At 39.4% G+C, this 576,716-nt stretch overlaps 1 protein-coding gene and 1 pseudogene across 1 annotated transcript; one reads left to right on the forward strand and one right to left on the reverse strand.

Moving 5' to 3' along the window:
- Positions 1-85,422: 85,422 nt before the first annotated feature.
- Ccdc54 (coiled-coil domain containing 54) lies at positions 85,423-86,403 on the reverse strand. Its single transcript, XM_036203466.1, has one exon. It carries the CDS (start codon positions 86,401-86,403, stop codon positions 85,423-85,425), a length of 981 nt encoding a protein of 326 aa, XP_036059359.1.
- Positions 86,404-115,729: 29,326 nt separating this feature from the next.
- On the forward strand, positions 115,730-115,842 carry LOC118594356 (annotated as a pseudogene).
- Positions 115,843-576,716: the final 460,874 nt, after the last annotated feature.

The raw sequence follows: 576,716 nt of genomic DNA on the forward strand, positions 1-576,716 counted from the left end.
GACTGGCATTTGCTGACCTTGCTTTTCTAGAAGCCTATGGAATGGAAGGGTCCTTTGGACAGAAGGTGGGGTTGTTGATACAAGAATGGTGATGGCTGCTGAGAAGAAATCTTCATGCCCTCTGTAGAGTAGAGAAAACAGCTGGACAGATTCTATTTTCATCAGATATGTCTTTGTCAAGGTGCACAGGTGGACATGTAAATTATATGATGAATCACAGGCATTCCAGCTTACCCGTCAAACCCTGTCAGTGATTTCTCCTGAACCCTTGGGAATCCCAAGTTCACTGAGTACATTAGTCACAATTAGGCCAGTTCTATGTGAGTATGTGCATAGTATAAATGCTTATTTCAGTGTATTTGCACATGTGTGTACAAGTACACACTTAGGTATGTGTGTGTGTATGTGTTTGCGTGTGTGTGTGTGCGTGTGTGTGTGTGTGTGTGTGTGTGTGTGTGTGTGTGTGTGTGTGTATGCATATAGAGGCCAAAAGCTGATATCAAGTGTCTTTATCACTCTCCATTTTTTGAGTTGGGGTCTCTCACCAAAGATGGAGTTCACCAATTCATAGTCTGTCTAACTAATGAAACTCAGGGATCTGTCTGTCTCCACTCATTCTCTAGTTCTGGGGTTACAAATGAGTACCACTCTCCTTGGCTGTAGTAGAATGTTATTTTAAGGTGTGTTACTTTTGTTTATGTTTCATTTGTTTAACTCTGTGAAGCTGTGTTACTGTGCCTACTTAAAACACTTGATGGCCCAATAAAGAACTAAATGGCCAATGACAAGGCAGGAGAAAGGATAGGTGGGACTGGCAGGCAGAGAGTATATACAGAAGGAGAAAACTGGGATGGGGGGGATCTAAGATCTAGGAGCCAGAGAAGGAGGAAGAAGACATCAGGGGCCAGCCACCCAGCTATACAGCAAGCTATGGAGTAAGAGTAAGATTTACAGAAGTAAGAGAATGGGGGAAATTCCAGAGGTAGACGAGATAAGTTGAGGAGAGCTGGGTAGAAACTAAGCCAAGCTAAGGCTGGGCATTCATAATTAAGGATAAGCTTCCATGTGTGATTTATTTGGGAGCTGGGTGGAGGGCCCCCAATAGAGCAAAAACAATTAGCAATGCTTTTTTTTTTTTCATGCTGAGGGTCCAAGCTCAGGTCCTCATGCAAATACAGCAGGAGATCTACTGACTGGGCCATCTCCCCAGTCTCTTGCTTTTTTAAAAATATTTCACCTACTGTGAAAAAGGAATCATTTAAACAGGGAGAGACAATACTTACATTAAGCTTCATGTTATACGTTCAATTCTTTGTCTCTACTGAGGCTTCCACTTGGCTTTTGGGAGCACAAACCTGCTGACTTACGATCAAGAACTGATGGTATATAGTCCCAGTGACTCTTCTAGGGCAAAACTGAAATTGAGCTTTCTAGAGTAAAAGGTAGTAGTGTTTTGATTTCTTATGATTATAATGATTTGATTCATCAGTACTCAAGTGGTCTTGTATCATCCATGATGACTCAGTGGGAACATTCTACACATTATTCAAGCCCTTTCTATGACTCATGCTATGTGTAATTGCAAAGTGAATTCTTTGCTCTTTCCTGAAAAATCAAAAAGAGCCTTTTTTTTTTTTTTTTTTTTTTTTGTATAAAACAGGATAGACTTTTGGGAACTTTTAAGAAAGAGAGTTGGTTAATCATATAAATGGTTGTTAATGCTTTTTAAAAGTTATTTACAAGTTTGTCACTAACATAAAACCAAGGTGCTGGAACCAAAGACTCCCACCTGGTACAATACAAGCACAAGTAGGGTGATGATTTTGCTCTGACCACTCTAGCGGTGCCGGCGTGGAGGCGCAGGAAGGGAGCACTGGGTAAAGGGATCCGGTCTGCGTAGTTTGAAGCTAGTTTGACATTAGTATATGCTGAGCTATTTGAGTCTGTTCTGCTCTTAGAAAATACCACAAACTGGCTAATTTTAAAAGAAAAATGTAATTTCTCCCAATTTTGGGGGCTAAGAAGTCCAAGATCAAGGAGACTGGAAATCTGGTGAAGGCTGCTCCCTGCGTTTTAGATGGTATCTCATAGAACTCAAGATGGGCTGCAGAGGAGCAAGGGAATTGAAGGTTGTTGGAAACCTCTTTCACAAGGGTGCTAATCTTATTCAGGAAGGAGGACTCCTTAAGACCAAATCATTTCTTAAAGACCCCATCTTCTAATACTGCCAAGTAGACAACACTTGGTGTTTTGGGAATTTAAATACTCATGCATACACAAGTATAACTGGAGTGATTTTTTGTTTGTTTGTTTGTTTGTTTGTTTTTGAGACAGGGTTTCTCTGTGTAGCTTTGCGCCTTTCCTGGAACTCTCTTTGTAGACCAGGCTGGCCTCAAAACTCACAAAGATCCGCCTGCCTCTGCCTCCTGAGTGCTGGGATTAAAGGCATGAGCCACCACCATCCGGCTGGAATCATTTTTTTTAAAGTCAATCTTTTTATTCCTTTGTTGTGGTTTGTTTTCCTCTTGCCTCATGGGGTTATAGACAAGGACCACCACCCTAGGCAACACAGTTATTTTTTTTTTTCTGTTTTTCTATGAACAAACATGAACAGTTAAGGTTCCTACAGTCTTAGATATACCATAGAGCCTTTTCTACTCACTGGGCTAATTTCCTTTCCTCTCTGGCCAACTTCTGAAGATGATCAGGATACAGTTTTTGCAGAGGTTGGAGTAATAGGCAGGGCTGGTCCCAACGCCAGGTATAAAGAGATACACAATGACAAACCTACTCAGATTGCCATTGCCTGTGACTTGTTCCTAGTGTCGCAGTAGAAGACTGGACCTAAAGCCCAACTGGTTCTTATTTACTCTGTGGGTCTATGTTAGGTTTGGATGCCTATCAGTCTGATGACTTGGAAATTATAATCCTTACTTTATTAGCTGTTGCCTTATTATTCACCTCTGCAAAACCTCTGTGCACCACTGTGTCAGCATGGCTAGTCTTGTCCCACTTTGGGGACTACCGCACGGTGTGACCTCTAATAACAGTGTTGTTCTTCAAGGTCATTTCAGGCATGTCCCTGATCACCTCAACTTCTGAATCCTGGGCAAGAGCACCCTGTCTGCATATCTGAGTCTGTTTAACTTTGACTTTCAAGGTGTGGGGAGTCCATGAGTGGTTTCCGTTTGCCACAGAAGACTTAGATGGCTTTTGCAAATCAATCTATCTCCTCCTAAGGATAAGTCCCCTTTAGGATGTGATGAGGCAGTGTTCAGTGGATTATGAAAGTTATTAGTTTGCCCTTCTTCTGAAACTATGTGCACCTAGTAATTTAGAAATACTTCTCTGACATGGAAAATTGTTTTGCAAGTTAACTGTAGACTGTGTAGCTCTAGGTAGAAGAGTATGTAGATGGAAGTTTCTGTCCTGTCTGGTCCCACAGCCATTTAGTCCTAAATACATATACAGAGGCTTACATTAATTACAAACTGCATGGCCTATGGCTCAGGCTTCTTGCTGGCTAGCTCTTACAACTTAACCCACCCCTTTCCTATTAATCTATGCTTTTCCCACGTGGCTTCATGGCATTACCTGTTCTCTCACATCTTGCTTCTCCTGGTGGCAGTTGGCAGCTTCTCCCTGACTCCATTCTTCGTCATCTCCATCTTCAGTTTGAATGTCCTGCTTAACCTAATTCTGCCTCACCATTGGCCAAATAGCTTTATTTATCAACTAATAAAAGCAATACATATTCACAGCATACAGAAAGACATAGCACTTCTTTTTTTCTGTCTAATCAAAAAGGAAGGGTTATACCTAATTTACCTTTTATTATAACTAAGGAAGACTATAATTATAACTATCTAGTATTCAACTCCATCAAAGACCCCAGAAGGATGTAATATTACTTAAGCAAACAGGAAGTGCATTGTAAGCAACTTCCAAGATTCTAGAACTAACAGAGACAGCTGGCTGCCTGAACAGTCACCCAAAGTTCCTCTGTAAGATTGGGGCACCCAGGGTTGGGGATTTAGCTCAGTGGTAGAGTACTTGCCTAGCAAGTGCAAGGCCCTGGGTTCGATCCTCAGCTCAAAAAAAAAAAAGTCTTAAAAAAAAAAGATTGGGGCACCCGTCTTCAGCCTACAGACAGTCTAGCAGACTTTTTAGTGAAGCAGGAAATTTTAAGGATTGTCTCCCCTATTGGCAATATTCATCAGTCACTTTTCTCTGTGTCCTGCAGAATGCTGGCAATATCTTCCGTGAAGATACTTCTGAAGAACCATCTCACTTTCCTATGGGTCCTGTATGTCCAGTTTATACTGTCAAGCAGTCCAGGCAAGAGCAGTTTCTTGCCCAAATGGCTAACTTTTGCCACAAAGAAAGCAAACTCCATATGGAGTTTCTTTGATGCCCATAATCTTCTCTGATGTAGATTGGTGCTGCCAGTAGCAGACATGTCTCAATGTCCAGAAAAGTCTAAATTCTTAAAACATATTAAATGCATATTCTGTAGGTCTTTGAAGTGTTTGAAGATTACGTATCCATCTGAAATATATCTCTACATATAAACTAGCTAACATAACTGTAAATTTGACTATTAAGATGACTATTAAGCTGCATTTCTTAATTATACATTACAATTTTAAATGAGTTGCACAAACATAGTACCTTAAACAAGAGTAGAAATATACACACATTATAACAAATTGACCTTAAATTTGTATTAATAATCCAAAATCTATACCAATGTAAAGTATTTTGAGATTTATGGGTTTTTTTGGATTAAAGTAGATTCAATAAAATCTTTTTTTAATCATCATTTCTATATCATATCCCTCTTTCTTCTTTTAGAAAGAGATTGATTATGACCAATAACAATTTGTAACCAAATTCCTAAAACAAGACAAACATCCATAATCGATTTTTTGGGAATGTGGGCATAGTTTACTAGGCTACTTCCTGCTGATTTGGAGGCGCTGTTAATCTTATGGGGATTCTGAGAAAACCCAGAATTATGGTCAAGTCCTGACTGGAGTAGTCTGTGAGGCTGAGTTGTTTGAACCAGTTGCCTTGAAGCTGTTCTGGATATTGGATCATCTGGAGACCTCTCAGGGGGTATTCCTTGATGGAACCATATTAACCTAGAGGGAATCCACAGCTTCTCATCTTCTGTGGAAACAAAAGCAGAACCTCCTCTCCAAAGCAACTCCTTCTTAGACTCAAATTTTGAAGCAAAGATACCCTCAAAACATACATAGTGGTTCAACTCAGCAGTCCCCACAATCGAATGTCTCTCCGCAGTTAAAAAAAAAATCCCAAAGACAACACAATAATATGCAGTATCTAGACTCTGTGTATAATTTCTATCTTCACATGGCTTAACTTTTTTGTGGGGTGGGGTTTCGAGACAGGGTTTCTCTCTGTAGTTTTGCACCTTTCCTGGATCTTGCTCTGTAGACCAGGCTGGCCTCGAACTCACAGAGATCCATCTACCTCTCCCTCCCGAGTCCTGGGATTAAAGGCGTGTGCCACCACCACCCAGCTGGCTTAACTTTTATATTACTTTTACTGTCTCTTTAAAGACTTTATTTTTTTAAAACTATCTATTTCTTTATATAACTGCCTGTACTCTTTTTCCTCTCTCTTCCAAGCCTATGTACACACACTGTAAATCATTTAGAGGTTTTTTTTTTTTTTTCCTATCAGAATCTGTCCTATTGTGTATCTGTAATCCTTTTCTGACCAGGAGAGAGATTTTAAATTGTTAAGCTGCATGACTAGGACCCAATCTGAGGCTTTGGCTGCTGACCCTGCCCTGTTTGGCTTCCAGACATGGAGGTAGTACATTTACTGCCAGCTCTGGGAGCCATGCTCACCACCAACTCTGGGAAGCAAGGGGTCTATGCTTCCTTCAAGCAACATGTAGCCCAAAAACCTTTTTTTGTGTGTGTCTGCACTAGCAAAACCTAAATCTATCATGCAGCATGCTTGGAGATGCCTCTGTATACTGTGGCAGAAATCCACCATGCTGTAGGTGAAGCCCACATGCCAAGGCATCTCTGTATCATGGCTCGCATGAGAGACACAACTAAGGAGCTGTTTTTAGCTCTGTTCCAGAATCTCTTCTGAAATTCTCTCAGGTTTTAGGTGAAAACTCTTGCCACCACATCTGGGAGCCAAATGTAGGCAGAAGTTTCTGTCCCACCCTGTCCCGCAGCTGTTTAGTCCCAAATAAACACACAGAGTATTATATTAATTACCAACTATATGGCCTATAGGCTTCTTGCTGGCTAGCTATTACAACTTAACTCAACCCATTCCTATTAATCTATGTTTTGCCAAGTGGCTTTGTGGTATTACCTGTTCTCTCACATCTTGCTTCTCCTGGTGGCAGCAGGCAGCTTCTCCCTGACTCCTTCTTCTCCATCTCCATCTTCAGTTTGAATGTCCTGCCTAACCTTATTCTGCCTCACCATTTGCCAAACAGCTTTATTTATCAAGCAATGAAGGCAACACAGATTCACAGCAAGACATCCCACAGAGCAAGTGATATAATGTTTAAATACTTCCTACTCTCATCAAGGGATATTTCACTGTGGCTCTACCAATCATAATACATGCCTCAATTTTATAAATCTCATCCTGGGCTGGAGAGATGGCTCAGAGGTTAAGAGCACTGATTGCTCTTCCAGAGGTCCCGAGTTCAATTCCCAGCAACCACATGGTGGCTCACAACTATCTGTAATGAGATCTGGCACCCTCTTCTGTATACATAATAAATAAATAAATTAAAAAAAAAATCTCATCCCAGTATACATGACAGCCTCTACCATATTGCTGAAGGTAAAGACGTGGATGATTTTCTTTCCTTCCAGATCAAAAGTCAAATCCTATTGAAAGACACAAAGAATACAGACAACCCAAATATATCTAATATATCTCCAAATATCTCAAAATATGATTAAAATATTCTTCAAAATAAATCTTACTTGTTTCCAACTCAACAGCCACCATGCCCCACAGCCCATATAGTCACAGTCCAGGCTATATCATCTTGTGCATGGACAGAGAGGGAACTTTCTTTCTTTCTTTCTTTTTCTTTTTTTTTCTTTTTCTTTTCTTTTTTTTTTTTTTTTTTTTTTTTTTTTTTTTGGTTTTTCGAGGCAGGCTTTCTCTGTGTAGCTTTGCGCCTTTCCTGGAACTTACTTGGTAGCCCAGGCTGGCCTCGAACTCACAGAGATCCACCTGGCTCTGCCAGGTGCTGGGATTAAAGATGTGTGCCACCGCCGCCTGGCTTCAGAGAGGGAACTTTAATATCAGTGCCCACACTGCCATACTCACCAAGCTCTTATAGGTTTGCTTGCTAAAATGAGAAATAAACCATAAGTCAGACCACATCACTCCCCAACCTGAAGCCTATCAAAAGCCTTTGCTAGTTGGTATCTCACAACATAAATCCCCTTCCCTCTCTGGTGTGCCTCTCTCCAGTTTTTAGCTGTTCTGGGACGGATCCCAGAGTGTCCCAGGGATGGCTTCCCTGAGCCTCCATTTCTAAGGTTGCCCCTTGTGGTCAATTTCTTTCCTTTATTTGCTTCATGGGCACGTCCTTTTGATGGAATTTCAAGGAGTCAAGGTAGATGCTGTCAGTCTGCAATAATTATTTGGCTATTTTGCTCTGTAAAAAAATAAAATATATATAGTGGATGTGTGTGTGTGGGGGGGAGGGTTTCGTGAGTACCACAGGTGTGCAGGTACGTGAGGAGGCCAGAGGGTAGAGTTGGATCCCCCCAGAGTAGGAAGAAAAGGAGGTTAAGGTTGGTTGTAAGACACAGATGTGGTGCTGGGGATTGAACTCAGGTCCTCTGAAAGAGCAGGAAATGCTCTTAACAAATGAGCCATCTCGCCTGACCCTGGTTACATTTTTATTGTTCTAGAGTCAAAGGCCATGGGTGTGGTGCCACATGCTTTTAATCCCAGCATTCGGAGGCAGAGGCAGAGGCAGATAGATCTTTGTAAATTCCAGCTCAGCCTTGACTACATAGTGAGATCCCATGTCAAAAACGAACAGAAATCATGACTATGTTTTATGTAGTTTTAAACCTGCTTTTTTCTTTTTTCTTTTCCTTCCTTCCTTCCTTCCTTCCTTCCTTCCTTCCCACCCCCCGAAACAGGGTTTCTCTGTGTAGCCCTGGCTGTCCTGGAACTTGCTCTGTAGACCAGGCTGGCCTTTAACTCATAGATATCTGCCTGCCTCTGCCTCCAAAGGACTGAGATTAAAGGTGTGTGCCACCATGGCCTGGCTTTAAATTTGCTTTTTTAATAATATCAACCACAAGCATTTCTTAACTTGTGTGAATATTCACTTAGAGCATGCCTCCAATATTTCATCATGTAGAGGATTCATCATTTAGGCAAGCACAACTCTACTGTCAGAAACTTAGAATGTCCCTTGTCTTTTATAATTGAATTGGAGTGTACCAAGTGAATGATAACAGACACAGAAAAAATGAAGGCAGTCTTTTGAAATTAACACTATAGTCTCTCCTAGGACTTGGGAGGCAGAGGCAGGCGGATCTCTGAATTTGGCGCCAACCTGGTCTACAAAGTGGGTTCCAGAGAAACCCTGTCTCAAAGAACAAAACAAAACAAGACAAACAAACAAACAAACAAAAGAAATGGTCAAATGGTTTACTTTTTACATAAAAAGGTAAACAAAGCTATATTCACAAAATCAGAAATACCTAGAGCCCAAATTTCCCTTGAAACTCAAAGGACCTACATTTAGGACAAATAAAGGAAATACAGAATGTGTATTACCACCCTTTTTACACACGGTTTCTTATATAAATAGCATGATTAATGGTGATAGAAAAGCATATTTGGTGGTGAAGCCAGTGGGGTCGGTTTTCAAGGCAGTGAATTTGAGGTATTTGTGGACATCCATGGGGAGCTATCTCTTTGGCAGTCAGGTTTAAGGGTGTGCAGCTTAGGAGGAAGTTCTGGTTCAGAGGGAAACACTGGGAGACATCAGCATATGCTGAGTGGTAAGGTAATTGAGACCGATGGAACCGGATGTAAAAATCCAGAGACAATATAGGGTGACTAGAGAAGACACGTGAACAGAATGGTAACGAATTTGCACACCTTTGCAGCACACACAGAGGGGAGTGGGCCTAAAGTCGAAGATCCAGAGGTGAGGCTCTAGGAACACAGCTGGGAGGGGGCAGTCTTGTGGAATTTTCCGCTGATTACTTAGCCGGAGGCTGCTGAGGGGGTTATGTGACTGGTTACTTATCTGCCTCTTCACTCCTTGTTTATTCCCCTCACCCCAAACCATGTTCTCACAGAGCTTGCCTTTTCCAGAACACCCCTTTGTTCAATGAAAGACATACATGTTATTGTGTTCCCCGGGCAGAGCATCCACTGCACACTTGGAGCTCACGGACTGAGTAGGTGGAGATCTGCAGGGTGTGATCTGAAAGTTTGGGGCGGGAGGGGGGGCGGGGTGGAGGGATGGGGGAGGGCTGCTTGTGTATCTTAAAATAGTGCTCTGGCTGACCTGCTGCACAGCCTGGCATTCAGTGGGCACTTGGTAAACCACAAGAGCAAATGGATATTGTTGGTATGAGTGCTGAATGACTAAGGATCTCATTAAAATGCAAATATTCTGGAAGGACGACAAATAAATTGTCAGCCCCTGTTCAGAAGCTTAGTGGGCAGGGAATCTGTTATCAGGGATCTTTGCACTATCGCTCAGCAGTTGACTCACAGGGCCAGAGTCTGGGGGTAGATTTACAGGCTTAGAGTGGAGGTGGATCTGGAAAGGGTCTGCCTAGCAAATTGGTACAACTTTATAAATATCTATATTGAATTTGTTTCCTAGGCTGCCAGATAGCCATTCCCATAGCTGGAGTGGCTGGACTAACAGAAAATCATTGTCTCAATCCTGAAGGCTGGAGTGTGAAGTCAAGGATGTCAGCAGGCCAGCTATCTCCTTGAGGATCTGGGGAAGGACCGTCTGTTTTTGTCCTTTGCTCCTCTGGTTGCCAGGGTCCATGGTTGTTCTTTGTCTTTCAGATGTTTGCTGCAGTCTCTGCCCTCATCTTCACCTGGTATGTTTCCCTCTGTGCCCATGGGTCTGTTTTTATCTGTTGGTAGGGATTCACACTAACCCAGTGTGACCTCATTTGAACATAACTAATTGCAATCTGCAGACATCCCATTTCCCAGTAAGACTGCATTCTGAGTGTTTAGGTCGACGTGAATTTGTGAAGAAGACTTTTCAGCACAGTACACCATCTCTTACATGGCGATACCTAGACTTTCTAACTCTAGGGAAAAGCTCGAAGTGGAGACAAGCAGCCATCATGTGATATGTGGGTAGGGGTGTCTAGCTGATAGCATGAAGACACTGGCAAACTTATGAAATGTGAGAAGAGCCCCACACATAAAGTTACTAAAAAAGAAACAAAGGAGGAAAAAAAAGAGAAAAAGGAAATCCAGAAAGAAAAAGAAAATATAAATTACTTTGAAAAAACATTATTAGGGTATATTATGGATCAAAATGGAGGAGGGATTACTCATGCTCTCAGGAAACATACAGTATAATAGAAAGAGATAAGTGCGCACGTGTACACACACACACACACACACACACACACACACACACACACACCCCTTTTCTGAATCATTTCAGAGCTGTACATACTCTGACACTTTAGCCTTATAAATTTTAGCATTAAATTACCCAAGAAAAAGAACATTTCTTACATAATCATGGTATAATTTTCATACTCTGCTAATTTGACAATAATACAATAATATTATCTATGTTAACTCCACACTTCAGATTCCCTCAGATTGTCTCATTACTGTCCTTCACAGATTTTTTCCCTGATCCAAAAGTCAATAAAAATTCAAAGATTATATTGTTTTCACCTTTTTCATCTCCTTTAACCTATTACAGTTCTCCCAATATTTTGTCTGAATGCCTTTTATGGCATTACTATAATTTAAAAATGCTATAAACCTTATTATAAAAAACTTGCAAATAAATAAAAGCATCATGCACCACAATTAACCAGACCCAAAGTCTATAGAACTTAGTGAACTTCCACACAGTTAGAACTGGCTTTCAGAATGGAAGATGTGGAACTTCACATTTACATTTTCTTGCATTATTTTTAGTGATGTGCACACAAGTGCATGTGTCCATAGGGGCCAGGGCAGTCAGAGTCCCCTGGTTACAGAGTTACAGAAACTTGTAAGTCACCTGACTTGCGTGCTGAGAGAATCTAACTTGGGAAGGGCAGTATGTGCTCTTAAACACTGAGCCAGAATTGCTGGGCGGTGGCGGCGCACGCCTTTAATCCCAGCACTCAGGAGGCAGAGGCAGGAGGATCTTTGTGAGTTTGAGGCCAGCCTGGTCTACCAAGTGAGATCCAGGAAAGGTGCAAAGCTGCACAGAGAAACGCTGTCTCAAAAAAACCCAAACAAAAAAAACCCCACTGAGCCATCTCTCCAGTCCTTCTTGTTAAATCCTACACTTTCAGTATCTATTTTATGTCCTTAGCCACCTCCAAAAACCAAAACCAAAGCCAAAACCAAAAAGAAAAACAAAAACCCATGACAGAATCAGAACTAGAAAAGCAATAACTTTACATCCTCTTTCATGATTCACGCCCGGTATCTACACTGAGTCCTCCCCACACTTAGATCTTGTTTTCTCATGCTGTGTTTTACCCTCCACACATTTGTTTATATATATTTATATATACATGAGTCTGCGTCTGACAATGAACACATGGTTTATTTCTGACATTGCGCCATTAATTAATGACACATAATGACACTCTGACATTAATTAATATTATACATTCAAAGTCCGCATATTTTCCTACATCTTTTTTTTTCTTTTGAGTCAGTCTTAACTGAGTAGCCCTGGCTGGTCTGGAAGTCCATTTTGTAGACCAGGCTGCCCTTGAACTCATAGAAATCTAACTACCTTTGCATCCTGAGTACTGGGGTAACTGGCATGCACTATCATGCCTGACTTCCTGCACAATTTTAAACTTCCTTTTTGTTTAGAGCTGAGTCAGTATACACACACACACACACACACACACACACACACACACACACGATATATATGGATACATATGTGTGTATACACACATATGATACATAAACATATATGTATATGTATTAATCTATTGATGAACAAATAGGTTGATTCCATTTGCCTATGACGTTAAAACTTTTTTTTTTTTTTTTTTTTGGTTTTTCGAGACAGGGTTTCTCTGTGCAGCTTTGCACCTTTCCTGGAACTCGCTTTGGAGACCAGGCTGGCCTCCAACTCACAGAGATCCACCCACCTCTGCCTCCCGAGTGCTGGGGTTAAAGGTGTGCACCACCACCGTCCGGTGACATTAAAACTTTTAATGTTTCCAAGTACTTTGTACTCCATGCAAAAGCGACCCAAACATCTACACCTACTGGATTTGCAGTGTTAGTTCTTATGGTTTGTTTTCTTGGCTACTGAGTCTCAGGTATCCAGCTGGTCTTATTATTTAGCTGAGGATAAACTTGAACTCCTGATCCTTCTGCCTCACCTCCCAAGTGCTGGGATGATAGGCCTGTCCAGCAGACTCACCTGAGGTGTAGTTCTTGGTATTATTTTCTATATGCTCATTTTTCCAAATGAGCATGCAACCAGCTAAAACCACTAGAGATTTATGCGGCTACAGTTCAAAGTATCCCAGCCCCCTTCCACGTGATGCAGATGATATTTCCTAAAGGGAATTTAGAATTATATTATGAACAGGAAACCCTTGGTCTCTGTGTTTCAGGGCTTCTCAAGAACCTTCCCGTATTAATTAGCTTTTCTCTTTGCTGAGACAGAATACCTCGCAGTAGCCACCAGGAAGGAAAGGTTTATTTTGGCCTTAAGTTATAGAGTATAGTCCACCCTGGTAGGAAAGCTGTGACCCCTGGGATGGCTCATCCACGCATTGAGAGCTTGCAGTCTGTCAAGTTCTAGCAGCCGTAGGAGCTCTGGCTGGACCCAGAAGCATTTATCACCTTCAAGGGCCCACCCACCCAGTGACTCTTGCCTTGACCTAGGTATGACCTCCTGACCCCTAGAAGGTTCCACAACCTCCCCATACACTGTGACCACTGGGGATCAAGTGTTCAAACACATGAACCCATGGGGAGACATGGCCTATTTAGAGCATAATCCGCACTAATAAGAGGTATAGCCCCCTAAGATGGCTAAAGGACACTCATCTGTTGTTGCCTATGGGGAACTGGGCTCAGGATCGCTATGGATACCATAACCCCCAGATGCTCAGGCCCCTTATTATAATGTAGTAGTTTCATGGCATCTGCACACATCTATATTTTAATCAGTTTCTAGCGTCACATGAAAAGCTTTATTGTACTGATCTGCCGAGGGAATAGTGGCAAGAAAAATGTACGTATTGAATACAAAAGGTAAAGAGACATTTTCTATTTGTAATTGGTGGAATTTGTGGATGTAAAATTCATGGATAAGAGAGTGGACTGGAGAAGTTAACACAAACTTTATTGGTCACAGAACACTTTGTTGAGCGCCTTCTTAGTTATCTGTGGCTAAATTAAAAGAAAAAAAAAAGCATTCAAAATGTAGGGCTTTAAAAGTTCCAACAGTTTTCTCCACAGTTTCTGAGAACTAAACCTGGGAGTGCTTTAACATTGAGATTCCAGATCAGAGTCTTTCTTCAGAAGGTCAAAGCCGTGACTGGGCCTAGAAGCAGAGTTTCCATGCAAGTGTACTGTCAAGGCTGTGGGCAGGAGCTGAGGGGTGGGGTCCTTGTTATGTACAGCTCTCAATAGGGTAGCCTAAGCGTCCTCACAACACAGCAACTGTCATCCACCAGAACGGACAGTCTGAAACAGAGCAGTGGGAAGATGTAGCCTTCCTCACTGCAGCCAGAGATTCATCTCTACCAGTGAGTCACTAGGTCCACCCCAAAGCAAAGAGAAAACTTAGGTTGTATATCACCCCACAAACTTTTTTTAGTCTTTAATGTTAGAAGAGAATAATTTAAAACAACAATGTGCATACGGATTTTAAAAACATTATAAAGACCATGCTGGGATCGAGATTCTCCTCCTCCTCCTCTTCCTCCTCCTCCTCCTTCTTCTTCTTTTTGGATTTTCGAGACAAGGTTTCTCTGTGTAGCTCTGACACCTTTCCTGGAACTCACTTAGTAGCCCAGTTGGCCTCGAACTCACAGAGATTCGCCTGGCGCTGCTTCCCGAGTGTGAGATTAAAGGCGTGCACCACAGTTTAGATCGAGATTACTAATAACACACTTTAGAAATATTTGATTTCATTTTTGAAGGAGGTCAGAGTGAGAAAAGGAAGGATTTTGTTTCAGATCAAACTCATTTATTCATTTTATCAACATGGACCTAGTACCTTAAATTTTTGAGCCTGAATTTTTAAGTAAGTAGACTTACGATGGTAATGCTCACTCTATTTGCAATATCTTTAGGTTGTTGTAAAGATAAATGAAACAATGCACATAAAATGCTTTAGCAGGTATAATTCCCACACAGAAATTACTTCCTAAAATCATTGGCCAGCATATGACTTGTCAAATAACTGAACAGTACGAATTTCATTTTTTTCATATTAAAAGAGTTCCCATCTTCCGGGAGAATTCCATATGCATAGATGTGCTTAAAAATGCTTTTGATGAGTCTTATAATAACTCTGTAGAAACTTTAAACTGACATTTGTCTTCTTATGCAACTGCTTCTTTTAGATATGTAGAACTTTGTCTCTGCGGGGTGCTTAGCTGCTTGATAAATGGGCAGTTTTTCTGGTTTCCTGTTTGCTTTGTTGTAATGGGTGTCAATCAATTCCAGGGTCTGCACATGCTAGGCAAATACTCTACCCTGGAGCTACAACTCCACTTTTTTTTTTTTTTTTTTTTTTTTTTTTTCTGACTGTGTAGCCCTGGCTGTGCTGGAACTCACTCTGTAGACCAGGCTGACCTCAAACTCACAGAGATCCACCTGCCTCTGCCTCCTGAGGGCTGGAATTCAAGGCATGCACTATCCCCGCCCTCCACTGTTTTTTTTTTTTTTTTTTGTTTTTTTTTAAAGATCTATATGTACTTCTGTAATTCCTTTAGCCATAAGGAGGCTGTTGTTCTCCTGTGTCCCATAACAGCATCAAGGCAGTCTCAGGAGAGCATTTCAGAAAGGGTTTTAAGCAATGGCAGTCTTATCAGAATAAATATAGAGTCTCCCGTGGTGAAAACATGGCAGGATGAAGCAGGTTGGGATGCATGAGGCTTGATGGGATACATTTGCCCAAGATCAGTCTTCTTATGCTGTACTTATGTATGTCTCCTTACAAAATGGAACACGTCTGCCTGGCATAACTGCCAGTCTGCTGCAGTTTTTAAATACAGGCAGTTTGGAAAACCTGTAGACAGAACCTTGTTAATCTTCATGATGCTACGAGTATCATCACTCTTAAAGAGACTGTGACAAAAATGTGACACTGGTCTGAATCTCTGTCTGTTTGTCTTTGCTTTTTCGAGACAGGGTTTCTCTGTAGCTTTGGAGCCTGTCCTGGAACTCACTCTGTAGACCAGGCTGACCTCGAACTCACAGAGATCCACCTGCCTCTGCCTCCTGAGTGCTGGGATTACAGGTGTGTGCCACCACAGCCCGACTGTTTGTTTTTTAAGACAGGATTTTCTCTGTGTAGCCCTGGATGTTCTGGAACTAGCTCCAGACTGGTCTTGAACCCAAAGATCCACCTGCCTCTGCCTTCCTAGTCTTGGGATTAAAGGTGTGCACTGCCACTGCCTGGCTCTGAATCTTTACCTTTTAATGCCTTATTCTGTGCACCTATTACTTGTATATTAAATATGCTTCGGTCCTACTACATATGAAGCTACATATCTATATTGTATGGGTAAATTAGGACCAGCGTTCTTAGCCTACAAAGACCTCTTGGTCGGTACATTAATTAGGGCATCAAGTTTATGCCCTGTGTCAACTGTAATTGTTTATTGCTTAACTAAACTGTCCTTAATTTATTATAGTCATTAGTGTCTGTTAGTGAGACAGACTGTGTTAATATTTGCAGCACTGTGTGGTCAGCTGCTTCCTATTCCAGATCTGAGACCCGCCTCATTTGATCTCTTCATCTAACACTTAACATCAGACTGCCCCTTCCCTAACAAGTGCTTATCCTTCTCCAATGCATGCCTCACCTTACAAAGCAATAAAATCAAACTGTGGGATTAAGTGATCTCTAAATTATCTCCTATATTTGAAACTTTGAGTCAATGATTCTCCGGTTTAATGATTCTCAGATAAAGGCAAAAAAAAATTATAGAAAATAAATATCTCAAATTAAACAATTGGAAAACAATTAAAGTGACTGACATATTTTTATAATCATTTAAAATCAGTTTAAGATTCAGTAGCTTTAGACTAATTGGTATACAGAATTGCTACAGCCAAAATTTGGCTGTAAAGTTTCAGAGCATGCACGCAAGAAACTGCAAGTTCCCTGGCCATGGTTGACTTAGTTTTTGGGCGGGGGAGGTGGAGAAGGGAGAGGAAAGGAGGAGATCTTTGCTGTAAGGTTCAGCGATAGACATTTGGCATCGTCAGTTGGCAGTGAGTGGCACCCTAGACACCCTGGAGGGTGTAGACGACTAAGAGACAGTTCTTAACTCTGGAGAGGCAGATCCTAATTCTGTCGGTCTCAAAGGTTATTCAACTATGAAACCCATTAGCTTCCAAAATGTTGGTTTCTTCAGAAGAATTTAGTTAGAAGTCAATGTTTATTTCTGGGTACTCATAGCTTCTTCAACAACATTCAATACTGAGAAGTGCTACGGAGGAGATCTGGAAGGAGTCTTAATCTTCACATTTGAAGTATCTTTCTTTCCCTTGTAACCTTTACAAAGACTAAAGCCACACAAACCGGCTGTTCACCCACCCGGAGCCACTAGATGAGGTCTGTAAAGGTGAGCGACCCAGATCCTAAACTCCTTTAGTTTCTTATTACAACCACCATTGTAAACATGTCTAGAATATTCCTGAGACAGTTCAAGTGGAAGTTGGAAGGTATGTTTTTTTAAAAAAAAGGAAAATAGGGTTGGGGATTTAGCTCAGTGGTAGAGTGCTTGCCTAGCAAGCACAAGGCCCTGGGTTCTTCAATCCTAAGCTCAAAAAAAAAAAAAAAAAAAAAGAAAGAAAAGAAAAGAAAAAAGAAATCCATTATAAGTGAAATAGATCTACATAAACCATGATTAAAAAAAAAAAACTCCAGAATTAAAACAAAACAAAAAACCAAGGTCAGGGCATATGCTTAACATGATTCCATTTATGTATAAACTAAATAGGCCAACACTAAAGCTGAGTGTGTACATATATGTGATGTATATAAAATTCTTATCCATGACCACCTTTGGAGGGCATGTGAAATGTAGAGTGCCATTTGATTTGTGTGCAGCAAATACAATATTCACATGCTCCATGTAGGTGTCCTTATGAATAGTTAAGCGCACATTTCCCTGTTACCTCAGTTTCAAGCATCCGATTCTCACATCATCTCTTGCTGTCTTTCTAAGTCATATCTGCACTTTAACTCCGGCTATTTTGGACCTACTAAGAACACATTCAAGCCTCCCATCACTCAGTGTCCCTTCTTATCCTTACTTCTATCTTGACTCATCTTAGATCGCCTGGTCATTTTTGCACACACCTCTAGTGCCCTTGTACCTCGTCTTTGCCATCCCGACTTCTCAGGTTCTGTGTGAGAATCTGGAATCCTGTTCTCCTGCTCTGTTCTTAGAGCTAGGCAGCCTAGTGCTGGAGAAACTCAGCAGCTCTCCAGGTGTTCTCAAGTGCTCTGGGGAAGCGGGACCCTCCCAAGCCCGTTCACTCTGCCACATTTTTGGGCGGCTGCTGCAAACACTCTCTTCTATCTTCCTCCTTGGCTAATGACTGAGTTTATTACTTCACCCAAAAAATAAAAGCAAGTAGTGGAAACCCCATGCCACTTTACATCCCACCACAGCTCCCATCCCCAAGTCTGCTCACTCACCTATCCATATCCATGTCCCGTCCTCTGCCCTCCCTTCCCGCTTGACAATTCCTGGGGTGGGCAAAGGTGTCTGTGATATGTTTCGGGACCCCTGGGAAAGTAGACTAAATAGATGAACTAGGTATATGAATAAAGAAAATGTTTCAACATACAATGTTAACACACGTGGAGAATTCCATCACAGTGATGAAATTCATTCAAAACATTTTTAATTTAATGGAGGAAGAGGCAGGAGGCGGCTCCGCAATAAGCCGATCAAAATGCAGCAGCCTTTGTCACCGAGGTTTCTCTGCTCCCTCTGCCTTTCTTTCTTTCTTTCCTTTGGTCATCCCCGCTCAGTAAAAATGACTGTACTCCTCCCCACCAAACCTAACCCAGTTTTCACTTGCCTTTCCTTCCAGCCACCCACTCCCCATCACTTTCCTGCCTTGGTTTTTAAACAGCAAAACTACTTCAGATATTTGCATAGGTTTACAGTCACCAACCACCACCCTTTTCCTCTCTCCCGCTGTCTCAGGCTTTCATGCTGAGGTCTCAGTTGCAGTTGTACTGAAACTGCTCAGTACTCAGTGGCTTCTGTGACACCACTTCTACGGCCAGTGCTCATCAATCAGATAGGTCGGGATTACAGGTTGGTACTGGCACATTTAGCGCTCAATAATTAACCTTGGTTGACCACTTGGTTGGATTGAGCAGTGCCTAGGTGAGTATAGTTTGCTTGTGTGTGTATGTCTGAGGATGTTTTCACACAGGGTTAACTAGAGAGGAAATCACATCTTTGTGTGGGTGGTAGGTACCATCCCATAGAGACCACAGGCGTACCCTCTACTTCTGGCCACCATGTTGTGGGTTAAATCTCCTCTCAGTTCTTCTCCACCACAGTGGACTCAAACTCCTGACACTGAGAACCCAAAATCAATCTGTTGCTTTCTGAAGATGCTACGTTGGTTCTTTTGTCAGTGATGAAAGTAGATGGGCAAACTACAACCTGGCCCCAACAGTCCCAGTGCTCCTAGGGTAGCGCTTCATCTGCCTCGTAGCCTGCTCCTTACCGTTCTCCAGTACTGATACCCGCTTCTCCCGTGTCTCAAATCCTGATCTGCCCATGCGTAGTCCTCTGATTTCATCTTATTCTAGTTTCAGTCCCCTCTCCGCTCCCCATGTTTTGACACAATTTCCTCCAGCATTATTATTTTTTTAAATTTTAATTGGCACATACTATTTGTACATGTGTATAGATTTTACTTCGACAATTCAGGACCTGGTATACAATGTATAAGACCAAATCAGAGCAATGAGCATTTCCATTTTCCCAAACACTTATTATTTCTGTATGTTGGGATCCTGTGGATGGTTTGCCTTATTCCAAAACAGTGTTCTTCCCCTCCATCCCCCTGTGAGGCCAGTTTCCAACTCCTGCACGCTGGTGTGCTGTACTGCTCCATGCAACATCCAAATGCCTCTCCCTAGGTTCTAAGACACTCTTCATCATCCCTCCCTGAGCCTTTTGTGGCCTGCTACATCCTAGCCTCATTCTGGGGCCCTCAGACCTTCCTATGATCCTGTTTCTAGAATGGGATCTAACACCTAACCTTTCAGAATTGTGCCCCGACACCTTGATTGGTGAGGACCATTATTACATTGGCTGCTATGCATTTTTTTTTTCTTGTTTTTTTGAGACAGGGTTTCTCTATGTAGCCCTAGCTGTCCTGGAACTCACTCTGTATACTAGGCTGGCCTTGAACTCATAGAGATCCACCTGCGTCTGCCTCCCAAGTACTGGGATTAAAAGCGTGTGCCACCACTGCCCCGCTGCTATACACTTTGATAGCAACTTTGCTCTCATTCCCAGGGCTTTAAATGAGCCCTCAAATACACAACTCAAATTTAGACTCTCCCCAGAAGACTAGAATTGTGTTTCCAATAGCCTATTTTGTATTTTTACTTGATCGATCAGGGTGTTTTGAACTTAAAATGCTGATTTCCCCCCCTGCAGGCCATCTTCCCCAACTCGGATGGTGGCAACGCTGATCTTGTGGTTGCTCGGATCCTGAACCTTAGTGACTCAATTTGCCTCTGTTTAAACTCTGCTCATTCTTTCAGTCGCCACATCCAAGCGACCAGCAAAGACTGTTTGCTCTGCTTTTAGGACTCACGGGTCACTTCTCCCCACACCGCTGCCATATGCGCGTCCCCTCTCACCTTGATCACTGCAGTGTGTCCTGTCTCTCTGCATCCGCCCCGTCCCTTTCCCCTTGTCTAACACTGTACACAGAGTGATAGCGATAAAACCCGAGCCTGCTCAGTCACGTCTGCTCATAACTCATCTACCTCGCTCAGAACAAAGGCCAAGCTCTCGGTGGCCTCCAGGTGCAAAGCGCCTTCCTGCCTTGCTGTCCACCCGGCACCTCTGACCCCATCTTCTGCTGCTCTCCTATTCCTGAGTTTTGCAGACACCTGGTCTCCCTGCTCTTTCTGTGTCTATTAGGCACACACGCTATCCTCACAAGCTATCTCTCTCACCAATCTGTTCCTTCTCCATGAAGCCCACAGCTGGCTCCTTCCTTCTCCTTCAGGCCATTGGTTAAAGGTTACCCCACTTAGGGAGCCTTCTTTAACAAGCCAGAAGCTCCACCCGGTTGCCTTTCTCTGGGTTATTTTTGTCCACAGCACTTGGAACCACCTGGCTCACTGCAGACCACTTCTAGGCTGCTGGTCAGTTTTATTCACTCTGGTACTGTAGACCCTACAACAGTGCCTCTCGGATCGTGGGTGTTAAACGAGTCCACGATTAGAAAAGAGGGCAGCTGTCATCTACTAATATTTAATTGTTAAAAAAAATTAGTAGTATTAAATTTGTTGTCTATTAATTCATATTCTCCAGGGAAAGTCGGCAAAAAACAGAGTATCCGATTAATCAGCATTCTGAACAGGAACTTCGATGGAGAATAAGTAAAACTCAAAGTCTGCATACTCTTCAGAGGGATATGTTCCAAAATTTAAGATTTATAATCAGATTTACACACCTATGGTTAAAGTTTAGAGCCATTGAGCTGAGGCAAGGGACACAGTGTTCCGAGCCCTCACTTTTTTTTTTTTTTTTTTCCAGTCTCTGGCCACCCAGCTGCGTTCAACAGGAGAGCTCCACACAGAACTCTTGCGGACTAACTTGTTCCTTCCTAATAGCATGGAGGAGGGAAACAATGAAAAGGCGAGAGATTGGGCCCTCTCTTCTTCAGATTGGAAGGAAAAGAAAGTCATGAGTGAGCGGGCATTGCGGTGATGCTGGGAGGGATCGCGTGCTCTTCAGCCTCTTTCTCCTGTGCGGCTTCTCCTGCTGCACCCCGCGAAAGCCTCTAATCGGCACGAACCTTCTTCTTTTGTCGTCTGTAATACTCTCATGTAGATATGTACCCATCTTTTATTCTGTCCACTTAAGAACAGTTTAATTTACCAAGTTAATCAGGGAAATACAGTCATAAAACTGAAGAGGCATTAGTAATTCCAGTGGGTGTATTCTAGTGTTCTTGAACATTAGGCACCGAGGAATCGCTCCCATGCCCACTCAGACACTCATATTATGAACCCCGGCGCACCTCTGCACCCCTGTAACTGAACCTTACTCACATCTCCGCCTTTTCAGGAAACCTCCAGAGAACATCATTCTCATTTGCAGAGGTGAGAGCTGCCGGCCTTATCCTCCACATGGCAGAGGGATCCAGAATCACATGCAGCCTGTTCCTTTACCTCCGAAAAAGGTACTTAATTCAGTAACTTAATCAGGATAATTATGACATCATAGGTTTTTCTTTCTTTCTTTTTTCTTTTTTTGAGTCAGGGTCTCTCTACATAGCCTTGGCTATCCTGAAACTCACAATGTAGACAGGCCAGCCTAGAACTCATAGAGATCTGCCTGCCTCTCCCTCTGCCTCCTAAGTGCTGAAATTAAAGGCATGATCACATGGGCATTGACTTCGTAGGTTTTTGTTGTTTTTTTTTTGTTGGGGGGGGGGGGGTGTTTGAGACAGCATTGCTCTGTGTAACAGCCTCAGCTGTCCCGGAACTAGCTCTGCAGATCAGGCTGGCCTCAAACTCACAGAGATCCACCTGATTCTGCCTCCCAAGTACTTAGAAAGGCGTGCTCCACCGCTGGCTGGAGACTTCATAGTTTTTACAAATAAGTATAGAACTTAATTTTAAGTACAATTTTTATGTAATTATTTAGCTGCAATATCAACAAAAACTTAGTTTTAGAAATTCTTTTTATTTTACAGTATTTTTCCTGTTTGCTTCAATGGTTAGATAGAATAAAAGAGGGTATATATGACGAAAGCATACCATCTTAGTCACTAATTGTCAATAGGAAGGTAGAAGTGAGAAATGACACAGACAAGTCTTATTTAAGAGAACTTATGTGGAAGAAATGGGTGTTGTTTTGGGTCATGAGGCACACTGTTGACTGATTCATATCTATGTCTATGCATAAATATGTTTTCCTCTCTCTCCCAGTTTTTGTGGCACAAATTAGAATTAAGAGCTCGTGGCATCTTTGTTTAGGAAAAAAAAAAATGGTTCTGTAACCAGATGTGAAGATGTAAGAAAAGAAACCATTTTGTTTCTTAGTTGCCTTACCTGCCTTGTGTATAAACTTGTAAATGTTTGAATAAATGGCTATAGAACTTACAATTTTACTTACTTTTATGGCTATAGAACTTACAATTTTATTTAATTTTTCCCCCCAAGAGTTTCTCTGTGTAGTCCTGGATGTTCTGGAACTCACTCTGTAGTCCAGGCTGGCCTCAAGCTCAGAGCTTCATCTGCCTCTGCCTCCCAAACGCTGGGATTAAAGGCATGTATGTGCCACTACCACATGGCTAATTTTATTTATGGCACGTATTTTAGGTATGCAGCCATGGTGCTAGATATAGACGGTTAAATAATGACATCAGCAAAGTCAATGAATAGACTCATCAGAGCACACACATGAGACAGTGGGTGTGTACTAAAAGGGTCTACCTTCTACTCTCCTTCTATAATATATTACTATTGATTAAATTATTAGCTTTGCTTGCAATTTATGTCTCTGGATTTGACCATCCTAGGTAACTGTATCTTCATAGCCTTTGGCCCACATCTCCCGACTTTTCTCAGAAAGGCTCTCATAATTGTTGCTCATGAATCTAGAAAAATAAATTAGTGAAGGTGAATGCACAGCAGTGGGAAGATGAAACACAGCAGCATAGCCAGCAAGCCTGTTTGCTGCTGCCCTTCATTCTTTAGGAGCAGAGGGGAACTGGCAGACAGAGCAGGGCTGGAACTCATCTGACTGATCACGGGCACTGTAGGACAAGCTGCAGAGATAGATGAGAAAATGATTTCTTGGTGTCTGATTCAGAAAAGTCTAAGAATCCACTTAGGTATTTATTATATTTCAAGGGATATTTACCTCACTTGAAAATGGTGTCACCTACATCAGAAAGATATTTAAGAGGGCGTGCAGTTTCAAGCTCAGTTCTTGGTTTGACTTACATGGCACCTTCCCAGTGGTAGAGCAATAGAAGGGTACCCCACCCCCACCCACAGAACAGTTAACCAAATCAGGAAAGAAGCAATGGCCGGTCATGAAGCTGGCACACGAGCAAATCAGGGTTTGAATCTGAACATCTAGCTTTAGATAGCTCCAAAGTATTGCCTTGTGTCTTCTAGTTGAAGGTGATGCAATGCCAAAGAACTACTCAGATGATTGCCATTTGTTTTTATTGTGTTGAAAACTGAAACATAGTTTGAGAGAGAGAGAAACATTGGACTCATTAAAAAAAAAAAATCCCAATCTGATTCTAAAAGAATGAGAATTTTATAACCGTTTTTTTTTTTTTTTTTTTTTAAATTGATTATGTACCTTGATCACTCTTACTTCTCAGTCTTCCCAGGTCTGTCCCTCTGCTTGGTCTTCCCTCAAAACAAGATTAAGAAAAAGAAGACCAATTTGTATGTCCATATAGTCACTGGAACATGGTCAAACTCTCAACACTCCTAGTAGCCAGCCCCTTAAAGTAAGTGAGACCTTCCCCACTCCCACTGCCAGTAGCTTTCTGCTGTGGAGAGCTACACTTCAGCATCCTTATCACAATTTTTAAGAGTTCTCTTTGATGGCTTCCTATCTAGGTTATTATTATTATGATTATTATTATTATTATTATTATTATTTTGATAACCCTTATTTTTCAATCTGTAATCTAAGAAATATATTCTTGAGCCAGGAGTTCCAAAAATGCTTTTGTTGGAGAAAATACTCTCTCTTCTGAAATAGACTTCATTAATGTTCACAAGCTTTTTCTTAGGGTTACAGAATCTCAGGCTCTCAATTCTTCCCCCTTGTGATGTGCAGAGAATTTGATGTGCAAGGAAATGCTCTTCTTACAGCTTCCAGGCTTCTCTCTGAACTCATGAGTGCATTGCTATATGTCTAAATTAGCATGTGTGACACACACCATATTGTTATGCTGAAGGCTATGTGACCACTCCAGAGAGAGAGAGAGAGAGAGAGAGAGAGAGAGAGCTTTTATTATATGAGACCAGTGTGCTGATGTGACTGAGAAGGCCCCCAGAGGTGCTATTAAATACTTATAAATATAAGTATACATATACTCTGTGGGACTATACAAATTCTTTACTTAAGAACTAATCTGACAAGTAAAATGTATCCATGCTTTAACCACTGTTTTTGCCTAGTTGTGGCCCACTCTCACGGTCCTTGATGGGTGAAATGCATTTGTCTACTCCTAAACTTCTGGCAGTTAGAAATTCTGTGACAATTTTAATTGAAGATGTTGGCTGAAATAGAACTCCTTTTGTCAGTATGGGAGGCCATTCCTGGTTCAGCCTCACAGGTAATATAGATGGAATTCTTAAAAAAATTGTTTGTTATTTAGCGTTGAATAAGTGAATGATTATCCTGGAGCCTTATCTGTTCTGGTGGTCTGTGAGGGACTTCCATTCCTTGAGAACTTTCAAGTCACCGGGAGGGAAAAATTTGTAGACAACTTCATTAAGTAAGATGCCCAAAGTACAAGTCACTGTAATTTACCAAAAGGGTCAGAATGAATGGAGGGGCCAAGACATGTAGATGGGTATGACGGACAGAGTGAACGAAGTTGGTAGGAGCTTACCAAACAGAAGCTGGGCCAGGAGCAAGCTAAAACCGGAAGTTCCTGGACCCGCAGGTGTTTACAACAACTCAACACATACTAAGTTTACGAGTCAGGCATGAGGACAGAGTGCTTGGGGCTAGGATTACAGGGTGTCCTTTTTAAAATCAGGAAACAGGATGAATTTATGGTTACAGAATATTTCAGTCTTATTTTCAAATAATATTCTCAGTATGTTTTTTGTTAATCTCCAGACAACTTTTCAGGTAAAATGGCTATGGTTTAACGTCTTGGAATAACATGAAAAATATAATGAATACACACTTTTCCTGTTCCCAAAACTTGTATGGACTTTCTATAGTGTATATAAGCGGGTCTGTTGCTTTAAACTTACTAAGTGCATTATTTGAAGTCGTAAACAACATTTGATAAGTTCAGCCTTTTTCCTAACATAAGAGAATTTATGTTTTTGTTCCCAGGGAAGACTATTATAACAGAAAGAAGAAAAGGATGGTGGTGGGGGGGTGGGTGTCAGCAGCAATGGCAGACCAAGAGCTATGAATGGAGGCTGTATGATGAACAGAAGTGTTCCCCCACCAAGACAGAACAAATCACTCTTAGGGATGTAGGCCAGGTTCAGAAAAGAATTCATGGGCTGAGTGTAGCCAACAGGTACTGACCAACACCAGGCGCAGACAGTTGTGCAGGGAACACCGAACAGAGGGCAGTGTTCAATCTCCAGAGGATGTCTGCAGCTTGACTCTGTTCCTCAGAATTTCAGGGAGAGAGTGCTGAACCATGAGAGTTGTAGCATGAATATTTTCTCTTTCATCCTATGAAGTAGAGTCTATCATGTAGAGCTGATGCAGAATCAGCACATGGTTTTATATATTCATTCAATCATTCATTCATTCATTTCATTCATTCGTTTGTTTGTTTTTCTGAGACAGGTTTACTCTGTATACTCCTGGCTGTCCGGGAACTTACTCTGTAGACCAGGCTGCCCTCGATTTTAGAGATTTGCCTGCCTCTGACTCCCAAATTCTGGGATTAAAGGCATGCACCACAACCACCATCTCCTGGCCCTGCAAATGGTTTTAATAAAGAAAATGACATGATAGTTGTTGAGATAAGGCAGAATTCCTCCTGGTTTTTGCACAGACTGTCAATGCCTTTATTTCCAAGGGAAAGTTAAGAGAAAAACTAAGAAGTAGAAATGTTTTAAGCAGGTTAACTTTCTCTAATGATTAGTGCTCAATGCCTGGATCCGAAGAGGGGATGATGCCCGTCCAGTTATTTCTTGTTATTATTTTATTTGACGTGAGTAATTTGCCTGTGTGTATGTATGTGCACCACGTGCATGCCCAGTACCCATTGGAGGCAGAAGAGGATGCTGGCTCTCTTAGACCTTGAGTTACAGATGGTAGCGAGTCACCGTGTTGGTGCTAGGAACCCAACCCAGGTCTTCTGTTAGACCTACACGTGCTCTTAACCACCGACTCACCTCTCCAGTTCCTTTCTTGTTTTGATTTGGTAGCCCTTCCACCCTCCAAAACCAAAGAACAATAATTCATCAAATCCCTCCTGTTTCTTCTTAATTATCACTATCACTAGCATGATGAACAGGAAGGGGAAGTCTGGAAGGCCATTTTGGTGAGCAGCATTTATTTCGCCATGTCCAAGCCTTTCCTGTGGCTGAGGAAGGCATTACTGGCATCAAAACTAAAATCCAGGGTCATCTGAAGTCTTATTTAAGGAGCGGTTGTTCTAATAATTTCTCCCACAACCCCCCACCCCCACCCCGAGCACGCACTTTCAATGTTAGAATTACTCTTTGGCATTAGCTGAAAAGAAACATTTGAGTTCTACTGGGTTCTCTCTCCCTCTGCGAGAGAGACTTGGTAACAGTGAGATATCCAGAAGGCAAGCAATTAGTAGAGAAAGGGAGGACAATCAAGTCCTGGCTGTGCATTTATTGTCATTGCTGAATTATTCACACTCTCACTTCTGGGCCGAGCCAGTGTGGTTTGGATGTGGTGGGAAGGATATTGGGAAGGAAGTACAAGGTTCTCTAGACCCCATTCTGTAATTCATCATGTGTCCGCAGACAACCTTCTTGGGGGGGGGGGTTATTATTATACATTTTGTTGAGATACATATGTTTGTTCCCCTTTCAGAGTATAGGATAATTCAGGGCATAGATGCAATATATGCATCGAGGCAACAGGCATGTCCAGCACCTGGCACCATGTCAGAGTGAAAGCCGGGAACTTTCACGTTCTTCTGGCTATATTGAAATATATAGAGTCTTATAACCAGGTGTTATATTTCTGAGCTAGAGAAAACCGGAAGTAATTCTTCCTACTCATGTTTTGGTTATTTTTGCACTTCTTCCCAAGCTCTTCATATCTACCCTTTTCTATCTCTGGTGACATTACTTCACTGCGTTCCAAGATATTAGCTTTTTGTTTCCACAACTGTATGTCTGGCTAAGTTCATATAATGGCATTCAGTTCCACCTATGCTGCTGCAAATTGTAAGATTCCTTTTTTTTTTTAAAGGGCTGAATAATATTTTATTATACATTTTCTTCTAATGGGTACCTTGGTTAGGTTAATTTCCTATCACGAGAGTGCAAGTGTCTGCCTTTGGTTATAACACGTTGGGGTTGTTTTCTGATCAGGAAAATGGGGGGATGTTACATTAAGGCTTCTAGAGTTTGGGTTTACATCACATCCACCTGAGGTGGTTTCAGTACACGCTTCTAAGTCTGGCCCAAAGATGAGATGAGCGGGTAAGCCTGAGGACTCTGCGGCACATTGGCTTAAACCCTGTTGTGGCATTAGCTACACAGACTAACGTGAATTATCAACTCTCCCATATCTCATAAAACCAACATCTCAATCTTTTATATAAAAAAATCAATATTTACTTCATATTGAATCTGGAAGGATAAAATGAATCAAGGCTTTCAAAATACTGAGTGCTCTGACGGCCATATATTGAACCATAAGCAGATGGTGGTTCCCAGTACAGAGTGGTGTGTATGATACAAGGTAGATTTTCCAGAGCTGTTCGCTAAATAATAACTCTTTCAAAGAGCGAAGTTTCCTTTGTTTTCATAAAAACTCAAATTCTCTATTATCCCAGGAATTACTGACCCAAGAAAAGTAGCGCTTTATTTGAGAGAACTGCTTATATTTCACTCTCAATCAGGCTCACAATAATTAAAAAAATAGTAATCGAACGATAGCACTCCCGTTAGAGTGCGTGAGCCGAGACGAAGGGACCGAGTCGCCTCAGCTGGATCCTGCAGCATGGTGATGGCTCTCATCTAGGTGCACGCTTCCTCTGAAAGTCACTCGGTACGACTGATTTTGAAACACACAAAAAAGCAGAATTACATTCTCCGTGTTGTTAGTCAGGCTGAAAACAGAGCACATAACTTTTAGGAAGCTCGCGAATCAGGGCTATCACAAATGAACTTCCGTCCCCATTGGCTTCCTGCGGCCGTGGGTGGGTGGGGGTCCCTGGCCAAGCACTCAGCTTGTGCTTCTGCGTGGTTTGCAGTGAGAGAAGCCCGAGGGTAGCACGGGCGAGGAAGCCGCCTGGGAACCTCGGAGGTGGCCTCCTAGAAAGATCGCGGCGAGGGGAGGAGCCCCGATTGTCCAGGAGAACACCGCGGCCCCATCCGGGAAGTGGCCGCCCGCAGGGGGCGGCTCCCGGTGCCCGCGCCAAGGCGCACAGCGGGAGCGCGCGGAGCCCGGCCCGGCCTCCGGGGCCTCCCTAGCCCTGCGGCCCTCTCGGGGGCGAGGCAGCTCCTCCCCGCAGCCCGTGCTTCCGCCCCATCAGTGGCCTCCCGGGTCCCGGGAGCACCGCGCCCATGGGCCCCGGGAACCTCGGCCGCGCGGCCGGGAACTCCCGGAGCTGGGTGCGGCCCTGGGCGTCGTGGGTACCTGCAGCCGCCCGGGAACCTAGACCCGGCCCTCGGTTGCAAGCTACCGTGGACGAGGCGGGAGACCGGAGCCAGCTGAGCTTGAAGGTCCCAGTGGACCGGCTGCTGCCATCCGCATACTGCAGGCGCCTAGGCTGGCGCTGCGAGCGAGCGCGTGCGGGGCTTCTCGGTTGTCGCCCCCCTCCCACCCACCTCCCGGGAGCCTCCGCCTTAGTCCCTTACGTACACAAACACATTCGGGGCTGCCAGCTGAATCTACCTCTTCCCCGCCCTCCCTCCCATCTTCCGCTCACCTCCGTCCATCTCTCTCATACCTTCTTGCCAAAAAAGCTCCAAGGCAAAGATGGACATGAGCGAACAAGTTAGGATACAGCCAAGCGCGTGTGCACTGGGAGGAGGGTGGTAATGAAGTGGGAGAAAATAATGAAAACGAAATTAGAAAACACCCGAGAGGGTAACCCCACGCGCGCGCACTGCTCTCAAGCCGCCAGCAGTCTCGGCTGGGTCCAAGTGGAGGCAAATTTTAAATATTCAGTTCTAGGACAGAAATGCATACAGGCAGTGCAAGACGCCCGTGGTGCCCGGGGGGGTGCTTGGGCTCAGGGTTTAAAGCTTCTTTTCCCTGAGATGCATCTGTATTGTTGGCATTACAGGCACTGGAGTGGTGACACCTACTTTTGGACGCCCCTGAGGCTGGATTATCGGGGCGGGTGGCCTTTGTCACCTCCGTAGCAGGTCACTGGACTCTGCTCAAGGTGCAATGGGGGAAGGCAACTGCTTGAGAGCTGGGGAAAACACCCCGGGCTCTAACGAATGTGCTGGTCCCCACGGAAGGCACGCGCTCCCCCTCAGCCCCGGGCAGATGACTGAGCAGGGGGTGGAAACCGTCAATCGAACCTTCTGGGTCTCTGGCCCCTCCCCTACCGGAGCGGTGGCACTTTCTTCTCCCCGAGCTCACATCTTCTCCCCTCCCCTTTCGAACAACCGCGTTAAAACGAGGCCGCGGGAGCTTGCTGACTAGGTACAGCAGGTTTTCCGAGAATCCTCCCGCGATTGCGTGGTGGTGAAACCTTCTTTTATTTCAGAGGCCTTTTCCAGCAGGAGCGAGGCGGGGTAGGGCTGTTGTTCGCGTGGCCGATAGGGGGCAGCAGGTGCCCTGCGATGTGCCCACTGGCCGTGGGCAGCCGGCCTAATTGGACGTTTGGGTGAGCAGGCTGGACCTGCGGCCTCTCCGGCTACCGCGGCCGCTGCGTGGCCCCGGGCTGGGACCCGGAGCACCTAAGGATGTTCAATGTGCAAGGCCATCTCTCTGTACGTACACCTCAGCGCGCCGCACCAATTCAGATGTATGCAGATGTTGTCATTAATAAAATATTCAGTCACCAGGCAAAGTCAACCAGAATCTATTGGGGTTTCTAGTCTTAAAAAAGAGAGAGCCATGACAGTCTGGGTGGCGGTGGGTGGGTGGGTGGGGGGTGTCTGTCTAATTCTGTTGAATTGCGAAAGTGCTTCCTCGCTAGAAGTTGGGAACCTCCGGTCGTTAGAACGGCTGGGTCGCTGTTGGTGAAGATTCCGAGGTGGAAGGTAAAGTGGGAAGACCTGATGGCTTCGGGCTGACTGTGGCAGCTGGCGCCTTGGAGCCGGAGCTGGGCAGCTCCGACCGGTCCGGACCCAGAGGGATTCCTATGGAGTCTGAAAACCTGCTGCCCTTGCCAAGACTCAGCACCGTGTTCAGAACTGTGGAAAGGGAATTATCCATCTTCTGCAAATTCACATTTACATCGAACAAGCACGTTCTTCTTCTTTTTTCCCCCTAAATTAAAAATACATTTATAAGCAGTATTTTTTAAGCAGCCTAATGTAAAAAGCAAATTAGGGACCGGTTATTACAACCATGTCTAGGTAGTTTTTTTTTAAGTGATAAATTATTCAAATCAAACAATATGTAAGAGTAACAAGGTTGCGCCCATCCTCTATAAATATCATGTACAATTGAAAACTCCAATTAATCCCTAATAGACCTCCAGTAAGCTGGCTTATAGCCTGTACTTGTAGAATTTATCAAAACATGACTTTAAGATGTTCTTATTTTATTATGAAGAGCAATAAAACATACCAGTGATAACAATTTTAGTATAATTTTTCCAACAGCTTAATACTTTTAAGGAACAGAACTATATGTGCCGATGACCAGAAGGTCTTCCAAAGCACACTTCAGCATCAGAAACCTTATTAACATTCCAAGTCCATATCATATTATCAGAATATAGAATCACCCATAAAGAGTGACAAATACTACCTTATTAAAATTGTAGGAAATAGCCAGGTAGTGGTGGCACATGCCTTTAATTCCAGCACTCGGGAGGCAGAAGCAGGCAGATCTTTGTGAGTTCGAGATCAGCCTGGCCTACAGAGTGAGATCCAGGAAAGATGCAAAGCTACACAGAGAAACCCTGTCTCAAAAAACCAAAAAAAAAAAAAAAAAGAAAAAAAAGTAGGAAATATTGTATTTATATTTGAGAGGGATGGGAAAGAGTTAGACTAACTGAAGGAAAAGATTGACTTGTGGGCCACATTGCGGAAGGACAATAAATTAATCTAAACTGGACTCAAAGTACTAGAGAGGGCAGAGGTCCAGCAGTGTCCATGGACAGGCCCACAGCTGCTCAGCCATGGGCAGGGCACTCCTCGGACCTGCAAACCCTGATTGTTCCATGTCTGGAGGCAAACTTGGGCAAGTACCAACACACTGAGCATGCTGGCATGGATAGGCATTTGATCCTATTTTTATATGGCCAAAAGCTGTGCCAAAGACTATTTGCAATCATTTCTTTCAAGAAAATTTTGCCACAAATTGGCAGTCCTAGGAAATGTCAAATGATCTCACGTTTAAAGCAGAGTGTCTCTTTTAGGACACTTAACTAAATTTGCCCAATTCTCTTCCAGACCAGCTATACAAGGCAGGTATCAGTAGCTCCATTGTATGTAGCCATTATGTGTTAAGATAACTGAGTTTCTGGGCCTTAGGAGGCGGTTCAGTGGTTAAGAGAGCTTGCTGCTCCTCCATAGGACCTAAGTTCGGTTCCCAGCATCCACCTCGGGCAGCTCATAATTTCCTGCAACTCCAGCTCCAAGGGAATCTGATGCCTCTGGCTTCCTTAGGCATCTGCTCTCATATGCACACACCTGCACTCACACGCACATACCCTCCCCTCCCCTTCACATAGGTAAACACACACACACACACACACACACACACACACACACACACACACACACACAGACACACACGTAACTAAAAATAATAAAAATAACTTTTACTTAAAAAGAAAACTGAGGTTCTGAGAGTGTCTGCCACTTTCCTGCTTTATGAAGCTATTAATCACAGGGCTCCTTTCTGAGCTAGGCACCTGGTGTGTACTTACCAAGGGCCCCCAAACCTGGACTCTTTTGCTGCTTGACGCCTAAGCAAAAGTTATCAGCCTTATTTATAAGAATCACAACGTGCATATTCTAAAGCCAAAACCAGTATTTTTAAAAGCAAGAACAAACTAGAACTTGACATACACAGAGGGTCTCACCCTCCAGTTTCTGTGTCCCAGAAGGTTTGTGGAGGTGACAGCAGAGTAAGAAGCTATCACATCATTTGGTTTAAAATCACAAAGACTGAAACACAAATAGCTTGATTCCTCTAGACCAGCTGATGAAAATTCCAATGTCTTGCTTTGCCTTGGAATGTATACATTGAGCTCTATACGAAACCTGAAATAGGAAATCACACAGAAAATTGACCATATTTCATGTGTTAGTCAACACCTTATACACCAGGTTGGAAGAGTTTATAAAAACAGCAACTGTAAACATAAAAAATGAGACGTTGGGCTTGCGGAGAGCCTGAGTGATGCTAGGATCTGATGTAGTCCTGGTCTGTTGCCACTCGATTGGACATCTGATTATGAAGTCGTTTTGTCACAGTAGAGGCTTTTAGATTTCCTGTCCACAAGTACAATGCATTGTTCTGTGGAGAATGCTAGTGTACATTGATCATGTTTAAGTTATCAACACTAGGGCTAGAGAGGTGCCCAGAGGGTCAGGCACTGGCTGGGCAAAACTAACTGTCTGAGGTTGATCCCCAGAATCCACTTAAAGGTGGGAAGAAAAAACTGACCACATAAAGTTGTCCTCTGACCTCCTCAGATGTGAGGTGGCATGGACTACTTCCCAAAATTTTACTGGGGGGTTGGCAGGCACACACACACACACACACACACACACACACACACACACACTCTAAAATAAATGTAAAGAGTTTAAATTATCTATACCATTCATTTGCGGTCAAAAGGGGGAAGAAAGATATGTTAGTTAGGATTGTATTGCTGTGAAGAGACCCCAGGACCCCAGCAACTCTTATAAAAGAGAGCATTTCATTGGGGATGGCTTACTGTTAGAGGTTTGGTTCATTATCATCATGGTGGGAAGCAAGGCAGCACGCAGGTAGACATGGTTCTGGAGAGGTAGCTGAGAGTTCTACATCTGGATTGGCAGGCAGCAGGAAGAGAGAAGACTGGGCCTGGCTTGAGCTTTTGAAACCTCAAAGTCCACCCCCAGTGACACATTTCCTCCAACAAGACAACACCTCCTAAAAGGGCTGCACACCAGAGCTGTGTTCATTCAAACTACCGCAAAAGGTATGTTGGAGGTTATACAGTAGTGGGTTTTCAGTACCCCAGATTTTCCCCCTTTCTTTGTTTCCATGATTCTCTATATTTTTTCTTGAGATCCACAAAGCTTTTGATTATGTAGATTAAACCTGTCAATGTTCACTACATTAGGAGTTAGAATTGGAAGGCTAGAGAGCTGGCTCAGTAGTTAAGAACACTGGCTGCTCTTCCAGAGGACCTGGGTTTGAGTCTCAGCACCCACATGATGCTCACTACTGGCTGTAACTCGGTTTCTAGGGAACCCGACCCTCTCTGAGGGCATCAGGTGTGCAAGCGATGCACAGACATATATACAGGAGACACACCCATGCACATAAAACAAAAATAAAATCTTAAAAATAAGAAGTTAGGCCGGGCAGTGGTGGCGCATGCCTGTAATCCCAGCACTCGGGAGGCAGAGGCAGGTGGATCTCTGTGAGTTCGAGGCCAGCCTGGGCTACCAAGTGAGTTCCAGGAAAGGCATAAAGCTACCCAGGGAAACCCTGCCTTGAAAAACCAAAAAAAAAAAAAGTTAGAACTGGAGAAATATATGAAATATTTGTTACTTAATTATCTAATAATGGTAAGCCATTACATATTAATGTATTTTTAATGAAATATAATCATCTCTCCCCAAGTAGATACAAATATCATTTTACATTTGTGAGTCTCCTTAATATATGGTTACTAACAATAGATACGCTCTCATTTTTGCTTCCACAGTCTGTGAATTTGATGTGAGCTACAGAGATATGGAGAAAATCTGACTTCAGTGATTAGATAGACTAGATACACATGATATCGTCTGTCTGTCTATCTATCTATCTATCTATCTATCTATCTATCTATCTATCTATCTATCTGTCTGTCTATCTGTGGACAAATTTAAAAAGCAACTCATATTTAAATGGTTCTTCCAGATAACTGAAACTAGTCTCTGCTACCACTCCAAAATCCTTCACCTGGTAATTAAACAAAACTGTGATGTAGATTCTAAGTCCATGTCAGTAAACTTTTCCTTTTCTGTTAGTTTAAAATCGAGCTGTGCATTCGATGGCTCCTTGGCCCATGCAGCATTTATAGCAGCACCCACTGGCCATTTGGAATTTATTGATTTACTGAATTATGCAGGCCTTCCAAATACTGTATGTGTTGCTGGACGTGACCAAAAGTGTTGCTCTCAGTGACATTTCCATTACATTTTTCTACAACGTTGGCTTGCTTGCTGGTTTTCAGCAGTGCTGGGGTTGACTCTAAGGCCTTCGCGTACGCGAGGCAAGCACTTTACCTCCAGCTTTCTTATCTTTGTCACGTTTTGTTTCTTTATTTATTGGCAGAGTACTCTACCTCAGGCTAGCCTTGAGCTCATGGCAATCCTTGCCCAAGTGTATTGAGTATTTCTCTGTACCGCCAGCTCCCAAATAAAGACACGGAGTGTTATTAATTATGAAAGCTCGGCTTTAGCTTAGGCTTGTCCCACTGGCTCTTATAACGTAAATTCACCCATTTGTTTTAATCTACATTCTGTCCCATGGCTTGTCACCTCGTCTGTCTCTACTGCTCATGCTGCTTCTTCCACCTCTGGCTGGCAACCCTGCCTTCTTCTTCCCCGAGTTCTCCCTCTGTCCTGAAGTCTCTCTTACACTTCCTGCCTCGCTTTTTATTACACCAATCATAGCAATGCACTTTCACATAGTGTACAAATAGCCCGCAACACCCAAGCCTCATAGTTGTGAGATTATAGTCATGAGCCACCACCATGCCCTGCTCATCTGGACAGATTTAACACATTGGGATACATATTTTCTAGTATTCTTATTTTGCATGTAAGTTAAAAATTTAACACTGTTAAAATATTATCAGCTGTTTTTCTTGAAGTGACAACCTTGATTTGTTTATTTCTGAGAGAAAAACTCATGTAGACATTTAAGGCTGAGCAACCACAGTGTGTCTGTCACTCAATCGTTCTTTCAAACAAAAATGCTATTCAGTATAAAAAAAAGTGACTAGTTCAACTCAATGTTAGTATGCTGTTTTAGGGATAAACAGCCCTTCTTCTTTTTTTTTTTTTTTTGAGACAGGATTTCTCTTTGTAGCTTTGGAGCCTGTCCTGGAACTTGCTCTGTAGATCAGGCTGGCCGTGAACTCACTGAGATCTGACTGCCTCTGCCTCTCAAGTACTGGGATTAAAGGTGTGTGCTACCAGCCACTGGCTGGCATCCCACTTCTATGTGCAACAGAAGCACTTCAAGTAGCCCCTCTCCCAACTTTATCCCACAGAATATTAAACAAGACAAGTCCTAAATAGTCAGAATATAATAAAAATCAGTACTTTTAGTTCTTGATCAGTTTCTTCAGTGAAACTGGTTTCTGTTGTCATTGTCAACGTGCTGTAAACCATGTGATTTCACAGTGTTCCCTTATCTGTGGTTTCATTTTCTGAAGTTTTGCTTTTCTGTGGCTTCAGTTATCCAAGGTCAACTGTGGCCTGAAAATGCCACATGGAAAACCCCACAAAGAAACATTTAAGTTCTAAAGAGTATGTCATTCTGAGTACAAAGGGCATGAGTCACCTACATCCATTGTGTCCACGTTGAGCAAGCTATCTGCCCTGTAAGAAGAAGCCATTTTGGCCACCAGATCAACTGTTGCAATATTGCAAAGCTCTGATCAAGTAACCCTTGTGTCTCAATACTCAGGTCATTCACTTTGCTTCAGTTCACTCCTGAGGGCCCCCATTAAGTCACAGGAAGATCGAGTGCAGTGTGGAAGTTATGTGGAGATACTACCTCGGCATAATGTTTACAACAGCATGTTGTTATTTTTCTCTAATATCACCAGTTATTATTCATCTCTTACTGTTCCTAATTTAGAAATTAACTTTTATCATGGATATATATGTGCCAAGAAAAAAAATATGATTTAGCCATATCTTAAATCTCAGGCATCTGTTAGGAGTCCTGAAATGTGTAGAAGATGGATAATGGGAGACAGCTCCTACAGTCTGGTGTCTCTGCTTTGGTTTTCTGTTAGTGGAAACACTAACACAGAGGTAGGAGGTGAAGATACCAAGGCATTGGTGTGGCAATAGGTTTATTCTCAGTGACTCCCAGGGGCAACTTTGAGAATGACTGCCCAGGTCCTAGCAGTAGCACTGATGATTTCTGTTGCTCATTTGTGACTTAACTACACACTGCTGTATGCTGTTAGTCACTGTCCGTTCTCTTATTAGAAACTGCATCATGGATGTGGTTGTTTTCCCAACAACTGATGAAGTGCCTGGAATGAGCCACAAATTTTGTTGGTGATCAACTGACAAGCTGAGCTTAGTGGTGCACACACACACGACACTCTTACATCGCCATCCTAGACGGCTTTGCTTTTTGCATGTGTTACTATAGAAGACAATGGTCTCCCAGCGAGTTCATTTATTCAAAGGAAGGAATGATACATGTCACGATATCTCATTGTTTTCCAAATGGTCGACATCATTGGCAGTCATGTTCAGACCTACATTCTATTTTATCTAGCCATCACTGGCACTTGGGACGCACTGCCACATACCAGTTGTAAGAATTTCAGTCCAGTTTGCAATGAACTTAAAATATTACACTCATTAGCACCACCAGAGGGCTAGCTGCTGGGAGTAAAGTGCTTGTCCAATGTTTACAGACGTGCTGAAAAGTACAGCCGAGCTTCGGGTAGATGATTAGTTCGTCTCTTTTGGGCCACACAAGACTTCTTGGATATGAGAGACAGTTCGCTGCTTGTGAAATCATAGTTACCTCCTATATAAGGCAGTGTGCCTGGACTTTTCATTTTTCACATACCGAGTCTGCACTGTAGAGCAACATAATTAGCATTTTGTAATTGTTACTGTAGTGTGACAGGTTTAGCTTATTCCAGACTAGTCTCCAAGAATGCCTTGAGTAGCCAAGAATGACCTTGAATTTTTGATCTTCCTGTCTCACCTCCAGGTGCTACCATTAAGGGTGTATACCACCAAGCTCAGATAGCTTTATCTTTTAGTCTACCAAGGAAATCTGATTTGACAGCCAACTGATTACTGAGACCAATATTATATTTCTGGTGTGAGATATACTTTTTCTGTGGACAAATTTGCTGATAGTCACATACATATGTGATTTGGTTATAGAAAATGATACTAAGACAGAAGAGAAGCATACACAATGTACGTTCTTTAATATAATTATAATTTAGATTCAAACTTACTGAGTAGTAAATATATTCAGGCATATTCCCCAGTGAAGTGGCATGTCCAATGTCACTATTTCATCACTAATCCCTTCAGAGAGGAGATATGGCCAGTAAGTTAGCCTCTAGTCACACCTTTAATGTGAAGGTGATTATTACAACTGAGTACCTTCAAGTGTTTTGTGTGTGCACAAGGGATTGAACCCAGGGTCTTGAGTGCTCTACCACTGACCTTTGCCTCTAGCCTGAGAATCTTGATTTTAATTTTGTTTAGTTTTAATTCTTTTAAATTTGAACTTCAAAATAGATTCTTAAGTCAGTTACTAGAAAACTAGAAAAACTTGAGTATGTTTTCATACTTATTTTCATAATGTAAAGTTTTTGAAATCTAAATACTGATCAAGTATTCCCATCAAAATTTAGTGATGGTGGTGCACACCTTTAATTCTAGTACTCAGGAGGCAGAGGCAGGCAGATCTCTGTGAGTTCCAGGATAGTCAGAGCTATTACACAGAGAAACTCTGTTTCAAAAACCCCCCTAAAATAAAAAAAAAAATGGGAACAACTGGAGCATCTGCTCAGTAGTTTAGAGTGTTTAATGTTCTTGCAAACAGAGGACCTGGGTTCAATTCCCAGCACCCACATGATAGCTCACAACGGGATCTGATGCCCTCTTCTGGTAGGCAGACAAACATACAGAGCACTCATATGCATAAAATATATAAATCATTAAGAACTAAACTGAGATGTGCTGTGTATTTAAAGTTCTCATTAAGGTTCCAATGACTTTATGTGACACACATGAACGGCCACCTCAGTACATCTTTATACTGATTACATGTTCATGTAAGTTACTTTTTTCTGCGACCAAAAACATGGGAAGAAGCAGATTAAGAGAAAAGGGTTTATTGTGGCTAACATTTGAAGTGGATGCAGTCCTTCCTGGCAGGGATGTCATGGCTTCAGAGCATGAATGGGCTGGTCATATTCCACTCACAGACAGGAAGCAGGAAGAGGTGGATGCTGATGCACAACTGGCTTTCTTCTTCCTTCCTCCTCCTCCTCCTCCTCTTCCTCCTCCTCCTCTTCTTCATCTTGTTTTTCTTCTTTTTCCTTACCCTTCCCCCTCCATTTCTTTCTTTCTTTCTTTTTGATATATAGTTTCTCTGTGTAGCCTAGGCTGTCCTAGAACTTGATTTGTAGACAATTCTGGCCTAGAACTTTGAAATCCTCCTGCCTCTGCCTCCCGAGTGCTGGGATTAAAGGCATATGTCACCACGCCTGGCCATAGTTCTTTCAATAAAGAAAATTTTCACCTACACTAAGGTCTTTTTCTTCTTACTTTCCCTTTCATGCATAACTTCCATGTTATATCCTTATCATCTTTATTTTGCCGATATCTGATACTAGATATTATCCTTTAATAATATTCTTTTTCCAAAAGTTTGATTTGTAATTATTGTCTCTAGTAGATTACCTTAAGTGAATTTTGAAGTTATTGTATACATTTTTATCTTTCCTTCAAATTTATCATACTGAGATTTAGTTTATATGATCTTAAAATCAGGAAGAAAAAAGAACAAAAAAAATACACTTTGTTCACACATGTCATAATGGTCTCTAACATCATATGCTGATTAAAATAATATAAAGAGCAAAATTAAATAAATAACTATATTAGTTACTAAATAAATAAAAGTTAATTGGGGGACTAGACATCTATGTAACTCTCAAATTTGTTTAGAGTGTTAAAATGAGAAGATTTTGTGTCTATGCATTCTTTCTAGTCACTTTCTGTAATTAGTATTTTGTAAGTATTTAGAATCTTTCACAATAATTGTATTTATTTATTTATGTAGCTGAAGTTTTCCTGGTCCTGCCCGGATATCCTGGCCCTGTGGCCTCTTAGACTCAAATAAACACATAGAGGCTTATATTAATTAAAACTTCTTAGCCATTAGCGCAGGCTAACTATTGACTAGCTCTTACACTTAAATTAACTCATAATTATTACTTATGTTTAGCCATGTGGCTTGGTACCTTTTCTCAGTTCTGCCTTCACATCTTGCTTCCTCTGTGTCTGGTTGGCAACTCATGACTCTTCCCAAAATTCTTTTCTCTCCTTGTCCTGCCTATACTTCCTGCCTGGCTGCTGGCCAATCAGCACTTTTCTTAATAACCAATCAGAGCAATACATTCACAGCATACAGAGTGATATCCACAGCATATTTATTTATTTATTTACTTATTTATTTTTTGGTAAAGCTGTGTTTGGGCATTGTGGGACAGAAGAAAATATACTTTGATTAAAAATAAGTAGAAATATGGCCCTACCATGTTGCTTGAAGGACATAAAAGATATCCAAATGGGCAACTCAGAAGTGGCCTTCCTAAGTGATGAAAAACAAAACAAACCAACAAACAGAAGACGACAGAGGAACGTGAAGAAAGACTCACCAAGGGAAAGTCGTGAAACAGATATAGACACTGTCAGAGCACAGAAGTCCAGTGGGGACAGCAGTTTTTCTCTGCTTGCAATCCTGGGAACCCAACACCAACGCCTCTTGGTGTTGCACCTGCTAGGCCAGCTCTCTGCAATTGACTGGGTGAGTCCCCAGCCAAGAAAGCACTGTTTGTGAGTAAACTGAATTCTTAGATTTAAACACTAAAAAGCTGGTGCAGAGTTATTTTAATTTGTGTGTTAACCCATGAATGGGGGTAATGAAAGGAAGGAAGCCTTTTATGTTACAAGCCTAAAATATATAGTTTTTCTTGTAAAAATGTATGGATTAGTTTTGAATGATAAAGCCATGTTCCTATATTTTCTACATATAATTCGTTTGTTTATACATAGAGAATATTTTGGACTTTGTTTCTCATGCTATGTAATTTAACATTGTTCATCTGACTGATAAAAATGAATTTTCTTCCATTTAACATTTCTGGGCAACTTCTCACTGAAAAGCCTACTTGTCTAGAAAGAGAAAACATATGAGCTAAGAGTGTCCACGGGAAGAAATTACTAATACTTAGATGAATGAGGAAAATAACTCAGATGACTTGACAGATACGCCTAAAGAAAGGGCTGGCAGTGTAGTGGTTGGCTGCTAAGGTCCCCGCTCCAGATGGGAGTGCAGAGCCCCACATTTCTTCCTGAAGATGGCAGTATGTCAGTGGTTAAAGCAGTGACAAACAGCTGAAAAACTGTACAGAGCTCTGGGAGTTCTACACAGGTGTCTTTTTTTGGTGGGAAAGTCCCTTCCTGAGTCCTGCTCTGAATCACGTCTGGAGGGATGTGTGATACTGGCCTGCTGATCCATGGATGCTGATTGTAAGTACTACAAAGTAAGATAGCATTTTGATTCCTCGGGTACTTGGGGGGAACCTTTGCTGGCACTGCAGAATGAAAAAGAGATCCATTACTCACTTCAGAATCTAGAACAGAGTGACCAATGTGGAGAGAAAAGGAGCAAGCGTATGTGTCTTGGGTCTGTTGCCATCTGGAACTTGTTGATCAAGGCTATGTGAAAAGACGAGCTGATTTTCCTAAGTGTTTGATACAAATAATAAGCACATAAATAAAACCTTATTCTTGTCAGTAATTAGCATGCCACCAAAAGAAGTAAGAGTGTTAACAGGTTTGGGGGATGAATACATTAGTAATAAAATGAAATGAATGTGACACATTTTATGAAGCAAATTGTAAGAGAAGAATCTGTACACACACACATATGGGGAAATAAATACACAACAAAAATGCATGAATGAATAGAAATGTTATGGAAAGATAAAGTTGGAATTAACTGTGCTGTTTAGTCTTAATATATTTCAAATACCCAATAAACATTAGGAGTGTTGATATTCAGGGGTTATTTCAGCTAAACTGAAAATAAGCTGGTTCATAGAACCATCTGCTGAAAATATCTTGATCATAAGTCTTCCAAATTAACTGGAAACAACAGAGTCCCAAGTAATGCTTCTGGTTGTGGTCCTCTGGAAGTTGTCACCAACAATGGAGAGAAGCTGGTTCTTACAGTAGCAGCAGTATGATATTTTTTTACTGTTTACAATCTCTGTAAAATTCTCTAGGAAACAATATATTTCTCCTTCAGTTTTTATATTAATGGAGTGCTATAATATACCCCTGGCAGACTGTAAATACTTTTGTGGATAATTGCATCAACTTTAACATTCTGTCTGCTCTAATTATATAAAGTGAGCCCATTTACATTGACAGTCTACTTATGAGTAAGGTCCTTCAGAGTTTTATTAATTTTTAAAGATCTCAATCCTTAAGAGTTATAGGCCTTTTGGGATATTTTCATTACTCTCTGCCTCTCTGTCTCTGTCTCTGTGTATGTGTGTGTGTGTGTGTGTGTGTGTGTATGCACTCATGTATTGAGGTTCTTGTAGAGACCAGCAGCTAATATCAGGTGTCTTTCCCATATTTTGGAGACAGGGTTTCTTCTTGAATATGGGACATGTTGTTTTGACTATACTGACCAGTTAGCAAGAGCCTAAGATCTGCCTGCTTCCACCCCAGTGCTGGAGTTACAGGAGAAGTCAGCCGTGTCCTGCTTTTATGTGAGATTTGGGATCAGAACCCAGGTCCTCAGGCTTTTGTATCGAGCTCTCTACCCACTGAGCAATCTCCCCGCCTCCAGGTATTTTCTTACACTCCACTCCCTACAGGATGAAGTCTCTCTCATGGCATCCTAAGTACTTACTGGACTCCATCTTTCCTTGTCTTCTTGATTGTATAGTGTTGATGTCTATTGAATTGATACCATGTTATTGAACTTAACTGTTTGTTTAAAGATCTCTCTCTCTCTCTCTCTCTCTCTCTCTCTCTCTCTCTCTCTCTCTCTTTTAGGTTTGAATATGGTATGCCCAGATGTAGTTTTTAATTTTAATTTTTGACATTTACTCTGCTGCCTGTGTTCCCACATCTCTGGATCCTTGGTACAGTGTTGAACATCAGTTTGAGGAACAGATGTCTGTCCTGATTGCCTTAAGTAGTTTCTCTTTATTTCTCTTGTTTTCTTCACATACACACATCGTATCTTTTGCCCTTGACCCTTAGTTTCTTGGACAATTTCTTCCTTTTTGCTCTTATTCGCCTCTTCACTTTTCTGCTTTGTGAGATCCTGTTGGCCTCATCTCAGTCTCAAGATTCTCTCTTCAGCCATGTCGAGTCTTCTAGAGCTGCTCTCCTCTTCACCTGCAGTGTTCTCTGATTTGCAAACTGCACAAGTGTTTTAATTTCCGGTCTGATGAGTCCAGCTTATGTTTCCTATCTGACTTCCATATGATGCTTTAACTGTCTTTTTAAGTGGTGTTCTGTGTTTAGCAAGCTTTATTAATTTTTAATTAAAATCTGTATATGGTAGTCTTAGTTAGGGTTTGTATGCTATGAAGAGACACCATGACCATGGCACCTCTTATAATAAAGAACATTCCATAGGGGCTGGCTTACAGTTTTAGAGGTTTAGTACATGGTCGTCAAGGTGAGAAGCATGCAGCATGCAGGCAGACACGGTGCTGGAGAAGTAGCTGAGAGTTCTGCATCTTGGTTCACAGGCAGCAGAAGTCACCATGACGCTGGGCATAGCATGAACATAGGAGATTTCAAAGCCCACCCCCACAGTGACAGTGGCTCACTTCCTCCAGTTAGGCCACACCTCCTAAACATTCAAACAACCTTTCTTAGTTAGGGTTTCATGTGCTGTGATGAAACAACTTGACCAAAAGACAAGTTGAGAAGGAAAGGGTGTATTAGGCTTACACTTCAGCATTGCTGTTCATCACTGAAAGAAGTCAGGACAGCAACTCAAACAGGGCAGGGTCCCAGAGGCAGGAGCTGATGTGGATGGAGGCTGTGCAGGAGTGTTATTTACTGGCTTGCTTCCTAAGGCTTGCTCAGCCTGTTTTTTTTTTTTTTTTTTTTTTTTTTTTTTAAAGATTTTATTTTATTTATTATGTATACAGTGTCCTGTCTGCACATATTCCCCCCGCAGGCCAGAAGAGGGCACCAGATCTCATTACAGATGGCTGTGAGCCACCATGTGGTTGCTGGGAATTGAACTCAGGACCTTTGGAAGAGCAAGCAGCGCTCTAAACCTCTGAGCCATCTCTCCAGCCCTCAGCCTGTTTTCTTATAGAATCCAGGACCAACAGCCCAGGAATGGCACCACCAACCATGGTGTGGGCCCTCCCACATTGATCACTAAATGAGAAAATGCCTTTCAGATGAATCTCATGGAGGCATTTCCTCAACTAAGGCTCCTTCCTCTGATGACTCTAGCTTGTGTCAAGTTGACACACAAAACCAGCCAGAACACAACCACATTGGTGTGTGTTGTGAAAGAGACTGCAATAAATATTCCTGGAGAGAATAGTGGTGAGTGTGGAGAACACAATTGTTCTGTCATTCTCTAGTTTAGCCCCCACCTTTTGGTGAACTAATTAAACTTTTAGATTGTGACCTTCTCTCTGGCTTCTCAGTTTTATGTTCACTGCTGGCTTGGACAGGAGGGCAAGAGGGCGCTGGTGTGAGGTTTCCCTTCCTGTGGAGAGGGTCAACTTTGATAAAAACCCATTACATTAGACCCCGTTAAAATGTTTTCTTCTGAGGACAGGGTTTGTTCAGATGAACAAATGCTTTCTTTGCCACTCTCCTGGCCACAAGCACAAAGATTTTTCACCAATTGTTCATGTGGTGGTTTGAAAAAAATGGTTCCCAAATTTAGTGGCACTATTAGATGGTGTGGCCTTTTTGGAGGAAGTGTGTCACTGTGGAGGCAGGCTTTAAGGTCTCATATATGCTCAAGCCACACCAGTTTTGGTGAGCACTTCCTGTTGCCTGCAAAAAGATGTAGGACACTGGGCTACTTCTCAAGCACCATGTCTGCCTGCACACCACCATGTTACACCATGATGGTAATGGATTAAACTCCTGAAAATGTAAGCCATCCCAACTAAGCATATATGTATATGAGTTGCTGTGGTCATGATGTCTCTTCACAGCAGTAGAAACCCTAATTAAGACAATTCACATGGTAAAATTCTTGGTGGTTAAACTCTCAGATATGTGGTGTTCCTCTGTGAGTGACCTCCTCTGGAACTTCAACCCTGACTTGTGGAAGCCTATGCTGCTATGGGCTTCCTTACACTGCCTCTGTGGTTTTTTTGTTCTCTTGTAAATCCTCATTCTCTGAATTTGACAGTTTGTGTCTCTAATTTTCAGGGTAGTGGTGTGCATTGTGGCCTCAGAAAAAACTGTTGAACTTATGGTTGGGCCTGCTTTTTATTTTGTTGTTAGGGAGACTCACAACTTATAAATTCTTTGCATGCAAGACCAGAGTTTGGAATTTTTCAGTTCTTTACAGTTTAGTCACAGATACACAGGGAAATTGAAGCAGTATTCATGTAGCCATTTAATATCTACACCTACTTTTTTTTGCAAGATTTTTTTTTTTTTTTTTTTTGGAAACAATGTAAGTGTGATGTAATCCTACAGTCCCTTGGAATAATACAGAAGAAGAGAAAAAGTAATACAGTATAATTCTATACTCATGCTAGTAGGTAAATTCTGAGCTGTGAAAAGCACAATTTTAAAAATCATTTACTATTTGTGTTTATTTATGTCTGCATATTAGTATGCACATGTGTATGCACATATGGAGACCAGAGGTTGATGTTGCATTTTCCTCAAACACTCCCCATCTAATTGTTTTTTTTTTTGGGGGGGGGAATAGTCCCTCACTGAACCTCACCCATTTGACTAGATTAGATGGTCGGCAAACCCCAGGGATCTTTCCATTTCTGTCTTTCCATACTGGGATTACAGGCTTGTGTGGTCAAGCCTGGTTTATGTGTGGGTGCCGGGGATCTAATTCAGGCCCTCGTGATTATTTGTTGAGAACTTTCCCAACCAAGCCATCTTGCCAGTTCTCAGTCACTCACTAGTTAGAGTTTCTGTCTTAGTCTTTTGTACTGCTGAAAGAGAATACTCTAGCATGATTGTAAATAGTAGAAACTCACTTTTCAGTTATGGGGGGGGTAGGAAGCTCAAGGACTCAGCCGGTTTGGTTGTTTGCCAAGAGTGCACACTGCTTCTGAGACGGCACCGTGACGCTGCATTCAAAGGAATGTACATCCATGTGTGACCAAGTGGGAATTAAAAAAGGGAACAAACTCCTTGCAGTGAGCTCTCTTATATGGCGTCAATGTGTTCAAAAGGCCAAAGCCTTTGGAGTCTTAACACCTCACGAAAGGTCCAGACTTCTAACTTTGGTGTGTCAAGGATTAAATGCCCAACACATCACTTTCATGGATCCATTCAGACCATCCATTGAAGCTATAACGAGATGTGACTGCAGATACAGCTCCAACCATAAACAACGTGTACCCGTGCCCCATTTGTACCCTGACTTTTGTCTGGCCCCTTCACCCTTAGCAGTTTGGAACTCAGTAGAAGATACATGATAGGTGCAGCTTTTACTTTCTTTCTTTGAAGTACCACAAAGATTTTTTTTCCCCAAATAACAAAATGTTCTAGAACTATTCAATATTTTACCAATGCAGTTTATTTTTCCACATGGATTGTCATCTCAGAAACTCAGAAAATATTTTTTAAGACGCCTGTTCTCTGTGATCACTTTTCTTCTTTTCATTCAATAATCAATATGTACCATTTCACCCACTTTCCTTCTTCCTCAAAAGAGCTCCCTTGACACCTTGTAGGTATTGTTCCCTCCCTTTATACACAGAACCATGGAAGCTGATGAACGGAAGGTTCAAAGATGTTATGAAGGTTCACGGATGAGTGATGTTGCCTTTGGTCGAGTGATCAAAACAGATCATAAAGTCAGCTAATGGCATTGAAGAGCGTCTTAAGCCAACAGGAAGTAAGAATAGTTCAACATTCTTTCCTTTGTGCCATTTTGTCTTTATTCCACTTCAAAGTTATTCTAATTGCTAAGTTTTTCTTCGCAATATTATTTATAACAGCAAAACAAATAACGTTTGAGAAACAGAAAAAACAAGCAAGACTTTGTCTTTGTGCTAGAAAAAAACCACCGACAGTGGAATCACATTGAAAATGTTTGTCTTTTACTTCACTGTGTTTGATCCTTGACTATAGGTAACTGTACTCACCTGTGAACTTTCACATCATTTTTGAAACATTAATCAGATTACAAAACAGACGTAGTTCCCTCGCTGACTCCCAATACGTTATAAACTTATTGAAGTGAAAAACTGTTATTCTTGAACATTGGACACACTAATAGTTTCTTTGAGAGGAACACACATGCAAACATCAGTCCTCAAATGAATGGCCATCCATTCCTGTGGCTTAATGAAAGAGTATGGGTACCCTGAGCACAAGGTTCAAATTCATTCAATTCACCTTAGTGTGCTATCTTAAGTTAGCATCCTAAGTTAGCTGCCTACAGTGCAAAGTTTATTTCTGGGCACAAGCTGACTGCAGTATGCTGCAGTGTCCAGGACAGAACTAAATCTACAACTGCTCTGCTGAATTCTCTCTTTTCTGGAGCTGGTCCTTGCTCAAGTATTTTCCTTTTAATTGTGATGAATAGGCTGGGTGGTAGAGGCTCTTGCTGTGCACACCTGGCACCCAGAGCTTAATCCCTGGAACCCATGTAAGGCGGAAGGAGTAACAACTCCACAAAGTTGTCCTTTGACCTCTACACCTGTGCTGCAGCAGGTAGGCGCGCACACACACACACACACACACACACACACACACACACACACTATGCATACACAGAAACACAATGATGATAAATAAAAAGTTGTGGTTAAAATATGTAATATAAAATTTATTTTCTTAGCTTTTGTTTGTTTGTTTGTTTTGTTTTTTGGGACACAGTTTCTCTATGTAGCCACTACTGTCCTGGAACTCACTCTGTAGACCAGACTGGCCTCCAACTCAGAGATCTGCCTGACTCTTTCTCTGCCTCTCTGCCTTTACTGGGATTAAAGGCTTGTACCACCATCACACAGGCTATTAGCTATTTTCAAGTTTAGGTTAGTGGAGGCTGAGGAAGACTTGAGTGAAAAAGTAGGGACTGGATGAAGTCCTGAGTGAATGCATGTTATGACAAGGACCAGTGCTTCAAACACATGGGAATAGGCAAAGATTTCTTCCAAGGACCCATGCCTTAGACTCATGGGAATTGGCAAAGCATAAGTGTTTAGGAGGTTGACCAGTGCATGCAAAAACTAATACCTGCTGCTTCCTCCTCCAGGATGACTGGAGACTGCTCCCTGGCAGAGAGCTCCTTCAGAGACAGCTAGCTAATCTCTCTTTCTCTCGGTGTACAACATAAGACACTGCAGTTCTGGCTTGTGGTTTGTGCCGCTCTAGCAGAATGAGCACAGCCCACCTGATCCCAGCTTTTCTGTATCTGGGTTCATTCCTTCCTCACCCCAGTTGGGGTTTCAGGACCAAGCCAGGAAGGACCTGGAAAGTCAATCGTATTTACTCTATTTATATCTAAAGGACAAAGGCTTGTAAAACTGAAACTGTTTTTCTGAACAACTTCCCATTTTTCTCTGCCCCAGCCCAAAGAAACCACCATTTGCTTTCTGTTTCTATGATTTTGACTGGTCAAATTCACACAGGAGTGGAAACGTACAATACATACCATTTTGTCATATCTTGACTATTTTGTGTGTAGCTGATTTGTTCTGGAGCCACCTCACAGAGGGAAGGATGAGGGAACAAGATCATGTTTGTGTACTATGATAAATGCCAGTTAAGATGGCTTTTCTTAGTCTTTTAGAGAAACATAATTGCAAATTGTCACATTTTCACTCTCCAGTCCAAAGCGTGTTGTGATTGTCAATGCCTTCTCGCCTGAAATCCTAAGGGACACACATTGGAGGAACACTCGTGTGCTTTAATTGAGCAAGAGGAAACACAGATCATGGGAACTGGATTGTACTTCAGTAATAGGTTGGTTCAAGACTTCTTGAATCATTGAGGCTTTGCACAGGGAAAGATCTGAAGGAATCTGTCTCTGTGACAGTCGCCAGGTAGTGCAGGCCATTTCAAGACTGAAGATCTCAGTCTGACTGATGGAGAAGGTGATGAGAGCTAGCATAAAAGTCTGCTGGAAAAGAACTAGGCAGAACTCCTCCCACCAGCCAAGACAGGGGCACGCTAGTTTCTTGTGGAGTTTCTACATCGTCCTTCTGTTGGTCAGTGCTCAGAGAAAATAGTGAGGCAGTCTTGTTCTGTTTCACTGTATGATGGTCTCAGAACGTCTTGTTTGATGTTGATGTTCTATGAGGTTGTTTATGTACATTAGGGGAGCATGCTCCTTCCTTAAAGGGACATGGAAAGCGTTAAATGAGATAAGTATCCGGAGTGCTGAGCAGATTAATTTGAAGTGAGAACTTAAGTTAGTAATAACGGACTTTCATGATCTCCCTGCCTCTCATGGGGAACTAATAAACATCTTTTTTTATTCACTGAAGAAATAGTTATTGGGTAACAAATATTTACTGTGGTGCAATGGTGGACAAGCATATCTAGCCCCTGACAGCATGGCTGTCGGACAACTCAATAGGAAATGAGGGTGAAAAGTTCCAGGAAGGCGACCAGAGGCACTCCGCCATATGTTGGCAGTGTTGGGAACTTCGTGGACGGTAAAGTGATGTTTATAATAATACCTGACAGATGAGAAAGCATCGTCAGGAGAAAGAGAGGAAGGGACAACAGAAAAGTCTCTCACTTCTTTTCTTTTCTTTTCTTTTTTTTTCTTGTTTTTTCAAGACGGTTTCTCTGTGTAGCTTTGCTCCTTTCCTGGAACTAGCTATGTAGACTAGGCTGGCCTTGCACTCACAAAGATCCGCCTGCCTCTGCCCCCTGAGTGCTGGGATTAAAGGTGTGCGCCACCACCGCCCGGCTATCTTTCACTTCTTAAAAACACTCCAAGGGAGACTGTTCCTTTTCAATCTTGCACACAGTTTTGTGTGCCCCTGCAGCAGTGATTACAGCTCATTAATTAATTAATGGTGATACAATGCTGTGAGCATGCGAAGTGCAGCACATTTGCTCACAAAAATAGTGATTAGTGTGATTACTGCTTCGATATAGCCTCTGTTTACTATACGCTCGGAGTTCCAACAGTCTGCTCCGCTCCGTGCAGCAGACAGCTGCTTCGCCACACGCCTGATTCGGTGGCTATATTTGGCCTTTCCTTCCTTGGCTTGTGAGCGAACCCAGGGATGACTATTAACAGAAAGGAAAAAGTGGTTGGGACTAATTTCAGAGTCCCTTTCCTAACATATCTGTCTGCAATGTCAACTGCTTTCTCACTTTCTGAGTCACTAACACACAGCTTTAGAAGCACCGGAAGTCTCTTGTGGGAGCTTCCGGTCAGACATATACTCATGAGGTATCTTAATATATAAGCTTTTTGGGTAGGTCCTACCAAATACATAAACACAATGTTTTGTGACTCCAGTGTTACCTCTACTATTACACACAATTTCTAGAGAAATAACTGGACGAAGGAGACGCTATTGGCTTCTATCTTTTTTATTGGTGAAAAGCACTTCAATACTATCATCTGTCACTAATAAAACAAAAACCCAGAAGGCAATGTTGCTGTTTTAACTGTTGACAAGCATCTGAAAATACTTAGCTTACAAATAAGATGTCTAAACTGTTTATTTAATTAATCAGTCAATCAGTTCATTTATTTGTGCAAGGATTAAAGGCATGTCTTACCTTGTTGTTTTTTTTTAAAATCATTGCTTCAGTAAATAAGCAGATGTGGTTGGCAGTATCCTATTGATTAAAATCACCTTGGCTAATAGATGTGGCTCTATCAAAACATTGGCTTATACAGTTTGCTGGAAGTCTCTGATGGTGGGTAGAAACCTCTTCAGTTGGCCTGTGTGTCAAATGTTTGCTGCCCTTGGTTAGACAGCAAGATAAATGGATGAGTGTTTGGCTTGGAGAAGTGATAGTAATAGACACAGACCTGGATATGGTCAAGGACGAATCTTCATTGCTGCTGTTGGTAGATAGGCCCCATCATCAGAGATCATTTTCAGGTATAAGGGAATAGACAAATGGACAAGTATATTTATATTACATTGAGCACAATAGGAGGTGATGTAAATTCTTGCTGAAAAAGAAGCAGGGGTGGGAATGACCCCCCTGTGCTGGGTGGTTTTTATGGTAGATATGGCTCTTGAATGGGCTTTGGAGAGTAGGAAGTAGTTCAAACAGCAGAGATGGTTAAACGTGGGAAGATGAAGAGCGTTCTAGGACTTAATGATGGTGTTGAACAAGAGCACAATGGTAAGAAGAAAGTGGCAGCTCCATCCACCTATCCTATCTCTGACCTATTATTACATTGAAGCAATTATTTACAGGCACAGATTTCCTATTGTCCTTTAGTCTTCACTTGTTTCTGGGTCCTTTGTTTCTTTTATCTTTTGCTGTGCTTCTTTGTGCTTTGATGACTTTTCTGTGGTACTATGTTTTGATTCCTCTCTCTTAGCTTTTGTTTATCTCCTGTAGACTTTTATTTGGGTCATTATGAGGCTTACTTTCAATCTATATTAAGCTGACAACTTCAACCACATGCAAACGTTCTACACTTTTACTCTCCCTTACACACACACACACACACACACACACACACTTGAGAAAGTATAGCCCCGCTTGGCCTGGAACTCACATTTTACATTTTAATGAAATAATTTACATAATTTAATATTGCATAGTTGCTAACAAGTTATTGTCACTATAGTTTTATATTTTATTTGTAGGAATGCTTCTTTGGTTTGTATATAAGTGACTATGTGAGTGTAGTGCCTGAGAGACCCAGAAGATGGCTTCAGATCTCCACAGGACTGAAGTTACAGACAGTTGTGATCCATGTGGTGCTGGGAATTGAACCTAGACCTTCTGGAAGAGCAGCCAGTGAATATTCTTAATTGCTGAGCCATCTCCCCAGCCCCTGTAATTATAGCTATGGCTTTGGATCAGTATAGAGTAATACGTTATTTACATATTACCATTACAAAATGAAAGGATTATGAATTTGGCTACACCTTTGCTCTTTGATTCTATATTTACTTTTGAGTTTTATACTTTCGCATATTTTGTATTTATACTTTCGTAGTTCCCCTGTGAACAATTGGCATCTTCTTTAAAGATTCCCTTCAGTAAATCCTGTGAGGCATATGTAGCAACCGTGAACTCTTTCTTTTTCCTGTACTTCTCTTTCAGCTCAGTAAGCTTTCTGCTGAGAAATCTGTTGATGATAAAAGAGAGTTCCCTTGTATGAAACAACCCTCTTTTCTCTTGCTACTTACACAAATTTCTGATACAGGGATTAACTTTACACACTGATGCTAAACCTAGTGAGCCAAGGCATGTGAGAAGGTTTTCAGTCCAAAGGATACGGTGTCTATCAGCTCAGGCAGCTGGCATCCATAGTGTCGACAACTTAGCCGATCTATGCTGTGAGGGCTGTTAGGGGCACAGCAGCAAGGGTAGCTAGTGGGGACAAGGGACACTCAAATGCATACACTTGGCTGCAAAGGGTGGCTGCAGATGTCTGCTTGGTGACCACTTTGGCTGTAGGCATGTGCACAATGGCAAAGTTTAGGGAATGGGAGGCTCAGAAAAAGTTTGTAAAGGCAAGTAACTACCCTTGGCTACAGGCTGTTGGAGTCCTCTTTGCAGGAATATTCTAATTCTGTGACAGCAAACATGTGAGTCCACAGTGGTGAAAGCTGTAAGGAGTTTGCAGCAGTTCTAGGGGTGTTAAGGTAGCAGAAGAGATGGCTCCTGGGTCCTTTGTGGAGGAGACTCTAAGGATATCGATGTCACCTACTGTATTGCTGTTACTGATATCGCCTGCTGTTCCAGATGTGCATTGCGCCATTCTTCCATAGTGATTAGACCCAGTGCCCTAAAAGTTTTTGGAATATGGTCATTCACCTAGCCTTCCTTTTTCTGAAGAGGGAAGCTCACGTACTATGTAGTTTCTTCCCAGCATGAGTAGTGATGGGCATGGGACTCGTGTGATTCACACAAAATGAACCATTTTTCTATTTCCTTTGTGTCATTTTACTTGGGCATTTTCTTCCATTGCATTTCTAATCTTTTAAGATAAATACCTGAGCACTTTCAGAGCTATCTTCCTTCCTGGATAGGAGAAATGTGGGGGAAGAGACATGGTAAAATTTAGGGGGGCAGTGACTTGGTGAAATCCAATACCTTATTCCAGCATGTTTCTACCATTGCTACTGCCTGATTAGGAGGTGTGACTCTAAATTCCAGTCTTGTTGGTATCATCTCAGTTTGTACTGCTGACCTGTGATACCCTGAACAACATCTTTCAGAGATATCTGAGGCACTGGAGGGATGGCTTAGTGGTTAAGAGCACTTACTGTTCTTGTAGAGGACCTGAGTTTTATTCCTGGCACTCCTAACTCTAGTTTCAGGGAGGTGACACCCTCTTCTGGCTTCCATGGGCTCTTGAACATGCATTGTGCACAGAAACACGTGCCAACTCACACACATACACGTAAGTAAAAATCTGTATCTTAAAGTTTTGAATCTGTAACTTTTTAAAACATACATGGTGAAAGATAATAACATGACTGAATTAAAGATCTCGAGATATGGTAATTCTACAGGATCTGAGTGGACCCAATGTAAACATAAGAATATTTATGAAAAAAGGTAAGAAGATTGGATAAGAGTATATTTTATTTTGTTTTTGGTTTTTAGGACAGGAATTCTTTGTATAGCCCTGACCATCCTGGAACTCACTCTGTAGCCAAGGTTAGCCTTGAACTCAGAGATTCACCCACCTCTGCCTCCCGAGTGCTAGGACTAAAGGCATACATTACTATACCTGGCCTATACTGAGGCCTTTTACTCTCAAAAATAGCCTAGTTTGGTGAAAAATTATGTTTTTGTGGATAGCCCACAGCATCACACAAAACCGTGTTTCTATCAGGAGTCATTTTAGGGAGTAACGTTTAGGCCTATTTGTTGTATCCAGATTAGCCCCTGGAGGTCTGACATCCGATCATCTAGACATACTCACGGGAAATTACCAACTAACCAGATTAATTGGGGAGGAAGTTGAGGGTCAGAGGGAGCAAACAGGGAGATGGATGAGTATTACATCCTTTTCCTTAGCAGCCTTCTGTGTTCACACTGAGATGGGTTCCTAACCGAAGGCTTAGGCTGCATTTTGTTCTGTTAACGGAACTCTGACTTAAAAATAGCAGCCATGGTGAAACATTTTCAGAAATATATCTTTGGAAAGTTGGGAGCATTTACCCTTTAGATACTTGTAAACTTTTTGGAGGTTCATTTTCCAGAAACAAATGAAAAGGACATTTCCTTCTAAATGATCTCAATTCTACTATCTACTTAAAAAGCGTACTTAGTTCTAGTACCACAGTTTTACAAAGCAGATGCTCTCTTGAAATATTATGCAGAAAGAAAAGATCCAGCGTCAGTTTCTGTGTCTTTTTATAGCTTGAAGGGCTGTATTTCCCCTTAATTGTTTTTTTGTTTTTTACATGCTTTAATTCTTTGAGGGTTTCCCTCAAACTTCATAGAGAGAAATTCTTTGTTGGAGAAGTAATTCACGATGGCAGCTCATTCATATGTAGGCCATAATGGTGTCTTGTCCCAGTTTATGATATAAAAGAGAAATTCTTCTCAGTGATGACGAAGTGAAATAGTAAAGTGAATCTTCCAGAAAAGCTAGCTATTTCTGTCTCATTATTTCTTGAACTTTCAGGTTTGTTCAAATTCTTATATAAAATGAGTGATTGAATTATATGCTAATTTGAGTTTTCAGAAAGATATTAAAAGATTTGTTTTTATATTTTAAGATCTTATAAAATAGGCTTTAAGAAAATTATCATTTGGGTCTACAAATGGAATATTTTTATCCCTTGTTACATATTAGTTAGATAAACTGCCAGGAAAGAATATTGTATTCTTTGTGTTTAATCAACTGGATAAATTGTAGAAAAGTCAATAGAAGAAAAAAAGAAAGTGAAATAAAAGACAGATTGTGAAACAAAATCAATTGCAGCACTAATTTATGAGGAAAACTAAAATAATTCATGAAGAAACTCTAAGTCAATAATTAAAAAATATAAACTGTGAAAGTTTAAGCATGCATTTTACTATAGGATTTCTTCATAACCATCTAAAACTTCAGAAGTAAAAAGTTTAGATCAAATATGAAAAAAAACCAGAATGTGAGAGGATATTTGGAAAAGAAGAAAAATTACAAAAGCCAATGTATGTATATGAGGATAATGAAGAATATGAAAATAAAATAACATAGACAGCTGGGCAGTCGTCATCACACACTGAACACTATCGACTCAGCAGTCAGTGGCCTGAGAGTCCCAGTTCCTGAGGGAGTAGGAACCCCTAGGACAATTTCCTCACAGTAAGTTTTTTCAGTCATTGTATGGACTTGTTGGAATGAGTAAGTCTTCTTCAAAAGAAACAGCAACCATGGAGTAGAAGCAACCTAGTTTTTCCTACCTCATCCATTCAGAAATCTCTCCTAAAGCCTAGAATGCCAAGGGGGATGCTCCTTGGGTGAAGAGATTCTATCCATCAGTTCCCACGGACATCTTGTTTTGAATGGAGACAAATGGTGTAGTGTGTAAATGGAACTGAATGTCTTCGCAATTTGAAATACTTCACATACCTAAAGGTGCTGATTAATTCCTGTATACAGATTTTGTGTAATGTCAAACTAAATATTTTGGGTTGTAGGCATATATCTGTAATTTGCAGGCAGTGTTTATATCATACTAGGTGTCTTAGTTAGAGTTATGATTGCTGTGATGAAAAACCATAACCAAAAGCAACTTGAGAAGGTAAAGGTCTATTCATTCACATTTCCCTATAACAGTTCATCATCAAAGGCACTGAGGGTAAGAACTCAAGCTGGGTAGGAACCTGAAGCCAATGACTGATGCAGAGGCCTTGGAGAGGTGCTGTTTACTGGCTTGCTCCTCATAGTTTGCTCAGTCTGCTTTCTTATAGCACCCAAGACCACCAGTCTGGGGTGGCACCACTCACAATGGTCTGGGACTTCCCCCATCAATCTCCCTACAGTCTTGCCTGTAGCCTGGTCTTATGGAGGCATTTTCTCAAACGAGGTTCCCTCTTCTCAAATGACTCAAGCTGACATAAAAACAAGCCAGGACACTAGGGAGAACGTTTATGACAGCCAAAGGCGGCCAATAGCCTAAGCAAAGAGATAAGTGGATATCTGAAAGGTCACATAAATGCTGGACAAAATGTTCTGTGGTTGTATCTGACTGAAAGCTGGAAACTGTACAGCCATGTGATGCAAGTGTCTTGTACTTAATATTTATGTGCTTCTATATATCATTGTGGCTAAGAGCAATTATATTTATGGCAGGATTGAACTTGTAAGTACAAATTTAGATATGCTTTAATGAATTTCTCCAATGATTTCATAGTTTGCATCAGCATCTGTGGGGGATGGATTTTACCAGCCACGTAAGATAAGCCTGCACTAACTAGGGCTAGAAGGTCACATTAAGTAGGAATGCCCACACACAGTCATGAGAAAATTCATAGGAAGGGAAAGAGCTACAAACCCAGAATACAAGCAGGTTTCAAATCAGTAAGTATTCCTTAACGAGCAGCAGAGAATTCCTGTTGAATTAACTCAATGTAAACCTAGTTTAACTTCTTAGAACACATTTCTCCCTTAAAATATGAAAAAGACATCTGTAAAATAATGTTTTTTGATATAGTCAATAGGAAACACACACACACACACACACACACACACACACACACACACACACACACTAATAGATGGCAGCGACTTGTACAACCTTTACTAAAGATGATATTGGTTAGATTTATGTACCTGGGAAGAACCTTAAAAAAAATGTCCATTCTTCACTCTTTATTTTGAAGTTTGGAACTTGAACCCCCAAAGGTAATCTTACATCAGTAGGCCTAGCAAAACACTAGGTGGCAGAAATTGTCTTGCTGACCATAAGCAATGCAGTAAGCAAAGCTAATCACAGGATACTTCTTTAATTAGCATTTATTGAGTAGGATGGGATATTTGATTCTGTCTTGGTATCATAGAGTCTGAGAGGCTCTATGGAATCATGCAAGAGAATCCATCTAGGAGTTCAGAGGCCTCTGTTTCTGTCCTGACTCAGAAACATTTTGGCAAGATGTCTCCTTGCAATACAGCTTCCATGTCCACATCTACAAATAGAGACAGTAGTATATAACATGCTTCAAGTAATATATAATCGAGTTACAAAAGTTATAAAACACATATAAGAGCCTTCGCCATCTTCTGAGTCAATCTTTTTAGATGTATCTAGGCCAAAGCCGATTAAGTTTGAAAGAATATTTTAGCTTTGTAAGAACCACGGGGAGGGGGGGAGGGGGAAGGATAGTAATGAATTTAAATCCCTTGAGGCTGGTGGCCACACCGAGAGAGCAGACTCCAAATCTGCAGTGAAACCTTCAGGATCATGTATGAGAGAATATGCCTACACTCTATGCTGGTGAGCAAATGTCTTTTTCACAAACAATAAGTGAGATGCATACTTATAGTCCATTCTCTGAGTAGTTTGTCTGTTTCCAGAAGGGTCCTCTGCAGAAGTGGTTTGCTTTCTTTTCTGAAATGGCCACCAGCCCCTTGACTTGGCTCATCTCAACTGCTCTAGCAAAGTATTGTGACTTGGTGGTTATGAAGAAAGAGATTTATTTCTCACCTTTCTGGAGTCTGCAAAATTCAAGGTTGAGTTGACTGCGTGTGTGTGTGTGTGTGTGTGTGTGTGTGTGTGTGTGTGTGTGTGTGTGTGTGTGTTTCAGGGCTACTATCTGATTCACAGATGAAGCAGTCTTATCCTGCTCTCACACAGTAGAAGGAGGGGAGGCAGCTCACTGGACCTCATTTATAGAGGCATTAACCCATTTAAAATCACCCCTAACGTCTCCACGTCCTAATAACATCAGATTGACGATTAGGTTTCAACATACAAATTTAGAGAGAATGTAAACACTCATTGTGCAGCACATTTTTTCTCCTTTTCTTTCTTTTTTCTTTCTTTCCTTTTTTAGTGTATGGGTATTTCGCCTATGTCTATGTTGGTATACCATGGGAATGCCTGGTGCCCTCAAAGGCTAAAAGAAGATGTTGAGTTCCCTGGAACTGGAGTTGTGGAAGGTTGTGAGATGCTGGATGGGTGCTAAGAACCTGGGCCCTCTGGGAGAGCAGCCAGTCCTCTTAACCACATAGCAAATCTCGGTACTGGACAATTGTTTAATTGTTATCCTAGGGTTTGCCCTGTGTGGGCTGCCACTTCTCTAGGGTATTTCTTTTTCTGTAGGTGAGATTTTCTGATTCCTACCAGTGGATTTAGCCCTACCTACCTCAATTAGACATCAATCAATCAATCAGTCAACCAGTCAGTCAATCTTGCCCTTGAACAGGAGAAATTGATTAAAGATCTACTCAGTATTGTTATTTACATCTATGCATGGGTTTTGGCAACCAGTCTACCTCTGCTGAAGACTAAACTGCCAGACTATGCCCAAGTTTTAGTCTCTGAGAAGCTGGATTGGGGGAAGCAATTTTTTTAAAGGTAACAGGAGATTTTCTTTTTCTTTTTTTCTTTTTCTTTTTTTTTTAAAGATTTATTTATTTATTATATACAGAAGAGGATGCCAGATCTCATTACAGATGGTTGTGAGCCACCATGTGGGTGCTGGGAATTGAACTCAGGACCTCTGGAAGAGCAGTTGGTGCTCCTAACCTCTGAGCCATCTCTCCAGCCTGGGAAGCAAGTTTTTCCTCATTAAAATATTCTCCCCAAATTTTAAGTTGTCAGCATTATTTAGAAAGCTGGTTATCGCTATGGCAAAGATATGTTGAGAAAATCCTAGGAAACCATCCTGAGCAGCCAAAAGAGGGCTAAGTGGTGACTTATCTTTAGATATTTATTCCCCCATCAAATTAATCTCAAGCCCTTCCCAGGGCACCATGAGTCCAGACCTCAGTTCCATGGCTCTATTGCTTTTCGGGATCTTTGATATCAACTTTCTATGTGTTTCAATCTCTAAATTATGAATGTGCTCAACTTAGTTTCTGTGATTAATGTGCTCTGATCTCTCTTGCTGGGTCTCTTTGCTGTCTGCTGATTATCTAAAGTAAGTCATTCGTCCATCACTGGGTTGGAAAGATGCAGCTCTGTCATCTCACCTATGCATTCTTATGTCTCTCTCTTCCTTGTCTTAATTTTAATCCATTCATTTCCAAAGTGTCACTCAGTGCCATGCTATTGCCTCTGGAAGGCAATGGTGGAGTGGTGGAGAAGGTTACAGAGCCGATGGGCAGAAGTGGGTTGAAAGTCTTTTCTATGGTTTAGATAATTCTTTGGGTATCTGTAATAAGGGAAGATGCACAAAGTAGCAGGAGAGCAAAATAATGAAGTCCCATTTTTCCTTCTCATTATTTTCTGATTTACATCAATGGGCAGTTTGATTAATTCAGGCATCCTGACTCCTCTCTCTTCAACATTTATAAACCTGCAAATTAGCCTTTTCCTTTAAAAGTGATAGTACATAGTGTGTAATTACACACATTATGTGTGCTCGATGTGTTAGTTTGAGTCCCCTGGGTAGCAGACTCTGAGACAGACTTCTGGGGAAGTTTACTGGGATGTGATGTCCAGAACAACGTGAGGGAGGAAGGAAATATAGATATGGGAAAGGTCTCAGCTTCTATCCCAGAGAGCTGTGCAGCTGAGACAATCCTTCAGAGTTCTGGTCTTTCTTCATGCACCTTGTCTAGGCACTGGGTGTGCTGCCCAACAATGTATGTCGTTTCATTGAATCACCTTCCTCTCTCTGAAATTAGCCGCTAGAGAGAACTGAGGTGTGAGGTATGTATGAGACTTGAAGGGCGTGTCTAGATGGCTCCTCACAGCACGAACATCCTGCCAAAATACAAACATGTACGGTATAGAAATCAATACCCGGATATTTGCATATGCGTACACACAGCTAGACTGACATCTGTCATGGGGCCTTGACCTCACCGACAACTACCATGAACTTTTAATTCAACTATAGAATTCCTTAAGAGAAAAGTTCACTCCGCTTCAAGAAGAAATTCTTCTGGAATTCTCAAGTTCAAATCAGGCTATTTTATAGTCAGCATCAAAAAGTCATTTTAGAGTCTTAAAAATAGCATTCTCCCTACCTCCGCATTATTACCACTACCCAACCGTTACACCAAAAAGCTTTTATAATAAATTATCTGTAATGTTTCTAAAGGCAGTTCTTTCATAGGGAGAACAATACCATCATGTGCAAAAATCTATATCTCAACTAATGGCTAAGGATTACACCAACTACAGGCACAATGAGGTCACTGTGCTTGGTTGATATGAGGATAGTCCTCTGCAGCCTTTTGGACCTAAGTGTCAGAATGGTTATTTCTCTGTGTTAAAAATTCTATATTCTTCTTCACTTCTAATAAAAAATTCCACTAAAGTGGAATTATAGCACTTTGGCCATAATCTCTAACCCTGGAATCAGGTGTCTAGTTCATTTCTATCCCCAGTTGAATATATATATATATATTATATATTTCCTTAAAAAAGATTTCTGATGATGCCTGAGTCATACCAATTCCTATTTTTATTATAATAAACTTGTTACTGAATTCGTTGGGTTAACTGGTTTCCTATCTTGTTATGAAGTGAACTAAAATAAAGTCTCATGTTTTGATAAGTTATGTCTTGCAGTAGCCATTGAAATGAACATTTGGAGGAAACTATATTAAAAGTAATGTTGTTTGAAGTAATCAAATATGAAACAAAGTGGCTATTGAGAAGCAGGTGGTTTTCTACACAAGCATTGACTTTTTTCCCCTGCTGCTTTGCCAGGAGAGGGGTAAGATTCTCCACTAATAGTAGTGCCTAAGCCACACAGAACCAAAACTTTAAGTCTTCCCGTTGGAACTATCATGAACTCATTTTTATTGTTTGCATTACAACCATCATCAGTGGCTAATTATTATCTTTGGCACTAATGATGAGTGTGAAGAAAATAATAAGGTAAAAAGCTAAGGTAACAGGATGAAAGCTTTTGAGAAGTCTTAAAAGATGTTAGTAGCTAGCATTTCCTGAGAGCTTAATATGTGGCAGGCAGTGCCTTAACAGCTTTGGTGTTGTAATAATAGTATAAAGCAGAGTTTAATTTTGAAATTTTAATAAGGAAATCAAGGTACAGAAATAATAAGAAACATAGCCTAACCACACAGTTGGTAAGCATGTGGTTTTAGGACAGGCAGCTTTGCTCAATAGTTAGACCACAGTTGCTTCTAACTAAAGGCTAACTAAAGGCTAATGTATGTAAAATACATTTCTGTATTTTATGATGTCTGCTGTGTGAGACCAATTATTATTTCTGATTTTTTGAAATACAAATGAATATTATAGAAAAAGTAACGTGAGTCCAAAACCTATGTTGAAAATAAGAAGGTAATGTAGTGGTATATATGGAGGAGTTGGAACAGCCCCCACCCCCATCTTATAGTACTTTGGGGTGTGACCAGAGATGGAAATACGTTGGTGGGTACCATGTTCAAGCTGTGGACTTGAGGTCTGCTTTATTGTTATGAACAAAACCAGGGATGGGAAATTTTAGAATGATCTGATCAGTGGCTGCATTTGTGAACAAGTGATTTGAAACTGGTCAATACTGACTGCTAAACCATGGACATCTATGGCCTGAAACCTGCATGCTGAATGATACTGTGAAACTCACAAATCACTGATGTTCAATCTGAAGAAGTGCATTTCTTCTTTTGGCAGGTGGAGGATGTAGGAAAAATGATTCTCAGCCAGGTGTGCAGGTGTTTGCCTCTTCTCTCAGCTGAGCTGGGGGTGGGGCAGAAGTTTAAGGCCAGCCTGGTTACAGAAAAAAAAAACTGTCAGGAAAAAGAAGAAAGAAAGAAAGAAAGAAAGAAAGAACTCAGTCCTATTTATCTATTTCTCTCAGCTTCGAAGGAAAACCATCATCTGGTTTACACCTACGTCTACAGCTCACTGCTTTTGTCTTTTTTCACAGTGTTTTGCAACACTGTGTTAAAAAAAAAAAAAACACTTTCCAGATTTTTTGATTGTCAATATAGAATTTTACACAATGCTCCCCTCCATAGATGAACATTTTTGTTCATTTTCTTCTCCTTCGGCATCCTTTCTCACTCCCAATTCAGTGTCTGCTAAGCTCACTATTTCTAAAGGAGAACATGAAAAGTAGAGGAGCGAACAGAAAACTGTCTTTGTCTTGAAAGGCCCTATGGTACCTTTGGGAAATAGCAGTTGTGAATGTACGTCTTCCCATAAATCTTGCAAGGAAAACACATCCCCTAAAACATTCCCTAGACTGAAGATGGAGAGAAAGGGAAGAGATAGACAGAGTCCGTGGGCTATGAAGAAAATGGCTGGAGAATAAAGCCAATGCAGTCAGGAAGAGCACTGTGTCTGGAACTGTCAGGTGACCAAGGGCATCCACAAAGCCCAGGCTGTCTCTACCTGCCACAGACTACACTACTTGTCTTTCCGGGTGGAATTTGGGGAGGATTTCCCTTGATCCAGACTAGGAGTTTGCCTCGGGGAGCGGCGGTTATGCAGCATAAGCAAGCCTTTGCTGACAAATGATCTCTGTCCACATTGTGTGAATAAGTCTCTCTTTCACAGTCTTCAGCATCTATGGAAGGTTGAGTCTTTGAAGACTCCCATCAGGAGAACGGAAGGGGAATGGGAAGACTGAATGAAAATAACTCAAGGTTCCCAAGAGTCTGTTGTGGAGTATCCACCAGAGAAGACTAGTCAGACATAGGTTTAAGCCAATAGAAGTGTTTATTAACTAGCCAGAGACTGTTCTGGGTGTTCAGGATCTCAGTGTAGTTCCTAGCCTTTCTCAGGGTGAGCTTTTAAGCACAAAAACCATATTCTGGGGTGACATGCTTCAGTTAACAAGGACAGTTAGCCAAAAGACAAACTACAAAAGCCAAAAAGCAAATGTACTAATGTTTAGAGACTTTCCCAGAACTATGGACTTTGATGTATTAGGTCATTGTTTTAGTTTTGGCTAAGTTTTATGACCTGAATGGTACTACCATCATGGTGTCAGCTATGCTAAGGTCTGGGGACCTGTTACAAGCCCCAAAATGCAGATGACACAAAGTCCATACACTTGTTTGCTTATTTGTTTGTTTGAGCCCTGCCTGGCCTTAAGCTCACTATGTAGTAGATGAAGCTGATCTTAAAGTAACGGAGCTCTCGCCTCTACCTCCCAAGTGCTGGGATTATAGGTGTGAGACACCACAGTAGACCTGCTGCTCCTTTTAATCAGAGTAGATTATTTCTTATTTCACAGCTTTATACTATTTGTTCCCCCTTCCTTTCTCTACAGCTCCACCTCTCTGTGCTGGTTAATTATAACGCCAATTGATTGGATTAAGAAACACCCAGGGGATTAGTGGAGCACACTTCTGGGTGCCGGTGTTTCTAGGGACGATTAGATTACATGGGCTCTGAATTAATTAATGGGTCAATCCCTTAATGGATGGATAACATGATGACCTGATTGGGAGGTCAGCAGGTTATTGTGTGTGGGGTGTCTTTTGGACCTATATTTGCCCCAAATTCATCCCAGCTTCTTCCTGTATTACTTACTCTGTTTCTTGGCTTTCTGGCCACCATGACATGAGCAGTTCTGCTCTACCACATCTGCTCCACCGCTATGGACTAATATCTCTGAACCTATGAATGAAGAAGGGAACTTTTTTTTTTTTTAATTTTTTATTTTTTTTCATGACAGGGTTTTCTGTGTAGTTTTGGTGCCTGTCCTGGATCTCGCTCTGTAGACCAGGCTGTCCTTGAACTCACAAAGATCTGCCTGGCACTACCTCCCCAGTGCTGGGATTAAAGGCATTTGCTACCACCGACCTGCGTAAGTGCTTTCTGTGAGGTATTGTATCGCATCAGTCTGAAGGTAATTAGTATTCCCTCTGGGAAGCTCATCTCAGTCTTTATTCTCTCTGCTCTGCACCTTCTTCAAATGTGGGTGCTATTTGTCTTCCTTCTTTCTTTTTCTCTCTCTACATATTTTTGTGATTAATAACATTGACTGCCTTTTTATATCCTAATAATATTCAAGGCTATCCTATGAATCTAGGCCAGTTCTAAGATCCAGAACCAGATATCAAAGTGACAGAGAACACATCATCTTTGGCATGCTGTATACGCTTCCATGCAATTGGGCTTATGATATTTCTTCACCCACAGCTTACTTCTCTGATGTCTTAAAAAATGTCACCGCCATCCTTCCAAATTTCTACCTTAGGAATCAGACAATCATCCCTTAAGGTCTTTGTGCTCTCATGTCCAATTGAACTTCTAATGCATATTCTTTTTCAATAGAATTCTGATTCTTATTTTTTCCTTGTAGGGGTCACTACTATAAATGCTGTATTGGTATTTCTACTCTCACTGTCTAAAATTCTCAGAAAGGTAATCCTATTTATACTATAGTCCATGTAGACTGGGAAATAAAAATGTGAAATCCTTCACGGAACATTCTGAGGTCAGAGGTCAGGGTGGCCTGGTAGCTAAGAGGATAGATATGACTGTCCAGGAATAAATTGTCATTAGAGCTAAGGCTTTCCATCTCTGTTTAAGCTCTAATTTATTATGTAAACTATGAAAACAAGTTGCATGCTCCTTCAGGCTCTATGTCACCACTTCTTGGGAAGTATTATAATCAATGTTCAGTGCTACAATTATGTTAAACAAAGGAGAATAATTTGAAAGTATCAATATGCTTTAATTTTTGCAATTTAGAATACTTGGAAATATCCATTTGCTTCAAGGGGAGCATGTGGTATAGGATTACATATATTATATCAGAAGTGCATAGAAAAAAGAGCCACTCTCAGGTTCTAAAATCAAAATATTTTAAGTAAAACAATAGTTTTGAATATAATGACTCATAGACAAAGATTATAAAAACTCCCTAAGGGTGTTAAAAAAGATTGGAGCTTAGAAACTCAGAATTTAATATTTCTTCTCCAGTATAAAATGACCCCTCTTTCTGACTCACACCCTGAGGCTTTCTTCACAAAGTTTACTCTTCCTCTGAGACTCACAGCTAGTTTCTAGTCCTCAGCTTCTCTGGGTATTTAGGTAGTCATACCTACGAGCCCTAGTCAATGGAACTGAAGAGGAGACGGCTTTGTGTGGCAGTGCCTGACCTATTTCATAGTAGACATATACGGAAGCTTCTGCGAGGGTTAAGACAGGCATCTAGCAAGGAATATCTGTCCTGGATGGTCACAATGTGAATGAAACCCATGTGTTTTGTTCTATAAAGCCACATACGGGGTATGACAGGTACAGTCATCGCAGAAGTGAACATTCTCTTAACTAATATAAAGCTATGATTCAAAGCATATGGGAGTCTCCTACTGGCTCCAAAGGATTATGAAAGGGCTGGTGGGAGAGTGAAGAGGCGAAGGCAGAGAAATAGTGTCAGGGACAAGCTCCGGTTATCCTTCTGCAGGCTTTGGCTTGGACAGTGACAATGTCAAAGCAATTCAATCTGAGCTAGTTAGGGAGGGCTGGAGCACAGATTTCAGACTTTCTAATCCACTCTTAGATTTGGAATCTGGATGTTTCCTCATGCTCTTGAAGTGGAACACAGCGTTCCTAAAAAGGCAGGCCTGGGAGCTTTCCAGTATAGAGGGGGTAGTTCTGTGAAAAAAAGAGGCAAGGTGGTTTGAGAGAAAGATTCTAGGATTTGTAGCTTGACGTGTGTGTATGTGTGTGTGTGTGTGTGTGTATGTGTGTGTGTGTGTGTGTGTGTGTGTGTGTGTGTGTGTGTGTGTTACATAGGATTTTTATTGCTGTGATAGAACACCATGACTAAAAGCAACTTTGAGAGGAAAAGAGTTCATCAGACTTACATATCCCAGGTCACAGTCCTTTGAGGGAAGTCATGGCAGAAACTCAAGTCCAGCAGAGCTGGAGGCAGGAACCGAAGCAGAATCCACGGGGGATTGCTGTATACAGGGGCTTCATGGCTTGCTCTGCTTGTGTCTACAACTCAGGACCACTGCTCTGGGTTGTCATCACCCACAGCGAGTGGGGCCTTCTATATCAATCACGGATGAAGACAATGTTTAACAGGCTGGCCCACAGTTCCATCTGGTGGGGGCATTTTTCTCAGTTAAGGTTTCCTCCTTCTAAATGACCTTAGTTTGTGTTGAGTTGACAAAACACTAACCAGGACAGTCTGTATTGTGTGCACATGTGTGTATGCATGAGGACTAGGGAAGTGAGAAATGTGCTGAATCATTCAGGGAAGGATATTGAGTGTCATTTCCAACCCCTCAAACAGACCAACTCTCTTGTTTTATGAATGTCCTAATAATGGCAGCCTCAAACATCAGGGTAATAAGCAGTTCAGTGGTGAATGAGAGATCTTGCTGTAGAGGTAGAGGCAGCAGACTCCTGTCTGGAGGTTACATGAGCCACACATCATCTCATATTGAGCAGTAAGAACTGGGCGGGGCAGAAATAGGAAAGAAAAAGGTCAGTTGTGGTAGCTCATGCCTGTAATCACAGTACAGCTTGATGCAGGAGGTGTGCTTAAAGTTCTAGGCCAGATGAGATACATAGTGAATTCTAAGTTAGCTACAGCATGAGAGAGGGAAGAAGGGAGTAGGAGGGAGGGAGGGAGAGAGAGATCTGGAAGATGCCAAACCCAGTCAACAAGAGGAGATTTTTGGAACTAAGTAGGTAGGGAATGACATTCTGAGAGACCGAGCATTCAAGTGAGTGGAGAATGGAGGTTTAAATTTCTGCATTAGGGTCATGGGTCAAATTAAGGTCAGGTGTATTTTAGAAATTGAAGGAACCACATGATGTTTATAGTCTGAGTGTCTCTTGGCGAATCATCTGCTTTCTGATTTTTATTACTATTACCAATGTGTATTAGTTACACAGGGTAATGGGATTCGCTATTATGCTTTCATACATAAACAGATCATGTACTGATTACATCCGTTCACTCTTTGTCTACCCTCTTGGTGCCTCGTCTCTTTCCTTCTTACTCATGTTCACTTCCCCATTTGTAATAACCCCTCTCTACTCTTTCTCTCAAACAATATAGGGTAAAAAGTCCGGGATCACTTCCAGATTTTGAAAACTCACCTGAAAACCCACCAATCCTGACCCGGAAATCCCACCAATCTCCGGGCTCATCCCACTAATCCCCACTTTGGAAATCTACACCCTGGAAAACTCGGCCCCCAAGAAACCCTATATAAGGCTGCCTCCCACTCGGTTCTCTGCTGCTTCTCACCCAAGCAGAGGCAGCCACCTTCTTGTGTCTTTCTCAATATATCTCTTGTGTGAGGTTTGTTGTGCAGTGTGATTCTGTGGTATTCCTTAGCTCATGACTGCCAGGAAACCTTTTCCTTCAGAGCTACAACACTTGCACTGGGGAAACCTTCTGCCTCAGAGCTTCAACACTTCCACTGAGGAAACCCTCCTCAGAGCCTCAACACTTCCACTGGGGAAACTCTCCGCTCAGAGTCATAACCCTTACATTGTCTATGGAGGCATAAGACGGCCTCCCTTCCCTCAGTCGTTCCTTCCTTCCCTTCCTCCCTCCTTTTCCTTCCTTCTTTCTTGCTGCCCTGGGCATTGAACCCAGAATCTTATACATGCCATGGGGGGACTCTACCAAAGAGCTCTATCCTCGGCTCCATTGGCTTTTCAGGATAGGGAGACTTTAGTGTAGTTACTAAGCACTCACACAGGACTTCTACTCAGGTATGGAATATGAATCTGTCAAAAGCTTCTGTCTAATCGCTAAGAGAAACTACTTGATTCACAATAATATAAATTTAGTCAAAGAAAAGAGAGGCAAACGAACCAAAAAGTCCTCTGAGTTGTGCCTGGCCACTTTTTAATCCTAGCACTTGGGAGGTAGACACGGATGGATCTCTGTGAGTTCAAGGCCAGCCTGGTCCACAGAGAGTTCCACAGAAGCCTGGGCTACATAGAGAAAACTTGTCTCAAATAATAACAAAAATCCCTCTGGGGTTTAATCAAACAGGAGCTGCTAATAATTCCTGAAGAATATATCCTATTATAATTTGATTTGGCTCAAAAAGACTATCAATCTTAAAAATAGTCAAGACCACAAGCACTGGTGAGAAGCTATATATATCTGCCAGTGACTAGCAGTGACTTGTAAAAGAGTCTCTATGCATCCTGTATTTGTCAAAAGGGTTTAGATGTAAATTCTGATTTGAGTATTAAAACAACATGTTTAGACTGATTAATGAGTAAGTGATGTCTCAGCTAATTTTTAATAAAGTGTGTGTATTTAGAGGGGTGATTCTACATTCTCCTGAGAGCTCTTATAAATATGAATGGTGTGTCTTAGAATCGAGGACTTCAGACAAGAGGACACCACGAGCATATCACCCAGCTCCCCTTCCTTCAGGATCCCATCACCCTTTCCCACATTTCAGTGGATAATCCAATTCCACTGAGCGGTCCCCATTTGTAAAAATGCACCGTGTGCTTCCTCAAATTCTGCATCCCACATGCATTTCTGCTTAGCTTGCTCTTTCTTCCACCTCCAGTACACTTTTCACATCTCCGTCTTTTACTTCAAGACTGAATTCAGACATTTGCTGTTCTAGAAAAATCTTTCTGACTCTGTACCAGCTCCACAGTGTACCCCGTGCTTGTCTCTGGCACGGCACTCACAGTGTGGTCTTATATTTTTACTTGCATAGATTCAACAACACGCAAACAAAAGCAAACATATTTCTCATGCAGCATGGCCCCTCTGTGGGAGCCAAGTTCTTCATCTGGTGCTGAGCTGAGGAAATTACGATCTGTTTCCATGCAGCGGGTGTGTGATCACACTGCATGTGAGAGCGGTCCCAAGTCATTACAGTTTATTTTATAGAGTTGCAGGACTCCATTTTCAAAAACCAGGACTCACCCTGTTTTAAGTAGGATGAAATAGGATACAGGAAATCAAGTACTACACACTTCTGAGAATTTCAAAGGGTTTAAAGTTGAATCTTCCAGAAGTTCTAGAGGCCAGGCTTCTGCTCTTTCTCACAAAAGGTGTGATTAGGGGTCCACTTCTTAAGAGTGCAATGACTGTAGTGACCAGAGGAAATCCTGAGTGAGTCAAGTCCTGAGTGTAAGTGTACTATCGACGTGGGCACACTCATGACAAAGACCAAGGCCTTGGGCCCATGGCAAATTGGCAAAGCTTTCCCCATATGGGCTGGGCTCAAGAGTGATGGTAAAGATTTCCTCAGGATCCTAGTGTACGTCAATGGCCAGTGTATACAAAAAGTAGCAGCAGCAGCAGCTTCCTCCTCCCAGATGTTTACAGCCTGATATTGCTCCTACAGAAACCTACTACAGAGACTAGCCAACACCTGCCCCTGTACTGTACCAAATAAACGTGGTAAGGTTGTTGCATGGTGTAGTAGGTACCATTCCACCAGAACAATGCTACCCCACTTTAGTACATTGCCGATTCTAGTCAGGGTTCAGGATTGTCAACAGTTCACCTTGAGAAGCCACTGAGTAATTTAGGTAGAGGAGTTATTTGATGAGTTTTACATTTGAAATGATTATTTTCATTGCCATGTGAAATATGGGTTTGAGGCAAGACAAGGTAGGTTAGAGAGAAAACCTGTTAGGAAGCAAATTACGTGGGTCCAGGCAAGAGATGGGGGTGACTTAAATTGGAGAAGGATGAAGAGAGGTGACAGGGTCAAGTAGATTTGGTGACTGGTTGTTTTGGCAGGGGTGGGAGGCAAGGGAGACACTGGAGGAGAAAGAAGTGCTTAGGATGGTTCTGGCTGGAACACAGGGAAGGATGCTGGGACCGTTTACTATGACAGGGAACCCTAGTGGCCAAGCGGTCTTTGAGCAAGGCAAATGACGGAAAACCTGTGTCCTTTGTGCTGTTCTTGAATCAACAGATGACTTTGACTAGCTCTTATTCGGTGGTTCTGAGCCTTGAACAGTCTCTCTCCTTTCCCATAGGGGACCTTTGGCAATGTGTGAATACGTTTTTGATTGTTACTCTTTCAAAAGGGGGTGGGCTGCTTTGCCCGCGGTGTCTACTAGGTAAAGACCTGGGATGTTCCTGAGAACCCTGCAATGCATAGGAACTTCACCTGAAGCAAAGAGTTACATGGTGCAAGATGTCAAAAGGACTGATGTTGGCAGATGTGCTCCAAATATTCCCTCCTCTCAATTCTGTCTGCCATAATATTCCTATGTCAATAAATCAGGGCCCTTGCGAACCTGAACATGCTCAGAACTGAAGTCCTCATTAGTCTTCTTCTTCTTTGGTAGGGCTTCCCCCTGTAGTCTTTCATGACATGTTAATCGTTCTCTCCCACATGCATTAGTAATGGGCCGCAGAGACTCAGGCTGGCCTTTAAGTCCCCCTGTGAGGACATACTGGTAGAAATTTCAAGATGTCACAGTTCCACTTTTTTTCTTACTTAATTTCACAGTTCTAAATTTGGACTTAAAATTTCATTGCATTTAGATAATGCTTCAAAAGAGTGATAAATGTTATTCTTATATATTTTCAACCTTGATGGGCAAAATGCTGATTTTATTGAAGTAATTGATTTTTGACTTATTTTTATTTTTAAAAATATATGACAACTAGGTAGCCCACAGTTTCTAAGAAAGACTAAGTTAGCTGGTTATTCCTGTGTTTGGGAGGTAGTTCTTAGTGATTCTTAGTCAGGAAGAGTCTCTCAACCTTCCCATAGGGGGCCTTTGGCAATGTCTGAATACATTTTTTGATTGTCACTAATTCCAGGGTGGGTGGGTGGCTTTACCCTTGACATCCATTAGGTAAAGACCTGGGAGACTCAGGAGTTCAACATCATCCTTAGGGATATGGTAAATTCCAGGGCAGCCTAAACTACATTAAAAAACAAAGGAACCACCCCTCCCCTAAAAAAACACAAACCAAACAATATGCCAAAACCAAAACCAAATGAAAATCTGTCTTTCAAATGAGCTTTTTATAAAAATTCAGACCTTCTTTTACTTTTGAGAAATTTATTAAATCTTAAAAGTAAATTGTTGTGGAAGTGTAAATATGTTGTAATTTAATAATTTTCACAATTAAGTACTTGTTATAATTAAGGCCTGTATTTAGTATCCAATCAAATACATTGGTGAACATAACAGGTTAATTGGCTTTATCACCCAAGTTATACTCAGTTTATATCTCCAACAAATCTCTGTACTATTGTTGGCTGCTGCTCTTCGAAAATGTATCAGTAGACAAGTTATACTCAGTCTCTACCCTCATGGAGCTTGCTCCATTGTCAGATCTCCCCTACAGATGATCATATCAAGGGGATTTCATTACTAAATCATAGGGTGATATGAGTAGATAGGAAACCTCATACTATTTATAAGCTAATCAAGAGTGATTTCCATAAGAAAGTAGTAATTAATGAAAGCTGAGTAAGTTAGCTGTGCACAGTGTGGCGGGAATAGCATTCTCGGCAGAGCGGAGCGTATGCAACACCCTCAGACAAAGTTTGGTTGATTTCACTCAGGAACACACAGAAAGATTTGTGATCTAACACTTCATGTTGAGAAGCCATTGAATAGTTTAAGTAGAGAAATTATTTGATGAAATTAACATTTATTATGATTATTTTTTACTGCCATTTGAAAAATGGGATTGAGGTTTAAGGAAAGGTAGTCTAGAGAGAAAACCTTTTAGAAAATAAATTGTGTGGGTTCAGGCAAAAGAAGGGGGGTGTGACTTAAGTAGATTTAGTGATCGGTTGTTTTGGCAGGGGTGGGAGGTAAGGGAGACACGAGTAGAAAGAATTGCTTAGGATGGTCTGGCTGGAACACGGGGAAGGGTGCTGGGACCATTTCCTATGACCGAGAACCCTAGGAGCTGGCAGTTTTTGATCAAGCTAAGCTATAGATCATAAATTCATTTGAGGGTACCCCATATTAAAAAATTCTTAAAACACATTCAAGTGTGGTACTGTAAACATTTGAATCTATGCATCTGCAACTTAGAAGAATGGCCTGGACTAAAGAGAGGATATTGGAAGACTGTCTATAAGTGGCATTTAAAGAGAGGAGATTAGATCTCTTTGGAAGAGAAAGTGGAGAGAGCTACAGGCAGGCTCACGACATGAGGAAGTACACATGAAAGGCTGAGCAGAGAGGAAGTTCGCAAAGAAGACCAATAGACGTTACAAGATAAACAAGGGAAGTATGTGTTTGCATATGTCCCGTTTTACCAAGGAAGAAAAAGACTCCTCGAATTCCCCCAACAGATCTCTGCTCGTATCTGGGACAAGAAGGTGAAAGGGGTCTAGGAGAGAATGACTGCAGCTGGAGACTTGGCAGAAGGGTACGGGAAATGGCCTTTGTGTCCTGCAACCAAGAATATTACTCAACAATAGCAGGGGAAGGAGGCATGGTAAGGGGTCAATGGCGCTTTAAAGGGACTGAATTCATTGAGCTATATAATAAAAGCAATGAAAGCCATGGCCAGGGCCTTAGGCAGAATTGCCAGAAGTTATTATGCAGAAATAGCGCTGAAGAGATCGGAAATACTGGGATGGTTTCTGGGAAACAAACAAACAAACAAACAAACAAACAAAAAAACCCTGAAAGCTCAAGGGAACAGTCTCTCTGTGGAGATGAATGCTCTCTGTAGGAACCTTCCCTACTTGGTCCACTAACACATTTTTAAGAAGTTAGCATAGATAGCACAGAGTCAATGGTAACCAACACAGTGGACAAATGAATTATAAGAACATGGTGAGAAAACACTTCCCAGAATGACTATGCCTTCCACTCTGTATTGCTAAAACATACATCTAATAAAGGCGTGATGCAATAGTGAGGAAATGAGTAGCAAGAACACAAATTAAAAGATGGGCAAAGGTTTTCCACAGGACATCTCAAATGCAGGTATAGAAATGGCTGAGAATGAAAAACAAAAAACCTCTTTGAGCTTTCTCCTCACATCACTGAGAATGGATACAGTCACAAAGACAAGTGTCAGCAAGGATGTGGAGACAAGGTAAATGAGTATGAATGTAGATCAGTAAAGCCATTGTGGAAACCAGTTGGCTGTGCCTAAAAGATAGAATTACCATTAGAACATCAAGATCTGAAGCAATGGAGAGAGTACATTTCAAAAAAACGGTAAGAAATCAAGGTGGTAAATATGTGGTTTAGATTGATTCAGAATTCAACCTTGTGCATGTATCAAAATATTACATGAGACCTCATAAAAGATACAATTATGGTTTAACTAAATAGAAAACCAATTAAAAAAAAGTCTATAGTGAGATAAAACCAAGATGACCCAAATAGAAATGTAGCACTTCCTTGATCAATTTCAAGCTTACTTATTTCATGGGCATTGGGGCTGACCTTGCTTCTTACAATGATTACGTTTCACAGGCTGGGAGGAGAACACACCCTGTTCATGCCCTTTGCAAATGTCTGTACAGCCTCAAAAGGGAGACCTGTTTACCAGAAACTTACACAGGTGAAGAGTTGGGGGTGGAGATACATTTTAAAGCATGTATCAACTGAAGTCCTTATCCACTTAGGGACAGCAGAACACCCAGGTGACAGTAGTGTCAGGAGCAGCCTAGGTTGTCACGCCCATGAATGACTTCCTAGTTCTTAAAGGATATTTTGGACTTGCAGTAATGAGGGACCCGAATACTTGCGGAAATTTCATTGCAGATTATAAATTCCAGGTGTCTCTGAGCTGAGCTTGTTGTCATCAAGTGAAAGAGAAGGAACCTATCTAGTGCTTTGCCTCGTTCAGATGAGTCACAGGGAATCGAATCTTTACAGTTTTCTTTAGTCTGCTTACTCACGTTCCCAAAGGTATAAGTATATTGAAATTAATTTTATAAATGTGAAGATTCAAAACTCCATTTTTTTTTGTTTTAAATAGAGTGTTAAGGGGAGCTACGTAAGCTATCTCATCTCAGATTTAGTAATTTACCTAAATATGAATTTTTTTGTATAATTATTTGGTAGTATCTTTTTTTTTTTTAACTTTCTTGCACTTCATTGTTGCAGGTGACAGAGTTATAATCAGTGTTTCTATGAAACATGCTTATTCTAAAAGTCATTTTCAGGGAACTATAAAACCACCCAAAAAGCTCTTCTATCTTTCCTCAGAAAAAAATTGAAAGTTAATTTGTTTGAAACAACAAAGGGACCAAAATATTAGAACAAATAAAAAGGAGAAAATTAGATTAAGATTGCTTTTGATATATTTTTGTCATTGTGGACAATTCTTTCTTCCCTTGAGAGATGAGAAAAAAGTATGATAAGTGAAGACATCTACAGCTAAGGCTATTCTCCTCGCTAAATTATAGCTAGCTCTACTCACTTGCATTTGAAATTCAGACTAAGGAAACTTCAATGGTTTTCATTGCACAAAATAAATTCTATTCCTGAACTTTATTCTATTTATGAATGGAAAAATTAAAGGAACGTGGGGAAAAAAAACATCATGTGGGGAAAAAAAAAGCTAACCCCCAACCCAAATGGAGGAAATAGTATGTATTTGAGACCTCTCCTAGAGGACCACACAGGGAATTAGTCAGAATAGACCCAATGTATACATTTAATCAGCCATACACAGAGGACAAGCAGAAGGTGAAGTGTGCTGCTCTCCCAAGTGGGGAAGAGAAATTAGGCCCTGGGAAGAAGGGAATGGGCGTGAACAGGAAACAGGAAGTTGGAGGAGGAAGTCCTGGCTATAACTAAAGGAACAAACAGGAAGAAAAGGGAGGAAGGTTTGAGAGTGCAAAGTGTATGCAAGAGGAAGTACGCTTGGATTTAACCTTGGCTGGCAAACATCTGCATGTGTGACCACATGGGCCATCTATTATAGGAAAAACCACTTTAAAGGAAATGGGGAAAAGACCTGGAAACAGAGGAGAAAGAGGCAACGGGAAGAGGGCAGCCTGCCAGTAAGAATTGGTAACACATCAAAACCCAGGTAAACTAATGGGGAAAGAGAAACATCCCACGCCTTAAAGAAGTGGCTGGGAAGGAAGACAGGATAGGCCCCTCACTAAATTTTATTTTAAGTGTATTAACACAGCTGCTTGTCAAACTCTGGACTTCCTCTCTACGACAGGTTGTGCAGTAACTTATAATTTCCCCTTAAAAATCACATAAGCGACTCAAACATTAATCACAGCTTCTCAACTTAAAAACAAAACTACACTAGCAACATTCAAAGATGCCATCTGAGGTTCTTACTAGAATTCTGTGTGTGGGAGGGTCTTACTAGCTTTTGACCTAGGTTTGTAGTGTCTAAAACCTCATCACTGACTGAAGATATATACAATGTTTGTAAATCTCTAGCATCTCTTTATGACACACAGACCTACATATTTGATATCCTGCATGTATACACATGTATCTATCCCCTAAATCTATAAGTGTGTGTACACATATGCATTATATTGCTGCAGCATCTAATAAAAAATTCAGGAAATAGAAGACCAACATGGACATTCTGGAGCAATAAAGGCCAGAGTCTCACAAATAGTGGAGCATGTATTGTATGACGTGAGGGAGAGGCTTGCTGGGGCGGTAGTCAAGGCAGATTACCAGTTTTGATGACTATAACCTGCCATTTTATTATTAGAGGCACCAGTCAGAGGGTGCATGGTACAGTTTAGTATATCTGCCTGCTAGATCAATGTGTTTCCTCCTACATATGGCCAGTCCTTTGATGGTCAGAATTCAAGGCTTCAGTGAAATCTGGAGGGCATGACCTAACAACTGGAGCCCAGACAACCATCCAGACTCTACTATCTCAAGTAATATTAGGCAAGTCAGTTCTGTTTCTCAGTCTTGGGTTCCTTTGCAATGAATTGCAACAGTGCTTTGGTTCTCAGCCTTTTTACTGAATCAATTTATTGAACATATAGCAGCTGCCCATTCTATCCAAAAATATTAGCAGCAGCAGCAGCAGCAGCAACACGTGTTAGGAACCAAACTAAGTATCTTTCTTCATTCCTGCTTTCCTGTCTATTAACATCTCATTCAGAGGCAATAATATTAGCTTAGAGTAGGAAATCTAGCAAGATCATACACCTAGTAGGTAACATAGCCGCCATTCACTCAAGCCTACCAATATTTGGGTACCTCTTACTGGCATAATTTTCAAATGCCAAGAATGAAGCCTTGTACCTAACCCACAGACTTGCCATGATGCTTGGAAAAGTCATCTCTAGCAAAAGGCTGCCAGGAGATTTTTCAGAAGCTGAGTTTGGGAATGCCATCTCTGTCTCCTAATCCCATACTTGGATATCACAGAACAAAGTAATTTTTAGACTTCTTTCTATTGCTAATCATTTAAGTTTGGGGGATCCTGCTGTTGAGAAAGGAGAAAACTTCTATTGTGATAGAAACCACTTGTGAGTGAATTCAGTAAATTCCATTGATTTTCCTGTGGTTTTCTGATGGTATACATAAATTTACTAGCTATCAGCTTCCCTTTGTCTCCTCCAATAACTCATTGTCTCCACAGAAGCCTCTGATCAGAAACTTCATTAAGTCAGCTCCAATTTGTCTTCTGATCATACCTCGGAGATAGCATATTGAAAATGCCAGCTGGGTCACCAATGGTGCGCCTCTAATTGGGCTGCCATAGGCACGATTCCATGAATATTCCTCTAACAACAAACAACCATGTCACTGATGGCTCTGATCCAATTACAGCCTGCAAATCAAGCAATTATGGTCTTTGTATTTGGAAAATATAAGTTGACTGAGGGTCACGCTAAGTGAGGGTGGCACACCGCTTCGATGTTCTGATATCTGAAAAATGTGTCACAGCTTTCATCAGGATATTGGCCTATGAGAATAGCCTTCTGTAGCAATTAGTGGAAAGAATACATCATTGGAATCAGACGATTACCTGGCCACATTTTCATAGATTTCTTTTCCTATCCTAGATAACAGCAGGGGAGAAAGGGAGCATCTAAAAATAGGTAGAAGCCTTGACTAAAGAGAAAGATTGGGGAGTTCTTTGGGGAACTGTTCTTAGAAGCTTGGATAGCCCCTCAGGGCTCAAATTTAACTTAGGGAGGAGAAAAGATGAGCATCCATCTTACTAAATTGCCTGAGAAGGCTTTCTGCTTTTTGTTCGTTTGTTTGGCATTTTTCATAGCACCTGGTATATGTTTATGGTTCAGCTATTAATAGTATTTTTATAGCTACTTACCCTTAGTGCCCTTCTTGGTAGAAATGTCTTCAGTGAATGTCTTAGCCACTGTTCTACTGCTGTGAAGAGACACCGACCACAGCAGCTCTTATATAAAAGAAAGAATTTAATTGAGGCTGAGGCTGGCTAACAATTTTAGAGGTTTAGTCCATTATCGTCATCACAGGAAGTATGGTGGCATGTGTAATGCTGGAGCATTAGCTGAGAACTACATCTGGATCTTCAGGAAGAGGGGAGAGAGAGAGAGAGAGAGAGAGAGAGAGAGAGAGAGAGAGAGAGAGAGAGAGGAGAACTGGGCCTAGCATGGGCTTTTAAAATCTCAAAACCCACCCTCAGTGACACACTTTCTTCAACATGGCCACACCTCCTAATCCTTCTAATCCTTTCAAATAGTCACTTCCTGGTGACTAATTATTCAAGTATATGAGCCTATGGGGTCATTCTTATTCAAACCACCACTATGTGTGTCATAGCTTCAGCTGTCAACATAACACAGATATAGAGTCACTGGAGGAAAAGGGAGCCTCAACTGACAAAGTGTCCAGATCAGACTGGTCTGTGAGGCATTTACCTGTTAAGTGATGCAGGAGGGCCCAGCCCACTGTGGGCAGTACCATATTTAGGCAATCTAAGAAATATAGCTGAGCAAGCTAGAAGGAGTAAGCCAGTAAGCAGTGTTTCTCCTTGGTTTCTGCTTCATGTTTCTGCCTTGAACGCCTGGCTCGGCTTCCCTCCACCAGGGACTGTAATCTGTAAGCTGAATGAACCCTTTCCTTCCTGAGTGGCTTTTGGTTATAGTTATCCCAGGAATGGAAAGCTAACTAGAACAGTGTATAAAGGTTGAGACTGCACCTGAGCCTCAGCCTCTTTCTTATTTCTCAGGCCTCTTGGGAGTTCTTTCATCTTCTTGTCTGCTCTTTCATCCATCCCTGTCTCTCCCATGCTAGGACACACCCCATCCCTTACATCATTGCTTAAGCACTAGGGTGAACGTTTGGAGTGGAGGAGGGGGAAGAGGAAAGAACACAGAAACGTAAAATGACAAGGAGAGCCTCAGAAGAGCACAGACCACAGCTATGTGTTTCATGGCCCCACCGCCTTCCCTATTTCACTAACAGAACCTTCTACAAATACGCCAAAAAGGCTTAGCGTTTCATATTCCTCAAAAAATAGTTATTTTCCGATTACGTGTGTTTTAGTTTGGCTCATATATGGCTTCCAAAGCTGTATGGGGGTACATTTTGTTTTGTTTTGTTTTTTGGGTTTTGTTTTGTTTTGTTTGTTTGTCGAGACAGGGTTTCTCTGTGTAGCTTTGCTCCTTTTCCTGGAACTCGCTTTGTAGACCAGGCTGGCCTCGAACTCACAAAGATCCCCCTGCCTCTGCCTCCTGAGTGCTGGGATGAAAGGCGTGCGCCATCATCGCCCAGCGGGGGTAAATTTTAAGGGGTAGGATCTAATAGAAGCAAGCAGGTCGTTGGAGAGATGCCGCCTTGAAGATGATGTTGGCGCCTTCCCTGTCCTCTCCAGTTTTTGCTTCTTGGCTATCACTGAGTGGTTCTACTCTTACCCCCACTCCACCAAGTGCACTACCACAGGCTCTGAAGTAATGGGGCCAAGTAACATGGACTGGAACTTCTTAAATTATCAGCCCAAATGAACCTCTGCCTCACTCTTTAAAAACAGTTAAGCTACAATTATTTGTATGCCACAGTTCACTCATATAGGTTAGAGTTGGTTCTTTCCTTCTACCATGTGGGTCCCAGGTATCAAACTCAGGTTGTCAGACTTGGCTGCAAATGCCTTTACCCGCTGAGCCATCTCACTGGCTCAAACCATTCCTTATAAGTTGATTGTCATGGGTGTTTGGTCACAGCAACAGAAATATTTACTAACACAAGATTTCATTCCAAAGGATAAATGAGAGAGCAATATATAGAATTTGGGGACTAGGGGGAAACTTCTTGGTAAAATACCTGGCCTCGTAAGCATTGGAACTGAGTCTAATCTTCAAATCCCACATTACAAAAGGAACAACCACTCACCCAAAACAGAACAAAAATTCCCACATAAACCAAAACAATAAACAAAGCAAAATCCAGGGGTGGTGGCCAATGCTTAGAATCCCAGCACTGGGAACATGGAGCCAGGTAGGCAGATTCCTGAGGCTCATTGGCCAGGTAGCCTAGTCTACTTGGTAAGCTGGTGAGAGACCCTGTCTGAACAAACAAGGTGGACAGTTCCTGAGGAGTGACAATACTGTCCTCTAGCTTTTACATGCCCATGCACAAATATGTGTAACACACACACACACACACTACACACACTCTATATTATGTACTTCATATACATATTCTCTCATTTTTCAGACTTTTTAAATTTGCTTTGGTTTTTTGAACAGGGTCTCATGTAGCTAAGACTGGTCTTAAACTTGCTATATTGCTAAGGGCAGCCTGGAACTTCTGGTCTTTCTACCTCTACTTCTGGAGTGCTGGGAATACAGACATGCATCACCAGACATAGTAATGTCTCAAGACTCTGGTCCTTTAACACCCTGGGGCACTTGGCCCGACCTCATCCCTTATTCTACAGACACTCTCAGTAGCCAAAGAAACTTTGTCTCCTTAGTCACCCAAGAGTTCCCCACTTCAGATTCTTATTTCTAGAGTTCCTGACCTAGCTTAAAGTTAGTTCTTGTTATTTGTTCCCTAACTTGCAAGTCAACTAGTGCCTACAACCTGCGGACTTTCTACTCCACCATCAGATGTATGGTAAAGAGGGTGAGAGTTCTGACTGACGCTATTGTTATTGTTTTTGTGAATCTATGTTGTCGCAGGAATACACAGAGGCTTGTCATTGAAGTTTCGTTAATATCATTATCTCAGGCACGTTATTGTTATTTTTACAATGTAGCAAAAGTCCAACTAATATCATATATTCATGATGTACTTTCTGAATTGTAAACCCTACAATTGATGTTTCACAGCATAAACCATTAATATGTTGGCCGCCGTTTACATTTTTGGAGAAGCATAAGATAACATTGAAGAAGTTTAAGCTTTTGTTTTGAGGAATAACCATATCTCCCCTCCTCCTCCCAACAGGAACTCAACTTGTGTTCCATGAAAAAAAAATCAACTTTTGCATGAGGTTAATGAATTGTTTTCAATCTAAATGCAAACAGCAGGTCAACATAATTGGCAGGTAGAAAGAACACTATTTAAAAGTATGTTTCTTCAGAATATGACTATTGTCTTATCTCTTTCACACCTAGCTCTGCTGGCTTCTAGCACAGTGTCAGATTTCAATAAAAGTTGATGCATCTAGTTTTAAATAAACAGAGTGCTCTTGGTGAATATGCCTATAGAAGCAAATATTCCTAACTGAACTGAATTATTTATATTAAACTCGGTCTTCTTTCTTCCTTCCAAGTTCTTCCCTTTGTTGTTTATTTATATAGAGTGCAATTAAAGGTTGGCAAATGACTATTGCAGATGATGGAATATTGGTTGGGTGCCCAGATCAGGAGGGGAGATTCACACCCTGTCTTATTCTTATCACACTATCTTTGGATAAGGGTGTCAAGAATTTGTTTGAAGCTTTTGTATTTAGCCTGTCACTTTGTTTATTATTTGTCTAGAGTCTTCTATGGCTGATAAAGGGAGGCAGAGTCCTGAAGGGAGCTCTTTGAGGCAAGGTCCCAGTCCCATTCATCTTCATGACCCTTGTTAACACCCTTCCATCTAGTTAAAGAGGGAAGGAAATGACTACCCTTTATTGAATATCTGCTAAATCAGGCACTTACAGGCACACAGAACATGTGATCCTACTCAATTAATGCAACTATCTCAAGACACAACCTGCTCTTAATTTAGAATTGAGAAAACTGAAGAATGCCAGGCTTAAAGAAAATTGTCATGATCATATGGTAACAAGCATCACCACCACACACACAACTGTGGGCACAGTGGCCAGTCCCGCCTATCCATTCAAGGAGCAACTGCCCTAAAGCCTGTTCTCTCAAATTCCTCATTCTTTACCCTATCACAGGCTGCATCCCCAACAAATGTGCTTAATTTATAGGAACAAGGGTCTGAGATGTTTTGGTGAAAGCACATGGGTTTCATATCTGAGGTTGTATATATATATATATTTGTGTGTGTGTGTGTGTGTGTGTGTGTGTGTGTGTCTGATTATATTTATAGTTATCTTTTTTTTTCATAGTTATTTAAAGAAGATATGTGGTCACTTCAGCCAAGAGCTCAGAAGGTCTCAAGAGATTCTGCCCCATGGGTTCTTTCATTTAAGGTGTTTCATATCCGTATTTTAGAGGAGTCCTTGGGACTGGAGGGATCAGCTAAGAAAACCAAGAAGGACCTGGAAGAGCAATAGGAAGAAGCCAGAGAACCTTCTTGTGAAGCATGTGGGAAGGGAGGAGGTAGAAACAAGAGTCGGGGTCTCCCATTCACGAAGGACTGTGAGAGAACAGCAGAGGAAGGAGGGAACACAGAGAGAGCAGCGGGATGAATATTACCCTAAATGGGGTTAAGAAGAACAAAACTCATGAAAACTGACAAGACAGACGGGGGGAGTAGGGACATCAAGCAGTTCACCAGGTCAAAGCGCTTGTGCTCCAGCCTAATGCCCCAGAGCCCAAACATAGCAGTAGAGAACCAACCCTCGCAGCTGTTCCCTGAGCTCCGCGCATGCGCCGTACATGCTCCCCAGCACCTACACACTGACACACAGAATACAACACCATGCGAGAAAATAGAAGAAAGGAGAGAAACTGATAAGACACCGTGAGCCACTGGAGAAGGAATGTAGACAAGATCAGTCTTTTCTCCGAGCTATGAAGAACGGAACTGAGCAAGTGAGAGGTATGTGAGTTCAAACCCGAAAAACAGGTTATTTGCTCACATGTACCTAGGAGCGTAGTCGCATGAGATCTTGTCAGAAAGCAAAATCTCCCTTTTCTTTAGAACAGTAGTTCTCAACCTTCCTAATGCTTGGACCCTTTAATATAGTTCCTCATGTTGTGGTGATGATAAAATTATTTCATTGCTACTTCATAACTGTAATTTTGCTACTGTTATGAATTCTAACATGAATATCTGATATATGACCCCCCCCCCCCCAAGGGATCCCGACTGACAGGTTAGGAAACACCGCCTTAGAGAGACCTTGATTCACTGGGATGAACAGAATCATCTCTTGAAGCCTTGAGAAAACCATGCAGTCACCTTAATTCGGTCTATCCTCCTCCTCCTTTTTCCATAGGAAGGCATATTTCATTCAGGCTTTTGTTGAATGAGCTTGTGATCCCCCTGCCTCAGCTTCCTAAATGCTGTGATTACTGTATTGTGCCACTACATCCGGCATTGGTTTGTGTAAGCATCGTGAGAAAGAGCCCCTCAGGAGAGAACGAGATCCATGAAAGTTTTGAAAGAACTTGACAGCCTGTCTGCACTTTGAATGTATGCAGTGCTGGTTGGCTCTTATTCCCCATGTTGCCCATCAGCCTCACTCCGGTGCCTGTGTCTGTTTGTCCTGTTTGCTCCATTGCTGGCTTCTCCTCCCTGCCTCCTCATTGCTCTCTTGCTGCCCCCCCCACCCCACCATGCTAGGAGTCCTCTTTTGATCGCTCTCTGCAGCCGGTCGCCATCTGTCACATCTGAAAATTGCTTGTGTACACACTTTATCCATGCTGCTTAGTGCTATGTGTATAAAGTGAACAGAATGTCCTCTGCTTTGTCTCTCATGCTCCATGATCTCTTGTTTCGGGGGTGGGTGGGGTGGGGTGGGTTCTATCAGATTAATGTAATTCCCTTTTTACAAAAGGCAGAACAAACCTAATCACAATTAAGTAACAGAACTTCAAAGTGTAAGACTTAGAATTTAGGTTCAGAACATACACCGTGATTCTCCACACGTGTATTTTCTTCTCCGCAGCAAGTAGTCTTTTGCAGGATCTTAAACTGTCAGAGATGTGGAGAATGATGTGTGCTCGGACACACAGGACCTCCAAATACCCCAGCATATCGGTGACTCTTTTCTTTTGTAGAAACCATTTATGTTATCATTTGCCTATGCCATGGCCACCTTCTTCATGTCTGGATACCCAGTGTGCTGAACTAGGCTCCTCCTTGCACACATTTTTTTTTTTTTAAATTGGCAAATAGTACATAGAAATTGCTAAAGCTGACCCATTTAAGATAGACTCTGGATTTTATTAAGTGTACTTCACATGGACATATTTTAAAAGCAAGGTGTTGAAGGCTATTGTGTACATACATATCTGTAAATCTGTAAAGAAGGACCAAATAAATTGGATTCACAAATGAAAAACATTGGTGTCTAGTTACTACCAGACTGAATTGTGTTTGCCCTATTTCTCTTCAAGTTTTTGCTATGCTTCAAGTAGCACCTTTCTCTCTGTGAAGCTTGCTTGTTCTCCATTTTCAAATTGCTAACTGGGGATCATTAAAATTAGTACATAGATGGAGAATATTTTCAGTTTGATAACATGGTCACAATAGGGAAGACGATTCCTTCACTGGGTTAAGAAGTGAGGAAGACATTTTTAAACACTGCTCTGTGTAATATTTAGAAAAACTACATTATAGTGTCAAGTATCTATGACATCTAAAAATGAAGCTTGCCCTCAAATAATATCGCATTTGGAGACATACCTTGCCAGGTAAAGGTCTATAGTCAGGGTGATGAGATTTACTTAGTTCACAGATACTGCTTCAGTTTTTTGTTTTGTTTTGTTTTGGCTTGGTTTTTTGTTTTGTTTTTTTCGAGACAGGCTTTCTCTGTGTAGCTTTGCGCCTTTCCTGGAACTACCTTGGTAGACCAGGCTGGCCTCGAACTCACAGAGATCTACCTGGCTCTACCTCCCGAGTGCTGGGATTAAAGGCGTGTGCCACCACCGCCCGGACAAATATCGCTTTAGTTTTAATCTTTTCCTCTGTAGCAAATGTGCAGGGCATAGGATTTGTCTCCTTTCAAGAAAATGTAAAAAGATATGCCAAACTGTATTTTGCCTTTCCTCCCACATCTAACTGACAAATAAGGATGAAGGTGAACTTGAAAGAAAAAAAAATATTATGGTACTTAATATTTTCCTTGCAATAAGTTGGCCTTTCATTGATATATATGTTTTCACATTTTTTAAAAATGTGTACATATGCCTGAGTTTATGAATGTATACCATGTACATGCAGATGCTCACAGAGGCCAGACGTGGGCATCAGATCTTCTGGAACTGGAGTTACAAGTGGTTGTGAGTGGCTTAATGTGTGTTGGGAACCAAGCCCAGGTCCTTCCTAAGAAAAGCAAGTGTCTTTAATGTTTGAGCCATTTCCCCAATATATTCCTGTCTTTAGTGGTTTTGACAACCTGTATTTTTTTCCCTCTATATTGTTCAAATTGTCTTAAATCACAGATTTTATCAGTCAAAGCCACTAGGACTGATGTGGAGGCTCCCAAGTGTTCCACAGTTGTTGTTTTTTTGTTTTATTTTGTTTTTGACCCTTTCATTCTTGCTTCTAATTATTTGTGAAAGCAGACACAAGGCGAGTCTTCATGATCTGCTTTGGAGAGGACAAGAACATTGGTGGAAAGTGGGTCACAATAGTCCAATGAGATGATACAACTTAACGGTAGTTGTGTAGTAACTTTATAGACGGTGGGCACATACACAGTCCGCAAATCAGAGTTCACAGACAGCACGTACACGTATGACGCTTTGAAGCCAATGGGCTACATTTATTTCGTACCAAGCCAAGCAGAAAATAACTCTAAAGACGAGTTACTTCCTGTTTTGAGGAACAAAAAAGAGAGTAAATACACTTGAAAAGAGAGAGACAGATTGTGGTCAAGTTCTCAATGGGCCCAGTGAAGGCACAGTCTCTCTGGGATGTGACTTGTGGTTCCTCGGGAAGCATGGCTGGCCTAGACAGAAGCCATTGGATAAATTCCTCTAACTTGGTGGCACTGAGGAAAAACTTCCATTTTCCTCCATGAACAAAAGTGAGCTTGATCCATGTACTGAAGTCAGGGTAAAGATAAATATGTGACCTTGCCTTTTCACAAATCGTGGATGCATTCCTGAGGCTGTTACTTTTCTGTGGAGTTTTAGTTTGAGGAGACATTGCTTTTTCCTTAATCTGACCAGTGGGCTCTGGATAATGAGGCACCACCCTCTTTAGTTCTGCTGAAGAGATTTTAGGGTTTGTGTCCTTTGGAGTTTCTAGTTGTAGGAGCTTATGGAACAGTTGTACAAATTCTTTACTGACTTGCTCCTCCAGAACCTCTAGGCAGTGTATACTGGAGAAAGAATTCCGGCTTTCCAGCCCCGTCACCTTCTTCTTCAGAGTGTCGATGTCCTCTCTCATGGAGAGGATGTCTTTGGTGGCTGCGCTTTGTCTGTCTTCACTGGTGTTTATTCTGACTTCCAGGACTTCCATCTGCTTCTGACAATGGTCCATCTTTTCCTGGATATTTGATATTGCATTGACAATGCCAGCCATCTGGCTGAGGAGTTCCATTTGTCCCGATTTAATGTCTTGCAGTGTGGCTGTCAGATTCATTTCTTCATCCAAACTGAAAGCATCCTGGTCACAGTCATAAGAAGCCACTGTTGGGTAGCTAGTTGAGTATGAATGCTGGGTCTTATATTTCTGGTAAACATTTTTAAGCGATCGCCTGATCTTGTGGAGATTTGAAACCCACACACGTCCAGCAGCGGCTCTTATTCTTCTGGTGTGAAATCGGTACATTTTTTTTTTTTTCCTCACTGAGATTCAAGACACAAAGTGAAGGGAAGCATGGCAGGAGTCAAGGGAAGAAATGATTCTTTTTTACGTGGGATGACCTTTCTCTTCCTATTTGCTGGAGCTCTTTCCTGGTCACATCATTGAGTATCCCATGGAGAACATCCGAGGCAGCAACAGGCAGGTTAGGAAGGGTGGTTTACCTCTTCCAAGGCAGCCTAACTGCAGAGCTTTGTGAATTCACAGCCCATGGCATGTGATACTTCCAGTGACCCTCAGGGGATACTGATGTCACAATGGCCCTGGTCTAGGACACAGGTGAGCCTAGCACAGCAGGTCTCAACATTTTTGTAACAGGGTGGCTTTTTTTTTCCCACTTATAAAAATGCTAGAGAACTACAGAGCTTTTGTTTAGGTGAGTTACACTTACTTGTATTCCATATTATAAATCCACAAAAGAAGTCTTCCTTAGTTTAAATAAAAACTCACTACATATAATATAAATAACATAATTATATATATAAAATTTTTTTTTTCCTTTTTAAGACAGGGTCTCATGTTTCCCAATCTTGTCTCATGCTGTGTGCAGCTGAGGATGACTTGACCTTCTGATCTTCCTGCCGCCACCTACCAAGGGCTAAGACTAGTCACACTGGTAGCACCTACCTAATTTACGTGATACTGGGAATCAAACCTAGGCCTCTGGGAATTCAAAACAAACATCCTACCACCTTATCCCTAATTCTATTGTAGGCCTGACATGGTGGCAAACACTCAGGAGGCAGAGGCAGAGGCAGGAGGATCTCTGTGAGTTTGTGGCAAGCCTGCAACCTACATATCTTGTTCTGGGATAGCCAGGACTAAACAAACAACCTCCTACCCACAAAAATGAACCAAAACAAATTAATTAAATAAAATTCCCAGATTAACCAAAGACACTTACCTTCTTATGTATATGTTTCTACATTTGTGAGATGTGTTTTAGTTGAAATGTAGGAAGAAAGTGTGGCCTTGTAGGGATTTGTCATTTGAAGAAAAATGTAAGTCTTTTTAGGTAATTGGCAGTATTATTCTTGCTTATCCCACTAAAACTTGACAAAAGGCAATTGTTTAAGAAGTTGTTCACTATGGATAAGCGTTGACCACATCAATGAATTTCATATTACATTAAAATTCATTGGCTTATCTTTGGTCTTCAGTGGATGTCTGATAACCAGCATTGGTCAGGAGGTAAGTAGTAAATTGAATTATGCAGATCTTACAGGTATTGATTGGTTTTCTTATACAATATCAAAATGTCTTGGGCTGGGTAGATGTCTTAGTGGATAAGAGTGCTTTCTGTGTGAGTCTTGAGGACAACCATGGGAACCTGAGTTCAGTTTCCCAGCACCCATGTTAAAAAGCCAGACGTGATTGTGTGGTAACTCCAGGTTGAAGGAAGAGAGACAGGTAGCCTTGAGAGCTTGGTAGCCAGTGAGCCTAGTCTAAACGTGGAACTCTCAGCACAGTGAGAGATCCTGTTTCCAGGGAATGAGCAGAGAGTTATAGAGGGTGAAGGAGACAGTGTCTTCCTTTTGCTTCTGCTTGTACTCCTCGCTCTCATATTCACACACACACACACACACACACACACACACACACACACACACACACACCACATACATTAATGCCACTTCCAGTTTCACTAAGAAAGCCCTTTAGGATTGTGAAATATTGTGGTAAATGCAAATCTTCCCAAACTGTAATTTTAGCTTAAAAGCTTAAAACTTAGCAAGTTTGCTCTTTTCTTTGAAGTAGTAGGTTTCTCATGTCCCTTTTTAGTAAAAACAGATTACCAAATGCCCCGAACTATGGATACCATAATTGTTGCCAGTCATATGTTCAGATGTAAATGGCATTTCTTGAGAAAAAAAGGGGTCTAGTTTGGTCTGTAACTCAGAATTTTCTCTAGACAATCATCAGACTTTGGGAAGCAGTGGAACACACATCTTTACTTCCACATTGTACACAATATAAAGGGTTGAGAGCTAATACGTTTTTATTCCTGCTTCATCAAGAACGTTTTTTGAGTGAAATTGTTTTTTCTCCCCCACCCCTGTTTACTTGGGTGGTGGTACAGAATACATTCATTATTGGTCCTTTCTGATTTTACAGCCTTGGTATGTCCTGAGGGACAACCAGCATGGTTCACCACTGCATTTGCAATGCATTTTCAAAATGCAAGTCACAAAGGTGAGTGGTGCCTTTGTGTTATTTTAAAACATCTCTACTCTCAAGGTTCACCATCTGCCACACTTGGAGAACTGTTACCACTGAGGGTAAAAGCCGTCTTGGAAACCTGAATCTTTCAGAATACTAAATAATATTTTGTCCATCTGATTCATGGAGGTAAAATTTTTATTCTTTGAACATATAAGACTTGAACATTTTTGCAATCAAAATGACATGTTATCCAATACCTGTATGTCTCTCAAGAAGCAATTCTATTTGAGGGGATTAAAAATAGTAATGTCAGTTACAACCTGCTCCAAAATCACCATTTCTCCTATTTGTGCCAAATTACAGGGTCGGTCTTGGCACAGGTTTTGGTACAAATTCTGAACTTAGCCAAAAGTGATTTAAGAATTTTGGCTCACTGACTATACCTGGGGTTTTGCCTCACTCTCCTTTTCTGAATTGCTGCTTGGCTCTGTCTAAAATGGCTAGTCACCTTTCCAGACTCTTGCTGGTAAAATAAAATGTTCTCCAGCAAACAGGCTATGATGGGCATGGGGACTGAAGCCAGAAATATTAGGGTTAGAATGGTCCTCTTTTCTTTGGCCAAAGCCATTCTATCCATCAGCTTCCACAGAAGCAGTGCAGGACCAGTGAAGATTTCTTGGGCCAATACAAACATCTGAGAACAGAGAGGAAAACAAACAATGGACTCGGAATACTAAATGAAAGCTGAAATATCAAAGTAATAAATGCTTAATTCGATGTCTCTGAATTATAATACATTATCAAATTCATTAATTGTCAAATTAAATATTATTAATATTGAATATGTTTGAAGGAGGTTTGTAGATAATGCACTTGCACATTTCAGATATTTTCAAATTAGAGTGATTGATTACTTGTAGCAATTACACTTTCAAGTATCAGCCAAGACTCACTCAATGTCTCCCAGACACAGAACATGTATTACTTGTTTCTGTCACAAAACACTCGACAAAACTGACTTAAGGCAGGATTATTTTGGATCAGAGTTTGACGGACAGATCACCATGGTGGGGAAGGAAGGCATGGCCACAGATGCATGAGACAGTTGGCCACATTGCATCAGAAAGCAGAGAGATATAAACATGGCGCTTTAGCTGCTTTTTATTCTGTACAGAGCTGCAGCCGAAAGTGTGGTCCTGTCTACATTTAAAGTGGGTTTCCCTACTTCCAACATTCCAATCTAGAAACTTCCAGACATGCCTGAAGGGTTGTGTCCTAGGTAAGTTTAGATCCTATCAAGTTGACAATACCAATCATGGCATATAGTTACAAATATTACCTATTTATGTAAAGTTCAGAGAAGTTAGAATATTTCCCCATGGTGATACAGCTAAAAAAAAAAATGGTCAGATTTCACATCTTTGCATTCCAGTTCTAGAGATCATGTGTTTGATCTCTACTGCCACATAGTCATGATAAAAATGCACATATTTGACACAACTTAGGAGAAGATAGACTTTTTTTTAAAAAAAACACAGTATAAGCAAAACTACTTTTTATTAAAATTTTTTATTTACTTAACAATATGAGAAGACTAAAGCTCTATGTAGATACTTTATTTACCTAAGGTATTTGAAGTAGAAATTTGTCAAGATTTGAGAAGTTGGATTAGTTCTAACTCATAAGTAAAAATGAACTAAGTTGGGTTGGGGATTTAGCTCAGTGGTAGAGCACTTGCCTAGCAAGCTCAAGGCCCTGGGTTTGATCCTCAGCTCAAAAAAAAAAAAATGAGCTAAGTTAATGGTAGAACATTGGAAAGGTATCAGATTTTTAACAACAACAACAAAAAAATCAGTGGATTCTAATCACTTTTTGAGACATTAATCTAGCAGGTTTCAGACAGACATGTCTAGCTGTGGTTGATACTCGTTAGTGTTACTGAGATTTGGGGCTTGTTAGACAGTGAAGGTCGTCCCCGGAGGTCCTGACTGTGAGGATTTGGTGAAGCTGGGGTGGTCAACAAGTGAGTGGAAAACAGATCCGAGCTGACTTGACTTCCTTTCTCAGTGTTCCCACTAGGGATATGCAGGCATTTCAGAATGAAGTACGGTTGAGCCTAGTTGGGAATCTTTCTAAGAAAAAGTTCTAATAAGAGTCTGGTTTTCACAGGAATGGTGTTGGGAGCCAGAACAGTTGGAATCCCATCGGATCCATCCCATTGCTAACGATGCTCGCAGACGATGGACTGCCTTCCTTGTTAAGTGTGTAAAAAGGGATAATTACCGTATCTATTTTATAGATTTGGAAGTTCAAGTGTTCGATGAAAGGGTGACCTTTGCCCCCTCCTCTCTTAGCGTCTTCTCACTTTCTTTCCTCCAAATGGAAGGAGAAAAATGGTCAAGGGTTTGAGGCTTCAACTCAGGCAACTCCTTCAGTTTCCCAGTTTTGTCTTTCATTCTCTCTTTCAATATGACCAAGACAGAGGGTGGGTGCCTGTCACTCACTGCAGCAAGTGGATGGGACGTTTTGGTGATAAGGAACTCAGCAGGTGGACAAACCAGCAGCTTGCTTCCTCATACACAGGGCCTCTTGCCTGAACATGGTCAGGCAGATGGTGTGAGATAACCCCCAGAGAGATGTTTCTAATAATAAATAATATTTATTCCCAGACACTGGTGTATATGGGTATAATGGTTAAAACTTAATTATGACAGAGTCAAGATTGTGTATATCAAATATATTCATCCTAATTAACCTTCTTTTTAATGTGCACACATTTAAGTGAGAATGGGATAGTTAATGGTTTTACTAGCAACTGGGCATTACTGGGAGACTTCATGGTACACCTATAGTAATCTAATACTAACACGGCCCTAGTGGTTGCAACTAGGAGAATTTATTGGCTCTTTTATTTTGCCTGTGAAATTATGTGGCCAGATTTACAAGAACCTGCTCCCTCCACTCGGAAGTTTTTTCAAATGATCAGAGTAGCTAACCCTAGGGAATTAGAACATTAACCAAGGAGCTTAAATCTGATGTTTACATAAGCCAAGGATTTATGAATGGTCTGAAGGTGAAATCATCTTCTGCTTTTTTTTTTCCCTTTCATTTCAGCTATGAAAAATACAGATACTAGGAAAGAAATCAGGAAAGCAGAGATGTAGTTTGTAGGTCAGCCGATTGATACACAGTCCACAGAAGGAAGTGCTGGAACTCAGCAAAACTGGTAAAGCAACCTGGCCAGAGTGACACACAGTGAAATAAATGTCACTGGCAGTATTACAAAATCCTAGGAAGCCAGAAGCCAACCTACTATGGTGAACACATTTAGTGGAAATGTAGAAGCGTAACTGTCCTTCACATGATAATTGAGAATGAAGGTTGAGAATGAGGGTCAATGGTAGCACACTTACTCAGCACACACTAGGCCTCTGGTTCAGTTTCAACCACAGATAGATACACAGAGGCATGCACACACAATTGATAATGATAATTTTCTTTCTCACTAGTACTAAAATTGTATGGACTCTTCCTGGAATATTCTACTTCTATTTATTACCCTGGCAAACTTCCTCATATCCTCTATGAATATCCAGCCCTCTATGACACTTTTGCTTCCTTCCTGTTCAGATTCTCTTGTCTTTCCAGAGCTCCTATCTGGCTGAGGATCTACCTGTCATGGATTTACATATTAGATTGTTATTGTTGGACAGCCCTCTCAGCAACTAAACAGTGAATCCCCTAATGATGCTTTCAACCCTCCGGTGCCTCGGTGTCACAAAACTCAGCATATGGTTTCTGCTCGTAGTGCTTTGGGTATGAAATGTCATCATAAAATGACTCATATATTAAAGGCTTGGTTGGCCACTGAAGGAATTATGGAAAGTGGCAGGATTATGAAGACTCTGATCTAATCAGTGGGTGAAACCATCAATAGTTGGTTTTATTTCATTATTTTTAAATTATTTATTTATTCATTTCCATGTGCATGTGCTTTCAGAGTTCACGTGTACCATGTGCATACAACAGCCATGGGAGGCCAGAAGAGAGTATTGGATCTGTTGGAACTGGAGGTTTCAAAGGCTGGGAGACATCATGTGGGTACTGGGAACTGAACCTGGGTCCTACGTAAGAGCAGCAAGTATTTGTTGCTGCTCAGCCATCTTTCCTGGCTCCATCAATAGGTTGAAAAACAGATTATTGAGAGGTAGTGGAAATTGTTGAAGGTGGGAGCTGATGGGAGGCATCATCTGATCGGAGGTCTCTTCCTCTCTTTCTGCGTTTTCAATGGCAAGAGGCTAGCAGCCGCCCCCTCCAGACACTGCTATGATATTCTGATTGATCTCAGGTCCAAACCCATGAACCCAGCTGACCTTTTATATTGAAATCTCTGAAACCGTGAGTCCAGATAAATCTTTTTTTCCCTTAAATTGTGTATGCTAGGTATTTAGTTGAAGTGATGCAAAGCTGCCCAATATGATTACTTAAAAGTCTTTATTCAATGAATGAGTGAATGAATGAATATACCTGTGGGTGATTGTCAAAGACTCCACTGAGACTTTCCTAGCTCAGTTTCTATGGGTGGTAGGAAATATGTGGCTGGCCCTATAAAAGGAATAACTTTTTCTCGATCCCTCCAATGTCATTGAACGATTTCAGCACAGGGATTCATTAATTGCTTCCCCAAAGGCCAGAAGCAGTTAAGTGGCAGAAGAGGTAAATGGAGACTGGGGAGATGCTGGTAATTATGTGTCTGGAAACAACTATGGCGTAGGTAAGAAGCAGAGTCAGTAATGAGGGTACCAGGGCTGAGGTTAATGATACAGACTCTAGAGGTGGCTAAGGTATGTAGTATACTCCCCCTACACAGCACATTAAGGCCTCCAGAGAAGCACAAGCAATCACTGTGTTCTTCCTGCCCCTGTAGGATTGCAGGGGAATTCGTTTGTTCTCTGCTTAGGTATTCAAGTACTTATCTCATTATTTATGTCATCTTGTATTATAAACTCCAAATCTAAAACGAGTCTTCTCTACTTCATCTAAACATACTGCTCACCATTTAGTTCAGGACTCTCGGCTATATTGGTATTTTTATGTAATCCCACCCCCTCAACCTTTCTTCATGCTTCTGTTATGCTTGGCTTTCCCTGGTAATATATTATACGAGGTTGCCTGGTTTCTGTAATTCTCAACTTCATCGCTGGGCTTCCCTTTTCAAGTATTACCTTTACACCTTTGCTCCCTTTATCTTATGATTGACACTCCTCTGGCACTGCTTTCTAAGTCCTGATGTGCGGAATTGATGTAGTCATAAAAATAAATACCTGGAAAGGGGGCGAGAAAACGAAAAGAGCTGTGTTTGGCTTAACCAATCACTTCCCCATCAGTGGAACTGGTGAGTTAAACACTCCGGTTTCCTTGGTCTTTAATCATTTAGTAGACTTTCTTTCTTTCTTTTTTTTTTTTTTTTTTGGAAAAAACATTATTTGATGAATGCAGCACAGTGTCACCTTTCTGTCTTATTTCTTGATTGCACTGCATCAAAAAAGAAGAAAGGCACAGAACAAGTCATAATCACTTAGGAGACTGTAAACAAACCCAGAAATCATAAAGTAGAGGAATTAGACAACTTTCCTTGTCTTAATTATAAATAATGTGGAGCTCATTATCTGGGCATATTCCCTTAATTTTAAGGAGAAACTGTGATGAGTTTTCATTTATTATGTTTTATAATATGTTGGACTACAAAATCCAGCTTCTTTCATGTTCTAAAATTTGAAAGATCACAGTGTGAAACATTGTGGTATTTTTTGTTTGAGCCTTACCACCCTGAAAAATAGCTATTATTATGGCATTTTATTTCCAAAAGAATTGGTACCAGTATCTCTGTGAAGTAAGTAAGTATTTATCACTAGACCCTAGTTTGTTTTTTTTTCCCCTGCTATTTATATACTCTCTGTTCTGGGCGTATTTTTTCCCATTGTATTTCATCCCTACAGTCAGCAGCCCTAATTCATGGACAGACGTGGAGGAGACTCATAAGGATCAACTTTAAAATGTTTATTGCATTTAATTTTTATACTCATACTTTGCCTCTTCTTTAAGAACTAGGAACTAGCAGCATGTTGTTTCTTGCTTCAGTAGTTTGATATTAGAATAATTTCCTTTCTTTGTTTCAAGCTACCTGCATTCCTGCTCCTGCATGGGTTTAGATAACGAAGAACTATTTAACGTTCTAAATGCATTCTTTCTCCTTACTCTGATTACATACAAAATAAGTAACACCCAAAGGCAATAATAAAGTGGAGGCTGTTCCTTTCCCTGCCCCTTAGTTTTCAAACTAGGTTTTTACAACTGAGATCCAAGAGAGGAAGTATTTATTCACTGCTTTAAATATTTATTGAAATCTCCTTTCTTGAAAACATGTATCACCAGTGCAGATGCTTCTAGTATGCCAAAAGTCAACTAGAATATAAAAAAAGTATTTGCAGATGCCTAATTCTAAGATTGAGAATATTTATTTTGGGGGGTCCATCTCTTCTTGGAAATTTGAATTGCTTACTGATGGCCTTGAAGTACTTTTAGTATCAAATAACAGAAATATAGACCAACAAGGCAGTTCTGTGAAGGATATATTTCAATAATTTTTCAGCTTCACGTTTGGGTTTCAATAGCCGTGGTTCTCACTGTAACTTGTGTTAACACTTAATTACAACTCATTCTAGTGCAGTGCACAAGCTTCTCTTTCATGAGGTGTAGTCAAACCATACTGAACCCACTGAAACTCCTGGACATTTTATATCTTAAAATAAATAAGTCTCCATTGGACTTTATGTTTTGACATTTTGGTAGCAATTAAAAAAACCATACTGCTAGGAATAGAGGCTGGGGATATGATAGCTCAGTAGGTAAGAAGAGTATTTGCTGTTCAGGCATGAAGACCTGACTTCAGCACACCTTCAAAAAGCTTGGCATGACTATCCATGACAATTACCGTAGCACTGAGCAGGGTAGCATGGGACAGGGGACAAGACAGGAGGATGACTGAGGCTCACTGGCTTCCAGCTTGGCCAAGAAATGGTGAGCTGAGGTTCAGTGAGACTCTCTCTCACGGAAATGGAACAGAGAATGATAGAGGGGCCTGTGCACATATATTCTTGTCTACACATGCATACCCTCCTTTGCACACATGTACTTGTCCACACATGCATACTACACATGCATGTGTACATACATAGGTACAGAGGACAGAGTCCTCTGTACATATACACATGTCTGCACATGCATAACCTCTTCATTATGTGTATACATGTCTACATATGCATACCCTCTTCAGTATATATATATATATACACGTGTCTACACATGCATACCCTCCTCAGTACATATAAACATGTCTACACATGCATACCCTTTTCTGAACATACATACATGTCTACACATGCATACCCTCCTCTGTACATATATACGTTTACACATGCATACTATTCTCTGTACATATATACGTATCTACACATGCATACCCCCTCCCTCCTCTGCACATATATACATGTGTATACATGCATACTCCTCCCCCAAAGCCATAAAAAATCTTTATTTCTGAAAATTCTATTCCTTACTGTTAGAAATTATAGTAGAAATGAAATAACTGTACAGGCTTGTTGTAATTATTTTGACAGTGATGAGATCACGTACACAGAAGATCCTGAGCTTTGAGAATCCCATGGAAGCTTTGCATGCTTTGTCAGGAAACAACATACACTCAGATAAGCATGTTGATTTCAGAGTAATTTCTAGACCTTTCTCAGTCCTACTTTCTAAACCATCAACGGAACCACAGTTTATTCCCAGGGTTAATTCTGATGGTAGGAGAAGGGAAAGTGAGGATTGGCTGGGATCCAGGGTGTCTGCTCTGAATGGGTCTGGAGCCTTTAGTCGTGGTTCAAGCATGTGGTATGGGGGTGGGGTGTCTGAGTAGGGACAGTGTCAATTGGAAGAATCCTTCTGAGTGGCTAAGATTTGGACAGGTACTGCTACTGCTGAGCTTGCAGGTAGTGTGGACCACCACACAGCCAGGAGCTTCATTTGGTTTGCTCTTCACTCTGCCATGCAACCTACCAACCCATAGACGATCAGCACGTATTTGTAGAGTGTCTTGTGCCTCATTTCTAGTAAAAGCCTGTAGCAAGAGAGCTGGCAAAAACCTGGGAGTTCTTTGTAAGCCTCTGATACAAAGCAACTGAGATGCCTATTGGAGAGTGATGTAGGTATCTTTGGTGACCATTTGGGAATGTGTTGAGTGTTCCTGTAATAGCCATGTGTAGGGGTCAGTCAGAACTGGAAAATGGTGTATCCAGATTTTATTGCTAAGTAGCTAAGACCTGAGAAACAAAATATTTGATATGGCCGATATTTTATCATGAAATCCAGATAGTTGGCAGGGACAGAACTTGCCAACAGTGGTTGCAAATCTCCTAAGTTAACCCTTAGAGCTGAATCTTACAGAGCTGTGGGGAGCTGACTGGTTTCACTGGGGCTCCTCCAGCTTGCACTCACTAGTCACCCTAGGCCTGAACCTAATTTCCCAGAGTGGGGAGCGTAGAAGTGAGGCTTTGAGGGTTATTTTTAATTTTGTCTTTTCTTCTGTGTTTTTTCAGTTCCATCGGTATCATCAGACACAGCATCTGCCATGGTCCCTGGTCCCTTTTGGGGTTCACTCCTTCCTCTCCACATGCTGAGTCACCTCTGTGGTATAGTGAGTTGCTGCAGCTTCTCTTCCTTCTGAGATGTAAATAGAACCGTTGGCTATTAATGTAGTTAATCCTGACTCTGTTGAGAGTTGTCTTGTCTTCCCCTCTGCATCATTTACATGTTTATACACATTTATTTTACACACAAAATATGAGTGGCCGGGAAATGTTCCCTTTTTAAAACCCTGATTTTACCCACAGTAGGACTATGTCTTTTCATTTCTTATTTCCTACTGATGGTTGCGAATACAATGATCAGGAAGTGAAGTGCCTGAGACCAGCATGCTGCAAATGCAGATAAAGGTGTGTGTGTGTGTGTGTGTGTGTGTGTGTGTGTGTGTGTGTGTGACAGACAGAGAGATAGAGGCACGGTGATATCTTCTTTCTAGATTTTATGTTTCCAAATAAAGGGACAAGAATCGGAATTAACATTACCATTCTCTCCATCCTCTTGAGGAGGCTTATCCTTCCCTTGTTGTGGAGTTTGGGACTGGAAGCTGGTTCTGTATTCTTCATCTCTTTCCTACTTTTTTTTTTTTTTTTTTTTTGCTCTGGGATCCTCCTGCCTGCCCATGTACATTTTCCTGTAGGAACGGCTGAACTCTGCACCTGCCAGTAGGTGTGGGACAGGATTGAAGTTTGGGGATTCACTGTCATTTTGAGATTGGGTATTAGGAAGACTATGGTTGCCACACATGTAGGTCACATCCATCCCATGAGTGACATTTTGATCTCTGATCTGCAATATGTTTTATTTTTTCTTATTTCAATGATAGAAAACAGTGAAAAAAATGGCAAAATGTGTTAACTGTCTCATATGCCCCACAAAGTAAGCTGGTTGGCAGTAATTATAAATTCAAGTGGCATTACTTAGCTTTGGACTTTGGAGAAAACCCAAGGAAAGCCTAGTTAGTGTGACTTATATTTAGAAAAATCTAACATTAGCAGCAATAAAGGTCCATTAAAGGAAAACTACTCTATTTCCTTTGGGTCAAAAGGATACAATCTTGGGCCTGGGTGGAAACCCAACATTCCAGTTGGACTGTGCCAGTCACCAGGCTAAGGCACCACTCCTAGGAAGGAGAAATAATTATCCCTTGGACGAGATAATGTACTTCCCCTTCCCAGAATTCCCAGTCTTAGTATAATCCCTTGAATGTCTGTAGCCAGGTAGCCTTGTATGTCTGTCTACTTTCCTGAATTACTCAGAACAGTGAATTCTTCCCGTTTCTCCTTTTCCTCACTCAGCATGCTTTCCCAGACTTTGGACTACCCTCTGTCTTTAAAGTCCCTTTGCCCTGTGGTTGCTTATCTGCTTATCTGCTGTGTGGCTGACGTCCATGTTGGTTTATCTCAAATGGCATGTTTTTTTTTTTTTTTTTTTTCTCGTATCTATTTTTACCCCTGTAAGCAGGTCCCAAGATTTATAGCTTGCCCCTGGGACTTTTATTTAAACTCTAATAAAACCATCCTCAAGCTTCCATTTGAATTTGTTCTTAAATTATCTTGTTAAGGAGACAAAGGACCCGAGGAAGGAACTCTCAATTCCTCATTAACATGGGATAACTCGAGTGGGATTCCCTAAAATTACCAGTAACTTCATATGTTTGAACTTTTGTTTTTAGATAGGTTCATAATTCATATTTGATTATCTCGTTTTTTTTTTCTTTTTCTTTCTTTTCTTTCTTTCTTTTCTTTTCTATTTCTTCCATACGTTGCCTGGTTTTTAAGAGTACAGTGGATAGTAACTTGAAATTGCCAGTCCTGGGCTTCCATTGGCTTCATAAAAATTTCTATGTCTTGTTACTTTTTCTTTATATAAAAATGATAGTGCTTTACAAAACTCTCGGCAGGGATTGAATTACACAAGAAAATAATATCTGAGGAATAGTTCAGTACCTGACCCACCACAGGCACTTGATAAACATTTAATTAATGCCTGCAGTGTGCTGGGGGCTGTACATAGGAGAACCTTCTTTATATCCCAGTGAATTTAGTAACCCAGCATTTTCCTGTCCAAGATAGAACATTTGAAAGGGTGAGAGGCAGAAACCGGTGTGCTCCCAGTGACCTATTCTTTTTTCTTACTTGCATTTCCCCCCTAAATTTCTTCTTTTCATTTCTTCGCCGTCAGAGATGTTGATCCTGTAAGGTCTCATTCTTGATGTTCCAGGGTGATGGGATTGCCTTTTAACACTGTGGGTAGTGCTCTGAGAAAGAAGGAGAGCCAGGAGTCAGCTACCAGCTGGGCCTCGTGGTGGCACTCCCACTGTCCTGTGAAACCAACTGACCCCCTTCAAAAGGGAGCAGGCTGAGTGGGAGCTTGGAAGCTGATTCACGCTGCCAGACTAGCCTAAAAGGAGTTTGTGGGACAAAAGGAGAGTGGCCTAAATGTGTGAAGATTATCTCACAATGTTCTCTTCTGCCTATGCTCCAGATAAAACAAGCAGTCAATAAAATCTCTTAATTCTCCCAATCTTTCCATGAATTTGCTAAATTCTCTGTGTCAAGTGAGTGGATATGAACTATGGGTGTGGAGGACAGAAGATAGACATTGGGTTGATGGTCTGACTTCATAGGAATTCCGTTGGAGATAATTTTGTTGGCTTTTCCTGGCCATGAACTCTGAAAGAAAGCAAGATGATGCCTAAACTCATTTATAGTGGTTCTCTTTTTCTAATAGTCTAAAATCCTTCCCAGAATCCAAACAGGGTTAAGGTTCATGAACAATTCACCTTTTCTCTGCTCCCACTGTCTCTCTCCCTCTTGTCTTTATTTTCTATTGCATTCCTTAGGGCATGTGTGGGAGGTGGTCCCTCCCTAAGCAATATTAGGAGGTTGTGTCTACTCTAATACAGATGTGATGCTCTGGAGTCTGGCATGCTGAAATGGTGTGGAGAGCTCAGGACTTATGAATGGAAGGCTCTGGTTCTGCTCCATTATTAACTCTGGAAGGAAGCAATACCTCTGAAAGACAGAAAGTAGAGGAACTATCTGGGCAAAGACATGTACAGATCTGAGGGAGTCTCAGACTCTGGAACAAAGATGACACCGAGTCCTCCTCACTAAACAGTCATGCCATCACACCTGTTAGAGTCATGGCCATCTTCAGAAATATGAGGGCCCTTGACACAGTGATATCGTATTTCCAATTCCAGCCTTAGAGAAGACATGCCTTATTTTCTGAAGGTAGAGTTAATTTCCAGATTTCTAAAGCTGAAAATCCCTCCATTTACCAAATGTCAAAAATTCTGTTTTACACCACTTTAGTAATGTAAGCCAATTTTATACGCTTATTATGCTTGAAGTTTTTTTAAAACACTTCATTGTTCTCCAACATTTGTCTATTAACAGTTTAAATTAAATATTACCTATTTAATTGTGAATTATCACACGGCAAGCAAAGCCATCCAGGAATTAGAGTCTGATCACTTATTAAGGTGTGCTTAAGTTCCTGGAAATGCACCAGTAATCTGACTCCAGACAAATTCTCTCATCTCCTAACACAGCTTTCCACTGAATCCAAGATGTACATTTGGGTTTCTCTTACTTCAGTTTACAGTTTAGCATTGTGCCCACAAGCTAATTAAAGATGGTTTTCTTAATAATGCTAAAAAGAACAGTCTGAGGACTAGGGCTACTGTAGCACTGTTAGTAGAGTGCTTGTCTAGCATGCACCAAGCTCTAGGTTCAGTCCCCAGCATTGCATTAACTAGATGCTGTGGTGCAAGCTTGGAATCCTAGCACAGTTGGGGACAGGAGGATCAGAAGTTCAGGGTCATCCTTGACTATGTATTGAATTCAAGGTTAACCTGGCCTACATGAGTCACTGTAGAAACAATCATATATACATACAAGCAAGCAGGCAAGCCAACAATAATAAAACCCCAACATGATTGTAGTGAGTAGTGTCTTTAGATATATATTAATTTACAAGACATATATGAGTTTGAAACTAGTTTTCCAGCCAAGGAGATGGCTCAGTGGCTAAAAGCTCTTGCCTTGAAAGCCTGACGACTTTTTTTTTTTTTTTCCGAGACACAGTTTCTCTGTGTAGCTTTGTGCCTGTCCTGGATCTCGCACTGTAGACCAGGCTGGCCTTGCACTCACAAAGATCCACCAACCTCTGGCTCCTGAGTGCTGGGATTAAAGGTATGTGCCACCACCGCCTGGCGTCTGATGACTTTTGAATGTGATCATTGAATGTGCACTTGATTTTTTGAGTTCTTGAGTTTGATCTCTGTAACCCATGATGAAGGAGAAACCTAGCTCTCAGAGGTTGTTCTCTGACTTCTACACAAACATCATGGCATGCCCCCACCCCAGTATTAAAAAATAGCATTTGTTTAAAAAAGAGTATTTTTCTACCATTATATAAATGTATTATGCATGATAACCTCTATTCTTTTTTATAAGACTTCTTTTGTGTGTGTATGAGTGTTTTGTTTGCATATGTGTATGTGTACCACTTGCATGACTGGCATCTCTAGAGGCCAGAAGAGGGTTCTGGATCTCCTGGGATCAAAGTCATAGACAGTTGTAAGCTGGCATGTGAGTGCTGGGCTTTTAACCAGGGTCCTCTGCAGGAGTATTGAGTGCTCATAATGGCTGAGCACTGAATCTGTGCTCTTAAATGAGTGTTTTGTGAATGTATAATATCCTAACAGTCATTCTTTTAGTACACAGAGCTATGTTATAAATTTTTATTGAAAAAAGTTTCAACTTGGGGCTAAAATGGGATTGGACAGGCCTGGACACGTTTGGAGAATCTAGGTTGGGTATATGACACGTTAATGTAGACAAACTCATTCAGAAAGTCAATGAGTTAAAGAGCTTTGTGTAGGCATCTGTATTGAATACAGACATATCAGCGGTGTTCTGGGGGAAGAAGCACGGAGACAGAGCTGGGAGCATACTCAGTTTACTGAGGATGACATCTGTGAAAAGTAGACACATTGGGCAGAGGAAGTCCACAGAGCTGACATAGTCTTACCCAACATTCTAAGGAGCCTGCAAACAATTTGCTCCATGAGAACAAAGGAGAGCCAGAACTATATATAAATAGTAATTATTTTCACATAGTAGGGAGAGGGACATCTTACTTAATGCAAATGACAGACTTTTTCGGTCATTGAGAGTTCAGGCATCTGGCAGGTAGGAAGCACAAGTGTTTTGCCTCCTGAGGTGTGGAGGCCCACAAAAGTTCCTAGTGAGATCTGAGCTTGCTTTACCTAGCTGAGATGCATTAGAAGATTGCTTGACTATGTGCATGGTCACCAGGTGTTTGGAAAGGTCTGCACTTGTCTGTGCTAAGGGGAGATCCTTTGCTCCACCCCTTGGCATTCCTTTAAAAAGCCCTTTAGAAGAGACAGAAGGGGTGGTGGATAATGATCCAGGTCCTCCTGAGGCTATCCTGTGTTTCTATTTGTCTCTCTCTCCCTTCTGTATTTCTGTCTAAATCTCTTCAAGAGTACCCTGGAAGGAAAAGGTGGAAGCAGGTCTTCCACATGGAGAAACACAAGCAACAGCATTGCTGTTCACATGAGCTCTTTTACTGACTTCTCTTGATGGCAGCTGAGGCAAGCTGGGCCACAGACTGAACACAATGAGAAGATTGCTGGTGGGAACTTTGAAGACACATTGTTCAGAATGTGTAACAATAGCCAGGCAACTGCATCACATAGTCATGGAACTGCCTCGAAGGGAAGGGAGGAAATTTGGGATGAAACTATTAGTGCCATCCCACCAGTTATCAAATGCTAGTGATGCCGACAGGGCTTCTTACAAAGAATGTGATGTGTGAATCGCTCTCACTCATGGTTCTGCCTACACTAACTGTAGTTGGTGGTGCATCTATTTTCATTTTCCACCTTTATTTTCCTCTGGCTAAAATATTCCAACTTAAAGGGTGGAATATTTCTTTACACTGTATGAATATATGCTGCTATGATTAGTTTAATAAAAAAGCGTAGTGGTCAGTGGCTAGGCAGGACTTTCTGAATAGAGAGCACACTGAGGGGGAAAAAGGGAGAGTCAGGAGGAGATGCTGTGAGACACAGAGCAAATACGATGGAAAGCATGTAGATGAGGTAAACCAGCCTTGGGGCAACAATGCATCGATGAAAATTGGTTAATTTAAGTTATAGGACCTAGTTAAAAAACAAGCCCAAGCTATCACTTGAGCATTTATAATTAATAATAAGTTTCTGTATGGTTATCTGGGAGCCAGGTGGCAGGACAGAGCTGGCAGGTGATTCCTACAGAAAACTCAGCCTACATTAAAGACTGGTGAAGCAAATAATGTCACCTAGGCTAAAACAAACTTGAGCATTAGTAAAAGGATTTCTATGATGTCAAAGCTTGGCTCAACACTGTCTCTTCCCTAAAGCCAGTTCATTCCAGTTCACAGTTTTTTGTTTTGTTTGTTTGTTGGTTGGTTGGTTTTCCCTCTTTCAACTCCTACATCAAAGTCTCTGAATCTAATGATGACAAAATTGTCTCTGCACATTCCCTAGTTCCACAGGAAGTGATCATGAGAAGCTCTTTTCAGGAAATTCTGAATCAGTATCTTGATTTTTGTACAAGGCTATTACGAGCAACATAATCCATGCATCTAGGTGTGAGGGGTTGTCTTAGTTAGAGCTACTATTGCTGTAACAAACAACATGACCAAGAGTATCAGTCCACTGAGGGAAGCCAAGGCAGGAGCTGATGCTAAGTCCATGGACGAGGACTATTTACTGGCTTCTTCCTCAGGGCTTGCCCAGCTTGCTTTCTTATAGAACCCAGGACCACCAGCTCAGGGATGGTGCCACGCACATTGGGCTAGGCTTTGCTGCATCAATCACTAATCAAGAAAATATCTGTGGTAGTTTTAATGTAATTGCCCCTATAAGCTCATAGAGAATGGTACTATTGGGAGATATGACTTTGTTGGAGTGGGTGTGGCCTTGTTAGAGGAAGAGTTTTATTGTGGGGGTGGGCTTTGAGGCCTCATATATGCTCAAGCCACACCCAGTGTTTCAAACTATTTCCTGTTGTTTGTGGGATCAAGATGTAGTTCCTTCCCCACTCTCAGCTCTTTCTTCAGTACCAAGCCTGCCTGCATGCTGCCGTGTCCTACTGTGATGATAGTGGACTGAATTGCTGAAAGCCACCCCATTAAATGTTTCTGCTTTATAAGAGTTGCATTGGTCATGGTGTCTCTTCATAGCAATAGAAACTCTAAGACAATGCCCTACAAATTTACCTATAGCCAGATCTTATGAAACCATTTTCTCAGCTGAGGCTCCCTCTTTCTCTGATGACTCCACTCTGTGTCAAGCTGACATAAAACTAGACAGCACAGAGTTTGTTGCATGTGCTATATATTTAAAGTTCTTTGCTTTTCTATAAAAAAAGCCCACCTTCACCCCAAGAAATGCAATCTTAGATTGAGTGTAGTGGTTTACATACATAACCTCAATGCTTGGAAGGAATAGGCAGGCAGATCTCAAGTTTGAGGACAGTTGTACTGTCTATAAATTAATTAAATAATTTAAAAAATTTTAAAGAAAAAAGCAGGCTGGGGAAATATCTTAATTATTAAAACTTGATGACACAAATTTGAACCCTAGTACTTGTTTGTTTTTTACTCTTTACTCTTTGGGGGGCCCTCCACCAAGCTCCCAAATAAATTACACATGGAAGCTTATTCTTAATTATAAATGCTCAGCCTTAGCTTGGCTTGTTTCTAGCTGACTTGCTTAACTTTAAATTATCCTGTCTATCTTTTGCTCTGGGGCTTTTACCTTTCTCTGTTTCTGTATGTCTTTTCTTTCTTTCTTACTCCATGTCTGGCTGGGTGGCTGGGTGGCTGGCCCCTGAAGTCCTCCCTCTTCTCTGGCTACTTCTTTCTCCATTTGTCTTCTCTGCCTGCTAGCCCTGCCTATTTCTCTCTCCTGCCTCACTATTGGCTGTTCAGCTTTTTATTTTATGTTCTTCATGTATTTTAGACAGGCAAAGTAACACATCTTCACAGAGTTAAACAAATGCAACATAAACAAAAGTAACACACCTTACAACAGTATTCTACAACAAATACTAATTGTAAAAAAAGCGTGTATGATTACAGACACTTATAACCCCATTGTTGAGAAAGTAGAGGCAGGAGGATTTCTGAGGATCACTGGTTACTCAGCTTAATTTTCTTAATGATCTCTAGGCCAATGAGAGACTCCATCTTAAACCAAACCAAACCAAAACAACCAAGTAGGTGACTAAGGAACTGTATGATATCCAAAGCATGCAAGTGGGAGCCAGAGATGAACTAAGATTCAGCCCTTCCATTTGTGAGTTTGGGACTTATCTCAGGCCCTTAATCTTGGCAGCAGACCACTTTGCCCTCTGAGCCATCTCCCTGGTTCATTTCACACTTTAAAATACTATAGAATTGCTGGGCGGTGGTGGCATAGACCTTTCATCCCAGCAGTTGGCAGACAGAGGCAAGTAGATCTCTGAGTTCCTGGACAGCCTGGTCTACCTAGTGAGTTCCAGGACAACCAGAGCTCCATACACAGAGAGACCCCCGTCTTGAAAAACCCAAAACCAAACCAAGATAAACGAACAAAACTACAGGATTTCTTTTCTACCACAACCTAACAAGTCATCAACATGATCCTGCAGTAAGCTTTGTTTTTATTTTTGTGTGTAGAGTAACTCTTGAACTACCTGCCTTTCATGTGTTTGTTTTTCATCTCTCTGCAGCCTAGCTGTAAATTCTTGAGCAGGGACTGTGTCCTGAACTTCATGCATCCACCAGAAAATCCAAATCATTGCTATGCTATAGATGGAGTCCAGTATGCATGTTTTGGATGCCTTAAGTTAAGTGCATGTGCAGCGCATCTCACAAGAACAGCATTAACATTTATTACGTGTGAAAATAACATGAACGGCAAGGATAAAAAGGTCTGTCTTGTCTCCGAAATGAAGGAGCCGGGAGGCCTTTGAGGAAGCTTTTAAATAAAGATGGTGGGCTCACACATTGAAGTAAGAGTTCCCAGAAAAGACAGAGGGTGTTGTGCCCAGTTTATCTATGATAGTTTCCATCTGGACCAAACGCGCAGCCGGCTCAGAGGCTCAGGGAGCAGTGTACTGGCGGGGCTGCAGGCTCTTCCCTAACACCGCCCAGGCCTGGGCTCTGTGGCTTTTCTAGCAGTGAGAGCTCAAGTCAATCTCTTAATCCCTTTTATCTAGAAAATGGAATTTTAAAAGTCCTGACCCTCTGGGGTTTTTGTGAACACTAAATAAGATATTTAAGGAATTCGACACGGTGCCTGTTCCATATGGTAGTCAGAAATCAATACGTGTAATCTATTATTTTTGCGAGGGTGGATTAGGAAAAACACAGAAAGGTCTATACCCTTTCTGTTAGCAATGCCGCAGAAATCTTTTCACCTTGATGTTTACAGATGCGTCTTCTTGCTCAGTGTCTGTGTGCTTGATCTATGCTGTGTCTTACTAGCTTGCCTTTCCTTGGGGGGCAACCCCCTCTTCTGCATTCTTTTTGATTTGCTGAGCCAGCACAGTACTTGCTACTAGTTAAATGGCCAGTAAATTCTTATTAAACAGCACATTAAAATACTATTTTTAAATTAAAATTGTATTAAATATTAAGAAGAAGCAAATAGCTTCCAAAGGTGATTATGAATGCAGAGGCCCTTAGGTGTGACAAGGTATTCTAGCTGGCTAGATACCTGAATGGTTGCACTGTCTAAAGGAGTTGTGCTTTTAAAGCTTTTATTATTCTAAATATTAACTATTTCAGTATAAAATTCATATATCATTTTTGAAACAGGATCTTCCATAGCCTAGGGTGGCTCTGAGCCCATTTTATGGCTTTATATAACTGGCCTTGAAATACTGAACCTTCTGCATCCACCCCTAGAGATGCTGGCGTGATAATCATGTAGTCTTCTCTTTGTTGCCCAACAGAAAACATTTGTTTGTTTTGAGAAGGAGGTCTCACCATCTCACCATCTCACTGTGTCCAGCTATCCCAACCTTGAACTCACAATCCCCCCATTTTATTGAAAGGAGAATTTTTTTCATACAATATATTCTGATTACGGTTTCCCCTCCCCCCTACTCCTCCCAGTTCTCCTGATCTCTCCTCCCATCTGGCACCCCACCCTGTCTGTCAATCCTTAGAAAACAGGCTTACAAGGAATAATAATTAAAAAATAAAATACAATAAAATAAAACCCAAACAAATCAGAGTAGGGCAAAACAAACAAACAGGAAAAAGAGCCAAAGATAAAGCTCAAGAAATGTATAATTGAAATTTAATTAAAAAATTTTAATTTAAAAGTAGAGATGCAGACCCACACATAGGACTTTCATAAAAAACACAAAACAGGAAGTCATAATGAATACAAAGGGTCTGTCAGAAGATAAAGAATGGCTGGGCATGGTAGTGCATGTCTTTAATCCCAGAACTTGGGAGGCAGAGGCAGAGAGATCTTTGTGAGTTCCAGGCCTGCCTGGTCTACAGAGTGAGTTCCAGGACAGCCAGGGTTGTTACACAGAGAAACCCTGTCTCAAAAAAACCACCACCAACAGCAAAAAAGATGAAAAAGAATGCTCTGAATTAACAATGAGAGACAAAGAACCCGCAAAGATGGTGTTGAGCTCATTTTGTACTGGCTGTCTACTGCTGGACATGCAGCCTACCTACACTTAAGAGTAGCTTCTTTCCCCAGTGAGACTCTCTTGGAGAAAATTAATTTTCCATTAGCAAGTGGCTATCAATTGGAGATAGTTTCTGGGTTAGGGATGGGGGCAAGTGTCTATTTTTCTTTTTAGCTCTATGACCCCAACTGGTGCAGACCTGGTAGGTCCTGTGCATGCTGCCACAGTCTGTAAATTCACGTGTGCCAGCTCTGTTGTGTCTAGAAGGCCGACAGTATCCTTCATCCCCTCTGGTTCTTAACACTATTTCCTCTTCCTCAGCATCTCCCAAGCCCTGAGGGAGGGATTTGATGGTGACATCTTGTTCCCTCAGAACTCATAAGGTTTATTTTGGAACGTGACTGAAGGATGGCCCTTAAGGGTAGTATTCTTCCTGGAAAAGAAAAATATAGCAAAGAGGAGATAACCCAATAGATCTCCCAGACCCTGAATATTTTAGGGACATAAGATATCACCAAGCCCCATGATCAACTGGTGTAGGTACTAATATTTCAGCAAAGATGTGGAAGGCCATGAAGCAACTCAGCTATGCTTTAGCTATGCTTGCGGCAGCAGGACGAAATGGTATTGAAATTGCCAATTAATCTCTTGGGTTTTATAGTTGAAGCCTCTGTGGCCTGCACAGTTTACTCACAGTGTTGACACAGTAGTACTGTTTTCATAGTTAAAACCGGAATTACTAGTCAGAAGAAAGCCATTTGGAATGATGCTACTAGGATGTCGGAATACCTCCTACGTCTCTTCCCATATATTCCAACTCTTTGGATATGGATCTTGAAAAGAAACAAAATTACTTGCTTCAATTTTAAAAAGTAATAGTTAGTTCCATAGGTTGTAGTCTGGGTTTCTGCCCTTCCTGTTCATTCATTATCACTGAAAACTCCATTCATTCTGAGTCAGCAGGTGAGGTGTGTGGGTGGTTCCACAGCTGGAGAACAGAAGCCCTGTGATGGCTAGCATTTTGTAAATCAATTTCTCTCTCCCTCCCCACCTCCTCTCCTTCATTAGAATTTTATGTTAAATAAATACCTGCTGTGGTTACCTACCCATCTGAATATGAGAATGCAACAGTATGCTGACTCATTGGAGGCCTATTAGTCATAAAAAAAAACCTATTAGAACAAAATGAAAAAGAAGACAGAGATTAATGATTTTATTTATCTTGAAAAACTGTATAATTTCCAGTAGTGGAAGTATGTTCTTTTATTCACTAATAGTTTTTTTTTTTTTTTCTATAAGAATTTTAACCTTAAACTTGGCTTCAGTATGTTAACTATTTCAAGTATGTTACTTCAAAATAAGCTCATAAAAGGGTAAATTGTAATCAAGAACATGGGAACTTTTAGTTTTGGACCCGCCATAAGACGAGATTGTGCATAAATCCTGCAGTAGGAAGGCTTTCTTTGGTCTCTGGGCTCACAGTAAGACAGAAAACATAAACCAAATTCTGTGATGTAATACCAGAGTCATGAACAATGGACAGGCTACTGTGACTGCAAATCCAATGTCAGAGAAAAGGAGACTAAATCTCAGCATCCATCAATATTGAAAACAATCTGAGATCCATGGATTAGGCTGGGATTTTGGAAAGGGCTAGGGTGGCTTAGTAGTACTAGTTGAGTCTTAGAAGAAACAAATTGAATCCTTCTCTGGTTGATGGTATGTTTAATTTAGGTCTCATTTCTCCCAAAATCTTGTAGGCAAGGGCTTACCAAGAAATGCAGGAAGTGGTGGAGTCCCTGTGCTTTGAATGTTTTCCCTGAACAGCTGACTTCAGGAGTAGGGAGAATAACTGAAAATGGAAGCCAGCTCTTCCATGACTCAAACGAGCTTGAAGTAATCTCAGCCTCAAATAATAAAGGTGATTCCAGACTTAGGGCCCCTAACCATGTCCCAAAAGGCTAGAAATTACATCCCAGAAAGGGTAACAGAAGGCTGAATTTAAATTAGGAAATGTTTTAGGCATAATATCTGGCACTCAGTTAAAAAGCACATAAAATAAATGAGATGATATAAAATCCAAAAGACACAGCACGCAATGGAAGAGGTCCATAGGGGATTCAGAAAACCGAGGCACGAGATCAACATCTCTTCAAGTAAATAACTGTGCTTCGTTCAAGATATTTCAACAGAGGACTAAATGGAGATTCTAGAACTTTACAAACAAACAATAATCTGGAATTGAAAGTGCAGTGGTGAGTTCACCATGTGTAGGCCCAGCAGAAGAGGGGACTAATTAATCCAAAAATAGTTTAGGGAAAAAATTCCATTTAAAGATGGGAAATGGACGGAATGACTAGGGCATAGTAAGAGACACACGGACATTTATATGATTACAATTCTGGAGAAGGAAGTGGAAGCGAAACGGGGCAGCAATATAGCTGAAGTGAAGTGGACTTACAATTTTGAAAACTGGGTGAAAGACATAAAACCATAGATCCAAAGTACCCTGTAACACTGAAAAAGAATAAGTGAAAACAAGACCACATGTAGGTATATTGTAACCAAGATGCTGACATGGATATATGGGGACATGCTTATAAAAAGCTAGCAAAACTAGTTGTAAGGCCAATGTCATCAAAGTAGGATGGCACAGTAGGCATCTATTAAAGGTCGGTATCTGAGATGAAAGCCAAACTTTCCAGTGTGTCTACTCCTGACTTTTCTTCTTGCATGACTCTGTCTTCCACCCTCCAATCAGATCTCTCCCTGGGACACGTCCCTTCTTACTCTACATATTCTATGGGGAGGGGATGAGGATGCTATTTCCCACGCCTAGTGCTATATTAGGAACCCACATTTTCATTGGTGATGCTCCAGTCTTCCTCACAGGTCCCTCCCAGCTAAGATCTTCCTTCTTCCTATTATGCTTCCCAGTTTCCTTTTCTTTCCTTCCTTCCTATCTTTTTTCTTTCTCTTTACTTCTTTTCTTTTCATCTCTTTCCTCCCTCCCTCTCTCTCTCTCTCCTTTCTTCCTTCCTCTCTCTTTATCTCCTTCCTTCCTGACTTTCTTTTTCTTTCCTTCCTTCCTCTCTATCTCCTTCCTTCTGTCTTTCCTTCCTTTATTTCCTTCCTTCCTTTCTTGTGGTGGTATTGTGTTCCCCAAAATATTGTGTGTTCCCTGAAATAAACATATCTGGGGTCAGAGAACAGACAGCCACTAGAACAAAGCCAAAATTGGTGGCTAGAAAATGGGAAGAGTAAGCTATAGCAGAAGTTGGGCGGTGGTGGTACACACCTTTAATCCCAGCACTTGGGAGGCAGAGAGAAGCGGATCTCTGAGTTCAAGGCCACTTTAGAAACAGCTAAGCATGGTGACCCAAGCCTTTAATCCCAGAAACACAACCTTTAATCCCAGGGAGTGGGGGCAGAAAGAGAAAAGTATATAAGGCGTGAGGACCAGGAATTAGGGGAGAAAAAAAGCATGTAGTGAGTAAAGCATTCGGCTGGTTAAGCATTCAGGCTTTCGAGCACAGTTCAGCTGAGAGCCATTGGGATGAGGATTCAGAAGCTTGCAGTCTGAGGAAACAAGACCAGCTGAGGAACTGGTGAGGTGAGAAAACTGTGGCTTGTTCTGCTTCTCTGATCTTCCAGCAATCACCCCAATAACTGGCCTTGGGTTTGATTTTATTAATAAGAACTTTTAAGTTTCCTGTTACACTATCTCTCTTTTTATCTCTTTCCTTCCTTCCTTCCTTCCTTCCTTCCTTCCTTCCTTCCTTCCTTCCTTCCTTCCTTCCTTTCGTCCTTCCTTCTTCCCTCTCTCTCTCCTTCTCCCTCTCTCTGAGACAGGATGCCTTAGTTACTGTTCTGTTACTGTGAAGAGACACCATGACCAAGCAGCTTACAACAGAAAGCATTTAACTGGAGGCTTGCTTACAGTTTAAGAGAGTTACTGCTTCATGATCATCATGGTGTGAATTGTAGCAACACACAGGCAGATGTGGCATTGAAGCAGTAGCTGAGAGCTTACATCTGATCTACAAGCACATGGAAGAAAGAGCAACACTGGGCTTTGAGGTTTCAGAGCCCACCCCAAGAGATATACCTCCTCCAACAAGATCACACCTATAACCTTTTAGTCCTTCCAATATGGTCCACCAGTTAGGAGCCAAACATAGGAGCCTATGGGGGCCGTTCTCATTCCAGCCGCCACATGAGGTTTCACAGTGTAGCCAGACCAGTCTCAGACTCACAGAGATCTACCTGGCTTTGCATCCATCCCACGTGCTGGGATTAAAAGTGTGTCTCTCACATCCGGGCCTCTAAATTTCCTTTCCTGTTTGATAATTCTGATGACCTGCCTTACTCTCAGGACTTTGGATTATACTGAAAAATTCCTTTACTATACCAAGAAATTATAAAAATGTATATATACACTTTGACCTTTCTTCATTAAAAAAAAAAGATGGGATAGAATCAATAAAACCAAACAAGTGGTGTTTTAAAAATGGTAATAAAACTGATAAACTTATTATGAGATTTATCAAGAAAAAAGGGAGAATAGAGAAATACCTACTATAAGAAACAAAAAGGTAATATTTATGTAGACCTCATATATCTAACTTCAGCAATACAATCGAGAAACTTCAACAAAGTCCTACAAAAATATATTAAAACTGACATGAGAAGTAGAAATTTTAAGTGTACTTGAAATAGAATATTTGGTAGTAAATTTTATAAAATATCTGGAAAATGCTAATTTTGCTATGGACAATAAAATAGGAAGAACATGTCCAAGCTCACTTTGTTAGACTAGTATAATTTTCATACTAAAATTTTAAGATAGATATTAACAAATAAAAAAAATTACAGGTAAAATTCACTTATGGTCATGATAGTAGAAGTTATAACAACATCAGAATCAAAGAATCTATCTATCTATCTATGTATGTAAAGTATAAAATACTGATTTAGTTAGATTTGTTCCAGAAATGTTAGTTTTAAATTATAAAATCTATATAGTCCACATTCATAGCATGAAGGTGCAAATGATATGATCAACTCAAAAATTTCAGAACAATCTTTGGTAACATATAGTGATATTGTATTAGCTGTCATTACTCCAAGACACCATCTTACAGTAGATCTTACCTAGTACAATAAATTAAAAGGAAATAAGAATTTAAGTATAAAGAAAAGTTATTCAAACATAACATAATTATGCACTTAAAAAATCTGTGTCATCAACAATTTTTTACACTTCATAAATTATTTTACTAAGTTTTTGCGTGTATTACATATTATATTTCTATATATATTAGTTAGAAAAGAGTTTACTCTACCTGTTATTAAGATTTTTTATAAAGCTACAATTATTACAATAATGTAGTGTTATCACAGGAATCAATCCATAGATCCATGTAATAGAATAATACCCACAAATGACAAACTCTACAAATGAGTCTACTTGATTTATAGTAAAGAAGGAAATATAGAGCAGTGGGAGCAAAGATCTTTTAATAAATGTTTCTGGGTCGAGTACAGATAGGTAATTATAAAGACAAAAATGGGTACTTGACCACTATATGATACCACCTAATATCAATCCCAGGTGATAGAAAATTAGACTGCTTTGAAAATAATATACCATAGTGTCTATAAATGTGAAAGCACTTAACAGTGAAGAAAAGATTTATGTAACAGAGTACTTTAAAACTGACAGCATCTATCCCTCAAAAGAATAGAGTGGGAACTTACAACATATCATCCAAATGTGTGTGTTGAGAATGTATGAAGAGCAGGGGGTGGTGGTATGTGATTTTAATACCAATACTTGGGAGGCAGAGACAGGTGGATCTCTGTGAGCTCAAGGCCAGCCAGGGGTACACAGTGAGACCCTTTGTATAAATAAATAAATAAATAAATAAATAAACAAACAAATAAATGGATATGTTATGGATTACATGAAAGGCATAAAACAAAAATTGAAATAAATGTAAGATGAAGAGAAAGAAATAGAAAAGATAAAAACAGAAAATGAGGAAAAAGCTCAAATATGCAATAGAAACAAGTAGCTATTTTAGTTTTCAAAATTTTAAGAAAGTTAAAGGATTTTAGCTTCACTGATAAATAATGAACAATATGTGTTTTAATAATAAGGTTGACATAACTATTGGAGTCTGTAAAAAGAGAATAATGATCAACAATTTGTGCCAATATATTGAAAATATAGACATTATGAATAATTCATTGGAAAAATGATTTACCAAAACTAACCCAGGAAGAAATAGAAAGCTGGAGTAGTCTTGCAATCACTGTCATCACAAAGAAAGCATTAGATACTGAGGGCTTTAGAAGGAAATTCTACCAAGAACTTAAGAAGCAGGATAGTAAAACCATTCTAACAATTTTCTTGAGGATAGAAAAATAGAAAGTAATCCAAACTCATGTTATCAGGGTAGTCTGGTCCTGAAAATAAAGCCATAAATAGATATTATGGTAGATAAGATGTAGATGTGAATTGTTTGATGTTATTTCCAAGAGGAGATGAATTTCATTTCCTCTGCAGTTTTCATTCCCAAAGCTTGCTTAATTAATTAATTAATTAATTACTTAATTAGCCATTAAAGTGTGACAGCAGTGGTACTATAACAGTTCTGGAACTGGCTTTAAAAGGAAGGGTGGGTATGCATTGGTTTCTTAGACGCTGGAGTTATTTTGTGAGAAATAAGACTTTCCTATTGTGCAGTGCATGTGGGCAAAGCCCTGAGACTGTATGGAGATGAGGGGCCCAAATGAGCCTAGCATTCCAGCCTTCCCGCCAAGACATATTTGTTTGAATTTGTCTTGGACTTCAGCCCAGTCCATTCACTAGCTGAATGCTACTCCTTGATCTCAGTTAATACCACACAGAGCTGAAAACTTTCCCAGGGAAACGCTGCTCAAAAGTCCAACTCAGAAAACTGGGAAGCATGATAAAAGATTGTTGCTTTAAGTCTCTGTGTTTGAAAGTACTTGGCGATGCAGCAGTTAAAAACTGAGACAGTTTGTGCAGCAGAGAGAACTCATTCTCCAATGCCGGGTGTGAACATAGATGCAAAATAGAGTGACACTGGCAAAAGCCAAATCCAGTGAAACACAGGCACACCCGCACACCCACCCACACAACTGAACGCATACATGCACAGAAGCCACATTCTAGCTGTCATGAATTTTCTACCCTTCGGAATAAGATTTCCTAGACATCTTATTTCTGCATGTTTTTGTAAAGTAATAAATGCCTTGCCATTACTATACAAATGATAAATGGCTTATTTATCATGGCACTGCTGCTGATTTACCTCTTCTGTGTTTATTATTCCTTGGTTATCTATGTTACAAGTACTGTATTTTATACATTTTGAAGAGCACTCTATTCTGCATTGTTGATCAATATGTCTTATCCTTTCATAAAAACACAATTGTCATCTTCTCCATTAAGAGACTCAACATGGAGCTGGGAAAATGGATCAGGTGGTAAAGCACTTACTCTGCAATCATGAAGACAGGGATTGGGTCCCAGCACCCATGTAAATATTGGACAGGCATTTCAGCCGGACTGTAATACCAGCATTCTCCCAGGAGGGGATATGACAAAGGTCAGTAGCTAAGCTAACTAGTCAGTGAGCTCTGCACTCCAGTGAGAAACCCTGCCTATTCTACAACGTAGGATGGTTTCTCTGCCTTTTAGCTATGACCAAGTAAACTAACTTCTTATCAGCTTACCATTTGATACATCCTCCATCTAGGGATAATATATTAAACCAAAGACAGTGCACATACAGCAAATGGGCACATGAAAATAGTTCTAAATGAAAATAAATCCAATATCATTATCCTTTATGAAAATGCAATTCAAGACCACCATACATGTGATCACATGCCTAGCAGAACAGCCAAATGAAAAATAGCACCAGATGCTGGTGAGACAAAGAAACTGGGTCATTTATACATCCCTGATAGCCACTCCAGAAAACTGCTTGCCATTTCTTACAGAACTGAGCATGTGATTGCTATACACCTATGGTTTATTCTCTTGGGTTATTATATAGATAAATAAAAACTTATCTTTGAAGAGAAAAATGCACAAAATATATCATGGAAAATAATGGTGGAAGACACCAAAAGTCAACCTCTGGCCTTCACACACTTGTGAACCCAGAAACATGTATGCCTCCCCCCCTTTTTTTTACACACACTACATACACATACATAAGATTGACAGTGAAAATTTTCATGTTATTCCAATAAATGTAAACAGAGCCTTTTACAAAATTCAATGCTCCATCACTACAAACTCTTACAAAAGGGTACTATGAGATGGCTCAGTGGGTAAAGATGCTTGTTACTAAGTATGTCAACCTAATTTTTATCAGGGAACTCACAATTCTCCCTGGAAAGGGAGAAATGAATCCAGCAAGCTGTCCTCTGACTTCCACATGTATTATATGCCTGCAGGCCTGTGTGTGTGTGTGTTCGCACCCATGCTTACTCACACACAGAGACTAAATGCATAATACACACACACACACACACACACACACACACACACACACACACACACATACATATATATATATATATGAAATATAATTTTAAACAGTCACCTAGAATAAAGGAGCAGAAGGGCATATTTTTTTAATCCATGAAGGATTTCTGCTCAGGATGAGCAGCAAGTCTTGTGTTTCCTGTTTTTGTGCAGTCATGATCACACTACATTTAAAACCAGGAAGACCGCTTATCATTAAGCACTGCTACTCAACATTGTGCTTCAAGTCTCATGGTAAACTACAAGAAATAAAAGTCACCAGGTGGTTTTTATAATAACAACAAGATAGGCAGAGGTTTCTAGAAACAAATCAACAAACATAGGCCAACCTATGGAAACATTTCAAATTTTTAATCAGAAGATTGTGAAGATCTGTTTAACTAGAAGATTTATCAATTCACAGAGAGAAAGACTTGGTATCACAAAGCTTTATGTTTTCCCCGAGTTCATCTTTCAAATTAGAATTTCAACAGTGGCTTCAGGGAAACTTAACAGATGATATAAAAATTCATGGGAACTGGCAAAATGTCAGAACATAGATAGACAATACATTCCTGAAGAATGAAAAAAAAAAAAAAAGGCAAGAAGAAAACTGTGGTGGGAAGACTTGGCATGTAAGCCTCTGAGATCTAAAGCTATGGTAGTTAATATATTTAATACTTATGAGAAAAAGACATGGTGATCACGGAGGCACAGTAGACAGACTCTTCAAAATATATAAAATGTGGTAATTACAGTGTTCCTCATCACCAGAATGCTAAATGTAATAGACATTGTCTGTGGCAGTTCTATTGATGATAGTCATTTATCACTTGAAAATTATTCGGAAGGGATGGTTCATCCTGAGATCACTGATTCTCAAGGGCAGAAGATCCATGAAGGCAGACTCTTAGTTACCCTTCTGCTGAGTGCATGGTTGCTTTATGCCTCCATGAACATGCGATTCTCTCCCTTGCTGGATGACTTTCCTGATCACTATAACATCCATTTTGGATGCTCTGTGCTTAATTGTGTCTGGCCTCACTTAAAGCAGCTGTTCTTTAGTCTCTTTGCCACACTGTCCTTGTGATGAATGGAAAATACCAATTTAGTTTTGCACGTTAATCACACTAGTCTGATTTGCTCAGATGTTTTCTGAAGATTCCTGAAGACAGAGTAGACAGCAATGTTTGCTAGTCTCTGGGATGTTATTGGTGATGAATTATGGAATGCAAAGAAATGGACTTTGGTTGTAGTCACGGAAGGGGATGAGAGAAGAAGGTAAAGTTATGGCATCTTCTCTATGCTCCACACACTGTATTGATCCCATTACATGTGTGGAGTCATGGAATGAGCATGGCTGAATGAACTTTAGGCCAACTATCAAACCTGTTTATTTCACAGAAATGGCATAGCTCCCAGGATGTCAGGTCGCTCACCAGGTTCCAAATGTAGCAAAAGGCACAAAAATCTAGATAACCCAGATTCCTAGACCACTGCCATTTCCTGGAATGGTTTCTTACTCTGGCATTTCAGATATAGAAGAGAGAATTTAGTATCCCAGACATGAGTACATTATTAGCCACAATCTGTCACCAAACTGTCTTAGTGCTGATGGAAGAACTGTTCATTCTAGTGGAGTCTTCTGCATGTAAACACAGCTGTTGTGAGTTCACGTGTGCAACAGGACTGCCATGTTTAACCATCAGCATGGATGGGGAGGGGCTCATGAAGTCCCACCCCTAGCTGAGAAGCTATTGGCAATTGATGGCTTCTTGGGGAAGGACAGTCAAGGATGTAGCTCCCCAAGCCAGTAGATGGATCTTCACCCACAAAAACACAGGTAGCATTAAGTAGACTCAGTAGGTTTTAATAAAAGAGAACACATAAAGTTGAGAGAGAAAAGTGGTTGTGGGGGACAGAGGAGGAACATGAGGAGAGGGAACGGGGTGTATATTCATCTGTGTATGAAATTCTTAATTATCAAAACAAGAACAGTGTTAAGTTTGCTTATGAGATCAATGCTTAGCGTGACCTTCCTAGTACACATACCTGTGGATTATGTGCTCTGCTATGAAATCATGAACCATGACTTAGTCTATGTGTTATTCATAATTCTGAATATTATTAAATTATTCTAATCTATGGTAGAAAGAGAAAAATTTCTATGAATCCTGGGCTAGACAAGTAGCATTTTTTAAATAAGAATTCATTTATGTAAATTTATAAAATGAAATATTCTTAAATGCTTTGATTAAATAACTGTCTACAATGATATCATTTCAAAGCCTGTTTCTAAAATTTGGTTTAAACCTAAGTTATGTCCAATTAGTTAGAATAATTAATATTTGCTTTTATAGTCTAACATAAGGCTGAATAAAACACTTAATCTGATTTAATGTTCTACAGCCTTGAAGTGTTTTTGAACAAGCTTTGCCTCGGGTACTATTAGGCTTCCTTTACTCATAAAATCTTGGTTTCATTTTGATTGTGAGAATCATACAGAAATAAAATATTTTTCCTGGTTTATAATGATATCTCAATTTGTGTCTTTGCCATTATATCACCCAGTTAACTGAAAAAAATTCAATTGGATAGCATGCATGATCCCAAAATTTAGATGCTAAAAGGCTGGGCATTTACCAGTGATGACTGATTATTTGTTAGTGATCTGAGCTCAGCTAAATTTATTGATTTTACAGAAGAACAAACCAAACCACCATCACATTAGAATGTCTTGTAAACTGCTCAGCTAGAACATATTAAATTTAGATTTGCATCCTAACTGCAAGTATGAATGAATTTAAGAAGCATGGATTTTTGTTTTTGTTTTTATTCTCTGGAAGCATAAGCTGAAACGGGCAAGGCCTTTTGTGCATAGAGATAAATGATACTCCAAACACCCTGGTTTCACACATCACTGGAGACTCACTGTCCATCTTCTCTAACCTTTCCAAAAGCAGGCTTTTGGTTGATCCATCTGAGAGTCTGAAATTCTCAACTTTTTGTAAAACCATTTTATAAAAAACGCAACTGCATAAGCAGATTGCTGAGTGAGGTAGGTATAATTATAGTGTTCAACAATGATGCTGTTTGCATGTGGTGTAGATGATATATATGGTCAACTCTATTGTATATGGTTATGTTGGTGTGTAGGTCAATCGGTGTTTGATCATGTATTCTCAATAAATGTTCCAAAAGCCAATAGCTGACTGACACACCAGGACAGCAAGGCCTGTGCTTTTGCTGCATACCCTGGCACCTCCCTCTTTCCCCTTGAGAGGAAGTACCCTAATCATACGGAAGATAACCTGCCACAGTGGCCCCATTGCCATGGTTACAGTGACCTGAACAGGAGCGGCAGGGGATCTAGATCAGGATAGCTCATGTCCTCTGTAGGGTGTTATAAACAGAACCTGGGGAAAAAATAGTATCTGTCTTCTGAGTTCAGGGACTGGGAATATGAGGCATGTTCCTTGTTATACATGTAAAGAGACAGGGCTGCAGTACCATGGAGTAAAGAATAGAGCAGGAGAGAAAGGGAGAGGAGGAGGAGGGGAGAAGAGGAGGAGGAGCAGGAGGAGGGGAGAGAAAGTAGAGAACAGGCTGACAGCTGTGAATCCTGTTCCTGGTTTTGGCCCCACAGTGGCCTCATTTGCTCCTTAGTTTTGGGGTATGACCCTGGTTCCTCAGAAAATGTACTTCTCATTCAAATGGAGTTTTTTCTTGTGTTTCACCTCCTCTGCTGTTCTTCTTTCTTAAGATAGAAAGCATATACCATTAGATTTGGATTTTAATTATAGATACATTTTCGTATAAAGCATTTAGAACAATAAATTCCCTTTAAACACCGTATCCCATAAACTTTGATATGGAATGTTTTTATTTTCATTCAAATATTTTATGAGTACTTCTCCCACTTTTCATTTTGCTTATGCATTGTTTAGAATTGTGGTGTATAATTTCCACATTCCTTGTGATTTCTACATTATTTTCTGCATCTGACTTGTAATTTAGCTCCATGGTTGTCAGAGAACATTGCTGTCTGATTTCTATCATTTTTCACTATGCCTTGTGCTCCAGCATCTGGCCTTGTCTTTGTGTGTGGTCCACATGGAGCCGAGTGGGACACACATTCTGCAGTCTAGGGGAAATGTTCTCAAACGTCACAGCCATCCTGATTGATGACATGGGTCACATCCACTCGTTCTTTACCTGTTTCCTGTCACCTTGTCCCATCAGCTGTGGAAGTGGAGATGTTGAAGTTGGGCACAAATGAATTTGTATTTGGGTAATATGAACATCGATTTCTTTTCTAAGTAAAGGAGACAAAAATAAAAAAAAAATTAAGACTGCTAAAAGTGGGGGAGTGGTAAACGACATTCATCTGTGAAACTTGCATATCTTACCTGGGTAATAAGTGAATAACACCACGTTTGTTTGACTGGTTGCTGCATAGTCAACAGACAGAAAATATCCTGAAGAGCCTCTCCATTGTCCTCTTTGCTGCATGTGAAGTGCTCCTGGGGGTAAGCCACGTCTGGAGGGGTGGGTCCTGTGGATGGCTACATGCTCTAGAAAGCAAGACTTCCAGCCTACACCATCATCTCAATACTTTTCAGAAAGCTCCTGATGGGCCTTTTAAGCACTCAGTTACATTAGGGCAGCAGCAAAACGCTTTTATGGAAATTTACAACATTAATATTCTTTTCAAAGTTTCCCTCCTTATGATCACTTTTATGAACAAGATTTTTAAGCAGGAAATTCATGGTAGGACTAGCTCTTATAGTCTAACACTATTGTAGCCGGGAGGCAGGTTTTAGCCTGTTTATTAGAGAAAAGGGTCCCTGACAGTCCAAGAACAGGCCATGGCTTCCAGGCTTCCCATGGGTATAGATTAATGACAAGAACAGTATGTTGAAAAATTAGATGGCCCTGGGAAGCATAGTTTTGTCTTAAATTCATGTGTGCCCTCTTAAGTTTTCCCTGTGATAAAAATAAAATGCTGTAAGAGTTTCCTTTGAAAGCTGTTATACCTCCAAAGTGTGTTGCAATAACATCAGTTTCTGGCAATAGAGCTGACATATTTCTGTCCAAATTATATACACACAGATGTTATTTTAAAAGCAACAATCCAGCAATTATCCATGATGTGATCACATTCCCAACTATCGAGTAGTAGTGCTTGGGAGAAAATGTTGCATTTTAATGGATGACATTAATATTGAGTTTTGTACAATAAAAGTGCAGGCAAGGACAAAGGCAATATATCATTGACAATGTTTAACAGCAACGTCTAAGTATGGTGATATTCACCTGCACATTTTATATGGAGCTGGCTGTGTGCTGTCTATCTGGATTCATTTACCTGAGTACTTAAGAATATTTTCTGTATATTTTTAAACTATCATCAAAACAAGCTTGTGATTAACTGATTTTATATATAGTCATATGTTTTCTTCCCAGGGGCTCTGTTTTATTTAAGCAACATGTCTTTCATGTATACATTTTTAACTAATGGATTGTAGTAGTTATTAATAAATGAATACATTGTTTATATGTGTAATTGGAAACAATAGGTAATCTTTCTTAATCACAAGATAAGCTCCAATGATTTCACTGAGGATTGAAACAAGCCACAAATGAAATATATTTATCATTGACTGGGTGTTATAATTCCCTTGTTCACTGACATGAAAATTAAGACTGTCATACTTTCTCATGGTTCATATGCATGTCACTGTCAGCAAATTTCCCAGAAGTTGTCTCACACCATGATGGACTGAAGGAAAACGCCACTTCCTGATATCATATAGCCCACACAATCTGAACCTCCATGTATTTTTCTCTCATGAGTTTGTTGTAGTTTCAGAACCTCACTGATGTAGGATCTTGGTGTTGGCAGGGAGTTTAAGAGTTTGTCTTAAATTTAATATAAATCATCTATTATTTGTATGTGTGTATGTGCGTGTGCTTGGGCGTATGTCTGCGGGTGCCATGGAGTGCAAGTGGAGGTCAGAAGGCAACTTTGTGGACTGGTTCTTTTTTTTCTTTAATTTATTATTATTATTATTATTTTGCTGTTTCACACGCTATACCTCTCTTAGTGCATATTGACATTCCTTACTTTCCCACAATTCTGGTCCATAATGCAAACAAATCTCTCTGGCTTTCCCTCTCTCCTTCCTTCCTTCCCTTCCTCCCTCCTTTTTCTTCTCTCTCTCTCTCTGTCTCTCTGTCTCTCTCTGTCTCTCTCTGTCTCTCTGTCTCTCCCTCTTATTCCCTACCTCTCTCTCATGTTCATGTCTATTCATTTTGTTTTTCCCCCTTTTTTATTATTAAGAAATTTTCTATTCACTTTACATACCAACCACAGATGCCCCCTCCTCCCTCTTCCTATCCCCCTAGCTTTCCTCCCAACAACCCCCCATCCCCACATTTCCCAAGTCAAGGTCTCCCATGGGGAGTCAGCAGAGCCTGGCACACTTAGCTTAGGCAGGTCCAAGCCCCTCCCCACTGCACCAAGGCTGCACAAAGTGTCCCACCACAGGCACTGGGCTCCAAAAAGCCTGTTCATGCACCAGAGATGGATCCCGATCCCCGTGCTTGGGGGTCCCCCAAACAGTTCAAGTTAAACAACTGTCTCGTGCATCCAGAGGGCCTAGTCCAGTCCTTTGGGGGATCCCCAGCTATTAGTGGACTGGTTCTTTACTTTGGTCTACATTTCTGTGGGTTTGTGGAATCAAACTCAGGTCTTCAGATACGCACAGGTAGCAATTTACTTGCTGAACGTCTTGCTGAGTTCAAGGGTTTCACCAGGCTTTCTCAGCAATTTAAATGAAGTTTCACTCCTGCTGAACTTGAGATGACAGCATTGGGTTTCTTTGGGTGTCAGAGCTGACTCATACTCTGCTGCACTGTACAGAGAGTGCTTTCCAGATTCTCCCAAATTGACGCTTCGACTTCAGCCAGGGGCAGACAGTGGTATGGTGTGTCGGTGGTCTTCCAGTCAGTGGGATTATTTCCGAAGGCATGTAGACAGTGAGATCCTGCTCTTTTCTTTTCATGTCCTGGCCATGAAATGAACTCTGTTCCATCCCATGGTCCTTGCTAAAATGTGCTCCTTCATGATGAGCTCAAAATCAGTGGAGTCAATCAGTGGGGTGAAACTTCTTAAAACTACGAGCCAAAATTAAACCTTCTCGTTTTAGAAATTATCCCTAGTGTTTTGTTACAATGACGGGAAGCAGCACACTCTGCAGCAGTAATCATCAGCTCTGGAATTTTTTCTTTCTCTTACCACCTGAATAAACATCCACATCCCTTTTGGGGAGGACCCAGGTCGATTTCTGCTGTTGTGTCTGGAGTGCTTGCTCGCAGGATGTTTGTCTCGTTCAGTAGACAGTCTGTGAGTCTGAGAACGGCTTGATTCTGCCTAGTGGTTGGGACAATGCATTCGAGAAGCTGACCTCATCTTCCTGCTCATCCATTGTTACTCTTGCACGTTATAGAGACTGTAGTTAGGTACCATTACCACCATCCAATTGTAGAGTATTTCCCATATATCTTTGCCCCCTGAGGCCATTTGAAGTCTGCCCTTGCTCTCACTTTGAATCCCAGACAATTGTTTATCTGTTTCACTCTCCGATGTTGCATATGAATGGGATCACGTGATCACGTGATACGTACTCTTTTACATTTACTGGTTTTCAGCCTGCAAAGTGCATTGTACTAGTTGTTTCTAGTACATATGTTGCCATGACCTCCAACCGAAAGACCTGCTGGAAACTATTTAGAGAGGGAAGGAGTTATTTCAGTTCACAGTTTCAGAGATGTCCCCGTCATCATATAAGGGAGTGTCATAAAGTACTGTCTCTGCCAGTGGAAGTGGGACCATGTGGCAGGTGGTTTTCACTTGGTGCCCAGCAGGATGCAGAGAGAGCACAGGCTGGAACCTATTTACTTTCTACTGACAACCATGCTTCACCTGCTAAAGATTCTAGTCTTCAAAGTATTGCCCCAAGCTGGGGACCAAATGCTCAAAAGATGGCCCTAGATATCTAGATTCAAACCATAACAAGTTTCTCCCATTTTGTACCACATATTACTATTTAGTTCATTTTAGAGCTGAGTGGATAGATGTCCATGTAGAGATATTACATAATACCATCCACTTACCAATTCATAGGTATTGGGCTGTTCATAGTTTCTAAGTGTTATGAAGAATAGTCTTTTGGACATTCAAGTACAATTTTTTTTTAAGAAAAAAAAGACCCATTTATTTATTTATTTTTTTATGGGTATGAGTTTTTTGTGTGCATGTATGTATGTGAACCGTATGTGTGCCTGGTACCTGGAGGAGGTCAGACGAGAGTATCAGATCCTCTGGGACTAGAGTTACAGATGGTTGTGAGCCTTCGTGTGTGTGCTGGGAATTGAAACCATGTCCCCTGCAAGAGCAGCAGCAAGTCTTCTTAACCTCTGAGGAATCTCTCCAGTCCTCTTGTACAAATCTTAATGTGAATATATTTTAATTTCATATGGGTAAATACTTGACTGAAATTCCTTAGCCATATAGTAAACTTCTGTTTAACTTTTTAAAACTGTCATAGAAGTTTGACTGCATAAGGTCCAGAGCTTGTGCCTCCTGTTTGGGTGCTAATGGATCCCCTGGAGGCAGAGCCTAGCTGGAGGAAGGGAGTCAATAAGAGGCAGGCCTTCAGGGTTACATTCTAAATTTACTTCCTGTCTGCTCCTACAGTTTGGGTTCCCAGCCATGACAGGCTGTACTCTCAAGTCATGAGCCCAGATAATCTCTTCCTTAAGCTGCTCCCTGTTAGATATTTGATCATGACAATGAAAAGTAACTGGTACAGTGACCAACTGTGTATCCAAAATGGCTGCACCATTTTTCATTCCCCAAAGAGTGAAGAAAAGTTCTAATTTCTTACGTCTTTACTAACAACAATATCAACTTTGAGTGTGTGTATAGTTATGGGGATTGAACCCAGAGTCTTGCAAACAATAGATGAGCTCTTTACTGGTCTCTATAGTTCCCAGGCCTTTTTTTATTTTTTATTTTGAGAGAGCGACTCAGTAAGGTGTCTATCTGGCCTTGAACTTGAGATCCAACTGATCCAGCTTTCTGAGTAGTTGGGATCATAAGCCTGTTCACCAGGTCATTATTTTTTAATTATAGCTATTCTAGTGAGTATGAAATATCTTAATTGATTTCAATTTACATTCTGCTAATGACTAATGATGTTGAGCACTTTTTCATGTGTTTATATCCATTTGACAGTGCTTAGAGAAATGTCTTTTTAAGTTTGTTTTTATAATTTACTGTGTTTTTCTATTATTATAGATTTTTTTTTTACATGCCGGGGATTAGACTCAAGTCCCCCAAATCCTAACAAAGGCTCTACTTCTAACCTACATCTTCATACATGCTGGGTGTCAGGCTTAAGTCAGATAAGTAATACACAGTTCTGTTCCTGCTCTGTGGATGGATTCTTTTCTTATTTTCTTGATGCATTTAGACACACAATGGCTTCCTAATCCTGATAATTTTCAAGTAATCACCAATTTTATTTCTTTTTTGTGGGGGGGGAGAGTTTGAGACAGGGTTTCTCTGTGTAGCCCTGGCTAGCCTGAAACTCATTCTGTAGACAGGCTGGCTTTAAATTCACAGAAATCTGCCTGCCCCTGCTTCTCAAGTGCTGGGTTCAAAGGCATGCACCACCAAACACAGCATAGCTATTTTCTTTTTTAACTTATGAATGTGCAAATAGTTAGGATCACTTTGTCTAGTTGCAGTCATAAATATGTCCTATGTTATTTTTATTGAATATTTATAGTTCTAAGTCTTCCATTACTAACTTTGATTCATTTTTAATTATTTATGTCTGAGTTAGCTGAGTTAACTAATATTCTGAATTAACAGTTTGTATATGTAATGATAGCCATTTTTTTTCCCAGCACAGTCTATTGAAAAGAAAAAAAAAGTCTTTTACCTTTTGAAGTGTCTTGATATCTTCATAAAAAAAATTACCTTAAAAGATGTTTCATTGGTTTTGTCTCACTGGACTCTGTGGCCTCTCTGCACACTAGTACCACAGAGTTTTGTTTACTCTGGCTTTAGAATAAGGTTTGAAATCAGATAATATGAGTTCTCCAACTGAGCTCTTTTTCAGTATTGATTTACTGTCCCTTCTGGTGGCAGAATTCCACATCATCCTAGAAGAAATGTTCAGATCTGGGGACAGGCAATATCAGGACAGGATACTTTCTATAAATATGTTGACTGCATTAGATATACAAGGGTTCCTGTGTGTAGAAGAGAACTTAGAAAATGACACAGGATCAAAATTTCTGAGTTTCAAAATGTATGTGCATGTGCCTGTATGTACCACATGAATACTGGTGCAGAGGTATAGTGATATTTTATTTGTATTGAAATGTGAATTTATTTGTATGCTAATAAAGTTGCCTTGGGGTCAGAGCAAGCCATAGCAGAAGCTGGGCGGTAGTGGTGCATGCCTTTAATCCCAGCACTTGGGAGGCAGAGCTAGGCAGGATCTCTGTGTGTTCAAGGATACAGCCAGCATGGTGACACACGCCTTTAATCTCAATACCAACCATAGAAGACCTGGAGGTCTGTACAGACAGGCAGTGATGAGGAGGTCATGTGGCTGGGTTTACAACCAATGGGAAAGCAGAACAGGAAGTCTATAAAAAGAAAACACACACAGAAGTAGGTCTCTTGCAGAAGCAGTGAAGGGTAGGGTTTTCAACTCTTGCTCTGACCTCGTGGCTTTTAACTCTGCAATTGGCTATGTTTCTTATCTAACAAGACAGTTACATCTACACAGAGGAGGCCAATTGAGTGTGTCAGATCCACTAGAATTGGAGTTAAAAGTGGTTTAAGCTGTCTAATGTGGGTGCTGGGAACAGATCCTCTAGAAGAATAGTATACGTTCTTAACTGCTGAGCCTTCTCTTCAGCCTCTAATTTCTGATTGTTTTTTTAGCTTGATATTATATTTCTATTTTTGTTCCCTATAAGATCCAAGGCCCCTGTAAGAATTCAGTGGTCTGCATGGATTGATATCTAATGGGTCTTTTTCCTAAATCTTCATGGTTACCTCTAGCGGCCAGACCTCTCTTGGAACACAATGGAAAGTATATGTGCCAAAATTTGACCACGTTAGTGAAATCTTCCTGTCTCCCCATTTGGGTGTTTGGCACCTTCTGTGTTTAGCATAGTATCACTTCATATCATTTTAATTAATTATCTTAATGTATCTGTAACATTTTAAAACACCACATCTGGTATGTGATTTAATTATGACAGTGTTTGAAGGTTTTAACAGACTATTTTGTTCAGATTATGTGAGAGAAATGCAAAGGATTTTTCCAACCAAACAATATTGGCAGCTTAGCTTGAGCAGCCTGTTTTCCTCTGAATGACAGTGGCTTCTTTACTGTCTGTTTGTGTCTGAAATTCTAAAATCAACCTGGGTTCGACTATCTCAACTTACTAGTCATTTCGCTCACTTTGTCTTCAGTCCTTGCTTTAACCATCACTTGCCAGTTGGGCTACATGTGTTCCACCAATTATTTCATTCTTTGCATTCTTGTTGTCAGTACACAGCATTTTAGCTCCTAGAATGCTGCATGTCCTTCTATTTTACCTAAGAAAATGTGCTGTTTTCCATAATGTCCTCTTTGTGTGTCAAAGGACATTGGCATTTGGAAGCACAACCCATAATGAACTAGGTCTTCTCTCAGCTGCCAATTATCTTCTCCATTTTCAACGGTTTCCATCATACTTTTACAGTATTTTTTTTTTTGTCATTAAAACTGCATTTTTGAATGCTGATAAGTAACCCAGCCGATAATGCATTCTTATCCTCACCCCTGCTACTGCCCATATTTTTGGGAAAATATCTTATTTTATGTCTAAAAATTTTTAAACCTCTTAATCATGATAAGTTCAATTCAGAAAGAGTTGAACTGATAATTTATAATAATATATATTCTTGTATTTGACTTCTAAAAGTGATGAGCTGATACATTGCTAAAAAATACAAAGTGATGAATGGGAATTTGATACCTATCTTAGTCACTGTTCTATTTTTGTGAAGAGACATCGTGACCAAGGCAACTCTTGTAACAGACATCACTTAATTGAGGCTTACTTATAGCTTCAGAGGTGAGTCCATTATCATCATGGTGGGGAGCACGGCATCAGACAGGCAGACATGTGCTGGAGAAGGGGCTGCTGATTACATCCTGATCACAGGCAGCAGACAAGGAGAGAGGCACTAGGCCTGGACTTTTGAAACCTCAAAGCTCACCCGCAGTGACACACTTCCTCCAACAAGGCCACACCTCCCAATCCTTCTAATCCTCAAAAGGTCCTGCTCCCTGGTGATTAAGCATTCAAAGATATGAGCCAATGGGGTCATTTTCATTAAAGCCATCACAATACCTAAGAATTGACACCACATACCTTAAAAGCTATGCTATCTTTACATCCTTAGGACAGGTTTTGGTTATGGAAGGTTTGACCCAGCTATGAACCTGCCTGAGTGACCACACTCAGTCTAAGAAGTGTCAATTGTTATGTCACCTCTTACTTTGACCCCATTACAAGTAATAATGTATATTCCTTCTTATAAATAATAACATAGATGGAAGGAAAAGTTCAGCTGTTTAGCTTCCTGGTAGTTGTTATGAATATGTAACTTTAAAAATGCTGAGAATCTGTAGGTAGTAAAATGGTGAAATGATACCTATAGTTACTTTGCACAATGCAGTGGCTACCTGTGGCGAGCTTGGGAAACATTTCTCTATCGTTGACTCATCTAAGCAAGTGCTTCTCAAGCCGTGCGTTGCAACCCCCTTGTGGTCATGTATCAGATAGTCTGCATATCAGATATTTATATTATGATCCATAATAGCAGCAAAATTATAGCCATGGAGTATCAATGAAATAGTTTCATGGCTGAGGGTCACCACAGCATGAACTATATTAAAGGGTCACAGCATTAGGGAGGTTGAGAACCACTGAAAAAGTAACATCTACTTACCTCTCCATCTGAGTTGAGCCACCAGAGATACAACCACCACAGAGAGTAACTGTCAGTGCTCTTGACCCTGCTCTGAGTCTTTCTTATGACTAACAGCTGGGAAGATACATAGATGGAAGAGGCAAAGGAATGCTCGAACTTCTTCCACAAACAAACCTCTGACTGAAGAACAACCATAGTATTAAACCAAGTGTTACCTGGAAACTATTGGTTTTAAATCCAGGTTTTTAAGTTGGAAATTTTCACGTTATCTATACCATTTATACACATAGCTTTCTCCTGTAAATTTTGGTAATTGTCTTCATCTGGAAGGACTCATAATGTTTTATGACATCAAATGTAGCATGCCTGCCAGAGATTGATGCCTAATAGGTAAGTGAAATTACAAATACTTTTTATTCATGACTTCTTACTTGGGACACGCTAAGAATTTTCCCTTTATATGTTATGTAGTATTGTAGAAATGGTGCATTGTTTAAAAACTATCTCCGAGTTGTCTAAATAATAAATTTTTTAAAAAAATTCCAAAGGCACCAACAAATCTAAGAAGGGAGATAAAGGATGAAAAGTTTTAAGCATTTTCAAAATATAGTTCTGACATAGAGTCAGCATGACCTAATAATAATATGCTGTAAATGTGGGGTGTTTTGAGATCTCCAGATGAAAGGCACTGTGGAAATAAGGCATCATTACCATTGATTTTACTATGCCTGCCAAACAAAAATTTTGAAATTACTGAATCAAGCCACACGGCTCAGCCTCTCCATCAGGTTTACTTCTAAGAACATGGGCAGAAATTTCTAGCTTATTAACAGGCTTCAATAACATATACAAATGTATAATCCTAATAACAAAATGACTGCTATTTCCTTTAACCAGCAAAGGAAAAATTAATGTTTTATCAAGAGGAAAAGGTGAAAGTTGTTTGTCCAATTAATAGCTATGTGAAACACTTGTCAACATAGAATAAAGCCAAAATGATATCTCATCTTAAATATTATTGTCTTTCTGATATCTGTCTTCCCAAAGGAAAGAAAGTGTCCAACTCCTCTTTGCCTGGAATTACAGAATGGCTTTATATATCAGGTAGTTTAGTTGATAATTTTCTTTTCTTTCTAAGAGACATGTTATCTGGGGTGACAGGCACTCTCTTCATTTTCTTATGATTTAGTGTTTCTTTGTTTTTTAACTACCCACATATACTATTGGTTAGATTCATATCAAAGCAGCTTGTGGTCAAAATGCCAAGAACATAAGCATGCTTGTGGCAACCCCTGAAACCATGAAAGACCATTCATTCTCTTTTGACATGGTTACCCAGTGAGTCAAGGACACTTCTTTGATTTGGGTCATGTACACATTTGGCTGGGCTATTAAAAAACACCTTAAAAAAGGAAACATACTAAACCTTGGCCTTTCCCTTTCAGTGGTTATATTGTAAACAAGTGTCCTTTTTGTGATCTTGTTAGCTCCCTGCTTGCTTGCTTTCTTTCTTTCTTTCTTTCTTTCTTTCTTTCTTTCTTTCTTTCTTTCTTTCTTTCTTTCTTTCTCTCTCTTTCTGTTTGATTGTTTTTCTATGCATAAATCTTTCTTTGTAGAGCTGAAGAGCTGATCAGTGTTTGTAAGCACAGGAAGGCCTGTGCCTTGTACAGGAAATGCATGTCTTGAATAAGCTATGTTCAGATATGAGTAATTGTGCTGCTGGCCACGAATCCAGTGTTAATTGACAGCACATGTTGAATAAGGTGTCTCTAAAGAGAGACACAGCCTAAGTCAAGGTTAGGCATGAGTGGTTGATGAAAATGTTATGACCGGGAAGGGGGGGGGGGCTCCCAAGAACCCGATCCAGAATTCCCTCAAGGAGTAATGGTTCAGCCTTTGTTAACTCAGTGTGTGTAGTGGACAGGATAGAACACAACCACTTTGAAAAATGACTACCACCTTATGTTAGATTATATAAATAAAATGTGTCTGAAATGAAGGGCTCTTTGTCCGCTTCCGTCCAGTTCACCCCATCACTTATCTCCGGGTGCTCTGGCCTATTAGATTTTCTATGCATCATGTACTGGGTCCTGTAGGTAGTCTCACACCTTCACACAGACTGTTCCCACCTGTAAACACTGGGGATTTGTCATTGACTCCTGAACTGGAGTCTCTGTGGGGGATTTGAGGATTACACTCTCATTTCCCTGACCTTCCTAAAAGAAGCCTTGAGTGCTGAATCTTTTCCGTGTATCTTATCTTATCTCCTCTCTCACACCCCCTCCTCCATTACCATCACATTCCTAGCCTTAGTTTATATACCTTCTGAAACCAAAGCCACAGCAGTCATTAGCTTGCCAGGGGATCCCAGCAAGCACAAGGGAGGATGGGAATAAAAGTCATAGGGAGTGATGAAGGAAGCCAGGGAAGAGCTGGGTACCACTAAGTTCATAGCTCACTTCCACCTGGAGTCTCTGAGAATATACCAAACATACCCTAGGAATATTCTGGGGGATCAGGGAGGCTGAGGCACTTGCCCACCAGCTGTCATGTACTTTCCCCTCCACTCCCAGCCCCTGTGTGGTCCAGAGAAAGCCTAGATACACAGCGCTTTAGCACCCAGAAAACTCTCTCGGTTCTTGTTTCTTTACTGAAGGCACATTTGTCCCAAACTTCCCTGGTTCAGTGAACAGGTCCACAGCTGATCCAATAGCAGGAGACAAAATGTAATACTGATTCTTCGACCACTTCATTTATTAGGTATTTACATTGTGCCTGAGGGACACGTAGTGCTGGCTAGCAAACCCCGAATGATGTGCGACGTATTAGCCCTCTTCTTTCCAAATCCATTTCTCTATTTGTAATTTGAAGCGATGTTAGCTGTTTGAAATTGTTGCTAAATTGATACAACAGGGCTACTTTTTCAGAGCCCTCATTGTGTTCCTGCCATACTTGCCTGTGTGGTGATACATTGTGTACCCCAATAAAGCTTGTCTGGGGATCAGAGGAAAGAGCCAGCCACTAGATTAGACATAGAGGCCAGACAATGGTGGCATACACCCTTAATCTTACCACTCAGGAGGCAGAGATTTGTCTGGATCTCTGTGAGTTCAAGGCCACACTGGGAACACAGCCAGGTGTGGTGGCACACACCCTTAATCCCTGTAGTTAGAGTTTTCCTGCCTGACCGAGTCAGGACAAATCTCTCTTACCAGCCAGTCCCACAGTTGCTCAGACCCAACCAAGAAAGCACACAGAAACTTACATTGTTTACAAACTGTATGGCCGTGGCAGGCTTCTTGTTACCTGATTTTTCTATCTTAAATTAACCCATTTCTGTTAGTCTATATTTTGCCACATGCCTTGTGGCTTTCCAGTGTCTTTACATGTTGCTTTTCATGGCGGCAGTAGGCAGTGTCTCTCTCCAACCTTCTACTTCCCAGAATTCTCTTCTCTCTTGTCCCGCCTATACTTCCTGCCTGGCCACTGGCCAATCAGAACTTTATTTACACAGAGCGATATCCACATCAAATCCCAGCACTTGAGATCTCATGTCTTTGCTTCAGAAGGACACATGCCTTCAATCCAGGAAGTAATATGGCAGGGCACAGAAAGGTATATAAGGCATGAGGAAACAGGAACTCCCCCGAGACTGAGGAGTTCCTAGAGGTGAGAACTTGTGGTTGTCTTGCTCTGCTTCTCTGATCTTTCAGCTTTCATATTTGGCTCTGGGTTTTTTGTTATAAGATGTTTTGAGATTTGTGTTACACCCCTATGTGTTTCTCTTCTGAACTGTTCACCCTGCGTGTGAGTACATGTATCTTTTGCTTGGGCTGCTTCTCTTTCCACACCCTAAATAGACAGCCTAGTGCACTGTCCAAGGTTATTGTAAGTGAGAATTTTTTCCTTCGTTCTGACATTCAAGGTATTCTGTGCTGTAACTGTGTCCCCCAAAGGAAATGCTGAAGCCCTAACTCCTAGTACTTCTGAGTGTCACCTTTCTTGGAAATTTGCTCTTTGCAGAGATGGTCCTTAAGACGAGTATGTTTGGATTATGGTAGGCCTACTTCAGGTGCCATAAATTCTATAAGAAACATGGCAGGGATGATTGGAAGATAGCTCAGATGTAAAGTGCGTGCTGTACAAGTACAAGGATTGAGTTAAGTCTCCAGAACCCTTGTTAAAATTAAAATTAGTGGGTGTAGTAGCGCATACTTGTAATTTCAGCACCCCGGCTGTGAAGGCAGATTCCTGGGGCTGGCCTGGTCTACTTCATGAGTTCCATACCAGTGAGCAATCTTTCTCAAACAAACAATTTAAAAACAGAAAAGTGTTGGATGTACTTGAGAAACTACAACCAAGTTTGTCTTCTGGCCTCCACATGTATGAACACATGTACAGACACATATAAGTACATGTACATCTTTATACACATGAACTCACACATGTACACACACATATACCACAACAACAAAAAGAAAAAGAGAGGAAAAGAGGAAAGAGAGACAGACACATGGGAGAAAAGGATATGTAAAATCATAGGCAGAGACTAGAGTAGCTACAAGCCAAGACTGCCAAGGACTGCCAGCAACCACCACTAGCTGGAAACTTCCAGAAAGATATTTCCCTAACCCCCAGGAGGAGTGTGGTCTTCACATTTGGATTTGAGCCTCCAGAGCTCTGTTGTTCCAGACTGTGGTACTTTGTTACAATGTCTAAGGGAACTAAGACACAGGATCTTCCCTGAATGGTACAACAAACACATGCCAAGTCAATCCCACTATCAAGTAAGGTCAACTGAGTTCCTCCTGTATCTTTGGTTTCCAAGGAAACCACATCACCCACAATGAGGTGTACCTGCGAGCTGAGAGTTGCTAATGCAGTCGTGGTAAATGATGGTGGTCATGACCCAAAGACAACAGCTACTGCTGAGCTTCACACTGAGGCGGATGTCCTCAGCAACACATTGCTCATTTCCTAGTTGCTTGGTAAATGTGGCATTCTCTTATGACATGCTTCTTTTGTACTAGAGATGGCAGAAGGATGAGTCTTAGGACTTGAGAAAGATGTTCACTCTTGTATGATCTCTCCAAGCAAGCCCTTTGGTTTCTTCCTCAACTGTCTGAAAAGATCTAGCAATGACACGTCATGTAGCACAGGACAGCTTTTTTGAGCACATTCCACTCACACCCCCTTTCATCCTAGAAATTATTATGTGATTCTGGGAACAAAGGTATGCAAATCAAACACACACTGCAAATAACTCATAAATAAATGAATTTCAAAACCGTTCTTCGGTATACATATAATTTCACAATTTATTAACAGTGAAAACGAATTTACATGCTAATGAGATGAAAATACTTACTTATTTTTACATAAACAATTAAATCCTGGCTAACCATTTACTAATACTGAAGGACACAGAACACTGTCAATGATCTTCAGAGTTGACAGATGTTTTAATTTTGAAACTGTCAATGCTGGGAGTGCCATTTTGTATAAATTTGTAGTTTAGGGCCATTTCAGAAATTGTTGGAAATTCTGTTCTTATCTTGAGCCAAAATTCATTTAATAATTTTTATGAAACTCAAGTCAGCAACTCAGACAGCAGTTTTTAAAATAAAACGTTTTATACAATCAAACCCAAAGATGCATGAATTTGATACTTTTGTTGAGGAATAATAGTAGGAAAATAAAAGTCTTTGCTCCAAACTATTACGTTTCTGCAGGAGCAGAGAACCTGGCAATACCCCAAAGTTCTGAAATTCATAACACGCTGTAGTCTGGAATCTGAGCATACCTGTATCAGGCATCTGCTGTGGAATGTCTTTCTGTATGATGCAAATATATTTTATTACCATTGGTTAATAAAGAAGCTGCTTTGACCTATAGCAAGGTAGGATATAGCCAGCTGGGAAATCCAAGCAGAGAAACAGGGAGAAGAGGGAGGAATCAGGGAGACTCCAGTGAGCTGCCCGAGAAGCAAGATGTAAAAGTACCGATAAGGCACCAGCCATGTGGCAACACATAGATGAATAGAAATGGGTTAATTTAAGATGTAAGAACTAGCTCATAATGAGCCTGAGCCATAGGCCAAACAGGTTGTAATTAATATTAAGGCTCTGAGTGATTGTTTTATAAGCTGCTGCAGGACCAAGCAGGACAGAGAAAAGGCTCCAGTTACAGGCATCTCTTCCTGGCATTGCATAGTGTGATGGCACACACAGTGCAAACTGCATATTGTAAGCTCAGAACCAAGACTGCAGTAAAGTCCTGGTGCAGATGAGCAGTTGTGACACAGGTCTTCACAGCCTTCAGGAGGCAGAGGCGGGCAGACCTCTGAGTTAGAGTCCAGCTTGGTCTATAGAAGAGAGTTCCAGAACAGCCAAGGCTACAAAAGAAACCTTGTTTTGAAAAAACAATGCAAAACAAAACAAAACAAAAGCTCTGGTGTTGGATACAGCTCTCTTCCAGCCTCCAGAAGACATTGTAGCAGATGTTATGGCCTTCATCAGGGTGCTAATTATATATTATAGGAGGATCCTTACCTATCAAGTTCTTGTTCATATATATATTTTGTATTTCATTTAAGATTTATTTTATTTTTTTAAAATTATGTCTATGTGTATGTGTCTTGTACTGGCTATTTTATGTCAATTTGACACACACTAGAGTCATCAGAAAGGAACCTCAACTGAGAAAATGTCTCTAAGATTGGACTGTAAGGTGTTTTCTTACTTAGTGATTCATTGGGGAAAGCCCAGGCCATTGTGGGTAGGCTCACCTCTGGGCTAGTAGTTTTGGGTTCTATAAGAAAGCAAGTTGATGCCATCATAGAGCCTTTGTCCAGTGAATGATGGAGGCAGATGCAGAAATCCACGGCCAGGCGCCAGGCTGAACTCCGGGAATCCAATTGATGAGAGAGAGAAGGGATTCTGCAGGTGGAGGACATGGAGATCTTGATGGGAGAACATGCAGAGATGACAGGCCACACTAGTGGAAGCCCATGAACTGTGGACTGGTGGCTGTGGAGCACCCATGGGACTGGACTAGGCCCTCTGGATACAGAAGATGGTTGTTTGACTTGAACTGTTTGGGGGGCACCCAGGCAGGGGGATCGGGATCTGTACCTGGCCTATGGGTAGGCTTCTGGGAATCCAGTGCCTGTGATGTGATGCCTTGCACAGCCTTGGTGCAGTGGGAAGGTGCTTGGACCTGCCTAGGCTCAGTGTCCTGGGTTCTGCTGACTCCGCATGGGAGACCTTGATTTGGGGGATGTAGGGTGGTTTGGAAGAGAGGGCTGGGGTGGGAGGAAGAAGGAGGTGGGATCTGTGGGTGGTATGTGGAGTGAGCAGAAAATTTCTTAATAAAGCAAAATGAAAAAATGTACCAGAGGCAGAGTGTCTGGCTCCCACATTGCTGCTTTTATTGGACAAAGGATGCTTCAAATATGAAAATAGGATATCTGATAACTGTTCTTCATTGCTTACACCATCTTTTAAAAAGTGTAATAAATACAAACTAGAAGAAAAAAAAGAAAGCAAGTTGAACAAGCCATGGGGAGCAAACCAGTAAGCAGCACCCCTCTATGGCCTCTGCATCAGCTCCTGTGTCCAGGTTCCTACCCTCACTGCAAATTTGATGATGAAGTGTTATATGAAACTGTGAGTGAAATAAACCCTTTCCTCCCACATTGCTTTTGGTCATGGTGTTTCATCACATCAATAATAACCTCAAGACAAGTCTGTATGTGGGTAAGTGCACTTGAGTCAGGCACTTGAGGAGTCCATAAGAGAGTGACAGATATCCTAGAGTTGTAGTTAACAGGGGGTTATGAGCTGCCTCACATGAATGCTGGGAACTTAACCACTGAGCAATCTCTCCAGCTCACCTTTTGTATTTCTTAGTACAGTAACTCTGTGTTCTGGCCTTAAACCCTCTTCTGGGTCTTACCAGTTCTCTGGGGAAGACTGTTCTCTTAGGAGGTAATTCCCATCCCTTACTTAGCAGACTCCCAATTCCTCAGATGGTTTATGCTGAGACTTGGCCTTAAGTCAAGGGCTGGTGGCTAAGAGGTGGGTGGAGGTGGCTTCTGAGGGAGCAGGGTAATGTCTCTTAAGACACAATCACTGTATCAATCTCAGGCAAGAGGAACAGATCTGTATTTGGCAGAGACAAATGGGGCATTTCTGCTGCCCACCAGGTCCAGCTACATTTGAGTTCCAAGCTTCTCAAGCGTATGGACTTAGGTATTCATCTCCCCAGTACCATTTCGTCATCAGACCCTTGCTCTGTTGTGCCAGAGTTGTGGGGTTAACAGTGCAAGCATCTCCGAAGGTCTGTGTCAGTTATAATGAGTTTTCCCACTGTTGAGCAGGAAGTGATTCAGCTCAAAAATTTTATTTAGAGTTTACCTTCTAGGACCACTTCTGGTACCCATCATTTTACATTGAGTTTCCTAGAAGCAGTAGGAAATGGAGAGTGTGTGTAGTCTATTGGAGGAGGAGGAGTGGACAGTGACAAAAATTGCAAAGTAACAAAGTCGTATTTGAAGGCTCACATAATCCTTTGGGATTTCTGAAGCAATGATAGCCCTTCAGAGTCACTCACAAATGGACAAAAGCCTAACAGGTTTTCATGCTCCATTTTAACCAGTCATGGATTACAAGATGCCCTACAGGAGGTGCTGTAACCCTGGATGAGGAAGGTCCCTTTGACAGAGCACACTTTCAAGAGCGAGATGTAGCTGTGAGATGCAGCAGCAGCCATCACTCCCAGATGTTCATGCAAATGACTGCATTTTTCCCTGACAGGGTCATCTGAACAGAGTATGATTGTATCCAGGATGACACATAGTGTGCCCCTATACGTCTCAGTTTAAGCCAATACGTAGAAAACTGTGAGAGACGTGGACCTCAGTTATCTCATACATTAGTATCTGCAGAATTCTGAGAAGCCTGGCTCAGTATTCACTCAGTAAGTCTTTGTTGACTAAATGATTGAAATGAATGAGTAATTAAAGCACATTTATAGATGTCACGTTTTGTAAACTGACAATCACTTCCAAGGCACATCACAGGGAATAGTAATACATGAAGACACAAACAGGAAACCATCCCCAAATACTCTACTTTTGCAGAAGACTACAAATCCACACGAGATCCTTTATTCATTTATTTACTACTTTATTTGGAAATTAAAACCACTTTTGAAGCACTAACAGGACCAAAAAATGGCATGAGCAGAGGACTTCTTTTTGCCTTGATCTCCCAAGCTGATGTGGAGTTTAATGAACTGTCCTGGCTGTTCTTTAACAGGGATGTTGTCACTAGACCAACGTTTGTGGTTGGATTGACATGAAAGGTAACTCTGGTTTGCACCCAGCTCTCATTTTTGACTATCCACTTCAACAAGTGTCTGCTTTGCATTTTGAGTGTAGATTTTTGAACATTTTCACAATATGAAAAACATAATAAATATTCTCAAATACTTTCCTCTGATCATTTTCTATCAAACACTGGCAGTCTCTCATAGGGCGTGAGAGAAAAGTATATCTGAAGTATCATCTTATCCATGTAAGGGTCTGAGAATCGCTGAAGGAAAAACCCAGACTAATAGTATGTAAAGCAAAGAACATTTATTTCAGCATGCAGGGTCACCATTTTATACAAATGGTGCCATTGTATAAAAATGATCACCCTGAAAGGAGCACACCAGCCCCTTTTAAGCTCAGTTAGGAGAATTTTAAGAGTTAGCTCATCTCAAACATAATTGGTCAAGCAGGCTGTAGCTACATTAGGGCAATTTTAATTGTCTGTGGTTATAGTTTTTCCATTTTGGGGCGTATTTGGGCAAGGAAGGGTATGTTTTGGAGAGATTACAGAAACTGTCCTTTTTGGGCTCTACCTTGAGGTACTGTGGAGGTTGGCTCAGACCTATAATGTGCTATCTCCCTCATTGTCCTTCCAGGAAACTGAAATTCAGGCCCAGTTGTAAAAATGGGGAATGTTCAGACCTTTCAATCCACTTTTCAAATATTTCTAATCATCAAATGTCATTAAAAAAAACCCCAACATTGGTAATATATTTACTTTTCCCAATTTGGACAGCCACTGAGTGTTAGTTCAAAATTTCAGATAAAAACAAACAACCAAACCTATTACAATGGAGTGGTATTAGGAGCAGTTGCAAAGACATTTTGTAGATTTGCTCTCCTATCAAACGAGCATAACTAGTAGACTGTATTTCCTTTTAAACCCAATAATTTCAAGTATACAGAGCTTGTGTCGAATGGTCTTCAGCAAAGAAGTGGTTGTCAACCTGGGAGTGGCAACCCCCTTGGGCATAGCAGATATCCTGCATATTGGATATTGACATTGTGATTCATAACAGTAGCAAAATTACAGTTACAAAGTAGCAACAAAAATTATTTTATGGTTGTCGGAGGGGGAGGGTCACCACGGCATGAGGAACTGTAGTAAAGGGTCTCAGCATTAGGAAGCTTGAGCACCACTGTAGTAAAGGAAGAAGCACCAATTTGAGAGTATTTACTTAACATCAGATAGGAACGGCAGGACTGCTGTGATACTAGGTCCTGACATGGCACTCTGTTTGGGTGGGTATAGCCAGAACGGCACCCCTTTCCTAAACTCTTGTCAGTGGATATAGCATCTCCCAGGAAGAGACAAGCCCCAACATTTCTCATAGTCCATTACTGAGTTGCAGTATCTAAATTCCTTCTGAGTGTGGCTAAGAAATCGAGGGTCCACCCAGTCCCAATTTTACTAGCAGGAAGCCCTATCCAGGTGTGACAGTTAAAAACACCATCACTCTGATTTCTTATATCTCACCTCAAGACTAGGGGAGACTCCATGGCAGGGAAGGTCAATGGGGAGTCCCAGAGACTGCTGTTCCCACTCTCCAGCTGTAACAATTGGCTTAGGACTTTTTCACCCCCCCAACCCCACCCCCGGTGGGAGAGGTAATTCCCAAGAACACAGAGCTTCAGGATTCTTCCCAATAGAACTGAGCTACCTTGAAGCAGTGGGTGGTAAAGTTCAAGCCCAGGAGCTCCAATCCACAATAATGAAGGTTCTGACGCTCAGCAGTTAAGTGGAGGGTGGTGCACAGTTGAGAGTAGCAGTCTAGAGGGGCCTGTCAGTGTGCCAGGGTAAACATGCAAAAGACAGTCGAAGAAGAGCCCTCAAACCATACGTTCCTATTGCTCTTTGTTTCTTTTCTTAACTTATTTCAGTAGGATTAAAATGGCTATACATAATAGTTAGATGAGCATAGACGTGCCATACAATGATTAATGACAGAATGAGGAGAGTGGATGACAAACAGCAAAGACTCCAGTTGAGAATGAAGGGATGCAAGATGGTAGCATAAGTTCAGGGCAACATGTAAGAGACCAGAAATGACAAATAATATGGTGAATATGACAAAGTCTATAAAGAATTTTACAGGGTTGGGGATTTAGCTCAGTGGTAGATTGCTTGCCTAGCAAGTGCAAGGCCCTGGGTTCGATCCTCAGCTCTGGCAAAAAGAAAAAAAAAAGAATTTTACTTTGTTCTTTTCTTAACTGCTTTAGTAGGCCTAAAATTGTATTATGACCTTGTATTCTTCGGTATCACACACACACACACACACACACACACACACACACACACACACACAAAACAAGGATACAAAATGTAGAGAAGCTAGTGGAGATGTTATATTGTATAACCCCACTTATTAATCTCACTGGAATCAAATGTGGATTTATCTCAATTTGATTCTGGTAAGTCATGGCATTTATGGTAAGCCCTAGGACAATTAAGAAGAAAATGACTTTTAAAATGTGAAAAAAAAAAGTAGACTGGAAGTGTAGCTTGACTGGTAGAATGCTTACCTAATATATATGAGGCCATGGGTTTGATCTTCACCATAAATCAGGTAGCGGGGTACACTCCTGTGATTCTAGCACTCATGTAGAAACACGAGGATCAGAAGTCTAAGGCCATCCTCAGCTACATAGAGTTGGAGGCCAGTTTGGGCTACCTAAGACCCTATGTAAAAAAAAAAAAAAATTAAAACAATTATATATAAAGATAGAGGCAGAAGAAAGCCAAGGAATGTTAAAGATTGCCCTCAACCACAGGAGAGATGGAGAAACATGGAAAAGTTCTTCCTTGAAATCTTCACCTGGAACATGGCCGTACCAAGATCTTGATTTTTTTTGACCTCTAGTGCTCTAGACTATGAGAATGGACTTCTGTTGTTTAAGTCTTCCAGGTCACAGTTATTTTCTATGGATGTCCCAAGAAATTAATAAAAACTTCTAGAACCATTCCTAAGTGTTTTTTTTGAAATGATTATTAGCATTACTTTTCCCTGAAAATATAGAAAGTGAAGAAAATTCTCAGTAAAATCTTGTGTATTATTACGATTTAATTGTAACCCCTTCCCAGTTCATATGTTCTAAGCCCTAATATCTCCACATGGCCTCTTTTGGAAATAGAGTTCTTGCAGGTGTAATTAGTCAAGTTGAGGTCATTATGGACTAGGGTGGGCCCTAACATAATATGGCTGAAAATTAGGACATGAACACAGGAAGGGTGCAGTGTGAACACTTACACAAGTTATACTGCCATAAGCCAAGCAACCACAAGAGCTAGGGGAGAGCGAGATCTAGAACAGATCCTTCCTGGCAGTGTTAGGCAGCATTGCCCTGACAGCATGATGATGTTGAACTTGCCTCCAACAAGAACTGGAATATCTCTCTTCTCTGTTCTCCAGGCCACTTGGCTGGAGTACTGTGCTATGGAACCCCTGAGAAATTGCCAAACTCACAGTAATAGCTCCAAGTAAAAATAACTATTTTTTACTCCTAGTTTAAATCTATAAATATATATGTCTATATACAAATATACATCCCACAAATAAATGCATACAAATATAACAGATTTACATCTGAATATTAAAGAAAATTTCCTTTAAATTATTTAAAACTGGAACAAAGCAAGAAGATTTCTGTGTGGTCTTTTTATTCAAATGGAGATCATCTTAATGAATGGATGTGAGTCCCTTGTCACACTGAGAGGAAGCAATTTTGCTTGGTTTATTGTTTATTGGACTGCTGATGAGGGTCCAAATTCTCTAAAGTTGCATGTCAACTTAGGGAAGGTTGACATAGTTCAAATTATTTCTGGCGAAAGATTCAGTGATTTGTCCTTTGGATAAGGTAACCCCCAGTGATTAAGATATTATTGTCCTTTATCTAAATTATAATCTTATTTCAGACTCCTCTCTTTCTTTCTAAATTTCACATCCTTTGAAAAGGTTTAGCATTTTAGCCCATTTCTCGTTAATGAGTTCAAAACATTCTGGCATCTGTACACTATATATTTGTAGTAGATTCATGTTTAATACTTAGGAAAGTATACTTTGATGTCTCTTAGATCCATGAAATCAGACTCTCAGGCTTTATGAAGAGGGGACTATTAAAGTGAAATGAAGTTGGATGACTGAGGTAGAGTAGCCCATTTAAATTTCTCAAATAATGCCAATTTAAAAATCACAAACACTGAAAACTATTACCTAGTAATACTATCATTTTATAAATTGCAGCAAAGGGCTTTTTAATGCTTAGAGAGTAGGATAAAATGTAGTGCAAACTATGTGGCATTATGAAAATTCCCTCCATTTTGCTTATTTTTCTCACTGAGTTACGTTTTGGTGAAAACTTTAGTGACAAGCATGATTTAGGAAGCATTGCCTACTGATGACTGGTCCTCTTTGTATTTGTGCAGCTTTCTTTATTCACTCACTGAAGATCTTTACTGGGGTCATTCCATGTCCTGCTGAGGGTTCACCATGAGGCAAAGAGCATCAACCAATGCTATGAGCTTTTTGTGTATGAAAACATGGTTCCTGACAGTGCAGAGGCTATATTCTAGTGGGAAACGATCAATACTGACTGATGGCCCAAATAACTTACAGTTAAAAATTACTGCTATGTATTACAAGCAAAGATGTTATTAGGTGCCCTGAGCAGTGCATATGCATCACTGCAGAGTGAACATGGTCTAAGAGCGTAGGAACTCTGTTGTTCTCAAAGCAAGAAAGAAATCTTCCTTTCCTTAAGGGTGACATATATGAGTGAAGGTAGCACATACTCAGAAGTAGGTGGTCTTTGACTTTGGATTAACCTGGGTTACTCAGAAGCTCTAGGTACAAGTAGGTTTCTACCTTTTACTTGCTGCCTCATCCCTAGAATAGGATGCTGGGCACTGAGTAGTCTAAGAATACCAAGTGCCCTGTTCAGCTGTGTGATTTGAGTAGGAATGCCTCCCTGTAGGTTCATATATTTGAATGTTTAGTTTTCAGTTGATGGAAACTTCAGGAATGATTAGGAGGTGTGGCCTTGTTGGAGAAGGTATGTCACCTGGGGGTGGGCTTTAGGGTTTCAAAAGCCCATGCCAGGACTGGTCTAGCTCTCCTTCTGCCTCCTTCTTGTGAATCAGATGTAAACTCTTTGCTACTGCTCCAGTATCATGCTCCTGCCACGATAGTCATGGACTCACCCTCTGAAACTGTGAGCAAGTCCCGCATTATGTGCTTTCTTTTATAAGCCGCCTTGGCTGTGGTGTCTTCTTATGCAATAGATCAGTAACAAGGATGAGTGAAGAGTGATGTCATATCACAATTGGCCCTATTTAACTTAGCTGTTCCATAGACGTGGGTCATAAGGCTATGAAGTAGTCCTCCCTACAAAGAGGAAAAAGTAGCGCACCTACTTTATGGTGTGCTAATTTATCTCATTATAAAAATTTTGGCGCTGAACTTCCACTTCATGGAGTATAGACAATATGAACATTAGGAAAGTCTGTCAGTGCACAAGAAGAAAGCACTCGTCATCTGAGTGCTTCCTGTCCTTCTCTCCAGCTGTGTCACGGGAGAATAGATGGGGGAAGACACAAAACCCAAACTCAGAGACGGTTTGGACCAAAGGATGCTTTAAGAAGAGGAGATGAGGGGAACTATCTGAACAGGTGTTTTGACTGGGGATCTGATATTGTAAGATTGATCTAGAAGACAAAGCTGTGATCTTCCAGAAAACCAAGCCCGATGCCCATGAAACCACCAAGGCAGCGATCAGAGTTCCCTTTCTCAGAGAATTCTTCCAGATGTTTGCGTTTTAGGGTAATTGCAACAGAACACATTCATCAGAGGAGTGGGACAATGAATATTGCCATTCTTCTCCACCTCCAATAATTCACTCACTGTAAACATCAGCAATGGTCACTGAAGATGATAGTCTTATATAAGCATTTGAGGAATCCTGAAAAGATAACTAACCATAGAAAACCACTCAGGTGCACCAGTGAGATGTCACAATGGGTAAATGTGCTTGTCACTAAGGCTTATGACCTGAGTTCAATTCCTGGGACTTACAATGATGAAAACAGAGAATAAACTTCCACAAGTTGTCCACACATGTACACAAAAATATATAAATAAATATATATATTTTTTTAAAAAAAGAAAGAAAACCAGTTGGGTTAGATATTCAAAGGATGCAGGGCCCATTTTATATTCAAGTAACAAGAAGCTAAAGGAAAGTACAGTGGTGTTGACTTTACCCCACTCCCAATAAACCACCAGAAAACCTTATCTATCATTTATCAAATAAATATAATTTATTAGGTGAGTACTTAATATGAAATACCGACAGTAAAAAATGCCAACTTCATAAAATGTGAACAATTTCTCATGATATGGAAATTATGAAAGAATAATTACAAAGTTTTAGAGCTACCTCAATGGGAGGTTTCAAAGTGACTCCCCAGAAATGGGCTATTTGGTGAGTTGTTGATGCTCTAACTTTGGATTGTAGCAAGATAAAGAACTTTGGACTGATAAGCACAGGGAGGTGAAAGGCTTGAAGAATTGTGACGTGGCTTGATAAGCAAGCAGTTAAAATGGCATATGGTTTTATCTTCTTGGTAGTAATTCCTGGACTAAGCCAAAGGAGTTACTTTTTCTTTGTTTCAGTATTTCTAGCTCCCTGTATATACACAAAGATTGGGAATTAGGCTAATTTTTTTCTTAATTTTTCCCTAGCTCAAACCACAGGATTGGCCATTATCATCTAGCAACAAGATCCATTCAGACCTGTATCACTGTTTGTTGCATTGATTTAGATAATCTGATGGTAGTCTGTAGTGGTTTGAATAGGAATAGCCCCCATAGATTCATATGTTAGAATGCTTGACCCATAGGGAGTAACACTATTAGGAGGCATGGCCTTATTGGAGTAGGCGTGGCCTTGTTGGAGGAAGAGTGTCACTGTGTGGATGGGCTTTAAGGTCTTACATGCTCAAGCTAGGCCTAGTGACAGTCTCCTTCTGCTGGCTGAGGATCAAGATGTAGAACTCTCAGCTCCTTCTCTAGCACCATGTCTATACACTGCCATGTTTCCATCATGACAATAATGAACTAAACCTCTGTGTCCCAGGGTTTCCATTGCTCTGATGAGACAACATGACCATGGCAACTCTTATAAAAGAAAACATTTAATTGAGGTCGTGGCTTACAGTTTCAGAGGTTTAGTTCATTATCACCATGGTGGCTGGGAATATGGTGGTGTACAAGTAAACATTGTGCTGCTTACATCTTGTTTAGAAGGCAACAAGAAAATGAACTGTGACTGTGGCAGTATCTTGAGCATAGGAAAACTCAAGCCCACCTCCCTAGTGACACACTTCCTCCAACAAGGCCCTACCTATGTCAACAAAGCTACACCTCCAACCTCCCAATATTGCCACTCCCTTTGGTGGCCATTTTCTTTCAATCTGTATTAGTTAGGGTTTCTATTGCTGTGAAGAGACACCATGACCACAGCAACTCTTATACAGAAAAACTTAAATGGGGTGGCTTGATTACAGTTTCAGAGGTTCAGTCCACTATCATTGTAGCAGGGAGCATGGCAGCATGCAGATAGACAGTGCTGGAGAAGCAGCTGAGAGTTCTATTTCTGGCAGGCAACAGGAAGTTGACTGTGACACTGGGCAGTATCTTGAGCATAGGAGAACTCAAAGCCTGCCCCCACAGTGACACATTTCCTCCCTCCAACAAAGCCACATCTACTTCCACAAAGACACACCTCCCAATAGTGCCACTCCCTTTGTGAGCCATTTTCTTTCAAACTACCACACTTTGAAACTGTAAGCCAGCCCCAATTAAATGTTTTTCTTTCTAAGAGTTGGCATGGTCATGGTGTCTCTTCACAGCAATAGAAACCCTAAGACATAGTCATTTCAATCTTCGCCAATTCATGATCATCTTAGAAAGACCATGTCAGGGTTATATGATGGAACAGCAACTGCTCAGCAGAGGTTAGGTCCTGGAGAGTCCACAATTGGCTATTGCAGCTTAGATAATTGCTACAAGAGAGAATCTGCTATAAGCTGGAGTCAAGGGTGAACAAATTAAATGATGCCCAATTTGAAAAGACCACATAGCCAACTGGGCATGACCCATGCTATACAGTCTCATGATTTTTGTATATACCTCTCTGATAATTAAAGCAATGCTATAGCTCTAACAAATGCTGTAATGGTGTGACATTCTTTCCTTGATTCAGTTTATGCTCCTCTGTAAAATCTCTCTCGTTTAACCACCACCTGCCTCAGTTTATGAACTTCTAGGATGAGTATTTGCATGGTTTTTAGCAATATGGCCCTTATCTGGTTCCTTCTGTACCATCATCTGTGGAATTCTACTTACTTCTCAATCTCACATAAAGTGTGAAATGTAGAAGAAAGTAGTCTCAAATACAATTTCCTTCATTGGTTGCTTTTAAATTAAATTGAAATTTAAGGCCTTTCCCTTATGAATCAAATTATCTAAATTTCTTCTTTTCCTCTGGAGGGAAATTTGTAGGTCAAAATGGTCACAGGATATTAAGAACTATTCTCAAAAGCAGACATCTATTAATGACATCATAGATCCCTGTATGATTCTAAGATTATAGATCACAGTTAATAATCATTGATACTTTAAATACCCAGAGGTAGATGTCATGTCCTACAGAATTAGCCTGGCACAAATTCCATTGCCTAGTGCCAGGCTGATTTATCAGAACCACATCTAACTATTTCCACTGAAAGCGGATCACTGAAGCCTTTAACAATTAGGATTATATTTGAATTATGAAAAACTATTAACTGCAATTTGTAAGTCAGACAAAGATGAAGGTTTACCTTAGCCCAAGGACCTTTATTACAAGTCTGCCAAAGGGAGAGGAGTCTAAATATAGCGCACCTGTTCCTTTCTTCTGGACTCTCTTTCTGTGAAATCTTGATTACAATGGTGAGCTTGCCATGCATTTTTCCCTATCTAGAAAGAAATGCTTTTTTACTCTAGGTTTTTCACAGTATAGGCATTAGATTTCTTCATCTGTCATGAGTGTTGGCAGCCATGTCCATTGCTTACTGATTGAGTTCCGTTAATGAGGAAAACAGCTTGTTTATAAGAAGAGCATGGCACAAAAAGCAGCTAGGCAGTGCCAAATGGAAACAGGTAAAGCCTCAAAGTCAGTTTGATTGACTGCTATGGCTGAACCTCAATGTAATTACAAGCAGGGTTAGAATTAAGGCCAAGAATTATATAAGCAAGCCCCAGATTATCAAGGGTAGCTATTTTGCAGGAACTATGGTCAAGAAGCAGTATCTGCTGGCTAACAGTAAGGAAGCTTGAATCAGAAAAATGGAAAGAAAACAACAAAGGCAATCAAGGACAGAATAATGTGGAATAAGGTAGAGCAACCTTGTTTGTGGGTCTTCAGTAGAAGCCGGCTGCTATTCTAGATCTGAAGGATGTTGTTAGCTGTTTTGAGACAGGCTCTTCCTGGGGAGTCACAACACGCGCGTGCACACACACACACACACACACACACACACACACACACACACACCTACACCCTCCAGATAGGGAGCCTACAACAGACCAAAGCATGGATACTACAAAGTTCAACTTGGTGAATCAATGAATTTTATTGAGGTTACTTAAAGGAATAGGGGTGAGGGGTTCCTTACAGGAGTAGAAATGACCCAAAGATAGCTGCATCATCAAGACCACCCCAGCATGGGTGACAGCTCACTAAACTTGGAACCTGGAGCACACTACACAGCCTGCAGGTCCTTAGCTTGAAGCCTCTGACTGACAGTGTTTCAGTGATTCAGAAATGAGTTATGTCTCATCAATTGGGATGTTTAAAAGTCCAGAACATATGGTTTGGATACATTTACTAATTGGGTCCGATAAAAATCCTTTCCTTCATGCCTCAAGTGATTTTCCTTTTCTATGATGTTTCTTCATTCCCCAGAGTGTTAACCTAATGTGGGAAAATACAATTCTTTCTTGACGTGAAATATACATTCATAAAGATGTCTGCATAATAACCACAGGAGTAAGAATTACTTTGAAGATGTCTTAAAAAATAAAATATTTTTAACAAAATGAAAATAAAGTAAAGTAAAACTTCTGTGATGCAGTTAAAGTAGTCCTTGGAGAGCAAGTTCCATCAACCAAACACTAATCCTGGAAAACAAAAAGGTCTGGAATCAATAATGCCAGCTTTCCCTTTAATAAACTAGAGAAGAAGTCCAGGTTAGGCCATAAACAGGGAGAGGGAGGAAATGATAAAAAATCAGAGAAGAAATAAAAGAAATTGAAACATGAAAATAATAGGGGCAAATAAAACCCAAATGATAGCTTTTTGAAAAGCTTAATCAATTGATGAATCTCTAGGAAGCTACTGGAAAGCAAAACAGAGACAAGACAAAATGTTAATAAATACAGAAGAGACATCACTCTAGACTCTGTAGACACTAAGAACATAAAAGAGATTACTGCAAATAACTTTCTACACATGTATTTCATAATTATAAAGTAGACTGATTTCTTGAAAGATATAAACAATAAGAAACAGAGGACCCACAGGGCTCATATTTATATAAAATTTCAATTCATACTTTAAAGTAGTGAAAGAAGAAAACTCTCAGATGATTGGTTAACCATGCCAAACATTTTTGGAAGAAATAAAACCAAAGGATAACTTTCATAAAATAGGAGCAAGGCTGTTTGCCAATTCATCAAGTATGCAGTGTTGATCAATATCTAAAGCAGATGAAGACACCCAGCCCCCCACAAGACCCCAAATCCTCAATAAGACTAGCAAAATGAGCCTAGCAGGATCCCAAAAGTCCATTAAAGTTCATTGTGACCAAGTGGAACTTCCCTTGGAAGTGCCAGGCTCTGCAATCAGTGCTGGTTCAAAGGTCAGTTAACACATTCATCCCACTAGCAGACAACCAAATAATGATATTGATAGATTCAGCGGTGTCATTTAAAGAAATTCTCAAGTAGCCGGAGGAAAAGGGAGTCTGTAACTGAATTTCTAAAGGGCCTCAGAAGACTAAATATTTCACCTGTAAAAGCAGGGCTAGTGTAAGGTTATCCACGTTCACTGTTCCTACTCAGCACCCTACTAGAAGTTCCAGTTTGTGAAATAAAATCAAGGAAGGGCTTAAAATCAGGAGGAAAATAGAATGGTACAGTGATAAATCCCAAAGATCCTGTTTTATTTGCTTTTTAAATTTTATTAATTTTTTTTTCATTTAGTTTACATACTGACCACAGTTTCCGCTCCTCTCCTCTCCTTCGCTACCCCCCCCCCACTCCCATCTACCTCCCTCCCCATCTATTCTTCCTCTGTGTGCATTCAGAAAGGGGCAGGTTTCCTATGAGCTTGAACAAAGCATGGCACACCAAGTTGAAGTAGAACTGACCCCCTCCCCTTGTGTGCAGACTGGGCAAGGTAATGTAGCATGGGGAACAGGTTCCCAAAAGCCAGCTAAGCATCAGGGACAGGCCCCGATCTCACCGCTAGAAGCCTTGCAAAGAGACCAAGCTATAGAACTGTCACACACATGCAGAGGGTCTAGGTTGTCCCGTGCGGGATTCCTAACTGTTGGTCCATGTGCTCCCATGAGCTCAGGTCGGCTATCTCTGTGGGTTTACCCATCTTGACCCCCCTGGCCCTTACAATCTCTCTTTCCTCAGCAAGACTCCCAGAGCTCAGCCCAGTGCTTGGCTGTGGATCTTTCCGTCTGCTTCCATCAGTTACTGGATAATGTATGTCTGATTACACTAGAGATCCAGTTCACGCACTCTCTGCACTATTGCTGGGAGTCTTAGCTGGGGTCATCCTTGGCACCAGGTTTCCCTGGCACCAGGTTTCTCCCTAACCCTGAAATGCCCCCTCCATCAAGCTGTCTCTTTCATTACTCCCACCCTCTGTCCTACCCCCAAACCCACCTTCTGCTCCCAGCCCACCCAAACTTCTCCCTCAAGTTCCCATTTCGTCATTCTCCCCACACCACCCCCAGTTTACTCAGGGATTCTCTTCTATTTCCCATTCCCAGAGTGACCCATGCATCCCTCTTTGGGTCCTCCTTGTTAGCTAGCTTCTCCAGAGCTGTAGGTTGTAGTCTGGTTATCCTTTGTTTTACAATTAGTATCCACTTATGAGTGAGTACATACTATGTTTGTCCTCTTGAGTCTGGGTTACCTCAATCGGGATGATATTTTCTAGATATTTCTAGATCCATCCATTTGCCTGCAAGTTTCATGATGTCATTGTTTTTCACTGTTGAGTAGTACTCCATTGTTTATATGTACCACATTTTCTTTATCCACTCTTAGGTTGAGGGGCATCTAGGTTGTTGCCAAATTCTGGCTATTATGAATAACACTGCTATGAACATAAGTGAGCATGTGTCCTTGTGGTAAGATTGAGCATTCCTCGGGTAGATGCCCAAGAGTGGCATAGCTGGGTCTTGAGGGAGGTTGATTCCCAGTATTCTGAGAAACCACCATACTGATTTCCAAAGTGGCTCTATAAGTTTGCACTCCCACCAACAGTGGAGGAATGTTTCCCTTGCTCCACATCCTCTCCAACATAAGCTGTCTTCAGTGTTTTTGATCTTAGCTATTCTGACAGGTGTAAGATGCTACCTCAGAGTTGTTTTTATTTGCATTTCCCTGATGACTAAGGATGTTGAGCAATTCCTTAAATGTCTTTCAGCTATTTGAGATTTTGTTGTTGTTGTTGTTGTTGTTGAGAATTCTTTGTTTAGCTCTGTAGCCCAATTTTTAATTGCATTGTTTGGTATTTTGATGTCTAGTTTCTTGAATTCCATATCAGTCCTCTGTCAGATGTGGAGTTGATGAAGATCTTTTCCCATTCTGTAGGCTGTCATTTTGTCTTGTTGAACATGTCCTTTGCCCTACAAAAGCTTCTCAGTTTCAGGAGGTCCCATTTATTAATTATTGTTCTCAGTGTCTGTGCTACTGGTGTTATATTTAAGAAGTAGTCCCCTGTGCCAGTGTGTTCAAAGCTAATTCCTACTTTCTCTTCTGTCAGGTTCAGTATAGCTAGCTTTATGTTGAGGTCTTTGATCCACTTGGATTTGAGTTTTGTGCATGGCAAAAGATATGCGTCTATTTGCAATCTTCTACATGTTGACATCCAGTTATGCAGCTCCATTTGTCAAAGATGCTCTCTTTTTTCCATTGTACAGTTTTGGCCTCTTTGTAAAAAAAAATCAGGTGTTCTTAAGTGTGTAGATTAATGTCAGGGTCTTCAATTCTATTCCATTGGTCCACATGTTGGTTTTTTTTATGCCAGTAACAAGCTGTTTTTATTATTAGAGCTCTATAGTAGAGCTTGAGGTCAGGGATGGTGAAGCCTCCAGAGGTGACTTTACTATATAGGATTATTTTAGATATGCGAGTTTTTTTCTCCATATGAAGTTGAATATTGTTCTTTTCAGGTCTATGAAGAATTGTGTTGGGATTTTGATAGGGATTGCATTGAATCTGTAGATTGCTTTTGGTAAGATGTTAATCCTACCTATTCATGAACATGGAAGACCTTTACATTTTCTGACATCTTCTTCAATTTCTTTTTTCAGGGACTTAAAGTTCTTGTCATACAGGTCCTTTGCTTGCTTAGTTAGAGTTACCCCAAGGTATTTTATATCCTTTGTGGTTATTGCAAATGGTGATGTGTCTCTGATTTCTTTCTCAGCCTGTTTGTCAATTGTATATAGGAGGTCTACTGATTTTTTTGTTAATCTTGTATCCTGCTACATTGATGAAGGTATTTATAAGCTGTATGAGTTCCTTGGTCAAATTTTTGGGGTCACTCGTGTATACTATCATGCCATCTGCAAATAGTGAAAGCTTGACTTCTTCCTTTCCAGTTTGTATCTCCTTGATCTCCTTATGTTGTCTTGTTGCTCTGGCTAGAACTTCAAGTATATTGAGTAAGTTTGGGGAGAGCAGACAGCCTTGCCTTGTTCCTGATTTAAGTGGTATTGCTTTGAGTTTCTCTCCATTTAATTTGATGTTGGCTGTTGGCTTGCTGTAGATTGCCTTTATTATGTTTAGGTATGTTCCCTGTATTCCTGATTGCTCCAGGACCTTTATCATGAAGGGGTGTTGGATTTTGTCAAATGACTTTTCAGCATCTAGTGAGATGATCATGTAGTTTTTTTCTTTGAGTTTGTTTATATGGTGTATTACACTGACAGACTTTTGTATGTTAAACCACACTTGCATTCCTGGGATTAAGCCTTCTTGATCATGGTGGATAATTGTTTTGATGTGTTCTTTTAGTCTGTTTTCCAATATTTTATTGAGTATTTTTGCATTAATGTTCATGAGGGAGATTGCTCTGTAGTTCTCTTTCTTTGTTGCATCTTTGATTGGATTGGGAATCAGGGTAATTGTAGCATCATAGAAGGAGTTTGTTAATGCTGGAAAGACTTTTCCCATCCTTTATTCTTAGGTATCTTTGAATTTGAGGTGTGTTTCTTGTATGCAGCAGAAAGATGGATCCTGCTTTCATATCCATTTTGTTAGCCTGTGTCTTTTTATAGGTGAATTAAGTCCATTGATATTAAGGGATATTAATGTCAGTGATTGTTCATTCCTGTTATCTTTTGGTGGTAGCGTGTGTGTGTACTTCTCTTCTTTGGGGTTTATTACTGTGGTGTTATTTATTTCCTGTGTTTTTGAGGGTGTATCTGACTTCCTTGGGTTGGAAATTTCCTTCTAGTGCTTTCTGTAGGGTCTGGGTTTGTAGATAAATATTGTTTAAATCTGGTTTTGTCTTGGAAGGTCTAGTTCATTCCATCTATGGTTATTGAAAGTTTTTCTGGGTGTATTAGTCTAGGCTGGCATCTATGGGCTCTTAGTGTCTGCATTGCATCTGTCCAGTTCCTTCTGGCTTTCAAAGTCTCCATTGAGAAATCGGGTGTTATTTTCATGTGTTTGCCTTTATAAGTCATTTGGCCTTTTTCCTTTGCTGCTCTTAATATTCTTTCTTAAAGTAGGAAGTAGTCTTGAATGCATTGGCACCAGAAATCACTTTCTAAATATAACACCAGTAGCACAGAGAGAAACAATAAATCAATGGGACCTGTTGAAACTGAGAAGCTTTTGTAGAGCAAAGGACATGGTCAAAAAGACAAAGTGGCAGCCTACAGAATGGAAAAATGTCATCACCAACCCCACATCTGACAGAGGGCTGATATCCAGAATATATAAAGAACTCAAGAAATTAGACATCAAAATGCCCAACAGTCCAATTAAGAAATGGGCTATAGAACTAAACAGAGAATTCTCAACAGAGGAAGCTCAAATGACTGAAAGACATTTAAGGAATTGCTCAAAATCCCTAATAATCTGGGAAATGCAAATCAAAATGACTCTGAGATATCACCTTACACCTGTCAGAATGGCTAAGATAAAAAACACAGAAGACAGCTTATGCTGGAGAGGATGTGGAGCAAGGGAAACTCTCCTCCACTGCTGGTGGGAATGCAAGCTTGTACAACCACTTTGGAAATCAATATGGTGCTTTCTTATAAAATTGGGAATCCATCTCCCCCAAGACCCAGCTGTAGCACTCTTGGGCATATATCTAAGGAATGATCAATCATACCACAAGGGCATTTGCTCAGCTATGTTCATATCAGCTTTGTTTGTAATAGCCAGAACCTGGAAACAACCTAGATGCCCTTTAACTGAAAAATGGATAAATGAAATGTGGTACATATACACAATGGAGTATTACTCAGCAGAGAAAACCAATGACATCATGAGCTTTGCAGGCAAATGGATGGATCTAGAAAAAAATCATTATGAGTGAGGTAACCCAGACTCAGAAGGACAAACGTGGTATGTACTCACTCATAGTAAGACACTAGATGTGAAACAAAGATGACTAGACTGCTATACAACTCCAGGGAGGCTACTTAGAAAACAGGACCCTAGGAAAGACACAGGGATCACCCAATGACAGAGAAGTGGATGAGATCTACATGAACCACCTGGATGACAGTGGGAGTAATGAAGGGCAAGGTTCAAGGGAGAGAGAGCTTAGGGGAGCAGAAGATCCCAGCTGGATCAAGAACAGAAAGGGAGAACAAGGAATAACAGACCATGATAAATGAAGACCACATGAGAACAGGAAGAAGCAAAGTGCTAGAGAGGTCCCCAGAAATCCACAATGACATCCACAGTAGACTACTGGCAATGGTTGAGAGAAAGTCTGATCTGACCTAGTCTGGTGATGAGATGGCCAAACACCCTAACAGTCATGCTGGAACTTTCATCCAATAACTGATGGAAGTGGATAAAGAGATCCTCAGCCAGGCCCCAGGTGGAGCTCCAGGAGTCCAACTGTCAAGAAAGAGGAGGGACTGTAAGAGTGTGAATTGTTGAGACCAAGATTGGAAAAGCACAGGGACAAATAGCCAAATGAATGGAAACACATGAATTATGAACCAAAAGCTGTGGAGGCCCCAACTGGATCAGGCCCTCTGGATAAGTGAGACAATTGAATAGCTTGAACTGTTTGGGAAGCACCCAGGCAGTGGGACCCAGACCTATCCTTAGTGTATGGGCTGGCTGTTTGGAACCTTGGGCTTACACAGGGACACTTTGCTTAGCCTGGAAGGAGGGGACTGGACCTGCCTGTACTGAATCCATCAGGTTGAATTGAATCCCCAGGGGAGTCTTGGCCCTGGAGGAGATGGGAATGGAGGGGAGGGGATGGGGGGAAGGTGGGGGTGGGGGCGGGAGTGGGGAGGACAGGGGAACCCATGGCTGATGTGTAAAATTAAAGCACAATTATAATAAATAAAAAACGAGAAAAAATATTCTTTCTTTATTCTGTACATTTGGTGTTTCAATTATTATGTGGCGAGAGGAGTTTCTTTGGGGGGGTCTAGTCTGTTTGAGGTTCTATAGGCTTCTTGTATCTTCATAAGTATTTCATTCTTTAATTTGGGAAAGTTTCGTTCTATGATCTTGTTGAATATATTTTCTGTGCCTTTGAGTTGGTATTCTTCTCCTTCCTCTATCCCCATTATTCCTAGGTTTGGTCTTTTAATGGTGTCCCAGTTTTCTTGGACATTTTGTGTTACGACTTTTTGGGCAGTGGTATTTTCTTTGACTGACGAATCCATTTCCTGTGTTGTATCCTCTACACCAGAGATCTTCTCTTCCATCTCTTGTATTCTGTTGGTTATGCTTGGATCTGTGTTTCCTGTTCGTTTACTCAGAGTTTCTATCTCTAGCATTCCTTTTGTTTGTGTCTTCTTCATTGTTTCTATTTCTCTTTTCAGGTCTTGAACTGTTTCCCTCACCTGTTTCATTGCTTTTTCATGGTTTTCTTTAAGAGATTTATTGCTTTCTTCCACTTTTCTATTTGTCTTTTCCTCTAGTTCTTTATAGATTTCTTCCCATTTTTTGTTTGACTTTTTCTCATTTTCTTTATTGATTTCCTCCACTTTTTTGTTCATCTTTTCCTCAATTTCATTTTTTCTTGAAAGGACTCTAGCATCTTCATGATGCTATTCTTAAGGTTGCTTTCTTCTGCTTCTTCCACCTTGTGATGTTCAAGTCTTGCTGTTGGAGGAGGGCTAGTTTCTGGTGATGCTGTATTGCTCTTTATGTTGTTGTATGTACTTCTGCCTTGACATCTGCCCATCTCATCGATTTGTTCTTGGTCTTATCAGGGCTTTTGTTCCAGTCAGAGCTGACAGATTCTGCGTTTCAGGAAGCCTTTCTTGGTCCAATGAGAGTTGCTGGATTCTACTTCTCAAAAAGCCACTCTTGGTCTAATCAGGGCTGGCAGATTCCCTGTCTCCTGATTTTACTCTTGGTCCAATGACAGCTCTTTGTCCAATGAGAGCTCTCTCTTTCACTGGGCCAGATGGGAGCTCTCTGGGCTCAATGGGAGGTCTAGGCAGGATGGGAGCTGCGGATTGGTCTCCAAGCCTCAGGAAGTTGCAGGGGTCTTGGGCAGATGGGTGTGGGTGCAGGGAGTGTCTTGGAGAAGGTGAACCTTCCCACAGACGCCCTGCCCACTGGCCAGCTGACATTTCAATTCTTAACATCTATGCCTGAAACACTGCTTAAGTCACATATTGACCCCACCTACTGATAGTGGGAGACTTCAATACCCCATTCTAACCAATGGAGAGGTCATCCAGACAAAACTACACAGAGAAATACTGGAGTTCACAGACGTTATAAACCAAATGGACCTGACATATCTACAGAACATTCTACCTAAACAGAAAAGAATTACCTTCTTATCAGCACCCCATAAAACTCTTTCCAAAACTGACCACATACTCAGTCACAAAGCAAGTCTTAGCAGATAGAAGAAAACTGAAACAACTCCCTGCATTTTATCAGACAACTATGAATTAAACCTGGATATCAACAACAACAGAAACAATAGAAATCTTACAAACTCAATGTGAGTACTGAACAACCTCCTACTGAATGAAAAATGGGTCAAGACAGAATAAAGAAAGACTTTCTAGAATCCACTGAAAATGAATAATACACAGCATGCCCAAACTTATGGGGCAATGAAAGTGTGCTAAGAGGAAAGTTCATAACACTAAGTGTTAAAAAAAAATTTAGAGAGATCTCACACTAGCAACTTAACAGCACATGTGAAAGCTCTAGAACAAAAAGAAGTAATCACACCCAAGAAGAATAGATAATAAGACATAAGCAAACTGAGGGCTAAATCAGTAACATAGAAACAAAGAGAACAATACCAAGAATCAATGAAACAAAGAGTTGGTTCTTTGAGAAATCAATAAGATAGACAAACCCTTATCCAAACTAACTGAAAGGCAGAGAGATGCTATCCAAATTAACAAAATCAGAAGTGAGAAGGGAACATAACAATAAACAGTGAGGAATTCCAGAGAATCATAAGGACATTCTTTAAGAATCTGTACTCCACCAAATTGGAAAATCTAAAAGAAATGGGAAATTTTCTCAATGGGCACCACTTATCAAAGTTAAATCAACATCAGAAAACAATTTAAATAGACTGATAACCCCTAAGGAAATAGAAGCAGTCATTAAAAGACTCCAAACCAAAAAAAAAAAAAAAAAAAAAAGTCCAGGGCCAGACACTTATAGTGCAGAATTCTAGCAGACTTTCAAAGAAGAGTTAGTGCCAATATGCCTCAAACTATTTCCCAAAATAGGAAGAGAAAGGACATTGGTCATCACATTTTATGAGATCAGAGTTACCCTGATACCATATAAAGACTCAAGAAAGAAAGAATTACAGACCAGTTTTTCTCATGAACATACATGCAAAAATAATCAATAAAATACTTGCAAACCAAATCCAAGAACACATCAGAAAGATCATCTACCAAACAAAGAAGAAAACCCCCACCTAATTAGGACACTTAGCTTTTACTATAATAATCAAAACAATGTACAAGAATGCACTTTACATTTTTTGAGAGTCAGAAAGATGACAGAGCATTCTTTTTTTTTTTTTTTTAAATCTAAGTATAAGTAATTCTAAGTAATCCAATCACGAAATATTTTCCAGGTGTATTTTAAGACTGTTGACTTCATCCCAAAAGTCCCTCATGTCTAGCTCTTCTTCTGATCTGGAATCTAAGTGATTAACCAAATTTTCAGTTAAATATCATTTTGTTACTATTTTTTGCTGGTGAAAATATACCCAAACTTCAAAACAGTTCCTAATCCCCCTTGTAAGCCATAGTTCAGTTTTCCTCTCCTTTTCATATTTTCTTCTTTTCATATTTCTTAGTCTAGAGTTGTTATGCTAGAGTAGACTGTACACTCTATTAGTAAAGAACTGTTTTTATGGTAATTGAATCCCAAAGTTTCCCAAAGGCAGGTGCAGGTAGAAAAGAGAAGGAAGAGGAGAAAGAAAGGACGAGAAGAAGGAAGAGGAGAGAGAAAAGAGAGAGAGAGAGAGAGCTCTAGAAACTATAAAATTGAGACTGTGAAAGGCAATCACGCGTCCTTTTCAAGAAGGCAAGTTTGGGTACTTTGGACCACCGTACTACAACATGCACCGAAGAGTGGGAAGATGCTCCCTGGGTGGAACCGCTAGCCATGCAAGTCTGATGACTGGAGTTCACTCCTCCAAGTTTGATTTCCAGAACACGTGTCAAAGGTGGGATACTAGGGCAGACATCAGAATCCCACCAGTCCCACTGTGAGAAGGGAGGTGGAGACAGGAGAATTACTTGGAAGCTTGTAGGCCAGCTAACCTGGGGTATACAATATGTGTAAAAGAAGCATAAAACAAAACAAGGTGCAACATTCCAACTCCCCCCAAAATTGTCCCCTGACCTCCACAGAGTGTGCACGTGTATACACACACATACACACACACACACATACACACACACACACACACACACAACACACACACACACACACACACACACACACACACACACACACACACACCTTCATTAATTAATAAGTAAAACTGAGCAACCAACAGCTAGTTCTTATAGCTAGGAGTTGAGAACTCAAGACAAGATGTGGAAGATTGCATGTCCAGCAAATGCTGCTTCCTCACTTGCAGGTGGCTGTCTGCTCTATCTTTCAATGGGGCCAGGGCAGGGGGGATGGGGCTAAGGTCACATGTCCTAGTACCATCATAATGGAGTCGGGATTTCAACACATGAATGTGGGGGCAGGGAACAAGCAAATGTCCAGTAATAACAGAAGGAGGCAGGAGTAGCTTCGGAAGGGGGAAAACCCATTTTTCTATGGAAGTGCTTAGACATGTACTGGATTATAAGAGAGTGAAGGTGTGTGTGTGTGTGTGTGTGTGTGTGTGTGTGTGTGTGTGTGTGTGTGTGTATGTGTATATGTGTGATATACATACATTATATATACATATATATAATGTGTATGTATATATATATATAGAGAGAGAGGGGGGGCTATGCCGCTCTAACATTTATGAGGCCTCTGGCAATTCCATCGAATATACCATCAAAAATGATACTTTTAATCCCCAAGGTACAAAAGCAAGGACAGAGACTTCTCTGTCATCAACTGATCTCTTGTTTAGACTTACAAAACAGGGATGCTTGTGGTTCATTTTCTTTGAATGCACCCCTCGAATGATTCTTATCATTCTTGTCTAAATTTCTCCAAGTGGCCACTGGGTACCAAGTGTCCCCAGGGCAATTGTGCCGTGTAAAGTCAGATGAAATAAAGTACAAGGGGAAAGAGCAGGGATTCTGATAGAGGGCAAATATCATGAGAAGATCTTTTCAGCAATACAGGCGTGACTGAGAATAGTCCCTGTACAAACCTCAAGTTTCTAGAAACTGAGCAAGGCATGTTTATCATTAATAAGATCCAGTGAGCTCTCCACCTCTGCACATAAATCAGATGAAATGGTTCCCAAGGACACACAGGCAAGACTGAGGAAAATTCTAACAAGGTGCTGAGAAGTGACAAGGCAGACTTTACCCAGAGGACCTGACCAAAACGGCTGGATCAGTCAGCTCTTAGCTCTGACTGACAGACACATCTCTCATGTCTGTCCTGTTTCTAGAACCTTCATCTTACAGTGTTGAGGAGAAAGTGGTAAGAGAATACAGAAATCAGACTGAAGCAGGCTTCCCCCATGGGAGAGAATTTCTGGTCAGGAAAAGCTTATGGGCAACTGCAGGAATGCTGGGACCTTCTGATAAAGGGCAGAGGAGCATTTCCCCTTCCTCCCTCCCTCCCTTCCTTTCTTCCTTCCATGCATTTCCTTTTCTTTCTCTTTTTAAGTACAAGGCAGAACGAATGACAGAATCAATGTGTTACCGACTATTGAAATTATGAAAGGAATAATTTTGTTTGGGATAGGAATTGCTGGTGTTTCTTATTTGTGAACCCAAATGGAGATAACTGTTGTTATTGATTAATTTCTGCTGATTTATCTATGGTATGATTTAAGGGTTACTTGCATTAAATGATTATGAGGCATGAGGATGCCATGTATAAAATGTAGATGAATATCTAAGTGATCTTATTAAATAAAAAACACGGAGCCAAATATAGAGGTGAAAGCTTTAGAGATCAGGGAAATAGTGAGAGCCACCAACCAACCTTACTGTAGTTGGAGTTTTTCTGCCTGGCCCAGTCAGGACAAATCTCTCTTACCCGCCAGTCCCACAGTCGCTCAGACCCAAACAAGAAAGCATATGGAAACTTACATTGTTTACAAACTGTATGGCTGTGGCAGGCTTCTTGTTATCTACTTTTTTTATCTTAAATTAACCCATTTTTTGCTTATCTATACTTTGCCATATGGCTTTTAATGCCATATTCTGTAGACCTTTGAAATGTTTGAAGAATACCTGTCTATCTAAAATATCTCTGTGTATACCTAGAAGACTTAACTAACATGGCTATGAGTATGATTATCACAGGTGACTAATTATTAATCTCTTTTTAATTATCCATTACAATTTAAAATGAGCTATACAAACATAATACCTTAAACATGAGTAGAAATATATACATAGTATAACAAAATTAACTTTAACTTTGTATCAATAGACTAAAATCTATACCAACGTAAAACATTTTAAACAAGTTGTTTCTCTTTAGAAGTTCCCTAATCTACCTTTTCATCCTATTATATCTATATCATATTCCCCTTTCTTCTTTAGAAAGAGATCTCATTTATAATCAACCTGTTTTAAAGAAAAATATTGTTTTTTGTTTTTTTTTTTTCTGTCCCACACCAGAGGGCTCTTTTGATTTGGGACACAAGAATCTCTTAACCTTTTCTTTTAGCAATATGTCTGGGTTTAGAGAAGGAGTGAGCCAATTCCATCTCCAAAGCCAGCTTGATAATTTTGGGAATGTGGGTGTAGTTTTTCTTACTACTTCCTGCTGGAGGGGGGCACTGTATCTTATGGGGACACAAAGAAAATTTTAGGATTATGGAGTAGTCCATTAGGGTGAACCTCTGAGCCAGTTGCCTTGAAAGCATTCTGGATGTTGGATCATCTGGGCCATGGTGTCATCAGAGACCTTTCAGGTGGTCTTGGCTCATCAAACCTGATGTATCTTAATCTGGAACAAATCCATAGCCTCTGGCTTTCTGTGGAAACAAAAGCAGAGACTCTTTTCCAAAGCAACATATCCTTATATCCAAATTTTGAAGTCAAGGTACCTTTAAAATTTACATATTTATTTAACAGCCTTTACGATCAAATCTTTTTCTGCAGTTAAAAGTCCCAAAGACAAGACAAACCAGATTCTCTGTGTATAATATCCATCTTTGTAAGACTGAAATGCCACTGTGGCTGCTGGCTCCACCCACCTCAGTTTCCCAACATGGCGGTGGTACAGTTTACCGACAGCTCTGGGTCTGGAGCCATGTGTACCATCAACTGTCAGAAGCAGTTCTATCAAAGCAGTGCATAGCCCAGAAACCCTTTTTTTTTTTTTTTTAACTCGCAAAGACTAAATCCATCACGCAGCAGAGTAAAGCGTCGCTTATAGATTCCTCATTTCTGCCACACTGCAGGTCAGACGCACATGCCTGGAACCTGCCATAGTAGCTCAAACCGGCAGGCTGTCGCTAACTTGAGGGAGACAACTAGGAAGCTGTTTTTAGCTCCATCTTAGAATCTTTTTTCTCAGGTTTTAGGTGGAAACTCTTGCCCCACGTTGGGCGCCATTTGTAGTTGGAGTTTTTCTGCCTGGCCCAGTCAGGACAAATCTCTCTTACCCGCCAGTCCCACAGTCGCTCAGACCCAAACAAGAAAGCATATGGAAACTTACATTGTTTACAAACTGTATGGCTGTGGCAGGCTTCTTGTTATCTACTTTTTTTATCTTAAATTAACCCATTTCTGTTTATCTATACTTTGCCATATGGCTTGTGGCTTACCAGTATCTTTACAGGTTGCTTCTCCTGGCGGCGGCTGGCGGTGTCTCCCCAGCCTTCTACTTCCCAGAATTCTCTTCTCTCTTGTCCCGTCTATACTTCCTGCCTGGCCACTGGCCAATCAGAACTTTATTTACACAGAGCGATATCCACAGCAACCTTACCTCACCAGCTCTGCAGCTTCCAAAATACCACGATTTCCAGTCTATCCAGGCTTTTATTGCCTTGCTGTTCTGCCCTCTCATTGGCTCTTAGCCCATCTACCTCACTTCCTTGTCACTGTCTGTAAGGCCCTCCAGGTCTCATGGTTGGTACTGGGATTAAAGGCATGTGTCACCATGCTTGGCTCTGTTCCCTAGTATGGCCTTGAACACACTGAGACCTTGCCTGCCAAGTGATCGGACTAAGGGCATATGCTACCACTGCCTGATTTTTGTGTTTACTTAAAACGGCTTGCTATTTCATTTGATCTCCAGGTAAACTTTATTTATTAACATACAAATAAAATATCACCACCACATTTGAGCACAAATAAAACATCATCACAATAAAAATCCCCTAGAAGTGATAATAAATGTGGTGGTATAATATCAATATGATCTTGTCCCAAGTTTCAAGGGTTTTCAGTTAAAAAGATGAATAGTCATATAAAATGTAGAAAGCATCCTCCTCTTAGACAGAGTGTAAGACACTGTACATGCCAATGTTTAAAATTACATTTACAGCTATTTATAATAGATACTCTTTAAAAACCACACCATGGAAATGTTTCCCAAATCTTATTTTCTAAAAGATTTCTATCAGGAACATGGTGGGATTTTATGGGGTGTTCTTTCTACATCTCTTGATACAATCACGTGATATTCTACTTTAATAAATGTCTCAGTATTGGACTTCTCTTTATTCCTGATATGAAACACACTTCTTTCATAGCTCTTTATTAGACTCCTGAAATAGTCTTATAACATTTTATTTAGTACATTGGCATATTCATTCATAGATGCTATCTCTGTTTCATTAAGCCAAATTAACTATAGCTAGAGATCCACTTAGAGAAGAAACAAGGATTTTCTTGCCTCAGAAACGTTCAGTGGAGACTTTCTTTAAAGAGCTAGTCCTATTGCCATTTTGGATGAAAATGTTTCTAGTTTTTTCTCACCAGCTTGATCCATCCAATAACTTCACACAAATGCACATTGTTGCTGATGTTTCTATCCAGAGCTGTGTGCTGTGGCCCTGGGGAGGGGGTGGGGCGGCTACTGCACTGGGCAGAACACCAGTAGTTCCATTTCCTGTTGTGTTGCCGTGAGAATCCTCTAGATTTCCTGTCTTTCCCTGAATCCTGTCAGTAAATTATGTTTTTACCAGTTCTCAATGCGTTCAATTTGCCTTTTAAGCTTACCAGCCCAGTGGTTCCTTTGTCACTTAAATTTTAAAAGATTTATCAATGTGTGTGTTTCCTTATAAGAGTTTATGATTTTATATTTCCCCTTTTTATTCCATGATAAAGAGGCAATGCAGAAACCACTACTAAAAGAATGAATTGCTACAATAATAGCTAATTTCTGTCAGAAATGTGTCTATGTATGTTTGTATTTCAATTTTTTATTCTGTGCTTTTCTTTAAAAAAGACAAAAAACAAAAAACAACCCTCAAGTAACTCTACAAGGTATAGCTAAAGAGAAATGGCAATTTTTAAATCACTAGGTATATTGGAGTCTACATATTTGTATCTTATAATTATTTCTATTTCTGAGGAACATTTTTATACTTTAGTTAATAGCCACAATATAAAATAAAGAACTCAGTATAATGAAGAAAACAAAGGGTCCAATTAAAAATGGGCAATGGATTTGAATGAATAATCTCAAAACAAGAAATAAAAATGGATAAGAAATATTCCAAAGAGTGTTCATTATCTTTAGAAATTTTGGAAAAGCAAATTAAGACACCTCACCCCAGTCAGAATGGCTAAGACCGAGAGAGTACCTAACAATAAATGCTGGAGAAGCTGTAGGAAAGGGGAGTCCTCGTTCTTTACTAGAGAGGCTGTAGGGAAAGGAGGCTCTCATTCTCTATTGGTGGGATTGCAAATTGGAGCAGCCACTCTGGAAATCAGTGTGAAGAACTCTCAAGAACTTAAAAATAAATTTACCATACCACCCAGCTGTACTAGTACTTGACATATGCCCCAAAGACTCGACACTCTACTCTCCAGATTCTTGCTCAGCCATGTTCACTGCTGTTCTATCCACAATACCTAGAAAAAGGAAATAACCCAAATGCCCTTTAACTGATGATGGGAAGTGAAAAAGTGATACATATACACTATGGAATACTACTCAGTTGTAAAGAAAAATGGCGTCATGAAATTTGCAGGTACAGGACTGGAGCTAGAAAATATATACCCTGTGACCCAGAAAGACAAATGCTGCATGTTCTTTCTTATCTGTGATTCTTAGACCCAAATCTTAAGATGTAAGTATATAACCTGGAGTAACTGCAGAGACTGGGGAAGCAAAAAGGGAACATGGCAGGGGGCGGGGGGGGGGCTCTAGAGAGGGGAACAGAGGTCACAGGTGTATGAAGGGGGAAATGGAAAAGTTGGGGGATTAACTGGGGATGGGGAGCACAGGTAATACAGAGGAAAGAGAAAGGGATTAATAATACTAGGAACATCTGAAAGAGCCATAGGGCATCATATTATTTTTTGTTTACGTAAAAATAACATAATGCATATAAGTGCATGTATATACTAATATGTATAGTTTAAATGGTTCTTAACTATGAAGGTGGTAATTCTCAGCCCCAAAGCCATAAACTACCTAACAATGCAACCATACCCAGGCAAGCAACCACTTTATAAGCGGTTGGTCAAAGGAGTCAAAGACATTCCCAAAACAATACAGGCTGTTACCACTGCCGTTGGCTGCTTCCCAGAATTTGAAGGTAAAGTTCCCCATTGCTGCAGACACTGCACACTTCAGACACAGGAGTTGGACAAAGTGGGCTAGAACTGACCTGGAAAGTCCTCCCTAAGGACTAGCTCTTATAGTACTGGAAAATGCTCTGCAAGCTGCCAAGGGGGAAAAGCAGTCCGTTGTCATTCCCAGCTGTGATGTTTGAGAAGCACAACGAAGACCAACATGGAAAGACAGATCCAAAGTGAAACAGTGGCATGTTTATCCTGACAGTAACCTGCAGCTGTCTAGCTGGACTCAAGGCCTGCTCACGAGGAGGGAATTCATGTCTGCTGCTATAAATGCAGCCAACTCCCATAGCTGGTGAGGTCATACAACCTGGAGGAGAACCGACTAATGCCGCTTTCCTAAACCATTATTGTATCTCCCTGTAGAGAGCTGCGTGTAGCCGCACCCTAAAGATGGCGCTGGCTTCTACCCTCTGCCTTCCCGATGGCAAACACTCTTTATGGTAAACAGCTCCTTATTTGGCTATGGCTGGATTCGTGTGCTGCTGGCATATGCATGAACCTGTGGACAGTGCCCACGTGGCTGCCTGGGGTTGGCAGCCCAGCCCTACTTAGGTGCTGGGAGAGGCTTGCCCCGAGAGAGAGAGAGAGAGAGAGAGAGAGAGAGAGAGAGAGAGAGAGAGAGAGAGAGAGAGAGAGACAATGCAACTAACCAAGGGTCTGATTAAACTGTATTAAGAAGAATCCCGATGTTGCGTCATCCTTGCTGGTCGAGGCGGGCGCGACATCTCCCTGCATCTAAAACCGTATCCTTGCAACCACAGGTGAGTATAGCTCTCACTCCTCATTAAATAAGTTACTCTTTTGCACAAGAAGAAGATGATTACAGAAGGAACAAACTGGCCCAAAATGCAGAAAATATACACACAAGTAACGTTGTACAGACGGAGGAGATTGTATTTAGGAGTGAGTGAGTGAGTGAGTGAGTGTGTGTGTGTGTGTGTGTGTGTGTGTGTGTATTATAATTGTAACATGTAAATGTTTATACATATGTTACAACATTTAATTATAAAGTAGGCTGTGAATTTGAAAAGGAGCAAAGAGGGGTATATGGCAAGGTTTGGAGGTGTCTTAGGCTTTCTATTGCTGTGAAGAGACACCATGACCAAGACAGCTCTCATAAAGGAAAACATTTCATTGGCTTACAGGTTCGGAAGTTTAGTCCATTATCATTGTGGTGGGAGCATGGCGGTACACAGGTAAACATGGTGCTGAAGCAGAAAGTTGTACATCTGAATCTGAAGGCAGCAGGAAGAAAGAGGAAGCCATTGAGTCTGGCTTGAGCTTCTAGAACCTCAAAGCCCATCCCCAATGACACACTCCCTCCAATTAGGCCACACCTACTCCAACAAGGCCACTTGTCCTAATTCTTTCAAATAGTGCCAACCCCTATGAACCTAGAGGCGTCATTTTCATTTGAATTACCACAGGAAGGAAGAAGAAGGGGGAAATGATGTAATTATAATCTCAAAAAAATAAAAGAAAAAATGCTGCGAATGACTGGCTGTGCATTTCCCAGACCCAGTTGATACATCTGTGCACAAGTGCTATATCTAAGGTTGAGGAAGCCCTGTGGTAGAGGGGTAGAAAAACTGTAAGAGCCAGAGGATTGTGTCTTCTCTATACAACAGGGAAACAACCTACAAAATCTCAATGATATGGCTACCTTCACAAGACCAGCAACGGGACAACACTAGTTGACATGACAGCATGGATGGGAACAATCTCACAAGGCCCTATGACTAGACAAAGAGCTATGGGCAATTAATGGCTGCAGAGAGAGGGAGAATCAATCTTCCCCAGGGATGAGCTTCCTGTGTGTTTATCCAGACCCATGAACACATATATACGAGCAACACTCATAAATGAACTCAGCATGTTGCTTTTATATTTTTATATGATATATACATGTAACAATTCAAGAGAAAAGGATTATGACAGAGATAAAGCTGCAAAGTGGAAGGAGGACTTACAGAGAGGGAGAGAAACAGGATAGGTAATAAGGAATTGAAAATGATCAAAGTGTGCAACAGACATGTATGAAATGTCATAATGAGACCCACTAGTCTGTACAATTGATAAATGCTAATAAAAATTAGAAAAACACTAAGCATAGTTTATGTATTCATAGCAAAACAAACAAACAAACAAACAAACACCAAGGAAGGAAAATTTCCATCAGTCCAGAAGGCATTATTTCTTATTTTTTTTTCTCCAGAGCTGAGGACCGAACCCAGGGCAAGCACTCTACCACTGAACTAAATCCCCAATGTCTTGGCATTATGTCTTATTACTGTCATTATAGGAGCTGTTCCTTTGTGATTTCATTTAATCCTAATCACCTCCAAATATCACTAACAAATAAATCTGAGGATTAAATTTCCAGCACACAAACTTTGGGGGAACATATTAAAACCATAGTGGTCTGTGTCTAGACAGATTTGGACATCTATCAATTTAACCATATGTTAAACTGGAAATTGCTCACTGCACAAATATTTCAATTTGTCCAAGCTTAAGCCAGACTTAAGTTGAAAAAGTGGGTCATCCAGATTTAATGCACACTAGCCACTCGTAATATAAAGATAAAAAATGAAACTCATAGGGTACATGACAAACTATATCAAGGATAAATATACAAAGGAGCCATAAAGGTCAGCCATCTATCAGGGTATCCTATGTTCAAGAGTGGGGATCTTGTCTATTGAATCATAAATTCTGCACAGATAGAAGGAGTTCAGAACAAAAATACCACAAGACTTTTAAACATGACCAAGATGATGACTCTATGTTGCTGGTGTGGTGTGTTTCTCATCAGATCCTGCCTAGCCTGCTGGAGGCATCTGAGATGGAGGGCATGTGGACAGAAGCGTCTTGCTTAGACAAGAACATCCTGACTCAGAGCCTGGAGCCTGGGGGCTGTATTAGTGACTTTTCTCCTTGTTGATACAAAAATGCCTGACAGAAGCAACAAAGGAAAGGAAGGTCACAGTTCAAGGTTACAGTCCATTGTGGTTAGGAAGCCAGGATGGCTTCCTGGTCATGAACTGAGATGGCAGGTCACCTAGCATCTGCAGTTAAGAGGCAGAAAGAGATGAAAGACAGAACACAACATGATTTCTCCTTTCTGTTCAGCTCAGGACTCCAGGCTATGGAATGGTGACTTCCACATTTAAGGTGGATCTTCCCACCTTGATGAACTGAGTCTAGAAATTCCCTCAAAGTCATTCCTAGAGTTTTGTTTTCATAGTGATTCTACAGCCTAATCATGGGGTGAATAGCTTGTATTTGATTCTGGGCTCTGCCACCTGCTGGCTGTGTGACAGGAACAGGCTCTTGTAGCCTGCTTGCTTTTCTGCTCTGTAATTTGGAGAGAGCAATAGTGGCTATGGAACAAGGTTAATACAAGAATTAAAGGACCAAAAATAGATTCCACGAAATACTAGTTGTTCATTAACTAAGATATGATAGCCTCTGGAAGCATGTGGGAGAGAGAGGGAGAGAGTTACTGTGTTCTGTTATTGAACAGACTGTTCAGGGCTTTGCTTCATTCCACAAGCAGAAAACTGCCTTTGGTGCTAAAATAAGGATCCTTTTTGATATGATGAAGACGTGACGTGATCACTGCTCTCAAATGGCCCTTAATGGGAGGCCATCTTGTGTGAGATTAGAAACTTGATTAAGGGATTTTAGGTCTTTGCACTCCTCTTAGAAGCTGCCCTTTAAGATTTGGAAACCCAGAGCAATTCATGATACATTTTGCCAAGGGTATCAGCTACAGATATAACAGCAGCTTCAGGAGAAAAAATTAGAATGAAGCACACATCTCCTCAGGCTTTCATCACAGTTACAGGAGAGAACAAAATGTTAGCATCATAAACAGAATGATGACTCATGATAGCACAGCCTCAAAATTTGTATTGAAAAAACAAATACTAGACATAAGAAATCACATACTAGCTTCAGTGTGACGTAAGATCACGTCCTTATTCTGGTCTTTGATTAAACTGTGCGTCATTCCATATTTGTGCTAACTCCACTCCTTTCTGGGGGCATTCCAGCAGGTTTTTTTTTTTTATCATTATTCATCTTCTTTATTACCTTTTTTCCCTTCCCATTTGAGAATAAAATGTTCTTTAACCAGGGGAAGAAAAATCCAAAAAACAAAACCAACAAACCTGTTTAAGTGAGTCACACCCTAAGAAGTACCCGTGGGCAGCTCATAATAAAATAAAAGCATTACTACTGCTAAAGCATCAGGATATTTTTTAAAAAGCAGGATACACTTTGTATTCTGTGGTAATTACTATGTGTTCTTAAAACAGTGGTTAAAAAAAAAAACAAAAAACAAAAAAAACCAAAACTTGTACAGCTTATTCCCGACCTGCTGACTCACCTGAATTTGGTGCTTCTAGATAATGCTAAATTCCCTTTTCTGAAAGAGAACGCCCCCAAATTAAGGTGGTCTAGTCATGCTCCTCATACACCCTACATCACCCCACTTATTGTCACCTAGTTACAATGGTCTCACGTCTAGTTCTTATTATTCCTCTGATTCAGAGATGAAGTAAGTTTGAGATGATACATCCAGAGGTAGCTCCTGTCTCAGGAAAAATCAAAGGGTCAAGCTCAAAGCCTTTGATTAGGGAATCCTCCTGCCTCAATTAAGACACCCTGAAAAGCTCTGAGAGATATGTTACAAAGGAGACCATTACATTCGCTTCTGACCTTTCTGGCTAGCATCAAATGGAAGTGTCGGTTGCTAAGGGATAAAGGGAACTCATCAGCCACAAAGAAGAACTTCTGCACCCGAGTGACACACATTTCCATTCATGAACATTCTAGAACTCTTAGAGAAATGAGAGTAGGAGAAGATGTGTGAGTAATGAAGCATTCCTCAGTAATTGTGGGTGTTCTCAACACAATGTATAGTTAGCTATATTGAATCGGGAAATACAGGAATTAGCAACCTATGGCCCCAGGACACAGGTAGCTTGCATTTGTTTTTGTAAATTATTGCTGGGACATATCACGCGTGGAATAGGAAGATAATTACTATTTGATCCTTTACCAAAAACACTGTCTGATCTCTGGATTAGTTCATGTTTTCATAATCTTTCTCAAAAGCTTCCCAAAGATCTAGATGGCCACACACATGATTTATCCTGAGGAAAGAGGCCAGCCGTGTAGCTACAGCTGGCTGAGGAACTCCTCTGTGGTTTTACACTCTGCACTGCCTGTTTACCCATCCGAGCAAGGTTTCTCCTTCTTTCATGACTTCCTAGACTCTAGAGATAAAGTTATTTTTTGCAGCAATTATTTTAAGTGCTTGTGTTTCCTGTTTGTTGATAAAATTTGTATTACCAAGATCTAATCTGATTAGATCTTGTAAGCAATTGAATTAAATTGGACAAAATCTTTCAGTTTCCCCAAAGCAGAAAGATTGGATGAAGTGTGCAAAGGAGCAAGGGTGGGAAGGCATCCTCCCTCACAGCACCTTAAATTAAGAATAACAATAACCAATAACAAGTTAATTAATAATTGCTTAACACAGTCTGAGAAAGAACAGGAAGTGGAAGCCTGTGGTGTGACTTGATCAGACAACACAGTCAATAACAATGAAATGTATTTTAAAAAGACAAGCTTTAGTTTTTGGCCAGACAGACATGCTGGGTCTAATGACAGCACTAGGGAACTAAAGAGGAAGTTCAAGACTAGTCTAGATAAAGAAGGGCCAGAGAAGCAACTCAATGGTAGAACCCTGAGTATAATTTCCAGTCGCTTGTCTCTTCAGGATTTATTTTTAATTTGTTTTGAAGTTTTCTTTGAAAAAACACAACCTGCTGTTAGATGACATTATTTAGGGTTAGAGAGTTTGTAGCTCATTAAGAAATCATTCTGATTGGTGTTCAGTAGCCCTGTATCACAGTTTATATATTCCTCAGAGGAGAGACGATTGGACTGTGTGTTGGGTGTTTTTTGCTGTGACAAAATGCCTGAGATAGACAGGTTAAAAGGAAGAAAGGCTTATTTTTAGTTCCCTGTGTCAGAAATTCCAGACCATGGTTGCTTGACTTTGTTACTCTGGGCCTGTGATGAGGCTGAACCTTATGGTCAAGGGTAGAGCAAAACTGAGCACTTCCTGGTAGCTGGGAAAAGGAAAAAGGCCAGAGGTTCCATGCATTCATCAAGGCACATGCCTAGTGAAATACATCTCTAGCTAGATCCTTTTAGATTTTCCAGAAATGCCTGGTTTACAATCAGTAGGGGATGAAGTGATGGCATGAAAGTTGTATTTGCCAGAGCTGTTGAATGAAGGCTTCATTTCTCCAGGGTAAACATTCAGGACTGAGTCCTATTGCGAGGTAATGGTTAGTATATAAGACACTGCCAAACTACTTTCTATACTGTCTGCATATCAAGGAGTTCAGGACACGTATCTCAATGTAATAAAGGCAATATACAGCAAATCCACAGCCCAAATCAAGCATAATAAGAAAAACTCCAAGCATTTCCATTCTAACCAGGAATAGGACAAGTTTCTGCTTTCCCTCTCCTGTTCAATACAGTGTTTGTAGTCTTAGCTAGAGAAATAAGACCAGTGAAGGAGATCAAAAGGATACAAACAGAAAAGGAAGAAGTCAAAGTTTCTTTATTTGCAGATGATAATTCTATAGGTAAAAGATCCTAACGTCTCCACCAGAAAACTCCTACAGCTGCTAAACACATTCAGCAAGGTAGTAGGATACAGAAGTAGCCCACAAGATTCAGTAGCCTTCCTAAATATTGAGAAAGAAATCAGGGAAGTAATGCTATTCATAATAGCCTTTAAAATACTTTGGAATGGTCAGAGAGGCAACTGTACCTGGGGCCCACCGCTGGAAAAAGGCAACCCCAGGAGGACCTGACCAACTTGGCCCCAGTTTCCTGCCAATCCACGGGCCCTGCAAGAAGGCTCCCCTTTTCCAAGACTGCAGGCAGACACTGCAATCTCCACATCCTGCCCCCACACCCATCTGCTGGAGACCCCAGCCACGTCCTGAGACTCAGAGACCAGCACCAAGCTTCCATCCTGCCCTGGAACTCCCATCTGGACCAGAGACCAGAGGAACTCCCATCTGGACAAGAGGAGTTCCCATCTGGACAAAATAAGGAGACTGCAGGGACTTCCCAAGACTCAGAGTCCAGCCCCCCAGCTCCTATCCGGCCTGCACTCTCATCTGGACCAGTGCTCCCATCTGGCCCAGAGCTTCCATCTGGACCAGAGAGAGGCTCCCTAAATCTGTCAACTCTCTCTGGACCAAGTACACTGATAAGACCAAGAACGAACACAAGAGGAGGTGGGCAGACGTCAAGGCAGAAGTACATACAACAAAATAAAGAGCAATACAGCATCACCAGAACCTAGCTCTTCTCCAACAGCTAGACATCACAGAATGGAAAAAGAAGAAGAAGAAGAAGAAGAAGGAAGAAGAAGGAGAAGGAGAAGAAGAAGGAGGAGGAGGAGGAGGAGGAGGAGAAGAAGAAGAAGAAGAAGAAAACAACCTTATAAGTAACATCATGAAGAGGCTAGAGCCTTATATAGAAGAAATCAAAATTAATAATGGGAGACTTCAACACCCCACTTTCACCTCTGGACAGATTGGCCAAATTGAAACTTAACATAGACATAATGGACTTAACTCATGTTATGGCTGAAATGGACTTAATCGATATCTACAGAACATTCCACCCAAACAAAAAAAGAATATACCTTCTTCTCAGCACCCCATGGAACCTTCTCTAAAATCGACCACATACTTGGCCACAAAGCGAATCTCAACAGATACAAAACAATTGGAATAACCTCCTGTGTTCTATCAGACCACCATGGTTTAAAGTTAGATTTCAACAACAGAAAAAACTACAGAAATCCTACAATCTCATGGAAACTGAATAATGCTCAACTGAATCACCAGTGGGTTAAGGAAGAAATAAAGAAAGAAATTAAAGATTTCCTAGAGATCAATGAAAATGAATACACCACATACTCAAACTTATGGGATACTATGAAAGCAGTGCTAAGAGGGAAATTCATAGCACTGAATGCCCACATAAAGAAGCTGGAGAAATCTCATGCTAGTGACTTGACAGCACACCTGAAAGCCCTTGAACAGGAAGAAGCAAAGTCTCCCAGGAGGAACAGATGCCAGGAAATTATCAACTTGAGAGCTGAAATCAATAAAATAGAAATAAAGAGAACAATACAAAGGATTAATGAAACAAAGAGTTGGTTCTTTGAGAAGATCAACAAGATAGACAAGCCCTTATCCAAACTAACCAAAAGACAGAGAGAGAAAGCATCCAAATTAACAAAATCAGAAATGAAAAGGGGGGCATAACAACAGACAATGAGGAAATCCAGAGAATCATCAGGTCATACTTCAAAAACCTCTACTCCACAAAACTGGAAAATCTAAAAGAAATGGATAATTTTCTGCATAGGCACCACAAACCTAAGTTAAATCATGACCAGATAAACCATTTAAATAGTCCAATAACCCCTAAGGAAATAGAACCAGTCATTAAATGTCTCCCAACCAACCACCCAAAAAAACAAACAAAAAACCCTGGACCTGATGGTTTCACTGCAGAATTCTACCAGATCTTCAAAGAAGACTTAATACCAATACTCTTTAAATTGTTCCACACAATAGAAGCAGAAGGTGTATTACCAAACACCTTCTATGAGGCTACAATTACCCTGATTCCTAAACCAAAGAAAGATGCAATAAAGAAAGAGAACTACAGACTGATCTCCCTTATGAATACTGATGCAAATATACTCAATAAAATTCTGGCAAACAGACTCCAAGAACACATCAAAACAATTATCCACCATGATCAAGTAGGATTCATCCCAGGGATGCAAGGGTGGTTCAACATACGAAAGCCTGTCAATGTAATACACCATATAAACAAACTCAAAGAAAAAAACCACATGATCATCTCACTAGATGCAGAAAAGGCATTTGAAAAAATCCAACACCCCTTCATGATAAAGGTTTTAGAGCGATCAAGAATACAGGGAACATACCTAGACATAATAAAGGCAATCTACAGCAAGCCAACAGCCAACATCAAATTAAATGGAGAGAAACTCAAAGCAATACCACTAAAATCAGGAACAAGGCAAGGCTGTCCCCTCTCCTCCTACTTATTCAATATAGTACTTGAGGTTCTAGTCAGAGGTATAAGACAACATAAAGAGATTAAGGGGATACAAATTGGAAAGGAAGAAGTCAAGCTCTCCCTATTTGCAGATGACATGTTCGTATACATGAGTGACCCCAAAAATTCAACCAAGGAACTGATACAGCTAATAAAAACCTTCAGCAACATTGCAGGATACAAGATCAACTCAAAAAAATCAGTAGCCCTCCTATATACAGTAGACAAACAGGCGGAGAAGGAAATCAGAGATACATCACCCTTTACAATAGCCACAAATGATATAAAATACCTTGGGGTAACGCTAACTAAGCATGTGAAGGACCTATATAACAAGGACTTTAAGTCCCTGAAAAAAGAAATTGAAGATGTCAGAAAATGGAAAGATCTCCCATGCTCATGGATAGGCAGGATTAATATAGTAAAAATGTCGATCTTACCAAAAGCAATCTACAGATTCAACACAATTTCCATCAAATTACCAACACATTTCTTCACAGATCTCGAAAGAATAATACTCAACTTCATATGGAAAAACAAAAAACCCAGGATAGCCAAAAGAATCCTGTACAATAAAACAACCTCTGGAGGCATCACAATCCCCGACCTCAAGCTCTACTATAGAGCTACTGTAATAAAAACAGCTTGGTACTGGCATAGAAACCAACATGTGGACCAATGGAATCGAATTGAAGATCCTGACATTAACCCACACACATATGAACAAAAATGTACAATGGTAAAAAGAAAGCATCTTCAACAAATGGTGCTGGCATAACTGGATGTCAATGTGTAGAAGGCTGCAAATAGATCCATATCTGTCACCGTGCACAAAACTTAAATCCAAGTGGATCAAAGACCTCAACATAAATCCAGCTACTCTGAACCTGATAGTAGAGAATGTAGGAAGTACTCTTGAATGCATTGGCACTGGAGATCACTTTCTAAATATAACACCAGTAGCACAGACACTGAGAGAAACAATCAATCAATGGGACCTGTTGGAACTGAGAAGCTTTTGTAGAGCAAAGGACACGGTCAACAAGACAAAGCGACAGCCTACAGAATGGGAAAAGGTCTGCACCAACCCCACATCTGACAGAGGGCTGATATCCAGAATATATAAAGAACTCCAGAAATTAGACATCAAAATGCCCAACAGTCCAATTAAGAAATGGGCTATAGAACTAAACAGAGAATTCTCAACATAGGAAGTTCAAAGGGCTGAAAGACATTTAAGGAATTGCTCAAAATCCCTAATTATCTGGGAAAAGCAAACCAAAACAACTCTGAGATACCACCTTACACCTGTCAGAATGGCTAAGATCAAAAGCACAGAAGACAGCTTATGCTGGAGAGGATGTGGAGCAAGGGGAACTCTCCTCCACTGCTGGTGGGAATGCAAGCTTGTACAGCCACTTTGGAAATCAATATGGCGCTTCCTTAGAAAATTGGGAATCCATCTCCCCCAAGACCCAGCTATAGCACTCTTGGGCATATACCCAAGGAATGCTCAATCATACCACAAGGGCATTTGCTCAGCTATGTTCGTATCAGCTTTGTTTGTAATAGCCAAAGCCTGGAAACAACCTAGATGCCCTTCAACTGTAGAATGGATAAAGAAAGTATGGTACATATACACAATGGAGTACTACTCAGCAGAGAAAAACAATGACATCATGAGGTTTGCAGGCAAATGGATGGATCTAGAAAAAATCATTCTGAGTGAGGTAACCCAGACTCAGAAGGACAAACATGGTATGTACTCATTCATAGTAGGATACTAGATGTAAAACAAAGATGACTAGACTGCTACACAACTCCAGGGAGGCTACCTAGAAAATGGGACCCTAGGAAAGAACCAAGGATCACCCAATGACAGAGAAATGGATGAGATCTACATGAACAACCTAAATGACAGTGGGAGTAATGAAGGGCAAGATTTGAGGGAAAGAAAGCTTAGGGGAGCAGGAGATCCCAGCTGGATCAAGAACAGAAAAGGAGAACAAGGAATAACAGACCATGATAAATGAAGACCACATGAGAACAGGAATAGGCAGAGTGCTGGAGAGGTCCCCAAAAATCTACAACGATACATCCTCTGTAGACTGCTAGCCATGGTCAAGAGAAAGCCTGATCTGACCTAGTCTGGTGATGAGATGGCTAAACACCCTAACTGTCGTGCTGGAACTCTCGACCAATAACTGATGGAAGTGGATGCAGAGATCCTCAGCCAGGCCCCAGGTGGAGCTCCAGGTGTCCAACTGTCGAGAAAGAGGAAGGTCTGCAAGAGCGTGAATTGTTGAATCCATGATTGCAAAAAGCACAGGGACAAATAGCCAAACGAATGGAAGCACATGAATTATGAACCAAAGGCTGTGGAGCCCCCAGCTGTATCAGTCGCTCTGGATAAGTGAGACAGTTGAATAGCTTGATCTGCTTGGGAGGCACCCCGTCTGTGGGACCAGGATCTGTCCTTAGTGCATGAGCTGGCTGTTTGAAACCTTGGGCTTACACAGGGACACTTTGCTCAGTCTGGAAGGAGGGGACTGGACCTGCCTGTACTGAATCCACCAGGTTTAAATGAATCCCCAGGGGTGCCTTGATCCTGGAGGACATGGGAATGGAGGGGAGTGGCTGCGGGGAGGGTGGGGCTTGGGGTGGGAGTGGGGAGGGCAGGGGAACCCATGGCTGATGTATAAAATTTAAAACACATAATAACAAAGAAAAAAAATCTTGGAATGGAAGGTAGTATCTTGGAATGAAAAAAAATATCATGAAATTTAAAAAAATGGAAGACTTATACAATGCAAACTTTCAAGGCACTGAAAAAAAAGTAAAAAAACTAAAACCATAACAAAGATGGAAAGACTCCCATGTTTATGGATTGATTGGATTAATACTGTGAAAATAGACAGTTTACCAAAAGCAATCTTCATATTCATATTACAATGCAAATCTTCACACAATTTGAAAAAAATCTTAGATTATATGTAAATATAAAAGACCCCAGGATAGCCAAAATAATCCCTAACAGTAGAATAACTGCTGGAGGTATCACCACCCAGATTTCTAGTTAGACTGTAGAGCCCTAGTAATCAAAGCAGTGTGGTACTGACATCAAAATAGACACAACTGCAATTGAGGACCTACCCAATTTTTGACAAAGAGGCCAACAATACACATGAGAAAAAGACAGCATTGTCAGTATTTGTTTTTTAATTTTAGATTTTTTGAAGTGAAATGACATCTCACAATAATTTTCATAGTGTTGAGCATATTTCCATGCACTTATTTTAATACCGTTTTTCTTTTGGTTAATTGATTGTACAAACAATTCACCCATTTAAAAACTAGTTGTTTGTTATATAGATGAGGTGGAGGTTTCTTTGAGGTTTTTTTGTTGTCATCATTTTTAAGATGTCGGATATATTACTTGCAAATATTTTCTCCCAGTTTATGTTTGTACTTCATCTCTCTACAGTCTTTGAAAGGTTTTGTAGCTTGATGAAATCTCATCATTTGTGGGTTCCCCCTTGAACTGTACCTCTACTGCTAAGAATTCTTTGCTTAACTTCACATCATGAAGACTTTCTTTGTTTTCTTCAAAAGTTTTATAGTTTTGTGTTTTTATATGCAGATCCAGATTTCATACTAAATTAAATTTTGTGTAAAGTACAAAGCTTGAGCTTTATTTTTGCATATAGATTCCAATTCCCACTAAATATTCACTCTATCTTTGTAAAGCAATTATCAATCAATCATGTAGATTTGTGTAGATTTCTCTTATATTCCCTATTTTATTCAGTTCTTTTTCTAGATCTCTTTATCAGTAGCATACTGCTTTGATTATTGTAGCTTCATAAATTATTAAATCACCTCCAGCTTTTCTACTCTTTCAAAATTGTCCGGGCTACTTTAGTTCCTTTGTTTTCCCCTGTAAACTTATATTTTCATTTCCTTATTACTACCTATGTGCATGTGTGAGTGTAGATGTGCTGTTCCACGGCACATGTGTGTGGAGATCAGAAAACAACATACAGGAGTTGGGGTTTTTCTCTCTTTCCACTTCTTGATTCTGATGCCCTGTGAGCTCCAGGCTTGCTGAAGGGAAGCCTCCCAGTGATTCTCCTGTCTCCAGTGAGATAGCTGAGATTCTAGATTTGAGCCACCACATCTGGCTTTTTGCAGATTCTGAGGCTGGAACTCAGGTTAGGATTACCTAGCAAGCTTGGCTTCTGATCCATTTTGCAGGGCCCCTGTAACGTTTAGAATCAGTTTGTGCTGTGTATATGTACAAAAACCCTGTGGGAATTTGGTTGGAAGTACATTTGAATTGACACTTTCATTATGCCGAAACTTCTAATCTAAGAACACAGTGTCTCCGTGTATTTGGAGCTTTCTCCTTTCAGCAGATAGTTTATTATATTTATGTCTGAGCATTTCACTCTTCAGGAGCTATTTTTCTTTTCAAAACTGTTTCAGTTTTCAACTGTTCATGGTGAGCATGTAGGAATGATTGATTTTGTTGTGTTAATGACATTTCTCAAGACATTACAAAATGCACCTATTAGTTCTGGGTGCTTTTTGTTGATCACTTTGGATTTCCTACCTGGACATTTTTGCCTCTCACAGATCAGGACAATTGTGTTCCTACTCTGCTGGTCTTTACTGTGCTGAGCAGGAATGATGGAAGTGCTGTTTTTCCGTTGTGCTGGCTCTAAAGCGTTGTCTTTCACTAATAAGTATGATGCCAGTTAGAGTCTTTGGGTTTTGTTGTTTAGCAGATGATTTTTTTAACATATTAAGAGAGTTTTCATCTATTCCTACTATGATGGAAGGTTTTCTTTATTTCTTAAATCATGAAATTATATCTATTAAATATTTTTTTCCTGCATCTACTGAGATACCATGTAGTGTCTGGGCTTAGCTAGTTAGCACAGTAGATACATTCATTTTTCACAATGGCCCATGGCCATTATTTATATATTATGTATTTTATTGTTCCTGCATTGGTTTGATTTCTCAGACAGAGCCCTATACAAGACAGGATGGCAATAAACTTTGCAGCCCAGACTGCATTTGAACTCATGATTCATTGGCCTCATTTCTCCTTAGTGCTGGAATTACTGAATGCACCACCATCCACATCTAACTTTATTGGTTGATAATTTATATATGTTTTTTGTGTTGATGTTTAGGAGTCAATGACTGTGGTGATTTGAATGGAAATGGCCCCGATAGGCCCATAGGGAGTGACCTTGTTGGAGGTGTGGCCTTGTTGGAGTAGGTGTGAACTTGTGTCACAGGAAGTGGGCTTTGAGGTTTCAGAAGCTCAAACCAAGCCTGGTGGCTCACTTGCTCTTCTTGCTGCTGGCCAATCCAGATGTAGAACTCTCAACTACCTCTCCAGCACTATGTCTGCTTGTGTGACACCATTTTTCCCATTGTGATAATAATGGACTAAATCTCTGAACTGTAAGCCACCCCTAATTGAATGTTTCCTTATAAGAGTTGTCGTGGTCCTGGCGTCTATTCACAACAATAAAACCCTAACAAAGTCCACAACTTAGAATAATTTCTTGTCATCTTTGTCTAGCACTGGTCCAATAAGCAGGTTGGTTCATGAGTGGATTTTGGGAGGACTTCCTCCTCTTCTATTTTGCAAAAAAGGCTGCAACACTGATGATATTTTTTCTTCAATTATGCCAGAAAATTCTCTGAGTCACATCTTTTCATCTACAAATTCATTTTCTTATCCAAGTGGTGAGCCTACCTAGAATATCAGGTTTTATCTTCTGTGAGTACTGGTGGCTGGTGGTTGTAGGTAGACGTTTCTGTCCTGGCTTTGCAGCCATTCAGTTCTAAATAAACACACAGAGGATTACATTAATTACAAACTGGCCTATTGCTCAGGCTTATAACTAACTATCTCTTATGCTTAAATTAACCCATAATTCTTGTCTATGTTTAGCCATGTGGTAAACATGTAGTCAGTCCAGCATTCTCATCTCATTTCCTCCGCATCGTCTGGCTCATGACTATGTCTCTGTCCTTCCTCTTCCCAGCATTCTCCTAGTCAGGTCACTCCTCCTACACTTTCTACCTGGCTACTGGCCAATCTGCATTTTATTAAACCAATAGGAATGACAAATCTTTACAGTGTACAAGATCATAATTCCACAGCAGCTCCCCTTTTTTCTTTTCACAACAAAAATCCTGAATCTAATATCCTTTATTTAACTTTCTTCGTAACCATTATCCATAACAATTTTTAACCAACATTCTAAACAAAGACAAACATCCATAATCCATTTTGGGGAGAATGTAGGCATAGTTTTCTAGGATACTCCCCGATGATCAAGGGTACTGGTAACCTTATGAGAACTCAAAGAAAATTTAGAATTATGGTGAGTCCTGACTGGAGTAGTCTGTGAGGCTGGATGATCTCAGCCAGCAGCCTTGAAGCCTTTCCAGATATAGAACTCAGAGGAAACTGCAACAGAGGCACTCTGAGACATTGGATCATCTGGGCCATCTTTTACACAGGAAAGGGCAAGTGTTGGGGAATGGTCTTTCTGTACACTGTGAATATGTGTTGTTATCATTGGTTAATAAAGAAGCTGCTACAGCCTATGGCAAGGCAGAAGAAAGCCAGGTGGGGAATCCAAGCAGAGAGACAAGAAGCAGAAAGGCAGTCAGGGGAGATGTTGAGCACTGCTGGGGAGCAAGATGTAATGAAACACACGTAATGTCATGAAGCCACATGGCAAAACACAGATTAATAGAAATGGGTTAATTTAAGATGAAAGAGCTAGGTAGCATGAAGCCTGATCCATAAACCAAATAGTTTGTAATTAATATTAAGCCTCTGAGAGATTGTTTTATAAGATGCTGCGGGCCAGGCAGGACACAAGAAAACTTCTGGCTACAGGTGGTACCTGGCTACTGGTGAGCCTCATGCTGTTGAGTGAATGTGTAATTACTCATCCACTGTATTGGTTAAGGTAGGGTCTAAGTGACACATTCCTTCAGTCCCAAGAGTGATAATTTGTGTCTTTCCCCCATCTTTTCCTGTTTGGTTTTGCTGAGCTTTTTGTCAATGTTATTAATCATTTTAATGATGAGTAAAAACAGTTTTTTTCCTCTCTAGTATTTTTCTCTTTTCAATACCTTATCTCATTTTTATTATTTCTCTCTTATGCTTTTGGTTCAGTTTCTTAAAGGAGAAACTTACAATGTTTACTCGAGGTCCTCCCTGTCTCTTAGCACAACTCTTTAATGCTACCCCTGTCCCTCAAAGGCAGCGTTAGAGGCATATCAAATTTTATTTTAATTTTTTCAGTGCTAGGGGATGGAACCTGGGACTTGGCATTGGTCAAGTAATCTGCCTGTCATTGAGCTACATCTTCAGTCCTTGAATATTAAAATATTGGATTTAAGGTTTTCAGAACAATATGTTTTTCAAAATTTTGAGATTTCTTATCTGATCCATGGCCTGTATGACACTGATATTTAGTTTATTTTTTATTCTCAGATAACATGTCTTCTATAATATTAAAAAATTTAAATGTGTTAAACTTAAGTTTGAAACCTAATGCATACGTTATACCATATGCATCTAGAAAGAATGGGTACAATTTTTTTTAAAAGGACTTTTGAAAAAAATTTAATTATGTATATGTCTGTATGTCCATATGAGCTCAGGTACCCAGGTAAGCCTCGAAGAAGGTGTTGGATACCCTGGAATTTGAGTTACAAATGGTTGCAAGCTGCTTGGCATGGGTGCTGGGACCCAAACTTAAGTGGTCTGTAAGAACAGCGTGTGCTCTTAGCTGAGTTACCTTTTCAGCCCCCAGGTCCTTTACTTTTATTGGATAAAGTGTTTTATGGATTTGAATTACGCCTACTTAGTCGTAAGTATTGCTCAGTTCTCTGTTCTTTCTGAATGCTCTATGGAACATGGGGAGAAGTTGAGGTTGCCTTGAGTAATTATGCGTTTGTTTACTCCTCTTTTTTTCCTTTCTGCCACATTTTGCTTCTGTGGTTTTGAAGCTCTGTTGTTGGACCACTCTCGTTCAGGACTGTTTTACCTTCTTGGCACATTGATGATTTTATTATTATGTGGCAATCCTGTTTTTCACTGTATTTTCTTTTTTGTTTGTTTGTTTGTTTGTTTGTTTTTGAGACAGGGTTTCTCTGTGTAGCTCTGCGCCTTTCCTAGAACTCACTTGGTAGCCCAGGCTGGCCTCAAACTCACAGAGATCAGCCTGGCTCTGCCTCCTGAGTGCTGGGATTAAAGACATGCACCACCACCACCCAGCTTCCACTGTATTTTCTTTTAATAAGTGTTTGAACGATGCACCTTTTTCTATTCCTTTGCTTTTAGCTTGCCTGCAGTTTTCTGTTTGAAAGTCTTTGTCTTTCCATTTGTGTGCGTGACTCTGCGCTGAGTGACCCAGGTATCGGAATTTAGGCTTGCACTTTACAGTTTGCTAGTTTCCTTTTACTTCCTTGGTGTATATTTTCTTTACCACCATCCTTTGTGTTTTACGAGCTCCTGGAATTCTATCTTATCTATTGTATGTCTCACTATATCTTTAATTATAGTTTATGTGTCACTTGCGCAAGCTTTTGGAAGTATTTAGTCAGGCTCTTCAGACACAATAATTTACCACTTGCACTAGAATAAAGGAAGCTTACTACTTTAATAGGTGCTTTTATATCCTAAGTTTTGCTCCAGTTGTCTATGCTATTATATCAATATTCGCTGGAAAATTATCAGACAATGCAATTATTTTGTTTTCATTTTGCAAATGTATTTTTTGTTATATTCATTCATTGTGTGTGTGTGTGTGTGTGTGTGTGTGTGTGTGTGTGTGTGTGTTCATGTGTGCATATGTGCATGCACCACAGTGGTTGTATGGAGTTCAGAGGATAATATGGGGATTCAGTTCTTTCCTTACATCAGGTGGATTGTGGGTTCTGAACTTGGATCCCCAAGTCTGGAGCAACCTTCCCTTGCTGAGCCACCTCAGCAAGTCCTATTAGATATATCCTAAAGAGCTCAAGAGAAGGTGTGTTTACTCAGTATTCTACCATTTTTGTTGCTTTTTTCTTTTTTTCCCTGATAGTGTGATCGTATTTTGAATTAAACAAATCCCCTCTAGGAGGGTTTGGAGGATAGGAATGAAAGGATGAAATGTAATTGTATTGTAATCTCAAAAATAAAAAAATATAAATAAAAACAAAAAAGTTCTTAATTTTTGAGCAATAATTTGGTGATACATTTCCCTGGTTTCCTTTATTTCAGAAAGGATTTATTTTATCATTATTTGTTTGTTTGCTTGCTTTTTTCCAGACAGGGTTTCTCTGTGCAACCCCAGATGTCCTGGAACTCATTCTGTAGACCAGGCCAGCCTCCACCTCAGAGATTCGCCTGCCTCTGTTGTCCGACTGCTGGGATTAAAGGTGTGCACCACCGCTCCCAGCTCATCAGTATTTTTGAAGGAAGAGTGTTCACTTGAAAAATGTTGTGACTAACCTTTGAATCAACAGGAGAAACTCCTAGCCAGTTGGAATGCTACCCCTCTTTTTAAAATTCTCGTTCTTGCTCACTGATGCTTTAAGTTTTTTCCTATGTATTTCATTTTCAAAAGCTTGATTATAACATTCCTTGGCACAGGTGTTTTTTTGTGTTTATTGTGCTCTTAGGGACTGTTTGATTTCTTTAGTCTACAAATGTATGATGTTCTCTAACACTGGACATTTTTAGACATTCTTTCTTCAGATGGTATTTATGAACCATTCTTTTCCTTTTTGCCTAAAAGATCTAATTACACAAATATTAAATATTTTGATATTTCCCTAAGGTACTCTTTCCTGTCATTCCCATTCTGTTATTAAGCTTATCCAGTGGTTTGCTGCCAAGTCTTATATTTATCTCAGATTTTATATTTTCAGCAAAGTATTTTTATTAGTAGTTAGAATAATATAAGCCTCTAGTCAGGTCAGAGGGAAATTATAAATTAGTTTTAAGTAAACTATTTGTGGGTATAGTTTGTGAAGGTGTCCACACATTATCTATCATGCTTTTCATTAGGTTCATTGGAACCACTGTCTCCTTCCATCATGCCCAAGGTTATTTAATTGCATCAAATGACATGAAATAGGAAGCTGTGTCAGTGTCAACATCAGGCCAGCCAAGACAGTTCAGCTTCCCTGTGCCTTTCATTCCATAGACTAGGGAGGCTTTCCACTTGCAATCCTCCTGCCTCAGCCTCCTGAATAGTTGAAATTAAAGACATGTACTACCAAGCCCAGCTAAGCTGTTGATTTTAGGTAAAGTATATGTTGCTATTATATGGCTATATATTTTCGGGTAGTTTGTTATCGAGCAATAGATAAATGGAATATATTTTGGCATTTGGCACCTTAAGGGGCTTCTGAGAAGTTGTGACAAAAACCTCAAAATGTAGTGACTGTTATGGAACTCAAGGAAAATGCCAATGAAAGTCTGATTCCCCCCACCCCCCACCCCGGAGCTGAGGACCGAACCCAAGGCCTTGTCCTTGCTAGGTAAATGCTCTACCACTAAGCTACATCCCCAACCCCGAAAGTCTGATTAAGAAACTGCTTACTAGATACCCAATGGTCCTTGAAAGGCCATCAGTGAGGAGGTAAGCTGAGGAAAATGTAGGTGGAAGTTTCAGGCTTAGTATCAATGTTGCCACTTTGCGTTCTCCAGCACTAGAGTCGATGTGTTTTGGCCAGACAATGCAGTAAAATGCAAGGAGAGATAAGGAGGGAAAAGGAACATAATCATGGGCTAGAAAGCTGCTATTTTGTACAGAGGTTAAGGGAGCAATCCAACAGCTTTGGATTGGATTTGAGGCCCATTTGACAGTACAGAATTCATGCTTGGTACTCTAACCCCAGGCAAGAGCCCATGGCTCAGGAGGCCATAGGTCCTAGTGGGGAGCTACTACTATTTACAAGTTCTCTTGGTATATATAGATACCCACAGATCAGTGGTGCCCTCAGTCTTGGCCAGAGAAGCTTCTCTCTGCAGGGGGTAACAGTTAATGCAGACTCTTAACTGGCCAAAGTCCTGAGAATAAGTGACTCTTGAGTGCTCAGTTTTAAACAGACGTCCACATTAACACCTCAAGGCTCAGGGAACAGCGCAGAAGAGGAGGCAGAAAGAACTTAAGAGTGAGAAGTTGAAGAGGGGTGTTGTCTTATGGACATAGTTCGTCCATCGCACTCATGAAGTCATGAAGTCACCGCAACTGTTTATGGCTCCCTACACAAGAAGGCAAGATAGGTCACCATTCCAGCTGCGGCACTAATGAGGCTCAGTGGGATACGAAAAGGGGAGGGAGGGTGGACATCAAAGTGGGGAGGAGATGGGTTGGGGTGCCTAGGAGGGGGTAATGGGGCAGATAAGATCATGGTACACTGTTTACACACATTAAACTGATGAAAACAATAAAAAATTATTTTTTTTAAGTTTGGTTTTTGAAAATAAAGTTATTTCTCAAATATATTCTAGGAAGCAAATAAAAAAATAGGTTCCAGGCCAAGACTGAAGTGAGAGCACTGAGGAAATACAAAGCCAAGGTGTGAAGTACTGCTTTTGTTTCTGTCTCAGAGTGACTTAAGGTGGCCTGGCGTCAGATAGAGAGGTTTCTGGTACTTTCTCCAAAATGTGACTAAAGTTCAGTAGAGGGAAAGTTTCTCCTCACTTCAACCTAACAAGAAAGAGAAGAGTTCATTTTAAATAGCTTGATTTAGCCATTCCAGAAAGCAAACATAGGTCAAAGCATCACATTGTATGCTATAAACATACAGCATACTTGTTAATTACGTATATGTATGTATATATATATATTGAGACAGGGTTTCTTTGTGTAGCAACCCTGGCTGTCCTGGAACTCTATTTGTACACCAGGCTTGCCTCGAACTCACAGAGATCCAAGAGTGAGTTCCAAGAAAGGTGCAAAGCTACGCAGAGAAACCCTGTCTCGAAAAACCAAAACCAAACCAAAACCAAACAACAACAACAACAACACACACACACACACACACACACACACACACACACACACAAAAAAAAAAAAAAACCAAAAAAAAAAACCCACTGTTTTGAGATTGGTAGGTGTAGCTTATGTGACATCAGATGAGTTCCAATAAAACCCTTAAGAAACCCATGAAGTTAAGAGGGTTACACTCCTAGCAGCCAGGACCAGGCTTCTCGGTGTTATTGGGATCTCAATCACAAATGCATGTCTGCCCTGGAGAAGGATGTTTCATGTTCTATGGGACAGAATCAGGTAGCAGGTTCTTTGGTCTCGAATAATTAATCGATTCGAAATGCCAATTTATCTAATTGTTTTGTTCTTTTCCTCAGTTTTCGAAACAGCCTGTCATCTCTAGCTCATTTAATATATGTAGCACAATGTCCCATCCAAGCGTGATGGAGCCATTGTAGCAACATGGGGAAATGGTTCTAGGACAATAAGATCTGAGGGAGGATAGTCACATTAACAAACCCTCTGCCAGCCAGGGTCATACAATGTTTCTTAACCTTATGCCCATTCTAACTCTTGTTAGTACGTATTGGCTCAATCTTGCAAATCTTGTGATTTACTCTGAGAATTATTCTTCTATGAATGGACTATGTAGCAGTCTTTTGTGGCAGACACACAGACAGCGAAGGAATGCAGATCTTGAAGAATTCAGGCACCTGTGAGGAGCATTTCCATTAGCTATGCTACCTCGCGGTCCCTTGTCAATAGGAAGGTAGAAAGTATTTTCACAACACAAAGTGTTGAAAGGAAGCTTGGTGTTCTGAGTTCTCAGTCTTATCTACACATCTCCCACTCTGGTGGTGTTTTGAGACAGGGTCTCACTCTTTAAGCCAGGCTAAAAGGAAGTTCATTATGTAGTCCATGCTTGCCTCCAACAGAAATGTTCTGCCTAACGACTATGAACATGAGCCAACAAACCCAGCTTACATAATTCACCCCTTTAAAAGACATATACCTATATGTCCCTATACCAGTGGTTCTCAGACTTCCTAATGCTGCAAACCTTTAAAACAATTCCTCGTGTTGCAGTGACCTGCAACCACAAAATGATTTTTGTTGCTACTTCATAATTATGATTTTGCTACTGTTATAAATCATAATGTAAATATCTGATGTGCAGGATATCTAATAGTTGAACCCTGTGAAAGGGTCATTGGATCCCAAAGTGGGTCATGACCCACAGGTTGAGAACCCTGTCCTGTACCATTCCAAGCACTAGAACTATGATGTTTTGCCTTGCACTTTATCATTTACAGTGTACCGTAGATGACTCCCGGTCACTGTGATGTCACAGCACAGGTGGTAGCTGTCCCCTCCTCACACTTGAACATGCAACAGTTGCTCTATGACTGCATGGTGTTTTAGTTTGAAAGCCCCACTTTGAGGTGTGGTTTGCTAGGACCTGTTCCCACAGCAACTCTTAAACTGGTTTTCAGGAGAGCAGAGGCTGGCATGATGCCTTGATGCCGGTAGTTCCCTTGGCACATTATCTCAGGAAAGAGTGAGCAACTGGGAAGAATGAGACACGAAAGAGCAAAGTCAGTAAATATTCTCTTATGTACTGACTTTTTTTTTTCTTTCTGAGAACAAATGGGACTGGACTTTACTTGGGAAACTCCAAAAAAATTTTAGAGTGTTCCTCAGAATTGTTGCACTGAAGAGTTGACGGTCTATTTACATGTGAACCCTTACTGAACCTTGTTTAAGTGTTGTCCTGTGGCTATTAGCCAGTTTGTACTTTTAAGTCACCCCTGTGCATCCACTGAGTAACCTTTTAAAACTCTGGAGAAAACTCAGATATAGAAAGGCAGAGTTGGGGTTGGGGATTTAGCTCAGTGGTAGAGCACTTGCCTAGCAAGCGTAAGGCCCTGGGTTCGGTCCTTAGTTCTGGTTAAAAAAAAAAAAAAAAAAGAAAGAAAGGAAGAAAAGCAGAGTTATGTCATCTCCTAGGAAAGATACCACACATAAAATTGATTACCTTGGCAGAGCTGAATTCAGATGGACACAGTAGTGTGAGGAGTTGGGTACTGCAGCATCTACTACTCCTACATTTAATTGAGAGATGTGTTAAATTTTGTTTAAAGGGTGTAATTTATCTTCAGTCAATCTGACAGGCCTCCTAGGAAACTATGAGCCCCACGTTAAGAACTCATGGTCTATAAGCTCAGTAGTTCTGTATTCTCTTTCCAGGCATATACAAAGTCTTAAACTTTCCATCCAAGTGGGTCATGGGACGGGGTAGTGGCTTGTAGAAGCCACTTCCCACTTCAGCTCTTAAAGTTTTCTAACTCCGCACACAAGCCAAGCCAGAATTCAGCAGGAAGACACCTGGATCCTTGAATCACCCCTTGTGAAAATGAAATGCGAAAGTTATCAAAATCAAAATAGACTCACCCTGCCAACTCTAACAAAATCTGAAAAGTAAATGAAGCCCAAAGGTTGGGAAGGAAGGCTTCTTATGCAAAATTGTCTGGTAAGCACTGCCACAAAAGACACGGAAGACTTACAGCCTACTTTTCACCATAGCGTAGCCACAAAAAGCCACCACAGTACTTCACAGAAAAAGCACTTGTGCAAGGACATCTGAGCCACCTGTTCTGTTCAGTCCAGGACCAAGGCCACCCGTACTCATTACGGTGGCCAAGGGTGATTATGTCAAAATAGCTGATGAAAACATCCTCAGTGTTGTCTTTGAAAACTCTCAATTGGTCCAACTTCCTTGAGTGTGCCATAGTTTGCTATGTTCCATCTGTCTCAAGTAAATATCATTAATTTTTGAAGAACAGTTCTCTGTTTCTGTTTTAGGCTAGAATAAAGAAGGCTATGCCTGTCACCCAACTTTTAGCAGGCAGTGTGACCTGAGTATGAAGTAAGCTCTCTGTCTGTCTGTCTCTGTCTTCTGCTTTCTCCTCTCTCTCTCTCTCTCTCTCTCTCTCTCTCTCTCTCTCTCTCTCTCTCTCTCGTGTGTGTGTGTGTGTGTGTGTGTGTGTGTGTGTGTGTGTGTGTGTGCATGCGCACATGCGTGTACGTCCATGGATATTTCCAGTTGTTTTGTTTTAGCGAGCGTTAATGTCCTGGGCTGAAAAAGTCAGTGTGTAGTGTAAGTCCAACTCAGACTGAAAACAAAACCACTTACCATCCTGTGTGGGAACAGACAGAATCAGGTATGTGGCTTACTGCTAGCCTTTTAGGGACAAAGCAAGCGGCCAGTTTAAAGCAGGAGCCGTTACTTCTAGATAATCAAGTCCCTTGCTTCTGGTTCAGGAACCCTGCCCAGGGCTCTTGTGCCTGCTCTCCACAGCTTAATGGAGAATGCCCCGCTCCCCCCCCCAAACCCACTGATACACAGCAGAGAAGAATCCAGAGGGAAACGCTGTCTGCTTTCTCTTTTATCACTAGTGGCCAAGGAGACATCTGGGCTATAATAAATATGAACTGATGAAAGACAAGCAGATAATAGCTCAGATTTTAGATGAATATAAAGGAGCTTGCCAAATGTTTCATAATATGACTTATCATTAAAAACAAAAAACAAAAACATAAGGATAATATCTCTTCGGTGGCAGAGCCAGGTAGTGTGACAAAGAAGTAACAACACTCCCTCTTGTGGTTCTCGGGAAAAATAATCCCTGTTATGAGAACATACTGAGAAATCAGAAATACCAATGCAAATAGCGTCAGCGGTAATTGTGGTGTCTGGGTTTCTCTCTCACCTGCTTTCCTGAGCCCTAGTAACCGTTCACAGTGGTGCTGACACGGACCCTCAGGGGAGTGTGAGCTTGTATGGTGTCCTCTGGGAGGAACCCAGATTGTCACATGAGCAAAGGACTCCACCTGGGCTGCGAAAGGCTGTTTTTCACTTGGAATTGTTTTTTGTTGTTGTTGTTGTTTTGTTTTGTTTTGTTTTGTTTTTAATTCTCCCTGAAGGGAAAAACATTTGTCTCCCAATCTCTTCTCTTCAGCTGTGTCTGGCTCTCCAGTGTAGTCTCCTCTTGCTCTTGGAGATGCTTAGACCTGAGAGGAGCATATTTGGTGTTAGTCAACACACTGCCTCCTCCGAAACACATCCCTTGCCATGTTTTTCCTGGGTTATGATGTAGTTATCCAGTGCACACGCTTTCCCCTGCCCGTTTGGGATGTCATTTTGCAGCTCTGTTTTCCTCAAAGGGTAGGTGGCTGCAAGAGCTCGGAATAGGAATCTACTCCTTACAAGGGGGACCTTACAATCAGAAGACGCCACTGAACCAGCCTCAGTGGTGGCTCTGGGTGACGCTCTGGCGTCTTTTCTGATAACTGATGCCCCTTTGCCATTTTGCTTACAATGCTTTGCCATTAGAAATGTGATCTCCCCTTGTTCTTCCCACATCAGTGTGGGAATTGATATACCTCCAAATCTGGTTCTCTAGATAGAATGGTTTGACCAGAAAAGCTGTGTATGCTGCCCTCTCAGTGGCCTGTTTGGTATACGATCTGTGGTTTTCACATCGTGTCTGTGGAGACTTTAGGGATTTTAATTTTAGTCATAAAATATAGAATTATGAACACTGAAGGTGTTTTACTGAAAATATTTAACTTTTTTTTTTATTTTTTATTTTTTGAGACAGGCTTTGTGCCTTTCCTGGAACTCACTCTGTAGTCCAGGCTGGCCTCTAACTCAGAGATCCTCCTACCTCTGCCTCCCGAGGGCTGGGATTAAAGGTGTGTGCCACCACCACCTGGCTCAAAAGACACTATATTCTTAAAAGAAAATACCTGTGACACGTTAGTGGAAGCAAAGGTCATCATTGAAGTGCATGAGGATGTACCAAAAACAATCGCTGTACTTTTATGAAATGATGTTCAAGTAATCAATACAAATGCTGGAAACTTGTGCTGAGTCATGTTTTGTTCTTAAGAAAGCACTGTATTTTCGAAGAAGTTCTACTACAGTTATTTTTACTTGGATTTAAACAATTCCACCTCTAGTTAATAAATCCATATCGATATGACTCACGATTTTAAGTATGCTTTGCAGCAGTGTCTGTGATTTATACTAATTGGTACACAGGACAATTGCCCTTATTGAATCTCTACATCTCCATGTATTTTGACAGGGGCTTAGCTATCATGATGACTTCATCTCAAGGGCCTGGGAAACCCTGTATCAAAAACTTCTGTAGTATTAGGCTCACCAAACACACAAGGGTGATAGGCCCCGAGAATCATTAGTGCAGGGAGCTGGCAATACAGGGTTTGAGTGCTGTGAACTAATCCATAAGAGGGACAGCTTGAAGAAGCAAGGGTCCTTAACTGTTGGCCATCTCTGCAGCTTCCTACCTTTGGACTTTTAAGCCAATATGGGAGTCGTTAGCCCAGAAAAATAATTTCTGACCACCAAGTGTTTCTGTTAACATCCACTGTTTTCTGCTTTTGTGGAGAACGGCAGTTCGGCTGTCAGCACTCACGTCTGGAAATGCCTCTGAAGCTTACTTCTGCTCTCTGTGAGCAGTGCCACATACACGCCCATGCACACACACTAAACCAGAAGGTGGGGGAACGCAACACTTCTACTTCTGATTCCTACTTAAGTCAAAAAGCGAGTGACTTTTTGCTCTTTTGTTCCACTAGGAGCCTTGTGTCTTACCGGATTTCCTGCCTTCCCTGACATCACAAAGTGGGTTCTAAATGGCGTTGGACTGGGTATGAGCTGGTAAAGTAGAGCCCACTGTGGCTCCATAGCCTGCCAGGCCAAGGAATAATAAAGAATAAAAGCAATGGAGTTTTTAAATTTTATTTTAATTTTTTCCTCAATGACACTATGTTCATTACACATGGTACCAGGTTACGTAAGGGTATGTCCATACTTGTATAGAATGTACTTCCAGCATGTTCTGCCCCCTACACCAGTTAGTCTCCTCCACTTTACCCCTCCCTCTTCCTGTCAGTCCCGTTACTCCCCAGACAGTTTTGAAACGCAATGGAATTTTAACGCAGCCTGTAAAACCAGCCCATCCGTTTTCCTGTTTGGCCAAGGGAGAGAGTGACCACGGACCTGGAACTAACGCCCCCTTGCTGTAGATACTGTGGTAGCGGCATCCACTGTTTGTAGAGGAACTTTTGTGCATGCCTGCTTATCTAGCTCTTAGTTACTCTTAACCAGCCAGGATCGCTCCCGTCTTCCCTCTCCTTTCAAAACCATCTCTTTCCTTTGGTAATCAGGAGGGGTTGCTTTAGTTCCCTGGCCCTCAATAATACTGAAATCAGCCTTTAGGCAAAATTGTCGTGTGTACTGCTTGTAAAGCTGCCGCAACCAATGGGTGGGTGGTCCCACGTAGATAATGGGATAATTTTTTGATAGACGAAGCAGGGTCTCAGTTCCTCCTCACTCTTATCCCTAAGGTGCTGTCACATCTTTGCCACAGCGACCTTTATGCTATAGCATCTTGTTTCTTGGCAGCGTATTTATAAAGGTTGAGGGCTCAGTGAAACAGCACCTTTTGAGCATGTGTGAGGCCACGAACTTGATCTCTATCACCATATAAAAAACAAATAAAAAAAAAAAAAGCAGATGAGCCGAGAAACCAACAGAGTTAACTGGCAAGGTGAAGGTGACATTTTTTAAAATCTAACCACAGAAGTGCTATGAGCTGAGTGTTTTCATACTCAGTCAATGAAACGGAGAGGGAGATAGGAATTACACAAGGACTAGTAGTCGGTAGGAATCCTTGCAGCTCTCTTAAGGGCTGCCAATGCCCGAGTCCCAAGAAATGAACTTGTATTGTAGATGGTGACCCAAACTTACAATGTAATATGATTTACTTGTGTTGTTACATTAACCTATTTTCTATTCACTTCAAACCTTGTTAGTTATCACAATGAGACTTGTCAATCTATATATGGACATGGCCAAGGAGAGATCTTAAGTTGGAGGACCCGGATAGCTATACACTCATTCCTGACATGCAGAAACTATGAGAGAGTAGAAATACATTATTCTTTTTTAACTTCAAAATGTTTAGATTTATTTATTTTATATGTTGAACATTTCGCCTGAATGTATGTGTACTATGTGCATGCCTGTTGTCTTCGGGAGCCAGAAGAGAATATCAGGTCCTCTGGAACTGGCTATGAGCTGCTGTATGTGCTGGGAACTGAACCTAGGTCCTCCGTAAGCACAGGGAGTGTTTTTAATCACTGATCTATCTTTCTAGCTTCTCCCAATATGTTGCTCTATGCCACCAACTTCTACATAACTCATTGCATAGCATTAGAAAACCAATGGCAAATCCATCTTATCTCCAGTTTCATATCCATTTCAGATTCCAACCCATTAGGATAAAGACTGATCCTAAAATGAGGCTTAAGCAATCTGAGTTATCTAATAGGTATACAACTCAAACAGCTAATGCTCAAGAAAAAGAGGATGCCTTGTTGAGTGGTGATAATTGAAATGTTCATATTTTAAGAAGCAACAAACACAAAGTTCTTGGGGTAGTCACTGGCATAAATATTAGAGATTTTGGGAAAATCTTTATACATATTTTGCGGTAGAATGTTTAAATTTGTGATTACAGATGGGGCACAATATCTTTTTAATACACTGCAATGTGTTTGTTGGGAGGAGACAACTATGAAACGCACAGGTGGAGAGCAAGAATGGGCAGGTAGGGCCTCTGGTCTCTCCCTTGAAGGGAAGGAATGAAGAAGTCAGATAAGGTAGAGGGAACCTTAATCTGTGGTGCAAACCTGACAAGTCTTGGGCAGTCCAACACAAGGGCCTGCAGCTTCCATCTGAGAAGACTTGTTTAGGCAGAAATGGCCAGCACCTACCTACAAAATTCTTGGTCACTGAGGTTGCCCGAGAACATAGCTTTAGCAAAAATGCTAAGGTAGTTTCATGGAGGTGCTAATAATCTGAATTTTTCTCTGTGCAGCCCTGACTGTCCTGGAACTTACTCTGTAGAGCAGGCTGGCCTTAAACTCACAGGGATCTACCTGCCTCTGTCTCCCGAGTGCTAGAAATAAACGTGTGCACTACCAAGTCCCTTGAATTTTTTTAAAGTGGGAGACATGAGCTGTGCATCTCCATGGCTACCCCACAGGACCCTAAGTTTGACCTGTTCTCTTGCTCAACCCTGCAAACTTACTATATTAGTTACTTTTATGTTGCTATGATAAGAACAAAAACAGAAACACTGACAAAAGAAACTTATGGAAGAGTTTATTTTAACTTACAGTTGCAGAAGGATCTGAGTCCATCATGGTAGGGGATGTAGGACAGTTGGCAGCCAGTCAGGAAGCTGAGAAATCACACCTTCAACCACACATATGATGTAGAGAATAAACTGGGAGAGGGCTGAGACTCTCAGAAACCGCTCCTAGTGATGGGTACTTCCTCCAGCAAGGCTGAGTCTCCTAGAGGTTCAGTCACATTCCCCAAACAGCACCACTAACTGTGGATCAGGTATTCAAATATGTGGGACTATGGAGATTTCCCATTCAAACCACCGCACTTACCTTATAGTGTATGGTTTTGCCTGGTGGTTTGGTTTTCATGGCATTTCTGTTTCTTCGTGATTTTATTTTGCTTATGGCATTGATTTGTCACTTAAGACCCCATGGTAACACATTAATTTCCTTGGATTTATTACATGTTGCGGTTCTAAATTCTGTGATTATATTAGTTACTTTTCTATTGCTCTGATAAACACCATCATGAAGGGAACTTTAAAAAAGAGGGCATTTAATGAGGTTTATAGTTTCAGAGGGTTAGAGTCCATGATGACAGAGCACAGGTAGCCAGAAGGGTGTGGTAGGCATGGCTTAAAGAAGCCTAAAGCTCTCATTTCAAACCATAAACAGAAAACAGAACACACTGGGATTGACATGAGACTTTTGAAATCTCCAAGCTTGCCCCAGTGACATACCTCCTCCAACCTCCTCCAACCAGGACATATTCCTAATCCTTCCCAAAGAGTTCCATAAAGAGGGAACCAAGTATTCAAACATAGGACCCTATGAGGGACATTCTATTTCAAGCCATCACAGTGAGGTAACCACATCAGCTTTACTGATAGGGAAAGCGCTACCCTTTACAGATCTCCTAACAGAGGGATGGATAATTTGCTAGCCTAATTTACTAATCTGTGCCATTCAGCACAGTAAGTTATTTTATATACAAATTCCAAAGCAGATTTTGGTCAGTATCCTTGGATGGCTCTTCTCCTCTTTCTGTCTCTCATGTCTCTGATAGATTCACTAACGAACTCCAACATCACACAGATGGCTAGTATCAAGAACTGGCTCTGGCTTGTATATTCTTTCGTTCATTTTACACTGGTGAAAACTAGTCATGTGTCCTGTATCACAAGAAAAAGGTCTGAGAAGCATAATTTCACTCTGTGCCCAGAAAGAAAGAAATGTATTGCTAAGTCTTTTTTGTTTGTTTGTTCGTTTGTTTTTGTTTTTGTTTTTGTTTTTCGAGACAGGATCTCTCTGTGTAGCTTTGTGCCTTTTCTGGATCTCGCTCGGTAGACCAGGCTGGCCTCGAACTCACAGAGAGCCACCTGCCTCTGCCTCCTGAGTGCTGGGATTAAAGGCGTGTGCCACCACTGCCCGGCCTGTATTGCTAAGTCTTTAGCCAGTTTTTCATTAACTACTTTTTTGGTCATTAAACCTCACTTTTCGGCCTCTCTTTGTACATACCACATAATCACCTCTTCCTCAGGAGGGAATTCCAAGATTCCACCCAGTCTGTCATTGTCCAGTTTAAACTCTAGGATGTCCAAATGATGGACCATTCTCTACTATAGTCCTGGATGTGTTTCCTCACGGACAAGTAGACAGGGACCAAAAAGAGATGGGTTGTTTGTTTGCTACCCTTCACCCCAAAACTCAGAACAAGAATAAGGCAAACCAATGCTATTTTTGTTTGGGAAAAAAATGGCAGAAAGGAAGACACTGGGAAATCATTAGGCTGTGGCATTTTTAGAGTCCCTCGAAGCCACACTGTGCTCATGTGAAATGAAGCTGTGAGATGTAGCCTGTTTCTATTGTCCTTGTCTGTCTTCTTTGTCTGTTACTTTAGGTAGCCCCTGCTCACTGATTCTCCCAGTTTAGTGTTCTCCATGGATTCCTCCAACCTGGGTCTTAGGAGTAAGCCCTTCCTAGCTATGGGCACCTTACAGAATATTGCTTGCTCATGGAAACTGGAAACCCAAACTTAGTGTCAAAACTCAAAACTTTTCTGTTTCAGACTCTTGTGACCTGCTAACATATTTCTCTTTAAAACTTAGCATCTTCCTGCTTACTCATTTTCTGTCATTTCCATGTGTCTACTAAAATCCAAAGACATAAGTTCTTAGGATTTTTTTCCATCTCTTTTCAAGCCACATGGCCTTAACTCAGCTTAGTGGTATCAGCGTGGAGTTGACAGGCTAGGGTAGGACAACCACACCCCACACCCTAGGTAAGACTTTCTACTCAGAGTCTGAGACATTCAGTCTGTCAGCTCTAGGCTTCATCTCTACTGAAACTAATCTTACGATGTCCATGAGGGAAGCAGTTGACTTTTCCACCCAGCAAGCCCAGACCTTTCTTTATTTTCCCGCTTACTTTCCCTTCTTTTTCTAAACCTTTGAACAGCCACTTTTTAATCTCAGTAACAATCAGTAAGTACTGACAGTCCTCTTCCCGAACTCTTCCTTTAAGTGTTCAAGATTTCTGTTTTGTAGCCAATGACAGCTTCCCCAGGTATTGCAGGAATGTGTAGATGAGACTTGGTCTATCAAAGCTGGATTTTTTTGTTTTGTTTTGGTTTTTGTTGTTGTTATTGTTGTTGTTTCAAGACAGGGTTTCTCTGTGTTATAGCCCTGGCTGTCCTGGAACTTGATTTGTAAATCAAGCTGGCCTCGAACTCACAGAGATCCACTTGCTTCTGCCTCCTGAATGCTGGAATTAAAGGCATGCACTACCAATGCCTGGCACAAAGCTGCATTCTTACTCATTTCTCAACTGCTAAGTTACAGTAATATCTAGTTAATAATAATATCTAGTCTCTGCCATACTGATCTAGAGAAAAGATAAAAGAAGGAAGGCTGTGAAAGGTATACCTAGTGCAAAACTTAGAAAGGTGTTATTTCTACTTCGCTGCTAACGAAACTGAAGTTTAGAGAACCTAGAGACATTATCTGTGGTCAGGCTGGCAAGATGGCTCAGTGGGTCAAGGTACTTGCTGCCAAGCCTGATGACCTGAATTAGATCACTCTCTCAGACCCATTGGGTGAAAGGCATGAACAACACCCTTTCCTTTGACATTTCCATGTGCATATCCTTGCATGGATGCCCAGATACACATACACTTATAAATAAATTAAATTAATTTTTAAACGAGAAAATTGCCTATGGTCATAAAGGTGTAACTGAGCACCAGGAATGAGTCCACTTGACTCCATGTCCCCACATTTACAATTGCATCCCACTGGTCTTAACAGTTTCCAGAAATCATACTTACAGCGTATTTGTGTCTTTGTTAACAGAAGCAAGAATTTATGTGATTAGATGTTATCTCTTACTTTAGCCAAATCATAATACTTTCACACACTTTGAGAAGCCATGGCTGAGTAAATATATGTGAAGGATTTATATGCTTGTCTGCCAATGATTTATATTTGGTTTTCTTCTTATGAAAGCTCATTTTATTACCGTAGTTATTTACAGAAAGAAATAGTCTTTCTTTTCCCTCATAGGCCCATGGTTTTCCTCCTTCCCTTCCTTGATTCCTTCATTCTTCCCCTCAGCACCCCTCCCCCATATTAGGCTAGAAACAGAACTACACAAGATATTATATCATCTTTCCTTTGTTGAACATAGATGAATAACCTAGTTCTTATAATCCTTCTGGGATGGAATAATGTAAACCTGGAAGATTTATATATGTACAGTTTTCTCTCATGTATGTAATTTGAGACTCATAAGAGAAAAATAAAAACCTGAAATGAAATCCCTCACTGCTTTTGTTGGTTTAGTTTACCAGCTCTTCATCAAATGGTTTGGTTTGACAGGATGTCTTTGTTAAGATTTCTGTTGCGGCAATGAAACACCATGATCAAAAAACAAAGTGGGGAGGAAAAGGTTTATTTGGCTTACACTTCTGTATCACTGTTCATTACTGAAGGAAGTCAGGACAGGAACTCAAGCAAGGTAGGAACCTGGAGGCAGGAGCTGGTGCAGAGGCCATAGAAGAGTACTGCTTACTGGCTTGCTCTCCGTGGCTTGCTCAGCCTGCTTTCTTATAGAACCCAGAACCATAAGCACAGGGATAGCATGACCCCCTCCCCCATGCACTGGGCCCTCCCGTATCAATCACTAATTAAGAAAGTGCCCTACAGCTGGATATTTTGGAGGCATTTTCTCAGTTGAGGTTCCCTTATTTCAGATAACTCTAGATTATGTCAAGCTGACATAAAATATTCAGCACATAGAAAAAACTACCCCAAAATGTAATACGTTAAGTCAATCACCAGAAGTCAAAACAAAATATATCTTCATAAAAAAATTATTTATTTATTTATTTATATTTTATATGCATTGGTGTTTTGCCTGCATGTATGTCTGTAGGTGTCAGATCTCTTGCAGCTGGAGTTACAGTCATGAGCTGCCATGTGGGTGTTGGGAATTGAACCCAGGTCTACCTGGAAGAGCAGTCAGTGTTCTTAACCACTGACCCGTCTCTCCAGCCCCAAGATATCACTTTTTAATAAACAGAAAACGTGCGGATCTTAGACTGAAGGAAACCCACATGTTTTTCTCTGCTCGGCTACTGGAGCTAAGTCCCTTATTGGCGTTACTTACAAGGATGATTTCACGTGACATTTGTGACCAGTCGAAATTTCAGAAATTAAAGGTTGGTGGGAGGAGCTGAGCTTTCGTCTTTACACTTATTTTGGTCTTTTTCACGGTTTAGTCTCAGAACACAATTGGACTCTCCAGTGTTCACAGCCACCTCCATAACCGCATTAGCCAGATTTCCCGACACTGTCAGAACTGATTGAGAGAAGTCACTCAGAGAAGAAAGGATCATATCCATATAGACTTACTTTGACGTGTGCTTTCATGTGCTTTCAGTCTATCATCCTTGGGAAGGCATGGAGGAGCAAAGCATATGATCTCATGGTAGGCAGAGGAGGGAGAGAAGGGGGGGTGGGAAAGGGGGATCTAGTTAGTGCAGGCTCTCTCCTTTTGAGGCATTTAGAGCAGCAGCTATAGCATAGAACCACCCGTGTCCAGGGCTAGTCTTCCTCCTGATTTGCTCATGCCTTTTGGAAATTACCTAGAACTGCTTTACCAATCTCTCAGATGTTTGCCAATACATGTTTTCTTCCTGTTTTGATTCTCCTACTGTCCAATGTTCACATAAATAAATGAATCCGGATACTTTACTGGACTTGGGACCTGGAGAACATTTTGTAGACTGAATACTGAATATTTTTCAATTTGTCTTTTTTTTTTGAAAATGTGTTGGATTAAGTCGTAATTTGTTGTTGTCCTTTCCAAGCACAAACACGGAGACTTGTCTTTTGCAGAAACACATAAAACCAGGGACACATGAATCCCCATTTGTTTCAAACTAGAGGTCACGCATTTAGCCACAAGCAGGAAGCAGGCTTTCTCGGAGAGCAGAAGTTCAATATATAGAGTATTCAAATGGACACCGGCCTGCAGTTCCCATACCAAGAGTGTGTAAATGCGACAAGAGAGCAGGTTCAATAACAAACTAGAATTCAGATACATCTGAGCATGTCTGTGTACTGGTCATGCCATTCCCCAGAGACCACTTTTCTGTGAAACTGGAGATTTCTAAAGAGTTTGACCTCAAAAGGTCAAAAACTTTTTATGTCTATATGGATATGATACTGAAAATGGCTCAAAATTTGTACTTTCAATTGTCTTATATTCAGGGTGTCATTAGATACGGGCTTAAGTCCTACAGAAAGGAAAAAAAATCTGTACACACACACACACACACACACACACACACACACACACACACATTCACACACCAAGACCTGATTTTCTAAAAAGTCTCGAGTGTAAACACACTAACAATGCTTTACTGTAGTGGGGGGAAAAGGGAGGTAGACTATACCCCAATAACGATTATGGTGAAGAGGCTAAAAAATGTGCCCGCCCCATCCCAAGATTTTTTTTCGTCCTTAGTTCACTATTGAAAACTAACCTAGACTCTTCTTTGAAGGGATTTTGCAGATGCAATTAAAGTTTCAGGTTAAGTGGCCATAAAATATAGTGATTATTTGAGAAATCGTAACTCAATCAGATGAACCCCTTGGAAGCAGGGGTTGTTTGTAGATGGGAGCAGAAGAGGAAATTAGAGATTCAAAGCTTAGGGGGATTTGGAGTACTGTTCTTGGATGGGAGAGGAAGAGGCCTCGTGCCAAGGACTGCAGGTGGCCTAAAGAGCTGAGAGTGATCCCTGGCTGACAGCCAGAAAGGAAATATGGACCTCAGTTCATATTTTGGCAACAATCTGAGTAAGTATATTCTTTCCTAGGAGCTCCATATATGAGCTCAGCCTAGTGGTACCTTGGTTTTAGCCTTGGGAGATCTTACACAGAACTCATTTGACCTACAAACTTGACCTCCAGAAGTGAGAGACAACTAATGCATGATGCATTCCATGTGCAGTACTTTGCTGGGCATGGGTAGAAATCTAATGTTGTAACATAACATGATGTAGACTTGTATACTGTAGGTCTCAGGTCCCCAGTGTGGTGGGAGGCTTAGAGACCCAGAGATCTTGTGATATGTAGTGCATGCCCAGTGTTCAGTAGCAAAGAACAGAACAGGCTTAAGAAAAACAGGGAGACATGGGTTATTACAGTTAATATGAGTCACTAGAATCTGCAGGCTGATGAAATCCAGAAAAACTGATTGTTCCATTTTCATAAAGTCCAAATCAGTTTAATCTTCTAGTATACGTTTTAGCTACCAAAAGGAATACAGCACTTTTGTTGACCTCTCCCTTCCCATTTCTAAATTCTCTTTTAACTTTTTCATAGGTCTTGACCCCCCCACCTTTTTTTTTTACCGCAGAGTGATTTAGTAAGTATATTCTTGATGATCTAGACAGCAAGAAAAAAAAATCTCTTATTATTAAATCCTTGTTAGTGAGATAAGATAGGAACTTGTTATGAGAGACAGGCCATCTCTTTCCATAGAATTATGTGTCTTTATCATACACATCTATTAAAAATAATGAACAAACACTTTATATTGGGCTTTTCTTTAATGAAACTTGGTAAAGTCTGGAAGAGTGTAGAATTACCAGCTTCAAAGCCAGGATGCAGATTAGTACAGGGATGACCTCATGACACCTGCACTATAATTTTATTTCTGTATTGGGTTTTGTACTATTCTTTTACTGAAGTGCTGGTGGGAAACAATTCTGCAGAGATTTCTGGTGTTTCTGCACATCTTCTCCACAGACACATTTACAGCTTCATCCTGGGGTATCTTTTCAAGTGTGTTTACATGGTAAACAGATTCAGAAGATAAAAGCCGTGTCTGGGTACCAGAAAACGAGGAAATTTGTTTGCTGTCTAGCATAATAAAGATAAAACCTTTTTTCCAGCCCCAAACATAGTCAGGTTTGAGAGAATTTTCTTCAAATGTCTGGTGACCCTTGAGCTCAGGATGTCTCAGCTGTGATGCAAACCCTGTGTGCAAGGGATGACCAGTGTGTTCTGGTTTGCCTAAGATTTTATTATTTCTAGCACAGAAAGTGCTGGAGACCAGGAGAAACCTCCAGTCTTATGGAAACGGGCAAGGCAGTCACCACAGCGAGTTGTGTTTTCTTGAGTTGCTCTGTGTCCCTTCTGTGGAACTGAGAAACACAGGAATCAGTCCAACGATGCCAGTGATGCTGAAAAATCAAGAGCTTTACTGAGAAGTTTCATGATTTTTTTTTCTAGCATCCTTAAAATTACAGCATACTAACTTACTCAGGTAGTAAATGAAAAAAGGCCTTGGATATTTTACAGTTCTTTACAAATAACTATAGGAGTGGAGTTGGGGGAAAATGTCTATTTTAGATTAAAGATGTGGAGCCTGGCAGAAACTCCCTCATAGTTACCCACAAGGTATTTCTGAAGTGGCCACTGAGAGCTAATCATTTCATGAAAGCTAAGAACCTGGATTTAAAGGTTCCTGCTGCATTTTGCCCTCAACTCACACAGTATACAGGAGTATGTTGCCTAATATCCAAACCTTTAAGAATGTTCTAGTCATCTTTCAGCCTCTATCTCTACTAATCAGAAAACACCATGACTTCAGATCTTTGGAGTTGGTGAAGATTTGCTTTGGTGTGTTAGCATAAATGTCCACATGCATTTGGCAAAACTATTCTATGAGGCTGTTGTCTGTAGTGTCCTATCTGCCAGTTAGGGAGCGTGGTTGGCGCTCCTTTAAGTGTTTTATGTTCCTACCGATGATTTTGATTATTTTTTATTATCATTATTTGACTATTTCGTCTGCTCTGGCTACATTTTTAAGTATGACTGTGCATTTGCCTCCCTTGCCTTTATCTAGTAAAGAGAAAGGAATACTCCTGCTTCCTGATTACTTGATCCTTTTATCATTTGTCCTTCCTTAAAAGTCTACTTTGGTACTAATAAAGCAAACACTAGCTTTCATGGTAGTTGCTTGGCCTGTGTTTTTCTGTTCCTTTTACCTTTAAGTTTTCTGTGTCCTTCTGTTTAAGGAACAGCTCACATACTTGGGTATCGGTATATTTTTATTTTTTTAAATTTAATGTGATAGTCTTGTGATTGAAGGCTTTGGCTTCTTTACATCTTGTGTAACTGTTAATATTGTTGGATTTAAATCTATGCTATCTGTTTACTCTGTGTCCTAGCAGTTCTGGGTCCATTCTTGATTCGCTCTTTGATTGTTTTAATCAGGTATTGTTCTTTCCATAGCCCCTTTACTAGCCTTCTAGTTACTGTGATGGTCAAGTTCTACTGTCATCCCCACTGGAATTAAAATCTTCTAGGGGACACACTTCTGGGTGTGAATGGAAAGAATTCAAAAAAGAATTCATTGAAGATAGTAAACTTCCCTGGACACACTGGGTACTGGTGTTGACACACTGGGTACTTCCCCATGTGTTGATGGTTCAGACTGAATAGAAAAGAAGAAGAAGAAAACTTGGTAAGTGGTGGCATTCCCCACTCTTTGCTTTCTCATTTACCTAGACATGAGCGAGCAGCCTTGTATGAGGCTACCACGACAAGGACCACACCCTTCTTTCTGCTTTCCCTACTATGACAGACTATATAACCCAAGCCTCGATCCAAAATTCACATCTCTTCATTTGCTTCTCGGTAGATATTTGCCCACAATGAAAAGAAAAGTAAACGATGTAGTTACACATTTAAAATTGTTCTTCTGGCCCAGTGAGATGACTCAGTGTTAAAGGCACTTGCTTCCATGCCTGTGACTTGAGTTTACTCCTTGGAATCCACATGATGGAAGGAGAGAACAGACTGTTGAAAGTTGTCCTCTGACTTCCTTATATCATGACCTTAAGTAACCAAATAAACAAATGTAAAAATGTAAAAAACAAAACAAAAAAACAAAAACAAACAAACAAAAAAAAACTTTCAGTGATTTTTAATTACTAGATAGATATATTCATACCTTATTGAACTCATATTTATATTAAGAAATACTAGTCCACAGCTGGGCATCAGGCTGAGCTCTGGGAATCCAATTGATGAGAGAGGTATTCTATGAGCAGGGGACGTCAAGACCATGATGGGAAAATGTACAGAGATGACCAGCCACACTACTGGAAACCCATGAACTCTAGACCAATAGCTGTGGAACCCCCATAGGACTGGACTAGGCCCTCTGGATATGTGAGACAGTTGTTTAGCTTGAACTGTTTGGGGGGTCCCAGGCAGGGGGATCGGGGTCCATTCCTGGTGGATGGGAGGCCTTCTTGGAGCCCAGGGCCTAGGGTGTGACAACTTGCTTAGCCTTGGTGCTGGGGGAGGGGCTTGGGCCTGCCTCAGCTGTGTGTGTCAGCTTGGGGGAGGTGGGAATGGGGGGGGGGGGGGGGGAGACTGGGGTGCGGGAAGAGGGGAGGGATCTGTGGTTGGTTTGTAAAATGAACAGAAAATCTCTTAATAATAAAACAAAAAGAAAAAAAGAAATACTAGTTACTAATATAAGAGCAGTTGAACTCTATTTAATAGCTTATTGAACTCATTCATATTAAGAAATATTAGTTAGTTATATAAAAGCAGTTGAACTCCAGTATCTAACTGCCATTATTTGCTGGTTTCATTTCCATCAGCATGAGACATTACTATGAGTTGAGAGGCATGTGAGTGCAGTTTTGAATCCTCCTTTCAATTCCTTCCCTGTTGGAGATTTCGAGGCTCAACTCCAAGTTGTCTTGGCAGCTCTGGACTCAGACCAGATTGTCCCCCGTCCAATAAGACCCTCAGTTTCAGTGCAGCAATACCCCCTTCCTCACAGTTTGAAAGATGCCCTTAGCAAAGCCACAGTGTGACGGTGGCATGCACCATATGCGCCTCCCTCTCACAGAGCTGAGATGGTCCTGCCTGTACTGGGTTCTTGCCAGTGATTTCAAGGGGCTGATTAATATACCTTATCCACTGTTTACAGTTTTCCTTTTCCTTTTTCTTTTTCTTTTTTCCAGAAGAAGGGTTGTTTCAATGCCAGCCACATTCTCATGCATGGCTGAGGTTGGAAATGCCTTTGAACATTTTTTTTTAATTTGAACATTTTTTTAAAACAGAAATTTCCTGTCATCTGCTTTTTGGTACATCCAAAATGGAGTTCACCTACACTCATGATTATTTTCAAAACCATGGTTTTTAGAATAATAAAAGTGTCTTCTCATGTTTTCCAGTAATTATATTATTACCATAATTATGAACTTACATCTTTAAGTAAGCTTGTGTTTCAATCCATTTTAGATATTATTTTTAACTACTGATTGCCTTTTTAAGTTAGCATATCTGAGTTTTATACTCAAGTTTGGGTGTGTTTGATATCTCTTCCTGTTGAATAGCCTTGAATATTTCTCCTCCATAAACCCAGCATCAGGCGTGGGTTTAAGGGACCTAAAATAGAGTATGAGAAAAGAATCAAAGGGAAGTTATATTTTCAGGGCATCATTACATTCCAATGAAAGCCAAGAGCCTGGAGGAAGAGTGGAGGATAAAGAAGATGGAACTTCACGGTTTCTCCAGGTCAGAGAAATGTTCATGGAAAAGGGCAAGCATGAGTAAAATTAATAGCGGTAAAGGAGAAAAGCAGACCAGGAATGAAAGCCTGGTAAGTATGGTTAAAAAGACTTAGAGGAGCCCATGGCTTTGAACTCAGCTGTTGCAAGGGACGCTGACAAAGCAGACCAAATGAAATCATCTGTTCTAAAGGTCTGTTTCACCAAGCTCCAGCTAAAGTGATGTCTGGCCTTCCAGCAAATCTTGAAGGGGCTGGTCGGGGAGGAGCCATTTCCCAAACAAGCCAGTTTTAAGGAGTGCACTGAGTTCACACCATGCTTGGATGTATACGAGCTCTGGAGTAACTTGTTAACTACTCTGCTGTTTCTCTCTAGCTCTGTCACCCTGTCTCCACCTTGGACATCACAAATGTCAGTTTTCTTCTTAATTTCCACTTTTTCAGGGTTCCTGTCTATAAAACTTATTCCTTCTGGTCAGTCTGCCAGACACTCTTTCTATTTTATACACATGGTATGTCACCAACTCTGTAGCTGGAAATAGAGACAGTTAAGGCCTTGACACTTTGTGATAATTTTTTAAATCAGTCTTTGTACATATATCCTATTGCTTGATGTAGTCACATATGTGTTAGGTAGGACACTTGTCAGACCATTTTGGAAACAAACCTACAGAAATGGCTGAAAATGTGAACACTTTCCCATTCGCCAAGAGAAGTCTATCCAGGACACATATTTCATTTAGCATGAACGGATTCTGTGTTATAGGCCGATATTCTGTTTTTCAGTGTTGGCGTCTATGATCTTTTCTAATTAAGTTTCTCATCAGTGAATAGAGAGGGGTTCCTTTATCCCTGCTTCCATCCCTCCTAGCATTTGTTGTCATTAATTTTTTTAATAATGATTTATTTATTTATCTCTTTTATTAACTGAGATTGTCACACATACATGTAGGAGTATGTGCTCATGAATGCAGTTGCCCACAGAGAACAGAAGAGGTTATTAGCGTCCCCTGGAGCTGGGGTTACAGGTAGCCATGAGCTGTCTTGGGTGCTTGGAACAAACTTGGTCTTCTGCAAGAGTAGCGCTTGCTCTCTGGACTGCTGAGAGACTTCTTCATGCCCAGTCATTTTTTCTCAGTGATAGCTAATTTTGTCACATTTTGTTTTGTTTTGTTTTACTTGTTTGTGCCAGGGCCTCCCTTCAATAGTCCAGGCTTACAACCCGCTCATGTCTGTCTGCCAAGTGCTGACATTCCAGGCCAGGTGCCATCATGCTTGACTATGATTTTGTGCTGTGACAGAAGCACGTTGTATCTTAATCAGAATAGTATATGTGTGATTATTTTTTGTCTTAAACATTTCAGCGTATCAAGACTCAAACAATTCTAATGACACTAGCAATTGCATAGACTCAAGCATAGGAATCTTAAAGCATATTCATTGAGCATGCTTTTATTTTGAGCAAAGTTTGCCTGGAAAATATTTTTTTTGCAGAGTTTAGAAAATGAAGCTCCCCACTCCTGCATTGTATTTCCTTTACTTTGAGTAGTGGGATGAACTGTAGAAAAGAATAAGCAGAATGTTCTCTACATCATAAATGTCTACTTGTTATTTTAATCACATGTTTAAATATACTTATTTAATTAACATTTATAAGAAGCCTAGCAAATAAGCTGTTGGTTAATATTTTCTATAGGAGAGTTGGTAGATATTTAGAGAAATCCTATTTACTAGTTACATTTACATTATGCTTAAATAGAATTATATAATATACATTTATCAGAAGCTTAGAGAATAAGCTATTGGTTAATCTTTCCTATGAGAGAGTTGGAAGTTTTTAAAGACATTCTAGGGATGAACAATATTATGATTTGTAATATAATCTTTCTAGACAAGAGTTATTTGAATGATAAAGTTTTGAGGTCATCTGAGGAGCACAGTAATGTTACTATTGACAATCTCTCTCTCTCTCTCTCTCTCTCTCTCTCTCTCTCTCTCTCTGTGTGTGTGTGTGTGTGTGTGTGTGTGTGTGTGTGTGTGTGTGTGTGTGTGTTAGATGGTTTTGAGTCTACTGTGCAGCATGAGTTAATGTCTCTAACTTCAGTAATGTTGTCAAGTCTAGTGGTAGAGACACGTAAGTTATAGACAGTGTTTGGGAAGGGCAAGAACTTCTTCAAGAGCAGATGGAAGGGGGTCAGAGAGCATTATATCCTTCTACTGAGCAGTCTTGCTATTCTGTGTGCTTCTCTTCATCTCAGAGTTCACCACAGTGGTGGAATCACTCCAAGCAGGGGGAATGAGTAACGCAAGAGTGTAAGCAGAGAAGGGCAGAGGACAAACAGAGACAATGCTTTGATTAACTGGCCATGATATGGAGCCTGCCCTTTGTTTTCTGCCAGAACCAGAGAAGACAGCTAGTGATGTTATATCAAACCTACAGAAATTTAGTTAGTGCAATACATTCAGAAAAAGTTTAGTATGGGGGATTGGAGAGGACAAAGAGCTGCCAAGGTTTCTGACTTTAGCAAGTGAATGAATAATAGAGTGGAGTTGAGGTGAGGTGGGATAAAAAGCTTTGGGAGAAGGTAAATATGGTGAATACAGTCTCTGTGTCTCTCTTTACATTTAACCAAAGTTCTGTGTGAATGCATCTGGCAAGTATTCGTATTAACCTTAGGTATCTTGTGGGTTACCCTTCCTACTGCTCACAGACAGTAAAATGCATTCCCTTGTTTTTATTGGGAAACATCTGTCTTGTCTTGCTGCCCTTTCACTGTTGACTTGCTCTGCAGGCTTTCGTATCCCTTGAATAATGTCATGCTCTTCGTGGATAGTTCCATAATGAAAATACACACATAGTGCTGTTTGTCATAGAGATAATACCATTCTCTTCTAGAGAGCATCATCACACAGAAGTGGGCCTGGCTGAAAATGAGAGGAATATGTCTTGTCAGTTGCAACTCTGATGGGATTTTAGTACTTGCTAACTGATTTAAAGTATAAGGGAAGAGCAAACTGCATATCCTTGAGGAAGACACAGATTGGAGCAGACATGACACGCAGGACAGTGTTGGGAAGAGCCAACATGTAGGTCACTACTAATGTGTATTTTTGACTGGCACAAGGGTCTGTCAGATTAGCTGTTATTAATAATCTTGACTTTTATTTCATGTACAGTTTTAAAATCAAAATGTTTATAGGTCTGGGGGTGCAAATGCTGACATCTTTGTTTGCTTTTTATTGATGTGATAACAACTATGACCAAGGCAGGTTGGGGGAAGAAAGGCTTATAATGGCTTATACTTCCATGTCAGAGTCTGTCATGAAGAGAACAGGAACCTGGAGGCAGGAACTGAAACAGAAGTATAGAGGAATGAGGAGGAATGGTGCTACTGAGTCTCCAGGCTCACATTCTGCTACGTTTTTATACCTCCTAGGACCAATGCCCACAGTGAGCTAGGTCCTCCCATATCAACCATTAATTAAGAAAATGTCCCCACAGACTAACTTGCCTGCAGTTTGATGGGGGCATTTTCTAAGTTGAGGTTCCCTCTTTCCCAGATGACCCTAATTTGTATCAAGTTGACAAAAAACTAAGGTTAGGAATTTGATTTTTACATTTTTTTTTAAGTTTCCTGTCTTTATACAAAATGTAAAAGTTAGGATGAGCCTTGGAGTATCTTCATAGCATCTCTTGTTTGTGTTTTTCCATGTCAGTGTAGACCTAATAATGGCCACTTCATACCCACAGAAACAACCTTCTATTTGTATGTCCATATTTTCAGATTTCTTTCTTCCTGTCATTTCAAACACTACCAGTAAGTAAGAATTTTAGAGGCCATTCATTCATAACTAACATTAAGCATGCTCTCCAAGTCACTTTGTATTAACCCTAGCTTTTTATGTCAAGTGTGTGTGTGTGTGTGTGTGTGTGTGTGTGTGTGTGTGTGTTGTTTTAATGTCTCCCAAAAATCCTTGAATAAGGTCCAAATACTTTATGTTGTCATTTAAAGGTCTCCGAGATCTGGCTGTAAATTTTATTATCAGCCCTCATGTTCTTTGTTCACAACATCAGGGAGGCTGATTAGGAGGTATTAAAACAGCAGCAAGATTCTGAGGTGAATAAATGAGTGAGTTCTCATTTATCATTCATCCCATTCTCCTTTACAGAAGAAACATTCAGTTGGAATTACTCTTTGCAGTGCTTATTTTCTTGTTAAAATTATTCTTGGTAATGAGAAGTTCTGGGTGGGCTTAATATCATATTTAGTTTTTAAGCCATTTTAATGTATTGGATTAGAATACTATCATTTGAAAAAAACTTGATGTTTCTTTTGGCTCACAGTTTCCGAGGTTTTAATTCATGAACATTTGGCCCTATCTCTCTGGACCTGTGGTAGCATAGCTTGTCATGGCAAAAGCATGTGCTGGATGAAGGATGTTCACCTCCTCACAGCCAGGAAGCCAAGGCAGACAAAGGAATGGGCTCCAGTTAAAACATCTCCTTCTATGATGGCTAGTTTTATGCCAGTGTGACACAGCTATATAGTTATCTGAAAAGCGCAATTGAGAAAATGCTTCCATAAGACTGGGCAGGCCTGTAAGGCATTTTCTTAGTTGGTGATTGAGAGGGGTGGGGGTGGGAGTGGGTTGGTGGGGGGTATCCCGTTGTGAGTGGGCTTCCCCTGGACTAGTGGTCCTGGCTCTCTAAGAAAGCAGGCTGAGCAAGCCAGGAGGAGCAAGCCAGTAAGCAGTACTCCTCCACAGCTGCTGCATCAGTTCCTGCCTCCAGGTTCCAATCTAGTTTGAATTCCTGCCTTGGCTTCCCTCAATGGACTGTGACTCAGGATATGTTAGCCAAATAAACTCTCTTCTCCCCAAGGTGCTTTTGGTCATAGTGCTTCATTACAGCCATAGTCACCCCAACTAGGACACCTTCAAAGGCATATCCCCTGAGTCCTAATTTATGTCCACTAGATCTACCTCTTAAAGGTTTTACCATCTTCAAACAACACCTTGGGTTGGAGACTCAACCCTCAATACATGAATATGAAATTGAAGAGGGGCACATTCAATATCCAAACTGTAGTACCTGGATTCTGGACTCACAGTATGAACTTAGTAACTAACTGGTCCTTAGATTCATTAACTAACACAGCTATAAAAAGACCTTGAAAGTGTGCTATGGTCTGAACAGTTGTCCCTTAAGAGCGCCTGCTAAAACTTTAATTGCCGTCATGAATATTGAGAAGAGAGACCTTCAATGATGAGGAGGCTGTGAGGCCTCTACCCTCAAGGATGGGGTTGGTACTTAGTAAGTTCAGCCTCGTCATGTGCTCTGTAACCCACAGGTCTTCTTTGGTATATTGATGTAACAAGAAGGCTTTCACCAAGTGACCTTGGACTCTGCAGTCTCCAGGCTGTGAGAAATGGTTTTCTGTTCATTATAATTTGCCCAGTCCCAGCTCCTATGTTATAGTAGCACTAAAGCAGACTAAGACAAAGAGATCAGTGGGGGGAGTTCAAAATCTATAGCACAGGTTCTCTCCAATCACATATGATTCTCTCCAAAAGTAGCAAAAATCAATTTACAGCCAGTTCTGGTATCACCATCCCAGTGATTAACAACTTTGACAGTTAAAACTGTGCCAAACTATCTAATCTTTTTAATTGTCCCTGGATATTAAAAAAAAAAACTGTCTTGCAAGGCCCATATCTGTTTTGAAAAATGATCATGCTTGGGATTGGAGAGATGGTTCAGTGGTTAAGGGCACTGACTGCTCTTTCAGAAGATCCAGGTTCCATTCTCAGCACCTACATGGTAGCTGAGAGCCATCTGGAACCCCAGTTCCAGGGACTCTGACCACTTTTTGTGGCTACTCTGGGCACCAAGCATTTACATGGTACACAGATATACAAGCAGGCAGGAACCCCACACACATAAATTGTTTAATGAGCATGGTAAAGCTTTTTTAAAAATGTATTTTCTTTTGTGTATTAAGAAACTGGACTGGGATTTAAATACTGCTGTGATTGACCCCAAAGATATACCTATGAGGCGATCTGTCTAAATTCTTTGGATTGAGAAATATTTTTAACTTCATGTCTTGTGTGACATTAAATGTCAATGCAATCTTCACAACACACCCGAACACCACCAAGAAGTCTCTCTACCCTTCCTGGGGAATGTGATGGTTTCATTGCTGTTAAAGCAAAACAATATCCATGGCAAACTTTGATGTCTCAGGATTAAAGTGGACCCTGATCAACATTGTCTATAAAATCTGGACTTATAAGGAGAGAAAGTGTGTTACAATCCAGAATCTAACAGGGAAAGTGGATTGGAGAGTTGCTAAGGGCGCTGCTTGACTTCAGCATAAAGACGGGTATATTCTGAGGAATAAGAGGTTCTGGCATTGCCTGCTTCATGCTTCCTCATTAGCCCGGTTTTCCCTGCCTACTCTATCTCCAGTCATCCCTGGGATGTGCTAATTGTAATGTGTCTGGGATCAGTGAGAGGTAAACCACACAGGTACAAAACAAATTAACTGTAAAAGCACCAATTATATTTCATAACATCCCCAGACTTGGTCGTCCTGCTTTTCTTTTTAAAAGGAAATATGGTAAAGCTAGTGAACTTTTCATTCTGTAATTACGAAGTTGGTGTTCACTGTGGTTTAGATGAGATGCCGCCACACTTCCTTCCTGTCTCCCCAGTTAACATGTCAGTTAGGGGTGTATGTTTCAGGTCTTCCTTGCCCGTCTCCTTTTGTGCCTGTCCTCAGTCTGTGAGATTTTCTGCTCCTCTATATCAATTCTTTTTTCAGCATCTCACAGTAGTAATAGCGAATGAATGGAAATTGCTCACGGTTTGGTGGTAATGTATATTTTCAAATTCCTTACTATTTTTGTCTAAATTAATGACTTGTGGAAGGTAGACTGATGATATTTTCACTTCTGCTTTTCAGATGAGATTTTGGGTCTTCTTTTTTAATGTAAGAAAAATAGCATCTCATAGTTCTATAATCACAGTTATGAAAGTACAGCATTAAGTTGGAAGCCAGCCTACAGGTAGGCCATCAGGAGGAATACAAGTCCTAGCTATGACACTCAGTGGCTGAATATTATTGAGCAAGTGATTTATCTACACCTCAATTTCTTATTCTAAAGAGATAAGAGTGGTGATATTTACACCTCTCTCAATGGGATGTTAATAACTATTTAATCTCCAGGTGGTCACTACTACAATTACTTACTATTATTCTCATATTAATTCATTCATTCAGCAAATATGATTCAGTGTCCACTATGTTCTAGACATTTTCAGTAAGCCAGCCACAGGAATGGAGTATACATAGCTAAATATCCATGGGAAGTCAAATACCTGACTGTACCAGGAGAACCCGAGGGTACTCAAATGTCAGTCATTTGAGACTTTGATGAGCAGCTAACTGGGAAACCATGGGAAGTCAGGAGGAGGAATAAAGCCTGCACTAGACACCAAACAAGGAAGTATTTCAAGATGGTGATGGTGCCTAACTGCTCAAGTGCCTCTGAGAGAGAGAGTCAATGAGATCCTTGCAAATGAGACTTTGATCTTGGCATGGTGGGCATCAACGATGTCTTTGAAGAGAGCATTTCTTGTGAAGGATGAGAGGACAGAAGGCAACTCTTTAGAACATAGAAAATTTCAGGATGAATTTCCCCTGCAATGCACCTGAACTAAAAAAAAGGAATAACCTTCCTTCTCTTGGTGATGGGGCTGACTGGCATCTACACTGTTGCAATATACCTACTCACCTTCAAATCCCCATATTAGAATACATGGAAACATGTACTTTGAACTAGCCTGATCATTGCTAGTTGTCGTCAGTACCTACAGCCCAACATTCGTCATTGTAGCCAACTGACGTAATACCTAACATTTTGTGATGATTGAAAAGCTGCTATTGATGTTCTCACAGTTTGTTCAGTGTTTTAAGAGATTCCCTACATTGTAAGGGAGTAAGATGTCAGTCACCATTTTCAGAGTTGCTTTAACATAATACATTTATTTTCTCATGCAGAGCAAGACATGGACATCTTACCTTTTGAAACTGGCTTAATTTATTTCTTGAAAGTAACCAGGACTCGAGGAAAGTACAGATCACTTGCTGATGTGTGATTTTTGTTTTCCAATATTAAAGTGTGTGATCAGTTCTGGAATTTAATTCCTTGTTTGGGGAGAAGGGTGAGAAGTCAGAAGTGATGGTTATGTGAGTTTTGCTTTGAAGTTTATTGTCACAGGTGCTGGGTTGTCTTTGAAGGAGACTCATTCTCATGTTTGGCTCAAGGACACAAGGAAAGCACATGCTATAGAACTTGTAAATGATCCCTCAGCCTGGACAAGTTCATCAGACTTATAAGCTAAAGAAAGTATATTCTAAAGTGATTTTTAATACTAAAGGGTCTAAAAACTATTTTTAGTTTATGTGAGGGAGTTGCATGCCACAGTGCACATGGAGGTGCCAGAGGCCAACTTATGGGAGTCAACTCTTTTCTGCCATGGACTGAATTCAGGTTACCAGTTTTGGCATCAGGTTCCTTTACCCACTGATACATTCTGCTAGCAGCCCCTTAACACTTCTATAGAAGATTTTAAAAACTACTTCAAAGAAAAATGCCTTATAAAAACATACTAAAGTCCATGATGACAACATATAAAACATCTGATATTTGTCTGTAGTGTTTTCTTTCTTCAACTTCTTTCTTCTTTATAAGCATGACAAAGTCTGTTATCTTAATTTTAGGAAAATAATTCAATGAGGATTTATAACACAACTAGGATTTTTCAATATTTAAGTGAGTGCATTTTATAAGGAAATGAAACAGCATGTCATTTTTCAATAAAATCTTTAGGTACAAATATATAAAATTACTGCTTACAAACACAAATATATTCATTTGAAAAGAAAAGCATGCTATCTGCTCATTATTTTGATTTATAAAGACATAGCTTTTAAAATGAGTACATGCAAGATTTTATTGTGGAAAGGTCATTATATGAGACTAGTTTTGTAGTGTTCTGAGTTGTATTCATCTGTTCTTTATTCAGGATGAGTTACCTGTCTCATGTGGATGGACCATGATCAGCTTAGGTCATCACTTCATAGTTTGAGACAGATAATGTTCAGTATTCAATTTGTACAACATTTACACAGAGCCTTTATTTGGAGAGCCTACAAGCACTTGCCTGTCACCAAGTATATTTGCTATGTGTCCACAGGGTGAGAGCTATGAAGTTATTTCCTTCAAGTCCAAGCTATTCACCAAACAGAAATTACAGCCATCACGTTTAAAGGCATGTGAGTATACAGCAAAGGGAACAGGGCCTTCAGTTCACATATCCTGCCATTCTTCATGTAGACAGCCCTAGAGGATAGTCATTTTAAAAATATAGGTAGCTCAGTAGAGGATATGAGGAACAGATCATTTGCCTCTTGCTGCTCACATTTGCTAAGACTCTTATGAAGATTTTCCCTGGGCACATGAATCAGTTTAATAATGATTGCTGCCAGTTGGTGGCTAGACATCAGCATGCCAGCCTACTCAACAGCGTTGCCATCTGCTATTTAGACTCACAGTGTGTTGCTGCCATGCACCACCTCATTAAGAACGGGACCCTTGTGAGCCATAGACAGTAGCTTATTCAAGTGAGCTGAAGCAAAAGCCTCCCCAAGCCAAATTTGTAGAGGCTGCATGTATCTCCTCCTCCTTGGAAATTGCTCTATGCTGATCATGCAGTCTGATGGCTCATTGTCACTGATTATCTAGGGGTCTGTTTTTCAAGCTAGCCTCTCAAGGTAGCACTGAAATACAAATATGGTTATGCAAAATATTTATGCCAGGCTTTTTTTTTTTTTTTTTTTTTTTTTGGCGATAGAGTCAAATCCAAAAATTGATACCAGCCACCATATTACTAAACACAAACATTTCAACAAGTCTATTGTGATCCACTCTTCTTTTTTAGATATTTCAAATTTGCCATTTTCTTTGGAAGTTTTTGGGATTTCTGTGGCGTGGCTTTTATTTCTTGGAAACAGATTTTCAAAGGCTTTCACAGTACTTTCCCCCTTTCCTACTAAATACGTCCAAAGGCAGCTGTGAATACAAAATATTTGTGTTTGTCTGACAAAAATGAATGTACTTTCTCAGTTCTCACATCTGTATTTAGCAGCAGCCAGATGTGCTTCTTAAACGCAGTGCCTGTAGAGCCTCTATATTTTCCTTCCCGGGCAAATCGAATCTGAAAGTGTGTTTGTTGGGGGCAGGTCTGAGCCTCTGTGTTCTGCAGGATCCAGCTTTTGAGACTCTCAAACACGGTTGATTTGGGTCTGTTTATTAAGAAGTATGCTTTGGACGAGCATTTGTAGAGAAGAGCAGGCTGGGTTGCTACACAAGCTCAACAACAGCCTCTGCCAGCGCCACAGAGAACGCTGGAGATGAGCCATGGAAGAACTTTGCATCCCTGCAGTGATCAGTCACTGATGTGTGTCATCCTGTGAAGGAGTGTGACATTAGATGAAATGCTTATGAGGCCAGTCCAGAAGCGACCTGATGGCAGAGGAGACCTGACAGCTGTAGGCTGCTTGTTAACAGTCCACACAGCAAATGGGAGCGAGTCCTTCTCGGAAGGGAGACCAGGGCCACACATGGATATGCTTCTGCACACCCCACATCCTTTCCTTTGGAAAGACGCCCCGATTGTCTGCACAAGAATGACTCTGAGAGCTGGGAACTAAAGAGAGCTTCCAACCTTGTTCCTTTCCTAGCATCAGTTCATTTGCTATGAACTAGTGGCATACAGAACATAATTCTGTAAGTACAGGAATTCCTAACTGTACATGGCCTGGCAGGGTGCAAAACAAACAAAACCAAGACAAAACAAAATACAACTGCATGCGGATGGTTTGTTTGCTCTGGGCTCACTTGTCCTTCAACAGCAGGCTATTTTAGTCCTGCCTGAAATGCCACTGTCCTTAATTAACTAAGCGACATATTCAGGTGTGTGGAAGTCTGGGTTTTTTTCCCCCAAATTTGAACACAATTCTTACATTCTGTCTATGGTATGCGTATGAAAACACATGCGTGCATGTGTGCACGTGTGCACACACAAACACCTCATACCCTTTATTTCTGAGATAAATACAGGGATTGCATTTTAAAATAGTTAATGCAGCATTTTCTCTCAGTTTGTTGGAGTTAGTATAACAGAGCACCCACTATATATTGGGTAGATTATAAATAACAGAAATGTCTCATACTTCTGGAGGCTAGAAAATTCAAGATCAAGGTACTGGCAAAGTCTGTGGTGAGAACTCACTTAACTGCTTGTGGCAGCTGTCTGTTGTCACTTGGCAGAAGGGTAAATGAGCTCCCCTGAGCCTCGTTTATAAGGAAATACATTCTGTTCACTTCCTGAAGTCCTAACCTCCTAATACCACCACCTTTGGAAGTAGGCTCTCAACATAAATTTTTTGGGGGCATTCTACGTCCATAGCACTGGCTTTCTACTCAGGATTGTACCCAAGCTCTAGAGGGTTAGGTGATACCATAGCATTTTATTCTGCATTGATGTCTATCTATGTCTGGCTTCAAGCAAGATGAATACTGTCCTTTCTGGTAATCACTGACATCTATCCCCATGTTGATATCTGATGAAATCTAAAGCATTTTCACACTGTATTTCTGCACAGTCCTTCAGGTCTATGGGCTGTTAGGACTATTTTTCTAATGTTCCCAGTTGCATCAAAAACGAGATTTTCTTGGCCACCTGACACCATAGTGACTGTATCACAGTATGGGATCCCTATACTTAGGCACATGCAAATTCAGTAATATTGTACCTAGACTAACTCTATGCAACATCATATCTCAGGGTAACCAGACAGGGAGGGCATCAGGCACTAGTCTTTCCACTTTCAGATAATGTGTACCCTTTCTGGGGCTTTTACAGTCTGTGATTTGGAATGTGGAATTCTTCAGAAACTTTCATCAGCAATAAACTCTACTGCTTTCTCTTGGCGATTACTCACTGATGACATTTTTTTTTTTCAATCTCTTTGAGTGAGTTTCGAGGGTGGCTAAGCATTCTTCCAGTCTTAAACTTGAAACCGTGACTTTGGTCCTTGGAAAAGCAAAAGCCACTAAGTTTCCATTTGCATGTTTCTTTGGGTGGGTCTTCTATGGTTTCCTCCCTCCTCAACACCAAACTTACACTCTGGTTTAAGGGTAGACATAGGCCTGGGTGTGGGATTTGTTCAGAGGTGAGAAATGAAGCATTTGCCCTCAGAGGAAAGTTTACCCAGTGTTTTGTGTCTGTATTTATTTCATTAGTCTAGTAGTCATGGTTGTACAAACAGTTAAGTACTCCAATGTCTGTAGCTTGGTTGGGTTTTGATGGCCCTGAAGATATTTTCGTAACTATTTTGGCTGTCATGAATCCACTCACTTTCTAAATACACTTCAGGCAATTTGTCAATTTCATCAAAATAAAAGGATCTCCTGGGAGCTTCATCTGGATCACACAAACAATAAATATTGAGTACATTCAACATATCGATCTTTCAAACATCTAGTCTTTCATGACTCAACAGTGTGTAGCCCCACTCATTTGAGTGCATTAAGTAATTAAGTGTATTAAGTAATGCTTCTTATGTTTCTAGTGCAGAAAAGTTGTAAATCTCACAACTGGTTTATTCTTAGCTATTTGAAACTGGTTATTCTTAATACATTTAAAATATTTTAATTTGTTCAGTTGATCCAATGCAAGGATATACCATTTTTGATATTTTGACATTAAGTTCAGTCATTCTCATAACCTGTAGAATAGTCTGGGTTTTCTACATGCACAATCATGTGTGGCATGACACCTCTGCATGACAAGGACAATCCACAATTGTGGGAAAGATCCATGTTCTATTACTAAGTAGTTTGCTAACTGTAGGTTTTCTTAATAAATCGTTATCAACTTTCCTTCTGTTCCTAGTTTTCAGTTTGTATTGTTAATGCGTGTTGATCTGTTTGCTTTGTAGCTACTGACATATGGTTTGTCTTATTCCATTCCGTGATGAATTGCACTCATTCATTTTCAAATGTTAAACCATTTCATGAGGTACTGGTCTCTTTCTATATTGCAACTTTCACTTGATAATATTTTGTTTAGTATCTGAGCATTGATGTTTGTGAGACTTCCTGGCTCCCAAACAGAAAACTGGGTAGCTAAGTTCCATGACTTTCTCTTTGGAGGCATCTTTGGGGTTGTTTCTAGGGAAAAAAGATGAAGAGTGGGGTGAATCTCCTCCATTACATAGTGACAACAGACTTCATGTAAACAATGGGAATTCCTGGGAGGTGGTTTATGACGTGCTCCCACCAGCTATCCATTTTAGGAATCCATTTTAGGAATATGATAAAATCTGCAGCTATGAAATTATGAAGGATAGTGCCTATACAAATGTTGTATGAATGTTACAGTTATCCAAGTATATGGAGATATGTAGCCTAACAGGCTCTATGTCATGAAAGGTGATGAGATTCCTATCTTTACAGTGTAGTGCAAAGGTTAATCAATCCAAAGCAAAAAAGACGGACCTTGAAATCCAGAAAGTGCTTAAGACTTCTGTCTTTGTTTGTACACAATTGATTATAAATTTAAAATTAATAGGTTAACAGATTCATAATGAGTAACATCTTATTTCTATGAGTTTTTTTCAGGTTGATTCAGGAATCTTATCTCTGAGATTGGGTCTATAATTTCCCCCTTTTTTGATGATGTTTTGTCAGGTTTGGCTTCCAAAGTTCTGTTTATCTACAAATGGGAATATCTGTTTCCTCTATCAAGTTTTCCTATTCAGTTGACAAATCCTGCAAGCTTGGTAGTATTTTCCTATTAAATATTTAGATGAGTTTAACCATGAAATTGCATTGGCCCAAATAGTGCTTTGAGGAAAGCTGTGTATCTCCTCAATCTGTACATTGAGAACCAAAGGCCAGGTCTCAAAAGGTAAATGGTAAGGTGTGCACCTGCACCCATGGAATGTCTGTCTTCTTTCCTGACTGCTAAAAGGATGACTAGTTAAATTCTGCACAATCACTGGGTCTGACAAGGCAGGAAAAATACTATGTATCACAGAAGCTGTATAACACACCTGCAAAATCCAGATGAATATTCCTGGGAATAAATTTTATCAATGCTTTTCTGGAGGTGCTAGAATATAAGGGTAAAAATATAAGAATGTGTTTATTTAAGGGTATTTCAGGAACAAAGTGTTTATTATCATCTGGTGTGGTCTGTCTACCTAAACTCAAGTGTGAAAAAACTTAATTGCCAATGTGATCATATTAACAGATGGTTATTCATGACTTCTAAGAAGAGCTACAGGGGAGCTATCTGGATCTCTCTTAGCCTTCCACTCTACCATGTGGAGATAGTGTATGATACCTCTGGAAGATGTGATTTAGAAAGAAGCACAAACTGGGCCTCACTAGACTCCAAACTTGCTGCCATTTTAATTTTGTATTCTCATCCTCAAGACCAGTGAGAACTAAATTTATGTTCTTTGTAAACTAGTCAGCCTCAGGTATCTTGTTACAGATGGACAAATGGACTAAGATATCACCTCAGGAGGAACACCAGGGAATGAAACAAATTCACTGATAGAGCGGCTCTTAAAAGCCTGAAAAGAGAAAGGGCCACTTCTGAGCTAAAGTCATCGTGTCCATGTTGCTCTGGTAAATAGGGAAGATATAAAGAGGCTGAGGGTAGAAAACCCATGTGGCTTGCTCCAAGGTAAGGAGCAGAGGCACACAATTTACCAAGGCCACCAAGAACACTCCTATGACAGAGTACTAGCATTGAGATAAGTGGTGGTGCTTGTATTTAGACAGGGCAGAAGATGAGGCGGTCATGGAGCTAGGCTTGTTAATATCATTCAGGGTAATGGACCCTGAAGCAATAAAGGGCCCTGCAGGACTGGTGCTTAGCTACCAAAAGCCAAGAGGCCATAATTACTGTAACAACTGGTAAAATTGGAGGGGTAGTTAAGTGGGCTTGACTCACAGGGTTTTAGGGAGATGATTAATGGAAGGTAACAACACCCTTACAGGCAAGACAGATGAGCAAGTAGCAAGGATGTCGCTTAACTTCCATAACTAACTAAGGCAAGAATGGAAAAACAAGATGTTAGTGGTACTGTGCCCGATGAATCTTTACAATCTCTTGCTCCAGTTTCCAGACATGAAGAAAAATGTGAGGGCTGCAGAGACAGGAAAAGTGACCCAGCCATAACAAATAAAGACTCTGTTATATATGTGCATATAGTGAGGACTATCAAGCTGTTCCCCAAATGGACTTCTGGTCATTTATTAGGGTGACTATTCAAATTAGCCTAGGGTCCAAGTTGACTCTGGCACCTAGCCATCTTTGTGGCAGTCCGGTCAAGTCATCACCAAGGAGCGGATGTGTGGAAGAAGGGGTAAACTGTCCTGGGGTGAAATTGCATGCTTGGACCTTCTCCTTGAGGAGAGTTTAGTGGTCCTCGCTGCTGCTCTGAAGCCAGTTGTTTTCCTGCCAAGTCTACATTTCCCACAGGCTCATTCCATGAGAATAGTAACCAAGTAAGGCAGGTATCCTAACATAGGCTTATTCTTGTGAAGTAGAGGATGTCTCCACTGGGAAACTTTGGCTCATCAGCCAACCTTAAACTTGATTGGAATTGTGCTGTAGCACAACCATCTTGATAGTCTGTCTTTCTCTATCAGGGTTTCCCATAGAAACAGAACTGAAAGGATCCATCCATCTATCCACCCAGATATTTATGATAAACAATTGATTTATACCACCATACAGGCAAAACCCCATGATCTGCTGCTACCTGGAGGCCTGAGACCCAAGAGCACTGACTGTGTCAGACCCAGCCCAGGTATAAAGATGGATGCCTCACTTCAGTGGTCAGATAGAGAAAGAACTCAACTCCTCATCTCTTTTGGCTTCATTCAAGTCTTCTACAGATTAGATGCCCAGCCATACTGAGGACTACAATATGTTTTACACAGTTGTCAGCTAAAATGTTAATCTCTTCCAGAAACGATGCTTCATCAAGGGTAGTCCAGTTAATAGGTATACCCAGTCTCTCTCTCTCTCTCTCTCTCTCTCTCTCTCTCTCTCTCTCTCTCTCTCTCACTCACACACACACACACACACACACACACACACACACACACACACACACACACACACGGTGAAGTAGGTTATATGACCTAAACACTCCACCTTCACTGGCTTCCTCTCCTTTTCAACTCTCACAGACATTTCCCCAAATGAGAGTCTTGTAAATATAATTGAGTCTTTGTAAGTGCTTGTTGGGAGGGCTGGACTAACAAACTTGTACTTTGTTCTGGGAGGAATTTATATTGGATCGGTAGGATACTATTCAAGCTTGTTCTAAAGTTCCTTTTTGGGTGGAGTAGTTTTAATCCGGCCAGTTGAGCCCCACTGGTGTTATGCATAACTTTTCAGGGGGCCTGTTCTCAGCGAGGGCTGTCAGCTGTGGCTGGCTGGAAATGAACTGGTCCTAATCTCCCGCCAGCCTTGAGAAGTGGGAAGCTGAGTGCTGAACAAAAGCCACACAACGATCTCTTTGTAGATTTCTGGAAGTTTCTGTCTGCCTTTCTTCCCACCTCTTTGGTACTTTGTCATGAAAATTCATGCCACCCATTCCAACTTCAGTATTTGTCTCAACTCAGCAAATCTGTCTGCTCAAACACCCAGAGAGCTACCTACCAAAAAGCCACAGCCTGAAGAGATGGCTGAGAGGTAAGGGTTCTTGTTGCTCTTGTAGAGGATTGGGGTTTGGTTCCTAGCACCACATGGGATGGTTCATAACCATCTGTTAACTCCAGTTCCAGGGATCCAACACTCCCCTTTGGCCTCTGCCAGCACTGTATCCCAAGTTCACCCTCCGGCTTTTTAAAACATTGATTAGCCATCTTTTCACAATATTTCTGCATAAACACTTAGATGTATTTAGCCCAGACCAGCTTTGAACTCCTGCCTCTGCTTCCCAAGTACTGGGATTACAAACATGCATCCCTTTATACAGGTCCCCTAAACATTCAATTTCACACCAACCCACAGTATTTTAAAAATCATAATTCATTTCAAAATATATTATAATTTCTAATGAAATTTACTGACTCATTAGTCATTGGGGTTTTTGTCCCATAAATCACAAACATTTGGAAGCATCTTTATATACTTGATCTTCAGTTTTATTCATATTAAATATGTTTTTTGAAACTTGGTTTGTGACCAGTGTTTGGGTATATTATTTTACACCATGACTTGTTCACAGGCATATCACAACATCATATACTCAGTAGAACTCAACAAATACTGAGCTAAATGGCTCATAAGCTTTCTTATTACCATCTTATAATACCAGTTAATAAGAATGTTAAAGATCGGTAAGATGTTGATGACACACTATTTCTTGAGGAAGAATGGATAAATCATAGAGTCCCCCATATTCTGACAAATGTTAACTGTAACCCTTCATACGATGGGAATAATCTCAATGCTTTTCTCCTTGGGTTTCTACCAGTTTCTATCCATTTGTCATGGTTTCTGTGCCTAGAGTCATGAAAATAGAAGACAGTATCTTAAGTCTATGACAATAATTTACCAAGTTCTCAGACACACAAGAAATAGTTTTCTTTTTTCAGCCTTCCCCACCCCAAACAATTAATTCATGATTGTTCCTGAAACTGCATGAGAGAATATGGTAACTGACACCACTCCCTAGAGAGGCAAATTTTCAAGTAGAATCATTTTTTTCTTTCCTTTTTAAAAAATTGATTTTTCATGACAGGGAATCCCTGGCTGTCCTGGGATTCACTCTGTAGACCAGGCTGGCCTCGAACTCAGAGATCCACCTGCCTCTGCCTCCCAAGTGCTGGGATTATAAGCATTCACTACCTCCACCTGGCAAGAATAATTTCTTAATTTTCCAAATTCCACTGTTGTTTTCTCTTATAAATGAACATGACAAGGTTAAATCTGTTATATAAAAAAAACCTCCTGATATATTTAATCTTACTTTTGCCCACCCTGTCTACATAAGACGATTGTAGAAAGAAATGGGAATAGGTTTACTCAGGCCTAAAAGTGTATCACACAGGCTATGACAGGCCTCTCACTGCTCAGGTCTTTACAATTTTGGATTCAGGTCACAGTTCTGGAAAGTCAACCCTGCTCTTTGTTAACAGTGCTTCAAGCATCATTCCAAGCACCCAGCTCCTAACCCAAGGCTTCTCTGATGCTGTGGTACCACATCAAGGGATGGCAGAGTTGGTATTTCAAGGAAGCAATCCTCCACTCAGAGATGGCTGCTGACAAATGCTTCTCTCTCTTGTCTATCAGAAAGACACTTGCAAGACAAAATTCATTAAGAATCGTGAGATGCTCCTGCCTTACACAGCGTTAACAACAGTGAGCTCTTGACAATGCTACCTTGCTTTCACTGGCGTTTCTTTGCTACGTGCCCAGATACAATTCCCCTCCCCTGTCCTTCTTCCCCATTCCCTATGATCACATTTCCAAGTAGAATACATCTACTTTTTGTTTCAGGCACTACGTTCAAGAATAACCTAAATTAAAGCAGTAGGTTAGCAGGCTGTTGTTATTACATACTATTGGAATATAATTGGCTTGACTTTGTGCAAGCTACAAAGCAATGCTCATTCGGTTGGCCGCATTGTTGGTGGCTTCCATCTTTGTCCTTTCTGAAAGCTCACAGTCCATTCTGAGCCTGACCACCTAAAGAAAAACAAAAAGGTGGTACAGGTTAGCTTGTGACTGAACAGGCAATTTTCTTTGGGATGACGGTTCTGAGCACTTTTCCCGAGGAAGAAGGGTCCTTGGCAATTTGGATAGATACTCCAGGGTAATGGGGATGAATCCTCATTCTAATTAATCAGGAAACACTCTGTTGCTTTGGAAACAAGCACACCATGTTCTTAAGACTCCTTGGTAAAAACCCACATCTTTCACTGCTGTAATTTTTTTCTGTTAAGAAAATCAAACGTAACTTCAGAAATGTCTGCTTCACTGAAATACTTAGAGGGTCTTCTTCATTCATGAAAAGATCTACAGAAGGTCCACAGAGATACTAGTGAGCTACTAGGAATAAATTAAGACTGCCCATATGCTAACCCGGGGTAGAGGCGTTAACAATTCTTTTTGTTGTTCTTGTTGCTTAAACTCATGAGGTTCTAAAGACACTACAGAGAACAATACTGGTTACAACCACTCCCTTATAAAAGTTCTAGTGGGACAGATGATGAGGAAACAAATAAATTAGTACCTAAAGCATATTACATTTGAAATAAGAACTATAGACAAAAATAAACTATGGATGGCAGTATGGACAAAATTCTGTTCCTTCTACAAAATTCTTCTATGTAAGTCCTCACAACCAGGCCCCCATAACTTGTGTACCCAGAGATTGTATGTTTAATTATGCTCATGTGTCTGTGCATAGGTATACGGAGGTACCCATAGAGGCAAGAAAAGTGTTAGGTGTCTCCCACCCCCCACCCAAGATGCAGTTACAAGAAGCTATGAGCTGCTTGAGGTGGGCTTTGCGAACAGAACTTTGGTCCCATGTAAGAGGAGAGACTTAAGGAAATGATTTAAGTGAGGGCCTCAGGGTGGCCCCTACTCTAATTCTCATCCTTGCCAAGAGGAAGTCTGGACTCTGGATCCTGCACACAGGAACAAAGCCTCAGGAGAAGCCAAACTTACCAACACCTTGACCTTGAACTCTTTAGCCTCCACAACCAACAAGTTTCACTTAAGCAGGCCATTTACAAATTAATGCACACACAGAGAGAATATGCAAGATTTGTTTTGTTTCTTTCTTTTTTTTTTTTTTTTAATTCCCCCCTCAGGCCTCACAGAGAAAATAAGATTTCAACAAAGACCTGAAGAAGAAAAAAGTCAGCCAGAGGATATTTGGGGGAGGAGCATTTGGGAGAGGGATGGAGACTCAATTCCAGGAGCCGGTAGCTGGAGGGATGCCAGCGTGGTCTGAGACTTAAGCATTAAAAGACAGCGAAGAAAGGGCATGAAGAGGAGGCAAAGGCAGGCTGTGTGAGCGAGGTTCTCAATCTATGCCGTGCACTGAGGAAATGTTCTGAAGACATTTTGACACCGTCCAGATTGGTGTGACGGTGTGAGCCTGGGGGGTGGGCAGAGCCTATGCTAAAGTACAGTCACACACAACACAATTCTACTTCTGCAAGGTAACTTTCCATTTCACTGTGTTACTTTAAAATGACTCTTCAAATAGATATAAAATAGATATAAAACTGTTAAGTTAGTTATGAGAACGGTTAATTCCAATGATGGCAAACTTGGTTTCTGGATCGATTCTCTGTTGTAAACAGGTAAACATTCTAAGGGAAAATGTATTTAATAAAATTGAGAGTTCAGCAATGATCTTCTCAAATAGCTTTCCACTCTTTACTCTTTCTCCTTCCTTTCTGAGATTTTCATGTTTGTTAGGTTGCCTAATACTATTTTGTAAGGTCACTGAAACTCCAGCTATTAAACAGGAACAACAACAAACAACGTTTTCCTCTATGTACCTTAAATTCAGACAAATTCTCCTGACTCTTCACATTTAGTAAAATATGTCTCGTGTGTCAACTCTACTGATAATCTCTGATGATTTCAGTTATTTGGCCAGTTAGGGTTTCCATTTCATTCTTTTTATATTGGTTGTATTTCTCTTGAAATTCCCTATGTCTTTACCTATGAAATCAACCCTTAGTAAGAACCCTTGAATATACTTGTCATGCTATCCACATTCCTTTTCTATTAACCCTAGCCTCGATAAATCTGTTTCCTTTGGTTTGTGATCAAGGTGATAGTGTAGAATTATTTGAGGAGCTTAAGCAAGATTTAGGTCAATTGGATAATTAAATAAAAAAAACCAACTTACACAAGACTCCAAAATTAATTTTAGGTAGTAGATCAAACACTCTCACACATAAGACAGTAATATAGGCAAATGTCCTTGTGACCTTGTGGGCAAGAAATGTTTATTTATAGGTCACTCAAAGTACTGACCTTGGGGAAAAAAACCTACATACATTAATAAGAATCTAACAATGAGATGGTTCAAATACAAACTGTAGAAGAGAAAAATACATTTGGTTGTGGAACAACACATCTGGAATTTGTAAGTGTGAAGTCAAGTGTAAATGACAGTCAATAGAAATAACTAAATAGCCCTTTACTAAAGAGGATATGTAAGTGGCTTAATAATTTCCTGATAGACACTTTCGGTTATCAGTCAGCAAAGATTTATAAATTAACAACATACAACCACTGAATGTTGGCGAAGGTGTGGAGTACTGAGGTCTTATCACATAAGGCGAGTGGGACTGTAAATGTGTAAAGCTTGTACCGTAAATACAACTGAGCCACAGCACTGGCCATGTCTGAGCTACTCAACATGCAGGCATATCTATCTAGAGGAATGTATCTATGTAAAAACATACAAGACTAATATTTATTCATGTGAGTATTATTCGTAAGAAAAATAAATGTACAGTATCAACATGAGAGACCAGGCACAAAATACTTCCTTATTTCATGATTCAGCTAGTAGAAAATGATCACAATAAGTAAGTCTATAGGCAAGATTACTGGTTGTTTGGGGCTGAAGGGGATAGGGAGTAACTTCAAAGGGTAATAAGCAAAGGACATGGAGTTGCTTTTCAGGTGATGAAAGTGATCTAAAATTTGGTAATGGTTGCACAAAGTGAATGTAGTTTAAAAAAAAAAAGCCACATACTTTAAATGGATGAATTGTATGGTATGAACTATATGTCATAAGTACTATTATTAATAAAATATTTTGTGTATATTAAGAAAACTGGAGGCCACACAACATTTAGAGTAAAGCAATATCTCCAAGAGTCATTACATGGAACAACACGCATGAACTCAAACATAGTATGGTCTTATAGGTCTTATAGGCTATTTGATGAATATTATTACAGAAAAAACAATGTCTAGAACACTTCCGGTTAAGGCAATGTCTATATTCAGGGAGAATGTGCTATCTTTGCTACTGACTGGGATGAAGGATGCTTGTAACAGTTTATACTATCTAGATGTGGTTGCCAGAATATGTTTGTTTATGTACTGAACGGTATTTGTAATTGGTACGCTATTTTCTGTGCTGTATTTCAACAAATGTTAAACAGCTTTAAAAACTTAGCTGTTCAGTAAGCGGTCTTACCAACTAAGCACTGGAAATAAAAAAAAAGGACTAAAATAATACATAAATATTTTCAAGTTCTTTTAAATGTATTGGGATTATGTGGAATAATTTCAACATTCTTCTATACACTTTTCATTATTTTTCAAATGATCACACTGGATATATTATCACAACAATGGAGCAATAATCAAAATATAATAGTTTATCTTGTATTATTTTTACAGTAAGCTAATTTAACCAAAATGTAAGATTTTTGCTTCCCATGGGAAGCGACTGCTCTTTCAGAATAAAAGACTGGACGGTGTGGCTACTGTTCCGAGGGGTTCCTGGTGGTCTTGACTGGCAGGAACTCACCAAGCAACCAGCCCTGGGAGGAGGAGCAACCAGGTGCGTGGGATTCCGGGGGCCGTGAGCAGAGCTGGGGCAAGTAAAGCATCCTTACAGAACCTGAGTCCTTTCTGCGAGCACCAGGGAAGCAGCGCAGGGCTCGGCAAGGCTCCCACAAAGTGAAGAATTAGCCTGCCATTGCAATCTGCAAGCGTGTAAGGCACCCCCAGGCCGTGAGTGGGTGTTTCCTTCTCTTCTACAAGGTTGTGAAAGACCAGTATGTGACAGATTTGGCTCTTCACCGGCGGGGCGGGAAAAAAACCACAACACCATCCCCCGCCCCCAGAACTGGTGACTGTAATCGGCGACTCTCCAGACGGATCTTAAGGCATGTAAAGTTTTTACCTGGGCAGGTGAGGAACCGGCGAGGAGCGGGTTGTGGCCGGATGCCTCCTGCGATGCAGGATGCCCAGGAGGTGCTGGATGCCCAAGAGGTTCCGGATGCTCGGACTCCGGGGGCGGAGTCAACTCCGTGTCAGGATGCAGCCCGGGTGGGACAGGTCGACCCTTGCAGCACTTCAGCCGATTTAGAGCAGCGGGATCCGCTTCCCACTCGCGGGTCCGGGCAGCCAACGCGGAGCGGTCTTTCTTTTCTTCCGTTGCCGGCTTCTACACCTTTCTGACCGGTCCGCTCCCAGCTTTTCAACTTCGGTAGTAGCGCGCCGTGGGCGCGGCTGGCTGCTCTGCGCATGCGGAGTGTCGGCCCAGGCCCCGCCCACTGATCAGGCTCCGCCTAGCGCTTAGCCCGGCGGTTTGCTGAGCAGTGGGTAAGAACCGGTCTCTCCTGGTGTTTGGGGGCGGAAGGGCACACAGGATTTTGAATTAGTTGTGGACACGGCCTTCACCCAGAAATACTGCCCGTACAGACCTATGCAAACGGCAAGGTTCTGTGCTCCAACCTAGTTTCTCAGAATAAGCAATCTTTCTTCACCAGGGTTTCCCAACCACCCGGGGTGGTGGCTATTCGGTTTGGGTGATCTTGGGTTGCAGTGAGTATTTTGCAGCATCCCTGGTTTCTAGTCACTAGATGCCGGCTTCAACCCCCACCCTCGGCGATTCCGACAAACAAAATGTCCCAGAAGTCTGCCAAGTTGTGTTCATGTACTTGGGACCTAGCAAAATTGCCCATATTGACTACTCTCTCACAGGCTTAAAATACAGGAGACAGGAAATAGTTAGGAAAAAGTTAGTAACTTCAGTCTGATAGAGTTAATATGCTTTAATTTCTTCAACTGTTCCAAAAGCATTCTTTTTTACTTTGTTGCTGCAATTTAAATCAAGTATTAAGTCGATCACAAACCGCATTTAGATGTCAATTATCTTCAGCTTCCTTCGATTTAGGGCAGTTTCTCGTCTATTATTTGCTGTTTTCTTGCTATCGACCAGCATGGGCGTTCTTCTAGAATACCCTTCACTCTCTGTATTTGATCGTCTCTGCATATTGGTGGAAACTCTACTTGGATGATGATACATGCAATTTTTCTGTTTTCCAATGGCTGTCTGCCTATTTTAACAATAGTTCATTTTATAAAGCCCCCGTCCTTCTTTCCTCCAGAGATGTGGGGGACACTACCTACGAAAATTTCTACATTGTAGTTAGGTCTGTATCAATGTTTTTTCTTTCCCACATTGATTGGATATTGTCACTTTCTAAATTTACCCTGTTTTAATTATAATCTGTACAAGCTATTGAAATGTTTGAAAGGGTTAGGCCAGCTTCATCGCTGCTTACTTTTTATATTGTTTTTTTTTTTCCATATAGACTATAGCTTCATTAAAATACTTTTAAAGACACTGACCATAATTTGATGTGTTGTCCTACCAGAGAAAGGGTTTATTTTTCCTTTTACTTAAGACCCAGTTTTCTGTCGTTCAGCAAGACTTCTTGGGTGTTTTCCATATAGGATGCTTACACGTCTTGCTAATTTTATTCCTAGGATGGTTCCTTTTATGCTTGTACTGTAAATAGGATCATCCCTGCAATTGCTTGTTGCCCCAAACAATGAGCATAATGGTTTCTATATGTAATTTTATACCTTGCTATTATATTTAATTTGTTATTGATTCAGGAGTTTTTCATTGAAAGCATCTCTATTCTTTTCTGTAATTGCAGCCCTTGCTCGCTGAGGCTTAAATTGCCTGTCCTTGATACTTGTTCTTACCGGACACAACTTTAAGTGGCTTGATGGTGTCCTTGCTTTCTGCTGTGTCAGAGCCCTAGTCTCACTGGGGTGTTCTGTACTGTACTGCTCCAGACCTAAACCCAACCCTTCCAGAGAGTTCTTCCTGTTTCCATGGCAAGGGGCGTCTGGAGAACGCAGTCTGTGTACTTGAGGATGTACCTGGCTTGGCATTGCTTTTTACTCCTCCAGAAAAAATTTAGAAAAGATGTATTTTTGGAGAAAAAAAAAAGACCCATAAATTTGTGGTAATATTCAACTTCTAATGAAAGATTATAACTATTTGATATTATGTTGCTACTCTTTTCTCCTTGAATTTTGATTATTAACCTTTCCCTACAATGTCATAACTACTCATAAAACGCTAATGTAGTTAATTTATCAGGATTTGTTTTACGTTGTTGCTTAGTTAAAAATCAAATTAAAATACAAGCTGTGGAAAAATCACTATCATCTTTAAATGTATTCTTTTGAGTGGGCTATCTTATTTAATTTCTAGTTTTTATTGGTATAGATATCTACATCTCTCATTTTTATTCTAAACAGTCTTCAGACTATTGTGTTCTTAATTTTTCTAGAAATTCTTAATATCAATTGACACTTCCTTTTGTCTAAGCTTTAATAAAAAAAATTGAAAATGTCAACGTCAGAGGTTTTTTTTTTATTACAGTTTGATGCTGTGATTTCTGGTTTTATCATACTGTTAATAAAGAATATTATTTTGTGTTTTATTTCTTCATGTACTTTATCAAAGTATGCCTATTTTACCTATGAATGCAAATCCTAGGCAATTTTAATAAATAATTTTTGTTAAATTTGGGCTGGATTAAGAGAGTGTGCTACACACTGTTACTATTTATGTATTTCAATTTTTCATTAAATTAATTGTAATTCCTTCTATGTGAACATACTTGTTGGGTTATTGGCTATATACTTTTTCATGAGTATTTTTTTTTTTTTTTTTACCACAAAACACAAATTGTGGAAAAAATGAGACATGCTTTGTTTAGATGGTTTGGGGTCTGAATTGATCACTTTTTGATTTAAAAAAAATCTCAGTTCTTTTTTTTATAAGCCTTTCCTTGGTATGCTTTTGGCTGTTATTTCATCCATACATTTTGTTTTCTGAAGTTCTCATCATTTCTGAATTATTTTTAGCTCTACTGTTGTCTTTTATGTGTGGCAGAGATGGGGTTTTATTGGAATCAATCCAGGTTATCCTCTTTTCTAGAGAGGGAAGCCCATGATTGACTGACACATTGTGTCTCAGTTGTCTAATTTATAATACTAAGATGTGTAAGGTAAATTGATGGCGATTAGTGCTGAGAAAAGGGGACAAAGTCAGTTAGGGAAGCTGAAGAGGGAGTGGATGGTACCTTTTGCATAATGGTCGGGAAAGTCACCTAGAATGTGATTTCTGCACAAACACTTGGATAAATGAGGCGAGAATGTTCCTGACAGAGAACAGCGTGGGCAGTGGCCTGCAGCACCCGGTACCCACGCTTGGATTCCTAAACACCTTTTACCCTTCCCAGCCCATTCCATTGCAATGATCCTTGAATGTAATGGTTTTCAAGTCTCTGGTGTTCCAGTGTGACCTTTGTATTCTACCTCCAGCATGTCAGATACAGATCTCAGTGATAGCTTTGGGCTGTTTATCTGAAGCCTTGTGACTACAGGGGACATTTTTTTGTTGCAACATACACACCAGTGAAAAATACCTTTTGACTAACAAATGTTCAAAAGGGAAAAAAAAAAAAAACAGCCACCCTCTACACTCAGAATTGGACAGGATCTCTTTTGAGTTCTCTGGAAGCCGACTACTGGGTTTAAGACAGTTTTATCTTAAAAACAAAACAAAACAAAACCACCAATGTAAAACAAACAAAACAAAACATAACTGTATGGCCCAGAGAGTAGCCATAGGAAGGTGTAGGAAATGAGAGATGTGTGTGAAGGACTGTAAGGATGAGTTAAATCTGTGAACAGAAAGGCAGAATTAAGGATGGTAACAGAGAAGGGACAAACTTTTCTCTTTATGGGGAATTCTGCCTTCTCTACGTATTTTATTTGGAAACACTTTGACTTTCTCTTCTTTTGCATTTTCCTCTTTACCTTTCATTTTCTTAAGCCCAGCTGTCGCAGTGAAGTCTGCCTAAGTCACAATCCATATAGAAAACTGAACCGTGCATTGTAAAAGAAGACACAAAACAAAAGACTTCATCTGAGCTGAGATCATCGCCCTTACAGAGACTCGCGCAACCCTGCCACAGCGTTTCTCACAGCCTGGGACGGTTTCTGCATTCTTGGTGTATTATTGCCCCCTGCTGTTCAAGTGGCCGCATTGACTCCAGCCACGAAGGCTTCAGTAAGGGTGTGTGTTTACAGCATGCTCTCAGAAAAGTTAATGAAGATTTGAACAGAACAATTTCAGAGGCTAAGTATAAAATAAATTTCAAAGCATCTTTCCCCACTCCCTGATAGGTGGGAAAGAAATGATTCCAGTCTTTGTTTTGGGTCTCTCTTTCTCTCTCTCTCTCTCTCTCTCTCTTCTCTCTCTCTCTCCCTCTTTCTTCCCCTCCCTCCCTCCCTCTCTCCCTCCCTCAATTCCTCCCTCCCTCCTCTTTTCTCCCCCTCCCCCCTCTTTCTTTCCGGATTTGGTCACAGATGTTTCCCAAAGCCAGTAGGATATGGATTTGGGGTGTCTACAGCACGGCCCGGGAACACAATCCACGGAGCTCATTTCATGAATGGTTCTCAAACATCTAAGCAGGTCGGGGTCTGTCTCCCGGAAGTCAGCCACGTGCAAATGTGTGGACCTGAGTGAGCATAGGAGTTGTGTGTTATGGGTTCCACAGCCCAGAGCTCTGATTTCTGTGGGCTCCTGCAAACCAGCGCCCCTTGGGATGAAGCAGCAGGTGCGAGGAGGATCCGCCTCAGTGACTCAAGGCTTTGAGGCTTTGCAGAACTTCGGCTTTTGAGTGGTGCTCACCGTCTTTTTCTCTGAGCCATACTGATTTTCTTATGCTGCCAATACTGAGCATTTGCATTTCTGCCTTTTTACATCCTTGTCACATCTGTGTAGGGCACCTAACGAAGGCACTGTGGGGACCTGCAAATTTGTTTCCTTACCACAGACCTGATGACCATAAGGCCCATTTTCAAAGGGGAGATTACATTTAAGATTTTAGACTAAATATCCAACTTACCGTTGCTTTATTGCACAAAGTTCAGAATTTCCTGGCACTTGCTTCTGTCTTTTCAGCTGTCCACAACCCAAGTTGCTCCCAATTAACGGTCTTACTTACTTGTCATTTCATATCAATATGAAACTGTAAGCATTAAATAGTCCCAAATTTGCCATAAGTCACTTGTCACAGTCTTCTAAGTGCCTGGCAGGGTGTACTGTTGAGTTAAAGTTTTATTCCTTTTTTTCCTTCTGAAATTCAATGACTCACATAGAAAGCTGATCTTGCTTCAGAAGCCCCAAAGATGGGTATAGTTACAGTGGACAAGAGGCCATAGGATCAAACAAAACAAAACACAGTTGTGATACCAAGAGGCTGAAACTCCGTCATTAAATAATCCACATGTGTAGATAAATATGCACAATGCTCATACATGTAAAATAAATTAATGCAAAAAATATTATTTAATTTAATGTGTATATGCTCGAATATATGTATGTGTACCATGTGTATATAGGAGCCCATGGAGATCAGTATCCACTGGTGGTTATGCACGTGGATACTAGGAATTGAACCTAGGTCCTCTACAAGATCAATATACACTCTTAACCAGAGAACTCTCTCTCTAGCTCCTGAAAATAATTTTTTAATCATCTTTATGATGCTTGTTTTAAAATAGCATCTTCTCTCAATCCAAATTGCCCCAGGATTATAGGTGTTTAAAAACATTTTGTGTTCATGAAACCTCTTTTTATAATTGATACTTAAGTTTGCTTATAATCCAGATTTAATTTGTAAGCTGGAAGATTCATGTATTCATAATGTCACATCTATTCCATATTTACTGTGAGTCCTTGTGACTGAAGGGTTGGGTTCAAGGCTAATTGTCAAGCTGACTTGTGCTGTTGTGAGTTGCATTTGCCCAAATTCCAGAAAATCCCACTTGCAAAACAGATCAGGTCTCCAACATTGGGCCTCTCACACTTTGCCGGAGTCTCTATTGCTCACCTTTCCTCTTGACATTAATGTTGCCAGCTGGAATGGAGATCAAGCACAGTCTAGGCTTGCTTGTCTGTGTCCTCAGCAGCTGACATCATGCCTCCTGCAAAAATAGAGGTACAAGAAGCTGGACTGGGTGAAGAGAGCCTCACGTGCCCAAGCATGGCTCTTCCCAAGGACGCAGGGAATTTTTTTTTTTTTTTTTGCATGGGAGGGTCATACTATACATTAGCCTATTTCTTCCTGTCACAAAGCAAAATCTTCTTTTAAAAGAAAGAAACAACTTGGGCTGGAGAGATGACTCAGCATTTAAGTGTATTGACTGCTCTTCCAGAGGACCTGGGTTCAATTTCCAGCACCCACATGGCAGCTCACAACTGCCTATAATTCCATTTCTGTGGGATCTGACTGACACCCTCACACATGCAAGCTTGCAGGCCAAACACCAATGCACATAAAAATTACTTTAACATTTTTTAAAAAGAAAGAAACAAGAAACAAACAAGCAATAACAAAACTCTGCTGAACCTGGTGCAATGGAGCACGTCTTTAATACTGGTGTTCTGGAGACCAAAGCATGCGGGGTTCTGAATCAAGGTGAGTCTGGTCTATATAGGGAAAGCCAAGGCTACACAGTGAGAGGCTCTCACAAAATCAAAACAAAAACCCATGGGCTGGAGAGATGGCTCAGAGGTTAAGAGCATTGACTGTTCTTCCAGAGGTCCTGAGTTCAATTCCCAGCACCCACTTGGTGGCTCACAACCACCAAGTAATGAGATCTGGTGCCCTTTTCTGTATACATAATAAATAAATAAATAAATATATTTTTTTTAAAATCCTGCTTTCCTCTCTGTGGTGATATTGTTCTCCCCAAAATATTGTGCACCCTAATAAACTTACCTGGGGTCAGAGAACAGAACAGCCACTAGATAGGCATAGAAGCCAGAAAATGGTGGTATACACGCCTTTAATCCTAGCATTCCAAAGGCAGAGATCTGTCTGGATCTCTGTGAGTTCAAAGCCACACTGGAAACAGCCAGGCATGGTGACACACTCCTTTAATCCCAGGAAGTGATGGCAGAAAGCAGAAATATCTTAAGGTTTGAGGACCAGGAACTAGAGCTGGTTAAGCTTTTAGGCTTTTTTTTTTTTTTAGCAGCAGTTCAGCTGAGAACCATTTGGATGAGGTCTCAGAGGCTTCCAGTGAGGAAACATGATCAGCTGAGGAATTGGCAAGGTGAGGAAGCTGTGGCTTGTTCTTCGTCTCTGATCTTCTAGCATTGATCCCAATACATGGCCCCAGGTTTGTTTTATTAATAAGAACTTTCAAGATTCCTGCTACACCCCTCCTCTAGCTGAGTTGATAGCAGCTCAGGAAAGGGATGAGAGTTTTCTTCAGGAGAGGGGACCGTTGCAAATTCCCTATGTTCCACTGTATGTGAGCAGCACCAATTGGACTCAATGGTTTATTTTTAAAAAATAAAAAGACATGAAGTGGGCATGGAGGTTTATTGGGGAAGGAGTCTAGGAGGTGAAAGGAGTGAGCAACGAGAGAGGGATATGATCAAAATATTTATTTAGGAAATTACTGAATAAATTAAAAAAACCCTGTTGAGTTGGGAGGTAGATCAATGGTTGAGCGCATGCTTTATATACACAAGGTCCTAGGTTTCATTCTCAGTGCTGAAAAAAATAAACTAAAAAAAAAAAAAAGAAATGTCTTCTATTATCTTATAATATATTTCTTCCAGAATTCGACTGGATGTTGATACAAGCAGCTCAATTAGAGAATGGAATGTAATTAATGTCATTTTTGTGGTAATTAGATCCCCAGATTCCAAATGAGTGGAATTTCCATTTTTGAGAACACCTATTTTACACTAATTTTAAGAATATATTTCAATTCACCAGGTAGGAGGAGGAGGATTTGGGAAGCTGAGGATGGAATCTCAAGGAAATCCTTCACAGCAGTGAAGGATTTAGTCAATCTCTAGAACTTCAATGGGCTTTTGTACATGGAAATACACTTTACAAATGATTCAAGGATAAAATAGTTTTTGAGGTAGACAGTACCTTTTTCTATCCAGACGTTCTTCAGTTTGTGGGAACCACTGACCGTTCTCATCTAGACTAGAAGCAAATACTGATTCTCCAAACAAAAATTTTAGCTCTGTACTTCACACCGTGGGATGGATTGTGTACATCTAAAATGTCTAAATATCTTAGACATCGTAAGTTTGACTATTAGATAATTTTATGGGTAGTAAATTTGCTTGCTTTAATAGAACATATTAGTGTATTTTTATGGCAGGTGGAAGAAGAATGTCTTGAGGAAGATGTGCCTTGCTTTTGAATCTGGACAAAGTGCCTGTGTGGACCAGCAGTGGCCTGAAGTGCTAGTGGGAAAGTCACCTACATCCTTAGCCTTTGCGTCACGACAACACAAACTCAATGCAGCTCACTCAAAAAGAGTTTATTCCGCTCACAGTTTGGGAAGTTGAAGGTCCAAGAGCAGGTGGCTGCATTGGTTTGACCTCAGTGAGGGTGGCAGTTAGCAGCTCATGATGGCAGGGGCTTCAGCTGGAGGGAACAGAGAAGGAGGGAGGGAGGGGGGAGGGTATAGAGCCACCTGCTCCTGGATTTTCAACTTCCCAAACTGTGAGCTAAATAAACTCTTTTGAGTGAGTGGCACTGGGTTCATGTTGTAGTGATGCAAAGACATCTTTAAGTAAAGGAATAAGTGAATACTTAAGTTGTTGTACTAGCAGATAGTTTATTTTCTGAGACAAAGTATTGCTTCATAGCCCGGGCTGGCCTAAAACTCAGGATCTTCCTGCTTCAGCCTCCCACGTGCTGGTGTGTGCTATTCTTTAATATCTATTGATCTAGATTTCTCTTCGTCAGTATACATAAAGAAGTATAATTACTACTGTTAACTTTACTAGAAAAGTCTCTATGAAGGTTCTGGGTATTTTTTCCAGTTCTCCTATCTTTTGAAGTGAAATACTTGGGTATTTTGTTGCTCTCCTTCAGGCTTCTTCACCGACTTGCTCCCTGCATGCTGTCCAGGTCACTCTTACCTCAGAGGGTTCGGTCCCTCTCAGGTGTTAGGGCATCATGTCACTGCACCATCACTTGTGCCTTCCAGACACCGTCCTTCTGCTCTGTGTCATCATTAGGGTCATCTCCATCTGATCAGTATGCATCATAAAATATCAGCCCTGCCATTATCTAACAATGCCAAATGTCTTGCACTTGGTACGGTCTAGAGAAGTGTCTTTTTAGGAGCAGATGGTTTGGCAAATAGCTTAAGATTCTCTTCATGAGAATCTCTTAAGTTTACAGCTCTCAAATGGAAACAGTAAGGAGGGCTAGTCTAGGTAACTGAACTTTGCCAGAACCCTCAGCTATTAGATTACCATCTGGAAGTCACTCGAGAGTCAGTTAATTACAGTCACTGATTGCTTCAATTTCTAAAAGCTAAGAGTCAAGCGACTTCAGGAGGACATTGGTTGTTTTGCATGATCTGTTTGTGGAAATTATGTCCCTTAGCATTTTCTCCCCTTTGATGAACAAAGAATGAGTCAGGAAGGCATTCTGCTTATAATGTTAGGCACTTAGTAAAACAAAAACAAAACAAAACATAACAAACAAAAAACCCCTCTTATCTGTACTTATATTTTGTTTTTGTTTGTTTGTTTTAGTTGGCAACTGCAGGAAACTGTCTGTGTACTGCTCATTGCCAGCACCTGCACCCAGTAGCTCTGCCTGACACCACTCTAGAACATTCGAGTGACAATTTAGTCATAATGTCAATGTGTGTACACTGCGCTGTTTTGCTCCTTCTGGTGGACAGAAAGGGTAAAAGCAGATGTCGTCCTTAAGCAGAAGATGGGAACTGAGAAGAAATTTTTAACCTACAAGATGAGCGTGGAAAAGTAGGGAGAGGGAAATGGAATCAGACAACTATGTATGCCTTCTTACCTTCCACAGCAGTCACCTCAGCGTTTGTGGCTAACTCTGGAATGGAAATACATATCTTTGAAATGCTAAGAAACATCAATAAGTTCTCATTTTATGCAAAAAAGCAGAGATCAACAGGGAAGACCTCTGACATCTTTCTCTGGCCTCCTCTGTATGTGCCCACATGGGAGTGCATATGCACACTCATGTACATGGAACACACATACACACCACCACCACCACCACCACCACCACTTCCACTACCACCACCACTACCAACAAAAACCAAGGTCATAAGTTTGAGAGAGAGTAAGGGATTCTAGGGGAGGGGCTTAAAGGAGGAAAGGGAAGGGAAAATGGTGTAATAACATTACAATTTAAAAATTAAAAATTATAAAAATATAATAGATGATTTTAAAATCCTCTCTTCTGCTTTATAATATAGTTCCTCTGCCTACTCTACAAGTGCATGGTAAGTGAACACTTCCTGGTCTATAATTCATTTCTACAAGATGTTAGACAATTTTATGACCTCCCAGGGTACTTATAAATCTATCTACACCATTTAGCACCTAATTATAGTTGGTTTCATATTGTTCGTTATTATGTCATTATGAGACTCTGTACCCTTGGATAGATTATATGATCTTAAATGGCAGAGACCATGTCTTCACATTCCTTCCCTAGTGCCGATAGAGAGGCTGGTAGATCTATTAAGCAATCCCATCCCTCCACTTTTTGTGGTCTACCTGTTATGGCACTAGACTTACAGACACAGAGGCAATGTTCCCATTTCTCCGAAAGGTTTGTCCTCATAGGGAAACCAAGGCAAGAAACTGTTTTGGCAGGAGAAGAGATTTCCTTCCTCTTTCCTTTAATGTTAGACAGGGCCAGATGGAGGAGCAAGGTAAGACCCACTGTGCTACCATTATCATCTTGATGTAGACGATGGCTGGCATTTTCATCTGCATTTCAACAGTTGGGCAAGCCATCTGATGGTGTCTGACCCCTGGGGCTTCACTTGGCTGAGGAGCTAGGTTAATGGATTGGCACACCTTACCTTTCTCTCCTTGTGAGTGAACATGTTTCTCAGGGAATCAGATTGACATTTCCTTATGCTGTGGTAAAACATAGGTAATGTAGAATAAAAGTCGCCATTTTAGTCACTCTTTGGCATTGAACTTAGTTGTTAACAATGTTATTGTTTTACAAATATCACTACCATCTGTCTAGAATTGTATCATCTCAGTCTGAAACCCTGTATTCATTTGAAAAATTCCCAATCACCCCACTCCCTAAGGTACTCTCTGGTTCTGTGAATTGACTAGTATAGGAACTAGATATACGTTAATCATACAGTGTTTTTTCTTTCTAGTCTGGATTATTTTACCTGACATGATGATCACAGTTTATCCAAATGGTGGCAAATGCCAGAACCCTATTCACCTTTAAAGTATCATATATAATCTATCTGTCCCTAATATAGACTATTATTTAACTATTCATCTATAGGTGAACTTTGGTGGGTTGTTTTCACCTTTGGCTATTATGTATTGATACCATGCTGAACAATGGTATATACAGATCTATGACGTAATGAACAACCATTTCATATTCACTATGAGCAAAGTACCCAAAAAGAGCACACAAATTTGAGAGGGAATAGTGATTGTGAGGCATAGGGAAGGGGAAAAAGGGGAGGGAATGTGTGTGTGTGTGTGTGTGTGTGTGTGTGTGTGTGTGTGTGTGTATTTGATAGCTCACTTTTTTCAAAACATAACTTAAAAATTTAATAAAATACCAGTAACCGGGTTTGGTGGTGTACATTGATAATCCCAGCACTTGGGAGGCTGAATAAAAAGACCAAGACTATGATACCAGTTTGTGTTACATAGTTTAAAAAAAAAAAAAAAGTCCTCCTAAGACTCAAGGAATCTCTGGAATTTCATAACCTGCATTCAGGCTTGAGCACCCATCAGGAAAATGTAGCCTGGCAACATTTTTTAGATTAAGACCATGAGCACTGGGATTTAGTAAATATGTCCTGTTTATCCTCAAAATGCTTCCTGTAGCTAATTTCTGCACTGCCAGGACTCCAAAGTATGCCTCATTGCTGAGCAGTGGGACTGGGGAACTCACATTCCAACTGCTTCCTTTGACTTCGTGTCCTCTTTCTGATTTCTCTTACAGAACATGGCTTTGATCACTGTACATTACTGAACAGAAACTCTGGCAGTACTCAATCACACTTGCAGCAAACCCAGACCCGTCTGGTCCAAGGTCTTTCGTCATGGCACTCACTACCTTCTAGACCCAGTTACTTTTGCTTACATCACCTCTGCCCTGAGTAAAGATTCTTTTGTTATTCTCTGAAGAAATCCCCATTTTCTTGACTTTTCTCATTGCTGTTTATGCCATCTTATGCAAACATTTGCATGTCACTTTAACAGCATCTCAGCCAAATCTTTTTCTAAACAACATATTTGCAAATGATTAATTTGCAAATTGTTGAGTATCTGTGTACTTACTGTAGGGATAATCATGTCAAGAACATGTTTGCAATGGCTAATAGTTTTTTTAACCCTTTAGCCAAAGGACTTTACATGTGTTATTTCATTTCCTCTTTATAGGAGACTTGCATAATATACTATTATTTTGTATTACACAGATGCTGGACTTTTGACTTTGATGTGCTAACTTGTTCTAAATCACACAGCTCTTAAGTAACAGATCTAAGTCTGTATATCAAATTTTCTGATGAAAAAGCATCATTGAATGTGTGTATTTATTGTCTTGATTAGATTATAGGTTCATGAATGAAGAGTGATTGAACTGCTCACAGGGTTTCTCTTGATAACTGTCCAGGAAGAGCCCTAAAAGTCAGAAAAAAAATTGCCCACGGACTGAACACTTTTTCTTTTAGCCTAAAGTGCAATTTCCAGCTGCTTATTCCAGCTGTTTCTTCAAGATGAGGAAATCACAACTGCCTATGCATGACTGAGTGCAATTCTGAGCTGTTCTTCCAATGACAGACCCAATTGACCTGCACTTATGTGTAATGTTTGGCTCCCTAGCAACACACTTGCTTGAAGTCTTCAAACTCAACAATATTTTGCACATGTGCTCAGTTGTATATGTTAACCTTCTGTTGCTATGACAAAATACGCGAGTTGAAAAAAATCAACACAACGGAAGGCAGGTTTATTTTGGCTCTTGGTCTTTGATGTTTCAGTCCACTGTTAACTGGGGCTTGTGGACAGACTGCGAATTGCAGCCAGGAGTCTGGAGTAGAGCAGAGAAGCAGCTTATGGCAGCAAGAAATCAAGGGCAATGAGAAAATGAGAGGAAGAGATGCAAAGTTCTCAAGGACCTAGCCACAATGCTTTGCTCCTTTTATTAGTCCTGCCTCCTCCAGGTTCCACTCCTTCCCAGTACCACCACAGGCTAGCTTGTGAGTCTCTTAGGGACCTATATGCTCCAACCTATAGCACTCATTAAATGCTTACTGGGTGAATTAGTTGTGTCTATGGCTTTTATCCACTAAAGTGGGTTTTGAAAGGTGTTTCTGTTAAAGCTGGATAATACATAAGTTCAATGAAGTTAGAGTATGTTCTCAATGAGAAAAAAAATGAAAATATTAGTGAAAGTTATAGCCAATTATTTTGCAACTTAACTTACATGATACAGAGGTATTTGTGGTTTTAGCAATAGATATTTGGCTGCAAGGAGCTGGAATTTATATGTGAGGGTACCAAGTCCTATATATAAAGAGCTTGAACAGATTTTCTTTGTAGACAATTTGTTAGCAGATGCAGTTTAAGATTTTATACAAGTCTTTATAATTAATAATTGATTTACCTTAATATGCTTTGAAAGTGACATAATGATTAACCATTGAATTATCCCAAAAACCTTGATACTTAAAAATCAATTCCACTGAAAGTAGCTATGGAAATTTGGGTCACTGGGAAATGTATATTCTACATGAAAGATAGAAGCTGATTTTTTATATTTAATTATTTGTGGTCTTATAACTACACCTTAAAAAAAAGAAGGCAGAAAAGTTGAGGGCATGACCTGGTGGTGACAGCTCTGAAAATATTTCCCAAGAGTTTTGACCGAGAACTCAACAACATTTGTTGAATACTTTGTATAGATTGATGCAAAAGTACCTGGCACAATTCTTTGTCTGGAGTGAGCATACAATACATACTTTTTTTTTCTTTCATATCAATAGGATTTGTTATTCTAAAGCAAGAGTTGTCAACTATTTCTTTTTCATGACGCAACACTATACATTACTTTGACCTTCTAACACATTTCTACATACTTACTTATAACAAACTTATAGTTTGTCCTTAGGTTCATATACAATAGCTACGACTCTGCTTTCTACCATTCTGGAAGAACATACACATGTACATGAGAATATATCATCGGACAGCAATAATAATGATAATAGCGATAACAATATTTATATAATATAATTAAAGTGAATAGTGGCATTTCTGGTAGAAGATAGGTGTCTGTGCCATGTAGGTTGGAGGGTCACTAGAGACCCCCAACGCATGTCCCATGGAACCATCTCAACAAAGCACAAGTGGAAATGACACACGGGCATTCATTATGAGCTTGGCCATTTTCCTACCAGGGCAAGGTGTGGGGAGACTCATGGGTGGTTCAGAACTGTAGTGAAGATGCCACACATCTACACTGAAGAAAAGAAATGGAATTTGATTCAGTGCTAAAGCCTGAAATGATGAGATTATCAGGTAAAAGTGTGAAACTGGAAGAACATTTTATACTGAGTGAGGTAACCCAGGCACAGAATGCCAAACACTGAATACCCTCTCTCATAGGTGGCTCCTAGCACTGAATGTTTGGGTTTGTGTGTTCACCTTGAAGTGCCTGCAGAATCCAGGGAGGTAGGGAAGGGGCCACTGGTCTGATACATAAGGGAGGAGAGACAGAAAGACATAGAGGCTGTAAAAACAGAGAGGGAAGACTAGGAGTGGAGAGTTTAAGTAGGGTTAGGTAAGGATGGGAGCCATGGAGGCTAAGGGGAAGAGAAGGGGCAACCTAAAAAATGGTGTTTACAAAAGCTGTAGAAATCTTGTAATTTGTAACAAGAGACCACAGACAGACAGAGATAGACAGAGAGACAGAGACAGACAGATAGGTAGATAGATAGATAGATAGATAGATAGATAGATAGATAATAGATAGATAGATAGATAGATAGACAGATAGATACATAGATAGGTGGAATGATAGATGGATAATAGATAGATAGATAGATAGATAGACAGATAGATAGATAGATAGACAGATAGATAGATACATAGATACATAGATAGGTGGAATGATAGATAGATAGATAGATAGATAGACAGACAAGACAGACACAGAGACATAGATGTACAGAAAGAATACTCTATAGGTTGGATACTGCTGCATCTAGATGCCATGGGTTACTAAACAAGAATGCCAGTGCCAGGTGTACTACACCCCTTTATGAGTTGTTGGTCATGGAGGTCCCCAGAAGCCTTCAAACAATACCTAGGCCCTAAGTGAGCTTACCACTCTCATTTAGCTTAATTGTCATGACATCAAGCTGCCTTCTAAATATCTTTGTTTTCACCAGGAGTCAAGGGCACATTCTCTGTGACTTATCTCCTCTAACTAGTCCCAATCTCCTAACCATCTGTTCAGCTATGAATCCGTCAATGGATTAGCCCATTGATGAGGTTACATGCCCCATAATACAATTACCTCTGAATACTAGTGGTGAGGACCAAGTTTTCAACACATCAGTCTCTGGGGACATTTTATATATAAACCACAAGAAGTAATAAAACAGGCTAGGTGTGGTGGTGCAGGCCTTTAATCCCAGCACTTGGGAGGCAGAAGCAAGAACATCTCCAAGTTTGAGGCCAGCCTGGTCTACAGAGGGAGTGCCAGGACAATCAGAGCTACACAGAGAACTCCTGTCTACACACACACACACACACACACACACACACACACACACACACACGAAGTAATAAAAAAGATGAAAAGATTGGAATCTCTTTGTGGCTTTGCCTTATGTTTTCTCTATGAATAATTTCTTTTAAAAACATTTTGATTCTATGTGTGTGATTATCTTACCTACATGTGTGCCTGTGCACCATATGCATATCTAGTACCCACAGAGGCTAAAAGAGGACATCAGACCCCATCCAGATCTCGAGTTGCAGACAGTTGTGAGTCACCAAATGGGTGATAGGACTCGAACCTGGGTCCTATGCAGGAGCAGTAAGTACTCTTAACCATTCCAATCCCTCCATAGATAATTTAAGACAAAATGTGAGGGACAGTAAGGGAGGAAATGTGTGCTCTCATTTTGTTCTATTGGCTGACACACTGGCTCTCCACACAGCTGTGGGACCGATTAATCCTGTGACAGGATCAATGCCTCCCTATCAGCATTCCTCTAGTTAAAGGAACACAAGTCACTGATAAATGTTCTTTAAGAGTATCTTTCCTTTTAGTTGTAATTTAATCCATACTCATTATACAAAATAAAAGCAACATATGAGAACATGTTAGTTATTGTCCTTTACAAACCATCTTTGCTATACAGTGGTCCCTCTTGTTTTTATACAATTTGAACAAATACGTCAGTTCTTCTGATAACACCATCAAGTCCTTCAAAGAAAGAAAACACATCAAAACAAAAACACACATCACAATGTATTTTCTGAATCAGACACTGACTAAAGTACTGAAAATACAGAGGTGCATGAATCTGGCTCCTGGCAAATCTTAACAGCAAGTGGGAAAGATGAGCATTTAAACTTCTCGTTAAGTTACTGAAGTTGCAGCATATCCACAAGCTGGAAGATCCATATAGATGCTCGATGAGAAACAGCAACTATGGTAATTACTCTTCCCTAGCAGCATGATTGGACTGAGAGACACCTAGGAGATTAGTAAAGCACACTTCTGGAAATGTCCAAGGGCAATTCCAGAGATGACTGGCCATAACTGAGGGGTAGACCTACCCTGAATGTGGATAGCATTGTCCACAAGCTGAGGGACCACCTGGGAAGACAGTAGAGGAAGGAGAAGCCCTGTCAGTTCAGGCTAACTCTACACTCTATTTCTGGTTGTCCCAAGGCAAGCAGCTTTGCTCTGCCACAGTCTCAAATTGCCATACTATTGTGCCTCACCACAGGTCCCTAGACCCCCAGTAATAAACCAGCTAGTCATGGACTGAATCCTCTGAATACAAGGAACCCCAAGTAAGTCTTTTTGTCCTTTGAAGTATTTCTACCAGGTATTTGTCACTATGATTAAAAGTCTTATTACCTCAGTGTAGATGTGGCTTGGGTCAAAAACTGCTTGTTTCAGTGTGTTTTCCATGAATTTTGGTGTCTTCAGCAGTGAAATGAATGGCTTAGGGAGATGATCTGGAGAGTGCTCAACTTCTCTTTGTTTGCCTGATCCTTTTGCAGTTTCAGCCTTGATTTTAAACTTTCAAGTCCCATGTTCTGGGAGCCCTCAAAGGCCTGGGAAAACTGAGCATTGATAGTCCATATCAGGAAAGAATGCTTGAAGTTTTTGATGAGATCAAGACACCCAGACTGAATGGCAGTAACAATATCACTGGCTTTCTCTCTTTTAAAAAGGATATTTCAGTTTATTTTTCTTCATATATACAGACTGTATACACTATACACATATATGATGGAGTGTTAGTCAACCATTAAGAAGATGCATCATCTTTAGGAAGATGGATAGAACTGGAGAGATCTAGAACAAACAGGCTAGATTCATGAAGACAAATGCCATGTTTTTTCTCATATATAAATCTAGATTTAATATCAAAAGACTTGAAAAGAAATGGAGGGATATTTGAGGAGGGGGAGGGGATCCTTAGGAGGGGGCAGGATAAGCTAATAGGAGGTGAATATGAACATGTAATATATATATATATATATATATATATATATATATATATATATATATATATATGTAATAATAAGCCAATTATTTAATAAAACAAATATATATACTACTAGCAATATAAATACTAAAGGGTGAATTAGAGAAACACCTACCTTTGGGTTTCTACAACATAGTTTTTGTGTTAGCTGTGACAAAAGCATTGATAGTGTATTTATGAGACTGGATTTTGCTTTCCTAAGAAAATCTCTCACAAATAATCATACTCAAGTACACTCCAGTCAGAGCCTTATGTAAGGCTTGGCTGTGAGTCCCAATGGCAGTTGCCTTGGCTGTGAGCCTCAGTTGTGTCTTTTGCAAGTCTGGAGCCATGGAAAGAGTCCTGGCTCTGTAGTCAGGTGATGGCTCATTCAATTCCTCATCTCCAGAGGGCTGGAGAATGTACCACCTCTGCAATAGTTTCTTCATTTACACAATATGAGTCATCACAGGCACCTGGCAGTGTAATTGAAGGATGGGAGCCTATTGTTAGGTAGCAGGCACTCAACAGATATTAATTTTATTTTCCTGAGCACTGTACGTTCTACTGTTCTTAAATCAGAGAGACCAGTTTCTGATTGGGATGCAAATGAAAAACATAAACTTTACAGTACTGTATCAAAAAATCTGAATATAAACATATATACACATGCATGTAGACAATTGTGCAATCTCTTTTCAGAAAGCTGTATTAGTGTCTTAGGGTTTCAATGGCTATGGTGAAATACCATGATCAAGGCAACTTGGGGAGCAAAGGTTTTATTTTAGCTTATACTTCCAGGTGACAGTCCATCACTGAGGGACGCCAAAGCAGGAATCTAAGTAGTACAGGAACATGGAGGCAGGAGCTGATGCAGAGGCCATGGAGGAGTGTTGCTTACTGGCTTGATCTCCATAGATTGCTCAGACTTCTTTCTTATAGAACCCAAGACCACCAGCTTTGGGATGGCACAATGGGCTGGGACCCCCCGTATCAATCACTAGTTAAAAAAATGCCCTACAGCTGAATCTCATGGAAGCAATTTCTCAACTGAGGTCCTCTCCTTTCAGATGACTCTAGCTTGTGTCAAGTTGTCATAAGACTAGCCAGCACAACTGGATAGTAAGTATTCTTTGGAGAATTAGAACCAATAGGATTAATATATAGTAAGAGGGAATTTGATAGATCGGCTTATATAATACAGGTTTGATAGTCAAACAATGGCTGTCTTCCCACTAGAGAGGCTGAAAACATGGTAGCTACTCGGTTCACAAGACTGGATGCCTCTGCAATCCTAATCTGTTGCTGAAAGCCAGAAGGAATCCTAGAAAGCCACTTGTCTTCAGTCCACAAATTGGAAGGCCAAAGAAACTATATTCCCATGTCCCAGAAGAATGGTTTCAAGATGATGATGATCATCATTATTATCAGCAGCAACAGCAGCAGCAGCAGAATAGGTGCACTTACCAGCAAGGGGTGAGGAGTAAGCAGGCAAAAAGCGAAAGTTTTCCCCTAGGAGCTTCTTACAGCTGGGCTGCATGCAGAAGGTATGCTCTATCTTGGAGGAGGGTCTGCCTATCTCAGTCAATTCTTTCAGGAAACACCCTCACAGACCTTGTCTCCTAGTTGATTACAGATTCAATTAAATCGACAATCAAAATCAATCCTCATCATTCCCAAGGGCATTCTAAATATTACAACTCAAACTTAATAATCCAGTCTAGGTGTGAGAGTGTTCATGAGGTAGAAACAGTTAAATAATCTAAGATACACCGTCTAATGATAGTTTTCTATTTTAATACAAGAAACAAAGCCATAAGGTCATAAACTAAGTTTTCTGGACAGGTGATACATATGTACCTCCAACATGGTTAACTTTAAATTAAAAATAAAGAGTTTTACATTTATTTAAAGTATGTGCTTGTGCACATGCCTGTCAGTATGACTTCTTGGAGTCGGTTCTCTCCTTCTACCTTGTAGGCTTTGAAGGTCGTTAGGATTGGCAGCAAGGGATTTTTACCCTCTAAGCCATTTTCCTAGCTCTAAAAATTTAAAATCCACAAATGTGTAAAAAAAAGATAATATTTATAACAATCTGCACCATAAACACAACTGGGAGAAGTAATAAGTAAGATCACAAAAGCAGCTACACATGAAGACAAAAACAGAATGCAGCTCCAGGCATGTTCAGCCTCTCCCATGGTCAGCTTCCATCCCAGAATAAGGTCTAGGTCTAACTCATTGGTAGATGAGAATGTTGTGGTGCAATGTCAAACATCTGGACATATTGCTCACATCTGGAAAAGCTGTAAATGTAAGGTTAAAGGGAGCAGGGGCTGGCTGGATTGATACACATCACTATTCAATGACAAATCAGAGTGGTATTATCCTGCCTTCTGGGAAGGGAATAATGTACCCAGCTCCACAGTTAGGAGAGAAAGGTCAGGTTGAATTTCACAGGCCAGACTTCAGTATCTCTGTTTTCATTTGTTTGTAGAGTAGAAAACATCGGCCACCCAAAATACAGAGATTAACGCTGGAATCCCCAGTTTGATTCCAGTGCCTACATGATGCTGTGTATGTACTGCGTGTAGGGTTATGAGAAGGACTCAGAAGAAAGGAGCGGGGTGGTAAACCATGAATTAACAAGCAAACCAGCAAATAGCTGGCATAGTTTTTGTCCCCTGAAAGTTAAGAGTTTTGCTGAGGAGGCACAATTTTACCAAAAATAAATAGATAAATGAAAAGCAATTTAATAGGGACAGTTTAAACATCAGTTTCGGAAATATTTTTTTCTTCTTCCAGAATTTAAAAAGAAAGTAGGGCCAGAGCCAAAGCAGCCAGTTCTAATGTGACGTCCTTAAACTTTAGAAGGTTCCCTGGCGCAGCAAAAACATTCCAGGAAGTGAAGCAGTTATAAATAGTTTCAGATCGTTGTGGAAATGTACTGGGAAACTGGCAGAAAATGAATCAATAGGGCTTTCCACAAGACCCACCTAAGTAAGACCTCACAGCAAAGTCCAGGGGAGCCATGTGGAGATGATGTGCTGCTGTCCAGACAAACTGATAGGGCTGGTGGTGAGGGCTGGTGGTGATGGGGTTACCGGCAGAGAGACACATCTGAAGTGCTCTCAGCCTGGATCAACCCTAAGGAAAGACAGCACGTTTTCCTAACCGAAGAAGAAAGGCTCTGGGAGATATCATTTCTAGTAAGAAATACAAGAACATCCCCCCCCCCCCCCCCCCCTTACCCCTCTGTCTGTCCTTGTTACTGCTGAAGGAGGAATAACTGACAAGAATAGCCTTGTTCCCCTTTACACCTTGGGTGGATGCTTGTGAAATCACTTTCCTGTTTGATGAGCGAGATGGGAAAAGGACAGAACTCCAAGAGGGAGCGTGGGAAGGGATGAAGAGAGAACTCCGCAGGAAAGGGGCTCCTCTCACGACAGTGGTCCTGCTTACCACGGTTTCTTTCTGGGCTCTGGGTTCTTACAGACTGCGGAGCTAAGACCTACTTTCCCTGGAAAATTCTGGGACGTCATAATAACAATGAAACAAAAGTAAAACTTCCATTTGAAGTTTCTTTTGAGCCTTGATGAAAAATATTAGACCATTGGTACACTGGGCAACTTATCAGCCCTCATTTCATTAGTCTGAGTCAAAGAAAACCTCTCCAAAGGAGGGAAACTAAACTTCTGAGATTTTCTTTTTCAAGGTCAAAGGGCAACAGAGTTTGTGGCTCTGAGAACTTGTGATTTCCTTCCTGCTTCTCTTCTTCATCCTTATCAACCCTGCATTCCTCGGCTTTGCCGTTGGTGGCCCTTCCTCCACCCGATAGCTCCGCAGTGGGAGGTTTTCTCTTCAGGACTCGATCTGGTGGCTGTTTTGGCGACAGCTCTTGCAGTTTGTGTGTCGGCTTTTAAATTCCCATCCTTTTGAGCAGCCGCGGTCAGGCAGTCAGGAGTCAGTGGGCGGGGCTTAGAGGAACCCGCTCGGTCCTCCAGGGAGCAGTAACCTTTTGGCAGTCTAACAAACAGAACATTTAAAAGTCCAGTGACTCCAAGAGCTCGCTCTGTACATGTGAAAGCAACTGCAGTTTTCCCAAGGTTTACTGAGGGCTTCCCCCCCCCTTCTTCCTGTTCTCAGTAGGGGTCAGGTTTCTGCCTATAGAGAGACACATTCTTCAAGGATTAAGTGTGATCTCATAGCTCAAGTGAATGCAAAATAAAATCTGGAGACAGCTGGGAATTGATAACGGGTGGCGCGCGTGCGCGGGGGGGGTGGGATAGGGTAGTGCCAAGGTCTAGCTTTTGTTGTCTGTGTACCCTACAGCCTAAATTGGGAGGGCAAGTTATTATTTTTTCCCCCCTCTATTACTCTATTCTCACTATATTCAAATAGGTGATTTTCAAAGTGTGGTCTCCCTTCCTAAGGGGCCTTAAGGGTCCCAGAGGGCTTCTTGGAGAGTGAGCGTCTTCAACTCCAGCTTTCACTGTTCATTCTCCAGGAATGGCAGTGATCTACCCATCTGGCTGTGCCTGTGTCTGCGGCTGCCACACGGAGTACCTAATCGATGATATCTGACCCTACAAGAAGGTCATTTTGATCGACCTAATATTGAGAAGAAAACAGGGAAAGCGCTGGGTGGTGGACTCCTGGGAGAAACTATAAAAAACGAGTCCTGCTTTCTCTATTTCCTTGCTTTGTTCTTCCCAGTGTGCCTTTGTCTTCCTCTTTGCTGGGTGTCATAAAATGAAAAGAAGGGAGTCCTGTTTGTGAGGAATGAGTCACGAAGGAAGTGGGAACAATTGATGCTTTGGGTAAATTAGAAAATTCAGACAATGCTTTTCTTGACATGTATCTTGCAAGGATAAAGTGTCTCACAATCAAGGACACTCTTTATACAGAGAAAAGGCAAGAAAATAGCATCACAGCATAAAAGCAAGCAACAGTCCGAGGTCAACGGGAAACTCAGGCACAATCCCTAGGACGGTGGCGAGTTTCACTTTTGCGACCAGGCCAGGTGAGGTTAACAGAAAACCTCTAAGATAAACAGAAACATAACTAGCTGGACAACCATCTCAGGGCCCTTAGATACTAGCCGAGGACTTAGAGATCAGATTCAGAAGGCGATGTGGGGGGAGTCAGAGGGATGATCACCAGCTGGCGGTGCAGTGCGGTCGCCCCCTGGGGGCAGTCTCAGCATCCGCAACCCTTGCTCCCGCCCTCGGGACTGCTCTCCACCCTCCAGCGACAGGGATTCACTTCTCTCCTAAGAATCCACAGCTAGTAAACTGGAGATGAGGGAGGAAATAGAGGGGAGAACGGGGCATGAGAACATGAGGGAACAGGATGGTCGAGCTGGGGGAGGGACGGAGTGGGAGAGCAGTGAAAGAGATATCTTGGTAGACGGAGACATTGTGGGGATAGGGAGAAACCTGGTGCTAGGGAAGTTCCCCAGAATCCACAAGCTGGGATGACCCCAGCTTAGACTACTAGCAAGAGTGGAGAGGGTGCCTGAGCTGACTTAACCCTGGTAACCAGATTGGTGAATACTCTGTCATTATAGAGCCTTCATCCAGTAACTGATGGAAGCAGATGCAGGGAGTCACAGCCAAACACCAGGCCGAGCTCCAGGAGTCCAGTCAAAGAGAGGGAAGAGGGATTATCTGAACAAGGGGCGGGGTGGGGGGGGGGAGGGTCAAGATTATGATGGGGAAAGCTACCGAGACAACTGAACTAAGCTTGTAGGAACTCACGAAACTTGGGAACCTGCCTGGGACCGGACTAGACCCTCTGCAAATGCGAGACAGTTGTGTAGCTGGGTCTGTTTGAGGGGCCCTTGCAGTGTGATCAGGATTTATCCCTGGTGCATGGGCTGGCTTTCTGGATCTCATTACCTATGGTCGAACACCTCGCTCACCCTTGAGGAAATGGGGAGGGGCTGGGTCCTGCCTCAACCGAACGTACCAGGCTTAGCTGTCCTCCCATAGGAGAACTTACCCTGTTGGAGGAGGGGATGAGGGCTGGGTGGGTGCGGGGATGGGAAGGCGGGGAGGGGAGGAACGGGGGGAGGGATGAGAGGGGGATCTGTGGTTGGGGGGATGAGAGGGGGATCTGTGGTTGGTATGTAAATTACAAAAAAAAAAAAAAAAGAATCCACTACTTGGAAAGAGCTTCAAGCGGCTGAACCCTGGTCACGTGCCTTTGTCTAAACATCCGAGGATGTACTCAAGATGGGGAAATGGGTTAGCATGATATTGGAAAGTGGCGTTTTCATTTCCATCTTAATTTTATCTGTCTATTTACCTTCACAATGACAAGATGATCTTCTCCTCCAAATGCAGTGGAGATATTTTCCTCTCTCCCTGTACTTCAGTAATTCTATGGGTCTTAAGGTACTACTCTACTTAACTCTACGGGTCTAATTTCTCCCACCTGACTGAATTTATAGAGATAAGGGATATGTTGTGCTTCTAGTGTCTTTACCTATATGTCTAACGTGTATCGTATATATTATATGTTTTAGAATACATAAGCTCAATACATTATACTCAGTGAAACCAGCATAGAGAAGGTTAGCATAGTGCTAATGAAGAGAATATGAGCTCAGCATAGATGAAACATGTCACATCTCGTCAGTTTTCTCATTTGTCTGTACAGCATCCTGTTGGTTCTGTTATTTATTTACTCATTTACTTATTTATTTACTCATTTATTTACTTATTCATTTACTTATTCATCCATCCATCCATCCATCCATCCATCCATCCATCCATCCATCCATCCATCCATCCATCCATCCATCCATCTATTTATTCATTCATTCATTCATTCATGAGAAACTAAGCCTCAGGTTAAACCGGTGGGTGTCCTAGTTCCCTTAAGGGAAGCGACAAGGGTGGGGATTCCAGCCAGGGCAACAGAGGCCAGGCTGATCTTCAGAGCTGTACTGCCCCCTGGAGGAGGATAAGTAGGAGAGCGAGCAGGAAAGAGCACGCTTGCTACTCTGTTCTCAGACGCCCACCCAGAGTAAAGCACTTACCTGGCTGGTGGTTGATTGACTAAGGAAGAGTTTTATGTTGACTCATAAAAATTAAATCTTCTTCTAGATTTAATGTTTTCTGAAGGGGCTGATATTTCCAACCAGGCTTTCCCACTCCTGTTATTCTTAGTTATGTGTATGTTTTTTAATGTAAACAAATGGAAAAATATGAATAAATCCACAAAAGCACATTCAAAGGAGAATCATTGCATCTCACATAAAAATATTTATTTTTTTCTTATTTGGCTAACAAAAGTAAAACAAAACGAATCTTTATAGTTTACCTTCACCCTTAATAATTTTGAATATTCTTTTCTTTCTCACCGAAGATGTATTATTAGGATTTCTGATCTGAAAAGAATTCTTGCTTAAATTTTAGTAAGCTTCATACAAAATAGCAGTCACCTACATTTTTAATGGGCATAAATGTATACTCTTTTGTTTTGCTGTACATTAATGATTTATTTGTGTGTGCGGATGTGTATGTGTGTGCATGCACATGTACAGCTTGCATGTAGGATTCAAAAGATGGCTTGGAACCTCAGTCCTCTTCTTCTAACTTGTGGGTTCCAGGAACTAAACTCAGCTCATCAGCCTTAGAGAGAAGCAAGTACCTTCACCAACTCTGCCACCTTGGGGCCCTGATTATATGTGTGTGTGTGTGTGTGTGTGTGTGTGTGTGTGTGTGTGTGTGTTAGAGAAAGAGAGAGGGAGACAGAAATGGTTGAATCCTTTTGCTGAGATCACAGGTGTTATCATTCCTCGCACATATATGCATTTATTAAAAATGTTTTATGGGTATGGGTATTGTGCCTTCATGCATGTCTGTGTACGTGTGCACCTAGTCCCCACAGAGGCTAGAAGAGATTGTTATATCTTCTGGAACTGGAGTTAGAGATGGCTGTGAGCCACTATGTAGGTGCTGGGAATTGAACTGAGGTCTTCTGGAAGAGCACCCATCGGAGCCATCTCTCCAGTCCCCACAAATTTATACCTTTTAGAAAGTGAATTATATCAGAAGCAAAATTATATCAGAACCGTGAGAAAAAAACATGGTTTAGAGAAATATTTCTACAAAATGGCAAAAAAGTCTGGCTCTCACATATTCTAAACTTGAAGATAACATCTTGTTTGAATGAACACAGGGGAGGGCTTATTTCTGATGGGGGCCAAAACAGCCAGGATCCTTTAGAGGACAGAGTGGCGTGAATTTAGAGGCAGGCTGAATTTGAAGGCGGTTGCTTTGCAGTCATATAATAGTTTGCTGAAGTAAAGATGTACTTCATGGGGTCACTTTATTCTCAATCCTTTTAGTGGTGTCATAGAAACATGTAGAGTTCAGATCTGTAATTGCATATGATCAATATATGTACACGTTTATTATTGGCTTCTGTCATACATATGTATATGTATGTATATGTATGAATATATGTGTGTGTGTTTATAACATTCTACACGAAGGTTTTACTCAATTTAAGTTGCAAGTACATACACCAGCAGTAAATGGAAACCTAAGAAGATGACTTGAACTTTAGTGAGCTGGTGGGAATGATTCTACAGACTGTGAAGATTGAACCCATTTATAGGAGGGGGGACAGGGAAGAGGGGACAAGGCAGAGGTCCAAGAGAGACAGGAGGCTGCCTCTGAGGCTTTAGTTTGTTGAAGCGAGGGTGGCAGTGAGAAAGATTGGGAGGAAGCAAGATTGGGGGAGCCAGAGGGGAGACATGCAGAGCAGACACTTCACCTTGGAAGTCTGACAGTTCTCCAAGATGATGGGTGACAGAGACTGGAGTGAATGACACTTGCGTGTATTTCACCTCGAGCGAGTCAAAATGGAAGCTTTTCATCTTGGGCATTTAAAGTATTAAAGGCTTTGGGCATGAGTCCAGGCAATTGGCAGATTTCGGAGAAGTGTGTGAATGAGCACATTGCCTTGGGGAAGGATGCTGAGGCCTGTGAGGGGCAACTGTCTGCCAGGAGCAGTGTGTGCAATGCCCACTCTTCTAGGCCACTAAACTAGGAGGAGTGGAGAGGGAGAAGGGGAGGGAGCATCTCATGGGAAAACAGATTTCCAACATGAGCAGGGGAGAGGCATCTTCTTCCGGTTCGTTTAAAATTAATATCACACCCCGAAAAAGTAACAATGACAAGAGAAATGTCACACTGGATCCTGGGAATCTAGATCTGTAAAAGAATGTGTGGTCATAAAAGGTTTTGAATGCAGCTGGAATCGGCTTTTACACCCCACTCTATTGTCGCTTGACTTGGGGCTCAACGAAGCTTCTCAGTTTTGCCGAGCCTCAATTTTTTGTTTTCTGACACTAAATAAGAAATCTCATAACTTGACCATATACTGAGTTGTAAGGCTGTACTATGATATCTGTTATATAAGGTCTATTATAATATTGATCAGTAGTTGCCATTTCAAAGGTGCTGTCTTGCTGTGTTTGAACTTTCCACAGTTTCTGTTAACTGGATCAATTATAGTTAAAAAAATAATCAATACAAGATTCCAGACAGAAACTATCCCTAAGCTTTAAATGGTGTAACAGTCAGAGTAACATGCCAAAATCTTGCACCATCTCATTCTGTCTATCCAAGACAGGAGTCATCTTTTAAGTCGGTATATCTACACTGTATACATTATTCTCCCACTATTCACTTGTACCTTCTGTTATCAGACTAGGTATTGTGTTAACACAGAGCTCATACATAGGATTTTGTACACACATCTCCTGTGTGTGTGTGTGTGTGTGTGTGTGTGTGTGTGTGTGTGTGTGTGAGAGAGAGAGAGAGAGAGAGAGAGAGAGAGAGAGAGAGAGAGAGAGAGAGAGAGAGACAGAGAGAGAGATCTACTGTATTATCATTATTATTATTATTGTTATTGTTACTGTTATTTTGGTTTCTGGTGTCATCATCCACCAAGAGGATGCTAGACATAAGTTTCAATAAATGGAAGAAAACCCAAGATAAATACTTCCTGGAAATCATATGTTAGAACTGTGGCCCTGAGTTAAACTTTAGTGAGATACTCAGGCCAGGAAAAAAAAAATGATCCAGATAAAATAAAGAGTTTGAACTTATGTGAGGTGTGTTACCACACTGAAGTATGTGGGTGTAGTTGGGAAATGAGACCTGGTGTCCATACTGGGAGCAATTTGTACTAAAAGAAGCAGCTTCGTTCTAAGGTAGACATGTGGTGTGTCTGGACTTCCAGGTTTTTAGTAGAACACTAGATCCCCCCAACCCATTGAGTTGTGAAGATTACATGAGATACGTGAAGATTTTTGGCAGCTGTAAAGGGCATGCATGTGGAGGTCATTATGTTGGCGAGTATTTCTGAGCAAAATTTCAGTGGTTGCTGTTTGTATTATCCCAATAAGATTCAGAGAAAATGATGAACTATTTTCCATAGGAAAGATAAAAGAGATAAAAGTCTTCCCAACATAACTGAAATTTTGTGACTCCTAACAGAGAAGGAAAACTTTGTAGCTCTGAGGAATGGCTTGTCCGATTAGTGTCTAGTGCTAACATTTTTTTCTTAGTAAACAATGCCATAACATCATGAAATGCGACAGTTTTTCATAAGAGAATCATGGCTCTTAAAGGGGGGGGGGACCAAACTAGCCCCCACCCAAATGATCCTCTTCAGTTGTTTATTTGGAAGAACTCAAGAAAATAAGGATCTTTCCTTCATTTAAATAATTAATTTTGTCTTAGCTTTATAGCCTTGTATTCACAGTTCTCTTGCTTCTGCCTTTGTAATTCCGAGATTATAAGTGTCTATTTCCATGCCCACCTACCTGCTTGTGTTCCCTTTCAGACCTTTATGGCCCTTCTGTTCAACTGTCTGCCCCCCTTTAATGCATTCTGCTTCTCCGTCTGCCTGTCTGCAGTCTAGTTGGAGCAGGAGAGTCTGCCTGTGGAGCGTAGCTTTCTATTTACTTCATTTGGCCTCCAAATAATTGGTTATATTTAAGTTTGTTTTAAAGATCTAATTAACCTAAACTTTGGTAATAATTGGGCAAAGTGAGTAAGTGGCAAGAATTCAGCCCCCAGAAAATATGGTCAAGCCTACTGAGACCAGAAGGGAAAAATTGAGGTTAACAGCAACAGTGACTTTGTTGACGTGGCTGTCAAATCTTGTTCTTTAAATGGCCATGTCCTCAGCAGCTCAGCCTTTCCAGACTGTACAGCTTCTTGTTACCACTGCCCTGTATGAAAGCTGGAGGGTTTAAAACTGGTGGGAATTGAAGCTGGAGCAGCCACTTTGAAAACCAGTTCCTCAGAAAACCAAAAATAGAACTACCGTAGGACCCAGTTATACTACTCTTTGGTGTACAGCCAAAGGACTCTAAGCCAACAATACTACAAAGACAGTTACATATCCATGTTTACAGCTTTATGATTTACAACATCTAGGAAGCACAACCAGCCTAAATGTCCATGGATAGCTGAATGGATAAACATTGTGTGTGTTACATATACACAATGGAATTTTATTCAGAAATAAAGGAAAATGGATAGAGCCAGAAATCATTATGTTAAAAGAAATAAGCCAGACTCAGAAAGATAAATACCATATGTTTTCTCTCATATATGGGATCTAGATTTAAATTTATATTAACAGGTGTGTGTGTGTGTGTGTGTGTGTGTGTGTGTGTGTGTGTGTGAGAGAGAGAGAGAGAGAGAGAGAGAGAGAGAGAGAGAGAGAGAGAAGAAAGAGAGATGAAGGTATAACAGGGACCATGAAAGAGGATGAATAGATCTTATGGGGTGGAGGATGGGGAAAAGGGAAGTTAACAGAACACATGTAACATGAAATGGCTAAAATGATAGTAGGGTTGGGTGGGGAGATACTGGGAAAGGGGGCTGAAGAAGAACAAAGCATATTGAAATATATGGATAACGTGTCATCATGTATTACATTACTTTGTATGCTAGCTTAAACAATTAATTGAAAAACAAACAAACAAAAGAACTGTTGCATTTGCAGTGGGGTGGGAGCCAAGTCTCCTGTCCCAGAGCTACATTTCAACAGGAGCAGAGCTGCATATGGAGCACACAAAGTGCCGCACTGAGGATGGACCACTTTTAGTTGTGATAGACTTACAGAAGAATCCTAAAATGGAAGGCAACTAATTTCTCAAGGTCCTAGGAAAGATGACAATTAGCTACCAAAGTTTAGAATGTGTGGAATAGGCAAGAACACAGGACAAACTGCTGACTCTAAGAGACGGTGCTTAGAGCTAACCAAGACATCTTTATCTCTTCTTCAGTTCAGGGCTCAGGGAAAGTGTTGGAGGAAGAGGTAGAGAGAAAGGTCCAGAGGGTGGAGGGAAGTGCTGGGTAATGTTGTCTTCTGGATGTAATAGAGCACTTCATGGACTCACAGCAGCTGTGGTTACCTGTACAAGACCTGTGCAAAGTCAAGCCAAGCAAAATTTCTGTATAGATGGGGTGGAGGACTCTCCAGCCCCTCCCTACCTGTTGCCGAGGAGCTATTGGCTGGTGGCAGCTGCTCAGGGAAGGAGAGTCATTCCCTTTTGAAGATGAGGACACTGGAAGTTTCCCCATGCTCCAGGGGATGGCATCACACCCGTGAGTATACGAAGAGCACTAACTGGATGTAGTGGGTTATTAAACAAAAACAAAAAAACAAAAGAAAAAAGAAGTTGGGAAGGGAGTTTGTTAGGGGACACATAGGAGAGTTAAGGGGAAAATGCAAGGTGGATACGATCGTATTTCCTTGTTTACATGTGTGAGTTCTCAAGAATAAAGACACATTATTAATAATAGAAAACTGCTTAGCCTTTAGTTGAAAATGTGTTTGAGGCAGTTGTACAGTTTTGTAGCTCAGGAGATGAGTCATGCTGGCCTTCTGCTCTAAAACTCCACCAAAGTCAGGTACACGAGGCAGCCTTTGCTCTCCAGAGACCTCCCCAAGGTTTTAGTCCCCTTTTGGAGTGAATTACTGAATTTTCTTTTAGTCTTGGCTGTGGGACACCTCTTAGTGATTGTGTTTCCATTGCCCATGGTGAATGTTAGTACAGGGAAACAAGTTTACACACTCATCATCCATTTGTAGGAAGCTCCTTGAGCCCTGATTATAAAATTAAGTTCACTTTCTTCGTCTGCAGCACTTTATTCTTGGGCCTGAGTATCTGCAGGATGCTTTCTTCTTCCTTTTCAAAATGTCTTGACAAGGTTTTAAAATTAAATTCTTCTCCTGTTAGAGACTGAACGGATGGAACAGTGACCTTATCGTTGGTGAGGGGCAATGGTCATGGGTTTCTTGTGCTTTGAAGAGAGACTTTTCATAATAAAACTAGCATGATGGATTTTTAGAAGCTTGTCTTGGAAAAAAAAATTATTCTGTCCTAACTTGTTTCTGGATCTTTCCTCAAGAAATACGAGTATTAACAGTGTCATTTATAGATATGAGTTTTTATTAGACAGCTACTTTATTTTAAATTGTTTAGAAGGAATGATTATTCTTTTTCTTTTAAAAAAAAAGTTTTAAGTGTTCTCAGTTTCTTCAATTTATTTTCTTTTACTAAGTTTTAATTTTTTCCTAAATCAATGAATGCACTTTTAAAAACACAATTCTTCTGGTACCAGAACAGTGGTTTGTTATTATTTTGTAAAATACTGTAGCAAACTAAAGTGTCAAATAAGGAATGCCATCATCTGGCTAGCATGCGATGACCCATGGTAGTATGCTCTCAATGAGTCATTTCTAGGCTATTTTTTTCTCTTTGGCCAATAATAGGACTTTTCAATTATATGATTTAGAAATACCAAGTTACCTGTTCCAAATACTCTTCATCGTGATGAGCCATGTGAAGCAAATGTTGTGTTACTTTCTTTAGAGACCTGAAAACTCAGACACTGTAATGATGGCTGCATCTTTCCTAGGTGGCTTGTGAGGAAAGGCATCTGTGATGACAGGACATGAGTCTCCAGCTTCAAGGAGCCTGGCTGCAGGACTGGCCAACGGGAAGTGGCGCCGCTCCTTCAGAGTAGCTTTGTAACTCTCCAGGCCCATGCTGTGTACGCACAGCCACATTTCATGCTAACATGAGACGACACCCTTACTGGTGTGTGATAGTCCTATGGGGTTTTTACAAATGCCATCTCTGACAGCTTCTGAAGAGGCTCTTCAGCTGTCACCATAAACCTTGCTGGGCTAAACATATGTTTAAAACATGTGGAGGGACCATCGGTTTTGAGGCTCCGCTGAAACTTGGTATTGCTCCTGGCTCAGCTTCCCACTGGACTTGCCAACAATCTAAATGTGTGGGCTTGCCGTGTCTGCAGGCACACTGGCTTCAATTTAAGGTTTCTGAGTCCCAGAGGACACCATCCCCTCTGCCAGGAGTCCTCCTCTTTTAACCACTTGGACTGCATCCACGTTCAGAGGCCAAGATGGGCTCTCTCTCGCTCTCCCACTTACATACTGTAAAATCATGGACGGCAGCTTTATTATCTGCTTATGAGATGGTTGCCATGGTGGATCTGTGTCGAGAAGCACTTTGGGGTCACCCACTGATGTTTTTCTACTGCCCTGTGTTAGTTCTTGCTGAAAGGGCGCCTGGGGTCACCCCAATTTTCCTTCTTAAACTGGAGGAATCTATATTATGGAGTGGTATAAGTATGAGTTGATTGTGGGCAGATGAGTTATGGTGTTTGCATCTGACAGTTTTTCATAAGGGACAAACCATGTTTGTATGCGCTGTTCAGTCTCCTGCAGCTTTGTCTTTAAAAATTGGGGTCTGGGTTTGTCAGGATAAAGTAACACAGTGAGTGTGACAAATGATTTGGTTGGTCTCGTGAAGCCTCCTTAAGGATTACGGAATGGACTTAATTCTGAGGGTTTTGAGTTTGTAGCACTGACAGAAACGGCGGAGGAGGGATTTGAAAGGCAGCCACAATGTCACTCTCCCAGGACTCATCTTTAGGTTGTCTTACTCATTTTCTTGTTTAATCTGACAAAGGCCCAACTATCTGGCTGTTTTGCTCCTGTTGTTTTGGGTGTTCATATTTGTGTGGAGGGCAGAGATAGACAAGGTTGGGCAAGTCCAAAGAAGAGCTCCAAGTTCAGTGCAGTCTTCTTCAGTAGTCACTGAAGTGTGATAAGTGTGAGCTGTCTTGCTGCTCTCCTCTATGGTTTGTGTCAGGGTCTTTCACTGAGTCAGGAGCTGGCTGACTTGGATGGACCGATGGCCTCTCAGCCCTAGGGCTGTCCCTACCAGACCTGGCTGTTTTTTAGATGGCTTCTGGAGATCTAGACTTTGGTCTTCATACTTGGGCAACCAATGCATTACTGATTGAGTCATTTCCTCAGCACCCTACTTTCTTCCTGTTTCAAACACAGAGAAACTGAGGCTAAGCTGATTAAGTATCATATCCTAGGATGTATAGTTCTTAGGCAATATGAACAGCATCATATCAAGCTACGTCTGATTTCATAGCCAGTGTTCTCCCACTGGAACGCAAATGGCTCCCAAGATAAGCTCACACCTGCTTTTGGAAGTATAAATGTAAATGTGCTCATTTTGGAGGCAATCTACTTACCTTGTTACCTTCCGATGAAGATGAAGTTGGCCCAAACTATTAACTACTTTATGAGAAATAAATTGCCAAGGTTTATTTCAAATTGAGCCTCTCCCTATTTATGTCAAATAAGAGCTGTCCTCTAGTGTAGCACCCCTTTGGAGACTATAAACAGTAGAAGACATACTGCTTCTTGTGGTGTTTGCAAAGAGTTGCCTTATAAACAGATTTGTCAACCTATTTAGAAGGTTTTTAACCTGTTGAGTGTTTAAGATGGGCCATTATTTTCTAGTAGGTTATAAGCAAGACAAGGCCTTCCAGATGGAGCCTAGATATGTGTGTTGAGGACTTCTAAAAGAGTTGGCTAGGTTAGAATAGAGAGGGTCTGAGGCATAAAATGTAGTGTAGCTAAGACCATGTGCTGCAGAGACAATAGATTTGGTGAATCTCATCTTTGCCGCTTAGTAAACATTGTCTAAATTCTCTGAGTCTCTGATTCATTATTATCAGGATGGATAACATAATTCCACCCCTTTTCCTATAGATTCATTGATAACAAACATTGAACTTTGTTTTTACTGTGGTAGTACCCATTGCCTGGCCTGTGACAAGGCTTTATGGCTCTGAGGGTAAGGGCTAGGGGTTGGCGTGCTGAAAGAACTCAAGACTTTGGTTCTAGTAAATAAACAACCAGAAGGTGGGTGCTATTCAACAAGGAATGAGCTAAGAATCACCAGTGCTTCATGATGTAGGAAGGAAGCAGTCCTGGAAGTAAGGCTGGCAGTCAGTCTTTAATCTGCTGGTGTGTATATTGTTAATCAGGAGAAGAATGGTCACTTGACCGAGTGAGAAGAATTGAGAATAGCATTTCTGAAAAGAAGTAGCTTTCATTATAACTTTGGTCCAGTGTTCTAGCACTTCACCTTTTCTGTGACTTAGTAATTTCAGTGAATCTTGTGCTATCTTTTGAGTGACAAAAGCAGTGAGAATTAACACAGATAACTGCCCAGTACATACTCATTTTGTGAACAAAATGTCAAATTTGAGTCAATTAGAACTTTCTTCATCTAAGGGCTTCCAGATTTTCATTTTTAAAAATTCCATAGGTTCCAGAGCTCCTGTTTTAAAACTCAGGGGGGAACACTGGCTTTTATAATTTAGGGCTGACTACAAGGGAGTTTGTTTTGGAGCAGTCTAGCATCAATGACGGCACACTAGCAGTCTCTGTAGGTGAAATGAGCTGTGTTTGTCTTAAAAAAGAAAGCAATCAACTTGATTTACATTAGAGACAATCTCAAAGTTCAGCTATCATGACATTTTGTGAACTGCACCTGTCTCTACAAAACTCAGCCCCACATCAAGGCAAAGTGTTTTAGTTTAAATTTATAACCTACATGTTCTCATAAGTTGAGGAATTTTTAAATGTCACACAATTGTCATTAGCAATATATTTATTGGAGCCACTTTTCACAAAATGGTGCTCTCCTTTATTACTTTTAGTGAATAATTTATGTATTTTGGAAGTACTTGGTGTTGATGTCTATGAAAAGTAATAACGATATTTGTTTGAAAGCACCGTTTTTTCCCCCTAAGAATAAATCAGAGCTTCTTAATCAGTTGTCTAATCTACAAAAGCATTGTAGGTACAAATCAAGTTAGACACGGATTGATTTTGACAATTGTGTCCAAATGAAATAGCCTGGACCCAATAAAACTCTCTCTATTGATTTCCAGCAATGACATTTGGGATAGTATTGTGGTACTAATACGATGGTCATGGCCTGGTATTTGTACTCAGCTATGGTAGTAGGGTAAGCTTAAATTGCTCAGATTGGATGAATAGCATTCTTCACTTGTTCTGGATGACAGCCTATCTAATGTAATTGCATTTGTCTGCCAGTTTCTGTGTGTTAGAGCAAAGAAAGATTTTGATCCATGAATAATTTTGATAGAGAAGTTCAATTCATTTCCTTCTGTAATATACTACAAATTATAAATTCTCATTACAATGGTTCAATCACTCGAGAAAGGAATACATTTTAAATCAGGTTCCATGCCAAATACATCATTTATGGAGTCATGCTGCTTAAAATTGGACAAATTGATTATTTTACTGAGTATTGAAAATATTAGTTGGAAGCATTAAAAGCATTTTTATTAGCTATGGGATTCAGTTATATATATAATATTATGCTTGTGTAAGAAATATTAAAAGCTTCTAATACCTCATTGTTTAAAAAGGGAGAATTCTCACTTAGTTCACTGTGGTGAATTATTAGGATATGAATTCGCAGGACTGGGTGTGGAAACGTGATTTAAAAACCCCAAGAATCCTATCAGATGTTTAGACATATGACAGACATGCCCATTAGATAGTCTGATGTGATACCATGGGCTTTAAAGTGGATCACACTGGTGATTTATGCCTATATAGCTTCTTTCATTACAAGACTATGAATAGTTATGTCGGTCATTCACTCATTCACCACAGTCCCATTATGGTGTAAATAGCTGGTCTTTATTTGTTCTTTCAGTATCTGTTCACTTTCCAAGAGTTTGAATCAATCTGGTTCAGCACTACATAACTCACATATGTGAGTCTGGATTGAATTATAGCACTTAGAAAATCACTGACTGCCACTTTAAAAAATAGTTTATTTATTTTTCACCTTATGCATGCTTCTCTTCCTTTTAAATCTTTAAATACAGCTCTGGTGTTGCCAAGGTTTAAATCTGTTACACAGAACCTCACAGTAACGATGGGGAGTGACTTTTAAGGTTTCAGTTCTGACTCTGCGCATGTCTGCCCTCTGGATTCTCTGAAAGATGGCTTTGGCTGGGATCATAAATGTATTTTGTGCCATTTTCAGTAAGAACCCCCTGATTGTGTTTTCTGTCAATAAGCACAAATAGAGTTTCGAAATAACTTTTCAGTTAAGGAGCAGCCTAAACATTAAGTCTACTTTTTTATACCAGGATAAAATTTTTCCACTCTAACATGATACTTGGAATTAATGGAATATGTGGTTTGTATTAGTTTAGCACTCATGGTGACTGACATTTCCAGATTCTATGGGAGACATTTCTAATTTACTCTATCTCAAAGTATTAATATGATTTTCAGAGGTTAAGTGGGTTGCACTAATTAAGATTTTTTTCTGGTATTCATAGCCAAATTGAAGATGCAGATAAAACATAAACAGACATCGTTTTTTTCAAGGCTAGACATGTTGTTAAGCAGTTTGTATATCCTATGTATTTTTAAAATATTAACCTTTTAAATTTTGTGTTTTAAGACATCCCAGGTACCCTTCCCTAATTTTTTTCTTCCCAAAATAGCATCTTATAAAACTGTAATGCATTATCATCATACCCCAGATGCAGCCCAAGATATCAGTTAACCATCTTACTCAGATTTCCTAGTTTAGTTTTTACTCTAGGGCATCTGAGAATTGATTACACTTTCACAGATAGGTCTTACTGTGTAGCTCAGGCTGACTGAAAACTCACCGTGTAGCTTAACATGGCCTTGAACCTATGGTGATTGATTTTCCCGCTTCAACAGCTGAAATGCTGGGATTGCAGCATGTATATCACTCTGGACTTATACATTGACTTCTGTGGAGTTTTATCACATGTGTATGTTCATGTGCCCACCACAACTGTCAGTTTATGGAATATTCTATTCCTTCTCGGATCCTTAGTATCACTCTTAGCTTGCATCCACTTCCTGTTTCTCCCTTCCCAGCCTATGCTGGGGACCGCTCCTAAAATCCTTTTGCTTATTCTCTGCTTTTACAATTCTGTTGTTGTATGGATAGTACATGCATAGAACCAAACCACATATAAGTGGTTGAAGACTTGCCACTCATGGAGCTGTGTACATAAACATGCACTTTTTTTTTTTCTAATGTGAGGAGCCCATGACATGTATGGATCTACCAGAATCTGTGTAACTATTAGCATGTTGTAAGATGTGTTTGGGTTGTTATGGGATATGATACATGGTTTAAGTTTTTATGTGAATGATCCATGTTGTTATTTGCCTGAGATAATCACTTGGGGATCCTATTACTTCGTTATGGAGTGATTACATATTTAGTTTTGAAGAGACCACCATCTCTTTTCCAGAGTTTCCAACTAGCAAAGTATAGATTATCTAATTTCTCCATATTCCTGACTTCATTTGATGTCATGACTGATTTTTAAAATTTCCCTGTAGTTTTAATTTGCATTTCCTTATTTGCTAATGATTTAAACTCTTTCCCATATTAGTCACAATCTGAATATCTTTGTAGTCCCACATTATTTTCCCTCATTTTTAACTGGATAGTTTTTTCTCTACCTCTGGACTTCTTTGCATACTTGATGCTAGGCCTTGGTTGGAATGTGGTTTGGAAACATTTTCCCCAAAGTATAGCCTGACTTTTCATTCTCTTAACAGGGTATTTTTCATAATTGGAGGTTTGAGGCTAAACCAATAATTTATAAAATATCTCTAGATTCATCTATACAAAGTAAATAAATTTTCATAATACTTCATCTGCCCTTATGATAATACTTTACTGCTCATAATTTATTTATTTTTTAACTTGCTATTTATTTATTCTTTGTATCTTTCACGTGATGCATCTTGATCCCATTCATTTCCTCATCCCTTCGTATCTGCCCTTGCAAGCTCTCCTACAAAATAAAATAAAATTTAAGAAAAAAATAAAAGAAAAAAGGGAAAAATCTCATCATGGAAGATGTAGTGTGATACAGTGAGTCACACAGTAAACCCTTTCATTCATATATCTTTATGTCCAAGTGTTCATTGCAAATTGTTATTGGTCTGGTTTGAGCCTTCTGGCTTCTGCTACACTATTGATGCCGGGCCCTCACTGTACTCCTCTTGGACACCTTGCTGTTGGCCTGTGTCATGGAGATGCTGCAGCTTTGGATCTGTATGACCGGCCCCTTCACATGTTCCAGAAGATCATACAGGGGGTGGATTTGGGGTATCGGCCAATTCATAATCCTGGTTCTGGATCTGGGTAGTTGCAGGGTTGGCTAGCCACCCCCACCCCCACCCTGTCTTCATGACCAGGGTGAGCTCTCCAGCTGCTCATAATATATACTGGTGCTGTAGATCTACATTGCAGACTTAAGTTATTTATTTATTTATTTTTTACCAGAGTGCAGTCTTTGCATTGTTTATTTCCTACAAAATGACAATGTGTCCCTGTGTACCACAGGCCATCACTAACACAACTCTTCCCTTTCCTTTTCTGTCACACAGTCGTTTGGGGTCTTAATACTTCCACCTGTCCTAATTCCATCATATCTTGACTTATTTGCCTGATTCCACCTACTTTCACTCCAACCCAGTCTCCATATTGTATGGTGATAATTTTACAACCATAGAAAAAAATCGTCTTTCTCTCTCTGTCTCCACCACATGTTACATTCTAAATCAAATCTAGTCTAGTGAGTGCAGTACCTAGGATTGTCTGTTTACTTTAGTTATCCAGTGTCTACCCTAAACGCTGCACATCTGTCTTGACCCCTTGGGCAAGCCATGCAGTGTCGCAATACACACAGGAACAACACTGGTAAATCACACTGGAGGGCCTGCACATGGCAGCTTGCGGCAAGGGCAATTGTCTTGAGCCTCCTGGCATCTTCATGACCCAGAGATGAGAACTTTTCAAATCACAGCCAAAAGCTTCATCGAAACCCTTGGGAGAAAGCTGTGGCCTGTGCTTACTGCACTTGGGCATTCCTCATAGAGTCTTCTTTCCTGGTAAACCTTGCCCTCTACTGATTACATGTAGCTCCCTCCCATCACATTGCCTCTCTTGTTAAAATATATGCCTGCATGGTGATATTTTATTTGTGCATTTTTGCAAGAGCCAACTTTGATATTGTAGCCTTGGAACCTTGTCTGACTTTCTGGTTTCCCCATAATAGTTTATTTATACAGTTCTTTATAAAACTATAAATAACTTCTCTAGATTAGTTATAACCTAATGATTTTCCTTCATTCTAACACCATACATTGGTAAATTGTGTGTGTGTGTGTGTGTGTGTGTGTGTGTGTGTGTGTGTGTGTGTGTGAAGTTGTGTATGCACATTCCGTGGAGCCTGAGTGGAGGCCTGGGGACAACCTTAGGTGTCAGTATTGTCTTCAGCATTATTTGAAGTGGTCTCTTGTTTTTTTTTTGTACTACATGTGTTGGGCTAGCTGGATCACAATCTTCCAGAGACTCTCCTGTCTCCATCTCCCATCTTTCTATAAGAGCTCTGGGATATCAGATACATGTGCTTCTGAGTCTGTCTTTGTGTGGCTGTTGGCTGTGAACTCAAGTACACATGTTTGCCTGACAAGACCATGACCTACTAAACCATTTCTTTAGCTCCTGAAACAGTAAATTTTGTATTTGCATTTTAGTCACTGTTTATTCATTTTTAATCCTCTTTAATAGACTTGATAGTAGCTTGCATACACAGACAGAATAAACTTTTAAAAGTTGAATTTCTGCGTGATGGTCGTGGTACAAACCTTTAACTCCAGCACTTTGGACGCAGAGGCAGTTGAATCTCTAAGTTCAAGTCCAGCCTGGTCTACAGAGTGATTTCCAGGACAGCCATAGTCATTTCTAGTCATTTTATCTCCCATTTTAAAATCATTAGCTCAGTGTCTTTTAATCTTAGTGTGCACAGACATAATAGAGGGTATGCCACAACATCAATGGTTGGCTCCAAAGCGCAGCTTCTGATTCTGTAGGCTCAGGGAATATCCCGAAGCAGCCTTTCTGACAGGCTGAGTTTGAGCTGTTGCTGACAAAGCGATTGTATTTTGAGAGTATCTGCATTAGGCTGCCCATATAAATATTTTTTCATTAGAAGTTCTGTGAAAATATGATTTCCGAGGAATATTTCATGCATATATTTAACAAAGCAGAATTCAGGAGAATTCTTCACTCATTCTTCTTTTAGACGATCAACAGTCACGGTATTCCTCTGGGATTTCCCATTTCTTTCAAGCATGAGCATCCCCAAATCACAAAAATACAGTGCGATGTTGGGGAAGGTACTCCCTGTGGCTTCTGGAATCAGAAAATATTCTCCAAGCTTTTGTTCTCCCCCTCCCCCCTTATCATCTGTGGCAGTTTGAATAGATATGGCCCCCACAGACTCATGTGTTTGAATGCTTGGCCCATAGGGAGTGGCACTATTAGGAGGTTTGGCCTTGTTAGAGTAGGTGTGGACTTGTTGGAGGAACTGTGTCACTGTGGGGATGGACTTTGAGGTCTCCTATGCTCAAGCTAGGCTCAGTGTGACACACAGTCTCCATCTGCTGCCTGCAGTCAAGATGTAGAACCCTCAGCTCCTTCTTCAGCACCATGTCTGTCCACACACTGCCATGCTTCCTGCCATAATGATAATGGACTAAACATCTGAAATTGTAAGCCAGTCCCAATTAGATATTTTCCTTTATAACAGTTGCTGTGGTCATGATGTCTCTTCACAGCAATAGAAATACAAACTAAGACACTACCTAGTAGAAGCCTCAGTTTACTAAGTCTGCATTATAGTTGTGTCCTGGCTCTGCAAGGGAGACCAGAGAAGAGCAGGTTGTTTGATTCTTTACATCTTGAAAATGAGTGATAGCAGCAAATGTGGTAGTCTGGTAGACAGATAAGAGTTAGGAGTGTGTCTCAGGGTTTCCATCGCTGTGAAGAGACACCATGACATGGCAACTCTTATAAAGGAAAACATTTAATTGAGGTGGTGGATTACAGTTCAGGAGTTCAGTCCCTTATCATCATGGCAGGGAGCATGGCAGCATGCAGGCAGATATGGTGCTGGCTGCATCTTGATCAGAAGGCAATAGGAAGTGTCTATCATTCACACTGAGGGAAGCTTGAGCAAAAGAGACCTCAAAGCCTGAACCCACAGTGACACACTTCCTCCAACAAGGCCATTCCTACTTCACAAGGCCACACCTCCTAATACTGGCACTCTCTTTGGGGGCCATTTTCTTTCAGACCACCACAGAGTAAGACACAGCCATGGGCCCATAGTGGTTCTTTCTTATGCAATGTACAGGACATTTCCCCATTAATAAAAGTCAATTATTTCAGACAGTGTCATTTTAATTAAGTTGTGATTTTACAGGGCTTCATGGATATTTGTAAAGGTAGCCATCATTTAGAGTACTGTTTCTTGGGATAATGGATTCTGAGTTCCCAATTAGTTAATTTGTAAGTCAACTTGGGGAACATACCTATCTGCAAACTGAGTACTGCTTGTACTGCAGTTTCTAAAGCATATTCAACTTATTTCCTTAAACATCCTGTTTGTTTACAGTATGACAATGATGTGAACAGTAGGAGAACTGACACTTCCTGAACAGACATTGTTTAATCATGTCAGGTAGAGCCAATGACATGAACTTTGTAAGTGGCTCATCCTTACAAAAGATCAAAGGAAGGCTAATCCCTCTGTTCAATTAGCCAGAGTTGCAGTGAGGTAAGGTCAAGCTGTAGCATATCATTTCTCCTGAGCGTGTTTAGCTAGGGTGAAAGCTGAAGAGAACTTTTAGGAACCAGGAAAAGGCATGAAGTGGCAGTCCAGAAACAGTGTCCAAGAAGGTATGTGTTCATTTTACCAAATTTTGTGTTGACAACATTGTCAACAGTGAGAACAAGGTGAATGATTCTGAGTGGAGAATGTGGTGTCCCACTTCAACCAAATGCAACATTCAGTAAGCCAACTTCAAGCTTGGGATCAGGATGTTCAAGAGATGATTGCTGTGGGATGCCATTCTGTATGCTGTGAATATGTATTGCTCTGAGTGGTTGATAAATAAAACGCTGATTGGCCAGTAGTCAGGCAGGAAGTATATGTGGGGTAAGCAGATGAGGAGAATTCTGGGAAGAGGAGGGCTGAGTCAGGAGTTGCTAGCCAGACACAGAGGAGGCAAGATGACAAGGCAGAACTGAGAAAAGGTACCAAGCCACGTGGCTAAACATAGATAAGAATTATGGGTTAATTTTAGTGTAAAAGCTAGTAGATGATAAGCCTGAACTAATGGCTGAACAGTTATAAATAATATTAAGCCTCTATGTGATTATTTTATAAAAGGCTGCAGGACTGTGGGTAAGAGAGTTGTTCTGACTATGGACCAGGCAGGACACAGGTTATCTGACTACAGATGCTTGTTAGGATCAACATAGGCATTACTCAGGCTTTCCTAGAGAAACAGAATGAATAGGAAGTACACAGGTTTATGAAGAGGACATTGTATAAGAGGAATTGGCACATGTAACTATGGATGCCATTACAGCCCATGGTCTATCTGCAAATAAATATCTGTGAAGTGGGAGGTATAACTCAGTATGACTCCAAAGGCCTAGAAACCCAGAGCATAGGGGGAACTTGGAGGCAGGAAATAAAGCAGAGACCATGGAGGAGGGCTGGTTACCAGCTTTTTCTCCATAGCTTGCTCAGCTTGCTTTTTTATTTTATTATTTTATTTTATTTTTTATTTTTTTTTGAGACAGGGTTTCTCTGTGTAGCTTTGCCCCTTTCCTGGATCTCGCTTGGTAGACCAGGCTGGCCTCGAACTCACAAAGATCCGAGTGACTCTGCCTCCCGAGTGCTGGGATTAAAGGCGTGCGCCACCACTGTCCGGCCAGCTTGCTTTTTTAAAAGTGATGGGGGCTACCTGCTCAGGGTTGGGCCATTGCCCACAGTAGGCTGAGCTTTCTCACATCAGTTATAAATCAAGGTAATATACCATAGTCTTGCTTGCCTACAATCCAATCTGATGGAGGCACTTTCTCAGTTGAGAGCCCCTCTTCCCAGATGACTCCGGCTTGGGTCAAGGGAGAAAAAACTAAGCAGCACACATGCCATGGCACCTAGCACATGGAGGCCAGAGGAAAACCTGAATCGACCATTTATACATTTATTTTTGCCATTTATTAATAAAGTTGTTTAATTTCTTTTTATTGAATAGTTTGAGATCTCATATATTATGGGTAGTCATCCTATCTACAATGTTTGATTTGCAAGCATTTTTCTCCAATTCTGTAGGCTGTTTCTTCTCTCTGCTATTTCGTTAGCTGTGCAGGTTTTAATTTGATGTAATTCCATTCTTTTATTTTTGCTTTTGTAACTGATACCTTTGACGTCACATTTAAAAAGTGCTGTCCCTTTGTCGTGGTGTTTTTCACTTGTGAGGATTCCCCCCAAGTTCTCTACCACAAACACCTACTGATTCAAACAATTCTTATTGCAATAGAAAGAATACTACTCACATAAGAAAATATATCATTTGTATGAAACTGCAAAAACAAAGTACTAATGCAACCTTCATCAGAGAAAGAACAAAACCAAAGCCATTACCTTATGTGACTTAAAAATACGTTACAAAGCTGTAGGGACCAGCACGATGTAAGAACAGCTTAGACAAGCAGATCAGAGAGAAATAAATTCTCATGGTACACCCAACTAAACTTTGACAAGTACACAACAGAAAATTGATTTACAAAAAAGGACTTTAGAAAAAAAATGGATATCTATGTACAGAAAAATGAACTAGACATACTACTGTATAAATGAATCGACTCAATGTTATAGACATATTTATATTAGATTAGGTTAGAGATTAATAATTAAGATCCCAAACTCTGAAACTTATGGCATTATTTTCTCTGAAATATTTGGTTCATTTTGGAGAATCACCGTCTCATTATTGAGAGGGGAAATTAAACACTCCAATTAATAATGACTGGATAGCACTTATATGAGCTCTTAGTGTAACGTCAGTTTATTTTACGGAGATGCCAGAGGCCACAGGCAGGTCTTGGTACCAACCTCTCTTCTCCAGGCAAACACTTTCTCCTCCATCGGCTCAGGTCTAATGGGATCTGTTCACTCCTACCAAGAGGACCTTCCTGAAGACCCAGACTTGCCAGACATTTTACCCCATGGGTCCCCCTGAAATACACTGAGGGTGCATTTGATGCCAGCTCTGGCTTTAGCCACAGCCTGTGATGTTTATGCCATTTCACCTATAGAGCAGGTATTTGCCTCGTCAGCAGCCAATACCAGATGTCATGTGTATAAATGCCTACCTGTTGCCCATGCTTCTGTGATACATCGCTTCTCCCACTATGCACTGCCACTGCCAGGTTGATGGGATGGCGGTTTTTTAAATCATTGGTTAGAAATGGGGCCAGAGCATGAGGACGGGCTTGGGCTCCATCTTCTTGCAGGCCTTTGCACATCAGCTGAAGGGAAAAACAGGACAGCGTCTGCTAGTATCCCTTTTCCTCCTCTCAGACTTCCCAGGGCAGTAAGGCCACGCTCCCAGGCTCCCAGGCTCCTCCTTCCATCATGTACAGATCTACTCCTCCTCCCTGAGGCTTTTCCCTTTCTCCTTTCTAGCAGTGATGTTGGAATTGCTATGGGGAGAATTGAAAACACAGAGCAGTTTAGTGTTCTCAAATGTTCCTTTTCTATCAGCTAGGGCACACATGACGAATTAGCCTTACATTTTCCCTCTGCATCCCATTTGCGCTACGCAACGCATTCCCACGGTTATTATTATTATTTTTGCTTTATTTTTCCTGACTTACAATGTCTCTGAATTAAACATTTTACCAAAAGAGAGGGAGGGAGAGACTTTCTTCAACTTTGCTAGTAAATTGCGGGGTTTAATAATTTAAGGAATCTCTTATTTTTTTCTGTTGGTTGAAGTAATAAAAAAAAAAAATCCAGCCGTAGTTAAATGTCTCAGAAATTGAAATATTCATACATGGAGTCATTTCTGATATAATTGTAATGGGTACTTTTAAGCCCATGGTGTATGATCAGAAGTCTAAGAGGTCACAAGAGTAATTTAAAATCATTAATATTAATGACTTCTTGAGCCATTCAATTTCCTTTGAAATCTCATCAGCATGTCGTTTTCTTTCGTCCCCTACTAATAGACCATTTCTAACAGCTGACAGTTCTACGCTGTTTTCACAGTGCTTGCCTTCTGAAGTGCTGCGTGGCTGACAGTCTTGCTGTTCTGTTTCCTCCTGGCCCTGTGGAATTGGCATCACCTGGAGCTTATTACGCTGACTCTCAGCTCACCGCAAACACACCACATCAGTGTCTGGGCCTTTCCCTCATCCCCAGGTGACCTGGGCGAGCGCTGGACCATGAGAAGCACTGACCAGCCACTCGGGCGGCACATAGCACCCAGAGAGACCACAGTGATTCAGTCAGTGTGGCTTTGCACACTGTTTATAACAAATAAACTGGGACGGAGGCGAATCATTCCTTTGCACTCAATCTTATTATGTTTTTCAAGTTTGTTCCGGTTCTTTCCCCTACTTTGGAAGCAGACAGCTGCTCCCTGGGTGTACCTGAGCTCTGCCATGTCTGAGCTGTCAGGAGGCAGCATTCCTCAAGGCTTTTCAAAACAGCTGTGGCATAACTTCAAGTCAGCGCTTCTCTCCACCACCCACTACCGCAAGCTAGAGCAGGACACTCCCAAACAATCTTTTCCTCCATTCTTCCCTCCCCTTTGCCCCCAGTTAAAGCCCATGGTAATTTGAAAGCAACAAAAATGTCTTTGCAAAAGTAAATCTCTATGAAGGACAGCAGCTGTGGTGTAGAGTGGAACTAGTTTTATGGAGTCTTTTCCTTCCTCCATACCAGTTAAGACCACAGGAGGGAGAGCCCTGGCAGGGTGACTTATAAAATTTCCCGGGGGGTCTCCCAGGAGAGCTCACTATAGCCAAAGCAAAGGAGGACCTGAAGGAAGGTCTTCCCACATAGGCCAGCCACACGCTGCCAGGCTAACTGAGCATAAGACCAGCTTTGTTCTACCTTCCCACTCCACTTGCTATTTTCTCCCATCTTGCTTCTCCATTCAGCCTCCCCTCCCCTGCTCCACCTTTTTAGCATTCCGAGGATGCTTCCGAGGCTTGACTTCATTCTGCACACCCACCCTTTCCTGTGCTCTTTTGTTCCTTGATTAATTCAGTCACTGGACTTGGTGCAGAGTCCTGGCCTAAAGCCTGTTCCTTTGATGACAGAGGCCCAGAATGCACACACAGTCACACACAGCAGTATGGAACAGACGTTCAGGGGACGGGTAGTGAGGTCATAGACTCGCATGTCTGGTGATAGGTATAAAAGTTATTGGTAGACACCAGACTCTGGGAGCAATCACCAGAATTTTCAGGTGCTCATGTCCCTGGAACGATGCATTGGATAATAGCAGAGAAAGAAACATTCTATTAAGAAATAGTGTACTTCCAAAGGGGTCAGGGAGCAGAGAGGAGAGTTGGATGTTCAATGGCTCTGTGTGTGAGGGTTGTGGCCCTTTAGACACTATTTGCACAGCCCTGACTTTCTCTGGCATTTCAACACTAAATGTTCTGCTGTTACCTGTCAGTTAGCTGTTCATGTGTGTATGTGTGTGTGTGTGTGTGTGTGTGTGTGTGTGTGTGTGTGGTGGCTGAGGTTCCACTTTGCCAACTGGCTTTTTTACATTCTAATTTTGAACTGACTCTGTCCTGCTCTCCCGCCACACAGCATTTGGCTGTCATTAGGAATGTAAAGATGATGGCCGTTAGCTATCTTTAAATGCCTTTCCTCATCACAGAGTTCCAAATCAAGCACCGTGGTCATCACTGTTATCATGATCACATTTCCAAGGGAAGGCTTGGTTTAAGAGACTCAAAGCAATTTCCACAGTTAGCTAACTATTGTATCAGAATTCACACTCCTGCTTGAATCTCAAATCACTGCTCTTGATGCAACAGCCTGTTTTCCCTCTGGTGTCCCGTCAGATGAGCACAGCATGGATACAGACATGTCTAGCAACACGATGAGGTCTAGGTGTGCACCTAGGTAGCAGAGGGTGGCATCAGGAAAGACTGCCTGGAAGTAGTGGAATATCTCCTGTGGGCTTAGGGCTGAGGAGCAGGATGCTGATGTATGGGCAGAAACCAAATAGGATCCAGGATAAGGAGAAACAGGATTCTGGGTAGCTATCAGTTGCATACCTTCAATTCAGGTAGAAGTGATCACCTAGAATGAAACTAACAGGCTGAGTCCTAGCAGCTAGTTACTAAGAATGAGGACCAAAATTTTAAAACAAGGATGTGGGGAAAAGCATGTGATCTCATTTCACTTGGGATACAGTCCCGTGAACTGTGCTGACTCATGGAATCTTCTACGAAGAACGTAGAACTAGCCCTGGAGACTGGGGTGTGATGGCATATGAAAGTGGAGCTGAAAATAAGGAATCAACAGGGTTCTCCAGAGCTTCTACTCTAGTTGCTGGAGATCAAAGTGGAAATTACAGTGAGTCTAGTGTAAGGCAAGTGTGAAAGGGACCCTCCAGGAATCAGGACTCTGTGGACCCCAATGCTAGCTATGTGAAGGCGTCCTGCTCCTTGTCCCTAGGACTTAGGAAAGTACTTCCTTGCTTAAGAGGCATTCAGTGATGCCTGCCACATGCTTAATAACGATGTAAGCTCTCACTACAGCCCCAGAACCCAGTCTAATGTGTTCTCTGACCCCCCATTCTGTTGATTTCTCATTTGTTCAGTTTGTTGTCAGGGTTACTGGAAGGGCATGTTTGTGTTTTGGAAAATTCTTTCTGGGAGTGGGAGTGCTTTGACTAACACTCCATAGTTAGCACCTCTGGTTCTTCTTGGTGAAATGCCAGCACTGCCCCCATGCTTTCACATGGCACATGAAGGTGCCTGCACACTCTGAACAATTCAGTGGAGCCCCAGCTGTGGCTTTCAGTCATGCCTTGACTGTACTATATCAAGCTCTTTCCTATCTAAGTGATATCACTTCACATTAGATGTTTTTCCTATGAAGTTTCTCACTTTTTTTAGGGGGCATGGTCTCAATACCTTTTGTTTGAAGAGCATCTCTCTTCCTTCATTTAGAAGGCTTATGACTTTCTTTTCTTTGTTTTGGTCTTCTATTTTCGTGGCTTTGGCAGTATTGGAAGGAAAGAAGATCTTGGAAGTTACCAATGTTTTGTTTGTACTCATTTATGTAAAAATATGTGTGAGTGTATAAGCTCAAAGAATAATTACATCTACCTCCTGGAAAACACATTTTAATAATGAAAGGAATCTTCACTTCATCAAGACAAACTACAGTATGTGAAATCATAAATACGGAATGTGAACACTGAACATTCTCTAATCTTGGTCTGTCTAGAAGATAATGGAATCTACAGAAAGTCCTGAACAAGTTTACTGATACTAAAGACTATATATGTAAAATTAAAGCTCAAAAGATCAGCCATGCTCTGTTTTGCGACATATCCCTGGGATCCAAAAGCATGATGGGAAATGTGTTGGGGAGCATTTCATCTATCTCCTGGGCTCTACAGGGATAGAAATCAAGGAATTCCCCAGAATGGCAGATGTGACATTCTAGTGACTAAGGAGAAACCTTTTCAGATGCTTCCTGATAGAACATTGGCTAATGTTCTAATTCATTCCAGGGCAGGAATCCCTCAGTGCTCATTCATGACATTAGGGAGGTGATTGACAGTCCAGTGAGGGACTATTGAAGTCTTCACAAAAGACTTAATTTGTTTTGTTCATAGAACTGTTAATTGTTTCTTTTCTCATTGCCAATACCCTTAAAAGCATCATAATAAATTTCACTGGGCACACATGAGATTTGTGGCAAATGCAGACTGTTTTTTTTTTTAAGACTTCCTCCTCTTGTATCTCTCAGCAGTGTGCAGTTTAGCATTCTTTAATCTTCCCCGGCCAGAATTACTTTTTTTTCTTCTGACATATTTAGGTTATAGAACTAATCTTTCACAGTTAAACACAAAATAGATATTATTAGATAACTAAAATTGAAAGTCTAGGTTGTAGCTAAGTATCAGTGTTGATGCATGGCACTTCTTTAAAAGGAAAGAATGACTTTCATCGGTAATGAGTGACAGTTTCGTAATGGCTGTTAGGTATCACTCCATTGTGACTGAGGAATACAGCATACTATATAATACATCACAATCCCCATATGATTAGAGATTAATCAGATTCTAAGGCCAAGCATGGACTTCCAAGAAAGTTCTGAAATCATATGCAAAAGAATGTAAGTGTGCATTTTTCCTGGAAGGAGAAACTCTAATGTTCTTTAGACCCCGAAAACTGCTTCCCAGTGCTCTGACTGGCTGTTCTAAGCCTTTTCCCACACCCACCGACATTGAATTCCCTGTGGAAATTCTGTCTCAGTGATTTCCTTCAAGCCTTTGTTTCTGCTCTTGCTAGTGTGTTTGTATCTGTGGAAGCTCTGAGACCTTCAGCGGATGATGTTACTGACTTCCAATCCTTAAGGTCAGCCTCAAAGAGTAGGTGAGGGTGGGGAGCTAGAAAGAGGAAATGTAGGAACAGTTGCATTAAAAGCAATATAAATTAATCATTTCTCTCTGTGTGTACATGCAATACGTTATGATGTACTGGTTTCCATGGCAACTAGTTCTTTAAGTTATTTTACTCTTAGGACTTAGGTTTGTAGATCTGCTCACCTTAATTTCAGCTGTTGTCTTTGGGAAATGGCAAGCTTGAGAGAAAATAATTAAGGGCATTTTCAGTCTAAGGTCAGGGTAAAAACATTTGTTTATTTTTGGCAGTAGTCATTCAGAATGAAAAACCAACTCTATTTCTTCCTTATCTGTGCTAAAATATGTAAATATACTATATTTAGGGTATATGTAATAAGTATATACTCTAAATTCAATATTAATATATTATACAATATAATTAATAATTTTATATAATTATCTAGTAATTAATTACATAATTATTAAGATATAATAGTATTAAAAGTAAATCTTGATATTATATTTTATCATACTGTACTAATATAATATACTATTAATAATAGTATTCATACATATATTAATACTATATTTAGAGGTAGGTTGAAATGTTTCAGGGCCTGAAGATTATATAATTTGGAACTTCTCTTTAAGAAAAAATATTAAATTTTGTGAACACAGTCATGCTAGGGACACTTTCATGTCCTTGAGCAAGTGAGGACCCTACAGTTTAGCTACACCAGTCAAATCCCTTGAAGATACATTCACGAGAGGAAAAGATCTGCCTAACTTTAAAATGTTGGCATCAGGTGTGAATGTTGTTAATATTTCTTTTCTTTTCTTTCTCTCTTTCTCTCTTTTCTTTCTTTCTTTCTTCCTTTCTTTCTTTCTTTCTTTCTTTCTTTCTTTCTTTCTTTCTTTCTTTTCTCCTTCTTCTTCTTCTTCTTCTCCTTCTCCTTCTCCTTCTCCTTCTCCTTCTCCTTCTCCTTCTCCTCCTTCTCCTTCTCCTTCTCCTTCTCCTTCTCCTCCTTCTCCTTCTCCTTCTCCTTCTCCTTCTCCTTCTCCTTCTCCTTCTCCTTCTCCTTCTCCTTCTTCTTCTTCTTCTTCTTCTTCTTCTTCTTCTTCTTCTTCTTCTTCTTCTTTACTGTAGTTTGGATTTACTACCGGGCATTTGTATTCTTCAAGGATTCAGTACTATGGTGCAGTTCAGCAAAGTCCACCCAGTCTACAAGTTCAAGGGAAGAGGGAAGCTGAGTCTAGAAACTTGAGATGCGTCCAGAGGTGTCCTGGTTTAGGAGGGAGATCACAACAGAAGCTTTGTTTGCAAATCTAAGTCTTTGCTTTAGGAGGACGGTTACTCCACAGTTGTTGACTCTGAAAACATTTTCAGTAGAAAACCAGTGTTGTCATGGAATTATCAATAGATGCAGGAATTTTGAAAACAGTTGCGGATGGAGTAAGAATGGACATGCGTGAACAAGAGAGAATGGAAGGAGCTGACTGGGAAAAGAAGTGTTACATATGAACCCTCGTGTGAGTGCAGAAATGCAACTTCCAAGTGTGCTGTTGATAATTTCATTTGGTGATTAACTTGTGTGAGGCTAAGGATTCTGGACTGATCAAATTAATTCCTGGTATCAGCCTAGGAATAATTACCTGGCTTTGAGAAACAACAGGCATGGGAGAAAAAAAAAAATTAAGGGCATCCTTAGTATAAGGTCAAGGTCAAAACACAGCATCCTCCCCATCCCTCCCTACTGCTTCACTGCATAATCTGAAGATGCTGGAAAGGAGCCAGTCACTAAAGATCCAGCAACAGGGAATTTTTCAGGGAGGAGACTCGGCAGGAGCGCTTCATGAGATGGTTTTTTTCTTTCTCTCTCGAAACCATTGCTGGTGAAGCATGGCGCTCTACTTACTGAACAGCATAGCACCCAGTTATTCTTTCAGGAGTTAACGTTTATTTTTCTGTTACAGGCTTTAAAAAGATACTATGTCTTCTCATGTGTGATTTATTTGTGTGCATGTGCAAATAAACCTGTGTAAAATCATGTCTTAGGCTCTGCCTGAGAGAATAAGAGATTTCAGGGTACTTAGCCATAGATGGGACATCTGAATCATACCCCCTCCTCCTAAGGCTCAGGGAATACTGCAGAAGAGGGCTTAGGAGATTGTAACAGCCAGAGATGAACCGGGCGGTGGTGGCACACGCCTTTAATCGCAGCACTCAGGAGGCAGAGGCAGGTAGATCTCTGTGAATTTGAGGCCAGCCTGGTCTACAATGCGAGTTCCAGGAAAGGCGTAAAGCTACACAGAGAAACCCTGTCTAGAAAAAAAGAAGAAAAAAAAAAGAGCCAGAGATGACTGTAGTAAAACAATGTTTTTGGGATACAACCAGGCAGTTGCACATGTGAACTGGCAGTGGCTGAGACTGTAGGCGCAAGACTTACAGTGTAAGATCAAGCCGGATGAAATCCCAGCATGGAGAAGGGAAGGGAATCAAGAAGTCCTACCCCTAGCTGAGAAGCTATTGTCAATTTCTGGCTGCTGAGAGATGGAGAACTAGCTTTCTTCAGGGATGCAGACCAAGCAGCTTACCCATATCCAGTAGTTGGTCCTGTACCTATCTATGCACATACTGGCAGCATTTTGAACTCAGTAGGTTTGGAAAAAAAGAAGACACAGGAAATTGGGAAAGGATAGTAGCGGTGGAAATGAGGAAGGAATTGAAGTGGAGGGAATGAGGGTTCTTGTCTGATATTAGAGAGAGAGAGAGAGAGAGAGAGAGAGAGAGAGAGAGAGAGAGAGAGATGCCTGTGATGACTTTAAGGTCTCATGTATAGTGAGACTATTCCAATTTGCACCTACAGTAATGGTGTTATTGGTTGGACACAAGAGCTGCAAGTGAAGTGAGTCCCCAGCTAGATACATGCTTCTCACACAGTTGTGCTCATGTAAACATGCATACATCATGTAGATCTGCATATGCACACACCTGTGGGAAACTGATTTTTTTTTTTTTTTTTTTTTTTTTTTTTTTTTTTTTATCACTGTGATCTTTCTGTGTGAGCCTGGAGCAAAATGTTCCTCAAATATCTGTCTCTTTGTCTTTTGGGCTCCTGATAGGATTGGACTCCCATAGTCCTTTTTGAATTGAGGTGGGGCCATGTGACTAGTTCTGGCCAAACATCATGAGCAAAGGTAATAACTGCTTCTTGCGGGCTGATTGTAGCTCTTGCTAGAGCTTTTGCTCTATGGATTTCACTAGTTAAAATTTGTTTAAGTTGCTCTTTGAGCCTGGGTTAGGTCAATAGGAACCCCCTTTACTAGGATGGGCAGGTAACATGAATACAAATACATTTCCTCTTTGGAGTAGTTTGTTACTGCAGCACACCCTAAACCTATTCTTGCTTGAACTATCTGGGGATAGTTTTACTCAAAGCATAATTCTGATGCTCAGATTGAGTAAAAAAAAAAAATAGCATTTGACACTTGAATTTCTTCTATTTCTAGAAAACATGGTAATTCCAGTTGTTGCAGATTTTTTTTTTTTTAAATGAGGACTCCAAGGAGTTTGTTGTACAACTGCTAAGAAATAGGAGCTGACCAAACCATTTGTGGAAATTAACTTTTGTCCGTAGGGGTGAGATGAGTGTCTAATCTTCAGCAAACTGCCTTCCTCCGCGTGGATTTTTCACAACATCCACTGAGGGCCTGAATAGAAGAAAAGGCAGAGAAAGGTAGAAATTGCATTTTGGTTGACTGAACTTGGTTGACCTGTGTTCTTGTACTGGGATTTGGTCTGGAACCACTTTTGATTTATTTATTTTTTATTTTTTTAAAATTCATTTTACATACCAAGCACAGATCTCCCTCTCTTCCCTCCTCCCTCTCCTCATCTTATCCCCCATCCCTTCCTCCAACAGGGTAAATTCTCCCTTGGGGGACAGCTAAACCTAGTACATTCAGTTGAGGCAGGACCCAGCCACTCCCCACTTTCTCAGGGGTGAGTAAGGTGTCTGACCATAGGTAATGGGATCTAGAAAGCTAGCTCATGCACCAGGAATAGATCTTGATCCCACTGCCAGTGGGCCCCTTAAACGGATCAAGCTACACAACTGTCTCCCATTGCAGAGGGTCAAGTCTGGTCCCACGCTGGTTCCACAGATATTGGTCTCAAGTTCATGAGTTCCTCTGAGCTTCATTCAGTTATCTCTGAAGATTTCCCCATCATGATCTTCACCCTTCTTGCTCATATAATCCCTCTTCCCTCTCTTCAACTGGACTCCCAGAGCTCAGTCTGGTGCTTGGTTGATTCTTAGGTCTTTCATCTTACACTAGAATTATATCACAACTTTTTAAGGTCAGCAGCCTAGAGATGCCAGATTGTGGAACTTATCAGCTTCTATATGCTCAAGAAATTGTTAACCATACCCCAATATTAACTACACCCTGACTCCATCTCTCTCTCTATCTTTCTATTTTTCTGGAGGATATTCTATCAATACCTATATCATCTTCCTTTCTCTCAAATTCTCTGTTCACAGCCTGGTTTTGGTTTTGTATTTTTATTATTAATAAGTGAAATATGCATATTGAGCTATTAAACTAGAGATATGGGAAGAATAATGATTCTTCCATATGTAAATGCTTCAATCCAATTGTGCTACATGCCCAAATCTTTTCAATGTATTTAATGCCAAATTTCTCATTTTCTTCAGAAATTAACATTGTATCTCTCTAACCAATTCACTTCCTTCCTGCCTTAGCTTTCTAACTGAACTTCTACAAGACAGTTAGCTGATCTTTCCGGACATAAAGCTGAATGTTTCCCCCATGTGAAAAAAATCATTTGTAGTTCTTCCTTGACTCAGGACTATGTTCAAGACTTCTACGGCATGTAATACTCCCTCCCCATTGCCCCTAGATTGATTGGCTTCTGCATTTCCATTGACTGCTTATATCCACATCCAGTCTGCTGGAATCCACTACGGCCCCAAAGATCCATGTTTTCTTTTACTGTTCAAGTAACATTTCTGATAAGAATAGGATGATCAATTCTTCCAGTGTGCCTGGGGTTTCCCTGCTTTATCCCGGTGTGACTCCTCTGTCACCCACAACCCTGCATGCCCAGGCAAGCCAAAATGGCTTATCACTTTAGTTCGAAATACCTTCTTTACTCTCTGTGTCCCAGCTTGTTTTTTTGAGGGTCCCTTTAAGCTGGCTTCTTTTAGAAATGATGCTCCAATCTACCCCTTTTCACTCCAGACTGAAACATGTCTACTTGTATAAGCCTCAGGAAAAAGGACCAACTACATTTGATTGTAATCTAGTCTTGCTGTTCTTTGTGTTTTCTAAGGATAACTTTTTGTGTTTTGCCCCTCCACACATCTCTTCATTTCAAACACATCTGGCACAGTATTTAGCACGTGACTGATCACTGACTGCCATTTGCTGTTTAATACTAGAAAAATTGAGAACATCTATCTCAACTTTCAGTGAGCACAAGAACCACTTTGTTGAGTAGATTAGAGCTTCCAATGCCTTCACTGTTTCTACCTTTGTAGTGAAATCATTTCCTTTCCCCCATTTAATATCATCATTTAACTTAAAAAGGAGTGTTTCTTTTCTTATTATTATAGTGGATGCCATTTAATATGTTGAACATTTGAGCATCTCCTCCATGTTTGTTCTGTCTTAAAAGATTTAGAGATGTTTGGGAGAATTAAACAAGATTTCTTAAAATATTTCATAAGTCCTAATGCTATGAAAACTATGTCTGAAGCAAGGAAGTTTGACTTCTGCTTCCCAGAAATTTATAATCCAAGTGACGAGGCAGGCACATAGACTTAAGTACAGAATGTTTTCTTAAGAATTTCAGGGGCAGGAAGGCCTGGAGAGTAGAGAACAAATCACAGATATATAATCTAATGACCTGAATTTTCACCTCCTCTAAAGCACAGAATGTTCAGTTGATAGAGATAAGTAGAACTAAAGTATTTAACTTGCTGGTTTCCAAATATGACCAAAAGAAGGCATAATATTTTAAACACAAGATCTCAATCTCATTTTCTTTCAGTAGTGATTTGGTTTTTTTTATCTGCCCTGATTTTAATTTTTAAGAAACTTCCATCTCCCATTGTTCCTTTAAAATGTATCTTGTTCTTTGCGATTGACATAATCTCATTTGTCATAGAATGTTAATAATGGTTTTTAAATGTTCTCTTATACCCTAAATGACTTGATTTCCTCTATATTTCCATTTTTATTACTATTGCTGTGGGAGAACTTTCTCAAACACGTGTCACACTTGACTGTCTATTTATATTTAAGGGTGAGGCAATGGAAAATAGATAAAAAGTTGTGGACTCAGGAGTTATTAGCTATCTGTTAATGGTTTTTCCAGGTTGAACATGTCCTCTTCAGCTGTCGCCAATGTCATAAGTTTAAGCAGTAGGATTTAGGGGGTGATTAGGCCCAAGGGCTCCTCTTTCTTTTCTCAGTGAGAAGATTAAAGTCTCTATAGAAAGGCTTCCTGCATTATTTGCCTCTCTTGGTCTTTCATGTTCCATCATGTGAGAGCACATGCTTCTCCTCCAGACGATGTTGCACTAAGATGCCATCTTGGTAGCAGGGCTCTGCTCTCTTTACACAACCAAACCTGCCACTCTCAATGATCTAGGACTTCTCGGCTTTCAGAACTGTGAGAATCTAAAATTCTTATAATTATTCAGCCTTGAGGTTTTGATACAGTGGCACAAATGCAGCGAAAGAGACTTGCTGCAGGATCATCAGAAGGGACCCAGCTTTTTCATCAGGAGTTCTCAATTTGAAGGGTGTTTTCTTTGGCATCATTTGATGGTCTTCTAGGGAGGAGTCTTCTTCACATACTGTTCTATGATGGAATCTAAGGCACTCTGTATATGCAAGGGGAGCCGAGGGAGGCAGCTGGGAGCTACTACTGTTCTTTTGAAACTCAGCAGGCATCCTGGTCAGAGCTCCATTTCCCTATTTTTGCGATCTCTCCTTAAGCCTGCTGTATAATTCTGATTCAAGCTCTCCAGAGAGCAAATCTCTTGTTTCTCATGAATGGGGGAGTGGATAGCAAGGGCAGGGATACCTTCCAAACCGTGGGGGCTCTTAGGACAGGCCTATGGCTCTCACCCTGCACACAATGTTTCAGTGGATGCCTCTGGTTTTAGCAGTATGCCCGACTCCTTCACTGTACTATTCCTTTCTTTTTCTGTTCTCACTCTTCAAATCTGTCAGTGAGGCCCTGGCTACAGGTCAGTGGCATCTTCCCTTGTAGGACACTCATAAATTCTTTCATATATTAAAGCTGTTGTTAATCCCACTTCCATTTTCTATCTTTATAAAGTATATTGAAACTCATAAGATCAGTGGTATTTTACTCTATTGTGCTTTCTAATAACCATTTTTTTTTGTGTGCTTATTGAGTAGGGAAGAAATGGATATACTTATTCAAACTGCTGTTACTTGGGGGTATTTATGTTAGATTCATAAATTTATTCCTTTCTAAAATTTGACAGTTTTCCTTGGCTTATTCCTTAATTTTGATTCATGTAAGACTCTGAATCTTATTCTTTTAGATTTTAAAATTTTATTATTATGGGGTGTGTGTGTGTGTGTGTGTGTGTGTGTGTGTGTGTATGTGTGTGTATATGTGTATGTGTATGTGTATGTTATATGTGAATGCAGGCCTGTGTGTGTGCACTAGCACATTTTTGGAGGTCAGAGGACAACTTGGGGAAGTCTGTTCTCCCCTTCCATCTTTCCAGGGACTGAATTAGATTGTTGGGCCTTCATGGCAGATGTCTTACCCCCTCCCCTGGTCCATCTTTTGCCAGGCCAGCAGAAATGTTCTCCCTCCATTCTTCCTTGTCACTATAAATTCAATAATGTGTATTGCTAGTGATATAGCTTATGCATGCACTAAGCTATCCTCTTTAGGAATTCTAGGGGAAAACAATTGAAAAGCAAGCCCCACAGTGCCTCCTGAGAGGAGTCTTTGCTTCCCATGGTTTCAGTTACCCACAGCCAGCTGCTGTTTGACGTTATTAAGGGAATTACAGATGGAAAATTTTTTTCATAAGTTCACGGGTATTAAGATGTGGAACACTTCTACAGAGAAAGGCCTTTTATGTCTGTTCTTTCTACAAACAAACAAGTGATGCAATCTTCAGCCTGTTGATTTTGGTTTCTGTTCTCTAATCTTTTCTTTTCCATGTCCTGCTTGAGTCACACTTGCCTCTCACTAGTTCTAGTGAAAATAGAACATCTCTTCTCTTTCACTGCACCCTTCCCTCAGCCTGTTCTCTAAAACTCATAACCCAAAACAGAAATTGCTAGAAATCATCCAGGTTGGTGAGGTTTAAAGGTCTGTGGATCCCTCGAATTATATATAAAAAATAATATTTACTGGGCTAGGTATATAGCTCAGTGGTAGAGCATTTACCTATTGTGTGTGAGGCCCTGGGTTCAAGCTACAGTGCTGAAAAATTGATCAATCAATCAAGCAAGCAAACAAAAAACCTCAAGTAATGTTTCTTATTTTATTTCAGAGGTATTTTATCTTGCCCTTGAAAACATCTGAGCTATCCCATTTATTAAAATTTGCTTCACAGAGGGTTAAGTCAGTGAATTGTCATGAGAATGTCTGATGCTCCTTCCCCAGAAGACACTATTACTTTTCTAAAATTTGACCACCAGGAATCCAGACAAAACCTGTCATCAATTACCATCCTCTTTCCCCAACCTAAAGTTTAGTGAAGTGTTTGTAAAACTGACGACTGATTCATTCATTAGAGACCAGACGATTAAAATGCAGGCACAAAGACATTTGGCACATCACAAAAGTCATGCAAATGAAGGAAAGCTCTGCAAGAGCAGATAGTAATTTTTCAATTAAATATGACCAACGTGGTGCTTTTTGATATCTTCGTCGGTATTCAAAGCTCTCAGATTGCCATACCTACCTATGTTATTGGGATCACTGCTTTTAAACACAGGCACCAGCCTAGAAATTTCTACCCAACCAAGAGCACACATGCTTTGACTGTTTCCTGTTTGTACAATTACAGAGATTTCACTCCATTTAACACTTTTATGTTTATGTACATAAATATTTATGGGGAAATAGACTCGTGTATTAAAAAAAAATTGTCATTCAGCTTCCTTGACTTCATCAGGCTGTTTGCGAAAGGCTATTTCACAAGCACACATGGTACAAATCAAAGGGATGTGACACATTTTTATATTATCAGGCAACATGGTGAGGAAAAAAAATGCAATGGAATTTGTGATCTTTATTACTCAAGGTGACAAGTTAATATGTGGGTGATGGTGTGTGGCTCCCAAATGAGATTTGTTGTATTCCTGCAACTGTATAAATTGTCCAAAGGGAGAGAAAAGCTTCCATACCACAGACCGATTCACTGGATCTCTCGAGGAAGTAAGATTGGAATCTTAAAGTCCACAGTTGTTTGCAGGCAGTAAAATGTGTGAAGTGGAGAGTGGGAAGAGACTGGGGCTGCATGAAGAATTTTAATGACCTAAAGTTTCCTTTCTTCTTATTAATTTAGCAGAGGGAGGGCAGTGAGACAGGGATGCCATCAATCTTGCAGATGTCTTTTTCTTATACACAGGGCAATGAATGGGCTGATTTGGCACAAGCGTTAAAGAGCAGGAAGCCGAAAAATAGAATCAAGTGAAAACGATTTTATACTAGTTATTCTTCCTAAGAATATTTGTGCTCCCAGAGGCACATGTCATAGACAAGAAAATACTATTGGAAATTCAGGTCTCTGTATTGGGGGGGGGGGTGTAGGTCATTTGGAAAGATGTGCTGATGGAATGGGGCAGACATCTCTAGGGCTGCTCCCAGACCTACTCAGAATCCAAGGCTGTGCACCTCCTATTTGCTCATAAGACAGGTGAGTTAAGTTCTTTGCTGTTTACAAAGGTGTAGGGAAGGGAATGAGTTACTTAAAGCCATTGGTTCATTATTACCTTCTTTCATATTGACATATCAGAAGAGAATCACTGATCCACATAGGACTACAACATCATTTTCTTTTCTTTTTTTTTATTAAGAAAATCCTTCTATTCATTTCACATTCCAAGATCACTCTCTTCCCTTTTCCTGCCCCCCCCCCCCAGCTTCTCCCTCCCAAGCCACCCCCCCCCACTCCCTCCTAGAAGAAGGTAAGGCTGCCCATGGGGAGGTACATTTAGTAAAGGAAGTCCAAGCCCCTCCCCCTGCCTCAAGACCATGTGAGGTATCCCATTATTGGTAGTGGGCTCATGCACCAAGGATGGATTCTGATCTCACTGCCAGGGGGCCCCTCAAGCAGATCAAGTTACACAACTGTCTTGCTGTGTAGAAGGCTTACTTATTGGAGCTTCTCTGTTCTAACTAGATGGTATGGATGGAAATAGGAAAACCTAAAACACTTGTCTGACTAAATGAGCCAAATATCACTGCTGTGGCCTAAGTAAGTGTCTTTTTTCCCCCAATTTAATTTAACTCTATATGTATGTGTGAGTGCTTGTGTGCATGTACACCACATGCTTACCTGGTTCCCAATATGGCCAGAAGAGGGCACCAGATTCGCTGGAACTGGAGTTGAAGGTAGTTGTGATCTGCCACATGAGTGCTTGGAATTGAACCTGGGTTCTCTGAAAGAATACCATGTATTCTTAAACAGTGAGACATCTCTTTAGGCCCACAATTGACTTTTCTGTGCCAATTTCAACCTGTTTGCTTTGAAGGGAATAGGCTTCAGATGTTGCCATTGTGTATTTTCCTTAGGAGCATTAGAAAGGGTTGGAAAACTGCTTTTATAATCCTTGTTGAATCCCAAGATTGAGGCTCACATGTTTTCATTCTTAATATGGAAAGCCCCTATTTAAATTGCTTTATATTTTTACTTTATTGTTTCACAATGATAATTTATTTTTATCTCTTTGAGAGTGTCCAAAAAGGACACCAATTGTAAGCTTGCTATGGACATGGTCCCAGAATCCTCATCTTTGAAATAAGACAGCATCACAACATTTGACTCAATTAAAACACACTGCTCACCGTATCAGGCCCTGTTTTCACTCACTTAAAAAAATCACTTGACTATGAAAGATCAGAACTCACAGGCTTTTACTGTTCTATGAAACCAGAGAGCAAAATGGCCTCAAAAGGAACCCTCGACTGGATTCAAGAACTCTGGTTCTACGTCAAATGCCATGACATGCATTGGGGAGAAAAAGGTAAATGTTAGCCCATACAGAGAAGTAAAGATGCATAACAGAAAGCTCTGACCAAAGTGATAAGTGCTGTGATAGAGAATTCTGTCTTGTGACGCCAGTGTCAGTCGATTCTTGATCCGGTTCATCTCACCTGCTGGAGAAAATATCTATGCATGAGGAAATGTCACCTCTCTGCACCACTGGAAATGACTATATATCAAGTTGTCATTTACTTAGATGATTTTACAGCTATTACCCAACTGATGGTATTGAGATGCAATATGGACATTTTGAATGTCCTTTAGGGTGCCCTTTGATTCACAGGCTCTGATATACTCAGCCACCTGTCTGTTCTGGTCTTCCATTGAAAGACTAGACAATTGATTTCCATGGGACTTACTGCTAATGAAAACCCTCACCAAAAATAACCTTACCACCCTCTCCCTTGCCCACTCAACTCCCATGAAAACATTTACTGGATACAAATTGAGTTGCTTTTAAGATTTTCTGAAAATAGTTGTACCCTTGATTTGCTTTTTTTAAAGACCAAATTTTCTTTGTTTTAGAGGTTTTTCTAGTTTATTTTTACTACTCAAAAGTAAGAGTCAGTTATATATTCTAATCCAGGAGGTCTCTGAATTTCAGAACTCTGATGGACTGATAAAGGAAGAACTAGTGTATCTCACATACTTTCCTGTGTGGCTTGTGGCCCCGTGTATACCTATAGCGTTAAGAGTGGAACTAATGTTCAAAGCCATGCACATATTTCTTCCGTTGTCACCATCTCCTAACCCATGGGGATCTCTTTTGGCTTTTCACCCAGTGGCCTTCAGCTTACCATCTTTCTCTTTGAGGATCTGACATCCTTACAGTTGTTGTGAAAATCTTTGCTTTTCTTTGCTTCAGCCCCATCTCTCAGTGACTTTGAGCGTGTATTGTATTTACTTGCTCAACTCTTTAAGGACCCAAGCTAGGGACCCTTGTATGTGCTGTCACACCAGGGATCAGACAATACTGCCTCATTAGATGTCACCCCAGAGGGAGGGACCATAGGGAAGGAGACCTTAGATATGGAAAGAAAAGCACAGTGGGATACTGGAAGCTTTTCAGGACTATGTAGAACTTGTGTCTTTAGTAAAAACATGTGACACTTGGGTAAGGGTCAGTGAATAACTTGAAACAATAGTTTTGTATTCTTAGGTGGTAATATTGTTTAACTTGCATTCTTGATATAGACTTTACCTGCACAATGTTCTAAGGCTATATGAGTCTTATAGAATGGTGTTTCCTGAGTAAATTGCTTACTCCTCTGAACAGAGTCTAGGTAGGCTACTCATCTTAACTGTAAAGAGATGATGAGTACTGTTATCTCAATGGGGAATGTTTAAAAATACATAAAGCAAAACTACATCACCTTAAGTACACTGAGTCTGAGAGCAGGCAGCCAGCCTGCCAAGTTTTCCTTTGCCTTGGAGAATTAGAATAGTTATTACGAGCACCAGCAAAGCTAGGTTTGTTTCTCTTGCAGGTGTATTTTGGTGATTTCATCTCAGACTTTGGATGGAGCTAAAGGAAATTGGTGCAGTGCGGCCAGAGGGGGGCAGCAGATCACCATGATTGATAGAAAAGCTTGCTGGAGCATTGCAAAATAACACTCAGGTATCAGGCCTGCGGAGCCTGAGCATTTGGATAGATGAAAACATTGAAGTTTCTCTGTTTACTGGCTCTTCTTTAACCTAGGAGCTCACACCCAGCATCAGAGGCCCTGGAAGTGTTCCGCTAAGGAGCATGCCACAGTTGGCAGGGTCTGTTTATAAGCCTGCATCTTTTCCATTCCTTCCTTATTTTAGCCATAGGATAGAGATGAACTGTAAGAGGAATTGGGATACATTTTTTTTTTTCTGTCTGCTTGGAATATGGGCAGCCAGAGGTCTTTCTGGACCTTCCTCTTTAAGACAGAACAATTATTAGTTGTCCAGATTTAATGATGATGTTGATGAATTGGTGAAATATTTACTTGGCCTTCAGGAAAGGGACACACACACACTTCATGTTCTTATGAATGGCTTCCTTTGCCATATATATATTTGCCGGAGCTGAGGACCGAACCCAGGGCCTTGTGCTTGCTAGGCAAGTGCTCTACCACTGAGCTAAATCCCCAACCCCCTTTGTCATATTTTTAAAAGAGGTTTTCAATTCTAAGACACCCTTCAAAATGATCCCATCACAATCCTACATCATCTAGCCCAGAATCTATCTCCTCTTGAATAGTAATTAATCTTCCATACCATCTGCAGCTTGCAGACATGTATTTATTTACAATGAGTTCATTTAGAGCAATGGACAAGGGCAGAGATCAAAGGTTGGAATGATTTCTGGGCCAGCTCAGTAGGTCTAGGTATGTCTCATCTATCCTTTGGAGTTCACAGTGGATTCTAACCAGGTCTTTTAACCAATACTTATGACTATCAAAAGTGGTTAATCATTATCACATGACACTGAAAACTAATTATTCCCCCATATTTCATTTGTCATCTCAGTTTTCCTTTTCAATATTCTGTAGGATTTAGGAAAGTTTCACTTGTACTTTGTTTCCTTTGGTAAGGTAGGATCTGTGCCCCTTCATCATGGGCATACATGATGAGTAAACAGAAGCACACAGAACACTTCTGATCGAAGACTGAAGCTATGAGGATGCCTGTGAGTGTTTATTCCCCACGTGCTGATGTTTTAACTGAGTCAGAACCTGCAGACTGGGACCAATTGCTTAGCCATAAATGTAGGTTCCTTGCCACTTATGAGCTGATTGGTTTTGGCAAGTTACTGAGTCGATCGGTGCCTCGGTTTTCCCATCTGTAAAGGGAAGAGATGACAACATCATAACGTGAAAAGTCAATTGAGTTGTTTTACCTAGAGAAGAACTTAGAATCTGGTTTAGGATTTCATAGGAACATGAGAAATAAACTCTCAGAGATGAGATAAGACATCTATACCGGTCCTATGAGACTTTTATTTTATCAGGGAAAGTTACCATCAAGTGATATTACTATGGACACATCTTCTTATTTGTTTACTATGCTCAGTTTCCACTTGATGTTTCAGGATGCATGTGATCTCTTATGCTGATAGAAACCTCTGAGAGAGGAGTTCTACACCAACGAAAACCTTATACAAAGAACATGTTACAATAAACTCCATCATAATTTATTTAGCACATATTTATACAGTACTTACTATGTGCCATGGACTCTCTTAAACACTGCAAATATTAGCTGACTTAATCTTCATTATAACGAAGCGAGAATTCTGGTTGAATTTCAATTAAGTGATTCGAGAAAAATCCTATAGCTGAGTGCTTGAGATTATAACCCTTCAATAAATAATGTTGGAGGAACGAGTACCTGTGAGTGACTCAATCAATCAGTCTGTCTTGTTTGGCTATCCAAAGAGCAAACAACACACCAGGCTGTGATAGTAAGTGGCCTAATATGTTCAGAGATGCCGGAAATACAGGTACTCTTTTACAGCTGTGTTCAGTTTGTACCAAGGTGCCCTACATAATTCTGGGTCCTGGACAATCACTTATTTTTATCATTTGTTTTGATCTTTAAATGCTGTAGACTCTATAGTCTTTGGTGATCTGCAGATGGTGCATTCAATCTATCTTTAATATTTGTGAAGATGAATCTAAATTTCCATTTTTGTCATTATTTAAGATTTGGAGCAAAAAGTATTATGGTTTCGATTAAAACATTAAGATTTGTTGAATTTCTTCCTTATAACATAAATTGCATCTTTTTGTTCTAATCTGAGAAAACATTTATATCATGTTATTTAATTGGTCACCAGAGGTTAGTAAGTGCAATATTTTGTATTTATTTATCATAGCTAAAAATATCCATAAGTACTAGTCAGTGAAGGTGCACACCTTTAATACCAGCACTTAGGAGGCAGAGGCAAGTGGATCTCTGGGTTGAAGGCCAGCTTGGTTTACATAGTGGGTTCCAGGACAGCCAGGGCTACACAGAGAAACTCTGTCTTGAAAAACTAATATATATATACACAAGTTAATCTTGAAGAATAAATTTCAGACACTATTTGGGATCAGTAAATAAGGCAAATGCCAGTTTTTCCATGAAGCTGTGTGTGTGTGTGTGTGTGTGTGTGTGTGTGTGTGTGTGTGTGTGTGTGTTTAGGTTTCTCAAGACAGTCTCAGTCTCTAGCCCAGTCTAGCCTGGAATTCAAGATCCTTTTGCCTTGTCATCCTAAGTAAATGTTTTTGTTCAATATCTGGTAGCTCCAATTAATTCTAGGTTCTTTTTAGTCTCACTAAATTAATTGGGTTTAGTTTTGAATCTTACTTGTTGAAACATAATTATTATGACAGAAGAGAATCTGTACCTGTATAATGGCAACCTAAGACTTCAATAGCACTGGCCCATCTTGTAGCGAGTCTTTCTCTGTCCCGCCAGGTCCCAAATAATGACATGGAGCCTTCTTATTAATTATGAAATCAGCCTATAGCTTAGGCTTGTTTCTAACTAGCTCTTATAACTTAAATGAACTCATTTATATTAATCTACATTCTGCCACGTGGCTCATGGCTGTTATGTCTTCTCCTGTACATCCTGCTTGCTTTGTGTCTCTGCCTTTCTTCTTCCCATAGTCCTTTCTGTCCCCAGAAGTCCTGCCTTACCTCTTCTTGCCTAGCTATTTATTCAGCTATTTATGAAACCAATCAGAAGGCACTTTGGCAAAGATACATCCTTACAGTGCAAACACATATCCTGCAACAATGTTCCTTTTATCTCACTCTGTCAACCAAAATAGTATGTCTTCCTGAGTCATGGCAAACATCAGGTGAAATGAATTTGATTTTTTTTTAACCAAACTACTGAGAAGTGGTAACTGTAGGTACTTGGAAATATGCAGGTAGATTTCCATGAGGAAAATATTCATATCACTGCAAAGTATTTCTCATGTTATCTCCCTTACTTTTTTTTTTTTTTTTTTTAAATTCTTTCTTCTACAAATCATGGCCCATCCTTGAAGGATAAATGACAGACATTTCTTTGGTTGTTTTCCCCAACCTTTTCCCACTTTGCTAACTTTATGTGTTCTGCTAGGTTGAAGCCTTCCTTAGTATAAGTAGCATATATTGGCTTTCTTGTTTTTTATGTCTTCTTTGTTGCATTATACTCTGGTGTTGTTTATCTTTCCTCGATGGCTTTATATTCTAATGTTGTGTGACTATAAAGCAAGTAGAAGAAAATCTTGGCTTTTACAAAAGGTGAAAATCCAAGCAAATGAAACCATTGCACTTACACATTATAGATTACATTTGATAAAATTCTGAAAGTGTTACCAAGGATCCCTTTTGCTTTGTTTTATATTTCTCTTTTCCAGCCTTACCTTGATTCTAGTCATGACAGAAGACTTTGGATATCTGGAAGTTTTCTCTGCTGGATAAAATACTGAGAATCGATATTTTAAAGTGTGAGTTCTGTCATCAAAGACATTTTCCAAATGGATCTCTAGTAAATTAATGAAGAATGCATATTCAAACTGTTGAAAGATTTTTGTCTATAACTCATCAATCATATATGTCTTCACAAACTATAGTGCTTAAATTTATGATTGTATTAATAGTAATTTACTTTTATAGGTTATTTAAAGCTACTTGGAATTGTAATGTCAGACATCTTGTTAAACACATGTACTAGGTTCTCAATAATTGCTTTATGGAAAATATTTATGTATATACACATTTGAGTGAAATATTCCTATTTTTGTCATCCTGTCCTGATTTATAACCCAAGTCCTTAATCTGGGTAATTTTGGCATATTTCCAGGCATAACATATTTGAATAAAATTCTGTAACAGCTTTTATTTCTGATGAAGCTTAAAACCTCTAAAGTAGTAGAGGTGCTTTTGTGTTCATAGAGCTTGAAAGATAATGAACCATTTTCTGCACAGAAATTATACTTAATTCTTTCTGAGACTCACAATAGTTCATTATTATAATTATACTTTTATCACAGACTAACAAATATAAGTATTGTCTTTTCTTCTTCTTGTTTTAGTTTTTCTTAACACGTTTCTTTCTTAAGGCCATTCATAAACTTTTACATTCAATTACATTCTTTAGCTTGCATATGATATACTGTCTTTGCATAAATGGTTGATGATTGTTTTCTTAGCTGCATTATAGACTTTAGCATCATTCAAAGAATCCAGAATTTAAATTTTGAAAAGTTCAAAACATTTTCTTCTCAGATATGCTTGCAGATTTGTTCTTTGCTTCTTTTTTCCAACGGGGTCCATGATAGATGCCAGATGGGGATAAGGTCATGAATTTCTCTTACCTGTGATCTAATTAGTAGGGAGGTTTATGGATAATAAGCATAGTGTGGGAAAGTTGCAGGGTCTTTTTGCTAGTATAGGCTTGTGGCAATGGATTGCATAAGGCTGGTTTTCATCTGCCAATCAGAGCAGAATACAAAAAGACCTAAAAGTAAATATTTAAGTCTTATAAACAACTCTCTGTGCACTTGATCTCTTCACCAAATACATTAACAAAGCATCTATGACATCATAGAAAAATGGTATTTGCACTGTTTAGTGCATGACGCAAGTTCTAGTTTAAATTAATGCCACATAAAGTCATCATATTACTTGAACAAAAGTTATTAAACTGAACATGTCTTTTACCACATGTAGTGTAATTAAATTTTTTAGACATCATTTTTCACTTGGAAATTAAGTTAATTAAAAACCAATTATTTCAAACTTCCAAATAATATACTACATGATCTTGCATTTCTTATTTATTTGGCATTGTGTAGATGAGTCTTTTTTTTTTTAAATCTTGCAAGTTAAATATATTAAAGTAGAAATTGAAAGAAAATATTCAGAGATAAAGCAACAAGTATGCAAATGAATTAAAAATAAAATGTTTAGTAAAACATCACTTATAAAAACTATTTGAAATAACTAAAACACCCCAAAATACAGTATGAAGAAATGGTTATCTTTTTATTCATGGACTTAGAAACTTTTGTTCTTTTCTTTCCTTATAGACAGGATCCTTCTAGGAATTCTGCACTGGCTTAGAACTCATAATGTTCATGCCTCAGCCTCCCTAGTGCAGGAGGAGTGGTATATACTACCATTCCAAGATAATTGAGACAAGTTTAAAAAAAGGCTTTAAATAAAGAAAATAAAGAAAATAAAAATAAAGCACAACTAATAAAACTCAACCTCTAGGCCGGGTGGCAGTGGCGCACGTCTTTAATCCTAGTACTCAGGAGGCAGAGCCAGGTGGATCTCTGTGAGTTTGAGGACAGCCTGGTATACAGAGCGAGATCCAGGACAGGCACCAAAACTATATAGAGAAACTGTCTCAAAAAACTAAAAAATAAATAAATAAATAAATAAATAAATAAACAAACAAACAAACAAATAAATAAATAAATAAACCAACCAACCAACCAACCAACCAACCAACCAACCAACCAACCCCTGGAAATGCAGCAGTGCAAACAATAACATTTTTAATAAATGTTTTATTTTGTAAAAATAAACAGACCAGTGGGCATCACTCAGTGTGTCAAAAGGATTACATCCCCTACCACGTATTGATTGATTCCTATTATGTGTTAGGTTCACACTGTGTGTCGGGCTGTGAGATTGGTGCTTTGAGGATCTTATGGCAGTTCTTCCCCACAGGACCTTCTTCTGAATGATGAGGCATCCTATGAAGGATGGATCCTCAGGGTGAATAGCTTCAGATAATTGTGGAGTTGAGAAATATAGGAAAATAATTCAAAGACATGTCAATTATGTGCTGGAAGGAGGTAGGTATGCAGGTCAAATGCAGTTTGTTTTAAGAGGTAAATAGTAAGTGCTATGGTTGAGAATGCTTCTTACAGTGGAGGCTCAAGGATGACTCTTTCCCGCTATAGTCCTGAGCAAAGCATCTGTCTCCAATCATGTTAATCTGTTCCCAGAGAATAAACTGATTTGTGCCATCCAGATGGAGAGGACTTGTTGATAAGTCCTGAGTTGTAGCTGCAGAACTTGGTCCCCAGGGAACTCTGGAGGCCACCTTCTCCCAAAGGCTGCTAAAGCACTCATGTATTGGGAGTCCATGGTTTCTAGGATGCTGTTGCCATCCCTCCCCATTTATTGCCCTCTTTCTGGATGCCAGCTGTTATCTGAAGGCTCAGACTGAAACAGACATTCTTGCTGTGATGTCTTACCCAGTTAGGAACTCAGTAACAAAGTGTTTACATTAGATTCTCTGTTTTCTCCCAAGCCTCATTTAGGACATTGTAGACACAAGCATACAAGTGAAGAAAAACTCAACACAGGTTTTGATTCTCCACCTAAGAATAGTCTCTGAAAATTGCTCAGTAACTCCATTTTGCATGTGAATACAGAGAACATGGAGATGACTATAATTTCCCTGAAACCACATACCTACTACTCGTCAGAGTCAGGATTTCCACTCAGAGCTTTGTAGATTCACGGTTCTTGGTGATCTCAGTAGGAGCGGTGCTGGTAAGTTTTCTTCATTTAAAAATATTCCTTGATATTTTTCTAAATTGTATATGACAATACTTTTCTTCTTAAGCATGTAATGTTAAGAAAATGACCCAAAATGTTGTTGTTGTGTGATCCAGAGATGAGAGAAAGGCTGTTTTTCCTATTAATGAGAAACATGTCCCTGATTTTTAAAAATATTTTTGTCACCTTAGATTATATTTGTACCTGCCATCTTTTGCAGAAATGACCTAGAGACTGAAACATTGTGTCCTATAAGCCTGACATTGTCTACTTGATTTAGTTTCATTAATACCCGTATGATCAGACTGTGCAAAAATTAGCATACATTATTAACTAAACCAATTGAAGTAGAAACATAAAGCAAAAGAGCTAATAAAATATTTTAATAGATCCACTAATTAATGTCTTTGCAATTTCTCCTAGTTCTAGAGGTTGTTAACACACAGCTTGCACAGGTGTGGCAATTGTTCTAAGAAGGAACTAAATTACCACCACACTGTTTAATTCCTATAAATTCCCAACAAGATTCCACTTAATTGTAGAAATTTGAATATATACAAGATCATATGTAATAACCAGCTTCCCTCTTTGGGTTAAGGGTGCTAGTCTCCTGGGAAAGTAAAGTCCAGGAATATGTTTATTCTTGAGTTGCTCTTTAGCCCTCTGAGGAAAAGATCTACTGGCCAGATGAGTAGACTATGCTTTGGTGTTCTGTTCTTACATTTCTGCCCAATAAACCTTCCTGAAACAGCACACTTTTATGACCTTTCTTGATTCAAAACTAACATTGACATTAACACAGAGGATTTGAGACAGAAAGTTGACCGAGTTCACGTTGCAGATCTGCCTTAAGCTCCGCCATAAGAAATCTATTTCCCGCTACTGCCATTCAATTTAGAAACATGTCTGTATCTCTGTAAACCTTCGTATTTGAGGGTATCATGTGGGTATGGAAGGGTGAATTATAGTCATACTGTTTTCACAGGACAGGTCTTTAAAGGGAAAGCTACATTGCATGCTAATTTAAGTGTTTCTATGTATATTAAGATATCTCCATCTTGAGACATGTTTGGAATGAAACAGTTCAAAATCACATACAGGGCTGGTATTGGTTTGAATATGTGTCCTTCTGAAATTCATACATTAGAACATAAGTGACAAGGTGATGGGCATAAGGTCTAGGGATTTGGGGAAGTAATTAAGTTGAGAGAGTTCTGTCCCTATGAATATGACTAAAATCTCTGTAAGAGATGCTTCAGATTCCTGCCTGCCCCTTCCAACTCTTCTATCATTTGATGAAACAGAATTGGCCTCTTTCTGCCCTGTGGGATATAGTAAGAGGCTGCCATCTTGGAAACAAAGGGAAGTGCCTAGGAAGCACTTTCATCCTTACATTGCCAGCCTTTGGAATGCTGGAAAAATTTTCTGCTATTTATAAATTATCCAGACTTGGGCATTTGGTTTTAGCATGAACAGACTTACACAGATTTGGGAATCATATAAAATCTCAATTGTCTCATAAACCCCCCTCCCCAAATTTTTAATGGTTGAGCTTTATTAACAGAGGGTGTCAGTAGTGAAAAGATGTTTAAGTTAGAGAAATGGAGCAGTAGTCAGAGACACACAGCTTAGGCTGTCTCCTTAAAAGACCAAAATTCCAACAGACTTCTGATTGGCCACTGTTTTTGCTTAGTTCTTTTAGTACAGAAGGCTCAGGAGCTTGAAGGTCTCTTGCTGTTGTGAACTCTGGTAGAAGTCAATAACTTTCAATATTAGAATGATTTTAAACTATTAGTTATTTTGGAGAAATGTCTCAACAGATTGTTTTAGAATGTTTTAATTATGCTCATTAGTTCTAGAGTAATAACTGCACACTAATTAACCTATAATATTGATGGTATTATACTTGATAAATGTTAATATTTTTCTATATTAAGTTCCATTGTGTATATCCTTGCTTTGTACAAAATTAAGGCAATCCTGAATGTGGGGGAGTGGCTGACTAAGTGTAGTACAAGGCTCAGGGATATTGTTATTTGTATGACTACAATGTTCCAGGAAACAGTGGATGAAATAGCTAAGGATAATCCCTAGATGATTGCTTGTAGGGATTAGTTAATGCCAGCAAATAGAACATCTCAGAGAACTCAACTAATCAATAACAGGCACTGTGTTTTCTGTATGAATGTAACTGGAAATTCTGCTAGAGTGGTTGTGCTACAAAAATCCTTCCATATACATGTCTTATAAAGGATAAGGACTGCCGTTCAGCAGGAAAGAAAAACAGGCTCACTGGGCTCAGAGACGTGTTTTCAGGTTATAAACATCTGCAGCTAGGGGCCTTCCTAGATATTTTAAAAGAAAATACCGGCCACAGACATGCAGTTGTGGTAACAGATGTGGAAATCATTATGCATTTTAACATTTATTATAAAAAGACCAAATTTATTTGTGAATTGTATTGAAAATACTGATGTAAAGGTGTGATCATCTTCATAGGTGTTTGTAGGTGACACAGTCAGCACTGGCTGCTGTAGACAAGGCCTGCAGATTACAAAGACGTAGATTACAAACCAAACCCAAAGACAGGTTGCACGAGGGCTAAGTCATTGCCTTTGCTTCTCTTGTGGCAGGGAACAGGGAGCTGAGTTCTGATCTCAGGGGCAAGACTAGAATGTTCTGTAGGTGAGTAACTAACTGAAAGAGTACGTGTGTCTGAGGGTGACTTAAGCTTAAATTTCTGTATTAGTAGCAAAGCATTAAAAAAAAAAAATCTCCTTTGGGGTCTGTAAGGTGGTGTAGAGGTGCCTGTATACAGACCTGATGACTTGAGATCTATCCCTGGATCCCACAGAATGGCAAGAGAGAACTGACTACCGAGAGTTATCTCTTGACTCCTACATGCTTAGGTAGGTGTATGTGCTTGAACACACACACACACACACACACACACACACACACACACACACACACACACACACACACACACACACACACACACACACATACACACACACACACACATACACACAAATCAATATCTCCTTTCAAAGAGGAATTATGTCCAGAGGGGGAACACGATGAGGGTGTGCTTCAAGATGGCACCTATATTTGGGAGAAGTTAGAAGGTGAGCAGCAATATGTTCTGAGGAAGCCAATTGGAAGAAAGTGGATTGGGAGTATGAGAAAGTCATTCTTGGGACAGAGGGAAAACACAGAGAAAAGTCTAGGCAACTAATGTGGAAGAATCAGTTGTGGGTGAAAAGGAAGTTGAGAGTTTCTGGCACTGCAGTGATCAGGATATGTTGGAATGCTCATTTCCACATGAGCAATTCACGAAATGACATCATTTATGCTTCTGCTTGTGAAAGAAATGTGAAAGCTGCTGAAATCAAAAAGTAGATGCTTGGGACAGCTCTAACACAAAAATGTGCATGTATCTGGGAGGTTGTGAGGCAATGATTCTTCCACCTGATTGCCCATGAAATCATAGTCTAATCAGGGACTGCTACACAACAGTGCATAGAGGATACTGTCATCTTATGCCAAGTAACTCTACAAGGACGTCTGCCTAGCAACTATTTGTTCAACTCTGGGCTTGTGCCACAGTCTGCTGTCAATCGTTGTGAAAACGATTCTTACTTTAAAATATTGGATACAGTCTCCTCAAATTCTGTCTTGGCAAACTTCCTCTTGTGCCACGAACATGGCTCGGCAGTTAATTGTACTTGCCACTAAGCTTAATAATCCAGCTTTGATCCCTAGGGCCTATATGGTAGAAGGCAAGGACTGACTCCTAAAATTGTTCTCTCACTTCCACATGTGTGTACTGTGGCAAGCCTGTGTTCAATAAGTAAGTTAATTAATTAATTATTAATTAAAAGAACCCCTCTCTCCTCTGAAGCTCTTTGAATATGCCCATGGTTTGCTATGGCTGTGCACCCATGTCACAATATTCTACTCTGTCCAGGTAGATACTATTCTTTGGAGCACCTTTCTCTAACTCTTCAAAACATAGTTGTTAGGTGTGTTTGTTTGTGTGCATGTGCACACACACGTATACCTGAAACAAGGGATTTCAAATCTGATTTCAAGGCACTTCTGGGAGGAGAGAAGGAAACCCCAGTGAGGTTTTCCTGGATTGGAAATGAACAAATTGAATTTTAAGGTGTAAACAATCAATATTCCACAATCAATGGTGCACATTTAATCATTCCCCATTTTGTTTTTCTTTATAAAATACTTATTTAATCCCTACCAGATGTTATCATACATAATTAACTGAACTGAAGGTGTTTCTGCCAACAATTGTATCAAGATTCTGTGGCTGGAGGGTATAGTGGGTAATCAGCATTTTTATAGAATGATTCCAGAAAAGCTTTCATTTCTGTTGACATGAGGCTAGCATAATGTATGCCTTCAAGTTGTCATTATTTTTGAATTAATAAGATGGTTTATAAGCATCTTACCCATTTTAGTCAAGATGTAATTCTTTATACAACTAATGAGGAATTGTTAACACATAAGTAACATTCCAAGAGTGTGCCTTGCCCATTCTAGAATTCAAATACTTATCCAATTGGTGATAAAATCAAAATCTAAATTCAAGAGCATTTCTGTGTCCTTTCTAAATGGAAGGTATAACATGAAGTAAATTAAGACCCAATATAATTTATTGGATTTTTAAAAGCTTTATGCACTTTTCCTAAAAAATGCCCTGAAGCATTAACAATAAAATTAACTTAAGCATCTGCATCTACTTATTGTAATAATGATCTACTCAAATGGAAATCAGGAGTGTGCAAATCAAGCAATATGCTCAGCTATCCTTGGAACATTGAAGGGTGCATTAATTAGGAAAAGTGACAATTTTTCTAATGCCCTCCCCCTTTTAAAACATGTTTTACACTCCACTCTATAAAGCAGCCAACAAAGCAGGCTAATGTGTGTCAGTGGTGGTATAGAAATTGTAACTCAACTTGGAATGTGAATGCCCTTGTTTTTTGTCTGCCCCTGCCATGGCCTTCCACCCTGAGCAGGAGATGCCGATACAGGACTATATACCCTACACACAAGCAAGAGCAAAATGTAACCCTCTTCTCAAGGAGAAGAAAAGTTTATTCATGAGTCAGATTTGAGTGCCATGGCCTGGGAACTTTGATTCAAGTTTCCCAGATAGAATATTTCAATGTGGAAGCAATTTCATGAAGTATTTCCAGGTACATAGCAAAAGAAAGTTATAAGGCATTTTTCAAATACATTGGCAGGAATATCTGGTAGATTGGTTATAGCCAGGTGGAGAAATCTCTGCTATGAGTTTCAGATACCTAATCTGTTGACAGTCTTGGTTTTTGGTTTGATTTTGTGCCTACTAAATTAATACAATCCAAAAAGTTTTAACTGGCAATGAAAAGGAGTTGGGCAACAAACGGTTACCAAAGGAGCTAAAGCCAACCTAAGATAATTTTCACTTTGAAGTTGCAATATGCAAACTCTCCATAATCCAGCAGTAATTAGGCAATCTTTAGAATAGTTAATATAAGTTTTTTTATTGTTTATAAATTTCAGTTCTCACATACACCAGTAATCCTCCACTGAATAGCCACATGGGTCTCATGCAGCTCCTGCACATGCCTACTCTCTGTGGGACGCACATATTAGTTGTTCCATTCACTGGAACCTCTGATAGGTCACTTAGTGGGTCCTGTACATTTATGTTTCCTTTATTTAGAAAAATATAAGAAGAATATATATAAAACACAACTTATGTGGGGACAAAAGGAGTTTTGAAAGTTTTGTGTACCTGCTTTTCTTTCTTGTCCAGGGATCTCTTTTGTGGCCAATGGAGTGAAAATGTCAACTTGACAGTTAAAGATAATTAAATCCCTTCTGGCTTAAACAGCCCCTTAGATAAATATTCAATCTGCCCAAAGTTCACACTTCTTGTGTAGGCTGGTGCTTTTCTTACAAACAGTTCTGCAGTCCTGCAGTGTGCCACCCCTGTCCTTGCCAGGACGGTGGCAGGAGAACACTAAAGAACTGTCCCTGTCATGGGGTGGGAATTAGAAACTGGGAGCTGGGGAATGCCCCAGTCCTTTGACTCTCCTGGGCCAGTGTGTGCATCCTTTCCTATCCAGGCTGAGCCTTCTGCCTGGCTGCTTTTATGGCTTTCACATTTTGCAAGCACGGGCTGCGCAGCTCTGAGCTGTTGGGCTGCTCTTGTGATTTCTTCCTTCTTCATCTCTGTTGTGTTCATGATGCAAGTGTCAGAGGTTTGGCTGGTACTCATTTAACCCCAGCTAGGCAGCCAGCTATCAGGCTGCCATTCCAGATATTCACTGTGGGTCAGGCACTTAGTGATTACTTGCATGGCACATAGGCCATGGGGAACACAGGATACTATCTCAGGCCATCTGCCCTTTTATTCCACCATAATCACCTCAAATTTCAAGGTTGATTTGTTCCTGCTTTTCAGAGTTCCAACTAGCACCATTTACTCTTAACTAACTTGGGATGTCTATGGCCCCTCTTGACTCTGATCCATAGCACTTTGTACCCTTTACTCTACCCTGCTGTTTTCCTCTTATTTCTCACTGCAAAGAAATAGCCATTCACAGAGGGGACATGTGAGGGAAGGGGAGACATAGATCACAGAGGGGACATGTGAGGGAAGGGGAGACATAGATGATCAATTCTTTGTAATCTTAAATCAAATTTAAGTCTCAGTCCTAGCTCTCCAGGCTGGTTGTGTGACACAACATCAGATCAAAGGGTCGGGGTACATATAGGATCCTCAGAGATCAGGAAATGTGAATCTGTCACAAGATCCTAGCCAATAACTTTACAGTGTCAACAATAAGATATGCAATCGCCCCCAAAACTGTTCACCTCTTCAGCTGAGAAATGAAAACCAGCTCAAAATCTTGTTGCCTTCTTATGATTAACTATTTGTGGTAAGGACAGAAAGGGAATTGCTTAGGGTTTCTTTTGCTGTGAGACACCATGACCATGGAAATTCTTATAAAGGAAAACATTTAATTGGAGCTGGCTTACAGTTCAGAGGTTCAGTCCATTATCATCACTGCAAGAAGTATGGTGGCATGCAGGCAGACATGGTGCTAGGGAGGGAGCTGAGAGTTCTACATCTGGATTGTCAGATAGCAGGAAGAGAGAGTGAGCCATTGGGCCTGGCTTGAGCCTCTGAAATCCCAAAGCCCACCCCCAGTGACACACTTCCTCCAACAAGGCCACACCTACTCCAACAAGGCCACACCTCCTAATAGTGCCACTCCCTATGAACCTATGGAGGCCATTTTCATTCAAATCACCACAGGAACCAATTATTTTATTTTTACTACATTCTTAGGTAACAATTGTGTTAATTTGTCAGGGTCACCACCACAAAACCTCAGGGACTGAATGAACTCAAAATAGAACTGTATTTCCTTATGACTCTGAATGTTTGAAAGCCAAGGTCAAGGAGAGGCAGGTTAGGCGTCTTCTGAGGCTGCTCTTGTTGACTTGCACTTGATCTCTCTCTGTGAAGTCATTCCTGATGTCTAGTCATTTTTAGAGGATGCATGTCATATTGGATCAGGTCCCCTACAGGGGGAAGTTTGCTAAAATCGATGATTATAATGAAACATTATTATCACCCAAAGTCTCTAGGTAGACTTGGATAGACTCTTGGTGTTGAGTATTCTATGGATTTGGGCAAATGACTAATGTCACATGTCTAGTCTCATAACATCATGTGGAGTATTTTCATGGCCTAATGTATCTGTGTGCTCTGTTGGCCTGTCTTAGGAATTGTCTTATGGTTTCTATTGCTGTGAAAAGACACCATCACCATGGAAACTCTTATAAAGGAAAACATTTAATTGGAGCTGGCTTACAGTTCAGAGGTTCAGTTGTTGTTTTAGATTTAGATATCAGGTAATTGTGTTCAGATGGCACGTAGCCCACACTTATTAGCTTCTTTTAGTTAGTAATTGAGATGGTTGGTCTTAATTGTCAACTTGACAGAATCTAGAATCACCTGGGAGATTTGCCTCTTGCCATTCCTGTGAGGGATTATCTTAATTAAATTAATTGAGGTGGGAATACCCTCCCACCACAAGTGGCACTTTTCCCTGGCCTAGGCTTCCAGCCTGTATAAAATGGAGAAACCCAGGTAAGTATCAGCATGCATAGACACACTGCTGTATGTTTCTAGGATCTCTGTTATGAATGTGTGATTCTCTAAGAAATGACCAAATTGTCTTCCACTTTGTAGTTCTCCGAACAACACATGAGCATTCTTGTTATCCCATGTGCTTGTCAACACATTATGCCTTGTTCTGGATTTTGAGAAATCTAGTGTATTTGTGTTGGTATATCTTTGTTTTAGTTTGCGTTTTCCTCATGACATTTGAAGTAGAATTTTTTTGTTTATATGCTCATTTGCTATCTGCATATCTTCTTTAGTGGGTAAAATGCTAAGGCCTTTGGTCCAGTTCTTTTTTTTACTGGTCAGTTTGCTTTTTAATGTTTACTCAAGTCTGTATTTTTAGATAATATCAAGTTATCATAAATGTCTTGGGTAATTATCATCTCCCTATCTGTGGTATGTCTTTCTCATTCTCTTGATAATTTATTTTGTATAACAGGGTATTTTAATTGTAGTGAAATATAGCTTATTAGGAATGACATTCATGAATATTTGCTCTGGCTTTGTATTTAAAAGCATTGCCATTCCCAATGTCATCTAGGCTTTCTCCTATGTTATATTCTATGGAGTTCTTGCATTTTAGATGTAGATCTGTGACTCTTTTGGAGCTAATTTTCATGCAAGTCACTATTTTGTATGTGAACATCCATTGTTCCAGCACCATTTGCTGAAAAGATTGTCTTGTTTCTTTGTCAAAGATCAGTCAACTGTATTTGAGTGGGTCTAGTCCTTTTCTTTTTATCTCCTTGCATTGAACTATTTGCACTTTTTTGTTGTTTTCTTGAGACAGGGTTTCTCTGTGTAACAGATCTGGCTGTCCTGAAACTCGCTTTGTAGACCAGGCTGGCCTCGAACTCACAGAGATCCACCTGCCTCTGCCTATCGAGTGCTGGGATTAAAGGCAATCGCCACCATTACCCAGTTTATTTGACTATTTTTTCAGTCCACACCACAGCAGCTTTTTTGACTGTAGCCTCAAAGTAAGACATTATGTACCAGCTTTTCTACTTTGTTTTTCATAATATTGTTGGCTCTTCTGGTCCTTTTATTTCTTTGTATCAACTATGGAATCAATTTGCAGATATAAAAATAGCTTCATGGAATTTTACTTAAACTTGCTTTGAATCTACAGTCAGTTTCAAGAACATGAACACCTTGATAATGAAATGAGTCTTTCTATCCATGCACATTAAATGTCTTTCAAATTATTTAGTTCTCTGTGCCTCTGTCTCTGTTTCTTTCTGTGTGTATGTGTGCTTTGGAGACCAAAGATAACATCAGGTGTATTCTTCAATCATTAATTTCTTTTTCTGAGACAAGATCAGTCACTGAACTGGGGAGCTTGTTGATTTGATTAGATTAGTCTCAGGGATCCTTCTAATGGAAGGGGTTGAACGCAGGTTCTCAGGCTGGTGTGGCAAGCACTTTACTATATAAGCTATCTCCCTGGCCCTATTTAGTTATTAAATAATTTGTTCATGTCTTTATACTTTTCTCATACAAATCTTGTACATATTTGATTTACACCTTAGGTTTCAGTTTTGGAGATGTTTATGTAAATGCTGGAGTGCATTTAGTTTTCAATCTACTCATTCAGTACAAACATATAGGATATAACTGAGTATGCTAAATTGACCTTGTATATTGAAATCTTGCTATGCTTGTTTTTAATTCTCAGGTGTTTTTTGCCGGTGTATGTTGGGTTTTTTAAATTTATTTATTATATTTGTGTTTTAATTTTACACATCAGCCATGGGTTCCCCTGTCCTCCCCCATTCCGCTCCCACCCCCACCTTCCCCCCAGCCCCTCCCTCCATTCCCATCTCCTCCAGGGCCAAGACTCCCCTGGGGATTCATTTAAACCTGGTGGATTCAGTACAGGCAGGTCCAGTCCCCTCCTTCCAGGCTGAGCAAAGTGTCCCTGTGTAAGCCCAAGGTTCCAAACAGCCAGCTCATGCACTAAGGACAGGTCTGGGTCCCACTGCCTGGGTGCCTCCCAAACAGTTCAAGCTATTCAATTGTCTCACTTATCCAGAGGGTCTGATCCAGCTGGGGGCTCCACAGCCTTTGGTTCATAATTCACGTGCTTCCATTCATTTGGCTATTTGTCCCTGTGCTTTTCCAATCTTGGTCTCAACAATTTACACTCTTACAGTCCCTCCTCTTTCTCGACAATTGGATTCCTGGAGCTCCACCTGGGGCCTGGCTGAGGATCTCTGCATCCATTTCCATCAGTTATTGGATGAGAGTTCCAGCATGACTGTTAGGGTGTTTGGCCATCTGATCACCAGATTAGGCCAGCAGTCTACAGAGGATGTATCATTGTGGATTTCTGGGGACCTCTCGAGCACTCTGCCTCTTCCTGTTCTCATGTGGTCATCATTTATCATGGTCTGTTATTCCTTGTTCTCCCTTTCTGTTCTTGATCCAGCTGGCATCTTCTGCTCCCCTAAGCTTTCTTTCCCTCGAACCTTGCCCTTCATTACTCCCCCTGTCGTCCAAGTTGTTCATGTAGAGCTCATCCATTTCTCTGTCATTGGGCAATCCCTGTGTCTTTGCTAGGGTCCCGTTTTCTAGGTAGCCTCCCTGGAGTTGTGTAGCAGTCTAGTCATCTTTGTTTTATATCTAGTATCCTCCTATGAATGAGTACATACCATATTCGTCCTTCTGAGTCTGGGTTACCTCACTCAGGATGATTTTTTTTCTAGAACCATCCATTTGCCTGCAAACCTCCTGATGTCATTGTTTTTCTCTGCTGAGTAGTACTCCATTGTGTATATGTACCATATTTTCTTTATCCATTCTTCAGTTGAAGGGCATCTAGGTTGTTTCCAGGTTCTGGCTATTACAAACAATGCTGATATGAACATAGCTGAGCAAATGCCCTTGTGGTATGATTGAGCATTCCTTGGGTATATGCCCAAGAGTGCTACAGGTGGGTCTTGGGGGATATGGATTCCCAATTTTCTAAGGAAGCACCATATTGATTTCCAAAGTGGCTGTACAAGCTTGCATTCCCACCAGCAGTGGAAGAGAGTTCACCTTGCTCCACATCCTCTCCAGCATAAGCTGTCTTCTGTGCTTTTGATCTTAGCCATTCTGACAGGTGTAAGGTGGTATCTCAGAGTCGTTTTGACTTGCATTTCCCGGATAATTAGGGATGTTGAGCAATTCCTTAAATGTCTTTCAGCCCTTTGAACTTCCTCTGTTGAGAATTCTCTGTTTAGTTCTATAGCCCATTTCTTAATTGGACTGTTGGGCATTTTGGTGTCTAATTTCTTGAGTTCTTTATATATTCTGGATATCAGCCCTCTGTCAGATGTGGGGTTGGTGAAGACCTTTTCCCATTCTGTAGGCTGTTGCTTTGTCTTGTTGACCGTGTCCTTTGCTCTACAAAAGCTTCTCTGTTTCAACAGGTCCCATTGATTGATTGTTTCTCTCAGTGTCTGTGCTTCTGGTGTTATATTTAGAAAGTGATCTCCAGTGCCAATGCATTCAAGAGTACTTCCTACTTTCTCTTCTATCAGGTTCAGAGTAACTGGATTTATGTTGAGGTCTTTGATCCACTTGGACTTAAGTTTTGTGCACGGTGACAGATATGGATCTATTTGCAGCCTTCTACACATTGACATCCAGTTATGCCAGCACCATTTGTTGAAGATGCTTTCTTTTTTCCATTGTACATTTTTGGCTTCTTTGTCAAAAATTATATGTTCATAGGTGTGCGGGTTAATGTCAGGATCTTCAATTCGATTCCATTGGTCCACATGTTGGTTTCTATGCCAGTACCAAGCTGTTTTTATTATGGTAGCTCTATAGTAGAGCTTGAGGTCGGGGATGGTGATGCCTCCAGAGGTTGTTTTATTGTGCAGGATTCTTTTGGCTATCCTGGGTTTTTTGTTTTTCCATATGAAGTTGAGTATTATTCTTTCCAGGTCTGTGAAGAATTGTGTTGGTAATTTGATGGGGATTGCATTGAATCTGCAGATTGCTTTTGGTAAGATCACCATTTTTACTGTGTTAATCCTGCCTATCCATGAGCATGGGAGATCTTTTCATTTTCTGACATCTTCTTCAATTTCTTTTTTCAGGGACTTAAAGTCCCTGTCATATAGATCCTTCACATGCTTAGTTAGAGTAACCCCAAGGTATTTTATATCATTTGTGGCTATTGTAAAGGGTTATGTATCTCTGATTTCCTTCTCAGCCTGTTTGTTTATTGTATATAGGAGGGCTACTGATTTTTTTGAGTTGATCTTGTATCCTGCTATGTTGCTGAAGGTGTTTATAAGCTATATCAGTTCCTTGGTTGAATTTTTGGGGTCACTCATGTATACTATCATGTCATCTGCAAATAGGGAAAGCTTGACTTCTTCCTTTCCAATTTGTATCCCCTTAATCTCCTTATATTGTCTTATAGCTCTGGCTAGAACTTCAAGTACTATATTGAATAAGTATGGGGAGAGGGGACAGCCCTGCCTTGTTCCTGATTTTAGTGGTATCGCTTTGAGTTTCTCTCCATTTAATTTGATGTTGGCTGTTGGCTTGCTGTAGATTGCCTTTATTATGTTTAGGTATGTTCCCTATATTCCTGATTTCTCCAAGACTTTTATTATGAAGGGGTGTTGGTTTTTGTCAAATGCCTTTTTTGCATCTAGTGAGATGATCATGTGGTTTTTTTTCTTTGAGTTTGTTTATATGGTGTGTTACATTGACAGACTTTCGTATGTTGAATCACCCTTGCATCCCTGGGATGAAGCCTACTTGATCATGGTGGATAATTGTTTTGATGTGTTCTTGGAGTCTAGTCATGTCTTGTGAGTACAGGATAATTTTGTTTCTTTCTTCTCCCTTTTCTTTGTTGTCCTTACTATGTTGGAATTTCCAAGACCTTGAAAAATACCAAGGTGAAGATAGGCATACTTGCCTGCACTTGGTCTTGGTGGGGTTTCTCACTATTAGGTGTGCTGTTCACTTTAGCGTTTTGAGAATACTCTTTCTAAAGGAGAGGAGTTTCTCCTCTGTTGATAGCTTAGTGACCAGTTTCATCCTAAAGGAGCATTAGACTCTGGAAAATGTTTTTTTGCATATAGAGCTAAGATAATGTCTTTTTCTGTCCTATGACTATTGATGTATTTACTTGGTTTACAAATGTTGAGACATCCTTGCCTACTTGGAATAGCTTCCTGTGATTCAGTTTTTACTAAAGTTTATATACAGAAATATGTTTTTGTATTCTTCACTCAAGTTTATTACCTTAATGATATATTGAAAGTTACTTGATAAGTCTTTATGTGGGTAGGAAACAACACTAGGGTTTCTATGCATGTTCACCCTACTTCTAGATATGCTGTCTCTTATTTAAATAGCAAATCTATAGCATTTTAGCACAGGTGGATTTCTGACTATTGTGTCTATCATCATCACCAATCTTTCTCACTGCCAAGATATACACAGATGGTACAGAACACTCCTGACAGATGAACAGAAGAGCCGAATACTGACTTCTGCACAGTGGCTCCATCTGAGACAGCAGGATCATCACCCATATAGGGCTTGAGAATCTCTTCTTCATTTTCCTCTGAATCAGTGTCTGGTATTTGCCATTCAAGACCAACATTTTCTCCCCCCCTCCCCACTCCTCTACTGGCTGGTCTGGCTGGCTTCTAAACATATAAGGCCACCACATACTGAAGAGCATGTTCTTTTTGTATTCCTCAACTAAGGAGACGGCAAGACAAGGAGACACTGTGAGGGTCTGGCAACAGGGACTTAAAAGGTAGCAGCCCAGACAGGAAACATTGCTAAAAAACAAAACAAAAAAAACCCCAAAAATCAGTGGATGCTGTACACCTCATTTTCAGTTTTGCCTCTACACTGGAAGAAGTCAACTTCTTTCATTTTCATGGGAGATTAATTAAGCTTTGAACTCAGGAAGGGAAACAAGAAAGAGGTTAGGCTTAAAGAATGAGATGAGTGAGTGTGAACATGAAAAGAACAATGAAAATGTAAGTGGGAAGAGACATCTGTTTCTTCCCCTTGGCCTCATTCCCTCTCTCTTAGTGCCCCTCTGACATCCCTTCCCCAGCTCCACAAACACAACAAGAGGCTGCTGCTTGGGAGACAGCACTTCAACAGGAGCTGTCTCTTTATCAGCCCCTCGCTTATTTTCCTTGGTTTGGGAACACAGAGGGTAAGATCTTCCAGGAACAGTAGCCTATGCAATAACACCCCTCTCCAACCATTTGGCCTGTTTACTATTTTTTTTTTTCTGTAGCATCTAATTCCTTGGATCTGCAGTGCTAGATATCTTATTAATGTGACTGAGATGGGAATTCAAAGAGGGAATTGTTTTGTTCCTGTGTCTCACATTGTATCCCAGTGTCTGTAACAGGTACGGAGTTCAATAGGTATTTTTTTTTTTCCTGAATGAATGGACAGATGAAGATGACTTAGCTAAGAGGTAGGGAAGGTAGGGATTGAGTGCCATCCTTTTGCTCTAAATTCTTTGTTCTTAAGAACTCTAAGGAATTATGATTAAAATGAATACAATATTCTGGACTAAGGTAAATGTATTTTTGGTGTATTTTGTTTATATCAAATACAGTATCTATAATTTGTAGTAGCTCAAAGGGAGTGCTAAATGTGCTGAAATAAATGAGATGCTGTTGTCAGTGATTTTGGGGTTTTGTGAAGGCAGGAAGCAGAGACCAGTGGAAGCAATGTCACCCTGGTGGACTTCCTGTCTGCCTGTGGCTAGCTGGCACCTCTCTATGAGGCTATCCAAGCAAATCTTTCTATTTCATGCTTATTCCAGAAAGGTGCTCTTTTAGGCAGAGATTTCTAGTTTGGTGAATAATGGAATCAATAAAAGATTAGCAGAGATTCCTTGAAAACTAACAAGTCAGCTGAAAAAGCGAATGCACATATTTGGGTAGAGATAAAAGTTTTTCTTTCAGTGCCTGTTTCCAAATAATTACAAACATTTAAAATTACTTTACTTTATAATGCTGCCATGTGGAAAAAGAGAATCAACTGCACATATGTCTTCTTCTTTTTGTTTTTGTGCTGAGTATAGAATCCAGGACCTCCTGCGTGCTGAGTGTATGCTGCACCACTGAGCTATCCACCCGCCCTTCATTTTTGAGCAGTACACAGTTTTAATGAGGGCTGCATGTGTGCAAGGGGCAAGTAAAAAGCTGTGAATTCTGCAAGCCTGTCATGTAGATTTTGATAGAATGTTTGAATATTTATATGATGGGAAATTTTAAAACGAGATGACTAGAGAGCGATGCATTGAAATTGTATCCAGTTGCAAATCCCATCTCAAATTTATGTCTCTTGTGAGATCGTGCTGAGCCTCTCAACCTGTTAAGAGCTTTCTTCCTTTAGAATGGAGGCATGCTTTGCACTGCTCTCAAAACAATTGCTGACTTTGTATTCTGATGACTAAATATGTATCTTATTTGCCGTGCAAGATGTGAACTTAAGATAGACCTGTGACAATTTTAAAATAAATGTTGCAAATGTCAGCTTCATGAGAAGACGAAACGGGATTTAAAGTCTGATCATATGTTAAGGCACCCCAAATATTTACTTAGATAAAATATATTTTAGCGTCAATCAAAGTATATCTTTTCAGTGCTAGGAAATGAGAAACAACCCTCTGCTATCAAAGGAATCTTTGGAGAAAGAGCCTTAAAAATAAATACCCAGAGAACATGGGCAAATAAAAGAGAGAAAATATAAGCAAGGCCACATCCTTAATTCGAATGCTCAGGGCTTGTGTTAAGAGTGGGTTTCTGTTTTAATTTTGTGGCAAAAATCAGAAGACAAACATATGCATAGACACAATGACCTTTCCTTCCAGTGAACACAGCAACTGCTAAAATCACTGTGATGAAGTTGAAGCTATTAGAAAGAGCTTTGCTTATTGTTTTGATATTGATTGGCATCGTGGCTGCTAAGACTGTCCCAGCACGTTAACACTTAGTGTTATCAAATTATATTAAGGGAGAAGAAATACTTGATTTGGATTAGTCAGTCTCTAATACTGATTTTTTTTGCATATTTCGTATATTGTCTCAGAATCTTTTGTCTATTTTTGATACATCCATGTTTACCTTAACATCTATTGCAAGAGAATCATCTCCTTCAGGGATAATACTCAGAAATCAGTTCTGTTGGAAATGTTCTCCCAAGTGAAACTTGCAACATGGTAGTTCTAGGGCTCATATGCTTAATGGCTTCATTGATGTAATGGGATGCTGCTTGAGACTCATTGAGAGCTCACCCATTCAGCTGGAGTCCTCAGAGATAACAACCATGCTGTTATCCCAAAGCGCGCAGCACTGCTGCAGAGCCAAAGACATCATTCATTTCTGGATGACCGTGAAATGAAGTGGAATTGGCTTCCAGTGGACGTCAGATATAAGCCAGGGCTAGAGATGATATTTGCAGAAAACAGTGTCCATAAAACTGTCAGGAAAAATAAAATTTCCATTGGTTAAAAACAGAGAAAAACCTTTAGAAAAATCTTTCTGGGCAAGCCAAACGTATCTGACTTATGTGCTTGTCATTTTTGAGGCCATGTTTCTTTCTTTCTTTCTTTTTTTTTCTTTTCATCCCCCCCACTTCTTTTCTTCTTTTTTCCCAACTCCATGAGCAGCAGCACAGTGCAGTAGAGCGCACGCATTTGCTCTTGCAGAGAGTGACAGGAAAGAACAGCTTAGGCCCTGAAAAGCTTCCCCCTCTTTGCTTGCCTATCTAAATATTTATGCAGCAGCTTTCCCTTCCAGCTGCCAGGCACCTGTGCTGGGTGTCAGCCTACTACCAAGGACAGTACCAGGACTCCACACTTCTTTCTGCATGCCATCCTTTTGCAGGACAATGGCTTTGGAAAGAACCACTGACAATTACCACTGCAGTGACACAGGTTGACAGATCCTTAGGTTATTATCCTTCCATGACATTTTCATTACAAATCCCATTAAAATGTGATTTATGGCTTCAAGTATCCTATGCATTGTCCCAAAACATTCTTCAGGGCAGATGTTCTAAACCGCTCCTTCCTTTCTTTTCAGATGTAATGGACAAAATCTAAGGTTCTCCTGCCCAAACACTGTGCAGGGTTTACAGCATTATAATGTCTATTGCATCCTTAGAGAAACTGAATTCCTACATGAGATTACCTTTATTTTATTTCTATAACCATTAGGCCTTACATTTTCTAAGGACTCTTCTCTAGCATATTTGATTTTGAGGTACTCTAGAAGAGAAGTTAAATTTTTGAAGGCATGTCTGTTTGAGTATATAATATTCGATATCAATGAATACCACAAATTAAGTGCTAATTAGAATAATGAAGATGATTTAGGTTTTGTTTAATTCTGATTTATTGTGACAATCACAACAATGCCAACTTTCCATTTGAAAACATGTTCTACCTTCATAGTTAATTTCATACTTCTCAGAATTTGTCTCTTTGCCTCAGGTTAGCCCATGGTATGTACGCAGTGACCATCAGGCTCTTTTTCTTTTGACAGGACAGAAATTAGGAGGGATGTGCCTAGAAAGGACTTTGCAGAGTAATGAGTTTCTACCAGGGCTTCTTTTTTCAGGAGACCAGGGCTCTCAAGGCTGTGTGAACAAGTGACAGGTGGGTGACTCTGATTTCCACTCAGATGACTTCCTGAGTATTAATGGATGATGAGTCCAGCCTTTGGTCAAAACCCTGTGTACGGCTTTTCCAGGCAGAACATGAGGAGTTGTCAAGGCCTTACGTGTCAGGCTTCATAGAAAAAGCTGCTCTCCTTCCCCATGGCTCAGTTCCCAAGCCCGTGCATTATGGTTGGTGGAGGGTGAGATAGTGAGGGTCTCTGGAACTTCTGGCTTGTCGTGTTCTCTCACATATCTGAGTCCAGTTCCCTCACTGTTGGATCTTCAGAAGTCTTCTCTAGCCACATCTCCCAAGATGGCCCTATTTGGGGAAGGCAGAAACCGTGAAGATACTTTCCCCTCCTTGACCCAGTACTCAAACATTTTTGTTCCCAAGGAGTTCTTATTGATTCCCTGCCAGGCTCCCTTGGTTCATGAAACCACAAGAGCCTTTGTTTGAGATGACCTGAGCTAACTCTCATGGCCCTTACTTAGAAATGAGCCACCGGAGAAATAAATAGTGAGTCAACACTTTCACCAGCTTGACCTCATGCTTGTACTGTCACACCAATGTCTGAAAGTTTGACAGTTACTTTCATTTTGGGATGATGTTTTAATTGATGACTCCATTGCCTCACAGTTTAGTTCAATCCTGCTCATCTCTTGGCAGATGATCTTACTTTAATTACATGTAGAGTAATATATTTTCATTTAAAAACTGCGTCTTTATCTATTCTGAGTTATTTATGTATGTATGCACATATGGGTGTGTGCATGCTATGGTGCTCATGTGGAAGTCAGAAGACTGCTTGTGGGAGCTGGTCCTCTCCTTCCATCATGTGAGTCCTAGGGTTTGGATTCAGGTTGTCAAATCAAGGTTGGCAGCACATATTTTTACCTTTGGATCTGTCTCTCTGGCCTAAGCAATCTTATTTCAGCTGCAGTTTAAAATCCCAATCTAAGCATTATAATGAAAGCCACAAGTCCAGCCATTCCATTAGAACTTGGAGTTGCACATACAGAGAGGAAGGGAGCCAGGACCAAGTTATTTTATAGGCTGTTACGGTCAGACTCATTTCTGAGATATTTGCATCTGTGCTGTGTGGCCTACCTCCCCCTCTCTAGGAACCAAAAATTTAGCCAATGCTATCTTTAATTAAATGATTGGCATTTATGGAATAGGAAATCTGTGCCCTGTATTACTTTGAAGATATGGTGATAAAAAACAACTTACAAGTTCTCATTACAACATTGAAGCAAAATACAGACGAGTAATGCTTGCAAACAGATGAGCATCACATTATGCTTGTGGGAGATTCATGCTTTCCTCTAGCAGCACACTGATTCCCCAGCCTGTGGGATGAGGAGACAAACATCTGCTTCATATTTCATTTTGTTTTATGAAGACATTTTCTTACTCTATTGCCCCAGCTGAATTAGAAATCACATATAGATGGGATTCTTTGAACTTGGGGGTGATGTTTCAGCCTCTTCTTCCCAAGTGCTGGAGTTACCGTTATGTACTCCGGTATCCAGCTTACTTCCTGTTTTAAGGTTGAGGTTGTAAAGACTGATATTCTTAACATAAGAATGAGGCTCACTCAATAAACTCTACATAATAAATAAAGAAGGGAAAGTAAAAAGACAGTGAATTCGATTCTAGAAAGGATAAGCCAAAAAGGAAGAAAGCTAGCTCCACTTGGGAAAATGAGAACCAGAAATAAACTATTGATCGGCAGTTGTGGTCATCAATGTACCTGAGCCCTGGGTAATAGAGATTCCGGCCCATGAGGAGAGGGCCATCCTTGTTCTGTGACAATAATGTTAGTAAGAAACTCAGAGTTCCTTCTGATCTTTATAACCCTCAGCAAATTTTTTACGAATAACATTCATGTAATACTGGGGTTTTTGGCTATTGTCCTTATGGACCAATCACCAGTCCTATGAACACATCATGTTAAAAAATTCTCTTTATCATGGAAAACTTCTTATGTTCTATAACTGTATATCAGGAGCATTCTCAGAGGACAGCTAAAGCAATTGCTTCTGGCTTGGGACAGGGAGATTCACTGCAGTTTTGCCATCCTGAACGATACCTTGAATGTCTGGAAGTGTTTAAGTTGTCATGCTGTGGTGGCTGGGTATAGCTAACTGGAGGCTAGGGATGCTGCTAGCCATTCTAGGCTTCCCAAAGCAGCACCATCCCCCAACCCCTGCCAAGCAAGGAATATCTGACCCCAAATGCAACAGGACCAAAACTGAGGAACCCTATGTTAAAATAATCTTGTGCTTTTGGTTCCTTGAGAGACAGATTTTTATCAGAGAAACAACTTAAGCAACAGTATCAACAGTGGTAAAGTCTTGTTTACTTTTGTACTGCGTTTACAGTTCAGACCCTTGATGCTCAGAACAGAATGGGAGACATTGGCGGCCTGATGTTTCATCCCAACAGTAATTTTTTCATAGCATTATCTACTCAAGAACCTTTCCTAGTTTAACCTTCCTGAGGATATTGAAAAATCTCACTGTCCTGTATTCTGATGAACTCACACACTAGGGGATAGAAGCCAAGAACCATATTCTATTTGACTGGGAAATCATGGAAAAATTAGTCATTCCCCGGTTCACTTGCCTTTGCCCAGGTTCCCTGCTAGCTATTTTCCCTCAGGTTCTCACCAGACTCTTTTTAGATTTGCCCTCTTCTGGTGCTTCGTAAATCCCTTTTGGGGTGAAGCCTGATAGCTAAGTTCTGATGGGCTAATTGCATTTAATCTGCACATTTATGAATGCCATCAAAGATTAAAGCATGTGATAAATTAAACAATGTAAGATTGCATTGACTCTCGGGTGGAAATATTCTTGACCCATAGTAAATCTTGTCTTTGCTTCATTTCAGTGAAGTTTATTGGCTTTGAGCAGGCTTCTTAAATCTTTTCAACTTGTGAGTCCTTTGTGCCCAAGAAATACTTTTTGGAAATTGGGTATATAGATATGAAATAAGTATACAAAACAAACATTAACTAATAAAGACTCATTAAGAAATTTGCTTTAAAAATCTCTTTGATATACATATAATGTTTCCATCTATTAAAGAGGAAAGCAAACTTACATATTAGTAGCATTGATATGCTTGTTTAATTTTACATAAAGAACAAAATCTTGGGTGAATATTTGATCCTACAGGATGTACATAATCTTCAGTGTCTTTCAGAGTTGATCTGTGTTTTCATTTTTAAATTATCAATGTTGAGAATTTCATGTTATGTAATTTCATATAAATACAAAATGGCAGAAGCATATTAAAGACTGTTTCAGAAATTGTTGGAAATTATGTTCTAATCTCAAGACTAAAATTCATTTAACAATTTCTAGACGAAATTTAAGTCAGCAACTCAATCAATGAATGTTAAAAATCAGACAATTTAACAGGGCAACTCAATACTTACCTGTTGAGGAATGGCAGTAGATTAATACTAGAAGTCTTCACTTTCCATAATCAAACTATTATGTCACTATAAGAGCAGAAAAATCTGAGCATGAAGTGCAAATACTCTATTTCATAACTTTTAATACTCTCAAACTTGATCTGGGCTGTTTCAGACTCTATTAGCTGGTGTTGCTTAGGACAATGGTACATGCAGCCTGTGTTGTATGCTCAGAACCAAGTCTGTAGTGAAGTTACGTGATGGATAGGGCTAGGTGCTTCCAGAGCACCTTGCTGTCATTACGCACCTGATTTTGAATTAATTTTTGGTTGCAGCCCATTCAGAAACCTTTTATTCTTGCCAAGTGTTTTCATTATTCTCACTTTGAGTTATATGTTCCGATGTAGCATTGCAATTCACAGTTTTAGAAACTGGTGACCTAGTTTCTGAAACATTGAATATTTGAGATGTCCTTAAGACAAGGGATTCATATTAACAAGGCTGCAGGGGAAGGGTTTAGAGGGCATGGGATCTGTTCTCTTAAACTGCTGCAGGAGTGGAGGCTCCAGGCATGTAAGGGGCTAGTACTGGGTGATAGGTGACTTACAGTCCTGGCTCTGAAGTTCAGGCTGTTTTATCAGCCTGAAGTGCCTCTGATGTGACTCTGTGCTCTAGATCATATTCATCTCTGTGTGGTCAGAGATGCCCAGAATGCACTACACTAAGGTCAGACTCATTTTTCCTTGCATACATACATCATTTTAGAATATTAAAGCTTCTTCTTATGTATGTTATCTCACATCAAATATATCTTATTACATTAATAGAACATTTTTGTTTTCATTGGTTAAAGGAAGTGAAAACTCAAAGATATGAAGCAACATTTAAAATTAAGTAACTAAACCTAAAACAAACAACAGCAAATGAAAACGGGCTCTGAAGTACTGTGTTCTTCTTGTGGTTTATTGCAGAGTCAAACAATTACACATTGGTATAAAAGTACTTGGTCTTTATAGGTGCTCAGCTTTATGCCTGATACTGTGCTGAGAGTATTAGCACATTCACTCCTTATACGACTGTAAGAAGAAGACTTACTTAGACTTACTTATGCCTGTAAATATTTTATTAATATATATTTTTATTAGTACTTTGGGAATTTTGTACATCGTGCTTTGATTGTTTTCATCCCTCCTCAGATCCACCCTCTTTCATATCTACCCAACTTTGTGTCTTTTTTTTTTTTTTTAATGCATCAGATCTAATTTGTGTTGCTTAAACAGTTTTGGATGTGCGGCTTTCCACTGGAGGGCTGTCAACTTAGCAGGGGCTACACCCTTAAAGAAAACTCATTCTCCTTGTCCTGGCAGCTATGAATTATCAAAAGCTTCTTGACAAAGGGTGGGGGAGTGTGGCTAACTGTCCTCTCTGGGGTGGAATTCTGTCTGGCTTGAGCTTGCACAGTCACGTGCATGCTGTCACAATCATTTTTGAGTTCACATGTGCAAGTGCCTTGTTATGTGTAACAATCCACGTTTCTTGCTCTTACACCCTTTCTGCGTTCCCTTTTCTTCAATGATCCCCAAACCTTGAGAAGAGAAGGTGTGATATAGATACTCCATTTAGACATGAACATTCCCAAGTCTTTTTTTTTCCCTGTATCTTAGCCAGATGTGGGTCTGTGTTAATCATCACCTACTGCAAATAGAAGCTTTTTCTGATGAGGATTGAGAGACATATTAATCTGAAGAGGAGGGCCTGAAGGGCATGATTATTAATCCTGATACTTGATGAGGAAACGGAGGCTTAGTGAGGTCCAGCAACATGATTATATCAATCTATTCTTCTAAGTTTATGTCAAGATTTGTTTCATTCCAAAGTTTGTTTTTTAATCATTATACTTTGGAAGAAGCTGTGTTCAGCTTAGTGTTTCTGTGACTATTTGGTAATACCTATAATGTCTTGATTGCAACAGTCACTGGGCATCAAATTCTATGTATTTATTTTCTGATTTTCAAACATCCTTTACATTTTTCATCCTTATTTTTAGCTGATGCTAGGGAGAATGGAGGCCACAGACACAGGTATTTTTCTCTTTCTCCCTTATCTTTTCAATCGTGCCAATCTGATTTTCTGCCCTCACTATTCCTGCATGTATCCACTCTGTGTGCATGTATCTACTGTGTGCAGGAAGGGCTAGCTTTCTAGGAAAGATGTCTGATTGTGTCAGTTCTGGGTTCCTTTAATGAATCACTAATATCTTTAAACACCAGATCCTTCATGATCTGGTCTCTGTTTTGTTATGTAGTTTTATACCTTGCAAACCCTTCATACACTGTGCTCCAGGTGTCCTGCTGTTTGGTTCTTGCCCAGTTTTACTATGCAGCTTCCTGTGTCTGCCTTTTTTCCATTCTTTGTCCAATTTTCTATCCTGCCCCATCTCTTTTTCCTGCTTCATCTCAGCCCCTGCTCTTCCAAACTTTCCTGAAGAACGTTGCTTCTGAACTCCCCAGTCAGAGTCTAGTTCTAACATAGCCTCTGTTACTTTGATTGATAGTTGACATTCTTTTCAAAATAGACTATGAGCCATTTGATGGAAGAGACCTTTCTTATTTGTTATTTCCCTATTGATTTGCTCAGTTTCTGGCATATCACAGCAAGCTACTAAGTTAAATGAACATGGTAGTATCAGGAGAACTTGCGAATTGGGTGGCTATGAACAGTAAAGGGGAGACAAGACTAGAAGATGATGCCCAGAGCCATGTCCTGTGTTTAAAGAGACTTCTTGGAAGAACTTTGATTTATGGACTGGAAAAGGATACTCGAGAGCGAAAATGCTGAGAAAAGAAAAACTGGTGAATTTGATTTGCTCCTGTTGAATATAAGATGACCGGGGAACAGTGCTCTCCAACAGCTGTATACCTGACATGTCTCACAGAAAAATAGAAATTCAGTGTCTGGGGACAAAAGCACGATAGAAAGGCTCAACAGTCTTTGTAATTACATATTATTATTATCCATTATAATTAATAGATCTTAACTTTAACTGTAACACATGTATCTGCAAACATAAAATCCAGAATGGGGCCGACTTGATTGTTCAGACTCTGGGTTTTTTTTTTTTTTTTTCATTACTTTCTTGACATTGTTCTTGAAGAAGTAAAAAAAATTGACCCTTAGGGGCTGAAAAGTTGGCACAATGGTTAAGAGCTCTTACTGCTCTTGCAGAGGACCTTGATTCTGTTTGAAGCACCCACATGTTACCTAACAACAGGCTGTAATTCCAGTTTGAAGGGATCTGACTGATGTATTCCTCTTGCATCTGTGGACAATTGCATACATGGCATGTATAGAAACTTGTGAAGGGATACACACACATATAACAAATAAATAAATAAACTCTAAAGTTTAGGGGCAACTGATCTTTAGGGGCAAAAGAGCTTGCTTGAAATGGAATGTCATATACAAGTGGGTTTTGGATAATCAAATGGCCCTTAATAACATTGTGCAAATATTCACTCAATTAGCATACTGTGAACAGTTTGCTTATGATGCTATGCTTCTTATTTAATATTTAATAATATTACTTAAGCTGAAGATTTTATTTGCATGGAGGCTTCCTGTTCTCAGTCTGGGCCATGAGAACTCAACAGAGGTTAGAAACAGAGAACAGAGTCCTGTAAGGGATGCACTTCCTTTGTGAGAAATATTCAGATCAAATAGGAGTGCAAGACAGTATATGCACAGCTAGCTACTTCGTTCTCAGGAAGGGACCTATCTGGTTACTTCACTAAGATTTTTCTCTCGCTCACATATATGTGTATCCTTTAGCAAAATTTAGCCACAGTGATTTCTCATTCTACAGGATTTTTGACACATCCCAGGCTTTTGTAATTCTCTGGCCGAGGAGCTATCAAGAACTTAGAATTCTCATCACAGAGAATTTACTGTGGATGCAGTTTAAGTATAAAATATGAGCTCCTGAGTGGGAGCTAGGACTCGGTAAAAGGCAAGTGCTGGGTAGCAGCAGAATATCTGCCTTCCTAGTCCTTCTGGGGACATTTCAGTGCATTATCAAATATGAACATTCTGAAACAAGAGATACATTGGTTACATGATGAACTGTGTTGCTATCTGCTGCTTTATATGATAAAATCTCCACTCTCGCATTTGATTGTATTTGGAGATGGGATGCTTGTGGGTGTTATTAAGCTATGAATCTTGTAAGCATGGGGCCCTGCAGGCCAATATGCCTTAAGTTTTTTTGATGAAAGGACATTTGTACAGCAGTACAAAACAGTGTCACATGACAGTGTGATTACACTGTGATGGTTTCTATTGATTCTCAACGTGGCAGTCTAAAATTACCTTGGAGACAAATCTCTCAGAGAGGTAGCAAAACTCAACCTTTCCATGAGTTTTGGTCCTATAATGCACCAAAAAGAGAGACTGAGCTGGGTGAAAGCATGCACTCCCTTCGGCTCTCTGATTGTGAATGTCACATGACCAGCTGCCTCAAGCTACTGCTGCTATAACTCCCTGGCCACGATGGACTGTGTACCTTGGAACTGTGAGTCAGAATGAACCCTTCCTTAGGTGGCTTTTGTTAATGACAGGAGAAAAGAAACTAAGACAGAACAACCATCAGCAAGCCAGCGAGGGAGGCCTTGCTTCCCTATGACCCTTAAAAGGACCTATCGCTATGGCTACCTTGGTCTTAGATGTCTAGTCTCCAGAGTGGTCAGAACATAATTTTCTTTGGTTTTAGATACTCGATTTGTGGCACTTTGTTTTGGAAGTTCCAGTGTACCAGTGCAATGTTTTCTTATTTTTATAAGCTCAGGACTTATAGCATGTACAACTTACATCTTAGGGTTTCTGTTTCTGGGATAAAATTCCATAAACAAAACCAACTTGGGGAGGAAAGGGTTTATTTCAGTTGACAGTTCCAAGCCACAGTAAATCACTGAGGAAACTCAGGACAGGAACTCAAACAGGGCAGGAATCTGGAGACAGGAGCCATGGAGGAGTGCTGTTGACTGGCTTGTTCCTCAGTGCTTGCTCAGTTTATTCTCTTATCTACTACGGGACCACCAGCCTACTGGCCACAATGGGCTGGGACCTCCCATATCAATCATCAATCAAGAAAATGACAGTTGTCCTCATTAGGACTATGCCACATCAGATGTACAATGGCCATCAACTCTACCTTCGAACTGCTGGTTTCTTGGGCGTTGACATCCTGGGGAAGTGAGAATTCAGCAAAGGGTCCTTGGTGTCTCCATCTACACAGGCAGTCTTTCTGCTTTACTACTTGTCTTGGTACTGGGTGCCAACAGTGGAAGTTTTCATTTTATGTGGAGGAAGAGCAGTAATAGTTGAAAGATACACCAAAACACACATTTCTAGTTTTTCTCCTGGAAGGTGAAGGATAGTCAGGCTTCATCAGGGACAATTTTCCACCCTGCAGAATTAGGATCACACAGTTACTAATATCTTCTGGCCACTTAGGTAGTCTCTATTTCTCAGTATAATTTTAATTATTTTTGTATTCTTTGTCTAGACTTTAGAGTTAAAAAGCAGAGCACTTACCACGGACATAAAAACTTAAGTGAACTTACTTTAAAGCCGCTTCCCCTCTCATTCTCAAATGATTTTCTTCCCTCCTGCCTTCCATGCAGTCCTGGGATTTCAGGCAGGCTGGTTTGCTCACTGCTCTTTTTAGGAGTAAGAGTTTCCCTTGATGTTCTCACATCTACTAGAATATTCTCAGATCCTTTAAAGCACACATCTCCTGCCTGCCTCACCCAGTAGGTACCCTTCATAGCTGTAGCAACCTGCCATCCTACTCACTCTTGCTTCTGGACCACAGGGATGGAAAAGCCAAGGACTTGCCACATTTTGCCTTATTGAGTTTTCCCATTTTGTGTGTTTTTTTTTTTTCATGAACCTCAGTGATTTCAGTATCTACAAGGACAATCTTATTCTTGACTTCTTCATCACCAAATGCTTGTGTCTATTTTTTTTTAAATTTCAGCTTTGAAACTCATTATGTTGTTTATGCCCCTGACTTCCACTTTCAAAACCTCAAATTTGAGCATTCCATTCACTATCTTTCCATTTGAATCCCCTTGTTATGAGTGGAATTGTTTCCCACTCAATTTGGATGTTGATAACCCTAACACACAGAATGTGACTATTTTGGTATAAGGTCTCTTAAGAGGAAACTAAATTATAGTAATGCTGGTCTAATACATTGTATTTATAAGAAATGAAGGAAGAGGACCATAGAGCGGGATTGACATATCAGAAGACCATAGAGAGGGGTTGCCATATCAGAAGGCAATAGCCCTATATAAGCCATGGAAAGGGAAAGAAAGGAACCAACCCCACTGGCACAATGGTACAGTATTTCTAGCCTCCACAATGTAAGAAAATGCAGGTTTTTTAGTGGGCATGCCACCCAGTATATAGAGCCTTGTTACATCAGTCCTAACCAAGCAATATTCACTTTAGTATAACCCTGTTCTTAATTCTCTCCTTTACTGCTCAGTTTTATGGTCTGACAAAACAATCATACCCTTCTTAACCACTTTATTGTCTCCCTATTAAATATTCTAATCTTGCCGCATCAAGACTCCTAACCTGGCTATATGAACTTTAGTATTACAAGGAAAATTCATTTCAGATCTCATGGCTATCATGTCAACAACATGCAAATGAGAGGATTTGTCTGTCTGCCTATCTATCATCTGTTTGTCTGTCTATCTATCTATCTATCTATCTATCTATCTATCTATCTCTATAGTTTCACTATACATCACAGACTATGCCAAAACACATTATGTAGCATAAGCTAACTCTACTTGAAAAATATTTTTGACCACACTGCTAAACACATTTAAGGAAATGACCTTTATGAATCTTTGCAAGATCATCTCATTTCCAGAATTTCTCTATTTACTTTCCTCTTCTCTGAGAAGGCTCCCACCTTGTTGGTCTTCAGATTTCTAATCTCCTCTGAATTTTCAGCCAGTGACTTATCTTTCTTCTAAACTGGAATGAATGAAAAGAAGATCTGCATGATCTTTCTTCCACCAAGCCTATGTGCTTTCCTGCTTTTTTTCCAGCATAGTCTTTATCTTGTCATGAGTAAGGATGAGTCATATGCATGGACTCTTTAAATTGATGTGTCTGCGTGTCTTCTGATTGCTTACTTGAGAAAATGGGTCCCACAGTTGCTCTCCACACATTTCCCCATCCTAACCGTAGGACTATTCCTATCAGCATACCTTATACACTAAGATTTACTAGAATAGGCTGTGCGTGCTGCAGTTAATTACCTCCAGTCTTTGTGTACACTACAAAGATTCTATTCTTGCTCACATATCAGATGCATACTGGGTAACTAGGTTAGTTCTCCTGGATTTTTGTGGTTAAACATCTTCCAGTGAAAGTGGCATATACATAGTTGAAGAAAATAGAAAAGCAATATATATTTTAAAAAGAAAATCTGCTTTACAGAAAAATATTTAAAAGTATAATACATTTTAACAGTACTATCTATTATGTGAGAGCTCCTCCCATTGGTAAATAAGGATGATGTCACTTGCCAGTAATCCTAGCACTCCGGAGGCTAAGGCAGAGGATCTCAAATTCAAGGTCAGCCTGGGCTACATGGTAGGACTTGAAGAGAAGGTAAAATGAAGTAAAATAAAATGCAAAATATAAGATTGTGTTCTCCTTCTCATGCCATTGACACAGTTACTCCTGAGTTTTTTCTCTTATATTACATGTATTTGTACTGTGTGCTCCCTGACCCCCACGTGTTTTCATCACAGTACAGGAAGCTTGTCTTGGGAGGAGTAAAGGTGCTTTATTCAATAAATGCACACTAGGTGCAGAGGGAATGTTTGTTGTCAAGTGTTTCTGTCCAACTCAACAGATTCTGACATAAAATCTGAATTCATGAATGAAATGAAATAGAGCTGTTGTCCATTTTTGTCAAGGTTGAGACAAGTGAATGTGCTTTAGTTCGCACATAACTTTCTGTGGTTTTTGAGAGACATTTACATCATTCCCACCCAAGTTTTAGTTTTAATAACCTACCTGCATATGTACAAATATATCCTTTAAGATGAACAGAGTTGGTATAAAACATGACATGTGGTTGTCATTTGTTATATAATAAACTCTGGGGCTCTGAGTTTTTGTTTATTTAGTCTGTGATTGTCTGTGGGTCTGTTTCTGCCATCGGCTGTCTATTGTCATGTAGAGCTGCTTCCGAGCTATGGCTCTGTGGTACACTGAGCAAAGAAGAAAATGAATGAGGTGAGCGCTTCTCATCCTCCCTCAGACCAGCTGAGATATCCTCATGGAGGCTGGGCAGGATTCCAAGAAAGACAGTGGGACAGTGGGAAAGACATGGATCTGACCCAGTTTTGTCTTACTCTTTTTGGCTAGGCAAGGTACGATGTCAGCCTACGTTCAAGGAGCAAGGAAATCAGTTTCAACTCTAGATGACAAAAACTAGAGAGTCAAGGGTAAGTGGACCCAGACAAAGAATGATTTATGGCCATTTTGTAATCTACCGTATAGCATGTGGATTTGAACAGTGCTACTCAGGGGTCTGCAAATGTATTTCTTCACCTGGTACCAGCCAGTGTAGAGAGCACGAGGCAGAAGTAAGTCAGGATTTCTCTCTACATATCCTTTGTTTGCCCACCTCAGTTGTCACTGTTAAATTCAGAGTTAGAAGAAAATAGTCATTCACTTAAAAGGAAAAAAAAAAACCTTCCATTTCTAAGCTCATTTATTTTTGAGTAGAAAGGGCTTTTTTTTTTTTTTGAAAGAGGAAGTGTGTTGATTGCATCAAGAAGGACCAGCATCTTATCCCCATGGTAACAGCATCTTGAATTCTCCAAGTGTTCACCACCTGGCGCTCGAGGCCCAATAGCCAAATAGTATCACCTTCTATAATGTGACCGAAAGAATCTACGTACACAGCACTGAAGAACAAAGGCTGGCAGGTGTTCTTTGCTCTTGAATCAGAATTATTCCCTATGGATTCGTAGGAATATAGTTACATTGCTAAAAGAACCATAACTATACTAATACTTGGACAATTCTGCTATTACAAACATCATAGAAACAGACTACATTTTCATGTTCTTAAATACACCTCTATCCCAAGGTTTATGTACTCATGTGAAAACATACAGGACTGTGTGTGTGTACACACACAGGCAAATGGGTGTGTGTATGTACAAATAATCGTGGAATTCTGAAAGTAAACACAAATGACAGCAGCTGTGATAAACCTCTAAGCAATTGCTGGAATATTTGACAGCCCCTGATTTGCTATCATTGTTTAAAGAAGCTGCACAGGAAATACAGTGTGTGTTCATTAGACATGTCTGTGTATGGTGCTATTCACCTGGGAACTGTTCAAACCTCCAAACCTTTGTTAAGTCAGAGTCACCGGGGCCTTTAAAAAAATTCAGAAATCAGATTCAAATCAAGCTACATCTCCACAAGGTGGTTGGATGCACAGAAGCAACAGATTTAATATCTGTCTGTATCTATAGCTACTGTTCAGCTGCACAGGAGCCATGAGAGAAGAACAAATCCTTGATCACTGTGGTGGCTGAATGACTGTGTCGTTGCTGAAAGCAATTTTCTATTGTAAAACCCAGAGTAATAGAATTCGGAAAGGTGGATGCCTAGGGAGTTGGAGATGGATGTGTGTGGGATGTTTGTGAATGAATCGCTGGGCAAAATTGGAGGTGTTCTTCAGATTAGAAACAGGAAACTGGGAGGTTGATTGGAAAGGCAGACATGAGCTTGAAAACAGATCTTCTGGGACCCAGGGCTGTGCTCCATAGAGACCGAGAAGTTTCCAGGATGATGTCATCCTCCTAGAGGGGATACAGAGAGTGGGTGACCAGTGTCCTGACTTAAGCACAAGTCAGCAGGCATGAGGACTACAGAAGTTGGTACAGGCAACCACACTTTAAGGTCCAGAAAGCGATGTACAATGCACTCTAGAAGTCCCTGGGGGTTCACAGGAGAAGTAGAGAGGCCAAAGTGGAGAGCTGTAGGATTCGGTTTTTAAAGAAAACGTTGCTCATAGGTAATCTTCTGTTCTCTAACTTGGCCAGTAGGGCTCTAAGACTGAAGATTTGCAGAGAAAAACTGAGTGGAAGAAAGAAGCAGGAAACTCATTGTTCTTCCCATGATGCCTCACGGTTACTTGACAACTGGGTTTAGTTCTCTTAGGAAAGGTAACTCAAGCCAACAAAAATTCTCTGAGAACACACTCATCATCCACCTCAGGGAGTCATACAAACTTTTATCTTGTGTATATCCTTACTTCCCAGAATCACTCGATCATGAAAATAAATATATGATTATTTTATTTTTTGAGATTATGAAATAATTACACCACCCCCCTCCTTTTTTTCCATCCAAATCCTCTCCTTTAGCCTCATTCCTTCACCCTTTTAAATTTATGGTCTTTAAAAAATGTTGTTACAGGCTGGGCGGTGGTGGCGCACACCTTTAACCCCAGCACTCAGGAGGCAGAGCCAGGCGGATCTCTGTGAGTTCGAGGCCAGCCTGGTCTACAGAGTGAGATCCAGGACAGGTACCAAAACTACACAGAAAGACCCTGTCTCAAAAAAACCAAAAAAAAGTTGTTACAGACAAATATATGTATATATACACCTATGTGTATATATATTCCTAAATGCATAAGTATAGCTTGCTCAGTCTGTAGAATGTTTGTTTTCAGGGATGAGCATTTGGTATTGGATAACCAATTAGTGTAGTCTTCCCTGGGGAAGACTATTTCTTCTGCTTTGAGCATGCCTTAGTTGCCTGGAGTTCTTTGTGTAGGATTGAGGCCTCATGGCCTTTCCTCCACTCACTCTGACTTGTCTATTGGTGGCTGAAGCTACATGCATGAAGTCTCACCAATATGGCCGCCTAAACATGACCTGAACAAGGATGACACTGATAGACACACTAACATGATGACTGTGTCTATAAGTAGTTAATTCTGCAGCCACAGTGTTAAACCGTAGAAGGCTGCAAATTTGAAATTCTGGTAGTGACATCTGACTTGAACTGTCACAAAACTACAAATAAATTTATCCCTTCAGTGCTAGATGCATTTACTAAATGGATGCACTTGTCAAAGAATTACCCATATGTTTTATACTTAAAAATTTGCATAGGTGAACATATAACTCTACCTTTGGAATGGAAGCTTAGATTATGATTCCTTTATTGGGAAAAACTAACTTAATCATTGGGCTTCTGTTTCCCATCATATTACTAAATAATAGTGAGGTAGAAAGAAATATTCTGCACATATCTGCATTTAAACAGCATTGTCTTATCCCTGTTAATCTAACACAGCAAGGTGGAAGGAAATATTTCCATAAGGAGCATTTCAGAGGCTGCTCCTTACATTTGCTTTTCCTTGCTAGCCATTCACTCATTTTGTTTTCTGCCTTCTAGGGTTTTGGGGAGCCCCTCCCCAGTGTTGGCCTAGTCTATATTTGTATTATAGCTAATAGCTGTCATCTTATCTATTTTCAAAACTTCCCCACTGCTTTATTTTTCTTATTGTTTCTTTGTAAAATGGCTCTGACCCTGCTAAGCTGTAGGCTAAATGATAGAGGAGACACTGCAGTTCTAAGAGGTTAGGGAGCAAGTGAGATGAGCATCTGTATCTTCAAAATTGAACATTCATAGTCTCCTAAAAATCCCCACCTCACATGTTTTTAACAGTCTTTTATAGTGGCCACAAAATCATGAAGATATGGGAAAGATTTTAAAAATGGCTGTTCTAAAGTTGCCTTGCACATGTCATTTCAAAATGTATAAAGAAAGAAAATTATCACCTACTCAGCCTGGGTGTGATGTTTGTCCTTTGTCTTTTCTGTCACATTACTCTGGAGTCCTTGGCTTTTAACGCAGCCTACTTTTCCAAGATATGATCGTGTGGACTTCAGGGGCCCCGTATCTCCGATTCCCCAGAGCTCCATGTCAGGCATGGTTTCTGGATGCCTGTGATGCAGGCGAAGCTCAGAATCCCTAACTCTGAAGAGGCGGCTGATCCCTGGATGAATGACAAGATGTGCAGAGCCTTTTGGGACAGCTGAAGCAGGACGTTACTAATAAAGGACAGCCTTGCTGTGGAGGGAGAGGGAGGAAGCAGATGTGAGGGCAAGATTCAGGTGACAACCTGGACATTGGAGACACAGGACGCTGTAAGGGGAGGGAAATCAGCTGGCATTTGGCAGTCTGTGCAGTCAAGACCTGAGAGGAGGCGGTAGACATTGAGGCTTTCAAAGACTTCTGACCTCCTGCCTGCCAGCTTGGTGTTAAATTTCTTGATGGAGCAGGAGAAGAGCAGCGGCGGAAGAGGCAGATGCCAAGAGATTCCTGACCTGGCTCCCGGACAAAGGGATGCTGCCGCTGCCACCATAGGTGTAGGGGCCAGACCTGGGTAGTTGGTAGATTCAACACAAAGGGCTAAGTGCCCCAGTTTGAACTGCTTCATTGTGCTGGGGTGGCTCTTTGCAGACAGTAGAAATTGTACAGCAATAAAAAGGACAATATTGTGAAATTTAGTGTTTTTGGATCGAGGTTTTCGCTTGGCATTTGGAAACATTTAGTGGGCTTTGTCCTGTCCAAGAAGCATTATAATCCTTTGTACTAAGATTGATGATACATTTACAAAAAAGGATTCCCAGTAATATAGTCATATTTTCAATTCCAAAAAAAGACGTCTTGGGATTCAATTACAGACCTCCCCCCCTCCTCCCGTCTCTGCGCAGTGACTTTTTCAGGTCCTAAATTTTGACCCAGAATAGTATCAATCCTTGGGGCAAAGACTCACTGATTGTATTGGCAGACAGTCGTGCTGCCTATATCACCAAAATCCACTAGATGTCGCTGTTACTCAGGGCTTTGTGTTAGGGACGCGACCGGCCCTTTTGTGCCAAGGGGAAAATCAACTTCAGGAGAGGTGGATAGTGCTGTCTGTGTGGATTTAAATAAGACCTCTTCACCTGGCATTTTTTTTTTAAATCGAAAAACAGATACTCTGTATGTCGTGGTATTTGGTTGCTATTTCCCTTTCTGTTTTTGAGCAGAAGCGACTGAATTAAATGTCTTTCATCCCACTAAGGCTGCTCACCTTTTATCCTTTCTCATTCTTAATTGTCCCTCACAATATTGCTTTTCAGAGGTATAATGAGGATTGTTTGTTAGAAAATTAAAAAAAAAAGTGTAGTTTTGGTGCTATATATGGACTCCAAATGTTTCTCTCCCGATCTCTTCCAAACCCTAGAGAACTTCAAAATGTTGTTTCTAATTTCTTTAGGGAAAATGATGTAACGCTAACTTTAACCAGCAAAGGATTCTCAGATTCATGCTCCAGCCTGGAGGACAATGCTGCTGTGCATGTCATATTGTTAAAATGCCCGTGTTTGACACGCTCACTTGCTTTTCCTCTTGAATGTCTGTTTTCTCTGATTAACTATTGAAAGCAAGTATGTACTAAAGTTTTAGTAATTTTCTTGAAATTAAAACAATGAAATGCATTTAATCAAAAAATGCTTCTTGAAAAATAATCATAAGATTTAAGTGAAATTACTATACTACACTGTTATAATCAGTAATAAGGAATGGCAAAGTTATTGCCTTAAAATTAAAAGTATCTTATAGAACATGTACTAACAAGTGAATCAGGGGGCCAGTGAGATGGATCGTTGGGTCAAGGCACTCACTGCCAGACCTGGGGACCTGAATTCTACTTCTGGAGTCCACATGGTCGAAGGAGGCATCAACTTCTGCAAGTTATCTTCTGACTTCACACACTGTGGCACATGCATGCTTACACACACACACGCACACACACACACACATATACATACAATAAAATACTTTAAAAATCAAATTAAGGCCTTAATTGAGTGGGTGGTGCAAAACCATTCATGCGTTCTTTTGAGCTTCGTATCTAAATACTTCTCATTTGTGTATTTAGCTGTTGGCTGTCTCCAACAGAGCCAGCTGACCTCCAGACTAGGACTATGCCAATCTGCTTTCCTTCGAGCTATGACACTGCAGGATTTAGAACTACTGAGCCCAGTGATTCTAGTCCCCTAGTGCCAGCATTGACTATGGGCTCATGCCAATTTGCTCCGACTCACATGGAGATAATGGGTTCCAAGGCAAAGTTGCCACAGATATTAAGAATATTTGGGGGTCTCTGATTCATCTCCTCTCTTGCCCCCTCTCTTGCCCCATCTCCTTTTTTCTTCATTTTCTTTGTTTTCCTTTGTCTTCCTTCAGTTCCTTCCTTTCTAGTTCCTTCGCTCTTTGTCTGCCTGCCTGTTCCGTGCTTGCCGGATGTGTGGCAGTTCAGTTGGTGGTAGACTTCCATATAGCCCCGCTTGTATCCCTTTGCAGCCCTTGATAACAAATGGCCGCCAACTGCAGATGCTCCCTCTCCAAGATGTCAGAAGTGTGAAGACCCCCAAGTTTCAGGGCCGTGTTCCCTCTATTTGTCCCCGAAGGACCTCATTCTTTGTGGGACCCAGATTCTGGAGCCCTCTTCCTGGCATTCGTTTGCTCACCATTTCCTCCTTCAAAACCAGCACTGGAGCATTCCCAAAGGTCTTTCTTGTTGAGAACATGACACCATCTTCTGCCTTCCATGTCACGTTTCCCTCTGCCTATCTCTTGGGATGCTTGATCATACTTCCGATCCATTCAGATAACTTAGGTTAACATCTCTTCAAGATCCTTCATCTAGACACACCTATAAAGTCCCCTTGGTCATGGAAGTTCACATTAAAAGTTCCAAGTAATAGATCTTGGATATATTTTCGGGGGTCAATTTTCAATCTTCTTCAGTTTTGCCCTTGGGTCTATACTGAACCTCTCTAAATTTCAATTTTCTTTCTAAATAGTGTTTCTCTAGGACTTGAGACAGAGATTGTAAAGTGCTTAGCACAGTGCCTGGCGAAGAGTGGGGGCACTTTAGACTAAAATAATTTAAGTGCTAATAAATACTGTCTATGATGAAGCCCAATTGTTGTAAAGGGCATCTCATTCTTCATCTCCCATTAACCTTTATGGTATTGCAGTAGACTCTCCATTCTTTACCAAGCTCTGTTCAAGGTCAGCGGTCTTCTAAGCTGGTCAGTTCACAGACCAGTTCTAGGCCTTTCTTTCAGAAGTGATGACTCCCTTTCCTACTCTCTTTAGAGCCGCCCTCCCTGCCTTGCTTCTGCTCTGCCACACTCTCGGGTTTCCTTTCTAGCTCAGAGTATATGCCCCTTGCTTCCTTAGGCTTCTTTCAGTGTTTTTTTTTTTTTTTTTTTTTTTTAACTCTGGAATACCTGGAATATTTGATAGACAGCAAGTTGTTTGAGTGACATGGATAAGTAAGGTGGAGAGCTGGGCCATGTTTTATAGTGATCTGAAGGTCTTGCATTCAAGGATTTGGGTAGTGATCTCAAGCAGGATGAGAGACTGGGGAAGTTTTGCACTGGTGTGCTGGATATGGGTCCCAGTTTGGGATGCTATAACAAAGTATGATGCATACTCTATTTATCTTATAAATGACAGGAGATTGTTTCTTACATGTCTGGGAGCTGGGTTCTGAGATCAGGGTGCTGGTGTGGTTAGTGCTGGTAAGTCTTCTTTCATTGGTTGACTTTTTTGGAGCCACACATAATAGGAAAAGGCTGAGAAGGCTCTCAGAGATTGCTTAATAAAGGTACCAATTCCAGTCCATGAATCTACCCTCTTGACTGCTAACCACCTCCCCAGGGCTCTATCTCCTAATTTTATCACTCTGATGGTTACAAATTCAATACACAAATTCTGGTGTCTCAGTCCATTATAGTGGTGGAAGGTCTGGGCTCTTTGCTGTCTACACCTGAAAGCTCTACACCTGATAACTTCTTCCTTCCTGCACTCTGCTGAGTCCCTGAGCCCACATGCTTTCTGATAGTTCTGGGCCTGGAGAATGATGGGATTGCGAGGATGACAGGGGCTCAGCTTTATTTTCTGTGTTTAGTAATGATATGTGGTGCTCTTCTTGTTGGGAAAACCTGACTGACTGGAGATGTGATTCAGGCACTGTCAAAGTGCACACTTTGTGCCATGAGTCCCAGCTGTGGCTCATATTAAGACAGAAAGGAAGGTTTTCAGCTTTACCTTGGTCTTCTTATCAAGTGATCATGTAAGCAGAGGCCCAAGTATCCTCCCAAGAACCTACACACAGCAGCAGTTCAAGGCAGTATTGACAAACAGTCAGTGTTCAAAATAGAAATAGCGACTAGGGGAAGGAGGATGGTGGACTTGTCACTGGGTATTGTGACCACTTAAGGGACCAGATGTCTTCTTGTCTCCTCTCAGTGCCAATGAAGTTTAGATGGAGTTCCAAAGACTACCAGTCCCTTCCTCCCTTTAAATAATTCTACTTGCAGTAAGTAGCATTGTGTGACTGCAAAAGGGGTGACATTTAAATAAGATATAAGATAACTTTGACCCCAAGTGAAGACATGTTGTAAGAGTGAGTGGAGAGGTCTGTGAAGAGCTTGTGTATGGTGAAGGGGAACATTTGATAGGAATTATCCGAATCATTGAGGAAAATGGTATGGTAATTCAGGTGTAATTTTCAATGGAAAAAGGGTTTAATCAAACCTATAAAAATATTAATATTATTATCATGTTGATTGTATACTTTTATTGTCATGTTGATCCCTATGATAGGACTTTGAGTTATATATTTCTCTCCATTCTGCAGATGGGTAAGATAAGACGTTATGAAGTTAGATGATATGGTCAAGGACAAAGGTAATCTGATGCAGATTAGATTGAGGCCTGCAGGACTGTGAATTTGTACCAAGGCAATGCTGCAGATTGCCCAATATGAAGTTGCTTTCATGGCAGAGGTCTTTCAGTTCCTCCCAATTAAACAAATGTTAATGATGCTACAATGCCACATATACTAAACCACCTGGAGCTTCAAAGGGCAGACAGAAGCACATAAAAAACTAATTAGCTAATTCCAAAGGTGTCAATAATGACCCCATTTTGAAGTTCTATTAAGGTCATAGAAAAATTCAATTCCTCTATAAGAAATTTACATTACAGAATATGACTTACCCTGTGTTATCTATCTGCCCTACCACCTAAATTGTACACTATAGAGATAGGAGCAAAAAAGGAGGCTTGGGCATAGTGGCCACCCAGTTGTAATTCTAGCACTCAGAAGGCAGAATGGTTAACATAAGTTCAAGGACAGAGCAATTTATAAAAGTGTGGCAAACTCTAAAGAGGGGGGCAACAGTGCTGATCCTATTTGATCTCTTAAGTTAATCATCTCATCTGGAGCTAATAGGGAGCTAATAATTCTATTAGGCTATTCAAGAGCTAATACATGAGTAGTTTGAGCATGCCATTAAGGGCAAGGGTCTCTCGTGGTGGCTTTAGTGATGCTTGTGTAAGCCAATGCATCATTTTTTTTTTTTTCTAAATGCTGTAAATGATGTGGCCTCTCCTTGTTTAAAATTTCTGGGACTTACATCACTGTATTTTCCTGGTAAGTGGGTGGGGTATCTCAGCTTCTGGAAAACTCAGATACTGGCAAATGAGCATAACCCATAACTCTCTAGGGAGTTTGAATTTCATTCAGTAAGGAGGACTTACTATTTTGGTGCAGGAGCATATTACATTCTCTCATGTTTGTCTCTCAGCATGACTCAAAGGACTCCCTCCATCCCCTAGAAGGTGAAGATGCGGGTGGTGGATGGAAGTCTCCAAGAGCACAGAGTGATACGCTTGTCTTAGGAGAAAGGGAGGCTGATCTGCCTTGCCTTCAAATCCCTTAGTGAGCTGTTAATCCTGATTGTCAACTTTATGGATTTTGAATCAACTAAGAGAAAAGTTTGGGCATGCTTGGGAGATCATTTCCAGGAAGGATTAACTGGGGGGACAAGACCCTTCCCTAGATGAGGTGTCATCTTTTTGAGGCAGGCTAGATAGAAAGAGGTCTGGGGGAATGCAGGGCTGCTTCGGTTTGCCCGCCTTTGCTGCTTGCTGGTGAGCGTACCTGTTGTGTTGCTGCTGTTCCTGCTCCAATACTTTGTTACCATAGAAACCCATCTTCTTGGGCTGTGCAATGTGATAGAAGACCAGTGTTCTCTTCGGGATACCTTTAGGCCTTCAGTGCCAGATTAGGACTGTTGAGGCCTCTGGTTTAATAGACCAAGAATTCTTACCCTCTCTGTACAAAAAACCATTATTGGACTATTCTGCTCACATGGTGTAACCCAATCTGGTAGATCCGTTTTCATGATATCTATTCATGCTAAAGGAGCTATTTCTCCAGAGAATCTTTCCTAACACCAAGGGGTGAACCCTGCTGATAAAGTGATGTTGAATATGCTGCACAGCAATGGTGGAGCCATTATTTTCCCACATGACATGCCCTGCAGGGCCTCTGGAGAGACCATGAAGGGGAGTGAAAACAAAGGCCAAAAGAATGTTAATATTTTAACTAGTATAGACTTATAAGCAGGTTTAGAAGTTTAAACAAGTATAAGTAGTCCTCAAATTTCAAACACAGAGGGCAAAACACACTAAATCTATAATATTTTATGGATCAAGTCAGTCACGGCCATAGTTTCTCCATTGTTTTATAAACTGGGTTGAATCAGACACTCCTCTGCCACTCCCAGAGATGGCACCAGTGTTCTGGCACCAGAGGAATGCATTTGGTCTAAGCTTTTCTTCTTTCCACACAGATTTCTTTGCTGCCATACTTACTGTTTGGCCTTGGCCTTTGGCCTTTTCCTAATCATTGTTTTCAGAAGTGCAGGTGTTACCGTCTAGTATTTGGCTACAACGCTCTCTGCTGAGGGACTGGGGATCTCTTGCAGGACTTCCTTCCATTAGTTTGTATCCTTCCAGGCAGAGGATGTTGGGATTGTCTCCCATGCTGTTCTTGCTGGACAAGGCATGTCTCTGGTGATTGTTGGAGTCTTCATCAGCTATACAAACAAGCCTGGTTATATCTTGTCTTTTCAGAGCCACCACCCACAAAGAGAAGATGTTTTTCTTTTCTCTCTGAATCCAGTATGTTTCTGAGGGTTCTATTATGATCTCCCATTGAGGAGTTGATTAAGCCATATTTAGGTTATATACTCAAGAACTAGCAAGTAGTGACAGGCTCTTCAAGGCTGGTTAAGAAGCATTGACAAGGTAACCAAAGTGGAAGGAAAGCCTGGCATCTTTGCCTTCATCTGTGGTTTCCTTTGCTTACAGTCACTTGCTTATCTGTGCACATAGGTGTGTTAATCTGTCCCTCCACTCCCACTTAAGGTTAAAGGAACAGTCATTGTCCTAAACCTGCAGTCAATCACCTTGTATTTCAGGAGTGGCCAGCCCTAGCAGGCAAGACAGATGTTACACCCGAAGCAGGACCTTTGTAGGAAACAGATTGGTCCCCTTAGATGATAGCATAATAGTTCTTGATGACTTAGAGGGCCTGAGCTGAGACTATGATGGTGGGATCCACCTTGACCAGGACTGCTTCCATAATCATCCCTCTTGTCCCCCACCCCAGCCCTTCTTCCATCTAAACCTAAAGCTTATGTCAGTACCCCAAAGATAAACTTGGGTTCACCATACATATAGTGTATGTATGCCTCGCTTCCAGAATGTGCTATTTAAATCTCCCTTCTCTCCTGTTCACTGATACCCTTCATTTAAGTAGGCAAGCTTATTTACTGAGCCTAGTCTCACTCTTGAGCATTCATGGTAATCTTCCTTATTATTGCTGCACTTTCTAGCCACACCTTGTTCTTGACCTTCAGAGTATGTTTTCAGTGATGACAACACTCTATAGCTCATAGCCTTTCATTCCAAATTAACTGCTAATTCCCCCAAACCAAAATGTACAACATCTTTGTTTTTTCTTTATGGACGTACTCTTTAGCATCAAATCCAGTGACAGGTACTTGATAGCACCTGAAGAAATGTTACAATAATCAATGCATAAGCACTGTACAGTCTTATGTAGTGGCATGGATGAAAGACAAGTGTAGGTCAGACTTGCCTGAATTAGACATTTCACTCTTATGTGACTGGACTACAGTGCTTGTTTCTGTACTCAGGCTTTTCTTGGGTTAATTGTGGGTTGTAATAGTAAGAAATGCACAGGAGTGGTTTCAATGATAAAATATGTTGCAGGTAACACTATATGTATACATCACTGGCACAAAGCAAGGACTATAAATTCCTGATGATCAGTGGAGAGGAGGTATTTGGGTACTACTGTCCATGTGGGCAAAGGGAAGGTGAGTGATACAGTGGTGAGGGATGTTGGCAAGGATGTGGGCACCTTGAGAGAGGGCAGCAGCAGAGTATGTGGAAGCCCAGAGACTGTACTCAAGCAGCTGAGGGGATGGGGGCAGTACTTAAATCAAAGAGACAGACAGAGAAAAGGAGAAATCTGTATTCTGCCTGAGCCTGAGGCTCTCGGAGTGTGTGTGGGGTGGGGGGGTGATGTTAATGACAGAGGACTCATTGTATGGTTTTGCTTTGGCTTGCAGGGGTCTTTCATTGGCAGGGAGCAAGCTGCTCTTGGTTTTGGCAGGGATTCATGAAACTGATATTTTGGAATTTGTTCTTCCCCTTGAAAAATCCCTGATTAGCCATCATGAGAGGAGAAATGTGCAGGCAGGCTTGCAGACCTGTGGTTTGCAAATTGCTTATAATTCTCATATTACTGTCTGCCATCCAAATACCTTTGCCTGACAGGATCAGAGCCACACTCGTCCTTTTACATTCAATTTTAATTTACGTGAAATAACGCCTCTCCTGCTCCACTCTGTCCAGTTCCATTCTTCTTCCTCTTTTCAGTTTTTCCTCCTCACTTCAAAGTCATTTCTTTCAGTAATGTCACCTGGTGTCTCCCATGTGACCTTTGCATGTGTCAGAAATGCATTATCTTCATCTCAGGTTAATGTCTTCTGTGGGACCCTTCTGAGGGACAGAATTCAGGTAAAAAAAAAAGTACGCTATTTAATGGATGATTTAATATATGTTAACAATTACTTTAGCTGACTTTTTTTTTTTTTACTTTTAACACTTACCTTTAGAAATCCAGGGAAGACAAGAAAACCTACAACTCCATCTTTTTTCTTCCCTTTCTCCCTCTAGATCCCTACTTTTCCTTCCCTCTCTCTGACCCATGAATTTATAAGAAACCTGTAATGTGAAAAAGATAGACTTTGAGGGGTATTGTTTTGTCTATTTTCTGCACCTTTGGTCAGTAGATTTATAATTCTCTTAATAAAAACAGTTGCCAGGATTTGGGGATGTAGCTCAGAGGATCCTGGACTGGGATGAACGTTAGCATCAGATTATTTCTGCCACCTAAGGTGAATTCTCAGTACATAACTTTAGGCGTGGGACTGCACTTGCTTTTTGAGTTTACCAATTATGTACTTAGTGGCTACCACTTTAAGAGTCTGAATACTACCTTAGATAAATCATGTACTTGCTCTAATTTGGTAATTCTTTATGCTCTTACATTCTTGCACCGAAGCTACACATTTTATTATAATTTATTGCCTACACAATCATTCTGCTTTGGAAGGTGGAATCTCCGAGTGCTTTTTGTTCTGGGAAACTGGGTCAGCTTTGCTTCTCCTTTCAACCCTCACCTCTTACTACTGGCCACTCCTTCTACAATGTCATATCCTGAATACTTCAGAGAGAGACTTTAGTTTGTTAATTCATTTTTCCCAAAGACATGATGGCTACTATCTTCCTACTTTTTCACCACATCCGCTTTAGAAAAAACACTAATTATTTTTTTCTGTGACTGCTGAAACTGGGTTCATGTGAAAATGGGTTATGGTAGTGAGATCATTTTCTCTCCTAAAATGTAATTCCATAGGTGATCTCAGTAGAACATAAAAAAGTCTCATGAGTTTGGTTGCTTCCACAGTAGGTGTCTGACTTTTACCCCAGATATTTCTGAGTGCTTTACATGTTAGCAGGTTCTTAGTAAATATTTTTGATGTTATCAATTGTCTGATCTTCACTTTTATCCAAGCTCTTGGAAGATTTACATAGAGATCTGAAATTGACATTTACAGGGTGATATGCATCTCATAGTTTCTAAGGTGGTGGTATCCTAGCTGGCAACGTTGACATCTGTGTGGATGGAGCCAGACAACACTGTAGTTCCATCAGTATCTCTTTCCCTGCTGCATAAAAATCCAGTTTTTGTGTCTTGGCTGACAATCCTTTCTTCAATTATACAGAAAAAGCATTGCTTCTTCCTTTCAAGGACACATGCTTTGCTGCACTGTTGGAAGTTTGGTGACAATTATTAATTTACTTTTCAATTTTCTGCATTACAGACTCTACTTCAGTTCACTAAAACTGGTTGTAACTTTGTTTCTTATTTCATGTGTTCTGTGGATGAGATCCATTTCAGCAGAAATGCTCATAAGATAACAAGATTTCATGTTATTGGCATCTCACTGCTTCTGTGAAAAGGAATCACACAGCAAAGCCAGAAATCTTCAACATTTGAGCAGCAAAGGGGACCCTGGAGAGAAGCCAGGTGGAGAGTGGTGGTGATTATTGCCTCTATGGATTCGTTGACTATTCACTTAAAACCTTTAAACAAGTATTTATGAGTTGCCTGCTATCAATCAAGCTTTATTCCTGGGACTTCAGTTTTTCTTCATCACTGCTTAATTTTTTTAAAAAAGGAGATATTATTTTTTATTTTAAAAAGGAGATTTTATAATTTAAGGATGTGTTTGCCTTACTGGGACCATGCTGGTTGCACAACAACTCATTATAGTTAGAATGGACCACAGTTGTTGCTAATAAAAAGGGTGAGATGCCAGTTGGCACTTCAGTAGGGGACTAGTGTCACAGCCATAGGACATTAGCTGTAATGCCATTTCTTTTTGACCTTCCAGTTTGTTGGTGACCAGTCTCATATTGGCACTGTAGCTAGAGTTTTCCTGTGTCCCAGCCTGTTGGTGGTCAGGACAAATCTCTCTCATCCACCAGTCCTGCAGCTGCTTTGAACCAAGTAAACACACAGAGGCTTGTATTACTTATGAACTGTATGGCCATTTGCTCAAGCTTATTACTGACTAGCTCTTACACTTAAATTAACCCATAATTCTTATTTATGTTTAGCCACGTGGCTTGATGCCTTTTCCCAGTTCTGCCTTCACATCTTGCTTCCTCTGTGTCTGGCTGGCGACTCCTGACTCAGCCTTCTTGTTCCCAGAATTCTCTTTTCTGCTTATCCCACCTTTACTTCCTGCCTAGCTACTGGCCAATAAGCACTTTATTTATTAACCAACCAGAGCAACACATTCACAGCATACAGAACATCCCACAGCAGGCATTTGTTCTTATTCATTCTCAAACATGCTGATTTGGACCTGATGCTCTCTCTGCTTGCCTGTTCATGGCTTCCTGACTCTGTGAGCTATTTCCTTCACTCCCAACTCCACGTGAATCTGAAGACAAATTCAAACCTAATGCCCACTTGTGGCTGTCTGTTCTTGTTAGAAATGTTTGAAACCTGATCCATGATACTTATATTTATCTTCCACAAGCAGATTATTATTTCAGAACAATACACATCACTTGAAACACATTCTGTAGACAGATGTATAGCAATGTTAAGTTCTAGGAGCAGAATTATCAGCACACATCAAAGTTGTAGATGACTTGCATGGTAGATGTTGGTACTCATACATATTCAGGACTATGTTAGATTGAGGAAACGTATCCTCTCAGTCTTTTGGTATTGAGGGAATCTAATAATTAATTTGTTTCTGAATAGAGACACTTCCAATTCACTAGAATATTGTCTAAGAGCTAATGTTTTCTGCAATATTATGTTGCAGAATATGTAGTCATCCACATTTAGCTCTGTTAGATGGCCATTTCCTCTGTGGACCTCTGTATCCTCCTCTTTTTTTAAATGAAGGGAACACACTGACATATATATGAGAATGAAATAAGTAAGCTAAATCCAGATGTGTGTGATGACCCTAGCACAAGTCCACATCTCCAACTGGCAGAATAACATAGAAACCACCAGAATTTTAAATTCCAGTGAGGCCAAATCATGCTTTTTGAACTCTAGTGTTCAAAAGAGTCACACAAGACTTTGTAAAAATGCAGTTCTAAATTAATGGGGATTGAGTAGGGCCTACAATTCTGCACTGTTAAGAGATTTACAACTGATTCAGGCCTTAAAGGGCAGAGGACTATTTGTTAAATTTAGGCCCCACTCTACCTCTTAATGTGGACATAGTATTTCCCTAGCCCATTCATCCCTGCCTTTCCAGACTTATGTACAAATGCAGCCTGCCTGCAAGATTCTATTCTTCTATCCTATCTCCATTCCCTATAGATCCTGACTCTTGGTGGGGATCCTGATCATCCTAATTTTCCCCAAAGCCCCTCTTAGTCTTTCTTTCTGGCCCATCACCATCTCCTTTTAGCTTTTCTTTCTAGTCCATCATCATTTCTTCCTGCCAGTATCTGACAGGCAGAAGCATTCTCCTCTAGGGTTGCTCTAGCCTAGGAACCAGAGAAGGCAATAGCAAACAAAGACACCAACACTCACTCAAGTCAAGACCAAATGTAGACACCAAGAAATACTTCAGTCTCATGTAAACTTAAAAGCTCACTACTGAATGACAAACGTCTCAAGACAAAAATCAATAAGGAAATTGAAAACTCTTTAGAATAGAATGCAAATCAAAACACAACATACCCAAACACAGAACAAAATGAAGGTGATTATAAGAGGCAAGTTAATAGCACAAATTGGCTACATAAAAAATTGGAGAGACCTCATATTAGTAGCTTAGTGACATGTCTGAAAGCTCTAGAGCAAGAAACAAGAACACCCTAAAAGATTAGATGGTAAGAAGTCATCAAACTAAAGGCTGAAATCAATGAAATAGAAAAAAATAACACAACAAATCAAGGACTAGTTGATTCTTTGAGAAACCCTTAGCCTAATTAACCAAAGATGGAGAGAGAAGATACAAATTAATAAAATTAGAGATGAAAAGAATGGCATTACAACAAGGAATCAAGGAAATTTACATAATCATAAAGACATACTTTAAAAATGTGTACTCTACCAAACCAGAAAACCAGGACACAAAATTAATAGACAAAGATCAGTAGCCTTTCCATATGCAAATGACAAACAGACTGAAAAGGAAATCAAGGTAACAGTACTGTTCATATTAGCCTCAGAAATAAATATTGTGACAGCCCTAATCAAAGTAAATAAAATAAATGGATGAATTTCTTTATATATACCACCTATCAAAGTTAAATCAAGACCAGATAAGCAATTTAAACTGATCCATAATCCCTAGTGAAATGGAATAATTCATTAAATTCTCTCTATTAAAAAAAGGCCAGAGCCAAAGAGAACCAGCACAGAGTTCTTTCATTCTTCAAAGAAGAATGAAAACCAACATTCCTCAAATTATTTTTTGAAATAGAAACTGAAGGAACATTTTATAATTCTTTTTATGATACCACTATTACCACAATACCAAAACAACCTGAAGACACAACAAAGGTTGTTATAGGCAAATATCTCTATGAATATAGATGCAATTTTTTAAACATATTACTTGCAAAGTGAATCTAAGAACAAACCCAAAAGATTACTTATCATGATCAAGAGATGCAGAAATGGTTTGACATATATAAATTGATAAATAATCTACTGCATAAACAAACTGAAAGATGGAAACCAATTGGGCTTCTCACTAGAAGCACAAAGGCCTTTGACAAAATCAAAATCCAGCATCCATTCATGAACAAAGTGCTTGATAGACTAGAGATACAAGTGACATAATTCAACATAATAAAGGTGATTTACAGCAAGCCCATAGCTACCATTAACCTAATGGAGAGAAACTCAAAAAATATCCACTAAAATCAGAAAAAAGACAAGGATGTCCACCATCTCCATATTATTTGATATGGCACTTGAAATCTTAGCTAGAGAATTAAAGTAGAGGAAGGAGATCAAAGAGATACAAATAGGAACAAAAGAAGTAAACATACTTTTATATGCAGATAGTTTGATTTTCTACATAAAAGACCCTAAAAACCCTAAAAACTCCACCAAGAAACAGCTATAGCTGATAAACACTTTCAGAAACATAGCAGGACACAAAATTAATAAAAAAAATCAGTAGGCTTTCCATATACAAATGACAAACAGACTGAAAAGGAAATCAAGGTAACAGTACTGTTCATATTAGCCTCAAAAATAAATATTGTGACAACCCTAATCAAACAAGTAAAAGACTTATATAACAAAAACTTTAAGACACTGAAGAAATTGAAGAAGATATTGGAAGATGGAAAGATCTCTCATACTCATGGATTGGGTAGTATTTTACAAAAAATGGCTATCTTACCAAATCAATCTACAGATTCAATGCAATCCCCATCAAAATTACAACACAATTCTTCACAGGAATTGAAAAAAACCTTTAACTTCCATATGGAAGTGTAGCATGAATTCTTAGAAGCCAGGTATTGGAGTGAATGCTGGAAGATCAGAGAAGCAGAACAAGCCACAGCTACCTCACCTCGCCAGTTCCTCAGCTGATCCTGTTTCCTCAGACTGGAAGCTTCTGAGTCCTTATCCAAATGAATCTCAGCTAAACTGCTTCTCAAAAGCCTGAATGCTTAACCAGCTAAAAGCTTCTAGTTTCTGGTCTTCACACCTTATATATCTTTCTGCTTTCTGCCATCACTGGATTAAAGGCGCGAGTCACCATGCTTAGCTGTATCCTTGAACACACAGAGATATACGTAGATCTCTGCCTCTGGAATGTGAGGATTAAAGGCATGTGCTACCACTGCCTAACCTCTATGTTTAATATTGTGGTTGTTCTGTTCTCTGACCCCAGATGAGTTTGTTAGCATGCACAATAGTTTGGGGAACACAATACCACCACATGGAAGCACAAAAAAGCCCAGGATAGCTAAAATAATCCTTAGTAATAAAAGAACTATGGGAAGTATCACTATCTTAGATTTCAAGTTCTATTACAGAGCTATAGTAATAAAAATAGCATGGTATTCACATAAAACAGACATGTTTATTAATGGAATTGAATTGAAGATCCATTCATAAGTCAACATACTTATGAACACCTGATTTTTGACAAAGAAGCCAAGAATCCACATTGGAGAAAAGATAGCATCTCCAATAAGTAGTTCAGGTCAAATTGAATGGCTAATGCAGAAGAATGCTAGTAGAGCTATACCCTGAACCCTGCATAAAAATCAACTCCAAATGGACTTCAATACAAGACCAGATACACTGAATCTGATAGAAGATAAAGTAGGGAATAGTCTTAAACTGACTGACACAAGAAACCATTTTATGAAAAGGACACTGGTAGCAGAGGTACTAAGAACAATTAGTAAATGGGAACTCATGAAACTGAAAAGCTTCTTCATGGATAAGGTCACCATCATTTAGACAAAGCAGCAGGCTATGGGATGGAAAATTATCTCTACCATTATATATCTGATAGAGGATCAGTATATAAAATATATAAAGAACTAAAAATCTGTTTTTTTTTTCTTTTTTTCAAGACAGGATTTCTCTGTGTAGTTTTTGGTGCCTGTCATGGATTTCACTCTATGGACCAGGCTGGCCTCAAACTCATAGAGATCCACTTGGCTCTGCCTTCCAAGTGCTGGGATTAAAGGCATGTACCACTGCAGCCCAACTAAAAATCTGAACATCAGTAAAATGAATAACCTATTTGAAATGGGGTTCAAATTTGAGCAGAGAGTTCTCAAAAGATGAAATATGAATGCTGAGAAACACCTAAGAAATATTCAACATCCTATTCATTAAGGAAATGCAAATCAAAACTACTTTGAGATTTCACCTTACACCTGTCAGAATGGCCAAGATCAATGAAACAAGTCACATCTGGTGTTGGTCAGATGTGGAGTTAGGGGAAGCACTCATCCACTGCTGGTGTGGGTGAAAACTTATATATCCACCATGGAAATCAGTATGGTGGTTTCTTAGAAGGGGTGATTGATCTACATCAAGATCCAGCTATACCGGAGCAGGCCCTCTGGATAAGTGAGACAACTGAATAGCTTGATCTGTTTGGGAGGCATCCAGGCAGTGGGACCTGGACCTGTCCTTAGTGCATGAGCTGGCTGTTTGGAACCTTGGGCTTACACAGGGACACTTGGCTCAGCCTGGAAGGAGGGGACTGGACCTGCCTGTACTGAATCCACCAGGTTTAAATGAATCCCCAGGGGAGTCTTGACCCTGGAGGAGATGGGAATGGAGGGGAGGGGCTTGGGGGAAGGTGGGGACTGGAGGGGGGAGGACAGGGGAACCCATGGCTGATGTGTAAAATTAAAACACAAATATAATAAATTAAAAAAATCCAGCTATACCATACTTAGCCATATACCTAGATAACTGTACATCCTAATACAAAGAGACCTGTTCATCCATGTTCATCATTGCTTTATTCATAATATTCAGAGATTGGAAACATCCTAGATGTCTATAAACTAACAAATTGATAATGAAATTGTGGTATATTTACACAATGGATTATTATTCAGCTGTTAGTAAAACTGAAACTTGCAGGTAAATAAATGGAACTAGAAAAATAATTGTTCTAAGTGAGGTAACTCAGATGAAAAAAGACAAATATTGTATGTTTCCCTTTACATGTGGATATTAGCTTTCAAGCCCCCAATATGTGTGCTGCAATCATTGCTACAGGTGTTAGGCATGTAATAAAGGACTAGTGAGGTAGAGAAGATCTTCCTAGGAAGGGGAAATAGAATGTATTATTATGGAGTAGCAAAGATGAAACTAGAGCAGGAAGATTAAATAGGAAGGGTGATACAGAGAATGGGGTAAGGAGGGAATATGGGAAGAGAAGGCTAACACTAAAACACATTTGAAAAAAACATGGAAACCTTCTAGTGAGAAGCTTCCTAAAATATATACATACATGAAAGGAATATAAATGGAGTCACCAAATAATAAGGGAGACAGTGTTCCAACTACATATCATATGACACCAAATAAAGCCTCCATTGCCAGCAATGGGTTACATCTTTTTGATTTGTTGCCCAGAAAGTCTCCATGGAAATCTCCAAACATCACAGGCTATTTTCAAGGCTATTGGCTATTCTCTACAGCCTGATGGTAAGGCCCTACTGCTGAAGACAATACTTAGATATCTCAATGAATACAGAGTTGAGCAATGGCCTAACTGGAAATTTTATCCCTAATGACTAGTATTTATGGTACTAGACGGTATTCTCTATGCTGCTGAAAAGAAAGGTATCTCTCAGCTACAATCTATGAGACCTGCAACAGTGACATACCCATAAGAAATACTGATGCAATAGTGGTACAGATGTTATGGGAGTATCCAACCACTTTCTGATTGGATTTAATGCCTACTCCATCAGGTGGACCCAAAACTGATACTGGTAAAGTGGTCAAGAATCTGAGAGTAGATAAGTCATGGGCCTAGGGGGAAACCTAATAACATTATTCTGTTACAGGAATATAGCAATCAAATGATTCCTTCCACTATTCCTGTAGATCAAGCCTTGGGTCAACCATCACTATAGAAACTTCTTCTTGAAACAGTTTGAAATTAACACAGAGGCCCAAACTGGACAATGTGAAAACTGAGAGACGTTGGAACTCTCGGTCCTAAACAGTATGTCTTCATCAAAGCCTCTACCTCAAGGATCAGTGATCTACACAGAAGAGGAGGCAGGAAGATTCTAAGAGCCATAGGTGATGGATGACTCCAAGGAAACTGTCCTCCAGACCCAACAGGACTGATGCACATATGACTCCACAGAGACTGTAGCAGCATGTACAAGGCCTGAACAGGCTCAAGGCAGGTAGGATTCCAGCACTGAGAGAGAAGGAAGGGGACATGGACTCCCACTTGTAACAGAGCAGTTATCTGTAACCGATAACTGCTTGAAATGGAAAAACCAGTTTTTCCAGTGGTGTAGCACTAGGTGTTTTAACCACACCTTATACACAGGAGTAGTTGGCTAATACAAATGAACTCAATAGTATTTTTGTAGGATTTTGGCCTCATTTTATTTAATTTGGGCATTTGTGTTTTTTGTCTTAGTCTTTTCTTGCATATTTTGACTCCTATTTTTGTGAGTGTTTTTTGTGTTTCTTCTTTTTTAAAGCTAATTAATTATTTTTTTTTGTCTGTTTTTTTTTTTGAGACAGAGTTTCTCTGTGTAGTTTTGGTGCCTGTCTAGATCTCGCTTTGCAGACCAGGCTGAACTCAAGCTCATAGAGATCCTCCAGGCTCTGCTTCCCGAGTGCTGAGATTAAAGGCGTGCACCACCACCCAGCTTCTTCCTTTGTTTAAAGAGAGAACAAGAACATAAAGTTGGGTAGGTGGGGAGATGGGAGAATCTGGAAGGAATTGCAGAAGTAGAAAATATGATCAAAACATGAAAAAATTCAGTAAAAGAAAAACTTAGACATTAAGTGTTTTGAGTTCTGAAAAAGATTTATATTGTTAAATTTTTATATGTAGGAACTGAGCCCAAAGGAAAGACCTTACTACTGATGTTTGTATGCAGAGTAAACCTGTTCCAAACTCCCAATCTAGAGTTTGGAGAGTAATGAACTCTACAAAGCTCCAAATTACCCCAGAGCTCACATGTTCAATGGAAATGCACAGGGACCTCTTAAATGGATGGAGACAAGAGGCTCTGCAGACAGGACTGGTTTTGAGCCCAGTTTGCCTCTTCTTGATGTCCTGACAAGGACAAGTTCAATGTCTTGGTTCAGCTTCCATTTTTTGTCTATAAATGGACAGCAAAAGTACAATTCAGCTTCATGGGTTGGTCTTGATATGGAACGTGAGACTTATACGACAGTATTTTCTATGTGTCTTGTGCAATGCAAACACTAGTTGAGTGAGGGCTGTGAGCTTGCAACTCACTAGATTACTGGTATGCTGCAGTAGCCTCTACTGTTTTGCCATTTATTTATGCAGAAGATATTCTGACTGAGATGCAGGAATGCTTTCATTTTATACAGATATTATCTATGTATAGGTACTGGCTGTTAAACTTTAGTTTAAAAACAATTTTTTTTCTCTTAAGAGAAAAGCATCATCATTGCTATTCCAATTTGGTTCATGGAAAGAGAAAGTGATGGGAAGCTGTGCAGTAGTTGATATATGACTCTGCTCCAAATATTTACTTAGGGTTCAGAAGCAGGTGCGAATGATATCTTCAGAGTATTGCTTAATGAAAACAGATCTGTTTGGTCAGAAGAGAGTATGCTGTCCTCATCATCAAGGGAACTAGTTCGCCTGCAGGCAGCTTGCATTTTAATTGATTTCTTGATGAACACTGACTGTACTAATTAAGTATTATACAAAATGCCCCATGGCATCTGATAAATGACAGGAAAGACATTAGAAGTTTAGTCAACACTTAGGAATTCTCCATCAGCAAACATTTATTGAATGCCCTCTGGATGAGAAAGAAATATGCTTGCATTTAGAACTTGTGTTAGTACCACAAATTATATTTTTGATACATTTTTTGTTGATTCTATTCTTTTCTCTGACATAAAATCCCATATTTATGGGGCTATAATTCACACACACACACACACACACACACACACACACACACACACTCACCCTCAGGAAAGTGAATTTCAGAAATACATATCATTGAGGAAAGAAGGAAGGAAATATGGAAGGGATAATGATAAACATCTAGCATTTTGATTTCCTGGAAAACAAACTCTTAGTTAATGCTTATGAAGAAATGGTTTTAAAAACTAAATATGTCAGACATTGTGTGTCAGGTTCTTTGTAGCTGATAACTTAGTTTATCAAAATGTACAGCTAAAATGGTAAAGCTCAATAGTTTTCACTTTCTCTTTTGCTTTCTAGTCCTTCTGATTCTTTTCAGCCTTGGCTCTGTGTGTTCATGCTTGCCATTTCTCTTCCAAGTTTAGAGAACTATTTTGAATTTGTCATTAAGGTTTATGTTATACTGAACATCCAAGGTCTGTCTTTTGAAACATGGTAGATGGCCCTTCCTGTGGAAATTAGCTGTTTTTGCTGATGAGGCCCCATTTAGTGCTTTTAGACTCATCACTGGCTGGCATAGACTTGGGTAAACACGGGGTTTGGGATCAGGATCCATTTCACCTAAGGCCATTTCTGTAATTTCTTCTTTCTCTCACATGCCTCTGATGGTAGCATTCATTGCCACATTAGTTCAAAACAAGTAAGGGAAAAACCAGTGTGCAACATGAATCTTAAATGGTCTTAGTAATAAAAAAAATCCTAAGCCAAATATTGCAGTGTATACTGAATGATCAGAGAAATAGAACAAGCTACAGTTAACCTCACCTCCTCAACTTATCAGCCAATCCTGTTTCCTCAGACTGGAAGCCTCTGAGTTCTCATCCGAATGGATCTCAGCTGAACTGCTGCTAAAAGCCTAAAAGATTAAAAGCCTCTAGTTCCTGGTCCTCATGCCTTATATACTTTTCTGCTTCCTGCCATCACTTCCTGGGATTAAAGGTATGTGTCTTTTCCAAGTAAGACATGAGATCTCAAGTACTGGGAATAAAGGTGTGTTACCGTGCCTGGCTCTTTACAGTGTGGCTTTGAACTCACAGAGATCGGATGGATCTCTGCCTCTGGAATGCTAGGATTCAAGGTGTGTGCTACCACTGCCTAACCTCTATGTTTAATATAGTAGCTCTTCTGTTCTCTAACCCCCAGATAAGTTTATTGGGGTGCATAATATATCAAGCCCATGAGAAATTCTGTAAAATTGAAGTAGGGAATATTTAGAGAAACCTGAAATTTATTTTTCAGAAATGCATGTATTTGACCTAATTTCTAGTGTACCCATATCTGTACATGAATATAGATATAAGTTAGAAAGAAATAATGAAACAATCAGTTGTTAAGTAGCTAATCAACAACTTCTCTAAATGTTTGTATTAATTCATGTATAAATAATTTATGTTTAATTGCATCTAAATCTTTGCCAAGTAGGTATTGTCCCATAGAAATTACTCTAATGAACACATAAGCAGCTCTTGTATTGAGCTTATTAATTGCCTATTTGTAAATTATTTTATGTACTTGAACAGTTTGACTTAAAAGGGGTAAACATCTATAATACTGCACATAATATTCATTTGCTTGTTAAGTCCTAGTATAAAATCAAACTAATCAAATGAATATGCACTGTGCTGAATATGGAAAAACTAATTCATGAGAGATTATGATCTAGAGTTCCAGACCCTCCATCACCTGATCCAATAAGGGACACCAAGACTGTCAGTTGGATGAGTGGTTTCTTTCATACTAATTTTTAGTCTTGATTTTAGTCATAATTTTACTCTAAAGTGAATCCCTGTGGAATTTGGAAAAGATGAAATATTATTAACATTTTGGAATTAGATAATCAGGTAACTCATATTTCCTCTAAGAATGGCCCATATTCATCTTCTTTGTGAGTAGATCTTCTAAGTGTCTTTGGCTCTCAAAGGTATCCTCCAAGAGACTGCTCTCAGACCTCAAGGTAAAATTTATTTTTTGGATATTAATTTTTATATATTTATTTTATTTTACATCTATGATATTTTCCACATGTATTTCTGTGCAATACTTACATTCAGTGCCCACAGAGGCCAGAAGAAGGTGTCCTGGATCTGGAGTTTCAGATTGCTGAGTAACTGGTGTGTGCTGGAAACTGAACCCCAGGTCCTCCCAATCTGTGCTCTTAACCTCTAAGCCACCTATCCAGGCTTGAACATTAATTTTTAAGTATGAAGAAGGGAATCATAAGTAACCCAATGTTGTCAGGACTCATGAGGCTAGCTTATAAACACTACTGCCTGATTCACCATCAACAAGTTTTAAGAATTTTTTTTTTTTTTTGTAAAACAATTCTACTACAACAAGATCAGTTTTTTATGTTTGGAGTTCCTTGATCTCTCATTACCCACAACCTCATACATATACAGCCATGAAAAGCAGACAAGAAAGCAATTTTTTGTTTATTTATTGTTATAGCGAAAGACATACATCATAGCTGATCTTGAATCACACACATGTGGGCTCCTTCCCTAAGATACAGAACTTTGAGTCTGGCTAGAGTTGTAATTGATATGAGAGGAGAGAAAATTCCTTCTGAATCCATGTGAAAAAGTTCAAAAATCTATTCCAATTTTTCCTAATCAGAACCCTTTATTCTGTTCATTCCTTTTCACAGATATATGACCTTCTGGATCACAGATTTGAGTAAAAATTTCTATGAATTAATTTTCCTTCTTATCCCAAGGAAGCTTAGAGCATTGTCATTTTTTTGAAGAATGTTCTGCATTTTACTGATAAAACCTTTTCAAGTAAATTAGAAAAATTTTGACTGTTTCCACTTACTGAACAGATATTCCTTCCCTCATATCTTGGAGACACAATGTAAGATGATGCAGACTGGCTGTGTTCACTAACCTCATATTGTTATGGTCTTGTAAGGATAATAAAAAATCATCAATGGGTTACATAAATGTGTAATACTGCCAGATAATTATAATGAATATAAAGTATAGGGCATTATGAGAGAGTGTTTTAGGATGCTTATAAAAAGTTTTGGAGGACTTGCAGTCTACAGAAGTCTTCCCAGAAGAAGAAAGAAGACATGGCAATGTAGGAATAAGGCTCCATGCATGATGGATAGAAGATGAGCCAATGACATGACATTGGCGAGATCCACAGAAATGTAAATGCAGTGGAAGCACACATGCCAGTCAGGTGAGAGAAGCAGATGCTAGGACAGGCCGGAGATCAACAGTTTTATTAAGAACACATTTGAAGGACAGTGGCGTCATCCTGTTAATCATTGCTGTTGTCCAAGAATAGTATTCATCATTCTCTGTTGTCAGATTTTTAAAGGAAGATTTTGGTTGCAGTATGGGATTAGAATAAGAAAGGATGTATGGACTGGATTATGTCCTCCTAAAATTTATATGCTGAAGCCCCCACTTCCAATGTGACAATATGGGAATAAGAACTATCAAATGGCATTGGAAATTAATGGAAAGAAATTAATCTCTTCTCCTGGTTCTGTATGAGACACTAGACTTTCTCACAGTCCTCCTTCCACTCCCTCCATGCACAGAGAAGGGGTCACAAGAGAATGTGTCCATTAAGTCAAGATGAGTGGCCTCACCAAAACAGATTTCATGGTCTACCCTTCAGAAATATAAACAAATACATTTCTGTTCTTTAAGCCTCCTAGCTTGTGGTATTTTCTTACAGCAGCTTAAGAAAATGAATATAAACTGAAACAGTAGATATGGGAGTCCTGAATAGAGGATCATATGTCATTATGACAATTAACCATGGTAATGTGTAGAACAGTAGAAAAGCCAAAAATAGAGAAAATGTACAGAAGTGATTTTTTTTGGTAAAAATTAACAGCATTGGATTGACCAATGGGAAAGAAATAGTGGGATTACCACTTTTGACTTACAGAATTGTCAATGCTGTGACTTATTATACTATAGGAGTCAACAGGAGTAAGGTCAGAGTAGGAGCTGAAATCTATGACAGATAGTCCTGTTGCTTAGAGGAGCTAATTAAATCATGCTCAACAGATATCATTACTGTGCAACTTTTTGGAACTTTGAATATATTGATTGAAATATGATTCTTTAATTCAACCTGTGGTTTTTTGAAAAATTCCAAAGTTGGACTTCTTTTTTGAATACAGAGTATCACAGGTTAATATCACATAAGATGTATCTACTATTTAATATTCTGCATGGAGTAAAGGATCTTTGACTGTTTTTTCTTCCCTGTTGCTTGATTTTATTTAGGCAAATAGTCTTTGCACTCATGATAGCCAATGTACTTTAAACTGAAGGGATGGAATAGAGAAAGATCTATTAGGACCTTCTAGCCACCCTCAGCTAATGTTGGGACAGAGTGATTGGATAGAAGTCTTGGCCTCCTTATACAAGTTGACAACTATTTCTTAGGGTTATACTAATATTGGAATTGGATTTGACCTTGAAAACTTAGAAAATTTGTTTTCTTTGATTTAGCCAACACAAAGTTTTAGAAGTTCTTACCTGAAGGACTTTCAGAAGTTTAGAATTTAGAGAAATCAAATTACAATAGATTTTGTTGTTCTTACTTAGTGTTTGGGGCACACATAGTATTACTCTGTGTGCAACATTTTATAACTCATTTTCATTCTCATATATTCTGTAGTATAAGTGTCAAAAATATATTTAGATATGCAGCTATATCCAGCTAGATTAAAAATGAGAACTGTGGGTGAGAAGAGTGATAGAATGTAACAACTAAATGATTCTGGCTGTTCCTTGACCAAAAAAAAAAAAACAAAAAAACAAAAACAAAAACAAACAAACAAACAAACAAACAAAAAACCAAAAAAAACCCCAAAAAAACCAAAAGAACTCCCATTCCCCTCAAACTTACATGTACAGTTAGAAATCTCCTCCTCATGCTTATTTCTGAGAGAGAAATGACCAGTAAAAAAAAAAATTCTGGAAAAAAACCCGTTTTGTCAAATTTGATTCTAATGTTAAATAGTCCATAATATTTTGTTATAAAATGCATGACTTCTCCCTTCTTTAATGCACTTGCAGCCTTGTATTCCAGCCATTCGTGGTAGTTCATTAAGGTACATAGCCTCCTCTTTCATGCCGCAGCTGCATGGCTCAGAATCATTCCATAGATGGTTTTCGTATGGCTTCTGGCTGGTAGGTTACCAATGGGTTCTCCAGCTTCATTTGTATCACTGTACTTCCAAGGGACAAGTTTTGAAAGTGATAAGTTTGGAGGTTAATGACTCAAATTGTCTCCAAGGTATATCTAGTTGTTATTCATACCTGACAGCACCCCTCCACCCTACTCTTCCATTCTCATCATGACATACAGGAGCAGAATAATTACTAGAGAGTTGAAGATGTTGAACTCAATTTACCAGTTGCTACAAGGGAGAAAAAAAGGGGTTATATGAGACACAGTTTTTATTATGAAATATTCATAGGAATGAGGTTCAACCCGAGCTACAATAAAATGTTAATAAGACTTTTAAGAATGTAATTAAAGCAACATATTTACTGCTAGGATAACTGAATTCAAATCTATTACTCCTAAATTTAGCATAAAGGAGTCCTTTTGTGGCAACAAGTGTAATATAGGAAGACACTTGCTTTTCTCCAGGAAAATTTTCTACTGCTATGAAATTTTCATCTGGAAAAATTTTATTATTATTATTATTTTTGTATCTCCCCATGGCCATCTGAAACACTTGGAATTACATTTTATATGTGCCCATACCTTTCAACCACTGTAGATTTAATATCAATTTAAACATCCTATGGAAGGGGCCCAAATTTACTAAGATTCTTGACTACCTGAATAAAGTTCCTAGTTAAGGAAAATTATATTCTTCAGGGTTTAGAAACTCCAAGTCAGAGATAGAACGAGCAACCAAACCATCTGCCAGAATTAGTAAACTATTGGTAGGATATAGAGGACCATTAAAAAATTAATAAGAGGGTGTGAAGTTATAGGAGGGATGTGTTGGAGGGGCAGGGGAGTTTGAAAGGAAGGGTTGGGGTGGAAATGAGCAAAATACATCATAGACTGTGGGATGACTCATCCTTAGCAGGCTTGAGGCCCAGCCACGTAAAAAAGATACTTTCTGAGAGTCAACCTGGGCCTCAGCAACAGAAGCTGAAACATGATCTGGAGGTGATCTAGACCAAGGAGAGACAAGCCACATCATACCAGCTGATGCATATTCATCAGCTCTCTCCCCCAGGTGGGGTGGAGGGTATATAAGGCTTGTCTCTAACTGAATAAACTGAGCTTGTTGTTTTGACCTTCTCCCTGAGTCTGTGTGCTATTGACTCTGTGCCTACTTGGCCCCCTCCCACAAAGGGAACAACAGAAAGGACCCTGCTACAATATACATGTATGAAAACTTCAAAGAATAAATAAAATATTATTTAAAAAGAGAATCAGTATGCTATAATGTTGTGAAGAGTATTTTTTTAATTAAAAATAATTTTTAAATTATTTATTTTTCTTTGGAGAATATGTAGGTATGCAGTCCAGGCTGTCCTTGAATTTGAGACACTCCTGCCTCTGTCTCCAGAGTGCTGGGGTTATAAGGATTCATCATCATGTCTGGCTTCACTTAGGTTTTTCATACTCCATCCTCCTGACTGTTCATAGATGTGGAAAATGACAATCCTCCCACCATGCTACATGTTAGGACTTCTATCAGTGGAGCTTACTGTTCTTGTGATCTCTGTCTCTCAGCTTTACTGCTGCTCCTGTGGTGCTTTCTTCCATCCTGAATGGACTATGCTGATCTGCTCATGTGAAATGTCAGGAGGTATGGCTGATTCTAATTGTACTTTATGACATTAATTCATTTTTTGACATGATAGGTTGCCCTTAACTAGGCTACTTATACTGTAGGCAGAAGGGAAATTACTTATGTTGCAAATGAGTTTTTAGCTACCTAAGGATAAATTTTGAAAACAATAGTCAGTTTTTGTTGGAATTGCTAATGCCACAGATCACATGTGATCTGTTCCTACTATGCTGAACCTAAATGAAAGAGGTGGGAGCTGTGGTTGAGGCTTAGGATTCTTCTTCTTCTTCCTCTCCCCCACTTCCTCCTCCAAGGATTTCTTTTTTGCTTGCATGAACATCTGTAAGAGTGTTGGATCTTTTGGAACTGGAATTATAGCCAGTTGTGAGCTGCTATGTGGATACTGGTAATTGAATTAGAGTCCTCTGGAAGAGCAGCCAGGGCTCTTAACCTCCAAGCTATTTCTCCAGCCCTTCTTCTGACTTCTGATTTGTTCCGGACTTAAATTTGTTGTCTTCTATTTGCTACATTTAAAAGACATATTACAGACAAATGGAAGACCATTAGTATTTCTCACTCTTTAGCATAATGTTGATTGAACTGAATTCTGTGTAGTTTGGTCACACTATGTATTCATGGCTATTTCTGTTGCTATGATTCAGCAACTATGGATAATCATCTCTATAAGATTTCTTCTATAGTTTAAAAAAATACTATGTAAATGTAATTCTGGGGAGAATTGCCTTTAGATTTTAATTACATTTTTTCAACACATAGTTATGCAAATCTAGGACTTCATACATGCCACTTAATGCTGATGCTGATCAGCTTGGGGAGAAGTTTTAGCTTCACAAATGGACTGAAAGAATATTCAGAAGTTTGCATTTGTGAGAAATTCAGGGTTGATGAAGCATCTCATTAGGAGACTTGATCTTCTCTGAAAAGAATGGAGAAAAAGTAAACTTCTTCCTTCATGTTTAAGCAGGGTCATTAGGATTCTCCCACTCCTGAAGCCTTCCTCTAGATGAAGAAACCATCTGTGGCACGTGCTGCAGGTGAGAAACATGTGTGGAGGAATTGCAGCTCTTGCTCATCCTGGTGACAGGAAACACGAATTTTCTGAGATAAACTGTAAGTTCCGAGAAAATAGACTTTCCCAGCATGTCAGTTCTGGACATTCTGTGAGTGTCCGGCAAACAAGCCTGTGGATTGCTTCTGTCAGTGTGACTGGAGGACGCTCTTGCAAGTGTCGACAGCTTGTAATTCTTCCTGCTGCCTTTCAAACAAATTATTGACATTATTATGCATTAACTTTCTGATAACACAACAGCAAAGCACACGATTGAACAAAAACTTTCAAATAAGACCTTATGCTTAAAAATTAACTTCCAAGAAAGTTTATATTTATTGTTGTTCAAAGACCATTTGATGGCCTAAAACTTTGCACTGATTTTAGCTAAGTTTTTAAGTCTAAAGTGACCTCCTGGGATGGCCTCATACTTGCACTGGTTTGAGCAAACACTGTGGAAGCAATTAATTCTGCTGGATAAATTGCTTGTGACTTAGACTTTTGCTTCATGGCTGGCAAGCTTCTGAATCATGCTGTAAATTGTAGTATACTGGACGATTCCTGTGCTGTAGCTAGGTATGTTGCTACATTCAGCAAAATTGTCTGTGTTCTATTAACACTAACTTAATCTATCATACTTTTATAAACCATGCTCTCACATGGTAGGCAATCCATTTCTTACTGTATTTAATGCACAATTCCACAGTTTGATTAAAAACTTATTTTTTTCTACTAAAACGGAGTTTGGCTTTGGTTTCAATTAACCTTCTGCTTATCCTGTGATGTCTAAATGGGTAGTACTGTGTCACATTGACAAAAGAGTATAGTTTTATCTTTTGATTTTTCACTGAAACTAACTATATTTGAGAATTAAGTTTGAGACCTCTAACTTGAATTATATTGCTGGCATAACTAAACCATGTAAAAGAAAATAAATATTCTCATTTTATTCCATGCCATGCTTAAATTTTATTCCTGATGACATTTTAGAAATACAGTAATGTGAATAAATAATTTCTTGATAAATTTAAAGTATATGTAAATCACATATTTTCAAAGTTGGATAAGCTTTACCATGAATATAATGCTTTCAATACCATCTATTCAGGAGTACTTAATGAATACCTTGTATTCAATTTAATTAAACAAGACCTAGCACTTCAGGCTCTCATGTTAGAAAGTTGAATAGGGTTTTCTAACTCTGAAGAACTTACAGTCCACCAGGAAATGCAAGTGTGTAAATACTTAGAACATTATTTGAGTTCTGAAATAGTCAGGCATATGAACAAGGCTGCACACTAAGAGTGAAGCGTCTTATCTGGCACATTAGGGGAAGGCTCTCAGGAGAGTTGAAGAGTGAGCAAGCACATGACAGAAAGGAAGTACAACATTTTATTTTAAATCATCATTAGAAGCACTAAGCAATGTTCACAAAGACTTTCATTACCTCTCCAACACTGACTCTTCAGTGATACAGTAAAGTTGGCTTGTAGGATGCTGTGAAACAAGGACGTGAATCTAGACTAGGCACAGTATAGGGACGTGTAGATGAATTTCTAAATGGCCTTATTAAATAAAAAACACGGAGCCAAATACCGGGGTGAAAGCCTTAGAGATCAGGGAAATAGTGAGAGCCACCAACCAACCTTACCTCACCAGCTCTGCAGCTCCCAAAAGTGAGCTACTTCCTGTTTACCCATGCCTTTATTGCCTTGCTGTTCTGCTCTCTTGTTGGCTCTTAGCCCAACTACCTCACTTCCTTGTCACTGACTGTCTGTACAGACCTCCAGGTTTCTATGGTTGGTACTGGGATTAAAGGCGTGTGTCACCATGCTTGGCTCTGTTTCCTAGTATGGCCTTGAACACACAGAGACCCTGCCTGCCAAGTGATTGGATTAAGGGCATATGCTACCACTGCCTGACTTTTCTGTTTACTTAAAACTACTTGCTATTTCCTCTGATCTCCATGTAAACTTTATTTATTAATATACAAGTAAAATATCACCACATTTCAGCACAAATAAATATCACTACAAAGACGATTGTTTCCCTGGCTGTGGCTTCCCTAAACTCATTGAACTACTTAAATAGGACAAGATGAGCAGGCACAGTGGCCACAGCCCATCTCTTATTCTAATGTGGCTCCACTGAACTCACACATTATAATTAAGATCTTGCCTCACCAAAGAGTTTTCCATATGCCCTGGACTGCACATAGAGATATGTCATTGACCCCATGCAAAAAAGTCAAGAGAAAGTTCTAGACACCTATTTCTTACCTCTAAACTCACATTGTTACCGATGCTATCTACCTTGAACCCATGTTCTACACCTTCTAATCCTAATTTTCCACACAATGAGAGAAGAACCAAACTTCCAGGTTCTCTCTTCTTAATAAACATTTTCATTGTGCTTTCTGGAAACCATGATTCAACAGCAGAACCTATTCTATATGTGACCAGTCTGTTATGGAAACTTTCATACCACCTCTTCCCACCCAATAGAAACCTGTCCATCTACACTTTCACTTCCCAAGTCAAGACTCTTTGGCACTGTGAACTATTTACAATTTTTGGCTCAGATAGTCCATACTTCAGGGACTGGAGAAGAATTTACATTATATGCTTACGTCATTCATATTCTATCATTTTGCCATCATCTCAACTTCTGTACTGTTACACTATGTTTTTCAAAGATTTTGGCAACTAACTACCTGTCACCATTATCATTCCTGACTTCTACCTGAGTTCAGCTTCTATTTTATGGTCTTTTTATTACTGTTCTCTAGTAATTTTTCCTTTTCCCAGTTTCAAATCTTACCTAAAAGATTCCAACTAAAACTTGTCTTTATAAATCCTTATGTATCCTTTATATAGGATCCCTTCACAGGGGTTACCTAAGACTACTGGAAAACACAGATATTTATATTAAACTTTAGTAGCAAAATTCAGTTATGAAGTACAATGAAAATAATTTTTATGGTTGGGGGTCACCACAACATGAAGAACTGTATTAAAGGGTCATAGCATTAGGGAGACTGAGAACCTCTGCTTTGTAGGGTCAATAATTTCCTAAAACTAACTGTACTACCCCCTAGGGATCAAGTGTTCAAACAAGGACCTACAAGGGAACTTCACATCAAACCAGAACATTAGGACTGAGCTCTATTGCCAATCACCAAGGATGCATACTGCACAAATGCTCCATTATTTTGATTTCTTCTTCATTGGACTTTACATGGAAAAAGGTGTCAATTCTAGTAAAACAATCTTTGTCCACTCCATGCCCACTGCCTAGTAAGACATCTAAATATGCCGTGGTAGCAGTTTAGATTCATGGGAATGGACATCAAATACATTTCAGTACTTTCTAAAAGCCATACTGTGTCTCCCAATTCTACTATTGACTTTCACTGTTGTCTTGAACTCTTCCCTGCACTTATAAATCTTGTCCTTCAACTAGAATTCCAGCTAACAATACTGCTTCCTATTGCACAAGAATATGGAAACACCTAACAGAGAACATGTAAGGACTTTCCAGGTCTACTCACCTATCAGCCATTATGCTCATATCCTTGCCTGTATGCTTCTATATGGACTTCTCTCAGAGTCGAATCTCTTGACTTGTATACAGATTGTATAGACTTGTATACATACTCACCCCTTACTTGATGACATCTGGAAGAAAGGATATCAGTAACTACAATCTTAGAATATTGTAACTGTATTGAAATCATATTTCTATTCAGCAGTTTGCAGACGTACAAGATGATGCATACTTAGAAACCCGTGAAAGCAGTACCATGACTCGTGCTGTGGGAATTATCATCAACCTGGAAACCATTGAGATGATAAATTTATCCCCTATTCTCAAAAATCTCCTCATGTGCCACTAAAGTCCCCCTTTCCCCTCTCTTTATCTATCCTTTCTAATAGACAACCTGATTAATTTCAATGTTTTTGTGTATTTAAATAGTCCATTTCTTCATAATGCTAACCAACGTTCCATAATGTTACTATGCCAAAATTAGTTTATTCATTCATTTTTGTAAATTTTTACAAAATGCCCAGTAGAGATTTCATTGGGTTGTATTGTATCTGTGGAATTTTGATGAGGATTGCATCGAATTTGTAGATTACCTTTGGTAGAATGGCCATTTTTACTATGTCAATCCTATTGAACATGAGAGATCTCTCCATCTTCTGATATCCTCTTCAATTGTTTTCTGCAACGTCTTAAAGGTTTTATCATATGTCTTTCACTTGCTTACTTATTGTTGTCCCAAGATGTTTTAGGCTATTGTAAAAAGTGTTGTTTCCCTGATTTCTTTCTCAGTCCATTTGTCATTTGTATATAGGAGGACCACTGGTTTTTGTTTTTATTTATTTATTTTTTATATTTGTATCTTACTAGTTTGCTGAAAGTGTTTATAAGGTATAGAGGTTTCTTGGTTGAAATTTTAGAGTCACTCATGTATACTCATGCAAATAAAGATATTTTAACTTCTTCCTTTCAAATTCGTATCCACTTAATCTCCTTCAGTTTTCTTATTGCTCTAGCTAAAACTTCAAGTACTATATTGAATAGATATGGAGAGAGCTGCCACAGGCTTTCACTGCCACAGAACTGCCTGCCAAACAGTGACAACCAAAACCATGTTTTGTACCTCATTTTAGTGGCAATGCTTTGACTTTCTCTCCATTTAAGTTGATGTTGGCTATGGGATTGCTGTAAATTGCCTTTATTATGTTTAGGTATATCCCTTGTAGATCTACTCTCTCTAGGATTTTTGTCATGAAGAGGTGTGAGATTTTTTTTCAAAGGCCTTTTCTGAATCTGAAGCAATGATCATGTGGTCTGGAGAAAAGACATCTCACAGATACTGACTTTTCTTCTTGGATACCCTGTTGTTGCGTTGTGTCATGGGGATCCTGCTGCTTTGGGTCTGCAGGACTGGTCCCTACACACGCTACTGCAGATCATAGATGAAGTGATTGTTGTTGGGGGGGGGGCAACTCATAATGCTGGTTCTGGGCCCGGGTAGTGGCAGAGTTGGCCAGTCACTAGCTCTCCCACTTCCTCACCACTAGGGTGATCTCTCCTGCTTTCCCCTGGCTAGTTCACCCCTTGCAGCAAGGAGCAAGGGGCGGGACCAGTTCCCCTGCTTTCATGCCCTCAGGGTCTGCTCTCTGACACCTGGACCATCAGGGTCAGCTTTACTGTGCTGCCCAGGTGAGGTACAGAGAATGGCCCAGCATCGATAGTGCAGCAGAAACCAGAGGTCTTGAAACAGACCAATGACTCTTTGCAATGAGCACTTGCAAGTAAAGATAAATGGACACGCGTTTACTGCGTGACTCACTGCCTCATACGACAGCTTCCATGATGAGATTTCCCTTTTCTTTGTTTCTTCTTAAATTTTATTCTATTGTGGGGGTTGCAAGGGCAGAGGGTGGGTGTGAAGGGACAGGGAAAAGGATGTGAAAGACACAAAGAATAAATAAAAAGAAAGTTAAAAAATATTGAATTTCCTGTTGTATAAATACAGTTTGTCACAATATTAGTTTAAGTTTTTCTTAATTTACCCCAGCAATATTTTGTCGCTCTCAATGTACAGATGCTGCATAATATTTTTAGATTTAATCCTAAGAACCCAATATGTTTGGGTTATAAATTTCGTTCTCAGTTACCAGTTCTTTATGATAGTAAATAAAGGTAAAGTTGATGTTTTTAGCATGTTAATCCAGAATCCTACCAACTTGATCACATATTAATTTTGCTGTCCTTTCTTAGGAGTTTCCCTGGATTTTCTATGATTCCTGGATGTTATATCATCTGTAAATAATGATATTTTTTTCCTTGCTAGTGTGGATGTGTCTTGCTTTCTTTACTTACTGTAGTGCATAGGACCTTCAGCATATGTTAAACCAAGGAGATGGGTATAGACATCTTTGTCTTATTTGTGATCCTAAGGGTTTCCTTCCAAGCAAGTAGTGTTGAACCATTTAGTCTGATGTTATGTATTGTTATTTTGTCGATGTCATTTTCAAATATGGACAGTTCTTTAGTTTCTACTTAAGTGAGATTTTGTGTGAAGGATATTATATTTTGTTCAGTGCTTTTTTCTATGTATTAAGATAATCATGTACATTTTCTATTTTAGTTTGATACCAAATTAATCTTTCTCTACAATGTTAAGACTTGATTTTATTACCCTTTTAAGTATTATTGGTTGTAATTGGCTAACATTGTGATAAAATTGCATTTGTATCCATGAGGGACATTGAACTATAATTTTCTTTTCTGATAATGTGTATATTTGACTTTGATGCCAGCATAAACTTGTTACCAGAGAATAAGTTTGGTAGTATTAACTTCCCTTAAATTTTATGGAATGTTTACATAAAAGATATTATTACTTCTTTCTCAAATGCTTAGCAGGATTTTAAACAATGACAAAACCTAGTCTCTGAGCATTCTTCATGACAAATCTTTCAATAACAAATTCATTGTGTTTAATAGACACTGAGCTTTTCAAAATATTGACTCCTTATTGAGTGAAATATACTAGTTTGTCTTTCAAGGAACTTTTATGAAATCTAATCTGCTTAATTCATTGTCATATAGTTACTACATATTGTGTTCTTTAAGACTATTTTAGATGTATTTATTTAATTTATGTGTCTGAGTTTTTAATAAATGTATGTGTGCCACGTGCATATGTGCCCAGTGCTACAGAGGTCAGAAGAAAGCATCAAATCCCCTAGAACTGGAGTTGTGGGTAATTGCGAGCCAGCATGTGGTGCTGAGAACTGAACCTGGGTCCCCTGCAAGAGCAGCCAGTGCCCTTAATCAGTTGTTGTTTCATGGGTAGTATCTATTGCTTCTTGGTGTTTTTATTTTATGAACTTATTTTCAGAACATTGATATTTTATTTACTTCCATTGTTTTGGTTTTATTTTCCTTATGCTGGGTAGAAGCTGAGAAATCTAAGATATTATTTTCAGGTTTTTTTTTTTTTTTTTTTTTTTTTTTTTTTTAACTAATTTACTGTCTTCTGACTCAGTTTAAAGTATACTGTTATTTCTCCTTTGTATTTTTTCTTTCACCCATACATTCTTAGAGCTGTGCTATTTGATTTTTAAGTATTTGGGAACTACTGGGATATGTTTTGGTTATGATTTCTCCTTTATTGTCATTGTGATTAGAGGATGGACTTGTCTTAAAATTTTGTCTTGGGGATTGGGGATTTAGCTCAGTGGTAGAGTGCTTGCCTAGCAAGCACAAGGCTCTGGGTTCGGTCCTCAGCTCCCCCCCCAAAAAATTGTCTCTTAAAATGACTGGTATTTGGTGCTGGATAGACAGCTGAGAGATTAAAAGCAATGACTGCTTTTCCAAAGGGCTTTGTTCAATGTCAGACACCGACATGGCTGCTCACAGCTTTCTGCAACTCCAGCTCCAGGGGATCCAATGCCCTCTTCTGCTCTGCAGGATCCTGCATGAATATGGGGCACATGGATGTATACAAGCATGCACACATACATATAAAAATAAAAGAAAAATGAATAATATGTGGCCCAGAATCCTCCATTAACTACACCATTTGTGCTAGTGGAGAATGTCTACTCTGTTATAGGGTAGAAGACTTCCAGAAATGTTAATGTACAGTGTGAATGAAAGTTACTGCAATTTCACTGATTTTTCTGAGTTTCTGTAATTTTTAAGCATCAGAAGAATATTTAATTATCTAAATGTAATTTTAGATTTGTCTATTCTTCCTTGAAGTTTTAAGTACTACTTATTTTGAATATTCATTATTTAAATAATAGATATAATAATCTAGAATTTTTAAGTGCATTCTGATAATTTGACCCATCTTATTGTTATTAAATAATTTTGTCTTAGTTAATATTGTGTGCTTTGAAACAGATGTTGTCATGACACCAGTAAAGACATTTTTGCTTTCATTTGTTTGGTGCTTTTTCTCCTTTACCTTTTAAATTACATCATTTTTATCTTTCCACCTAAGACAGGTTTTTCTCTGCACACTGTGATTAGGTTTTTTTTTAACTGAATATTATAATATATGCATTTTATTAGCATGCTTAGATCATTTATGTTTGTGTGAAAGCTATTCTCACCATTATATGTTTGTATTCTTTTAGTATATTTACATTTAATGTGAAATATTTTCTCACCATTTTCTATGCCCATATTCTTTTAGTTCACTTAATGGCAATACCAATTTTCTCTCCTCAGACCTCAGATCAAAACCTACAACAAAACCTGGAAACATGAATGAAATCTTTGTGCTACAATTGATTCTTTTCTTTCTATATCTAACTTGTTAGGGCATTGTTAGTGCAACCTTAGACTGTGTTTAGACTCTGACTGCTTCTCATTGTTTTCACCTTGTTCTGAGCCTTCATTTTCTGCTGAGATTTCTGCAACAGTCACTTAACTTCACTCCCCATCTTTCTGCTTTTCCTTTTTATGTGTTCTCAAGATAGCAACTGGACTAATGCCTGGAAAATGTAAATAAAATCATGTCACTCTGCCCAACGCCCTGCAATAGGTTCCTGTTTCAGTCAGAGTAAAATATAACAAACTTTAATGTCCTCATGTCTCAAATATTATGTGCTCATGCCATGGGCTCTGCCTCCTCATTGTGTGTTACCAAACCTCACTGTCTTCCAGCTGCGCATGTGTCTTGATCATGTTAACTCATTCCTCTCCAGGTAAAGCCTTGCAGCTGGCATTTCCTTCACTTGATAGATAGTAACCAACTCCAAGTCCCTGATCATATATTACTTTCTCAATGAAGCTCATCGTGATATTTGTATAAAAATGTAAACTTATCATATGTAATGATCTTCTTCACTTTACTTACAGCATTAATTTCCCTTATTAATGTGTTTTCCTCGCCTCTCTCCTTTTGCTAGAATTACTCTCCACAAGGTAGGGATCTTTTCAATTAAGGGCATACTCAAGCCCTTGCAGGAGTGTCTAGTTCATAATAAGCACTTGAGAATTATTAGTTTAACCCAATACACATGCTCTTATTTTAAAGTGGGCCTGTTGCTGTGGGAATATCAAAATAACCATGTGAAAAGAGTTGGCTTGATATCCACCTACTGCCACCATTTCCGAAGGGCCTAGCCTATTGTCCTAGTTCAAGTACTGGCTATAGAAACTTGATACAGAGGTTGTGTTTTATAGTGAAGGTAGCAAGGGCACATGCTTCTTTTTAACAGTAATTTCATAAAGCCAGGTGCATGTGTCAGAATCCCAAGTGGTTTCTGTAAGAGGGAGATAATGAGAAGATACTGCCGACAAAAGGCTGCTGATGAGATTGTACACAGTTTTCTTTTAATGTCCTGGAGCCAACTGAACATCTCTCACTATGCCTCGGGCTTTGAGCACACCCTTATGGTGCATGTCCTGTTCCTGTTCTTCCACATGCCTTCTAGGATTCCTAACCACTCCTAAAACTAGACTGTCGAAACCTTACATCTACATTCAATTTCCTGAAAAAAAAAATTGGTTTTAATTTCTCACAAGCTTCTTTCTGCATTGTTTAGCAAAATGCATCTACTTGATTTGGCATCTCTTTTACCTCTGTCCTCTGATATCTGCTTTTATCATTGTATGTACTCTCTAAGTAGGGAGTTACTTCGCACCACGTAGTACACTGGTCAGTAAATTACTTTTAGATGATTTAACAAGATTGTAAGACAGTTGGGTTCAGGGCATTGAGGATTCAGATTCAGTGTGTTTGTGTGTGTGTGTGTGTGTGTGTGTGTGTGTGTGTGTGTGTGTGTGTGAGAGAGAGAGAGAGAGAGAGAGAGAGAGAGAGAGAGAGAGAATTCATTAGCTATGTGTGTGCGTGCCATAAGGGAAAAAGAGGAATCAATGTTGTCATTAAGTTTCTTGGAATATTGTAATTATCAGCAACACTTGGTGATGTGGTAGATGAGAAAATATCTCTATTTTTCTTTGGGTTTAATAGAACCATATCTATGAAATATTTTATGTGATTTCTAACTTATAAAAGGAAAAATTGATTGCTTGCTAGACTTGAGATAGAGTGTCAACTAATATTGAAGAAATACTTTTCGAGTATCAGAATTGGATAACCCTTTATTGAGCATAATATCATGTGTCCATTGACAATGAAGCAACAATGTGTATATGCAGAAATTGTGTGGTTACTGTACAGTGTGTGTGTGTGTGTGTGTGTGTGTGTGTGTGTGTGTGTGTGTGTTTATATGAGTGCCATGTTTATGGAGGCCAGAAGCAGACACTGGATATCTTCCTTAATTACTCCACACCTTATTTTCTGAGACAAGCTCTCTCCCTGAACATGGAGTTCATTTATTCAATGATTCATCTGGCAGTCCCCCAGAGATCCTCCTCTTTCTGCCTCCCCAGTGCAGGGGTTACTTATAGGTGTGTGTTGTCATGTGTGTTTTTCACAGGTCTAATAAGGATGGAATGAATTTCTCAGACTTTATCAGCAGAGTCCTCGCCTCAGCATCCTACAAAGCTTTGCTATGATGGAGGTACAAAGCAGCCATGTGGTCACTCTAGCACTGACATTCACCAAGACTAGTCAGAGGTACATCTACAGTGACTGACTAAGAATTCACTTAGAGGAAATATCAAAGTCACTTCAACTTAGGGTTTTCTAATTTCAGATACAGAGGGTCCATCTTAGGGTAATGATATGAAATTAAACAAGTTAACATTCTTGTTCTCTTTGTCTTCAAGGACTATCTGTCCTATTGTGGGATAGAGAAACGGTAGCCTTAAATCACAAAGTTTCTGCATTGGGTTGAGTCATTTGGACTCCAAATAGGCATGAAACTCTGGAAGAACATTGCCCACATTCAATAAAGGGGTTAGCACATTTAGATGTATCTGTTTCATTTGTTGTAGAGAGTTATGTTGAATTTAGTAGTAAAGGAAGAATCAGAATGGGAACAGGTGTTTTTCACAAACCCCTTTTGGTTTAAAGACCACCTGTACAGGAATTAGTATGAGTCCAATCTCTAGAATTGTGGGTAGAGTGAGTGCTAGCTCATGTTATTAACACATATGTATTAGGTTAAGATATTTAGAGATACTGGATATTATACTGGGTATAATTGAATTCTATGGAAGTAAGGATACTATTTTAATACTACTGTTAGGTAATAAAAATACAAATAGGAAATATCTTTGAATGAACTTTTTATCAATATACATGAGAATGATTTTCATCCTCTTCCATTTCTGTGTTTGTCTTCTTATGTTCATTGCTATGAGAAAAAACTGTTCACATAGTCATGTTTGATAGGTGAGAGACAGATGCATTAAAACCAGATAGTTATTTTTTATTTTCTTAGAAGAGCTGTGCTGAATGCTGGGCTCAGGTCAGCTCTTGCTGTCTCTAGCCTTTTGCATTCTTTTCAATTTTCACAAGCTCTGTAACTACAGGAGATGTGATAATTGAGTCAGGGACCATTTTCAAACCTAGCTAACTTTTTAAAATCCAGTTCTTCATGTAGTCCACAATTCCAAGCCCATCTTTAATGGATGAATTTGAAGCCTGACTATTTGCTGAAGAAATAGTTGGAGAAATTAATTTTTCCTCATATGAACATGCCATTTGATAGAGAGCTCATGCTGGTGGAGACACACAACCCATAGGCATGTGTCAATCATTTCTCCTCAAATCTAGAAAAAAGGAGAAGGATCTCCTAAAGATGATAGCAGAGGACTCTGTCACCATTCTACACATGTGTGATGCAGGTTGATAGCAGAGAACAGGGATCCTACTATTTTAACAGTGTGAGAAATTCAAAGAAAATAGAAGCAATACTGTTGTTACTGTTCTTTGCCAGAAAACTTACCTATCCTTACTGCCTGAAGCATGCCTAAGGCTAGCAGCATTTGCTTGGACTATGAAGATCAATTTCACATATGGAGCTTCCTCTTAAGGTATTAAGATTAATTTCCTAGGTTGGATATCAAGGACTAAGCTATGTTCTATAGGTCAACTTTTACAATTGGATTATGAAACAAATTATGGGCCTTTCTACTATTTTGGAAGGCACACTAGGGAGTGTAACATAGTCCCTGTGTTCAAATCCTGGGCTGAATTTGAGATGCACCACTTGTTGGTTATTTGGCTCAGTTCTATTTGTTTTTTTTCTTCTTTTTGTCTTTTTTAGTTCATTTATGTCAGTGTTCTGTTATAGGTTCACCTCGAGGATCAGATAAGTTAATGCATGCTGATTGCTTAGAATGAGTCCTGACAAACAGTAGCTAATAATTGTAGTTATTATTGCCATTACTAATACATTAACAAAAATTTACACTAATTCTCACTTCTTACCATTTGCATATGTTACTCTCTTGGGTATTCCTTGGACGAATGTGTATGTGACAAGAATCAGGAATTTATTGGTCTCTGGAAGTAATCCTTACCTGAATTGATCTCCTTCTAACTCTATTCCTAAAGGAATCACATTTCAACTACCAAATTGAAGGCTACTTGCATCATCTAGAAAGCTTAGCAAAATGTTTTGCTTATGACTACTGTATAATAACTACTGGAATGAATAAGCAGTGAATCCAGGAACTCCCTCATTTATAGAGAAGTGACCAGGTTACAAGTATGGAGATCAGCCAAAGGCCACACAGCTAGGTTTCTGCAGAGGGAGACTAGAAGCCACCTGCTCTGTTGGACTCTTAGTCCATTACTTTGAAAATTGTTTTTGCTGCTCCTTGAATTGTTTTTATTGCTTTAAAACTACAACTCTTCTCCAGAGAGCAGGGGAAAAAATTCTCCTCCTTGCAAATCTGCTGGAGCTGAGAAATCAAAAGACAGCATTGAGACTCTGAGTATTTCGTGTAATCAAATTCTACATTGGATGCCAGAAATCAGACGCAAGAGTTGGCTCTTTTGAATAAAGTGTCCATAGAAACAGCAGTGCCACTTCCCTGTATATGGCTGCTCTTATGCATGCATAACAATTTTATTGACTTAATCTTGATTTCTAAGATGTTTGAGGAGTGTAAGGAATCATGGGAAGGCCTGATCAGTACTCAGAGGAAGTATATTTTGATTATAGCATTATCAACTGGATTCTGTGGCAGAGTTTTTCTCAGACATATACCTGAACAATTTACCCAATTTTTATAAGAAGATTTCTAAAATGTCATAGAAAAATATAATAGCTTGTCATATTTTCAGGCACATATGAATATGTAGGACATTATAATTGTTCGTATTCATCTCTCTTTCCTCCTGCCCTCTACTGCTTGACCTCTACCTCTTCCAACATAGGTCCCTTCTATATACATTACATTGTATGCTAACTTGAAAAGTTAATAAGATGCAGAAAAATAGTAATTTTACTTATAATCAAGTCTGTATTCCTCTATAATAATAGGTTTTGCACAACCCAAGAAACTAACACTTTAGTCAAATCCTTAACTTTAAAAGCCTTATTTTCCAAATTTGCAGGGTTCAAATGACCAACAGAATTACTGTGCCCTTCTTTTGTAGCATTTTGACAGGCCCTGTGAGATGACTTCCAGGTGGAGGTGCTTGCCTCAAGCAAGCCATGGCAACCTGTGTCCCATCACTGAGGCTCACAGATAAGTGGAAACAGAAAACCAACTCTGTCCTCTGACCCCTACACACCACCACCACCTCCATCAAGTAAACACATATGCATACACACAAAGATGTTACAATGAGCCCTTTAAAATTAAGAATTTGGAATACAAAGTATTTCCCCATTAAAGAGTGAACATTCCTTCACGTGAGTGGCAGCACACAGCTTTGTCCTGCCACTCCAGATGTTGAGGAAGGGAAACCTATATGCAGCAGGCTAGACTGGGGTGCACATCAAGACTCTGACTCAGGCAGAATTTAAAGGTTCAAAATTCTGGCATGGTTTTCATAAGTCCTTAACAGACTCTTTGGAGCACCACTATGTTAATTACATTTTAACAGGATTGAATTTGAAAAAAGAAATGCCTTTTATGCTTAACGCTGCAATAAAAAAACTCCTTGAGAGTCTGGTCCATTCTTTGCTCACTTGAATAACGATTTCTGGCTAAGTCTATATTCAGCTAAATTGAAAAGTTTCTTGAGGTGGAGTGAGTAAATAAATGCAACATTGTGTGATGAACTTTGAATTAGAGACAAGTGTAAGGGTGCTGTGGACATACACAAAAATTCCAAGGAGAAAAATAGTCATCGAGACACAGCACTGGTTAGGAATGTGCCTGAATGACATGACCTCTGCTTTCTCCTGGGACGGTGATCTCCAGTACTTTGAAGCTAATACTGTACATTTAAATACTAAAATGACTCCAAGGAAATGCACGACCTGAGCTAATGAAGTTTTTAAAAGGCACTCAAGAAGAAACTCCCAAGACTGGAAGGGGAAGGATGCTTGAACTGTGACTTGGACATGGACTCAAGTTAGTGCAGGCCGCCAAGTGTGAGATCAAGGCTTAGCTAAAGTATCAATGCATTATTTTTTGAATAAAAGAGATACTCTGAAGCCAAATATAAATTATCAGGGCCCAGGAATATGGGCTTAGTTTTTCTTGAAAACCATGCTCCAATGATGTAGTGATACGTGAACTTTTTATAGAAACAGAACAAAGAAAGTCATAAAAGAACATAGTTTCAAACACCTGGGTGGAAACTTCAGGTAGCAGGTCATAATAAATGGCAAAGTCTGCTATAGGTCTGAGATGCTGACAACATTCTCAGCCTTTTCATTGTCTGGAAACAAGGGGGTCTATTTATATATTCCAAATAATTTAATGGTCACAGTGTTAGGTCAGGTATAGAGGAAGGCAATATATGTCTCTTAAGTGATCTAAAGGTGAGCCAAGAAAATTTGACCGTAGTCTTTGTAACCTTCCAACCCTTTTATACCGCTGAAGCTCACACTGAGGTCACAGTTTATTTCAGTTGATTCTCATACATAAGTTTCACTTTTAATCCAGGCTGTCCTTAAAATTTCCCATCCTCTTACTTCAGCTTCCTGGGTGCTAGGATTAAAGACAGTGGCTACCATGCCTAGGAAATTTGCATAGATATTTCATCTATGCTGATGTAAGAATATCTAATGAGCATATAAATAGCTCCTTTTCTTTCATTAGAGAAACACAAATCTAAACCACTTTCTATTGTCGAGTTGACTGCCATCAAAATGACAAATATGAAGCATTTCTAGGGATATGGAGACACTAGGACCCTTGTACATTGTTGGGAGGAATATAAAATTATATAGACACCTTGAAAAATAGTTTGGCTGCTTCTAAAGGATGAAACATAAATTAAGAATATGGTGTTCTCCTACTAATTACTAAGGATCAATGAAACTATCTCTGCAAGTGCATGTTGAATATATTAGCATTATTTTCAGTAGCCCCAAATGGAAAACAACTATTTACCCATGATTCCATGAATGTGTAAAGAGCACAAACTACCTCCATACAAAATGCCACAAGTATTGTTGAGGCAAAACCTACAATTCTCATCTTAAAAGAGATAAGGATTGGTTTATCTTGGAGCCATTTTGAGGGTCTATGGCTTGGTTGGAAAGATAGATTTAGGTCACCACAAATTCCATGTTTCAACATAGAAGCAGTTTGAAGGGAAATGCTTAATTAAAATAGTTTTTTAAAAAATTTTTCTAGAGTTTTATTGGGAGAGAAAGGAAGAAGGGGGAGAGAGAGAGAGAGAGAGAGAGAGAGAGAGAGAGAGAGAGAGAGAGAGAGAGAGAGGAGGGGGAGAATACGGAAGGGAAGAGTGCAGAAAGAGAGCTAAAATAGATTTTTGAAGATTTGCATTTTGCCTGCCTGAATATATGTTTGTGAAACCATGTACATATCTGATGCCCACTAAGGTCAGAAAATGGTCTTGGAGCCATTGGAACTGGAGTTACGCATGGTTGTGAGCCACCATGTGGATTCTGGGCATTGAACCAGGATGCTTTGCAAGAACAAAATGTACCCTCAACTGTGGAGCGGTCTTCCTTTACCCCTTCCCCTTTTGAAGGAAAATTTGATGAAGACCTTAGTTAAAAGTCCATGTCTTATGGATAAGTTTGTTATGAACCAGATGAAAGAAGTAAACTAGTATGAACCGGATTCTTTCATGTTTATAGAGCAGATTTCAGTGATTTCAGTGATGTGCATGTAATGGAGACTGGGAGCACAAGATGGATGTTGGGGTTTCTGTTGCAGGGAGAAACTCTGGAGGTTTTGAACAAGGAAGTATTGCACACACCAGCATCTCATGGAGACTTAATCTACCTGTTATGAGAATCATGTTTTACTTATTTTCTTTGCTATTCAGTCTCCTATAAAGTGGGTGCAGTGTTTTCTTCTTCCAAGATGGTTATGAGGCATAAATGTGTGTCATATACATCGAGAACATGATTAGTTCCTGTGAGTAACAGATCTTTTCCTGCATCTGTGTTAAACTGCTGCCATCTGGGAAGATAACTATTCTAGGAGACTATGGATAGAATGCAGCTGGACACATTGATCCCCATGGCTCTATGAAGGGCAGCTGGCCTTCTTTTTGGCTTCTTCTAAGCCAATAATAAAATTCTCATCCTCTCTTTCTCATCCTCCCCAACCTCATGCTACATTCCAGAAAGAAGAGGAGAAAAAACCCCAATCTCTCCAGCATTGCATTCTCTCATACTATACTTCCCACTTCATTTTCCTTTATCTCTTTTCATATTTAATTTTAAAGGGAAATAAATTGATAAGCTAAGTTCTCAATGGGGAGGAAAATAAGAAGAAAAAAATCAAGTAGATGCACATTGAGAAGTGAGAGGAACCTGATTCTCTCTGAATTGCAGCCTGGACCAGTGCAGACAAATGACAGGACTGATGTGCTGGGCTTTGTTGAGCCCTGGAGAGCTGCTGGCTACTACCACCTTAATATTTAATAGGCACTTGTACAGAAACACCATGTGAGCACGAGAGACGTTAATTGCTCATAACATTTTACTTTTGCTTTTGTAAGTTAGCAGGTTGTTAGTTGTAAAACCAAGTGTTGTTTGGTTAGGTTGAAATATTAATGTTCAGCTCTTAACTTTTTTTGGAGGTACTTTTTCCATGAAATATTTTGTCAGAAATACTTTGTCTTGCTCCAAAGGGATCAAGAGCCTCATCAGATCCTCAGAGGGACCCGAGAAGAATCCCAAGGGCTCTGAACTTCACACAGTTCTTCTGGAACTGCTGAGCACAGAGTGTGAGATATGGGGAAGGCTTTTTTGTTTTTGTTTTTGTTTTTGTTTGATCTGCTAGCATCTGGAAGCTTTGTTTGGCTATTGACTGTTGTGGTGATGCTTCACATCCTGAAGACTCAGGGCCTTTCTGGTCCCATCACCATCACTGAATGGTTTGGTTTGATGTTTCTTTATATATCATTTAAAAATCAGACTTAGTGTATGAATAATTTTATAAAAACATCTGTACAGAAGCACTAAATCAAACAATTTTGAGTTACCTCAAGAGGCTATAGTGTGAAGAGAAATAATATCTGACGGTAAAGTCTAAAGCTGTCAGTGGGAATTCCTCCAGGAAGTCTCTTTCCTGGCTGTTCATACTCTGTATTGTCATAATACAATGTGCTATTCCCTCTGCTATTAATATATTTTCCTTTGTTTTTATGACACAGATTTCTCTTCTTCTTCTTCTTCATTAAAACAGCAGTTTGCTCTGTCTGTTCAAAAGCTACCTCCTCTGAGAATTTTCCCAAAGCCAATGACAAGGCTTCATTGGTCATTATTTAATGTAATCTGTTTCCTCAAGCCTGGCGGCTCTTCTCCATGGTGCTGCATATTTATCTTTTGCACCACCTTGTAAACCTATTGAAGAGAGTTCATCCCTTCCAGGGATTTCTTACTCTTTGTTGTGGAATGCAGCTCAAGACATACATAGAGAGTTCATCAGCACTGTCGAAAGAATGCTTTGTATAAATTACCAGAAGATTCTCCAAGTTCTGAGATGGCAACAGATGCCTTGGGTTGAATAGGCTTCTCTCTGTTTCCACACAATAGTCACACTGTCATCTGTCCTATTGTTAATGCTTTAAAAATAATTAAACAATTTCTGGTATTAAATTTACATGTGCATTTGAGAAGAGGGTAGGAAAAAAAGCAGCCTGTAAAAACTAAAACTGAGATAAGAAATAATTATGGGACATGATTTATTTTCTAACGTGAGTTTACTTTGATAAGTGAAACACCTCAGGAGTTTCTACAGACTGAAAATGCATGCTTATGAAAGGCAACAAGGTGTTTCAATTTCTAAAGCCTTCCAAAGATATATAAGTTCATTTTTTCCCCATGTCATCTCAGAAGCAATAGAGTCACTTGTTTGCTCCCACGTATTAAATTCAATTCTTCATTTTATATCTCATTTTGTCTGCTTGAATTTTATGGTGCACAGTCCAGTCTTTGAGAGAATGAGAGTTCAGCCTTCTCATTCTTTCCAATGCTATCAAACCTTGCGGCTGTTTTCCAACAAAATCATTCAGCAAATTGAATAGATCACAGAGCAAGTAAGTTGTAATGAAAGGGAAAGAGCTGAGGTCTTTTCCCTTTCTGATGACAGTCTACTCTAGGAAGATTGAACTGTTCTGTGTTCCTGGGTCACATATTTCATGATGGTCTGGAAAAGAGCATACATTGTTCAGGTAGCCCAACCCCTCACAAAGAAATAAACATATATGTAAATTCCAGGTTCTAAAAACAGGGTATCTGGGATGACGAAGGACCTTACAGAGAGTCATAGCCACTCATTCCTTTCCCAAGACTCTCAAGGAAATCATCGAAGAGGAACTCGAAGATCTAGGTTGAAGAAAATCTGATTATTATTTATCTTAGTAAACAAAGGGGACCATCTATTCAGCCATGAAGATTGGTGAATAAATCAAAGAACATCTACATGATAAAACAATTCAGATTGAAGGTTCCCTATAAAGATAAAATTGTAGAATGGATGCACATTTAATGAAGATAAGAACAAACTGGCATAGAATGTGAAATTAATTTTTCACCTACACATTATAATAAAGGGAACTGAGAAAATCATGTCATTTTTTTTGAGTCTCACTGGTACATCTGAATTTCATATGCAACAGAAAATTAATAGTCGGATTTGTAGTTGGGTATAAAGACTGTGGTTTGAATACAGCAAGGGAAAGGTCACCATGATGTTCATCGATGGTTTAGAGGATTACTGAAGAAGAGTCCTGCATTGGTAGCCTATTGTGTCGCCTTTACCACACCTTTCCTCAGGAAAAGATGCTAATTTAAATTCACACCCCTCAGCATTCTTTGCCACATACATCCCAACATTTTTCTCTTTCTTTCCCCAACTTTTATTAAAAAGAGATTCTTTTCTCATACAACATATCCTTATTGTAGTTTCCCCTCCCTCTATTCCTCACAGAACCTCCCACCTCCCTTCCCGTCCAGATCCATTCCCTGTCTTCCATTAGAAAAGAACAGGCTTCTAAGCAGCAGTAATAAAACACAACAAATTAAAACGTAATAAGCTGAAAGAAAAGCCATCACATTGAAGTTGGACAAGGCACATCAACAAGAGGGAAAAGAGCCCCAAGACAAGGTACAAGGATCAGAGACCCACGCCTTTGCACAAGAGTCCCATAAAAACACAAAGCTGAAAGCTATTATATATATATGCAGAGGACCTGGTGCAGACCTGAGTTGGACCCATGCTTACCACTTCCGTCTTTGTGAGTCCATATGAGCCTTGCTTAGTTGATTCAGAGGGCCTTGTTCTTCTGGTGTCTTCCATCCCTTCTGGCTCTTATACTCTTTCCATCTCTTATTCTGTGGGGCTCCCGAGCCCTGAAAAAGGGATTCAATGAAGTCTCTGTGTTTCAAGGATTCTCTCTATCTCATTGTATTGTCTGGCTGTGTGTTTCTGTATTTGTTCCCATCTGCTGCAGAAGAAAGCTACTTTGATAATAGCTGAATAAAATGTTGATTGATGAGTGTAGCAGAATATCATTAGGAGTCATTTTATTTTATTATTACTTCTTTTTTGTGATCATCAGGATTTAGTTTTATCATAGGTCTCTGGGCTATCTGGTCTCTGTTTTTTGGTCACCTAAGTAGTGTCAGGTATGGGTTCTGTCTTAGTTAGGGTTTCTATTGCTATGAAGAGACACCATGACCATGTCAACTCCTATAAAGGGCAACATTTAATTGGGTCTAGCTTACAGTTTCAGAGGTTTAGGTTATTATCACCATGGTGCAACATGGTGGCACGCAGGTAGACATGGTGATGGAGAAGGAGCTGAGGGTTCTATATCTTTATCCATAGGCAAAATGAAGTGAACTGTGTCACTGGTCATAACATGAGCATAAGAGTCCTCACAGCCCACTCTCAGTGGCATACTTCTTCCAGAAAGACCACAGCTACTCCAACAAGGCCACACCTCCTCATAATGCCACTCCTTATGGGGGCCATTTTCTTTCAAACCACCACATGTTCCATCTTGTGGAGTGGGCTTTAAGTCAAATCGGACATTGATTGGTTACTCCCACAAGGTTTGTGTCATCGTTTCCCTAGCATATTTTCTGGCAGGACAGACTGTATATGAAAGGATTTGTGGCTGGGTTGGTGTTTACATTTCTCTTTTGGTAGCCTGTAGAGTACCTTTCTGTACCAAAGACACTAGTATATAGGGGTGAAGCTTTTATGAAGGCACCAGCTTATCCTTTCCATGTTTAATGCATTGTGTGGGTGTTGTCTTTGGCAATGAGGCCTTGTCATCAGTTTGTGGAGAGCAAACTCTTCTCTTGGCAACAGCCTGGATTGTTTGGGAATTTCCTTGAAATCCCTTTGGCCAACAGCTCAATTTGATGTAACCCAGTCCTGGTACTGCAAGCTTCATTTGGAAGAGATGACCAGTTGGGACTTCATCATCCTCATTATAGGGAGATGTGTATTTTAAAGAGCATTTCCTTATCATCTTGCATCTTATATTGCTACAAAGGGAAGGAGTTCTGAAAGGTACAACTTTCGACAGAGTAATCATCATCAGTTTTTACTGTAGAAAGTTGCTTTTTAGGGCAGAGTCAGTATGTTAAACAGCCTGTTAAATGTGAGGTTCCCTGCACCTGCATAGTGTCCTAGAAAATACAAATAGGTCCCTTTTGATTATCATGGGGTGCATACATTAGAGGTATGTGATAGGAGAGAAGCTTCATAAAAACAAAAATCAAAACAAAATTCCTCCCTTGTTCTCATCTCTCATGGGTGGTCCTAGTGCATGTGGGGCTGTGAATGTGGAGTCTAACACGTTTGTCTTGGCAGAGCTTTCTCTGGGTAATTCAGATTCATAGCACTAACCATCCTACATTACTTGGGTTTGCAATAACGAGAGCAAACAATTCTCAAATCAATCTTAAGAGGAAGAGGTGGGGACGGATGAGGAGGAAACATTTAGCTTATGTTAGAAAGACTAAGCAAGGTGCTCAGAGCCTCTGGAGAGGATATAATTGCTGAACATGCTTCACTGGTAGTACATTTATCTGTTACCATAGAGATAGAGCAGTAGTTTTTATCTTATTACTTCCTTAAACTCCCAACTAAAGACAGGCAGAAAAGGAATGAACAGATATATTTTTATTGGGATTATGGCCTAAGAAATATATATCTGCTCATTTTAGAGACATGTGTACCCAAGTGAACAATCTAATTTAATCAATATTTCTATTCTCTGGGACAACATCCCTAGCTAAAAAGCTTTTAATTTCTCTTATCATTCTCATTGAACATGATTCTATTTTCCATATTGTATTGTTATACACTTTTCATATCTTACATGTTAGAATTGACATTTGTTCAGACTGACCCAGAAGTTTGATAATTTGTTTGCTCATTGATGTTTCTATCAATATACTAAAATTGTCCATTCTGTTTTTCCCTTTTTAAACATTTAGCAGTTTGGGAACAGTGATACAGCACAGTGAGTAAAGGATCTTGCTGTGCAAGCCTGGCAACCTGAGTTTGATTCCTTGAGCCCACAGTGGAAGGTGATAACCAACTTCTGAAAGTTGTCCTCTGATTTCTACACAGACACAGACACAGACACAGACACAGACACAGACACAGACACACAGACACACACAGACACACACACACACACACACACACACACACACACTACCACTACTGATGATGATGATGATGATGATGATGATGATGATGATAAAGCAGTAGTAGTAGCAGTTTGCTCGGAGAAAATGTGAGAAGGAACAACAGCCTTGGGTGATTTTTACATGTCTTTGTTTTACCTTCCCTCTTAAATACAGTCTTTTGAAACATGAACAAAACTGAAAAACCTTTCAGCTGGTTTAACTAAGTGATTTGGGTGTGTGTATTGCTTTAATGAAATATTTCCGATTTGGTAGTTTGTACTCTCAAATGGCAGCTCATAAGCAAGAGAAATTAATTTCTTATTAATCTGCAGATCTGGGATGACCAAGATGAAGATGCCAACCCTGGTGCCAGCTGAGGGTTACTCTTCACTTCCAAGGCACCTTGATGCCATGCTGTCACATAGTGAATGGCAGATGGGCAAGAGAGCATTGCTTTCAACCTGAGGCCTTTCATAACAGTGCCAATTCCTCAAGTCATGGTTCTTTTGCTATTGCACTGGAGATTAAAATTCAACCTGAGGTTTGAAGGGCATACTATGATTCACACCACAGGATTCCAGTCTTACACCATGGAATTTCAAGACCTTAAATGCAAAACACATTCATTTCATTCCAAAGGGATACAAAACTTTTAACTAATTCCACGCATCAATTTCAAAGTCTTTTCTAAACTTGGACTGCCTCAGATTTGAGCGAGATTCAATGTATGTACAACTCATCCTGGGGCCAATTATGAGACTGAAAAACGTATAAGTTAGTGTTTTCAAAATACTACAGTGGGACAAGCACAGGCTGCACATTCCAATTGCAAAGGAGATACATGGCCAAGAAGAAAGGAGTAACACTTTACAAGGAAGTCTAAAATCTAATTTGGAAAACTACATTAAATCTTAAGTCTTGAGGAAAATTGTCTTTGATTCTACAATCTGCCTCCTGGACAGATGAGGCTGGAGGTTCTGAAGATGCTTCTTTCAAGGCTTTCTGACTTTCCCAGGCTGGAGTCAAGTGCCTGGAACCTTCACTCACTGCCTTTACATATTGTGGCTCTACAGTTCCAGGCTCCCCACAGGACTACCAGCATGGTTCCACCAAGCATTGGTTTAGGAGGAACAATGTTCAGCGATACTAAGAGTATGAAGAATCAACCCAACAATTGGGATTAGAGGTAGAGATTTGCAAAAGTGACTAGGATTAGAGAGGATCACCAGGGTAGACTCCCATAGTTGAGCCCCTGTGGTTTTCTTTTTTGTTTTTATTGACATTTTTTTTATTCATTTTACATACCCATCACAGATCCCCTTCTTCCCTACTTCTACCCCTCCAGTTCCCTCCTACAAGAAGGTAAGGCTCACCCCCATCCCCTCCTACAAGAAGGTAAGGCCCACCCCCATTCCCTCCTACAAGAAGGTAAGGCTCACCCCCATCCCCTCCTACAAGAAGGTAAGGCCCACCCCCATGCCCTCCTACAAGAAGGTAAGGCCCACCCCCATTCCTTCCTACAAGAAGGTAAGGCCCACCCTCATCCCCTCCTACAAGAAGGTAAGGTCTCTCAGGGGGAGTCAGTATAGCCTGGTACATTCAGTAGAGTTGCATTGGTGGTATAGTAATGAGCTTAGTTGCCTTCCCAGTGGTTTTCTAAGAAGAGAAAGAACAGGGGACATTCAAATGTGTGCACACTCCTTGTGTCCTAATACCCTAGGACTCTTTCAAATGAAAATATCACCAGATGTAGTCCTGATAAACCTTAGACTTCTGAAACCATGAACCAAGTACACCCATTTTCCTCAAGGCATACCTAGTCTGTGTGTTGTGTTAATAACAACAGGAAACAGAACAGTACATTCAACTTTTTAGTACACTGCTAAAATTGACTGTCTAATGTGTTTTTGATTGAGACTATAGAATATTTACATGTATATTCATAGAAATATTAACTGGTAGTTTCAGTACTACATAAATTTTTCTAACTCTGTAACCAGAGTAATATAAAACAGATTAGAAGTGTTCGTTTCTATTTAAGTTTTGGAAGAGTTTGTGAAGGATTGGCATTAATTGTTTTTGTATGTTGAGTAAAATTCACATAGGAAGTGTCTATCTGAGCCTAGACTTTTCTTTATTGGGAGTTCTTTTTTTTTTTTTCTTTTCCTGATGACCAATTAAATCTCCTCACAAAGTATAGGTCTGGTTAGAGGTTTTTACTTCTTCATGATTCAGTCCTGGCAAGTTTCATACATCTAAGAGTTTATACATTTTTCTGGATTATTTAATTCATTGGAATATAATTGTTCATGGTATTCATTTTTCATTTACTCTAATGCATTAATTTGTGTGTGTGTGTGTGTGTGTGTGTGTGTGTGTGTGTGTGAGAGAGAGAGAGAGAGAGAGAGAGAGAGAGAGAGAGAGACAGAATGTGTGAACATCAGAGGACAACTTTTAGCAAGTGTCTTCATTTGCCAACTTCATAGTTTTTTTTACAAAATCTTTTTATTCACCTATGTGGTATCTTCTTTCATTCCTGCTTTTGGACCCTCCTTAATATAAAAGAAGAGAAAGACAGAATAAAAGACTGGGGCTATAGAGATAGCTAAACTATTAAAGGCACTTGCTGCTCTTCCAGAGGACCTCACTTTGATTCCCAACATCCCAAGTTGAGAAACTCACAATTGCCTATAACCTCAACTCCATGGGATCTAATGGCTTCTTTTGGCCTCAGGAAGCATCCATATATATGTACCAAGCACACACACACACACACACACACACACACACACACACACAAACACACTTATTTAAATTTATAAAATAAGAACAAAAGGTCTATAAAACAACTTGAAATCAAGGAACAAAATGACAGAAGATTCTATATCTCAATAAGTCATTGAAATAAGTAGATTTGATTCTCTAAATAATAGAATATAGGAAAACAAGTTTTTAACAAAACATGCAATTCTTCTGCCTTTAGGAGACTCACATCACCAAGAATTAGACAATATGAATGGATGGAAAACGCTATTCCATGTAAATGGAAACCAAAATAAATGCTTGTATTTCTTTTCTAATAAAATAAACTTCAAGTTAAAAAGTGTAAGAAGAGACAAGACTGTTTTGTAGTGTTAAGGAGGCCAGAAAGTAACAGCTTATAAGATTTATAGATACAGCCAGAACCTGGAAACAACCGAGGTGCCCCTCAACCAAAGAATTGATAAAGAAAATGTGGTACATTTACACAATGGAGTATTATTCAGTTGTTAAAAACAATGACATCAGGAAATTTGAAGGCAAATGGATAGAACTAGAAAAAACCATTCCGAGTGAGGTAACCCAGAGCCAGAAAGACAAAAATGATATGTACTTATTCATAAATGGATATTAACAGTAAAGGAAAGGATAACCATGCTATAACCCACAGATCCAGAGAAGCTAGGTAACAAGGAGGGCCCAAGCGGGAGGCATGGATCTCCCTCCCTGGAAAGGGGAAATAGAAGAGATCTCCTGGGTGGACTGGGGCCAGGTAGGGATGGGAACTTGAGAGATCAGGTTGGAGGGTGGTTTGAGGGGAGAATACTGAAAGAGACAACTGGAGAAGGGGTTTTTGGGGTCAGGTAGAAACCTCCCATGAACCTACAAGGATGACCCCAGCTAAGACTCCTAGCAATAGTGGATATGTTGCCTGAACTGGTCATCTCCTGTGATCAGATTGGTGATGACCCCAATTGTCACCAGAGAGTGCCCTTGGCAGCGGGGTTTCAACGGGGGTGACCCACCTGTGTGAGTGAATGAAAGAGACAGGGGACACAAGATCCGGACAGCAAGACAAGATTCTGATAAAGCTGTCAATCTTTATTTTAATCTGCAAAGCTTATATAGCATAGGAGGGGAAGGGGCAGGAAGGAGGGAAGGGGTGCAAGACGTGTGAGGCAGATCATGCAACTGCAAGATGTCGGCTAAGGTCACTGGTCGGGGCAGTTTATTCTGTTGCTAGGCTACCTGACCATGGAATGCTCTTTATGTTCGGTTGTCATGGCACCTGACTGTGGGATGTTCTCTTATCTTTGGGGGCCTCTGGTTACTGCTCTGGGAAGAGGCTTATGACTTGTTCTCTGGTCTAGCTAGTCCTTTCCATGGTTCATGTTTGGTTCCTGACATCTTGGTCCCTAACAAGAGAGCCTCCATCCAGTAACTGATAGAAACAGATACAGAGATTCACAGCTAAACATTAGGAGGAGTTCAGTGATTCCTGTTGAAGAGAGGGAGGAAGGATTGTAGGAGTCAGAGGGGTCAGGGTCGTCACAAGAATACCACAGCATCAACTAATCTGGGCTCATAGGAACTCACAGAATCTTAATTGACAACCAGAGAACATGCATGGATTCATCTTAAGCCCTCTACATACATGTGACAGTTGTGTAGCTTGGTCTACTTGTCGGATTCCTTACAATGGGAGCAGGGGCTGTCCCTAACACTTTGGCTGGCTCTTGAGAACCTATTCCTTATACTGGATTGCCTTGCCCAGCCTAAATACAAAGAGAGGTGCTTAGTCTTGCGTCAACTTGATGTGCCATGCTTTGCTGATACCCATGGGAGGCCTGACCCTTTCTGAACAGAAACAGAGGAGGAGTGGATGTGGGACAGGGCAGAGATGAGGTGAGGAGAGGGATTGGGAAGAAAGAAGGGAGAAGAAACTGTGGCCAGGATGTAAAAAAAAAAAATAAATGGATTAAAAATATTAAAACAAAACAAAAACATTATAGATACAAGTAGATGAAATAATGGAGCATTTAAAAATGAACAATGACTATTAGTAGATTTTAAGGGAGAAATGGACTACAATATAACAACATCAGGAGCCTCAACAATCCATTTTCATATCGAAGGATAGTCAGAATATCAACAGAGAAACATGGCCTTTAAAATACATGACAGTTCAAATGAACCTTATAGGCATCCAGAAAACATTTTATCCACAATTTGAGGTAACCCAGACTCAGAAAGACAAACATGGTATGTACTCACTCATAAGAGAATACTAGATGTAAAACAAAGGATGACTAGACTGCTACTCACAACTCCAGGGAGGCTACCCAGAAAACAGGACCGTAAGAAAGACACAGGGATCGCCCAATGACAGAGAAATGGATGAGATCTATACTAGCAAACTGGACGTGAGGGGGGGGGGATTGGGTAATGAAGGGCAAGGGTAGAGGGAAAGAGAGCTTAGGGGAACAGGAGATCTCAGCTGGATCAAGAACAGAGAGGGAGAACAAGGCAAAAGAGACCATGATAAATGAAGACCCCCATGGGAATAGGAAGAAGCAAAGTGCTAGAGAGGTCTCCAGAAATCCACAAAGATTCCTCCACTGTAAACTACTGGCAGTGGTTGAGAGAAAGCCCAAACTGACCTACTCTGGTGATCTGATGGAACATAACACCCTAACTGTTGTGCTAGAAATCTCATCCAATGACTGATGGAAGTGGATGCAGAGATCGTCGGCCAGGTCCCAGGGGAAGCTCCAGGAGTCCAATTGGTGAGAAAGAGGAGGGATTATATGAGTGAGAATTATTGAGACCAAGATTGGAAAGAGCACAGGGACAAATAGCCAAACTAGTGGAAACACATGAACTATGAACCAATAGCTGCGGAGCCCCCAGCTGGATCAGGCCCTCTGGATAAGTGAGACAACTGAATAGCTTGAACTGTTTGGGAGGCATCCAGGCAATTGGACCCAGACCTGTCTTTAGTGCATGAGCTGGCTGTTTGGAACCTTGGACTTACACAGGGACACTTTGCTCAGCCTGGGAGGAGGGGACTGGACCTGCTTGGACTGAATCTACCAGGTTGAGCTGAATCCCCAGGGGAGTCCTTGCCTTGGAGTAGATGGGAATGGGGGTGTGCTGGGAGGAGAGGTGGGGTGTGGGAGGAGGGAGGACAGGGGAATCAGTGGCTGATATGTAAAATTAATATAACATAAAATAAAAAAGAAGAAAAAAGAACATTTTATTCACAACTTAAAAAATAATTTTCTGTTTATGGAAAATTCTCTTGAATAGAACATATGTTAGGACAAAAATATTTCAACAATTAAAAAATCAAAATCATGTCAACTGCCTTTTACGCTCACACTACAACAAAACTGGACCTAAACAGCAGGAAGAATTATAAATGATACAAAAGAAATCAAATAGCAGGCTCCTCAAACACAGTAAGTCCTTGAAGATGATAATCAGGCTATAGAATCAACACAATTCCTATCAGCAGATGAGTGGATGAAGAAAATATGGGCTGTATACACAGGGAATTCTATTCAGACAAACTAAATTGTGAAATCATTTGACAGCATTGATGACCTAGAGAGCATTACACTGTTATTCCAAATGAAGTAAGTCAGACCCAGAGGATTGAACACTGCAAAATCTCACAAGTGGTACCTAAGGAGGTTGTTCCTGGGTTGGGATTTTTGCTCAGTGGCTTGTCATTTGTCAATGGAAATGACACTATGGAAAGAGTCCTGTCTTCAGTCTTCAGTGCTGGAGCAAACAACAATAACAAGAATAAAAGCAAAGTAGCAAAAACCAAACATTCCCACCCAAACACAGAACACTCCACTCCCAGACCCTCCCCAAGAGCAGTTGGTCCTCTAGAAGTGAATGTAGCATAGTGGTGACCAAAGATTGGGAGTGAGGTCAGCCTGCATATGCAAGGCTATTGCTTCCTATGAAGAGTAAGGTTTGTTGTTTGATAACACAGAAAGATGAATATAATGAAACATACTGCCTCAAAAATCTCAAAATAGAACCCAATCATAAAGAAAACATTACATTTTAACTAATGAATATGTGCAGATATTATGGAGCAATAAAAAAAACCCTGAAAGACAAAATAGAAAATGTAGGACTCAGCTAGCTAGATGGCACTATTCATTTCAGAGCTGTAGTGATTGAGGAAGCAGGCATTGGTTTCAGGACATAACATATCCCAAAGGTTTTGATAGCTGTATGTATTCATGTAATCTAGTGCCTGATATATGATCAAGTCAAAAAACATTTTTAATCTTCCAAAAAGTTTTGTCTTGCTGCTTTCCAGACAACCCTTCCCCCTCCCCCAGAGACAGCCATTGCTATGCCTTAGATGATCACAGATTGCTTTCGTCTGTCCTTGAACATCACATAAATGGAATAAAACAGTGGATTCTCTTTTGTGTCTGGTTTCTTTCACTCAGAATACTGTCTGAGGGATTTATTCATGCTGTTGAATGTCTCAATAGGTTTTTGTTTATTTTTCTTTTTTTTGTAGGTTAATATGGTTGGAAGTATGAATATAACATAAGCATGATTTGTTTTTCTCTTAACCTCTAGTTGGGTGTTTGGAAATTTTCTTTTCTGGCTTGACTGATAGAAATAAATCTTCTATATAAATGTACATACAAGTAATTTCTTGGTTATGCTTTCCTTTTTCTTGGATAAATGGCTATAAACTGCTAGATTAGCATGTGGGTAAGATATATGTTTGAGTTTATATAAAAGTAATATTTCGATTTACAAGATTGTTGTACCATTTTGGTTTCCTACCTGTAAGTGTTGAGAGATTCATATATTTCACATCCTAGGATTATTTGGTGTTTTCAGCCTCTGAATAATTTCTCAACATGAGATGTTTTCATGACTATTAGTTTTCAGTTTTATGTGCTTATTGGCCTCCTGTAATCTCTTTTGTAAAAAGTCTTCTGAGTTATCTCCCTTTGTCTCTTCCATGCAGTAGATACTTTCCTTATTGATTTTGGAACCACTCCATCTACTCTTCATAGGAGTCTTTTATTAGCTACATGTTTTCTTACAGTCTTTGGGGTTCCTATTTTTTTTCTGTTCTGTTTTTAAAATGTTTTACTTAATATGCTGTGTGCACATAATGTGTGTTGCTCAAATCCAGCCCATGCCCTCTCCTTTAGTTACCCCTCTTTTTATTCCCCAATTTATTAGAAAATTTCCCAATATATTAATGAGGTAATCGCCAGGAATTTTTAACTAGTTAATATGAGATTTTGAATCATAGAATATTGACTTATCTATAAAACATAAATTATCTGCATCACCATGAGCAGGATTATTTTTATTTTTAAGTTTCATTGGTGTGGCTTTTAGTGGTCTACAACTCAATGACTACTACCTCAAGTTATGAAATTATTCAGCCAATAGAAAGTTAAGTGAAGTCTGCAAGCTCCTATAGAAACTACTGCTTCTTGAGAGATCAACTGAGCAATGCCAAACATTCCACTACAAGTAGATTTTATTCTCTGTACTCTCCTTTCTGAAGTTCTTTAGACAGAAACAATCTCTAAAACTTACTATGAATCATACTCAGAGTGTCTGGTTTAAACTAATTTGGCCAGACATTTTATATAGCTGTGTCAGTGGTTTTAATTAATTCAATATACCTCTTTACACTCTAGACTGACATTGGAGGACATTGTGGTGCTAATGTAGAAACTTGGTGCAGTAGAAACTCCCTGAAATTTCCAAAGTGACCCTAGCAAAGTCTCTGGTAATGGGGGATACAGAGATGAACTGGCCATCTTCTGTAACCAAGCAGGGCAGTGGGACTGGAATATCAACCCAGCCACAAAACCTTCCTGAGCTACTACTATCTGTCCGGCCTGCAAGATGTTCTGGGGCAATGTCAATGGTGGAGCAGACCTTATGGGAGTGGCCAACCCTTGATTGACTGGTCCAACTTGAGTCTCATGCTGAGAGAGGGAGCCCACGCCTGACTCTGCCTAGATGGCCAGGATATCCCAGAGACCTAGCACAGAAGCAAACATTACTGGAGAAAAAAGTCAATGAAATGATTCCTAATGATATGTTGCTATAATCATAGGTAGGTGCATAGCCCAATTGCTACCAGAGGGTGTCATCAGGCAACTAATGGGAGCAGATGCATAGATCCACAGCCAAACACTAGGTGGAACCTGGAGAACCCCACAGAAGAGGGGGGGGGAAGATTGTAGGAGCCAGAGGTATCAAGGATACTAGGAGAAAAAGACTCAGAATCAACTAAGCAGGGCTCAGAGGGACTCACAGAGACTGAAGCAACTAACATGGACCCTGTATGGGTGTGAGGTAGGTCCTCTGCATATACCTTATGGTTGCATAGCTTGGTGTTCTTGTGGAACTTCCAAAAGTGGTAGTGAGAGGTATCTCTGACTCTTTTCCTCGTGCTCTGGACTCTTTTCCTCTTACTGGGTTACATGTCCAGCCATGATATGGTTTGTGTCCAGTCTTATTGTATCTTATTAGGCTATGTTCGGTGGATACCCCTGTGAGGCCTGCTCTTTATTTGCAAGGGAAACAGAGGATCTGGGGGAGAAGGGCTGGGAGGAGTGGGGGAAGGGAAAAAAAGACCAATGCAATTTACAGTGGCTATTAAATATAAAGCATTCCTACCTGAAATCTTCATGTGTTCATGTGTGTAAAAGTTGAAATTCTTCATTATCTGCTTGCAAAGAACTTAAGATGCCCTGTGGGTACCTCCCTCTATTCATAACGTGAAGTATCCTAAACCTCAAGGTATTGATATTAGCAAGTGAAGCCCTTGAGAGGTGGAACACTCACTAAATGGAATTAATGTCTGATTAGGGGGCCAAAGATAGCTGAGTTCCCTTCTGCAATGCCATGAAAATACTGCTATACATGAACCAGGAAGAAGCTCTCAGCAGAACCAAATCTTTTTATACCTTGAATTTGGACACCCAGCCTCCTGAACTTTAAGATACACTTTCCTATTGTTTACAGTATACTCAGTTTGTGGTACTCTTTTATAGTAACTAAGTTGTCTAAGTCAGTGCTCTCCTATTGTGAATCAAGAAAGAAAAGCCCCAGGAACTACTTCCATGAGACCTCTCCTGTAGTATTTACAGATGAAGGAATTAATTCTTGAAGAAAACTCTCACAATTTGTATGCATCCTTATCTTCCACATGATCTTGATACCACCCAGGGTGCTGGACTTTGTGACCCCAAGCTCTAGGTCATTTTTCCTGAATCTTGCAGAAGTTAACTCCAGGTTATACCACATACCTTCCCCAAGGTGTTGTGACCTAGCTTCCTTGAAGAATCCATTCTTCTTTAGTCACATAACTATTATGGTTTCTCCCTGGTCTGTGTTTTTTATTCTACTACAAGATGCAAATTCCCTTTCCTTTATTTTTATATTTCTAGAACAAGAATTGCTCATATTCTACCAAGAATTCTCTTGCATTTGAGCATGAGAATTTTTAGATTATCTAAGTTCTCCAAGTTTCTGACATGGGAAAGGCAACCACAGATTTGTTTTTATAACATGACTGTTAGTGAGGGGGTGATATTTTAGTGGCTTACAACATTGATGTATGCTGAATTTTCACTAGAACCCTTACAATACAAATGCTTTGGTCTTATAGTGTAAGATCCAAACTCATTTAGTTTTGGGCTACTGCCAAGGACATATGTGTTTTCTAAAACATTCTCAAGGTGAGTTTGATATGAATAAAAATTAGAGATGACAAATCAGGTATATGGTGACTGCAAAATCCATATTAGTAATGCATGCTCATTTCGTGTTTGTTAAATGAATGCAGCAATTCATTATGATTGTTTGGTTTTCTAGACTAACAAAATGGGAAATGGTTTAGATTATTTAGATTTTGTTTCTATAAGCTGAACTATAGCCACATTAAAAGATTGAGTCAATTCATTACTTTTGATGAAGTTAACAATGCTTGCTGGTTCCTTAATGTAGGGAAAACTTTCTCTAGCATGTCCTAGCTGATGTCACTGTAGGATTTAACACAATGAATTCTCTTCCTAAAAATTCCCCCTTCCTTGTTCCTACCTTCTGGGTTCTTAGTTAGACTTTACTAGTTTTCTTGTTTCCACTTTCAAAATCTAAAACTTCTAATCTGCTTTTGAATCTTATTTTAGTGGCCTCAGTTATTTCTTTAAGCCTACAAAAAATTCTTTCAGTGAAGGAATTCACTGTCATTTAATCATTTTGTGTGTGTGTATGCACACACTCATATTCTTTTCCAGAAGTAAATGTTTATTGAGTTTTCTTTACTATGCTACTTGCTGTGTATATGAAGTTCCTTAAGTTCCCACCTTTGCCTTACAGGGCTTATAAATCAAATGAATAATGATATTATATTTCTGAAAGAATTCTAAGAATGCTGTCTCAAGCTATGAAACAGTTTCCTTCCTCCCTGAAGATGTTAAACATTTTCTTTTTCATCTTCTTTTTTTAAATTTTATTTTCTTGAAACCTTGTCTTAAGATTATTATCTCTCTGAATACATTGTGAGAATGTAGAAGAACAGAGCTAGTGAAAAGTAAGAAGGAAAGAAGAAGGCACCCAAGACATGTACTGGTTTATTGGCCCTGTAAACATTCCTCTCTATTAATTTCCAGAAAGTGTTCCTTAACTAATGGATCCTAGCAATCACCCTCTCCATCTGTCGTCCATGTATAGGGATGAGGAGTAGAATGATGTATGTTTGAAAGTGTGTGTGTGTGTGTGTGTGTGTGTGTGTGTGTGTGTGTGTGTATGTATGAACATCTTAACCCAGATTGACTTAGTTTGAATCTCTGCTTATCCTTTTCTGATTATGACTTCTGCTTTTCCTTATGAGGCCATTTTTCTGAAAAATATTAGTAGCAGTTCCAAGTGGTAGATTTTTGTGTTTCAATGCTTATTTTAAATACTGGCTCATTTATTCTTTACTCTTTATTTAAATTGGTCCTAGGAGATCTGTTCTTCCAAAGACAGTGATATTTACACAGCAATACTTCTCCCAAAGTAAGACAATAATTTCAGGTCATTAATTTGTCTGCAGGTTGGCTTGACCCTATACTTGGGAATATAGGTGGTAACTGCAAATTGTTTTGTATTGGAATGGTGTACTTGTATCATCTTGTCTCACCAAAATGAAGTTCTAGGAAATACATTGTGCTGTGCAAAATTTAGTTTTAAGAACGCATTGATGTATCCAAAATAGAATAATGATCTGAAATTTGAAAAAAAAAAAGAGAAAAGACACTGAAATCTATTATGACATATGTGCCTAAGCTGCATGCTTATTAATCAGGAAAGAGTTCAAAGGCAACAATTGGTGTCACACCTCACTTCATTCAGATTAGTGAGAAGCTTATCTGTCTCCAGCAATAATAAGCAGGACTCAGTGAAAGATGTTAGAGCAGATGGAGACAGGAGAACTTCCAATTAAAGTCTTTTGTTAGGTTTGTATTCTTTTCTTAATCATTGGACTGACTACAATTTTCCATCACATGTACAACTAACTGGTGTTTGTGTTTAACATTGTCCTGTAAGTGGGGTGACTTCCCGAGGTGGAGAAGGCTCTCTTCTAAATGTAGAATCTAACCTTGAATAAAATAGTTGCAGGATAGATGCTGCAGCTAGAGTAATAGAGGGGCCAAAGACATCTGGTATTTACTAGACATTGGGAATGCCCTGTAGGTAGGATTTAGGAAGCTTGCTCTTATATGCTGCTGCACTTAATCCTCAGACTGTACTGTGAGCAAGGGCTTTTCTTACTTCTGGCCACAATTTTGTTGAGAAGAAAAGAGGAACTTGGGGAGTTTGAATCAACAAATACACATGAGAAACTGAGAGGCCTTCCTAGCTGCTCATAAAATCATATTGCCAAGGGAAAGAGAGGCTTTAGGACTGAGAATGTGGGAAATGTTATGAATAAGACCTTATTTTATTAAAAGGAAAAATGCATTGCATATGCATACATATATATGTAAATAAAATTGATCTTTTAAAAATCCTAGGTGGCTATTTTGTATGTGAATAGCATTTAATAAGCACATGTGTACATCATGTAGCCAGATGTTCATGATACCTTAGTGTTAGAGAAGACAGAGTCTGTCTTTGACTTCTCAGGGAAGAATAAATTCAGGTATTCATGAGACTAGTCAGTTAATTCTTACCCATTTGTTCATCAAGTAAATGAGAGTTTAGCCTGTTGGCTAAATGGGAGGAATTTAACAAAATAGAAAGGATCCCCTACTTCTGAAAACAAAAACTGTTCCAGGAAGTGGGCAAAAGATATGCCCCTCCTTCTGTAATAAGTCCTAGCTAGACCAAGAAGAAGAGTGTGGACTAGATGATGGGGGTGGGTGTTTTCAGTATGTCACCAAGAAGAACTATTTGCTCCCAGAAATCATGGAGTTTGAATTTTCACTGAGGGTTTTCAGTAAGGAACAGCCACTGACAAAAGTCTTTCCATTCTTTCTGAGAGCCAAGTGCCATTAGCCCATCTTTAAAATGGCATTAATTTACATTAAAAGATTCAGTAGCTATTTGTTGCAGCAATATATCACAATTTGAAATAAGCTAGCAAGAGTTTGGCAGTCAATAGCTTCTGCACAGCTAGTGCCTTTTGTTTCTGAAACATATAAACAGGCTGATGATGTTTTCAAGATGCAGAGAAAGGCACACACTCAGGATACACATGATGTGAAACGAGAGTTTATAATTTATAAGTAGTTGAATAAAATCATGCCAAGACCTAGCAGGAGAGGAGTTGGAAAGGAAAGGGAAAGCAGAGATTAGTCAGCATAGTTGGGCAAATTATGACGAAAGGTTCAAAATACTTTCAGATTGAGTTTGTCTAGTGAGTTAGAATACTGGTTCAAAGATTCAACTAATAATCAAAGAGTTAGTGAAGGGATCTATAAAAATTATAATTTGAAATATATTTAGGTCAAAACCATTACCACATGACTCATAAAAGATTTAATCAAATGTTGCCATATGACCTCTCAGATAGAACTTTGCAGTAATGTGTAAAATCATCCAGATATGTCATAAAGTGACTGTGTGTCTGTGTGTATGTCTCCTTATCTGTATGTGGGAAATATACTTGACCTACTCATTTACTTATTTGAATGATAGAATTAAAAATTAGATGGTAGCAAAAATGAGCTTAGCAAAAATTACAAATATAAAATAAACTTTCTGCTTATAGAATGAATAGTCAAAGGATGAGATATATCTCATAAAGTGACTAATGTGATGCATGAATAGTATAAAATTGTTGTGAGTTTTTGTTTCATTTAGTTTTGTTTGGGTCTGGGCCTTTCTCTATGTCTAAGCTGGTTTCCAACTTGCAATCTTACTGCTTTTGTCTCCTGAATGTTGGGACTCTAGGTCTGACCTGCAACATGCTGACCCTCTTCACTTTAGGAAGTCTAAAGGAAGTTTGATATCTTGTCTTTCAGAGGTGAGAAATTCTGGACAACTCCCCTTCTTTTCCTCTAGTCTACTTGTGCATGTGCATGTAGTGAGAACTAAACTCAAATATATTCTATCAAAGAGGTAGACATTTGTAGTTCTCTCATGTGGTTTGGATTTGAAATGCCCCCATAATAGCATATGCACTGGAGGTTTGGTCTCCAAGGTAATGCTCTGAAAAAGGGTGGCCGTGATAAGATCATGAAGGCTGGTTCTGACCTAATCAATGGTTTAATCCATTGAAGGATTCATTGTATGATGCCAGAATTTGATGGTATTTTTTGGAAAGGGTTGAGACTAAGAGGGAGAATGTAGTTGGAGAAAGCTGTCTCTAAGGGCCTGTTCTGGAAGACCTCTTGCTTGTAGCTCCCTCTTCTCAGCTTTCTGCTTACCATGAGATATTCTTCTTTGTTTGACTACATGTTGTTTACTATGATGTTGAGGTTTTGCTTTAACCTGGGTACAGGAACAAGGGAGCCAAAAGATCATGGAGTGAAACTTCTGAAACTCTGAGTCAAAATAAATATTTCATCTCTTTAAGTTGCTTTTTCAGACTTTTTTTCACACAGTGAAAGAAACTGACAAATACATTGATGATTGTCTTCAAAGCAGCCCATAGATTGTGAAAGGGTTGATATCTCTGCAGTATAGCACTCCACTTAATTAATTAATCATTTTAGTGGGATGTAGGCATCAATTTTTTGGAAGAGTTTAAATGCTACCAAAGGGAAATCAAAGTGAAAGTGAGTTGATATTGGCACATTATGAACAGATGTTTACAGAAGACAGATGAAAGCCAGGCTCTATCAAAACACAGAGACTTCTATGTTGTCATATTCTCATGAAACATGAAATAAAGAAGACATATAAAGCTTGACTCCAGAACTCTGTTTTCATGTGTTTTTTGTTGTACAGAGTTAGAGATGGAGGTGGAGGGAGAGGGAGAAGTAGAGGTAGAAAGAGACTGATGGGAAAAAGAAGGGCGGTAGGGAAGAAGGGAGAGACAGAGAGGGAGGGAGGGATGGAGAAAGGGAAAGAGACAGAGAGAGAATAGTCTAAATAGTTGGTGGGGAAAATAGTAAAGGAGACACCAGAGAAATGGGTGAGTAGATAGGAATAAAAGCGGCTATTAGTTTCCTGAATTTGAGCAGTGTAGTTGACTTTGAGTAGGGAAGGGCCTGTACCCTTTCAGGATGACTGTGTTTTCTCCTGATATACGGAATAGAAGTTGTTCAGCCTTGGTAGAGAGTCTAAGTCACAGATACATCCAACAGAGCACTCAGTAATTATGCTTCTTCTTGTCTGAAGATGGTCTGCAAACCATTCTGGTATGTCACAGTTCCCTGAAGTATCCTAGTGAGGTGATGAAGAGATGGTGACTTGCTGGCATTGAGTCAAGAACAATTGGCTACCATAGATGAGGACTTTGAGGCTTGATGAAAATGGTTATACTCTGGGTTCCGACAAAGTACCACAGAGTGATTTCCAAAGCTTGATGGAGCTCATTACCCATTATCTGAAAAGTAAAGCAGTATCGACATCATATCCAGGTGACAATGGAGACCTAAAGGGCGTGTCATAGAGCTGAGGGCCAGCCATCCCCTCAGTTTTTCTTCACTTACTCTGTGAGAAGAAGGCCAACTATGTGCCCCCATAAAACTGAGAAAAATAAAGATAAAGGGTGAAGTCTAAAGTACTAAACATTTTTCTAGCTGCCACCACCACCACCACCACCACCACCACCACCACCACCACCACCACCACCACCATCAAAATCCTGTATGTTAAATCAGAGGTAAACTTACAACAGCTCTAGCTGGGAGATGAACTTCAGAGAGTCTGGAAAAGGATTGTGGAGACCAGAGGCAGTGGGCATGTTTTAACTGGCAGGCCAAACAGTGATAGCAACAACAAAAGCCCCTACCCAGAAGAGCTGGAAATTATAAAAAAAATAAACAGTTTATTAAGTTTATTCAGAAGCTTCTTCCCTTGTACTGCAGTCATATTGAAAGGAAGTGTTCAAATCCTGTTAGTAGCAGGAAGCATCCAGTTTACAGGAGGATTAAAAAATGGGTATTTCTCTTCTACTCCCAGGGTGTAATAGCATTTGCAGTTGACACAAGTATGTGGCGGACTAGAAGGAAATAACTTATTTGAGTTAAAGAGAATTAATGAGATTTGCCAGTGTCTGAATTATATTAACTCATGATTATCTAACTTTCATCTACTAAAATGAGACCCAAAATAGTAAATCCTGGCTTAAGAAATTCCTTGCCATGATTTGCCTCTATCATTTCTAATAACTTAATTTCTTTCTCAGACTCTTTCTGAGGCTCGTAATATCTACCTCTGATGCTTGGGATGCATCTCATTATGATCCATCCCATGGACAGATGTAATACGGACCCGACCTCCTGCTTGTTTTATATATAAAGTTTTATGGGAAGGAATCATGTCTATAATTGTACTTTCCCTTTCCATGGCTGCTACTTTATTCAACAACAGCAGAGTTGAATATTTAGTTGCAACAGAAACCATAGCTGGCATTGCTGAAGCCATTTGCTCCATAAAGCCCAAGAGAGAAAAAGAAGGACAGGCGCTCAAATGAAGTCGTTCTACGAACATGTACTGTTTTTTGGTCACGTTATTTGCCACTTGTCCGAGTGCATAATCACACAGTTGTGTTTCAGTGAGCGATCCCTTTAAAAGTGACCCTCCTTCTAGGCAGGAGCTATGCCGGCCAGCAGAAGAGATGGTCCTTTCAGTCAAAGGCATGACTCTTGAAAATTAGCTGGCATTCAATTTCGAGGCCAGTCTGAACTCGTTGACTTTTTAGTTTGCCAAGGCCCGGTTTCTCTCACTGAGTTGATAAAATTGAGTACCACCCGTTCCTCTGATTTTGTAGCAGTTTTCCTTCACCATTGTCCTTCAGACCATGCAAGCAGCCTTGTGCTTCTTCTCTGCTTCCCCCCACTTCCTACATTTTTGTACTAGTATGATGATCATGGAATCAAAAGGCCAACAACTTTCAAGAAAGACACAGGAAGTCCCTCTGCTGTCTAATCCCCCAGGATCAGCTTTCCTGTGCACTATTTACCATGCTGATGCCTGCTCCAGGGTGTTTAAAGGAGTGAGGATGACTGACAGCCATCACTGAAAACTGAACCTTGGGGTAGACTTGGAAAAAGACTAGAACCATGAATAAATAATACTCCAAAATGTTAGCTTATAATTAAATGGAGGTGGACTTAGAAATCAGTAATAAGACATCCGGCAATGGGAATGCAACAGACTCAGGTTAATTATATCATTCTTCAGGGACAAAGTTGCCAACAGCTTACAAGCTGCTGTGGGTTAAAAGAGAAGAGGCTTTAGATCCTCTTCGGGAGGCAGAATATTTTGAAGTAGAGATGGAGTAATTTGGCCAAATGCTGATGAAACCTCAAAAGGTAATTATGCCAGCCTGAGAAGCCTATGATCATGAAAATAAGATTAAAAAAATAGTTGTGGGTTTTCAGTGCAATTAGCAGACAGTTTTGGATTTGGAAGTGACTGCCCCTGTGCTTGATCATAGCTTAAATCCTTTCCTCCCCACCAACTGTTCCCTCTCATTTGCTCAAAACATCCCATCTCCCCCCTTTACCTCTTTTCTTTGTTTTTCCTCTGCCTGGTTTGCCTCTCCTGTCTTCCCTTCATCCTCATTCCTCTCACAGCTACCAAAGCTTTGTAACATATATTTAGATCTCTAGAAGCCTGTGGTCGTTCGCCAGTGAATGGGGAGCCAAGTGTTTCTTAATGTGTCACTGTGACCACTTATTTACTCATTAAAGGAGCTCTCAACAGTCCTTGTGAGCCCAGTTCCAGGACTGAGTCTACGGTCACTCCCAGGTATGACTTGTTGTATTGTCAGAGCGTATAATGTACAGTATGTATGGCTGCTTGGGGAGGGAATGAAAAATGAGAAAACAAGCAAATCCCAGAGAAGAAACAATAGGAATAGTGGGGAAAACCAGGAAGACAGCTCCAAGAGTGGCACTGACCAAGACACATGGGAGGAAGAGACACACCCCCTCTTCTTCTTGGTCCAAAGAGGACCACAGAAAACATAAAACTATGTGGTATCTTTTGTTCTAACTCCATATCACAAATGAGAAGAATACCATATTATTTCGTTGCTGGGACAGTATAGACTTGGAAAAATCCCCAAAGTATCCAAGTAAACTGGGTTGAAGGTCCTTCTCACTGATATGATATCTTGAAGAAGTGCCAATAGGTAGGGGCATGACGCTATGTTGCAAAAGGTGTGAATGATTTATTCTAATGTCCTTGCTAAGACAGTTTGTGTGGCACAAGGAGTCCTCAACATTTTGGCTTGCAGGAAGACAGAAATAAGTTAGAAATAGGTAATGCCAAGACTAGGGAAATTGCTTCAATTGTAAAGTTGGCTTCCAAGAAATGTGGCAGGAATCTGACTCAGGGTCCAACTTGATGGAACAAATTTGTTCTCCATCTGGTCTTAAATTGGTGCTCTGAGGCTAAAGTTGTGTGGTTGGGGCCCAGCAGCTGGAGCTCTTCAGCAGTAGTGCTACTCAGAGACAGGTGGGTGGGAGCTGGGTGGTTTTTGGAGTGTGGTAGTCCATCTGGCTTGGAAGCAGGAGTCTAGCAAGTTGTTGGTAGAAGGGAGCAAAAATCCAACTCTGGAAAATTGAGATTGCTTTGAAACCTTATTGTAAGTATTGGAGTTCAGGAACAAGAGGGAAATCTAGGAAGAGTATTGGTGTATAAGCAGGACCTGATGTAGGTTTCCAACACCCTGAAAGTAGCTCAGAGGAAAACAACAGTTCCAGAGGCACTAGCATCACTTAGAACTCCCACCACTACAGTCTGTGAGTGATTCTTGACTCTGATACTTGGTTACACAGTCAAATTGGTTCATTTGGTTTAGGCAGGAGAGGGCAGCATGAGAATCGATAGATATGATAATAAATGACATCCCTGGTGGAATCATAAGAAATGTTTTGAATGGTGCTGACAATTCAAAAGATCCCGGAGGCACAGGCAATGAGGATAATTTTCTGGAGGGCAAGTAAAACAGTTCAAGGCTGATTACTTCAGTCTTTAATTTATTAATGTATTCTTCAAAAACTGAGTACTATTCTATTGCCTCGAAGAACAGACAGCTCAGTGTTTCTCACTTGGGTTTTTGGGTTTCGCAAGAAAAATGCAAATGAGTGAAATGTAAACGTGCTGTGTTGAAAAGGAGTGTGCCTGGGGTTTATCTCTGAATGCATGCTTCTTACTCTGGATGTCCCACATCAAGAATAGCTATGGCATGCAAAATTGATGCTATGATAATGATAATTGATAAAGTGAAATTTGGCAACACCCTTTTAAAGGCAAACAATTCTTTAGTGAGTTGATTTAAGTGTTTATCCTAGTGTTTTAAAATATTTTAAAAATACATTTCATATAATTGTAATCTTTATACCTATATCATGTAACATCAGAACACATTCATGTTCTCCAACAGTGTAATTCTATGTGGTAACTCAATTATAATGTTTCTATAAATGTGCTGCAAAAATGGTTTAGGGGATGTAACATGTTCTTATTCATAATATGTATGTGAATTAACTGAGAGTTAGGATTCTAGAAATAAATAGTATTAAAGCTTCATATAGCTGTCACGTTAGAAAACAGAAGAACTTGAATCAGACCAAAGTCTATGCTGATATCACCTATGCTGTATGCTACATTACCTGCACAATTAATTTGATTCCATGGTGAAGATACAGTTGTGTAGTCAGTTTGATATAACTCAGTTGGCTTTGCATGAAGAAAAGAACATCACTTTTGTCACCTCAAGTATTAGTGCTTGAACCTGGGTATTCTGCACTAATTTTAGTGAAGTTGGGCAAGACTGATGTGCTATTTTATTTATTTTTGTGTATGTATTTATGCCTGATTGTCTTTATGTGCATCACATATATACAGTGTCCTCAGAGGTCAGAGAGGGCATCAGATCAGAACTAGAGTTACAGGTAGTTGTGAGCCACCATGTAGGTGTTGGCAACTGAACCCGGGTATTCTGCAAAAATAGCAAGTGCTTTTTAACCTGTCAACTATCCTGATGACCCATTTTAAAATACATCATATAGATGAACAGCTCTTTAAACTGCACATTCTCATAAGTTGACATTTAATATCAAGGATACAATGGCAGAATAGAAGAGAATTCTCCTGTAGGGGAACATGATTAGATCATCTACCTTCATTTGCATATTTGTAAAATGAGGAGCTGAATTAGAGATTTTCACATCCCAGTTCATTATTGAAACACAAGTATTCTGACCCTTTCATTAATTACTATACAAATTAAATTTATTAGGAATAATACAATATAGAAGAACTATTATTCATGTAACCACTTTATATATCTAGTGGAATGTAAATTTTATGTGTTCGTATGGATACATGAACATATAAGCATACCAATTTAGCTCCCTAAATTAATTTACATAATAGTCCTGCATGGCAATGGACATTTTGTGTATTATACAGACAGCAGAATAAGACTTGGGGATCTTGTTTAACTTTCCAAAGATTTCAATCATAAAATAGGAGTCATATTGAAATCTATTTTATCAAAATCTGAAGTCAATATATTTATAATTTTTTTATCTCATCTAGGAAAGTGGTTTGTTTAGAAAATATTCTCCCTTAGCTAGGTGAAAAATTGGGACTTGGAATAAGAGTATTGTAACACAAAATGTTTCTAATGTGAATTTAGCAGCACGTATTAAATTGTTTCAGAAGAAAGTAGGTCGAGGCCATATATCCACTTCTAACTTTGGTGGCTGTGTTACACATATCAATTCTATCCCAATCCCTGTGTGACAAACTAATCACCCATTTCCAACCCAATAGTAAGGGCAATTTGGAAATGGGGCCTTATATTTTCAGAAGGAGAAAAATGAAATTGGATTTCATGAACCCATTGCATGTGTTTGGCCTGTGCCTGAGCTGCCTCACTGGTCAGGGGCCAAAGGGCATCTGCACTAACTGTTATTACACTCACACACAAAAGAGGACATGCAACACCGTGCATGACTTCCTGTTGGGCATGTTGTTTTGTCAGAAAGTTCCAGAAGCCTAGACAAACTAGAATATAATAGAAAATCAGTCTTGTTTTCTTTTTTCATTCATCATCATTGTTATCATTGTTGTCATCATCGTCATCATCATCATGATTATCATGAATGTTTCTATGAGCTCTGTCACAATGTTGGAAGATCAGTGGATGAAGTTGTTGGAATTGCGGCACCGACCTGAAGAAACTCTCAATGAAGGTAAATATTTAGAGAGACAATGCTGGTGTTGTGAAACATTGCAAGATTTCTGGTAAGGTAACCTTATTTCATCTCCATTTCTCCACATGAACAAGGAAGGCAGTGTTTGTTCATAATGGTTGTTTCGGACCAAGCTTGACCTTCAAGCCTAAAGAGATTCACAAATGTAGACAGATTTAGGCACATGATGCCTAGAGCCCTTTAGAAGAAAAGGCCTAGCAGGACACCTTTAGGCTGTGTAGTCTTGACTCAGTGCCCTTTGCTTCTGCCAGGGAGCTCTCGGAGGCAAAGATTACATTTTAGTTATGTGGCATGCACTGAGACTCATGGTTCTCAACCTTTCCAACTACAAGTTTCCCTTTAAATGTCAAAGTGTCAGAATATCAAGAGATAATAGCTGTAGTGTTTGAATCAACACTGAGGAACTACAAAACAGTAAAGGTTTCCTTGAACTCAAGAGCACCCATGCTTCACTAGCTCGAGTGAAACACATTTGAAAACTATTCAAATACAAGATGAATGTTTTTATTTAACTGTACTTGGTATGGCATGCGTTTGAAAATGCTTTGCAGTGAGTCCAAGGAGAGGGAGCTGTGAAGCACGGAATTTGGCTGAGGCAATTGTTTCCAGGGTACCAGTGCAGTGCTGAGATGGCACATAACATTCCATCGACATCCTTGATGTGCAGGTAACTTTCAATATTTTTGATTATTGAAGAAGGGTACCCTAGTATACATGCACACATTAGGGAGAAGGATGTGTAGGGTGTATGCATGGTGTGTGTGTGTGTGTTTCACTAATTCATTCATTTGTTTGCTGTTTGAAGCATTTAAGAAATGGTGAATACTAATATAAAGTAAGTAGCATATACTACATCAACATTTTGACACAGTGATTCTATTATTCCTTTCGTTTTATAGATAAGGGAATGTATTGTAGTTTAATGATATTCTATTAGAAGGCACAGCCAGTGTCCCACTCATAACACTTGGTGCTCAAATCTGGGGTACCATTCATTATGCTGAACTGTCTGTTAAAGCAGTTGCCATAGTTACTATGAAATGTCTTAGGAAGTTTACATTACACTTGGATAAAACAAAAACAAATAATAAAAAACTCTCCCTAATTTATGCATGAACTCTGAGGTAGATAACAAATATAATCACCTGCTTTCTATAGGTATTTCTGGGAAAACCTTGTTAATGGAACAACAAAGGTTTTAAATCAGGTATGTTTAAATTAATTTCTTCCTTTGTCGTCCACCACAAGACACTGCCATTTTTCTCATGGGACCAACTGCGTATGCAGAAGCCATGACACCACAGTATGTAGCACATATAGAATAGGTTGCTGACTGAGTCCCATCCTTGTAGCCTATTTCAGTCACATACTTGTTCACACTGTATACTTTGATAGTCTCTTGGCTAATAAAAACAGTAGTAGGACTTTCTGAGGTTTTAGTTTGTGATTTTGCTGAAAACATGCTACAGTGAGTCACTCATCATTTTCCCATTGGTAAGAGTTATTGTGTGGGCAAATCAAAAGCATAATGGCATCCACTGATTTTTAATCCAGCAGCTATCAGGCTCACCAGCTGTTCTCATAGCCAGGTTGCCAAGATCCATATATTCTGATTTTCTTTTCACCTTGTTGAAACCAAAGACTTAAACATTAAGATGTGAGGCTGTAAGGATAAGCATTATGGAGGAGGTAGCCTCTCTCATATATGCACCGTTCCTCCAGAGTCTCAGTCCTTAATGTTTGCACTCTCCAAGGAGCTGACAGTGGTTTGAAGCCTGAGGTAACTGTAGCACTGTGCTACCCAGTCACACTTGCTCTAAAGGATGCAGGTCACCCTGTGTGGAGCTCCAACTCTTGTGCAGGAGGCTGCAAAACCTCTCTTCGTCACTGTGTGGATTACATAGACAACGTCTCTATCTCTGTGTTTATATGGATCTCTGTTTTTTATAAGGTTCAAATCTTTCTTCTCTGAAATGCCTTCTTCCCAATCTATACTGCTGGCTCTCCATATTCCTCTTACATTTTCTGTGTAGTTCCACACATATATGGGAAGATACAGCATGATTATATTGTCATTTTGCTCTTGTGCTTAATTTCAGAAATTTTAAATATGTTTTGGAGGAGCATCTTGTGGACACTGGCTCAACACATTTCTCTAAGTTCTGATGGGGGTCATGAAGAGTTAACAACCTCATTTGCTTCACTAGCTTTTTCCTCACTAGCCTAATATTCGACATCCACTGTGAGCCCTTCTTTCTGCTCCATATTGCTTTTTATGTTCTTCAGGAAATACTTATCACATGCCTATCCTTTGGTTTATATCTTACAAAGTAGTATGAGCACAGCTTGGAAAAATCCATAATTTCATTTTTTTCAAGGTATTAAGTTTTAGAAATAGGACAATTGCTAAAAAATTATGTGTGTGTGAATATCTGAAATGTACATACAGGTTTCTAATCAGCAATATTTTCTTGTGATGATAATGGGCTAGCTCCATTAGGAACTCTGAATATGTTTTCATCTGACTTTTTATAGTAGCCTAATAAGATCTGTATTGTTCTGTGGCCAACTTTAGAGAGAAATTGCAGCATGGGGCTTTCAGAAGTTCATCAAGAGACACCAAGTTTGATAGGTAGAGGAGTACGGAGTCCCACTCAGCCACACTCACTCCTGAACCTCTGTTCTCTTCTAGGAGGGTCCACTGTTTTAAGATATTTTATGCAATCATTAGTTTAATGTTTCTTCTAAAGCAAAGCCAATAACTTCTCATTTTCCTAACTCAGCCCTTTCAAGGACTACAAACTGCTTTTATGTGTTCTTCTGTGACATTTAACTATCTTGATTAACCAAAAACTGTCACAAACATCTAATGGCTGATGATTCCAGTCACACTGGCCAATTTCTGTCTCTTGGACACTGTACCATTTCTTATATGCTCTCCCTTCCATGTGGAATATCTGCTTGCCTCTTTACTAATCAATTCAACCCCTGTGCTTCCTTCAGGAACACCCTGTGAAAAAAATTCTACCTCCTCACTAAATCCCATGGCTGATACATTTTGAAAATGTTCTATTGTTTTCTAGCACATTAAACATTTTCTGGTTACTTTCGTAAGTCTTTAAAAAATAATTCCATGTACTTTTTATGCTTTTCCTTTTATTTTTTGCTAGCATATTTTAGTGGTTGGAATGAGATTAGCCTCTATAGGCATATATATCTGCATGCTTACTCCCAGTTGATGAAGGATTAGGAGGTGTGACCTCATTGGAGTGGTGTATCCTTGTTGGAAGAGGTATGTCACTGGGAGTGGACTTTGAGATTTCAAAAGCCCACACCAGGCCCAGAGTCTCTTTCTCTGCTTGCTGCCTTTGGATTCTCCAGTACCACCCCTGCTTGTGTGGTGTCATGCTCTCTGCTATGATGATAACATGCTAACATCCTGAAGCTGTAAGCAAGCCCCTAATTAAATGCTTTCTTGTAAAAGAGTTGCCTTGGTCATGATGTCTCTTAACAGCAATGGAATAGTGACTAAGATGCATATATTAAGATACATGCATTAACAATGAGATTTTCATGCATGTATATAACATACTTTGCTCACATCCCCTAATTACTCTTTGTGTCCCTTTAAATAACTAACCAAATGTAATTTCTCAGTGGTTGAGTTTACAGAAATCATTGCTTTTATAGCAACTAGACCATATTCAATAATATCAAGACCCTTTCTGACATCGTGTGTGTGTGTGTGTGTGTGTGTGTGTGTGTGTGTGCACATGTGCATGTATAGGCCAGAGGATGGCGTTGGCTGTCTTTCTCAATCAGTCTCTCCTTTAGTTTTTGAAAAACAATCTCTCATTATACCTGGAGCTCACTGATTTAACTGACCAGCAAGCCTCAGAGAGAATTCTCTTGTCTCTGTCTCCCCAGGCACATTACAGGTGTGTCCCACAGCACCAGGCTTCTAGGCATGTTCCTTCATGCTTCTGTAGCAAACACATTTAGCAACAGAACCATCTTCCTGGTCCCTTTTCTGACATCATTACAGAGGGAAGAAAATAACTTGATTTTAGATTCCTTGTTGCAGTCAGGTCTCCACTATTGTGACAAGACATGCGTGAAAAGCAACTTAAGGGGAAATTGATTATAACTGAGATTTGTTTCAGAGGGTTTGGTCTGTGGACTGGCTCTGCAGAATGTTAGGGAAGAAGTGTGTGATGGAGTAAAGCTGCTCACCCCATGGTGGCCAGGAAGGAGGTGATGGGGAGGAGTAAGAGACTGATACCAAAGGATACTGAGCACACATAAAAAGACATATGGCAGCCAAAGTGGGATGGAAGTCATTTGTCCCCTGGAGATGTTAAATAAATGGTGATCATATGCTTTCATTTAGGTTTTTACCTGTCACACAAAGTCAATTGTGACTTTTTTATTTCATTTGTGGAATGTTGGTATTCCAAAATTTTGAAATAATTCAGATTTTAATCACACTATGTTATTATAGTCTCTTATGCATACATAGGCCTTGATTGTCACTCTGAAAGAGACAGAATAGTAATATCAGAAAACAAAGCAAATTAACATGCACAAGGTAGTGTTTTCCCAGCTGTCTCCCCCTTTCTGTGCCTTGACTCTTACAAGGGATGGCCAGAGCAATAAATGGGTGTACTCTTATCATCTCTCTGAATATGAAGTGGCTGAATAAGCTTCTGAAATCACAGCACCTCTGACAATCCCATGCTGACTTTATCATCTCATTCACATTCTACTTCCCCTATAAACTGAAGTTTAAAAGTCTATGAAAGTACCCCAGAGTAAGAAAGCATAGTGGATGGTGTGTCTGAGTTAGGCTGTCTTCCTTTCTTATGAAACTTATAATGAATGAGCCATCAAATAGAAACTATATAGTGAAACATTGGATTATAAGGAACTGAACAACAGTTTAGATATAGTCCCTGGCCATTCATATCAATCTTGTTGCACATATATTTTTGAAAATATATTGGTAAATACCAGTCATTGTATTTCATAAGAGAAGCTGCATATCAACAGGATATTTCATTTGTAATATTTTACTTCTATGACTATGGTGAAGCTGGCACATCTATCACAGACAGTGTTTTAGAGCATTAGCAAGGCCATAATAATTGGCTACCAGACAAAGTTTATAATACCAAGCCTAACCATGGGGCTGTTTTAAAGCAATTACTATTATGAAGTCAAACCACTTTAGAGTATTTATTTTACAAACTACTGTATACTTAAATAGACCTGGGAAATAAGACTTCCTTTTCAATGTGTTTTAAAAAGATTTCTAGCTTTGGGGCTTGAAAACACATTTCCTCTTAAATGTAGAAGATTCATAACTCACCATCAAAATAAAGCAATTGGAATCTACCGACTTTAATACATAAATAACCTATATACTCTGAACATATACCTTAGGATAATTACTCTATTTGAATACAACTTCAGTGAATTAATATGAGAGGCAGGGTTTATGCTGAGGGTGGGATATTAAAATTGTTTTTATTGCAACTCTAATAAATAGCTTATTGGGTAATATGAATATTCAGAATAATGCCAAATATATAAAGCAGAAGACTGACATATATTGTTGTATACATAAAAGAAAGAAAATAAATGTCAATGAATATTTTCAGCAGTATATGTATATATACATACACATATCCATTAGTTCTCCTCAAGCACATTGGCTAAGAATGGTACTGTTTAGTTTAAATGAAAAGGTAGAGGAAGGTAGAGGTATATATACAGAGATGGAACCACAACTTTAAGAATGAACATTGTTCTACACAACCATGGTTTCTCTTCTTTGATCCACTTTCTGTTATTTAAGTGGGAGGGGCTCAAGTGTGTTTCCCAAAGGTTCCTGCCTTCTTAGATGTGGCAATTTTTGAATTCTCTGGGCCTCTGGGTATCTGAAGCTTTGAGAGTAAATATGCCATTAGGTGTTGAATGGACACAAGGAGCAGAGTGAATTGTGGGGGAATTATGGAGTAGGAGCTCCCTTCAGAGATGCCTCAGTATGGACTGAATTTTGTATTACTACATGGGTAGAATAAGATTTTTCTTGAGTCAGGCTGGAAGCAGGGTTATTCGAATTCTTCTACCTAGCACACTAATTTGTTTGACTTCCTTGCCACATGGGGACCCAAACATTGACGTGAAGTAAAGGAGAAACTGTGATCAGGAACGTGTAGGTGGTCATGTTGTAGTGATATGTGCTTGATCCCAGACCGGGTGTATGGAGTCATAGAGCTGATATTTACAATTCTTACTGTTGTTAGAGTTGTTTGCTGAATCTAACATATTTATTTTTATGGCTTCTTGATTATGGAGGCTGAATCTTGGGCACTGTAAAATTTAAAAGTCTAAAAAAGTAGTTTCTAAGTGTAATATTAAATTCAGCACCAATTTTCAACATTCTAAGTAAAGGAGTTTCTGAGTGCAGTGGAAAGACTCAGGACCAATTTTGAAATTAAAGTGCCTCTTAAGGGCTGACCTCACCTCCCTACTCTGTTTCAATTAGCTATTACAAGCCATTACAAGAACTACTAATACCAATATTCATATATTACTGCTTCAAACATGTGATTAAAATGAGCGAGATGGTAAGGAGGTATAAATTTTGTGAATCATTCCTTAGGTAATGTGCCAAATAGAAATCTAAGAACATAAGTTTTGGGCATTGCCAAGGTCCAAATTCTTATACTTACTAAATTCAGTAACCTTGAATGAATAATTTACCTCTTATGCTACTATCTATATCATCTATGTCTATCTATATCTATGTCTTTCTATATGAACATACAAACAATGGTAATATGAGTAACTATTCTATAGATTATATTTAAAAAGTATATTATATATGTATATGTTATTTCTTATTTTTTAAAGGATTAATTTATGTTCTTTTATGTGTATAAATGTTTTGCCTGCATGAACCATCATGGGTGCTAGGAACCAACTTGGGTCCTCTACAAGAGCAACAAGTACTCTTAACCACTGAACAGTCTCTTCATTCCTGCACATATGTATGTATTTCTTAATAAAAACAGTGCCTAATTCAAGTAAGTCCCATGCAGAAACTAGCTACTGTTATTAGTACAAGCCTTGACTCTTAAAAAAAACAACCATTTCTCTCAAAGCATCCATGCACTCAAATGGTAATTATAAAAATTCTTCTGAACTTTGACATGTGTATTGTTCTGGGTTCATAACTGAAGCATATACATACTAAGGGCTCCTATAAGCTAAGGTGGCAATTTCCTGATAGATGATTTTTTTGCAATGTTGAATTATGCTCTCATATGTGAAGAACAAAAGACATTTATGAAGTTCTTAATTTCTACAGGTGTCATTCTTTATAGATCATCTGTGTCCTCAACATTTGCTGATCTGGTCTATTTCATAATCTCAGGGTTTGCTTTTTATGACATGAATTCATATACTTGTATGTCCTTGTGTTTCTGGTTTAATTTCTTTGTTTACACAAATAAGTTGTTTCTCACTATTTACCTCATGGTTTGTGTTGGATGGACAGTGGTGGTTCACATGCACAAACAAGGTGTGGGCCATTCTGGTTCAGCACTTAGAACAAATTCTGGCAGTATAAAATGAGTCACTTGGGTTGAGTATTTAGCTCAGTGGTAGAGTGCTTGCCTAGCAAGTGCAAGGCCCTGGGTTTGATCCTCAGCTCAAAAAACAAATAAATAAAAATAAAACAAGTCACTCAGGGCAAGGTAAAGGCTGGAAGCTACTATTTGTATAAAGTAGAGTAAGCAGCACACTGCTTGATCATCACAAACAGGTGGTTCACAAGAAAGAGTGTCCCACTAAATGAAACTATCTGAAAGGTGCTCTACCTCACTGGTAATCAGTGGCAGGCTTGGCGGATGTCACAGCACACTCAAGAGAATGCCTGAGACTTAGAGAGAGCTGTGCTACAGCTTGCTGAGAGTTTGGAGACGTGCTCTGCTGGGAGACTGATAGTGGGGCTAACAACCAATTTGACAAAAATATTTACTAGTATCTCTTAACGCTGACCTTTGCATCAGAAATTTCTCTCATGCATATACACCCAATCAGAACGATTTGTGTGTGTCATAATGCAAACTGGTTTTAAAAATGAATAAACTATATTGGCTACAATCATGGAACTTTCCATGTATGTATTGCATTTTCATATCTCATCATATAAAAGATTTCCAATAATTGCAGACATCAAAGATGCAGTAATTAAATAAATACAATGAAATTTCATGTGTTCATACCCATGAATATTTTAAATTTAATTGTTGCCTACCATTCCACACTTTCCATGACAAGTTAGGGTTCTTTCCACTTTTTACCAGTTTAAGAGTTACACAGTTGTTTCTACACACAATGTATGTTCATGCCAAACATTGAAGAAGTTGCCGTTGGCAAAGACTCCAAATACCATGTTGAGCTTTCAGCACATAAGAGCACAATCAAGGTAGAGTCTTCATTTAATATGCCAGGCAGAACTGGCACCATGTCAAGGTCTCTAGTCATCCAAATTGGGCCTTGAGAGCAAATGCAGTCAAGGTTGTTTGTTGTGAGCCTATCTGAAATCCATTGAACCTTAAAAATGCACATTGCATATTCATTAGCCATCACTGCTGCAGAGGAGACCTGAGGCAATCATGCAGATGAATGTGTACCTTCCACTGACACTTCCTGGCAAAGTGCACCGTCCAGGAGATTGTAAATAAAAGCATCTCAGAAGCAGCTGTATAGTTTTCCCAGGCCCTTGTGGCTACTCTGTTTTACTTGAGGTCTGAACATGATGCATTCATGTTAATCATGTGTCTCTTGGAAAATGTATCCTCCCTGCCTGCCTGCCTACACCCATATATTACTGGCAGAACATTTTGCAGAAGTGTTTGGATAGATGTAGGGCTGCAGGTGTTTTTCTGTTCTTAACTTTGAACTTTTTGGCCTCTTTTATCAAAAAAAAAAAAAAAAAAAAAAAAAAAAAGAAAAAAAAAATAAAGAAGCTTCTGGCCTGTGGCATGTAACTGGTATGTATGAGCTCACTTAAGATTTAAGGCAGGTTCTTTGCATCTCAATGGCACTAAGAACTTGTTAATAATCAAGTGGCCTGCATAAGTAGGTCACACACAGAACAGAGCTTTTAGCTAGTTAAGAAAACACTGTAAGTTATCAGAAAGGAAAAAAAAAAATGCTTCTGATTTGGAAGTATTAGAAAATGGCAACTTTTTTTCATCTAAGAAAGATAATTGATATGAACTAGAAACTAGAAACCAGAAAATGGTTTCTGCCAGGAATTTTAGTTTCTTACTCATTGAAATGCAAATCTCTATTTTAAAGAAAAATAACCCCATCATGTTGTACCCTCTCAAGGGCCAGATTTTACTGTGGTCCTAAGCTTTTTGTTTGTTTGTTTGTTTTTGGAGACAAGGTTTCTCTGTGTAGTCCTGGCTGTCCTAGAACTCACTGTGTAAACCAGGCGGGCCTCAAACTCAGAGATCCCCCTGCCTCTTCCTGTGGAGGGCCACCACCACCCTGCAGTGGTCCTAGTTTTACATAGTGTGATCTGTTGATGATAGTATTGGATTCAGTCTTCCACACCATTATAATGCCTTTGTCTCCCAGGCAGTGAACATGCTTTAGCACTGATTATTAAGTATTTAATTTCCAACACTAGTGCATGCTTCAGAAGGCAAAAGGTGGCAGCATGCACTTTGCAGAATACAACTTGTCTTTCCATTAGCGTTCTGCCAATTAGCATTGAATTTCATTGTTATGGCAAAGGGAAGCCTGCAATACTCAAAATAGAATAATGAAACATGATAGCCAACATTCTAACTCAGAATCATCACTTTAAAATAGTGATTCTCTGCAGGGCTCACAGGGGCTCGTAGAGACTGAAGAAGCAGACACAGAGCCTGCATGGGTCTGCTCTAGGTCTTTTGAATATATGCTATATTTGTTGTATTTTTGTGGGACTCCTAACAGTGAAAATGGGATGCCATTGATGCTTTCGTCTGGGGACCCCTTTCTGCCTGCTGGGTTGCCTGGTCCTGCCTTGATTTGAGGATTTGTGCCTAGTCTTTATTGTATCTTGTTATGCTGTGTTCAGTTGATACTCCTGGGAGCTCTGCTCTTTTCTGAAGGGAAACAGAGGAGAAGTGGATCTGGGAGGTAGGGGGCAGAGGGAAGTGGGTGGCTTGGGAGGAGTGGAGATGAGTGCCTACAGTATCTTAGGCTTTTGGTGTGGTGCTTTCATATCCATTATTTTAATTTCTTCTCAATGCAACATAAGTTTGTATTTACTAATATTGAAATTGAGTTTTGGTGACTCTCAATAATAGTTTAATAAAATAAGTTCCAACCAAAAACACAAGTTAGAACAAAACAAAACCCCCAAATAGTAGTTCTCAATCTTTGGCTCATGACCTACATTACATTACAATTCACTACAGTAGCAAAATTACAGTTATGAAGTAGCAATGAAATAATTTTACGGTTGGGGGGTCACTACAACAGGAGGAACTACATTAAAGGGTCACAGCACTAGGGAAGTTGAGGACCACTCCTTTGAAAGGTAAGTACATACCATGTTTGTCTTTCTGAGTCTGGGTTACCTCACTCAGGATGTTTTCTAGTTCCATCCATCTGCCTGCAAATTTCATGATGTCTTTGTTTTTCTACTGCTGAGTAGTACTCCATAGTGTATATGTACCACATTTTCTTTATCCATTCTTTGGTTGAGGGGCATCTAGGTTGTTTCCAGGTTCTGGTTATTATGAATAATGCTGTTATGAACATAGCTGAGCATGTGTCCTTGTGGTATGATTGAGCATTCCTTGAGTATATGCCCAAGAGTGGTATAGCTGGGTCTTGAGGTAGATTGATTCCCAGTTTTCTGAGAAACAACCATACTGATTTCCAAAGTGGCTGTGCAAGTTTGCACTCCCACCAACAGTGTTCTCCATGCTCTACATCCTCTCCAAACAGAAGCTGTCACCAGTCTTTTTTTTTAAATTTATTATATTTGTGTTTTAATTTTACACATCAGCCACGAGTTTCCCTGTCCTCCCCCCTCCTGTACCCACCCCCACCTTCCCCCATCCCCTCCCTTCCATTCCCATGTCCTCCAGGGCCAAGACTTCCCTGGGGATTCATTTCAACCTGGTGGATTCAGTACAGGCAGGTCCAGTCCCCTCCTTCCAGGCTGAACAAAGTGTCCCTGTGTAAGCCCAAGGTTCCAAACAGCCAGCTCATGCACTAAGGACAGGTCTGGGTCCCACATCAGTGTGTTTTTGATCTTAGCCATTCTGACAGATATAAGAAGGTATCTCAGAGTCATTATGATTTGCATTTACCTGATGACTGAGGATCTTGAGCAATTCCTTAAATGTCTTTTGGCCATTTGAGATTCTTCCATTGAGAATTCCCTGTTTAGCTCTGAAGCCCATTTTAAAATTGGATTGTTTGGTATTTTGCTGTTTAGTTTCTTGAGTTCTTTATATATTTTGGAGATCACCCCTTTGTCAGATATGGGGTTGGTGAAGATCTTGTCCCATTTTGTAGGCAGTCATTTTGTCTTATTTACTCTGTTCTTTGCCTTACAGAAGCTTCTCAGTTTCAGGAGGTCCCATTTATTAATTGTTGCTCTTAATGTCTATGCTACTGGTACTCACTCATAAGTGGATATAAGATGTAAAGCAAAGGATAACCAGACTACAACACACAGCTCCAGAGAAGCTAGCTAACAAGGAGGACCCTAAGAGGGATGCATGGATCAACCTGAGAAGGGGAACTAGATGAGATCTCCATGAGTAAACTGTGGGTAGGAGGGTGGAATAGAGGGTAGGAGATGGAGAATGAGAATATAAGGGAATAGGATGGTAAAGCTGGAACATGGATGGAGTGGGAGAGCAATGAAAGAGATACCATGATATAGGGAGACATAATGTGGATAGGGAGAAACCAGATGCTAGGGAAGTTCCCAGGAATCCACAAGGATAACACCAGCTTAGACTACCAGCAATAGTGGAGAGGGTGCCTGAACTGGCTTATTTTAGTAATCAGATTGGTGAATACCCTAACTGTCATCATAGAGCCATTCTCCAGTAACTAATGGAAGCAGATGCAGAGAGACATGGGCAAACACACCAGACTGAGTTCCAGGAGTCCAGTTGAAGAGAGAGGAGGGATTCTATGAGCAAGGAGAATCAAGATTGTGATGGGGAAACTTACAGAGACAATCAAACCAATCTAGTGGGAACTCATGAACTTTAGACCAACAGCTATGGAGCCTCCATGGGACTGCACTAGGCCCTGTGCATAAGCCAGATAGTTGTGCTGCTTGATCTGCTTAAGGGGAGCCCAGGCAGTAGGATCAGGATCTATCCCTGGTACATGAGCCAGCTTTTTGGAGCCTATGGTTGGATACCTCACACAGCCTTGAGACAGGGGAAGGGGTTTGGACCTGCCTCTACTGAATGTACCAGGCTCTGCTGACTCCCCATGGGAGGCTTTACCTTCTTGTAGGAGAGAATGGGGGTGGGTGGGTTGGGGGGCATAGGAGAGAAGAGAGGAGGATTTGTGATTGGTATGTAAAATGAATAAAAAATTTCTTAATAAAAAAATAAACAAAGGTCAGTAAACAAAACACTAGGTGTATTGGGAAGCCAGCATGAGGAACAAGAGCAATAGAGATCAGAAGACCTTTAGGGTCAAAAAAACAGCCACTACAACAGCTAAGGAATAATTTCCTATCTGAGTGTATTTTAGTACACAAAGTTTCAAAAGGATTTCCTACCTAAAATTCAACCAATCACATTACATGGTTAATAAGATTATCAGTCACATGACAGCAAACTTGATGAATTCCATGAGCATCATGGGCCCCCAGAGCTAAAGAGTGATTTTTTTTTTCTTTAAACTAAAGGCATGCCTATAATCCTGACACTCAGATTGTGAAGTTAGTCACATGGCCAAGATACTTTTTCCAACAATAACAAAATTCAACTAAGAAATTGCAGCACAATGGATAACTAAAGCAGATGAAAATAAGAAAGATCTGGAGAGGTGCAGATGATGGATCCCACATTTCAGCTCTACCTACTTGATGATTCATAACACAGAACAAAAGCAGTAGGTTGGCAGTAGATGAAACATCAGTCAAACATTTCTTAAAACTGAAAGATACTGTTTCTTTACATTATAAAGCCTATATAAATTATTCAGCAAGATTATAAAGCACTCAGCCAGACTGTGAACACTACCAGATCTAATGAGATTTAGGACACTGAGAGACAAGAACAAACCCCTAAAATCTTCCTGAGAAATAGAAGATGTGTACGCCAGGAAATGATAGATTGAAATTAGATTTGCTGCAAATCCGTTGGATTTATGTGATGTAAGAACATATTGGAAACTGCATTTTAAGACAAACAATCTCCACTTGTCGCTCTTCCTTGACATTTGATTGTGAAAGAGAAATGGGGTTGTTTTGCACATAGATTGAGTCATAAAAACGTATCAATTATAGACGAAGGTTGCATTACTTTTGGGCATTTTACAAGAGCAGAAATATGAAACTGAAAAGAATATATAGGGTATTTAAGGTAATAATAAAAAAATTAATTAAAATTTGTAATAAAGAATATGTTGTAGTTATTCTAAGGACCAATACTTAAAAATCAAGCATTTATAACTTAAAAATTGCCAATAGAATAACATGGCAACTAAAAGTAAACATTTTGTAGTTCTTGCTTCTTGGTGGACTTTTAAGGAACATCATTTAATACTAGCTACTGTTTAAAATAATATAATTATGAAAAAGTTGTTTAAAAAGTTGTTAACTATTAGATACAAAGACATAGAATATGTAACTTTCAAATAATTAATAAAAATAATATTGATCAATTTAATAAAAAGACAATAAAGGGTAATATACATGAACAATCTATATATTATGTAAAAAATTTAAAATTTACCAATAATAGCAAGCAATGGAATTAAAATTAAAATATGATAGAGGGCTAGCAAATTGAGCAGCTAAAGGTATTTGCTATCAACCCAGATGACCTGAGTTTGATCTCTGAGTCCCATATGGTGGAAGGAGAGAACTAACTCTTGCAAGTAATTTTCTGACCTCCACAAATGCATCATGGCAAGCACATACACACTAAATAAGAAGTTAGTTAATAAATAATAATTAAAATAAAAATAAATAATAATTAAAATAAAAATAAATTTATGGTAAAAAATTAGTGTTTGCCTCAGACATGTAAGAATTGTTTAACAATAATGCAACTTATTAATACAATACACAATACTGACAAACTTAAAGAAAAATGTAGTTTAAATGGCATTCTCCAGTGAATAAAGTAATAAAGTCTAGAAAATTGGTTTCCTGTTCATTATCTTGATATTTCTTTATAAACATGTCTATAAAGACCCAGAACATGAGTAACATTTGGACTGTTTCTTATTGAAGAATTGAGGAAGAAAGAAGGACCATTATCACCCAATTTTCCAGGACACCAAGGCGATCCAACTACAGCAACATCAGAGGGAGTGCAATGACAGTGTCCCCAGTACCTGGTGCGGGGGTGGGGTGGGGGAGATACCTGTCACATGAATAGTCTAAGAGAGTCAGCTTAAAAGCCATCAGCATGCATTAAGTTACTTGCAAGACAGCTAAATAAAGTATCAACCTATGAAAGCAATTATCTGTAACATCAAACTGGAGAAAATCATATTCAAAGTTCAACTGGAGAAGCTGACAGCCACAACAAAAACACAAAACTGTAAGATGTCTGTGAGTAAAGCCAATAAATGATGCTCAAGGAACTTAGGTTTAAAATTCTAAAATACCTAAATGCTGTTTAAAAATGCAGGAAAGCTGCATACGTAGAGAAATAAAAATAAAACATTATAAATAAGGAAAATCATTATTCAAAATATTTTCATTGTCATAAAGCGAACCCATAATTCAGAGCAAAGCCACTCAAATCATAGATTTTTCCCCTTAAGCAAAAGATGTGGGCAAATTTTTTTATTTTTTAATTTTCATTCATTCATTTATTTATTTATTTATTTATTTATTTATTTATTTATTTTTACACATCAGCCATGGGTTCCCGTCCTCTTCCCTCCCACCCCCACCTCCACCTTCCCCCCATCCCCTACCCTCCATTCCCATCTCCTCCAGGGCCAAGATTCCCCTGGGGATTCATTTCAACCTGGTGGATTCAGTACAGGCATGTCCAGTCCCCTCCTTCCAGGCTGAGCTACCTAGAAAATGGGACCCTAGGAAAGACACAGGGATCACCCAATGACAAAATTTTATAAGTAGCCCTAACCATGAAAAAATTTCTTTCAAGATAATATTGAAGGAAAAACAATGGTGGCATCTTGTACTTTTAACATCAAAGTGTTACCAATAGTTATGAAGTGACAATTCTGCCATGATTAATTAGGGTAAAGAATTTTTAAGTGTCAACCCCTTCTCTCATTCTCTATTTAACATATTGTAAAGTGGAAATTTTACAGGAAGAGAAATGAATCATTCAGTAAATTAGAGAATAAATTGGTGTGTTCTATAAAACCTTTGATGAGTTCTTTAGTCACAAAACGAATATGAAAGTAGATTATTTGTAAAACCAAATAAAATTAGATAAAAGATAGCCATATAAAAGTAAATTTAGTATGTGCAAAGACAGTAGAGAAACTGTACACTTGATTTAAAAGTTGTTTATTATTATACTGCGTGTGCACACATGTGTGTGAGTCTGTATTGCGTGGCACATGCATCATAACACATGTATGGAGGTTAGAGGGCAATGTTGTATGTCTGTTCTCTTCTTTCACTTTGATGTGGATTCTGGAGATTTAACTCTGGTCATCAACCCACAGAACCCTTGTACAAGCTTGTACATTCACTCTTTAACTAGAGAAAACCATTAAAATTAAGTTACAAAGTGAAAACTTGTAATGGAAAATTTGAAAAAAAAAAACCCTTAAAATATAAATATACTTCCAACATAGGTAGTATGAAAATACAAAAATCAAATGGTAATTATTAATAATATTAATATACATGAAAATATCACAAGTAAATGAGGAGCAGGTAATAAAATATATAGGGAAACAATGGAAAATATTTGAATCAATATTTAATGGGGTGACAAAGAAAAATGACCCCAAATTGAAGAAAAGAACAAACGATTTTCCTCAATGATAATAAATATGTTCTTAAGTTACCATTCATATGCTTATAGGTTTTCATGAATATAAATAAGCGATATATGAAATATGATATATGTTATAAACATGAAATTACTTAATGTGTTTACCATATATGTGGACATAAATAGTATCTTATATTCTAATCTAAATGCATGAAGGAAAGAAGGGAGATGCAGTCAGTAGAGGGTTGTGGCTTCTCTGGGAGGAGCCCAGAATTTGATTTAGTGATGGCTTTCTCCTTTCTCCTTTTTATATCTTCATTTTTCAGTCGGATAAGTAGGAAATACATGTCTGAAATTATCTTAATCAATTTATAGCTAAAGCATTAGACAGATAGAACTGGCAGTTCTCATAAATAAATGTATTTTTAGATTAAATTCTAAGGTCTAGGAACTAGTATCCTAAGCCACTAATATCCTATACCAACAGAACAATCTCCTGAATATTCATTTTGACAAAAGCAATTACAGAATTTAATTGAGTTATCATTAGTGCAGCACCAGAGTTTTTAGACTTTATTTGGGCAGGGGGCGTGAAGGAACAACTCTGTTAACATCTATCTACCAGCTATTTTTTTTTTTTTTTTTTTGTGCTTTGGGGAATTCAAGTATACTTGGATATTTATCAGAGTTTGCATTGCAAAGAAAATGTGTGTGTGTGTGTGTGTGTGTGTGTGTGTGTGTTACCCTGAGGTGATGACAACCAGTCTGAAGATTCTGAAGGGAAGGGGGGTTCTCTGAAGAGAACTATGTAAAGGTGGGTACATGGCATGTATAACCAATCACCTCCTTGTGGAATTTCTCAGCCTCACTGAGGGGAAAGCAGTGGAATAGTCGTGTGTTCTGTATTTCACTTCTGTGCCTCCTGTGCTTAGTTGATGGAAAGCTTTTTATACCTGAGACTTTGTTCAAGGAGTCATACAAAAGAACAGAATGTCTTTACTTATAATGGAAAGCAGCTTGGAAGGGATGCTGAGGATAAAAGAAAGACATTCATACAGACAAATGATATAAGTACTAACTGGCAATCCCACTGACAGGCTGTCTCTGCATGCAGCTATGAAATTATTTTGCAGGAACAATGGGTTTCTTTGCTTTCTTTCCTAGTAGCTCTCATACCCATTATGCCTTAAAAAGTAGAATTTATATAAAGTTCAACATTTAAGGAAATTTTTTATTAAACTTAGATTTTAAGCTTTTAGTGTTTTAAAAGCCTCTGGTCCAACTGTTGACTTCTCTCATGCCAATTCTTTAAATCATTTTCACTTGTTTTATATTTTTGTACTGTCATGTGTAGTGTGGCAGCATTGCTAAACATGTCGACCATATCACCTGTTCAAAAGCAAAAGATGTGAAAATACCAGTGAGAAAGATGGACAGAGAACTGGGTTAGGAAAGTAGAGTAATCTCTTTATTTCCCCCCAAATTACACTTGACTGAATTTGACAGCACAGATTAAAAAGTAGGAAATACATGCATAACCCATCTACTGTGTCTTAGAGCAATGACAGGTGGGGAAAAAAAGCCATTTTCAGAAGTTTAAGAGCAAAAATTCTGTACTTATGATACAGTCAGACATTCTTATCTGTTATCAATGTTAATTTTCATTTAAAATTGGTTTATGATTGAGTGTAAGTGATTATTGGTGAGGTTGAACACTACTTGTAATTGTCAGAGTTCTCCAGAGGAGCTGAACTGATGGAATGAACGTAAAAATGCGATTTATTAGAATGGCTTCCAGACATGGTAGTCTAACAATGGCTATTTCCCAGAAGACAGCCCAAGAATTAATAGCTGTTTATTTCACAAGGATGGATGTCTCAAGTGGGCTTTGACAAACTTCAGAATTCTGAAGAAATAGACTCTAATTTCAGTGAAGGGATGAACTTGCCAGAGGGGGTGGGGCAAGCACACAACTAGCAAGAGCTTCCTTCTTCCATATTCTTTATATATACTGCCATGAGAAAGTGTGCTCCAGATTCAAGTTGGGTCTTCCCACCTCAAATGATCCAGATTTAGGGTGAGTTTTAAATGACTCAATCAAGAAAAACCCCTCACAAGTACACCAAGCAGCTTGGATTTTAGTTAATTCCACATGTAGTCAAGTTGACAACCAAGAATAGTCACCATACTACTTAAATTTTTATTGTACTTTTTTTAACCATTCAGTTTCTTCAACTATATTATTATTCCATTTTTAGAGATGGCCAATATTCATTTATTTATTTACATTAGTTTTTTAATAGTAAATTTTCCATATTTGTTTATTAATCTATTAGGATTTTAACCTAACAAAGAAACATTGCTTAAACTTTTATAATTCATCTCTCTTTAATAATTATAAAGTATCTAAAGTTTTCTTGTTGAGAATATGACATCTGACTCTGTTAGAGTAATGAGCTCCTTGTTAAATATTTTGATATGTGACATAAAAAAATTTGTGAATATTTCAGTTATTTGTGGTGTCCTTTACAAACTAAATTTGTTTTCTTAATTAGTTTTCATTTTTGGGTCACATATTATTCTGATATGCAATTTTATGTGTTTCATTTTAAAGTAAAAAGAAGAAATGTTAAAATTATGTTAAAATCTTTAAAAATGTTCTAAAGTAAGTTAATAGTTAAGGTTAATCATATATATGTATACACACACACATATATGTAGTGCTATTGTTGCCAGAGATTTTTCATTTCTCTTCCTTCTTTCTTTTTCTTTATTCTATTGTTAATAAATAAAAATACCTGTAGATATAGGGCCAGTCCTCACTGAGAAGTTGCATATTGCTTTCAAGGCGGCAGTACAAGTTAATATATTTTATCTGCATTACATATTCATGTCACCTTTCTGAAATTAGATTTTAAAAAATATTCTGTTGACAAATGAAGCCTTCAAAATTAGATGTCAGTATTTCTTTCAAAAACACGTGAAACATTGTAGAAGAAAGTGCCTTAAATATAATGTTTCAAACTTTGACAGAACTAAATAGACTGGTTAGAGTGATAATCAGTCAGTATCCAAATTATGAATTTATGATTCATTTTGAATGGGAATGACATTCTAGTCTCTGAACTCTTGAGGTCAATAAATGTCTAAACACAAATTTGTAGTAATTATACCTCTGCCTTGCATACCTGTGTTATTTCCAGTGGATGTGTCAGCTTTTGATATACCTGATTTCTTCTTGAGCTGCATACTTCCTAGACTAATTCAAAGTTACTGTGGAGCTATGAAAGTTAGTTTCTAAGAATAAGGAACCACCCCTGGAATTTCTGAAACTTCTCTAAAGATTAAAAACAATATCGATTAATTGGATATAATAGATAGCCTGATAGATGAACAATTATAGAAGTTTAAACATTTTAAATATTTATTTTCATTTTTAAATCACATATTTGTTTATGAGTCTGTATATAGGTAAGTGCCTGTTATCACAGGTGCCCAAATGGGGAGGCCAGAGGTGTGGTGTCTCCCAGGAGCTGGAGTTACAGGCTATATTGTGAGCAGTTATACACAGGTGTTGAGAACTGGACTCTGGTCCAATGCAAGAGCATTGTGCTTGAGACATCTCTTCAACTTAAATTTCAAGTATTTTAGATTGCATAATACTCATTTACTCAGGTGAGTTATTTAAACTCACGCTCAACTATTTTTTATAAACTAGTAAAAGACTTAAATACATTTCTCAACATTAAAATCAGAAAATTAGTCGAATAAAGAAACTACACTTGAGATTTCATGACACCTGGAACTTGGAGGGTATATAGGCATAGGTACTTTATTTTATTTTAATACTAATGGCAGATTTTGTTTTCCAAAATAACAACAATGCTATTTCCCATTATAATACTTCTTACAATATATAATGAACATTTCTTCCATTGCAAGTTTGGTGGTGTAGGAGATGACTATCTCTGTTACTTGTCCTTAAATCTAGGGGTACTGTTGACTAAGGCAGTTGTGACACACCATGTGAATTCCAGAGCCATAAATGACAAAGTAGCTTATTCTTTGATTCCATTCGTTATGCAAGATGATTAAAGTTCAAAAAGGGAGCTCATGAGCAGGTTTTCTCGTCAGAAGACCCGGGTTTATTAATTCCTACAAGTATCCCAGGTGATGTCTAGCAGCAACTTCAAGACATCTAAGTGACCATAGATTTGGATGGTCTCACATGTTGTTCTTCAAGATGATTCCAATGTTTGAATTCTTCAATCAAGACTTTGCATGCTGTAGAGGCGTGTAGAAGCAAACCCTCTTTCATATGCTCTGTCCAAGTTCTTGATGCATGGAGATTGAGATACAGAAAAATTACCAATAGATATTGGGGTGACTTGTTGCTCAGCAACAGAAATTAAGAACACATTTGGGCTATGGGAATAGGGACCCAATTAAGCTAAACAATTCATAGGTGGCTATGCTTGGATAGAAGACTGAAGGTGAAAGGCCTCTAAGGGGATGGTTAGATAAGGCTCAGTATCCCTTAAGAAGAGCTAGGCAAAGCCTAAATGACTTTAGAATATGTTACCACTGAAAGCACATATGGCCACACTCAAGCCATTGGTTAGTGATACAAAGAAGGCATTGAATGTTACTGAGGACGGGAAGTGAAGGAACCCTTGATATGAAGGGATGAAAGTTTATCAGCATTACCCCATGTACATGGAAGTAGTAAGTGTATCTAATGAGTTTCATGATTTACTCATAGGCCTTTCCAGGCAGTATGTTGAGAATGCCAGTGAGTTTCTTGGCATTCATGATAAAATTTGACAGAAAGGAGAGACCTTGAAGAAAACAGGGTTAAATGCAAAGGACTCAAAATTCATTGCATTTTTTTCTCCTTTCTAAAAATTTATTATATTTGTGTTTTAATTTTACACACCAGCCATGGGTTCCCCTGTCCTCCCCCCTCCCGCCCCCATCCCCACCTTCCCTCCAGACCCTCCCCTCAATTCCCATCTCCTCCAGTGCCAAGACTCCCCTGGGGATTCATTTAAGCCTGGCAGATTCAGTACAGGTAGGTCCAGTACCCTCCTTCCAGGCTGAACAAAGTGTCCCTGTGCTGTGTAAGCCCAAGGTTCCAAACAGCCAGCTAATGCACTAAGGACAGGTCCAGGTCTCACTGCCTGGGAGCCTCCCAAACAGTTCAAGCTATTCAATTGTCTCACTTATCCAGAGGGTCTGCTCCAGCTGGGGGCTCCACAGCCTTTGGTTCATAATTCATGTGATTCTATTCATTTGGCTATTTGTCCCTGTGCTTTTTCAATCTTAGTCTCAACAATTCACACTATTACAGTCCCTCCTCTTTCTCGACAATTGGACTCCTGGAGCTCCACCTGGGGCCTGGATGAGGATCTCTGCATCCACTTCCATCAGTTATTGTATGAGAGTTCCAAGACGACTACTAGGGTGTTTGGCCATCTGGTCACCAAACTAGGTCAGATCAGGCTTTCTCTTGACCAGTGCCAGCAGTCTACATAGATATATCATTGTGGATTTCTGAGGACCTCTTCAGCACTCTGCCTACTCCTGTTCTCATGTGGTCATCATTTATCATGGTCTGTTATTCCTTGTTCTCCCTTTCTGTTCTTGATCCATCTGGGATCTCCTGTTCCCCTAAGCTTTCTTTCCCTCAAACCTTGCCCTTCATTACTCCCACTGTTTTCCAGGTTGTTCATGTAGATCTCATCCATTTCTCTGTCTTTGGGTGATCCCTGTGTCTTTCCTAGGGTCCCGTTGATTAAGGGGATACAAATTGGAAAGGAAGAACTCAAGCTTTCCCTATTTGCAGATGACATGATAGTATACATGAGTGACCCCAAAAATTCAACCAAGGAACTTATACAGCTTATAAACACCTTCAGCAACATAGCAGGATACAAGATCAACTCAAAAAAAATCAGTAGCCCTCCTATATACAATAGACAAACAGGCTGAGAAGAAAATCAGAGATACATCACCCTTTACAATAGCCACAAATGATATAAAATACCTTGGGGTTACTCTAACTAAGCATGTGAAGGACCTATATGACAAGTACTTTAAGTCCCTGAAAAAAGAAATTGAAGATATCAGAAAATGGAAAGATCTCCCATGCTCATGGATAGGCAGGATTAACATAGTAAAAATGCCAATCTACCAAAAGCAATCTACAGATTCAATGCAATCCCCATCAAATTACCAACACAATTCTTCACAGGCCTGGAAAGAAGAATAATAGTCAACTTCATATGGAAAAACAAAAAACCCAGGATATCCAAAAGAATCCTGTACAATAAAACAACCTCTGGAGGCATTATGATCCCCGACCTCAAGCTCTACTATAGAGCTACTGTAATTAAAAACAGCTTGGTACTGGCATAAAAACTGACATGTGGACCAATGGAATTGAATTGAAGACCCTGACATTAACCCGCACACCTATGAACATATAATTATTGACAAAGAAGCCAAAAATGTACAATGGAAAAAAGAAAGCATCTTCAACAAATGGTGCTGGCATAACTGGATGTCAATGTGTAGAAGGCTGCAAAAAGATCCATATCTGTCACTGTGCACAAAACTTAAGTCCAAGTGGATCAAAGACTTCAACATAAATCCAGTTACTCTGAACCTGATAGAAGAGAAAGTAGGAAGTAGTCTTGAACACATTGGCACAGGAGATCACTTTCTAAATATAACACCAGTAGCACAGACACTGAGAGAAACAATCAATCAATGGGGCCTGTTGAAACTGAGAAGCTTCTGTAGAGCAAAGGACACAGTCAACAAGACAAAGCGACAGCCTACAGAATGGGAAAAGGCCTTCACCAACCCCACATCTCACAGAGGGCTGATATCCAGAATATATAAAGAACTCAAGAAATTAGACATCAAAATACCCAACAGTCCAATTAAGAAATGGGCTATAGAACTAAACAGAGAATTCTCAACAGAGGAAGTTCAAATGGCTGAAAGACATTTAAGGAATTGCTCAACATCCCTAATTATCTAGGAAATGCAAATCAAAATGACTCTGAGATACCACCTTACACCTGTCAGAGTGGCTCAGATAAAAAACACAGAAGACAGCTTATGCTGGAGAGGATGTGGAGCAAGGGGAACTCTCCTCCACTGCTGGTGGGAATGCAAGCTTGTACAGCCACTTTGGAAATCAATATGGCGCTTCCTTTGAAAATTGGGAATCCATCTCCCCCAATTGCTCAGCATTTTTAAAGCAAACCTTTTTGATTCTCATTTCTTTAGATGGATAATACTCTAAAATTAAGAAAGAGATTTTTAGCCTGGACCCAACCCAAAATACAAAAATGAAGAACATTTGGTCCCATTTTGCTCAAGTTCTACTAAGAGGAAACCACCGAGAGTTGTACTCACGAGCTGGATTAATACATAAAAGACTTGAAGTGCAGTAAGTAGAACTAGGAATTGTGGCAAATACTGAGTGTTAGGAAATGAACTTACAATATGTGTCAAGATGTGTTTCTGAATTTCTATGTAAGAGTAACTACTGTGTTTCTCCCACAGCTCCCCATCCTCCCTACCCCCTGGTGTGTGTGTGTGTGTGTGTGTGTGTGTGTGTGTGTGTGTGTGTGAGAGAGAGAGAGAGAGAGAGAGAGAGAGAGAGAGAGAGAGAGAGAACACTGAACATTGCCTTAATTAAGGTTTCTTTTCTGTGTTAAAACATCATGACCAAAAGCAACTTGGGAAGGGTTTCATCTTTCAACATTTAGCTCACACCCCATCACTGTGGAAAGTGAAGGCAGGATCTCAAGGCAGAAAACTAGAGGCAGGAACCGAAGCAGGTGCCATGGAAGTATGCTTCTTACTCCTTACATCTTGCTCAGCCTCCTTCGCGCCATTCAGGACCGCATGCCCAGAGATGGCACTACCCACAATGAGCTAGGCCCTCCCTTATCCTTTATTAATCAAGAAAATTCCCCACAGACCTGCCTACCGCTCAATCTTATGGGAACATTTTCTTAATTAAGATTTCTTCTTCCAAGGTATGTCTTGGCTTTGTTAAGTCAACAAAGCCCAACCAGCACAGGAATTTTCCTCAGCTGCTCTCCACCATATTTTTGAGTCAGGATCTCTTGCTGACCACAGAACTTACAGATTTGGCTAGATTAGCTGTCCAATGAGTGTCAGGGATCTTCTTTCATCCTTCTTCCTTCAGTTCTGGGTTTACAGATGCAAGTGTGTGCACCTGTCTTTTTGCATGAGTGTTGGGGATAAGAATTCAGGCCCTTATTCTTGTGCCATGAACACATCATCAACTAAGCAGTCGCTCTAGCCCCTCTTCTTTCCTTTGGATGGAAGCTCAATAGCAATCTGTTTGTTCCAGTCTTATAACCCAGTTTTATGTGGACATCTCTGCTCAATGAGCGGATGTGTAACCCACTTGCTTGATCACACTTCTCTACTCGTGAGATATGGTCCTTTAAGAATGTATTTGAGAAATCTCTGGTGGGGAACCCCAACCAACATCATTTAGAGGATTGTTGTTCACACTGACCCATTGCTTTAATAGAAGGAAGCTTTGCAGTTTTGATGGCAAAGATGTCTTATGTGTTTGAGGAAGTGGATTATTGTAACCAGAGTAAACTACAGCAGACTGTCTTGTCCATGTGGGCTGCAGAAATCTCTCTCATCCTACATGCTTTTCTACAGTGTGATGCTGATACTCTTCCTTGGGTTTCCATTTGACTGGATATACCATTTCTGAAGCTAGGTTGCAGAACAAAAGAATAGAGCCTGCTATCTCTGGGGTTTCTGGATCCTAAAACTCACTCCATATGTGCTGCAAATAAACATAAGACTATGAGGAGAGGTTAGTAGTTAAGTATTTGACACACATCCCCAAATGAACCCACAGCTGAGGCCCAGTCAATAGTGAGTAGGCAAATTCCAGACGTATTAACAAATGGAGTGTTTAGATGCCACTAGCAAGACAGTTGTTTCCAGTCTCAAGTCTTTGAACTGAGACCTGTCCCCAAGCATTGTAGAGAAGACACAAGTTGTTCTCATAGTTCTAGGTTGAGTACCTCACTCAGAAACCAGGAGATAGCATTGAATGATTGCCATTGGTTTCAGCCACAAAGTTTAGGAGATGGTTATTGAGCTCTTAATGATAGCTATGTAAATGGTTTATGAAAACAATGCTACTTTTTAAAACCGCACTTAGTATTTACACAAGGAACCTGGCCTCATCATCATACATTGGAAGGGTTTTTATTAAATTGGCCAGCATATAATGATTCATATGATGTTCTTTGCTTTCAGTTAGACTTCTGGTAGAAAAATTAATTTATTTATCTGATTTAGTTAATTAAAACATGTTCGCTGAAGAGTCACTGTACATTATGTTACATTCCCAGTGACAATGGAAAACCAGATTATCTTCCTTGCTACTAGTCAACCTAGTGGGGGAATCTAGGCACATAACTTCAGTAGTTAGACTGTGGTAATAACTTTATACATTGAGTGCTGTAACAGTCAACACATGAGACAATAGATGAGGTAACTAACACAGCTGGGGCAGGAGGGCTTTCTGGATGGAATCATTCCCAGATACTTGAGCTATTTTCTGTTCTAAACATTCCACAGATCTATCTCCTTCTTTCTTCACATGATGTCTTGTTTCCTAGTGTCTCAAAAGGCAAACAGTTGCCAGGAGGTGGTGGCATACACATTTAATCCCAGCACTCAGGAGGCAGAGCCAGGTGGATCTCTGTGAGTTTGAGGCCAGCCTGGGCTACCAAGTGAGTTCCAGAAAAGGCACAAAACTACACAGAGAAACCCTGTCTCGAAAAAAACAAACAAACAAACAAAAAACCCCAAAACCAAAAGCAAAACCAAAAAAAGGTAAACAGTTGAGATATTCTTGTCCTTCTTTTCTTTTTGAAACCAAATATTCTGATTTGTAATTAGCACATATTTGTATTTGTAGACATTTACTCACCATGACACATAGACCAATCCTGTAGATTTACCTTTAATGATTGTGAGAACACTAGGAAGACATACATGGAGGGACCACTTGCCATTCAGATACTCAATGGTAATAAGTTGGGTCAGGAAATGCTAAATAACAGAATTTGATCTTTATACTTTGATAAATATACTTTTGTAATCACCTGGAGAAAGTCATTTCAAGTTTGATGTGATACCTCAAAGCAAAGAACCATCTTTTACTTTACTTCAGGCTTAAAATTGCTTATACAAGGTGATACACAAGGTAGAGTCTGCGACATAATTGCATAGTCTCCATTGGATTGCTGAGACATTTGTGGAGGACATGGTGCTGCCCTATGTACACATAAAATTGTTCTTCCTGCATGCCAGAAGAGGGAACCAGATCCCATTACAGATGGTGGTGAGCCACCATGTAGTTGGTTGCTGGGAATTGAACTCAGGATCTCTGGAAGAGCAACCAGTGCTCTTAACCTCTAAGCCATCTCTCCAGCCCCATTAAATGTTGAGGCATAGGATCTGGGTAGGGCTAGTCAAAGGCCTCACAAACTCCTTACCTTGTTTTAGAGGAGCGTGTGCAAACCACTGAGAACCAAGTCCCTTTTCTCTGATAAGTATGGTAACTGTTACTGGAAAGATCACACCTAAATTACATTCTGACAGTGACTAGATTGAGATCTATACTCATTGACTTTTTATAAGTTGGATTTATCGAATGGTATCTTTAATAAATCTACATCAGAGGTAACAAGAAAAAGATGTGTTGATGGGATAAATGTTTCCCACAAATATCCTGAGTAATAAAGCCCACCCAAGAGCCTTCTTCATCTTTCCTGGCTTCTGTATTTACTGAGGAGAGAGTGTGTGTGAAGTCTCTTGAGATTTTTCTGGTTTTAATTAACCAGTTTGTTGGCCAACCTTGTCCAGTCTTTAGAAAGTGATTTGAGGACTTAATGATAAGAGGGTTATCTCACCTCACCATTCTCAGGACTATACAGAAAACAAAGGGCTCAGGAAGTCATCTCAGGAAAGGCACAAAGGCAGAGAAGAGAGTGCTTTCAGATATGAAAGATAATGCTATATGTTTGCATCTAAACACCATAAAATTATATCCACGGGCACACAGCATGCCAGTAATAAATTGTCATGACAAACAGTTGTTTATTATAAATTTTCAACTTTTTATTCAAATTCCGTTGGTTTCATTAAATTAAACATAAAGATAGGGATCTACAGCTGAAGATGAATATTTCAGTGTGAATCTTATGGACATAAAATAAATTTAGTGTTTTTACATTCCTATTAGCATATTTTAAGTCCTGCCTCAGGAAAGTGCTTGCGTGGCTGTGAGCTGAACTCACTGTAACTTTTGATTTTCAGTTCATTTCAGGAAACATGTGGGAATCCATCATAGGACTTTTAAAAAGCTACTGGTGGAAGTAGACATTTCTTGCTTGAACTTTGAAGAATTTCAAAGGGCTCAGTGGTTTCCAATATGAGCTGTGAGATATAGGGTGCTATGATTTGTCTCACAGTACTTCTGATTTTAGTTTACATAAATTCCTTTCCTGTTGCATTTCCTCCACAACTATCTCCAGTGAGCTTCATTTGCTGGAAGGTCAGCAGATGATATTATTTTTGTCTATATCCATCTGGCTATGCAGCTGTGATTGCTACACACTAAAAGGCTAATGAATCCTGGTCTTAACCTCTGTCCCCATTATCATCCTGACCTCCAGATATTTATTAATATTTGATATTGTGTACACTGACATCCATAAATGAACATGTCTGAAATAGACTCTTGGTTCTCTAAGCCCTCAGAGCAATCTTTTCCATGTCAATCAACATCACTTCAACTTCAACCCTCAGAGCTATCTCAAAGGCCTTTCTTCCTTTCTCCCTCTGCAACTCATCTATCACACAGCCCTATTGGATCTGCTTCAAATATAGCAAGGAAGTTATTGAGAATTATATTTAAACAATACATGAAAAGATCACATAAACTGAAAAACATGTAACTAAGAAGCTTCAGAGCTTCTCATGGATAATAGGAGCTTAGCCTGGGGTCCATGCTCTTGAACTGTCACAGAACTCACAGCTCCCACATAGCAAAGTAGAAGGAGTTTGTACAATGGTAATATGTGGTTCCTGCTTCTGTGAAGATGGAATAGATATGTTTCTTTTTCTTTTCATACTCAAACTTTAAAATATGGATAGAGGAAGACTGGCTGACTTGGGATTTTGAGACTCATGAAATGACGTTGTGGGGGAGTTTATGGGTTTTTCTTTTGCCTCAGATATCCTACACTTGGAGTTGAAAATGTTATAATTTGGAAATGTCAACCCAGCTGCAAAACAAAACAAAGCAAAACAAAGCAAAGCAAAAAGAAGCAAATATCTTCTTTCTCTGGCCCACAGATCCAGGAACGGGCAGCCTGGCAGGATGGCTGGTTTTAGAAAATAGTCCTGTTATTTTTTTCTCATACTTCTCAGAAAATTCTTTATTCAAGATATCGAAGGCTGGGGGCTGTATGGGAATTTAGATACCCATCTTAGCTAGGATGTAATGAAATGCCTAAATCTCTACAAAGTATTGATGGAGAAGAAAAGTTAGAGCGAGGGCTCTTATCTCTGTCAGAGGTCAGAGTGAGGCATTTTATTAAGACTTCCACCCCCATCGTAGCAATGATATGATCTTTTCTTTCCTTCTCAGGAAGATACAGAGAAGCTCTGTTAGAACCACATTTTAATTAACTGCCCAGGAATAACTAGGCCAAACCAAAACTAGAATGCTGTACAATTTCAAAATCAACGGTGCGTGCTTTCAACTATTGAAAGCACGCATAGTCATGAAAGTATAAAATCACTTAAAGAAGAAAATACTTTAGTAGAGAATAAAACAGTGTAGAACTTGAGTGATGGAAATTCTAAAAAAAAACTGACAGGTGAAGACACTGAAAGGATCTAGAGCCCAGGCCATGCAGAGGCACCATGTGTTCACGGACTGAAGCATGCAGCATGGGCAAGACACCAGTTCTCACCCCAGTTAAAAGGTTTCATTCATTTTTCCATGAGAACTCAAGTCTGGCTTTGGAAGACATGCCAAATATTTAAAAATGGGTGTGGAAAATAATGGATCCAAAATGGCTCAAACAATTTTTAAAAAAAATGAGAGCGGGAAACCTGCATTTGTATAACTTATTATGACATTGATACATTATCTATAATAATTAATGTTATATGGTGTTAGTGGAGAGGTAGACACAAGTCAGTGAAATTGAACAGAGTTCCACAAAATAAATTCATAAGTGTGCTCACAACTGATGTTTGAATTAAGTGTAAAATAAATTTGATGGAGAAAGAACAACATTTTCAACCAACCACTGGAATAATTTTATAACTACACGAATAATGTCTTCTTTTTCAACAAAAATTAACTCTAAATAAATAACAGACAAGTCTAAAATGTTACAATGGTCAGATCTACTATAGGGCAAAATTTTTAAGATCTAGGTTTAGGTAAGGAGTTCTTAGCATTGGTATTAAAACACTATCCATAAAATAAAATAGTAACGCTTTGAAACCCACCAAAATTATGAACTTTTGTTCTGAGAAAAACCCTGTGAAGAAGCTGAAAAAGATACAGATTGAGATAAAATAATTATAAATCATATGTCATCAAAAGTTTAGCATATAATATATATAAGTATATAAAGAAATAAAAAATCCCAAATATCAGACAAAAATGCGAGTAGTTAATGGGCAAAACTTCTATGGGAAGGGTACACAGACTTCAAAAAGTCCATGAAGAGATGCTTATGATCATTAGACTAGGAAATACAAAATAATGTCAAGAGATACTAGTACACATTTCAGAAAGTCTAAAATGAAAATGATTACACAAACCACAGTGAGGATATGGAAAATTTAGGTTATTCATGAAGCGCTGGAGGGGGATGTAGAATTGTACAGCTGCTCTGGAAAGAAGGGAAAGGCTTTCTTAACCCCTGAACATGCAGAGTCAATGCAAACCATCAATGAATTCCTGTACCTTTACCTGAAGAATGGAAAAAACATGTTCATGCAAAACAGTTGTACACGGATGCTTACATGAGCTGATTCAAGTTGTGTTTCTAATTTCACTACTTAGATATTCTTCTCTGAATGGTCAAACGTCTAATGCCACTGAATAAAGGAAGCACATTACTGTTAACATCAGATAATCTGTGCGACTGACTCTGGAGAAAAATGTTTGGCAGAAAATGACTATCTCAAAAGGCTATTTACTTACAATTCTATTTCTATACCATTCTTGAAATAAAAATTATAGAACCCAGAACAAATAAATGTTACTGGGATGTAAGAAGAGGATGTAAATAGCCGTAGAAAGCAACAGGAACTATTCTATATTTTTTATATCAATGTCTATATTCCATCTGATGCATACAAAGTCCCTGCTTCCTTACCAGGTTCATGATCTCACTTCTAGAGAATGCTTGTCGTCGCTGGTGGTGCCTAACACATACTTCCTGGTTTCCCCTTGGCCAAGTTTTCCATTTAATCTAAGCTTGTGTTTAAATGCCAACCCCTCAGACATCTTCTCTTCTGTCTGTGATAATTTCCCTATCTGGAGTGAGTAGACACGTTTTGCATCTCCCCAGGAAAAAAATCTTGCCATACAGCAATTGATCCTGATATCAGTGGAATTCCAGAATTAAACAAGTTGGTGGATTGTGCCTGTATCCCGAAATCTGTCAGAGATTTTACAGTAGGAGTCGGGTGTTCATTCTTGACTTGAGTTGGAAAACCTGGATCCACTGGATAGGGACTAAAGGTCACATCATTTTTAAAGCCAGCAAGTCTTTTCCTTCCCGCCAGAAAGCTGGCACCAACTATGTTATTTGGCTGACAGCGTGTCAGCTGATAAACTAAGGCATGCACCACCTCTGTTGTTGCTCCCTCCTGGTACTTCCCCCTGCGAGGGGATCCCTTGGTATTCGAACTAAAAAGGCCACCCTGCCCTCAATCAGACCGTGTATGCAAATTAGGTGTACTCCACTTGTTCTTTTGACTTCAAGATATATATATATATATATATATATATATATATATATATATATATATATATATATATATATATATATATATCACTTGCCTGTCACCCCCTCCTCCCCCGTGGATCCTAAGACTGCAGGCATGCCTTGGAGTCTTGGGTTCTGGGGATTGGTTAAAACAAACACCTTTCAGTATCAATTTGTTCATCAATTCTTTAGATTCATTCTAAGCCCTTAATGAGTCAAGTACACCAACATCTCCAATAACATGGTCTTCTGCTTCCTCAGGTTTATTCAGAATGAATAATTAGTAGTTTATTCTTGGTTTTGACAGGTAGACTGCAAAGGCCATGTGTAGAGGGAACTATACCGTGTTTTGATCTTAGTCTTATTCTCAGAATTTAGCTTAGATTATAATATGCAGCAGATATTCAGAAAATATTTACTTACAAGCTAATTTGTTCAAGCAAAATTAATAATACAAAATACTACATTTATGTATTAAGGCAGTATATTAATGCTTCTATAGACTGGAGATAACCTGGTATGGCTCCTCAAGTATAAGGATACAAGTGAAGTCTAATTTCAGAAAATGATGAAATGAACACAGAGTATGCTGTTGGATGAGAGACGAAATGAGTTTTGGAGGAATAGAGCTTTCTGATATTGACTTGCCAAAATTGAACTACTGTATAAACCAAGGGTCTCCCAGTGAAATGATCTCCCAGCCTTTGTTCCTTTCATTTTGTTTTACTTTCAAAAGGCCCCTTGGATATCTATCAAAACTACAAAGTGGAAATAGGTTGGCTTCATTTAACACTAAATCCTGCTGCAAAGGCCTTGCATCAAGGTGTTTGCCATTTTACATTCTTCTTATTTTAATAGTTTTTGCAGCTTCAAAACTTAGAGGTGTAGCTAGCTAAAGGCTTTCATTGTAAATCCCTCAAGACCCAGTATCTTCAATATTAAAACCTCATTGTAACAGCCACAGGAATAAAGACTTTCTTTTATTCTTCTTCCCAAGACTTATGAAATCACAATGATTAAATCAGGAAGGCCTTTGGCAACAGACGCAGACTCCCTGGCTCTTTAACAGGGTAGAATTCCTTTGGTTTGACTGACACTGCCTTATGTGCTATTTGTACTTCCAAATTTAAAAGGCAAGAAGTGTTCTGATTTTCACTTAAATTTCAGAAGAATAAAAGAAACCATAAAGTGCTTTCCTCAGAGGAAACAATGTCATAAAAGGATAAATTATCATTGCTTTAGCATGGCTCCATTTTGGTTATGAATATAGAAGCCTGTGGGATAGAATTTGCTGTTTTCATATTGAGTTAAAGAAACTGCAGATTTTACAGGTGGAATTTGTTATGGATTTTTGAAACAAAATGTGTAGTTTGACATATGCCACAGGTACTATGCCTAAAAGCTATTCCTCGTGTTTTATTGATGTAATCCCCTTCTTTGGTGTTTGATGTATTTTCTACCAGAAATGTTTTCTTTGTTGAATTATGAGTTCAGAAATACAGCAATAGTTGTTTTGATGAAAGTATTTCCTACCAACAATTAGGAATATATATATTTTTTAATTTTTAGAAGAGTATTCTATGTCATCTTGGTTTAGATTTGTGCAGGAAATGCATTATTTAATATTTAGCATTTGGTCTTTTAAAATATATGCTCTCTGTATCTTAGCTTAATTGAGGTTTGAAATAATTTGTGCATGATCAGCTGGGTCAAAATCATTCTTTCCTTGATGCTGACTTCGGGTGGTAGTGTCAGAGATTTCTTAATGACCTCCAAGCTCCAGAAAAGGAAGTTAGTAATTATATTTACATTGTAATATCTGTATGTCTCTTTATTTATTAAATTGACCTCTAATTCAACTCCAAACATAATTTATGTCTTCTGTGATAGCTTGCAGACTGTAAATCATTACATTCCTTTAGCTGGATTCACATTCTAGTGTTATCTATTTTCAATTTTGTGATTACAGTGTTTGGAACTGTAGGCAATTTAATTGTCAAAACTTGACCATCTAATTTGTTATTGTGCAGTTCATCAGGCAATTTATAAATATTATGATGAGAAGAATTCTAGCCCTGCAGAAAGTCTCCTGAAGCTGAAGTTCTCTCAGGAATATAACACTATATTCTTTAACCAGGTAACAGAAAGCATTATTGCAGAGGGAGTCTCAGTACAATAACAACAGAACTCAAGAAGTTGCCGTAGTCGGGCATGACAGTGCACCACGGTGACCCCAACCCTCAGGAGGCAGATGCAGAGGCAGGAGGAATTCTGCACATTATAAACCCACCCAGTCTCCCTAGTAAATTCCAGACCAGCAAAGGTATATAGTGAGACCCTGTCTCAGACCAGGAGAGAAAACAATGGCAACAACAACAGATAAAAGTTATCGCTTAGTAAGCAATGCTCTGGATGTTGTGTTGTAGTGTGAACTGTTTTACTAGAGGTCAAGTTGAAGAGGACTAGAGAAAGGAGTAACGGTACAAATTACCTGGGGGTGGTTAACGAAACAACCAAGGGGACTTTTATTAGCAAAGGGGAAGGAGATAAAGAAAGAAGGTAAAATAACAGTAATGATATCTGAAAAAGTCATAAGGATTCATACTATTAACTACCTAACAATACCTATAATACATGTAAGTCTGTATATACATATGCCTATATAATTCAAATAAAAAAGATTCTGTCTTGGCTGACAGTGCTGCCCCCGAGAGTCAATAGACCATCTAACAAAAACCCGGACACCAGACATGAGAAGCCCTCTTCTGAGTTGTTCTTCAGGGTTGTCCAAGAGACCCCCAAACTATTACGACTGTTGCTATTGTCCTTGGTTTCCCCTCCATAGGTAGAAAGTAAGCCTGTGTTGCTGAAGACACCATGAACTTTGAACACAGGACCTGGAAGACCTGAGCTGTATCTTCATTGAAAGCCTCCTCCTTGAGGACTAGATTCCATGGTACCAGAAGGTGCTAGGCAAGGTTCCAATGGAGGGAATTTCTCCTTGGGAACATACAGAACTATTTGATAACTGAAAGTGTTTTGCATAATGTTTTTAATGTAAAAGGGTGATCATATCACTTGTGTATAACCTTCAATGTGAGACCTGTGCTTTGCACCCCAGTAGAACACTGACTATGCAGTAGACTTCAAAAAATTGATCAGGGAATCTACCAACTTCAGGATTGTCTGTGTGGAGAAGGAGTCTATGATGAAACATGGCATGACCTTGAAAGTATCTCCTCTGTTGATCAAATTGTAATAAATTGGGTGCAAATTGTTGAAACAGTTATCTATGGAGAAATGGTACTTACTTTAGTCATCAAGAAATCACTTTCTTCTTTCCTGTATAGCCCTTCAATAGCCGTTTTGAGAAAGATTTTCTTTCCTTTATCGTTTTTCTTCTTGTTAGAGAGCCAGGATATTCTCAGACTGACTATGTGACTGAGAAAGACTTTGAACATCTGATCCTCCTGCCTAGATATCTACCACCACATGGGGTGACCTAGGGCTTCTTGCATGCTAGACAAGTACTCTACCAATTCAGCTATATACTCAGCCCATGAGATAGGGTTTTTATTTTAACCTTCTAGTTTATCTCACTGTACTTTTGCTGACTTCATAGGCTATTCTCTGTGGTTTGGGAAAACAGAGGACAAGAGATTTCATTCTTTATTATTTTTTCTTTTGAAGTCATTCTCCTTGATCTCTGTTTTCCACTTAGAAAACAAGATACCCATCATGTCATCAGAATGTCAATTGTGGTGGTATTGTGTTCCCCAAAATATTGTGCACCCTAATAAATTTATCTGGGGTCAGAGAAAAGACAGCCACTAGATACAGAGGCTAGAAAATGGTGGCACTCACGACTTTAATCCTAGCATTCCAGAGGCTTTAGGAGCAACAGTTCAGTTGAGATTCATTTGGATGAGGACTCAGAAGCTTGCAGTCTGAGGAAACAAGACCAGCTGAGGAACTGGCGAGGTGAGGAAGCTGTGGCTTGTTCTGTCTCTCTGATCTTCCAGCATTCACCCCAATAACTGGCCTCAGGTTTGATTTTATTTATAAGACCTGTTAAGATTCCTGCTACAGTTAGTCATGGTTTACTTGTCTATAGGGCATTGGAAAAAGCATCTAGTGGACCACAAATCACATCTGACCTTTCTCTCTAGCTTACTGTACTGATTGGGTAGGTTATCCCAACTGTTCTGAACTTTCATTCAGAATTAAGAAAATTATGATTCATGGTATCTACCTCGAGGGGTTCCTGTGATGTTTACCTATAATAACTTCCACAAAACATCCAGAATAGGGCCTTGTACTTACTATGTAGGCATCCCAACATGGCCTGTATGGTATGAAGGCATTGGATAGACTTGATGAACCAGAGACAGGAGAGTTAGGTTTCAGCATTGCAATGCACTTCCCCAAACTTCAATTTTATTAAGTGAATGTGATAAATAACATAGAAGTAGCATGCTTTTAGACTTCAAACAGTCAACCTCCCCTTTCCACCAGTGCTGGCATGGAGTCATAGGAGGAAGGGTTCTGGAGATGTGGACATCAGTGTTCCAGGATTACTGTCAGGCTTCTGTCTAAGCACATCTGCATTGTTAGCAACTATTTCAATAAGCCTTGTGTATATACTGGTTTTGTTTTTCCTAGTGTGAAAACCATAATACCTTTTGTATGTCTGTATACAATTCCTAGATTTCACCTCTCACTGGTCTGTATACACCTTTTCTAATTTATTTCTGCCTGGGATTACAAGTGTACTGAGCTGTTTTTGCACTCTAACTCAGAAATGTCATCTTTACTAAACCAATGAAATAAAAATGCTGTAACAATTCATATGATGATACATTGACATGTCTCTTTCGCTGAGAGCTGGAAGGATTAAAGAAAATCCATGTGTGAGACATTGATTGCATAGGATTTCTCATCTCATTCTCTTTTTTTTTTTTTTTTTTTGATAACAAATGAAAGTTTCCTTGGCAAGAGAAATATACTGAAATGCTGGGTGACACCTTGCTATTATTGTGGTTAAGAGATCTGAGTCTTGATCATCATATGGATTTAATGTCTTCGATACAATAAATACAATTCAGAAGGCAGGGGAGGCTGAGGTAGGAAAATCATGAGTTTGAGATAAACTGTGTTACATAATGTTTAGTAGCCTAGCCATAGCTACCTAGGAAGTCTCAAAGGAAAGAGGAGAAGGGATGGCAGGAGAGAGGGACACACACACACACACACACACACACGCACACATACACACACAGACACACACAAACATACACACACTCATACACACACACACGGACACACAGACACACACAGACACACACACACACACACACACACACATACACACACACAGACACACAGACACACACATACACACACACTCACACTCATACACACACACACACACACATGGACACACAGACACACACAGACACACACACATACACACACACTCATACACACACACACGGACACACATACACACACACACACATACACACACAGACACACACGGACACACGGACACACAGACACACACACACACACACACACACACACATGGACACACATACACACACACACACACACACACACACACACACACACACACACACACACACACACACACACACACACACACACACGCTTCATGATGAAAGATGTTTGGATGATGAGTTTATAAGGCTTTGGTTGGTCCCAATGAGAATGGAGAGGGTTTATGTTAAGAGTGGAGATTGTAATACTAGGGTGTGCCATTATGTATGAATAAGATTATTGTTTAAAGCTTACTAATGAAGTGTTTTGAGCAATGAAGCTTGGTTGCTAGGGAATCAATCATTAGATGAGGTCAATGTGTACACTAGACAATGATTTGGTAGCAACACAGAACAATGTTATAGGTCATCACTAGAACCATGGTAAGGAAACGAAACTTGATTTCAGACACTGATATTAAGATGAAAGATAAGAATATGACCTAAGAGGTGAAAGTTCAGCACCACCTGACAGACTGCACACCAAAGATGCTAAAGAGGTAGTCTAGGATGACTTTTGACTTAGGTGAGCATAGGTGAAGCTTCTACATCAGGATTTAAAGATGAATTCAGGATATGTAGACAAGAGAGAAGGGGTAAGGCAGGGTCATGATACATTTAATACTGAATCCGAAATACTTGTGTAACGACATCAGCAGGGTCTCTTTATTGAACTGGAAAAGTTTATGCTCTTCCAATTCCCACTAAAAGTAAAATCTGACTTCCTCCCTTCTTTCCCATTCTAGCTTATATTTTATTCTGTTTTCCTAATTAAAATTTCTACCTATATTATCTCATTCCACTCACTTTACTTTTACTTTTCCATACTTCTTCAGTTTCCTGTCCTAACTCACCCACTCACTCCACCAGGGTGGCAGTGTTGAGGTCAGTGATGGTGTTCCTGATGTCAACCGTAATGAATAATTTTCTATCTTCAACTCAATGCCACAGCAACAGCGGCTAGAGATGACCCACTACTCATTGCCACAGATTGACTTAGCAGTACACAGTGCACACCTACAGCATGCAGCAGAATAACCACATGTGCCCATTTGAAGAAACCTGGAAACAGTTAAGAGAATAGTGCAATCATCTACAACATGGCCACAGAGCTACATGTCCAATAGAATACCAGCCAGTTCATAACTACATTAATCCAAAAGATGTCTTTAAACCCTTGCCTTAGAATATATTTTACATAAAAAGCTAAAGGCTTTGCCTGATTTTGATTCTATCATCTTTTAAAATATGCCTGAAATGGTCAATATATTTTCAGTATTTTAAAATAGTCTGATCAGAGGATGATCAAACCAGTTTTAAGACTAAGTCACTATTTCACAGCTTTTCTTTTTCCTGTTCTTTATGATCCCGAACTTATATAAAGAATTGAAATAATCACCAACTTCCTAGTTATTATTTCAATTATTAAGAAATACTGAATGCATTCACCATTATGTAAATGCTACATACATGATAATATTATACATATATGTATATATACACATATATATGTACTATTTCATTTATGCGTACTGTTTCTTTATTTATATGTATCTATGCCTAGATAAAATGTCTATATATACAAGTAAAATTTATGCTTTTATTATATATTTAAGAAGTAAAATATTATTTACTTTTACCCTAAAGAGGAAACTATTAATATAATTTTTAAGCTTCATCTACTTATATTTTTTGCTAAACATGCAGATAGTACTATCTAGCATGTTGCTTAGTCATTAGACATTTATATCTGTTTAAGTAAAATGATTGAGTATGGAAGACTTCAGCCAGAAAGTCTGTAATTTATTTATATTAAATATTTAGTCATTGTGAATTTATTCCTGCCAATTTTAGCAGTTTAATATATGATTGTGTCAATTTCCCTTGTCCTTTTGAGAGAGATTTAAGTTGTCAATGCATGTCACTATTGTTGATATTTTTGCAATGCCTCCTTATGAATATTTGTGACCAAATGTTATGTATTCCCATCAGTATGCAGAGAGTAGAATGCAAGGACTTTCCAGAATGGCTACATATTGTTAAGGAATGCTTAGAAGAGTGGGAGAAGTAGTCTTCTTTGGGGAAGGTCATGCCAATTGATTATACAATATCAAATATTAAATGTTCAGCATAAAACCAGACATATAACAAACATACAGACTGAGCAGGTTATATTGAGGAATACACACACACGCACACACACACATACACGCACACACACACACACACACACACACATACACACACACACGCTCCTAAGTACATATGCTCATGCAATAATAAAAATAAAAAAGAGGCAGCGCATTAGAAGGGAAGTGGAGAGCCAGATGTGGTGTGGTGTAGCACACGGCATTAATTCCAGCACTCGGGAGGCAGAGGCAGGTAGATCTACAAAGCAAGTTCCAAGATAGCTAGGGCTGTTACACAGAGACACCCTCTCTTGAAAAACAATATCAAAACCAAAAAAAAAAAAAAAAAAAAAAAAAAGAAGAGTGCAGAAGGGAATATGGGATGGTTTAGAGGGTGGGAAGGGAAGCAAGTAGTGATGTAATTATAATCTCAAAAAATGTAATAAAAAATAGTTGACCTCCCCAATTAATTAACAATATTCTCATTTACTATTTTACCCAGATGGCATTTTCAGAAATGTGAAATATGTCTGAATTTGACCACATCATTGCCATTGTCTTTACCGCTGTGGTTCAGCATCTATCTGTTAGTTGACTTTCCATTCCCAAGCTGCTTGTTTTTTTTTTTTTTTTTGTCTTCCTTTACACTTTACACAGGATTCCTTGTTTTAATGTTTGTGACATCCTTCTATGTCTGTATGTTCTAGCAAATGAACATGGTAGGTATGGTCACATGCTTACGCATTCCCCACAAGTTTGCCTTGACCTTAACACATCTTGATTTTGTCTGTGTCAGTTATGAACTGGCATAGAAGTCAGCCTTTCAGTAACAGGAGGCATATGGCACAGTTCCCAGAGGTGAGAAATCAATAAAACCCAAGAGCAGTACATCCTACTCAGGAGAATATGGCAAAGCCTTTGAACCAAAAGCAGCTAATTCTCTGGCTTTGCCTCTCTCCTTCTCTCAAAGAGATCTGAGGCTTCTGGTGCTGTAGATGTTTTGAAACCATGAGACAATAGGCATGAAGAGATGTGTATTCATAATGAGAAGATGAACCTGGATCCCTGATGGCTTTTTTGTCAACAGCAAACCTCCCCACTCCAGAGCTTCTTATAAATGAAACATGTATTTCAGTATTCTGTGTAGTGTTGATTTTTGTTTTAATCTCTTAAATTCTTATAATGAGTATACAAAATAATGGGTTTCATTATGACAGTGCTACTGTGCCATAAATAAGTTGAAGATCTAAAATTTCCCATAGGAAACAAAAGTCCCCCCCCCTCTCTGAGTTCCTTATGTGTTGGCCAATTACTCTTGGGCATGGGACATCTCCTCAGAGTATGAGTATGCTTGAAACTAGTGGCATTCTATCAGAGAAAACTGATTTTTCCTTTACCAGTGGATTTCCATTTCCAATAGTGTCTTGTTTAGTTGTGGGAGACAGTGTTCACTTCCTCTCTCAGTGCTGGAACTCCATATGGCTTGAACCTAGACAGATTTTGGATGGGCTGCCACAGTCACTGTGAGTTCATATGTACATCCACTCTGCTATGTCAGGAAGACCCTGTTACTTTGAAGTCATCCATCACCTCTTGAAATCTTTCTGCCTCCTTTTTTGCATAGATCCCTGCCTTGAGTGGAGGATACATCCCTTGATGTCTTGATGAAGACATCCCATTTAGGGCTGAGTATTCCAAGGTCTCTCACTTGTTGCATATTGTCTACTGCCAAATGAAGCTTCTCTACATCTTTTCTGTATGAGAAAGGAATTTCACAGGCTACTAATGGGCACTTATAGCAATTTGCAACAACCCATTCCCTTTCAGCAACAATTTATCTCTCTTTTTTTCTTTCTCTCTTTCTCCCCTGCCTTTTACTCAGAATTATGAGTATTTATTTCACCCATGACTTTAAATACATACGGTCAATACTTAGGTCTTTGAATCACAATAATAGAAGCTCTCACATAACATTTTAGTACATTTCTCTTGCCCAGGAAGCTTTCATTTGTTATCAAAGAGAGAGAATGAGAAATACCATTTAATCAATGTCTCTAAAGCAGAATTTTTGTGCAGCATTTGAGATTGGGATCTAATTTTATCCTCTTCCATGTGGATATCTCATTTTCCTGACACTATTTGTTGAAGAAACTTTATTTTCCCCAGTGTGTGTTTTTGGAATTGTTCTGGTTTGCTTTCTCTTGTGATAAAACACAAAGACAAAAACTAACCCAGGGAGGAAAGGGTTTATTTGGCTTATATATCCTGATCACAGTCCATTATCAAGGGAACTCAAGGCAGAAACTGGAGGCAAGTACTAAGCAGAAACCCTGGAGGAATGTTACTTACTGGATTGTCCCAGATCATGTTCAGCTGTCTTTCTTTTATGATCTGTGTGCCCACCTGCTGAGGGATGGTCCCACACACAGTGGAATGGCCCCTATCATATCAATTAGCAATTAAGAAAACACTATATAGATATACAGGTTGCGATGGCTAGTCATGTCAATTTGACATAGGCTAGAGTTATTTGAAAGGAGGGAAACTCAATTGAGAAAATGCTCCTATGAGATCCAACTGTAAGGCAATTTCTTAAGAGTGATTGATACAAAAGGGCACAGCCTATTGAGGATCATGATAGTCGTGGGTTCTTAAGAAAGTAGGCTGAACAAGCCATGGGGAGCAAGCCTTCAAGCAGCACCCTTCCATGGCCTCCACATTAGCTCCTGCCTCCAAGTTTCTGCCATGTCTAAGTTCCTGTCCTGATTTCCTTCGATGACGAACAGGAATATGGAATTATTTCCTCCCCAACTTGTTTTTTGGTCATGTATTTAATTGCAGCAATAGAAACCCCAACTAAGACACAGGCCAATCTCATGGAGGCAGTTGCTCTCAGAGGCTTACTGCAGAAATTCTAATCCTTTCTAGACATTTTCCGGTTTTCCAGGCATTACTTTGAAATCTCAGTAGAATCCTTAGTGGCTCTGCAATGCTTACATGCAGCCTTCAGCATGTCTGACCAAGCAGCGTCGCAGGAGGAGGCCAAGTTCCAGAACTTGTAGCTGGGAAGTCTTAAAACAGTTTTGGTTGCCTTTGTGAACTGAATTGCTACAGATAAAAAAGTAACTTCCTAGGTTGCTTTGTGGAAACAGGGATCTCCAAGCCTTTCTTCTTAAATTATTCAGATGAGTTTATAGTTTTATGTCTTTGCTCCTGATATGAAGAAATCTTGATCATTCCTGAAAAGCCTTCAAGTCATTTTTTTTATTGTCTACAAATTTAGCAAAATTCCACACTGATTTCCAAAGTGGCTGCACCAGTTTACATTCCCACTAGCAATGCATAAAAATACTTTTCCTCCACATCTTCTTTAAGAGTTGTTACTTGCTTTCTTGATGGTAGGCATTATGATTGGAGTGAGAGGAAATCTCAGAGTAGTTTTGAATTTTCCTGAAGGCTAAGCAGGTTGAACAACTTAATATTGATCATATGTATTTTTTCTTCTATGAATTATCTATTCAGTTTATTCTCTCAGTTATCAAACAGATGACTATATTTTGATATTTAAATTTGGAGTTCTTTATATAGTCTTGATATTAAACCATGTACCTTATGTATATATTTAGCAAAGGTTATTTTCCATTTCTGTAAGCTATCTTTTCACTCCAATGACTGTCCTTCACTGTGCCAAAGATTCTTAATTTCATATAATCCACTTATCAATTCCTGGGAATATTCTTTATGCTATTGGAATTTAATTGAGAAAGTCTTTGCATATACTCATGCTTTGAACTACTTTACCTATGTTTTCCTACACTTTCAAAGTTTGAGTAGACTTTTTGTTCAGGGTGAAAGGTAGGGATCTAGTCTCACCCATTTGTGAATGTCTTGTTTCCCCAGTCTCACCTGAAAAACCTTTCTTCTCCCAGTGTATGCTCTTGGCACAGTTTTCTTAAAAGGGTAGCAGTAGCTTTGTGGGTTTATTTCTGGGTCTTCTGTTCCACTGCTCTAGAGGTCTGTCTCATGCCAATACCATGGAATTTTTTTTTTTTTTTTTTTTTACTTAATCTGAAATCATGTTTTGTGACACCTCACAATGCTCTTGATTTTTTTAATGATTACTTGGTTGTTAGGGATCCTTTGTGCTCCTATATGAATTTTAGGATTCTTCTTTTCCTGGTTCTGTAAAGGATGTGATTGGGGTTTGATGGGGATTTCACCTTTTAATTTTTGTTGTTGGCACATTTACTACTGGATCTTAATATATAAAGAAAGGAAAATCATGCCTTGTTGAGTACTACTTACATGTCTGGCCATTTTGTGTTAGAGAGACACGTTTATGCTAATAAGTTTTATTGAAATCAGTTTTTTCAGATTAATACTTTATTAAGCCTCATAAGTGTTGGCACAAAGTAATAAATCATTTGTGCTGGGTGAGAAGAGGCAGAGAGACTGGTATGAAATGCAAACACAGGTTTGCACAGAGAGGAAGCCAACTGCATCAGACACAGCAGAGGAGACATGACAGGCAGTGGCCAGTGACCTGTGCCCTCCCGCACTACTAGGTGGTTGACCTTAGAGAACTTGCAGTAGAGCAGTTGGTGCCATATGACATTATGAGCCTTAATTTAGCATGGGAAAATATAACGCATCTACATGTTTCTTTCCTTTCTCTCTCTCTCTTTCTCTCTTTCTTTCTTTTCTTTCTTTCTTTCTTTCTTTCTTTCTCTCTCTTTCTTTCCTTCCTTCCTTCCTTTCTTTTTTCTTTCTTTCTTTCTTTTTTTAGTATTTGCTATACACATTTGGATTTATGATTGGGAAAACATGGGGTACAAGGAATTGGCTGTTGTGTTTATAGGTATTTAAAGCGTTATAGGGATGATTTATGTCGGTACTCATCCTTAATGTGTCGTTTTGCTTTTTTGTGAGTCTGTCCTGGTCTCCAGTCAGAAGTCATTGGATTTAACTACAATCGCTCACCCAGCAGTTTAAGAAGGCAAACAAACAACAGAAACGGAATACCTACTGTGACCCAGTTTTGAAATGTTAATAGTATACTTTCTAGCATTAGAGTTTAGATTAATTATCATGTGAAATTTAGAATAACTCTTATCACATAAAGGCTTGGGGCAATGATCTGATGTACTGTGTATGGGGAAAAAATGCATAGCAATTGACCCCTGAGCTTTGAGACTACTGGGAAATCCTTCTTAGAATCAGTTTGCATTAAGTATATAAGGTATTTCCTCGTTGATGTGAACTTCAAAGACAATGGAAACAGAAATTGAAACTGGTTGAAAGTTAGACCAAACGAATGTAGTCAAATTACCTTCTTTCCTCCAGCACAATTAACTAGGCCCTCTGCAGTTGTGTAGTTTGATTTGCTTAAGGAGCCCCCTGGCAGTAGGGTCAGGATCCATCCCTGGTGCATGAGCTGGCTTTTTGGAGCCCACTATCATTGGTGGGACACCTTGCACAGCCTTGAGGCAGGGATATGGGCTTGGACCTGCCTCTACTGAATGTACCAGACTCTACTGACTCCCCATGGGAGGCTTTGCCTTTTTATAGGAGGGAATGAGGGGTGGGTTGGGAGGGAAGGCTGGAGGGGATGTAAGAGGGGGATCTGTGTTTGGTATGTAAAGTGAATAAAAAATTTCTTAATAAAAAAGAATTAAATAAAAATAAATTCAGATTCTTTACCAGGGACATTTTTAAAAAATTTATTGATTTTTTTTTTTTTTTTTTTTAGGAATTCTACCTTATGTACCCCAATCCTACTCATTTCCCAGTCTTTCCATGTCTGCCGTCCACCCTCATAGCCTCCACCCTCAAAAGAAAATTTAAAAAAATGTAGAAAAAAAATCTCTTGACTCCTGCTTCTTTCCCACCTCTCCATCACCTCTTCATTTGTCTTAGTGGCCTTAGGAACTGTGGTGTGTCATACAGTATACCCTTTTTCCCCAAACAGCTTCATTTGAAAATGTTCATTGATTTGAGTCGTTGGTCTGGATTAAGGCCTCTAACTTCTTCTATATCACCAATACTGGACCCTCACTGGGGCTCCTCTCAGATATCCTACTGTTGCCCTGAGTCATGGAGACCCTGCAGCTATGGTTCCTTAGAACCGATCCCTTCACATGCTCCAGCAGGTCATAGACGGGTTAGATGTTGGGGTGGGCTAATTCAAAGCCATGGATGTGGGCTTGGGTGGTAGCTGGGTTGGTAAACCCAGGCCCCCACAGGACACCTCCCCCTATCCCTAGGCATCCACATGGCTTCTGGTGGTACCTCAGCATGGATATCCACATGGCCTTTGGAGGTAATGTGGACCATGGGCATCAATACCGACCCTGGCTGTGATATGTCCACAGGCCTAGACATGGTCTTTGGCGGCAGCACAGGCCTAGACATCATATGGCCTCAGGTGGCCGAGCAGGCCACTCCCACCAGCCTGTTCCTCACTGCTGTTACATCACCAGTTCTGCCTCCCTCCCAGGCATCTGGACCACTCTGCTTTACTTTCTCTCTCATCTCTCCACCAAATACTTGCTCATCATAGTGGTGCCCAGTGGTGGGTCAGGCCTGGGGCCTCTGTCTAGCTGTCTTCCTCCAGGCTTGTGATGCATGTTAGCAGGCTGGGCCTGTGGCTACCAGAGTCATTTTTTAAAATCCCTTTCTTGCTTCACATAATTTAGGCCATTTACCATTGATACTCAGGCCGCTGGTCCACGTTTTGCCCTGTGATGCTGGCAGGAACAGGGGTTGTATAGCTTTTCCCCCTTTTTGGATTTGGAAACCTGATTTTTCCCTGTAATTCCATGTTTATACTTTCACAACTCTTGGATTCTTGCAATTATACAAACATGAACTGTAGTCGCTCTTTGCTAAGGCTGTTCGCCTGAAGCCATGTTTGCATCACAGGCAGGACAGTAGCTGTTAGCAGCAGTTTTTCACACAAACTCCCATTTTTTAGATTGGCAAGATTAGCATTACCTGCCCTTGACCAATGATTTCCCTTTCTGCTCTCTCATCACTATCTACTCACCACAGCACAACAACTTTATCCTATACTAGTAGGTCAGAAAAAAGGTATAAATATTTGGTTCTTTGGTAAAATATGGTTATCAGTACTTCTGTGGTCCAAATCCCCTTCAAAGTCCTTCAGTTGATGAATAGCTACTTGAAGGCTCATCCATATAATAATCCTCAGAAATGAAGAATACGTAATTGTTACATGCATTAGCCTTGAGCGAATTATACAGCATTAAGGAAGTCTAGTTCAAAATGACTCATAGTGAATGACTGCATTCAAATGGCATCCTGGAAAAGAATGCTAGTTAAAAAAAATAAGCTAAAATAGTTGGTGCTTTAGATCTGCAATGCAACTTTAAACACAGTCTCACGAATTTTTTATTGCCCCCTTTCTTCTTGGGTAAAAGAAACTATGTATTTATACACATTATATACGTACACCTATAATGGATATGCATATTATATAGGAAAATAATATATTATATATATTATGGATATCTTACATAATCTCATTAACATGTTACGTTTTATTTTTTTCATTTTGAAAGTATTCTAAAGTATTCTTAGGAATCTTTATCTTTTAAAAAAATCTAATTTTGACTGAACACTTGGTAGATATGCTTTAGAATTTCACCTAAAATTTCTTTACTTTGGCACTCTTGAGTTAGTGCTATCATTTTCTATATTCCACATTTTTCTGGGGGAGTCTTACAATTTCTATATTTTATCTGCAATAATTTTTTCATAAAAGTTCTATAAGAGGTAAAATTTACAAAATTTTGTGTTCCTGAAAATACATTTTGCTTCTATATTCTGTGATGCTTGTGCCAGGTGTAAAAATCTTGGTTCTACATCACAAGTATTCACGGAGTTTGTAAGCATTTATCATACCAATGTGATTAGAAATCTGGTATCAGTCCAGTTATCTTAATTTTGATTCTCCTTTGAGAGCAGGTACAATGACAGAGATTTGGAGTAGGTAGATCACGGGCCACACTTGAGAACAAGAAGTGAGAAAATGAAGAGAAAAGGTTGGTATGGAAGAAAAAAATAATTTCAGGATTCTTCAATAGGATTGCTGCTGTGAACAACTGGGGTCCTGTGGCATTTCAGCAATGTGCAAATAATATGAAATGTTTCAGGAGAAGCATAAGTTACTGCAGTAGTGACACAGGGTAGGTCAACATCATTTTTTAGAGGTCTTAGGTTGATTTTTGTTTAGCACTAGGACCCTGGTGTGTAACAGCAGGTTCAGTCTGAAGATGTATGGAAGGTATATGCAGTACTCCCAAAGAATTTATTGGTGAAAAGTGAAGGCATCTTTAATCTGTGTACAAAAAAATAAATCCCAACAATGGTAACATTTATTCTTCTAAAGCATCAGATTTAGATTTCTTCTTCTTCTTCTTCTTCTTCTTCTTCTTCTTCTTCTTCTTCTTCTTCTTCTTCTTCTTCTTCTTGGTGTATAACCAAAATAATTGGTCACACACACACACACACACACACACACACACACACACACACACACACCACACCACTGCCATTCACTACTCAAAGGGAATGTGGTTCTATTGGGATGAGTTAAGTTGTAGCAATGTGGATATTTTTTAAATTACTTCTCTGTATTTCTTTCTTTCTCTTTCATCACTTAAGAGTCAGTCTCTCTCAGCCTTTGATCTGTTCCTTTTTACTCTGTGTTTTCATCTGGACTGCACAGTTGATCTGCATCTCTAAGTCCCTAATGTCCCATGTCTTGTCCAGATTCATTCTTTTTACTAGATGTCTAGTGTTTTCTAGCACTGTTATTGAAAAGATGCAACATGTGTGCTTTGCTCCCTTGCCTAATGTCTGTTTCTGGAGTCCCTGTTCTGTCCCATTAATAAGTGGACAGATGTATTTGCTTGCTCCTTTGTAGAGTATGTAGGACAACTCACCAACTACTAACAATTTGTGGGAAATGTTTTCCTGTTAAAACCCAGTGTGATGCTTTCCTTCCCCACTGCCTTTTCCTAAGTTCTGCCTTTTTGCCACTGAAGTGTTTATCTAATTATTCTTTATTAATAAAAAACTTGGGAGTTGGTCATCAGTGTAAGATTCCGAATGATCAGAGAAGCAGTTGAGAAGCGACCCGTGACCTCCCTTCTCTTTCCTTTCTTGATCAAAAATAATGAGTCTTTCTAAGCCCCACCCTACTACTTCCTTTGTTTCTCTAAATGTCCTCAGTCCTCCAAAACCTCTATGACTAATTTTGGTCAGCTGGTAGCCCTCTGATTCAAAGTAAACTTTACTGTTAGTCCCGGGAGTGTCAGAGTGCAATCAAAATATACCACAACATAAAATATCCACTTAGCTCAAGGAGCTGCCTTCATCTACCATCTCTAGTATATAATGTTTTTATCATGTGTGTCTCCTCTATCACTGACTTAATTATCTTTTAAAATATGAATATAATTCTGAGTTCCTTTAGTTAGAAAACACGCAGCAATTCTTCTACAGTTAGCGGTTTAACTATGTATGTCAAAATTGATGTACAAACCTTTCCATGCTTGATTTCTCCCTCTAAGTTATATAATTCAAGAGTTATTTAAAATGCTTTATCGAGATATTATCAACATGCAAAAGCTCATTTTAAATATATAATTTTGAGATATGTATATGCTTGTGGAGACTATCTCAGCATTTTATGCCATAAATCTGACAATCACCACCAAAAGTCTCTTCTCACCTCTTTAAGGCAATTACTATTAAAATACATCAAATATTGTTAATTAGAGACATTTTAGTATATCCTAGATCTCTAAATGGAGTTATCTTTTATAAACAAAGCTTTTTATATTTAATTAATATCTTCCTGTTTCCTTACCCTTATTGTTTGTCAATCAGTACTTCTCCACTCTGTTCTAAATTTTTTTGATTGATCATGCAGTAGTCATAGTGTCCCTTCACAGCAATAGAAACCCTAACTAAGACATCTAGAAGTATTTCTTGCAACAAATTTCAGTTTTCATTTGTCTTAGAAACTTTTGTTTTTGTTTATGAAAGACAGTTTCACAAGGTACAGTACTCATTTGACTTTTTCTTTCTTCTTCTGAACTTTGAATATTTAATCCCATTATCTGCTCTGTAACATTTCAGCTGAGAAATTTACTAATAATCTTACTTAGGTTATCTAATACATTACAAATTGCTTTTCTCTTGCTTCCTTTGGTTTTTGAGAGTTTTAATGTGTGGTAGGTTAGTGGATTTTTGTTTGTTTGTTTATTCTATTTGCAGCTTTTCAGGCTTCAGAAGATGGAATGTTTATTTCCCTGCTACAGAACTTGAGAATTTCTTGTTTAAATTGGTACTATAATCTGAAAATTGTGAAAAGTGTCAAGAAGACTTTTTTGTTATTTCCTTATGTTTTTTTGTGTTAGAAATTGAACTCAGGCCCCCATAAATGGCAAGCAAGAACTCTGCCTTATAATTATAATATCAATAGCAAACTAGCAAATTTTTAAAACAAGCAACATTATTCCTTACAAAATTATCATATATGTGTGTGTGTGTGTGTGTGTGTGTGTGTGTGTGTGTGTGTAAAACCACTCACCACAAATGACAGGCATGCTATTATTTTATATCTGGTGACAAATATCAACATTATCTTAGGGTTTGTATTGCTGTGAAGAGATACCATGACAACACAACTCTTACAAAGGAAAACATTCAATTGGGGCTGGCTTATGGGTTCAGAGGTTTGGTCCATTATCATCATGGGAGGAAGCATAGAATATGAAGGCAGACATGGTGCTAGAGAAGGAACCAAGAGCTCTACATCTGGATCATCAGACAGAAGGAAGAGAGAGAGAGAGAGAGAGAGAGAGAGAGAGAGAGAGAGAGAGAATGAATGAGCCTGCCTTCAGCATTTGGAATCTTGAAGCCCACCCCTGTGACACAGTTCCTCTAACAGGGCCACATCTATTTTAACAAGGCCACAACTCCTCATGCTACCACTCTTTGGTGACCAAGCATTCAGATCTATGAGCCTATGGGGGACCATTCCTATTCAAACTACCACATTCTACTCCTTAGCCCCCATTGGCTTGTAGCCATCTCATAATGCATAAATGTATTCAATCCAACTTCAAAAATCTCTATAGCCCATTATAGTTCCTACACTATTTATAAGTCCAAAATTCAGTCTCTTCTGAGAATATGGAAATCTCTTATCCATAATCCCCTGTAAAATCAGAATAAAAGAGAAAATCATATACTTCCAACATACAATGGCACATAATATACTTTACCAGTCCAAAAGTGAGGAAAGAGAGCATAGTGAGGAAATACTGGACCAAAGCAAGACTGAAAACCAGCCGGGCAAACTCCAAACTCTGCATCTCCATGTCTGATGTCAAAACACTCTTCAGATCTCCAAATATGTTCAGCTTTGTTGACTGCAGCATACTACTTTCTCTTTGACTGGTTCCACTCCCTGTTAGCAGCTCTTCTCAGCAGGCATCCTGTGACTCTGGTGTCTCCAACATTTTGGGATATCCAAGACAATCCATGCTTCATCTTTACAACTTCACGCAATGGCCTCTCTAGACCTCCATAGGGACACCCCTGACAAATGCCAGTCTCCTGTGGTTTTCCTCATACCTCTTTATACTATCCTTGACACTAAAGCCAGAACCACATGGCTAAAGCTGTCAAGTTCTTCTGCTTGCTGGGGATGGAACATGGCCCTCTTGTTCAAAGATATTTTGACCAGCTTCCTTATTTTGATACTTTTCTTCACTGCCTAAGCTTGGCTGTCCTGAAACTTAGTCTGTAGACCAGCCTGGCCTCAAACTTAGAGATCTGCCTGCCTCTGCCTCTGGAGTCCTGGAATTAAAGGCATCTGCCACCCACCACACCTGGTTCTAAACTTTTCTTTAATTTCTTTTCCTTAAATTGGAAGCTTAGCTGAATATGGTATTGCCCTGATGTCACCATTCCTTTTATTCCATTTAGCATCAGGTTTTTCTTTAATGTTTTTATCTCCTTGAACACTGGACTTGACTCTCATACTTCCTTGTGTTGTTTTTTCCCTTCAAACTATATTTTTAATTTTTTCTTTCCCAGCTTGCTCCTTTTCATTAATAGATCTACAAAAGCATGGCCACTAAAAACCAAGCAACTCAGTCAATACTTGGCTGTTTGGAAATATTCTTTGCCAAAGCGTTAATACATAACTCTTCAATTTAGCCCCAGCATATTTTTCTGACAAGGGCAGAAAGCAGCCTCATTCTTTGCCAAATATCACAAAATATCACTATTCTGTCTCTAGGCCATGTACTATCCAGGCCTCCATAGTTCATGTCACCATCAGCGTCACTGTCTTCCACACTTCTGCTAGTATGGCCCACTAAGTCCTGCTTAAAGGGTTCAGTGGTTTTCATAATCTAAAGTCTCAAAGTCCACATTATTACACACACACAAACACACACACACACACACACACACACACACACACTCATGGTCAGGTCTATTACAGCAACATTCCATTCCTGGTATCAACTTCTGTATTACTTAGGGTTTCTATTGCTGTGAAGAGACACCATGACCATGCAATTCTTACAAAGGAAAATATTTAATTTGGGATTTAATTATTGGTTCTGAGATTTAGTCCATTAGCATCATGGTAGGAAGCATGGTAGCATGTAGGCAGACACAGTTCTGGAGAAGGAGCCAAGACCTCTACATTTGGATCAACAGACAGAAGGAGGAGGGAGGGGAGAGAGAGAGGGAGGGAGAGAGAGAGAGAGAGAGAGAGAGAGAGAGAGAGAGAGAGAGAGAGAGAGAGAGAGACTGGGGACTGGGACTGGCTTGAACACTTGAAAGCCCACCCCCAGTGGCATACTTCCTCCAATAAGGTCACAACTCCTCATACTACCACATCCTGGTGACCAAGCATTCAAAGCTATGAATCTATGAGGGCCATTCCTATTCAACCCATCACATTATCCAAAAGAGATCAACCCTGCGTAGTCATGAAGACACTGGAGAATGGGAACTGTTCACAATAAATACCACTTATACTGAACAGGTACATGTTTTTTTCTCTCATCATTATCTGAGAATAATACAGAATAAAATTACTATAGAGTTTATAATATTTTGGTTAATAAGTAATAAAAGTGCTTAAGAGATATAAAAGGAAATGAATACATTATATACAAATAATATGCCATTTTCTATGAGTAGAATATCCATGGATTTTATATATGATGAGTCTTGGAACCAATTTGAAGGATACTGAAGGAAAACTTCAGCTCTTCTTAAGTTTTACATAGTGACTATGTGTTACATAAAACTATTCACTATTTTTCTTTAAGCAATAAAATATGGGATATCAATAATTCAGATAATTCATCATTCAGATGAGTTCCAGTGTATAGCCCCATGTTTCTATGTGTTTCTCCATGTGTCTGCACAGCCTACATGACTCTTTTTAAATATATACTACACTTTGCTAAGATTCTTCCCTGTAGGGGTGATGAGTAAGACACTATCAAGCTAATCAGACTGACATTTCTCAGTTGAAATCCCATTGGTTTCTCACTGGAGATGACGGATTTTTAGGTAAGCTAAATTCTGAGGCAATATCTCAGTATTTTGCATTTCTAATTCCTAAACTTTGTAGATCCCATATTTTGGCCAAAGTCTGCTACTGTGTGCTATATACATCATCTAAGTGTGTTTTTCAAAGATAGACTTACTAGAGTTCAGTTACAGCTGGCAACCGTTGCTCCCTTTTGTTATTACCTCTAGATTTTGAGGTTGAAGTATTGTTATTTGGCAAATCAAAAATTCTTAGAGGCAAAAGCCACATATTTGTAGGCTTTAATCATGTTATATTGAATGTACCACTTTATAGCTTTACCATCGTTCTTACATATGAAGAGAGAAAAGCTCCAAAAAGTGAAGAAATAAAAAGAAAAACACTCAAGCAAGACCCAAATTTAACCCACGTCTTATGATATCAAAGTTGTCTCAATAAACTATATGAATCACTGTTTCAAAAAATGGAAGATGGTATTTGCTGTCTTACAGGAGGGCAATGCTTCTACTGGAATATTTAGTACTCACATGAGAGTATAGAAAAGCACTTTGCTAATGTATGACACACAGTCTCCAAAACTTATGTCTCCTGGGCTTCCTGAAATATTTCAGGATCTTAATTTCTGAAATATCTCAGAGAAGAATATAGACTAAAGATTAAGAACACAGATTCTGAACCTAGACTGCTTGAATTTATGATCTTAAATTTTTCTGCATATATCTATCATCTTGCAATGTCTCTCTGGCTCTGCATGTGTGCTCTCATTTGTAAAATGGAAAAATAATAGCATCTCTATTCTTATTAGGAGGCACAGCCTTGCACATACATCATAACTGACATGCAGTGTGAGAGCTATGGAATTTGGAGTTCAAGTATTTGGCATGAAAACTTGGCCCCTCTTCTCATAACTTTCATAATCATGGACAAGTCACTTGACCTCTAAATGCTTTAGTTTCACAGGTATAATGTGAGAAAATATTAATATATACACAAACTGTTGGCCATCAAAATAGAGTACAAAGTCATTACATGGAAAACTTGTATAGACCATGTTGCATAAATATTCAATGGATGTTAGTTGTTACTACTAGCATTTAAAAATTGAATGGTTCTTCAACCTTAGAAAATGTTGGGCTTTGAAAGGCAATACTATTAAGAATTATGGGAGAACAATTCTGTTTACCTGGCAAACAGAAATTTAAGGCCATTATTTTATAAGGATGCTGGATTCATAAGCTACTTTTAAGAAGGGGGGTATGTGTATACAGAACTTGCTTATTTTCTGTGTCTTTAGTTCAAGCAAGAAGGAAAATATCTGCTGAAACAGATATTTTTATTCTTATTGGATATCTTACATCTTCAATGTGTTGGTGCCATGCTTACTACTATTTATGCTCCTTTCTTACACATGACTTCAATAATTGGCTTGTGTCCCTACACTTAGCTCAGAGACTGAGGCCTTTCTGCTCCCATTCTATATTCTTTGTGTGTGTGTATGTGTGTGTGTGTGTGTGTGTGTGTGTGAGAAAGAGAGAGAGAGAGAGAGAGAGAGAGAGAGAGAGAGAGACAGAGACAGAGAGAGACAGAGACAGAGAGACAGAGAGACAGAGACAGAGAGACAGAGACAGAGAGACAGAGAGAGAGAGGGACAGAGAGAGAGACAGAGACAGAGAGAGACAGAGAGACAGAGACAGAGACAGAGAGACAGAGACAGAGACAGAGACAGACAGAGAAACAGAGAAAGATAGACACAGAGAGACAGACAGAGACAGAGAGAAACAATCAGAGAGAGAGAAAGTGAAAGGGAGATATAGATGAAGTTTGAACAAAACTCACAGACAAATCCTACATCAAAAATGACATTTTAAGATCCAAGGAAGGATGCTCATAATAACTCAGTGTGTGTTTGTGATGTATTCTTCCATTTGTAAGGCCCAGGACAAAGGGCTTCTATCTTCTTCAGATGGGTCTCTGCTGGAGGAACAGAAATACAAGAGATGAAAGCATTTGGATGCAGGTTGCACAAGAAACTTTTTTAAGGAGTCAGTGGGGGAGTTCAGGTCTTACACATTAGGAAAAGGAAACAGGCAGAATTAATTGATAGGAAACTTGGAAGTTCATTTTACCATCTCCTATATTTTGGCTGTTTCACAAATTATACCCAGTTTATTTGAGTTAATAAGGAAGGAGTTTCTTTAAAGTCAGACTGTGTGAGAAGGAAATGACTGTCTGGTACATTGACCACTGTTCTTATTTTTACCTTTTTTTTTTTTTTTTTTTTGTGAAATTGCATGTTGCTAGCCTTTGGGTCAAGTGCTCAAAAGATTATATAATCATTAATAATAAAAATGGATTATGCTTGCTTTGATGTTAAGTCTGGGATAGTTCCTATATTTAGTTACAGATGATGAAGAATATATTAGTGATTTTCTAAGAATAATTTTTGGAATCATGAGAACATTTTGTATTGGGTGATTTCCCCTTTTTTTCCTGTCCCCCCTTTAGTTATGATAATAAAAGACTGAGGTCACCAGGGCAAAAACAGAAGTTAAACTAAGAGAAATTAGAGAAGCTAAGAGAAACTAAGAGAAGTTAGAAAAAGTAAGAGAAGCTAAGAGACGCTAGGGAAGCAAAAGAAACTTAGCAACTGCAGAAGCCGGAAGTGACCTGTCAGCTGCACAAACACTGTCTCTGAGTTGTTATTGCGCCTTCCAGGTATCCTGTCCTTCAGACCCCCGGAACTGCTGAGGCTGGGCCCTGGCAGATTTAAATAAAAATAAATTCAATTTTAGTTTGTATACATGTTGAACTACTTGAAAAGTGATATGCATTTTTTTTTTTTAGAAAAAACCTCTTTTTTATTATATTTGTGTTTTAATTTTACACATCAGCCATGGGTTCCCCTGTCCTCCCCCTCCCATCACCGCCACCACCTTCCCCCCTTCCTCTCCCCTCCATTCCCATCTCCTCCAGGGCCAAGACTCCCCTGGGGACTCATTTAAACCTGGTGGATTCAGTACAGGCAATTCCAGACCCCTCCTTCCAGGCTGAGCAAAGTGTCCCTGTGTAAACCCAAGGTTCCAAACAGCCAGCTCATGGACTATGGACAGGTCCTGGTCCCACAGCCTGGGTGCCTCCCAAACAGTTCAAGCTATTCAATTGTCTCACTTATCCAGAGGGCCTGCTCCAGCTGGGGGCTCCACAGCCTTTTGTTCATAATTCATGTGCTTCCATTCATTTGGCTATTTGTCCCTGTGCTTTTCCAATCTTGGTCTCAACAATTCACACTCTTACAGTCCCTCCTCTTTCTCGGTGATATGCATTCTTATTAACTACTAGGAGAGTATGCTATGGTTAACCTGTTATGTTATGGTTCTCATGTCTCAGGCAGAGAGGGCTGAGGGAAATGTTGAGCTTTCTGAAATGGGTCTGGACTGTTTCTTGCTGTGGGATCTGTACCCTTCTGTGGTCTTTGCCTCAGGACTATACACCTGTGTTCTTACTTTTATTTTCTGTTTCTCCTGGTTTAAATTCTCATTTTCCTTTTGAATCTTGTTCAAAGTGTCCCTCCTACATGAAATCTGATCACTTAAAGGGCAAGATTAGATAGGTCCATCTGATAATTCAAGATTAATTACAGACATTGGATTACATATTTATCTCTGGTATTAGTCTTTCAAATTCTTTGGGAAGAGGCTTCAGCAACAGTGTTGCAGGATTTACAGAATCTTAGCATAGACTCTTTCAGAACTTCAGGCTTAGGTTTGAATGTTTGGACCTAGATTCAAATGTATGATTGAATGCACACATTTCTTTTTTGATTGGCTCAATGATACTGTTGTGATTTAGAGATGCCTAAATAGCATAAATTCATTAGATAAGCAAGCATATCAAGTTACATAAATTCTCTAGTTCATTAGTGGCTTATTGTAGGTGTTTCTAATCATGTGTCAAAGTGTTTTCTAAGTCACACCTGTATTAGACTGTTTGGTTAAGTTTTTAAAGATATTGATTTCTCCACTTAATTCCAGAAGAGAAGAACCAGAATTACTGGAGCAGAGTCTTGGAATTCTACACTAAAAACTCCATCAAGTAGCCATCACACCAAATACTATATGAAACCAATGTTCTGTTGCATCATATGATGCTAACTTTCACATCATAAATACACTGAATGCAAAGCAGCAATAATAATAGCAGATGCCTTTCACTGAGTATTTATTTAAATTAAGAGTATTTTTCAAATTGTCTATTTAAATTAAACTAAGAGGTATTGCTACACTGCAATTTCACAGATACGATGAGGATTATGAATTCACACATCTGGAATTGCTCTGTGCATCCATGAAATGCAATTGCTCCTCAGTTCACAATGTGACTTGTCAGCAGAATTGGAAACTGAAGCCAGGAAACTCATTTTTTTTTTCCACCAGTGAGTACTAGAGTAACCTGAGTGAATAAGGACGGGATTTATTGTTTAATGGCCAGCTCCTACGTGATTTCATTTTGGATTCTTCTTTGATTCCATCTATGAATCCTCTTTAAATGGTGGCTAGTTACTCATGGCTTGTCATATCTCCACATTTCCCATGGGGAATAAAGCTACTTTTATGACGAGATTTGGAATATGCTGCTCAAACCACTGTAAGCTGGCAAAATTTCAGAAAGTTTATGGAGAACCAAGGATGTCTTTGACCTTCCTCCATTCTTATTTTCTAAAGCACAGCGTAAAATCTAGGAAGGACTGCATGGCTTGGCAATGAAGTAGGTTTTAAAACCTTCATATAAGAGTGCCCTCTGTGAACCTGGATACAGGAACATCCTTACCCCTGAAGATTGTTTCCAAATATAGAAGAATCTGAACAAATAGGTCTTGCTGAGTTTCTCTCTTTTTTTTTATTACCGTCAGCTCATATGATTTTTGCAGTATTATATTTTTCTACTACTATCCCCTATATCACTCTAAAAACATTTAGGTTTAACTATCTTTTGAGTTTTCATTTCCTTGTGAAAACTCTCCTGTCCTTTGAGGCATATTGTAAATGAATTTGAGTGTTTTCTTTTTTCTGTTGAACCTGGCTTTTGTTATAGGACCCTCATTCATAAACTTATGTTTCTGTCTATTCTAAAGTTTAGAAAGTATGTCTTCTTAGTGACACACACTCAGCACTGGAACCAGCCTGGTGTTGTTGACCTGTTCATTCACACAGACAATGTCTGTCTAGCAGCTCAAGAGACACAACACCAAAACAGGTCCTACCCATTGGTTTGTTCTCTCTTTTGTTATATTCTCTCATCATAATTTTGAATTTCTTTGTCTTATTTTATTCTTTGTGTCCACACTAATAGGTTACCTCATTTTACAATTCAGCAAAAATAATACAGGTTGTGTATCTTTCATCTAAAATTCCAAGGGCCAGAAATGTTTCAAACTTACCTTTTTCAGATGTTATAATAATTGCATAGATTTTATTTGTTAAGGACCTCCAATATCAACATTTTCAACTCAATATATTCTGAAATTCTTCAGCAACAACAATATCTGGAAAGATTTGGGACCTTGTGATTGTTGGACTAGGGATGCTCATCCCATGTCAACTCAGGAAATGTTTTACTCACCTATGTGGTTTGCTTTTGCTCTTTTGGGGGGCCTTCCACCCAGTTCCCAAATAAAGCACACACAGAGGCTTATTCTGAATTATAAATGCTCAGCCTTAGCTTGGCTTATTTCTAGACAGCTTTTCTTAACTTTAAATTATTCCATCTATCTTTTGTCTCTGGGCCTTTCCTTTTCTATTCCTGTAAACCCTTCTTTGTTTCTTACTCTGTGGCTTGCTGTGTAGCTGGGTGGCTGGTCTCTGATATCCTCCTTCCTCTCTCTTATTCCTTCTACCTACTTCTCCCAGATTTCTTCTTCTATACATTCTCTCTGCCTGCCAGCCCCATCTATTCTTTCTTCTGCCTTGCTATTGGCTGTTCAGTTCTTTATTAGACCATGAGGTATTGCAGACAGGCACAGTAGCACAGCTTCACAGATTTAAACAAATGCAATATACCTCCTTAATATTAATAGTGGTAATCATTTTCTTCATATTGTGGTGGGTGTTAAGAGTTCGTTTCTTTAGACTGATGTGCAATGTTATAATACTGAGTATATCAAAAGCCTCATTGCACTGATCTTCCAATAGGAATTATATAATATTTGCAATATTATATTACAAACACTGTTTCCAAGAATATGCATGTGTAACCACATATGTGCATGTGCATGCACACATATATACATATATATTGTAATATAGGTCTAAGAGTTCCAGGTTTAGGCTCATGAACAGAAGGATTATGCCACAGGGAATGTACACTCTGGATATTTACTCAATACCTCCTTGTGACTATTTAGAGAACTGGTTTGTTTTCCATATTTTTTTTCAGAGCATAGATTAGCTATAATCAGTGCCTCAAATTTCTCTCTGAATGATACAAATCTTTAATTACAATCACTCTTCTCCATATTAATGTAAGTACTATTTGCAGGTTTGATACTTTTCTCAGAATGTTTCTTTTATATTACTAAGTCCCAGTAGTAGATCAGGATATTGGTGACTAATGGGCTCTCACCCCAGGTCTGCTGTTTTCTAAATGTGGTTTCTTAGTCAAGCTAGTAAGTCTCTTCTGGCCTGGTCTCCTCTCACAAATTGTTATGAGAATCAAGCTATATTATACATGTACTTAAAGAAGTTCTAACACACAGAAATATATTAACCATCAGTTTTTAGCATTTTATTTGTTAGCTTTTTATCCCTAGTGTATTCATTATAATTAGTGTTTTACACAATACTTGATTAGATTTATTATGCTTGCTGATTTCTTTGCTTACCATTGTTTCTTGCATCCTATTTCCTCATTAACATAAATTTCTAACCTCCTTCCTGAATTGTCTCCTAATCACTTCTTTGATAAGTATTTGTGAGTGGTAATTTAACAAAGAAACATGAACATATTTTTTTCTTTGTTTCTGTGTTGTGATTTAGCTTTGCCTGGAATTTCAGATGGAATATTTTTTCCATATTTGCTTTTATCTTTAATGTACATTAAATTATATATGTATAATTTATATATAATACATAATATATATCAAAGTTTTGTTTTAAAATAAATTTCCTTAAGAGTTATTATCAGTAAATGTTTGATTTGTATACCAGTTTTATACACTTGTATACTCTTTTTATATTATTAATTGTTTAGATGGAAAATTTTAACTCAACCTTTGAGAGCTCAACAGGCTCCTCCCTCTATTGTGCTTCATAATCAGTGTTCTAGCAAAAGTGCTTTTGTTTATTTTCCTATGACTCTGAATGAGTTTAAAATAATTTCTGATTTGTGCTTGATTATCTCTCTATCTGTCTATCTATTCTTCAATCTAAAAATTATGCTTTTAAGTAATTGTAGACAATTTTCAGGCAATATTATTTTTGCCATATATTTCTGTAATGTATTGTAACATACAGCTGTATAGTTTTCGCAACTAATGAAACTGAACGCCAAGGATGAATGCCATTCCTGTTGTCAATACTAATGAAAATAGTATCTTCAATAAATGAACAGATACATATTTTAGTAATTATGTCAGTAAAATAAAGACTTCATCTTTCCCTTACTAAATGTCAAGCCATATGGAAAAAGTATTTGGAACATCAGAGGGTGTGGTGTTGGATTGAGAATGGCCCCATAGGCTCATATGTTTGAATGCCTGGTCATCAGGGAGGGTACTACTTCAGAGGGGTTGGGAGGTGTGGCCTTGTGGGAGTAGGTGTAGCTTTTTTTGTAAGAAATCTGTCACTGGGGGTGGTTTCAAGGGTCCAAGCCAGGTTCAGGTTCTCTCTCTCTCTCTCTTCCTGCTGCCTGTGGATCCAGATGTAGAATTCTCAGCTATTCTTCTAGCACCACGTCTACTTATGTGTTGTCTTGCTTTTCACATGGAACACAATGGACTAAACCTCTGAAATGGTAAACAAGCCCCAGTTAAATGCTTTCCTGTATAGGAGTCACTGTGGTCATAATGTCTCTTCATAGCAATAGAACACTGACTGAGACAAAGGGTCTTGTAAAAAAGATTTATGGAATACTATAAGGTTCCTACTGCATCTTAGACCAGATTGCCATACTTATAATGGGACAAAGATGGTTCCAGATATTGATTGTGGAGAGCTTTTTGAGAGTGTCAGGTGGAAACTGAGTATATCCAAGTGTATATGTGGGTGAGGGTTCTGGTTAAGGTCTTGTTACCACCCATTAAGGATTCAAACTATCTTCTTCTCTATTGGTCTTAATAGTAAGACACCAAAAAATGTCTGTGTGCTAATCTTTAGAACCTGTAACTATCAGTTTATATACATATGATGAAGTAAAGGGTCCTGAGGGCATGGGATCGTATGAACAAACATAGTTATGATTATATGTATCTTACAACTGAGAGGCAGAGGAAAATTTTCTTAAAAGAACAAGGCAAAATCATGTGACCATAGAAATAAGAGCCACAAGCCCAGAACTGCCTGGATCCACCAGATTCTGACTTGTGATTTCTGGTATTCAAAACTGTGAGAGAACATTTCAGTTATTTTCAGTCACTAAATGAGAAGTGATTCTCTATAGTAGCTACTAGTATATGATGCACCACCCAGCAGAGATGTTCTTTTAAATATTTGAAGGTGGTATTTTCTACTTCTGCTGGAGTCTCTCAGCAGCTCACCATTGTCTCTGGTGCTACTGCCTCCACTTGGCACTTCCAAGCTTAGAGAACAGATGGGACACCTGATGGACAGAGTCTACAACCTGAGAGTGTGGCCTTCAGATATAGGAACGTTGGACTGGCATGAACAGAGAGCATCTTTTACTCACATTGACACAAGGCAATCAGGAATTTCATTGAGTAGCTAGAAGTGTATGCTGAACGGGTTGGTATAAGAGGTAGAGAAGACAGATAGATGCTGTAGATAAAAGAAATGGAATACTACATAGTCAACTCATCTTGCTCTGTAGTTTCCACAAGCATTGACACTTTTAATTGACGTAGGAATGTTTGGGTGTTGTTTTTCCACAGGCACAGTGGCTATACCTGAATCTACTGTTGTTTCAACAAATAACTGTGACTCTGCAAATTACTGGCCAGCTTCTCAAGAAGTGGCCTAGCAGAACCTCTACATTCCTGCCACTGCCACCATTTTTTTTTTAATTAAATCTCTATCATTCTATTTACCAGTGAAAACTCTGGAGTCAGAGACTAGGGTGAAAACCTGCTAGCCAGAGAGATTGAGAAACAACCAGCCTATCTTCCCTCTTTGCCAGCACCTCAGAAAAGAACATCTCTTCCACTGCTCCAAACCAAAAAGAACCACCAAACTCAAATCTCTCCTTTTCACTTCCTATGTGTCTCTCTCTCTCCATTTTCCAGATGCCCTCTGAGTCTCTATGATTACTTTCTGTCAACTAGTTGCTGGCTCCACCTCCTGACCCAAGGTTGATTTTGTTTAATTAATGCAATCACCAACTGGGGCAGGGTTCACAGTGTGATCATAAATCATACAACATTTGGGGACTCTCATATCACTGTCTCCTTTCAAGACTCTCCATAAAGTCTCATAGTTATACTAGGACAGAAAAAACACCTGTTTCACATACAACTGGGGGGAATTGGTACATGGGCATTTGCTATTATGTGATTATGTCTTATGTAATATCATAAATAATCATATATATTTTGATTGTGTAATATATTTTTAAATGTTCTCTACTTGCCAGAGTCACAATTGAAAACGACAACAATTACTATTCCTCTTGGAAAAACAACTCATGTCCTTAAATAGGTTGTTTTCTATGCAGCACACTTTTACCAACAAGAATAATGGGTTATATTGGAAAAAATCCTACACCCTCTACCATGCAGATCCCAGACAACTCCAATTTGTGATGTTGGAAGGTCTCTTTGGCCCACTCCTGTAGTTATTAGGATGCTACTCCAGATTAGCTTCAAGGGAGTACAACTTGAAGCCAACACATGAGTTATCAGCCTGACTTATGTACCTATGCAAGCTCATTTCCATTGGGAAACAGAAGCATGTTGTCATGCTGCTTGCAGAAGCACATTCTGGACATAGACATCATGATATATGACTTTACCACCATACTTTAATTGTGAAAGACCACTAACTTAAATAGTAGCATAGAGTTTGTCAGTATATAACTGCTTCTTCTGATCAGTACTGACAACTGTCTATGTTTTAGTTTCATTTCCTGTTGCTATGATAAAATACCATGAGGAAATGCAACTTAAGGGAGAAAGGGTTTATTTGACTCACATTTTCATGTTATATGCAATCATTGTGAGGTAATCAAGGTAATAGGGACTTGACACACTTAGCCATATTATGTCCACAGTCAAGAGCAGTGAACAATGAATTAATGCATGTATGTGTAGGTCCCAACCATAATTAATATAGTTCTTTCCCAGCACTCACTTTGGATATAGGACACAGAGAAATCAACCTTATCCCAGTTTCATACCGGGAATATCTCCTTGTTGACTAGTTTGCATATCGCTAGAAGGTACCAGACAGGCTGTAGGGAAGAAATGACATTGATGGTGTTATCTAACGCAAGACCATGTATTCTACAGTTCGAACTGTAGCCTGGCAAAAATGTATACTTATGAAATAGTGGCGAGACACAGGAGGGATTTTCTGGTTCGTACGCTGACCGTCAGACTTCATCGTCTCACAACACTGGACTTGCTGAGTTCTGGTGGAATCCACTCTCAGCACAAAGAGCCCCTCCCCCTCCATTAGCTTTGCTGCCGGAAAATCTCAGTGTAGCACTCCCTTCAGACATGCCTCTCCATTTTTCTGCAATGTCATTTAAGAGTATTTCGACTTTGAATGTCCTGTTCCTCTTCTTTCAACTCCTCTTTATCATTCAACCTCTGTTCATATTTCCCGTATCTTGCTAGTCTTCTCCGAAGCCCTTCTCCCTGTAATGCCTGCAAGCTTTCCTGATTTCTATGGTCATTCCATTGTTGTGTACTCAGATCTGAAGGTCTGGAGCTAGGAACTGCAGATGAGAGGGAACAGCAAGTGTCTGTCTTTCTGGACCTGACTAACTTGACTCAGTATTTTTTTTCTCTATTTTCATGCATTCATCTGCAAATTTCACTATCTTTTACAGCTTAAGAGTATTCCACTATGTGTATGTACCACATTTTCATCATCCATTCATGAATTGAAGGACAGTTAGGTTGTTTCCATTCCTAGGTATTGCCAATAGAGTAGCAGTGAATAGGGCTGAGCACTATCTGTGGAGTAGGAAGTCAAGGTATATCTCTGGGCTGCATCAAGGCGTTTATCATTATTCTTCTGCAGATATATCTTTTATCATTGATCATGTGTCTTATGCAGATAACTTGAAAGACACACATTGGATTTTTAATTTAAATGACCTGATTCTTAGTTTCAAAGCACTGTACTTTCTCCCAGTATTTTATTTGTTCCTTCTTTAAGAGTATCTAAAACATCTTTTCTGATCAAGATTTTCTTAACTTCTGTTCTGTACTACCATACACCATGTCCATAACAATTTTTATTCTATGTATTTATTATTGTTCACTGTCCATTTCCTTTATTAAATTATGAACACACCAACAATACTACATGTCTTGTTCAACTTTATCCATCTTTGTATTTCCTTTCTCATTTAACACCAAGTATATTTCAGGTGGTCCACATATTTCTTCATGTTAAGTAAAAAATGATTTCTCTTTATATTTGCACAATATTAAGTGCAGAGTGCAATTTAGTAACCAATTGCCTTTCTTACTTCTTTTTACTCTGATACATTTTATAGAGATAAATCTCCAGGGTGAAATGTTTGAAAATGAAATTGGAAATTGAACCATAACTTTGCATTTTCTAGGTTGCTAGATCTCTACTTTTGATAAATAGTCCATTGTGCTCATCAGTATTTCATCTGATCCTTGATGAGATACAAAATAATCTTTAAGCAAGTACTTCACGCAAGATGGAATTTATTTTATTTAGCCAAACATTGTTAAGAATTCCTTTATAAACTTGAAAACTTACAATATATGTAATAATCACAAATTGTAGCTTCAAAACTTCTTAGATTACCAGGTAATATGTACCAGCAAAAATGGGCTGTTCTCACTCTTTGTTTATCAGAACTGACTTGAATATTGCATTGCAAAGATTGATATATTGGGGACACTGAAATTCTATTCAGTAGGTAGGAATCTCTAGATTTACATCATATACTTCTTACTTACTAAAAATAGGTTTGGAGGTCTGGAGAGATGGCTAAGTAGCTAAGAGTGTATATTGCTCTTGCAGGGGACCTGAGTTTTGGTTCCCAGAAGGCATACTGGGCAGCTCATCACTGCCTATAACTCCAGCTTCAGTGAACCCAACCTTGGCAACTGAACACACACACACACACACACACACACACACACACACACACACACACACAGAGAGAGAGAGAGAGAGAGAGAGAGAGAGAGAGAGAGAGAAAACATAAAAATAAAAACAAATCTTTAAAAAACTAAACAGCTAAAGATGAAATTATTTTGCTGTTGTTCACTGCTTATCTTTTTGAGGGCAGCTGATATCACCTGGATGGCATCAAGTTAAGGATGAGAAATGTACTTGTATTCAGAATATCTTCTCTGCCTGAAAATTCTTTTCTGAATTCAGTATTAAACATGATATGACTAGGAGGAAGTTTCCTGTGCAGTTTTAGAGAATTGGAACAGGCAGGTGTTGCTGAAAGATTATATGCAACCACTGTGTGTAAAATGTGAGACATACATGCATTTTACACAGTCCTTTGAACAAAGAATCATTGAGTATATAGTAAAGGATAATTCAGTAAATTTATATGAACAACCTAAGTATAAGTAACAGGTAACAGTTAAACTGGCTTCAAAGTAGGAATCATAGCATTCATTCTTGGACACCAGGCTAAATGCTGACTCCCAAAAAATTAGATCTCTGAGTGGCTATTTTGATGTAAACTGTCCCTTCAAGAATATGGAAAATGGGAGTTGTTTCTTTCTTACACTTTAATGATGTAATCACAGAAATGAGCTTCTATGAAAAGGGTCTTTTTCACTGAGCAAGGAGAATTCAGGAGATGAACTCACTGCTGCTGTGGCTGCTTGTCAAACTTCACTGAGATGAGCATGGCCTCTTATCAAAATGAAGAAGAGATGAATTTCTGAGCCCACTGCTCATTTCCTTCCTTTGGAACTGTCTCTGGTTTTCTTGGTGCTATAAACAATGCTGAAAGAATGCAGCCTAGAAGCTAATGAATTCTATGCCACACAATCATAGAAGAGCATACTTCCCACTGTCTTCCTGTTTATGGAGGGCTTTAAAAAGCATATTAATACAGGAAAGTCTATAGAATTAACAATGCTTGATGAAGCCTGGCAGGAAGAGGTTGTCTTTGGAGTAGTGTAGGCTACAATTTCTGTATCTGTGTTTCAGCTGAGAGATTTGGAAGTTATAGGGGAAATGTACACAAGGAAAGACTAGTGTAGGCCATGTTTAACATTATTTACTTAAGCATAAGCTACTGACCAGAATTCAAATGACTTACTGCTCAGTGCAAAGATACCTTTATAACTTTCACTCCATCTTGTTGAAGAGGAAGGTGCCTCTTAGTAACCCAAGGGAATAAAATTTCAGCTTTAAGCATCTGGACACAAAAGGGGTTTAAACCCCAAATAGCTGTAGTTAAAGTCTGTGTTCAGTGTGATACCACACCCCTGTGCATTTTGTATGGAGCCAATATCCCAGTTTTTTTTTGTTTTTGTTTTTTTGTTTTTGTTTTTTTTTTTTTTTTTTTGTGTGTGTGTGTGTGTGTGTGTGTGTGTGTGTGTGTGATGTTATCTTAGAAACAAAGACTAAAAATGTCTCATATATATTATTATCGTTTTAACGAATAAACCAGAAAAATTTATTTGGTGACTATATGAGGACTAAGAATAGTTATTTAAACTTAATGGGGTTGCTTTGTAAATGGGGTATTTGATTAGTATAGTAGAAGAGGCTGAAATTAAAATAACCCCATAAAAATATCAGTTTGATTCATTATTCAACTTCATTTCATTTATTTTTTTCCTCTTTAAATCAGTGACACATAAAGAAAATTAGACATGAGATACATGCAAGAAAATGAAAACAGGAAGAAAATGGTCTTGTCTTTGAGGAACTGTACTTTGATTGGAAAGAGTAAACAGAATGATTTTCCTTTATCTGGAAAATATGGCAAGGGTGTGCAGATGGCTCATAAGGAGGGAAAACGGGTGCTGTACTGACCAATTTACCAACAGTATTGGACTTTCAATATTTCAGTTCATGAAGAAAACAAAATTCATGGAGTAGATGAGTTTAAATGACAACTGACATTTTGAATTATTGTTATTAACATTTCACTATTTTTAAAGTACTTATCAATACTTCTAGAACAAAGATAAATAATGTCTTTCTTTTTTAGATTAATTTTTGTATTATCAATACAAAGGCAAAAACTTCAATAGAGTTATACATGAATATGCTACCAGAGTGCAAGGGAGTTTGGAAGATTCCCTTTGGAAGCTTTCATTTCAGTAAAATACATGCACTGGTCAATGTTCCTTCCTTTCCTAAGTTAATAGATTGAAAGCTATTATGTATAAAACTATTCATTTGGACATTTATGCACCTATTTTTTCCAGAGTGTCCTTTAAAAAGCAGAAAACAAGTCACAACCACACATGTATACATGTGACAGTGCTTGCAAAATTGATTGGATATCTCCGGTTATCTTTGCAAGGAACGGCAGAAGCTTAGGAATAATCATAACAACTAACTTTTATTTGATTTGCCAAATATAAATAGACTGGATATTGTAACTGTAGTTCTTGTTTGTTAACTGTTGTGTTATATGTAATTTTGCTGTGTTGGAGTTGAAACTTTCCTTTTTGAAAACAAAGAAAGGGGAAAGTGCTGTGGATATTGCTCTGTATGCTGTGAATGTGTTGCTCTGATTGATTGATAAATAAAATGCTGATTGGTCAGTAGCCAGGCAGGATAAACAGACAAGGAGAATTCTGGGAAGAGGAAGGCTGGGTCAGGAGATGCCAATCTGCCATCCAGGGAGCAGCATGTAATGGCACACAGGTAAAGCCACAGAACATGTGGTGACATATAGATTGACAGAAACAGGCTGAGTTTAAGTGTAAGAGCTAGTCAGTGGTAGGCCTGAGCTAGTGGCCAAGCAGTTTTAATTAATATAAGCCTGTGTGTATTTACTTGGGTCTGAGCTGCTGCGGACTGTGGGGCTGCAGGAGCTGGACAGGACCAGAAAAACTTTCAGCTACATTTATTTTGATTTTGATGCTGAACATTGAATCCAGTCCTAGGAAAATACTGTTGGGAGATGATAACTGTGGAAGTCAGATCCCTTTCTGTCCAGATTATTGGTCTTGTGGATAAAAGAACGTATAGAATGTTATAACAGGCCAGCTATCAGAAAGTTTTATTAAACAAATGAAAGCACATATTGAGTAGGAGTTCAGGCTGTCCAGTGCAGGCAGGGAGGACAACACTTGGGTCAGGTGGGGCAACCTCTTTGTGGGATAGGAATGAGAATTGAGTGGGATGTTTGGTTGTTTTTAACATTTATTTTAAATTAGGTTCTGAGGCTATCCTGAGGACTCATTAACAGAAATACTACCCCAATGACAGCTGTAGTCAAGAATCTGTCTCTTGGGACCAATATAATGGGACCAATTTTCCTTTAAATTCTTTCTTATTGGGTAAATGCCACCAGAGGAATTCTATCTGATTGTGGAATTGCAAGGTCTGTGTTTATTTTGGTAGTGTTGTGGCTGGTTGTGGCTTTAAAGATTCAGGAAGAAATGGCTCTTCCTTACTGATTGGCTAGGAGGAACAGGATATTCAAATGGTTTGCCTCCATATGATCAAAAAAGGGAAAGGGGATATATATAAGAAGATATGGAGCCTATTCTTAGCTCCCTGTGCACAAACCCTTTCTTACTGGCACCGAGTTATAGCTGTGCTTATTTCTAAGAACAAGATGACAAGCTGTCTAGGATTAGTAAAAGTAGGCAATAGGATTGAATAACAGAAATTTTTCAGCACCTTAAAGAATTAAGTTTCTTTTAAACACATAATGACTAAAGGCATAGAAAAATTTTCCAAAACTTAAGAAAGAAAATTTAGATTTTTATAGTTTCATTATTTTATAATAAGGAACTACTTTTAAATACCATGGAAGAAGAAGCAGTTGTCATTTGCTCTTATTATATCCTCCTTTAGACCATTGGCTTTTATGGATGAAGCTCTGGAAATGGAGACATATTTTATTTAGAGCAGTAGAATTTTAGGATTAAGAAAAATGCCCTCTTGATATTGAAAAACAGCAGTAAAAATGGTAAAATGGAAAGTCTACATTATAATTTTAAACCATCATTTTTCTCTAATAACTACCTGTGTACTATTCATTTTTTTCTCTAGAAAATTAATATTGACTATTCATGGACTACCTTTATTATTTGGGGTTATTTGTTCTGAAAAATTTGTTGAAATTGCTTTGAAGTTGGCTCCTACTGACATATGAAGCATCTGCCTTGAAATGTAAAAACCCATCATTTTGGTTAAGTAAAGCTCAATATACATCCAAGTGGCTCATTGAAAATAATGCGAAGTTTTAATTTTTTATATTTAACATCAACATGCCTTAAGTAACATTTGGATTATGAAACTTAAAGCTTCCTCCTATATTTGGTTTAAAAATCTAAAGTTTAGTTTTGAATGTTTACGTCATGAATGCATATGAATGGATTTTGCGTGTGGAAGACTGTCGCCATTACTCAGATAGAATCTTAATCTTGGGAGTTCTGAGATGCTAGTCCCTCACACATTGCTTCTATTTGTGTGCAAAGCTGTTTACAAGCTTCCTCAGTCTGTCCCGCGGAGCCCTGGTTATTCTCCAATTTCACATCATGGTAGTCTCAATTTATCTTAGACTGAGAAAAGAAATGTGCTTGGCTTTCAAAACTTCTAGTGAGTAGAAAGTGCGACTGGCCCATGACTGTCACCTTGGCAAGAGCCGCTTGGCTGTGCAACAGTGCAGTTGGGAACTGTTAAATGAACCAGCTATAAAGCAGGAGGCCCAAACACCTGGGTGCCTTTGCTTTACAGACCCTATCATGACAACTAATCCAGAAATGCCTGCTCCCACAAACCAGCATGCATCCCCATGCAGCTGCAAACCTCATGACCTAAGATCACCTCCTGCCTCATCTCAGTTTTGAAGGCTCTGCCACCACACTGGAGGTACGTGTCTAGCAGATGAAACTTTGGGGAAAACATCACACCAAACTATAGTAGAACACATCTAGCAACACACGGTGTGTTAAGTTCTTTTCCTTCATCGGTGCCTTGGGTGTACTTCATCTTTGATCTTCTGTAAACATTTTAGAATAGCTTGTCATTTTTTTCAGCCAAATCCTATGGTGATTTTGACTGGGAATGAAGTGACTATCAATAGGGAGAGGATGAGGCTTTAAAGTAAGTGCTAGTGTTTCCACTAGTTTGTCATCTGGATGGCCCTTGAATAATTGCACATTTTTCTCTGTATGGATTTTGAAATGAAAGAACTCTCCCCAGGAACCTTACAACATTTCCTGTTGCATAAATATAGTATTTTACAAGTTTTTTTCTCCTAATTGTTTATTGATGAGACATAAAAAAATCACAATTTTTTCCATATTAACCTTAAAACCTTCCATCTAGGCATAATTTCATCAGTTCCTTTGAATTTTAGGTAGGTCATTTGAGTCTTTTCAATTAGAACATCTTTAAATAATGAAAAAGTTTAGGTTAGGTTCCTTTTTATTTTATTTATCTTTCATCCTTTTTTGTGATTTTAAACTGTGTGTTAGATATTCCATTGAATAATTAGTTGACAAAATCGAATCATTATTATATTTATCTTGCTTTTAAAGAAATACTTCCAACACCTCATCAGTAATACTTTGCTATAGACTATTAGGACAGCTGTGCTTCAGCAGGTCTAAGTAAGTTGACTTCTTGAACTTTGGTAAGAGATTTTATCTTGAACCAAGGTCTACCTTCTCTCTCTCTCTTTTCTGCACCAGCTAAAATAGTAATAATTTCCCTTCCAATTAGTAAAATTTTTGTTAAGATCAATACTATTGTTTCTCAAGGATAAGTATAAACTGTATCTTTTATATTTTAATAGTTGAAAATGTGTGTTCTTTTATGGAATGCACTGAAGATTTATGGTGTTAGTTCTTTCAAGGCCTGGCAAAATTCAGAGGCTGGATTTTACAGTTTATTGGAGTATGTTCAAAATACCTCCTCGTGTCGCTCTGGGTTTCTGTGATATCTGACCTTTTGCCATCCTGTCTCTTACTCGGTCAGTTTTGCTATGACTATCACACTTACTCTTCAAAATGTCATTTGTTTTTTATCTAGTGATTCAGTGAATTGCTGTTCCAGCTAGCATTTCATTAATTTCTGCTTTTTGTTATTATTCTCTTCTACTAATCTTGGCATGTCCTTATTTTTTGAAGACCTTGAGATACATCATTAGGATACTTAATTGAGTTTCTCTGAAAGTAGGCATTCATAACCTATGAACTTCCATCTCAGAATACTTTCAGTTTTTAATATAAAAATTTTATTCTTTGAGAATTTCAAAGAGCATGTTTTTGATCACAGTAACCCTCATTCCTCCTCTTAACTCTTCCCATGTTCACACTCATTCTCCATCTCCTCCCCCATGTACTGTCTCTTTTTTTTTTTAAATAACCCAGCAAATCCAGTTTGTGATGACTATATACCCCTGGCAGTGGCTCCATCCACTAAAGTATCATCTACCTTCCAGAGGTCTTGGTCTTAAAGTGTTCTCTCTCTCTCTCTCTCTCTCTCTCTCTCTCTCTCTCTCTCTCTCTCTCTCTCTCATGAATATATGTTAGTTTGGATGATGTGTTAGTTTGGATGTTGTGTGTGCATATTTCTGTATATGAATGTTCATATGTGAGAATGTGGATGAATACATGCCATGGTGTGCATGTGAAAGACAATCCTGGGATGTTGTCCCTCTCTTTGCCCCTTGTTCACCCTTGAGACACCAGGCTAGCTGACCCATGAAGCTCGAGGGAAAGGAATTCTGTCTCTACTTCATCTTATAGTTATACTGGGATTACAGGTATATGCCATTACATCTATCTCTGTGGGTTTTGAAGAGGAAAATACCAGGCTTCATGCTTACAACAAGCATTTACCAACTACGCCATTTCCCTAGACCATTTCTGGCCTTTGTATCATATGAATGCCAGTGATCTAAATTTAGGTCTTCATGATTATAAACCCTTTCTGACTAATTCAATTCTCAACTACAACTGGTTTATTTTTATTTCATGTTATGTAACATCTGCTTTTAAATATTTATAATATTTACATTATGGGTCAGGAAAGTACTGAAATGATTGTCCTCTGAAATGATTGCTGATAGATATTACTCAGTTGCCATCTTGCTTAAGGCATTGGTTAGTTTTTGTTAAGTTGACAGAAACTAGATTCACTTTGAAAGAGCGAAATCTGAGTAATTGCCTCCATCAAATTGGCTTATGAGAATATCTGTGGAGAATGTTTTGATTAATGCTTACTGTTAGAGGGACCAGCCCACTACTGGTGGTACCATCCCTAGGCAGTTGTGCCTCAGTCATATAAGAAAGCAGGTCAAGCAAACCATGGAAAGAAAGCTGGTAAATACTATTCCTCAGTGGTCTTATGTCAGTTCCTGCCTCCAGGTTCCCACTGAAGTTCTTGTCTTGGTTTCTCTTGATAATGGGCTGTAAACTAATAGCCAAATAAACCCCTTTCTTTCCTACTTGTTTTTGGTCATGTTTATCTACTGCAACAGAAGCAAAACTAGAAGACTTTGTCTGTAATAGCTCTTTTCTCTTGTTTGTTTTTCTTTGCTTGGCTTAGTTTTTGCTGCTTCAGCACTAGCTCTTTTTACGCACAGTTCAGAGATTTATTTTGCATTCTACCTTAAGGAGGAATTTTTTCTTTTTCTGTTTTCATTATTATTAGGTAGACAGTTTCTGGCTACTCCTAGATTTTCTTCTTAAAATGGGGTTAATAGCATCAATTATTTTTCCTTTTTTTTTTTTTTTGGAAGACTTTTTGAAGTATCAAACATTGTATCTCAGATTTTTGCCATTATAATGAGTACCTGAAGTAACTATCTCATGAAGAGGGAAGGCTCATGTGGGTTCAAATTTGGAGGTTCCAAGGATTGGCATCTGCACCAGCTACATTCTGATGAGGGTGACCAATAGTGGCATGCTTGACAGAAATTTATGTAGCTGCAAAAAATCTTATTGATGACTTGGGTAGAGGAAGGAAGAGAATGAGTAGGTGTCACATTTGTTTTTGAGAACATGCTATACATGACTTATAAATGTACAATAAGATTCCACCTATATAGGTCTATAGATGTTCTATATTGCAGCATCTGTGAGGCCAAGCCTTTAAAATAGACTCCATGAGAAGACACACAATTTAAGCAAATCTGAACCGTATACAGTGAGTAGCTTCAGTTTGAAGCTAGGTGCTGCCTTATCCAGTGGCTAGCTTCATTTGGATAATGTTTTTATTAAACTCTGTATGTCATACCTCGAGCCACTCTCCAGGTACCTGTAGACAACTGTAGCCCAGTTCCAAGCTATAATAAAGTCAGGTAAGTTTTCCTTTCTTGCTTTGTCATATATTTTATTATCTCATACCTATACCTGGTTTGGGACTGAAGCAAGCAGGTCTATAAATTTAGATGCATATACTACATAGTATTTTTCTACTCACAAAAATATTTTCTTCATTTCCACAAAAGAACTTTTCCTCACATCCTGGACTGTATATAAATAAAATATTTTTACAGTAAATTTATTTATTTTTCTATTTAATAAATATATATTTTTTATTATATTTGTGTTTTAATTTTACACATCAGCCATGGGTTCCCCTGTCCTCCTCCCTCCCGCCCCTGCCCCCACCTTCCCTCCAGACCCTCCCCTCAATTCCCATCTCCTCCAGGGCCAAGACTACCCTGGGGATTCATTTAAACCTGGTGGATTCAGTACAGGCAGGTCCAGTCTCCTCCTTCCAGGCTGAGCAAAGTGTCCCTGTGTAAGCCCAAGGTTCCAAACAGAGAGCCCATGCACTAAGGACAGGTCCTGGTCCCACAGCCTGGGTGCCTCCCAAGCAGTTCAAGCTATTCAATTGTCTCACTTATCCAGAGGGCCTGCTCCAGCTGGGGGCTCCACAGCCTTTGGTTCATAATTCATGTGATTCTATTCGTTTGGCTATTTGTCCCTGTGCTTTTCCAATCTTGGTCTCAACAATTCACACTTTTACAGTCCCTCCTCTTTCTCGACAATTGGACTCCTGGAGCTCCACCTGGGGCCTGGCTGAGGATCTCTGCATCCACTTCCATCAGTTATTGGATGAGAGTTCCAACACGACTATTAGGGTGTTTGGCCATCTGATCACCAGACTAGGTCAGATCAGGCTTTCTCTTGACCATTGCCAGCAGTCTACAGAGGATGTATCATTGTGGATTTCTGGGGACCTCTCCAGCACTCTGCCTATTCCTGTTCTCATGTGGTCATTATTTATCATGGTCTGTTATTCCTTGTTCTCCCTTTCTGTTCTTGATTCAGCTGGGATCTCCTGCTCCCCTAAGCTTTCTGTACCTCGAACCTTGCCCTTCATTACTCCCACTGTCGTCCAGGTTGTTTATGTAGATCTCATCCATTTCTCTGTCAGTGGGTGACCCCTGTGTCTTTCCTAGGGTCCTGTTTTCTAGGTAGCCTCCCTGGGGTTGTGTAGCAGTCTAGTCATCTTTGTTTTACATCTAGTATCCTACTATGAGTGAGTACATACCATGTTTGTGGACGAATTGACACCAGAGAGCACTTTCTAAATGTAACACCAGTAGCACAGACACTGAGAGAAACAATCAATCAATGGGACCTGTTGAAACTGAGAAGCTTTTGTAGAGCAAAGGACATGGTCAACAAGACAAAGCGACAGCCTACAGAATGGGAAAAGTTCTTCACCAACCCCACAACTGACAGAGGGCTGATATCCAGAATATATAAAGAACTCAAGAAATTAGACATCAAAAATGCCCAACAGTCCAATTAAGAAATGGGCTACAGAACTAAACAGAGAATTCTCCACAGAGGAACTTCAAATGGCTGAAAGACATTTAAGGAATTGCTTAACATCCCTAATTATCCAGGAAATGCAAATCAAAACAACTCTGAGATACCACCTTACACCTGTCAGAATGGCTAAGATCAAAAACATAGAAGACAGCTTATGCTGGAGAGGATGTGGAGCAAGGGGAACTCTCCTCCACTGCTGGTGGGAATGCAAGCTTGTACAGCCACTTTGGAAATCAATATGGTGCTTTCTTAGAAAACTGGGAATCCATCTCCCCAAGACCCAGATGTAGCACTCTTGGGCATATACCCAAGAAATGCTCGATCATACCACAATGGCATTTTTTCAGCTATGTTCATGTCAACATTGTTTGTAATAGCCAGAACCTGGAAATAACCTAGATGCCCTTCAACTGAAGAGTGGATAAAGAAAATATGGTACATATACACAAAGGAGTACTACTCAGCAGAGAAAGATAATGACATCATGAGGTTTGCAGGCAAATGGATGGATCTAGAAAAAAATCATCCTGAGTGAGGTAACCTAGACTCAGAATGACGAACAAATATATTTTTTGAGATGAGTTTTACTTCATAGTCCAGGCTGGCCACAAACTCACAGTAGTCCTCTATTCTCAGCATCCTAAATTATAGGTTTGAGCCACCACTTCCAACTTAGAAGTTATTGTTTTCATTAGTGAGTTCAAACTGCATGCACTTTCAAAATTTGAAAATGTTCTTTTTCAAGAACTCATCTCTAGCAGTATCTCATTACAGAGCTCTGGTTAACCTGCTCGAGTTATAGAAATGCTGCAATTTCATGCAGTAAATGCAGCATAGCGTCTATTGTGATCACAAGAAGTGTTGTTTCTCAATTCCAGTAGGATTGAGGAAACAAAATTCCATTTTCTTTCTAAAAATTTTTAATGTGAATAGGGAATTAGTGAACTTGTTTTATAATTCAATGTTACTCATGCAGAAGGCGCAAATTCCTGAGTTCCTAGATGTTCCCTGATCCTTTTTGGCATCGTGGCTGATCTTTATTAGTGAAGCTTTACAGTTTCTATCCCCATCACCATATAGCTACAGAACTCTCAGTGACAATCTCCCAGCAATCGATGAGGATGACATCGCTAAAATTCTGTACGTGATTTCAGTCCTAAAACCTGCCTGTCAGCTTTTTCTTCATTGCTGATAGGTATCTAGTAAAGACATTCAACATTAGATCCAGGAAAGTGTTAATATCTCATATGGTTTCATTTTAGATTTTCCATCTTTCTTAAAAGCCCTGGGATATAGGTTATGTTTCCTTCCAGAATAAATTCTGTTTGGGTGGTAATAGCTATCAAGTGAAAGAGAAGGGTATGGACTAGAACTGGCTTGGCTATGTCAATTTAGCATGAAAGCCTTCTAGGGATATTTGCAAATTATATTCTACAGGCAATGAGTAGGTGTTACCAGACAGAGGAAATAAGTTTTTATGAGAAAATCATTTCCCATTAAAATAAAACTTTGGATTTAATCAAGCTAAGACTGTTTTTTTTTTTTTTTTCCTTCTGACAAGCATTCTCAAAAGGAATAAGTGGTACACATTAAAAATCAGTTTGGGAAATTTTCTCCAGTTCATTTCACCAAGAATAACTAAAACCCCTGAACTTTATATATATAATGTGAACATAAGAAGACCCTAAAAGTTGAAAACAGTCTGGAGACTAAGACATGACGGAGTTTTAATTTTTCCTCAGATATGCCAGATTTTGAGCTGAAATGCCAGCCGCTTGGAATACCACAGTGAGAGATGTATAAAAGGAGAATGCACACAAGTCATTGCCTCTTCTTAATTACATTTCTTTCCTCAATAAATTCTATACTGCAGACGTTAAGTCACCTAGAACAGTATTTTCCTTTTGCTGTTGTTATGTATCTCCACAACATCTGTGGTTTCAAACAACAGAGATTGACTTTCTATCAGCCCAGGAGGTTGGAAGACTGAAATCAACTGTCAGGGTTGAGACTCTTTTCTCTAGAGAAGTGGTTCTCAACCTGTGGATCGAGACCACCCACAGGGGTTGCAAATCAGATGTCCTGAATATCAGATATTTACATTTGATTCATAACAGTAGCAAAATTACAGTTATGAAATAGCAATGAAATAACTATGGCTGGGGGTTTCCACCACATGAGGAGCTGTACTAAAGGGTCACAGCATTAGGAAAGTTGAGAACCACTGCCTTAGAGGAAAAATCCTTTTCCAGCCTCTACAGGCTTTCTGTATGACTCGCATTCATTTTTCTCTTTATGTGTGTGTGTGAGTGTGTGTGTGAGTGTGTGTGTGTGTGTGTGTGTGTGTGTGTGTGTGTGTGTGTGTGTGACTCTGGTGTTTCTGTTGCTCTCTTATAAGAGCTATTGTCACTCTACATTCTGGATTTACCGTGTTAGTTACTTTTCTGTTGCTGGGATAAAACACAATCCCCAAGGGGAATTCATGGAAGAAACAGTTGATTTTGGCTCAGGGTTCTGGAGAGTTCAAGTCTATAAAGGTGGGAACACCATGGCAACAAGAGCAGGGAGCTGATACATCAGCAGTTTTCAGCTGCGAACACAAACCAGAGAGCACATTGAAATCAGTGCAAGGTTATGGATGCTCAGAAGCCACCCTCATTGGTGTGCTTTCTCCAGCAAGCGTTCACCATCTCTTAAATCTCTCCAAATAGTGTCGTTAAATGGGAATCTAGTGTCCAAATGCTCAAGCCAATGGGAACTTGTCCCATTCAAACCACCGTGTCGAGTTAATGATCGAATAAAACATCACATCTCAGGATCTTTAACTTAATCATGTACCCCCCAAAATACCTTTGCCATGCATTGTGTTATATCCTTCCTCTTGGGCATTGGTACATGAATATCTTTTGTCTGCCATTATTTTCCTTATCAAATATAGTATTATTTCTTTGGATTCTGTAATGCTATCATGTTCTGTTTCTATTTCTTGACTATGTGGCCATTTTTTTTTTTCTCAAGCCCCTTTTCTGATTTTACACCCTCCTCTTTTCAATTACCAAGGCTCCTCAGGTTTCTTAACAGTTGGGTTCATTCTCAAGGGGAAAGCTAGAAATTTCTATTACAAGTTTTATTATGTGATTGAATTTTTACACAAATTACCCGAAGACACCTCAAATATTACTATGTCCCAACCTTTGCACCGTTTATTTAATGTCACATTCCTGTGTCCTCTGCTAACACGAGGGGCCATGTGTGATTCTCTTTTCTTCCCAAATCAATAAATATACAAATTAAATTATCTTCAATTCTCCTATAAATACCCTCCCACATGCACAGACAGTCCGAAAGGCAGGCCACTTTTTATTACTGTTCCATGGATTTTGACAGCAGACTACAAAACAGCCTTTACCCTAGGACTGCTCCCTACTAAGCCATTCTCCACATGGCAGCTAGACTAAAAGCCCCCAAGCATCTATATCCTTCCTTTGTAAACAGCAAACTGAATTCCATCACACCTATCCAAAGCTCCCCAGTCTCCTTGTGGATGTCTGGATAAAATGAAATCATTTTCAAAACACAGCAGAAAGTTCCTGCAGATTGAGATACAGCGGACCCTGGCTTCCCCTTCAGCTTGCCTCTCAGTTGTTCTCCACATCCCGGGGTGTCCTTCCTCCTTCCTTGGACTCTCCTGTATGCAGTTTGTGTGATTCTCTGCTTGGAAGTTTTTTTTTCCTCTTTGCATCTTAGGTAACTCCTGTTCTCTTTGCAGATTCCCATCCTCTCCCGGAATTCAGGTTAAATGTCCCTATAATACCTTCTGTAACTCACTGAAGCAGGAGTGCTCTCACTCTAGAGTCTGGTGGAAGCCTCTTCTTATCTTAGAAGTAGGGATGCCAGTACAAATGAATGGCATTTGCTGTGAAGTTTGCCAACATAAAGATAATTAATTCTTTCATAAGTAAATTATTTAATATGAAAACAACCATGAATCAGGCTTAAAGCCTGAAGGTGTATGACCTTGGTTAGTGTTAGATTCCTCTCCCAGATACTCCCTGGGAATCTCATAAGCAAGTCTATTAATTCTGTTTGCAATGGAGATATCCTAACTTCCTGCATCCTTGTGATCTAGAGTTTAAATTGACAAATTAAAATCTTATTGGGTGCTGATCAATAATCATACTGTAATCTCATTTAAATTTCTCAGCAACCAATTGAAGATAATAACCTCTATCTGTGACTAGCTGTGAAATGAGACACTACTTTGAGAAGGCCACATCCATTCTCTGGAATGTGTCTCTTTTCTGAACATCTCTCTTGCATTTAACCCTTTGTCTAAAATCTCTTTTAATAAGCTCATGCTTAGCTTTCTACTGGCTTGTCTTTAAATTATTATTATTTGCATCAAAGCTAAGAAATGTCTGGTTGCATGTGTAGAGGGATCTGATGAACTCTATTCAGGAAGCTTCAGGGAATATCATAGAGCTGTGTGTCTACCTCTGCCACCGTTGACACATCTGTGGTGGTGGGTAGAATGAGAATGGCCCCCATAGCCTCAAATATTTGAAAGTCTAGTTCCTAACCTTATGAACTGTTTAGAGAATTAAGAGATGTGGCCTTGTTGGAAGAGACTGATCACTGGAGGTGGGCTTTGAAGTTTCAAAAGCCCATTCCAGGCTCTCTCTCTCTCTCTCTCTCTCTCTCTCTCTCTCTCTCTCTCCCTCTCCCTCTCTCTCTTTCTTTCAGTCTCTCTCTGTCTCTGTCTGTCACTGTCTCTCTTTGTCTCTCCGCCTCTCTCTCCATCTGTCTTCCTGCTTCCTTCAGATCAGGCTATAAAACTCTTAGGTACTGCTCCACTGCCATGCCTGTCTGTTTCCCATCATGATAGTCAAGGACAACCACTCCAAAAATGTAAGCCAGCTTCGAATGAAATGCTTTCTTCTACATGTTGCTTCTTCAGGGTGTCTCTTCATAGCAATGGAACATTAACTGAAGACAGCTGTTGAGTCTCAACCTCCTTCATTCTCTAACTGCTGTCACCAGCGCTAAATAAATTACAAGCCCTTTGAGGGAAGACATACTGTCTATATCACAGATTCTCATTAACTATTTAATGAAAGATGATAGAGAAATTATAATATTTTTGTTGAACAGAAATTGAGTGTGAAGGGTTGTAAATTGTATTTTTCTTTGAACAACAGAAATATCCCTTGAAGAATACCTCATGTTTTCTTAATAAGAGATGAAGAAAGAAGAGAAATAGCAGTCTCTATGTAATATCTATCACTAATATACTTAAAAATTGTCTTCAGAAAAATGAAGTATGAAATGATGTGATTTATTGTTAATACATATTGATCCCTTATCAAGGCACTGAATTAGGTCCTGAAAACAGGACCCTAGGCTATAGAACTAAACAGAGACTTCTCCACAGAGGAAGTTCAAATGGCTGAAAGACATTTAAGGAATTGCTCAACATCCCTAATTATCCAGGAAATGCAAATCAAAACGACTCTGAGATACCATCTTACACCTGCAAGAATGGCTAAGATCAAAAGCACAGAAAACAGCTTATGCTGGAGAGGATGTGGAGCAAGGGGAACTCTCCTCCACTGCTGGTGGGAATGCAAGCTTGTACAGCCACTTTGGAAATCATTATGGCGCTTCCTTAGAAAATTGGGAATCCATCTCCCCCAAGACCCAGATGTAGCACTCTTGGGCATATACCCAAGGAATGCTCAATCATACCACAAGGGCATTTGCTCAGCTATGTTCACATGAGCTTTGTTTGTAATAGCCAGAACCTGGAAACAACCTAGATGCCCTTCAACTGAAGAATGGATAAAGAAAATATGGTACATATACACAATGGAGTACTACTCAGCAGAGAAAAACAATGATATCATGAGGAATGCAGGCAAATGGATGGATCTAGAAAAAAATCATCCTGGTATGATGGTATGAGGTAACCCAGACTCAGAAGGACAAACATGGTATGTAATCACTCATAGTAGGATACTAGATGTAAAACAAAGATGACTAGACTGCTACACAACCCCAGGGAGGCTACCTAGAAAACAGGACCCTAGAAAAGACACAGGGATCACCCCATGACAGAGAAATGGATGAGATCTATGTGAACAACCTGGACAACAGTGGGAGAAATGAAGGGCAAGGTTTGAGGGAAGGAAGGCTTGGGGGATCAGGAGATCCCAGCTGGATCAGGAACAGAAAGGGAGAACAAGGAATGGTAGACCATGATGGATGAGGACCACATGAGAACAGGAGTGGGCAGAGTGCTGGAGAGGTCCCCTGAGGTCCACAGTGATGCATCCTCTGTAGACTGCTGACAATGGTCGAGAGAAAGCCTGATCTGACCTAGTCGGGTGATCAGATGGCCAAACACTCTGATGGTCAGGCTGGAACTCTCATCCAGTAACTGAAGGAAATGGATGCAGAGATCTTCAGCCAGGCCCCAGGTAGAGCTCTGTGTGTCCAGTTGTCAAGAAGGAGGAGGGACTGTGGGAGCATGAATTGTTGAGCCCAGGACTGGAAAAAGCACAGGGACGAAAGGCCAAACGAATGGAAGCACATGAATTATGAACCAAAGGCTGTGGAGCCCCCAGCTGGAGCAGGCCCTCTGGATATGTGAGACAACTGAATAGCCTCAATTGTTTGAGCGGCATCCAGGCTGTGGTACTGGGACTTGTCCTTAGTGCATGAGCTGGCTATTTAGAACCTTGGGCTAACGCAGGGACACTTTGCTCAGCATCGAAAGAGGGGACTGGACCTGCCTGTACTGAATCCACCAGGTTTAATTGAATCTTGGCCCTGGAGGAGATGGGAACGGAGGGGAGGGGATGGGGGGAAGGTGGGGGTGGGAAGGGGGAGGACAGGGGAACCCATGGCTGATATGTAAAATTAAAACAAAAATATAATGAAAAAAAGTTTACAAAAATCCAAGGCACTGATATGTTCAACAGATTAATTTCTTGATATTTTTATAGTACCACTTAAAACTATTATCACAAACAAAATCCCATAATGTTTTCAGAACTGACAAAAATTTTGACTTGTTGATTATGTCAATGTGACTACATGTAAGCTGAGTGTTAAATACTCATTAAACTTAGTTTTGATTAATCTCTGAAGGAGTAGGGCCATTGCAATAACCACCGATTCTTTAATGACAATTTTTATAAAAGACTCACGTTTTGTGTCTTGATTTTAATTCCTATCTTATTTCATTTTTCTGTTGCTGTTATAAAATATCCTTACATAAGTAACTCAAGAAAGACATGGTCAGCTGTCTCTGTGGGTTCCTCCCTCAAAGGCTCCTAGCTGTGAGATCAGGACCCTATCCCTGGCACTTAGCTGGCTTTTGGGAATCTGTGCCCCATGCTGCATTACTTTACACAGTCTTTACACAGGGGGAGGAGCTTGGTCCTACCTCAACTTGATGAGCCCTACTGTGTTGAGGCCCATGAGAGGACTGTCCCTTTCTGAATGAAGATGAATGGGGAATGGGTGGATGGGAAGGGGGTACATGGCAGTTGGGGGGAGGTAATCAGAAGAGCAGAGGGAGGGGAAACTGTGGTTGGTATGTAAAATAAAGAAAAAAATAATAATTAAAAAAATAATGTGCTTGCTTTATGAAAAAGTGGTTGCTCCTAATACCTCTTCTTCTGATAATCACATTGTCAGTGATATGCAGATCTAAACAGTATAAAAAAAGAGATGGTTTATTTTAAGTCACAGATCTGGGGTATAGGCTATCATGGCAGAGGAGTCAAAGCAGTTAAGAGCCGCTGGTCAGATTGCACCCACAACCAGAAAACAATGAGTGCCTATACAGACCCCCTTCTCTTCTTCTTTTTAAGATTTATTTATTTATTAAGTATACAGTGTTCTGCCTGCATGCCAGAAGAGGGTGCCACATCTCATTACAGATGGTTGTGAGCCACCATGTAGTTGCTGGGAATTGAACTCAGGACCTCTGGAAGAACAGCCAGGGCTCTTAACCACTGAGCCATCTCTCCAGCCCCCCCCCCCCTTCTTTATCTTGTCCAAGATTTTTGCCCAAGCAATGGTCTTGTTCACAGTTAAAAATGGGTATTCCCTTCTGGAATAACCCAATAAACACAATTTGCTCATAGACATTCTCAAGGGTTAACCAGAATCTAGAGACCTTCACAGGTCTGCCCAAATGCCTAGGTGATTCTAGACTTTGTCCTGTTGACCATCATCGATAACTGTTGCAGTATCTTTGGTCCACAAGTCTTCAACACATCATAAAATGTCTGAGCAAAATGTGAGTGTTTTCAATCATCAGAAAATAGTGTGCATGTTGAAACTGTTAAGTCATGAACATCTGTGTTTTTTAAGTTCTCCGTTTTCCTTGATTTGGAGTTTAGAATGAAAGATACTAAGTTCCTAATTCAAAACAAGAAACTGTAGAAGAATATGCTGCAATGTAGAAATAGTTCAAAAACAGTAATTATTTTCACAACCATATAATACACACACAAACACACACATACCCCAACTGCTTTAAGATGATTTATTTACTTCTTTCTATAATCACATATTCTTTCCCTATACTGTCAGAGTTTGATTGTTTTCATGAGGTAAGAAAGAAATACAGAGCTTCTGTCAATCCAAAAACATTGCTTCAGGGGAAGAAATTATGGACCCCTCAAAAGTTTCCTTACTAAGGACTTTTCAAAAATGTAAATATGAAACAAGACAAAGATCAGTGTCAGTCATTGGCTTTTGATTGCATATTTAAACCAACATTCTTCATATATGTTGAATGATGCTCTTAAAAAGGCTATTTTTTATGGCAATCACCCAATCTTATAAATATTCAAGCCAGAATTAGAATGTGTAGACACAAGCTAAGAAGAACATGAATAGGAGAATTCAAGACAAAAAAGTTCTAGGAAACTAAAAGGCAGAGAGAAAAGACATTATAGTTTTAATCAAAACCTATGCTATCAATCTTAAATGAGTAGCTTCCAGTTTTAAAAACAGTTTACTCAAATACACACACACACACACACACACATACACACACACACACACACACACACACATATATATTGCCTAGAGATTCACTGGTAATGACAGTTCTATTATAGTGAGTATTGCATTTCTGACATATTTTGAGTCAAAATATCAAGGAGAGAAGAAATGAGGATGGTGATTTCTCCCTGAGAGGCAGTGAGAGTTTTGTATATTTCAGTGGTAATAATAGTCAAGGATGTGAGTTCTTCCAGCTTTGCTTATAGCCATAATGAGAAAGAATGGGATTAGAGACAGCCCATATAAGCAAGTGTTGGTCACCACATTACCATCTATGGTTCAACTTTAACATTAGGACTATTTGCATCTATGATTATTTTTCAGGTAAACATACATTGAATTACAAAATAATTAAGAATGCATCAAAAATAGATGAGAAAAAGGAAACACATGCTTAGAAAGGTAATAGATGTTAAAACATTTAATAATGGTGCATCGAGCAGGTTCTGGTGATATTTTGCTTAAATATCAAAGTTTTCTCATAGTTTGAAATGCTCAGGACAAATATCTTTGAAATGTCACTGATGACAGCCTTGTAAAATAGTGTGAACCTATCATCCTTGAGAAATGTTAAACATTGATGGCTCTCAAGAAAGTGAATGCAATTCTCTTGAATTTAATAAGAACTTGTTGATTTTTTTCTTTTACCTAAATGCATCACCACAGAAAGGCCACACATTTTTTTGAATGAAAGAAAGTAGGAGTAACATGCCAGATTGACTCTGAAAAGAGAATGAAGTGGCAAATCAAGATACCCGTACATACCTCAGACACTAGTGACCAGATGACCAGAAATACTGGGAAGGAGACAATTAGAGGACAAAGTCAAGAGCAGACAGGCATGAAAGTTGACTGTGCCATTTCTTAAAAAAACATGAGGGATTATATGGTCACATGGTTGACAGCTATGAAATCAACACGTTTTTTGCTTGATATTATTATATGAACTTATTTTGCTTGATTTTATATACACTTATTTTTTTGTTGAAAATGCATTTTTAACAATATGTTCTCATCATGGCTGCCCACCCCTCCTCCCAAATTTTCCCCACCACCCCAATATTGTGTCTTCTTTTTTTTCTCTCTTTAGAAAACAAAGAGACAGAGTGGACCAAGAACAAGTCCCTTAGACACAGACACCTCTTGCACCTATTGGAGGAAGAGAGGGTTAGATGCCAGTGCAAAAATACATATAACAACATAAAGAGCAATATGGCACCACCAGAACTTATTGTTTCTACAACAGCAAGACATGAACATCATAATGTAGAAATAAAATAAAAAGAAGGAAGTAACCTTAAAAATAACTTTATGAAGATGATAGAGGCCTTTAAAGATGAAATGGAAAATTCCCTTAGAGAAATTGAGGAAAAGACAAATAAAAAATTTGAAGAAATCAATAACTCCCCTAAAGAAAACTGAGAAAAAGTAATTAAACAGGTGAAGGAAACAGTTTAAGACCTGAAAATTGAAATAGAAATAATGAAGTAGACACAAACAGAGGGAATTCTGGAAATAGAAAATCTGAGTAAACCAACAGGAACTACAGATGTAAGCATAACCAACAGAATGCAAGAGATGGAAGAGAGAATCTCTGGCATCAGGATACAATAGAGGAAATAGATTTGTCAGTCAAAGAAAATGCTAAAGCCCAAAATGTCATAACACAAAATGTCCAGGGAACCTGGGACACCATGAATAGTGGATGGCTGTTTTAACCATGCCCTGAAGCACCACCCCAAGTAACAATTACACTTGCCTATGGCCTTGAGGTACATGCCCTTGGGGCGTGGCCGCTTGGAGACCCTTAAGACCTGGGATGCATGTATGCTGCTCTCTCTTGGCTACCTTGTGGGTTGGATGCTGAGATCTTGGACAAAGCTGTTCAGTATGGGACATATCTCAGCTTTTCCAGACCATATGATAAATCTCCTGTGGTTGTGAGTTAACTCCCAAGTAAATTCATTTGATTATTAAGCTGATTCTATGGGTTGCTAGCAATTTAATCCTAATATTTGGCTGCTCAATGTGGAGCAAGAGTGTCCACATAAAACCTGAGAACTTAAAATGAGATTCTAAAATTGACCTTCCCACTTCAGGTCTCATGCAAGACCATGGTACAGAGACATGTCCACTGGCTGTGGCAAGTGTCAGTGCCAACATGTCAGACTCCCTCTCTCTCTCATGAGCCAGGCTGTGAGACAAAGAGCCTTCTTTCATTCAATGCCTATGGGCTTGGGAGTATAGCCACAGACTTAAAAACACAGTCATACTATTTAATACTGCTTCCCAGAATTGAGGAGGTAAGTGCTACTCAGTACCTGTGCCATATTGAAAAACCAAGTAGGGTGGAGTCAGCAAACAAGGCTGCTGCTTTTTGTCTTACCCATGCAGTTTAACAATTTAACATCTCTCCTGGTCAGAGAAGGATTATAGATAAACAAAAGACAGATTCAGGTGGAATAAACCTCTAGATGGTTTATAATATATGTAAAAATGTACATAGGCTTGAAAGAGAGGGGAAAAGGAGGATAGACAGTTGTATAAATAGTTTTAAAAAATTAAGTCTTTAAAAGAGACAGTAAAATTAATATAAAAAATAAGCCAGATAAAGATGGAAATTACACAGAGTTTTGATTATATTGTCTTTGGGATTTTCGTTTTTTGTTTTTTGTTTTTTTGGTTTTTTGAGACAGGGTTTCTCTGTGTAGCTTTGCGCCTTTTCTGGAACTCACTTGGTAGACCAGGCTGACCTAGAACTCATAGAGATCCGCCTGGCTCTGCCTCCCGAGTGCTGGGATTAAAGGCGTGCGCCACAACCGCCTGGCTGTCTTTGGGATTTTTAACTGTAGAAAAACATTTGATTGTAAAGGCTACTAAGTTAAACCAATATATATGTATATTTTTAAAGATACCTTGACTTTAAAATTTATGTCTAAGGATACATTGCTTTGGAAAAGAGTTTCTGCTTTTGTGGATTGCTTCCAGGCTAATATGGGTTGATCAACCAAGACTCCCTGTAAGGTCTCTGATGACAGTCATGGCTCAGATGATCCAACATCCAAAATCAGTTTCAAAGTGACTGGCTAGAGATGATCCATCCTCACAGACTACAGCCAACATTAAACTATAATTCTTAATTTTCTCAGGATTGCCATAAGATTCCTAACACCCCCAATCAGCAGGAAGTAGTAGGAGAAATATTGTTTATAAATATGTATTCTTATTTAATGAGGAATGATTATAAATGCAATCTCTTTCTAAAAAAGAAAAGGGGTTATTGATTAGTTAGCTAATCTTCAAACACTTCAAAGACCTACAGAATATGGCATTAAAATGTTTTAGAAGATTTAGACTTTGTGAACAGTGAGACATGCCTGCTCTTGGCAGCACTGATTTACTTCAAAAAAGATGATTGGCATTGAAGAAACGCCATATGGAGTTTGATTTCCTTATGGCAAAAGTTAGCCATTTGGGCAGAGGAAACTGCCAGACATTCTGTAGGACACAGGGAGAAGCGACTGAGAAACTCCAGGCCTATAAGCTGAAGATGGATACCCCAACATTACAGAGGATCTTCGGTTGACTGTACAGGCAGCCAGCTGTCTCTGTCATTCTAGATTTTTGGAAGTTGCTTACAAAACTCTTCCTGTTTACTTACATAATAGTATATCCTTCTGGGTTATTTTTTTTAAGCTGAGGATTGAACCCAGGGCCTTGTGCTTGCCAGGCAAGCGCTCTACCACTGAGCTAAATCCCTAGGCCCTTCCTTCTGGGGTCTTTGATGTTGTTGAAAACTAGGTAGTTATAATATTCCTTGCTAATTTCCCTTATGATATAAGATAAATTAGATATGAAACTTTAGACTCACAAATATAGGATAGATGACAAAATATTTTCTTTAATTTTGCCAAATATAAATAGACTACATATTATAATTGTAATTCTTGCTTGACAACTGTTTGTTATATATAATTTCACTATATTAAAGCTAAAACCTTCCTTTTTGATTAGATAGAAAGGGGGAAGTGCTGGGGGATGTCTTTCTGTACACTGTGAATATGTGTTATTCCCACTGTTTAATAAATAAGCTGCTTTGGCCTATGGCAAGGCAGCTTAGAGGCAGGCAGGAAATCATAGGAAAGAGACAGGAAAAAGAAAGGCAGAGTAAGGGAGACTACAGACTGCCATCCTAGGAGCAACATGTAATGGGATGTAAGTAAGGCCATGGAACACATGGTAATACATAGCTTAATAGTTATGAGTTGAGTTAACTATAAGAGCTAGCCAGCAAGAAGCCTGCCATAGGCCATATAGTTGATAATTAATATTAAGCCTCTGAATGATTATTCTATAATTGGCTTATGGGCTGTGGGGCTGGAAAGGACCTGAAAAAACTTATGGCTACAACCATGAAAAGGCCAAACCTAAGAATAATAGGGATAGAAGAAGAATAAGAATACCAACTCAAAGGCACAGAAAATATATTAAACAAAATCATAGAAGAAAACTTACCCAGCTTAAAGAAGGAAATACCTATGAAGATATAAGACAGTTATAGAACACCAAATAGACTAGAAAAAGTCCCCTTGCTACAAAATAATTTGAACACTAAACATACAGAATAAAGAAAGAATATTAAGAACAGCAAAGGAAAAAGGCCAAGTGATTTATAAAAGCAGACCCATCGGAATAACACCTGACTTCTCAATGGAGACTCTGAATGCCAGAAGGTCCTGGACAGACATAATGCAGACACTAAGAGACCATGGATGCCAGCCCAGACTACTATACTCAGCATCCACCATAGATGGAATGCCCAAGATATTCTAAAACAAAACTAGACTTAGACAATACCTATCCACAAATCCAGCCCTACAGAAAGCGCACAAGAAGGAAAACCCCAATCAAAGAAGTTAGCTGAACCACAAAAACATAGGCAATATAGATAACCTGACAGCAGCAAATCTCAAAGAAGTAAAATGCACACATATTACCACCAAAAGATAATAGGAATTAATAATTACTGGTCATTAATATCTCTGAATATCAATGGATGCAATTCATCTATAAAAAGACACAGGTTAACAGAATGGATATGAAAACAGCATCCATACTTCTGCTGTATACAAGAAACACACCTCATCTTCAAAGACAGACACCACCACAGATTAAAAGGCTGGGAAAAATCTTTCTAATCAAATGGACTTAAGAAGCAAGCTCATGTAGCTACAGCTATTCTAATATCTAACAAAATAGACTTCAAACTAAAATCAATCAAAAGAGATTTTGGGAAGGACATTACATATTCTTCACAGGCAAAATTCCACCAAAATAAAGTTTCAGTTCTGAATATTTATGCCTCAAATTCATGTAAAAGAAATATTACTAAAGCTTAAACTACACATCAAATCCCACACACTAATAGTGGGACACTTCAACACCCCACTCTCACCAATGGACACGTCTATCAGACAGAAACTTAACAGAGAAATAAGGGAGCTAACAGATGTTATGACTCAAATTGACTTAATATATATCTACAGAACATTCCATGCTAACAAAAAAGAATATACCTTCTTCTCAGCACCCCATGGAACCTTCTCTAAAACCAACCACATACTCGATTACAAAGCAAATCTCGTCAGATACAAAAAAAACTGGAATAACCTCCAATATTTTATCAGACTACCATGGCTTAAAGTTAGATTTCAACAACAACAAAAATGATCAAAAGCTTATAATCTCACAGAAGCTGAATAATGCTCAACTGAATCAAAGAGGAAATAAGAAATTAAAGCCTTCCTAGAATTCAATGAAAATGAATGTACAATAAACCCAAACTTATGGGACACTATGAAACCAGTGCTAAGAGTAAAATTCATAGCATTAAATGACCACATAAAGAAGTTAGAGAAATCTCACACTTGGCAGTTCTAGAACAAGAAGAAGCAAAGTCACCCAGGAGGAATAGACGCCAGGAAATAATCAAATTGAGAGGTGAAACTGATAAAATAGAAACAAAGAGAACAAGGGTCAATGAAGCAAATCGTTTGTTCTTTGAGAAAATCAACAAGATAGACAAGCCCTTATCCAAACTAACCAAAAGACAGACAGAGAGAGAGAGAGAGAGAGAGAGAGAGAGAGAGAGAGCGCATCCAAATTAACAAAATCAGAAATGAAAAGGGGGACATAACAACAGACAATGAGGAAATCCAGAGAATCATCAGGTCACATTTCAAAAACCTATATTCAACAAAATTGGAAAATCTAAAAGAAATAGACAATTTTCTGGATAGGTACCACATACCAAAATTAAATCAAGACCAGATAAACAATTTAAATAGACTCACAACCCCCAAGGAAATAGAAATAGCCATTAAAAGTCTCTCAACCTAAAAAGCCCAGGACTAGATGGTTTCAGTGCAGAATTCAACTAGAATTTCAAAAAAGAACTAATCCCAATACTCTTTAAACTGTTTCACACAACCAGAACAGAAGCAACATTGCCAAACTCTTTTCATGAGGCTATAATTACCCTGATACCCCAAACACAAAGTTGCATCATAGAAGAACTATAGACTGATCTCCCTCATGAACATTGATGCAAAAATATTCAATAAAATACTGGCAAACCAAATCCAAGAACACATAAAAAAATCACCCACCGTGGTCAAGTACACTAAATCTGAGAGATTCATGGACGGCACAACACAGGAAAATCTGTCAATGTAATACACCATATAAACAAACTGAAAGAAAAAAACCACATGATCATCTCATTAGATGCTGAAAAAAAAATCTTTGACAAAATCCAACACCTCTTCATGATAAAGGTCTTGGAGAGATCAGGAATACAAGGAACATACCTAAACACAATAAAGACAATTTACAGCAAGCCAACAGCCAAAATCAAATTAAATGGAGAGAAAGTCAAAGTAATTCCACTAAAATCAGGGACAAGACAAGGCTATCCTCTCTCCTCATATCTATTCAATATAGTACTTGAAGTTTTAGCTAGAGTAATAAGACAACAAAATGAGATCAAGGGGGTACAAATTGGAAAGGAATAAGTCAAACTTTCACTATTTGCAGATGATATGATAGTATACATAACTGACCTCAAAAATTCTACCAGGGAACACCTACAGCTGATAAACATCTTCAGCAATATGGCAGGTTACAAGATTCATTCAAAATAAATTAGTAGCCCTCCTATATACAAATGATGAATGGGATTAGAAAGAAATTAGAGAAACATCACCATTTACAACAGCCACAAATAATATAAAATACCTTGGGTAACTCTAACTAAGCAAGTGAAAGACCTGTGTGACAAGAACTTTAAGTCTTTGAAGAAAGAAACTGAAGAAGATATCAGAAAATGGAAAGATCTCCCATGCTCATGTATAGGCAGGATTAACATAGTAAAAATGGCAATCTTACCAAAAGCCATCTACCAATCCAATGCAATCCCCATCAAAAACCCCACACAATTCTTCACAGACTGGAAAGAACAATACTCAACTTCATATGGAAAAACAAAAAACCTAGGAAAGCCAAAACAATCTTGTACAATAAAGCAACCTCTGAAGGCATCACCATTCCTGACCTCAAACTCTACCATACAGCTATAGTAATAAAAACAGCTTGGTATTGACATAAAAACCAACATGTGGACCAGTGGAATTGAATGAAAGACCCTAACATTAATCTGCACACCTATGAACACCTGGTTTTTGACAAAGAAGCCAAAACTGTACCATGGAAAAAAGAGAGCATCTTCCACAAATGGTGTTGGCATAACTGGATGTCAATATGTAGAATATGCAAATAATCCATATTTATTGCCATGCACAAAACTCAAGTTCAAGTGCATCAAAGACCTCAACATAAATCCTGTTACATTGAACCCGACAGAAGAGAAAGTAGGAAGTAGCCTAGAAAGCATTGGCACAGGAGACTGTTTCTTAAATATAACACCAGTAGCACAGACACTGAGAGTAACAATTAGTAAATGGGATCTCCTGAAACTCAGAAGCTTCTGTAAGGCAAAGGACATGGTAAAGAAGACAAAATGACAGCCTACAGAATGGGAAAAGGTCTTTACCAACCCCACATCTGACAGAGGGCTGATCTCCAAAATATAAAAACTCAAGAAACTAGACATCAAAATAATGAACGATCCAATTAAAAAATATGCTACAGAGCTATACATAGAATTCCCAACAGAAGAATCTCAAATGGCCAAAAGACATTTAAGGAATTACTCAATATTCTTAGTCATCAGGGAAATGCAAATCAGAATGATTCTGAGACATCATCTTATACCTGTCAGTATGGCTAAGATCAAAAACACTGATGACGACTTAGGTTGGAGAGGATGTGGAGCAAGGGGAAAACTCCTCTACTGCTGGTGGGAATGCAAACTTGTACAGACACTTTAGAGAATCAATCTTCCTCAAAACCTAGGTATACCACCTTGGGCATATACCCAAGGAATGCTCAATCATACCAGAAGGACACTTGCTCAACTATATTCAGAGCAGCATTATTCATAATAGCCAGAACCTAGATGACCTAGATGCTCCTAAACTGAAGAATGGATAAAGAAAATGTGGTATATTTACACAATGGAGTATTTCTTACCAGTAAAAAACAATGACAACATAAAATTTGCAGGAAAATGGAAGAACTAGAAAATACCATCCTGAGTGATGTAACCCAGACTCAGAAGGACAAACATGGTATGCACTCACAAATAAGTGGACACTGGATGTAAAACAAAGGATAGTCAGACTACAATCCAGCGCTCCAGAGAAGCTTTGTAACAAGGAAGAATCTAAGAGGGATGCATGGATTGTCCTGGGAAGGGGAAATAGATGAGACTTTCTGAATAAACTTGGGGTGAGGGAGGACAATTGAGGGTAGGGGTGGGGGATAGAAGCATGGGGGAATGGGAGGATCAGCTGGAACAGGTGTGGGGTGGGAGAGTAATGAGGGAGATATTGTGATAGAGGAAGACATTGTGATAGTGGGAGACATCATGGGGATAGGAGAAACCTGGTATGAGGGAAGTTCCCAGGAATCCACATGATGACCCCAGCTTAGACTACTAGCAGTGGTGGTGGGAGGTGCCTGAGCTGGCCCTCCCTGGTGAACAGATTGGAGAATGCCCTAACTGTCATTATAGAGAGCCTTAATCCAATAACTGATGGAAGCAGATACAGAGAGCCATGGCCAAGCACCAGGCTGAGCTCCAGAAGTCCATTCAAAGACAGGGAAGAGGGAATTTGTGAGCAAGGGGCATTAAGACTATGATGAGGAAACTTACAGACACAACTGAACCAAGCCAATGAGAACTCATGAACTTCGGACCAGCAGCTGTGGAGCCTGTATGGGACTGGACTGGGCCCTTTAAATGAGTGCGATAGTGGCGTAGCTTGGTCTGTTTGAGGGGCCCCTGAGAGGGGGAATAGGATCTATTCCTGGTACATAAATGGACTTTTTGGAGCCCATTGCCTATAGTGGGACACCTTGCACAGCCTTGATACTGGGGCAGGTGCTTGGACCTGCCTCAGCTGAATGTGCTTGCCTTTGCCGACTCTCCATGGGAGGTCTTACCTTTTCAGAAGATGGTCTGGGGGGTAGGCTGGGGGGGGGACTGGGGGTAAGCAGGAAGAGGGATGAGGAGGGATCTGTGGTTGGAATGTAGAATGAATAAAAAATTTTAATTAAAAAAAAAAACAAAGAGACAATGAAACAAACCAACCAGAATAAAAAGTTAAAAATAAAAAACCAAAAACACAAGAAATCAAAATATAAAATAATAAAACAATATATAATAAAGTAAAATCATAAAAAGAAAGACTAAAAATAAAAATCCAGAAAGCGCGCGAGCACACACACACACACACACACACACACACACACACACTATAAAACCCAAAGTCAGAAACCATAATACACAAGGAAAAACCAGGAAGACAAAAGATGCCTAAACAGAGCAAAATGAGATAAAATGTCTACAGAAATACCATGGCATCCATTTTGTGTTGGCCATATATTTATTGGTGGGCATGGGGCCTGCCCTTAAGTATAGTTTGTATAGCCAATGAGACTCCATTTTTCTTTTTCTTTTCTTTTCTTTTCTTTTTTTTTTTTTGCATGAGGTTATCTATTGGAGATAACTTCTTGGTTAGGGTTGGGAGTTCATGTCCACTTCTCCCTCTTAGCACTGTGAACCTGTCTGGCTTGAACCCAAGCAGGCCCTATGCATGCTTCCACAGTTTCTTAGGTTTCATGTGTGTCAATTGTGTTGTGTCTAAAAGACACTATTTGGTGTCATCCATCCCCTCTGGCTCTTAAAATCTACTCCCTCTTTTCCGTAGTTTCCAGGGACTGAGAAGAGGGTTTTAATAAACACATCCCATTTTGGTCTGAGTGTGAGACAGTATGCCACTCTCTGCACACTGTTCTGTTGTGGGTCTCTGTATTAGTCGCATACTGCAAGAAGAAGTTTCTCTGATGATGGCTGAGTAAGGCATTGATCAATGGGTATTGCAGAATGTAGTCAAGACTCACCTTTTTATTTTTTTCTTTGTTCTTTGGCAGAACAAGAGTATTTGATTTTCTCATAGGTTCGTGGCCTATCTAATCTCAGGTACTTGGCCACCCCAGCAGTGTCAGGAATGGGTTCCATCTCATGGAATGGACCTTAAATTCAATCAGAGTGGATCCTCCCACAATATTTGTATTACTATTGCACCAGCATATCATGTAAGCAGATAAACATCGTAGGATAAAGGGTTTGTAACTGAGTTGGTGTTACAATACTTTCTCCTCTGGTAGTATTCAGATTACCTTCCAGGACCATCAATATTAGTCAGCAGAGGTGATGCTCTAGTTAGGCATCAGCTCAATTTCTCAGTGTGAAATGAGATATGATATATTAGTGTTGTCTTCAGCAATAAAGTCTTACCATCATTTTATGGAGCACAACCAATAGCCTTGACAATAGCCTGAGATGTTTGGGAATTTCCATGGGATCCCTTCAGCCCCAAACAACTCTATATAACCCATTCCTTGCACTGGATGTTTCACATGGTAGTAGAAGATGTCTTGCTGTACATTCTCTCCCCTATTATTCAGTGACCCCATCTAGATTTCTTTCTTATGAGTATATATTTAAATAGCTTTTACAATGGTAGGTTTCCATATGATCCCTCAAATGGCCCTTAGTGTTAGCTGTTCCTCCTCATATTCCTTCCCTTATGCCCCCTTTCCCTGCTTCCACATTGAATTCTCTCCACTCCAGTCTCCCCTCTGTTTCCCTTTCCTTGGGAGAATCTCTCTTCCCTCCCAGTCCCATACTCTATACCTAACCTCTGTGGCTATAGGGACTATAGCATGCCTATCAAAGTTAACATACACATATAAGATAATAATACTGTATTTGTCTTTGGGGTTCTGGGTTACCTCATTGAAGATAATTTTCTTCTAGCTCCATTCATTTATCTACAGATTTCATAATTTAATTTTTAAACAACTAAATAATTTCAATTGTAGAAGTGCATCACATTTTCATTATGCATTCTTCCCTTGGTAGACACGTAGGTTGTTTCCAGTTCCTGGCTATCACGAGTAGAGCAGCAATGAATGTAGATGGTCAAGTGTCTCTGTGGTAGGATGAAGCATCCTTTCAGCATGCACAAGAGTGATATACCTGGATCTTGAGGTAGATCTATCCCGAGTTTCCCGAGGGCCTGATACATTGATTTCCATAGTGGCTGTACAAGTTTGCACTCTCACCAGCAACGGAGGAGTGTTTCCCTAACTCCACAACTTCGACAACATGAGCTGTCATTTCCTTTATTGATTTTAGTCCCTTGTGACTGGTTTAAAATGAACTGATGAAGCAGTTTTGATTTACATTTCCCCAGTGACTAAGGATGTTGAATATTTTTTAAGTGGTTCTCAGTCATTTGTCTTTCATGTTTTGGAAACTCTTTGTTTAGTTTTGTATCCCACTTTTTAAATTGGGTTATTTGTTTTCCTAGTGTCTAGTTTTCTTTTTAGGTCTTTCTATATTTGAGATATTAATCCTCTATCAGATGTATAATTGGTAAAGATCTTTTCCCATTCTGTAGGCTACCTCTTTTTATGAATGATGGTGTGCAGAAGGTTTTCAGTTTCAAGAGGTCCTATTTATTAACTGTTGATCTTAATGTGTGTACTGTCAGTGTTCTGTTCAGAAAGTCTTTTTCTGTGGGAATGAGTTCAAGACTATTCCCCACTTTTCCTTCTGTCAGATTTAGTGAATCTGTGTTGTGGTATTGTGTTCTCCAAAATATTATGCATGCTAATAAACTTATCTGGGGTCAGAGAAAGGAACAGCCACAATTTTAAGCATAGAAGATAGGCAGTGGTAGCACAGGCCTTTAATCCTAGCATTCTAGAGGCACAGATCTACCTGGATCTCTGTGTGTTCAAGGATACAGCCAAGCATGGTGACTCACACCTTTAGTCCCAGGAAGTGAGCCTTTAATCCCAGGCAGTGATGGTAGAAAGAAGAAAGGTGTATAAGGCATTAAAACCAGGAACTAGAAGCTTTTAGCTGGTTAAACTTTCAGGCTTTCAAGAAGGAGTTCAGTTGAGACCCATTGGGATGAGGACTCAGAGGCTTCCAGTCTGAGGAAACAGAATCAACTGAGGAACTGGTGAGGTAAAGTTGGCTGTGGCTTGTTCTGCTTCTCTGATCTTCCAGCATTCACCCCAATAACTGCCTTTAGGTTTGATTTTATTAATAAGAACTTTTAAGATTCCTGCTACATATCTGTTCTTTAATTGAAGTCCTTGATCCATCTGGAGTTGAGTTTTGTACAAGGTGATAACTATGGGTCTATTTGGATTCTTCCACATGCAGCCATCCAGTTTGACCAGCACCATTTGTTGAACATTATGTCTTTCTTCAGTATACATTCTAGCTTCTTTGTAAACAATAAGTTGTCCAAAGGTGTGTGGACATATGTCTGGGTCTTCAGTTCAGTTCTTCTAAAAAAAAATCAGTTTTTATGCAATAATACCAAACTGTTTTATTACTATTGCTCTGTAGTAGCACTTAAGATTGGGGATGGTGATACCTCCAGCAGTTCTTTTATTATTTAGGATTTAACTATCCTGGTTTTTATTTATGTTTCTATATGAAGCTGAAAATAGTCTTTTCAATTTCTGCAAAGAATTGTGTTAATATTTTGATGGGGATTGCATCGAATCTGTAGATTGCTTTGGTTAATACGGGCCCTTTTCACTATATTAATCCTTATATACCAGCACACATTTCAATTCATATATAAAAGCAGAGAATGAGACATAGCTTTTGGATTCTTATCATTATGATTGGTCTTGGTGTAATGATTTTATCCCCTTTACATTATCTCAGTGTCTTTCGTTTGGATTGTGAAACACACTGCACAAATTAACATCACTTTCTTCTTGTCAGTTTCAGTCTTGAGATGGTTTTGAACCACACAAGTCAAAGGCCTTGAACAAAATCTATCTCTAACTTCCACTTGGGTCTTATTTCTACATCTTTGAATGCATCTGCTCATTTCAGAAAGTAAATGGAGTTTCAATTTAGCATTTCTGTGTTTCCAGTATAACCATCAAAAGCATTAAGCTAACTTTACATTTTAGTAAACATGAATTTACCCTGTTCTTTTCTCCATCATTGAAATAATATCCCTTGCTGGGTGGTGGTGGTGAATACCTTTGATCCCAGCACTCAGGAGGTAGAGGCAAGCCGATCTCTGTGAGTTCAAGGTCAGCCTGGTCTCCAGAGTGAGTTTCAGGAAAGGCACAGAGCTATACAGAGAAACCCTGTCTCAAAAAAATAAAACAAAAGAGAGAGAGAGAGAGAGAGAGAGAGAGAGAGAGAGAGAGAGAGAGAGAGAGAGAGAGAGAGAGAGAGAAAGAAAGAAATAACACCCCTGAACTATAGCTCTGTGAAATATTGATCTTAATTTAGGATATGACCTTATTTATGAAAATAGTACCAATTCTAGCCTTTTTGGAAATAAGGAGTAAAGATACTACTTTGAAGGACATTGAGGTTGTCAGCATCATAACAATTTCTAATATCTTAATATATTGCACCTAATTAAATCACCAACTAGACATATCCTGTTTATAGCTCCTTTGAATTAAAGTAAATTAAATCAGAAAGGAAATACAAGCTAATTGGCCTTAGATAGGTTGTTATACTGTTACTACAACAGTTCTCTTGGAATTTAGTAATCATAATTATGCAAATCTTAATTAGGTAATTATTGCTATGCAGTTTTTTTCCTAAAGGGGGGATATCCATTGGCACAATCAGCTATAGCATGCTGTGTCAGAAACTATACATTGGAAAATAATTTCAAAATCAGTTGTGGGATGCTTTCTTATTTAGGAGAGTATAATTCTCAAAACATCCAGATGAGGGAAGATCCAGAAATAAGCTCCCCTTGCTTCAGTTAGTTGTTAAGTTCTGCTCTGATTTGTAAGACTAGGGGAAGGAAACAAGTCAATATGTGTGGGTGATTTTCCATCAGTGTAGACACCAGAGGAAAGGTGCACATGGGTTATTAGTTCTTCTGTGAACAAACTTGAGTACATCTTTTTTCTTAGCCCATCAAATAGTGGGTTTGGACATTTTATTTCTGACTTTCATACATAAGAATAACAGAAGTGAAGCTAAGTGTCCTATTATACCATGGCATATGCATTCTCTGAAATTTATGTAACCTGCAAAACAGAAGACGGCACATCCTGAGAAAGTTAGAGCTTCACAGAAGTTAAGAAGGAGCCAAAGTGCTAACGAAAGAAAGGACATGTGTTTCAGGAGGTCCAACAAGCCAGGAAGGCTGAGTTCAGTGAGTTCAGAAGATGAGCAGGGTGGCTGAAGCAGGGACACAGTGGGTTTCTCTGCCAACATGTTCATTAAGATGGGCACAGAGGATGCACAATCGGCTCTGATGCTGAACATAGCAAGGAAGAAAGCTTCCTCTAGGGAAGAGACTTCTCTGTTAAGCCATTTGCTTTTAATTTACAAATATAATGCAAATCAGCCTTTCTGCCTTCCTGATTCCTAAATCAATGATATAAATAAATAAATATTTCCATAAGTCAATCCTTATTCAGTTTTTTACTATTTATAAATTGCAATTTTGATAGTCCCTCCCTCCTCCCTCCCTTTCCCTCTGTCTCTGTCTCTCTTTCTCTGTATCTCTGCCTTCTTATCTCTGTCTGTCTGTCTGTCTTTCTCTTTCCTCTTCTTTTTCTCAGAAGTCAAGGTCTTGCTGGCCTCGAATGCAGTGTGCCGCTCAAACTGGATTGGAACTCGCCATTTTTCTGCTTTTGCTTCCCAGGTGCTGAGAAAACAGGCACACACCACTGTCCTTGACTACAAGTCTTTGTTTTTTCTTTTACTGAAAATAAATTTTTCACATAATATATCCTGATTACAGTTTCCTTTCCCTCTACTCCTCCAAGTTCCCCAAGTTCCTACCATCTGTGTCCATTCTCTCTGTGTCTTTTATTACAAAATAAAGCTTCTAAGTGATAATGATGAAAAAACATAATATAATAAGATAAAACAAAACACAAAACATTGGAACTGGACAAGTAAGCAAACGGAAGGAAAAGAGGCCAAGAGAAAGCTCAAGAATCAGAGAACCACTTGTTCCTACACTCAGGAATGCCATTAAAAACATTAACCTGGAAGCCATAATATGTATGTAGACAGCCTGTTGCAGACATGTGCAGGACTTATGCAGGCTGCTTCAGTCTCTGTGAGTTCCTGTGAGCATGGATCATGTTGATTTAGAGGGCCTTATTTCTTTGCTGTCCTTCATCTCCTCAGGCTCTTACATGGCAATATTTGTGAATTTTGTTTTTTGACCTGATTATTTTATTATCTTTTCTAGGGAGAGACCTGTGACCTGTTCTGTTCAGTGACAGATGACAGTTTTTCCCCCCTTATAATAGACTGACCTTCTATTACAAAAGAGAATTGGTGTTTGAAATCTAGATTTGTTAGTCTATGTTTTATTAATTCCATGACCAAAAGTAATAATACATCAAACAAGCTAGATTTCTTATGTTCTCAACTGTAAAAGACTTTACCTGTTATTCTGAACTTGAGATAAAGTTCTGTCTCTGGGGAGTAAGTAAACTGATAATAAAAATCTTTTTAAAAAAGGGATATCATTTTGATTGGACTACACGAAACTCATACAAAACCATAATAAAAAGTAACATAAGAACTGATAGGAAATCAAATTAAATCTTATACCTTGTGTATGACACCCATAAAATACTTTTCCAGGAAGATAATGTCCCTTTAAAGGAACTTGCACTCATGTACACATACACATGCACACGTGTGCAAACACACACACACACACACGCATGCACACGCACACGCACACGCACACACCACAGTTTCTATAGTTAAGGTGCATCCTTGACAATTCTGGCTGTATTGACATCTTTATATTAAAACACCTGTAAGGTTTTCTTCTGGATTTTAGATTTGTGAGTTTTGTTAAAACTTCTTATACTAATATGCTCATCAGAAAAGTAACATTATTCTAACAATTTTTAAAGAATTAAAATAATAAGATGTGTTTAACTAAAATTAAGAAACACTCTTAACAATTTCATACCAACAGTAATTATCTTCTAGGTGTGATAAGCAAATTGTAATTTTCAGGATCTATGGTAAACTAAGAGTCTCAAATTTATATTGAATCATGTTATTAAAAAATAATCTAAGTTCCATTAGTTTGGCTATTTGTCCCTATGCTTTTCCAATCTTGGTCTCAACAATTCACACTCTTACAGTCCCTTCTCTTTCTCCACAATTGGAGTCCTGGTGCTCCACCTGGGGCCTGGCTGAGGATCTCTGCATCCACTTCCATCAGTTATTGGATGAGAGTTCCAGCATGACCGTTAGGGTGTTTGGCCATCTGATCACCAAACTAGGTCAGATCAGGCTTTCTCTCGACCATTGCCAGCAGTCTACAGAGGTTGTATCATTGTGGATTTCTGGGGACCTCTCCAGCACTCTGCCTCTTCCTGTTCTCATTGGTCATCATTTATCATGGTCTGTTATTCCTTGTTCTCCCTTTCTGTTCTTGATCCAGCTGGGATCTCCTGCTCCCCTAAGCTCTCTCCCTCGAACCTTGCCCTTCATTACTCCCACTGTAGTCCAGGTTGTTCATGAGCTTTGGAGCCCCCAGCTGGATCAGGCCCTCTGGATAAGTGAGACAAATAAATAGCTTGAACTGTTTGGGAGGCACCTAGGCAGTGGGACCCGGACCTATCCTCAGTGCATGTGCTGGCTGTTTGGAACCTTGGGCTTACACAAGGACACTTTGTTCAGCCTGGATTGAGGGCACTGGACCTGCCTGTACTGAATCTACCAGGTTGAGCTGAATCCCCAAGGGAGTCTTGGCCCTGGAGGAGATGGGAATGGAGGGGAGGGGTTTGGAGATAAGGTGAGAATGGGGTTGGGAAGGGGGGAGGACAGGGGAACCCATGGCTGATATGTAAAATTAAAGCACAGATATAATAAAAAATAATCTAAGTTTCCTTCTAGCGGGCTGACTTTCATAATCTCAGAAGGTGCTATGGAGGACAACTTTCTCCATGTGGGAGAAATGCATCATTGATATTACCTAGCTGTAAATCCTATGCTCTATGAGACTAACCTGCCAGCAAGGTATACCCATTTGTTCAATAGCAACAGTCTTGTTATTAGTGAGTAATCAACTGCTTTGGTTGGGTTTTGAGACCCATTCCACATGAGTTAATCATAGTCTGGTACTGTAATTCTGGTCAAATGTCTACGGTTGAGGGGTGGGTCATAATTCCTAGGGTGAACTGAATGCTGTTGTTTTGCTAAATTGACGTAGCATCAAATTGTCTTTTAGAAACTTATGGTTATATGCATAAACAAATGCTACTCACAGCTTTAATGAGAGAAGCCTCTCTTTCTCATGAATGGTGGTGAGTGTAGAAATTCATGGTTTCACAAGTAGAAAAGGAGCTGGAAAAAATGACAGAGCCAGAAGATAAGGGGAAGGGATGTGAAATCCTATCATCTGGCCAATACACAGTTATTGCAGCCATAGGCTCTCAACAATTAATGAATGCACTGGATCTGCACAAGAATGGGCTTATCAACACCCAGGCATTGATCGATGAAAGGCTCAGGGAATCCCACCCCTCAATGCTGGACTATTTGCTACTGATAGATTCAGACCCCACTAGTTGCAGTGGATAGCTGTAATCTAGTGGTCACACAGGTGGCCCTGGTTGTACTAAGTGAGTCACAAAACAAACCCTGAAGTCATAAAACCAAGAAAGGGACTAGTAGCAGTGAGAGAGCAGGGTGGTTGATGTTGGTGATGAGAGGGAGCTAGGAAAAGGTGTTCAGGAAAGGGTAATCAGAATGTATTGTATTCATATATGAAAGTGGCAAAGAAAAAAATCAATAGAGAATAAAAATTATTCTGCACACACAGGACTAAAATATGATAACTTGCTGGAATGATTTGTGAGATTTTTAAAACCCAATACACTCTAGCAATATCTTGATCATCTTAACTAATTTTTTTTTTCTAATGGTCAGGCTTTTGGAACAATTTATATGTGGAAAACTTTAGTCGAAGTTCATTGTCAATGTGGCCAATTTTGTGAGTTTGCATAAGTTCCTAGATTCTTTTCTTTTTACAAAAATAGACAATGAAAGTTGAATTGGAAAGAAAATTGGAAAAACTAAAGAAAAAAGATTTTGAAAATTTTTATCACAGAAAACTGATAAACATTTGAGAAAACAAATGTATTTACATTTATTTAAACATTATGCAGTGTACAAATGTATTGATCCTTAGATGATACGTCCTAATACATATTATTTTTATTTTTTAAAATCAATTTAAAAATAAAAATAAACAATTTCTGCTTTCTTTCAAAAAGATAATGTTTTGGAGTTGGGGAAAGAGCTCGGTCTGTAAGTTTGTGCCTTGTGAGCATCTGAGTTTGCTCATCATATTTAAAACACCACCACCAAAAACAAAACAGCAATAACCACAGTCCTGGTGCCACATGCCTTCAATTCCAGTGCCAGTAAGGCAGAAACAGATAGATTATGGTACATGGTACTATGTGGCCAGCCAGCCTGACCTTCTTGACAAGTCCCAGGCTCTTGAGAGACTATGTCTTTAAAACATAAGTAAAAAGGTGGACGGTATTTGAAAAAAAGGGACACTCATGGTTGTGCTGTGGGCTCCATATGCATATCACATAGGTGCATATACACCAGCTTATACATGCACCCCCATATATATACAGACATGCATGTATGCACACACATACAAAAAATCATTTTCAATGCTTGTATAAATAATACGTAGACAGGATGAAACACTAATACTCTAAACACTTTATCTTTTAATCTGTATATACATATTAATATAGATGTTCTGTAGGTGTACACATATATAAGTGTAGTTAGAGTTTTCCTGCCTGGCCCACAGTCAGGACAAATCTCTCTCACCCACCAGGCCCATAGATGCTCAGAACCAACTACGTAAACACACAGAATCTTACATTGTTTACAAACTGTATGGCCATGGCAGGCTTCTTTTATCTGTTTCTTTTATCTTAAATTAACCCATTTCTATTAATCTATAAGTTGCCACATGGCTCGTGGCTTACCAATACCTTACATCTTCCTTGTCCTGGCAGTGGTTGGTAGCGTCTCTTCCTAGCCTTCCACTTCCCAGAATTCTCTTCTCTCTTGTCCTGCCTATACTTCCTGCCTGGCCACTGGCCAAACAGCATATTATTTATACAGAGCAATATCCACAGCATGTAAGTGTTATAGACATATATGCTCTATTGTGTTATTTATCTTTATTTCATGGTTACCCTGTCTCTATGTAGTAAATTCTGTGATATTTCACCCAGATCCTCTTTTTAGGCACAAATTACTTAATCAGAGAGTTGAGTATGTCACTAGAAGAAAGTTGTTAGCTTATTAAGAAGACAAGACAATTTCATATGTGAAATTCATATGTTTATATATGTATGTATGTGTGTGATAGTTCTCAATTTCACTCTCTCCAGTTCTATGCAAGATTAGTGTCCTTACTAAAAGTGAAAATGTACATGATTGCATATTTATAGGGATTAATAGTGATAGTGGGATTTGACCAAGTATGTCAGATATGAGCTGAGCTAATTGATTTCATAGAAACATGGCCAAAAATGGAGGCCAGTTTGAGACCAGTCTTGACAGCATCAGGAAGAATTCCACTGAAGAAACTGATCATTAATGTGAGGGAGATCCTTGGTAACAATCACTGAAAACGAAATTTTGGCACTTTAGTAACAATTCAGGAAAAGTGATTCCCATTAATGACTAGTAAGTAAATCATTCTTATTTCAAAAGATAAGAAAGAAATGGCCTTCCCTTTGGCTCTGTCTGTTATTTATCTATTACCTTTTGCAAGCTTCATAGGAACCCAGCATCTTATATATATGCCCAGAGTTGGATCATTAGCAATAGTTTCGTAAACTCTGTAAATCCATTCCTTTATGTCCTGGCTCCTGCTTATTTCTCTTGCCTCCTTGGCCTCTTTCTGTCATATCCTGTCACCCAACCCATGAACTATGTATGTAGTTCCTAAGGCAGAACTGTGTGTCCAAGAGACATCAAATGGTTAATTGAATAAAGTGCAGCAGTCCACTCTCCAACTTTCGAGGTTGCTCCCAAATTGTGTAGCCAGTACTTTATTTCTTTGTGCCTCAGTTTCTTGATCAGTAAATCGTGATTGTTGTAAGTATTTAATATTCTTCTGACAAGTAATATTTAATGTAGAGTGAATTGTAGCTCTCAAATATTCTCTAGGGCTGTAATATACATTTAAGGGGTCTTCTGATCCATTTTGCATTTTGAATCCATTGCTATATTAATAAGCATATTAAACACACATTTAAACATTTCTGCTTCTACCTTATGCATATGTATGAAAAAAGATAGTCATTTGATAGAGTACTTGAACATGCAGATTTTTCTATAACTTTTGAAAAATTAATAAAACATTTATACAAAATGTTTCTGTTTCCTAGAGACAGCATGGGTGTCTACCAGTTATGTATCATACATCAGCACATGTGAACTGGTTTCTTTGAGAAAAATAAAACCCTAAATGTGGCTGGAGATATGGAATAGTAAAGTGAGGTCAGTTTCTGTACAATCATGAGGACCTGAGTTCAGTTCCTACCACCAATGTAAAGTGTCAGGTGTGATAGTGCATACACTTAAAAGTTCATCTCTGTGAAATGTTGAGCAGAAGTGTCACTGGGGTTGCTGGCTACCAACTCAGTTTCAGGATTAAGTGAGAGACCCTGCCTCAAAGGAGCAGGATATGGAACAACACCAAGACACCAGATATCCTCTGGAATTCTCTGGTAATTATTCCTAATGGGGCATGAAAGGACTGGCCTGTGTGAGAGGCTGAAATGCCAAACAATATATAGTGTCTTGTGGCTGTCACCCCAAGGAAGGGGGGCTTCATGTTCTCAGCTGCTTCTCTGTCTCTGTTGTTCATAACTCTAGAAGGATGCAAAGGCTTTAAAATATAGATAATTGTTTTTCCAAGGATCAATGACATTTTTGTCCCAGTAGTGTACTTTCAATTGTATATTTTAGACTTTCTGAGCACTGGTTTGCTGCTGTAATATGGGCTGAAATGTGACAAGAGCTAATTTCTGTTATCTGATTAACTGATTACCAACTGCTTCCCCAAGGTACTTTACCCCCCTACACATTCAAAGTAAGATCTTTAGAGACTCCCCCAATACACACACTACATAAACCAGTTGTCACAGCCAAGATGAAATTATTTGTTCAAGGATTTTATTTGCATTTTAATATTTGGCAGTTGTGGTGAACAGCAACAAAACAAGTGAGGGGGAATATTTTAGAACACATTTTTCCCTCTTTTGATACTTAATTTGTTGTCACACATCTATTTCAAATGCCTTGGTGCAGGACACAGAATTCCAGAACATTCCCTGCGTTCGTTTTCCTTGATTCTTCTTGAGTTTTCCCTAACTTCCCACAGACATGGCACTCTGTACTTTTTCTTCACAACTAAATCTTTGTTGCCATAATCCATTAGGGAAAAAGCTAACCAGCCAATGAAACATGCATCCGTTAACTAAATGACCACCCATATTTAAATATATACTTACATGTAAATGTGTAGAAAATAAACCAAACTCAGCAATCTGACTTGGTATTTTTCCATTCATTCAGCAAATCAATTAGTACATATTATGTCATCATCTCAATTTTTTTCCCCTATTAACTTGGTCAGGGCCTTATTATTCTGTCCATGCTACAACAGTACTTTGTCAGGTTTCCGTGTCTCTGGGTTCTAACTCTCATTCTTCTGTTTAGTATGGCTGACTGAATTCCTCACTCTCATCCCAGCCTTTTCTTTGTTTAAAAAACTGACAGTGCCTATTTCATTTTGAGAAAAAGAAAACAAACAAACAAACCCTTCAGCTAGTATAAAATCAAAGACAGTTTCCGCAAGTGGAATGTGGACAGAGATGAAATGCTAATCTTTGTGCCTGGATCCCGACCTCCCATATGAACCACAAGTAACATCCGAAAATACTGTCTCCTTAATTGCTTATGCATTCTATATACAACACTTACTGTGTCTGTGATGTCCTAGGTGCTGTGATTATAAAGAGGAGAGGAAAAAGTCCTTCTCTCTTCTTCCACCTGCTGGCTACAAATGATCAGAATGGCTGAAGATGGGAAAAAGCAATGAAGTCTCAACAGTAGTGCCCTTGTTTAGGTTCACAACACAGGACTTCTGTTCCACTAATCTACTTATGCAGTGGTATTCACACCTAAGAAAGAAAATTCTACTTTCACACCTAAGAAAGAAAATTCTACTTTATTAATAGTGAAAGATTTGGAGGATATTAGCTGAGACAGTTAGCCGATAGCCTACAAGAGACTCTAAGAGTAGGAGAATCAAGGGCTGGAGGGGTGGCTCAGTGGTTGAGAGTGTGTATTGCTATTCAAGATGACGTGAGGTCAGTTTTCAGCACCCACATCACAATCAGATATCTCACAATGGTCTGTAACTCTAGTTCCAGAGTATCTGTCAACACTGGCCTTGAGGGCACCCCGTACCTGTGACATACTCACACAGACAAATATAAATAGTGTTGTTTTTATGATTAAAAATAAATCTTAAAAGAAAATGGGAAAAGTCTTCCCAAGGGATGAGCCCCTTGGTGGGTTACCCAACCCCAAGTTCTCACTCCTGAACAGTATACATGTGAACAACACTAACGGCTCAGCAGGTTTTATTTGTATATGTATATGTGTGAAAAAACAGTAAAGAAGTCATAAATTCAAGGGAAGTGTAGCGATATGGGGGAGTGTGGAGAGGAGGGCTGGAAATTATATAAATAAAATGCTCATGTCTAAAATTGATGAAAAATTGTTAATTTTTATTAATTATAATAACAATAGAAACCAATTATTAACAAATACATTTTGTGTGGCCAATATGTAGATATTACACAATTGGTATATAGTTTCTGTTAGTTTTCTGGTTATAGCTTTTTAGTCTAATGATTTTTTAAAACAATCTAAATAAAGAATTCTTAATTTTGTTTTGGGACATTTGAAAATGATGTCTCATTAGTTGTTTGTTCATTCTGCATAAAATACTTACCTAGCATCTATTCTATCTTAGGTACTATGATTATAAAACAAGAGAGAAAAAAGTTTATCTTTAATAAAGAAGATAATACACATATTACAAATACACCTGTAGTACATTTGCAATCTATTTTTTTTAAACACTTAGGGTGAAAGCCTTCAGAACAGTGTCATTATTTTCAAGTTCCCAAATTATCAGAGTCTCATTTTTTAGGCCTGAATTGTTCTGTTGATGCTAGTGGAATAGTTCTGTTTTACTTTTTTTCCTGTTATTAATTTGGAAGGAAAAATTCTGTTACTGAATGCTAAGTGTTGTACAAAATCAGCAGAGACTTTCCTTTACAAGTATCATTACTTTAAGAATCCCTTGTATAAAGAATAACCAAACCCACAGATCCAGAGAAGCTAGCTAACAAGAAGGACCCAGAGAAGAATGCATGGATTGCCTTGGAAAAGGGAAATAGATGAGATCTCCATGAGTAAACTGAGGATGAGGGATGGGCAATGGAGGGTAGGGGATAGGGGATGAGATCATAAGGGAACCAGATGGTTGAGCTGGAACACAGATGGAATGGAAAAGCAATGAAAGAGATACCATGATAGAGGGAGACATCATGGGGATAGAAAGAAACCTGTTTCTAGGGAAGTTCCCAGGAATCCAGTATGACACCAACTTAGACTACTAGCAATAGTGGAGAGGATGCCTGAACTGGCTTACCTCAGTAATCAGATTGATGAACTGTCATCATAGAGCCTTCATTCAGTAACTGATGGAAGCAGATGCAGAGATCCACAGGCAAACACCAGGCCCAGCTCCAGGAGTCCAGTTGAAAGAGAGAAGGATTCTATAAGCAAGGGGCATCAAGATCATGATGGGGAAACCTACAGAGACAACCAAACCAAACTAATGTGAACCCATGAAATTTAGGCCAATGGCTGTGGAGCCTCCACAGGACTGGACTAGGCCCTGTGCATAAGCAAGATAGTTGTGTAGCTTGATCTGCTTAAGGGGCCCCCAGGCAGTAGGATTAGGATCCATCCCTGGTACATGATTGGGCTTTTTGGAGCCCATTACATATGGTGGGACATATCACCAGGCTCTGCTGACTCTCCATGGGAGGCCTTACCTTCTTGTAGGAGGAATGGGGGTGGGGTAGGTTGGAGAGAGGGAGGGAAATGAGATACATCTGTGATTGGTATGTAAAATGAATAAAAAATTTCTTAATGAAAAAAGAATCCCTTGCATAGCTGGACTACTGTGAGCCATGCCTACCACAGTATCTCTGAGTGCCCTGGAAGTCATATTTTCAAATCTAGATAAGTATGTCAGAGGCAAAGGAAACAAATTATCATATATGTGTTTATGATGTGTGTTCCCTTATGTTTGTGTATGTAAGTGCTGGTGCTCACATGCCGTGGAGTGTTAGTGGAAGTCAGAGAGTCATCTTATATATTCATTCTCACCTTTCACATTGTTAAGATGCTTTCTTTGTTTTTCTCCACCAGGCTAGTTGTTCTTCACTTTTCTGGAGATTCTCTTGTTTCTGTGTCCCATCTCACATTGGAGCACTAGAATTATGGATATGTACTACCATATGCAGCTTTGTTTGGGTCTGTGGATTCAAAATCATGGCCTCATGCTTATGTGGCAGATTCTTTACCCACTGAAAGATTTCCCCAGCCCCATCAACAATTAATCTTCTTACATGGCCTCCTCACTGAATTACTGTTGCCATCCATGACCATCACAACAATCTTTCTCCCCCTCGTCCTCCAATAAACTCTATGTTTTTATGTAAAGAGATTAAAACAGGTGTTGACTAATTCATCAATTCGCGGTCCACTTTGAAAAGACATTTCAGATTCTGCTTTGCTCCTGTATTGCATTAGCTCTTTGTCTTATGTGCTTGCGGGAAAGGACTGTGAGATGTGACTTTGAGTCCCCACACAAAGCCATTTAATTCAGACTTGGTGATTAAGGGAGTGAATTGACAAAATAACATATATATTTGACTATTACTTTGAAAGAAATAGGTAAAAATAATTAAGGTGTAGCTGTAATTGCTGTATAAGGTCCGGTTTCTTTTCCAGACATTTGTAAAATAAGAAAAGGAAGAAAATTAGTCATGAGAAAGAGGATGGAAGGATGAGGGGGGTGGGTATAAAAGCCAATCATAAAATAAAGAGAAAAGAGGAACTTGGAAAGTGAGAGGTATTGGATTCATAGTGGGAATAAGGCAAGAGCTATGGAAGACATTAAATGTTACTAGAATCAGCCAGTAAACAACCAAGATTGTAGTCAAGTGGCTTCCTGCCTGAGGAACAGGATGTTGTAAGGATGTAGTACAGTAAACCTCCGAGTTTCTCAGAGGGAAGCTGCTCTCTTGATAAGGAAGCACCATTATTACATATTATTATTTTCCTTTCATGTTGGGCGGATGTTCCAGTGACAGTTGGAGACTCCTTTCAGCCAAATCACTCCCATATGTTACATAAAGCTACTGCTGATTAAAATCCTGCAGAAGATCCGGCTATATCTGGAACAATAGCGGCTTGCATTCGATTTATCAGTCTTCTGGGCAAGCAAAGATAATCAAATTCCCCCGTTCAGCATCTTTGGGACCAAGCCATTTGCTGAGATGACAATGGATGTGAGCTGCACACTTTTAGCTTGTACGCCTGCTGCCTGTTAATCACACATTTCTGATGTTCTGTGAGGGTTTTCTTCCCCTTCTTATTCACATCTTATGGATCCTGCCATCTAAAGGCATGTGCACTTCTGAAAAAAACTAGTTATAGAAACACGCATGAAAAATTAGGGAGATCTGCAGGGAGACAAGGCTCTGGGTGATGTGAGGAAATACATGATCTTTAAGCAGAAATCTGGGTTCCAATACGCTTTTTAATTTTTCAGTATATGGCCCGGAAAAGTCATTTAAGCCCTCAGAGCTTTGATTTTTTTTTAATCTGTAAGATGAATAATGATAACAACCTCAGAGAGGTGCCTGTGGATTAAATTATACAATTTATGTTTGGCTCTGCATTCTGGAAAAGTCAAGATTAGTGAGAACTGAAATGAACTTTTGGCAAAGACGCATTGTTCAGCCCCCCTGCATTAGGATTTGATTCTACTGCACCATGCTTCCTGGCAGCCAGAGGAACTGTCCCTGGGACAACCTGACCCCCTTTGTGAAGGTTTGAAAACAAGTCACTAGCTATGAAAACAACAAACTGAACTAATGGTACTGACCACCGATAACTGATGATAGGTCTCTTTCTTTGAGAGTACTCAAAAGACTTAAATGGTCCTTTCTCTGCCCCTTGGAGATTTGTGTGTCTTCTGTACTGCAGGAGGGTCTTACCCAAGGATCTGAAGGCCATTTATAGGAAATGTAATTTTTAGGAAGGACAGAGTCCTGTCACTAGATTCCCAACTTCTAGAATTGCCAGTTGGCAGCCACAGCTTATAGCACTTACATTGCAGGTTTTCATCGAGCTCCAGGCTGCCTTGCCTTCTCTTGGCTAATGAGAATGAGACTCAGCTCCTTCTCCTACTGTCCTGTTAGCAGCTAATGAGGAAAAATGTGTTTTGACTACTTTGATGTTTACGTTTTATAATTGTTTATAGTAGAGATTAGTTTGGTGGTGACTCTTGTCAACCCACTGCACCCCTGACCCAGATCTCTTTTTACTGTAAGGATGTATGAATTTGTATGTTTGTGTGTATGTAGCTGGAGGGCAGGATTAGCTTGATTCTTGTCAGGAAAGGTCATGAGAAGAAATTTGGAAAACAGGAAATAAATTGTTTCTTTTCTGACCACAGTTATGAGGAAAAAACTGAATGCTTGCTTCTGATCATTAATCTGAAAGACCAGAGATAGAACTTAAATATTGTTCCCATTCTTTTAGCTTAAACAAAAACAAAATGTAAACAGATGGAAGAAAAAGTTAGAACTTGGTTTCTGTCTCTCCCACCGTGATGTTGAAGAAATACAAGGTGTGGAGACAGCGATATTGAATTATGCAATAAAATAGTCAGCTCACTACTCAATACTAGAGATGTAATAGCTACCAAGGAATGTTTTAAGCTAATCTGCGTGTATTCAAATATACAGAATGACATGGGACTACTTTTTTGGAGACCAAACTTCAGAATTATACAATGCCTCTTCTTGGGTCTTCCCCCAGACAGTCTAGTGGTAGTGGTAGCAAGATGGCTCCTGGAAACTTTCAGCTTATTTGTGTCCTTAGAAACTAACTCAGTGACAGAGGGACCCAGTTTTCTTCACCAGCATCATGAATCCAGGACAACGAGCCTGCTTGGCTTTGTTTAGTAGCTCACAGTGCAGAAGAGGGTGAACACTTGTTGGACCACCTATGCCAGAGAGAAACAGTTACTAAACAGTGACTAAAACAGAAGTTGATTTTGTGGAAAATAGCTGTTAAATAAAAACTAGAGGAGGTCATTGTTTTGGACTGAGTTTCTGAGTTAGTTCTTAGGAAATCATGCTATACACTTACATGGAGCTACTCACACTGAAGTGCCACATGATTACCAAACAAACTAATTCACCATTTGTCCTCCTGGGAAATTGGGAGGAGAGAGAGAACAGCAAAGATTTCTAAATAGGCCATTTTTTAAAACCATTATTACAATGAAAGATTTTCCCCTGCTTTTATCTTTGTAAAATGCTAATCTAAATACCGTGAGAGCAGCCAATTGTTACTTTTTGTCCAGCATTATACAAAGCAAGAAAGTTTGACATGACTAGTCTATTTATCTGCTCTGTTCTTCTTGGGCTAGGGAACAACTTTCTCCTGTTCTACGCATTGGGACATGTACTCTATTTCGAGGGATTTTATGTTGCTGATTCCAGAATTACCAATAAAGCCAAAGCAAGATCTTTGAATCTTTTGTAACTTTGCCTTTTGGCTGTTCAAAAGGAGTGACATTTCATTATAGATAAAAAACAGTATGCAGGTGAATAACTGGAATCCTGTTCCTACAGCGAAAGTGATTCAGCATCTGGAGTCCTGGTCGGGCACTGACTGTAATCAGAAAGATAAGGAACTCTGTGCTCACAGCATCAGCTACAGCAGCACTGGGGCACACGGAAAAGTCACCAAGTAGGCGAAGAGTCTGATAGCATGGGCCATGGTGGGTGTCACATGTCTCATACAGCTGATGTTCATGAGAGTACAATACATTACAGGAACTTTAAAAAACATAGGAGGCTGAGGAGGAAAAGGAATAAGCAAAGGTAGGAGCTCATGCAGGAAATAATTCTCTACTACGGACATGACAAATTCTGTATTCAGAATCTGTCTCCTAAAGTTGAGGAATAGTTCGGATTATACACTCAAGCACTTAAATTTTTAAGATATCTTTTAGCATGCACATGAACATGTGAGTGCACACACACACACACACACACATACATGTGCATATGTGTGCAAGTACATAGTCACATATCTTTGAGTCAGAATCAGACTTTTCTGGTATTGTTGATATTGATGGTATGAAGAGCCACCATGATAGACTTTATTTTACGGTTTAGAATATTCTTTAGAACTAGGAAATTGCATTAACTGAAGCCTCAGAAGTTGGGGAAAACTCATTATTAGGAGTTTTAGAATGTTACAAGCAAATCTATGGATCTAGATTAATATTCAGCTACTGTAAAACAGCACAGCATGCCATTTATTAATAAATGTTAATGATTTTGTACCAGCTTTGTACCTCAAGTTCCCTGAATTTCACATTTTCTTAGGTCTTATCACTTCATTTCTATATCTCACCATAATCCAGTGATTTAAAAAAGCTTAATTTTCAACATGGGCAGGGACCTCAGTTCCTAAGATGTGCTTTTAAATGTTTTCATAGGCTAAGGCTTGGAAGTTCAGCTTTTCTAAAAATCCTAATTACATTTCATGTTCTACAAGCATTTCAGTTTTCATATGCCCATTAACTGTCCTTAATTGTTATTTATCAGATGATTACATACTCTTTAAGAATCATATAGTAATGGAATGTCTAAAGTAAATTGTCTGGCTTAAGGGGTTCATAAGATTGTAGAGCACTCGGGAGGCAGAGCCAGGTGGATCTCTGTGAGTTCAAGGCCAGCCTGGGCTACAGAGTGAGTTCCAGGAAAGGAGCAAAGCTACACAGAGAAATCCTGTCTCAACCCCTCTCCCCCCTCTGCCCCCCCAAAAGAGGGTGAGTATAGTAAAACGACAGGTTTAAAATCTGATCTTAGTGTGATGCAATCCTGAATATTTATTGAAAGGAAGACCTTAAATATGCTAGCAGATCAAAGTATTATCTAAAGAGAGTTGCTGTTGGTTGTTGAACATTGGATAGCCATGTTCAAAAGTTGTAGGTGGATAGGAGGTTCAAGCAACTTTTCAAAAAAGAAAATCAGTCATTAATAGAGTATTTATTTCCAATCTAGTATCTCCACATCTTCTCTTACAGCTAAGCATGAGGATTGTAGGTAGACAAATTGTGGTGTGACTGGCCAGGAGTATATATCCTTCCAGTTATCTTTTTATACAGTTCAATTGAGTCAGGTTTTACTGAGCTGTTTTGGAGATTCTAGTGGGAGCTAATGGAAGTTGAGTAGTTAAAAGACCCGAAGAAATGGTATGGTCTCAAGTAAAGCCTGTTTGAATCAATAATTTTGAAGCACAACCTGTAGCTGTTAGCAAGCCTAAAACCTTGAGAGGAACAATTTTGCTGCTGTAGGCCACTGGGATTAAGACTACATTACTCTACAACATTACTCTGCAATGTTCTGGTGGCTGAAATATTTGAGGACTGCTGCAGTATAAGAACATTTGACACATGATGGATTTAAATAAGATTCCAGATTCATTTTTTAGAGCATTTCCCTCTCCCCTCAGATACAAACCAAAACTGAGGGAAATGGCTTTTTGTCTTCTCCACCCCATTACCCTAAAATCATGAAGAGAAATTTAAAATTGTAAACTCGTTGTGCACATCTCAGGGATCAAATGTGTCTAAGGCAGAGGATAGTAACCACGGGATACTAACACACGAGCCAGACTCTGAGATCACGGTTTCTTTTCTTAGATTTGTTTGCTAAGGGAAAACGACAGCAATTGCCATGACTTCTGGAAAGCCAAGCTCAGCATTTGAGAGCATTTAGTATTTCGCCAAGTGGCAGAGCAGCAAACTCATTTTGAGTAAGATATTTAAGGAAGTAAGAAGTGCCATATGTCATCAGCTGGCGACATTTAACTTGCAAATCATATGTTGGGGTTAGCTGGCTGGAAGCAGATGGCTTAACTCTTTGAGGCTATAGACCCTGAAACTATCCTTCCCCATTCTGTGCTAGAAAAAAATCTAATTAAAAGCTTTTTTCATTATCATCAAAGTAATAATAAACAAGTCTTTTATCTCACAGGAAACTGATCCATGTTTAACAAGCCCATTGCCCCCTACTCCCTCTGTTTTCAAGTATTCAAGAAAGCCTTTTCACAGATGATTTATTCAAACTAAACATTCCTAACTTTTAATCTTAGTTTTCATGAGCTTCTACTTAGGACAGCTATTTTATTTACCATTTATGACAGTGGTTCTCAACTGTCATAATTCTGTAACCCTTTAATATAATTCCTCATGTTGTGGTGACCCCCAACCATAAAATTATTTTGTTACTACTTCACAACTGTAATTTTGCTACTGTTATTAATCATAACGTAAATATCTGTGTTTTCTATGGTCTTAAGTGACCCATGTGAAAGGATTGTTCTTTCATGACCCTCAGGTTGAGAACTACTGATTTAGGACACCAAGTGTCCTGAATAACATGACTACTAACATAAAATTACCTAATAATTTGATTTCACTACTGTAACACGAATTGCTAAATGGTCTTTTTACAAAAAAAAATCTGGAGCCTGATATTGGGGTAAATGCTGAAAGATCAGAGAGACAAAGGAATAAGCCACCTCTTACCTCTATGTGAGGCAGAATCCAGTTAGATCTTTTCCTAAGTTTAATTCTATTGCTTTTGGGATATTTGTTGTTAATCTCTCCCCAAAAATTACTGCAAGCTCTTTGCCAAGGTTCACTTTCTGCACATAATTTGTCAATTTCATCATTAGTTAAAGGTACGCCAATTCCTGCTGGGTCTATATATCCTAATTGATGAAGTCTCAATTTTTCTTTTAAAATCAACTCAGAGGTCTTTTCCACATAAAGTTTTTATTTTTTTACTCTGTTTATTTGGCAGAAATATCCATTCCAATATAATATCTTCTCTCCACATTAAAATTCCTGTAGGAGAAACTTGCAGTAATTTTTGGGAGAGATTAACAACAAATATCCCATAGCAATAGAATTAAACTTATGAAGAAAACTAACTGGATCCTGCCTCGCATTATACAGGATACACCAACATCTGGAACCCTGTCTTTCTGCTGAGGAAAGCTTTTCAGGCTGAGGAGTCTTAGAGGTAAGAGGTGGCTTGTTCCTTAGTCTCTCTGATCTTTCAGCATTCACCCCAATATCAGGCTTCAGTTTTTTATAAAAAAGATCATTAGCAATTCATGTTACACATTACTTTTGCTAATTTGGTGAAATCTGTGAAAGACAACTTTCTCCAACTAAATAATTACCACTGCAAACACGATCTTACAATGTCTAATTTTAAAGTCTTCTATCATATGGTGGCAAAATTAATGTCAGAATAGACACTGATTTCATGTATTTGCCATTCCACAAGAGTAACCTGATGTTCTATTTGTATATCATGTGGGATGATTAATCCAAGTACCATATTCCTCACCTCTAACACTTACATATTTGTGGTGAAAGAAAACCCTCAAAAAGTAAAAGAGTTATCTTCTGGTCTAGCTGGGACATAAAAGCTGAAAAGAACATCATTTCTTTCCTGTCAATAAAGAGACAGAGAATCTGCAAATTCACAGTTTTCCTTAGACTCATCAGAATTGAGACGTCCAACTAAATTAAAATATAAAGAAAGATGTTCACATGAAAAAGAGAAAGTAGCATGAGCATTTTTTTTCTCCTGATGTTGGTGCCAGTCAGAAGAATCCAATTAATTTTTTATTATTATTATGTGTTTTAATTTTATACATCAGCCATGGGTTCCCCTGTCCTCCCCCCTCCCACCCCCACCTTTCCCCAGCCCCTCCCCTCCATTCCCATGTTCTCCAGGACCAAGACACCCTTAAATTTTTTGAGAAAGTACTAAAAGCTGGCTTTGATTCCTACAGGAATATGCAAAACTGCAGAGCTGAGAAAGGAGGCAAGTATCTTGCCCCCATACACAACCTCACCAGATGCTTATAAGAGAGCTCAGAAGAAAAATAGCACCAGAGTATTTGTATAATGTGGGCAAAGATAGGCATAGTAGAAAGGAAAAGCAGAAAGCCTTATCTACAACCGTCTCTCTTGTCTTCTCCATGGAGTGAAACATTTAAGCTTCTCTAGAAAGGGCATTGTCAAGTGCAGACATGAAAAAAAATAACACTCCCTGCCTATGGATGAGGGACAGACAGCATGTTGAGGCCAGAGCATCTGGAGCACAGCCTAATCACTGCAAAGGTCATGTGGTTCCCATGAACTGAAATGATGATGCCCACTTCCAGCTGAGGCAGACCCATAACTACAGTGGCCTTCCTGTCATCCTCCCTCCCATTCTGTCTACTAGGCTAGCAAGTGACCTAGGAGAGCTGGCAGGCACCAAAGGATGGAAGAGGGGAAGTGAGGAGAGCCTTCTTTAGGCAAAACAAGTGAACAAACAGACAGCAGGAAGGGGAAACACTGGGGAGAGCAACTTTGAGAAAAAAAACAATCATCTGTAACATTGTGAAACATAATGCCCAAGACGCCAATAGCGGAAAGCCAGAGGGCGCCCAAAAGCAAACAAAGGGAGATGTGAAATCAGCTAACTTCCTCACTGAACAAGCCTAAGTCTTCAGAATTAGAAGGGAAAAACCGTGCATAGTTCCCTAGCATATAGACACATTGTACTAATATTGTTCTCATCATCATAAGATATACATGTTCCATTTAAAATATAGATACATAGAGAAGAAAAAGTAATATTAAAATAGGAACACCATGAAGAATAAAAACAGGAATCAGGCCAGGCCTTTAATCCCTGCACTTGGGAGGCTGAGCCAGGAGGATCTCTGTGAATTTGAGGCCAGCCTGGGTTACAGAGTGAGTTCCAGGAAAGGCGCCAAAGCTACATAGAGAAACCCTGTCTCGAAAAACAAAACAAAAACAAACAAACAAAAAAGTAATCAGAATTGTATTGAATATGAACTGGATGCTGGGGTTATCAGAAAGGGATCTTAAAATAGCCCAAGCATCTGAGCAAGACTGGAGGGGAATATGAATAACCTCACTAAGTAGAGAATGATTCAAATGAAAATGTGGAGATCAGGTCATACTCAAACCCAGGTCCTCTGGTGTCTTAGTAAGACTGTCTACCCACTGAACTACGGCCCCAGCACCAAGCTCCTGATCTTCCTGTAGGGCATAACAGGTCTGTGTGCCATTCACTATTTTAGGTTAGGGAAGTGAAGAGAATTCAACCAGGTCCTTTGGTATGCTGGTCTCCATTCTACCCACTGAGTTTCTTCACATTGTATAGAATAGTATTTTTTTTTTCTTACTGAGCTTTTCAACTAATTACCATTTAGCTTTTTATTCTCCATTGCTTAATCAGATACAGCAGTCTGAACTTCACCAGGATCTGACCTACTTTTTTGGACCTCCCTCCTTTTTGGGATAGAGAATCTTTACTCCCTAGATCTTTTCACAGTCTTAATTTTTGTGTGTCTTTTGTCTCATTAGAGACAAAAGAACACTGTTTGTTTCTCTGCTTAACAGAAGCCATGGCTCTTTTGAATTGGATGCAAAAGACAGCAATAGCCTGCTGTGTCACTTTTCCTGGGAAGATGTGAATGAATGTCTGTTCACCTCAGATAGGACACCAGTGATAGACTAAAGAGAGCATTACACCCAATGACAGACCGGGGATATAATTCCTCCCAAATCTTTTCTCAGTGAATAGTGGGTTCACTGGGGTAACAGTCAGGAGTGTGGGTGAATATCTACTTACATAACCCACGCAAAGGCAGTCACTTCACAGAAAAGCGCATCCCCTTATGAAGAATGATGGATGGAATCTGAATCCTAGGTGTTTATTGCCCAACTTGCAGATTGCTCTGCCACAGAGTTGTTTTTTTTTTTTTTTTCTCTCCCTAGCAACTATTTGTGGCTTTCATGCACATGGGCGAGAGCCTTGAGAATCTTGTAGCTTTCTGAGATTCACAAGTGTCTAAGTTTCATTAACTCTCTGAGTCTTAGGAACCTCCCTCCACCAGAAATGCTTCCATTTGGAGGAAAAATAACTGCATGATACCGGCAATAGTGAGAATATTCTACTTTTCTAGTGCCCGTTGTTCAGACCAAAACACCCAGAGAACCAGGGCCTGTCTTCATACATAAAAGATGTGTGCAACTCACTACTTGACTTCCAGGAATATGCTCTGCAATAACCAATGGCCAACACTTGGCTGTCAGTTCTCTGTGGTGCCATTGTCTCTGTGATCTGGGTGCAGCCATCCTCAGATCAAAGAATATTTTATTTACTGCGTGCTTCATCTGGATTTTCTAGTTGTTGCTTGAGAGCACTATTGTGTTTTTTTCCAGGTAACTTCATTTTAGCTGTGCACACGATGATACCCCAGGTGGCACATCTAGAACTACACTGTGCCTTTGCCTTTTGTTTTCTTTTTATCTCCTCTTTAAGAACGTAAACTGAGTGAAATCATATTTTTAGATGATTCTCTAATAAATCCCCAATATCTTGAGAAGCACATGACAACTGGTAAGGACTAATAATTTAAGTAAACAGCTCAATTCAGATAACTGAGAACAATAAGAGCACAATTTAAAGATTTTGTTTTCTCTCCAGATGCCTACTGACATATCTTATAATTTCCGTGTCAGCCCACATATTTGTTGGTAAATATTTCTCAGTAAAAGCTTTTCCAAGTTTCAGTAGACGGGTTTTTAAAAGTACAGGTAAGTCTTCAGCTCTAGTTAGAAGGAGATGTGATGTGTGGGTGTTTTGTGTTTGACAATAGTTTATTTTTTTTAGGTTAAAAAAGGATACAGACTATTTGTACATACATGCCTTTTTCTTCCTCTTCTTGTCCAGTGCTGTGATGCTTGTATATTCTTCCTGTGATCAAAAAGAGTGCTCTTTTACAAGTAGCTATAAAGTCACCTTTTACAGGCAGTCTCCCGTGACTTTTTCTTAATGACTTAGTCTTACTGTGTCTCTATCTCTGAGTAGGTTCTTCTACCACAACACTATGGACAATGCCCTTAGTTGCTTATTTGCACATCTTGGTTCCTAAATGACCAGTGAGCTCTTTCCATAAGCAACTCTGAATCTCTTCAATTTAGTGTATGAGCAGGCATCCAGAGGCACCTCAGATAATGGTGCTTGGGTGCTCTATTAAGCCTACACTGTTATCTACCTTAGAAGGGTGTGTATTCAAGAAAGACACCAATATCACAGTCTGTAATTTTGGAATTTTAGTTATCAATTTTCTCTGCATACAGAACAACAGAACAATGGGAAGGTCCACCCAGAGGCACTGGAGTCTAATCTGTTTATTCTGAGACTTGCACACTTGAAATCCTTTTTTGTGTCACGGACTTCCTTGGAATCAGCTGTAGCTTCCAGAGGTGTCACCAACAGGTCAACATCTCCCTTTTCCTAAATCTTCTTTGGCTGTGCTTAGGTTCCATATATTCTGTGACAGGGATAGGTAATGTCTGGGCCAGCAGCTGTTGGTCCCTTCACCACGGCCCCCAATGTGCCATGAAACTTGAATCTACTGTCATTCTAACTTCCTTCTCTTTGCTTTCCTGGTAGAACACTGATTGGGGGCATTGACAACACTCTCAAAGGAGGAGGTAAGCATTCAGAAATGCCAACTCCAGGCATTGGTTCTTAATAGCAGTGTAACTGGCAGCATGAGACCTACTCCCCTTATTCCATACACTCATTTGTAAAATTGAAGTTTTTAAATGATGCCTATCTTGAACGGCTATGTTGACTATTACATTATGTATTTGTGCTGGCTAGTCATTATCAATCTGCACATGTTAGAGTTATGTGAAAAGAGATAATCTTAGCTGAAAAAAATGTTTCCATCAGATTGGCCTGTATGCAAGTCTCTTGGATATCTTCTCAATAAGTGATTGACACAGAAGGGCTCAGCCCATTGTGGGTGGCACCACCCCTGGACAGGTGGTTCTGGTTTTGATAAGAAACCAGTCTGAGCAAGCCATGGAAACAAGAAGGAAATATCCTTTCTCCATGGCTTCTGCTTCAGTTCCTGCCTCTAGGTTCCTGCCTTTAGTTTCTGCCTTGACTTCCTTCAGTGATGGACTGTGATGTTGAAGTATAATATAAAGTATTATACTCTTCCCTTAAGCTGCTTTTGGTCATGGTGTTTACCACAGTGATAGAAAAGTAACTGATTTAATACTGCACACAAATCACAATATTATCAGACAATAAACATGCAATAAATAACGGTTACTACTGTTCATTTTAACATTACAGCTCATCTAACAGCATTCCTTGCCCCTAATATTTCTCCAAAATGGACAGAATTAATGCTGTTCTATCCTGAAGAGAAGTCTATGGTGGGTTAAGGAAAACTCTTTTTCTTTCTATGTTTACTCTTGGCCACGAGTGAAGGAGGGATAATTTATTTGTAGCATTTAATTCCTAAAGTGTACAGCCTGGCTTCTTCACACTTTTAAAATCAGGTTTGCTCACAGAACTTATGATTTTATCATTCTGCTTTTCATCCTACTTCTGTGAATAAGACTTGCAGTAGCCTGGGCATGCTAATGTTTAATTTAGGGTGAGATGCAAACAATAAGCTGCAATAAGTTTTATGAGTATTGAGATAATTTTATCCCAAGTGTTTTGTTCTCATCTATTTCTTTTTAAGGTTAAATGACAAAGATAAAAATGGCTCTCTATTTGCCCTCCAATGCCTCCATTTTTTTTAAATCACTTGTGTGTCCTTCATCCCTATTAACTTCAGTCATCACAATGGAATTCCTTTACATTTAGGGCTCAGATATTTTTCTCCATATGCTGGCAGCTCCCTTTCTGGAAAGGGGCCATTGTCCCTGCTGGACAACTTCCACAAATGCCTTTGGCTCTGTTCCCATCACAGCTGCCAGGTTGGTATGAAGTATCATGCTGCCCAAGACAAATTCTCAGGTTTGCTACTGTCCCTTCCACTGTTGCCATGGCAGCCATAGATGACCAGCAACAGGGAGACACATGCCTCTTTAAGATGTGTTGTCCTGCAGTTCTAGGACTGTGGCTGGACTTGGTGAGCTCTACTCTGCCACAGGTGGGAGACACAATTGCAAATATTCAGGACATGATATGTCTCATCTACCCACATCACACGTTTTCTCATTTCCATCCCCAAGTAGGTTCCCCTCAACTGGACTTCCTTTTTGAGAGCAGTGCCTTTATTGCATGTGCCCATAACTTTCAACTCGAAGTTGAACTGACAGCTGTTGAAATGAATACATTGGTCAGGGATGGTGAAATGGACAGGAAAAACATATTGCCAGCCATGAAGGAATTCATTGGCACATGCTTTGTGCAAACAGCTGGTGCATTTTCAGTTTTGAACTTGGCAGACCTTATATTAAGTGTGCTTTGCCAAAAACTATGCCTCATTTGCCATGCTTTTCTTCACTATCAGTTTGAAAAGAAGGAAGAGTCAAGTGAGAAGCTAAAAAAGGGCCAACGTGGAGTTGAACCTCTAGGAAACAATACTAATTATTCATCCACATCAGGTGCTTTGGATATCTTTGTGGCTAGTTCTACTTAGTATATAAGGGTGTGTGTGTGTGTGTGTGTGTGTGTGTGTGTGTGCGCGCGCGCACACGCGCGCGTGTATGTGTGTGTGAAACCCCAGCCATTAGTGTAAGAGCAGAAAATCATGAACTTAATGGTTTGTGATGGCTCACTAATCCCCAGTGAGATTTCTGGTTGAGAGACATGAATCTGCCCATACCTTGCTGTTTTATAACTGCTATGATATTTATTTCCTTTTCTTGAATTTCATATAAAATAAAATTCTTTAAAATTTTTTTAAAACTGTATTGTTATTCTTCTTAATTTTAAAACTGAGCAATTGTTATGTTTGGGACTAAGAATACCTATTCTTACTTGTGATAATTTATTTTGTTGAAACCACCTGGTGTGTGTATAATTCTGGTGGTCTGTTTCACTAAACTGACTTTCTATATCAGTCTTTCCCCTCCATGTCATTTTCCATTTACCACAGGTGAAATATAGGTCAAGATACATATTGATCCTATGCACTCTTATGTTTTCATTCCTGTGGCTGCATAGTTTCCTAGAGTCTGAATTGCCTCCTCCTTGTTGGTATAAAGGGAAGGCCTTAACTCTAGAGTGCAAAACTCCAGTCTTCCATCATGAGGCACATGTTTATCACTTCCTTCCTACTTTTTCCTCATTATTCCTCTACAGGAGTCCATGATTATACTTAAATGTGATTTTTGGAGCATATTATGCATTTTAATGTCTATAAGAATTCCTTCAGTGTACTTGTATAAGATTTAACTATAAAAATTCTCCTTTGCCAGCTAGTTGTGATCTCATTGCACACCACACATCCTCTTTGAGCCAAGTATACAATGTTTATGTGTTTGATTTGCCACCTAGTTAGAAGTTCAAGGGAGAGATACTAACTTACTTATCAAATTTCCAATGATGGATGTGAGAGGAGGCAGAGGAAACGGATGTCAGTCTTCTTCATGACTTCCTTGCTGTGACATTGTTCTTCCTTCCTGGTTGTCATCATCAGAGCTCTAGACTGTGGCACATTCATGAGCATGTGTGGGTGGTGACCTCCACAGGCCACCGTATTGTCAGACTCAAGCTGCTCCTTCAGTTGCTCCCATTACTTGAGAAAGTACCTTTATCTTCTGGCTGCTCTCAAGCTCACTGTCTTTAAAGCTAAGCACTGACTGTATTAGGGCTGGTCTGTGACTAACATGGAGCTCCAACTGTGATCTACGCTACAGGAACCCACTACAGTTATTGACGGCTGGGATTTAAGGCGGCTTTTTGTTGTCTTTTTTAACTTGCTGGAGCCTTAAGCTCCCTCTACTCAGTGCAAAGGAATAATTTCACCCCATCTTCCTTTGTGATTACTCTATGCAGTGCAACTTTATTTCATAGATGAGGACTGAGTCACAAACGCAACAATAAGTCAATAGAGCCTAGTTCCAAACTCGAGTATTTCCGCATCAGAGTCCATGTTCTCCACCAAGTGAAGACTGCTTTAGAATAAACCTCATGTGCTTGAATTGGATGAAAAACTTTTAATCATTGTCTAGGATATGATAGTCCATCAATGTATCTCTCATGTATATAAACATATTACATGGATCACTGGATTTTTAAGAAAATTGTGGAGCTTGGATTTTTAGGATTCCAACATAAATGATCATTTTGCTAAATGCAATTCTATTTACAGTGTTGTTGCCCAAAGTTGTTTATGAAGATACATTTTTAAAAGAGTAACCATTTCCCACTTTACAAAAGCACCCATAACAAAGGTAAGCTAGAATAATTCGAGCCTCTGAAAGGTTCTGCTGTGCACTGACATTTTCTTTTCTTTTCAGCCTGTGTTACCAAATGCCTGACTTAATGGGGAAGTCAGAAGAAGTTGGAAAGCACCAGAACTTTATTCCACTGACTCAAACCCCGTTGTACTAAGCAGAGTGGAGTTAATAAATGACTTTGCGTATTCAGCACCTCAGCTGCTAACTACATCTACAGAAACCTATTCTGTCAGATGAACTGGATGCTGTGGCTCTGGCATGTATGTGTATTTAGTTATCTGGTTCTTCACTTTCAAACAGAGCATCAGTAAAGAAACATCAATGGTTGCCATCCGTGTTTGAATAATGCACAACTGTGTGTTTTAATTATTTATAAAACTGTATTTCTCACTCAGCATTTCAAAGCAACTTATTGAAATTAAAATCATGATGTTACTATAATTGCATCAGACAGATTGTGGTTGTGTAGCTGTTAGCACCTAATAATAGAGAGGAATTGAGGTATTGTTACATATTTTTGTTTTTCTCCTTCATTTATAAGCCCAATTCTTTTGTTCTCTTATTTTCTTATAAAAGTGCATTGAGTTATAGCATTAACAGTGGCTAGAATATATATACTATATATTATATATTTTGGTTTTTTGAGACAGGGTTTCTCTGTGTAGCTTTGCGCCTTTCCTGGAACTCGCTCTGTAGACCAGGCTGGCCTCGAACTCACAGAGATCCGCCTGCCTCTGCCTCCCGAGTACTGGGATTAAAGGCATGCGCCACCACCGCCCTGCCTGTTGTTTTTTTGTGTGCTAGATGCTGTTCTACCTGGCCTTGCAGGGAACCCAGGTCCTGGGCAGCAAATGCAGACTGATGTTTTTCCTTATGGTTTCCAGGCTTGGCATCACTGTCTCATGTGGAGGAGAAAAGGACTGGGATTTTGGCAAGACTGACTTTGGTCTTGAGAATGAACATTGTCTGAGTGCTGTTGTGGCAAGATGCTAGAATTTCAAGGAGGCTTTGTGGAGAGGTGAATTCAGTGAGGGAACTAAAACCTCTGACAAGACTCTACACATGGCAGAGTTGTCCCAGCATCTTCTGTGACTTGAGACTCAAATGAACCTCCTTTGTGAGTTCCATGGCTCATGCGCATTGTGGTGGAAAACGGCCTTTGCAGGCTCATATGGAGTGGCCTATTAGGATTTGCTGGAGTGGGTGTGGCCTTGTTGAAGGAAGTGCGTCACTGGGGGTGGGATTTGAGGTTTCAGATGCTCAAGCCAGGCCATCTGCTACTCTTCCTCCTGCTATGTGCTGAACTCTCAACTACCTCTCTACACCAGGTTTGCCTCCTCTGAACTGTAAGGCAGTCACAGTGAAATGTTTTCTTGATGTTTCTTCATAGCAATAGAACAGTAAGACAAGTAGTCAAAAGCTTTCTGTAAAGAAATGTGGTGACAACCGGATTCAACAGCTGTAGTAAAATGAACTCCTGGTTTCTGTCCACACGTTGGAAGAACAGCCAGCTACCCTATCGGAGCTGAGCTCTGCATATCACCTAGTTGTCCCATGGTGCACTCAGCCAGGTCAGGTCATTGCGCCCTGTCTGCGAGGCAATCACAAGAGTTCCATCTGGACAGAGATAAAACAAATTATTGTCACAATGCTTTTTATATTTTAAAAAAGTCTAAAGATAAAGACAGTTGGTATTGGCTTTTAAGCGACACATATGGTTTGTTTTGGGCTCAAAGCCAGATATTTCCACTATTGAATATTTGTATCATTTTGCAGGCTTTGGTCTTTTGAAATTACTATGCATGGGGTAAAACTGACTTTTAAAAAGTTTTAGGAAGAATCTCTGGCTGAAATGCACTTTGGTATTTTCAGTCCAGTATTGCAGATGACATCATAGAGAAAAGAAGAGTGAAGTAACTAATCGGAGGATGCACACTCCTCCTCTAACAGAACCTTTCATCCGTTACTCCTTCCTTTACATAACAATGACTCCAAGAATGCTGAAGGTATTTTCACGTAAAATGGTTATATTATTCCACTTCAAACAGAAGATAATACATGCTGTCTTTAAATACATATTATCGTTTTCTTCTTTAGTAATAGAAGTCCTCATTTTAACTTGACACGTGCCTACCCAGAATTAAGGCTAAATGTCCATGTGTCCCTTTCAGTTAAGTGCCACTGAAATAAAGTCTCCTGGGGTTGCAGAGAAGATATGTACACCCTGATTACAGGGAAGGCATAACCTTCCACCTCTCTTTCCTCTTCCTTGCTCACATCAGTGTCTATGATATCATGATTTATTTTGGACAACAGACAAATTCTGAAGACGGAAAAAAAAGTTAGAAGAGGATGTAGACCCTGACACAATAGAATCATTTTACACTCTAGTATTTTTTCCTTTCTAGACTTTTACACAAGACATAAGCAACTATTGATACTGTTTTACTACTGATATTTAGCTCTTAGTTAACAGCCACCAAACATATAGTACTATGTAATCATTTGCAAATTTTATGCTGCAAGTTAATATTTTATAACTATCAAATTTACATGCAATAACTGTACACTCTGCTGTGTAAGTGTCTGGTGGACTTGGTATTAACCATTGCTACTGTGTGATGCAGGAGATGGCTTTCTTTTCATTCAGAGTCCATATTATAACCTATACTACCTGACTACTCCTCCCCCACAACAGTGTCTCTGTAACCTCCCTCAAATTCTGTTCTGGTAGCTGTTGTCACCTGTAATGGCTTCTTAGCTTATCTTCAATAGTCCAGATATGTGTGGTACCTCTTCTGTTTTGTTTATATATTCTGCAACAAATATCTTTGCCTGGTAATCTGCATATGGTATCTTGTTTCCACAAATTAAAAATTCTACTTATTTGTTTTCTTTTAATTTAGTCCTCTAAGAGTACTTTAATAAATTCCATTTTCCACTGCCTGGCACACATATATTCCTTGTGTTCTTAATTGCTTTTGGTCCATCACTTCTTCCAGATTTTCTTCCTTACTGAGATCATAGCTCCCTGTGAGCTTCACTTTGCCTGCTCAGTTCTTTGCTGTTTCCTTAGCACACTGTCTAGCACATACACCTGACGAATGCTTTCTGAATGGGCATATTACTCGGCATGTCATAAATGGGTGTGAGTAAGATCGAAAACTATTTAAGATGATATATTTTGCTGGTAATTCACTATACAGGGAAAAATACTCTTTCCTCTAGAGGTAAAATATTTTCAGTGAAACTATATAACTATTAAAAGTTCACATACTAGTAGGTGAAGCTCATTCATTTATCAGCATGTTTACATTTCCTAGCATATTTCTGACCTCTTAATTTTGCATTTTCATTAATTCTTTATACTTTTGTATAACGCATTTTGGTCATATCCACCCTTTCTCACAATTTTTCCCAGAACTTCCCTTCCCTGCCTTCTAACTTTGTATCCTCTTAAAAAAATAAATCTATCAAGTTCATTTTGTGTTGTCCACATACTCTTGGATTTGTGGATGTCCATTGGGTAATGATTGACCTACCAGGAGCTATACCCTTAAAACAAGATGAAACAAAACAAAACACAGCACAACACAACTGGCTATTCTTCTCCCAGAAGACAATGGAGCCTCAGGGTGGGAATTTAGACCAACTTCCCTTCTCCATGCTGGGGTTTTGTCTGGTTTGATCTTATAAAGCCCTTGTGTGTGTTGTCACAACTACTGTGAGTTTATATGTGCAACTAACTGCCCTGCTGCATTCAGAAAACAGTTTCCTTGAAGTTTCTAATAATTCTCTGCATTTTGGCTATTTGTGGTTCTGTGTTAACTAAATTATTAACTATTTTTTCTTTTTTATTAGGAAAATTTCTATTCATTTTATATACCAACCACAGATCCCCCTCTCCTACCCCCCAAGCCTTCCCCTCCAATCCAACCCGTTCCCACCTTCTCCAACGCAAGGCCTCCTATAGGGAGTCAGCAAAGCCTGGTACATTCAATTGAGGCAGGTCCAAGACACCTCACCCCCCTGCCTGCACCAAGGCTGTGTAAGGTATCTCACCATAGGCACTGAGCTCCAAAAAGCCCACTCATATACCAGGGACAGATCCACACTGCCAGAGGTGTCCCTTAAACAGTTCAAGCTAAACAACTTTCTCACCTATGCAGAGGGACTAGTCAGTCCCATGGAGGCTGCATACCTATTGGTCAACAGTTCATGAGTTCTCACTAGTTTGGTTGTCTCTGTACATTTCTTCATCATGAGATTGATGTCCCTTGCTCAAAGACTCCCTATTCTCTCTCATTGACTGTACTCCTGGAGCTCAGCCTGGTGGTTGGCTGTGGATCTCTGCATCTGCTTCCACCAGTTACTAGAAAAGACTCTATGATGATATTTAGAGTATTCATCAATCTGATTACTGGAGTAAGCCACTTCAGGTACCCTCTCCACTACTGATAATAGTCTAAGGTGGGGTCATCCTTGTGGATTCCATAAGTGGATACTAAATGTGAAGCAAAGGATAATCAGACTACAACCCACAGCTCCAGAGAAGATAGCAAAGAAGGAAGCCCCTAAGAGGGATGCATGGGTTGCCCTCTGAAGGAGAAATAGATGAGACCTCCATGAGCAAACTGGGGAGTAAGGGGGGCGAAGGAGGGTAGAGGATGGGGGATGGGAACATAAGGGAACAGGATGTTGGAGCTGGACCAGAGGCAAAGTGGGGGAGCAAGGAAAGAGATACCATAATAGATGGAGACATCATGGGAATAGGGAGAAACAGGGTGCTATTAACTAAATTTTAAATATAGTGGAAACCAATAATTTTATAGCACATTTGTGTTTCAGAAAAAGCTATTTTGCTTTGACTTTTCAAATCAAATTATAGCCAGCACTTGAATAGTCAGTACTAGGTTAGACGAGAAGTTAGGAGCAGGCACATTTAGGCTGGAATCTTTCATGTAGAAATTCTGGTTTTACAAAATTGAGAATATTTGAATAGAGTTGCTTTCTAGACTATAGGAGCTGAAACTCACTCTGCCAGGTGTTGGGTGCTACAGAAATATCAAAGCCAGTTTGCTGCCATGTCTGCATGCTGCTCTGCATGGGGTCATGCTGTCTGTTGTCCCCATACTCCTTGCTGTATGTGACACATACACACCCAGGGGCTCCTTGTGTCTATGCTGAGCATCATGCTGTTACCAGGGTCGTCTACCTTTCCCCTGGTCACCTTGACTTTTGTCCCTTACATACGGGAAATTACTTCATTCCTGCAACACATGGGGTAATCCTGCTAACCCTCAAATGTCATCCTGCTGCTACCAAGAGTCTTGGTAAGCTAAAGCTGAGTTTTTCTCATGAAATGAGTCAAAGGAATTTCAGAAAAGTTTTAAGGAGTTCTGTTAGTATTAGGATATTTAAAAAATGTTTTGAAGTGGGCAAAAAGATTATTAGGTTTTATGGCTGGTACAAGCTTGTATCAGTTATTTTTTTCTATTGTTGTGATAAAACACCATGAACAAGGCAACTTACAGAAGAAATAATTTATATGAGCTTTGGGTCCAGAGGTCGGAGTCTGTCATGGTAGGGAATCATGGCAGCAAAGAGCACGCAGTAGGCATGGTGGGAGGAACAGGAAGCTGAGGACTCATATCTCAGTTACTAACACAAAGCAGAGAGAACAACTGGAAATAGCAGGAGTCTTTAAACACTCAAAGCCCACCTCCAAGGGTATACTTTCTCCAACAAGATCACAGCTCCTAATCCTCACCCAAACCACACCACCAACTAGGACCAAGTGTTCAAATGCATGAACCTATGGAGGACATTCTCAAACCACTATAAACCCCAGATTTTCTTTTCTTTCCTTTTTTCTTTTCTTTTCTTTTCTTTCTCTCTCTCTTTTTCTTCCTTTCTCTCTCTCTCTCTCTTTTATTTTTCCTTGTGAGCTATTTGTTAGAAAATCACTTGATAATAAGGCAAAAATGACTTAAGCACACAAAAGACAAATCAATGTGTGGAATAAAATAAAATTGATTATTGTCTTGTTGATATTGACCAGTTTTGTTTGCATCCATTTATATATTCATTTCAGAATCAGTCTTTATAGTATGAAAGAACATTTAAAATTTTTTGATGTTTCATTAGCATACATTAGCTATACTTAATGAGCTCATTATGACGTTTTCTCTGTTTACACAATGTATTTCTATTGTGTTGACCCATTTCTTGTCTTCCCTCCGCTGAAGCTGAACCTAACCTTTTCACAACCAGCTCTTTTCCTGCCTTCATTCCGTCTCTCCTTTTATGGCCCAATGAGTTTCATTAAGATTGCTTATGGAAGTGTGAGTGAGGACTTATTTACAAGAGATTGGTGCATTATGAATAGTTGCACTACTGAAGAAGATTTATCTACAACCCCTTATAAACAATCAACTATGCACAAATCTCAGTGGTTTGGGTTCGACGAGATTCTACCATGTCAATGACAGATATTTAACAAGCCCGGTTTTGTGCAGGTTTTATGCAGGTAGTAGTTCCAGCTGCTGTGATTTCAGGCCATGCTCAGAAGTCAAGGTTTCCTGCCACTCACTCTCTTTCTTTTAGTGCTTACATCCTTCCTATCTGTTCCTCTGTATTATCCCCTTAAGCCTTGGAGCAGTGGCATAGACCAGTTTAGGGTTTAGGTTTAAACATTTCCAGATTTAGCTTAGGACATACAGTTCCTGTACTAGCTGTACCTGGTGAGTGTGCTAGAACTTCACTTCCAGTTTCATCCCAACACTCGTAGGCCTAGCTCAGGTTGTACAGTTCCTGTACTGACCCAGACTAGGCAGTCTAAAGTCACATATCAGGCACATAATCAACATGAGTAGATCATATGCCCTGATTATATAAAAAGTACAAATAATGGGAAAGGCCAAAAGAGTATGCACCCTGACCCACTAGTCCTTTAGAAATGTTCTCCCATGTTAATAACCAGATAAACCTCAGGATACAGAATTAAAAAAAAAAAAAAAACTAATGTCAAAGAAAACATAAATATATAACAACGAAATAATGACAATTGTACAGGATTTGAAAACTGAATTCAGTGAAGAGGTAGAAATATTGAAAAGAACTCAAGCTGAAACAAAGGTGGAGTTGAAAAACTTGATAAACCAATTAGGAAACCCAGAAGGAAAGCTTTATAAGCAGAATGGATCAAGTAGAAGGTTGAATATCATACTTGAAGATTAGTAAAGGAACTGGATCACTGAAACAAAGAATATGGAAAAAAACAACCTAAAACATGTGAAAGGAACATGAGGTATTATGAGAAACCATGAAAAGAATATATCTTAAAACTATAGGCATAGACAAAGGAGAACTCCAGTCCAATGGCATAGACCATATCTTAAACAAGATTACAGAAGAAAACCACCCAAACTAAGGAAAGACACACCCATACAGACACGAAACACCAAACAGCCAAGACCAGAAAAGAAAATCTCCATAATGCATTATAGTTAAAACACTAAATATGCAGAACAATGAGAGAGAATTGCAAGCTACATGTTATATATAAAGGAAAACCCATGAGAGAAGCCGCTTTCTCTGTGGAAACATTAAAAGCCAGAGAACTTGGAGAAATGTAAACAACTGCTGAGGTGTAGCTCCAGCTCCGAACTTAAGGATCTTACAGAGGATTTTTTTTTTCTGTCCTAATGACCACACAGGCAAGGTATAGAACAAACAGGTCACCTAGATGTGTTTCTAAAGGACCATGGATGCCAATCTAGATTACTGTACCCAGAAAAACTATCTGTTGTAATTAAAGGAGAGAGAAAAACTTCCCTCAGTTTGGAAAGGCTCTGTTAATTATTAGAATAGTTACAATTAAAATATTGAAGCCACAAAAGAACCTCAATCAATATCATAAATAAAAAACGCAAAGAATCCAGAGTCTAAAAATTTATTTGACAAATAATCAGAAATTGACCAAGGAAACAGAAGAAACTTCTAAGAAATCATTCTGCTCAGAATGGAAAAGAAGAAACACTGAAATTTACACCAAAGCAACTCTTTTTTTTTTTTTTAAAGAAGCAACAAGATTAAGAGGAAAATTCCTGAGTTGACAGAATTATAATTTTATTAATTATATTACAGCCTTCAAGGTACATTCGATATAGCTATTTGACAAATTTTCAGTGGTTTAAAAATTCAGAAGCTAATTAAAACTGGCTGAGACCTGAACACTGCCATGAACATTGGGAACTAGACAAACAGAGGATAATGAATTGGGAGAGCAGAAGGAACAATTAACAGACTTGTGGGTTTCATTTGGGGGAGTAAATTAAAGTAGAATAAATATAACAATAAACAGTAAAGACAAACATCTTTTATTCAGATACTGAATTTGTACTTTGGGATACATTTTAAAGGCCACTACATAAAATAATTAATTTTCTAGGAAGATGTATTCTGTGAAAAAATGAGTGACAGTCAATTAGAGTGAGCTATTAGGGATGGTATTGATGGTATATTTTCTGAATGAGATAAAATTCTTTAAAATTGCTTGTTATGTGTATTAGTATTTATGCTTTGGAAATTTTGGGGGTGTGAATGTGAATACATTAATTCTGACTAATGGTTGAGGGTTTATTGCATACAATACACCAATTCAAATAATTTTTTCTCTGCTGCAGGTTATTTAATCCTCTCAATAGCTCCCAGACACAGCACTGAATTCCTGTGTCTCCTTCAATTATGCTAATGTGAACATTCTACCTTAACTGCAGCCACAGAAGCTAATCTCATCTGCTCTGTTTGATAGTCACCCTCTCTTCCTCTCCATCCTCTTCTGTATTTAGTAGATAGACACAGACTATATATTGTTTTATGTCACTGAGTAGAAGACAATTATCTCCATATGTGAAGCTACCATTTTCTTTCAAAAGACCATCATATTTTAGCTATAATAGTTTTAATAACTTTTCAGCTTGTATTATGTGCTGGTCACTCTTCTAAGTCTTTTCAAATATTATTAAGCTTACCCCTCCCAGTTTTGTGCTTAGGAAAGCCTAGGTTCAAGCATGAGATGCAAGAATTGGCATATCATGTTACATAGCCAGTAGGAGGCAGATCTGGGTTTACTTCTGACTTCAAACCTTGTTGAATTTCCCTAGTCTATCATTTCCTGGAAATGGGCATTGCTGTCACTCCAATATTCTGCACATATCCAACCCCCCAACATATCTGAAGTGAAATCTATCTGTGATCGGCACACAGATCTTAAGGATCTTTTTAAAAAAAATGATCATTGTATTTTCGTTTTATGTGCATTGGTATTTGTGTAGGGTGTCAGACCTCTAGAGCTGGAGTTACATACAGCTGTGAACTGCCACATGGGTGCTGGGAATTGAACCCAGATCATCTGGAAGAGCGGCTAGTGGCCTTAACCGCTGAGCAATCTCTCCAGCCCTGATCTTCAGTCTCTTACAGAGGATACATCTTTTTTGTACTCTACTGTGTCTATTCATTTGTTACCTTCATATTATATCATCAAATTTTTAAGACTCACTTCTGTTGCTTGAGTAATTCATTATTTTAAATTTTCATATTGCTGATGTTTAGTTAAGTTTCGTGTGGTCCACTTTTAATGCTAATATAAAGTAGACGCATTTTTCTTTTTAAAAACATTTATTAAGATAGACAAGAGAGAGAGGGGGTGGGAGAGAGAAAGAGAGAGAGCGAGCAAGAGCACATTTGTAGAAGTAAACATATTTTTCTTTTTTAACATTTATTTAGAGAAAGAGACAGACAGACATGTAAGAGGAGGGGGCACATTTGTAGCGGTCAACAAATATTTCTTTTTAAACATTTATTTAAAGAGACAGACTGCTAATATAAAGTAAATGCATTGTTTTTCAATTTAAATTTCTAATTTTTCTGCTATTGTATAAAATCACAATTTAATCTTATATATTGATTACATGCCCTTGACAATTTCTAAATTGACTGATTAGTTCTAATTATGGGATAAGTTTATTTTTCCCAAACTCATAAATATTCTTGATTTAAATGCACAACCATTAAAGAAGTGGTCGAGGGAATGGGGAGGGGGAGGCAGGAGGTGTGGGAGGAGGGAGGAGAGGAATCTGTGATTGGTATGTAAAATGAATAAAAAAAGAATTCCATAATTAAAAAGAAGTGGTTGAGGTAAGATGGGACCAAAAGCACCAGAGACAATTCACCACCAACTTTCCTAGCAGTTAATGAGAGAATGGATTGTAGTAGATTTAGGTCTTGGTACCGTTATTTCTATCACTCCCACCTCCTAGGTTTTGAAGCTTTTAAAATTTGTGTCTACAGAGTTAAGCATGGTGTCTTCCTGGTGAATTTACCATTTTATTTATTTATTTATTTATTTATTTATTTATTTATTTATTTACCATTTCAGTGCTTGGGTTTAGTATTTACATGCCACGTAAATGCCTTCTTTTTTCCATGTTAAAAATGCCTTATGAATAGAATATGCGTGGGTTTTACTTCATTTATCAACTTTAAACACAACCCCCTCTTCAGTATTGAGGGTCAGCCTCTAATGTGGTGAATCAGTCTTTACACAGAAACTTGCAAAATCTTAACAGCTGAAGTCACTCATAGCCAGAGACATTACAAGTTTGTGTAGTTTTCAAATGGTGATTGAGTCTATATTTCACAAGTGTGAAATGATTTTTTTTTTGCAGCTTACTGTTTCATTTTAATCTATGGGTTCTTCATAAATCACCCTTCAGCCCTAAATACATGTTGCCTTTGTGCATTTATACATTCCCAAAGTAGCACATTCCTAGAAAAACACTGATCTTTTTCTAACTCTTGGGTTTTACTTTAAACATATTGCTAATAAATGAGAACCTTTCATTGGTGATATGTTAGGAAAATGTTGGAGTTTGGTTATCTGGAGGAATCATATTTCACATATACACACTCTTGGGCCATGTCTTTTCAAAGAAAATAGAGAATTCTTTAAACTTAAGTTATTTTTTTCCTTGAACTCAGTTAAGATGTTCTGTGTGTTACTCCATACTAGCAATAGCCAATGCTATTTCAGAGACTGAAAGACTAGTAAACACCTGGGCACAAGGAGATAGGAGCTAGGGACTTTTTCAGGATGAGGAGTCTTAGAGGTAACACGTGGCAGTGGCTTATTCCTTTGTCTCTCTGATCTTTCAGTATTTACTTCAATATTAGGCTCTGGGTTTTCATTTTAAGACCTATAGAAATTTGAGCAACAATATTGGCTAGTTTTATGTCAACTTGATACAAGGTAGGGTCATCTGGGAAGAAGAAATATTAATTGAGAGAAAATGCCTCCCTAAGACTGACCAAAAAGCAAGTGTAGTATATTTTCTTGATTGAAAATTGATGTTGGAGGGCCAGGCTCATTGTGGGTGCTACTACCCCTGACAATTGATCCTGTACAAGAAAACAGACTGAGCAAGCCATGAGGAGAAAGCCAATATGCAATGCTTCCTCCATGGGGTCTGCTTTAGGTTCTGCCTCTAGGTTCCTGCCCTGACTTTTCTCAGTGATTGAGGGTTACCTGGAAGTATAAGATAAAATAAACCCTTTCTTCCCCAAGTTGTTTTTGGTCATGGTGTTTTTTTTTTTTTTGTTTGTTTGTTTTTGTTTTTTGTTTTTTTAATCTCAGCAATGGGAACCCTAACTAAGACAAGACTAAGTATAAATATAGATTTTTTGTTAATTTTCTAAAAGATATACACTTTCTCCACAGTAATTTTAAACAAGGTTTTTCTATTGGAATGTTTAGGAGATTACGTTGTCACATTATTGATTTACTTTGGCTTAAAGACTACTAGTATTTGTCCCATCTGGTGCCGTATTTTGAGTTCTTTACTTTTTCTGTGTTAAATAAAAAATAAAACAAAACAAACAAGAAAAGCAACAGCAACAAAATAACCCCAGAGTTTAATGATCCAGTTTAATATTAAACATATCTTCTACCTATTGAGTTTTTCTTAGGGGTTACTCTTGGGGTTAAATGTGTGTCCTTAATTTGTCACAATTGACTTCTTAGTACTGTCCTTTGAACTGTTGTTTATCACATGACATTATATGTTTTCTTGAAAAAAAAAACCATATCATTTCAAGAACATAAGAATAATTTGGATTTTCATATTTAATTATACTGGCATTTTCAGCAGGATTTCTTTCTGTAGATTCTAAGTTCTTTTGTTTATTTGCCTCTCTTCGGATTTCCTTTTCCACATTGCATTGTTCATTTTTGATTGTGATATATTCTCTCAACTTTTAATCATCTGAAAATAACTATATTTTTAAGTTTTGAATTATAATTTCAATGAAAAGTAAATCTGGGTGGATAGCTTTTAAAGGACTTAGAAGACGTCTTTGGTCTTCTGATATTCATTTGTGTGTGTGTGTGTGTGTGTGTGTGAGAGAGAGAGAGAGAGAGAGAGAGAGAGAGAGAGAGAGAGAGAGAGAGAGAGAGAGAGAGAGAGAAGGGAGCTGAGAAGGCAGATTTGTTTATATTTGGCTGTTTTCAATATTATTTTAAACCAAAATCATTTGAGTTTTAAGCAGCAAGACAATAAGATACCTTATTGTGTTTTTCTTAATCCAGATTTTAGGTCATTTAAGTTTAGGGATATGCCCAGTTGATATTTTCCCAAGATTTGGGAATTTCAGTTGTTTTTTTTTTTTTTAAAGTATAGTTTTATCCGATTTTCTTTCTCTTTCTTTTTTTCTCAGACTTTAATTCTCTATGTAAAACTGTTGGGTATTACTCAACAGGTCATAGAAAAGCTAAAACATATTATTCAGTTTTTCGATTTCAGTAGTCCAGCATAAACTCTTCTATTAAAATCTTTTTTAAAAATTCTATTGACCAATTTAATTCATACCACATCTGTAAAGGATAATCTTCTTATCATATAACATAGTTTTTCCACTAGAATGCCCACTTGGTTTATATTTTGCACTTCTATGCTAAGATTTCTTATTGTATTCACTATTGGAATCCTTTTGCTTACTATATTAGCCTCCTTATAATATATACTGTTAACTCCTTGTCTGATGAGTCTAGTTCTCATCATATAATGTTATTTCTATTTGTTGCTTTCTCTCTGTATGTGCACAATGACTGGTCACATTTTTCTGCTCATTTGGTTATCTGCCACTCATTTTTTCCCCCTGGAAATCCTGATTAGAGACTGTTGGTGCTATCAATTTCCAATAAAAAAGTGTTACTTTCTGTTGTATCAGACCGTTAAATAATCTGTTCATAATACTGAAATTTCCACCTTGATTAGACTTTTTTGGGGGGAGGGTCTGTGGCAAATGTGAGTATCTACCAAAGCCTCCTCAACATAGAAGGGCCACTATCCATATTACCAGATAGTAAGAAAGTCAGAGAGTCTCTAATTCTTTCACTGTTTCAAATATTTCCCTCCCCAGTTTTTAGGTTCAATTTATGTGTTTGCTGTTTAGGAGTAAGCATTGAATGTAGGAGGTGATCTCACAGTGCTTGTGATCTCCCCTCTCTTGAATACTATCATGGAATTCTTCTTTTTTAACATCCACTTATTTAAATGGCTGGGGCTAATTAGTCAGATTCCTCATGTAATAACCAGAACAGTGAATTTTGGTTTAAGTGCTGTAGACTTAGGAATGTTCTCTATGCCACTCTCCCATTCTTGTGCATATGGGTAGGAGGATGAGTGGGTAGGTATAGGTGTTTGTTTTATTTTCTGCTTTGTTCCAATATTGTAATTATCAGCCAGATTTACTCCATCTCTGTGTTACTCTAGTTTCTACTAGTATCCCCTTGGTGGCTTCATGAGTTTGCTGTCTTGTCTTGTTTTGTTAGCATCCCTTTCTTAGGTTACTGGTAGAATGAATTCTCCAGCCTACACTCCAGCTAAGAGAGGTTGTTTTAAAATACTTGACCACAAGGTCAAGTGTAGTGATATATTATGTACCCTAATAAATTTGCCTGGGGTTTGGAGGACAGAGCCAGTCACTAGATTAGACATAGAGGCCAGAAAGTGGTGGCACACATCCTTAATCCTATCACTAGGGAGGCAGAGATCTGTCTAGATCTTTGTGAGTTCAAGGCCACACTGGAAACAGAGCCAGGCAGTGGTGGCACACACCTTTAATCCCAGTACTGGGAAGCACATGCCTTTAATCCCAGGAAATGACATGGTTGGGAAGGAAAAGGTATATAAGGCCTGAGGAAACAGAGGCTTTTAGTCTGAGGATTTGTGGAAACAAGGTCCACTGAGAAGTGAGGTTGGTTGTGGCTTGCTCTGCTTCTCTGATCTTTCAGTTTTACCCTGATATCTGGCTCTGGGTTTTGTATTAAAAGACCATCTAAGATTCCAACAACTGTCAAGAATCTCACCTTTCAAAGCACTTTCTAGGTCTTGGTTAACATAGTGCATGAAGGACACAGGGAAATACTGACCATCGTGCAAAATTCTGTTCTTATTTATAACCAAAATATCTGAGATTATTGACATATGTATAAATATAGTTTCTACAATGATTTTTTTCCAAGACAAGGTTTCTCTGTGTAGCTTTGGAGCCTGTTCTGGAACTTGCTCAGTAGACCAGGCTGCCCTGGTATAGAGATACACTTGCCTCTGCCTCAAGAGTGCTAGGATTAAAGGTGTGTACCACCACTGCCTGGCTTTTTGCTACAATGATTTTAACTTCATCTAAAAGAAAAGATACCTCCTTATTTTTGTTTTATTTTACATTTTTTACTTTTTTTTTTATGTGGGAAGGGGAGCTCATGCCAGGGCATACTTTGGGAGGCCAGAGGACAATGTGCAGAAGTCAGTTTTATCCTACCATGTGGGCTGTATTAATTGAACTCATGTGATTAAACTTGCTAGCAGGGAGCCTTATGAGCTGAGTTATTTCACCAACCTATCTCCCTGTTTTTATATTAACATGGCCTCGTTTTTATTAATTGATTGATAATACACAAAGCAGACTTGCATATTATATTAAAGTGATCGCTTGAAGCCAAATTATTACTGTCCTAGTACAGGAGGGGAAAGCCAGACCAAAAAATTTTAGTATTTTTATTTTCTCACCTTAGTTACTACCAAGAAGGCTGTTTTTGGCTGAAATGGTCTTAAAAACTCAATTAACATGCAGCTGCATGTACAAGCAAAAGATGGGGAGAAACAGCTCCTGAAATAAGATTTCTTTTCCCCCACTAGAATAAAAAGGGAAACAGAGCTAATATAAGCCACCAAGCAAGTTTCAGATGGTTATGTTTGCCCTTGATCTAGGCTGATGATCTCTGTATGAAAAAATAAACACATTGTCTACTGCTATTATAGAATTTTACAAGTGAAAAACATTACATAGGAAGGGGCTGTGTATTATTTGAGATCATTTATGAAACAGTGGTATAACATGTGCACTAATTTGTGAAGAATTATGGAATGGAAATGACATGTTAAATTTCAGAGTTTGAAAAGCACACTTGAAATCAATAAAAAATTTTTTAGATAGGCAAACTTAAATATACTAAATATATTTTTATTCTTAGAAAACAGAATTTTCATTATTTTAAGGACAACAGAGCAAAACTACAAAAGTCGATTAGAATGTATAAGAAGGCAAAATGATCTAGTTCCCATTCTACTCTGCTTCATGTCTGCTGGTGTTTGGGACAAATCTCCCCCACTCGTGTCCCTCAAGTAAACACACAGAGGCTTATATTAATTATAACTGCATGGCCATGGCTCAAGCTTTTTGCTAGCTAGCTCTATATCATAATTAGCCCATAACTATTAAGCTATGTATCGCCACATGTTCCATGACTTTACCTGCGTCCCATTACATGTTGCTCCTTGGGCGGCTCGCTGGCATCTCTCCTGCCTTCTTCCTGTCTGTCTCTTTGAATTTCCCACCTAAGTTGCCTTACCATAGGTCAAACAGCGTTATTTATCAACCAATCAGAGCAACACATATTCCCAGCGGACAGAAAGACATTTCTCTATCTGGTGTACTTTGTGTTGTCAATGATTTGTTATAGCGTTATTTTTCTGTGTCTACTTCTAAAGGTCTGAAATAAGTGTCTGTACATACTTCCACATGTTGATTTGGATGTAGCATATCCAACCTCTTTTCTTAAGTCTTATTTCAACATACTTGGCACTGTCATGACATCACTGTAGCTTGCTAAATATATTGATTATTTTCCTCTTTTTCTGTGACAAGTACCTGGCATAAGCAATTTCAGGAAAGGGATTTATTTGACTCATGGTTTGAGGGCATATGGTACATGGCAGTGGTTCTCAACCTTCCTAATGCTGTGACCATTTAATATAGTTCTTCACATTGTGGCAACTCCTACCATAAAATTATTCCATCGCTACTTCATAACTGTAATTTTGCTAATGTTAGGAATCATAATGTAGATGTCTGATATGTAGGATATCTCTGGTATGGGACCCCGAAAGGGCTGTGACCCACAGGATGAGAACTGCTGGTCTCTGGTATGCAAGAGCATGAGCCATTGTCCATGGTCATGAACCAGAGAGAAATGAATTCTTTGTCTCAGCTAAGTTTCTCCCTTTTCATCTTTTCCTCATATTGAGACTCAAGCCACAGGCTTGATAGTGCCATCCACATGTAGATGACCCTTCCTTCAGTTAAAGTTTTCTGGAAGCATGCTCATGAATGTGTGCCCCTAGGTGAGCCCAGATCCAGTAATGTTGACTATAGAGTCACACCAAGTTGACTTGTTTTCATTAAAAATCCAATATATCTCCAATTTTTACTGCTACATCATTTGCATAAATTAGGGTTCATTTTTCTTGCCCTTGATGAGAATTATACCTATCTCATAAATTATACCAAGGAATAAATTAAATATTTTATATTAGCTATTAAATAACTTATGAATGACTTCTTTTCTTTATGTCTTACTTTGAAATCTCAACAAGATGTTTTTGTTTGTTTATTTGTTTTCTTTTCTGCATATGATTCCACTGTGATTCAGTTTGGATCTGGGAACTTTAATTCTTTGCTTCAGATAAAATGCTGATGTTTTACATTCTCAAATAGCCATTGAACTTAAGTATCTAAATTGTTAGGTCATCAGTTATATCAGGCTTTTTCTTTCAGGCCACCAACCAGCTCCCAAATCATGACGTGGAGACTTAATATTAGTTTTGAATGCTCAGCGAAGCTTAGGCTCATTTCTGGCTAGCTTAAATTAGCCTGTTCCTCTTTATCTACCGTTTGCCTAGGGATTTTTTTTAAACATTTCTTTACTCTATATATTTTACTTTTGATGTTGTTGTGTCTGGCTGGCTGGTGGCTGCCTGGCTTCTGGCCATAGGTGTCTCTTTTTTCTCCTCTCTTCTTCTGTGACTCTTCAGATTCCTCCTCCTATTTATTTTCTCTGCCCAACAGCCCACCAATGCTTTCTTTGCCTAGCTATTGGCTGTTCAGCTCTTTATTAGACTAGTCAGGAGCCTTAGGCAGGCAAGGTGAAACAAATGCAACACATCTTTACATAATTAATCACACACATTTATGTCATTAAATGCAGCATAAACAAATGTAACATACCTTTACACAATTAAAGCAATACTCTGCAGCATAAACAATGTAACATATCTTTACATAGTTAAAGTAATACTTTGCAGCATAAACACATGTAATACATCTTTACATAATTAAAATAATATTCCACAAAAATCAGTGCCACAAGAAATTTTACTCTTTTTAATTCTTATTTTTGTGTTTTCCACAGGAGATTTCCTAGCTAAAGTGACGTATTAGGCACAACAATTGCTTCCTCATGGAAAACACTTTTACTCACCAAGTCATTTCCCTGATCCAGCCTTTATTTTCTAAATGTTAAAAAGTGCTGCAACAACATCAAGATATGGATCTAGTCCTCTAAAGGGACAACTATTCTGTTTTGATTGTCACTCACTTAGGAAAAACGATGGAAAATTAAATTTTTAATCAATCAATCCATACAATAGATATAGTATTCAGAATATTTGTGAATAATAAATAAAAGGGAATATTTCTCCAACAATGTGTTATTTAAGGTATAGTAACATATTTATATGTTGTATATGCCTGACCCTGAATTTGATCTATGAAACTCACAAAAAGGAAGATGCAGAGACTCACATATGTAATCTCAGCACTCCTGTAGAAGATGGAAGGCAAGAAGAGAGAAAAGATGGATGGCCTGGAGTACCCCACCAAGGGGTAGAAACAAGAATGATTATGCCTTAAAAACAAGATGGAAGATGGGACCCAGCTGTTGAAAATTGTCCTCTGATCTTCACAGTTCTTTGTCACACTTGCATGCCTACATTCACACAAATATCTACATTTGCACACACAAACATTAAATAGCTAAATAAAACAAATAAGTTAATAAATTTAAAAAAGTAAAAGTTTGTTGAGTTTGATTTCTGAATGAGAACTTAGAACCTTGGCATATAAGGTATGAATCATCTAAAGCCTCCTCAGTGGGGGATGCTTTCAAACTAATTTACTCTCTATGAATTCTCCCAGGGGTAGAAATATCATAATTTTTGCATGATTAATTAAGTTATTTTATGTATTTGTGCATTTGAAAGTTAAATACAATTACTTCAATATAATGATAACAATAGGAATTTTCATTTGACTTCTCTTGGAAATTTTATAATTGCAGTTCAGTTTTTAAAACTTCTAGCCTCAAAGAAAAGGCAAGGGAAACTTCAAAACATGGAGGATAACATTTTTTCCTGTATCATTCTCAAACACCAAATGGAAGAACTGAAAGCCAGGGCGAGAGAGCCAAAGTCACGTGGCTGAGAAGGCCTCAACAAAGAGGTGCACTTTCTTCTTTCATAGCTATGTGAGCAGGGAAACAAAATGCAATGTTCTCTGGCAAATATCTGTGCAACATAAAGGAAACACACAGAAACTGAAAAGACAGTAGCTGAAGTCAAGAGATATGAGTAAAGATTGGGACATTGGTGGTGTTGAAGTGTGTGGTGGGAAGGAGCAAGCAAATACGAATATATATATATATATATATATAAACTGTCTTGGAAAGCAGGACTGTTTGCTGCAAATTTTATAAGAAAGGGAAGTTGACATAGTTCATTACCTAGAAATAGAGCACATTTTGTATCAAACAGCCATTTTTCACAAAGTCACAAAAGCCTAGATAGTAGAAAGCCAATGGGATTGCAACAAATGGATTTTCTGAGATTTGGGACTGATTATTCATTTCAGTAGTTAGTGAGGGAGAATTGACCTAAATTATAAGAGACCTCAATAATAAAGATTTAGATTAGTGAAAGAAATGATACAGGAGAAAAGTGTGTGTGCACCAATTCCATGGCCTGATCTGCAGTATGAAGTTACAAAGTCACATCAGCAGTGCTGTTCACAGGACTATTAGAGCCTGAAGAAGGGAGTGTAGCTGGATTCTTGTTGTGTTAAACATGCATTTTTGTCCTATGACGGAAGCATCTATAAGCCTGGGATGTGGTTAAAACCCTGTCCTGAGATTGGCTCAGAGGCTAAATGCACTTGAAATAAAGTACTTTGCACCAGGACAAGAAATAAAGGCCTTGAGGCCACCTCTTGAGTCAGCAAGACTTCCTATAGCAGCCAAAGAGTATAGGTGTATAAATTCTTCTTAAAGATTTCCTTGGAGAAACTGGAGAAAGGGGTGCCCTACTAGGAAGGGGCCATATAGAAAGTTGTTTCCCCAAGATTTATTTCACCATACTATCATCATATCAACTCAGAATCTGCAGTGGTCATGTTCCAAGGGTGGACAGCTGGTGGAAAGATTGGATTCATTCATCTTGTACTCATTATTTAGACATGGAGAATGTAAGAATTTTGGTCCCACCAAGATTTCAAAGGAATACCGATTAGGCCAGGCAATGTGCAATAAGGTCAGAAGCACTGTGGACAGCCATTTAGTGATGTGGGAAGCTATGAAGATGAAGCTTCAGTGGCACTGAAGACACCTCACTGTTGGTTTTTCTCAAAACAAAGAATATTTGCTAAAGAAGGCTATGAACAATGAGCAGAGCCAGCTGCATACAGTGACCTGTACTAGCAAGGCCCTAGCAGCAGCTCTGCCCAAGTACTGTGGAGCTCATAGCATGCCACCATGTGCCTTGGATGCTGCACCTGTAGCTGGAATGTTTAAATGTTTTTCCTTCCGTGTTTGGGTCTTGCTTTGACACAATCCTTGTTGGTTATTTTGCTACTCCTACCTTTTCAAGCCAGACTGCATCCTTCGTGCTACTGTTTATTGGAAGTATGGAACTTGTTTATTGAATTTAATAAGATCTCACAGCTGAGTTGCTGTGTCAGGAGAGTTGTGGAGTTCAGATATTTAAACAGTGTTGGAATTGTTTAAATGATGAGGACTCATGGAGATGAACTGAATTCATTTTGCCCTGTGTGCTGAACATGAACTTTTTGGTAACCAGGGTATGAGAGAGAGTATTGTTGAAAGGAGTGTACCTGGAGTTTTCCTGTGTCCTGCCCAGTCTGCAGCCATTCAGACCCAAGTAAACATACAGAGGTTTATATTAATTAAAACTGCACGGCCATTAGCTCAGGCCTACCATTGACTGGCTCTTACATTTAAACTTGGTCCATTTCTGTTAATCTATAAGTTGCCACGTGTTCACCTGTGTGTCATTACATTTTGCTTCCTGGACGGCAGGCCAGCATCTCCTGACTCAGCCTTCCTCTTCCCAGAATTCTTCTTGTCTGCTTTCCCACCTATATTTCCTGCCTGGCTATTGACCAATTAGCATTTTATTAAACCAGTGTACAAAAGCATTATCCCACAGCAAGGGAGTATCTGGTCCTGGTTTCTTCCTGTCTCTTCTGTGCTTCCTCTCTGACTGTTATGAAATGAAAAAGCTTCTCTGCCTCCTACCCCAGGTACTCTGACATTCTTTCCAGTCTCATAGAGACCAGCAACCGTTGACTGAGCCTTCTAAAACTGTGAGCCAAAATATGTATTTTCTCCTTTCAGATAGTTTGCTGAATGTTGTGCAAATGTTACCAGCAGAGACAACATTATAAGTGAAGCAGTCATGAAGTTCACAAGGCTTATTCTTAGAACCACCTTTCAAAGATACACAGGTACAAGAGTCCTTGAGATTTTATTGGACAAAACGCTTGATCTTATAGCACATGGCCTCTGTCTTTATTTACTAAGGTTTGGGCCTGTAATTTTAATGTGGGTGTCTGGATAGTTTTATTTCAACTTGGCACAAGCAAATTTCATTTGAGAAAAGGGAACACCACATAAGATAATGCCTCCTCAAGGCCAGGCCATAGGCAAGCCGGTAGGTCATTTTCTTAATTAGAGATTGGTGGGAAAGATCCAGCCCATTGTAGAAGGGATCATCTCTGGGCTGGTGGCCCTGAGTTCTTTAAGAAAGCAGGTTGAATAAGTTATGAGAAGTAAGCCAGTAAAAGGCACCCTTCCACAGTCTTTGCATCATCTCCTGCCTCCAGGTTCCTGTCCTATTTGAGTCCTGTCCTGTGATTACTGGTGATATGGAAGCATCAGCCACATAAACCCTTTCCTCCTTATGTTGCTTTTGGTCATGGTGTTTCATCACAGCAACAGTTCTCTAACTAGGACAGGGGGCAATTTAAAAATTGGCTTTTGTTGTTATTTCCAGATAGAATATTTTAAAGCTAGTAATTAGAGGAGGCAAGATATAACTTAGAGCACTGTGAGAATTACCCTTATCCTGTGTATTATCTGCATAATCTACATACAGGAAATCCCCATTGCCTTTAGCCAGGGTAATCAAACTTCCCAGGGCTCCACTTCTAACCATTAACAAATTACTGCCTTGTCTCTTTTGAGGCTGATGGGCAATTTTAGTGATAAAGTTGAATATTTCAAAGCAAAATAGGAATTACTTTGCATATATTTACACACATAAACAAAGCAACATTTGGCAATTTAGGATTTGTCAGGATAAAAGACATTTAATAAATTTATCACCACCTAGTTGGTCCAGAGGCAAACACTAATTTTGATGCAATTAATCTAAGCATTCAAAGAATGAATTAATGAATTTTAAGTAACTTGTTATAGTTTCCTTCTACCTGTGGAGATTTTTATATGCACTCTCGTTGAAACGTCTTTTTCTTATTTCATGTTCCCTGCCTCTCTTAAATTTGGGGGACACTTAAATAGTTACAGACAGATAAGGAAAGGAAAATTTCATTCTCTTAACTGCACACATGGGAAAAAGTAACATTTTGATGTGGTATTTTCTTTTTAAATAATCTTCCTATTGCTTGATATGTAATACTGTAAGAGTTTTGTGAATCAGAAGTTGAGAGATTTAAAAAAATAGGCTCTTTTCTCCTTTATAGAACACTGTGTATTGCAGAATACATAGTAAAAAAGTCAAGATAAGAGCCTTCTGAATTGAAGTCTAAGATGGAACACTAGAATAACATAGCTATTTTTAAATGGTTGAGTTAGCAATATTCTTCAGCATGCATTGTCAGTAAGTGAATAAGCATGACCAGAAACATGTAGTGATTATTAGAAGAGACTAAGTTATCAAAACAAAGGATAATTTCTTCTGTGCTGAGACAGCCATGCAGCTAGCTGTCTTCAAAGCACCAAGAAAGTTCAGCAATTTTAGATGATTACTGAATAACATACCTTCAGAGATAACCTACTCAGTACAGTAGCCTTTCAACTGATTTGAAAAGGGCAAGGTCATTTACTAGTCACTCAAAGAAGAAACATAGGGCTTAAAATGTTTCTCTGGGTGTTTTCAAGGATCTGCTAGAGCAGTGTGCTGAGAGAGGGTCTTCTCTTTGGGTATGGTGGGAATGTACAGGGGCTAGAAAACACAGAGGATAGCTTTTTGGCTTGAGCTGCCCATGTCAGCTGTTTGGTAGATTTTATTTAGAAAGTTACTTGGTTATTGTTCCTATCTCTGAAACCCACAATTCCAAGTTACTTTTAATGAAACTAGAACAGTAACAAATAGCAAGCCATTATAATTAACTCATGGTTTAAAAAAATTCCAAAACTTGGAGAATAGTAGACATTAGGATTCCCATGTCTGGAAAAGAAAAGCTGGGCAGTGATCAAGAAAACATTTTCTCTTACCCCAGGATTCTGGTTCATGTATATTGTAGTATTCCTCTAACTCTTCCTGCTCATATTACACAAATCATAGAATGGTGATAGTCACTTTGCTTTTCTTGTCATTTTAAGTGTAATGTGACAGACTGTTGTAGAATGCCTGTTGATTTGCATTCGGCCAATGCTTCCTTGTGGTTATGTACCATTATGGGCTTTAGAAAGCACATCACATCTGATACGAATATGAGATGTTCCCCAATATGTCTGTTAATCATTATGATGTACCTGCAGACACTTTGACATCACCATTGCCCGTGGGAGGGTGGATGAACATCAATCTCTGTTTACTACATACAGTCACTTGGAGTTTCTTAATTTACCAGATCTACTTCATAGGTGTTTGCTGAAAGCAGAGAGAATGACCCACGTAAATGGGCAAGAAAAGCTACAGACCTAAGTGGGCTTCATAAAGAGAGTTAAGGTAAAGTCCAATGTTAAATAGTTTTCTAAACAGTGAACTTGGAGTAAGCTTTCATTTTTTAATTTCTTCCTTAAAAATTTTAACGACTGATTTTGACATTTGCTACTTCTATTGATAATGTGAAGGGCATTTTAGGTATTTCCTTAAAAATATATAGTGTAAAATGTCTTACCAATAACTCTTGTATTAGTGTTCTATTATGATATGCATTTATTTGATAGATGAGAGGACATTAGAGTCTTTCACTGAAGCGATCTATAGACTGAAGGTTTACTAAGTATGTGTTGATGTAATATTGTAGCAATGATCCATGAATTATATGTGATTTGGATCCATGTTTTTACAAACTGATGGGAGAAATATATCAGTTCCAAATGAAAAGTGACTGGTTTGACTTTCTGATCAATCCTTCAGTAAACACATTTCCAGTGTCTTCCAGTAATAGATATTCTTCCCAAGGCATCACTGCTTAGTCTTATGTGGTTTTATCACCATTCTAAGTCTCAGTTTATGTTGAGTGCATTTGAAACTCTTTGAGTGTCACATAAGAGGTCTCTAGAATAATTGTACAATATTGTCTACACAAACGTAATTCTTTTGTGAATAATGCAAAGTGCAAGTTTGTCCTTTTAAAGGAGTAGGCATACTAATAATTCAATGGAATTAAAATGAGATAAAATTAAAATTTTATTTGGGTCATCTTCAGTCCTTATTTCATTATAAAACATTCATAAAGTTATTGTCATGGCAGAGTTAGTGCAAGAAATGTGACAATGGTTTCTGCTTTTAGTATTTGTTCTTTTTATTCCATCATTTTTATTTTAGATGTATTAAATTCTTCGTAGTACATATAGTACTAGTTTGTCAAATATTTATAATTGAGTTGCTACGTGTATTCAACTTGACTTATAAATATTCTTTGTCAAACACTTACTAGGTATTGCCTGTGAAGAGAAATGACTCTAATTATTGGGACAGAGAATTTTAGAACAAGTGAAGGACTGGGGGATGAAGGAAGTTAGAAGGTTTAGCTCCCAAGTAGAGTTACATATTTCTTCGAAATGACAGATGACTTAAAGATAATAGGTAGAGGGATGGGAGACATGGGAGGAATATAGAGAAGAGACGAATGTAATCAATTGCTCCTTAATCAGTAAGCTGGGAGTTGATTATCTCATTATTGGCATACGTTTAGAAGCAGGAACTAAAAAAGTGGAAAATAATGTATACTTGGCGTTGTTAGAATATATAGCATTTTCCTACCCAAATGTCCGTCTCCCGTGATCTTGAGTGCAACTGTCATCAAGTACTGATTTCTCTGCTCTTTCCCATTTTCATTTCTCACCCTTGAGATCTGAAAAACAAAACAAGACAAAGCTTTTCTTCCCCCTGGCATTTAATTTTAAAATAAATCCTTATTCCATTTCTCCACTGCTTTCCTTTAGCCTCCCTCCCCCGCCCTTCCCCTTTCAGTGCGCAGGGTCTTCTCTCCAACTTTCTTTTATCCTTTGTTTTTTCTTTCCTTCACTTTGTCCAAGTTGTAATATTCACGACATTGTGGGAGTGTTTGTTCAGGTGGGGGATGTATGAGCATTCCACTGAGCCTCCATGAGCCGGTGGCTGTTACTGATGGCCCTGCTTTGCGGCTGATGGGACAGGCTGGCCTTGCCTGCTCAGTGCTGAATTGTGTGGACAGTAGTAAGAGAAACCTGGAATGTGCTCATGACTGGATCTAGATTAGGCACGTGGAATTGGTACTGCTGGGACTTCTCCCTGATGCCATTGTCAGCAGGGACACTGACCTCCCGCAGATCAGGCAGGACTAAAAATAATGGTGGAATTAATGTCTAAAAGATTGAACCAATAAAAAAGAAATTCTTCTTCTGAATGCAGGCGCTGTGCAGTGTGCTTTTGCATACGTTTCCCGAATCATTTCTCACAATAACCTGTAAGGTATACATGAGTGTCTGGGGTATAAAATTGTCAATTTAGGCAGCTTCAGTAACTGCAGCTTCAAAATTCAGTAGCTACCTGTGACAAGATCTGAGCAGAGGGACAGAATATATCACAGGAAGACCCAGGGGAATCTCAATAGTGATGATAACAGTCAGAGATAATCCTTAGTAAAGACGACAAAGCAATGATATAGGAAGAGATGGGACAACACCAGAGCTATAAAATATACATCCTCATTGCTTTCAACCCATCTTTAGACACACTACAATCCCTCCTCCTATGCATCTAAATACATAGCCAAGCTAATGCAGCTTAACTAATTACAGAGTGCTTGCTGACTAGGTTTAAATTTCCCCTGGCTTACCTGAATTTTAGATGCATTTGTAATCTTTTCTAGAGCTTTTGCTTTAGAAAGGAGGTAATTAAGCCTCTTACTCTGTCCCTCTGAGAAGTAAATCTTTTACCAGTGTCTGGAAAGCTTTTTAACCTAAGAAAACCTTTCTTAAGGAACAGAACACCCATGCCCTTGAAATGTAAGGACAGAGCCCAGGTCTCCCATTCCACTGTGTGAGGAAGGATAGAATGATAACTTTTTTGGCCAAGCTGCCCCCCTTAAAGTCCTCTGGTGATTTTCCTTTAGCTCATCTCTACAAGCAAAACCTTCTACTTGAATTCCAGTGGAGCTAAATTCAGTCTCTTCTTCCATGGCAACAATCTTAAACCAAGTCTTCCTTTCCTGTCTAATTTCCTGTCTAAAGCAGATTTCTTTGGCTTTGCTAGCCCCGAGCATTCATTTGTAAGACTGCATACACAGCATTCTTGATGCATTCAAAATAAAAATAGAAAAAAGACCATTAGTTTGTACTAATTTGAAGGCAACTTTATTTAGAAGTAAAGGGATGCTTTAAATAATCTTCAAGGCAGTGAATCTTATAATATTTGGTAAATATTATTCTAATAGGTTAAATCTCAAAGGAGGAGGAGAAAAGAAAGTGTCATTTATGCACAACACACACACACACACACACACACACACACACACACACACACACATACACACAGCAACAAGTTGTGAACTTGACCCTACACTAAATGCAGGGATGTATTTGTATACTTTGTGATTACTTTCTTAGGCGTTTGATAAAAAATTGTTAGAACAATTGGAGTTAATTTCTGGAAAAGGACTCTAACATCACTTCCATTTCTCTGTTGAACAAACTCTAAGCTCCTCTCTCCAGAAAAGTGAAGTATGGAACATATCTCTAAGGATAGGGATATTTAAAGTTGAAATTTTCATGGCATTTGGGGATAAGGTAAAATTGCACTCGAAGTTTGCTGGGCTATATAGAGGGCAGGCGTCCAGTTTTTGACTCTATCCAGGTCTGGGATGGGACTTCTTGCCTTATGGAAACATCAGTATCAATCCTGCAAGGGTTCTGGGCTCCAGATCTCTCTCGCTTCCCTCTCACTTCTACTTAACTCTGTAGTTTTAAGTTCTCTCTCTGTCTAGCACTCCCAGAGATGCTCTCGTCTTTTCTGTGCTGCGCTTTTTTGAGAATTTTCGTTTGCTTATGGGGTCTGGAAGGGGATGAGAAAGTGAAGTTCTCCTCTGCATCTCTTCATGTTCTCAGATAAAGCACCAGCCAGATCTGAGTGTCAAGAGTGGATATTCGAAAAACGAAAGTTTGAAGAGGCACTTCACCGATAAAAATGCAGACAAAGGACACAGGAAAGTGGGCACTATTGGTCATTTTACCAGTCATTCACTTCGTGCCCTTCGCCTCCAAATTCACCCGCTTCAGTGTGATCCTGTGACCCCTGGGTTCCCATACTTCTTCTTTAAAGTGTGCTTCCAGCAGAGGGCGCGGTGGGAGCGTTGTGGATGCCAGGAGTCCTCCTTCAGTGTCTGCTTGTTGAAAATAAACTGGGAAGACATCCAGGATGGTTTTGCTTCAACTGTAGATTTGGAGAACCCACACCATATAGGGCATGGGCTCTCAGACAATTCTTAAAACAGCTTTCTGATGAAATCACGGAAAGCAGTGGCCCAAATGCTACTCTCCGGTGTTATAAAGACAGGTTCCCTCTACAAATTCCCTTCTCATTCAACAGGTTCTTCGATTGATGCTATTTCCTCCGCAGACCCGTCCTGCACCTGAAGGACTGACACTCTAAGGCATGGCCATGTAATGGTGTTGATAATGCATCCACCTTGCCTTCTCATCCCCTCACGCAGCTGTACCTAAGAATTGGGATGTGCTGACCCAGTGTTTCATAGCATTATTGTCCTGGAGAAACCAAGAGAGTTTTCTGATATTCATTCTTTAACAGCTTCTGAAGGCCAGCCTTAGAGAGAGTGAGCCTACTTCCAAGTCTGTCTTTGGTAAAGGGCCCTCCTTGAGGCCTAGAGTACCAGGCAAAGCTTTTGTAGACACACACACACACACACACACACACACACACACACACACACACACTTTTAGTGCACATATGTGCTAAAGCATGTTAGCAAGAAGCACACTAACATCTGCTGCAAATTTGGAAATGCATTCATATATAGAGGAAGAGACATTGAAGCGCTGAATGATGAACACAGAACGGGAAAATGTTAATGAGGAATCTTTGAGAAGTTTACACCAACTTTTTAAAATTTACTATATTCTTGAAAAGTTTTATAAAATAATTGGAAAATAAATTAAGAGCAGTGATCAAAATCACTGTCTTATTGTTATTTAATACTCTGGATCTTTCCTAGTCTGCTACAACATTGAGGCTCAGGACTTTGGTGGTTTGGGTACTACTAGGTGCTCATGAACTTCATGTATGGCTCAGGATTTTTTCTAGTGCTGAGGTTTAGGGAAACCTGACTTTTCTGAATTTCTCTTTTCTTGCAATTTTTCAAGTACTGTGTGATTGCCTGGTGTAAGACTAATTGCTAAATGATCTTATTAATAAGAAACCCAGAGCCAGATATTGGGGTGAAAACTGAGAAATCAGAGAAGCAGAAAGAAGCCAGTCACATTCTTACTGTAGGAAATCCTTAGTCCAAGAGAGAGGCCTACTTCCTGTATATCCATGCCTATATGCCTTTCTGCCCCTGCCCTCTTACTTCCTCTCTCTGCCCAGCTACATCACTTCCTGTCTGTCTGTACAGACTTTCAGACCTCCATGGTTAGTGCCAAGATTAAAGACATGTGCCACCATGTCTGGCTCTGTTCCCAGTGTGGCTTTGAACTCACAGAGATCTGGGTGGTTTTCTGTCTCCTGAATGCTAGGATTAAAGGTGTGTGCTACTGTTGCCTGACTTCTATGTTTAATTTAGTGGCTGGCTTTTTTCTCTGATCCTGAGATAAGCTTTATTGGGGTGCACAAAGAAAATATCTCCGTTTCCCCTTTTATGTCTAAAATAAAGAGTTATAACTAATATAAGAAAAAAGTATATACACTAAGTGCAATAACTACATATAATATATACAGGCAATAAATACATCAACAATGTCTAGTCCATTTGCATTTGTCAAATTCAGTGAAAATATTCCATTATCTGTCCTATTTTGGTGAGTCCAAATGTACCTAATTCACTTTCTATCCTAACTTGTATTACCAACCGGAAACTATCTTTTGATGTCTTTCAAACTTATACACTTCATACCTCTTAGTGAGATTCTTTTCTGAATTTCTTAACAAGGAAAACTATAACTATTTAATCTTCAACTCCCTCAGAGACCCGGAAAGAAATAATATTACCTAGTAAAACAGGGAGTACAAACAAGTGACTTCCAAAAAATGTGAGTTATAACAGAAGCAGCTAGCTGCCTGGACAGTCACCTGAGGCTTCTCTGCAACATTGGGGCATCCTCTTTGGCCTATAGGCTTAGCATATCTGACAGATTCCTCTGTGAAGCAGGATTTTCTGAAGAGCCTTCCTACCTTGTCTTAGCAAGAATCAGCAGTCCTTTCTTTTGTGTTCTGCTTGTCCATTTTGGACAGCATGTTGTCAGCAGTCGATGAGAGGGTACTTTCTTGCTCAGTGGCTAACTTTTGCCACACTGAAAGTAAACTCCATATGGAATTTTTTCAATGCTCATCATCTCTGAAATAGATTAGTGTTGCCAGGAGCAGACATGTCTCATAATCATAAAAAAGAAAAAAATATGTTATTAAAACATCTTAAATGTCATATTCTGCAGATCTCTGAAGTGTTTGAAGATGGCCTGTCTATCTAAAATAAATCTCTGCTTGACCTTGAAAACAAACCTAACATGACTGCAAGTTCAACTGTAATGACTAACTACTAACCTGCATTTATTTATATCCTAATTAGTTGGTAATAATAACTTACAAAAATGAGCAAATTGCATTACATTGTTAAATGAACTGTACAGGTGCAATATCTTGAACAAGATTGGAAATATATGTACAATATTTTCTAACAAAATCAATCTCAAATTGGTATCAATATACATAATTCATATACAATATACAAAAATCCAATACAATGTGAAATATTTCAAACCAATAGTTGCCTTCTAAAAGTAGATTCAATAATCTACCTATTTATCTTATCATATCTATATAAATCTATCTCAAATTAGTAGCAATATACATAATTTATGTACAATACACAAAAATCCAATCCAATGTAAAATATTTAAAGCTAGTAGTTGCCTTCTAAAAGTAGATTCAATAATCTACCTTTTTGTTTTATATCTATATACATCAATCTCAAATTAGTAGCAATGTACATAATTTGTATATAGTATACTAAGATTTAATCCAATGTAAAATATTTAAAACTAGTAGTTGCCTTTTAAAAGTAGATTCAATAATCTACCTTTTTATCTTATCATATCCATATTCTCCTTTTTCTTTTCAGAGTAGATTCAATAATCTACCTTTTATCCATCATTTCTGTCTTTGTTTTCTAGAACAGATTCAATAATCTATCTTTTATCTAAATCCTCTTTTTTATTTTTCTTTCCTTTTCCCCCCAAACAAGAACCTTAAATCTAATCTCCTTTGTTAAGTTTTTTTGGGGGGGCAGTTTGAGACAGGGTTTCTCATTGTGGTTTTGGTTCCTGTCCTGGATCTTGTTCTCTAGACCAAGCTGGCCTCTAACTCACAGAGATCCACCTGGCTATGCTTCCTGAGTGCTGGGATTAAAGGCATATGCCACTGTTGCCCAGCTGTTTAGCTTTTTACTGACCATTAACAATAACTTCTTGTAACCAACCACCCTAAACCATCCATAACGTATTGAATGACCAAAAAACCCACCCACTTTACTTCATGGGAATGTGGATGTCATATTCTTAAAATTACTTTCTATTGTCTGGAGGTGAGGGTATCTTTAGGAAAGATTTTAAGTTAATTGTCAAGTCCTGGGAGAGGTAGCTGTATCATTTGTTGTCTAGTATCTGCATAATGCAAAAATGCAGGGCTTGTCTCAAGTCCTTGCTCGAGTAGTCTGTGAGGCTAGATCATCTCAGCTAGCCATCTCAAAATTGTCCTGAGCAGTTTGTAGTACAAAGCCTATCTTTGGGTGATGTTTATCAGCTTAGTGGTATTATCATAGTCATGAAGAAATCGTCATTGTGGGGCCCCATCATCTTTTCGGAGACTTCAAATTTGCTGTTAGGCATGGTCATAATTCCCTGGAGAAAAGTGATAGAGACTCAAATAGGAAACATGTGCAGGCATCTAAATGAAGCCTTTTTTTCCCTAGAATTAGTTATTATTCTATGTGACCATTACTATCATGAAAAAAGTTAAAAAATATATATTAATCTTATAAATTTTGATATAAAATTCATACCTTAAGAAAAGTTTTAAAGAATCAAAATTGAACCAAAGAATTATGAGATTAGTGGCAATAGAATAGTCTCTTAATTTTGGTTTTCTTCTATTCCATATCAGATGGGTCTTCTGACATGATACAGAAATTTTGCATTTTCTTCTAACATGCATTCTTGGGTTTAGAGAAGTAGAGAGCCATTCTCCAACTCCAAAGAAAGCTTTAATTTTTAATTGAACTGGGACTGCAAAAAGACCACTTATGTTAAGTGTCTATAGAGAACAGCAGAAACAAACATTTAGGAAGACTTATGAAATTTTACTTCTCTTCTTGGGACATTTTTTTTCTGAATGATTTGTCCTTTTTCTTCAGATGTCCCATTTGTCCAGTGTTCCTCAGATTCCTTAGCTGGATGACTTCATTTTCCTGAAAGACATAAAACAAAAACCCTTCCCCAAGCCTAACTTTGGGGAGGTCCCCTTTTGGCAAGTTATATCTGATTAAATGAAAAGCATTTGTTGGTGGTATAAGTTAGTTTAAATTGAATGGTCATGCTGGTTGATGAACAATCACCTCTTTTAATTAAGAAGTCTCTCTTGTTCAAATCGAACCTTTATCAATTTTGATGGTATCTACAGCTTATCTTCTGTAGAAACAAAAGCAAAACCTCATCCCCACTGTAACACATATCCTGGTTTCCATTCTGAGGTCAGCACATCCTTAAAGTATTCAGGCTGATTTAATTCTGTAGTTTTTTTCTATTATCCAATGTCTCTCTGCAGCTGTTGTTCCTTTGTCATTAGCATTGAGAAAATTCAAAGTCAATAGAGCATTATGTAATCTATTTCTAGGATGTTTTGTTACCCATTTCTGTTTATTTAACATATCCTTTAGAGTTTGATTTGATTTTTCTATGACTTCTTGGCCTGTAGGATTATATGGTATACCTACAACATGGTTTATATTGCAATAAGCAAAAAACTGTTTCATTTTACCAGAGACATATGCTGGAGCATTGTCAGTTTTAATTTGTTCAGGTATACCCATGATGGCCATAACTTTTAGCAAATGCATAATTTTACAGAATCAGCCTTTTCAGAACTCAGAACAGTTGCCCATTGAAGTCCTATATAGATATCAATGGTGTGGTGTACATATTTCAATTTTCCAAATTCTGCAAAATGAAACACATCCATTTGCCAGATTTCATCCCTCTGAGTACCTTTTGGGTTACATCCTGCTGGTAGTGGAGTTTTATTGCAAAAAGAACAAGTTGGAAATTTCCTTATAATTTTCTTGGCTTGTTGTCAGGTTATAGAAAAATCCCTTTTTAAACCCTTACTATTGATATAATGTTTTTTTATGAAATTCTGAGGCCTCCAGCACATTTTTTTTTATCAATAGTTTATTGATCACATCATTACCTTGTGCTAGAGGGCCTGGCAGACTCATGTGGGATTGGATGTGAGTTATATATAAGGGATGATGTTTATTCATGATATCTTGTAACTGAATAAATAGCAGGGATAAATTCTGACTCAGCAGGGATAAATTCTGCAGTCTCAATATGTGAGACATCTCTTTCAGCATACTGAGAGTCAGTAACTATGTTAAAGGTTCTGAAAAATCCACTAATACCATCATACTAGCATACAATTCTGATTTTTGGACAGAATTATAAGGACTCTGAACCACTTTATTTAAATTTTCTGATTTGTAACCCGCCTTTCCTTGCTTGTTTGCCTCTGTATAAAATATAAGGGCTCCAGGTATTGGTGTTTTCCACACAATGCAAAGCAGGATCCAATCAGCTCTCTTTATAAGTTGAAGTATATCACTTTAGGAATATTTGCTGTTAATCTTTCCCCCCAAAATTACTGCAATTTCTTTGCCAAAGTTCGATTTCTGCCCATAATTTGTCAATTTCATCATTAGTTAAAGATACTACAATTTCTGCTGGGTGTATTCCTGCTAATTGACAAAGTCTCAATTTTCCTTTTAAAATCAACTCAGAGATCTTGGACTATTTAAGTCCTTGTCACCCTCTAAGATTTTGAACAAATTACTTCATCATTTTTTACCCCAACAGTAGTCCTTAGACTGGAAATGTCTCTGAATAATCTTTGAAAGTCATTAAGAGTCTGTAATCAATCTCTCCTAATTTGCACCTTTTGGGTCTTATTTTTTGTAGATCTATTTTATATCCTAAATAATTAATAGAATCCCCTCTTTGTATCTTTTCAGGAACAAACTGTATCCCCAACAAGGCCAAATGTTCTTTACTTCGTCAAACATTCTTTCTAAGCTATCTGCATTTGAATCAGCTAGTAAAATATTGTCCATGTAATAATAAATTATAGATTTAGGAAATTGTTTACATATTTCTTCCAATGGCTGTCATACAAAATATTGGCACAGGGTCAGGCTAGTTAGTGTTCCCTGAGGGAGAATCCTCCATTGATATCTTTTAACCTGTTGAGAATTATTATAAGTAAGCACAGTGAAGGCAAATCATTTTCTGTCTTTTTCTTGTAAGGGTTTTGAGAAGAAACAATCTTTTACATTGATAACTACAAGAGGCCATCCTTTAGGTAACAGAGTAGGCAAAGGAATTTCAGATTGTAAGGAGCCCACTAGCTGAATTACCTTGTTAATTGCTCTTAGGTAACATACCATTCTCCACTTATCAGATTCTTTTTTAATAACAAATACAGGAGAGTTCCAAGGGCTAGTTGATTCTTCAATATGCTGAGCATTTAACTGCTCTTGTACCAGCTCTTCCAAGGCCTGCAGTTTCTCTGTTGTTAAAGGCCATTGCTGAACCAAGACAGGCTTGTCTATTAACTATTTTAAAGGTAGAGTTATGTGTTGGTGTCTTTGAAAGATCAGCAGTTGTTGTGCCCTGTTCTCGTACAGTTTGGATGGCCAGTGACTGCTCTTCATAATAATACCTTCTAATATTTCTCTCAGAAACATGTGTTAGTTTAGGGTTTTTTTTCCCTGCCTTGCTTTTGGCCAGTTCTTTATTAAACCATCAGGTGTTTTAAACAGGCACAGTAACACAGCTTCAAAGAGTTAAAAAATGCAACATAAGCAAAAATAACACACCTTAAATTAATATTCTACTACAAAGAGGGGCTAGGGATATGAAGAGATATATTGTAAATTGCCATTGAAGAAAGAAAATTATTGGGAAATTTATAACTCCAAAGTAATGTTGTTGACTTAAAAATATGTTTACTTTTCAAATTTCCAAAGAAAATGCTTAAAATAAGTAAGAAATGAGACATACTATCTATTTATATAAATGTGAATCTCTCTCTGCATCAATATTCCAAATATTCCAAAAAGGAATATTTTGTAGTATCCTTGTGAACTATTCAGAGTCAATCATCAGATTAAAGAAGTTATGTATCAATAGGTAACATTTAAATAGGCTGTATGTTTATTTGAAAACTAATTAAACATGGAGTTGTTAACTCAATTGTAACTTGAAGACTCAACAAAATATCTAAAGTACAAATCAGAAAAATACCTTAATGCTTACTAGGACTCAGCCTGTTGTTATTGCAGGCAACAAGAATCCAGAAGATTGAATTTAGCTGTCTCTAGGGAAGAGTCCTAGAAGCAATCAGTGCTGTACTGAGATTGGCAGACATTGTTGGTGAGATTAAGGAAGCTGACGCTGAGGTAGCAGAGAATGGCCAGGGGAGGAGGCAATCAAGGAAAGTGTCTGAACGCATAGAAGTGATGAAAATATGCTGAAATGACAGGGAAAGAGGGGTGCCAAAAAGTGATAGCAGAGGTTCTGGGGTAAATTAAAATCTTCAACATTTTTAATTACATAGAATCAAGAAATAGTCTGGTTTTTAGAAATTCAAAAGTCCTTTCTCTCTCTCTCTCTCTCTCTCTCTCTCTCTCTCTCTCTCTCTCTCCTACTTAACATCAACAAAATAAAAATTAACCAAGACCCAAAACACACTACCCCTAAAACGTTACAGATTTTGCTTCTCAGGTTCCATGATAGAGAAGTAGATAACATTATTAGAAAATATGAATATACCATAACATTTATAAGGTTTATCTCCAGCTTCAATTTGACAAAAATTCTAACCTACATAATGGATATGCATATATTCTATGTCTTGAAAATAAAATTTCAATGACCTTGGGTCAAAAGATATTTAACATGTGGATCACTGTATTCTATTTATCCCTAGGTTTCATAGACTTTCCCTAACTATGTTATTTCTCAATTTCCCAAATATGTAACACAAATACTTGTTTTGTCTTGTTAGGTATCATTTAATTGAATACATGGCAATTCCAAGTTATTCCCCAAAATAATCTCAACTTAGAACCTTATATGAATGTGTATGTAAATATACCATGTAGAGTACTATAAATTTTTTGCTAAATAAATCTTAATTAATTGTTTCAAATTATTTTCCATCATTGTATAAATTCTGTAATTAAATTTTAATAATCTTTATAACTATAATTTTTCATTAAAAGTATGAGACGGGGTGTGGGATTTTGAGGAAAAGAAGAAACAAATGTGAGCACACGGAATATTCTCCCCCAGATCTTCTCCTGTATTGCTTTGTGGGTCAGTGAGATTGTCACTTTTTCTTCTCACAGTTTCCCTACACGTGTGCAGCAGTGGAAAGCAGATGGCATCTATCACCCATTAATGGCTACACATCAGGTTACTCACTTTTAGGGAATCAATTATAAGATGGGGAACAGTGTTAAGCAGAGTTTTATTTTTAGGCTCTTGCCTGATCTGTGACATGTTTGCTGTTTAACAGGCTGTAATGAAGGCTATTTAGCCCACGCTGCTTCAGGAAATAGGTTTGGCACTCCATAAATCCTAGGTCTCCCTTGTTTCCACTGTTCACACAGGCCCCCTTTATTCTGCTCATCTACCTTGAGTCTAATTAATTTACCGAGGAGTATGCATTACTCACCCAACCATGGTGTGGACTTGATTCAACTCTAAGTGTTGTAAGCTAATTGTGCTGTGCTGGGTTTAGAGCAGATAATGATGTGCAGTGACAGGTTTAACAAATTTTCGATTACCACATTCAATTACTTTTGGTGCATCCTTTTTATCAGGCAGCCAAACACTTAATTCATTTAAGGTTTTGACAGAGGATTTGGGCTGAGATGATTCATTAGGAAAACTCCCAGGACAGGTCTTGCCCTCTAGATGTTATGAAGCAATTCCCCCTGTGTTGTAGCACAGGGTGATCTTAGCTGTGTTGTAGAAAATGTGCTGATGGTTTGCCTTATGTTCTTGTCTGGAAACTGATGACCCAACATGTTAAGATTGCATTCACGTATATGTCAGTGAATTGAGGTTTCTGGCTTATAAGTCCATTAATCATATATATATATAAATAAATTTCTAAGTCTGCATTTATCAATTATACTATATATATTATATATTATTAAATATATAATATATCTTATTAAAAAGAACAAATATTTACAAATGAAGTTAACTTTGTATGACGGCTCACATATATAATTCTAGGACTTAAGAGTCTGAGGCTAAAAGGTTGCTGTGAGCATTAGAAGGGCAGGGAACATGGGCCACAGAGTAAGATGCTGTTTCAATATAAATAGGTAGATAAATAAATACAGTAGAGATCTACTTACATCAGTTATTTTTCTGGAACCTTCCTTAAATAAGTTTGAAGTAATACTCAGAAAAATTGAATTATGATATATTTCACTCCTTGAATCAATAGGAAACAGAAGACGTATAGTAAAGATCGTTCAGGATTTGGATGGTGAGACAACTCAGTGCATAGCAGTGTCAGGACTCATGACCGGAGTTCCACCCCTGGGATCCACATGGTGGAAGGGAGAACTGACTCTTGCAAGTTGTCCTCTGACCTTCCCATGTGTACATACCCCAAATAAATAAATACTTGTAATAGAAGAAAACTGGACAATGTGTCCATATATACAGCCAAGTTCTCCTGTTCCTATAAACCTAAAGGTAAATGAAAATCAAACATCTTCAATTGTTGAACAGTCTTCTTTCTTTTAACTTTTCTTACCCCAACTGGCATTTAAACAAACTGACATCACTGTGAATTTCTCTGGATTTGCTGGACTGAGTCATCAAATGAATGGGTTGTATTCCTGAATAGTAAGAGATATTCTTCCTTCATGTGAGGCATTTTGTTCTTTATTGAATGTACCTCTCCAGTATATATCAATGTTAGTAATGAATGATAGTCTAGAAATTTTTTTTGTACACATATTCTAGATGGCAATATTAAAGCTAATCTTCTCCATCTTGACCAGATATTATGACTTGTCTAATACACTAGAAGTGATTGCTATGTCTCAGAGGAACATTTAACTGATAGGTTTGATTCTTATCATGATCAATTATGTGTATTTTATGAGGTGGCATATCAGTTTGCTTTAGGACTAACTATCTTCCTTTAAAAGTCATCATTTTAACCCCAACCCATATTTTGAAATTGCATGTGTGCAAGACTGAAGCACCTGTAGGCTTCTGGGAAGAGTCTGATTAAAAAGTCATGCCCAGCTCTAGACACTGAACTTTACCTTGAGTTTTTCATGGGATTCTGACTTAGATATTTACAGTAGTCATCAGTTATGGCTACCAAAATCCCTCTTTCCAATGAAGTACAGTGCTTTTGAAATGGGAGAACAGGGGGAGCTTATTTTCACTTGTCCCAATCTTCCATTTTATCTTTTACTACTTTCCCAAAAGAAGTATTTTCTTACTCAAATGTAATAATTTATGTAACATTTTACAAGGAACTAGGAGAGTAATATGTTGCCATTTATTTATTTATTTATTTATTTATTTATTTATTTATTTATTTATTTTACAAACTACCATAAAGTGACCATCCCAAACTATACAAGTGTGTTATTTTTGGTTTATAAGTTTACAAGTCTTACAAGAGAGTCATTTAGGAAGAAAACACAGTGTCTTAACCATTTGGTATTTGCTGGAATACTAGCCATGTTTCCTCCCCTTTTCCTGCATCAAGAGCCCTCTGAAAACCATTGGCTGATGCTCCTCTTCATGTTTGAAGCCCAAAATATCACCTGTTTCTATTTCATTACTGTGTAACATGAATCTTAAAGGTCTTATTGATAAAAAAAAAGCTGGGAGCCAGGTATTGGGGTGAATGTTGAAAGATCAGAGAAGCAGAACAAGCCACAGCCACCTCATCTTGCCAATTCCTCAGCCGATCCTGATTCCTCAGACTGGAAGCCTCTCGAGTCCTTATCCACAATGAATCTCAGCTGAACTGCTGCTAAAAGCCTAAAAGGTTAACCAGGCTCTAGTTCCTGGTTTTCAAGCCTTATATACCTTTCTGCTTCCTGCCATCACTTCCTGGATTAAAGGCATGTGTCAACCATGCCTGGATGTTTCTAGTGTGGTTTTGAACTCACAGAGCTCCGGATTAAAGATATATGTGCCACCATTTTCTGGCCTCTATATCTACTGGCTGTTCTGTTCTCTGAGCCCAGATAAGTTTATTAGGATGCACAATATATTGAGGAACACAATATCACCACATTACCACATCTCTTTCTGACCACATCAAGGGAAGACAGACTTTTTTTCACCTTGGCATCATGGGGTTGACAATTAGATAATTCCAGGTAATTCAGGCTGAGTCCCCCACTTGAAAGCCCTTGTCCTTGATTCTGCCTGGACACTCTAGTTTTGCCTGTTGGGTAACAGATTTTAGAGAGATCTTGTGAGGATGTCATTATTCTACCAACCACAGCAACAGAAATAAAGAGGTAGGCACCAAAATTTTCATTAGTATACATATTTACAAGTAGACAACTTTTAAAAAGTGTTGTTTGACAGTTTCATATATTTATATGAATTACTCAGTCATTTAAAGCCCCCATCCTCTGTCTCATCCTGTCCCCTCCCATGCTGAAGTCCTCCGTCTTAAAAAGTCCCACCCTACTATCATATTTTCTTTTTTGGTGTGTGAACCACTAAGTTTAACTGGTTCCTTGCCAGGTTATGGGTGGGAGGTTACACACACACACACACACACACACACACACACACACTTCTCTGTATATAACATGTTTCTTTCTTTCTTTCTTTTTTTTTTTTTTTTTTTTGTGTGTGTGTGTGTGTCTTTCTTGTTCTATTATCCCTTCGCTATGGTTGATACTGGGAAGAGCAATAATAAAAAGCTCGAGCATGTTTATAATGGCAATCAACAGAATGATCCTTCTTGGATCATGTTTTCTAAGGAAGCCCAAGGGAAGAACCAGTGGGGCAAAGGGTAGTTAGATAGCTGTGTTTAATAGTACTGACCATGAATAGTCAATAGCAGCAACTCAACTATAAATGCATCCATCTCTGAGATCTCACAGCTTAGCGAGCGGGCTCCTTTATACCTGTCATGTGTTAACACCATATCTGCATTGTCTAACTCTCATCTACTTCACAAAACCCATGAGGCTCTCTAAGTACTTACTATTCTGAAGTGAGCCAGGTTTGATGAGGACCTCTTACTAAGGAAGGGTTATTTAGCTGGCAGAATTTCTATCATTATAAGTTGTGGCTATGAAAAGAACATCCAGACACCATGTTCATGGGGAACTGTCAGTGTAGCTCACTCTCATTGACCCTGAGTTGTACTTGGTCACATTCTATTTCCTTTGATATAAGCAAAACTGTAAACTATTCTCTGGCTCAGCTGTCTCCTTTTTTGTTTTGTTTTGTTTGTTATAAATATTTGTGTTAGTGTGTGTGTGTATGTGTGTGTGTGTGTGTATGATGTGTGTATAGGTGTTATGTGTGTGTGTGTGTGTGTGTTTGTATATGATGTGTGTATGTGTGTAAATGCAGGTGTGTGTATACCATAGCATGTGTGTGGAGGTCAGAAGATAATCTTTGGTATCAGTCTTCACCTCCCACCTTGTTTGAGTCTGTCTATTGTTGTTGTTATTCCCTGTGTGTACCATGCTAGCTTGTATTCTAGATTTCAGAGAATCTCCTGCCTCTTCCTTCAATCTCACTACAGAAGCACTGAGATTACATACACGCAGTATATAGTGCCTGGTTTTACCCGAGTTCTGGGGACTTGACCTGAGGCCATTATGCTGGCAAGACAAACGCTTTACCCATGGAGCTGTCTCCTCAACTCTCTGCAAGGTATATTTGACCTGTATTTTGACCTATCTCTTCCTAACATTCTAACTTTAATTAATTGAATTCCTGAAGTTTGATTCTTTTTTCCTCATTCTGTACAAAGAAGTCATGCAGTTCTACAGTTTATCCTTTCATATAGGAGTTTTTGAACGTCTATTTCCTTTGGCCCATTTCCTCCCATAAAGGCACTAATTTCCATATACACTGTGCACTTATCACAAATAAAGGCCTTCACTGTGAGATATCTTGATGATGTAAAAACTATGTACTACTAAAACACTACTATAAATATTCCTCAGCTATGCTTTAACATAGAATAAATTAAATGCTATTCTCTAACATATAATTTTGATTACAGTGTCAGCTTACAGAAAAGGAACATCAGAAACAATTGGAGAGTTACTTGTCAGAGAATATTTATTCAGAAACATGAGAACACAGAAGTAGAGACGCTCATTGTCTATAGGCAGATTCAGAGGGGTTGAGCAAGGGGAAGTTTTAGAAGACAAAAGACAGTAGAATGATGTTCCATGTTGTGGAGTAATAGCCTCTGGCTACAGACTAATAGCAAGAGTAATGTCACATGGAGACTAAGATTATAGTGGGCTCAGTGCAAGGGTCTGGTTCTGTGGAGTTATTTGTTATAGTTTCTGTCAGATCATCATGCCTAAGAACCCTTCCTTTATAAGCCCTGAATGTCTTGCTCTCTTCCTGCCCCACCCCACCCCATTTTTGTTCAGGCTAACATGAGTAAATCCAGTTTTATTTTGGCAATACTCACACTCTTTTCAAAAACTAATCCTCTTAATAGTTGTTTTTGAGATCAAGATGATTACAAACTTGTCCCTCATTGCTTTTTTTGAATATAAATGTGTTAAACTTTTTAAACTTTTCTCAGAGTAGACTGTGAGTATTTTCATATGTGCTTGGCTTTCATTTTGTAGGTAATAGTTCTCTTTGGCAATCTAGGAGTGCTGATAACCATTATTTTCTTTAATAGTTCCTGAAAAGTCCCTTTGGTTGCAGCTTTTCAGAAGTGACTCTGCACCTTCACTTAGAATACTCCTGTATTTGAGTATTTTAAATTTTTGTCATTATTTTTCCCCTTTACTGCTATTTTTCTTCACCAGAATGCAAATACTCAGACAAAGCAACCTTGGACAACTAGATGAAGAAATTAACTACCACACAATTAAATCGTTGTTGTTAAAGGTGTACTCCGTGCTATTAGGGGGATGTAGGTATCTGAAGAATGTTACGGGTCTCTCTGCACCACATCTTCATATAGGTTTTAAGAACCAACCTTGTTACTGTTTAATACAGGCAAAGCTGGCAGTGCTGATGTGTAGGATTCCAAGATAGGCCTGCAGTTCCTGGTCCTGTTGTAAATCCCTACCCAGGAGCACAAGTAAAAACTGCTAAGAGGAAGGGGAGCAGCAGAGTAATGGTGTAATTAAGGTCTATTATCAGGCAGATTTACCTTAATCAAATGATTATCTGGGAAGTTCTAGCCTAATGAGATGAACATTGTGTAAAAATCGATTTAGAAGTTAGAGTTTGGAGACGTCCGGGAGAGGGAGCATCAGATGCCTTCCTGTATGCATTGAAGAAACAAATCATCAGGTCCTGGAAAAGCCACATGTTAGGGACCATGGACAACCTCTAGTTTCTAAGGTCATAGTGACTTAGGGACCGGATTTTGCCTATAGCCAGTGGTCTGGGAAAAGAACCAGAGCCGTAGATCCGGCAGAAGCCTCTGCTGATACTGTCATTTGCGATTGGCAGGACCTCAGTAGATTACTCAATTCACCTTGCCTAACTCACAAACAACTGGTCCTTGGGCTACCATAAAATTATTGTTTTAAGCCACTGTGTTTGTGATGCACTGTTACATGGGCAAAGGAAGCTTGTATAGCTACTCACATTTGTTTCGCTCCCCCTACGGGTCAAACTCTGTACAAGAGAGAAGTGCAGATGTTTATTACTCAGATGGACTTATGAAGAGCAATGTAGTACTGGTATTTGAGACAGGATCTCATCCAGCCTTTCGGTTATTCTGGAAAAACGTACATAGCCTAGGCTGGAATCAATCTCTCAGTCCTCCTGCCGTAGCTTCTTGAGGGTGGAGATTATAGGCTTTCATTTGGCAAATGTGTCATGTAAAAATTCTATGGATGAGAAATTAAGCTTTATAGACATTAAAATCCTTGCCTCCTGAGACAGACCAGTTGGTGAAGGAGCTGGGATTTGAACCTGTACTTTAAACACTTTAGTTAGACTGTGTTCTTTAATGCAAACATTCCACAGAATAACGCAAGTCAATTTTGTTCTGATTAGCACCTTTCAAATACCATCCTTTGTCTTGTTCATATCCCTCACAATGTGACAAAACACTAAAGAATAAACAGCTTTTGATGAAATCCATTTTCGGAGATGATTTTCCAGAAAGACCTTTATGCTAATGCTCCGCCAATTATAGAAGAAAGCCTTCTGAAAATACATCCTTTTAAAAAAGTTATTTAATTGCTATTTTACCTAGAAGAAAAAATAATCTATTTCTATCTATCAGGTAGTAATGAGAAGTCATTATCTTGCACTCTTCTTTAATTAACATCAATCCTGATTAGTCAGAGAAAAAATTAGGCTCTTTGTCTTTTTCCTTAGTTGTGATTCCTGTGGTGGAGGAGCCATTCAATTATATGTTATCATGTGTTATCACTTACAAAAGATGTCAGTGTAATTACAGTACCAATTTTTACTTTTAAACATACTTCAATGTTAAAAATGTAGAGTTTTTTTGTTTCCATTTTTCCCTTCAATGTAGGGAAGGAAATCAAGTAGTGGTCTACGTATTTATTTTCATGCTAAAAACAAAATGTTCAAGGTATAGGAAAGCTCAGGGATCTGTAGAGATGTTATTTATAGTAATTTGCATTGAACAGAATAGTAAAAGCATTATAGGCACTCTGAATGTTACAACACATTGTGGGGCATGGTAGAGAAAAACAAAAGTATTCTAAAATATCAACTAATATTATGAAAGTTCAAATCAATAGTTTGACATATCTATGTGAAAAGGAGTCACTAACATTTAGAATATTATTTCTTACTTTCGTGGAGTGTTATGTATACTCTGACATAGCCATTACTTTGCCTGGTACTCTATTGAATGACATTTTTTATGAAGTGGAACAGGGTATGGAGGACCTGGATTGCTCCAGTAATTGGCCTTTGTGTCACCCAGGTAAGGTGGGATGAGACCACATATACTGATACCTCTCACTCCATTGTTAATCCCTGGGTTAGAGCACAGCTGTGAGTAGATTAGTGGGAGCAGATCTGAGAAGTTGTGCTGTATATGACCTTTTTAGAAGAGAGAACTTTATTCTCTAGGCAGCGCTAGTCAAACATTCTGGAATCAAAGCCCCTGTAAAATAGAAATCAGGTGAAAACAAAGGATGGTTTACTGTTCTGGACTGGAGAGCTAACTACGTTTCCTCTGAGGCTGATCATCTTCCTGTGCTCTGTTTTCTTCTACATTCTCATCAGTTCAGCATCTCGACAGTGACTTATCACCCTAAGCCTGCCACATTTACTGTCTGAAAGCACAAAAATACAGCTGAAATCATTTTCCTCTAAGAAATTTAAGTTGTTGCTCTTTTTGTGGCATTTGCTTGGTATTTTTAAGGTTAACTGATCATGTCTGAAACATAAATGAAAACAACAGAATAATCTCCATCTTACTTGAGCGATTGTTACAGATCACAAACTTTGCCCAGGAGACACTGTGTTCTTCATTTGCAGCTTCAATGGCTTTTTACTGGAGCCATTTTCTCTGTTTCCATGATTTTGAAACGACTATCTGACAAAAGGCATATTGTTTGCGTAAGGCACCACCGCATTTAGGAACAAATTTCAATGTAGAATTTCTTGTGCTTTAATTTAATAGAGTTGATTTTTAGAGGAAAAAAAAAAACAGACTTGGGGAGAAGAATGTCTGTGAATTTTACATTCTTCTACTAATGGATTCCCGAGTCTTAGATGGAAGATTTCATTCCAGCTTTAGAAATTTGAGTAAAGCAACCCAAACACTGAAAGAGAGGTATGAAGCTTTGGAAACTAATACAGAAGTAAACTTTTGGAATTTAGAAAGTCAACTTTATTAGATACACTTATGATTTGTTAAGCACATCCTTGGTATATTATGTGCTTGCAGTCCAAAGGGGTAAAATAAATAATACATAACACTCATAGCTAAAGTTGTGGGTGTAATTTGGGGTCCAAACAGAAAATTTCAGCTGTTAAAGTGATACTTGAGGAACAACTGAGATTAGCCCCCTAAGACTAGGAAGTTTTTGGTGCCTATCTCTGCACCAGTTCTAATCAGCATGCTTTTTAATTTGGAATTGCTATTAAACAAAACAAAACAAAACTGGGATCTTTTCTTTTTAGTCTTGTAACTTGAATGCATAATATAACACCTGCTATGTTAATTAATAGTAAATGCTCACTAAATATTTGTTTCTATGAAAGTAAATTTGGCTGTATCTTCAGAATTCCATTTTAATTAGAGCAAATATGATATTTCTTAGCCTTACTTTACGTCTTTCTAAAATTATAAGGTGTGTTAAAAATACCCAGGTGGCAGGAGTTAGAAAACATGTATTAATGGTAGGAGAGATTGCTAATGAGGGAATCTGTATGCATTCATATATCAAGGCTCTACCAGAGTGCTGTCTGAGCATCACTTGCTCTGGAATGTCTTGTGTTGCTGATTAAAATGAAACTACCCAGGCCTTGTCCAGGACTACTGAATCAGGATATTTGGGCATAGAGCTCAGGAACCAACTGTTCTTCAATGAGGCATTTGTCACCAAGGATCACTAAAAATCCTGGAGAGCTTCTTACAAATGCAGACTCAGCTCTAAAATAAACTTTTTTTTTTTTTTTTTTTTGTGAGAGTTTTATCACAGCAACAGAATCAAGCAAAAACAAACAAAACAAAACAAAATCTTGGGTTTATCTTAGTTTACAACTCTCAAGTCTATAGCAGGAATCTTAGAGGGTCTTATTAATAAAAACAAACCTAGGCCAGTTATTGGGGTGAATGCTGGAAGATCAGAGAAGCAGAACAAGCCAGTTTCCTCACCTTGGCAGTTCCTCAGCTATTGGTGAAATTATTAAGGCCACTCCACGTAGTTAAAAGGGAGGTTTATTTTGTGGGGTAACTTACAAATGAAGGGGTAGGTTACAGGGTCTGGCAAGGGTATAGTACAGTCCGGCGGTGTTCTCTGGAGAACTCTGCTCGGTCTACCTCTAGTGTCCAGAGTCCGGGACCCAAAGAGAGAGACCTCTTCCCGATCCTTGGTCTTCCGATTCCTCCTCTGCCCTGCCTTGTGGGCGTGACCATTACCGAAGCCTCAATGGGGGTTGAAACTTCCAGGCCAATGCTGGAATGGCTATCCACTACACTCAGCTGATCATGTTTCCTCTGACTGGAAGCTTCTGAGTCCTCATCCAAATGAATTTCAGCTGAACTGAGCTGCTCAAAGCCTAAAAGCTTAACCAGCCAAAAGCTTAACTAGCCAAATGCTTCTAGTTTCTGGTCTTCACGCCTTATATATCTTTTCTTTTTCTGCTGTCACTCCCTGGGATTAAAGGTGTGTGTCTCCATGCCGCTGTATCCTTGAACACACAGAGATTTGCCTAGCTCTGCCTCGCAAGTGCTGGGATTAAAGGCATGCACCACTACCGCCCAGCTTCTGCTATGGCTTGCTCTGACCCATTTTCTAGCCACCATTTTCTGGCCTCTGTATCTAGTGGCTGTCTGTTCTCTGACCTCAGATAAATTTATTAGGGTGAACAATATTTTGGGGAATACAATGCCAACACACAGGTCACAGTCCATCATTGAGGGAAACCAGGGTAGAACTGAAGAGAGGAGCCAAAACAGAGTAGTGCTGCTTACTGGTCTGCTGTCTGTCTCATGCTCAGCTAGATTTCTTATACAACCAGACCCTATTTAGGGACAGTGCCACCCATAGTGGGCTAAGCCTGCTTGTATCAATTATCCATCAAAATGATCTGTCGCAGACATGACCATAGGTCAATTTGATCAAGGTAATTCTTCAAGTGATGTTCCCTCTTCCTATGTAACTTGAGGTTGTGTCATGTTAGCAGTAAAACTAACCAGCAGATTGTTATTATAGATTCCAAACTCTAACAATGTAAATGTCAGTTTCTGTTCTCAAGACACATGCCCATTCTGTTACTTTCTGCTAAGACAGCATAATAATGTTTATTTATCAACCTTGCTCTTATGAACATTGAGTTCCCTTACAAGGAACACATTGTGTTTTCAATAAAGAGGAGACTTCTCTTTGAACTGAATTTACCAATGTGAATTCAGGGAGTTTGCTCAGGAGAAAAACACTGTGCTTTCTACTAATAAAGGTGATTTCTCTTTCAACTTTGCATAAAAAGATATAAATAGTCTGTCTTTATAACTAGCCTATGGAGTCTGCCTACATCAATGAGACCTTCCCATGTTGTTACCCCAAATTCAATACCTATGTGGATTCAAACTACTCTTACATTAGAAGAGTCACATGTAAATAACAGGAACAAATTAAGATTACTTTTGTTGAAGTTAGTGGTTATAATTCTGTTCTTTTTTTTTTTTTTTACTGTATTTTCATGATGCATGAATTCCCTCTAATGGAAGAATAATTCCTGTTTTGAACTCTGTAATAAAGTGGTTTAACCAGGTTACTAAACATCACAAGTTAATTCTAAGTTCTGATTTCTTCATCTCCTGGGGCTAACTCATCCTGTTAGTCAGTTTTGGTTTTTCTGCACATTGCAAAGCCTCATTTCAGTACCCTTCCTTACAGTTTGTTAGTAATTACAGTGTACAGGAAACATAGCTTGGGTTGATGGACAGGGAGGTACAAGCTGAGAGGAGCAAGGAGTCTACAACTCCCCATGGTATAACTGCTTTCCCTTTTAATTTTAGCTTCAAGGACATGTTTAGATATTTGACTCCTAATTAGTTTGATGCACGCTATTTTGTAACTATAGCTATCAATCAGTCTTTATAATGCTCTTGGTTATATTATGGAGTATGTGTTATATTCATATAACTCCAGATAACTTTGTGCATATCTGAATAACAAATGATATAGCCAAGTCTCATTATTTGAAATGTCATATTCTGTAAATTTACCACAAGCACTGAATTAGAGACTACTGCACTATTTCTCTTAAGGGAAATATAGGATTAGGATCCTGTGTGCTTTGGGCCCCCCAATTACTCTAC

Source organism: Onychomys torridus, chromosome 12 (assembly GCF_903995425.1).
Source record: "Onychomys torridus chromosome 12, mOncTor1.1, whole genome shotgun sequence".
Lineage (NCBI taxonomy): Eukaryota > Metazoa > Chordata > Mammalia > Rodentia > Cricetidae > Onychomys > Onychomys torridus.

Bases quoted from the DNA above. Each gene is read 5' to 3' on its own strand.
- Ccdc54 (XM_036203466.1), bottom strand. From the start codon at position 86,403: ATGTACCGATTTCACACCAGAAGAATAAGAGCCGCTGCTGGACGTGTG.